General features: G+C 46.4%; 7 protein-coding genes and 2 long non-coding RNA genes across 21 annotated transcripts; 5 read left to right on the forward strand and 4 right to left on the reverse strand.

Moving 5' to 3' along the window:
- Positions 1 to 8,525: 8,525 nt before the first annotated feature.
- Positions 8,526 to 11,689, forward strand: LOC115097738. Its single transcript, XM_029613754.1, has 2 exons — positions 8,526 to 9,236; positions 9,356 to 11,689. Exons 1-2 carry the CDS (start codon positions 8,555 to 8,557, stop codon positions 10,033 to 10,035), a joined length of 1,362 nt encoding a protein of 453 aa, XP_029469614.1. The 5' UTR covers positions 8,526 to 8,554; the 3' UTR covers positions 10,036 to 11,689.
- Positions 11,690 to 21,127: 9,438 nt separating this feature from the next.
- On the reverse strand, positions 21,128 to 166,474 carry ELMO2 (engulfment and cell motility 2). 4 transcript variants are annotated; one of them, XM_029611682.1, is made up of 22 exons: positions 166,350 to 166,474; positions 116,025 to 116,080; positions 94,859 to 94,981; positions 89,377 to 89,417; positions 88,018 to 88,090; positions 82,267 to 82,317; positions 80,848 to 81,029; positions 79,296 to 79,389; positions 75,415 to 75,566; positions 59,932 to 60,010; positions 57,252 to 57,302; positions 56,536 to 56,658; positions 56,016 to 56,150; positions 54,379 to 54,483; positions 50,432 to 50,540; positions 49,892 to 50,028; positions 49,193 to 49,356; positions 48,553 to 48,665; positions 47,142 to 47,249; positions 35,000 to 35,082; positions 34,407 to 34,484; positions 21,128 to 33,781 (listed from the first exon to the last, which is right to left on the reverse strand). In XM_029611682.1, the coding sequence occupies exons 3-22, from the start codon at positions 94,934 to 94,936 to the stop codon at positions 33,581 to 33,583; spliced, it is 2,157 nt and encodes a 718-aa protein (XP_029467542.1). In that variant the 5' UTR covers positions 94,937 to 94,981; positions 116,025 to 116,080; positions 166,350 to 166,474; the 3' UTR covers positions 21,128 to 33,580. The 4 variants fall into 4 exon arrangements, with proteins under 4 accessions (XP_029467542.1, XP_029467540.1, XP_029467541.1 ...); XM_029611680.1 differs by having other exon boundaries at positions 79,296 to 79,395; XM_029611681.1 differs by lacking the exon at positions 116,025 to 116,080 and having other exon boundaries at positions 79,296 to 79,395.
- On the forward strand, positions 71,684 to 79,340 carry LOC115096688. The gene is made up of 3 exons (XR_003858127.1): positions 71,684 to 71,738; positions 76,593 to 76,666; positions 79,204 to 79,340. It is a non-coding gene; the product is annotated as an uncharacterized LOC115096688 (long non-coding RNA).
- A 26,931-nt stretch (positions 166,475 to 193,405) lies between the features above and the next one.
- Positions 193,406 to 215,788, forward strand: SNRPB (small nuclear ribonucleoprotein polypeptides B and B1). Its single transcript, XM_029612521.1, has 7 exons — positions 193,406 to 193,553; positions 194,011 to 194,162; positions 195,074 to 195,185; positions 196,263 to 196,415; positions 203,114 to 203,255; positions 214,777 to 214,902; positions 215,584 to 215,788. Exons 1-7 carry the CDS (start codon positions 193,551 to 193,553, stop codon positions 215,619 to 215,621), a joined length of 726 nt encoding a protein of 241 aa, XP_029468381.1. The 5' UTR covers positions 193,406 to 193,550; the 3' UTR covers positions 215,622 to 215,788.
- A 23,431-nt stretch (positions 215,789 to 239,219) lies between these two features.
- On the reverse strand, positions 239,220 to 315,004 carry DDX27 (DEAD-box helicase 27). Of its 2 annotated transcripts, none has more exons than XM_029611772.1 (21): positions 314,825 to 315,004; positions 310,910 to 311,059; positions 308,994 to 309,053; positions 308,493 to 308,637; positions 291,071 to 291,123; positions 290,657 to 290,743; positions 290,281 to 290,386; positions 288,974 to 289,147; positions 275,990 to 276,140; positions 273,985 to 274,084; positions 273,566 to 273,707; positions 273,181 to 273,334; positions 272,848 to 272,929; positions 268,885 to 269,062; positions 256,204 to 256,310; positions 255,669 to 255,777; positions 254,960 to 255,054; positions 254,521 to 254,635; positions 253,558 to 253,654; positions 253,287 to 253,361; positions 239,220 to 240,278 (listed from the first exon to the last, which is right to left on the reverse strand). In XM_029611772.1, exons 1-21 carry the CDS (start codon positions 314,903 to 314,905, stop codon positions 240,263 to 240,265), a joined length of 2,277 nt encoding a protein of 758 aa, XP_029467632.1. In that variant the 5' UTR covers positions 314,906 to 315,004; the 3' UTR covers positions 239,220 to 240,262. The 2 variants fall into 2 exon arrangements, with proteins under 2 accessions (XP_029467632.1, XP_029467631.1); XM_029611771.1 differs by having other exon boundaries at positions 310,910 to 311,062.
- A 237-nt stretch (positions 315,005 to 315,241) lies between these two features.
- On the forward strand, positions 315,242 to 383,357 carry ZNFX1 (zinc finger NFX1-type containing 1). Of its 2 annotated transcripts, none has more exons than XM_029611234.1 (14): positions 315,242 to 315,522; positions 346,089 to 346,206; positions 351,102 to 352,925; positions 355,402 to 355,533; positions 358,156 to 358,304; positions 358,983 to 359,126; positions 359,579 to 359,696; positions 369,041 to 369,300; positions 370,070 to 370,209; positions 376,511 to 376,665; positions 377,392 to 377,537; positions 377,720 to 377,830; positions 378,824 to 378,919; positions 380,690 to 383,357. In XM_029611234.1, the coding sequence occupies exons 2-14, from the start codon at positions 346,137 to 346,139 to the stop codon at positions 383,132 to 383,134; spliced, it is 5,790 nt and encodes a 1,929-aa protein (XP_029467094.1). In that variant the 5' UTR covers positions 315,242 to 315,522; positions 346,089 to 346,136; the 3' UTR covers positions 383,135 to 383,357. The 2 variants fall into 2 exon arrangements, with proteins under 2 accessions (XP_029467094.1, XP_029467093.1); XM_029611233.1 differs by lacking the exon at positions 315,242 to 315,522 and adding an exon at positions 326,977 to 327,165.
- Positions 358,298 to 385,445, reverse strand: LOC115096520. The gene is made up of 3 exons (XR_003858093.1): positions 385,340 to 385,445; positions 358,751 to 358,864; positions 358,298 to 358,654 (listed from the first exon to the last, which is right to left on the reverse strand). It is a non-coding gene; the product is annotated as an uncharacterized LOC115096520 (long non-coding RNA).
- A 674-nt stretch (positions 385,446 to 386,119) lies between these two features.
- Positions 386,120 to 439,652, forward strand: CCNDBP1 (cyclin D1 binding protein 1). 3 transcript variants are annotated; one of them, XM_029611235.1, is made up of 12 exons: positions 386,121 to 386,461; positions 393,706 to 393,765; positions 401,809 to 401,888; positions 402,274 to 402,355; positions 420,483 to 420,579; positions 422,181 to 422,254; positions 424,026 to 424,102; positions 424,848 to 425,101; positions 427,082 to 427,142; positions 430,094 to 430,183; positions 430,613 to 430,659; positions 437,647 to 439,652. In XM_029611235.1, the coding sequence occupies exons 1-12, from the start codon at positions 386,359 to 386,361 to the stop codon at positions 437,753 to 437,755; spliced, it is 1,134 nt and encodes a 377-aa protein (XP_029467095.1). In that variant the 5' UTR covers positions 386,121 to 386,358; the 3' UTR covers positions 437,756 to 439,652. The 3 variants fall into 3 exon arrangements, with proteins under 3 accessions (XP_029467097.1, XP_029467095.1, XP_029467096.1); XM_029611237.1 differs by lacking the exons at positions 430,613 to 430,659; positions 437,647 to 439,652 and adding an exon at positions 430,283 to 430,339 and having other exon boundaries at positions 386,120 to 386,461; XM_029611236.1 differs by lacking the exon at positions 430,094 to 430,183 and having other exon boundaries at positions 386,135 to 386,461; positions 437,647 to 439,651.
- Positions 439,653 to 451,074: 11,422 nt separating this feature from the next.
- LOC115098236 (erythrocyte membrane protein band 4.2-like) lies at positions 451,075 to 483,348 on the reverse strand. Of its 6 annotated transcripts, none has more exons than XM_029614703.1 (13): positions 483,111 to 483,346; positions 469,702 to 469,887; positions 468,919 to 469,161; positions 468,007 to 468,125; positions 467,311 to 467,427; positions 466,731 to 466,908; positions 465,347 to 465,485; positions 464,161 to 464,264; positions 457,661 to 457,903; positions 456,149 to 456,466; positions 453,127 to 453,287; positions 452,243 to 452,376; positions 451,075 to 451,363 (listed from the first exon to the last, which is right to left on the reverse strand). In XM_029614703.1, exons 1-13 carry the CDS (start codon positions 483,118 to 483,120, stop codon positions 451,201 to 451,203), a joined length of 2,115 nt encoding a protein of 704 aa, XP_029470563.1. In that variant the 5' UTR covers positions 483,121 to 483,346; the 3' UTR covers positions 451,075 to 451,200. The 6 variants fall into 6 exon arrangements, with proteins under 6 accessions (XP_029470563.1, XP_029470562.1, XP_029470564.1 ...); XM_029614702.1 differs by having other exon boundaries at positions 467,299 to 467,427; XM_029614704.1 differs by having other exon boundaries at positions 467,299 to 467,427; positions 482,979 to 483,115.
- Positions 483,349 to 499,086: the final 15,738 nt, after the last annotated feature.

The raw sequence follows: 499,086 nt of genomic DNA on the forward strand, positions 1-499,086 counted from the left end.
GTCAAGGGGATATAAAATTCAAGCTACTTTCCCTGTTGATTGCACTGGAAACTCTACCCCCTGTGTATGCTTATTTACCTATTTCTACTTTCCCCAGCACAAGTAGATATACAAGTCCTGTCATAAATGACAAACCTTAGAAGAACTCCCCTCCCTGGATTTCTCTGATAAAGATATTTATTTATTTTATGTTATTTAAAATCTTTTCTATGCCGTCGTTAAGTTATATACCATCACAACGGTTTACAGGAAGGCACATAAATTAATGTTGATAAATGTATAGGATCATACATTCTAAACAGGTGCCATCAAGATTCGGTTACATAGTTTCATGATAAATACTATTTGGTGCATGTGATAAATCTTGTCCTTTTACATGTATCCTTTTTAATTACAAGTATAATTTTATAAACTGTAATTTTCCTCTTATGTTAGCAGTGAGATAAAATAATAAAAATGCACTCATATTGAGTTAAGTGCCGTGTCCAGGTGTTCTTACATCCTTTTAGGGTGACTGGCTTATCCCTTCAGGGGTCAAGTGACTTGCCCAACATCACAAGGAGCATTAGTGGGATTTGATTCCTGCTATACTGTAATAAGCATGAAACAATTTAAATTTTGACTCTCAGTGACTACTTGTTATTTTGCCAGAATGCCTTACAATATACACCGATTGCCAGCGGCGGATTCCCGCTGACGACCGGCCCGGGGATTCGCCGCCCAGGCCGGCCCAGGAGATACCACGTGGTCTGCCGAGCACGGCTCTGTCACGGCCGCGCTCGGCAGACCACGTGACTAGCGCGACCGGCCCACCGGGGGATGCCCGATCCCCCGATAAGCCAATCCGCCCCTGTCTATTACTGTTAAGGAACGCCACAGATTAATGGGTTCTGCATGGTTCTGTATGCTATTCACTGTCCCTCTTCTTCTGACCTGTGCTTACAAGCCTTAGTAGAAACCCTTAAGAATGCTAACCAGGATAATCTCCGTGCTCTAGCACATCAGTTAGCGAAACTCATTGTTATGCAATGGATAATCATATGGCATTAGATTTAATCCTGGCAGAAAATGGGGTGTTTGCCAAATGATGAACTCAGTGCCCAGTGATGGACAGAGATTTTTGATCAAACCCCACAAATACTAAACCGCACTAAATGGTTAATTGAACATTATAATCTTCCCCCAGGATGGGCCAAATAAGGGGTCGATTTTCAAAGAAGCACGCCACTGTCCATGTACTCATGGTTCCTGGCGCATGCATGTGGACATGGTATTTTATAACACACACACGCATGTTATAAAATACAATATCCATGTGCGCATATGCGGGCAGATGACCTCCCGCAAAAGGGGGGAAATTTTAAAAGCCCACACGCGGCGACGCTGTTAGGTTTCCCCCAGTTCCCTCCTAGTCCAATCCAATTAAGAAGTGGACTGGGAGGGAACTTTCCCTATGCCTAACCCTACCCTTCCTACTTCTTCCCCTCTACTCCCTACCAAACTCCTACATTTTTTTTTTATTTCTTAACTTGCTGCTCCTCTGGAGCAGCAATAGATTCCGCGCACCAGCCGCTGCCAGCGCGTGCTTCCCCAGGACAGCATCGAAAGATGCTGACCCGGCCCACCCCTTCTGAGAGGCCCGCACTTGTGCGCATATCGGTGGTTACGTGCATGGCCAGGCCCTTTAGAAAATGCACGCGGTGCGAGCAGGGCCTGGCCAAGTGTGTAACCGTCAGTATTTACATGCACGGGCCTTTGTAAATTTGGCCTTAAGCTGATTGGTCTATTAGCATGTATGTATGGTGGGAACAAATTAGGGCATAGGGAATGAAAATACTGAGTTATGTTTGCATTAGCCTTACTATTATACTTGGAATTGCTATTTTGGAATGTATTGTGAAAGCTATTACAACTCGTGTGCTTATCTTTCCTCTGTGTAAAATGGAAGTACATATGAACAACTATTATTAGTGATTACTCTGCTCCAATTTTCTGGTGGGTGGAATGTGGGAAAGTATTTTAAACAGCTAGTTAGTTTATGTGAAGAATATTGTACCGCAAAAGAATTGAAACAGAACATCACTGATATTATTAGTGCAATTATTTGATATAAGGCCTATAAATTCCGAGAATAAATATGCCATTTTTCTTAGCCTGCTTGTAACAAAAAACAAGTAATGAGATCAGATATATTAAAGAGCAGTTACTGAGGAAGATAACTATGCAACTATCAGAGGAAAACAGGTCTGTAGCCACTTGGTCACAACCAACTGCTTGCTGATGTAATAAGAACTGAAAGTTGGGGCCTCAAAAACACATAGGAGTAGCCCAGAGAAAGACTGAAGCTAGGACAAAGGTCAGCAGAATCAACATAAAAAGACCTACTTCAAGCTAACTGTTTGAAATCAGAGAAAGAACACCTCAGAAGAAAAGCTTTTGGACATTGCTAATGGTTAATGAAGTGCCTGATGAGCTGTTGCTGCTTTCCCGGCGCTGTGTTCCCGTACTTCCAAAGATATATCAGACTCACATTGGGAACTGTGATGGGAAGTATCTTTGTATATATTATGCAAACTCTAATCTTGTATGCTTTTATTGCTTATTCTCAGACTTACAAGTAAAACTTCTATATTTATAAATAAGTATGTTGTGTAATCTATGACAAAATAATAACCAATTTTCCTACCCATTACATTATTCCTGGGTATAAGCAGCATGAAATCTATCTACTGTTTGGGATCCTGCTAGCTACTTGGGCACTGCTGGAAACAGGATACTGGACTTGATGGACTTAGTGTGATGTCGTGGCTGTCAAGCTCAGGAGATTTGACAGTGTAAATGCTTTCTCTCCTGTAATTTCCTTCACAGAGGAGTGGGAACATTTAGCTGATTATTCTTGTTCCTCCCTGTGAGGACTTTGGTTAAACAGACTCAAACCTGGTTAGTACTTAGAAAATCACCAGAGAATACCTGTCAGCTAGCAGGCCAAGGAAACAAATTCACCTTGAGCCACCAATGAAAAAGCTTGAGCTAATAATAAATAAATGTAGAGAGTTGATGTAAAGCATATTGTTACAGGAATGTGAAGATGAATCAGAAATGTACTGGACTGCCAGCAGAGAAGATCACTAAATGAATGTTCTAAGAAAATGGAATAGCAAACGTAATGACAAGAAATAATGCAAACTGTAATTTCAATAATTTTACAATAAAAATAGTTTTTTGAAAGTGTGGTATGTAAGCAACATCTTTCTCTAATAGTGTTTCATTCTGGTTCTTTCAGAAAACAAACATTTCCCTGTCCCCAAGGGGCTTATTTATTATTTATTTATTTATTTAGATTTTTTTATATACCGGCATTCGAGACAGCAGTCACATCATGCTGGTTCACATAAAACAGGGGTGCAAAGTAAACATAACAATAACAATGGTGCTGAAAAGGCAGTTACATATAACAAGGTGATAAGAACTTGGCTTAGAGGAAGAGAAAGGACAGGTTATTAATTTACACAAGTAAACGATAGGAGATAAGGTCGACCATAGTGTAGATGGAGATTAGGGGTGGCTTGGAAGTATTAGATCAATTGACGTCTGGGAAGGCTTGTATCCCCTGAAGGGATAAGCTTATAACCTAACAGCCTCATTTACTAAACTGCAGCATTTTTTCTGGAAGGAAACAGTACTAAACTGTAATAATCAGTACTGCAGCTTTGTAAACTCTGCAGCATTTTCTCCGGTGATAAAATATTTCTGGGAAAAGTACAATAGGAAACGTGCAATGGGGACCATAGGGCTGTGGGGCCAGCATGACTTAAAGGGACTAACTGGCTCCCAGTAACCCCACCCTCAAATGTGTCAAAGGCTCCAAGGGCCTCCAGAGAATCCCTGTCCCACCCCCTTTGCTCCTGGAGGACGGGGGGACCTTGCCTGAATGCAGGCCCTGCCACCACTCCCCAACCCCTCCCCTTTGTAACAAAAATAGCAACTCCCAACCCTCCTGGACTTAGTAAACAAGCCTTGGTGGTAGTGGGGGCCCCAGAGTACTCCCTAGGCTCCAGACCTAGCAGTGGCCATTTTTCAAAATGGCACCAACTGGACACTACCAGATCCGCTGTCTACAGGGCACTCTGGGCGCTCAGGCCTAAGTCCAGGGAGTTCAGGAGGTTGGGCTAGGGTGGGAGGTGAGGGGTCTGATATGAGGTGCAGTTCTCAGTAACATTCACATTAAAACTGCAGGGGCCATCTTGTGGCTCGATTTCCATCTTGTGCTGCTCAGGCCTGCATTCAATGTGGTTCAGTTGCACACTCCCTTTTAGGGTGACTGGCTTATCCCTTCAGGGGTCAAGTGACTTGCCCAGAGTCACAAGGAGCATTAGTGGGATTTGATTCTTGCTATACTGTAATAAGCATGAAACAATTTAAATTTTGACTCTCAGTGACTCCTTGTTATTTTTGTGTAGATTGATAAGGACATATTTTCAGATACATCTTATTCTGTACATCTGTGCTGCTTTCTGTTGTGCCAAATAATTCTTGCATTTTCTTAGAAGAGTGGTAGAGGGAAAGGGGAAGCATGATTGTACAAAGGGGAGTGGAGGAGAGGTCTGGTTCTGATTTTAGGGATATTGTTATTTTCTGTACTGACATTATATCACCTACTTTGATTATCCATTCTATATATTCTAATCCCAAGTGTGACTTTCACTGGCTTGCTACTGTTATTCTAGTTGCTTGAAGTACTTGTAGAATGAGTTGTTTGGAAGTTCCCACTGTTCTTTAACCTCTACATAGCTTAATGTGTAGTACACAGAGCTCATAGAGAAACAGATATAGTGCCTAAAGGGTTAAATTGCTTGATACAGGGATGGGGCTGTGTTTAAACAAATGCTTGATCACAAGCAGAGGAACAAAAGGGTTAATGCAAAGATTGGAAAAGTGTGAGATCTTCCTGTGTAAGCTCTATGACCACATGGCCAAGTAAACAAATATCAGTGCTGCCTTTAAAATGCTTACTGCAAAGCAATGCATGTCTTAAGGAGGCCCGCCTCTTGAGGCATGGGCCGTATAACTGGGCAGACGTGCGGCAGGTAAGAGGGAGGGGGGAGGGGGCACAGCTTAGGTGCGGAGAGGGGCGGACAATAGGATTAGGGGCCAGTTCAAACCTGGGCATGAGCCAATGAGACAAAGAAGGCGGCGTCTCTGAGCTCAGGTACTTAGAGGTAGGGCGGGGTGAGGGGAGCACATTTGCAGCCGGGAATCGAGAGCAACAGGCTGATCTCAGCACGGCTGTGCTGTAACAGGCTGACCTCAGCACGGCTGTGCTACAACAGTTTTGCTTTTACTTTCACTTTGCCTCCAGCACGGCCGTGCTGTAAGAGGAGCAGATCAGCTAAAGGAGCAGGAACGATTTCTTTGATTACATCATTGGGTAAAGTACATAGATTTTGTGGCTTATAGGCAAAATGTTGAGAATATTAATGGTAATTGTGTGTTGCTAAGGTCTGGAAGGTATGCTCACCCCCCCCCCCCCCTTTTGCATTGAACTGGCTCTGCATTACCAGTACTTTATTTAATGAAAAGGCTTTGAATGCATGGCTGTTTCTGCCTGGAATGTTATTTTATTTAAGGAAATGCCTTAGCACATGGCTGGTTATATATATTTTAACTAATATATATTTAGTGAAATGCCATGGGCTCTCGGCCACACTTTACCTGTTATTATATATATATATATTTTATGAATTCATGGCTGGCTTCCAGCACAATGCTTGCTCCGCATGTTGCTGTATTTATTGAAAGGGCAGCGAGTGCAGGGCTGGTTATCTTTCACTTGTAGCCTCTTAGAAACGCCATTGAAGGGGTCTGCACATGGTGAATGCATAGGTGGTTAGAGCACATGGCTGGCAGTAGCAGGCTTGGTAGCTCAGTGGTTAGAGCACTGATCTTGTAGGCTTACTTTACTTTAAAATCGATGTTTTCTATGTATTGCTTTACCCCTCGCTCTCTAAATTGCTAGGAAGTGGGCAGGCTTCATGTCTACCATGCTACCTCAACATCCTGTGGATGTGCTTTGTTATACCTAAGTAATCTGACAATTAAAAAGTAGCCAGCATTCCGTAGTTGGGAATTCTGATGATATGTCTGTGGGACAGCGGTATGGCATTTGAGTGCTCAGCCAGGTTAACAGGATGGTTTTATATTAATCCTAAAGGTGATATTTAGCATTCGGTTACCATTTAAAGGGACAGCTGTCCCATGTGCACGTTTATACTGAATTATAAGGGGTACAGGACCCTCAGCTTGATAGATATGATTTAGGCTGCGCTATGCAGCTCTATTCAAAGTAAATTAAATTATTAATGAAAGGTTGGATTACATCTTAGCATGGTATTGTGGTTCTCATGGGAAGGGCTGGCCAGCAGAGGTCAGCACATGGCAGCGGCCATTTTGGGAGTTTAGCACATGGCAGCGGCCATTTTGGGAGTTTAGCACATGGCAGCGGCCATTTTGGAGGTCAGCACATGGACTTTCAGGATTTTCTTTTTTTTTTTTTTTTTTATTACTTTCCTTTTACTCCCCAGGCCCCCCCCCCCCATGCGCTGGCACTCCCGCCTCCCCCCAGAGTCCGGCCGCCCCTCGCCCCCCCCTCCACCTTCCTCAGCTGCCCCCACCCCCATCCTGTTCCCGTCCAGCCCCCCCAAACTTGCCGGGCCCAAACGTGCGCCCAGCCCCCCCCCCCCCGGCTCCTTGCACCCCTCCCCCACCCCCCCCTTAGCAGGTGTGCGCACACCCACATTTGGCTACCTATTCATATGCCCCCCCCCCCCCAAAACTGTGCGAGATCTAACCATTTAATATGTCTACACAGCATGGCTACCACTCAGTTTGCTATGGCTTTTGCCCCGTCCGCACTTATGCCGGACCAGGCTCATGCTCTAGCCAAGCGAGCACGTCGGAAGCCAAGCAAATTGCAGGAAAACTTTGCGGCAACGCCAGAAGTCGAAAAACGTAAGACCAAGACACAGAGGAATAAGAAGAGGAAATCCGCAAGCACACGACAACCGCGTAGCATCAGCCATTTGGGCTGCTATGTGCCGGAGCAGCCCCCTCCACGGGGCATGACCCCTGCAGCACCGACCCCTGCAGCACTGCCACGAGAGAACTTCGGCAATGTTACCGAACGACAGCTGCGTCAGCTCATGGACCAAACCTGGTCAGCGGCTGCTATCCATGGCACGGACAGGGTGAAGGCAATGCTGGATGCCTTAACGCATACCACTAGCCCATCCCCTGGCTCAGTGCCCATCGGTCCACAGCACGGTGCAGCGGGCAGCTCCAACAGTTCAGCTGGCAACACCCAGCCACCAGCATGTCAACAGACAGCTCATGGACAACACGGGCAACCGCAAGAAGGACAGAACTGTGAGTACCCTGATTTAAACCGGGGCCAGGGTAATGTGCAGGTACCCCCAACACAGCCCAGTTACCCACCACCAAGGAATGGCAGCGAAGTGTGGCTGGGGCCACAAAGCGCTCCTACTGACAATTTCGCTGCTATGAAAGCTATTTTCGATAACTGGCATGGGCAGGGTAATGCTAACACTAGCCCAACACAGGAAACAGGGCAGTCAGGACGACCCATGGGGGATATTTTACTTGTGACACCAACCCCAGCCCCAGCTACAGCTGTTGGAACACCAACCACAGCTACAGCGGTTGGAACAACGGTGGGTCAGCTGGGGACCAATGGGCACAATACCACTGGTAGCTCAGCCACGAATGGCAATAACGCTGCACAATACACATGTACAGTGGGCTCACTAACCGCGCATGTGTCAGAGGCGTTAAAAGAGAAAATATGGCGCAGCGAATATGTAGATATATTCGAGCTGCTCAGGAAAGAAGGGGAGGGTTCCGATCCCAAATGCCACGAAGCGTGCAAACTCTCAGCTAGGGAGAAACCCTGCATCGCTAAAACGCTAGCTAATTGGTCAGCAGGATTCAGAATTCTGTCATCCATCATAGGTCAAAAATTTCCTGAAAAATGTTGCTCCTTAATTGCTTACCAGGACGTCATTTGTGGTGCTTATCGCACGTATGGCGGTACGGCTTGGTTGGAGTATGGTGCAGGAGGTTGTCCCTGGCTTCGCTGGCAATGCATACCAGCCGAGTACATGGTTAACTCCTCGCCAACATACTTTTACGGGAAGATTTCCATTTCGGCAAGGTCAGCCCTTTCGTCAAGGGCAAAGGTGGGGGCAAGCCACTAGATTTAGGGGTGGGGGGACTCCCATCTGTAGGCTGTTCAACTCTGGTTTTTGCAGATTCGCTGCTGCCTGCAAATTCAGACACGCCTGCATGGGATGCGGTGCAGGCCACCCTCAAACAAAATGCTCAAGGGGAGGAACCATCCCCCACACAGAGCAACAATAAATTCATTAGAGCACCTACCCCCATTAAGATACATAGCTTGCAGGTCTGTTTAAAGGGTTATCAGCCCAAGGAGGCCAGATGGCTATACGAAGGGTTTTCCCAAGGTTTTCATATACCTTTCATGGGGCCAGAAACCGCCACAGAGGCTAAGAATCTCTTATCTGCGAGGAATAATGAAGAGGTCATTGCACTAAAGATCAAAAAAGAAAGCGACATGGGTAGGTTGGAAGGCCCATTCAAGGACAAACCTCTACCTCATTTTAGGATTTCCCCTCTGGGGGTGGTTCACAAAAAAGAGCCAGGGGAATTCCGAATGATTCACCATTTATCCTTCCCAGAGGGTGGGTCAGTGAATGATTACTTGGACCCCGAAGCATGCTCGGTTGCCTACGCCTCATTTGACCAGGCATTAGACATGGTGAGGCATTGGGGGCAAGGGGCATGGTTGGCAAAAGCCGACATTGAATCAGCCTTCCGCTTGCTTCCAATACATCCAAGCTGCTTCCATCTGTTGGGGTTTCAATTCCAAGGTAAATATTACTTCGATAAATGCCTCCCGATGGGCTGCTCTATATCTTGCGCCTACTTTGAGAGGTTTAGCACATTTGTGCAATGGGCTGTAGAGCAGGACATCGGGAAAGGGAAAATCATATACTATTTGGATGATTTTCTGTTTACCGGCCATAGGGACACACAGGCCTGTGCGCAAGCCCTCGAAGCATTCACCCGGAAAACTGACGAATTAGGCATTCCGCTAGCTAAGCACAAATCAGAAGGACCGTCACAAAAATTGTCATTTCTCGGTATCAAAATTGATACTCTGCAAATGGTCACACGCCTACCGCCCGCAAAAATAGCAGCGTTACGGGCCAACATATCTACTACCGAACAATCACGCTAAAACAAATGCAGTCACTCATTGGTCACCTCAATTTCGCTTGCAAGATCATGCCCATGGGTCGCCCCTTCATGAGAAGATTGTCCCAAGCCACAGCAGGTATTCGCAGGAGCCATCATTTCATTAGAATCACCAAGGAGCTCAGGGAGGACCTCATAGTATGGAAGACATTCCTAGGGGAATATAATGGGCGGACAGTTTGGAGGGACCCGATCATGACCAATAGGGAGCTGCAGCTCTACACCGACGCAGCGGGGAGCGCTGGATTCGGGGCCTATCTGGCTGGGAAATGGTGCGCGGAACGATGGCCAGTACAGTGGGAAGCCATGGGTTTACTCAGAGACATCACTTTTCTCGAATTGTTCCCCATTGTTGCAACAATACACATGTGGAAAGCATGTTTCCACAACAGAAGAGTGGTTTTTTGGTCAGACAACATGGCGGTTGTACAGGCGAAAAATTCTCTCACCGCTCACTCCCCTAGGGTCATTAGGCTATTGCGGGATTTAGTACTGCTCTGCCTGCGCATTAACCTGGTCTTTAAGGCTAAGTACGTTCCGGGGGAAGCTAACGGCATCGCTGATGCATTGTCTCGTTGTCAGTGGTCTCGTTTCAGATTCCTGGCCCCGGAAGCAGAGCATCACCCTTATCACGTCCCTCCGCGGATTTGGGAATTAGGGTGCCCGGAATCGCCTCCATATTGAGATCGGCTCTGGCAGAGTACGGGGAGAGCATATGCACGCGGCGGGAGCCTGTTCCAAAAATTTTGCCAATCAAATAACACGCAAGTTCAAGGGACAATGACAGAGAGAAATGTAATGACAGAGAGAAATGTAACAGAGTTCTTGCTCTACCTCAAGAACTCGGGAGCATCAAGAGCACAGGCAGGGCAACATGTAGCTGCTATTGTTTTCGTCTCCAAACTATGGGGGATAGGCTCAATTAGCAACTCCTTTCTCATAAAAAAGATATTAGAGGGTTGGCGGAGACAAGAACCAGTTAGAAGGGACGCCAGAAAGCCTATCACACCAATGCTGCTACAAGCACTGGTAAAGGAGCTCCCCAGCCTAGTTTGGGACAATTATGAGGTAAAGCTATGGACCGTGGCTTTTTCACTAATGTTCTTTGGTGCATTTAGAAACAGCGAGCTTATCCCGAGGGCAAAGGTGACCACCAGGGCATCGGATGGGGGTCTCCTGATAGAAAACATAAGGCTGTTTAATGAGACAGTACAGATCTTTCTCAGGCGAGCAAAAACTGATCAACGGGCAGTAGGTCGCTGGATTACATTATACCCTGCTCATACGGGGGTGATATGCCCCGTAAGGGCTACAACAGAATACCTCAAAGTACGCCCGCTGGGGGGAGGGCCCTTTCTAAAACACAAAGATGGCAACGCGCTATCGCGTTACCAGTTTATCAGTATGCTACGCAAAGGCTTGGAAAAGATAGGGGAAGACGCGGGAGCTTATCACACACATTCATTCCGAATAGGCGCAGCATCCTTCGCCAGCAGCGGTTTAAGCGAAGATCAAATTAAGGCGCTAGGGCGGTGGAAATCCGGTAAATTCAAAACATACATACGACCCAATAACCAGACACCCCAATGAACAGTCTCACTGAGAAACATAAAAAGCATATATTTACCGTCCTGTTGCACATAACCGTTTTATTTTGTCCATCATAGACTCGCCAGCGGGGAGCGCGAAAGTGATATGGGGCACTCGTACATTTATTGGGCGCACATTAGAACCAAGAGAAAGACCTCCAGCGAGCAGATGGGCATACCTCGTAGCAAGGCCAGCTTATTCTGGCTCGGCAAACGAGGGATGAGGGGTCCAACTAATGCCTTGCATCCTCCAATACGCCAGGCAACTACCACAGCCTGATATCATCTGTCAATTGGGCGGTAACGATTTGGTCGCAGTCAAAAACATTGACTTAATAATCACGATCAAGAAGGACTTGACTGCAATTAAGGCTATATGGCCAGCCGTGGTATTGGTATGGTCCCACATTATCCCCCGATTGGTATGGAGGGACGCGAGGTCGCATAAATCCATCGCAAAAGCAGGCGCAAATTGAATAAAGAAGTGGGGACGTGGTTGAGAGCTATAGGGGGATATGTCATCAAGCATGATGATATTTCACCATCATGTCAAGGCATGTATAGGCCAGATGGGGTCCACTTATCAGACGTTGGGGTAGATATCTTTATCCTCGCTCTGCAAACGGCCACAGCAGCTTTAATTAATTAGTGGGGGTAGGAAACAAATAAGGTTTTACTGTTTCCTACTTTGGCGGGTGCCCTCACCGGAGCATAAGGGGATGTATCACTGCATAGAGGGGAAGTTTTTGGTGTTGGGGGAGGGGGAAGGGGAGGAGCACAGCACCAAGGACTTTGCATAGGGGGAAAGCGGGGGCATGGATATAACTAAGCATGGCAAAGACCGAGATAATGGCCGGTCTGGGGGTGGCCCAATGAAGGCCTGGCATAAGCAATAACCGCGGCCCGCAAGGCCAGCATGGCGGAGACCGAGATAATGGCCGGTCTGGGGGTGGCCCAATGAAGGCCTGGCATAAGCAATAACCGCGGCCCGCAAGGCCAGGGGTGGGAGGAGGCGGCAGAATACTGCACGGAGCGGCAGTAGCCACGGAGGCGTTCACGGAGCGGGATGCCAGTGGCGGGTGTTCCCCCTTCACGGAGCGGAAGGCGGGATTGGCATTCACGGAGCGGGGTGCCAATGGTATACCACCTTCACGGAGCGGAAGGATGGAGGGCTGCCGTCTCCAAAAAAGCATTGGGGTGGGAAGAACAAGCAAGGTACCGGTGAGGGCGTGGCATTTAGCTAATGCCAATTGCGTTTTAAGCTGCTGCAATATAAAGTAATAAGGTTATAATGTTAAATGCTGGCTGTGGCCGTTTCATCCACTTAATAAAAGTTATCTTGGTTTACCTAATCTGTTGTTGCGTGGTCAAGGGTGGGAGGGGCGGGTGTCCGTGAGCTACGGCGTGCCAGAGTTAAGGAGGCCCGCCTCTTGAGGCATGGGCCGTATAACTGGGCAGACGTGCGGCAGGTAAGAGGGAGGGGGGAGGGGGCACAGCTTAGGTGCGGAGAGGGGCGGACAATAGGATTAGGGGCCAGTTCAAACCTGGGCATGAGCCAATGAGACAAAGAAGGCGGCGTCTCTGAGCTCAGGTACTTAGAGGTAGGGCGGGGTGAGGGGAGCACATTTGCAGCCGGGAATCGAGAGCAACCCTCCCACCACCCCACAGCGCAAGGGGATACTGGGATTGGGGGGATAAGTTGTCACAGCCATAACAAAAGGAACAGGCGGGTGCCCTCACCGGAGCATAAGGGGATGTATCACTGCATAGAGGGGAAGTTTTTGGTGTTGGGGGAGGGGGAAGGGGAGGAGCACAGCACCAAGGACTTTGCATAGGGGGAAAGCGGGGGCATGGATATAACTAAGCATGGCAAAGACCGAGATAATGGCCGGTCTGGGGGTGGCCCAATGAAGGCCTGGCATAAGCAATAACCGCGGCCCGCAAGGCCAGCATGGCGGAGACCGAGATAATGGCCGGTCTGGGGGTGGCCCAATGAAGGCCTGGCATAAGCAATAACCGCGGCCCGCAAGGCCAGGGGTGGGAGGAGGCGGCAGAATACTGCACGGAGCGGCAGTAGCCACGGAGGCGTTCACGGAGCGGGATGCCAGTGGCGGGTGTTCCCCCTTCACGGAGCGGAAGGCGGGATTGGCATTCACGGAGCGGGGTGCCAATGGTATACCACCTTCACGGAGCGGAAGGATGGAGGGCTGCCGTCTCCAAAAAAGCATTGGGGTGGGAAGAACAAGCAAGGTACCGGTGAGGGCGTGGCATTTAGCTAATGCCAATTGCGTTTTAAGCTGCTGCAATATAAAGTAATAAGGTTATAATGTTAAATGCTGGCTGTGGCCGTTTCATCCACTTAATAAAAGTTATCTTGGTTTACCTAATCTGTTGTTGCGTGGTCAAGGGTGGGAGGGGCGGGTGTCCGTGAGCTACGGCGTGCCAGAGTTAAGGTGCTGTGAGCTTGTTTACAGTAATTAGAGATCATCTCCTGCTGTTTTGAAATGCTTTGTGAACCCTATGGATGGAAACAGTGTGCTATGCAATGCAGGCATTTCATCGCTTTTTAAAATACTTTCTAATGCTGTAAACAAAAGGGGCAGGAGAGTGAAAACATGTTTTCATATGTCTATGATCATATACATAGTTGGGAAAAAGAGTAAACTGAATAATTGTACCAGAGGGGTTGAAGATGGCGATAGAAGGCAGACAAGGGTGAGGGCAAATACCAGACCAGAAAACCAATAATAATAGTGTAACAACCAATAAGAGGGGAAGACCAGGGACAGTGGCAAGAAGAATTGTAATGTGAGAAGGGCAGAATGCTAGGACCAGAGTGACATGCACAGCCTGTATAAAGATTGGAGAGAAAAGACAGGAAATTAAGTGTGGACTGGCCATCAAGACTGAAGACAAGGGTGGTCCCATGAAGCACTTCCCAGCGCTGGTTCCCCAATTCCTGTTCCTGTGCAGTTACTTCACTTGCCTAGAGATCCTGTATGCAGTTATCTCTTTGACTGCTTAGAGAATCTGTCGCAATGTTCGCCTCCTACAGCTGATTTTTTTAAGGGAAGTAATTTGCCATTGATTAGTACATAGTTTAGCTTAGCTCTCTATTCAATATGCTCTTTATTACCATTTATATTTTATGTTATGCTCTACTGTAATCTGTTTTATTATTGCTAGAAGAAATATATTATTTATTATAGCTAAGAGACAAATATAACCACTTTTTACTTATAATTACCATCTCTGAGTATTATTGCTATTTATATAGGAATATAACAGACAGGAATTCACACGGTTAATGCGACTCCAACATTGCTCTATGCTTCAATGGCAAGAGGAAATGTGGAAAAGAGGATTTGCATTCAGGCAACAACCAACAAGGTAGCACAGTCTGGGTAAACAAATAAGTGTGGGAGTAGCTTGCTTGTTGCGATGGTTACTACCCCAAATCAATTAAGTCTGATACTTCACTTTCAATGCATATCCAGGTTAAATCTCTGCTTCAACGTTATCTGTGCTTCAATGGCAGGGGGAATGAAGATAAGAGGATTTACATTCAGACAACCAACAAGGACTGAATTGCACAGTCTGGGTAAACAAGCGAGGGAATAGCTTGCTTGTTGCAGCGGTTACTACCCCGAACCAATTAAGCCTGTTACTTCACTTGGAAAGCATATCCAGCACAGCTCACTGCTTCAACAGCAGGGGGAATAAAGAAAAGAGGATTTATATTCAGACTACAACCAACAAGGACTGAATTGCACAGTCTGGGTAAACAAATAAGCATGGGAGTAGCTTGCTTATTGCGGCGGTTACTACCCCTAACAAATTAAACCTGATACTTTACTTTGAAGGCATATCTAGTGCAGCTCACTGCTTCAACAGCAGGGGGGATGAAGAAATAGGATTTACATCCAGCCAACATCTAACAAGGCATTGATCTGAGCAGTATGAGTATACAAACATCGAGGTAACTTGCTTGATACGACGGATACTACCCTCAAACATTAAGCCTTATACTTCACTTTGATATAGCTCCAACACTGCTCTCTGCATCAATGGCAGGGGTGGAAGGAAATTAGAATCAAAAAGCTACCAATAAGGGCCCTGAACTCAGCGGTCAGAGTAACAGATAAGCATGAGAAAATAAGTGTGAAAGCTTGCTGGGCAGACTGGATGGGCTCATTGGTCTTCTTCTGCTGTCATTTCCATGTTTCTATGTTGGAAACTGAGGGAGGGTAGATGAATGCCTAATCAGTTCTTATAAGCTGGTCATTAGGGGTTGCACGGGCATACACAGGAACCCCCAATATAGGTATACAGAGTTGGATAAAACCTGAGGACCTTCAAACCTAGATACAAAACACTAAGGTGTAGATTTTCAAAGACCCGTGTGTGCGTCCATGTGCACGCAGTTCCCTACGCGTTCACATGGAGCAATTTTATAACATGCGCCCAGCAATGTGCGAATATTATATGATTCTCGCGCACACGTGCCTGATTTTAATATCGGCATGCGCATGTGCAGGCAGGTGGCATCTCGTGTGCACAAGGGGGAATTTTAAAAAATAACGTGTGGCAACGCGATCGGGCCTACACCAGTTTCCTTCCAGTCCATTCCAATTAAGGAGAGAACTGGGAGGGAACTTTCCTATCCCCCTACCTAGCCTTCCTCCCTTTTCCCTTCTCCTCCCCGACCCCTAAACCTACCCTAACATAATTTTTTATTTTTTTTAGAACTTACCCACTCCTCTGAGCAGGAGTAAGTTCTGTGTGCTGGCTGGTTGCCGGCAGGCACTTCCCCAGGACAGGGCCTAATGGCAGCTGCCCCAGTCGGTGCCTGCCCCATTTTGCCCTGCCCCCACTCCGTCCAGACCCCGCCTCCAGGCCTGCCCCTTTCAAGGAGCCCAGCACTTCAGCGCCTATCGGGAGATATGTGTGTGGCCTGGCCATTTTTTAAATGCATTTGGAGTGCTTACGGCCTGGCCACGCGCATATCCCCTAGATTTTGCGTGTGCCGGACTTTGAAAATTTGGGCTTTAGTAAGTATAGGTTTGGGTCTAGGATGGTCTGACTTCTTCTAGCCCTGTATTAACTTCTTCCCTTTTTTTTTTTTTTATTATTGGACATTCCTACCATATATGGAAAACATTTTCATTACTTCCAAAGCTTCTCCATCATTGGAAGTTTCTATTTTTCCCATGTTCTACATATTTTCTGGAATTAAATGGAATCTACAGACTATCTTGTATGGCAACTCTGCAAGCTGGAGAAAATGATTATTTGTAATTTAGTCTGACGTGCTTTCTCACTGGATGTCTTCTAGGGGAAGGTTTAAGTTGTTCCCAGCTTTCACGTTTGATGGGGTTATATTGCACCATTCCTCTAACAGGATTTTGTACATTTTGGGATCGATTTTAGAACATATGTGTGTGCGTCCATGTGCATGCGGGTTCCTGGCGTGCACACATGGATGCACCGATTTTATAACATGCACGTGCCAGTGCGTGTGCATGTGTGGGCGGTGTGCACAAGGGTGGGTGAATTTTTGCAAAGACGGCACGGCGACACAATCAGGCCTTCCCCAGTTATCTCCCAGTCTGCTCCAATGTCTAACATTCCTTCCCCTTTCCCTCTCCTCCCCACCCCCTAAACCTAACCTACCTTGCCTCTATTCTTTTATTTTATTAATTACTGCTCCTTGGGAGCAGAAGTAATTTACATGTGCCGGCCGGCTGCTGGCGAGTGCTTCCCCAGGACAGCCGGCCTCCATCCTGCCCCGCCCCACCCCTTTCTTGGAGCCCGGCACTTGTATGCATAATCACCACTAATGCGCGTGACTGGGTCCTTTTGAAAATGCGCACAGGGCCCAACCACATGCTTAAGTGGCGATTTTTACATGTGTGGCCAATTTAAAATTCTGCCGTTTGGGTAGTAATCCTCGATAAACCTTTTAAACAAGCACTCAATGTTTCTTTTACAGTCTGTTTTCAAAGCAAAGTTCCTGAGTTGAAAATATTGGTAGTAGTGCATTCAGGTCTCAATCATGGTTTCAATCCACTGTTCTGATATAAATATTCTTCTCAAACAGTTGTGCCATTTGTACAGGCTTCTTCTGTTTCAGTCTGTCTATCCATTCTCTGAATTCTATTGCACTTAACAGAATGCAATATTCTATTTTATTGTATGGGAACATATTCTTTTTTATATTTCATTTTTCCATGGATAAGCTGGCTGAATTAGCCATGACATGTGGGTGATGTCATCTGGTTGCACTGAACGGACTTGTCTCCCCTAGCTAGTAGAGCTTTGAGCTCTATTCTGCATGTGTGGGACATCTCATGCAGGAGTTGCCTCGTGAGCCTCCTCAATCACATTTTGTTCAAGCACAAGCACAGATGTGTACGCAGTCTCTTCAGATTCTCTTTAAGTCTTCAAGTCCTCTATAATTTTGATTTGTTTTCTTCAGGTCTTACCTCTTTAGTTATCATGTGACCAGGGTCTGGTCCACAGACTTTGCCCCATCACATGACAGGGGCAACATCAGGTCGACACCATTTTAAAAAATAGTATAGATGGGCCTGAAGCTAAGGGGTGCTCTGGGCACCTTCTGGCTACCAATGACTTTTAGAGATACTGAGAGGGTTTAGGAGGTGGTGGTGGTAGTTGGGGTGGGGGGGGGGGGGGGTGTGTCCACCTTGCCCTTCCAGCTCATCAGGGTCATTTTTTGGGTGGGGGAGGACACTTGACACCAGGGTAGGGAGGGTTTTTTTTTGAGGATGTGGGGGCACTTTTGTGGCTTTAGGGGAAGGGAGCGGGCTGTTGCTGCATGGTTTCCCTTTATTTCTTTTCTGTGCTGGGGGTCAAAGCCTCCTCAGAAGGTGGATGGGGATTCTCCACAAACCCTCATGATGGTTTTAGACTACTTGGAGGGAACATTTTTTGGACCTTGGGTTCTTTAAGCAATGGCAGCCCCGGTCAAGGAGGGCCGCTATCACAGCAGTAGACCCCGTACTGCGGCGTAATTTGTTGTCACATGTTTGTCGGGAAGGAACTCTATATTGCTGGGACGCCTTCCACCCCCGCGATATTTGGCCCGTTCTGCGATAAACTTTCATGGCTTAATAAATCTCCCTATAAAGATGGGAATTAGCTGGACAAATGCTTTTGAAGATGGATCTCTGAATATTTTACTTACAGCACTATTAGTATACTGTAGTGAATGCGACTATACAGAGGATCAGATGAGGTCTGAAAGGTGCTTTCCCCAAAGTGCTTAAAGTCTAGGGCAAACAAAACCACAAGATTTATTCAATGTTACAAAGGTAGGGAGGCGAGTGTGGTTTGATCTCATCACAGACACAAATTCTTGCTGACTAGGCCTGTCGATAAAGTAACAAGTTTGGTGAATATGTATCAGGACTACAGAACTCATGTTTCAGTGCTTAACACCAGCTAAATGATGTAGATATAGCATTGGTGCCAGAAATTTGAGGCACATTAATCATACTTACTGTATCTGCCCATATTTGAAAGAGCTGATGAGAATGTTTGGCCTGCAGAATAGGATCGATCATTTATTATTGAAATGCATTGGATTAGATGAAAGGCCAGACAGCAAAACATCTGGCAGACAGTAGTGGTGCATTAAGGAACACAGCTGCATGGAGTAAAGAGGTCTATACACAGAGGGGCAGATTTTCAAAGGCTACGCGCATAACCTGAGAAAATCTGCTCCTGCGCGCACCGAGCCTATTTTGCATAGGTTCAGCGGCGCGTGCAAGCCCCGGGACGCGAGTATGTCCCTGGGCTTCGAAAAAGGGATGGGTCCGTGGGCGGAGCGGAGGTCCGGGGGCGGGTCCAGGGGGTCAGGGGGCGTGGCGGCAGTTCGGGGGTGGTCTGGGGGCGGTGCCGAATCCCCCGGCAGAGCAGCCTGTGCTGGGGGATGGCGAGCCGGCGCGCGCAAGTTACGCCTGCCTTGGGCAGGCATAACTTTTGAAATAAAGGTAGGGGGGGGACGATTTAGTTAGGGCTGGGGGGTGGGTTAGATAGGGGAAGGGAGGGGAAGGTGAGGGGTGGCCGAAAAAAAGTTCCCTCCGAGGCCGCTCCGATTTCGGAGCTGCCTCGGAGGGAACGGGGAAAGCCATCGGGGCCCCCCTTGGGCTTGGCGCGCACAAGGTGCACGTGTGCACCGCCTTGCGCGCGCCAAGCCCGATTTTATAACATGCGCGCAGCTGCGCACGCATGTTATAAAATCGGGTGTAGATTTTAAGACCAGTCATGGAAGGCAGAATATAATAAAAATGACATTACATTAAAAATTGTGTGATCGTTATATCTGAGAGCACTCTGCCTGCTTTAAGTTTTGGCAGTCGTGTCTTTCAAGAGGTTTTCCACCAGGGGAAGCACTTTTGATCTCTCTCTGAGGGTCTCAAGAGTTTTGAAATCCATGTACACACACCATGGGGCCGATGCAATAAAATGCGCCGAAAGCAGGCGCTCAGTGTCTTTCCTAACGTATGCCTAGGCACTTCTCTTGGGGGCGCCATGCACTATTTAAATTAGGGGTCGTGCTGCCAAGGAGGCTCTAGGGTCGATTATGTGCCTCTAGCACCTCCTTGGCAGCAGGCGCCCAGGAGAGGTGGGCTGTCAGCAGGTTTAAAAAATGGTGCTGAATTTATCAGCGTCCGTTTTCCTAACTGGTGCACTGCCATGGGTTCGGAAAATGGATGCTAATTGAGCGTCCATTTCCCTAACCTGACCTCCTGCACCTTTTTTTTTTTTTTTTTAACTTTTCCTTCCTCAAGCTTAATATCTCCACAATATTAAGTCAGAGGATGCACAGAAAATCAATATTTTCTGCTTTTCTGTACAACTTTTTGGGCTGCTAGGAAATTAACGTCCGCTCTGGGCAGGCGTTAATTTCTGAGCGTAAAAATGTGCTGGTCCGGCGCACATTTGTTTTTGTATCTGCGGAGCAGGGCTAATAGCCTCAACAACGTGCATTTGCATGTGATGAGCGTATTCGTTTTGCTGAGCGCACTGTATTGCATCGACCTGCATATTCTTTGTCTGGTTGTCATGATTATCATTATTTCAGTTTTATATGGTTGGAGTGCTTACCCCAGTGTAGACAAAGGGAGAGGCACAACAGAATATTAAACCCATCTGTAGAAAAATGCTATTGTAATATTGTTTTTTGCAGTGAGTGTCTGACAACCCAGAACACCCCCAAGAGGAAGAACCACTGCCACTGTGGAACTCAATGTAGAAACAGATGCCGCAGACTTAGGGAATGAATTAATGTTTATTTTACATGAACGGTTGCAGGCAGGAAACCAGCATCTTGCTTCAAATTACAATCATCAAGCTGCATTGTTGATTGGGGAATTTCTCACCACTAAATAATAATTTTCAACAAATTATCATCCTAGGCTAGGTCTGTTTTATCGAAGCTCTGCTGGGGCTGATGCCTCTTACTATCAGGCCGATACAGTAAGGACGCGGTAGAAAGAGTGCGGCAGTGCCGGGCGCACCCGCGTTTGCCGCACGCACAGTTCGGATGACATCCGGACACCCGGCTGGACGTCTGAGGTCACGGCGTGAACTCATTACCTTTTAGAGAATAGGAATCCTGGGAGCCATTGGGAGCGCCCGATCCACCCCAAGCTGCTGAAGCCGCTCTTGCCGCCGGCTGTCCCCGGGAGGAGGGGAGAAAGGACTGGGGCTGCTCCGGAGCTGTCAGCGCGGGAGATCAGCACCCATGGACGTGGCCAGGGCAGGCGAGCGGGGGCTGGGGGAAAGTTTGCCTGATTCACTTTGGTCTTGTCCCGGGGAGTGAGGGGGTCAGGCAGTGAAGCGGGGCTGACTGGGGCTGCTCCGGAGCTGTCAGCGCGGGAGATCGGCACCCATGGACGCGGCCAGGGCAGGTGAGCGGGGGCTGGGGGAAAGTTTGCCCATGAAATTTCGTCTCGGCTTGCCTGACGCTCCACACTAATGCAGGGGTAAGGGTAGGTGGTAAATTAGCAGGTTAAACATGCAGCAAAACTGCAGGATAAAAAAGCGATAATCGGGGCGCACATTACTGTATGGGAGGGAATAGCTAATCCGATCGTTTACGTATCATATGCATGCCGCGGGCGGAAAGGGTTACCCGTTGATTTAAAGAAGCGGTAAGGATGGGTTAAAAGGGATAGTGAATCGCGGGTTGGACTTACGCGGCCAAATTGCGGGTACAAAGCGGGTTAGAAACGGGGTAATCGCGGCCGCGCTTTACTGTATCGGCCTGTATATAAGTGCATCACCAGGCATGCTTGGTGAGAGGACCGTGAGATAACAACAACACTTATTTTTATAGCACTATCAGACATGCACTGCTCTGTACAATGGCGATAAGAATTCAGATACGATAAATCCTTGCCCAAAAGAGCTTACAATCTAAGTGGCTACCTGAGGCAACTGGAGATAAAGTGACTTATCTAGGTCCACAAAGTATGTCAGTAGAAGTGGGATTTGAACTCTGGTTTCCTTGGTTGCTCTAACCACTAAGTTGTCCCTCCTGTGAGGTAACTGTGTATGCAGTGATGCTCAGAGTAAAAGGTCCCAGTTCCAGCATGTCTTAAGCAGTTTTCATTTGAGAAAAAAGATGCAGGGAAGAGCTCACTCTTTGTCTTCAGTGGAACTGTCCAACTGCTTTTCCACTGTGTGTAGTGATACTCTATAGGGATTAAAGGCAAAGGATAGTCAAACTGATTGACTATAAGTTTGAGTAGCTCACCACCCCTCGATTCTTTAGAATAATATAAATATAAATATATACATATGTGTTTGTACATTGTGTGCCTACAGTAGAAAAAAATATATTGTACCTTCTTAATTAGTACCCACTAAACTGTTACAGTTATAAAACGCAGTTTTACCTGGTTTCACATTTACTTTCAAAAACAACTTGTCAGCATATGCAGGAATGCTAAGAATTATCATGGCTGAGTATCACAGAGTCCTAACACTGATGGCTAAAAATCTGCACAGCTCTCTCAGAAGCTGTCCTAACGTCAAGTCACAATAGTAATAATAATAATGAAAAGATCCTTAAAAAAATCTCTGCAGCGTTATAAGACATAGCAAATTGATATTAAGGTAAGCCCTGCACCGCAGGGTACAGTATGTTCACATTCTAGAGCAAGAGAGGAAGGCAGGCAGAGACCCAAACAGGCGATACATTTAGAAAGTGAAAACAAAGCATGTGATTAGTCTTCTCTGCTTTGTTGTCAGGTTTTGTTTCAATTATTTTAGCACCTGATTATGATACTATAATATTATAATAATACTAAAATATAATATTTTTCCAATATGCTGCCGCCAATGCAAAAGGGCTGAGCACCTGCCCTTTGTGGCAGTAATGATGCAACCAAAACCAAGTGACTGGCAGCTTTAGGCAGCCCTTCCATCACCTACTAGAATCTGTTCTATAAAATAAGGGGTTCGAGAGTAGCACTGGGATAAAATGGTTCTTTTACCTAACTGCCTTTGGTATAGTAAGATTAACAGCAATGAGATTTTGCATGATACTGCGAGCGTTGAATGTTTAATCACCATGATATTGCAATATGCCTGTGAGCTGCTTAAGCTACAAAACCCTAGGACAAAGTGTCATCAAAAAGCTGGAAACTACCAAAGCAGCATAAGACAACAAATGATTAAGGCATGCAATAGCAGATGGAAACAGTGATAATGTTTACATGTGTCCCCTCCGACGCTGGCCTCAGTGGAAAAAAAAACAAACCAAAACAAAAAAACTATACAAAATACATTTTAGGAAAGTGTTGTACTAAGATATGGTGTTTAAACACTTAAGGGGCAATATTCAAACTGCTCACACTGATGCAAACTCCGCATGCATTTTTTATCCAAGGTTTTTTTCACCAATTTTCAAAGGGAAAGTACATGCTGGTTTTCACTTTGAAAATGGCCACGGGTGCACAGAATGCACAGCACTTGCACCAGTTGTTTTTCATGAAAAGTACACTTGTAGATCTGAAAATGCAATCTGCACGCATACTTTTCCTCCTCTGACCTAAACACACTCTCTGGAGTGCCTCCTTTCAATACACTGACTTTTGCCCACATTGAAAGGAGGAAACTTTCAAATGCTTTTATTTACGAAAAATTGCTTTGAAAGTTGCTCTCCCCCTGTTACCAAGCAAAACAAATTAGCTGAAATAAAGTGCTGCCTTACCTAAGGTAAAGGACCTTCAATCTTTCATAATGTAATACACTCTGTCTTCTTTGTACCATTTTGATTTGTGTAATGGTATTATGGATAAAGCGCCAGAAGCAAATTGACTAGAAAGAGAAGTCTGAGAATTAACCAGGAAAAGAACATTCCATGAATCTTAGGGCAGTTAAGGCAAGTAGCAAATACTGGGATATAAACAATTCTGCTTGGCTCTCCTTGGACAGTAGCTATCACAGCAAAGGAGGAAAGGAAACTCAGCAACAGAAATCAGTGGAATGTGTTTGCACATTGTGGAAGGTGGAGGGTCTAGGTTAGAAGATGGACCATTTCTATATTTTTATGGTTTGAATTTTCTAATTCTACCAGTGAGAAGCAAGGAAATATTGGAGGGTTTCAATAACAACAAAACAAAATGGAAGGGGGAGATCCCTGCTTGACCTAATAAATATTTAATGGGGTGAGAAATTGAGGGTTGTTAAGCAAATCCATGTTTGAGGGTTTAAGGAATACATTCAGCAGCTTAAGAAAAATCAAGTATTCAGTGGGCCAGACACAAAGGGTCTGATTTTCAAAAGGATTTACACACTTAAAACTGGTTTTTACATGTGTAAATGCACTTTACCCGTGTAAGAAGGCCTTTGAAAATTCGCTACAGTATATGCCATTGAATTGTCCATAGGACTTACCCGCGTAAGTCCTATGGACTTACGCGGGGACTTACGCGGGTAAGCCATTTACGCACTTTAAGTGCGTAAATGGCTTTTGAAAATTGCTATGAGAGTTTGTTACATACACTTGCGCAACTCCTTTGAAAATTCACTTGCAAGTGAGCAATGGTGCCTGTCACAATTTATTTTGCTAAGAGAAGGACAACTCTTCCTGCAAGAGAACCACTGGGGCTGCTTTTGCTGTTTAATGAACATGATGAAAAGAGGAGGCAGACCCAGGCATTGTGTTCCCGGTAAGAGTGCATGTGCACACAGGAAAACACAGCACATGGAGAAAAGGCGACTTAGAATGATGCTTCAAGGAACACTGCACACAAATTTGTACACTACATTGAAAATGAAAACTTTTTTAGGCACAGCCCGCAAACAATTACAGAAAGCATTGGATCTAGTTCCCTGTTAATTAAATGTGAACTTAAAATTATTTAAAAATGGAATTGTTTTAGTAAAATCAGTTCTTCTTTTCCTTAATTAAGGTATGGGTTATCCTCCAGCTTTCAGCATAATAAAAAGATGCTTTGCATAGAAGGCATTGCTACTTTACGTTAAGTTCTTACTCGCAATTGCTGTCCATCTAAGGTAGAATTCTAACAGAGTCACATTTGAGGGGATCATGTGACCTATCATATGCTTAGTGGGAAGGAGCTCTCAAGTTCTAGACCTTTCCAAAGTTCAGTGAAGACATAGAAAGAATGACATATGCGTCATGACACCTGGAGCAACATGCAAGATCAATGCATACAGACTTGGCGTCATATGTACCAATATTCTGAGCTGTGGGTTCCTGATGTAGCCTGCCTTGGGACCACATTCATCAGTTCAAAAAGATTTTGCGATTAGGAACTTCCCTGAAGATTGGGATCTCACCACCAGGAATTTGGGGAGAAAGGGCGCTATTCCTGATATGCCTTCTTTGAAGAATTGGGCCCTTCTTTTTAGAACACTCTGCCAATGGCATCAGTGTGTTGAATGAGTACTACAACCCCTTCCAAGCAGTCAACCTCCTGAAGCTGGACAAGTTATTATTCAGGATCCTACCCATGCATCAAGGCATTGAAGCAGATGAAAGATGCTTCAACTGTAGCTGATCATCATCAGATCTTCTGACAGATACCAAGGACGTTTATCCCCGTATGAACCCGCTCAGAGCTGAGCTTAGCTTTTTTGACCAGGCAGGTATGGAGATCTTACAGCCAGATCTAGACAGCTGAAAGCAACACTTGCTATCTCAGTTTAGATATGCTGTGGCCTTCTTCCAAATAGTAGTGGCAGACAGTATGACCATCCATTAAAGGATATCTTGTGTCTGCTGTGGTAGACAGAATTTCTAGACAGCCAGTATTTGGCTGGCCTAGCTGATTTTAACTAAGGGAAGCCAGCAACCAACAGGATCTTTAAACTGTCCAAAGTGTTTGTTTTCTGTTGAGCGCCAGCTTCCAGATCAGCAGAGACTCTATGTGCTCTGGACCTTTCCTTGTTGAATCAGTGGCTGGCCAGAGGTCCAACCGCAGTGGTGGCAGCAGCAGCTTGTTGTAAATGTGTGTGGGCCAGGAACTGAGTCAGCATGCACTCCACTCCCAGACTGTGCCTATCATTTTGGAAGCCAAAAGGGGCGAGGCCACCGTAGGGCCTGGACGAGGAGCACACACTGACTCACTTTCCAGTCCATACGTCTTTAAAAGGAAAATTGGATCTTACCTGCTAATTTTTGTTCCTGTAGTACCACAGATCAGTCCAGACCAGTGGGTTATGCACTCCCACCAGCAGATGGAAGCAGAGAACAAAACTTTGAGGTACTGCTATATACCAAGTGTGCCACCTGCAGCTCCTCAGTATTGATTAATACCCATGCTAAGATACAACAGAAAAACATTTAACTAAGGGCGAACAAGAAAAAAACCTCAAGGGTTGGATATCCCTGAACCTGGAAACCCCAGCTCCGGAATTTATGCCAAAACATACAAATTGAAAAAGGGATGATCCCTTATAGACTTCTTATGTACAGCAGCAAACTACCAGGCAAATCAGTCTTTTGGCAGTTTTACCAGGGTGGGCCTCTAGACTGATCTGTGGTATTAGAGGAATGAAAATTAGCAGGTAAGACCCAATTTTCCTTTCCTGGACTTACCCAGATCAGTCTAGACCAGTGGGATGTACCAAAGCCACATTACACCGGATGGGAACCCGAAAGACCTGCTCTCAGAACGCTTTCCCCAAAAACTGCGTTCTCTGGTGCTCTTACATCCAGGTGGTAATGTCTTGTAAAAGGTATGCATAGAGGACCAGACTCCGGCCCTACATATTTTTGCAGGAGGTACCACTGACACTCTGCCCAGGAAACCACTTGCGCTCTTGTAGACTGTGCTTTCAAACCACTGGAATGGGCCGGCCCTTACCAACATAGGCCAAACAAATGGTCTCCTTCAACCAACGAGCCAAGGAGGCCTTGGACGCCTTTTCACCTTTCTTCGATCTCCCAAACAATACGAAAAGGTGGTCCAACTTCCGAAAGGAGTTAGTGACTTTCAAATAACATAGGAATATCCGGCGAACATCCAAGAGGTGAAGATCTCTCCCCGAAGAAGAATCTTAAGACCAGTCAGGGAAACTGGGCAACTCCACGGATTGATTCACATGGAAGGCAGATACCACTTTGGGCAAAAAGGAAGGCACCGTACGCAAGGACACCTTGTCAGTAGAGATGCGAAGGAAAGGATCCCGATAGGACAGAGTCTGTAATTCCGAAATCCGTCTAGCAGAGCAAATGGCCACCAGGAAAACAGTCTTCAAAGTAAGGTAATTTAGGGAAGACCGTTTCAGCGGTTCAAAGGGCGGATCACAAAGCGCCTGCAAAACCAGATTAAGATTCCAGTCCGAACACAACTTATGAACTGGAGGCGAAGATGCTTTACTCCTTTCAGGAAGCGGACAATGTCCGGATGGCTGGCCAAGGGCTTGCTGCCTATCCGGCCCCTGAGATACCCTAGGGCCCAAACCTAAACCCGGAGGGAATTATAAGCCAAGCCTTTTGACAAGCCCTACTGCAGAAAGGCCAAAATATGAGGTATGGTCACTGACAGCGGTACTATGCCTTGTTGATCACACCAGGCCTCAAACACTTTCCACACCCTGACGTACGCCATTGAAGTCAAAGGGCATCTAGCCTGGAGGAGGGTGGAAATCACCGATTCTGAATAACCCTTCATGCATAACCGCCGCCTTTCAAAAGTCAAGCCACAAGACAGAAGTGATCCTCCCGATCCGAAAAGATGGGTCCTTGACGTAAGAGACCCGGAAGATGGGCCAGGCGCAATGGACTGTCAGTTGCCAACTGAATGAGATCCACAAACCAGGGACACCGTGGTCACTCCGGAGTCACCAGGACCACTGGGCCGGGATGTTCCTCTATGCACCGCTGTTGTGCCCGTCGGTCGCAGGCGGCTGCGACCTTTGCTGCTCACCTCCTTTCTCTATGCAGCTCCGAGTCTGGACAGAATGGCGGCCTCCGCTTCCACACGTCGACCCTCATGGCGTGCCCGGGACAGCATGCGCGCCTGCCCCCTTCTTAAACGCGTCATGGCGGGAACCTTGGGGGCGTCCCCGCCGCATGACGTCATCCGCCTACCATACTTAAACTCAGCTGACTTCTTGGAAGACTAGTTAGCAAGGAATCTCGTCCTGCTAGTTCCGCCTCTCTGGGACTTTCTCTCACTGACTTCTGGGTGACCTAGGTACCCGCTTCTCGGGGGCCTTGCTGCACTCAGGGCTATCCACTCCTTGGAGAGCCATTCTCTGTCTCTCTCTATTTCAGTGAGTTCCTGCATCGTTCTCAGACGACTCCAGCTGTTCCTGTTCCAGTCATCTTCGGTGCCTGTTCTCCATCTGCTTCTACAGTACCGGTGTGAGTACACTACCTTCGTGGCACGGATTCTCGGGTCGGCCTCCTGCAGACTAGGGTGTCCAGTCCTACCAACTAGACCTCTTTCTTACGACTGAAGAACCGAGTAGTCTTCGAGTTGGCTCAGGTTGCCATGAGGTCCAGCTGGAGAACCTCCCATCTGGCACAGATGTGATTCCAGGCCTCCCGGGACAGCTCCCACTCCCCGGGATCTAGCTGTTGACGGCTGAGGAAGTCTGTCTGTATGTTGTCTATGCCCGCTACGTGAGCGGCTATGATTCCTTCCAAATGACACTTAGCACAAGCAAACAGGAGATGAACCTCCCGTGCTACGGCTGGGCTCTTGGTTCCTCCCTGGTAGTTGAGGTAAGCAACCGTGGTGGCATTGTCTGAGAAGATGCAAACTATTCTCCCCTGCACCGGAGGCTGAAATGCTACCAATGCCCTGCGGACAGCTCTCGTTTAGAGGCAATTGATGGACCAGGACCGTTCCGTCAAGGACCAGGTACCCTGGGCCGCATGACCCAGGCACACCGCTCCCCAGCCCTGGAGGCTCATGTCTGTCGACATGACCATCCAATCCAGGACTTCGAGGGGCATTCCCTTCTGTAAGTTGGTCTCAAACCACCACTCCAGGCTGAACCTGGCCTGCTTCGACAACGGTAATGGCAGCTGGTACTGCTCAGACACCGGGTTCCATCAAGACAGCAGCGCTCTCTGCAATGGCCGCATGTGAGCGGCCAGTATTGACGCCATGTAGCCCAGGATCTGCAGATAGTCCCAAACTAGGTATCTGAAGATGAAGGAGGTGAAGCACTTGCTGCTGTAATTTGTACATCCTGTCCTTTGGGAGGAACACCTTGCCCAGCAGAATGTCGAACCAAGCTCCCAAGTATTCCCGGGACTGTGATGGGGTCAGATGACTTTTCACTCCATTGATCACCTAGCCTAGAGACTGGAGGAACTGCGTCAATTGGTGGACCGCAAGCAAGCAGTCCTCCTCTGACTTTGCTCGAATCAGCCAATCGTCGAGGTACGGGCGGACCAACACCCCTTCCTTCCTGTGGGCCGCCGCCACTACCACAATCACCTTGGTAAAGTTGCGTGGAGCCGTAGCCAAGCTGAAGGGAAGAGCCCGGAACTGGAAATGTTGACCCAGAATCTTGAAACGCAAGAACTTCTGATGATTGATGCGGATCGGAATGTGGAAGCTCGGTGAGGTCCAATGAGGCAAGGAATTCTCATTTGCGGACGGCCACAATGGCAGGGCGGAGAGTCTCCATCCAAAAGCACAGGACCCTCAAGCTCAAATTCATCTGCTGCAGGTATAGAATGGGGTGGAAGGTACCCTCTTTCTTTGGAACCACAAAGTAAATGGAATACCGTCCTCTTCCCCGTTTGTCTGACGGGATTGGGACAATCGCTTGCAGACCTAACAATCTTTGTACAGTGTCCTCCACTGTGGCCCACTTGTTGCGGGAAAGCAGCGCGATTCCAGGAAGGCGTCCTTGAGAGGGCGAGAAAATTCTAAGGCGTAGCTGTCCTTTATCAACTCCAGTACCCACTGATCGGAGGCGATCTTGGCCCACTCCTCGTAAAACTGGGACAACCTGCCCCCGACCACTACGCATGAGGAGTGGGCCGACCTGATTTCATTGGGCAGGTTTACCAGTCCCAGCCCCCTGGCTGGAGCCACCTCTTGCAGATCTGTTGGAGCCTCGAAAGGTCTGTTGATGAGCTGTGGGTTGCCTGGAACCGGAGGAGGGGGCACCCCTCACAGACCTGAATCTCTGGGAATCCCAAAAACGAGTTCGCGGAGGGAAGGACTTTTTGAAAGGCCTCTTATCTTTGGGCAGCTTGTTGCCCTTGGTTTCTCCCAGAGACTTCATAAGCTGGTCCAGATCCTCTCCGAATAGTAGCTTCCCCCAAAAGGGAAGGTTACATAACTGAGACTTGGAGGAGGCATCCACCACCCAATTCCGAAGCCACAGCAGCTGCCTAGCTGCTACTGATGAAAGAATACTCCGGGCTGCGGTACGCACCAAATTGATCAATGCATCTGCCACATAAGCGACCTCTGCCTCCAGGTGGACCACTTGGGAAGGGGACATGACCCCAGAGGAAGTCGGGTCCTGAGGTTTTTGAATCCAGCACAGACAGGCATGCTGCATCATGCTCGCACAGACAGCCGCTCGAAGACTCAAAGATGAGACCTCAAACAAGCGCTTAAGATGAAGTTCCAGCTTGCAGTCCTGCACATCCCTAAGAGCCGTGGCCCCTGCACTGGGATGGTAGTCTTCTTAGTGACCGCTGATACCACCGCATCTACCTTAGGAGTCTTAAGGCGCTCCAAATGTTTGTCTAGCACCGGATACAGCTTTGTTATAACCTGGATGACCTTAAGGCCTGCCTCCGGAGAGTCCCATTCCCGACTAATAAGCTTTTGGATTTTCTTCAGTATAGGAAAAGCGCTGGGCAGACCCCGGAGACCGTCCAAGACCGGGTTAACACCCTCGCTGTCAGACTCTTCCTGAGTGAGCTTCACCCCCCAACTCCTTGAGCACCTGAGGGATAAGGGGTCGCAACTCTTCCTTCTTAAACAGACGAACCACACGTGGATCATCCCCTTCTGATCCAGGCTCCACCTGAAGCTCATCGTCCCCGCCAGTATCCGGATTTGGGGAGAGGGTCTCATCCGGGTCTGTAGCGACATCCCCCAGGGGTGAGGGAACCTCCTCCCCCCTGCGGGTCATCCGAGCCTTCAAGATCCCCACGGGCCATGGTTGCGCGTGAGATCCGAGAATCTGTACACAATTTGGGGCATTTTGGAACCCTCAACTTCCCTCCTGGGGTCTGGGCTTCGCCAATTTCCTGGCCAAGAAGGCCTCATGCATGAGGAGTACAAACGCAGGTGAAAAACCACACGGACCCGTCTCATTGTCGCTGGGATCAGACTTCGCGTCCCTCATGTCTTCCTGAACTGGTTCCTGCACCGCGGGAGACAGCGAGGGAGGGTCGTACTGGGACTCCTTCCTGGCAGGTGTAGCTGAGGCCGCAGGAGACCTGCACTTAGATCCAGCCCCTGAAGCTGCCCCACGCGCGGTCTTCTTTAGCCCCTTAGAAGAGGACCCCTCCCCTCCCGCAGCACAAGTAGTGCACAGGGAGAGGAATCCAGGTAGGCAGACAACACATCACAGGACTTACAGGCTTCAACTAAAGGCTTTTCTGCCATTCTCCCAATGTGGTGCGGTCCCTAGGGATCGCCCCGGGCAGAAAAGAGTACCACTGCCGAAATCGTGCGGGGAAAAGTGCAACTTTTTTACAAAAATGGTGTGCACGCCAAAAATAGCCCGGCACCATCAAGCAGACACACGGGAAGGCAGCCGGCAGCATAGAAACAAAATGCCAGCTGCGCTTAAAAAAGTTTGGCACTGCCAAGTAGTCGCGTGCAGGGAGCTCCTACCCAGCCAAGAAGGCCCCTCACAAGAAGCTGCCTGCTCTCCCCTCCAGGCCCCTCCAGTGCATGAAGGACTGCCGGGCTCAGCTCTGCCGAGCAGACTGAATCACACGACAGAGCCGCTGACCTCAGGAATCCTAGGGAACAATTAACTTTTTTTTTGTTTTAACTTAATAAAAACTGCCAGAAACACAAAAAAACTTCCCCAAAGGGGAAGTTTCCCTGAACTAGCGGCCACTTGGAGGGAGGCTTTGGGACCGCTGATGGAGCCAGTCCCCTGGCTATCGGGAATCCCGGGACACTCGGGCTAGCACAACCAGGGGTATCCAACCCCCCGTTCACCCAGATCTTCCTGAGGGATGGTCCCAAGATGGAAGCTGGTACCTCGGGGAGCGAACTACTCCAGAGAAACTCAGCCAAGAGCTGCAGGTAATGTACCACCACCATCTGCTGAGTTGCTGCAGGTGGCACACTTGGTATATAGCACTGCTTCAAAGTTTTGTTCTCTGCCTCCATCTGTTGGTGGGAGTGCATAACCCATTGGTCTAGACTGATCTGGGTATGTCCAGGAACTGCACTGCTGCTGCCAGTGCCACAGGGCCTGGGACTGGTCCCTGTTTCAATAAGAAAAGAGATTTGGGGGAGGGAGTCTGGTTGTAGAGGGGAGACAGCGGAAGTTGGGCAGTTGGCCATTTTCTTCCAAAGTTAGCAGCGCTAATGAGAAAAGAATTTGAGGATGCTGTGTACTCTGACAAAAAAAAATTCTGAAAAGAATCAAAGGAAAAACAAAGGAAATTTTTATAAACAAATCCATCTTAAAGAAAACCAGAAAACCTCAAAATCATTTAGACATCAAAAAGGACCAACTAAATAAAACAAACTAAACCATGGATAGGCAACTAGAAAAAAATAAGGACGAAAGTCATAGGATATTGGCAACTGAGGAAATGCAGGTCTGAGGAAGCTTTTTCCAAGTGAATATAAAACGGTTGGCTCCAAACAGTTCTATTGCCACCTAGTAGCAAATGAACTTGGAAGTATTCTCTGGAGCTTAAGAGAATCTCCTTCCAACCAGGCACACAACTTGACCCTAAGATTCTATTAATCACACGTATCTTTGAATAACGGGACACATTGAATAACTGATGGTGTGGCAATTGCTTATTCTGCACTTGTACTAATTGCAGTTGGATATTTTTTCAATATATCTGACAAGCACTTCAGATACAAGGATGCAAACAGTACTATTATACTAGGTGCAACATTTCAATCGTTGGCTGCTTAAGGTAATTAAATAAACCCTTCAATTTATTTCATCTTAAAAATTAAACCAGGCATCCAGGAAAAAATGTTACACAGCATTGCAGGAGAGAAATGGGAACAAAGAGCACCCCAAAGAGAGAGAGAATGTGACAGCAAGGGATTAGAGTGAGACTCCAGTGTCATCACTTAGAAGCTTGCAAAAGCCCTCCATCCAATCTAACCAAAGGGCATAGATTTCAAAAGCATGACAACATCAGGCCACAGCAGCTCAGAACACCCCACGCTGACAAGTTTGCAAGGTTTTAAAAAATGTTGTGGCAAATCTAGAAAAGAATTATGGTTGCCACTGCAACAAATTCATAGACTGTATCATGTTTGGCTATGAAGATCCTCCTTGTAAAACATGTACCAAATTTCTTCTCCTCCAGAAAATGTATGCATCATTACAAAAGAATTATCGATAAAGAAGTGTCAGTATAAAACCAGACCTCTGAAATAGCCAGACTTGAAATTCAGACTGTTTGTGAGGACTTCAGCAATTTCAGACTGGACAATCATGAAATAAATGTATTGTTCTTGGTATTATATGGAAATGATTGTCTGCCTCAGAATGGAGTGGGATTTCTGTAACCCGGTGATCTCCTTCTTGTAAACTTCTTAAGTCTAAATGTCCTGACCTTTTTGGGGCCCAATTTTTACAGCCCTTGCTATAAGTAACTGCAAAACTTGTTCCATACAGGGCGGAGCTGGATGGCGAGGGCCACAGTCCCTAGGGAATGCTACCGGTGCCCCTGGCCTCAGATGAATGGCAGGTCAGATGGGAAGTGAAAGGGAGTCTTCTGGAACTCAGAGGGATACGCTGGACAAAAACAGACAGGTCATAGGCTAGTTTTGGTCTTCTGCTCCCTGTGTGCAACCAAAAACACACACAGTCTCCCAACAGTTCCCAAAGGACTCAGTCTCTTTTCCTTTTGAATTCGCTTCTACCATGAACATCCGAAATTAGCTGCTGTTGGCTCTACCATCACAGAGTACTGCTTGGATCACTCAGCCGTAGTGATACACAAAATCGTAGCTGCTGGGCTCCTTGGGGATTGGGGGAGGGGCCTCAGGAATCTGGATGTTCTCCAGGTCCAGCAGACGCAGTTTCATCTCCATGCTGAGCAGGGTATCCAGGTCACTCTTGGTCAGCTCACTCGACATCTCCTTTCCCAAGAGGGCGTTTAGGCCATCAATCCAGATGCAGTACTGTGCATAATTTAAAAAAAAAAGAACATCACAACAGAGAATAGAGAAGGAAAAAAAAATCAAGTTCCATCCTCACTCAATCCCTTTTAACTACTTCTGGGGAAAATAGGAAGATGACAGAACTGAAGAGCAGGATGCCTGCCATCCCTCCCACAGTGCTGAAAGCTTAGAGGAAATACTCCGTTCTCATTATAAGGCAAAGCCAAACAAAAACCAGATCGTCGCCATTATTAGCTCTTTTCTTTTTCGCTTAGTTATGTTTCCTGTCATTCATCCTTTGTGTCTCTAAATTTAAACATTAGTGTAGACGATGCACTTGGGAAAAGTGACGACTGGTGGAGGAGGCTCTCCAAAAACAGTTTGTCCTCCACCTGTGGCCAGGCAGTGAAACTGAACCACCATCAGAAGCTGGCATGAGAACAATTAATAGGAACGCTAATAAAAATATAGGTTTGCAGGCATTCAAAGATGATAGCTTCACCCATTTTGCATTTCCATGAAGTAAAAGCAAAAAATGCTCTACCATCACCAGCAAAGGAAGCAATAACGTGCCCATGAACATGTCATGAGAATATTGAAGCCAGAAAGCCACATGAAACCCAGTGAAATGACTCCTAATCATTACCTCATATTTGTTTGGTGCAATGAAGTTTAAGGTTTCGTCTGGGTCATACAAAATGGAAAAAGCCAATTCCAGCACTTCCTGAAAAGGGAGTCAAATGATTACAAATTGATGCAGCCTAAAGAGTAAAAAAACAATGCATCCACCTGACATCAATTCTCCCTCTTTTTCCATAAATAACAAAAAACATCTTCCAATATGGGGGGAGAGGGGCTTTCTCTCCAAAACCCCAGGACAAGAAGGAAAATGTACCCCATGGCTCCCACGTAGACAGAGAATGGGAATGTTCCCTGGCACTCGTTAAATAATAGAGTGGTGAGGTTACAAAGGGAGGCAATGGTTCTTATCTGCGTTGATGTCATGCACTGCACCTCTTATGTGAGCATACGCTGTTTTTTTCTTTGATATTTTGTTTCTTCCTCCAAACATGCACAAATATACATAGAAACTAATACAGATATTTATTATTAAAAAAATAAAAGCATGGCAATGCTCTCGGTGTCACCAGAAGGTGCTCTATGATTCCCAAAGGGAGAGCTATCTTTGGGAGACAGTCATGATGCCTGTTTATCATGTACACAAAAGTTGCTTCTGACCTTATTCTGTTTGAGAGCACTCTTCTCCTTCATATGAGGACAGTCTTTCCCTGTCACTACAGCCTTGATGTCTGCAACAGGGACTGTGGAAAGAAAGACGTCTCTAAAACAAAATTTCCAAGGTCTTGCAAAACTCACATGAACAAGGCCAGCAGCGAAGAACAGAATGCTTGGTAACAAAAGGAAATGTGGTTCTTACCTGCTAACTTTTGTTCCTGTAGTACCACTCCTGGGTGTTGCCTCCCTGCCAGCAGATGGAGACAGAGAAAGTTTTCACAGACACTGTACTTAAGCCAGTGTGCCACCTGCAGTGGCACACTGGCTTAAGTACAGTGTCTGTGAAACTGCAGTGTGCCACCTGCAGTATTGACCTGTACCTAAGCCAAGATGACAGCAACAGCCATAAATTTCTAAGCAAGCTTCTAAGCAAAATTGCTCCCCTCTAATGAGACGGAAGAAGGTGAAGTTGCCCAAAAAGACAACAGAAAACTCATTTCCCAAATTTAACATACGTGATCAGCATTGAAAATCAACAACTCCGCACTATATATAAAGCAACAGTATAAGCGGCGGACTCTACCCCCCCAGTAAATGGGCGGGTCTCTGGACTGATCTGTGGTACTATAAGAATGAAAATTAGCAGGTAAGAACCAATTTTCCTTTCCCTGACGTACCCAGATCAGCCCAGATGCCTGGGATGTTCCTAAGCTCCCCTTGACTCAGGTGGGACATGGAGAGTTCCACTACATTCTCACTAAAGGACATGGAAGCTGGAGCCCTGACATCCAAAAGATAATGCCTAGCAAAAGTGGGCAACGACTTCCAAGTAGCCACCCGGAAAATTTCATATGGAGACACCTGATGCAACTCAGCACAGGAAGTCGCCTGAGAATGCGTCAAGTGCACCTCTAAACCCTCCAGCAGCGGGCACCCGTTAGAAATGTAAGTCAACTAAATCGCTCCAAAATTCTCCTGGCTGAACAAATAGCAATCAAGAAAACCATTTTAAGAGTCAAGTCTTTAAACATAGCTTTTTTCAGTTGTTCCAAACAGAGCCTCACACAATCCTCTAAGGACTAGATTCAGATAAGAACATAAGAACATAAGAAATTGCCATGCTGGGTCAGACCAAGGGTCCATCAAGCCCGGCATCCTGTTTCCAACAGAGGCCAAAACCAGGCCACAAGAACCTGGCAATTACCCAAAGATTTCAAGATGGACAAATTTTCCACACCTGAGAACACAAATTCTTAGCTCCCTGAAGGAACTATAGAACATCTGGATGTGTGGACACCTTACCCTGAAGACAACCCAATGTTGCTATCTGGACACTCAGAGAGTTAAAGGCCAGTCCCTTGACCAGAACCTTTCTGAAAAAAAGCCAAAACATGTTACACTGAAGCCTGAACAAACTGAAGCTGTACTCCGTCAACCACAGGGCAGGACTTGAAGATCCTCCAAATTCGCATATAAGTCAAGGATATAGAAGATGGAAATAACATCTTTGGAATATCCCATCCATCTCAGATGTCTCCTCTCATAAACGAAGCTGCGAGACAAAAGTGAGCCACCTGACCCAAAAATATTGGGCCCTGATGGAAAACAGTTGACTGATGTCCAAACCTCAGGAGCCTGTCTATGGCCATGTTGATCAGATCTGGAAAGCATGTTCGATGTGGCCACTTTGTAGCTACCAGGATCATGCTGCCTGGATGTTTCTCTATCCGCTGTAATCCCTTGTCCAGCAGAGGCCACGGGAGGGAAGACAAAGAAGAATCCCTCAAGTCCACAGCAACACAAGAGCTCTGATTCCTTTGTACTATGTGTTATGTTTTGGTATGGATGTGAACCCTGGGCCGAGGTGAGAGATGACTCCACCCACAGGGAGGAGTGGTCTCAGTATCAGGACACAGCTGTAAGTCAAACTTTATTATGAATGAGAAAGAAAGGAATCATAACCCGAGGAGTGGGGAATGCAGTAAAGGTGCAGTTCTGAGCAGTACCCGTGGAGTGGGAAATACTGTCAAAGTACAGTTCTTGAACTGAGGGTTATACCCAGAGTAGTACTTCAGACATGATGATCCGGTAGTGTCCCGCAGAGCGGGGTACGCCAGATAGCTTTCCCAGTAGAATAGAAAATACCTCAAGTATGCAGATCTGGTAATGGCTCGCAGAGTGGGATATGCCGAAGTTGACTTGCATGGTGATGATGATGCTGAGGTAGTCTGAGGTTCTGGAGTTCAGATGGTGTTTGAGAATGATGAAGCAGTATCCTGCAGTGCAGGGTAGGGTGTAGCGAATCCTGCTGGTGAAAATGCAGTAGTGGCCCGAGGTCCGGGGTATGCTAGGGAATCCCAGCAAGCTTGAAGAGAGAAGAAGTAGAAGTCTCACAAGGGTTGGTTCCAAGAATTCAGGCAGGATGGCCCTCCGAGGAGCGGATAGCCTTTGAACGCAGAAAAGCCCCTAAGGAGCGGGTACTCAGAGCGTTCACCCAGCGAGACAGGAAGTAGGAACTGGAACTTCAAGGAGAAGCGGATTCAGCAACAAGAAGAACTCCTTGCTAACTCGTCTGAGAGTAGGGCCAGTCAGCTTAAATACAGCAAAGCGGTGATGTCATGCGGAGGGGACGCCCCCGAGGTTCCCGCCATGATGTGTACTAAAGACAGCTTGTGCGCATGCGCTAGGTGACTCCAGGAACAAGATGGCAATCAGTATCTCCCATGTCGTCCCGGGGACGCCAGGGAGGTTGGCATTTGCTGGCGGAGACCTTCCGAGAATTAACGAAGTAGCAAGAAAAGAGGTGAGCATGAGAGGTCGCAGCCGCCTGCGACCACGGGCACAACACTATGTACTGTTCAGCAGCTGTAAAACTGCCACACCTTGGTGTTCTCTTTAGTCAAGATATATCCATCTTCTGTGAATGAGACATCGCTGCCTCCGACAGCTCCCATTCCTGGGGTCTAACTTTCTCCAACTGATAAAATCCACCTGAACATAGTATTCTCCGGGATGTGAGACACTGCCAGCCACTCTAAGTGCTGTTCTGCCTAGAGAATCAACTCCCGGGCCTCTCAAGTCGCTGTCTGATCATTGGTTCCTCTTTGACAGTTGATGTAGTCCACGGTTGTCGCATTGTCTAATAGGATGCGCACTGGAAGGCTGCTTAACCTTGACAGACAGACAGACAAGCAATGCGAAATGCACCGCTCTTGTCTCTGACTGTTAGGCCATGAGGCCTCCTGTTTCGACCACTGGCCCTGCATTGACTGATTTTGCCACACCTCCCTCCATCCAGAGAGGCTTGAATCGGTGGTGACTATTATCCAGTTCAGAATCTCCAGTTCCGCAACATGCTCAAGATTGGTGCAATCAAGCACCACTAAAGATAGTCCCTGGCTTCCCCCTCTAACGGATGAGGAAGATGGAACTCTTCCAATATTGGATTCCAGTAGGAAAAGAGCCCCCTGCAGAGGCCGCATCTGTGTGAATGCCCAATGCATTATCCAAGGTCAATGCCATAGAATCCAGACTTTTTATTAGTCCCAGATTCTGGACACCAAAAGCTCTAGCAGAAGCCTAATCTGACTCTGCAATTTCAGCAATCTCTATCCGTGAGAAACACTATCTCCACCAGTGTGTTAAACTGAGCTCCCAGATACTCCAAAGTTTGTAAGAGGACTAAATGGCTCATTGCTAGGTTCACCACCTATCCTAGAGACTTCAAGTGCATTGATACCTTTTGTACTGATTGTCGACAGAGGTCATTGATTTTGCATGAATAAGCCAGTCATCCAGTTATGGATACACCAACTCACCCTCCTTTTGCAATGCGGCTGCCCCCAGCATCATCACCTTGGTGAAGGTATGTGGAGCCATCGCCAGCCCAAGGGAAGGGCTTGAAACTGAAAGTGTTCCCTTAGGACCATGAACCTCAGGAATCTCCGGTGCTCCAGTCTGATGGCTATGTGCACATATGCCTCTATCAAGGTGAGAGATGCCAAGAATTCTCCCTTGTGTACCACCGCTATGACGGACCTCAGAGTTGGACCTCAGAGTTTCCATGTGGAAAACGAGGAATCTTGAGAGTGGGGAAATTACTTACCTGATAATTTTGTTTTCCTTAGTGTAGACAGATGGACTCAGGACCAATGGATTTATGCTCTCCTGCCAGCAGATGGAGCCAAGTTTCAAAGCTGACATCACCCTACATACACCCCTGCAGTGACCTCAGCCCTTCAGTATTCTCTTCCATATGGACATACTATCGAAAAAACTTGATTAAAAACGGATAACCATAACTGTACCTCAACCAAATATAAACACTGGACCCCAGTAAGAGATACCCTGATCTAGGGACTGGATGATGGCTTACCTGTAATCTCTTGGAATCAATATCCACTCTACAGTCAAATCCTTGGCACCATTCTTGGGCAGCCTTGGACGGGATGTTGAGTCCATCTGTCTACATGAAGGAAAACAAAATTATCAGGTAAGTAATTTCTCCATTTTCTAGCATGTAGCCAGATGGACTCAGAACCAATGGGATGTACAAAAGCTACTCCCGATTGGGATGGAGGGCTGCCCACGGTCCGGTTAACACTGCCCTTGCAAAGGCTGCGTCCTCCCGGGCTTGAACGTTCAGAGTGTGCAAGAAGGACCATGCCGCTGCTCGGCAGATGATGACGGGAGACAGCAGTCTAGCTTCCGCTCATGAGACTGCCTGAGCCCTAGTGGAATGAGCTTTAACCTGAGTGGGTAATGGCTTTCCCGCCTCCATATAGGCTCCTGTAACCACCTCCTTAATCTAGCAAGCTATGATAGCCTGCGAAGCTGGTTCGCCCTGATTCCTTCCACCATGAAGGACAAATAGGCAGTCCGTCTTTCAGACCGGTTCAAAAATTTCCAAATACCGCACCAAAAGCCTACTGACATTCAAATGGCGGAGGAGGCGGTATTCTTCTGCATCCTTGTGCTTATCTAGGGAAGGCAATGAAATGGACTGATTCAAATGAAACTCCGAGACTACTTTGGGCAAGAAGGATGGAATGGTACGAAACTTTAACACTCCTCGAGTCCTCCAGAGGAAGGGTTTCCAACATGACAATGCCTGTAGTTCAGAGATGCGACGTGCTGAGCATACAGCCACCAGGAACACCGTTTTCGGGGTTAATAAACGCAAGGAAAGACTGTGCAGCGGCCGAAAGGAGGGCTCTGCCAAAAACTCCAACACTAGATTAAGATTCCACAAGGAAACCAGCCCCCATAGGGGTGGCTGGAGGTGCTTCATCCCTTTCAGAAAACGGGTCATGTCCGGATGAGCTTACAGATGAATTCCACTCACCTCACTCTTGAAACAGGAGAGAGCCGCTACCTGGACCTTCAAGGAGTTAAGGGTCAAACCTTTATTCAAGCCATCCTGCAAAAACTCCAGAATTAGTGGGATTTTGACCATCCAAGGGGAAACACAGTGTTCCTCGCACTATGCTTCAAATACTCTCCAGACCCGCACATACGCTAGGGACGTAGAGAGCTTCCGCGCGCGGAGTAAGGTGGCAATTACTGCTGCCGAATATCCTCACTTCATTAGGCAAGGCCTCTCAAGGGCCAGACTGTAAGACAGAATCGAGTCGAATCCTCATGAAGGACCAGTCCCTACTGCAGCAGGTCCCTGTGTGGTGGGAGACACAGGGGGGTCTCCACTAGGAATCTTTGCATGTCTGCATATCATGGATGCCTGGGCCAATCTGGAGCTATTAGTAGGACTAATCCCCTGTGGTGCTTGATTCTTCGAAAGACCCTGCCCAGGAGGGGCCACGGAGGGAAGGTGTATAGCAGTTCCTCTTCCGGCCAGGTCTGAACAAGAGCGTTGATCCCCAGGGTCAACTGATCTCTTCTGCGACTAAAGAATCAGGGAACCTTCACATTGTGAGATGCTGCCAGCAGGTTGATGGACAGGAGACCCCTGCAATCTACTACCAGCTGAAAGGCTTTGGCCGACAACGCCCACTCTCCTGGATCCAGACTCTCCCTGCTTAGAAAGTCTGTTCTGACATTGTCTTTTCCTGCAATGTGGGAGGCTGAGATCTGTAGATGTATTTCTTCTCAATTCATAAGGAGATCTATCTTCCGTGACACTTGCTGGCTTTTGGTTCCACCCTGGCAGTTGATGTAGGCTACCGTTGTTGCGTTGTCCGACATTATGTGGACTGTGTGACCCTGGCGTATGTGGCTGAATTGTGGACATACCAATCTGACTGCCTGGGCTTCCAGGTGGTTTATATTCCAGAGAGCCTCTTCCTTGGTCCAACACCCCTGGGCGATCAGTTCCTGACAGTGAGCTCCCCAGACCCAGAGGCTTGTAACTGTCGTGAGGACCAGCCAGTTCAGAGGGAACAGAGGTACACCTTCCCAAATGAGTTTCCTGCAGCAACCACTGGAGTTGGAGTGGAGATGAATTGAATAGTCTTGAGACAGTGGGTTTCAACGTGACAGCAGGGAATGCTGAAGCGGTCAAATGTGTGCCCTCACCCATGGCACTACTTCCAGGGTTGCCACCATCAAACTGAGGACTTGAAGATAGCTCCACACCGTCGGGCATATCGTGTTCATCAACAGATGCACTTGGGACATCAACTTCCTTATCCAAGTGGTTGGGAGGAAGACCTTGCCCTGCTTGGTGTTGAACAGGACTCCCAGATATTCCAAGGACTGGGAAGGTTTGAGACTGCTTTTGTCCAGGTTTATGACTCAACCAAGATCCTGAAGCAAGGAAGTCACCCTATTGGTCACCCGGAGACTCTTTTCCATGGACTTTGCCCGGATCAACCAGTCATCCAAGTACGAATGCACCAGGATTCCCTTTTCTCAATGCTGCCACTACGACCACCATAATCTTGGAAAATATTCTGGGGGTGGTAGTCAGGCCAAAGGGAACTGATAATGGTGACCCACTACCGCAAAGCATAGGAAATAATGTTCTTGCTGGATTGGAATATGTAGATAGGCCTCGGATAGGTCCAGGGAGGTTAAGAACTCTCTTGATTGTACGGCCATTATCATGGAGCATAAAGTTTCCATGTGGAAATGACTCACTAGTAGGTGACAGTTGACACTCGAGGTCCAGGATGGGGTGAAAGGAACCTTCCTTCTTGGGTACGATGAAATAGATGGAATAACGCCCCGTATTTCCCTGCGGCATAGGTACTGGGATTACAGCCCTCATCCTAAGAAAGCCTTAAGAGTAATCTCCACCGACTGCCTTTTGTGCTGGGAATGGCAAGGAGACATCATGAACATGTCCAGAGGAGTGCTGCGAAATCCCAGCACATATCCTTTTCGTATGACTTCTAGTACCCACGTGTCCAAAGTGATCTCGACCCACCTTTCTTAAAAGAGTGACAGCTGACCCCCTAACTCCTCGTTCTGAAGATGCATTGGTAAAATTTCATTGGGAAGTTTGGGACAATCCTGAACCTGCCCTTCTCTTGGGCTGTCAACTATGAAAGGTCTGAGTTCTTCCAAAGGGCCGAGATCTCTGAGATGTCTAGTTTCTTTAGGGGCTGGAAATATTGAGAGCCCCTGGACTGTCCCCTCATAGGTGAGGGGCACTGCAACTACTTCCTCTTATCTTCTGGTAGCCGGGGGACTGGAGATTCACCCCATTTACTGGCCAGTTTTTCCAATTCGTTTCCAAATAGGAGTGATCCTTTAAAGGGTATCTTTAAAGGGTATCTTTAAAGGGTATCTTTGTAAGGTTGGCCTTACCAATTGGCTGACCAATTCCGCAACCATAGCTGTCTTTTGGACGCTACCTCTAGCTGAAGTACGGACGCTACCTCTAGCTGAAGTACGGACTAAATCTGAGCCTGCGTCTGCTAAAAAGGTGGCAGCGGGTTCCATAGCCACTCTGGGGTTCACCCCTGAGTCATCCACCTCCTGAGAGAGAAGTAGGCACAACGCGCTACCAGGGCACAAGAAGAAGCAATCTATAAGGTCATTGCTACTGTGTCAAAGGCTTGTTTAAGGATGGATTCCAACAGTCTATCATGCGCATCCTTTAAGGCTGTTCCTCCCTCCACTGGGATAGTTGTTCTCTTAGAGCCCGCGCAGACAATTAATCTCTATGAAAGAATCGTAACATGGTTAGATACGATTCTAATCCCGGGGGAATTTCCCTTTCTTCCAAGGGATCTTGCTCTTCATCTGTGCCATCAGGGTCCCCCACTAGAGATACCCTTAGTCACTTGGGGCATGCCTCGAGGTCTGCCAACAGGAATGGGAGAGGGAGAGGAGGCTGGCTGGGGTTCCGTCTGGATAGGGGCAAGCGAGGAAGTAGACTGCACCTGTACAGTCCTTTAGTCCCTGGAAAAATTCCACCCAAGAAAAGGCCACGGTCCATGCTTAGCCCAGGGGGAACTGGGGTGGGCCCAATCAAGTTTCCCTCTCCCATGGAAGACCCAGTCAAGAGGTTACTCAGATCCAGGGTTCTTCCAGTTAAGGCTGCTAATCCATCATCTGAATGGGAGCAGCTGGGCTCAGCAAAGTCCGGGGAGGCCAAATCCAAGGAAGCCCAAGTTGGAAACAGCGCAGAGAGCAAGACACTTATGTTTCTTGGCTGCCGATGCCACTTGATGGAGGTAACTGAGCGTTTGATCGGCTCGCGCTTAAAACTTTATGCGCACAAATTTTGAACGCCTAGGCGGGGCATAGCCCGTGCACCCGGCTTTTCCTGTATCCTGCGCTTACTTTATTGTGTGCTTAAGTATGTGCACGACGTTATGCGCAAAGCCAACGCATTGTGTGTACTGACATCCTATGGTGGGCAATACAAGACTGGGATCGGGAATGAAGTCAGTACGGTGCGCCGAGCAAGGAGACCAAAGGAAATCTTACCAAGACCCTTCTTCTCTGAAGGTAAATCTTCTTCATCTTTTTTTTTTTTAAACTTACCTGGGTTCAGCACTTACCGGCTAAGTAAGAATAGCCACTGCCATTAGCAATGGTAACATGGAATAGACTTAGTTTTTGGGTACTTGCCAGGTTCTTATGGCCTGGATTGGCCACTGTTGGAAACAGGATGCTGGGCTTGATGGAACCTTGGTCTGACCCAGTAAGGCAATTTCTTCTTATTGAGATGGTCTCCAGCTGCGGGATGAGAGGGCTTTGGCTGTCACCACTACGCTTGGCTTTTTGCACCAGCTGCCTTTCAGCTACTTCAGCAGCAAAGTCCATGCCGGGAACTGGTTACTGGTCCAAGGCACACCTATGAGGGATCTCGGAAATCACCTCAGGAATTCTCAATTGGGCAAGGGACTTTTAGGAATCACCACAGGAGAGCAGGGCTCAATCTTTTCTCCAATTTAAAAGTAGAATTTCTTTTTCCAAAAGGAACAGTGATCTCCATAGGGAAAGCATGTCTACATCTGCTGGAGACGGAGAAAGACTGAAGGCCTGAGGTTACTGCAGGGGGTGTATCTAGGTGACATCAGCTTTGAAACCTGACTCTGCCTCCATTTGCTGGCAGGGGAGCACAACCCACTGGTCCCGAGTCCATCTGGCTACACGCTAGGAAATACTAGTTTCATATGCACACGCAATTGTTGAATTGAAGACATATATATCTCTAGTAATTTCAATGTATTCTTCACAGAATCATTTACTGGTATTAACATCTGCATATCATCAGCATAAATGTAGTAAATTATCCCTAATCCAGATAAAAATTTACAAAGATGCAACATACACAGATTAAACAAAGTTGCTGTGAAAAAAAAAAAGAAAAATCTAAGCAGAGTCCAAAGCGGCTCTCAATCATATGCAATTTCTCCCTCTTCTAGAAGTGAGAAAGCCAATTTCCCATCAGAATCCTCCAATGTCTCATGAGCCACACCTCCTTGAACATTACAAATGCGTCCCTGTGGCATATGTCCGCCATGACTGACAAATGGGAGGCCCAAGCATGTGATCCCTACATAGTAGGTTGCTTCGCCCTCGCTGGGCGAAAAGTATGCAGGCCCTGGAAACATTCCATCCAGGACGAGGAGGATGGATCTATACCAGAGTCCACAGGCCCTACCTTGCTCTCTCCAACCTTTCTCGGGGAAGCTTCTGCCCTTGGGAACAAGGGAGAACTGATCATTGCCTCTCCTCCCCCTCCACCCCCCTCCAGAGACTCCATAGGCTGAGGGGGATGTCCCAAAATGGGCAAAAGCTGTAGTAGTCAAATCACTTTGAGCATCTAAACAACACTTATATAAAGGGAGAGGGAGCGAGGACTGAATTGCTATCAGACGGCACGCCTCACAGACAGCAAGGTGCATGGACCCTTTCGACCCTGGCGCCCAGCTCTCCTGAACTTCGGCTCTAGGTGGCCTCATATGTGCACACCATTGCCACCTGGGCATACATGCACGTCCCTTCAGGACGCATGCAAATACGCATTGAAGACTAGGTTGTGGTCATACACGCACAAGTACATGCGCAAATACGCGCTCGTATAGGCCACAGTCGTACGCACACAAGTAGCTGTGGAAATATGCGCTCAAGTTTAGGTTGTAATCTTATGCGCAGAAGTACCCGCGCAAATACGCACGCCAGTCTAGGTTGTTTCCTTATGCACACAAGTACTTGCGCAAATACGCGCTCAAGTACTTATGCAAATATGCGCTCAAGTCTAGGTTGCAGACATACACGCTCAAATATAGGCCATGGCCTTATGTGCACAGGTCCCAGCACATGCAACTGCTACACGGTGAGAATGTGCGCACACACCTATGCATGCGAAAAAAGAACCGCTGCAGTGGCCTACCATATGGCTAAGAAGAGCCTTCCTGCACCTTCAGTGCGTTTAGGCTCTAATCCGTTTAACATCTGGCACCGAAAATCATCAGCCTGAAGAGCTTCTCAATAGCTCAGGCCTCTTGACTGGCCGAGATTCCATGGAGACTGGGGCTAAGAGCCAGTATCTCGCTAAACACACTTTGCGCATAAGCAAATTAAAACTAGAGACTCCTCCTCAGTGCAAGTGCCTCTCTGCCCCCTCTGCTGGACAGGGAACTGCTGGCAATAGTTGAGGAGAGGATTTCCCTGCCTCTCTTGCCAGGGAATCAAAAATGGCCGCCATTTCCACACTAATGGGGAAAGCCTCAATGCTAGACCCCCATCATCCGTGAGGTTTGTTCTACTGGTGCGGTCATGCTTGACGCAGACCCCTGAATGCTTTTGCTGCCCACACACGCAGTTCCTCCCCTCACCCACAGCACCACCAGCACCTCAATGGCAAGCAGGGGAACAGTCTCTCAGTGCCACGGAGCCAACACCCGGACTCCTCTGCAGGCAGAGAAGCTGTTGAAAATCCCCATGGCTGAGCTCCCCAAGCTGCTAAGGTAGCTTCCCCACCTGGAACCTCGCTGTTGCACAGATTCCTCTAGCTAGTTCCTTGTTCTCTTTTTTTTTTTACTCTCCGAGAACAAATAAAGATACATAGAAAGCAACACTTTCCTTTGGTGCAGAGGTTCAGGTTCCAGGAATGCGGCCCACATGGCAGATCAGAAAAGAGCCAGACTTACCATACCTACACCCTAAAATGGAACAAAGAGCTGCTAGCAGAAAAAAAATAGCCAAATTAAAAACAAACGTCCCTAGTCTGTAGCAGCCTTGTGAAGGGGAGGGATCTGGACCACCAGATTTACACCCCACGGAAGAAAGGAGGACGCGTACAAAAGGGTCACCAACCCTCAGCTCGTCCACCTCGACCAGACAGGGAAGGACCCACTAGGACACAAAACCCCCCCTGGGAGGAAGGCTCATAAATCCAAAACGGTCTCCTGACTCCAGAACTGCAAGTTTTGCACCATCTACCATCTGCAGGAGACAGGAAAATACTGAGGGGCTGCAGGTGCCACACTGGGTTATGTACAGTGTCAGGGAAAGTTTTTCTGTCTCCACCTGCTGGCAGGGAGGTAAAACCCAGGAGTCTGGACTGATCTGGGTACGTACAGGGAACAGAGATGTTTACACAAGTGGCTGAATTATTAGATAATGGGGGTAACAGGAATGCTGGAGCACAGACTGGGATGCCAGGTTGATGACAGGATGCTGAGAACACACAGACAGAAAAGAAAAGCAATTGTTGGAGACTTACTTTTCTCCTGAAGGGATTCAAAAGCTACCTCTCCCTGGGGGCTGTCTTCCAGGTCTCCATAGTGTAAAACCTTGTGGTTCAGTGCTAGCCGACAGTACCAAAATCTCTCTGCAGAATATAAAGGAAGAGTAGAGGAATGTACAGCTTACTGGGAGGACCTCCTGGGAGTATTTCTCAACAGCTAGTCTGTGGAACGGCGGCATCGGCCCCCACCAGCATTTCTGATGGTCCATAGCAGGAGGAGGAGGAGCAGAAAGCAAGACCTGCTCTGCAGTTGCACACACTGCACCCCAGCCAGCAGAGACGTTTCCTAACCCTCCCCTCCTGCCCTGTCCTTTGGACCTTTACTATCCAGCTGGGGTTGGTCTTGAGGCCCCCATTTCTGGGAAGGGTGCAGCTGCATCTGAATGTCAATGAGCTGGCATGAGACGGAGTCAGTATCTGCTCTGCTTCCCATACAGATGGTCAGGAGAGGATGGGGGCCACTGCGGGGCGTTAAGAGTGGAGCAGACACTGACTCCGTCTCATGCCAGCTTGTTAACATTCAGCTGCAGTTGCTCCCCTCCCAAAGATCAGGCTTTGGGACCAGTTCCAATTAGGGATTAAAAAGGTGAGAGTATTTATTTTAGTAGTGTTGTTGGCTGGCGGGAAAAGTAGGGGGGGGGGGGTTTCAAAGAGGGAGTTATTTCTTTTTTTTTTTTCTGAGAGCTGGTGGCTAACTAGGGTGGGGAGGGAAAGAGTGTGAAAAATGGTGTTTTTTTCAGTGATCAACTGGTGGCTGGTCAGCATTTTTTTTTCTTTTCTGAGGACAATACTGTTGGCTGGCTGGGAGAGGGAAGGGAGAGAGCGAGAAAGAAAACAAACCAAAAAAAAAAGGCAAGCAGACCTATGTAGTTTTAGAAAACAATTTCTTAAACTGACTAGCTACCTTCTTAAAATGACAAAGACCAGCTGCAGGGCTAACTAACGAGAGCAACCAAGAAATTAAAGACCAGGTGAGGGAGGGAATATATTCTCTCTTCCCACTCCCATCCACTCATTAGCACTGCAACTGGTCCATGCATTTTAAGGAAGTTAGCCCATCCCTGGCATACAAAAGGTTGAGAAACACTGACCCTCAGCACTTGTCAGATTTGTTTAAAGATAATTCCTTTTTGCAGTAAATCTCATTTCCTGCAGAACCCTCATTCACCTTAGACACTGGCTGTTTGTCACCCATCCTTTTGCCCCATTTCCAGAACTGCTTCCTTGTCTTGGACAGGGATTCAGGGTCAGTGAATTATGAATGTGTGGAACTCAAGTTCTTCTGGTATTCTTCTAAGCCATTCTGATTTGCATTGTTAACACGGATTTCCAAGGAGCTCTTAGGTGCACATATGGATGGCCTCCTAAGCTGCTCCGATGCACTCACCCTGCCTTCTACGGTTTCCTATCTTGCGGAAGCTGCTCCCCTCACAGAGACGGTTCAGTCGCTGTTGTTTGATTAGCTCCATGATTTCTGGCTGGATCTTTTCCCTTAGTTCACTAGAAATGGAACACAGCAGAATCATTACTGGTATGAGTACGGACATTACTGGGAATGTCGGTATGAGAGTAGATATTACCAGGAGCACAGGCAATCAGTGGGATAGCAGATATTTCAGAAGTGCCAGGGCACATGGGGGGGGGGGGTGTCTGGGAATAAGCAGATGTTACAAGGAGTGCCAGGGATCACTACAAGGATTGCAAGGAGCCTGAGAGTTAGCTAGAAAGCAGATGTTGTAGGGAATGCTGCGTGTTAGTAAAATAATACTTTACTAGGAGCACCAGAGGTTCAAGAACTCTAGGGGGTTAGTGCAAGAGCAGATGATACTATAAGTATGACAGCTCATGAGGTTACTCTTACAGTCAAGGGTCTGTGTCACTGGCAGGTGAGTGCCACAGCACAACTATCAGTTCCAGTCCTAGCTATGCAACAGAATATTCCCATGTGCATGCTAGATCATGAGAAGTCTGAAAGATCATAATGGTGAATGTGTACAGGGAACACCCATGACTCTCTTGTTACATACACAATTGGTGGAGACTGGAAGTCATCCTGGCTCATTCTCTCAGACTGACGCAGGCGCAGAATCTCAGAGTAACTCAGGCTGCGAAGTTTGCTCTTGAACTGGTCCAATGAGTTGGGTTTGGAGGGCAATGCCCTGGTGATCTGCTCCCTGACAACCTGCATCACCTAACAAAACAGCAAGGAACACAGGCAACAAGTATTACAGCAGAGTGAAAGCGAAAGCTCACACATGGCCCAACAGCAGCAATACCAAGCATAAGGGCCAACACAAAAGCATTCCTAGATGTCCACTTTATCTGTAGTGCCTCTTCGATACCTGATGGATCTCAGGCCTATGGCTAATACTCCCCCCTACATCTGAATCCTTCATCTGGATATCTGAGTACTTAACTCTAACAATATAGATATGAAAGATGCACTTTGTTTCTCATTGCCTGTTCTGACATGATCTCTTGAGGTCTGCTAACTCTGAAATCCCTTTCACAGAGATAAACCTAGGACACAGATCCTTTTATGGCTCTCCCTCTTCTATTGGCTCTCACATACATTCATCCATCCTGCAGTGCTGATGAACTTAAATAAATCTCTACATATGCACTTGTCCCAGGGTATTCCTGATCTTTCTACAAATCTTCTGCCTGAGGTGCTTCTGAGCTTGTTGAAGTTCTTTACTGTGATATGCATGGATGGAACTCCTGACCTTATTGAAGTCCTCTGCCGTAGCCCTCATCTCTTTCCAGGTTTTGTTTAGCAGCTGGATGCAAATATAAAAGAATTCCTCAAAGGCCCGATCATGCGTGAAGAACATTGGGTGATAATCGTTCCGTCCCTCATTTGCTTTGGAGAAAAGAGACAAAGAAAATGTTAACGGTTCTCCCAAGGTGGTAAGACCTCCTTTGGGATCTGGTTAGACTGGAGGCTTATTTTCACTGTTTGCTTTCTCTTCCTTGCTCCACTCATTCTAATACTCTCTATTTTTCTGATATAGACTGGATATCAATGCTGGACTGGTAAAGGGGATCTATTAATATTTCTTTCAAAAGCCTAAATGTAAATCCTGATTTGTGAGGATAGATTCAGAAGCTCTTCTCTCTGAACACAAATCCTAACCCAAGAATCCTTCATGCCCAGGGGCATCAGGAGGGGATGATGACCAGGAGAGGAAAGGAAGCCAGGGACACTACTACAAGGGGTTAATGTAACAAGATGCAATGGATATTTAACAGCAGAAAAGACTTACGCAGCTCCCCGACCTGCAGGATCTCACACAGCATCTTGGTAAGTTCAATGGCACTGCGGCCAAATGGACACTCATGCTTATCTTCTCGACTGCTGTTCTCCAGAACTATCTATGATGCGTAGGGACAGAAGACAGCGAGTGAGAGTGTGATGGGGCGTGTTTACTCCTATTCAGTGCAAAACTGAGACAGACTGCAAGCCTGTTGATTTTGGTTTTGTGAATTTTATGTCATTTTTAATGTTTAATTAAATCTAGTTCACTGAACCCAGAACAAACAGTTCCTGTTCATACCCCGGATCAGTCCAGACGAGTAGGTTTATGCATCCCTAACAGCATATGGAGGCAGAGAACAAAACTTTGAGGCATTGCTACATAACCGAGAGTGCTACCTGCAGTCTCTCGGTATTTCTCTGTCTCCAGCCTTCTTCGCAGAAGCAGAGAAGTACTTCAGTTTCTCTTTCCCTTCTGTGTGTGTCCCTTTAATTGCTTTGATTAAAAAAAAAAAAAAGAAGAGAGAGAGAGAGGGAGAGAAGGAGAAGGAGCAGTTTTAGCTTGTGCTCTAGCTCAAGCAGGACTGAATGGGGCCGGGAGAGCTTGTTCGCCACACGGACAGCGCTGCCTGCAGTGCTCGCAGACAGGGTTTATTTTTAGGCCGCTTTTTTGCCGGCATGGTGCTCTTGCCTCAGTTCGGCCGCACATTGCGAGGAATGTGTCTCCGGTGGGGCGGAGACCTCCACGGGCGCCCTGAGTGACAGTAGTGGCTTGTTTTCGGCGGGGCAGGTTTTGGAGGCCTGGGGGGGGGGTACGCAACCGGCGGCCATTTTGTGCACACCAGGCTGCTATTTCAGAGCCTCGGGACTCTCCTCCCATGCTTTTTCTTGCAGAACAAGACCCTGACACTGGCAGGGCAAGGGAACAGGCGCAGGAAGATGCAGATCTGGACTCTTCTTCTTTGGATCCGGTATCTTTTTCTGTGGATTTTGTCCTTTTGATGCATAAGGCCTATTTGGGCAGGAAGGGAGCTGGGATCAAGCGGCTTTTCCCTAGGAAGTCTCAGATAGGGTCGTTACTCCATATACTTCATGGTGCCCAAAAAGGAAGGGACTTTTCAACCCATTCTTGATGTGCAGAAGATCAATGAGACTCTCCGGGTACCGTGCTTTCGGATGTAGACATTGCACACGGTAATAGCGGCGGTTCGTAAAGGGGAGTTTCTGGCATCGTTGGACTTGTCAGAAGCTTACCTGCATATTTCCAACCAGCCGACCACCAGAAGTTTCTGAGGTTCATGGTACTGGGGGAACACTTGCAGTTTTGAGCTCTTCCCTTTGGGTTGGTGACAGAGCCGCACACCTTCACAAAGGTGATGGTAAGAGCGGCGGCGGCTCTCAGGAGGGAAGGTATCCTGGTGCACCCGTACCTGGATGATTGGCTGATATAGGCAAAGTTGGAGGAGGAGTGTGCTTGCTCGCTCCAGTGGGTTTTCAGCATCTGGAGTCACTGGACTGGGTGACGACCCTCGCAAAATGTCATCTGGGCCCGACCCAATCCTTGGAATATCTTGGAGCTCGCTTTAATACCAGTCTAGAGAAGTTGTTTCTGACTACGGAGAGAGTCCTCAAGTTGCAGGTTCAGGTTCTTTGGCTGCTAGACCTGTCGGTGCCCAGGGACTGGGATTACCTGCAGGTGCTGGGTTCCATGGCATCTACTCTGGAATTAGTGTCTTGGACCTTTTCTCACTTGCGCCCTCTGTTGGAATCTGCTGTCGTAAGAATTTCAGCTTCCTTTATCATTGCCAGAAGATGTCAGGTCCAGTCTTTCGTGGTGGCTGTCTCAGCACAATCTGGAGAAAGGAATGGATTTGGAAGTGCCCGACTGGGTGTTGGTGACCACGGATGCCAGCCTCTTGGTGAAGATACGTGGAGCCATCGCCAGCCGAAGGGAAGGGCTTGAAACCGAAAATGTTGCCTTAGGACCATGAACCTCAGGAATCTCTGGTGCTCCGGCCTGATGGCTATGTGCAGATACGCCTCTGTCAAGGCGAGAGATGCCAAGAACTCTCCCTTGCATACCGCTGCTATGACGGACCTCAGAGTTGAATCTCAGAGTTTCCATGCGGAAATGGGGAACCTTGACAGCTGCATTTACCTTCTTTAAATCCAATATCTCTTGAACTGGATACAGGGGGGAAAGAAACATAATGCTTAACTTAAATTTCACCTCTGGCCACACTAAGTGTGTTCAGGGTCTGAACCTCAGACTTGGGCCACAATGAGCGAGTTCAAGGTCTGAGCAACAAACTCAGCAAGGCATCTCTGTGAAAAAAGAAAAGATCTCAGCAGAGTCCAAAGCAGCTCTCAATCATATGGAATTTCTCCCTCTTCTAGAAGTGAGAAAGCCAATTCCCCATCGGAATCCTCCAATGTCTCATGAGCCACACCTCCTTGAACATTACCAGGGACAGCGTCCCTGTGACATTTGCCTGCCATGACTGACAAATGGGAGGCCTGAGCACATGATCCCTACATAGTAGGTTGCTTCGCCTTCACTGGGCACCCCTGCAGAAGAGCCTGCAGGCTATGGAAACATTCCACCCAGGAGGAGGAAGATGGATCTATACCGGAGTCCACAGGCCCAACCTTGCTTTCTCCACCCTCTCTAAGGGAAGCTTCTGCCCTCAGGAATAAGAGAGAAGAACTGACCATTGCCTCACCTCCCACTCCACCCACCTCCAGAGACACCAGAGGTCAAGGGAATGTCCCAACATGGGAAAAGCTGGAGTAGTCAAATCACTTTGAGCATCTAAACAGCGCTGACACAAACGGAGAGAAAGGGAGGACTGAACTGCTATCAGACATAGCAAAGCATTTGGACCTGTTCATCTCCGGCACCTAGCTCTCCTAAACTTCGGCTCTAGGTGGCCTCCTGCGCACACACCAATGCCACCTGGGGTGTACACGCTAACTCCTCCAGGATGTGCACAAATACGCGCTCAAGACTAGGTTGCAGTTGTACGTGCACAAGTACATGGTTGTACATGCACAAGTACATGGTTGTATGCGCACAACTTGCTGCACAAATATGCACTCAAATTTAGGTTGCAGTCTTATGTTCACGAGTACTGGCGCAAATACGCGATCCAGTCTAGGTTGCGGCCTTACACGCACAAGTACCTATGCAAATATGCGCTCAAGTACCTGCGCAAATATGCGTTCAAGTCTAGGTCGCAGATGTACCTGCTCAAATCTAGGCCATGGCCTTACGCCCTAGATCCCAGCACATGCAACCGCCATGCGGTGAGAATGCACGCATGCGCCTATGCACGCAAGAAAATAACCACTGCAGTGGTCTACCTCATGGCTAAGTAAAGCTTGCCAGCACCTTCAGCGCATTTAGGCCCAGATCCATTTAACATCTGGCAATGAAAATCATCGGCCTGAAGAACTTCTCAACAGCTCAGGCCTCTTGACTGGTCGAGAATCCATGAAGACTGGGGTCAAGAGCCAGCATCTCGCTAAACCCACTTTGAGCATAAGCAAATTAAAACAGGCAGAAGACCTCTACCAAAATAAGAGGCTGGGTTATGTACAAAGTCAGTGAAACTTTCTCTGTCTCCATCTGCTGGCAGGGAGGCAAAACCCAGGAGTCTGGACTGATCTGGGTACATACAGGCAGCCAATTTTCCTTTAGTTTGAAGGGTAGTTGAAAAGTTATTTTATCTTAGGGCTGTACAGCATTCTATTTTAGCACTACACATTGCGAGGATCAATTTGTCCTGGCCAGTTTCCGAGCGAGCTTGGTTAAAGGGCTGGTATGAAAACAGAAAGAACAGCATTGGCACGTAAACAAAAGAGAAATTGTGAGAGACAACAGGAGTATTGGGAAAATGAAAGATGATGCAGGGAGAGAGAAATATATATAAAAGTTCCTTGGAACCCTCTTCTTACCCTGATGTAAGTGTCCTGATGGTATTTGGCCATGTATAGCATATTGTCTAAAGCAAGCATTCCAGGGGGAGTCTGGGTAAAATCCAAAGCTGGATTGATGTGATTCTAGGAAAATAATGCCCCCAAGAACATAGAGCGAAAACGAGAAAGGATAAAACATATTAGTTTGAGGTACAGGCATTACAAAACTGTTGGGAGATGCATCATAATCTCACACTGCACACCCTGATATCTAAGACAAGGAAGATTTAGCATTTGGCCTTCTCTAAGTGTGTCAAACTAAAGGTACAGAACCAACATCAGGAAATATTTCTTCACGGTAGATGCCTAGAATGCCCTTCCGGAGGAGGTGGTGAAGTCGAAAACAGTGAAACAATTCAAAGGGGCATGGGATAAACACTGTGGATCCCTAAAGGCTAGAGGATGGAAATTTAAAAAAAGAATGCATGGAGGTAACTTGCTGGTATGGTGGTTACTACCCTTAACCAATAAGCCTTCATACTGTTGATGCAACTCCATTATCGCTCTCTGCTTCAACGGCAGGAGAAAAGAGGAATTGGATTCAAACAGCAACCAACGAGGGCCCTGACTTCTACAGTCCTAGGAAACATAAGCATGGGGGTAACTTGCTGATGCGTCAGTTACTACCCTTGACCAATAAACCTGATACTTTTGATGCAACTCAATATTGCTCTCTGCTTCAACAGCAAAGAGTAACGGGGAATTGGATTCAAACAGCAACCAAAGGCCCAACGTTTATGGTCTGGGAATCTGTTAAGCATGGGGTTAACCTGCAGGAGGAAACCTGCATGTAAGTTTGCTGAGCAGACTGGATGGACCATTTGGTACTTTTCTGCCTTCAATTCTATGCTTCTGTCTTTGGGACAAATGGGCTAGGGGCCATTCAATTTGCTTGTCATAAAACAGTTTGTCACAGTACAAAACAACTGCTAGAGCAAATGATGCATGAAACAATTTTGGGGAATGAAATTTTGAGGTGATATAAACAAAGGTATGTTGTAAAGAAGGGCTGGTATAAACCCACTTTATGATTTTTCTTCATGTTGACTTCTCTCCCTACCTACAATATGAACACTGTGGTGTCTTGATGCTGCCTTATTTCCCTCAGTGACAAAGGTCCAGTTGCAGGAAGCAGATTTACTTCTCTGCAATTTCGGGGTTCTGCTCATGAATGGGGCATTTTTCAAACTGGGCCTGCAAGTGAACTTTCAAAGGGAAACTCTCCCCAGAGCCAGTAGGGCAAGCGGGCACCTTGTACCCGTAGGTGCACAGTACTCGCATGAATGTAAATTCAGGGATTTCAAAATAAAATCCCCTCAGGCACTTTTCCTCCCCACCCACAGGTAAAAGTACGATCACTGTGAACAGCATGCAGGGATGGGTAAACATCTGTTACCCGAGTAAACATTTTGGAAAATTACCGTGAAAGCCACACGCAAGCAGCAACCTCTTACCCAACCTTTCCATTTCTTGTTTAGTAAGAAAATACCCACAATGTTTGTTCCTGGTGCATTCTAGCAGCGGGCAGGCTTTCAAGTGTATGACGTCTAGCTCGATTCAGTCCGTAGTCATTTCCAGCCCCTTTAGTCACGAGAAGCAAAGAAAATGATACTCACGGTGAAGCCCAGCATCTTATAGTCCTTGGTGTACATGGCTTTGCGCTTCTCAGTCCCGCCCCCAGCCATACTGTTTGAGTCGGAATCTGCATCAAAGGCGATTCGTCTCAGCTCAAAGATGATGTCTCTCTGTGCCTGACCAAGGGAGAAAGGCCAGCCAAAGAAAACATAGGGAAGAATCAAGGATACAAAGCAACAGCTGCGAGCGAGAGATGCTAACAGATTCATTCCTTCTCTTCCAATTCTTCTACTGAAATGTGCGGCAAAATTACCCCTCAAAGGAATGATAGTAAAGGAACTGACTGTAGAAAAACATTTGTCAAAAAAAAGGTTCTGATTTCCCAATATAACTACATGGCTTTTTTTTTTTTCACCCAAGCTGAAAAACCCAAACCCAAACAAATCAAATCCGTATTGCCAACACAGAGCTAAATGCTGGGCATTTTTTGGTCTGTATATAAAAAGAGAGGAGTGCGTCTCACTCCAAAGTACCCTACTGCCACACTCCTCTATCACTAACCTGGTCACTGGGATCCATTTTTGTCATCATCCTCTCTTCCAGTAGGTTAAAGGTCAGGACCTGTAGCACATAAAGCTGATGTGCCATTTCAGTTTTGATTGGTCGATTTCCTCGGATAACGTGCTGGCAAACAACAACAACAACAAAACGACAACTACATTTTAAAAAGCAAAACAGTAAGCAACAGTTACTGTATCCTCGTATCCTCATGTGCACTTCCTCAAACATGGCACATTTGGGTTTTTTTTTTTTACTATAACTGTAACCAAACTTCTGATTTTGGCCCAGCTTGCAGAAACTCATGTGGAAGCACTAGCATACTGTACTCCAATTATACCTTTAAAAACTAGCTATAACCTTTAAATGTATGATTCTAGCCGGTATTCAACCTACTATACTTGACTATTTGTTTAAGCACAGGAATTACTGCTTTCCTTTTGCCCAAATATACCATTTACATGCTCTTCAGTTATTTAAGAATTCAAGGAGGCCTGGGAGCGATACAGAGGGCTGTAGTATGGGCAAGGGAGGAAGAAGGTGGAAATCATCTAATAGGGTCTCAATAGGAAAAGGCAACTGGCCAGATTGGATGGACTAAGAAGACCTTCTTTATGACGGTCACTGTGTTACATAATGGTGGGTTTTTTTTTTAAGTGAAGCATCGATAACAAAGACCTCTGATAAATCCCACCACTCCTGATTACTCCTGTACTCACATTCAAGATGATGGACCTTAAGTGCTTCTGTGCAAAAGCATTAGCCATCTCCTATTGGGAAATCAGAGACACCAGAATCAAGGGAGGAATGCAGTGGTGAAACCGAGATCAATTTATCAGCCTTGAGACAGAACCTGAAAGGTGAACGTAACAGGACAGAGGAAACATGACAGAATTTCAAGCGAAGCGGGGAAGGGGATCTTCAAACATGTCCCACACGGGGCTCACCAGGGGCGGGCAGTTACCTTTGGCACACCAAGAATCACACCATCCCAGGGTGGGGTATGCCGGCATCCTCTGTGCGTGAGACTGCAGTCTTTATAGTATCATCCTTATTACACCTGTTTCCCACCTTTTGGAGTCTGACCTAGGGTTTCATTAGCATTCTGCAGTACTGGTTAAGGCCTCCCGTTCTCTCCTTCTGTAACCTACATTTAGTTACTTACACTGACAGGCATGTCGAGCGGGTTAAGGGGCTTCTCCTGGCAGTAGAATATGGAAAGCACAAACAGAAGCAAAGAGAGGTATTAGCCCAAAGACAAAGAACAGAAACAATAAACAGCCCACTAGCAGGGAAAGGGATAAGCCAGAAAATTGCACGTACACATTTTGACATAAAACAAAACACCAACAACTGAAGCCGGCAACTCTCCGGAGACCTGAAATAAAGAAATGGGGTCGCTCTCTTCAGATTAATTTCACTCACTAAAAATAAAAATAAGGCCACAGATTTTCCAGTCGTGCAGGAATGCTGCCAACAACTATAGCAGGTAGAATAAAGCAAATTCTATTAATACAGATAAATTGCTTAATAGCATAAAATGTACTGAATAGCAATAGGTATCACAGATTTTCTTTACTTTGTAACCTGCTCTGTTATCCATGGGAACAATAGTTTACTATTTGATCTTCTAGTTAGGCCCCTATTTTCACTGTAGATGCTATATTGTATATATATGTATTATGCAAAATTGAATGCATATCTTTGGCACATATACATTATGAAGGTAATTTTCAAAGACATTTCCTTGGATAAAATGATGCTTTACCCATAGAAATGGCTTGCTATAAAATCACCCACCTAACATGCGGCTAAACTTGCAGTGGTATGTCCTGTGTGTGCCTAGGTTTACATGGAGGCATTCCCAGGGGCGGAGTTTGGATTTATGTACAAACCTGCATTTTCAAAAAACACACGGGAAAATTTTCCTGAAAAAAATCTGCACACAATTTAGCAGATACAATTGTGTGCAGGTTGATTTGGGGGTGGGGGGTGTAGTTTTCACAGTCAACATATGCACGTAACTTTCTTTTGCATGCTGTTACAAAATTATACTGTGTATAATATATATGTAATTGAATCTAGAGCAGGCAGGATGGAAGAGCATGCACTTGTTCGCTTTCCATAATCCTGCAAGGGTCTCAGCCTTGTGGTCATGGGTTTAGCTGAGCTGCAATTTCTGAACAATGAGCAAGGCATGAGCCTAGCCTGAGCTACAAACCCAAGCAAAGCAAACCCCTCCCACTGAGGAAAAAATGACATTGACTGTGCAGCAAATTTGGGTCCTCCAAGAGAACCTGAACCCCAGCAGTTGATTGAGATGATGTTGGGTCCCCTAGGAGGACGTGGACCCGGCGGCTGATCAGGAGGTGATTTTTAATCTACAGCCAGGAAGGTGTGGAAAACATGAGAAAGGCTCTAGTGAAGCTCGAGGAATGGCCCAGGGTCTGGAAGCTAAGATTTAATGCTCAAGCAGATGGGGACAGACTTAAAGATCTAAACATGTATACCCTAGAACACGAGACCCCAAACGATGGCCTGAGGGCCAGATGCAGCCTCCCAGCAGAAGGAATTTGATTTGGCCCTCCGCAGCACCAGCAGAAGGTTCATTCCAATGCTACTGCCAGCTCAGATACCTGAAGTTGGAAATGGAAGGGTCAGAGCAGTATGGGTGGGGTATGCCGGTGCAAGGCCACCATTGATTAGCTGTATTATGCACTGCTGGTGTTTGTGCTGATTGGGCCATGTGGCTCTACCTGCACAAAGACAGGAGAGAAGTTGCAGCACAGCCATAAGGAGTTTTCAGCTGCTGTGGAGGGCTGTGCAGAGCTGGGAGACGAAGGCATTTGTGGTACTGAGCTGCGGGTTTCTGCAGGGCTGCAAGGGAAAGCCAGGTAAGAATGACGGTTCTGATAGTTCCCACCTGTTAGGAGCTGTGGGGCAAGGGGCATGGACATCATCTCCTAAGGAGGCAAGCTTTGGAGGCACAGAGTGCAGAAATCCGCATTATTATAAGCCTGATACCAAGCCTGAATATCTCTTTCTGGATTAGGGTCTCTAGAAAAGGGTGTTTTGCATGTTGCAAGAGAGGGGGAAAGGCAGAAGGGGTGGGGGAAATGGATGAGAAAGGGAAAGGAAGTAAAGAGGGCGCAAGAATGCTTGGGAGATGTGACTGAGAGAGAGTGCACCACACATACACACAACAGCCCATCCTGCCATCCATCCATCCACCCTCCTCTACTGTCCTAGGAGGGCAGATACTGAGAAAGTAGGGGAGCAAGGGGCAAGGCTGCCAACTTTGGAGAAATCTAGAAGTATTATTATTAACTCTATCTACCTCACCCCTACGAAACCAGTTATTGGATATTTATGAGTGCAAAATAAAGGTTGGTTACAAACCTGTCTTTTGTCCTCTGGTGCCTTCAGGAACAGGGCATTAATCAGGGCAATGGCGTAGGTTTGAATCTCCTGGTTCGAGCTGCAGGGAGCAGGAGAAAGCAGGAGTTAAAGACCATGAGGTTGACAGTTAGAGGGGTTTGTTTGGGTAACTCAAAAGTTATCTGGACAAACCCTGAGGTTTTTACATTCCTGTCCTCTAACCAGATAAATGTTACCTGGGTAAGTCATTACCGAGCTAAAATTTATCTGGATAAGGGGTGCGCTGTTCCAGGGCAGGCCGAAGTTATCTGGATAACTTAGCCAGATAAGTCAGATATTCAAAGTTTTCCTAGTAAGCTCTCTGAAAAAATTCAGGGGTGCCAAGAGGCAGTCCTAAAGGAATCCAAATAAACTTAGCCAGCTAATTTTAGGTTTGTCCAGGTACTGAATGCCTCAGCTGTGCACATTTATCTGGGAAACTTACTTCGACAAACTGGCTAAATATCGGCCTCCATATCTTTTGCTATGAATTACAGGCAATGAGAATTACTAACAAAACAGCACAATAGGTAGGCACAGAGATACAAACTGAGTGGACCAGGTGTCCCTTGTCTGATATCTTCTATGTGAGTGCTTAAAGAAATGGAGAAATTACTTACCTGATCATTTCGTTTTCCTTAGTGTAGACAGATGGACTCAGCATCCCGTGTCGCCCAATCCCTAGATCATGGCATCTATAATCTTGCTGGGATTCAGCGCTTTTGTTTGGTTGAATACAGTTACAATTATCTGTTCTTAATCAAGTTTTAATCAAGTTCTAATCAAGTTGTAATCAGATTTCAAGCAAGTTTTTCAATAGTATGTCCACAATGGCTTATGAAGAAAATACTGAAGGGCTGAGGTCACTGCAGGGGTGTATCTAAGGTGAAATCAGCTCTGAAACCTGACTCCATTTCCATCTGCTAGCAGGGGAGCATATAACCCATTAGTCCTGAGTAATTTCTCCATTTCCTAGCGTGTAGCCAGATGGACTCAGGACCAATGAGATGTTCAAAAGCTGCTCCCGAATGGGGTGGGAAGCTGCCTGCGGTCCAGTTAGCACCACCCTTGCAAAGGCTGTGACCTCTCGGGCCTGAACATCCAGATGAAAGAACCTGGAAAAGGTGTGCAAGGAAGACCACATTGTTGCTCGGCAGATATCGATGGGAGACAGTAGCTTATCTTCCATCCACGATACTGCCTGGGCCCTAGTGGAATGAGCTGTAACCTGAAAGGATAATGGCTTCCCTGCCTCTGCATAAGCTCCTATGACCACCTCCTTGATCCAGCGAGCTGTGGTAGCTCACGAAGCTGGTTCACCTTGTCTCCTTCCACCGTGAAGAACAAGCAGTCCATCTTGTGCACCGGTTCTGAGGGTTCCAGATTCCGCACTAAAAGTCTACTGACATTTAAGTGGTGGAGGAGGCAGTAGTCTTCCATGTCCTTGTGTCTATCTAGAGATGGTAAGGAAACGGATCGATTCAAATTAAACACCAAGACTACCTTGGGCAAGAAGGATGGAACGGTGCAAAGCAGTAATGCTCCTGGAGTCATCCGGAAGAAGGGTTCCCAACACGACAATGCCTGTAATTCAGAGATGCAACAAGCCGAGCATATCGCCACCAAGAACACAGTCTTCAGCATTAACAGGTGCAGGGACAGACTGCGCAGCAGCCGAAAGGAAGGCCCTGCTAAAAAGTCCAATACTAGATTAAGATTCCACAGAGGAACCGGCCACCGTAAGAATGGTCGAAGATGTATAACCCCTTTTAGGATACAGGCCAAGTCCAGATGCTCCGACAGGCGGGTTCCATTCACCTCATCTCTGAAACAGGAGAGAGCCGCTACCTGGACCTTCAAGGAATTAAGAGACAACCCTTTATTCAGGCCATCCTCTAAAGATTCCAGAACTAGAGGGATTTTGGCTAACCGAAGGGCAACCGCGCGTTCCTCGCACCAGGCCTCAAATATTCTCCAGATCCGCACATACGCTAAGAATGTCGAGAACTTCCGCATGTGGAGCAAGGTGGAAATTACTGCTGTCGAATATCCATGCTTCATCAGGCAAGCCCTCTCAAGGACCAGACTGTAAGACAAAACAGAGTTGGACCTCGTGAAGGATCGGACCTTGTTGGAGCAGGTCCCTGTGTGGAGGAAGGCATAAGGGGGGTCTCCACCAGAAGCCTCCGCATGTCTGCATACCACGGGCATCTGGGCCAATCTGGAGCCACTAGAAGGACTAGTCCCCTGTGGTGCTCAATCTTCCGAAAGACCTTGCCCAGCAGGGGCCATGGACTATAACTGGAGACCGCCAGTGTACTCAACCGGAAAACGTCAACACCCAGCAGGGTGGATGTCCTAGGTAAATGAAAACATGGCTTACCCTTGAATTATTTGAAAGACCATGCTTAACGGCAGCCAAGGGTGGGATGCTGAGTCCATCTGTCTACACTAAGGAAAACGAAATTATCAGGTAAGTAATTTCTCCATTTCCTAGCGTGTAGCAGATGGACTCAGGACCAATGGGATGTATAAAAGCTACTCCCGAACTGGGTGGGAGGCTGCCTGAGACCCACTTAGTATTGCCCTTGCAAATGCCGTGTCCTCCCGAGCCTGAATGTCCAGGCGGTAGAATCTGGAGAAAGTATGGATGGAGGACCATGTAGCCGCCTTGCAGATCTCGGCAGGTGACAGCATTCTAGTTTCTGCCCAGGATACTGCCTGAGCTCTGGTAGAATGGGCCTTGACCTGTAGAGGTGGTGGCTTGCCCGCTTCTACGTAGGCCGCCTTGATGACTTCCTTGATCCAGCAGCCGATGGTTGCCAGCGAGGCTGCTTCCCCTTGTCTCTTTCTGCTGTGAAGGACGAAAAGGTGGTCCGTTCTTTGTATGGGTTCCGACATTTCCAGGTATCTGGATAGGAGTCTGCCGATGTTGAAGTGGCGTAGACTACGGGCTTCTTCTGAATTCTTCAAGCCATCCGTCGTTGGTAGCGAGATGGTCTGGTTGAGATGGAAGTGTGAGACCACTTTGGGGAGGAAGAAGGGAACCATGCGTAGTTGGATGGACCCCGGGGTGAGCCTGAGGAATGGCTCAGTAGTTCTGAGATGCGGCGGGCTGAACACACTGCCAGCAAGAACACTGTCTTTAAGGTTAACAGGCGGAGGGATAGGCCTCAGAGGGGTCTGAAGGCTGTTCCCGCTAGGAAGTCCAAAACGAGATTGAGATTCCACAGAGATACCAGCCTCTTTAGTGGTGGGCGAATGTGTTTGACTCCTTTCAGGAAGCGTGACACGTCCGGGTGAGAAGCTATGCTGTCGCCCTCGCTCTTGGAGCCGTAGCATGACAATGCGACAACCTGTACCTTGATGGAGTTGAGGGACAGACCCTTCTGTAGTCCATTCTGTAAGAATTCCAGGATCACAGGAACTTTAAATGAGAGTGGCTTGATGTTGTGGTCTTCGCACCAGGTTTCAAATACTCTCCAGATCCTTATGTACGTTAACGATGTGGAGAACTTTCGTGCTCGGAGGAGAGTGTCGATTACCGCCCCCGAGTATCCGCTCTTTCTCAGGCGGGCCCTCTCAATGGCAAGACCGTAAGAGAGAATTGAGCTGGGTCCTCGTGGAGGATCAGACCTTGTTGTAGCAGGTCCCTGTGTGGGGGCAGGGGTAGAGGGTTCCCTGCCAGCAGTCTTCTCATGTCTGCGTACCAGGGTCTTCTTGGCCAATCTGGAGCCACCAGAAGAACTAGTCCCTTGTGTAGTTGTATCTTGTGAATGAGGGCGCCCAATAGGGGCCACGGCGGGAGGCATATAGTAGAGTCCCCGGTGGCCAGGTCTGTACCAGGGCATCGATCCCTTGGGACTGCGGTTTCCGCCTGCGGCTGAAGTATCTGGGTACTTGGGCGTTGGATCTCTTTGCCAGAAGGTCCATGTCCGGTGTCCCCCACCGATTCACTATCAACTGGAAGGCTGCGGACGACAGCCTCCATTCTCCTGGGTCTACACTTTCCCTGCTGAGGAAGTCTACAGTGATGTTGTCTTTCCCAGCGATGTGGATGGCGGAGATCTCCTGGAGGTTTGCTTCCGCCCACGCCATAAGAACATAAGAAAATGCCATACTGAGTCAGACCAAGGGTCCATCAAGCCCAGCATCCTGTTTCCAACAGTGGCCAATCCAGGCCATAAGAACTTGGCAAGTACCCAAAAACTAAGTCTATTCCATGTCACCATTGCTAATGGCAGTGGCTATTCTCTAAGTGAACTTAATAGCAGGTAATGGACTTCTCCTCCAAGAACTTATCCAATCCTTTTTTAAACACAGCTATACTAACTGAACTAACTACATCCTCTGGCAACAAATTCCAGAGTTTAATTGTGCGTTAAGTAAAAAAGAACTTTCTCCGATTAGTTTTAAATGTGCCCCATGCTAACTTCATGGAGTGCCCCCTAGTCTTTCTATTATCCGAAAGAGTAAATAACCGATTCACATCTACCCGTTCTAGACCTCTCATAATTTTAAACATCTCTATCATATCCCCCCTCAGCTGTCTCTTCTCCAAGCTGAAAAGTCCTAACCTCTTTAGTCTTTCCTCATAGGGGAGCTGTTCCATTCCCCTTATCATTTTGGTAGCCCTTCTCTGTACCTTCTCCATCGCAATTATATCTTTTTTGAGATGCGGCAACCAGAATTGTACACAGTATTCAAGGTGCGGTCTCACCATGGAGCGATACAGAGGCATTATGACATTTTCCGTTTTATTCACCATTCCCTTTCTAATACTTCCCAAAATTCTGTTTGCTTTTTTGACTGCCGCAGCACACTGAACCGACGATTTCAATGCGTTATCCACTATGACACCTAGATCTCTTTCTTGGGTTGTAGCACCTAATATGGAACCCAACATTGTGTAATTATAGCATGGGTTATTTTTCCCTATATGCATCACCTTGCACTTATCCACATTAAATTTCATCTGCCATTTGGATGCCCAATTTTCCAGTCTCACAAGGTCTTCCTGCAATTTATCACAATCTGCTTGTGATTTAACTACTCTGAACAATTTTGTGTCATCTGCAAATTTGATTATCTCACTCGTCGTATTTCTTTCCAAATCATTTATAAATATATTGAACAGTAAAGGTCCCAATACAGATCCCTGAGGCACTCCACTGTTCACTCCCTTCCACTGAGAAAATTGTCCATTTAATCCTACTCTCTGTTTCCTGTCTTTTAGCCAGTTTGCAATCCACGAAAGGACATCGCCACCTATCCCATGACTTTTTACTTTTCCTAGAAGCCTCTCATGAGGAACTTTGTCAAACGCCTACAGCCCTCACAGTCGCTGGAATACCTAGGAGTCTGATTCAACACCAGAGAGGACAAGGTCAGCCTGACCCCCACAAGGAGATCAAAATTGTGGAACCGGCTGCAAACCTTGCTGAATGATCCTGGCAGGGGGACTCCACGAACTTGTCCGGAGGGGTTCGTAGAAAATCCAGGTAGTACCCCTCCCGAATGATGGCTAGGACCCACTTGTCCGAAGTTATCTTGACCCATCTGCGGTAGAATAGGGCTAGTTTGCCCCCTATGGCTTCTTCCCTTGGATGGGTTGGCTGAATCTCATTGTGGGGTGCGGCTGGGCCTGAACCCGAGCTGGTTCCCCTCTTGTTGTGCTTGGTCCGAAAGGACTGGTTCCTGCCCGTAGGGTGGGAGGCTTGATAGTTGCTCCTGTAAGGATTGAAGCGCTGTGAACTTCTGCCCCTGGAGGACCTGGGGAAGAGTTACTTGTTTCTCTTCGTCTTATCCTCCGGTAGGCGCAGCAATGGGGACTTGCCCCATTTGTCGGCCAGTTTCTCTAGTTTGCTGCCGAACAGGAGGGATCCTTTGAAGGGCATCTTTGTGAGGCGCGTTTTGGAAGATGCGTCGGCCGACCAGCTTCGGAGCCTGAGTTACCTCCTGGCTGCCACCGCAGAGGACACTCCTCTGGCCGCGGTGTGCACTAGGTCAGAGGCAGCGTCCGCGAGGAATGATACTGCTGGTTCCATGTCTTCTCCCGGGGTGTCGTTCCTGGTTTGTGCTAAGCAGGCCGCAATTTGTAGAGACATAGCGGCTACGTCAAATGACTGTTTGAGGATGGATTCCAGCCGCCGGTCATGTGCATCCTTGAGCGCAGCTCCTCCCTCCACTGGGATGGTAGTGCGCTTGGAGACCGTGCAGACCATGCAAGAAGATCTTTGGTTGCCGGGTCCAGGGGGTACAGGGCTACCAAAGCTCGTCCCCCCTTGAAAGTGGACTCCGGAGCATTCCATTCCAGGTCAATCAGCTGCTGCTGTGCTGCTTGTAACAGAGGGAAATAGCGAGAAGTCTGTCGAAGCCCCTCCAGCAGGGGGTTCGGTTTAGGTTCCCCCGAAGTACCTGGGCCCGGGATAGCGAGCTCCGTCAGGCATTGGTTGACCAGGTCCGGGAGCTCGTCCTTTGTGAAGAAGCGTCTCATGGTTCAGTGAGGCTCTATCCCCGGAGGGAGCTCCCCCTCTTCCAGGGGTTCGGCTTCCTCCTCAGAGGTGTCCGAGTCCCCATAGGTAGGGCTTCTGGGTAGTGGAAGCCTGTGCCTAGGTCTTGAAGGGCCTGGGGCATGAGGGTCCTCCTGTGGAGCATGTGGCTGGTCAGCCTGAGGTTCAGTTTGCATTTGAACAAAGGCGTGAATCCCCTTGAAGAACTCCACCCATGAGATCGACGCTGGGTCAAAGCCGAGGGGCGCTGGTTCCTTGGGGGTCCCCGTCTGTGGGGAGATCCCCCTGGCTAGGTCCGGGGTACCCCCTGAGGAGCCAGAACTCAGCCCTGGGTGGGACTGGCCCTGGGCTGGGTCTCCCAGGGCCTCTTCGCACTGCATGCACAGGGCGTCGGCCTCCTCGCTTTGTGCTGCTCTGATGTGGCATGCTGTGTTGCGGTCCCGGTCGCTAGGCTAGCGACCGGGTCCTTACCTTTCTGCTGCCTCTCCCGGTCTCGCCGCGTTCCGTTGCTCCTGGGGCCTGCAGGGCCGCATGGCAGCGTCTCTCTCCACGTGGAGACGCTGCCGAGGGACGACTCAGACTCCTCCCACTGCCAGGCAACGCGCGCGCGCGAGCAGGGGGCTCTTAAAGGTCCAGCACCCGGAAGTGCTGAACCGCCCCATTCCTGACGTCAGACGCTGGCCGGCTATTTAAACCAGCGTCTGACTTCCTTGCTTTGCCTTTGCAACGAGGTCACTCTACTGTGTGCTTAGTTGCTTCCCAGCGTTGCTTTCAGCCTTGGTTCCTGCTTGTTCCAGCCGTGCCTTGCTTCCAGCCCTGGTTCCTGCTTGTTCCAGCCGTGCCTTGCTTCCAGCTCCGGTTCCAGCTTGTTCCAGCCGTGCCTTGCTTCCAGCCCTGGTTCCTGCTTGATCCAGCCGTGCCTTGCTTCCAGCTCCGGTTCCAGCTTGTCCCAGCCGTGCCTTGCTTCCAGGTCAGGTTCTGTTTGGTCCTGCTGTGCCTTGGCTCCAGCTCTGGGCTCTACTTGCTGTCTACATATCCTGACTCCAGCTCCGGTTCCTGATTCTCCTTGTCTTCAGCCAGCCACGAACCTTGGTCTTCTTCACGATTCTCCTTTGTCTTCAGCCAGCCACGAACCTTGGTCTTCTTCACGATTCTCCTTTGTCTTCAGCCAGCCACGAACCTTGGTCTTCTTCACGATTCTCCTTTGTCTTCTGCCAGCCTCGAACCTTGGTCTTCTTCACGATTCTCCTTTGTCTTCAGCCAGCCACAGACCTTGGACTCATTCACGATTCTCCTAAGTCCCAGCGACTCGGACCCCTACGGGCTCCTCCTGGGGGGGCTTGGGTTTCCAGGGTGAAGACGCCATCAGTCCACTCCAGCTGAGTGCCGCCTCCCGGCTTATTAACTCCTGTGGACGCTGTCCACCTCAGCCGGCCCAAGGGTCCACTATTGACTTTACTCATAACATAACATGCTGGGCAGAGGCCTTGAGCTTTTGTCCCTGTTTCTGGAGGTGCCATGGCTGTTGGCGCGTAAACGCTTGTGCGCTCCGGTGCACTTAAGATGAGCGTGTAGTTGTGCGTGCAGCTGTGCGTTCAGCCGTAGATATGCGCCCGGCTCTGTGCGCGCAACTTTATGCGCGCAAGGTTTTATGTGCGTGTAAGTTTATGCGCACAAGTGCTCTGTTTGCCTAGCTCGAATTGTGCGCTCTCGAACGGCGAACGGTGCGGCGAATAGGGCCAAGATGGCGACGGCGAGCACGCGGGCAATATGGAGACCCCCTCGGAGGGTCTCCATGTGGATACACCCTCGGAAATAGCCGGAGCCTGGCCCTGCTAAGGCGGATCAACCCGGTGGCACTGGTCCCGGCCGGTGACCTGTGCTCCTCTTCGATCCTCGGAGACCGGATTCAAGCAGAAGATTTCTACCTTACCTTGTCTTCGGCGCTTCCCGGTTTCGTCCCGGGCGGTCTCCGGCTGCGGGGGGAGAGGGCAAATACCTTCACCGCCGCGCTCGAGGGTGCACCCGCTGCCTCTCAGCTGTGCCCGAGATCAGGGGCTAAGTCCTCGCCGCGATTCGGCCGCCGCTGAGAGACCACGGAAATCACCTCGGGAATCTCAACTGGGGGAGGGACCCGAGGGTATCACCGCAGGAGAGCGGGGCTTATCTTCAGGTAGGTTTCTTCTTTAAATTTGGGTTTTCTTCTTTGAATTTGGTTCTAACGCTGTGAGAGCGTGCAGATAGTCCCTAACTGCTATGGAGATGGAAAATACTGAAGAGCTGCACTTCCTGCAGGGGTATATGTACTAGGGGCTGACGTCAGATTGAAATCTGATCCGTCTTCAACTGCTAACAGGAGTACACTACACACATTGGTCCTGAGTCCATCTGCTACACGCTAGGAAAGCCTTTTTAAGCATTTCTTCCTGTAATACTACCTATCAGTTTCTTTACCTAGAGTTTGTATACAGCCTCTCACAGATATTCTCTGGTAGTGTGACACTTTTGCTCACCTATAGGCCCACTTCTATCTATGACCGGAACATGTCTTATGCTTTGCAACACTGTTATAACTTGTCCCACATTATTTCTGCACAACACAGTGTGAGTCCTTCTGCTGATTCTTGGTTTTCCTCTATTTTCCTGATTTCCTTCACTTTGCTGGTTATGTGCATTGCTTATATCCCTGTTTGCCATTCTAATGAAAATTATCCTGGGTTGTGGTTTACAATAGCAGTACTCCTTTTAGAGATATGAGAAAAATAATACTTTCATACTAATCTCTCTGTTTTTCCTATCTTTACACTTGTTACACCACTATTATGTAACTACTTGACTCTGAAAGATAACATATGTGGTCTTGCTATTATAAGTTAGGTCCTTTTTATAATGCATGTATCCTTACAGCTCAATTATAAAGCTAATGGATATCTAGTGAAACTTAGTCATACTGCTATTATTTGTCACTTAGAGAATGCGTGTCTGTCTAAGTCTCATTTACTTTAGGGGGGTATCTAGAGAGATCACAATGCACACAAAAGGTTAGTTGTTAACCTACACATTCAGCCCATTTGCCATACTCACTTCATACAGTTCTGTCCTCCCCTCTGGTGCTTGGATGTGCCATTCTTGCCATTTGTAAGTGGCACAAGAGGGAAATGATGAGTGTGCCTGAACAGAAAACCAACATGGAGAACGGTAACTGCTCCAGCATCCTCTGCTCAAAGTGACTTGCTGAGCATGACTTGCAGAATTCCCAGGATTCCCAGGCAGTCAAGCTGGCTCCATAAGGTGAGGCCTATTCATAAGTTCAAACAAAGCAGAAACCAACGGCGGGACCTTCAGGCTATACGGACACTACAGAGGCACTCTTTTTCAAGGGTTTCTATAAAAACAGCCACAGATGTGGTAATTACCCTGACCAGCAAGATTTTAACAGAACAAAAGACTACCTAAAGAGTGATGGTAAATGGGCCCCACCTTGGAGAAATACTCAGGGTTAGCTAGGGATGATCTTATCATGCTGTTGACATGACAACCTATGTAAATGATTCTTTGGGCAATCACGCAATGCTAGAATCTTCTACAATATTGTATGTTATCTATAAAAGAAGGATCACTTCCTGTATATGATGAGATGCTGGTAGTCCATGTGTCAGAGACATGACATCAGCATCTCTCCAGAATACTTAAATTGTTAAATAAAAAATTATGCTTTCTACCAAAATCTAAGTGTTTTTGTATCCCTGGACATAAGAATCAATAAAAAATCGCGTGGCGCTTAACATCTCCTAGGCCTATCTTCCGGCAACTTGTGGACTTTATTCTCTCCCAGAGACTTTATCAGGTCCTCCAACTGTTGGCTGAAGAGTAGCTTTCCCTTGAAAGGCAAGGAACTCAGCTGAGCCTTTGAAGAGACATCCGCAGACCAATTCCTAAGCCAGAGGAGCTGCGGGCTGAGACGGCGGACACCATGGTTCTTCCCAATGTACGAAGGAAATCATACAGAGCATCCGCATTGTAAGCCACAGCTGCTTCCAAACGACCTGCCTGAACTGCGTCTGCCTCCGAAAGGGATGCCACAGATTGCAATTGTTGCAACCAATGCAGGCTCGCATGCAGAGCAAAACTGCTGCACATTGCCACACTTACTCCCAGAGCCGAGATCTCAAAGATCTTCTTCAGCTGTACCTCCAATTTTCGGTCCTGTAAATATTTCAGGGTCGTCGCTCCTGTAACCAGAATGGTGGTCTTCTTCAATACCGCGGAGACTGCTGCATCCACTTTGGGCACCCTGAGCAGATCCAGAGCATCCTTTGGTAGTGGGTACAACTTATCCATAGCTCAGCTGACCTTCAATCCCAGATCCGGGGTGTCCCACTCCCGGAACAAGAGGTCCATCACTGACATATGGAAGGGGAAGGAGCGAGCCGGACCCCTGAGACCAAGCATCACGGGATCCACAGCACCCATTCGAGAATCCTCCTGAGGAACCTCAATTCCCAACTCTTCCAGAATCGCCGGTATGAGAGGGCCTAATTCCTCTTTGTGGAACAAACGTACCACACGACCAGCACAGAAGCACCCCCTTGCTTGGGAGGCTGAGGCTGACCATCCTGGCCTGCATCCGCCCCCTGAGGATCCTGTGGGGGAGAGTCTCCGCCATCAGACAGATCCGACGAAGAAGAATCCTGCGGACCAGCCACGGACCTCAGAGGGAGCTTGGACTTCGTGGGTACGCTTACGAGAAGAGGGGACCTCTGGGACCTTGTTCCTCCGGCGCCTGGCCACTCTCCGAGCCTTAAAGATCTTGTGAAAAAATTTCACCAAGTCCGAGGAGAACAAGGAAGAAGACCCATCTGAGGCACTTCCAGGGTCATCCCCCGAAGAACCTGCATGATCCTTTTGCGACTTGCCCCCTCCCCCCCCCAGAGGCCCCCGGTCGGGGCGAAAGAGGAGGTGGGGAATTCCTTGCCCCCATAGCAGCCATCTCTGCATCTCTAAATGTCTTTAAAATGGCGTCTGTGCCTGCACTCAGCAGGAACGGGTCCGATGGCTGGCGCTGCATCTCAAGCCTCCCAGGCTCTCTAAGCCATGAAGAACTGCTTCTGCCACGGGAATTCCCTTTAGCCGACCTCCCAGAAGTCCCTTCCCCTCCCGAGACACAGTCAGCACAAATGCCGGCCTGACAGAAGCGTGTGCGCGCGCTGCCACACGCGGGGCAGGCCACACCACGAGGCATAATCCGCGGGCTAAATTTATCCCTGAACAGCTGAGGTAAGTCGCGTGCCAAAAATAGACTGGGAGGCAGCGGCCTTCGCGCAATCCGAAGCGTGTCAGCAAGACAGGCAGGGAGGAACTGGAGAGAATGCTGGGCCGGCTGGCAGGAAAAAACAACTTTTACCTTTTTTTTTTTTTTTTTGCTTTTAAGGCTCTGTAGGCCTGCCTGCCGAGGGTGAGTGAGCCGGGCCCCCTGGTATCACCCTCAGGCTCTAGCAGTCACCTGGTCTTCAACCCCCTGCTCTTTTGCCTCTAATACCGGGGGGGGGGGGGGGGGATGATCCCACCAGGACCTGCCAATCCCCTGGGAGGCCTGAAGGAACCTGTTGCACTTTCTTCTTGTTGTCCTTTTTTTTTTGAAAACCAAAATTGCTTTAAATTAAGGATCCAACCTGATCTCCCAATCCTAAATAATTCAACCAAGTAAGTAGACCAGACTCAAGGGATTGCACCTCCACCATCTGCTGGAGACAGAGAAATACTGACAGACTCTAGGTGGCACCTCAGGGGTGTTATGTTACGGGACCGCTGGGACAGTGATCCCAACTTGAGGGGAATGTATGCCCTTGGGCCTCGGCACAACCCCAGACGAATCCAAGACAGCACCGAGGGTTGCCGAGGCGTGTCCCAGCATGGGCAAAGACAAAGTCTGACCCTCTGCAAGACCTGCATGCTTCTGGAAGCCAACAACATTATATTGGTTATTGAACAGTCCTCCGACCGTTCCCAGCCCTTTCGGACCTGCCGCTAGGTATCAGCAAGAAGCAGCAGGCCGGACTGAGGATGAGAGCAGACGGAGGCCTGTGACACAGGAGAGTCGAGACGAGACGAGAAGACTCTGGATGTGGACCAGGAACTTGGAAGACTCTAGACGAGACAAGGAACTTGGAAGAGTCTGGATGAGACGAGAAGCTTGGAAGGTTTGGACATTGGCACTGCCTCTCAGGGCGCCCTACACAGTCCACCCGCAGACTGGTCGCGGACTACCCTGTCCCACTGCATGCCCTACACAACCTGAAGAGACTGGTCACGGACCACGCGGAGAGTGGGACAAGCGCAGGAAGGGAATCCAGCTGAGACAAAACTCCAATGATGAGGTTAGGTGTCATCTGGAGAACCACAGGAGCTGGAGGGTCAAGAGGACTCGGAAGCACAAGAAGGGATTCCAGCTGGGACGAGACACCAATGACGAGGCAAGGTGTCATCTGGAGAACCACAGGAACTGAAGGATCTGGAGGACTCGAAAGAGACGAAGGAGGAGCAAAACCTCAGAACATCAGGAAGCCTGGAACATCAGGAAGTGAAACATCAGAAAGCCTGGAACATCAGGAAGTGGACATCAGGAAGAGAAACTTCAGGAAGCCTGGACTAAGAACCTCAAGACATGAAGACATTGAACATCAGGAAGCAACGAAGACTCAGGAAGCATGACGAGACATGGAGCTCCAACGAAGAACGAAGACCTGACGGAGCGCTGGAAGACGAGACTTCCAGGAGCAAGTAACTCCAATGTAAGGCAAGGCAGAAGTATTGGAGAAGCCCTTTTATAGGGCTGAGACAAGAAACAGTCATCAGGTGGGGCCCAGGGCATATCCAGTCGTGGGCCCCTTTAAATCTTGTGAAGAGACGCAGCCCACGCCTTAGGAACAGGAAGCAGGAAGTTGTGCAGGACCATGGCCAGCGGCCATGCTGCTGCCAATGCCGAAGAGCAGGGCTGGGCCGAGGAACAGGCCCAGCGCTGTCAGCAGCTCCCAATCCGCAGAGGACAGACTGAGGAGCGGCTCCAGCCGCAAGGAAGACCGGGAACTGCGGCCTCCAGGCTGTGGGACAGGCAGAGAGAAGCTGCCCATGAGGTCAGAATCACAACAAGGGGTATAGGAAGGAATCTGTTAAACTTCTCTGTCTCCATCTGCTGGAGGGTAGGCAAAACCCAGGAGTCTGGACTGATCCGGGTATGTTCAGGGAACTGGAGTAGATGCAGCTGAATTTCCCTCTCCCGAGGTAGACCCAGTTCCGGGATTATTCAGATCCGGGCTGCTACCGGATAAGATCGTGGCTGACCCATCTTCTGAATGGAAAGAGCTGAGCTTGGAAAAGTTCTGGAAGTCCACCTCTCCCTAGGCCTCCTCACAGTGCTAACACAGGAAAGGCTCCAGGTCAGACCGTGTAGCCCCAATATGGCAGGCAGCACAAAGAGAGTGTTGCTTATGCTTCTTTGCTGCCAGGGCCATAATAAACGGTAGCTGTGCGCTCAGCTGGCTAGAGCCTGAAATTGAGTGCACACAGATCCTGTACCTGTGCGCGTAAGTAGAAGCACACATGTACAAACCTATGCACACAAGTATGCGCGCAGGTATGCACACACGTATGCGTGCACATATGTGTGATGTTAGGCATACAACACGTGCACAGAGCTGGCACACAACGTGTGTACTGACAGCTATGGAGAGCAATAGAGATGCACAAAACCATGCACAAGAGCGCCGCCGCAGCCTGCCAAGTGGTGTGTCCATCGAGCTTGAAGCGGGCCGTAGCCCATCGGGGGGTGCCTCGCAACCCGCTGGGAAGCCCCCTTCTCTTAGCCCAACAGGATCAGGAACGTTGTCGGTACAGCACACCGAGCAAGGAGACCTGAGGAAGACTTACCGAAGCCCCTCCACATCTCTGAACTGGAAGGAATCTTCTTCTCTCTTTACTTACCTGGGCTCTGAGTACAGAGACAGTCTCTGGCTGCAGGGGAGAGGGCTTTGGCCGTTACCACCATGCTCGGCTTCCTGCACCCACTGCCCTTCAGCTGCTTCAGTAGCAAAGTCCACACCAGGAACCGGCTACCGGACCAAGGCACACCTCTGAGGGATCTCGGAAATCACCTCAGGAATTCTCGACTGGGGAGGGACCTTTAGGTATCACCCCAGGAGAGCAGGGCTCAATCTTTCTCCAATTTAAAGGTACATTTTTTTCTAACGAGTACTGCAATCCTGCTATACCACCAGTGCTGGTGTAGGAAAAGCACGTCCACATCTGCTAGGAGACAGTGAGATACTGAAGGGCTGAGGTCACTGCAGGTATATATCTAATGTGACATCATCTTTAAAAGCTGACTCCATCTCCATCTGTTAGTGGGGGAGAATATGACCTATTGGTCCTGAGTCCATCTGGCTACACGCTAGGAAAAAGGAGATTTCAAATGTTTTTGTTCTAGGGGAGTGGTAGACAGACTCCGGATCACAGGCCAGGAAACAGAAAATCATGAATTTTTGTTTACTACTTTTACCCACAGACTTTACACTAATTTTAAAAGAGAAAGTACATGCATAGGGAAACTACCCACACGCATTTTAACATTTGCTAACGTGCACATGTAGTTTTTCTGAGAAAAATAATGTGCTTATTTTTGAAAATGCCAAGGTCTGCGCAGAATTCCAAATCCTGCCCACAAAAACGCTCCTTCACACTGCAAGTAAAAATAGATGCACAGAGGTCCTACACATGTACTTTTACTTGCAAATAGGGCGTTCAATTTTATAAAAGGCCATTTTAGCACGTAAAGCATGGTTTTACCCCAGAAATAGTTTTTAAAAATTACACTCTAAAAGGCCATATGAAAAAGAAATGAAGATACGTTAAGGAAAAAAAATCGAGACCTGGGTCTTGTTCTAGGGTATCTACTCACACTTGGAGGTGAGAAATGAGCTGTCCCACTGTGATCTCTTCCGCTATCTTCTGGTACAAAGCCTGGCTGTTGAGCACCATGCTCTCCAAAATCGCCAGAGATCGCTGCAGAATGGACACATCCACCGTGGGCTGGCTCACGTACCCTGCAATCTGAGCCCAAAATCAAAACAGCATGATGGCCTGAATTTGGATTTACATGGCTAGAGGAGCTATAGGCTCATATCCCAGCATCCCCATACTGAAACCTGTAAAGTGATGCAGATTAGGCAGAGCCCTGAAAAGAAGCCGGGCTGGAGAACAGAAGGGTAATGGGTATGCGCATTATAAAATGACTTTGACAAATCTTTTCAACATATCATCATCTCTGGTCAGGAAATGAACTTGATGGGTCTTTCTCATCCGATATTCCTCTGTAATAAAGCTGTCAGGGGGCCTCACATCCTTGACAGGGGTGGCATGAAAAACAGAGCAAGACACAATTGACGCAAAAAGTGATGAAAATAAAAACCTAAAAGATGTTGTGAAGTCAGCCAGAAGAAGGAGGTGGCAGAGAAACAGCTCAGTCTGAGGGAGGAAGGAGGACAGAAAGAGAAAGCACAAGGCACCAGAGGATGAGAAAGTATGCATGGAATATGAAGACAAAGAGAAAAAATGGAAGATTAAACAGCATATAATGGCGTATTCATTTATCCAAAGACTAGTATATTTACTGCTAGTAAAATGTGGTTTTGAGGAGAATTAAACTGCAAGCTCTTGATTAGACTGTAAGCTCTACTGAGCAGGGACTGCCTATGTTTTGTACAGTGCTGTGTACATCAAGTAGAGCTATACAAGTGATAAGTAGTAGTAGTAGTAAAAATACTCAGAAGTTCAAACTAAACAGGCAGATTGCAACAAAGCTGCAGCTGCGACAGTTCTGTGTGGAAGATCTGAGTTCTCAATACTAAGAAAATCAATTATAAACAGGAAATGGGAAAAGTAGGACAACGGTGCAAATACACAGAAAGAGTGTCAGGAGTAGAATGAATGCTCAGCTGCAGTCAGAGGGGCACTTGTAGCCTTGAGCTTAACATCACATGTCATAGATGCTAATTAGTGCCTGTTTCTTGTATTTTGTGGTCTAAATGAAAAGGCAGTTCTGTTCTTATTAGAATAGCTGTGCTTTCCTCGCTATAGATGGTGGATCCAGGAAGGAAGGCTACATTAAGGAGAGGGGAGAAAGGCAACAGAGAAGAGGAGGAAAGAGGCAGGTAAGACAGAGAAAAGAAAGGGCACAAGTGAAGGATAATTTGGAAGATCAGGCGTTGATTGTCTCGACATATGGAGACTGCTGCCAAGTTCCGGTAAAGAGCTACAGAAATAGTTATATTAACAAGTGAGAAAAACATCTGCCCTGCATGGAAATTTAACTGGAACACAATCAGATCTATCTTTCGTCTCCCTCTCAGTCCCGGACTCTGGAAGATCAGTATTCAGAGTCTGTACAGAGATGGTTAGGGTTGAATGCAGACAACACTAGTCTATGTATCTGCTGCTCGGATACACAGACTAGTCCCTCTTTTGCGCTGACAGCAAGCTGGCTGACTTCCATCGACTGATCAGTCTGGGAAAGGAGGAAGATGGTGGTCTTTTATTCCGCTCCTCGCCCTCTTTCCTTGTGTGAAATCTCCAGAACAACATTTTCTAAACACACCCCACCCCCACTCTGGCCACCCCAAACAGTCAGGAAGGAAGCCAAAAGCAGTCAGTGCCCCAGGTCCTCTACTGCCTTTGCCTCCAAAACACTGGCTTAGTGACACAGAAGGCTGGGATCCACAACTTTCCCACATGATGCGATGCTCACTTCAGCAACTCCAAATCACAGAGCGCTGAGGAATGGAGGAAATGAAACGTGCTGGGGGGGGGGGGGGGGGGCAGGCGGGCCTAACGCTCCCAGGGGTACATAACAGGAAATGAACTAGGATCCTGAAACGTTAGAGTGCGCCAGGGTGCAAGGCAAGGAGCAGTCTAGAGAGTAGCTTACTGCCAGTGGTTTACAAACAACCAAACAGAGAGCACCAGCACCAACCCTCCACATGGGAAGTAGGCTCTTAAAATAAGGGTTTTTTTATTGCCGGTACAGGCACCTTTTTTTCCCTCTCCATCAGCCACTGGGAAATGACAGGAAGGGAAGAGAAGGATTAGGGAGCAGAACAGCTCACCTCTGCTACTCTGTCTGCTCCGGTCTCACCCCTCCCCTCCTGATCTCTGCAGTCTGCTGCCTGGGAGGGATGGGGCTGGATGGAGCAGGAAGCAGAGGGTTTTTCTCTGCAGGGCACTGGCCAGTAGAATTAGGGCACCAGCCTTGTATGCCATGACCAGGAAGAACACAGAACCTGTTTACAATTACAGGGTACAGAATTGTTATCATTGCTATTAGCACTATTACGTATTTTCTTTCTGCTTTTACTTTCTTTATATATTACTCTGGCAACACACATAGAAATTTTGTCATGATAATAAAGTTTCCTAAATCTAAATCTGAGAAAAGCACCAATGGTGCCTCTCTCTTTCAACTTCCTTCCCTCATTGGGAACAGCACCAGTGGGGGAAGGCAGAGGAGGCACCAGCAGATGAAGGTATTGCTCTTTTATGCCTCCTGCTGGTGGGAGGGAGAATGGGAAGGTGGGGAGAGCAATCATATCATGACTGCACCCTGCAGCCAACTGTAGGGAGTAGTGCTGCCTTTGAGGGTGGGAGCCAGGCTTTGAGCAGTTCCCTCTGCCTCCCACCCTCCAAGGATGGCCCTGGATCTGAGTACCGGCACCTTTCTTTCTAGAAAAAAAAACATGGCTTAAAATAAGGGTAAAAACAAGGCACCTCTAGAATCCTCCCCACCAATCATTCACAGTCCCTCTCCCCAGACAGAAAAGGAGAACCAAGTTTTACAGAGGAAGAAAATGAAGGGAATGACCTAATCAAATGTTGACTGCTGGTGGGTTTGTCCAATAGTCTTGCAGTACAGGATGCCCCAAAGAAGGAAGTTTGATTGCACCATTTATTCTAGCATCTTCTTAGCATTAGTAGTTGCAATGTTCCTAGCCAGGGCCAACAGAATTTAAAGCCAATGTATCTATGGCAGTGTGTCTCAACCCAGACCTGGGGCACTGCTTCCATTGTATGCAAATCTATCTCATTCATATTCATTGTGGACATCCTGAAAACCTGACTAGCTAGGTGTGCCCCCAGGACTGAGTTGAGAAACACTGATGTATGGGATCAAATTTTGGTTTTGGTAGTATGAAATGTATATTCTGACCAATGAATTTCATGTGGAGGAGTAGTCTACTGGTTAGAGCAATGGGCTGGAAGCCAGGGTTCAGATCCCATTGATTTTCCTTGTGACCGTGAGCAAGTTACTTTACCCTCAGTCTACCTCAGGGCCTGATTTACTAAGGTTTTTTTTTGCTATTCTATGGGAAAAAAGGTTAGTAAATCAGACCCTTAGATTGTAAGTCTGAATACAGCGAAATACCTACAGCAACTTGAATGCAACTTGCCTTGAGCTACCACTACTAGGGAAAACATGTGAACTAAAAAATAAGTAAATAAGCTCCCCTGAGAAAGATTTTATGTAGGAGCAAGCATGATACATTTTTTTAAATAAATAACTCTGTCCCATGTCTCTCCTGCCAGTCTAAGGTAATTTTGCAGAAGAAGGGAGTGCAGACACTTTACAAAAAGATTTATTTACAACCTTTTTGGCAATACTTAAGCACTCTTGGGACTTGTTTCCTTTGTTTTCAAGAATTCGGAGAGATGCATTATTCAAAGGAGGCAGAAGATCAGCATGCACAAGTTTCGCTATCATCCACTCAAGGCAATACAATGAAAACTGACCTGCTTAATAAAGATGATGGAGACCATATCCCAGGAGACAATTCCATGGTCCATCAACTCAAGGAAGGCTGTTAAAGTGAAGGCCAGCATCTCACTGTAGCTGAGAAAAATGAAACACTCTGAAGCTTAAGTGCTTGGTGATTTACTGTACAGCACACAAACACACAGAAGAAAAATGAAGTAGTGCAACTCATCCAGGGTAGAGATGCACCATCTTTATCAGTCTAGTCTGTATTGGGTTACAATATTGTATGCAGAATGCTGACAGAGGGCGACCCAGAAAAAGTGAAGAGCAAAAGAAAGCGTGCATTGCTTTGGACATACTAGATATGAGCAAGTAAAGACTGAAATTTGCCTTGTCCGAGGCTTAACTGAATAAAGGACACACAAAACAATTCCAGGTTTGATCGTAAGCTCAAGGTCTGTTTTCTTCTTCACTTATAAATGGGAATAAATGCTCCAAAATCAAACACCTTCCCTTTGGAGCTCAAGTCACGTTTCCTGTGACTTTCTCTTTCCCCTGGAGATCTCAATCCTGGGATCCTGACTTCTCCCATAACCTATTTATTTATTTATTTATTTTTTAAAGCATTTCTGGCCCGCCCCCCTCCAAAATTCAGGGTGGGTTACTTGAAAACATACAGAATTAAAATCAATAAGACAAAAGCCTAGCCAATTAAGCAATTTAACACTGGCTGTGACCGACTAACAAGATGTAAGTGCCATAATGGTATAAAGTTAAGGCTCTGGGAACTGAGCAGTAGATTCATAATCATGAAAGTTTGTTTTAACAGAAAGGTTATTAAAGCTTTTTTTACCTCATCTGTGCTGTTCAGTACCCTGGTATCAAATGGCAGCAAGGTTCCACATGGTGGGGTCAACAAATGAGAATGCCCTACTTACACAAAAGGTTGTGGGTTAGCTGGGCTGGTACCAGCAGGCTACAGCTCCTCAGAAACCAACCAGCAGGTGCCAGCAGGTTGGTGGTGATCGTCCAACAAAGCCATGAGGCCCCAAAAGACTGGATTTTCAGGGCAAAGGTCTCACTAGCTTTGGCAGCTGTTTAGATTACTACATAACTTAATGGTAAAACAAGGTGATGGGGGGTGGCTGTTGGATTAAGTATAACAATTTGTATGCTCCTCTACCTGGGATGGTAGAGAACCAAAGAGGAAGACAATAAAAATGGACTTGGACAAGGAATGACATTCTACAAGCACTAAAACCTCTATAGCTAACAGCTGGAATACAGCCTTAGCAATGTGGACAAGAATTACTGGGCAGACTGGATAGGTCGATTGGTCTTTTCCTGCCATCATCTACTATGTTAACACCAGGACTCAAATGAAAGGAGACAGGCCACGTTCCTTCCTCCAGAGCTTCACCATTTGATCAGGAGCCTTTTCTGACCTTCCCTGTCTTGCAGAACGCCAGTTCATGAATTCTGACCTTCTCCCCATCCTATTGTGTGCCCCATGTTCAGAGGAGGCAATCTGATGAGGAGCAGGCAAAGCTAAGAAGCGAAATGTAATGGAAATACTGGGATATTTACTGAGAGAGGAGCTTGGTGCCATTCTCAACAAGCCGAGTAAGGATGATGACCCCCTCCATGTTGATGAACTCTGTGGCAAATGTGGCATCGGCAGACAGTTTAGCCAGTTCCTTCATGGCATCGAGCCGGGCATCCATGCTTGAAGACTGGATCCTCTCTAGCAGTTGTCGGGCTGCCCTGGACTGGAAAACAAATTAGAAGTCAGGCCGCAAAGGTCGCTTCGTCTCAGCTACACACTCCCAACACTGTTCTGACAGGTAATCAGTCCATCCCCAGCCCACATCATTCAATAAAAATATGCAAAGAAACTCGAAAAACTGGATCCGCCATGAAGCTCAGCATTCCCAGTTTTTCTCTGGCCACAGGAGCATGTTGTTGTGTTTGGCGGTTCTTCATTGTGATTGAGTGAAACAGAGGGTGAGCGATGCAATACACAATGAATTCTGTGCTTTTTCTAACAAAATGAATCTTAAATAGCACACATGACATTTGGGGTTTTTTTAATGTGCCAAAACAGTCCATATAGATAGCATGACAGTGGGCTGAGACAGCATACAATTCTGATATTGCTGCCTTAATGATCAAGGTGCTACCCTTTTCCCCCAATTTCTGTAAACAATCACTTCTTTCTCTCCTCTATTCCTTTCACTCATTTTAAATTTGAGAAGAAGAAGTAGTGATCTCATTTGTGAAAGTATGGAATGCTAATCAGTGCAGAGTAAATATTGCTTTTCTTCATGATCCAGCACCGAAGAGGCAATAATTTAATGTAATTTATAGATCATATTTTTCGAGGCCAAGTACTTATACAAAGCGGTGTACATCAAAATAAAATATAAAAAATTAAACATGCTTAACTTAAGCAAACAAATACTCATACAAAACAATATACAATAAATAAATACACTACAATAGACAAGTCATCATCACAAACATAAAAAGAGATAACTCTTAGGACTAATGATGCTTCTGGCCCCCATCGTCCCACCCCACCCACAACACTTATTATGTGCATATTACAGCCAAATCTTCCAGGTAGCTTTGTTACTCGTGCCCTTCTCTAGGAAGCTTATTGCAAAGTGAGGGAGCTACCATTGAGAAGGTGCACCTCCACAATTTCACTTGTCTAAAGTTATGAAAAGAGGGAACAGCCAGTAATGCTTCCTGGCTTGATCTAAGTTCCCTCATTAGGAGATACAAACTAAGCTTAAAATTCAAGTACATAGGCCCAATAGATCTTAGGGCTCTAAACACTAGATACAATATCTTAAACTTAATTCTGGCCCTTCTTAGGAGTCTCAAAAGTTCTTATAGCAAGGGGGTTGGGTGCTCCCTCTGCAATAACCGCCTAGTACATTCATTAAATGGCAAGCCTGAGATAAGGAGGGAAAAGGTTCGGGTGTAAAGATGATAACTCACAGGAGAGACAGCCAGTCGCAGGATTGTCCCATTTTTTATGTCACTACGAGTCTGCAAAAAGGAAACACACACCATTTCATGAGTACAAAATGGCAGAAATGGAAGCAAGTAGAGATGCCCTTCCACAACCAGACAAGAGAAACTAGGAACATGCATGCACACAAATGAGAGGAGCATCAAATACGCATGCATACAGCAAAGAGGGAAACAGCTAGCTAGCTGTAACTTCTAGAAACTATATGGAGGGCAATCTGCAAAAGCCATTTACTCTGGGAAAATCTGATTTATTCAGGCAAGGGCTGTCTGTCCACTCTTAACCTAGCTAAAAGTACGTGCAAGGTTCCACAAAGGAAAATTGGTTGTTACCTGCTAATTTTCGTTCTTGTAATACCACAAATCAGAGCAGACCAGTGGGTTTTGCATCCCTACCAGCAGATGGAGTCAGAGAACAAAACTTTGGGCACTGCTACATAACCAAGAGTGCCACCTGCAGTCCCTCAGTACTGCCTGTACCCAAGCCCAGACAACTAAACATGCTAATGGGAGACAGGGTTGGACCCAGGAACATAACTGTAAGCCAAACTCGCCCATAACTAGACAAACTATTTGAGTCCCCCCAGATCCTGCTCCTACAAGAGCAACTGAAATGGAGAATTTTTTTCAGTAAACTATTTCTTCTCAAGGCAATCTTTCGGAGACTGAAAGGGGGTGGGCCTCTGGACTGATCTGTGGTATTACAGGAATGAAAATTAGCAGGTAAGAACCAATTTTCCTTTCCTGAACATACCCAGATCAATCCAGACCAGTGGAATGTACCCAAGCCTCTTTAAACTGGGTGGGGACCCAAAAGACCCGCATGCAGAACACTCTCACTGAAGGACAACTCATCCTGTGCCCTAACTTTCAATCGATAATGCTTGGTGAAAGGTTCAAATGGAGCTCCGCAGAGAACTCGAAGCACCAAGTTCAAATTCCAATCTGGACACAAAGGATGGATGGGCAGATGTAAATGCTTGACCCCTTTGAGAAACTGGGTAATAACTGGGTAAGCAGCCAGAGAGCAACCCCGAAACTTGCCCCGCAAGGCATCCAAGGCAGCCACCTGGACCCGAAGGGAATTGAACTTCAAACCTTTAGCCAACCCCTGTTGTAGGAAATCGAAAACCTGGGAGATGTCCGTCGACAGAGGATCTAAGGAGCACTGAAGGCACCATCCTTCAAAAACTTTCCAGTGCCTGACAAAGGCCAAAGAAGTAGCAGATCTGCATGCTGAAGAAGAGTCGAAATGACCTGTTCTGAATATCCCTTCAAGTGCAACTTCCGCCTCTCAAAAGCCAAGCCGCGAGACAGAAGTGATTCTCCTGATCCAAAAATATGGGCCTCTGGCGAAGAAGTCATGGAAGACGAGCAAGCCGAAGGGGTCCTTCCAGGGCAATCTGTACCAGATCTGCGAACCACAGCCATTGTGGCCATTCTGGTGCTATCAGAACCACGCTTCCTGGATGTAGCTCTATGCGTTGGAGAAGCCGTCCAATGAGGGGCCAAGGAGGGAACGTATACAGAAGGATTCCCGTGAGCTCTGGACACACTAGCACGTCTATGCCCACCGAGCCCACTTCCTTTCTTCGACTGAAGAAGCACTCCGTCTTTGATTGGCTTGTGTTGCCATCAGGTCCAACTGAGGAACCCCCCACCTGGCGCAAATATGATTCCAAGCTTCGGGGGACAGTTCCCACTTCCCCGGGTCGAGTTGCTGTCTACTGAGGAAATCCGCTTGCACATTCTCAACCCCTGTGACATGAGATGTGGTGAGACCTTTGAGATAATGCTCTGCCCAGATGAACAAGCGTCTCGCTTCCAGCGCCATGGCGTGACTCCTTGTCCCACCCTGTCTGTTGATTTAGGCCACCGTTGTCGCGTTGTCTGAGAACACCCGGACCATCCTGCCCCTGATCAGGGGTAGGAACACTTGCAGGGCCAGGTGGACCACTCTTGTCTCGAGCCGGTTGATGAACCAGGTCCTCTCCCTAAGCAAACCGCTCCCCAGCCTGAGAGAGACTGGCATCCGTAGAGACCACTATCCAGTCTGGGGGTTCCAGATCCACACCTTTCTCCAGATTGCGATGTAACAGCCACCTCGATAGACTGGCTCTGGACTTGCAATGGTATATGGAACTGCTCTGACACAGGACCCCACCTGGATAACACAGCATGCTGCAAAGGCCGCATGTGAGCGAAGCCCCAGGGAACCAAATCCAAAGTGGAAGCCATAGACCCCAGTACTTGCAAGTGGTGCCAGACCGAGGGGACCTTACTTTGAATGAGGGCCTTGACCTGAGATTGCAACTTCGTCACGCGTTCCTCTGCCAGGAAGACCTAGCCAAGACGAGTATCAAAGCGAGCTCCCAAGTGCACCAGAGACTGAGTGGGCTCCAAGTGACTCTTCTGCACATTTATGATCCAGCTGAGCGAGCACAAGATGAACATCACCCTCTGGATTGATCTCTCGCAGTCCTCCCTTGACGTTGCTCGAATCAACCAATCGTCCAGGCATGGGTGAACCAGAATACCCTTCTTGCAAAGGGCAGCTGCCACCATTACCATGACTTTGGTAAAGGTGTGCGGCGCCGTCACAAGACCGAAAGGCAGCGCTCAAAATTGGAAGTGTTGACCCAGAACCATGAATCGCAGAAACTTCTGATGGTCCCACCGGATCAGGATGTGCAAATACGCATTGGTGAGATCTAAGGACACGAGAAACTCTCCCTTGTGCACTGTGGAAACCACCGTTCGCAATGTCTCCATGCGAAACCTGGGGATCCGAAGGCACCGGTTTACCTTCTGCAAATCTAGGATGGGGTGAAAGGTGCCTTCCTTCTTGGGAACCACAAGGGTACACCGAGTACCTCCTCTGCCCCTGCTCCGCAAGGGGATCGGGAATTATGGCATTGAGGTCAAGCAGCCGTTGGAGAGTCCCTCGCACTGCCTCCCGCTTGCTGCGTGAGACCACACAGGACCCTACAAAGGCCTCCCGAACCAGGTGCGAAAATTCGAGAGCGTAGCCCTCTCTGACCACTTCCATTACCCATCGGTCTGAGGTAATCCTTTCCCACTCCGCGTAGAAGCTCGACAATCTGCCTCCAACAGCTTCTAAGCTGGAATGCGGGCCCCTGGCCTTACTGGGAGGGCTTCCCTTGGCTTGCACCATCCCTGCCTGGGCGGCGGCCACCACATAGGATTGTTGGCGACCCGGAGCTTGCCTGGGCACAGAAGGAGCCGAGGACCTACTGGGCTGAAACCTATACAAATCCTGAAAACAAGCTCGAGGAGGGAACACCTTCCTAGAAGGCTTCCTATCCTCCGGTAATCTATTGCCCTTCGACTCCCCCAGCAACTTTACCAGCTGGTCCAGGTCCTCCCCGAAAAGGAGCTTCCCTTAAAGGGAAGGTTGCAAAGCTGGGATTTGGATGACAAATCCGCTGACCAATTGCGCAGCCAGAGGAGCCTGCGGGCAGCCACCGCGAAAACCATACTATGCACAGAGGTACGTACCAAGTCATACAGTGCGTTCACCACATAAGCAATTCCCACTTCGAGACACGCAGCCTGCAAGGACCCACTATCCCCGGTGCTTGACGCAGCCGGGGCCTCCTGGATCCAGCCAGACATGCCATCTGCATTAGGCTGGTGCAAACTGCTGCACGAAGACTCAGAGCGGTGACCTCAAACATCCGTTTCAGCTAGATCTCCAGCTTATGGTCCTGCATATCCTTCAATGCGGCAGCCCCCATGACGGGATGGTAGTCTTTATCACAGCAGACACTGCCGCATTGACCTTTGGAATCTTAAGAAGATCTAAGGACTCCTGCGCTAAGGGGTAAAGTTTCGCCATCGCTCTGCCCACCTTCAAGCCTGCATCCGGGGAGTCCTACTCCCAGTTCACCAGCTTACAAATCTTCTTCAGCAGAGGGAAGGCCGTCGTTGGTCCCCTGATCCCATCCAGGACCAGGTTAACCCCTTCGCTATCCGACTCCTCCTGGGAGACCTTAACCCCCAGAACTTCCAAAACCTGGGGGTAAGTAGACGCAGCTCCTTGCGCTTAAACAAGCGCACCGCACTGGGATCAATCACCTTCCAGAGTTGGGAACTCGTCTGGATCCGGGTCGTCCTGGGCCCCATCACCCAAATCATGACTGTGGCCAGGATCCTGATCCATCCCTCGTGAATCTGGAGTACCCCCCATGCTGGTCAGCCGACCCTTCATCAACTCCCAACCCTGTGGATCCCCAAGCCTGCGAAGCCCTGAATGCTGCGACAGGTCCAGGAGCCCCCGGGACGCCCGCTTGGGCTGAAGCTCTTCCAGATCCACAGGACGCCCTGCTCTCTTGGAAGCAGCCTGCTTTCTGGCCAGGAAGACCTGGTGAAGCAGGAAAACAAACTCCGGGGAGAAATCCCCCGAGTCATCCAACCAGAGCCCTTGCTTCCCTGCCCGGTCCCCAGCGGAGGAACCCTCCTGCCCAGACAGGAGGGAGTTGGGATCCAGCCAGACAGAGGGAGTTGGGATCCAGCGCCTACCCTGTCGTGCCACACGCATGGCAGGCCGCCATTTTAGATTTCAGCGCCATGGCCCTTCCCATGCAGCCACTTCCGAAAAAGGAACCCTCGGGCCGGGGAAACTGCGTAAAGCCGCCCAGAGCTCAGGGAAATGCTCCTTCAAAGCAGGCTACTTCGCCTCCAGCCAGGCCCACAGATCCGCACGCACACTGCAGCAACATCGATCCCCCCTCTAAACGAGGGCCGCAACTCCCGTCCAACTGACCTGGTGCCCCAGGTTGTCAATGAGCACAGCAGGGGCTCTTGCTCCTCTCTCCCCCACCGGCCTGCAGCCAAGCTGTCAAGGCCCGTCCCTAGCACAGACTCCTACCGCTTACCTTAAGATCTTGATTGTAACTTTTTTTTTTTTTGTTTTAAACTTTATTCAGTTACCCCCCGAAGTCTGACAGGATCAGGGGAGTTAGAGGGAGCAGCTTCGGTGGTCAAGGAAGCCAGGAGCCCCTGGCCATCAGAATCCACCGAACCGTTGCAGACGAGGCTCAGTCAGGGGCGTCCAACCCCCCTGTCACCCGGCTTCCACTGAGGGATGGTCCACGAAGATCCCTAACACCTCAGGGAGCTTCACCACTGACAATTAACTACTCTATCTAAAATTTTCCACTTTCCCTGTTTTTTTGGGGGGGTTTTTAAACTAACTATCAGACTGCAGGAGTGCACCTCTACCATCTGCTGGAGTCAGAGAAATACTGGGGGACTGCTGGTGGCACTCTCGGTTATGTAGCAGTGTCCAAAATTTTGTTCTCTGACTCCATCTGCTGGTAGGGATGCAAAACCCACTGGTCTGGACTGATCTGGGTATGTTCAGGAATGCGTGTACTTTTATCTACACTAGGAGGTGGCATCACCAGAGACGTGTTTAGGTTGGGGGAGGAAAATAACGCACACAGGTGGCATATTCATCTGCATGAACATTATATTCTATGAGCAAACTACTTGCAAAAAAAACAGGTGCATACTTCTGTGGGTACAAGTATTTGGGGCAAGTTTCAAAGTGAGAGAACATGCGTATCTTCCCTTTGAAAATTTGTACAAAGTACCCATGGACATTGCTGTTGGGTGGGCTGTTTTGAAAAACTGTTCCACGATGATCTATCCCAAGATAACAGGAAGGCCTGACTCAGTCTCACCAGCACTTACTTGTTCTGTTATGTAGAGCTGAGGTCCATCGGCATAACGAAATGCATAGTACTCCGAATTTGGCAGTGACCACCTGCAGAAGAGTTATTAAAAGGAGAATTAATTCTTAATGATACACAAGCTTTTTCTGGCCAGAACGTGCCAAATCGGATTCAAGGGCCAGAGTCTTACCAGATCTAGCTCTTTTCACTAGAAATTTCACCATGAATCCAGTGCCAAATCTCAGCCGGCATGTCTAACATCACCACTTGGATGTCCTGCCGCCACCTTAAACTTAACATGGCCAAGATAGAACTTCTTGCTTCTTTCTCCCACCCCCTCCTCCTCAAAACTCGCTTCTCTCTTCCCTCTTTTTCTGTGGATGGTGCTCTCATCCTCCCGGTTTCCTCAGCCCATGCCCTATGGGGCCCTATCTGATGCCTCTCTCTCCTCCCTGCAGATGCAAAACACTGCTGAAGCGTGTCGGTTTTTCCTTGTTAACACAGCTACAATCCTTCCCTTCCTTTCTGAGCATGCTATCAAAATGCTCATCCACTCTCTTATCATTTCCTGCTTAGAGTACTGCAATTTGATCTTTGTGGGCTTCCCGCTGAACCATCTTTCTCTACTGAAATTTATTCAAAATGTGGCTGCAAGATTTATCTTCCTTCAGCATCGCTATGACATGTAACCCCTCTTCTCAAGGCACCACCCTGGCTCCCTGTCTGCTTCTACACACAGCTATATTTGCTCCTACTTGACAATAAATGCATTCACTCTGCAGCTCCTAATTACCAAGCTTCTCTTCTCGCTCCCTACATCCTTTCTTGTGAACTCCATTTGCTGGGTAAGTTGCTCTGTACCCTTCTCCAACACCCAGCCCCACACTTTCCATTTTGCTGCACTGGAACAGCCTTCCTGAGTCTGTGTATCATGCTTCTTCTCTGGTTGTATTCAAATCCAGTCTAAAAACTCACCTTTTAAATCCTAATCACACTGGTACAATAAATATACTTCCCATACACTACTCTGTACTGAATGTTAGTCTTGATTAGATTGTAGGGTCCACGGAGAAGGGACTGTCTCTTATCTACATCTGTCCAGCGGCTGCCTAGGTCTAGCATTGGCTTTAGAAAGGATAAGTAGTCGAAGAATTATGGTTAAAAACATGTGACGAAGGGGAGGGGGAACACATTTAATCCATCTGACTCATCGCACTGCTAGTTCTGAGGCTAATAGATTAATTACCATATACCAGACATCATCACCAGAAGACTCTTCTTATTATTCTGTGTTTTCTCTTGTCCAATGCTCAATTACAGCTTACCCTACTTACATACATAAAATCATGACCACATGCAAAAGAACTAGACCACTTACCCATCACACACCTCCTTGATAATTGAGGCCAAGGGCCGTTTCTATAAATGAAAAACACAATTTTGAGTTAGAGGTCAACCTCCATTGGAGTAAGGTGAATATTTCTTGATATTTATTCTTTTAAATATGCTACTGATATTTTGACAAGTGAGAGAGCCACACAGTATAAAAAAGGCAGATTTTGAAAGAGTTTAGGCTCCTAACCTTTGGGATTAGGCTCCTTTTTGAAATGTACTGGGGCAGAGTCCCTACACTGAAGCTCCTAAAAAGTGGGTTGCTCCAGGGGTAGTGTTAGGGCAGGGAGGAAAAGTTAGAGGGAAGATTGATTTTCAGCACACGGTGCCCAACTTAGGAGTCTACGTCTAGGCAAATGAATAGCAGTTCTAATTATAGGATCTTAGGTTTTAGGTCCTACATTTAGGTGAATTTTCAGCTGAAAATACAGGCTCCTAAGTTTGAATGAAAATAGGAGCCCAACATAGGGGCCTACATTTAGGTGCTCCGCTTATTTTGAAAATCAGCCTCAAAGTCTATTTGTCATGAGTCCCGAGTATAACATAAATGTACCTCAAGGGTTAATTTTCAAAAAAGCTGCATGTAAAATAGATGTGTAATGACCTAGGCTGGATATTAACACATTGTGTCTTTGTATCCAAAAAGGCCAACAGTCAGTAAAAAACATAGCCAGATAACTAGTCTAACCTCAGTAGCCTATGATAATGTATTCTGTCCTAACTCCCTTGTGAGCTAACATCTGTACATATTCTTTTTTTATAATTCATACTTTATTAAAGTTTTTAAATCCAAAACAATGAATAATATTTTATACATAAAAAAGCAATAAAGTGTGTACAATCACAGGCATCTTTACAAATAATAAAATAAAGTAACATTTAATTGTCACAATTTAACCAATAAATAAATAAAGGGGGCCTTATATAATAAACTAATCATAATACGACTTCTTGAAGAGAGAGAGGGGAGATTATTATATTTACGAACCTATTTCTGCTACTACATCCTGATTTAACTTTTCAAGTTCTTTATCTCTCAAAAAATTCTCTAGATGTTGTGGCACAGTAAAAATAAATTTCTTACCTTGATAATTAACTAAACATCTACATGGGAACCTTAAGTAAAAGGTTGCCCCTAATTCAATCATCTTACTTTTCAAAACCAGGAATTGTTTCCGGCGCAATTGAGTTGCCCTTGAAACATCAGGAAAAACATAAATTTTTTTTTGACCATTGCGGTTTGGATCAAGGGTTGGGTGAAACAGTTTGTGATGGTGTTGTAGTCCCTTTGGAACCTGAGAAAGGAATCCTGAACTGTATAACTGCACGCAAATGTGTGATAGTAGCAAAAAAAGAGGAGACAAAGTTTATAGGACCAATAGAGGATTGAAATAATAAGATATATTGTGGGATGATATGGGTTTTATGTGAGGGGATGTGAGAATGGGGATGTGTGAGGGGGTACGAATGGTATGTATTTTTAAATGTCTCAGCATGAAAAGTATTCAATTATGTATAAAAACAGTGAAAAATATTCAATGAAAGAATAAAGAAAAGTTGTCTATCGATATGTATTTACATGTGTTGAGATTTGAGTGTAAAGATAGAGCCTGTCTAAAGCCAGAAGAATGCTGGGCTGCATAGAGAGAGGAATATCGAGTAAGAAAAGGGAAGTGATTATCCCCTTGTACAGGTCCTTGGTGAGGCCTCACCTGGAGTACTGTGTTCAGTTCTGGAGACCGTATCTCCGAAGGGACAGAGACAGGATGGAGGTGGTCCAGAAAAGGGTGACCAAAAAGGTGGAGGGTCTTCATAAAATGACGTATGAGGAGAGATTGAAGAATCTAAATATGTACACCCTGGAGGAAATGAGGAGTAGGGGTGATATGATACAGACTTTCAGATACTTGAAAGGTTTTAATGATCCAAAGACAACAACAAACCTTTTCCGTTGCAAAAAATCAGCAGAACCAAGGGTCACGATTTAAAACTCCAGGGAGGAAGACTCAGAACCAATGTCAGGAAGTATTTCTTCATGGAGAGGGTGGTGGATACCTGGAACGCCCTTCCGGAGGAAGTGATGAAGACCAAAACTGTGAAGGATTTCAAAGGGGCATGGGATAAATACTGTGGATCCATAAAGTCTAGAGGATGTGAATGAAAAGAGGCATGGGGGTGGCTTGAGGGAATATTAGGTGCTACAACCCAAGAAAGAGATCTAGGTGTCATAGTGGATAACACATTGAAATCGTCGGTACAGTGTGCTGCGGCAGTCAAAAAAGCAAACAGAATGTTGGGAATTATTAGAAAGGGAATGGTGAATAAAACGGAAAATGTCATAATGCCTCTGTATCGCTCCATGGTGAAACCGCACCTTGAATACTGTGTACAATTCTGGTCGCCGCATCTCAAAAAGATATAATTGCAATGGAGAAGGTACAGAGAAGGGCTACTAAAATGATAAGGGGAATGGAACAACTCCCCTATGAGGAAAGACTAAAGAGGTTAGGACTTTTCAGCTTGGAGAAGAGACAACTGAGGGGGGATATGATAGAGATGTTTAAAATTATGAGAGGTCTAGAACGGGTAGATGTGAATCGGTTATTTACTCTTTCGGATAGTAGAAAGACTAGGGGGCACTCCATGAAGTTAGAATGGGGCACATTTAAAACTAATCGGAGAAAGTTCTTTTTTACTCAACGCACAATTAAACTCTGGAATTTGTTGCCAGAGGATGTGGTTAGTGCAGATAGTATAGCTGTGTTTAAAAAAGGATTGGATAAGTTCTTGGAGGAGAAGTCCATTACCTGCTATTAAGTTCACTTAGAGAATAGCCACTGCCATTAGCAATGGTAACATGGAATAGACTTAGTTTTTGGGTACGTGCCAGGTTCTTATGGCCTGGATTGGCCACTGTTGGAAACAGGATGCTGGGCTTGATGGACCCTTGGTCTGACCCAGTATGGCATTTTCTTATGTTCTTATGACGCTTGACTCTCTTTGGGATTTAATGCCCCACCATGGAAAGCTAATAACTGAGTGTTCTGCTAAAACTGCCCTGTTGTCACAAAAACTTGAAGGGAATTGTCAAATGCATGGGGAGCAACTTAATGAACATAGTAATTGACTTCTCAAGTTGGAAAATGAGATGCTAGATCTTCGATCTCTTAATTCTGCCATGATACAAGACCGGGGATCCTTCTCAAGACGTATTGAATATTTGGAAAATCAAGAGAGACACATCAATTTACAACTGCTTAACTTTCCAGGGTGGTTGGTGAGCCTCCACTTTTGACACTTAGAAAATATCTTAGTGAAATTCTACATATGCTGGAAGAGAATATTCCCACTTTTAATAAAGTGTATTTTCTTCCTTCTAATCAATGGCCACGTCAGAATTCTCCTGTTTCTTCTGAAATGTCTAACGTGACTAATTTCCTTGAAAGTTCTAATGTGGAAGCTTCTGAACGTTTAACTTTGTTGGTTTCCCTTATTTCAGAATTTGATTTAAGCAATGTTATGCAGCTGTACTTTTATAATTTGAATGTTAATTTTCTAGAACAGCCAGTGAGGATATTTCCTGACTTAGCCGGAGCCACCCAGAAAAGGAGGAAATGTTTCCTGATTTGGAGATCTGAGCTATTAGCACAGAGGGCTTCCTTTTTATGAAGTTATCCCTGCAAATCTATCATTCAGTACAACTGAGATCGTTATATTGTTTCTTCCCCAGAGCAGTTGTGCTCATTTATGGATTCCAGGAATGTGACAACTGAAATTCAACTTCAGACAGCTGGAGACATACAGTAATTTTACAGCAGGAAACTACCATGCATCTGTGGTTTTTCTTTTTTTTCGATTGCCTATTATCTCCCTTTATTACTGAAGGCTTCTGTGGTTTAATTTTGGTTGGGTGCTGAGGGGATAATGTTTGTACTTTTTATATAGATTTGAATGCTATGTTCTCTTTCACTGAACCCCTCAGTTTATTTTCTACAGGGTTTTTTTTCTTCTAACTTTGTAAATTGTACACTTATAAATAAATAATTAAAATAAATAAATAAAAAATATACTAAGAAAAGAATATTTCAAAACAGCTGACAAAAAGAATATTCAATAACTAAACTCACAAAAATATTTTAAGTTTCAAACATCAATGAAACAGTTCAAAAAAGCAGACATATCAAATAGCACCCGATAATTAAAACTAACAAGGATAAAAGCTTTTGCTACTCTCCATATCTGTGAATTTTTTATTCCAGTCACCCTGAGATTGCCATGGATTCATTGGAGCAGGAGAGAGGTGAACAAACTTTGCCCCATCTCTCTCTCGCATATACTGTATCTGCACACTAACACACACATGTTCATTCTCTCATACATACATGCTCCCATACACACACACTCTTCTCCCCCTCTAGAACACACAAGTTGCGGCAGCTTCTATCTTAAGCCCACGCAGTTGATGGAAGCTCCTCTTACCTCTTGGGAGGTGGGCAGATGCTGCTCCTATTCCTTTCTTCTGGTCACATGGGCCAATGCTGCTCTTGATCCTTCCCTCTCACTCACCCACCTCCCTTCCTTTCCCCCTCTCACCCCCCTTTCCTTTCCTCCCCTCCCTTTCTCTCCCTTCCCTCTCACCAACTCTTCCCTCCCTTTTCACCACTCCACCTCCCTTTCCTTCCCTTCCCTCTCATGCATACCTCCTCTCCCTTTCCTTCTCTCAGCCCCTTTCCTCTCACTCACCAATCCCGTTTCCTTCCCTCTCACTTCCTCCTCCTCCCGTCCCTCACTCACACTCTTCCTCTCACTCACAACCCCCTCCCTTCTCAGTAAGAAGGGAAGGGAAGCAAGGGGAGAGGAGTCGGGGGGAGTGAAAGCTTCTCACTGCCCCTCCCTTCCCAAGTAATAAACTAAACTCTGGGCTGCTGACTCTTCTTTGGCAATGCTGGGGGTTTTTTCAGTTCGTGGAGGGCTGGGGACCCCACGGGCAGGTCATCACCATGCTGCTGCGGTTTTCCTTGGAATGTTTAAGAGTAGGAGGACTGTGGCCTTTGACAGTACCTTGGGCCACTTCCTTCTCCTCGACTATTGGTGCCTGATGATGTCATTCAAGCACCAGCAACCAAGGATGAGAGAGCGGCTTGAAACATTGAAAGGCCACGACCCTTCTACTCTTTCAGTGCATGGAGAGTGAAAGAGGAGATCAGAGCAGGGGCAGGGGCAGCAGTAGTGATGGCAGCGGACACTGTGGTGGTGGGGGGGATTTGGGGGGAGCCAAGACCCCAGCACCCCTCCCATTCTGATGCCTATGTACAAATCAGACATATGTTCCATACATTATAATATTCTGTATCAGTTAAAGGTCCCCTTACACAGGTACATGAAGTTTAGCTAAGCCTTCAGCACTATTACTTCAATCCTCCATATATCTCTTACTTCCGCCCTTCCAACAAGTCAAACCCTTTCACCTGGTCGATTTCGATGAGTTGGGCGTTTGCTCCTGGCCACTCGATGGCCACTTTTACAATGTCCAAGGGTGGTGGCATGACTGACAGCAATTCTCACTTTCTCAAAGATGGGAAGGAGTGAGCCTGTATGGAGAGAAAGGAAAATGAATCACTTGCTTCTGAGAAAGAATAGATCAAAGCAAAAAAAACAAAAACCCAAAACAAAACAGAGCCCAGCTGTGCCAGAGAAACCTATCAGAATCTGATAGTAGCCAGGGACTGCAAGGTTCATTCAATTTCTTTCCTGTTATTTATTTATATTCCACTTTTCAACACTTCAAAGTGGATTACATTCAGGTGCTAAACCACAGGCCTGGCTTGATCTCTAGTTTTCCCTTCACTTCTTCACAACTAAGGATCTCCTGTGCTTATCTCAGGCTTTCCTGAATTCTGTTACTGTTTATGCCTCCACCACCTTCTCTGTGAAAAAAATACATTTCTAACGCTACTGCTGAGTCTGCTTCCTTTGAGCTTCACATCATGACCTATTGTTCTAGATCTCCTTTCTACTGAAGAACACTTGTCTCATGCAGGTTATTTATATCTCTGAGGGATCTGAAATCTCTCTCTCTCAATAGTGCAAGGGGGGCCCTGTGCTACAGAGGACACACAGAGGACACTGCTGGGAAGGTGAGAAAGGGGCCGAGGCAATGCCAGATTCAGAGCCAGCTGAATGAAGGTGGCGGAGCTAAAAGGAGGAGTCCCTCTTCAGAAATCCCAGAGCTGAAAGGGGGTGGGAGGGTCCCCTCTGAAACAAATGGCTGATAATGTAGCAGTGGCTGCTAGAATGCAAGATACAGGGGCTTACGGATCGGCCAGCTATTTTACAGTGCCCAACTATTTTCTGACTCCCTGTGCCTTTAAGGTCTGGTATGATGAAAAATACTCGGGGCACTTTAAAATAGATGTGGGAGACAGGCCCCATGAGCCCCTGCCCAATGATGAAACTGTTGGAGGAGGTGAGAGGGCAACAGCGGGAGAGGCACGTGCTAGTGTGAGAGACAGAGGAATGGGGGTGGCGGCGGCAGTAGTGTTTGTGTCTGGGTGAGTGAGAAAAAGGGATGGTGGAGAATAGATAAGAAGGTATGGAAAACCACCTTTGGAAATGTTGTGTAGTCCAATAATACATCTTTCCAGTCTTGTATTACTTAGTAACTAGTTTCCTTATCTTTTGGTCATTAGGGGTCATCCGCCTCTGCTGATCAGGGGGCAGCTCAAGGCAATCTGCTGCCTGAGGCAAGAGAGGAGATGGCTCCCACCCTTCAAGGCACGGTACAGGTCAAATCATCAAGAGGGCCAAGGGTGGGGGGGGTTGGGGGGTTCTTGTAGTCTGGCCCTTTCAGTGATTTCAAATATCATGCAAGGGGGAAAGAGTTCCCAGAGGAGTGGCAATTAGTGTCAGGAATAATATTTCTAGGAAGCTGACAACCCTGCCACACTCCCAGGAGCCCAACAATCTGCCCCGCCCTCACCTTTTCCACTGAAGAAGTGGGAGATGGGTGAATGGTGGGGATCCTTGTGTGGCACACGCTCTCCAGGCCGATGCAAAGGCATTAGACACCCTAGGTGAACTTTACAGCCTTGTGCCCATGCCACTCTGTCCTTACAATTAAAAGTTGTGTATATTTAACATGAACAATATGTAACAATTTTACATGAAAAAGGACCTTGAGAGCACAGTCATCTGAGGAAAAATATCACAAACTTTCAATAAACACACTCAAAATGCATATGGTATTAGGCTTTTTGTAATGCATGTTGGCTGTGCGTTTTGCCCTCAGAAAGCTCAGAGTAAACTGAATTACAATTACAATATTTGTAAACTGTCACAGATTATTCTGCCATGCAACCTCTCCGTGCTTTGGTCTTGCCTGCTATGACTCCTCCTCACCTGCAGAAGCCTTCAGCGTGTTTCTCCATCAGCCTTGCTAAGCTCCTCCTTGCTGCTCACACCACGCCCAAGTCTCAGCCTATGTAACCAAGCCTTGCCAAAACCACTATGCCTCTTCATGGACTCACCCTTGGCTCTCTGACCTGGCCATTCTTGTCTTGTACCTTGCCTTGTGGCCTCTGGGCCTTCTTGCTCCTAGTACTTTGCTCTGTGGCCTACTCTAGACCTTGCCTTACCTTGTGGCCTCCAGGTCTTCTGTTTTTTTGTATCTTGCCTTGCAGCCTATTCAAGTCTTTCTGAACCTAGGGGCCTTCAGGCCTATAGCCAAGTGGCCTTTGGGCCTCCAGCCTTTCTGCCTTCAGGCTTCTGTGTTTCTTGTTCTGTGTTATGTTGCCTAGTACTTGTCTGGGCCTGTCCTGTCTGCCATGTCCAGTCCTGTCTTTGTTTGGTCTTGCCCTGCCCTGCTTAGTATCCTATCCCTGCCTTGCCTTGCCCCAGCCTTGGGTCATGCCCTGTCTGTCTGTACTAAGCCCCAGTCTTTGTTCTGTGTCCAGCTCCAGTTTCCAATCCAAACCTGCTCCAGCCTGTCTCTGTTAAAAGTTCCAGCCTTGCGTCATGCAGCCTTTCAAGCGTTCCTGATTCCTGCCTTCCAGCCTTGCCTCATCTGACCTTGCCTTCCAACCTTGCCTTATCCAGCCTTGCTCCAGACTCTCCAGCCGCTCTAACTTGTCCAGCTTTGTTCCAGTCTCTCCAGCCTTGTTCCAGACTGTTCGGACTCATCATGATGTACTGCCATGGCAGAGACCTACTGCCCCCAGAACCCTAGGGCTCAACCTGCAGGAGAGGGGGCTGGCTAAGCGGAAGACCAGCCCTTGTCTAGTCCAGTGTCCTGTGTACTGATAAGTACCCAAGCCAAGTTAGCAACAATACCAATAACAAAATAACATCCCCCTGAACAAGCAGTGAGAAAGAGAACCTAGAACAGATAACTTTGCCCACACTAAAAAATGTGCAGGAATAACAAAACCTGTGCCATTCTTCAGATTAATTACAATAACAGATCAAGCGGACTCTCCAAATTGCCAACCATCCATTGGTCAGGACTCTGGCCTGATCTGTAATACTACAGGAATGAAAATTAGCAGGTAAGAACCAATTTTCCTTTCCCTGTACGTACCCAGATCAGTCCAGACTCCTGGGATGTACCAAAGCTTCCCTGAAGAGGGTGGGACTGCGAGAGTCCCATCGAAGTACACTCTCACCATAACCCATGGCCTCTGGGGTCTGGACATCCAAACAGTAATGCCTGGTGAAAGAGTGCAGTGACTTCCAAGCAACCGCCCTGCAGATCTCTTGCGGTGAAACTTGCTGACATTCGGCCCAGTAGGCTGCCCGGGAATGAGTAGAATGAGCCCTTAACCCCTCTGGGACAGGACGACCCTGACAGATGTAAGCAGAGCCAATGGCTTCCTTCAAGCACTGCTTTTGATGCCTTATGACCCTTTTTTGCAACACTCCACAGCACAAAAAGATGATCTGATAACCGTGACTTTAAGATACTGCAACAATGAACGCTTGACATTCAAGAGTCTCAACTCTCTTGCATGAGGCGCTATAGCATCCAAATTTGGGAAAGCCGGGGAACTCCACTGACTATGTGGAATGAACGATACCACCTTCGTCAGAAAGGAAGGAACCGTTCTCAGGGAGGCCCCAAAATCCGAAATCCTCAAAAAAGGATTTCTATATGACAAGGCTTGAAGTTCTGAGATCCTCCTAGCAGAACAAATTGCCACCAAGAAAACCACCTTCAAAGTGAGATCTTTCATAGTAGCCCTTCTAAGAAGCTCGAACAGCACTGCACATATGCTCTTAAGGACTAAGTTAAGACTCCAGGAAGGGCAGGGCTTCTGAACCGGAGGATACAAATGTTTCGCCCCCCTCCCGAAGGAAACACATCACATCCAGATGTGCAGCTAGAGCTGCTCCTTGTACCTTGCCTCTAAGACAACCCAAAGCAGCCACCTGAACTCTGAGAGAGTTAAAGGAAAAACTTTTCACCAACCCTCTTTGCAAAAAGGTCTGAATATGTGCCAAAGACGCTTGAATATGATCAACATCTTACTGCACACACCAAGTTTCAAAAACTCTCCATACTCTCATATATGCCAAGGAGGTGGAAGTCTTTCTAGCCTGCAAAAGAGTAGAAATGACATCCTCAGAATATCCTTTCTCTCTTAAATGATCCCTCCCAAAAGCCAAGCCACAAAACAGAAGCAAGCCACCTGATCTGATAATATAGGGCCTTGATGCAGAAGCTTCAGCAGATGAGCAAGCCTTAACAGTCCGTCCCATTGCTAGGTTGATCAGATCTGCAAACCAAGGCTTCCGAGGCCACTCCGGAGCCACCAGAATTATGTCTCCCAGATGAATCTCCACTCGCCGCAATATCTTGCCCACCAGTCGCCATGGTGGAAACGCAGAGCAGAATATCCCACGGCCAAGGAAAGACCAAGGCATCAAACCCCTCTGCTCCACGCTCTCTTCTGCAACTGAAAAAGTGCGATGCTTTGGCATGCCGCTGAGTTGCCATTAAATCCATGCGGGGTCTGCCCCATCTGCAATTAATGAGGTGCATTGCTTCCTCCAATAACACCTCCTCTCCGGGATCTAGCTGCTGCCAGCTGAGATAATCCGCTTGCACATTGTCGGTCCCAGCTATGTGAGAAGCTGCTATCAACGCCAGAGGCTGTTCTGCCTAGCGGATCAGCTCTCCAGCTTACTGAGCCTCCACTCAATTCTTGGTACCTCCCTGGCAGTTGATGTAAGCCACTGTCATCACATTGTCTGACAAGATCCTGACTGGATGGCTGCGCAAGAGAGGTAGAAATGCCCGCGACAACCTCACTGCTCTCGTCTCTAAGCGACTGATGGACCACAACGCTGCCTCCGCTGACCACTGGCCCTGCACCGACTGAGCTTGGCAGACAGCTCCCCAACTGGACAGAAAGCATCGGTGGTAACCACCATCCACTCTGTGACCTCCAAGTCCACGCCACGACACAATTGGTCCCGACCAAGCCACCACGAGAGACTGGACCTGGCTAACTCCGTAAGTGGTAGTGGAAGTTGAAATTGCTCTGACAACGGGTCCCACTGGGAAAGCCACGCCACCTGCAGAGGCCTCACATGAGCAAATGCCCAAGGAACCAGCTCCAAAGTAGATGCCATGGAACAGAGTACTTGCAAGTAATCCCAAACCCTGGGCACCTAGTTCTCCAACAGCCTGTGAACTTGTGACTGCAATTTGACAATGCACTCTTCAGTGAGAAAAGCTTTCCCCACCCTGGTATTGAAATGCACCCCCAGAAAATCCAACACCTGAGAAGAGGAGAGATGACTCTTGGGCAAATTCACTATCCATCCCAAGGATCACAAGCGTTGCAGCACGAAGTCCACTGCTTTTTATAAAGGACCTCTGACTTTGCTCAAATGAGCCAGTCATCCAGATATGGGTGAACCAGCATGCCCTCCTTCCCGAGAGCTTGGTGAAAGTTCTCAGAGCCATTGTCATACCGACTGGAAGGGCATGAAACTGAAAATGACTCCCAAGGATCATGAACTGGAGAAACCTCTGATGGTGTGACCAGATCCCTATGCGTTAGCCGGCAACTGCTGCCCCCATCACAGCCCAGCCCGAAACATAAAACAGCGGCAGACTGCAGCACAGATGCCAAAAGCAGACACCTCAAAAATCTTTTTAAAATGGACCTTGAGCTTTCTGTCCTGCAAATCCTTCAAAGCTGCAGAACTGGCCACTGGAATAGTTGACTTTTTAGTAACTGCCGAGAAGGAGGCATCCACCTTCGGGATTCTCAAGAGTTCCAGCATATCCACAGGCAAAGGATATAACTCATCCATTGCTCTACTCAATTCAAGCCAATCTCCAGAGTATCCCACTCCCTGACCACCAACTTTTTAACTGATTTATGGAACAGAAAAGCTTTCACTGGACCCGTAAACCATCAATGACTGGATCCACATCCTCCTGACTGGACTCTTCTTGTGGAACTTTTATGCCCAACTCTTACAAACTGGTTAAAATACAGGAAACAGAGAGTAGGATTAAATGGCCAATTTTCTCAGTGGAAAAGGGTAAACAGTGGAGTGCCTCAGGGATCTGTACTTGGACCAGTGCTTAGAAAGGAATACTATGAGTGAGGTTATCAAATTTGCAGATGATAAAATTATTCAGAGTAGTTAAATCACAAGTGGATTGTGATAAATTGCACAAGGACCTTGCAAGACTGGAAGATTGGGCATCCAAATGGCAGATGAAATTTAATGTGGACAAGTGCAAGGTGTTGCATATAGGGAAAAATAACCCATGCTGGAGTTACACGATGTTAGGTTCCATATTAGGAGTCGCCACCCAGGAAAAAGATCTAGGCATCATAGTGGATAATACATTGAAATTGTTGACTCAGTGTGCTGCCACAGTCAAAAAAGCAAACAGAATTTTAGGAATTATTAGGAAGGGTATGGTGAATAAAATGGAGGATGTCATAATGCCTCTGTATCGCTCCATGGTGAGACTGCACCTTGAATACTGTGAACAATTCTGGTCACCACATCTCAAAAAAGATATAGTTGTGATGGAGAAGGTACAGAGAAGGGTGACAAAATGATAAAGGGGATGGAACAGCTCCCCTATGAGGAAAGGCTAAAGAGGTTAGGGCTGTTCAGCTTGGAGAAGAGATGAGATAGAGGTCTTTAAAATCATGAGATGTCTAGAATGGGTAGACATGAATTGGTTATTTACTCTTTCGGATAATAGAAGGACTAGGGGGCACTCCTTGAAGTTAGCAAGTAGCACATTTAAAACTAATTGGAGAAAATTATTTTTCACTCAACGCACAATTAAGCTCTGGAATTTGTTGCCAGGGGATATGGTTAGTACAGTTAGTGTACCTGGGTTTAACAAGGTTTGGATAAGTTCTTGGAGAAGTCCATTAACTGCTACTAATCAAGTTGACTTAGGGATTAGCCTCTGCTATTACTGGCATCAGTAGCATGACATCTTCTTAGTGTTTGGGAACTTGCCAGGTTCTTATGGCCTGGATTGGCCACTGTTGGAAACAGGATGCTGGGCTTGATGGACCCTTGGTCTGACCCAGTATGGCAATTTCTTATGTTCTTAACTCTGCAAGGACATAAGGGATCAGGGGTCCCAACTCTTCTCTGTGGAACAGATGAACCACCTTTGGATCATCCCCCTCCACAGCTGGGATCTTCTCTGGCCCCTCATCCAGATCCTGTCCCCCCAGGGAAGGATCTGCCTCTGGAGGGTTTTCTCCAGATAGGACCCCATGTTCGGAATCATCAGAAAAATAGTCCTTAGTGGCCCCCTACATAGCCACCCCAGGACTCGCCAAACCATGGTAGCCCCAGAAGTCCCTCCTATTAATCAAGTTGACTGAGAAGATAGCTACTGCTATTACTAACATCAGTAGCATGGAATAGACTTAGTTTTTGGGTACTTGCCAGGTACTTGTAGCCTGGATTGGCCACTGTTGGAAAAAGGATGCTGGGCTTGATGGACCCTTGGTCTGACCCAGTATGGCATGCTTTTATGTTCTTAAAGTTTGACTTCTTGGGCTGCAGACCTTCCTGTGTGGAAGCATGCCGCTCTGCGGCCTTCTGGGCCAAATAAGCTTTGTGCAGCAAGAGAATGAAATCTGATGAGAAGGTGGAAGAATCAGAGACCTCCCCCAGGAAGTCCTCATCTTCCCCTGAGTGCTCCCCTGGTCCCTTCACCCCCCCCCCCCCCCCCCCCCCCCAGGCCTCCATGGGGCTCAAATCGGCCAGTGATAGCAGTGGAGGGAGATCCCCTCTCCCCTTGCAGCCTCTCAAGCAGCCGTGAAAGAATCCAAGATGGCTGTCGTTTCCGAGCTCACCCCCAATACAGTCAAAGATCTCCCAAGCACGCGCTGCCATGTTGAAGCCGCAGTGGCTGCTCCCGAAGTTCCCTGTCTCCCAGAGAGGCCCCAAGAACACTGGCCACATGCTCATCTCCCCACACACGGAGCACCTGTAACTGCATGGCATGCTGCAGCCCTACTCCAACCGCATGGCTCATGCCTGAGGAAAAGCACCCGCGACAGCCTGCTGGAGCTGAGCCCCTATCTGGCATCAGCCCCATTCTGCCACCGCCAACAGGGAAGAAAAGAAAACACTTTTTTTTAAAGCTTGCCTTCCTTTTTGTCTCTTTAGTAAAGTTTTAAAAAAAAAAGTAATTCCCTGATATGACGAGTGGCAGCAGGATCTGCTAATCCTCCTGGAGGCAAGGAACTGGATCCACCAGCTGACTCTGAGCAACCAAGGGTCCTCAACCCCCTACTCGTCCACCTCAAAACCAGGAGGGATGACCCCATCAGGACCTGCCAACCTCCTGGGAGGAAATCCTCCAATTTTCTTCTTCTTTTTTTTTTTTAAAACAGTTTCAGAACTGCAGGCTTTGCACCTCTACCATCTGCTGGAGACAGAGAAATACTGAAGGACTGCAGGTCGCACACCAGGTTATGTGGCAGTGTCTGCAAAACTTTTTCTATCTCCATCTGCGGAAGGGAGGCAAAACCCAGGAATCTGGACTGATCTGGGCACGTACAGGAAAGAGCAGATGCTGACTCTGTTCCATGCCGGCTCATTAATATTCAGGTGCAGTTGCTCCCCTCCCAGAGATCAGGCCTCCCAAGGAATCCCAATTGGAAAAAAAAAGTCAACGGGTGGGGATATTCATTATAGTGGTCTTGCTGACTGGCGAGGAGGGAGAAGGGAGAGATAAGAGGGTGACTGGATAGGGGACGAAAGGAGATAAAGGGATTTTTAAAGGGATTTTTTTTTCAGTGATGAACTGGTGGCTGGCTGGAAGGGAGAGAGAGAGACATTTTTTCTTTTCTGAGGACAATACTGTTGGCTGGCTGTGCAAGGAAACAGCTTTCAAGCTGATGGAATACTGATGCGCTAAAAACATGAATCCAAACTGGACACACTTTTTTTTTTTTAACGTGCACAAAATCACCTCTCCTGGGTGCTCAATGTAATAGGCAAATGAGCCGCCACGCTAAAAAGGATGTGCTAGGGATAAATTGTGCGTCCCTAGCACGTCCATGGCATCGGGTGCCCAGGAGAAGTGGCCTAGTGCGGGTTAGGAAAAGGACGCTCAATTTTACGAGCGTCCATTTTCCTAACCTGTACACAGCCACAGGTTATGAAAATGGATGCTCATTAATGCAGCGTCCATTTTCCTAACCTGATTGTTGGCAAGACTTTTTTTTTTTTTTATGTAACTAAGTTCCTTTGGCTTAATATTGCCATGATATTGAGTCAGAGGAACTACAGAAAAGCAGTATTTTCTTCTTTTCTGTTAACTTTTGGGGCACCTGAAGACTTAATGCCAGCTCCAGGGCTGGCGTTAATTTTTTAGGGTAAAAATGTGCAAGTCGGGTGCACATTTATTTTTTACATAAGGAGGTAATAGCTAATAGCTTCATCTAGATGGCATTTACATGTGATGAGCACTATTAGTTATGTGCTGGTTTGGACGCGCTAATCCCCTTATTGCATAAGGGTTATTGGGCGCGCATCCAACCGCAGGTTAACCAGTGCGCTAGCCTGAGCGCACGGTATTTCATCAGCCTGTTTGTATGTATAACACCGGATATAAGTTTAGAGAGGGCTTTTATTTTTTTTAGTAAACAATTTTCTAAAACTGGCAAGTTACAGTCTTAAAATGACACAGAACAGCTGCAGGGCTGGGCATGAAATTAAAGACCAGATGGAGGAGGAAGCATGTCCTCGCTGTCTCTTTAATTTTCTGAGGGACTCCTCATGCTCACCAGTGCTGCAGCCAATCCATGTAATTTAAGGAAGGCTAGCTAGCTGCTCCCTGACATACAAACGTTTGAGAAACACTGTCCGGGATTTGTTCACCACTGCTTCTTCACCCTGGCATGTTTCAAATTCTTGCAATTCCCTTATATGTAGTTCTTCTTTGTGTGTCAAAAATGCCATAACATGCTATAAGCCGATAAAGAAGCTTCCTCCTAAAACAGATTCATCATAGTGTTGCATTAATAAACTGAAGTATATTTAACATAAACTAAATTCCACAAGAATGAACAGGTGTACTCCATGGAGTATGCAAGATTTCCAAAGATGATCTTTACACTGAGAGATACAGGGAGGCAGTGTTTGTCTATGAGTAAGAGTGAAACTGTCTTTCTGTGTGCGTGCAACAGAGAGGCAGGAGTTTTGGGTGCTTCTTTGTTCAAGAGAAAGGCTTTGTGTGTATGAATTTGAGAGAGAGAGCCTAAAACCGTGTGTGTCAGTGATAAGAGATGCTGTTGTGTGCGTGCGTATGTGTGGATCAGAAAGGAAGCATACATGTATGAGAGGGATAGAAACTGCGTATGTTTGAGAAATGAGAGATATATAGGTGTATGTGCATCCTTGTGAATTTCCGCTCATGTCCTTTTATTCAACGTATGATCTAATCTGCTGATGAATTTACATATCGTATAGGAAAAATATGAACTTATGTGGTCTTGGATGGGGTATTGCCTTGGTAGTAAGAAATGAGAAGGATGGGGACTGGATATTTGGTTAAGTATGGAATCTTGTATGCTCATTTAACCAGGATGGGAGAGAGCCAAAGAGGAAGTCTTGGATAAGGAATGATATCCTACCAGCAGCTGAGCTTCTATGGCTGGAAGCTGGGATATATCCTTGACTATTTGTCTGATACCATGGAAGATAAGTGTGGAATTTTGAAAGTTTATTTATTTATTTGTGAACTTTTAATATACCAACATTCGTAGAACACATCACGCCGGTTTACAATTAACTCAAAGAAAGGAAAATTACATTTAACGGGGGGTGGGGCGAGGGGAGCAGGCAAGAAAAGGGCAGAAAAGAAGGGCTGGGAATGAGAGGGACTAAGAGTAGGATACTGAAACAAAGTAAAGAGGAGAAAGTGGAGAGGAACCAAAATAGCTATAGATACTTACTATATTTACATCATAGGGAGAGTACATAAAGTAACTGGGCTAGCTATATACATAAATATATTGTAAAGCGAGTTCTGCGAGGCAGGGTGGGCCTTGTCTAGGTTTGGTTAGAATCTGGGTAGGCCTGTTTGAAAAGCCATGTCTTGATGCCTTTTTTAAAGTTGCGTAAGGATGGTTCTAGACGGAGATCAGTGGGAAGAGAGTTCCAGAAGGAGGGGCCGGCAATGGAGAAAGCTCTTTCTTTAGTGAGGGTAAGGTGTGCAGTTTTGAAGGATGGGGTGTGGAGGATGCCTGCAAGGGAGGTTCTGGTGGGGCGGTTAGAGGATCGGAAACGTGGCAGTTCTTCGAGCCAGGGAGGGTTGTCTTTGTAAAGCGTGTTGTGTAGGATGGTGAGAGTTTTGTATTGAACGTGGAAAGGGATGGGAAGCCAGTGCAGATCCTTTAGAATAGGGGTGATGTGGTCCCTTTTGCGGGTGTTGGTTATGATTCTCGCCATTGAGTTCTGCAGTATTTGCAAGGGTTTAATAGTTGATGACGGGAGACCTAAAAGAAGGGAATTGCAGTAGTCCAGTGTAGATAGAATGGTCACTTGCAGAACTAGGCGGAAGTCCTGGGTGTGGAGGAGGGGCTTAAGTTTTTAAGGACATGGAGTCTGTAGAAGTCCCCCTTTAGTAGAGACTTAATGTGGGTTTGAAATTTAGGCATTGATCTAGTGGGGTTTGAAATTTAGGCATTGATCTAGTGAGACGCCTAGGTCTCTTACGGAGTGCAGTGGGGTAAGGGCTGAGGCAGAGTTATGAGGGGTGGATTTAGATGTGTGTTCCGGTTGCTTAGAGATGATGAGGATTTCTGTTTTAGATGTGTTTAGTGCAAGGTGGAGGTTAGATAGTAGGGAATTGATGGAAACAAGAAAATTATTCCTTACCTGCTAATTTTCATTCCTGTAATACCATGGATCATTCCAGACGATGGGTTATGTTCCCTATCCAGCAGATGGAGTCAGAACAGATTTCTAGGAGGAGGTGCTACATTACCTCACTACCCACGTCACCATCCCCAGTATCTAGCCTAGCAAAGCCAAGCCCAAGAGGAAGAGAGGGATCAAGTAACTGTATTGAACCAAACAACAAGAAAAATTTTTTTAATTAAATGTTAAATAACCAGAATAATAACCTCCACAGAAAAACTTGCTAACATATAAATATTGAACAAAACAACTTTGAGTGCTAGAACAAGCAGAAAAATGAGACGAGCACAGTAGAGCAGAGATAGCCCACCCTAATTAATAACGGGAGGGTGTCTGGAATGATCCATGGTATTACAGGAATGAAAATTAGCAGGTAAGGAATAATTTTCTTTTCCCTGTACATACCAGGATCATTCCAGACGATGGGATGTACCCAAGCTTCCCTCCTATGGGCGGGCCGTGGATAGCCCTGCTCGAATGACTCGATCCCCAAAAGAACCGTCTGGTGGTGCGGAAACATCCAGATGATAATGTCTTGCGAAAGTATGGAGAGACTTCCACGTCGCCGCTCTGCAAATCTCCTGTACTGAAACAGAGCTAGACTCTGCCCAGGACGCCGCCTGAGCACGAACAGAATGTGCCTTAACCCCTAAAGGAGGTTGCTTACCAGAACCAATATAAGCCGAAGCAATCATCCCCTTCAGCCAGCGAGCGATAGACGTTTTGGATGCCATGTGACCCTTCCTGGGACCCGACCAGAGAACGAAGAGATGGTCGGAAAGACGGAACTCATTAGTAACTTCTAAGTAACGCAACAGGCATCGCTTTACATCCAGAAAACGCAAATCCCTGGGTTCGTTTGATTTGAAGGAAGGCAACTCAACTGACTGATTAAGGTGGAAGGCCGAAACCACTTTAGGAAGAAAAGATGGAACCGTGCGGAGAGATACTCCGTCATCAGAAAAACGGAGATACGGTTCTCGACAGGATAGCGCCTGAAGTTCTGAAATGCGTCGCGCTGAACAGATTGCTACCAAGAAAATAGTTTTAAAAGTCAGATCCTTAAGAGAGGAAAATCTTAAGGGTTCAAAATGTGAACCGCTAAGTGCTCGTAGAACTAAGTTCAGATTCCAGGAAGGACAAGGAGGACGTAACGGAGGTTTCAAGTGACGCACTCCTCTAAGGAAACGACCCACATCCGGATGAGAGGAGAGACGCGATCCCTCACCACTATATAAGAGGGCGCCCAGAGCCGCGACCTGTACTCGTAGAGAGTTATAAGCGAGACCGAGATCTAGTCCTTCCTGAAGGAAGGAGAGAATTTGTGATACGGACGCATTGGTAGGCTGAATGTCGTGAGACCCGCACCAATTTTCGAATACCTTCCAAACTCTTACATAAGTAACTGAAGTAGATCTTTTACGAGCAAGCAATAGAGTCGAAATGACCTCTTCCTTGTAGCCTCTATGCCTCAGTTTGCGCCTCTCAAAAGCCAGGCCGCTAGACAGAAGCGATCGGCCTGCTCCAAAAATATGGGCCCCTGCCGTAGTAGTCGTGGAATGTGGCTGAGACGTAAAGGGCCTTCCGTGGTCAGGAGAAGAAGATCCGCAAACCACGGTCGGCGAGGCCACTCCGGTGCCACGAGGACCACTGGACCGTGGTGATTCTCGATTCTTCGAACCACTTTTCCTACAAGAGGCCACGGTGGGAAGACATAAAGTAGAATGTTCCGCGGCCAAGACAGAACTAGAGCATCGATTCCTTCCGCGCCGTGTTCTCTTCTGCGACTGAAGAAACGTGGAGTCTTTGCATTGCTTGCTGTGGCCATGAGATCCAGGTGGGGAGGACCCCATCGGGAGATTATCAAATCCATCGCCTCCCCCGAGAGTTCCCATTCTCCGGGATCCAGGCGTCGACGACTTAGGAAGTCCGCCTGTATATTGTCTACTCCCGCAATGTGAGAGGCTGCCAGACGCGACAGATGTCTTTCCGCCCAGTGCATTAATTTGTCCGCTTCCAAGGATACTTGAAGACTTCGTGTGCCTCCCTGTCTGTTGATGTAGGACACTGTAGTCGCATTGTCGGAAAGAACCCTGACCGCTCTGTGACGCAACCGAGAAAGGAACCCCTTTAACGCCAGACGTACCGCTCTGGTCTCCAGTCGGTTGATGGGCCAGCGGGCTTGTTCCACCGTCCATCGACCTTGTAGGGAGCTCTCCTGACAGACCGCTCCCCATCCTGATAGACTGGCATCCGTGGTGACCACTATCCACTCCGGTATGTCCAGAGAGACTCCCTGAGCTAGGTTTCGGTATTCTAGCCACCAGTGAAGACTGTTGACGGTAGCCATCGAAATTGGGAGTACCATCTGGTAATCTCGTGAGGCCGGCTTCCATCTGGAGAGCAGAGACCTCTGAAGAGGACGGAGGTGGGCAAAGGCCCACGGGACAAGATCGATAGTGGAGGCCATCGTGCCCAAGAGCTGAAGATAATCCCATGCTGTGGGTTCTCGAAGATCCAAGAATCGGAGAACCTGATCGCGAAGGGACTGAGCCCTTTCTTTCTTGAGGAATACCATGCCCTGTTTCGTGTCGAAATGTGCCCCCAGAAATTCCAGGGACTGGGAAGGAACTAGGTGACTCTTGGCATAGTTGACAATCCACCCGAGAGACTGGAGCAGGCGGAGCACTATTCTGACCATCCGGCAACCCTGGTCCCATGACTTCGCACGTATGAGCCAATCGTCTAGGTAAGGGTGTACCAGAACGCCCTGCCTGCGCAAGGCAGCTGCCACCACTACCATGATTTTCGTAAAGACCCGTGGAGCCGTCGCAAGACCGAAAGGTAAGGCTCGGAACTGAAAATGTTGACCTAAGATCTTGAATCTTAGGTAGCGGTGATGATCCTTGAGAATAGGAATATGCAAGTAGGCCTCGGTGAGATCCAAGGAAGCTAGAAATTCTCCTCGATGTACCGCTGCTAGAACTGATCGAAGAGTCTCCATGCGAAAACGGGGAACTCGAAGAGACCTGTTCACCATCTTGAGGTCCAAGATGGGACGAAAAGTACCCTCCTTCTTTGGGACAACAAAATAGATGGAGTAATGACCTCGACCCCAATCGTAGGGAGGAACAGGTGATATCGCTCCCAGTCTGGAAAGTCGGTCGAGAGTGGAAGCGACAGCTTCTTGCTTGTAACTGGATCCGCAAGGAGAGAAAAGGAACCTGTCTCTGGGAGGATGGACAAAATCCAATGCGTAGCCGTTCTTTAGAATATCCAGGACCCACTGGTCCGATGTAATTTGGACCCACTCGCTGTAAAAGAGAGAGATCCGGCCCCCCAGCCGGGGAACCGGATCGTGGGTCCGACTGGCATCATTGATTTGCCTTGAAGGAGGAGGAATTAGAGGAACCCCGTCCCTGACCCTCCCTACCGGGACGGCGCCCTCGAAAGGGCCGGTTCCAGGAGACTGAACGAGAGGAAGGATTCCGAGGAGCTTGTTGACGAGTGTTTCGTGTCCTCCGCTGATTCCTGTATCGAGATCTGGAAGAAGAGTAGGAAAACCTTGAGGATCGTGGACGGGGCTTGTAGTGCAAGGTGGAGGTTAGATAGTAGGGAATTGATGGAAACAAGGCAAGATTCCCAGAATTGCAGGGATTCCATGAGGGTTTTTTGAATATGGATAAGGATTTGCACATCATCAGCATACAGGAAAAACTTCAGGCCTAGGTCAGAGAGTAGGTGGCAGAGTGGTAAAAGGTAAATATTGAATAGGGTGGAGGATAGTGAGGAACCTTGGGGAACACCTTGTGTAAGTGGAATGTGCAATGATTCAGACTTATTAATTTTTACTAAGTATTCTCTGTGGGAGAGATAGGATGAAAACCATGATAGTGCTGAGTCGACGATGCCTATTTCTGCCAGGCGGGAAATGAGGATTTGGTGGTTGACAGTATCAAAGGCTGCCGAGATATCTAGGAGGACAAGTAAATACGATTTGCCTTGGTCCATGCCTATGAGGATGGTGTCTGTAATTGCTAGTAAGAGATTTTCAGTATTGCGACCTTTGCGGAAACCAAATTGTGATGGGTGTAGGATACTGTGGTCTTCAAGGAAGTCAGTGAGTTGCGTGTTGACAACCTTTTCAAGGATTTTGGAGATGAAAGGCAGGTTGGATATAGGCCGGTAGTTTGCTGGGTCAGTGGGGTCGAGGGAGGGTTTTTTGAGGAGGGGCTTGACGACAGCAAGTTTAAGAGAGTCTGGGACTTTACCAAAAGCAAGGGAGCAATTAACTATCAGGCCGATACAGTAAAGTGCGGCCGCGGTTACCCTGCTTCTAACCCGCTTTCTACTCACAATTTGGCCGCGTTAGTCCAACCCGCGATTCACTATCCCTTTTAACCCATCCTTACCGCTTCTTTAAATCAACGGGAAACCCGTTCCACCCGCGGCATGTATATGGTATGTAAACAATCAGATTAGCTATTCCCTCCCATACAGTAATGTGCGCCCCGATTATCGCCTTTTTAACCTGCAGTTTTGCCGCGTGTTTAACCTGCTAATTTACCGCCTACCCTTACCCCTGCGTTAGTGTGGAGCTTCAGGCAAGCCCCGGCAGAGAGAGACAGCAATAGGCAGGCTCCGGTCAAAATCGACTCGACATGTTATTAAAGCAAATGTGAATAAAGTGCAACAAAAGTAAACTTACTGCATGTGAATGACAAACAGTCCTCTCTCCCCCCCCTCCCAAAGCAAGGCGCACGGCGAAAATCGACTCGACATGTTATTAAAGCAAATGTGAATAAAATGCAACAAAAGTAAACTTACTGCATGTGAATGACAAACAGTCCTCTCTTCCCCCCTCCCGAGGCGCGCACCGCGGCTCCCCTGCCTCCCGGGAACAGCCGGCGGCGAAAGCCACTTCCAGCAGCCCCTGCCGGCGAAGGTGGATGAACGCACACCTGTACATGCAATTTGGGCACTCAAGCCAGTGAAAGTGCATGACCGAACGCCGTGACGTCACGGTGTTCGGTCATGCACTTTTCCTGCCTTCAGCGCCTGCCTGTACGTTCAATTTGGGTGCTCAAGCCAGCGAAAGTGCATGACCGAATGCCGTGATGTCACGCACGGCGTGCGCTCATGCGCCTTCACTGCCTTGAGCGCCCAAATTGCACGTACAGGCATGCGTTCATCCACCTTCACCGGCGGGGGCTGCTGGAAGCCGCTTTCGCCGCCTGGCTGCCCCCGGGAGGCAAGGGAGCCGCGGTACGCGCCTCGGGAGGAGGGGAGAGAGGAACTGTTTGTCATTCACATGCAGTAAGTTTACTTTTGTTGCACTTTATTCACATTTGCTTTAATAACATGTCGAGTCGATTTTCGCCGTTCGCCTTGCTTCGGGAGGGGGGGAGAGAGGACTGGCAATCCCCGATGCCCGAGCGTAGGAGAACCATCCACTTCCTGGTACCTGTCATTTCAAATAACATTTGAAATGACAGGTACCAGCGCACCCAGGATACTGTATAGGCGCTGTATAGCGCTCTATACAGTAAAATGGATTGCTCAGGCCTACCGCTTCATGGACGCACTTTGGACGCGGCTTGCATTTGCGTCTAATTTAAATACTGTATCGAGCGATACGTGATCCGAACTGTGCGTGCGGCAAACGAGGGTGCGCCCGGCACTGCCACATTCTTTCTAATGCGTCCTTACTGTATCGGCCTGTATGTCAGCTAAGGGTTTTGCAATGGCAGTGGGGATAGAGAGGAGGGTTTTCGAGGGGATTGTGTCTGAAATGTGCGTAGCAGGTTTCATATTTTTCAGGATGGATTCAATCTCCAAGGATGATGTAAGGTCGAGAGACCCAAAATTGACTCTGTTGTTATTTGGGTGCGGGAGATGGGGGAAGGATTTGTGGGGAAGCGAAGGAGAATATTGGTGATTTTGTTTTGGAAGTACTTAGCTAGTACTTCGCATTTATCTTTGGCGTTTTCTTTGTGGGAGGTGGGAGGGGTAGTCTTTGTGAGATCCGCAACATATGAGAAAAGGGCATTTGAGTTGAATAGATAATCATGAATTTTAGAAGAGTAGAAATCTCGTTTGGCTTGGAGAGTGGCTTGACGGTATGTGTGCAGTGTATGTTTGTAAGCTGTTTTGTGTGAGGGGGAGGGTTGTCTATGCCAGGTGTGTTCTTTAGCTCTAAGGTCCTGTTTTATCTTTTTTAGTTCACTGGTGTACCAGGGTTTTCTATCTGTTCGTGACAGGGGTATTTCTTTATGGACTATGGAGCAGATTTCATCGGCTATAGTGGTGGTGATAGTACTCCATGAGTGAAGGGCAGCATCTGGATTGGTAAGGTCAAGGTTCTTGGCTACTTTATTAAACGCTAGAGCAAGGTCCTCTGAAGGACAAGATTTGTGGAAGGAGATTGTCTTACTACGTGTTAGTGAATCTGGCAAGGGGGTATTAGTGGTAAGGTGGGCATTAATGAGGAAGTGGTCGGACCAGGGGATGGGGGTTACTACAGGGGTGTTGGGTGCTGTAATGAGTGAGTTAACAAAGAGGAGGTCGAGGGTGTGACCTGCTTTATGAGTAGGTACAGAGATAAGCTGTCTGAAGACCAAGGCCTTGAGGGTGTCAAGGAGGATTTCGCATGCAGATGTGACAGGGTGGACATCAACATGGAGATTGAAATCTCCGAGTATAATTGCAGGGGTGTCTGGTTTAAGATTGTCTGCAAGATATTCGATGATAGGGGAAGGGTCATGTTCGAGAAGGCTGGGGGGGGGGGGCATAAATGAGGCAGACCTGCAGAGAGTTAGATTTAAAAAGCTCAGTTTCTAATCTGGGGGGGGGGGGGAGGTTTGGAGTTTGAGGCTGAGGCTGAGGGATTTTCTGGCAGCCAAGAGTAAACCACCACCTTTTTTTTCAGGTCTCGGGATGGAGAAGATGTCGTAGGTCTGTAGGGGGAGCTGGTTAAGGAAGACCTGATCTGAATCCTTTAGCCAGGACTCAGTGATGGCACAAATATCAGAATTGGAGTCTGTGAGCAGATCATGGAGGATGGGTGCTTTTTTAAGGATGGATTGCACATTGAATAAAGAGATGGCTAGTGTAGCTAGGCCTAGAAATTGTGTGAGGGGTGAAATCATAATGGGCACTAATGATTTGTGAGAACTGGAAAGGTGGGGGTTGGCTGGGTGAATTTTGCACAGGGAGGGGTGGTGCAAGATAGGTATAGTCAGGCGACACATTTCAGTTGACAAGGTGGGTGGGGTGCAAGAAGTCTGCAGGGAATGTGGAAAAGCAATTAAATAAGCGAATAACAGAGTTGGCAATACTACAGGAAAACAGTGCGGGAGACTACAACTAATTGAGGCTGAGCCTAAATAAGCATATCACAGAACTTATTAAAATACAGAAGGCAGAGCTATTATTAGGTCAAATATAAACAAAAGGACTGCAACTAAATAATCAGATAACAAAGCTAGCCAAACAAGGTGGCAACGTAGTAATCAATACTGGTGATTAATGCAGCAAAGGGTACAGTGGAGAGTTCATTCAGAAAGTGGTGACTGTTGCATGTTACTTGTTGGAGGAGAGAAACAGTTCTTGCTGTGGGCAGAGGCAGATATAAAGGAAGAGAAACAGTTCTTGCTGTGGGCAGAGGCAGATATAAAGGATTCCGATGGGTCGTGGTTGCAGGCGGTGCGCAGAGAAAGGTCGAGGTCAGGGAGTCAATCGTCGGAGATGCAAGAAGGTCTGAAGGCTTCTGAGGAGAAGGAGAAGGAAAATGTCTTATGTCGGTGCCAATTTCAGTCCATCCTTTTTCAGCTTATGCACATTACTTTCTCCTCAGAAATCGGCACCGACATAAGACATTTTCCAAGAGAGCCTAAAAAAATGTAAGCTCTTAAAAGGCCATGAGGCCTATATTCAAAGACTGCCAAGCACCACAATTTCAGTGTCAAAGTTAGGCACCTAAGGTTTAGGATGAATGTAGGGAAGACACACAAGTTAGATGCTTAGATCGTCTGCATATTGGCCTCTATGTGTTTTCAAGACAAAGGAATAGGAAAAGTATATCTGAAATGGAAGTTAAATGCAAGGGAATGTTTCTACGTGCAGAAGCATGCAAGCACGTGCTGTTGAGTGAACCTGCTCACAAATGTAGCTCTCTAAATGTGAACTCTGGAGCAAACTGCTGCTACATTTGTAGTATGCATCCTGATAAACCTTGTACACAGCCCTGCTGGGATAGAGGTAGCAGTCTCCTCAGAGTTTCACTGTGGACTGAACAGGAAATCTAGGTGTGTGTATATATAGAGCTAATCGATCCCAGAGGTTCCCCTGGTCCTTCTAAAGACTGCTCTAATCCTTTTTCATTCCCCCAGTCCTATCACCTCACGCCCAACAACGTTCTAGCTGACCGACCCAGAGCCCTCCCGTCTTCAGTGACCTATCCCCCGCTTCCTATACATCCTCTAGCTCCCTATTTACCCGTCAAGCCAGAGTCTTAAACTATTCTTGCCTAAATGCATTATTCTCTTAGCTTCCGATGTAACTTCTTGCCTCGATGTAAATTTATGTATATAGACCTGTAAGCCTTTTGCACACATAATAAGCCCTTAAGTATTCTTTATTGTTTATGATCCTTTTAGCTATTCGTTCGTATATGTATTATGCTCTACACCCCCGTTTTAACTCTCTCACCATGTATGTCTCAGTTCCACTCGTTATCCCTAGCCCACCCCTTTTCTCCCATTATTTTCGCGTTTCACTATATGTGGACCTATAGTGACTCTATGTACAGCTCTAGGTTCTTGTTTATACTATGTTATTAGTTATTTGTATCTCATGTTCTTTGTACTCGCCCCTAGGCGACAGTTCGGTTCTTATGTAAACCGGCGTGATATGTACTCTATAACAGGAACTTTGGTATAAAAAAAAAAAAAAAAAAAAAAGTTAAATAAATAAATAAATAAAATTAAATAAATATATAAATGATAGATTCATTTCAAAGTCTGAACATTTTAGCGAAGCAGACAGCATGGCTACAAGCTGTCACAGAAGGGTAAAAATATATCAGGTTACAGGAAAATGAAATCAGCTTTTGATTTGATTAGCCAGCATTTTTCTAGACAGCAGGAAGTGGTTTGTTACTTTTGCTATTAGTTTTCAGAGGGCTGGTCCAGTATGACTGACCTCAGAGAAGAAGGAATCCAAGATGACAGCTGTCTCTGTCCCGGGACTGCAGAAATCTGAAGGCGAGGAGAGAGAATTTGGTTCAGGATTATTTGAGTTAGCTCTCACTGCACTCTGCCAGTGAAAGGGAAGTGTTTCCCAGGGCAGGCAGCATAGCAATCAACCACCCAAAGAGAAGATTGTTTTCAAAAAGAACATTTTGTAAAAGGTTAGCAAAAACTAAAACTGTGAGTGTGTTTGTGTGTGAAAGAGAGCATGTGTGTATGTATATTTTTTCCATATTAATAATTAAATATAATCATAGATAGAGCCCTGCATAAATGCATTCATTTTTCTTGCTTTGTAAGTGGTTTCCACAGTACCAAGAAGCCGCCTCTTATGATTTCTGGGTTATAATAATCTTCCATAGCCTAATCTTCATGCTCTCACTTTTTCTTTTTTCTATTTTTTTTTTTTTTTAAATCAAGAACAAGGAAACAGAGAGCTACATTCTAGCAAATTCTGTATCAAGGATCAACGCTCAAAAATCCCAGTGTAGGCCCCTTGTTCCCATGGATTCTGCTTCTGTAAGGGGACCAGCTGCGCAATTTGAGCCGGCAGATACCACAGAATCAGACAGACAGGTCGCCGTTTCAAGGAGAATGGATGTAAACTCAGCTGTGCAACACGATGCACTGCCTGGTGCAACCTGATTTGGGCTCAGACCTCTGAAGACATTCTGACTCAGGATTCATTTTTTTTACTTATTTCTTCTTTTTTTGGCTGCTATTTTTGACAAGATATTCACACACTGCTTCCACATCGCAGATATTACTTCCCCTGCTAGCTAACTGCACTGAGTACCTGCAACTGGAAAAAGATGAGAGAGAGCGAGAGAAGAAAGGAGGAACCATACTGGCAAGGCTGTGCCAATGACACACGTAACACTGCATCTCCTTCCATTCCAACATACACAGCCTTACTAGTTCCCCCCAATCTGCTTTGAAGTGTCTGAAAGGCGAAATCTAAATCTAAATAAATAAATGTACCAAAATTCTGACCTGCAAAACCTCCTGAAAGCCGCTAGAGACACATGATGGAGACCAAAACTGGAAGTAAATTCGGGAAAGCAGAGAAGAGCCTTAGTTGCAAGGATGAGAGTAAAAGCAGACTCTGCAGTACTGCAAAAAGCATGGACAGATTAGATGAGTTGTCCAGTCCTTATCTGCTATTACATTCTCTGTTTCTAGTCAAATTATAAGAGTTTTCACCTTGAATATTTAGCACCATCTGTAGGTATGGGTTTTCCCCATTTTGTGTATATGGGGAAAATAGGACATCTGGCTCTTCAACTGGCTCTTCAACTTAGATGACTCAAAGGTTAGTCGTGCTGAACTGCTCCAAAGGGTTTATGCCACTAGAATATAGTGCTCTACGTATTCAGAGAAGATACCTTAGGAAGGGTAAGTTTTCAAAACTTTTTATGCAGGTAAACAGGCGTCTACTCACAGAAAAAGGGATTTTGAAAACTGCTGTTCACAGCCCACAGCCTTTTACCCAGGGGACAAAGGAGCTAGGTTAGGATGGGAAGGGAGTACAGTAGGTACGATTCCATTTTGAAATCTCTGCATTTCCTTTCACACAGGTCTTGTTGAAAATTAGATTGCAGATCCTGCACACATTCTCAAAATCGCCCTTGTAGACTACAAAAATACTAACTCCACAGCAGAGCTTTCTGGGTCTTATAGAGCTGTACAAGAGCAGATCTGCCCATGCACTGAAGAGGAAAGATCAATAAAAACCAAAGCATTCACAGGAAGATTCCTTTCTCCAGCAGGTTCTATAAGTCACTGTTCAAGGCTGAATTATGCAGAGGGCAGTCTTCAGAGTGGTTTATCCAGGGATAAATATTTCTTTACCAAGGCAGAAGGATCAGAGTGAAAACCATCCCTCTCAAGGCAGCTAAAAGCATGTGTGGGCTTTCACACCATTCATGTTTTAGCCACAGTAAAAAGAGGTGTTCCAGGGGAGGGATGGCATTTTCAATTGTATGTGAGCTGTTTTACCCCCAGTCGGCCGCCCATACAAACAACAAGAGCAAATGGACGCTAGCTCTTATTGTGCGCACCTTGTAGGCAATCTTCAGAGAAAAACCACCTTGCAACATCCTAGGGCTATTCAAAATTGCCCCCAGGGAGGGTCATTTTCAAACAGCCCATGGAGGGCTAAAATCTGAGTGTCCTTTGTGCCCACAGACTCCAGCTTGAATTTTCAAAGTGGACATACATGCTTAAGTCTGCTCTGAAGATTTGCGGGTTATACCCTGCTCGGAACACATCCACATGCCTGCTTTCGAAAGTGGAAAGAATGCACATAAATCCTTTCCCTATCCAACTGCACCTCCTGGAATGACTCTTGAGAGTGCAGGAAAATGCTCCTGCAGAAATTGGATTTTGCGTGCAGTTTTACCTGCACACCCCTCCTCAATTTATGAACATTAAATGGGGTTTTATGGATGTAAAGGGCTTTTGAAAATCAACCTCATAGCGACCATGTTACTATCTTGGAACATTCCTTCCAAGTTTCACAAAGAGGGCCCAATTGACGGAGGATTATCTCCCATTCTGGGTCTATGGGGACGAAGCTCAGGACATCACGCCCACAAGCTTTTGCGCTTCTGCACACTTGGAGCTGATGAATCCATCCCAATCTACTTCTTTACACAAACCAAGGGAGACTAATTTTGTCCATTTCCATAAACGAGGCCATCAACATTTTCCACTGCTCAATGACTAGCAGTGCGTTCTGCTTACAAGGAAATACATTTTTTGACATTGGTTGAGGAATCATTTTAAATTTAACAAAATTACTAAATCTCTGTACAGCCTCCAAACAACATACCAAAAATACAACTTTTTTGTATTTTGGTATGTCCACCCCCATGACATCATTCAAAAATAAGATTATCTGGTTCCAAATGACTTCAGTTTTTGCATACTTTAAAATTAATGGCATAGTGTCAGGTCTGCTCTTTCATTTAACACCCATCCTCTAAGCTCTGAGAGGAGAGATGAACTAAATTTATATTAAAAATCTAGATTGTGTTTCTGTAATACTTTGAGGTGTAGCAGGCTGATGTGGCAGCTTAGACAATTTGTAATAAATCATCAGAACTCTAACATCAAGTTCTTCCCATTTTTGTGCCACAGGGCCTACATATTTGTTTTGCTCTATCAATTATGATACATTTTTAAGATAAAGATATACATGTTTCCAACTGAGAGAGTCGTTTTAATTAAAAAGTCAAATGAGGATCCAATTACAGCCTCAAAGTACTTTTAGGAGATGGAAAATGATGTCTAATTTGCAGATATACATAAATATCCCTCTTGGGTGTATTTTATTACTATCAAAGTTGATTAAAACAAGGGGAGGATGGAGACCAGTTCACTGCCATGCAGAAGATCCCTGGCTTCATCCCCAGGCCAAGGAGTTATGCATAGGTAACACATTTTGAAAGTGTCAAATATCCAGGCAAAAGAGGAGCCTTTGACTGCTTATTTTAGGGCTGTGTGCTTATGCAGCTTCAAAGAAGTGCCACTGTGGCTCTCTACCTATGGGTGCCAAAATCTTAAATCCAGTCCTGTTGATCCCCGAGTTGGGACTTCTGTTCCCAGGTCACCTGGGTCTGACAATGCAGCAGAGACAGCACTCACAGGCACCAGGGGAGGAGGAGTGGCGAGCTGAGACCGTCAATCAAAAGTGACGCCAAGTGGCAGGATTCCCAGCATTCTAGAAGGAGCCCTGGCCAAGGACCATCACTGCAATGACCAGACTAGGTATGTTGGGGGAGGGGAGAGATATAAAAATAAGGGGAAAATCCCCAAGTGGTTGCAAATGAAGGCTCATCATGTCAGGATCCCAGCCCCAGTTCCGACTGAGCCGAAGGCCCAAAGAAACACGAGAAAACCACCGGGGCAAAAACAAATACACGGGTGAAATGGATAACTGTGCTTATGCAAGCATTTTGTATTACTTTTCAACTTTGATCCTACTGAAAATGACCTCGTCCTTAATGGATCGAGGTCACTATTAATAGGTCAGTACCAGGTCTTTGTTTCACCTTCCCCCTCCCCCCAGTCTGAATCCAATCAATGAATTGTCACAGATGTTATCAAGCAGATATCCAGACAAATGGCTTGAACCAGTCCCTAAACAAAAAAAATGATATTGGAGAAATTACTTACCTGATAATTTTGTTTTCCTTAGTGTAGACAGATGGACTCAAGACCAGTGGGATGTACAAAAGCTACTCCCCAACAGGGTGGGAGGCTTCCCACGGTCCGGTCAACACTGCATGTGCAAAGCCACATCCTCCCAGGCCTGCACATCCAGATGATAAAACCTGGAAAACGTATGTAAGGAGGACCACTTCACAGCTCGGTAGATATCGACAGGAGACAAACTAACCTCCGCCCATGAGCCCTAACCTGAGTAGGCAACAGCTTTCCAGCATCCACATACATGGCCGTGACCACCTCCTTAATCCAATAATCTATGGTAGCCCACAAGGCCGGAGTGCCCTGCTTACTCCCACCATGGAGAACTAACAGGCGATCCCATCTGTCGAAAAGAGTCAGAGACCTCCAGATACTAGGGATGTGAATCGTTTTTTGACGATTTAAAATATCGTCCGATATATTTTAAATCGTCAAAAATCGTTAGGGCCACGATACAATACCAATTCCCCTGATTTATCGTCAAAAAATCGTAAATCGGGGGAAGGGGGAGGGCAGGAAAACCGGCACACTAAAACACCCTAAAACCCACCCCCGACCCTTTAAATTAAATCCCCCACCCTCCCGAACCCCCCCCAAATGCCTTAAATTACCTGGGGGTCCAGCGGCACACTAAAACACGGCACGCTAAAACCCACCCCGACCCTTTAAATTAAATCCCCCTCCCCAAATGCCTTAAATTACCTGGGGGTCCGTAGCCTTAAATTACCTCCGTAGCGGCGGTCCGTAGCTAAATCGGGGGAAGGGGGAGAGCAGGAAAAGCGGCACACTAAATCGTGTGGTCTTCAGCCGGCGCCATTTTGCAAAATGGCCGCCGCAAAATGGCGGCGGCCATAGACCAAAACGATTCGACGCAGGAGGTCGTTCCGGACCCCCGCTGGACTTTTGGCAAGTCTTGTGGGGGTCAGGAGGCCCCCCCAAGCTGGCCAAAAGTTCCTGGGGGTCCAGCGGGCATCCGGGAGCGATTTCCTGCCGCGAATCGTTTTCCGTACGGAAAATGGCGCCGGCAGGAGATCGACTGCAGGAGGTCGTTCAGCCCGCTTGTGAGAAAAAGACACAAAAAAATAGTAAAAATGAACTGAGATGTTAAAAGAGAAAATCAGCGATGTGAAGACCCGCCCCCCCCCCCGACGTCATGACGACCAACCAGCGGCGACCCGATTAACGGCGCGATTACACCAGGTTTATGCTTATGTTAATAATTTAACTTTTATTAATGTTATTTAGCTTTTTGCTTTGTTTAAAATTATTTCATTATTGACGTTTAAATTTATTTATTTATTTATTTATTGTTTTTGTTATACCGAGTTTCATGACAGGCATCACATCAACCCGGTTTACAATTAACAAAGTGTGAAAGGCATAACGTAGCGTAATAAACAATATTCTCAATAAAAACCTTGAACTTTAAATACAGGGAATCAGAAAAAGGATGTGAGAAAGTTACAAAAAACAGGGAAAATTAACTTGGAACTGGAAGAGGGGAGATAAAGGAACAGAGCAATATTTACATTTGTATTAGACTAAGGAATTTTACTTCCTGCTTATTCTGTTTCATTGTAAACCGGTTTGATATGCATTTTATGCAGGAAAATCGGTATAAAAAAAACTAAAAATAAATAAATAAATAAAAGGCGAAATTACTCTGCATCCCTGACCTTATCCAGGGATGGCAAGGAGATGGACTGATTCAAATAAAAGTCCGAGATTATCTTGGGCAAGAAGGATGGAACAGTACGCAGCTATAATGCCCCTGGAGTCACTGAAGGAACAGCTTCCGGCAAGACAATGCCTGAAGCTCAGAAATTCAACCTGCAGAACATATAGCCACCAGGAACACAGTCTTCAAAGTCAACCACAGTAAGGAAAGGCTATGCAGTAGTTGGAATGTAGGGCCCACCAAAAGGTCCAGCACCAAATTAAGACTCCACAATGGAACCGGTAACCTCAAGGGAGGTTTAAGGTGCTTCACTCCTTTCAAAAAACATACCACATCAGGATTAGATGACAAGGAAACACCATTCACCAGGTCTCTGAAACAGGCAAGAACTGCAACCTGCACTATCAGGGAAATAAGGGCCAAGCCTTTATTCAATCCATCCTGCAAAAAATCGAGAATGAGAAGGATCTTAACCGAACAAGGAAGAACACATCGTTCCTCACACCAGGCCTCAAAAACTCTCCAAACCTGCACATAAGCCAAGGAAGTGGAGAACTTGCGAGCGCGGAGTAAAACGGCAATCACTGCAGAGGGATAATCACGCTTTAATAGCCGAACCCTCTCAAGCCAAAACGTAATACAAAATTGAGTCGGATCCTCGTGAAGAACCAGTCCCTGCTGAAACAGATCCAAGTGCGGCGGAAGAAGAAGGGGGGGGGGGGGGGGGCTTCCACCAGAAATTGTTGCAAATCTGCATACCATGGCCCCCTGTGGCCTTCAGTCTTGTGAATTATCTTGCCCAGCAAGGGCCACGAAGGAAAGGCATATTTCCGGCCAGACCTGTACGAGAGCATCTATTCCTAGGGACCATGGATCTCTCCTGCGACTGTAGAAGCGAGGAACCTTCACATTTCGAGAAGTCGCCATCAGGTCTAGGAACAGAAGGCCCCAGCAATCCACAATCAGCTGAAACACCTCGGCTGACAACACCCATTCTTCTGGGTCCAGACTCTCCCTGCTGAGAAAATCCACTCTTACATTGTCTTTTCCTGCAATGTGAGAGGAAGGTCATCTGCAGATGACCTTCTGCCCATTCCATCAGCTAGTCTATTTCCTGTGACACTTGCTGGCTCTTGGTTCCTCCCTGGCGATTTATATAGGCCACCATCATCGCATTGTCAGACAACATGCGAACCATTTGGTTCTGCAGCCTGTGACTGAACTACAAACATGCCATCCATACTGCCTGGGCCTCCAGGCGATTGATGTTCCAGCGGGACTCTTTAGCATTCCAGCGCCCCTGGGCTGTTAACTCCAGTGAGCCCCCCAATCATGGAGGCTCGCATCTTTCGTGAGTATTAAACAGGCCGGAGAGGTCAAGGGAACTCCCTTTTTCAGATGATCCTCCTGCAACCACCACCGGAGGCGGGAGCAGATTTTCATCCGCAAGTGGTGCCGAACTGCATAATCCTGAGACTGCAGGTTCCAGCAAGATAGCAGAGAGCGCTGAAGAGGACACATATTTATTTATTTATTTGTAGAGTTTTATATACCGTTATTCGGTAGAGCCATCATAACGGTTTACAAAATATGCAATTATCATACAAAATGCAATTATCATACAATCAAATGGAGTTAACATAGTAGTTGGGAACAGTAGAGTTTTGTGAACAGTAAACATTTTTTCTTAGCAGTTGAATAACAGAATAGTGAGGAGAACATTTTCAATGAACTTAACGAATCAAGTGAGAGAGCAGGGAGGGGTGAAAAGGAGGGTACATCAGGAGAGCATGAAGAAGGAGGATTATGCTTGTGAGTTCTGTTGAGGGCTGGGATGATCAGGTGTCAGATAGTTAGAATAGAGTTTGCGGAATAAAAATGTTTTTAGGTCTTTTTTAAATGTTTTCAGGATGTGCTGGGTCCTCAGTTCTTTGGGTAGGGTGTTCCAAATTTTGGGGGAAGCAATGGAAAATGCTCTTTCTCGTGTAGTTGGAAGATGAGCGTCTCTTAAGGTGGGGATGTTTAAGAATCCTGCGTTGTTAGAGCGTAGGTTTCTTTGTGGGTTTTGGGGGGTTATGTTTAAGCCTTTTAGTCCATGAAGATCATCATTTAGGATTTTATGAATGATGGTCATAGATTTGTAGGTAATTCGTGCAGAAATAGGTAACCAGTGAAGAGAGGTCAAAATGGGGGTTATGTGTTCGTTTCTTTTTTTTCCTGTAAGGATTCTGGCAGCTGAATTCTGCAGTATTTGGTATATGCGCCCTTGCTCTCGGCACCACTTCCAGGGTAGCTGCCATCAAACTGAGAACATGTAGATAGGACCACACCGTCGAGCGTATGGTGTTCATCAACTGACGCACTTGAGACATCAATCTCTGGATTCGAACTTCCGGTAGGAAAACTCTGTCCTATCCCATGTTGAACCGGACCCCCAGATACTCCAACAACTGGGATGGTTGAAGATTGCTCTTGGTCAGGTTCACCACCCTGCAATAAGGAGATCACCTTGTGTGTCACCAAGCGGCTCACTTCCTGAGACTTGGCTCGAATCAGTCAGTCGTCCAAATATGGGTGCACTGGGATTCCTTCTTTTCACAAAGCCACTGCTACCACCACCATAATCTTGTAAAATGTTCTGGAAGCAGAGGTGAGACCAAAAGGCAGCGCCCAAAATGGATAATGGCACCCAACACCGCAAAGCTTAGAAAGCATTGGTGTTCCAATTGGATGGGAAAATGAAGGTAAGCCTCTGACAGATCCAAGGAGGTCAGAAATTCCCCTGACTACACTGCTATTATTACAGAGTGTAAGGTTTCTATTCGAAAATGAGTCATCTTCAAGTGACAGTTGACCCTCTTGAGATCCACGATGGGATGAAAGGAGCCCTCCTTCTTGGGCATAGAAATTAAATGGAATAACGCTCCATACTTTCTTGAGATGTGGGCAACGGAACCACAGCCCTCACTCTGAGGAGCCTTTGAAGTGTGAACTCCACTGCCTACTTCTTCTGCGGGGAGTGGCAAGGGGACGCCATGAACACGTCCCGAGGAATACTGCGAAATTCCAGTGTATATTCTTCGCGTATTATCTCCAGAACCCACTGGTCCAAATTGATATCGATACACCTCTGATAAAAGAGAGAGACGTCCCCCTATTTCCTGTTCCAGAAGGTGGGTCAAGAAACTTTATTATTTATTTACATCGTTTATATATCGCCTATACAAATGTTTGTAAGATCTAAGTGGTTTACAATAAAATAAGAAAATACAATAATCAGCAAGTTAAAGAAACTAGAAATGATCTAGAGAAGAATAAAATACAAAGGAAACAAAATAGGGTAAAAACCAAAAAACACAACTGTAAGAAGTAATTAAAATAGTAAAATAAATAAATTAAGAAAATGATAAAACATCATATGTAGAAGTCATATTTTTGTGTGAATTTTGTTCAAAAAGAAGGAACATAAGTGCGTTTTTAGCACTTTTTTTAACTCTTATATTTAATAGTAGTCTGAGGGAATCAGGAAGTGAGTTCTATAATAAGGGGCCCGCCACTGAGAAGACATGTTTTCTTGTTAAACCTTCATTGGGAAGCTCGGGAAGGTCCACCACCTGAGCCCGCTCCTCTTTTGGGCTCCTGGAGACAAAAAGACTAAAACCTACCGAAAGGCCGAGTCTGCTGAAAGGTCAGCCCTCTGTAGGGACAAAAATGCCTGGAACCCAGAAAAAAACTCTTATACCAAAGGGGCCCTGTAACTGTTTCTTATTCTCTGGCAACTGAGGCACTGGAGACTCGCCCCACTTACTGGCCAGTTTATCCAACTCGCTCCCCAAACAAGAGCAAGCCTTTAAAGGGCATCTTGGTAAGATTGGCTTTGGAAGCTATGTCAGCTGAACAATTTCGCAACCAGAGTTGACGCCTGGCCGCTATCACTGAAGCCACGTCTCTGGCCAAGGTCCAGACCAAATCACAGCCTGCATCTGCTAAAAAGGCAGCAGCAGGCTCCAGAACTACTTTGGAATTTCCTCCAGGCTGATCAACCTCCTAAGAAAGAAGTAAACAAAATCTTGCCACTAGGGCAGAACAGGAGGCAATCTGTAAGTTCATCGCCACTGCCTCAAAGGCTTGCTTAAGAATAGCCTCAATCCTTCTATATGTACATCCTTCAAGGTTGCTCCTCCCTCTACGGGGATAGTTGTCCACTTAGACACAGCACATATCAGAGTATCCACTTTGGGAAAACACCAGATCCAGGGAGAACAGGCCTTCCAATGTCCAATCCCTTTTAAAATTTGCTTCTGGGGCATCCCATTCCAGATCAATCAATTCCTGGATGGCATCCATCACCGGGAAAAAACCAAGAGGCTTTACGTAAGGCCAAAATGGGATTCTTCATCGGCTCTGACATAGCATCCAAACCAGGAATACCCAACCGTTTCAAGGTTCATCTCTATGAAAGAACCTCAACATGATTCGATACGGTTCCAGCGCTGGAGGAATTTCCCCATCTTCCAGGGAATCTGGATCAACTTCATCATCAGTGTCATCCGGATTCCTGTTGGCAACACCTGCAGGGAGCCAGGGCAAGCCCTGGTGCTTAAGCATATTACTCAAAGAGGGAGGAACTATAGGTTGAGGTCCAAGAAAAAGCAGCTGAGTCCAGACTGAGCCAGAAGGAACTGGAGCTGGTCCCACAGAACTGCCCTCACCAGCAGAGGAGCCAGTCAAAGGATTACCAAGATCTGATGTCCCCCCAAGTCAAAGCCGTGACAACCCATCATCAGAATGGGAAGAGCCCAGCTTAGCAAAATCTGAGGAAGACAACTCTCCCTGAGCACCTGAGCAGCGCTAACACACATTAGAAGCCAGGTCAGGCTGAGAAGCCCTAATATGACAGGCAACACAAATAGGAAGACGCTTAGGCTTCTTGCTTACCAATGCCATCACTGCGGTAAATGTGCGTCGGAACAGCTCGTGCTCAAAAATGAAATGCACCCAAAAAATAAGCGCCTAGAAGAAAGCATGGCAAGGCGCATGCACAACCTGTGCGCCAAGTTAAGTGCATAAAAAAAGTTTGTGCACATAAAAAGCGCACCCAAAAACCGAGCATACAACGTGTGCACAGAGCCAACACTCTGTGCACATGAACGACCTATAGAGGGCAACAGAACACGCACGAGTGCGCGAAAATGGCGGCCTACCATGCGGCGAGCAAGAAAAAAGCCAAAGTGCGGGGCCTAGCCTACCCACAAGGCTGCTCAGTTCCCCAACCCCAACAGTACAGGAACGAACGTCCGCATGGTGCGCCAAGAACAGAGACCGGAGGAAGTCCTGAAACTCCTCTAACTGTCTCTGATTCAGGTAGAACATTCTCCTTGTTTTTTTTAAACCTTACCTGAGCTCGGAGCTTACCAGCTGCGTACAGAGGCGGTCTCAGACTGCAGGGAAGAGAGGGCATCTGCCGTCACCGCCACACTCTGCCTCCTGCACCCACTGCCTTTCAACTGAACTTGTAGCTAAGTCCTTGCCGGGAAACCCAGCTACCAGACCAAGGCACACCTCTGAGGGACCACGGAAATCACCTCAGGAATTCTCAACGGGGGGAGGAACCTTTAGATATCACTTCAGGAGATCAGGGCTTTTTTTCCTGAATTTAGAATTTCAAATTTCTCCTTTCAAAAAGCTCAAAGCAATCCCCATAGGGAGATGTACTTCCACCATCTGCTGGAGACGGAGAATACTGGCAGGCTGGGGTCACTGCAGGGTTATGTATACTATAGCGTCGGCTTGTTCAGTCTCCATCTGCTGGCAGGGGAGCATAAACCCACTGGTCCTGTGTCCATCTGTCTACATGCTAGGAAATATATATTATCAATATTTTTGTCTGATAGTTGCCCTCTTCATCCTAGCTTGAAGTATGCACAGAGGTCCACAGAGCATGAGCATTTAGCTGCAATACGAGGAGCCATTAAGAACATAAGAAAGCAAAGTTGCTTACCTGTAACAGATGCTCTCCTAGGACTGCAGGATGTTAGTCCTCCACATGGGTGACATCAGATGGAGCCCAGCATGCCACTATCCATGCGTCCACATGGTGTCTCCATTCAGTCTCGTAACATAGAATTACGAAAATAAAACAATAAACCGAGAAGAAACCCAACTCTGCAGGGTGGTGGATAGGTTTTGTGAGGACTAACATCCTGCTGTCCTAGAAGAACACCTGTTACAGGTAAGCAAGTTTGCTTTCTCCTAGCACAAGCATGATGGTAGTCCTCACACATGGGTGAATGCATCGCTACAGTCTGTTCCTGAATAAGTAAGACCAACAAGCACCTAACCAGGTGCCAATGGGCACAACAAACAGGTTCTCTTGGTAACAGAGGGAGACAGCCTGAACCCAAAAAAAGAGCCCTAGACAGAAAGAGCTGGGATTTACAGCTGAAAAAGATTCCGAAGGACAGACTGGATGAAGCTGCTGTTGTGTTGGCCATCCCTGTCCAAACAGTAATGGGCGGCAAAAGTGTGGAGAGAACTCCATGTCGCAACCTTGCAGATCTCAGCTAATGGAACCGCTTGCAAGGGAGCCACCGAACCCGACATGGCTCTGACCAAGTAAGCCTTAACACTGCCTCCAACCTGAAGACCTGCCTGCACATAATAGAAGGAAATACAATCCACCAGCCAGATTGAAAACATTTTGCTTGTTAACCGCAACTCCCAATCTATTTTTGTTGAATGAGATGAAGAGTTGCATATGCTGCCTGTGGCCTGCTGTCCGCTTGAGGTAGAAAGCTAAGGCCCTCTTGCAATTCAAGCTGTGCAGAGCCCAGTCACCCTGGGGCGAATGAGGCCTGAGAAAAAAGGTGGGCAGAATGACTGACTGGTTAAGATGAAAATCAGTCACCACCTTAGGTAGGAACTTAGGGTGAGTAGGCAGGACCACCCTATCATGAAAGAATTTTGTGTAGGGCGGATATGTTACCAATGCTTGAAGCTCGCTGACCCTGCATGCCGAAGTAACCACAATCAAGAAGATACTCTTCCAGGACAGGTTCTTCAGATCACAGGAGCGCAGTGACTCAAAAGGATCTCACATGCATCGAGCCAACACCACACTGAGATCCCAGGATACAATAAGAGGCCGCAGGGGAGGCTTCAGCTGAAGCAAGCCCCACATAAATTGTCCCACCATGGGCTGCACAAAGATGGGTGAACCGTCAACACCCTGGTGGTAAGCACCAATGGCACTCAGTTGTACTCTAACTGAGCTGATCTTTAAACCAGCAACCTAAAGGTACAGCAAGTAGTCAAGCAATTTTGGAGTGGAGCAAGAGAACGGATCCAAGCGGTGGCTCTCACACCAGATGGAAAACCTCTTCCACTTCAGGCTATAAGACTTCCTGATGGTAGGCTTCCTGGAAGCTTTCAGGACCCGAGACACATTGTCAGAGAGATCAAGAGGCTGCAGAACTAGCCTTTCAACATCCAGGCCATCAGAGACAATGCCCTGAGGTTTGGATGGTGCAGCCTGCCCTGATCCTGTGTGATCAGGTCGGGGAAGTCCCCAGACCGAGCAGTTCTCTGACAGAGAGATCCCCACAGGAGCAGGAACCAGACTTGCCTCAGCCGATGTGAGGCAATGAGAATCATGGTCCCTCTGTCCTGCCAGAGCTTCAGGAGAGTCTTCATCACCAGAAGAAGCGGAGGATACGCATAAAGAAGGCCCTTACTCCAATGGTGGGCAAAGGCGTCCAAGGCTAGTTTGCCATTCCTCCTGTACAGTGAGCAGAAATGCCTCACTTTGCTGTTGCAGAGTGAGGCAAAGAGGTCCATGTCCGGGATCCCCGAGAGATGGAAGATGCGATCTGCCACTGCTTGATCCAGGGACCACTCGTGGGGTCGGAACGCTTGACTTAGCCAGTTTACCAGCATATTCTCTGTCCCGGCCAGGTATATGGCTCAGAGCAGAATGCCCTAGGACTGTGCCCATGACCAATCTCTTTTCAAAATATAGTCCATCCCTTAGAATTTATTTATTTATTTTTGCAAAAGAGGATTATGATATATTTCATTTAAAATAATAGGAACCTGAAGTAAAAAGAGGGCACTGTGAGGCAAACTATTGGTCTACAAAATAATGAAATTGCTGTAACTAGTTATTTGAAGTAATTTATATAACAGCACTCCCCTGGTCTAATACTTATTGAGGGTCTAACCTCCCTGGACTCAGGTGTGACTCAATTGGCAGGGGATGCTCTCTAGGCTTAGCATTTACAGCATCTAATTTCCCCTTCCCCTCTCCAACTAGATATCAAAATCTAGCAGTGCCCAAATTATAATGAAAAAGGCAGAGTAGCCCTCAATGAGATCTACAAGTCCCAACCACACCCAGGGCCAGCCCTAGGTCATGCGGGAGGAGTCCCACTCCTAAGCTACAAAGCTGTAGGACCAGGAGTGGGGGAGGATCAGGTCCCTCTCTGAAAATCTGTGAGCAGGCTTAGATTTATCCTCTAACCAATCTTCAGTTTCAACAACATATTTTAATGGATTCTTACCATACTAATTGAAGAATCCTTTTTAGCACAGATGTATGACCTTGTGGCACAATAAACCAGTACAGGTGAAAACTCTAAATGTAAATGAATATGGAGCCATCTACTAATTGCTATTACTGTGACCCTACATCCATAACCTGTGAATATAGGAGATCTTCACATATAGCCACTGTTGCCAGCTCTCTCATTACTGCAAAGGTTCTCCTTTTAGAATCATGGACCCCCTAAACATTCACTTTTTGGTGTATTTTTATCCATCCATTAAAATCCCTTATATTGGAGTCTCCGTGTTTGCTGAAAAGAAGTGATTTTAACTGCAACAATAAAAGTAAACCAAAAAGAGGACATTTAGGAGACCCAAGATTTTAAAAGAGAACCGTTGCAATAACGAGTGAACTAGCAACAGCGGCCGTGCATGAAGGTCTCCTATATTATTTATAGATAAAGGGCCACCATAACATCGGTTAGTAGGCAGATTCATATTAATTTAGTCTTGCGTAAACTTGTGAACCAGTTTTCTGGCCTTGGGAGTAGGATCTCAACTCGGTGTCCCAGAGATGGACAGTCATTTACCTGTAGGAGCCCCCTCTTACCCACACATGTAGTTGTTGATCTTGTTTTAGACTGGAACCTAGCCTCCTGTCATTCCACTAATTCCAGAAGGCAGCACATTTTTTTCCCTGAGCAGCATGGAAAAGCAAAGAGCAAATTCCTGAGAATTCCCCAAAGAGGCCAGTTAGCCCTAATAATTTCTTCTGCAGGAATTCTGCCCCTCCCACAGCAGGCCCCCAGGCCAAATGAGACAGAATCCAGACCCTCCCATCCCAAACCTGAGCTGGTTAGACTTCCCCCAGTTCTCTACTGCTCATTCCCCTCCGACTCAATAATGTGCTTACCTTGTGGAGGGGTCAGGGTTCTTTTGGGTCCTCCCGACAATGTAAGGAACTTTAACAAGCAGTTAATGACGCTGTGCTCCACTTAGGGGGCAACTTTTAAATAGCTTGCATAGTTGCAAGCTAAATGAGTACTTTTAATGCACTTAACTCTAAGCAAATGTTCAAAGATAATCTATATGTATTATTTTTCTTTGAAAATTAGCAAGTGCAGAGTAGGCAAATTCAAAGTGGCCATGAACATTGTACCTGTTATTACTGTGGGTGGCCAAACAGGGACAACATTTGAAAATTGAATGCACGTGTGCTGTTTTCCTCCACTGACTTAAACACAGTCACCGAAATACCTCTTTTTCCCATGGCTAAAAGTATACGTGCTATGGAAACACACATGTACTTTTAGCCAAGCCATTTTGCCTAGGTAGAGTGGTGGTGGGAGGGTGTGGGCAGACACCATCTGCTAGCTCCAGAGAGACCCTGCCTGGCTGGGACATAACATAAGAGGATCTGAACAGACTAGAGCCTGAGTAAACAGACAGGCATGAAGCTAGGGAGAGGCTCAAGCAGAGGGAGCTTCTAGGGGACCCTTGAAAAGAACCCCTGTGGCCTTCTAAAACCAGTAGTTAAAGGGACTATCAAAATGATAGGGAGACCAGGCCTTTCTGGCCCCACTATAATTTGGGCACTGTACTCTGGTCCTCAAGGGCCGCAAACTAGTCTACTTTTCAGGATATCCTTAATAAATAGGCATGAGCTAGGTTTGCATACAACTGAGGCAGTATGCAAGCAAATCTACCACACGTATATTTATTATTAATATCCTGAAAATTAAAATCGGTTTCTGATTTTCAAGGACACCCCACTTTCTCAATATCACAGCTTGACCCTAGGACTCCTGTCTGTTGAAACCTCTTGGACTTATATAAAGCAATGGGCTCAGTCAAGTCACCTCAGTTTTATTCCTATTAGAGATGTAACTACACTTTTAAAAGTATTTAAACTAGTGAAATGATAACCGTTAACCACTGAACCTTTTAACAAGCATGGAGCAGAAGATGGGAGGGGCCTAGTGTTAGGGTAGAGCCAGAAACCGAACTTGGTGGCGAGATGACACCTACAAGGCAGGATGAAGACGAGGGGGGAGAAGCAGCCGCAGCTGTCGGGGCCGGCCTATCCTGGCAGCGTTGGAGTGGCGCTGCAATGATGGCAGCTGCAGCCCTGCCCCTGGATCCTGTCACCAGGTTAACCATTTGACCATTTCATATTGAAACTAATTCCTAGGCAGCCAGATGCTATGCCATTTTAGCTCCAAAATCTACTCTACAGAGCCAAAATCACCAACCTTTCTAGTTCACCGAACAAAATAAATCAAAAATACATTTTAATTTGGCGCACAATGTGGCTTGAGACAACATGGCATGAAAAATACACCACGTAATAAAAATATAATTTGTGCTGTTCTAGGCTTACAAAGCTTAAGTAGCTAAAAAAATAAAACATGTGTATATGTGCGTGTGAACATATGTGGTGGAAGAGAAAACAGGAAAGGGATCTGCGGCTTTTACCAATGCACAATATGACAAGGTGAAGAAAGAAGTGGAAGGAAATGAACAACCAGACTAGAGTAGATAAGGATCTCCTACTAGCTCAGTCAATTTTAGCTCAGAGGCACCGGCAAGATTTGGAGGCAGAAAGCAGAGTCTGCAAGTTCAACTCCCCGGATTTAGACGGCCCGGCATGCAGCCCTCCCGCTAAAACACTGGGAGTGTGTCTTTGTATCTTTTCTCATATCCTTGTCATTCTTGAGTCAATGAGTTTCACACAGGCTTCAGGATCCTCACTCACCAAAATGCAAAAGCATCTGCATGGGCTTTCATCGTGCATCACATAAACCTAGCAACCCTTGCACCACAAAATGTAACCCACAATCCAACCACAATCTTATCAACCTGAAATCCACCACAGAGTGGCACTTACTGTTCCCCCTTCTCTGCAGCACCCTGAAATTAAACCGCCCGTCACTCCTGAAAGCCAGGACTGCAGATTAACCTTCAAATTCCTTTGCATGCAATTTCTGCAATGTGCCAAACAAAGTACTCCGATCACCGAGACACCGGTGGAACGGTAGCCCCTAGCATGCTCACTCACCAGCGCACTTCATCCAAGGCTCCCGTGCAGATCCGGAGCTTTGGTCGCAGTCCTGCCTTGTTGCTATGTGATGCTGCGATGCTGCAGTGCTGCACTATTTCAGGGCTTTGCCGTGATGTACTTCTGCTGCTTGGATTAACTCTTTCACTGCCTGTTCCTGAAACTCTCTCGCAGCAGTTTTAGCAAGCTCAGAGAAAGGGAAATATTCAACCTTCTCTCCTGCTCTGACATTTCTGTTGTGGGATGACTGAAGCCAAGAATTGTACCCCATATAAGATTTCTAGATTGTTGGACTATTTAGAGAGCAATTTTCAAAGCCACATATCCATGTAAATTGGCTGTCTGAACATTGCCCTCCCTTAATACAATGAAAAGCATGTGCACCGTGGAACAAGGCACAGAATTTTAAGGGAGGCGTTCCCTGCGACCGTATCGAGCAAGGTCAGAAAAGAATGCATATAGAGTGTATTTTCAAATCTTTGCAAGAAAAGGAGCTTGTGTAAATCTACCCACACAAAACAAGTGCAAAAATACACACAAACTTTCAACTTGGTGCAAAGTCCCGCCCCCAAAGCAGGTAGTCTGAAAATTGCCCCTTTTGAGTCAGAGGTAGACATAACACAGGAGAAAATCTGAGCCACAGTATTTCTATACCCAAGTACTTTAGACTGCCCCTTCCCTAGAAACCAGAGGTGCTTGTTCTTCAACTGCCACCACGAGGACATCAGTATTATGATATTGCCATTGAGAATAAGGGATTGGCTATCCAATGCTTTTAAATCATTTTTGTACTAGAAGCATTGCTCATGCTTGAACACTATTCTATATATGAAACATGGTGATACCTATACTAAGGGTGCCCAGGGATTATTATATAAAAGCAAGAAAAATACATACGCTGAAGAGGTTAGGGCTGGTCAGCTTGGAGAAGAGACGGTCTAGAATGGGTAGATGTGAATCGGTTATTTACACTTTCAGATAATAGAAGGACTAGGGGGCACTCCAAGAAGTTAGCATGTGGCACATTTAAAACTAATCGGAGAAAGTTCTTTTTCACCCAACACGCAATAAAGCTCTGGAATTTGTTACCAGAGGATGTGGTCAGTGCAGTTAGTGTAGCTGGGTTCAAAAAAGGTTTGGATAAGTTCTTGGAGGAGAAGTCCATTAACGGCTATTAATCAAGTTTACTTAGGGAATAGCCACTGCTATTAATTGCATCAGTGGCATGGGATCTTCTTAGTGTTTGGGTAATTGCCAGGTTCTTGTGGCCTGGTTTGGCCTCTGTTGGAAACAGGATGCTGGGCTTGATGGACCCTTGGTCTGACCCAGCATGGCAATTTCTTATGTTCTTATTGGACACACGGTAGCAGACATAAAAATGAGAAAAGGAAATGTAAACATCAATGGGGAATCAGGTTTTGAGGGAATTGCCTGTCTAAAGAGATGAGGGATGGAGCAGGAGAGATTTTAATTTCTTAAGTAAATTCCTTAAGAGCTGCAGCCAGATGTCCAGTCTTTTCCAATCCAAACGTAAGGTGAGTGAAAATGTTACATCATTGTTTTGTTGAATTAGGACTGCATATGAAAGATCCATGAATGGATAGTTGCTAAGGTTGAAGCCTTGATGATTGGTGTTGTTGCTTACAAGTTACCAACTTGTGATAAGTAAGATTAGTTGAGAGGGGCAATTCTAATTGGGTAAATCTGCAAGGAATGAGGCCATTTAGGATGGGATTCTTAAATCCTTCCCAAAAATGTTTAATCTACAGCTCCAGAAATCAGGCCTTTGTGCCACTAACGATCTACATGAAAAGCAGGGACTGGGGTGAGTGGTTGAGAAGAAGGGTTGGAGAGCAGCCCGTAGGAGGCGGCAGATAACTTGTAACCCAAGATGAAATGCCAGTGAGTAGGGAGCCTTCTGTAGAAGTTGTTAACCAAGCTTGAGTTATTAAAGGCTTTCTCAGAAAGTTCTGGCACCACTGGTACCTAGAAAATGGTTAAAGTCAAAAAGGCCATGTGCTCAGGTTTTAAAAAGCAGGCTCAAAGAGGTGAGTTTTTAGGCTGGATTTGAATCTGATACAAGAGGGAGTATGACGCACATGCTTAGGATGGCTATTCAACCCCTTTTAGTCTCTGTACAAAAGCACTATTTCTATTTCCAAAAGATCAGTCCAAACTTACAAAATATTGTCCAACTTAATGGGCGAATATCTACCCTGAGAGACCAAACACTGTATTACTTTATTGACACCATTATAGCTCAAGGCCTTCATAATAAGTCTAGAAGTAATGAAACATTCTATTCAAAAAAATGTAATCACTATTAAAGAATCTTTGAAATTTGTATTTAAAATGGACTTACCGTACCTTAATCTGAAAGTCTATAAAGATGTCCCAGTTCAAGGTTCAGATGACTCAGTCATTCAGATTTTATGGTGAAAAACATTCATCTGAACTTTGAACTGGGACATGTTTATAGTCTTTCAAATTGTTAAGGTAAGTTCATTTTAAATGCAAGTTTTAAAATTTTAAAAATTCTTTAATTTAATAGGACCGATGATTAACAACTTTTGAATAGCAAGTTGCATTACTTCTATATTTTCTAAATTTATTATGAAGGCCTTGAGTTACTATGGTGTCAGCAAAGTAATACGTTTGGTCTCTCAGGGTAGTTATTCACCCATTAGGTTGGACAATATTTTGTGAGCAAGTTCAGATTCCCCTCTTGGAAACAGAGTTAATAAGTCATCCAATTTCCTGGACTTTTTCCCAATAATAGTGTACAAAAGCATTAACGTGTTTCAATTAATAGTAATCTTTTCCCTGAAATGTATTACCTAATTGGATTAGGGCAACACTAACCAAAAGTCACTAATCCATTATTTATATTTGTTATACTGTAAATCTTCTGGCAAGTGTAAAAAATGGATGTCACCTAACAATATAGCTTCAGTTTGCTTCGGTTATAGCTAAATAAATCTTGCTAGAAGTTTTATCAAGTAATATTTATTTCTTCAATATTTTCCTTCTGACATTTCAAGACAATCTCTGTACAGCGAAAGGCCCTTCTCCTATTCAGTGGCAAAGCAAGTTCTCTGTCAATAATAGTCATACACAGCTATAATAACTTTAAATGTGTTCCACATGGCAGTACTAAACAGTCACACACACATTAGTCTATTCACCTATCCAGGGATACAACTGCTTTCAGAGAATGCTAAAGGGAAGCTTTTAAAAGTGTTGTCAGCATCACTGGCAACCTAGGAATAATAGCTTGTCCAAATTAACATACGATACAGAATGGGACCAGGATGGTTCTGTCAAACAGCCCAAGACAAACCAAAGACCCTGCGTGACCAGATCTGAAGCTTTAAACTGAGCCTGTCTCCATAGCAACCCGAAAGCACATAGGCAGCTTCAGTACTAATTCTTGCTATGGTATCCTCTGCAACAGATGCTCTGATTCAGGCACCTTCTTTGTGATTTCTTCTGTGACTTTATGGAAGCAGCAGGCATTCTGCAACAGTGAACACGGCTGGGCGTTTGGAGAGATAGGTAAGGGTAAGAGCCCATGAGATCACAGACAACGGGATTCACCTATGGCGAACAGACCTATTAAGAGTGTTCTTGTATAAAGAAGCAGCATAAAGTGAATCTAGAGCACTGGGTGGTGCCTGCAGATTTCAGTAAGGCACGGATACTAAGGAAACTGCACGTCTGCCAATATACAGAATGTACCAGAGACTTACCCACATGGATACAACAAGCGGCTGTTGCGCCCATCGGTCGCAGACGGCTGCAACCTTTGCTGCGCACCTCCTTTCTCTATACTGATCCAAGTCTGGGGAGAATGGCAGCCTCCGCCTCCACACGCCGACCCTCATGGCGTTCCCGGGACGGCGTGGGCACTCCCGGCAGCCATCTTACATCCGGGGTTACCTAAGGCATGCGTGCGCCTGCCCCCTTCTTAAACGCGTCATGGCGGGAACCACCGCATGACGTCATCCGCTTACCATACTTAAGCTCAGCTGACTTCTTGCACTACAGGTTAGCAAGGACTCCGGTCCTCCTATTTCCGCCACACTGGGACTCCGTCTCGCTAACCTACTGGGTGACCTAGGTACCCGCTCCTCAGGGGCCTTGCCGCACTCAGGGCTCTCCGCTCCTCGGAGAGCCATTACTCTTTGCTTCTCTGTTCCAGTGAATTCCTGCATCGTCCTCGGACAACCCTTGCTGTTCTTGTTCAGACCTTCTCGGTGCCTGACCCTCCATCTTCTTCCTCAGTACTGGCGTGAGTACAGAATCCACTCGTTTATTTTTGTGGCACGGATCCCTGGGTTACCCCGCCTGCGGGCCACTACCGGATCCCTCCAGCCTTGTGCAGCATTCCATCGGTTTCCAGCCTACCCCACGCTGCAGACCACTACCGGAGTGCCAGCACAAGCTACGCCTAGAGAAGGTAATCATTGGACTACTCCACTCTGAGGATTCTACTCAGACTGACCAGCTGTAGGTCACCCTCTCGGATACGGACTCTATTGATCGGATCCTCAACGGCTGTATAATAAAGTTATTTCTTTTGTTGTCCATCACTGCTGAGACCTTGCCTGTTGTGGTAGGCCCCAGAGGGCTCCTCCCTGTGGGCGGAGTCTTCACTCGCCACGACCCAAGGGCCCACTCCTAGTTCAAGACACACAGAACATAACAGCGGTATGGCAGGAGCACACTACTAAAATCCAAAAACGAGGACCTGATCAAAATACTGAATGGTTACATTAATAGCTAGCCAGCCAGCTGTTACTGGTCCAATAATAGGCTGGTCAAGCATGTCGGTCACACCTTAGCAGGCATGTTTGGAAGGCTGTGCATGCAGTACAGAGTAATCTCTTTCCTTTTTCTTAGTTTTGCCATCACAGTGGCAAGGCAGTTTGAGTGGATACAAAAGTTCCCTTTCTCACCCCTCCCCGCCCCCCCCCTTACTATACAGCAGTATGCAGTTAAGAATACACAGTCTCCATAAGTCAGGAAGAGAATTTCCATGACATCGGCCTTCAAATCTACAGTCTGACCACGCCGAAATGAAAAGCTGAATACCACGTTCGTGTAAAAAACTCACAACAATCTGCATGCGGATGTCGCCTTCAAACCACTTCTTCCCTTTCGTTTTTCTCTCTACGATAGCAAGAAAGAAGCTGAAACGTTATAAATTATACAATTTTGTAAGTGCTCCAGAAAGCCCGAGGAAAAGTCTGAAAATGAGATACAAAGTTGCCCCTTGAGCAACAAAATGTGACAGTGGGCATAAAGTCGAACTATTCACTGTGGAATTTATAATCCTACTGTGTCCTGGGACCTCACACACACCAGAGAGAACATGTCTGACATTGCTTCTGTCTGACTGCAGGCAGCTGTGAGGACAATGCTGGATGTTTACTATCCTATAGCTACAATTAATGCTGATAATTTATCACATAATGCACTGGGGCACTAAATCACTTTGTCAGGAGGGGATCCAAACTGAACTCTGTCTCACAACCCCTGCCAGCTAACTGTAACAGCCAAGTAAGACAGTCTCACCCCATGCAGGAGCAAAGGAGAGATTATGAAAATATCGGGTTTCAAAAGACTCATGCTGACCAGGAAAGACCTTAAGGCTCAGAGAAAACTTGCCCTTGGAAGTTCACACCTCAATAAATCGGTTAGTCTGTACGAGGGCAATCTTCACAGTGTGCGTAAGTCAGCAGATGCACGCAGAAGTGGGCGTGGGAAAGCTCTGCCTGCATCCACACAATTTATAAAATACCATGTATCTCCGCTCCGAAGGTACACGCGTACGTTTCAGTATGCGCACGTTTTTTTAAATGCAGAGAGCCACATACATTCTACGCTAATTTTAGAAAAGTGCGTGCCCTGTTTTATGCACGAAAAACTTGTAACGTGTGCATGTACTTACCGCAGGTTATGTGCCGAGGCAGAGATTTTGCCAAGCATGCGTGTGCTCCACTTTTGAAAACACTTGTGCGCACACTTGGAATCACCGCTCACCGCCACCCGTTCACCTTCATCCCCATCCAACCAGGGCAGACACAAGACAAGTGCAATTCCATTTCCATGACGCAATTAGCAGGTGCAGTTTTCAAATACTGTGTGCAAGATTTTAAATCTGTTTTTGCACAGAATTCCCCCAGGAATAAAACTCTTGAAGTTGTATTCCTTTCATCTCCCCTTTTGTCGCATACTTCTGCCTACACTCTCACAATAAAAAAAAACTTTAGGCATTTTGAGCCAACGCCGAACTGCATTTCTTCAGAGTCCATCATGCATCAAAATGGGACAAAGGTTTAATGACAAAAATCCCTTCCAGCATCCTGCTCTGTCTCACACTTCAAAATAAGTGGACATGAACTTAGAGACAGCAACCAGGTGCACCGTGTGAGAGGAGCAGGCAGAAGGAGAGCAACCAATCTAAGGGATAGAGAACAGCATAAAGAGCACCCAGGAAAGAGGCCTAAGGCAGGGTTTATACAATGCCAGGGAAGAACAGACTGGTGGCTCCTAAAGGCAGGAAATCAATGAATCAGGAATTTGTTCCTTCTCTGAAAAATGTCAAGACTAAAGAAAAAACTATAAAGGGCAAGAAATATGACAGATATTTTCTAGTAGATTCGTGACAAGAAAAAGTGTAAAATAAAACCATTGGGGGGGATGGGGTGTTTGAAGGTTTGAAAACCAGCCTAAGTCACAGGCAGCCTCCCAGGAGCAAAAGCAAGAGGTTTCCCCGCATGATTGCTTCTTCTCTTCAGCTGATATTGAAGCTACGACAGGGCAGCAATTTTAGTAAAGAGGCGTTCTAGGGAGGAAGGCAGGGCCACATGGCTAATTCATCCTACTCTATGTAAAACACCCTTTACGGGAAGCAAACTTGCTTTTTCCCCCCATCAATAAGCAGGCTGAATTAGCCATGCTTTCTGGGAGTCCCCAGCCCCCGGATTGCTAATATATGCAGAAAAAACAGTTTGCCTGGTCGCAACAGAGATATGAATGTGATAGATCAACTGCAGACTGATATCCTGTTTGCAAACCCACCCCCAGTGCATGGACTGCTTTGACCTCTAACTGTATTATGCAACACTGCTGCACCCAGCATGCTGTATGAGGCTGCTTGTTGGTCAAGGCAGTAACGAGATGTAAAGGTATGGATGGATGACCAAGCTGCCGCTCTGCAGATATCTAGAAGAGGTACATTGAAGAGCTGCACCATGGACGATGCTGCGGCTCTCACTCGATGAGCCTTGACTGAGTCCATAAGCTGTGAAGAATGGGAAGAGTAGCAAAACTGAATGCATTGAGTTAGCCAATTTGCTATAGTTCTCCTTCCCACTGGGAGACCCGGTGCATTTGGGTTAAATGGCACAAATAGCTGAGAACTTCGTTTGATTGCATGCATCCTCCTTTTGTAGTAAGCCAACGCTCTTTTACACTCCACTGTATGCAGTAACTTTTCCCTTTCTTTAGTATGAGGTTTGGGAAAGAATGTAGGCAGAGTAATTGTTTGATTCATATGAAAAGCTGATGCAACCTTCGATAAGAAGGATGGGTGCATTTGTAAGGTGACTTTGTCAAGGTAAAACTGCAAGTAAGGAGAGTAATGACCACTCTCCATGTAAAGTACTTCATAGCCACTGTCTCTATGGGTTTAAATGGGGGGGTGGGGACATGGGCTTTTCAATAACGACATTCAAGTCCCACAGAATAGGTGGCTTGGAGTTTGGAGGACAGATGCGAATGAGCCCCCTCATGAACTTAGAGATCAACAGTTGAGTTGAAATGGCAAGCTATCCTCAGGAGCTGCTATTGCACTCATATGAAGTGTTATGGAGGAAGTTGCCAGTTCGGATATAAATAATGTATGCAAATAGCGTAACAAGAGTTCAGGGCTGCAGGGAAAAGGATCAGTTTTTCTTGTCATGCACCAATTGTGGTATCTATGCTATTTTCAACTGTAGTTCTTCCTTGTCAAAGGTTTTCTAGCCAAGACCAGGATGTCTTGAATGTATAGCAGTAAGTGGCGATGGTCTAATACCCTCCTTTCAACCTCCAAGCGGTCAGGTGGAGGCAGGATTGCATCGGATGTAACAGGGTACCATCCTCCTGTGTGGAGGTCTGCACTATTCCCCAAGAGAATCGGAGGAAGAATGGAAAGTTGAATGAGATAAGCATACCACGGTTGTCTTGGCCAAGCTGGAGCAATTAGTATGATATCTGTGTCATCCGTTATGCACGTCTGTATTGTCAGAGATATTAGAGGTATTGGAGAGAACACATAAAAAAGGCCCCCCATCCAAGGAATAAGCAACGTATTCTGCAAATACCTTCTGGGGCTTGGGTAAACTGAACAAAAATAGCATAGTTTCGCATTGTGCTCTGTTGCGAACAGATCTATCCATGGTTTCCCCCACACGGCAAAGATTGTCCGCTACAGACCAGTGCAGAGCCCACTCGTGGGGATGGAATATCCTGCTGAGTCTGTCGGCTTCTGTGTTCGCATTTCTTGGCAGGTAGGTCACTCTGAATGGGATGAGGCGAGCTTCTGCTCATTCCAGAATCTGGACCGCCTCCTTGCAGAGGATTCTGGAACCTGACCTTCCTTCCTTGTTTACGTAGAACATTGTTATCTGGTTGCTTATGTGTATCATTATACACTGTCCCTGGAGCTGAGGGGTAAATATGCAAACAGTGTGTCTTATTGCCCTTAATTCCAGAAGGTTGATTTGACATTTGCTCTCCGACTGAAACCAAAAGCCCTGGGTTTTCAATCTGTCCATATGCTCTCCCACCCCTTTCTTTGATGCGTCCATTGTTAGTATTAGTTAATGCACTGGTGGCCAAAATGGTGCCTCCACTGTTAGGGATGACAGATTTAGCCACCAGGCTATGTCCGGTTTCATGGCCTTCATTAATGCTACCTTCATGGGGATTGGTTGTCGAAAATCGGACCAATGGGACTTGAGACCTCACTATAGACGACACATATGAAGGTGAGTATGAGGGACAATGAAAACTGCTGTAGCCATGTACTCCAACAATGTTAGAACTTCCTGTGCAGAGGCATTGGATTGCTGGTATAGGTGAAGTGCTACTCAATGTAAGGAACGACTCGGTCTTCTGGAAAAAAGGCTTTGCACACTACAGTATTTAACCTCACTCCTATGAACTGTAGAATCTGCGTAGGGTGGAGATTTCATTTTTCATAATTTATGACAAAGCCTAGATTTTCAAGACAGGGAATGTTGTCCATTAGATGTATTTGCAGTGTTTCTGAATGTGGGGACACTATTAGCCAGTCATCCAGGTAGGGAAAAATCCTTATTCCCCTTTTCCAGAGATGGGCCACAGCTACGGCAAGACATTTTGTGAAAGCTCATGGGGCAGATGACTGACCAAACAGGAGAACCTTGTACTGGTAATGCTGAGAATTAACCTGGAAGCAAAGGAAATGCCAATAGGATTGTGTATGAGGATGTGGGAATATGCATCCTTGAGATCCAGTGAGTACATCCAATCACTGGGCTGGAGGAATGGCAGAATTGATTGGAGAGAGAGGTCATCTTGAACTTCTCTTTCCAAAGAAACTTGTTGAGCAAACAAAAGGTCCAGCATCAGAAGCAGACCACCTGATTTCTTCAGAATAAGGAAATATTGGGAGCAGAATCCCCTGTTGCGTTTTGAATGGGGTAGAAAGTGTATAGCCCCCTGATGGAGCAACAACCATATTTCCTGTTGTAACAAAGCAATCTGTAATTAGTCCTGGACAGGAATTATAGCACATAGATGGAATTTGCTTGAAATTCAGCTTGTAACCATTTCGAATGATGCTCCCAGGAGTGGTAGAACTGAGCTATTCTGCTCTCCACTTTGAGTGGTAGCTGTGGCCCAGGCCCTTTCAAAACTTGTGCTGCGGTTTTTGGGCTGGGCCCTGTTGTTTCTAAGGATATTGGCCCCTTGGGCAACCTCTGCTCTGATCTTGTAGCCCCTGCTGCCTGGTAAGGCTGTGACCTGAAGGAGGGATATTTACAGTAAGGGCACCTCTGGTAATAGGGTTTCTTATATTGACCATAATACTGCCTTAAGCACATGAGCAGCAGCACAACAGCAAATTCCTTTGTCTTTGTGTGTGTGTACCTTTGTCTGTGTCTGATTTTGTGCATCTGAACCACTTGCTGGCAGTATGGTTGTCTCATTATTTGAACTGATTGACTGGCAGAAGACTAACCCCAGACCATGAATCCAGGATACCGATATATGAGATGTAACCAAACTTGTGGAGGAGGGGGGACTGACTGACTGATTGTATGGATAGAAGATGGACTGCAGCTCAGTTTATTTCACCCCTGGTCTAGGATGTGCTGTACTTAATTGTTTAAGAAAGACAAGAAATTTATGTTGGGAGATTTTTTTGTCTCAATTCTGCCAGGCTCCAGGTGATGTGGTGATACCTCTCAACAACTGGCTTGGTGTTCTTTTGGAACTGTTGAAGCACATGCTGCACAGCGCATGAGCAAGTCAGATACCCCAGTGGGCCAGTTTAGAAAAAATCCCCCAGGCTGATATTTTTCTGCAATCCGCACCTGATCATTCCCCCCCCCCCCCCCCCCCCCCACAACCCTTGGCAGACCTGGAGGAAGGTCTACGGCGCTAGTTAAGAACCATATACAAAGCCTCTGAAACATCTGCACGCACATCTGCAGCTTCGATAGCAGCTAGAAGAATAGCCTGGCTCAGTGCGAGTGCCATCAGGGAAGATGTCCGTGGTAAGCTAGCGGGCTTACTATGCAAAGGAGACAACCTGTGTGGAGGCAACCAATTAGGGAGACTGTCTCCAAAATCAAAGATCAAAATGTAGCAGGTCTTTCCCTTACTACAAAAAGTGAAAGGGTTCCACAGCCAAGTGCCCATTTCAGAGCTCAGCCAAGCCGTCTCAGACAGAAGCCTCACTAATGCTGCATAAGCACCTCCTTCTGGCTCATGCCCTCTCATGCTATGACAGTATTTCAAAAGCGAATAGCTCACCAAAACGGTTTACAGAAATAAACAAGAATTTAAAGAATAAAAATAAAAATAGTAAATAAAATAAAAATGTGGGATAATAACCACTAATTAAGTGAATAAAATAAAATAAAATAAAATATAAATAAACTATACTGAAAACAATAAAAAAAGCGTAAAGCAAAAGTAGTAAGAGTAAGAAAAATACAATAAATTCATTAAACCCTAAATCTAATAAATGTCTCCTAGTAATTAAAATTAACTATACTAAATTATTTTACAAAGACAAGAAAAGTCAGAAATAAAAAATAGAAATCAGACTAGAGAGGAACAGTAGATTGCCTCCACTTCTCTGGGCCTCCCCCAATCCAACACATTTTCACTGACTGTGTGCTACTCAAAGTCTGCTGCTTTTACGGTTCTTTAGGCCAGTGTTTCCCAATTTGTTTCACACCTAAAGCAAACCTACATAATAGACAGTGCAGACATGGAAAGGACTTATATGGCCAAAAGGGCTAGCGAACCACTGAAAGCCTCTCGTCCAAAACAGAAGGGGGGGGGGGGGGGGGTAAAGACACATATGAATCTGTCACAATGTATCAGCTCCCAAGGGAGAAGGAAGAACTTGATGTGGTGTGAGCAACAGGCTCAGTTAATTATTTTGGCTGCCACATGTGGCTGACAGAGCTCCTTTACTGCTGTTCCCAGCACTCAAAATAAATTACATCCAGTACTTATTGCAACCTCTCCCTGTCTTACTCAGCCTGAGGCTAAGACAGAGGCTTCAAGGACTCACACAAGAAGACGAGGAGGGGGCTGTATGCTGCACAAAGTAGGTGCCAACTATCTGTGCCTGGCATGATGCCCATTAATTACCACACTCCAGGGCTCATGCTCTCGCTAGAGGAGGCATGCATGATTATATATATTCTCAGAAAGGAGTTCCCATCAGTATAAGAGCCACCGCTGGTGTCTCTTGTTGCTGCAAGGTGCTGAGAGCAGAACCCAGGTGGTGCCCTGGATCAGAGCATTAGGCAGTGGTGACTTTTCCATGGCACACCTGATCAGGTCTGAAGGCACACTATTTGGGAAACACTACCCTAGGCTCTGCTCTGCCTACCTACCTACTCCTGGGGATACTTCCAGCTTCCTCCAGGGTTTAAGAAAAAGAAAAATTATGCTCTGGTCAAAATTATATGTATCACTACTGGGGCGAGCCTGGCCTATGGCAACACAACTCCAGATGGAATTCTGCTTTCTCAGGTCAGCCTAGGAAAACCTTACAGCCTTGCCCCAGCCCGACCTCCACACACCCAATTAAAAAGTATGCATTTGTAATAAGATTTTACATTAAAAAGTACATTCAAAGTACAGTCTTCTGAAGTAAAAATATTACAAACATGTCTACTATGTTTACATGCACTGCTGTGGTGCCAACCAGAAAACCCTGCAATAAAAGTAAAAAGATGCTTGAAACTCATATTTATTTATTTATTAATTTCTATACCGGCTTTCACGACCAAAGGTTGCATCAAGTCGGTTTACATTTAACAAGTCGTGTAATAAACATAGAACTAGGGTAATTGAACTGGTGCAGAAAATAATAGTTACAATGAACAAGGAAATTACCAACTGGGATAGGAGGAAAAAAGAGAAAAGGGACAGGAATATGGGATTAGGCCTATTATATGGGATTAGGCCTATTATAACACGCATTGAGTGTGGGCTTCACACTCAGAAAGCCATGACTAAACTAAATTATAATTACAATATAGTAAACCTCCCATTCATATAGTAACAACCCTACCCATGAAAAGGCAACACTGCAACTATTACAGCAGACCCTAAAACATCAATACTATTAGGAAAAACAGAACAAAATATGCTGATATAGATCCCAACTCAGAAGCTATATATACCCTAACAAAATAACTCATCTCCATCTGACATAGGTAGAACACAATCAGACCCTCATCAAATACAGAATAAAGAGGCCATAAAATATAAATAGAACTGAAACTGCAACAAGCAAGACTCTGTATGCAGAGCAACAATGGATAAACCGAAACATCATCATTTATCATAAAATATCAAATAATAAAATCAAGAAATATAAACTATAATAGTAAAACCATACTAAAAGAAATGAACAAATATTTCATAACAGCTGATGAATAGAACATCCAATAAATAAAAACTAATTGGGGAATTTTTTAAATATTTCCCAAACACCAATAAAATAGGAGACATTAAATATCTATTAAGGATAAAAATATCCACTAGCTGGGAACTTCTGATTCTAGTCACCATAAAATATAAATAGAAATGTGAAGACAAAACTGAACTGGAAACTGCAACAAGCTAGACACATTGGGGTAGATATTTAAAAGCCATTTAGACGAATAACTCATAAATTATCCGTCTAAATGGCTTAAATGACATATTGAGTTTCTTATCCAGCTAAATCATAGCCAGATATGGTGTTATCCAGCTATAATTTAGCCGGATATAAAAGGGGCATTTTGGGGGCATTCCAAGGAGGGGTCTTGTTATCTGGCTAACTTAGCTGAATATCAGGTATATCCGGCTAAGCTAGCCGCATAACTTTAGACCTGCTGGAGGGGGACCTCACGGGGGGGTTGGAAGGGATACCATTAGAGCTTCCTGGAGAAGTTGGTGGAGAAAAAATGTCAATATCTGGTTCTGGGGACACACTTGGTTCTCGATCCCCGCTCTGGTCAAGTGGGCTATTAGGTTCTTACTCCGGGAATTAAAGAGGATCCAAGTGTGAGAGCTCTTCTTCCGCTAGTGGACTAGACCGCTGAGGCTGGCGCTGCTCAGTGTCGAGTGAGGAGAAGAATGTCTTAACAACGTGCAATATCTGGGTCATTGCCTGCGAGGCCTGTGGCTGGGTGTTTTTCCCTGTGCCGGGTGGAAGTTAGTTCAGTTTGGAGGCAGATCTTCTGTGCTCCCTACAAGGTGTAGGCAAAGCCGCCTGCAGTATGAAGGAATCTGATCCTTTATGGTATTCAAATGGTGGTAAGCTTTGTGGCACTGATTTGTGACTCTTAGTGATTGGTTCCTATAGTTGAGGAGATTGCCTCTTCAGATGAGATACTGATGACAGATCAGAATAAACCCTGAGGGAAGATGCAGACAACCATTCCGAGAGAACCTCCGACAGATAAGGTATGACTTCCTTAACATCCGACTGGTCACCCCCATGAGCTCTTCAGGTGTAAACACTAGCTGATGGATGTCACTCCGCTGCTTTATAGACTGCTGGGTTTCCTTCAGCACCAGTGGCGGAGACTTGTTGGTCTTCTTCGTGCTATGTGTAATATGTGTCAATGAATGCGTCGGTCAACTGGAAGGCCACACCAGCTTCAACAACCGTTTCGGCGCATCCGTTGGCTTTAGCGCATGTGTCAGCTTCGGGTCCATCAATTTCGATGTCTGCCTCTGATGCTGCGAGGCAGGCATGACCTGAATTTCTCTTTCGACACTTGCGTCGTGGATCGCTCAGAGGAGATGTGTCGTGTTTCTTTTGTGCGGGTTGATGCAACGCAGTCGACTCTCCCTTATACTTGGAGTGCGTCGAGGGCCACGGGTCAGACTTAAATGATGCTTCGGGCTCCACATGTGATGCCATGAGGCCTCTTTTCTGCACTAGTTCTGGCTCTCTGGGAGTCATTCCCAACTGGCTGTGCTCTTTTCCCATATGGGGCCCTATATGCCTTGCATCCAGGCGATGACTGAGCCAGCTCGAGGCCTTTCTGGATGGGGGCATAAGAGCCTGACAAAGCCTCGCCTTGCCAGAGCCATTCAATTTTGGCTGCCTTCTGTCTCCTGTTTCTCAGGGACAGAGGGACAGTCGCAACAATATTCTTGTTGGTGATCCGGACCAAGACAGAGATAACAATAGTTATGTCCATCTGTTATGATGATTAATTTTACCCCACTGGCAGTATTTAAATCCTGGTGTTTTTTGAGCCATTTGAGCATTTAAAAGTGCTGTTTTGGGGTTACTATAAGTGACAAGAAGGAAGAGAAAGTCCACCATACTACCATCCAGTTGCATGGAAAGAAAAAACTGAAGAGAAGAAGCAACTGCGCGGGAAACCACCGTGCATGAGCGCAGAGCAAAGCTCTGCATACTAAGAGAAAGCTCCGCCCCATGCCGCCAGAGGACGTCACCCAGAAAGCATGGCTAATTTAGCCTGCTTATTGACGGGAAAAAATGTTCTCACTTGTCATCTCCCTAAAGGAACTAGCATTTTCCAAATGGGTAGAACTGTGACTTTATTTCAAGCCTCACTATAGCACTTTACTTGGGGCAGGGTGGGGGTGGTATCAACAGTCACCAAAGCAGTCAAAAGAAGGCTAGGAAGAACACTGCATCAGCTCTCCTAATTGCACCAATAACAATAAATCAAAACTGCTTTTTCACACAGCAAAGCATGGAAGTAATCCACACAAAATTCAGATTACAAAAAAAACATAACATAAGATAAACCCTTGGTCTGACCCAGTGTGGTATATCAAGCCCAGTATCCTGTTTCCAGCAATGGACAATCTAAGTCACAAGTACCTGGCAAGTACCCAAACGTTAAACAGATCCCATGCTACTAATGCCGGCAACAAGTAATGGCTATTCCCTATTATGGAAAAGAAAAGAAATCATTAGTACCAACTATGAATGAAAGCTGGGATCACTGGATGATCACTTTTTTAAGATATGGCTTTCCCCCTCTCCTGATCCAATGCTGGGCCTGGCACTGGTAGAAAAGTCTCTCTCATTCACCACCCACACAGATGTCAGGGCAGCAGTGGGTACAGATTCCCACAATGCCTACAGAAAGACTCCTAGGAACTGAAGCAGTGAGCACACAATGCGCTGCATTACTGTGCTTCTCTCTGAGCCTCAGGAATGGAGATGTGTCAAAGGATTAATGAAAAGATTTCCTTTTAGCAGGCAGTCCCTCCCGGATGCCATGCATTCATTTTGCCACCGGGTTCTTCCTCTTTAAGAAAACAGGTAAAGGACTACACATTAACTTCTTTGTAAATTAAGAGGAAATTCAGCTGATGTCAGAATCAGTTTTCTTGATCCTTACGGTAATCGCTTGTAATAACAACAAAGAAGGAAAAAACAAGAGCAGAAGTCTTCACTGGTTTGTGTTGATGTTGCCAGGGATTAAACTGACCATCACATGGCTTGTATTCATCACTAAATGCATGAACAGTCACAATATTTAAATTTACTGAAATTAGAATAAAGCTGCATTTTAACCTGGCTCCTTTATGCGACCATGACCTCTGACAGTAAATGGAGGATATTTTAAAATATTCTTGTTCCCCTGGCAAAAGCTGCCTCAAAACAAAACCAGTGCCCGTCAGAATAAAGTTTGCCAGTAGCTCTCCCTCTGGCACTGGTGAGATGAGGTGGGTGAAAGGGTTAGAGAGGTTTGACCCTAAAGGTTCCTACAATCTCACCATGCCTGAGGAAAGGGAAGCCAAGCACTGATGCAAAGAGCAGCTCTGTCCTGAAAAGTAAACTCTGCTTTCAACTATTTCTTTCTGAAAATGATATTGACTGCTTCAACTTTATTTCCATCTCTCCTGCCCTCTGACCCAAAGACAGGTCAAGAAGGAAACCCTCCTAGTCTGTGAGCTCCTTGTCCACTGAAGGATGCTCAGGGTCTGAAAAGGCAACATTCTGTTGGCCACCTTTTGTTATATGTAAGCCATTTTCATCAAACCAAGGAAGTACAACACTACCTTCCTCCAAATGAGAATTTCTATTTTGAGTCAGCAGAACAGCCAATTTAAGCTTCACACTTCAAAGTGAAAGCTGCTTCCTGAACAGTCATTTGTATTCAGCAGTGTGTACTCAACAAACCTCTACATGTCCCAGTTCATGTTGCTGTTGTACACACACACACACACACACACACACACACACACATCAGGAAGTGACAAGCATCTGGCCTAAGGCGAACAGGAGGGAAGCCAAGGCTCTACTGCCTTCAGCAGCACAAACGATCCGACAGGAGGGCACAAAGGGGTTCACAGATTGCCATGCACAATTCTCTTGTAACTTCAAATTCTCTTCCTTCCCATCCCTCTCTGACTCCCTTACACGCTGAAGCCAACAAAGAAAGCTCATGTACTGGCTGGAAGGCCACCCAAGCAAGTCCATCTCATGTCCAACCTCCTCCCAAATCCTTTCAAAATAAACTCCAACATTGTAATGTAACTAATTGTTTGCTGGCATGTTCAAGCAACATCTTTAGCTCCTTTCTGTGCTGGGAGTATAGAACTTTTGAAAGCTAATCACAAATGGATTAGGTTATGTATTTATTTATTTTAAACACTTCTAAACCATTTCCCCACCCATACAGGTCGCCAAAAGTGACGGACAATAAATTGACATAAAACAACTAGGTAGGTCCTACACAAATCCACTGCTGACAAGTTGTCTGGCGATCTTCCTTTCCACGCATTTTCAGAAAACCGTTAAGCCACTGTAGTTCAAAATCAATAGTGACGTGACGACAAAAACTGCTTGCAAAGTCCAGACTTGCTGCTGAGAATACAGATCAGCTTCTGAAACCTGCGGTTGGTGTTTCAGCATTGGGTGGCTGCTCAGATCATCCTGAAGGTTAAAGGTTTGAGGCAATAAAAAAGTGGCATCATCCTGCAGGTGGTATAAATCTTTCCTCTTACGAGTCTAGTGGGAAGCTTGGGTGGCCACAGGCTGAGAATCAGACTGGCCAGGGTTCAAATACCACTTCTCCCACTGATGCTCTTTGTGACCTTGAGTACATAACATCTCCCTCCACTGTCCCAGGTATCAAATTAGATTGTAAGCCCTGTGGAGTAGGGAAATATCTACAGTGCATGTAATGAGATGGTACTTGCCTGAAATAGGGGTTTGAAACAGCAAGGAATTAAATCCAAAAATGCATGTAATGTCACCCTATAGTGTGACAAGCTTCCTTGGCCTCCCATGTTTCACTACACAGAGTTTTGCACATCTGATACGAGGATCCCACACTCTTGAAAGCTCAAAAGTACCACATCCTATTTTAAGGATCATTAATGTGGCTTAACAAAAGAGATCAAGACCAAAAGAGAATCAAGTTTTCTCCAGGACCAATACAGCTCGTAGGTCTCTTCTCTGTTAAAGGGAACCTGTACGCGAAAACCTCTCTTTACCATTACAAGGTGGTCAAGTCCACATATATTCAAGGATATTAGAGAACCTTTCACCAATCAGGTTCTGGTAACTTTCAATAAGGTAAATTCCAGGACCACGGTTGAGCTTCACACAAAGTAAACACCTAATCGGACTTCTTCAAAGAAAGCCCTCATGCCTCTGGAGGTATCACCGCATACGTCCATATGTGTTAAGAAGTGCTAAAAAATGAACTTTCAGTATCCATAAAGACTTATATGCGTTATTTTTCACAGGTAAAGATATGTTTACCCTTATCACTGATGATTGACTCTTTTACGATTAGCTTTTAAGAGCTCTACTTCCCGTCAGGGCAGACCTAATGAAGGGAGCAGAATTCTTGAAAACTGCCTGTGCTGAGGGCTTGCTAATCAAGAAATGAAACAAGTACTCCTCTGGGGTGAATAGCTCAGATTTCTTTTGTCCAAGATGTTGCATGTATCGCCCGCGGCAGGCCCGCAACCGGGCCTACTTACCTCCAGCGCCCGGCTCCCAGACCTGATCAATCCTCACTGGCGGAGTAGGCAGCCGCCTGCGCTCCCGCACCCCCGTTGCCTCCTCGACCGTTCCTGGCTCCTCGGCGGACCTCCACGGCTCGTGTTCCCATGTGTGCTGCGGGGAGACGCCACCATCCAGTGTCCTGCTTCTTCCTAGGCGGGACCGCCTTGCCGGCCTTTAAAGGAGCCGCGGCAGGAAACTAACCTGCGGCCCTGAATGATGACATCATCGGACCCTGCTACTTAAGGCAGGGCCCGTCACTCATTCCTTGCCTTGGCAACAGGTCTCCACGCTAGTCGTGTGCTCGTTGCTCGTCCTTGTTCCTGACCTCGTTCCTGGTTCCTGTTCCTGACTCCGTTCCTGGTTCCTACCTAGCCTTTGCCTCAGACTGATTATTGGCTTTGACCCTTGCTACGTCTGGACCACACTCAGGACTGATTACTGGCTTTGACCCTTGCTACATCTGGACCACGCTCAGGACTGATTACTGGCTTTGACCTCTGCTATGTTTGGACCATGCTCAGAACTGATTACTGGCTTTGACCCTTGTTACGTTTGGACTATGCTTTGGACTGATCTCTGGCCTTGACCCTTGTTCTGCTGTACCTTGTCTGCTCTGCCGCCTGCCCTGACTCCAGCCTGTTCCTGAGCACGCCTCTGGTATCTCCCTGGACTTGGCCTACTAGGCTTCGGCCTTCTGCTGCCTGGGCGTCACCTACTCGTTCCGGCCCGTCCTGCCACCCGGGCCTCTGGATCCCTGCCTCATCCAGACCTGCATCGGTCCCTCCGATACCTCTGCTGGTCTCTGGCTACCTGCTACATCTTCCACTGGGAGTCGTCTGATGGAGGCCCACCTAAGACCAGCCGGCCCCGGCACCCAAGGGCTCAACCTGCAGGGATCGAGGGCTGGTATTGGCGAAGCTCCAGTCGGCCTCTGTCTCCTGGTCTGCTCTGCCTTCTGACAGTGGGGATTGACCTACGAGTTGCGTCAACCCCAGCTCGGGCCAAGGGTCCACTACATCCACTACCAGCGCAACACAAGAATTCCCCAAGTGGTGGAGATCCATTAGTCCTTCATATTTTTTGAGGACAAACCTTTTGGAAGCAGACATGAAATTTTTCTTTTAATTTTATATACTGCAGAGCCAGTTATCTTTGCATTGTTTTCTCAGTGTGCCTTCTGTGTCTCCCTCTTCAGTCCTTACCGTCAGTTCTAACAGTATCTCCACTCCAGCCCTATCTTCAGGCCAGGCCTTACCTCCTATTCCAGTCCTATCTCAAGCTCCTGCCTGTGCTTCTGGTTCCAGTTCTTGCCTCCAGTTCCAGTTTTGACTCTGGTTCCTGTCTTATCACCCGTGCCTGCCTGGTCTCCAGTGCCAGTCCTGCCTCTAGAGCCAGCTTGTTTTCAGTTTCAGCCAAAGACCTGCCGATCACCAAAATCTGCGGGCTCAACCCAAGGGGGAGGTGGCTAGTCAGGCGGAAGATCGTGCCTGCCTTTGCCTAGACTCTGGCCCTGCTCCTGCTGGAAAAATCCCCTATCCAGCTGATTCCCCACTTTGCGACACCTACAACTTTGTTGGTTGACCTTTATTGCTTCATAGCTAAGTGAACTATAAATAAAATAAGATGTGCCATGCTGGGCCAGTCCAAGGTCCATCGAGCCCAGCATTCTCTCTCTGACAGTGGTCAGTCCAGGTTGCAAGTACCTGTTAGATCCCCATAGTTGATTTGTCTCTTGTATCTCACTCCCAGGGATAAGTGCTGGCTTTCCTAAGTCTACCTGGCTAATAACGGTTTATGGCAATTGCACTACTTAATTCTATTTGCAGAGAAAGTTAATGAGAATACATCAGACTATAGTGAAAGATGGATACAGGTGTAGTGGAAGCCTGACGTAAAAAAGAAATCACAGTTAGATAACCTAGATTGTCTGTCTTCTAAGGGACCTTATTTCTCTTCTTTATTTTTTGATACGATGCAGCAATAAGTCAGACATAAGATAAATAAGACGCTGATATCCAAACTCCACCAAGATGAACTTAGTAAACAAGTTATTCAAATTAAAAACAAACAGGCATTTGGATGCGCATTTTCGACGCGCAAGCTTTACCCCTTATTCAGTAAGGGGTAACAGCGTGTCCAAAACGCTCGTCCAACCCCCCGAACCCAATAGCGCCCGCAACATGCAAATGCATGTTGATGGCCCTATTAGGTATTCCCGCGCGATTCAGTAAGTAAAATGTGCAGCCAAGCCACACATTTTACTTTCAGAAATTAGCGCCTACCCAAAAGGTAGGTGCTAATTTCTCTGGGCACCGGGAAAGTGCACAGAAAAGCAGTAAAAACTGCTTTTCTGTGCACCCTCCAACTTAATATCATGGCGATATTAAGTCTGAGGTCCCGAAAGTTTAAAGAAGTAAAAAAATAAAATAAAATAAAATTTGAAATAGGCCCGCGGCTTGAAAACCGGACACTCAATTTTGCCAGCGTCCGGTTTCCGAACCCTTGGCTGTCAGCGGGCTCGAGAACCGATGCCAGCAAAATTGACCGTCGGCTGTCAAACCCACTAACAGCTGCCGCTCCTGTCTGAAAAGAGGCGCTAGGGACGCGCTAGTGTCCCTAGTGCCTCTTTTTACCGCCGGGCCTAATTTAAATAAATTTATTTACTGTATCACGCGCACAGGAGAGTGGGCACTCGCCCGCTCTCCCACATTTTTTACTGTATCAGCCCAAAACTATTTATAAGCGCAACAAAAGCTTTCCACTTCACCAAGGAGAACAGAATGAAACTTCTTAGCTCATGTGAAAACAGCTCCCTGCTCCATCTTGGAACTCACCCAGCAATTCATCATCCAGTTGCCAGATGGTTTATGGTTTATTAGGTTTTTATAAACCGTCACATCAGTAGTAAAACCATCATAGCGGTGTACAATTAGTAAAAATAGAAATACAATAATATAGTAAAATACAAATAAAATAGGTTAAAATTAACTAAATTGATGTAGCTTTAAATGGGCCTAAAATAGCTCTAAAGCATTAATAATGAAGGTACAAATACAAGCATTAAATAAATAAGATAAAATAATATAATAAAACCAATGTCTCATGCGGCAGAATTTTGAGGCGGCAAAACAATGCCTCTCTCAGAAAGCCGCTGTGGCATCCGCCTTACCCTGCCTGCCCCTAGTGCAGTTGCTTCAGCTCAGGCTGGCGCTGGCCAAAAAAACGGGGAGAGGCTGGGGGCCGCCGCCAAAGCTCAGGACAGCGGTGGCTGAAGAAAGTAGAGAGGCTCGGCTCGGGGCCACTGCCGGAGCTCAGGCCGGCAGCAGACGAAGAACAAAAAGAGGCCGGTGGCGGCCGAAGACTGGAGAGAGGCCCCATGTGAGAAGGAGGCAGCTTGCTTATAAGTGTGGTTGTGTGCGCTTGTGTGAGGCAGTTTGTGTGTTTGTGAGGCAGCTTGTGTGTATGGGCATGTGTGTGTGCTTGTGTGTATGTGAGTTTGAGATGTAGCTTGTGTGAGTTTGAGAAGCAGCTTGTGTGTGTGTGTGCACATGTGTGAGGCAGCTTGCTTGGGGGTGTGTGCTTGGGTGAGAGGCAGCTTGTATGTATGTTCACGTGTGTGAGGCAGCTTGCTTGTGTGTGTGAGAGAGAGAGAGAGATTGCGAGCCTGGGGGGAGAGAGAGAGCATGTGTGAGGGTGCTTTCATGTGGGTGCCAGAGAGAGGAAACCTATGGGGGAGACAGGGGGGGGTGAAGTGGCAGGGTATGGGGGGGCAGCATCTCATCCCTCACCTCAGGCAGCAGATTGCCTTGAGCCACTCCTGCTTATGCTAATCTTTGCTGTACGATTATACCTCAGGAAGAAGGACAAGCCAGCAGCCTCACCATGGCTCCACTGTGAAACTCAAGCTTTAAAACTAACTGGAAGAACCAGATACTAAACTAACACTGAGATTTGTTTTAAGCATACATTTTCCCATCACAAAAGGCAACGCATTATCAGGCCAATGCAATATCAATGCGCTAAAAAAGTGCGTCCAACCTGGACCCACTTTTTTTTTAACTCACGCACAATCACCTCTCCCAGGCACTCGATGCAATAGGCAAATGAGCCGTCACGCTAAAAAGGACGCGCTAGGGATAAAATGTGCGTCCTTAGCACTTCCATGGCATTGAGTGCCCAGGAGATGTAGTTGTGCGCTGGTTAGGAAAATGGACGCTCTTAAATTGAGCATCTCTTTTCCTAACCTGACCGCTTTAAAAACCTTTTTTTTTTTTTTTGCTGCTTCTGTGGTTCTTCCTGCTTAATACTGCGACAATATTAAGTCGGAGGAACCACAGAAAAGCAGTATTTTCTGCTTTCCTCTGCATGGCTTGGGGCATCTCAATACTTAACGTAAGCTCCAGGGCTGGCGTTAATTTTTTAGTATAAAAGTGTGCGCATCCAGTATGCTGTAACTTTTTACATCGGGCATACTAGCTAACAGCCTCATCAACATGCATTTATATGTGAGGAGCACTATTAGCTACACAATTGTTTGGACGCGCGTTTGGATGCACTAATCCCGGTATTGCATCGGGCGTAGGTCTAGCACTTCCAAAACGCGCGTCCAACCACGCATTTAGTGGCACGCTAGCCTTAGCGCCCGATATTGTATCGGCCTGTAGATGTAGAGTATACAATAACTTAGCCTTGGTTCTCCCAATAAAAGGATCTGGATTACTAACGCTTTTTTTCCCCATAGACACAAAATGGGAAAAAAAGCGTTAGTAAATCAGGCCCAAAGCTTGTTATTGTGACCTTACAATATATAAATCTGTTTCCAGACATGGTAAATTGTGTTTTGTTAATGCATTCCAGAAAATGAAAAACGATCCCTACGCTCACCCGAGCCTCAGCTTCCTGTGCCCAGCACAACGTCTTCCACAGAGGCTCTAGCTGAAGGGAAACGGAGACCTGCTGGGCTTGAGTCTGAACGGACTCTACTGCTTCATGGCTCCCATAGTTCAGAAGTGAACATTTTGCCCATTCCTTATGCATGGATTGGCAGAAAAATGCTAAAGGCAAAGATATACATCTCGAAAAGAGGAAAGGATTTGATCACCCAACACACTCACCACAGGTAGAAACGGAAAGAGGAAGACAAATGCAGCTTTGCCTCGGGATTCTGGCACGCCCGCCTGGTACGTCATAAACTGAGAACTAAAGGGTGTTTTGGACAGGACTGGGGGGGAAGAGGATGAGGCAGAGGGAGAGAGAGAGAGCGATGACTGAGCTCCAGCAGCACATAACCAAATAATTAAAAACAGGCTTGTCTCTCAAGTGCGCTGCTGATGGCTTTAAGTGTTTTAGTCTAGAAGAGAGCCATATCGCGCCCTCGTATTTCGAGACCGAGAACACTGGGAGGCAGAACAGATGTCTGCCAGAGCCTGTAGTATGATGCTCTCCTGTGGGACCTTCCCGAAATGTGAAGGCCTTGGGCATACAGCAGTGTACTTGTACAACTCGCAGAAAAACAACGCGGTATTTAGGCTGCTATTGCATGACCTAAAAATATGTTTTTATAATGTCTGTTTCTTTGTGTGTTCTTCATGCTCAGATTGCTTTAGTATCCTCCTTATTGGTAGAATGTAAAAAAAAAAAAAACTGGCTATTAAACAAACCTAATTGGTTCAAGCTGTAGATAATTAGAGACATATGATGTTTTCACCGACTAATAAAATACTTTTTACACTTCCATTTTGCCCAATACCGCTGGCCTGGGAGAGCCTTCCCTTGTTAGATCTCAGAGGTTAAGCAGGGTGCAGCTCTAATGGATGACAACTGAGGTAGAGCTGCTGCTATGGGTTGCAGACGGCAATGGCAAACGTCTGCAGTTTTCTATGAAGAAAAGGATGTTACAGGCACCATGGCGAGGTTATGAGCATCCCACCCAGGACTTCATTTATGGGGGGAACAGCCTAGAATGTCGGTCCACCACTTCTTTTCAGACTTAAGAGGAAGAGTAGCTGGAGTGTTTCGCTCCAGCCCCTCCCCCTCTAGACAGCCTGCAAGGAAGAGGGGGAAATGAGCCGGAAGAAGACAAAGCAGAGAGCAGCCCCTCTGCCCCCTCCCATCCTGAAGCAGCCACTGCAGCCCACAGGAATGAGCACAAGTTTCAAAGGTGGGAGCAGTAAGGCCAGTCCTTAATGCTTCAGTCCTGGCCACTATACTACTGCTCACAAATTTCAGACTTGTGCTAATCCAACTCCATTTTGTGTCGGTTACTTGGGGCTTAATTTAGAGTGGATCGACCTAAAACAGCATTCTGCCACCTTTTTTTCTGGGATCTGAGGAAGGTGTTGCCAGGGCCAGATTTAGGTTTTGTTTTGGGCACCCAGAGGCAGGACTGCAGAGTGTGTGTGTGTGTGTGTGTGTGTGTGTGTTATGTGTGTGTGTGTGTGTGTGTGTTATGTGTGTGTGTGTATAGGGGGGAGGCGGGAGCCCCTGGAGATCAGATAGTGAGTGAAGTCCCTCTCCCTCCACTCTCCTCCAGAATCCCAGGGTGCCACAGCAATTCCTCTCTGAAGTGTAAATCGGTTCTGATGGGGGAAGGGTGGCTGGAAGCTGAACCCTAGTCGGGGCTGGGGATGGAGGAGGAAATGTTTGGGAGCGAACTCCTGGCTCCAACCCCTCTTCCAGGTCATATCTAGCCATGCGCCCGCTCTTCGCCCCCTCCTTGCCCTCCACAACTCCACTTCCTTTTTTGTTTACAAATGAAGCCACCAAAAAATGGGTAGAAAGAGGACAGGAAAAACAACCACCACAACTTTTCTTCCTGTGGGCCTCCAAAAACCCAGAAACTATTCTTTGGCAGTGTTCGTGTAGCAACCTTCAGCAAATAATACAGGTAACAGCACTGCCTGCTAACTGTTTTATAACAGGACTTGTATACTTCATCCATAGTGGAAACCCAGACATCCTGCTGTAACTCAAATATCTTCAAGAACACATTAGTCCATCCTGTGCACTAAAGGTTTTCCCCCCATTTTATGTCGAAGGGGAAAAATGCTTAGTACATAGGATTCTCAGAGCATTCTTTTTTTTTTTTGGCCTGCAATTTCTTCCTGCTTCTTTGGAGTGCCGGCTCAGCTGGAACTGACTGATGGCCCCATGAACCTTTGAGTGCAACCATCCAGGGATTTTCCCCTATTTCATCCCTGAAACAGGTACCAGGGCCTCGGTTCCTGCTCCGTGAGGTTAGAGCGAGGGCGCCAGACCTGCTCCCTTTTGCTATGTCGCTTGTCACTTCTATAGCGCTACAGAATGTGTGCCTTCTCCGTCCATCTTTTGATGTAGTCAAGCCACATAGGACAAGAGGTCCTGGGGCGGTTATCATAGACAATCTGGTTACAATTAGTAACACTCTTATCTGGGAGAGCTGGCACCTCTGAAAGGGAGGATTTTAGGCTGTACTTGCACATAGAAGGGAGCATAATAGTTCGAGACTGTTGTCCAGGCATAGGGTACTGTAAGGTGGTAAGTGCAGCATGGCCAATGCTCTCGTTAATGATTCCTAAATGTCAAGAGGAGAGCCCCCCCCCCCCCCAATACCTCTGGCTGTTAGGTGATGCATGGAGGGTCGCTGACCCATGCTGGCATAGCTGAGGCATCTGTGCTATTAAGGGGAAGATTGTATGTACTTTTCAAAGGCTGTAAAGGAGCTTGTTCTTGAAGCCCCAAATGTAACAGAGAAAGGTTAGGAGTCAATCACTGTTCATAATAGAGCCATGGCTCTTGCACTGTTCTGGAAAAACATTTATTTAAAAATTTTGCATACAGTGCAAATCAGCCAAAGCCACTAGGGCAGTTCACAACAATACACATGCATAATAGCTGTAATAAAACAACTGTTTGGGATCCTGCCAGGTTCTTGTGACCTGAATTGGCCACCGTTGGAAACAGGATTTGGGCTTGATGGACCCTTGGTCTGACCCAGTATGGCAAGTCTTATATTCACATCCCCTCCCAACTCTCTTAGTCCTGTCACTGCGGAGACAGTTCTTTTAGTACAAGAATGTGGATGCCGACATTGGCTGCTAGGTGTTGAAAAACAGCGGGGGCTTCCGTCTCCTAGAGGCTGTGAACCCTGCCTCCGCAGCATCTCCAGCCACAGTGGACCTGGGGAGCAGTGCCCTGGCCCAGGAAAAGAAACCCAGGTTTTAGGTCTGGTGCTGGTACTGAGCCAATGAATCAACCCAAGAGTCATTTTTAATGACTGCTAGTGGTGAGCATCTTGCAATACCAAACTTATTAAACATTCAGAAGTCTGTCCTAACAGAATGTTCCAAGCACCCCATGTTTAGACAATGATATAATAGAGGTCTATAAAACAATAAGTGGATTGGAAGAAGTAAACATAAATCGATTGTTTTCGCTTTCAAAAAGTACAAAGACTAGGGGACATGCAATGAAGTTACTAGAAGATGCATTTAAGACAAATAAGAGAAAAAACATTTTTACTCAACCTATAATTAAACTCTGGAATTCTTTGCTGGAGGATGTGCAGAAAGCTATTAATGTAGCTGGGTTTAAAAAAGGTTTGGACAAGTTCCTGGAAGAAAAGTCTATAAACCATTATTAAGGTGGTGTTGGGGAAATCCACTGCTTGTCCCTGGGATAAGGAGCATGGAATCTATTGAATTTAGGAATCCTGCCAGGTACTTGATACCTGGATTAGCCACTGTTGGAAACAGAATGCTGGGCCTGATAGACTCAGCATGGCAAAACTTATGTTCTTAATATAAGAGGTCTTCTGTAGCGGAAGGACGGCAAAGCTAACAGGAGGAAAGCACGTCGGTTATTTGTAGATCTGAGTTAAACAGCAATAATTAAGAAATAGTCACCTGCCAATTTTGCTGCCTCACAGTTGTTAACTTCAAAATACGGGAATTACCAAATCCTTAAACTTAGAGAAACAGAGCTGGTTGAAAGCTGGGATTCAGTTTGGCATGTGAACAGCTAACAATGTGCATTGCCCAACTGTGTAGCATCAAGTAAAACATTCACCAAATTATCTCCACAAACAATGAAATCTTTCATTTTGTTATCTATGGAAAGCCTTTTGCAATTAGATTATTCTTAGTCTGAAGAGAAAACAGACAGGGTTCCTAAAAGTGAGACAACCTGATGCAGATAACAGCTTGTGCTCAGACATGAATCTGATTAATATTCTTCCCTGCACACTAAACTCTCTAGATCTGTAACAAACCAGCGACAAGAATTGTAGCAGAAGTCACGGATTTGCAGGAATCTGACAAGGCCATGATGTGAATCCTTTGGCTATTGAGCCTGAAAGGAGACTGAAACTACCAACATTTCAATTAGGATATATTTCTTTAATAAGTCCCCACCAACCTGAATCTGAGCTGAATTTGAACACTTATGGATTTCGATTTTGCTACCCTTAGGCACTGTTGGTGCTGAGCCCTCCCTGCACAGAAAGGAAGGGGAAGGATTAGGCAGCAGAGAAGCTTTTCTTTCATCTGTCAGCTTCAGCCTCAACCCCTTCCCTCCTGTTCTTTGCTTACTGCCTGGTATTACTGCCTGGTAAGGGAGCGGCTAGAGCAGGAATCAGTGATCATCATTATTTTTCAAGAGGGGATCACTTTAGCAAGAAAGCTTCAATGTGAGAGCCAGGATCGTTGCCAGCGCACTGGGGAAGGTGAATCCCCCCTCCAATGATGTGGCCAACCCAACTGCTTAACCATACTCAATTCGTTCCCATACATGCTCTCGTGCTCCACCTCAGCTCATCTCCACAGCACACTCTCCCTCAACCCCATATCAGGCTGTCTCAAGTCCCACCCACCTTTCCTATCCGCCTCCATCATCCTGTCCCTGCCCCTGTCCCCTCCAAGCCAGCTCTCTCCCAGTTTGTTAATTCCCCCAACCGCTACCACTCCAGATACTTGCTGCTGGCACCACCTCTGGAACAGCTGTTCTATTTTCTTCTGGCATTCCATGGCTCTCAGCAAGTTTGAGCCATGCGGTGTCTGAACTCCTGAACCGTTCTTACAGTCTCACAAGAATAACACAGGAGCCTGGGAACCATGCAGCTTAAACTCTCTGAAAGTCACTGCATTGAAAGAAAACAAAACAGCTGTTTCAGAGGCAGCTCAAGCAGCAAGCCTCTGGAGAAGACTGGAGAGAGTGTGCACTGAGGGAAGAAAGCCAGGGAGCTGCACGTAAGGACAATGGAAGCTGCCAGTGGCTCTTGGGCCTTATGTATAACACTGCCTTAGGCTTGCTGGTGCTGTCATGCCCCCCTCCTGCACAGGACAGGAGGGGAGGAGATGGATAAGGGAGCATAGCAGCTTTTCTTTGTTCTGCTCTGTCTGCTCCAGCCTCAGCCCCTCCTCTCCATTCTCTGCATGCTGCCTGGGAGGTGGAGGGGAGGGGCTGAATGAGAGTCCTTGCATCTGGGAGGAAGTAATTCTTTATATGGCCTGCTGCCCTAGGCCCGGCTCTAGTGTGCCTATTGACAAATCCAGGTGGATCCTAGAGGTGAACGGTTGTGTAAAGGCCGGCCTGAATTTATATGTAGACCTATTAGACTTGTTTCTAGGGTGGTAAAGTTCCTGTCCCCATCATCCTGCAGATCTCTAATCCCACCCTTAGATCTTAGAACCATCCCCTCCTGCCCCCACCATGCCTTCCAGACTCAGGAGCTCCACGCCAGTGATGTATCCTCTATCTGGAGTGAGCCCATGCACAGGGATTAAGTCAGACTGCACTCTCTCAAGTCCACACCCACTCAAAGCTTCCATGTGAAGAGACAGGTTGGCCTAGTCCCCCTAATGTGCTTAATGCAGTTGGAAGGAGGGAAAGGTTTGGATGTTTGGGGTGGTGGCCACCACTGCACTGGTTACTGCATCAACAATGAAATCTGTCATTATGAAAAGGTGCAAGGATTCCCACAAATACTAAGTCATAAAAGGCTGATTTATCTCAAGATAACTGTAACTTAATTAAAGCAGAGAAAAGAGGACACAATCTGAAAAATACACCACATTTAATTCAGACAATTTACTGCTATAATCTATAGCTATCAATAAAGTTCAAATTCAAACTTTAGCATGCACATTGGCACAACCTTTACAAAATTACCACTCTACATCAGATGAGGGGGCAGGGAGGACTCACAAAATCGAGTTTCTATTTCAATACAATAGCTGCTTGTGATTTCCTCTATATCCATTATTGTCCTTCATTCCTGCTTCAGTCTTCTTATGTCATTTATTCCACACAATTCTTCCTTCAACTGATCTTATTTATTATGATTTATTAATTGTCTTTTTGAAAGTAAACTTTCAACCAAGGCAGTATACCATGAACCTATCTCTCCTTTTTCCATATGTTCTCTCATTACACCTCTTTACAACTTCTTGAGTCTAAAATGTATTTAAAAGTAGTGATAAACATATTTTCACAACAGTTGGATCCTCATTTTAACTTAACTATTCTGGAAATATTTCCACAGTCCCTCCCCTCACCCAGCTGCTTCCACCATTCCCTCACTTTATGATCACTTCTCTCAATGTTTGTCTCTATCACTCTCTCCCCTCATGGTCTCTTGCCTCAGCAGCTGCTGCAGTCATTACCCCACCTGTTGCCTCAATCCCTCCTTTCCCCAAGATTGCTTTCTCCCCCTCCAGCTTCCATCAATCCCTCTTCTCGTAGTCTCGTACCCTTTCTGCTGTCTCCATGCTCCTTATCCCCAAGGGTTCCTGAGCCCTCCTACTCAGTGGTGGGAAAATTAATGGAGACTCTGCTGAAGGAAAGGACAGTGAACTATCTGCAATCTAGTGAGTTGCTCGATCCTAGACAGCATGGATTCACCAGGGGAAGGTCCTGTCAGACAAATGTGATTGGGTGACTAGAGAATTGGATTAGGGAAGAAAACTTGCTGTGATGTATTTGATATGATCCCACATAGAAGACTCATGAGCAAAATGAGAAGCTTGGGAGTGGGTGCCAAGGTAGCAGTAAAGATTGCAAACTGGTTGACTGACGGGAGACAGCATGTAATGGTAAATGGAACCTGCTCTGAGAAGAGATAAGGGTGTTAAGCGGAATGCTAAAAGGATCGGTGTTGGGACCGGTTCTGTTCAATATCTCTGTGAGCGATCTGGCAGAAGGGGTAGAAGATAATGTTTGTCTATTGTAGATACTAAAGTTTGTCTATTGTAGATACTAAAATCTGCAACAGAGTGGACACGCCTGAAGGAGCAGAGAGAATGAAAAGTGATTTAAGAAAGCTTGAAGAGTGGTCGAAGATTCGGCAGTTGGGATTCAATGCCAAGAAGTGCAGAGTCATGCATCTGGGGTGCGGCAATCCAAAAGAGCTGTATGTGATGGGTAGTGAAAGACTAATGCACACGGATTGGGAGAGGGGCCTTGGTGTGATAGTGTCTGATGATCTGAAGACTGAAAAGCAAAGTGACAAGGCAATAGTTAAAGCCAGAAGAATGCTGGGCTGCATACAGAGAGGAAAAACCAGTAAGAAAAAAAAGAGGAGATAATGCCCTTGTACAGGTGAGGTCTCACCTGAAGTACTGTGTTCAGTACAGCTACCCGTATCTCAAAAAGGATAAAGACAAGATAGAGGCAGGTCCAAAGAAGAGCAACCAAAATGGTGAGGGGTCAGCATTGGAAGACTTATGAGAAGAGGCTGAAGGATGTGAATATGTATACCTTGGAAGAGTGGAGGTGCAGGGGAGATATGATACAGACCTTCAGATACCTGAAAGGTTTTAATGATGCACGATCGTCAAACGATCGTCAAACCTAGAACTAGGGGTCATGAAATGAAATTCCAGGGAGGACGACTATGAACCAATGTCAGGAGGGTGGTGAATATCTGGAATGCCCTTCCGGAGGAGGTTGTGTGGACGAAAACAGTGAAGGAATTCAAAGGGGCTTGGGATAAACACTGTGGATCCCTAAAGGCTAGAGGATGGAAATAAAGAAAAGAGTGCATGGTAGTAACTGGGGGTAACTTGCTGGTGTGGCAGTTGCTACCCTTAAAAATAAGCCTTGGTACTGTTAATACAACTCCATCATTGCCTCTGCTTCAAAGGCAGTGGGAAAAGGGGAATTGGATTCAGACATCAACCGAGCGCCCCAACTTTTACGGTTTGGGAAACAAATAAACATGGGGGTAACTTGCTGATGTGGCTTTTACTACCCTTAATCATTAAGCCTGATATTCTTGATGCAGCTCCAACGTTGCTCTCTGCTTCCACAGTAAGGGTTAAAGGAAATTGGATTCAAACAGCATCCAAGATCCCTAACTTTTAGGGTCTGGGAAACTGATAAGCACAGTGCAGCAGATACTGGCTTAAGCATAAGCTTGCTGGGCAGACTTGGTGGATCATTTGGTCCTTTTCTGCCGTCATTTCTATGTTTCTATATATGTTACCGTTTCTCATATTCCTCCCCAGGATCCTAACCCAATTGCTGCCTCCATCACTCCTCTTTCCCCAAGGTCCCTGATGCTGCCTCCATCACTCCACCCCCGCCACCTCCATTACTTCCCCTGCCTTCTCCGCCCTCGCCATGGTCCATGACCCCATCTGCCACCTCCATCTCTCCTTCTCCCGCCCAAGAACCTCGACCTCACCTGTCGTGTCCATCACTCCTGTTCCCCCCAATGTCCCCGATCCTACCTGCCACCCCATCACTCCTTCTCCCCCACGGTCCCCGACTCCACCTGCCGCCTCCATCAAGCCTTCTCCTGCAAAGTACCCGACTCCATCTGCCACCTCCATTACTCCCTCTCATCCAGGTTCCTGACGCCTCCATCATTCCCTCTCAAGATCCCTGATCCTCTCCTACTGTCTCCATCTCTCCTTCTCCCCAGGGTCCCTGACCCCCTCCTGTTGCCTCCGCCTTTGTCCTCCTTCTGCCCTCTCCACTTCTCGTCCTTCCCCCAGACTAAACAAGACTCCCGCGCCCCGCTCACCTCATTCATCCTCTGTCCCACTTTCCACCGTCGATCGAGCTCTCGCCGGAGCCTCACCGCCTCCCTCCAGCAGCCGCAAGCATCCCCCTGCCTTGCAGTCGGACCCCGGCCGGCGCCTGCCTCCGTCACCACGGCAACGCCCAGAGAGCAGTCCCCGAGCGCGGCGAGACTCGCCCGCATTGCTCCGCCTCGCTGCTACTCCTCTTCCGATTGGACAGTTCACCTCTCACTCGTAGTGTGGGCGGTGCAACCAACATTTGACAACTTTTATTGGCGAATGTGGGCATCAAATAAATGAGTTTGACCAGCCCTAAGCGCCTTCTTTTTTTTTTTTTTCTTAAAGGTGCAGTACAACTATGAGCCAACAAAATATTGAATATAGGACGTACGTGGGAAACAATGCTTGTTGCTAAATTTTCATTCTGTTTAAGAAGAAGCCCCCAATATATTTGATAAAAAAATATTACCATGTTACATGTTATCTTTCTTAAAAACTCCTCTACATCAGAGCTTTTGAGTCAGATTTTTTTTTCCGCTAGAATCTGGAATGCACTTAAGACGTATCCAAAGATTCTGCGGTACATAAACTTTCGAGAGCACAAAAGTCCCATCGTCAAATCTTTCGCACATGGAAATGTGCATATATGTCTGGATAGCCCTGGATAGCTGATGGACATAAAATGGGCACAGGGTGTTCTCCAGTCAGTTCACAAGACCTTCTGCGGGGAGAGGGGAACTAATGGACTCAAGTTCTGTTACCTCTCAAATAAGACCAATATTCCAAAGATATTTGTTCCCCACAGCACAACCTGTCTCTTTACTTCAGTATAAGATCTGCAAATATTTAGAATAGCAGTTGCATTTCATTCAATATGAATCGGCTGAAAAAAATACATCTTCATTTCCACTTCACCACGGTTGTTCAAACATGTCAGACAGAGACTGTTAACCGCTATTAGTCTTCAGTCCTGAACGACTCTTCAGAAGTTAGAAACCAGCACTGAGCATTTTTCACTTTACTCCAGTCCAGACAGTTAATTAATTTAAGATGATGAATTTTTGTCCTGGCTATTTATTGACTTGTTTATTTAAAATAATTTATATTCCATCAATCCACAATTCTTGGTGGATTACAGCAGTACATGCATAATCTTAGAAAAAAATATACACACAAATTCAAATACAGATTTAAAATTAACAATACAAAACATAAAATAATTAAAACTAAACTAATATTATTTATTTGTTTGTTTGTTTGTTTAAAGCTTTTTTTTATACCGATATTAGTAGCAACATCATATCGGTTTACATTAGAACTAAAGGTTGAAGGTTTACAAATAACAGGTTACGGGGATGGGATGAAAGGAACCAAGGTGCAAAAAGGAACTGAGAAAGCAAGCAGAGAAAGCTGCTGAAGGTAAAGGCATAAGAGTTGCAAAAAGGAACATAGTTGCAAAAACATAACAGTTGCAAAAAGGAACATGTTTATGAATTATTCAATGGTATTTTGCATATCTCATCTGCCTCCATAGGGGCGCAATGTAAGGCCTGGCTGAGAGCCAGCAGCATTCATGATGAAACTCATAAAAAGATAGCGGATGTACCATATCTAGGAGAGCACCTCTTCGGAGAAAAGCTCATAGAAATGGTTCTCAGAAAAAGGAACAGAATGTGGTGGTCCAGTCTCTCAACAGGACCTGAGTATCCTTCGAGATGCTCCTCCTTTTATAAGAGACTGTATTTTCAGACACGCCCTTTCCAATCTTATCAATGATATCGGCTCCCACCTCTTCCGGCTCAGCAACAGCAGTGACTTCTGCCTAGACCTCATCAACAGGAACGATGTTAGCCTAAGGCAACTCAACCAATCCAGACAAAACCTGGGCCCAGTTTTTTATCCTTCCAAACTCTCATCAAGCATACTCTCCAGTGGAAGGCAGAATCCAGTCCTACCTGAAGGAGTAGAACCAGATCACAAAGGACCTTTGAATTCTCAAGATCGTGGAATTTGGGTACCGTTTGCATTTCTCCCGGCTACCATCTCTTCCTCATTGTTCGACCCTTAGTCCAGTTCCATCTCACTTGATAACTCCGACTGGAAGTGGAAGTCCCTGCTCCTCAGTATGGTCAGGGTTCCTACTCCCGGTATTTTCTGATGCCCAAAATATAGGAGGGATTGAGACCCATTCTGGATTTAAGAAAACTGAACATCTTCTCTGCGAGAAATTCAAAATGAATTCCCTCAGCATGATTCTCCCTTACATCCAGAAGAGAGACTGAATGTGAGCTTTCAACCTGAAAGATACATATGCGCATATACCCAATCATTTCTCCCCTGGCGCTACCTTCATTTCAAGGTGGATTCTTCCCATTATCAATACAGAGTACTCCCCTTCAGCTGTTGGCAGCTCTGAGCAACTTCACCAAGTACCTTGCAGTAGTAGAAGCATACCTACAGCATTAGGGAGTCCAAGTCTTTCCATTGTCACATCAAGCTTCCAGTAGGAAGTGTTACTCTCCCTGCAAGAGGCAGTTCAAATTCTGCAGAACTTGGGATTTCTGGTAAACTTCAAGAAGCTGAATCTAGTGCCGGCACAGAGAACAAAATTTATCGGAGTATGGATAGATTCACTGCAGAAGAGAGCTTTTCTACCGTCCGAATGAGCAAACATCATGAAAGCGCTGATTCACAAGCTACTCACCTCACAGCGCTCAACAGCCAGAGCAATACTCATTGTCTTGGGCCATATGGCCATATAACATTTCACCAACTAATATCAACATAAAACAGGAAAACCCCCAAAGAGGTGGGTACCCGACTCAGTTTAAAACCTAAATACCAAAAGCTAATATATAAAAATGTGCTTAAAGCATCTTTCTAAAACGGTACAAATCCATTTCCTCCCTAATTTCCACTGGAAGTTTATTCCAGAGATTAGGTCCTGTGATTTTAAACATCCAATTTCAAGAATGTTAATTTTGTTACTCTGAAAGAAGGAATTTCCAAAAGACATTGGGACAATGGTCATAATAAATGACTTGGTCAATGCCATTGCACTGATGAAATACATGGTGGAGGTAAACTCCTTAAAGACCTTAAAGATTAATGCTAACACCTTAAATTTTGTTCACCAACTAATTGGGAGCCAGTATAAGGAGGCTAGTACTGGCAATATATGTTCCCTTACCTTCGAACCAGAGACCAATCGGGCGGCAGAATTTTGAATTAATTGAAGTGTTTTCACATAGGAACTAGGGAGGCATGTAAACAACCCATTGCAATAGTCTAAGGTGGATAAAATTAACAACTGTGTCACTAACCACAAATCTGAGTAGCTAAGTAAATGATTCATATAACATAGAAGGTGCATTTTATAAGAGGCTTCTACCAACGCTCTGAAATTCGGACAAAAGGATAGTGAGGGATCTATCTGAACTGCCAAATTCCTGACCTGGTCCTTAAGTAGTATTGGCATCACTTCAAACTGAATACTTGGCCAGGTGTTGATACCCTCTGAAGGGGATAATATCATCACCTCAGTCTTTTTAATATTAAACTTCAATTCATTCTTATTCAACCAAGTCTTGATCTGGCTCAGATAATCCAGTCATTTTGCCTGAGCTGCTTCCAATGAATCTAAGATTGGGAAAAAAAAACAAACCCCTGTATATTGTCTGCATAGCATTTAAACAATACCTTCAATTTAGAAAGTAATAAACAGAGGAGAGATAAATAGATATTAAACAAAATTGGTGATAATGAAGAGCCCTGGGGTACCCCTGTAGGAAGTGACTATGGTCTAGACCTGGCATCCCCCATTTCTACTCTATAAGAGCAATCTATCAAAAATGAGGAGAACCAGGAAAGGACCTATGCCCAGGGCTTTTAGACATTCCAGCAGGATCTCATGATTTAATGTATCAAATGCACAAGAAATAGATATTTTGTCCTTGAACCAAAGCCCTGATGAATATTGTCAAAAGAATCCAACAGTAAGGTTTCTGGAAGAATTCCAAATTGTGACCTGTCTAGAAAATTACAATCTGTCAAATACTATTTTCTCTAACAGTTTTGCTAGAAGTGGCAAAGTGTAAACTGGGTGATAGTTTGATCATTCATGATAATCTATTGGTACTCTTTACCAACAGATGAACCATAGCCATCTTCAATTCATTTGGAACATAACCCTCCATTATGGATGCATTAATTAATCTTGTATTAAACGGACTAACTTCAGCATCCAAAATTTTTATAATTGCCAAAGAACAAGAATTAAATTTACAAAAACTATTCCTTTGTTTCTGTAAATAACTCATACCTCAGACTGTGCAGCTGGAACAAATTCTTCCTATGAAACTGAGCTCTTTTGGGTCATATCAGTATCCATTTGACTTTGATCTTCAAAAGATTTACCAATAATCACTATCTTCTGGGAAAAAATTTCTCACAAGATTCAACGGTAGAAGGACTAGAATTTTCAGTTGGAACCCTAGAGGCTGTACACACAATATTAAAAAGTTCTTGTGGCCATGATGCTGAATCCAGTCAGAATACCATTTGCATTTAGCTTGGTCTACAGCCGCTCTGTATTTACTTAATTGTGCCTGATAATTAATAAGACTGTTACCTGATTTACTATTCCGTCATTTCTGCTCAGCTTTTCTAAGTTCCTGTTTTAATCTTTGCAAGGTAGCATTGTACCATAAGGTATATCTTTGCCTCTTTATTACTTTTGTCCCTATTGGAGGCTGCCTATCTAAAGCCATAGGTAGCGTAGATTGTGAATATTTATTTATTTATTTATTTATTAATTATTTTTATATACCGACATTAGGCCACTAAGCTATCAGAATCTTGTATCAAGGGATACAAAAGGGCTGGAACCCATTCTTTACGCAACCATTCTATTTCTATAGGAGTTCTTCTAGAAATCGTAAGGGGTTTAGATGTTCTACCCAATTGCAAAGCAAGATGAAATAATAGGCACTGGATCAAATAATGATCTGACCACGGAATTTCCCAAGGAACCTCATAGATGGAATCTATCCAACTATTAGGGACAAAAACTAAGTCTAACATACGGCCCTGTCTAGTCTACATGTGGGTGAATGAACTAATTGTACCCATCCTAATGCCTGCAGAGCCTCCAACATATCCCGACAGACATTTGATATAGGTGTACATTCTATCCAAAGGTTAAAGTCTCCCAAGACTATAGTATTCTTAATATCTGCCTTCATAGCTATCAAACTATCCAAAAACATATTTAAGTTTGTATCCAAAAAACCTGGCGGGGCATAAACTAGACTCCAGCTCTGGGCTGAGGAAAGAAATATCATTTGGAAAGGCATTAATTCCTCTGTTTCAACTATAGACAAATGGAGTGATTCCTTTGCTATCACCAGAGCCCCCCCCCCCCCTTGTTTTATGTGATTTAGAAAACACTACATAATTTGGGAGTGATAGCTCATTCAGCAATTCAGTATCAGAAGGAAGTAACCAAGACTCTGTTAAACATAAGATATCGGGAGTACTGTCAATCAATAAATCTATCAATATTGGCACCTTCTTACATAGAAACATAAAAATCATGGCAGAAAATGATCAACAGTCCATTCAGTCTGCCCACCGAGCTTATGGTAGTTTCTGCCGTGCCATACAAGTCACCCCCTCCCCATACTTATCAGTAAGGGGGTGACTTGTATGACCCTTGTTGGTTGCTGTTTGAGTCCAAAATCCCCATTACCTCTTGCCATGAAGCAAAGAGCAATGTTGGAGTTGCATCAAGAGTTACAGGCTTATTGGTTAAGGATGGTAAACACTGCATCAGCAAGATACCCCTATGCTTATTTGCTTTCCCAGACTGCAAAATTCAATGTCCTTGTTGGTTGCTGTCTGAATCTAATTACCCTTTTCCTCTTTCCCCCTGCCGTTGAAGCAGAGAGCAATGATAGAGTTGTATCAACAGTATGAAGGCTTATTGAATAAGGGTAGTAACCGCCACACCAGCAAGTTCCATCTTCTAGCCTTTAGGGATCCACAATGTTTATTCCTTGCCCCTTTGACATCTTCCATTGTTTTGGCCTACACCACCTCCTCTGGAATGGCATTCCAGGCATCCACCACCCTCTCAGTGAAGAAATATTTCCTGACGTTAGTTCTGAGTCGTCATCCCTGGAGTTTCATAATGTGACCCCCTAGTACTACTGATTTCTTTCCAACTGAAAAGGTTTGATGAATGTGCATCATTAAAATCTTTCAGGTATATGAAGATCTGCATCACATTTCCCCTGCACCTCCTCTCCTCCAGGGTACATATATTTAGCTCCTTCAACCTCTCCTCATAAGTTCTTTGATGGAGACCACCCACCATTTTGTTCACCCTTCTCTTGACCGCCTCCATCCTGTCTTCATCCCTTTTGAGATACGGTCTCCAAAACTGAACAAAGTACTCAAGGTTAGGCCTCACCAAGGACCTGTACAAGGGGATTATCACCTCCTTTTTCTTACTAGTTATTTCTCTCTCTATGCACCTGTTACGGATCTGCTCCTGTGGAAGGAGGAGTTAGCAATCTGTTAGGAATTGGTTGCTGGATACTCCTGTAGGAGGAGAAGTTAGCAATCTGTTATGAACTGCTCTTGAGGAAGGAGGAGTTAGCAATCTGTTATGAACTGCTCCTGTGGAAAGAGGAGTTAGCAATCTGATATGCTAAGCCCCTAAGAACATAAGAACATAAGAAATTGCCATGCTGGGTCAGACCAAGGGTCCATCAAGACCAGCATCCTGTTTCCAACAGAGGTCAAAACCAGGCCACAAGAACCTGGCAATTACCCAAACACTAAGAAGATCCCATGCTACTGATGCAATTAATAGCAGTGGCTATTCCCTAAGTAAAATTGATTAATAGCCATTAATTGACTTCTCCTCCAAGAACTTATCCAAACCTTTTTTGAACCCAGCTACACTAACTGCACTAACCACATCCTCTGGCAACAAATTCCAGAGCTTTATTGTGCGTTGAGTGAAAAAGAATTTTCTCTGATTAGTCTTAAATGTGTTACTTGCTAACTTCATGGAATGCCCCCTAGTCATTCTATTATTCGAAAGTGTAAATAACCGAGTCACATCTACTCATTCAAGACCTCTCATGATCTTAAAGACCTCTATCATATCCCCCCTCAGCCGTCTCTTCTCCAAGCTGAACAGCCCTAACCTCTTCAGCCTTTCCTCATAGGGGAGCTGTTCCAACCCCTTTATCATTTTGGTTAACAATCTGTTAGAGGTTAGATTGCAGAGCTAGCAATCTGTTATGAATCTGTTGCTGAAGACTCCTGATGGGGAAGGAGTAGCAATCTGTTACCAGCGGAGTGCCTAGAGAGAGCACTCAGCTGTAGAGGAATGTAGATAGGTGGATCCTTGGGCCGATGGCAGATGACTGCGCCCCCAGGAGGATATCCTGAGAGGGACCACCGGCTAGGCTTGAGTATGGAGACAGACACAGATAATTCTTTTATTAGACAGGTTAGTAGAACCACCAGAGGTGGCAGTAGTGAGTTGATATGCCCGGCAGGGCTGAAGTCCCTCAGGTACTGGAACAGCGATCCCAAGGTTGCTGAGCTGTAGAGAAACTATAGATAGTGAGTAAACAGGGTATGCTGTGCTCATAGCCAGAACTAGATAACAAAACTCACATAAGATCTTAAGGAAGCTCAGTAGCTGGAAAGGGTTAGGCCCTCGAGGAGCGAGTACCTGGTTCCAGGGAAAGCTCTGAGAGAGCGATGGTAACTCACAAATGTCTGTATCTGCGATAGCTTCCAGTCAGTAGAGAATCTTCAGAGTGTCCAGGAACATAGGCCCTCGAGGAGCAAGTACCGGTTCCTATCTGCAATCTGAAATAAAGAAAAGAGAGCGAGGCCCCCAAGGAGCGGGTATCCCTGTTAAGTCCGAGGAGGCAGAGTAGCGTAGAGAGACAAGCGAGTCCAAATCAATCCCCGCTATCAATCCTTGCTAACTCGATTCGTTAGCAAATACTGAGTCCTTTTATATTGGAAGTGGATGATGTCATCTCAGGGGGACGCCCCTGAGGTTTGCGCCCTTGCTGGTACATCAATCGGAGTGTGCGCACCTGCCCTACGTCATCAGGCAACATGGCGGATCCACAGCGTCGAGCCGATCCAGGGACGCTGGAGGGAGATGGCAAGAAGACGCCGCGGCATCTAACCGTCCATCAGACCCGGAGGGAGTCGCCACAGAGGTAAAGAGGGTGGAGTGAGGGCATCGAGCAGCGACGGACACAACAGCATCCCAGCATTCTTCTGGCTTTAGCTATCGCCTTGTCACATTGCTTCGCCATCTTCAATTAAGAACATAAGAAATTGCCATGCTGGGTCAGACCAAGGGTCCATCAAGCCCAGCATCCTATTTCCACAGAGGCCAAACCAGGCCACAAGAGCCTGGCAAGTACCCAAACACCAAGAAGATCCCATGCTACTGCTGCCAGTAATAGCAGAGGCCATTCCCTAAGTCAACTTGATTATTAGCGTTTATGGACTTCTCCTCCAAGTTCACTACACTAGACACTATCACCCCAAGGTCCCTCTCTTGTTCCATGCACAATAGCCCTTCACCCCCCTTCCCCTCACATACAGCTCATTTGGATTACCGCACCCCAGATGCATGACTCTGCACTTCTTGGCATTGAATCCCAGCTGCCATTTCTTGGACTACTGTTCAAGCTTCCTTAAATCATGTTTCATTCTCTCTACTCCTTCTGGTGTGTCCACTCTGTTGCAGTATCTTCCGCAAATAGATAAACTTTATCTTCTATCCCTTCCGCAATGTCACTCACAAAGATATTGAACAGAACCACTCCTAACACTGATTCTTGTAGCACTCCACTTAACATCCTTCTCTCTTTTCAGAGTAGGTTCCATTTATCATCACACACTGTCTTCTGATTGTCAACTAGTTTGTAATTCACGCTACCACCTTGGCACTGACTCCCAAGCTTCCCATTTTATTCGCAAGCCTCCCTTGTGGGACCATATCAAAAGCTTTACTGAAATCCAAGTAGATCACATTGAGTGCTCTTCATCGATCCAATTCTTTAGTCACCCATTCAAAAAAATCAATCAGATTTGTCTGATAGGACCGTCTCATAGTGAATCCATGTTGCCTCGGATCCAGCAATCCTTCTGACTGCAGATAGTTCACTATCCTTTACTTCAGCAGAGTCTCCATTAATTTTCCCACGGCTAACTGGCCTGTAGTTTCCAGCTTTCTCTCTGTTACCCCTCTTGTGGAGTGGGACCACCACTGCTCTTCTCCAATCACTCAGCACTACGCTCATTTCCAGAGATCTGTTGAACAGTTCGTGCAGCGGACCTGCCAGCACATCTTTGAGCTCCCTCAGTATCCTGGGATGAACCTCATCCGGCCCCATGGCCTTGTCCACTTTCAGTTTTGCCAGCTCATCCTATACATTCTCTTCTGTGAATGGAGTTTAATCTACCCCATCTCCATCTACGGTCTTATTAACTAGCGATGGTCCTTCCCCAGGATCTTCTTTAGTGAACACCGAACTGAAGTGTTTGTTTAATATTTCCGCCATTTCTTCATCTGTCTCCACACATTGATCATTGTCACCTTTCAGTTTCACTATACTACTTTGGACCTTTCTCTGATATATCTGAAAAATGTTTTGTCATCTCTTTTTACCTCTTTGGCAATCCTTTCTTCTGCCTAACATTTAGCTTTCTTGATTTCCTTTTTTGTCTCTCAGTTTCACCAAATATTCTTTGCTATCTTCTCATTTTAGGATCCTTTGTGTTTCTTGACTGCTGGATTTTTTTGCTTTTATTTTATCAGCCACCTACTTTTAAGTACCAGATTGGATTCTTATTTCTCTTACTTTTGTTTACTTTTCTAACATGTAGATTTGTTTCCTTTGTAATTGCTCTTTTAGTTTGGCCTACTGTTGTTCCACCTCTCCCATTTTCTCCCAGTTTTCTAGTTCTACCTCCAGGTATTTCCCCATTTCAACAAAGTCTGTATTTTTGAAATGCAAAACCCGGGTCTTTGTGTGACTTCTGTGTATCCTAAATGCGATGTCAAACCATACCATTTGATGATCACTGGTGCTAAGGTGGGCACTCACCCGGACATTAGAGGCATTATCTCCATTAGAGAGCACTAAATCGAGTATAGCTCCCTCCCTCGTGCGTTCCATTACCATTTGTTTGAACAGAGCCCCTTGCAGGGCATTCGCTGTCTCTCTACTTCTATTAGATTCCACAGAAGGGGTTCTCCAGTCTACATCCAGCAGATTAAAATCTCCAACAATCAACACTTCTCCTTTCTTTCCCACCTTCTGGATGTCTAGAACCAGATCTTTGTTTAGTTCTTCTGTTTGATACTGAGGCCTGTATACCACACCAGTAAAAATGGATGCACCATCATCTTTTTTTAGGCGGCCCATAATATTTCTTCTCTACCCCACATTCCTTGCAGTTCAGTTTCTTGGATATTGTTTTTAACTCCTCCCCCTTTTAGGATCTCTCTGTCCTTCCTTAACAAGTTATAGCCTGAGAATCTGTGAACCATGTCTCCATTGACAGCAACAATGTCCATAAGAATATAAGATATGCCCTACTGGGTCAGACCAAGGGTTCAAAAGCCCAGTATCCTGTTTCCATCAGTGGCCAATCCAAATCACATGTACCTGGCAAGTACTCAAACATTAAATAAATCTCAAGCTACTATTGCTTATTAATTAATAGCAGTTTATGGATTTTTCCTCTAGGAACTTATCCAAACCTTTTTTAAACCCAGTTACATTAATTGCTGTAACCACATCCTCTGGCAATGAATTCCAGGGCTTAATTATATGCCGAGTAAAAAATAATTTTCTTCAATTTGTTTTAAATGAGCTATTTGCTAATTTCATGTTGTGCTCTCAGTCCTTGTGTTATCTAAGAGAATAAATAACTGATTTACATTAACTTGTTCAAGTCCTTTCATGATTTTGCAGACTTCTATCATATCCCCTCTCAGTCATCTCTTCTGCAAATTGAACAGCCCTAACTTCTTTAGCCTTACCTCATAGGGCAGCCATTCCATGCCCCATATCAATTTGGTTGCCCTTCTCTGCACTTTCTCCAGTGCAACTATATCTTTTTTTGAGATGTGGCGACCAGAATTGCACACAGGATTCAAGATGTGGTCTCACCATGGAACGATACAGAGATATTATGACATCCATCGTTTTATTTGACATTCTCTTCCTAATTATTCCTAACATTCTGTTTGCTTTTTTTGATCACCACAGCACACTGGGCCGATGATTTCAATGTATTATCCACTATGACGCCTAGATCTCTTTTCTGGGTGGTAACTCCTAAGATAGAACCTAACATTGTGTGACTATTAGGGCCTATAGGTCTTGGATTTTATTGCCCAAATTGCGAGCATTTGTAGTCATTGCTTTCCAATTTATCTCTCTTGATTTGTTGCACTTCCTATACCCTTTTTCTGATTTTTTTAGCTGATTGATTTTGTTATTTTCTTTTCCCACTTCCTGTATTGCTTGGGGGTGACATGTCAATTTCATTGGCCATCTCCTGCCACCCCCATTCTTTAATTTAAATGTCTGATAATATATGATCTGAATTTCTCACGTAGCATCCTCCTTCTTGCTACAAACAAATGTAGGCCATCCTTACCATAAAGCCTTTTGCTGCTCTATACACGACCCCAGCCTCCAATGTATCCAAAACTGCTTTCCGTACACCAGGTTTTGAGCCAGAAATTTACGTTGTCTATATGGCATAGCTTCTCATTTCCCTTTCCATGCTTGGATTCTCTCCTTGCTCCCAGCAAGGCACAGCATAATAGCCACTGGCAGACTCTGGATAGCTGTCCCAAACTGATTTATTTATTTATTTAGACATTTTTTATTTATTTATTTATTTAGAATTTGATAAGGTCCTGGAGATCCCATAGGCTGACTGCTCACTACTGTGAAGAGTTTCACTTGCCAAAGCAGATAAGAGATTGAACAGCTTCTTACTTAAAGGGCTAGGAGAGATTGAATCCTTTAACTGCATGCTCCTGAGGAACGTGCCCTAGCTTCTAATGCTTTTTCACATCCCAGAGGCAACTTCCTCTCTATTAGTGACACTCTCTCAATCCTCTCTATAATCAGACTCTCTCCCTTTAAAGGTCATTCTGTATTCCCCTACAGGAACATCTCATGTGCACTCCTACAGAAGAGGTGCACAAGATCAGGGATGGATTTGATCTGACCCTACCCCTAGGCACTGATTCAATGACGGTGCCATGCCGGCAAACCTCCAAAATACACGCAGCACCCCTCAAAGCGCAGTGAACACAAGGACCTAGTCCCCACTCTTACTGCACTTTGAGGATTGCCCCTGGAGCTGAGGTGTGGGCAGAGAAGGCACTGGCGGCAGCAGTAGGTGAGTTACTTCACATGGTCCGGAGAAGGATTGCCGGAGTGGAAGAGTGCAGAAAATTTGCTGCCCCCTCAAAATTTTTCCACCCTAGGCACAGACCTAGTAAGCTTGTGTATAATTCCAGGTCTGCACAGAACTGTACCAATATCGTCCTTCTGCTAGAGCATAGCTTTGATATATTTTAGAAAGGCCAGGGGCTCTCTACAAACGCATAGTTTATGTAGTACATTCTAGAGATGGTCTAATCTCCTGGCTTCAAATGGAAGCTTTAATACACATGCTTTGGAAAGTTTAAACACTCTTGATATGCTTTTGTAACACTTTCCTTGATAAACATGTCTATAGAGGGTAAGACTGTTATTATAACCACACTAAGCTTTTTACTTGTTCAGCATCTCCTTTGTAAGCAAGCTCTCAATGAGCTATAATGTTGAATTTCATTTTTTTAATTTATTTTCCACCTGTTGTGACTAGTCAGATTACATTCAGGTACTATGTTTGGCCTTCAGTATTTTCCAACATGCTCTTTATATATTTAGATCAAATTCTCTAGACATCTCATTGATTTAGAGAGCAGGCTACTGCCCCGTATTTTCGGTGTAGCACACCCTTCTCCTTTTCAGGTCTTATCAGCTAACGCAAGAGGCGCTAAGCCAAGAACTGTTGTTAGATTTTTTGCTTAGCTGCTCGGAGCCAGCACACTGAGATGATGTAAACTGAAGTATACGTAGAGGCCTTAATTTACATCTTTTATTTTATTTTTCCCTGGAAATTTTCAGTGTTTATTATAATGAACAAAAATGGGGGGGGGGGAAATCAGTGGAAAAAACCCCCAGAAGTGCTGATAAGTGTCTTGCAATAGTAGACATGCAATCCAGTAACCACATTTCATAGATTTTTCCTATTACGTTTCCCCTAGATGTAAAATGAGAGAAAATACCGATTGGGTGTCCTTTCTCCTTGCATATTTCTTGTCTACAGCAACAGAGAAAAATTGCATGTTCCACTTAGAATTAAAGAAGTCATTATCCTAATAGAATCAGTACATGTATACTTAGGGATCTTCGTTATCTGTTTTTTTATTTTTGCTAGGAATTCATCAGTGTTTATTATAACAAACAAAAATGGGAGAATCAGTGGAACAAAATGGCTATGTGTTTGCATTTATTGTAAATCATGTTCAAGGTATCAGTCAATACGATAGCTTCATTGTTCTTCACTTGCCAGATTTGAGTGGTAGGCTCAGACTAGTAAGGTCGTTATAACAATCTGATACAAAAACCATTAATATTTTCCTAGTCTCCCCTTCCTTCCATATGTCATAATAAAGGATTGATATCAATAGAATGGCAGCTTGTGGAATGGTAATGGTTTTCTGTAGTAAATTAAAATGCCAAATCATTTATGGCAAATAAATGCTGAAGCAAAGCTGAGATTTTTATTGTCAAAGCGGAGAACTATCCTGGCACAACTTATCTTTACACTGCCAGTCTAATTCCCCTCATTGTTTATACTGGTAGATAAGTGTCAGTCTGGGTAAAGAGATTATTTGAAAACCTCTAAGTGATAAATTTGATTAGCTCAGTATTATGTCTTGCTGTCTATTTAATTATACCTTGTATTTTCTTAGCTTTCTAGATGCCTATATTTTTAAACAATATTATCAATAATGTTATAGTTGTAAGATCAAGGTATAGTCCATAGGCCAGCACCCCTCTGTTTCTAACTGTGCAGTGCATCAGCAAATTGAAACAACAGCAGCTTGATAGTCATTCAAGCAGGAACTGGCTCAGCATGCCAGGTCAATCCTGTTGCTTCAGTTTTCAGTACCATGACTGTAAACAAATGTCAGCAATCCAATGCAGGATTGATCAGTGCACCTGACGATAGAACAATCATAAAACCAAAACCAAATAAAACAAGATAATATCCCTTTATGTTCTTTTATGTGTATACAAACAAAAATTTTTGGCTGGTTTCATACTTGCTTGCTAGGATATCAAGAAGGATATCACATAGACTCCACAGAGTTTTGTTTATACCAGATGAAAGAGAGATGCTGAATTGTAATCTTCCACAATAAAGGAAACAGTCTGTGATATAACCAATGTTGTCTTATAATTTTTTCAATTCACTTATAATCAATACATGTTTCAATTTAATCAAAGTATGCACTAGAGAGGAAAAGACCTCAGCACTGGGTGAAAACGTCACCGGTCATGAGCCACGAGTTGATGGTGCCCATATAGCCGGTTGAGAATACCTTGAGCAAGTGTTTCATCTATAAGAATTTATGCCCTGAAGCAGCTATACTGCAAAACGTTGGCAACGTCGGCGTTTATTTAAAAAAAAAAAAAATTTTCAGAGGCAGAGACGGCATTGGGAAGAGCTGCATGAAAGCTGAGCAGCATGTGAAAATAATCTTGCTACTAAGATGAGTGCAATTTAAAACCAAACAAACAAAGGGGGTCATTTTCCTACCGTTTCGCACGCAAAAAGGGACTTTTGGCGTGCGATAGCTAAAAAGGGGCGGAGTCGGGGCAGCGTCGGCACCGGAAGAGGAGGAGTTGGGGCGTCGTCGGGGCGGACGCTGCGAAGACTTCACTGGCGGCAATAAGGTAAGCCACGTTATCGCCGCCAGTAGCTCGCCCAATAGCACCACCTTTCACGGTGGCGCTATTGGGTGCGAAAGCCGGAAGTGATAACACCGCAGTGGTGCGAACGCTGCCGGCTTTCGCAGGCCTGCCCCCCCCCCCGCCCCCCGTTACCGCCAAATTCAGGGAGCTCCGTGAAGTTAGAAAATCCAGCCCTAATTTTGTAGTTTGCACTATTGGGCACATTATTATTGATTTATATATATAAAAATAATCAGAAGAAAAAATTGTATAAATAAAAAAGAGAGAGGTTTTTATGACCGTGACCAAACCACCTGGGACCGAACTGAGTCTGTGACGTTTTCACCCAGCGCTGAGGTCTTTTCCTCTCTAGTGCGAACGTTGATTAAACGGAAACATGTATGGATTATTAGTAATTGAAAAAAGTATAAGACAACATTGGTTATAACAAGGACTGTTTTCTTTATTGTGACGTATTTTGAAGACTGTGTTTCCCTGAGTAGAACTGAATTGTAATCTTCTTTCATGCCAAAAAAATTCAATTTTGAAAATGAACTGAAGATTTTGGTCTCCAGTAGTTCCCTTTACTAGATATTCTTTTTTCTCTTTAAGACAGAGGCTTTGTTTTAGAATTCTTTATGATCACAGCTCCTCATTTACTGTAATAACAAGAAAGTGTTGAAACCCTGCTAATTCTTCAGCAGCGTAAAATAGGCCCTTACAGTTTTATTTATACAGTGAAATTTCATTGCACATAAAGAAATGCTTCTTTCCCACTTTGAGGCCAATGCAGTAATCTGTTTGCTAAGAAATTGTACGCTGGATTTCAGCGCACATTCGGGTGGATTTTCAAAGGTCTGCGGGCGTAAAAAGCAAGGTTTACATGCATGGCCGGGCCTTGCGCGCAAATCCTGGTACACGCGCAAGTGCCCGGCCTCTCCAAAGGGGTGGGGTCTGGGCAGGGAGGGGCAGGGCGGGCCAGGACAGCGCCATTCCATGCTGTCCTGGGGATGTGCGCGCCGGCAGCCGGCCAGCGCACAGATTACTTCCTGCTCCAAAGGAATCAAACAAAGAAAAAGTAAGTAGATAGGAAGGGGTTAGGCATTGGGGAGGAAAGGGGAAGAGGGAATAAGGTTAGGTAGGGGGTAGGGAAGTTTGCGGACATCGGATTTTATAACATGCGTATGCATGTTATAAAATCGGTGCGTCTATGTGCACACGCCGGGAACCGCGTGCACATAGACGGGGGCGTGCTTCTTTTAAAATTGACCCCATTTTTAATACCCGGATTACATTTTTTTTAAACTCCCGATGCAATAAGCTAATGCTATGCAAATGCATTGGAAGTTAAAAAAAGGGCGTTGAGTGTAAAATGTATGTTTGGCATAGGATGAACGCATATTTTAACGCAGTAAGCCAATGCATTCCTATTAGCCTCCACTGCCACTTATCTGGATAAATGGCAGAAGTAAGCCTGATTTCTTTTTTTTTTGGAAGGTTTAAAGTGCCAGTACAGTAGCACTGGAAACTTAACTTCATCTCTGACCAGGGGTTAAGTTTCCAGCACTTAGAAAGACTGTTTGGCTAGCAAACTTCTCTGCAATGGGGAGTACTGCTTAATGTCCTCATTTACATGGGATTTCCATGCGAGGGCATTAAGCAGTACTCCCATTTTGCAAAGCACATTTTCTGCATGCTAAACTGCTTGCTGCATCAGCAATAAGTCTTGCTTGCAGAAAATGCGCATTGAAATGCAGACAGAAAGGTGCATTTGGCTGAATGCACCTTTCTTCATTGGCCCCTTAAAATGGAGGTGGGGAAAGGTTGTGTGACAAAGGTGTGAATTTTAAAAGCCTGGCGCATGCTAAACCGGGAGATAAGCAAGTATATTGGGCCAGCACATGCTGAGCAGATTTTAAAAGCCGCCCATGTACGCACATGACTCCTAGTACACACACAAGTGACAAAAGCCCCAAAATGGTGTGATCTAGGCGGGAAGAAGGCAGGACGTGGGCGTTCTGGGACTTTAATATGAAATGTGTGCATAAGTATTTCCACGCACAAGCGCGCACCGGGTCCCCTGTTGCGTAACTTTACTACTGCTTTGGTTGGTGTGTAAGTAATAAAACAAAAAAAACTAGGCTAGTCAGTGGGGGTTGGGGCCAAAAGGGGGAAAGGGAGGCTAATAATCTAGGGCAGTGGTTCTCAACCTTTTTTTGGCCGGGACACACCTGACAGATGGTTCTCACATGCGTGACACTGAACATGCGACCATCAAAGGGCTAAATGTAAACATACATTCTGCATCCTCAGGAATCCCCTCAACCCCCAGCAATGAGTGCAGAGCAGATCTAGGGCATTACCCGTACAACTCCCCATACAAAAAAGATATTCTGGTTCTGATGACATCTCAGTAAAAGCAAAACAAACTCCCTTTACTGCCAGGTGCAATAGCCTTCCTTATGAAAAGACAGTAATTTACCACTAATGCATATCCTATTGAGAAACATAACAAATTAGATTGATACAAATGCCTACTTGCTAGTAAAATACCTCACCTCGGTCACACACCCAGAACTGACCTTCAACAAGTACAGAAAGACCACAAATTATAAATATGGAGACAGAAACTGGAATGGAAAACAAAAAAAGCCACTCTGCATGCAGTGCGAACCTGGAGAAATGGAAAGAGAAATATAGCACCTAACATAGTCCCAGGATCTTACTTCTGGGGGAATTCTGTGCAAAAAAACTTAAAAATCTGCAAAATTCTGCAAACTTTATATTGATCAAAATAACACAATTTACATGACAGTCTTTAAATAATTCACAAATATAAAAGAGAGGGAAAAGGATCAATGTCCAATATCAATCTCCCATCGACTTAATTGACAAATGACAATATCATAAATCAGTCTTTGCTTTAAAGAATTTACATCTGCAGCCTCTCGCCTCGCAATGGGCCGCAAGCTTTAATCAGCTTACAAAGCAAAGTGTAACTCCTTTTTAATCATTTATTGTCATATTGTCAGTCCCTATTCAAAACTTTATTCCAAATAATTTATCCATAAACTACATTCTAAACACCCTTAAAAAGGTATACCAATATGCAAAAACCTAATTTATCGCTTCTCACTCATTATTTTTCACTCTATTATTTCTAAATCTTCTATAAAAGAATACTTAGCCGAGTCAATGTGAAATGTAATCAAATCGTTCCCGACATGAATCATGTTTCGATTGTGAAACAATCTTCTTCAGGGGATCATCTCGCAGTACTCGTTATTTCATACAGCCAATATTCTTCAATGTCCTGGACAAATAATGTCTCACCATACTTGTTCAAAAAAATGGCGCCTCAGCGGAAGACGCTGAGGCGCCATTTTTTTGAACAAGTATGGTGAGACATTATTTGTCCAGGACATTGAAGAATATTGGCTGTATGAAATAACGAGTACTGCGAGATGATCCCCTGAAGAAGATTGTTTCACAATCGAAACATGATTCATGTCGGGAACGATTTGATTACATTTCACATTGACTCGGCTAAGTATTCTTTTATAGAAGATTTAGAAATAATAGAGTGAAAAATAATGAGTGAGAAGCGATAAATTAGGTTTTTGCATATTGGTATACCTTTTTTAAGGGTGTTTAGAATGTAGTTTATGGATAAATTATTTGGAATAAAGTTTTGAATAGGGACTGACAATATGACAATAAATGATTAAAAAGGAGTTACACTTTGCTTTGTAAGCTGATTAAAGCTTGCGGCCCATTGCGAGGCGAGAGGCTGCAGATGTAAATTCTTTAAAGCAAAGACTGATTTATGATATTGTCATTTGTCAATTAAGTCGATGGGAGATTGATATTGGACATTGATCCTTTTCCCTCTCTTTTATATTTGTGAATTATTCTAGAGAGGTGTTCTGCTTCGTTGATTATTGAGTCTTTAAATAATTACATTTTAAATTAAAACAGAAAAAAGTTATTCCTAAGATGCAGAATTTTAAATATTTTGAGCAGCATTTCCCTAGAAATTCACCATAAGAGTGTCCCTTCCACTAGCTCTCCCTACTCCCCTGGCCACTTTGCCCTCTCAGGCCCCACCTCCTCCACCTGCAGTATCTCTCCCCTCCCTCCACCTCTAGGCTCAACCCCTTCCACTCTATTGCCACTCCCAGAGTTTGACCCCATTCTCAGTACTGCCCCTCACACAGGCTCCCTCTGTCCCTCCCTCTCTCACACGCATGTTCCCTCTCTCTAATGCACATACACACATCCTCACACAGGCTCCCTCTGTCCCTCCTTCTCTCTAGTTCACATACACACTTTCATACAGGCTTCCTCACTCTCTCGCACATCCCCTCATACAGGGTCCCTCTCTCTTGCATACACACACAAGCTTCCTTTCTCTCTCACACATACACCCTCACACAGGCTACCTATGTCTCTCTCTCACACATACACAATTTCTTCACACAGCCTAGCACTCTCACATACACATAATCCCTTTTTCATACACACCAGCTCCCAATCTTTCACACACACATATACACTCCTTCACAATCTCCTCATATAGGCTCCCTCTCTCTGGCACATATACTCAAGCACTCCCTCTGCTCTTTCTCACACTCCCCTGCTTACCCCCCTGGTCTCTCTCTCTCTCTCTCTAATACCCCCTCCCCCTCCCCTCTCTTACACTCCTCCCCTTCTCTCTCTCACACCCTTCCCCCTTCTCTCTCTCACACCCCCCTGCTCTCTCTCTCACACCCCTTCCCCCTCCCCTCCCCTCTTGTATACCCCTCCCTCTCCTCTCTCTTACAACCCCTCCCCCTCCTCTCTCTCACAGCCTTCCCCTCCTCTCTCACACACCTCTCTAAACACACTCACTCTCAGCACGCCGGGGCCTTCATCTTCACCTTGAACAGTGCGCGCTCCATTCTTGGCATGCCGGGGCCTTCATCTTTGCCTCGAACGACGCATGCTCCATTCACGGCATGCTGGGGTCTCCTCTGCCATTTGCTGGCAGAGGAGACACCAGGCAATTCTGCATGTGTGTGTGTGTGTGTGGGGGGGGAAGGACTTCTGTGCAAATTCCCCCATGACTAGGATCTGCTATAATGCACTCAAACTAAATCACACAAAAGCATTATGGAATACACTCACAGTAACAACCCTATCTATGAAAAGTCAACACTACAAATATTAAACCAGGCCCTAAACACTAATTCACCTCCTATTAGGAAAACAGAACAAGCCAAGCTGCTATAGAGCCCCCCACAGAAATAATTGTAAAGCTATACTAATAAATGATTCAAAACAGCTGATGAACAGAATATCCAACAACTAAAAACTCATAAAAATTATTTAAAAATGGCCAAAATATCAAAAAAATATTTAAAAACAGCAGTCATCACATAATATCTAATAATTAAAATGGCAGTCAATCAAGAAAAATAAACTTAAAAAGCCACCTTTACTTACCCTCTTCAGCAACTCTCCAGCTCCTTTCCCTTGCAGGCCAAAAGCACACACCAGAAGCAGCAGTGGCTGCTCAAGCTCCTCACAGTCCTCTGCCTTAGGGCCCATAACCAGTCACTCACACATACCCCGAATTAGATCCCATGACCAGTCTGTCTCACATACACCAGTAACTTCCCTGACCAGTCTGTCTTTCACACACACACCAGTCACCTCCCTGACCAGTCTCTCTCTCAGTCACACACATGCTCTCTCACTTACATACAAGCTGTCAATCACACGCAAATGCTTTCGCTCCCATTCTACTACACACACAAGCTCTCACTCATGCATCCAGGCTCCCATTCATACACACACACAAACACCCGCACCCAGGCTCCCATTCACACATGCATGCACTGGGCTTCGCAGCCAAACTTCTTCCTTCGCTGCAGGGATGGGCTCCAGTTGCGCCGCGGCTTTACTCCAGGGGGGGGGGACCCTTCTTTTTCGCTGCCACAGGAATGGGCTCCCTTGGCGGCCTTTCTTCAGCAGGATCAGGCTTCTTCGCCATGGGATACCCTTTCTTCCTGTCCTGTTGGCCAATCGGAGACTTCCTCCCTTCTTCCTACTCCCACTGGCAGAAAGAAGAGAGAAAGTTTCCAATTGGCCCATGGGAGCTGGAAGAAGGGAGGAGGCTTCCCAATGGCCCTTGGGGGCAGGAAAAAGGGAGAAGGAAAACACAACTGGGGCAGTGGGACACCGGGAGCTGCAACACACCTGCTGGTTCTTGGTGACACAATGGTGTGTCGCAACACACTGACTGAGAATCACTGATCTAGGGGGATTTGGAAGTTCTATCCCTTAACTGGGCAAACTGGGAAAACTAGTAATGATGTCGGCGCACGTCCCTTATAAAATTCCCCTTATGCAGCAGAGGTGGCATTTGTACATACATGCACGCATCCATATAAAATTGTGTGCACATGTATGCACGTTCAACCTATTTTATACCATGTGTGCATATATGCACGTATGTTATAAAATGGCTGCATCTTTTGGTGCAAGGCGGTGTATGTGCATACATGTGCGCCCAAGTATTGGTATCAAAGTTACTGTCATACTGTTTACAACGTCTCAGGAACACTGTCTTCACTTAATTCAGTGTTAAAAGTCCAGTACATGGAGACCACGTGATCCGATGAGCAGGTAGAATGCATCCCGACCCTGTTCCCGGTTCTCCCTCCGAAATAGGATATACTACGGAGACTCACCAAGCATCGTGGCGGTCAGATCAGAGCTCGGGGCAGCGCAGCAATGCATCGATCATTTTTTTGCAAAAAATACATGTTGGCAAAGCCGCAAAGGAAAGAAAAACCAGCGGGACGACAAGCAGATCTCAAGATGGCCGATGGAACTCCGAGCCCGCGCCTGACTTCCACTAACGCCGGACTGGTGGAGGAGGTCACCACAGCAGTGGTACAAGCGTTTGATCATCAGTTCTTGGAGCTCTCACAGCAAATAACAGCAGGTAACGAAACATTAGAGGAAATCAAGCATCAGGTGGAAGACACACAACAGAGGCTCGCAGATATCGAAATGGAAACGCAGTCACTATTGCAAACACGGGATACATTTCAAAATAACTATCCCAGCTAGAATCTAAGGTGCATGATCTGGAAAATTGATCCAGAAGGAACAACCTTGGATTCGTAGGATTTCCTGAATCTCTATCTGACAGAGACCTGCCAAAGGTGCTGGAAAACTGGCTAATGGTGTCCCTGGGCCTAGAGGAATTAGATGGCCGCAGTATGGTGGAAACAACACACAGGCTTGGAACCAGATCTCCCGAGCAGACCAGGCCCAGGGTGACAATTGCAAAGTTTTTGAATTTTACCCATTAAATATGGTATAAATAGCAATTTTACAAGCTTACAGAAAATGTTCGATGCTCACTTATGAGGGGAATAGGATCCTGATTTTCCAAGATTATTCTGCAGTGGTCTCCCAAAAGCGGAAAGAGTTTTCGCCATTATGCGCAGAGCTATTTAACAGGAAGATGCGCTTTAATTTGCAATACCCAGCCATGCTCCACATAGAACATAAAGGAGCCTGGAGATCCTTTGATTCAGTTGCAGAAGCCAAGCAGTTCATAAATGACATGGCAAATACCAATTGACTTTGTCTTAGTCTTTTGCATAAAGTCTGGGGGTTTTTTTTGGACTGTTCAAAAAAAGGATGTGGGCTTGGCGAATTTAAAAGCCTAACGCCTTCATGAGGGACTATAACATCACATCCAAGGATTGCAAAGTCATGGTTATGTTTATAATTCTTGTTCCTTGGTTTCCACATAAATAGAAAGGTTAACTATCGGTTATAAATGGAGGGAGAGCTGGTACGGTACGGATAACTCATGTGGTTCTCCTGCCTCCCAAGTTTGGAGGCTTTATACTTGGGCTTGTTAGGTTATAAAGGGGCTTGGAGGTATGGGGGTGGGGTATGGGTATTTGACGAACCTAAAGGGGTTGAGCTAGTTCTTACAATTTTGTATGGTTTCCAAAAGGCAATACTAATTTATTGCAGGGGGGAGAGCTAGTCGTCCACAAGGTAGAGCTGCCGCTTCAGGCTAGGGGGGAGGTGGCCAAAGTGAGTTGCTTTTCATCTGTTATGTGTTACTGGTATGGACCCCTCAGCATAAATATGACTGAAACTTTAAGAGTTATTTCTTGGAACATAGCTGGTTTGGGCTCCCCGATAAAGAGAGCCAAGATGCTACAATCCCTACGGAGACATAAAGCTAAAATAGCCTTTCTGCAGGAGACGCATCTCTCCTCTAGCGAAACTAAGAAATTTACTAGAGACTGGGTCAGTAGGGTGTTCTTTTACCCCGCAGTGGGTAGGAAGGCAGGAGTGGCCATTTTCATTGGGAAGCAAGTAGCTTTTGAGCTTTCCAGTCAATATCTGATGCCAAGGGGAGATATATCATTGTGCTGGGGAAATTATTCGGCAAAGATGTCACATTTTGTAATGTTTACGCACCCAATATTTACAATCACAATTTTTTCACTAATTTAGTATCTATATTACTTCTTCATACTCGAGGGCATTTGATCATGGCTGGCGATTTTAATTGTGTCGCTGATCCCAAATTAGATAGATCATCCCAGACTATACAGCACCTGGGCTGAAGACACACAAAGTCATCCCTTATTTATGCCAACAGTTTCAGCTTGTTGAACCCTGGCGGATTTTGCATCCAGAGCTTCATGATTATACCCACATAGCTAGAGCCCATTTATCAATGTCCTGTATCGATTACATGCTAATATCATTGGCTTGTTTTTCTAGGGTAGGAAATGCGGAGATCGGTCCTTCAGAATTCTCTGACCATTCAATGGTGTGGGTTGAAGCAAGGATAGAGGGACCTAGAGGGGACCAATGTCAGTGGTGTTTCCCATCTCACCTATCACAGGATAAGGCCTTTCAGACCTACTTAAAACTAAATGGAAAGAATATGAGACACATAATTCCCAGCATACGGACAATCCATCTCTCTTTTGGGAAGCGGGGAAAGCAACCATGAGGGGAGAGATCACATTGTACTTAATTCACCAACATAAGTTAATGAACAGCCAAATAATTGAACTTGGGAAAGCCTTGCAGAAAGCAAAAGTGAAATTAACCACCCAACTAATGCTAATAAATAGCAATATTGCGACCTGCTCTATACATTAAACTGTCATCTGCACCAGAGAACTAAGCAGAGTATGCTTTTTTTCTCCCACAAATTATACAAATTTGGCAATAAAGCAGGCAAATTGCTTGCAAACCTTGTAAGAGCACAAAGAGGTAGTTCTTTCATAGAAGCACTCAAAGACCAAAAAGGAACGAGACAAACAACTATCCCTCTTACCTGCAATATTTTTCGAGAATTCTATGAAAAATTATATACGAATGAATCTCCGTCCTCTGCCTCCAAAACTGAAGAAAATGTTTTTCAAAATCTCTGGTTACCTAAATTGTCACCAGCACAACTTCAAGGGTTGAACAGACCCGTTTTCAACCCAAGAGATCTGGAAGGGTATAGAATATAGTCCCCTCCACAAAGCCCCTGGCCCCGATGGACTGAATGCGGACTTTTACAAACTCCTTAAGAAAGAATTGGGGGAACCACTGAGGGCATTTTTTACTGGGGTGTCCTCAGCTGGTTTTTCTAAAGATGCCAAAACAGCGTATATTACTGTCCTACACAAACGTGGTAAGGACCCTTTGTCCCCTGCATCCCATAGGCCTATCTCGTTACTGAATTTTGATTTAAAACTCTTTACAAAAATTTTAAGCCACCAGACTGAATGCAGTTTTACCCTTTTTGATTTCCAAAAGCCAGGCGGGTTTTGTAAAAGCGAGAACAGCTGGCAAACATATCTTGCGTCTATGGTTAGCCATGTCACATTGCAGAACATCTGGGATCCCAGCTTTAGCGGTGGGATTTGATGCAGAGAAAGCATTCGACCGGGTATCATGGGAGTATCTTTTCTTGGTTTTATGGAGATTTGGATTCGAGGGGGACATATTTCATCAAGTATCATTACATTACCAACAACCTAGTTCTATCATTTTGGCCAACGGTCTTAAGTCCTCTCCTTTTGAACTTCAAAGGAGGGTGAGGCAAGGCTTTCCTCTATTTCCCCTGTTATACATACTTTAATTGGACCCATTGCTTTGTGCCATTGATAAAAATCCAAATATTAAATGGCTACAACTAGGACTAGCCTCCTTTAAGGTAGCTGCTTTTGCAGATGATGTGTAAGTTTTTCTGCAAAACCCGGTTATCTCCTTACCCACATTGCTAGATTTCCAAACACAATTTGGTGAATTCTCCAGGTTAAAGATAAATCCGAAGCTCTGGATGTAATAGGTACCTTATAATAGGTACCTTGTAATAGGTACCACCTGGCCGGGCTCATTTCCCCTGAGATGGGTATAATCTGAAATGAAGTATCTTGGTGTTAAAATATACCCTATATGTACATTGTATAGGTTCTAGTGGTGGAGGGGGGGAGGGAGCATGTAAGAGGAGAACACTAAAAGGTACATTGATATTAGAAAGCTCCAAGATTGTGTGTGCACTGTTCTCTGTTAATTGTTTGAAAAATATATAAATGGTATTAAAAAAAAAATCAAGTACACATACTAGATACACACATTAAAGAATGTCTAATTTTAAATCTGGGTTTCAAGGAAATCAGTCAAATCTTCCTGAAGATTTAACCTTGCAGAAGGAATTGTAGGTTTAGGAAGAAAATAGTAATTATTAATTGATGGCATATTCTCTGAGGTAAAACCCAAAATCTCCGTGAGAAATTTCTTCAACGTGGAATAAGGAATCTCACCCATCACTTTTGGAAAGTTTAAAAACATTAAATTTAAGTATCTTGCATTATTTTCCAAACATTCTATTCTTCTTGCCAAAGCCTCTCTGTCTTTGACTGTTGTAGCCTTGAAGTTTTGGGTCTCAATTTCCTTGAAAATTCCACATTAGAAGTCATTGATAGAGCTATGTTAGGTGCTTCTTTTATAACATCATCTGATATACAATTAGTAATGAAAAGTTACTTTAGAAAATTTCCGGTAAACTATATAAATGCTTCAATCAAAATATACCCCAAATTGGCTTCTACAACTCAAGCATGTCACAGAGGGTTCTAAACCCTCCGTCAAGATACTATTGCATTGGGATTTTCATTCTTATTAAGGTTTCCCTGTAAATGCTTGATAAAAAAGGGGGATGAGTGTTACATTTTTTTTCACCTGAACAATTAAAAGCATTTTTGGAATCTAAAAAAACTGCCACTTCCTCCCCAATAGGCACATAAATAATAATAATGCTGAGTAGTGTGTTATTGCCTTGCTGTGAGAATCCGTTTTGTTTTCCTAAAATTGTCTCTCTTAAATTTCTATTCCCTCCCCCTAGTTTCTATAATTTTATTTTTGTAAAAATGGATAATTATGTTTATATTTACATATTTAGAAATCAATATGTTTCCCCACGTATTTCCATGTGCAAAACTTTGTTTTTGTTAATGTAAAATTGGATAAATAAAAAAAATTTGCAGAGCAGCAATGTGAACACTGGTTGGGATAAAATGTGTCATGCCCTATTTTGTGCTACGCCACCTAAAATTATTCTTGTCTTCCAATTCGTTTGCGTGGAAGATTCGGCCATAGCTCTCATCCTTCCGCTCAGAGAACGTGAGCGCTAAAAATGTTTTCCATTGACTCTAGCACCCTCTGTTGTCACATCAATTATCTATTGGTCAAGTGAACTCCATGGAAGATTTGAGCAGAAACATAGAGAAATTCCCTCCAAAGTCCACCTGACAAGTTCCGATGCCACTCGCTATTACCTCCCTACGGAAACATGTCTGGTGATTATACAACAGCACAGTGTACGAACCCCCAGTGTCTCAGAAAGAGGCCGCAGACATCGTATCCGGAAGCTTTAAGAGTGGAACGCTATTAGACAGAAAACTTCCGGTTCACACACCTTCACTTCCGGCATAAATAGCCGCCGACCGGAGCTCGCTCCGCAGCGGAATTTTTGTTGTTTGGTAGAATCGGCCGGCGAGTCGAGCCATCCGAACCGCAGCCATGGTGAGGAGTGTTTCGCTGGTGTCGCAGAGCGGCAGCGGGGCTATGGAATCCGCTATTTCTGTGGCAGCGCGAGGAAGGGGCCCCGCAAACCGACGGGACCCTGCGAGAGGGGAGAGACGGTGCGGGAGAGTTTCAGGACGCAAAAATGAGGGCCGGTTCTCGGGCTCTGCTCGGAATACTACTCTGTCCTCCTTGGTTGAGACTTTTTTTTTTTCTTTTTGCGGCCTAAGCTGCTGAGCACCGGTTTATTGTCGGAGTCAATTTGCGGGCCCCGACACTGCAGGCTCTTTGGAGTGTGAGGTAGAAGAGCTGGGAGGTGCTGGCCGGTCTTGGGGGGGGGGGGCTTGTTGGAGGCTGCGGTGAAATGTTGTGAGTTGGGAAGAGATGCTAATGCTTTGGGAGAGGCCAGAACGTGCTCATTGTTTCTTATTATGAAGGGTATTTCGTTTGTTCCCAGACGGTGGGGAAGAGTAGTAAGATGCTCCAGCACATCGACTATCGGATGCGATGCATCCTGCAGGACGGCCGGATCTTCATCGGGACCTTCAAAGCCTTCGACAAACACATGAACCTCATCTTGTGCGATTGTGATGAGTTCAGGAAGATCAAGTGAGGTTTTTTTTTTTTTTGTGGGGCTGGGAAAGGTTAAATGACGTGATAAGGTGTAGCATATTGATACAAGGCAAAGCTCTAACCTTGATTGTGCAATGCTTGCACTTTAGTGCGTTTGTGTACTGGAGTCTGTACACTGATGTGCCTTTAAAATCCACACTTTAAAATATCAGTAGAACCTATCTTTTCATTGCCTACATGTGAAATCAATTGCAAGCATTTTTACAGGTGCCTAACAGATTATAGCAAATTGCTGTAAAAGCAAAATACTAAAGAACTTCTATTCTTTTTAAGTGTAGAATACATGTTTTACTAATGTAATTCAAAAAGGTCAATCTCTTGATTTTCTTTTTATTGTTCTATAAACTCTAAATTCTATTCAATCGAAAAGTGAGTAATTTAAAAAAATCTACTTTCTGGAGAATGCTAGGTATTTGTAACCAGAACTGGCCACTGTTGGAAATAAGATGCTGGGCTCCATGGACACTTGTCTGACCTAGCATGGGTCATTTACTTATATAAACTGGTATGAAGCTACCTCAATTATCTGTATACAAAAATAAATATTTAAAAGCCTTTGAGTGGGGTACAATATGAAACATACAGGTGGTAAAAAGGAAGGAAAGGTAATGCAATGTCTTATGTTTTTATATATATTTATTTCAGCAAGTGTTCTTAGCTGTTATCTATATACAAGAACACTTAATATTTTTCTATTATTCATTAAGTCATTGTCTAGTACTATCTGATATGAAGTTTGGCAACTCTGTTGTACTGGTTTTCTCCATGCTCAGTTTTTATCTTTAGTTTGCCCATGGTTTTAGATTCTGACTTTTCTTGTGGGGAAGGGGTGTTTTTTTGGAATGCACTTGATAAACATACTGCAAAACAATCACTTTTAATCTAAGGCCCAAGAATTCAAAACAGCCAGAGCGTGAAGAGAAAAGAGTTCTGGGCTTGGTGCTGCTCAGGGGAGAGAACCTGGTTTCCATGACTGTTGAGGGACCACCTCCCAAAGACGTAAGTGCTGGTGGTGGGATTGGTTAGTGCTGTATTATGTTTATAGATATAGAAATAAAGGTTAACAAACAAGCTATTGGACTAACTTTGAGAGCTAGGCTGTCAAGCCAGTAAAGTTACAGCACGGTTAAATTGGGTTGAACTGCATAAGATTAAGACCCTTCAACTGTTTTGCTCCCAAGATCTGAAATGAGGTTCCTTTACTGATCTGCCAGGAACCAAACTACCTTTCTGGGGGCAAAAAAAGCCAAGGTATGGCTATTCAACTAGACCTTTCCCCTGCTGGCTCATTAGGATAAGGGTCCCCCCCCCCCCCCATTCATTAGATTTCAGAGTTAACTACATTTAACATGTTATACCTGTCTAAAATTTAACTTCTGTAATCTGCTTTGAGACCAAACTTGGCAAAAACAGAATATTAAATGATCGTAAATAAACTTATGCCTATTTTATCTTTATATGCCAGATAGTCGCAGATCAGTAAAGGAATTGAAGGGAGCTTAACAGAGGGGACACAGTAAAATGTCATAGTTCTGAAGGGGCTATGTCTGATTTTGTATTTGGGAGAGAATTTGGCATAAGAAGTGTCATGGGTGAAGAGGTTCCTGCATATTGGAGATGGTGCACGGGATCTTTAAATCCACTAGTAAATATAAAGGAAACATTGTTTTGGTATAGCCTGAGTGTGTGCACTGCTGTTTAGTGATGTTAGTTTTTCACATTTTATATACAGTTTGTTTTTGCTTTTACAGTTAAAATTGGCAGGTACTCATAGTTAGCCAGTAGTATGACTGAATTTTAATTATCAGAGTACAGTTCAAGCATTATTATTTATCAAATTATGCTGGGATTTCAGCCTAAATACTTAGTGGGCAGGGTTTCTTCCTGTTCTGGCATTTTGAGTAAATGGACAGAAAGATCTTAAGAATATCTCTACAGTATCAAAGGTGGAAGTGGAACATGGTGTGTGGGGTTTTTTTTTTAAAGCTTGAAATAAATCATATTTTCCTGCTGTTTTTCATCTATCAGTTATTCATAGGAGTGAAACATATGTAAAATGTTTGCATTTGTGTGTAGACTGGTATTGCTCGGGTGCCATTGGCTGGAGCTGCAGGAGGACCTGGAGTTGGTAGGGCAGCTGGGAGAGGAGTACCTGCTGGTACACCAATGCCACAGGCCCCAGCAGGTCTGGCTGGCCCAGTCAGAGGAATTGGAGGACCATCCCAACAGGTGAGTAGTTGCCTTTGACTTGTTCATGAGTGTGAGAAAATGGTCTAGCTTGTGTTGTATGTTGCTTCCCAAGACAATGCTATGATCTGAAGTAGTTCTGAGAGCATAGTGTAGTGCTTCCTTTTTGTGCTCTGGCAATGGCATAATTCTCTGGCCATCCTAACCAGTGATTGTGACCTCCAGTCTTCTGCTAGCAAACTGACTAGAAGACTGCATGGTTGTCTTGTGTGTGTGTGTGTGTGTGTGTGTGTGTGTGTGTGTATCCAAAACTTCTGAGGTATCTGCAGGGAGATGGCTTTAGGAATAAGCATGTTCTATGGGAATGTGCAAGTCTTCATCCTCCTGTAGTAAACCTGCTCCTGGTTTGAATGATCTTTCTGATACAGGTGAAAAGGTGACCTAATTTTCTATCTAGATGAGAGGAGAGATTGTTGGAAAAACACACTGAATATTACAAGAACAAGTGTGATTTTTAAAGAAGTACTGCTGTTACTCAGAGCTGGGGATGAGTTAAGACCTTTTCTGTTTATATCTGAGATTTCCTAGTGTGTAGCCAGATGGACTCAGGACCATTGAGTTATGTGCTTTTCTGCTAGCAGATGGAAGACTGAGTCAGATTTCAAAGCTGACGTCACCCTAGATATACCCCTGCAGAAACCTCAGCTCTCTTCAGTATCTCTCAGTCTCCTAGCAGATGCGGACACTATCCCACACACTACAGTGTTAAGAAAATTACAGCAAGAAGACAAAATTACCTTAAAGAAGATCGAGCCCTGCTCTCCTGTGGTGATACCTAAGGGTCCCTTCCCCAGTCGAGAATTCCTGAGGTGACCTCTGATATCCCTCAGCTGTTCCTTGGTCCAGTAGCCGGTTCCTGGCATGGATTTAGCCCCCAGAGTGGCTGAAAGGCAGCAAGTGCAGAACAGAGCATGGCGGTGAAGGTAATTCCCTCTCCCCCTGCAGCTGGAGACCGTCCGGCACACGATCGGTAAGCAGAAATCTTTAAATTCAGGTCTCTGGTCTCAAACTTGGATTGCCGTACCGATTCCTTCTTCTGGTGAATTTAAAAAAAAAAAAAAAAAAAAAAAAAGAGGAGCACAGATCAGATTGAGCAGCCTTGTTTGCACTAGGCCCCGATACAATGCAAGGGTCCACACATGGAGACCCTTGAGGGGTACCATCTTACGCTCGGGGGGGTCATCAGCGCCATCTTCCCTTCTCGACTGGCAGGATGCGCAGGGCAGGCCAGGCGGCTGCTGCGCCTAACTTGCGCACGTCCAATACAGAGTGCACAACTGAGTGCATCCGTGTGCATAACTGCACACATACACATAGAGACAATGGCACCAGTGCCCAAGAAGGCACTCTCTTTACACAGCCTGAACTGGAGTCCTGCCTGTGTCAGCATTGTGAAGAAGCCCGGGGGGAAACCAAAACCTGGTCTCCTACTGTCGGGGGGGGGGGGGGAGGAAATGGATCTGGAACTACTACTGACAATAGCTCCCTGGATCTCTGTGTCTCCAAGATGGCTTCTCCACAAGAGGGCACCTCTGAGGGCCCCTACTCAGACTCCCCCTGGGATTAACATGGACCCAAGGACCTTCTCCTGGTTAGAATTTTTCTAAGGGCTGCAAGCCTTCGTTCAGACGCTATCAGCCTCGGCTGCGCTCCGGGCTCAACCACTGCTGGAAGCACAAGATCCTCCCAGCCCTACTTGAATGCCTCAAGACATGTCTCGCCTAACCAAGAACTTCCCTGACAGGGACCCAGATACCTCAGATGGTGACTCCCTGGAAGGAGAAATCCCTCTAGGATTGGAACCATACCGAACCATGCTTCGCTTCTTCCACAAGGATGAATTGCCAGCCCTTGTTTCCCAGACTCTGAAGATGCTGGGTATTCCAGGCACAGATCCTATGGTGGAAGCAAAGAACCACCCCATCTTGTTTTCCCTTCGTAAAGCCTCATGCTACTTCCCAATGATGGAAGCCATCCAGGAACTGATTGACCTGGAGTGGGATGCCCCGGAGGCCAGCTTCAAAGGGGGTCTGGCCTTGGAAACTCTAACTTCTAGAATCAGTGACCAAGGAACACCTGCGTTTCCCGAAAGTGGACACTATGGTCTGTACTGTCTCAAAACAAACTATTCCTGTTGAGGGAGGGGCTGCATTGAAGGTTACTCGGGATAATGTGTATAACTGCACTGGTGACTTCCTGCTTGCTCCTCTCAAGAGAGGCAAAAACACGAACGTATACCGGTGAGACGATAGAACCTGCTGCAGCCTTCATGACAGATGCAAGCTCAGACCTGGTGCATAGCCTCTAGTGGCAGCCAGAAGACAACTATGGTTTTGGAATTGGTCCACTGATGTGACATCTAAAGTGAATCTCACAAGAATGCCCTTTAAAAGATCTCTCTTGTTAGGAAGTGAATTGGAGAAGTTAACCAGCAAATGGGCAAATCCCCAATGCCTTGGCTACCCGGAAGGTAGGAGTAAAAGATCTCAGCGTTCCTCCCCCAGAAGAATCAAGGGCAGAGGCTCGCAACGCTTTAGACCCTACAGGAACTCTCTCAGTTCGAGCCCTTTCGGAACCAACAGACCAAGAGAGGAGCAGGCTCCAGCTGTGCTCCACAATGAGAATGGGCCAACCCAGCCACAGGAAGAGGAGATGGGGGTTGACTTGCCCTCGTCTAGCAAAGATGGGTTGCAATCATGTTGGACAAATGGGTACTAAACATCATTCAAGAAGGTTACTCTCTGGAGTTCTGCAGCATTCCTTAAGACAAATTTATCACCCTGCCACTCCCACACCAAGAGGCTGGCAGTGGAAGCCACTCTGACAAGACTTCTCAGTCTGAAGGCAATAACTCCAGTTCCCATGCCTTAAAATACAGAGCACTATTCCATCTATTTTATTGTTCCTAAGAAGGATGGATCATTCCAACCCATCTTCGATCTCAAGAACATCAATTGCGGATACTATACTTCTGCATGGAGACTCTTCACTTCGTCATAATGGCAGTACAACCAGGAGAGTTTCTAACCTCCCTGGACCTCTCCAAAGCCTACCTTCACATTCCAGTCCATCGGGATCACCAGCGTTTTCTACACTTTGCGATACTGGGTCACCATTACCCTGTTCCGAGCACTACCTTTCAGCCTAGCAGCTGCCCCCAGAACATTCTCCAAAATCATGGTGGTTGTGGAGGCAACGCTGAGGAAGGAAGGGATCTTGGTACACACTTACCTGGATGACTGGCTGATCAGGGCAAAGTTTTTGGAAGAGAGCCAGCAAATGACCAGCAGAGTCAAGAGCCTACTGCAGGAACTCGGTTGGCTCATGAACACGGTGAACAGCAATCTGCAGCCCTCTCAATCCCTAGAGTACCTGAAGGCCTGTTTCTACACCAAACAGAACAGTCTTCCTCCCTCCCCCGAGGAGAAGGAAACTGATGGAACAATTACGACGATGACAATGCATGCCCCAAGGTATGGGACTATCTTCAAGGCATCAACCCTGGAGGTTGTCCTGTGGGCAAAGGCCCACATGCGACTGCTCCAGCACTCCTTTCTGTGACAATGGAACCCACTGTCCCAGGACTACTCAATTTGCCTCCAATTACCAGCAGAGGTACGGTTTCAGCTCCAGTGGTGGCTACAGGAAGACTACCTAAGCAGAGGAGTAAGCCTATCCCCACAGAACTGGATCTTGCTCACCAGATGTGAGCCTGAGAGGGTAGAGAGCACACTATCAGGAGCTGATGGCCCAGGGACAATGCAACAAAGAGGCGGAATGGAACATAAACCGCCTGGTAGCTCGAGCAGTCAAACTATTATGCCTGCAATTCAGCCACAGACCCAGAGGCAAAGCCATTTGAGTAATGTCAGACAACACTACAACGGTGGCTTACATCAACCACCAGAGAGGAACCAGCAGGTGTCTCTGGAGATAGACCCTCTCATTGCATAGGTGGAGTTAAACCTACAAGGGATCTCTGCCTCCCATATCACAGGAAAAAGACAATGTCTCAGCAGACTTCTTCAGCAGAGAGCCTAGACCCAGGGGAATGGATGCTGTCGCCCACAGCCTTCAACTGATAGTAAACTGCTGGGGCCTCCTAGCCATGGATCTACTGGCCACCCATCTCTGTGCCCAAGTCCTAGGTTCTTCAGCTGCAGACGAGAGCCACACTCCCAAGGGATCAACGGTCTCATCCAGACTTGGCCAGAGGAAGACTTACTGTATGCCTTCCTCCCCCATGGCCGCTACTGGGCAGGGTCATCCGCAAGATAGAACATCACAGGGGACTAGTTCTGCTAGTGGCCCCGGATTGGCCAAGACTACCATGGTACACAGACATGCAAAGACTCCTTGTGGGGAACCCTCTATGCCTACCTCCACACAGGGACCTTCTCAGACAGGGCCCAATTCTTCCCGAAGAGCCATCTCTATTCTCTTACGGTCTGCCCCTTGAGAGGACTCGCATGAAGTGCGGTTACTCAAAGGCCGTGATTTGACACCCTACGCCGCACCCGCAAGTTCTCCACATCCCTGTCATACATACAGATCTGGAGAGTATTTGAAACCTGATGCGAGGACTGCAGGATACTCCCGCAGACGGCCAAGATCCCCATGATGCTGGAGTTCCTACAGGATGGTATGAAGGGGTTGTCACTCAACTCCCTCAAGGTCCAAGTAGCCACACTGTCCTGCTTCAGAGCTGAAGTGGACAGTTTCCGGCTATCAACTCATCCAGATTTGTCCCGCTTTCTGAAAGGAATTAAACAGCTCTAGCCATCCCTATGGAATCTGTCTAGTATTAGACTTCCTAACAGGGGCTTCCTTCAGACCAATGCACGGTCTGTCACTACGCCTCTTAACATTGAAGATGGTATTCCTGGTGGCAATATGTTCAGTTCGTCACATCTCTGAACTACAGACACTATCCTGTCAGGAACCCTTCCTTAGGTTCACTCCTGGAACCATACAGCTGCGCACTGTCCCCTCCTTCCTACCGAAAGTGGTCTCCGATTTTCATTTGAACTAGGCCATCTCCGGATGAACTTAGACTCAGACTCACGCCTTCTTTGCCATCTAAATGTCGGCAGAGTCCTGGGGTGATACTTGGAAAGATCGGAAACTGGTGTGTGAAATGGATCACTTGTTCGTTCTTCACAGCGGGAAGAAGCAAGGAGAAGCGGCCTCGCGGGCAACCATAGCCCGCTGGATCAAAGAAGTAATAGATAGGAAAGCCCTTACCACTTCAGGTTAAGGCTCATTCTACGAGGGCACAGGCAGTTTCTTGGGCAGAAACCAAGCTGCTGTCGCCCGCCGAGATGTCAGGTGGCAACGAGGTCCTCCATACACACCTCCATGTTCTACCGCCTGGATGTTCAGGCCCGAGAAGACTCAGCCTTTGCAAGGGCAGTACTAACTGGGCCATGGGCAGCCTCCCGCCCTGTTCGGGAGTAGCTTTTGTACATCCCACTGGTCCTGAGTCCATCTGGCTATGCTCTAGGAAATGGAGAAATTACTTACCTGAACTTCGTTTTTCCTTAGTGTAGACAGATGGACTCGGCATCCCGCCCACAGCTGCCCCAGAGAAGGAGAACCTTGGAAAGCGAACCTCGAGACTAAGCAAATACGAGTAAGCCGCGGCCTACCCCATTTCAAGACACCCACAGTTTGTCCGGTGTCTGTGTTAATTGGTTGGGTGCACTGGAGGTCTCCAGTTTTGAAATCAGTTGAACCAGTTCAATCAAGTTTTTTTTGTTTAATCCAGTTAATTAAGCAAGATATATCCACAGTGTCTTTTCGAAGAGAATACTGAAGAGCTGAGGTTACTGCAGTAGTATATCTAGAATGACGTTAGCTTTGAAATCTGTCTCCCATCTGCTAGCAGAAGAGCACATAACCCACTGGTCCTGAGTTCATCTGTCTACACTAAGGAAAATGAAATTATCCGGTAAGTAACTTCTCCATTTAAACTTCTCCCAGTTCTCTAGGTATAGTGTTGTGTATCCACAGTGGTGGTGGGATTTTAGTTTGAATCACCTCGTGCCTGTCATTCCTGCATTCACTATTTTATCGGAGTTTTCAGCTCTGTCCTCAAGTATCCCTTAGCCATTCAGGTTTTCGGATTAGTCCTAATATGCATGAGAGTTGCATGTACTACCCCACTTTATATAAATGTGTCATTTTCATATTAATTGTGGATATTCTGAAAACATGACTGGCTGGGGGTATTCAGACAGTTGAAAAACCCTGATTTTTATATAGATTGCTTAAAAGTAATGGTATCTTAGCAGTTTGGATATATAGTGATTGTGATGAATGGTAATTGCTGTTCATTAATACTCAGTATAAGGGTCTTTGAGCTACAACCCAGTCTAGTTTTCAGGTTGTTCAGAATAAATAATGCAGGGTGCATATTTACATTCAGTGGAGGTGGTGTATGCATATTCTTATTTATTGTGACGCTTGACTTGCCACTCTAGCACTGCCTGGTAATGGAAGGACGTCATAAAACAGCGCATGTCTTTTATAGCAAGAATGGTTAGGCAAAGTTGGATTTTGTTCTGATTGCAATCTGGCTTCATAGCCGAGTTTTAACCCTTTGTGTCTGGAAAGTAACCCTCCTGATAAAGCATCTCCCACTGGGCCTGAATCTGCTTTCTTCCTCCTTCCTCTGCCAGGTGATGACGCCCCAAGGGCGTGGAGCAGTTTCTGCAGCAGCAGCTGCAGCCACTGCCAGCATTGCTGGAGCACCCACCCAGTATGCACCAAGTGGTAGAGGGGGACCACCCCCTCCTATGGGGCGAGGGGCTCTACCGCCAGGTAAGGAATCAGCTTCCCTTATGGGGAAATGTGTCCATGAACCTGGGGTGGCCAGATATGGTGCTTTTAACTGGATCACTGATGAACAAATGCTTTCTGAATCTAAAGAACTGATTATAAGCAGGATTACACTGAGGTCCAGGATAAGTACATGTGTGTGTGTTTTTTTTTTTTTTTGTTTTTTTTTTTTAAACCAGCTGGCCTGGATTTTTGGGGAGAGGATGAGTGTCCAAAGCTTCTGAAGGCAAGCTTTAGCTTATTCCAGGGGTAGGCATCTCCAGTTCTTGGGTGCCTCAGACAAGTCTGGCTTTTAGAATAGCTGCAATGAATATGCATGATGCATTTGCACAGTGGAGGTAGTACATTTTTATGTGGATATCCTGAAAACCAGACCTATCTATGGCACTTGAGGACCAGAGTTTGCTACCTCTGGTCTATGGAATGGAAGTCATCTCTGATACAAACCAGTTTACAACAGACTCTATCCTACAAGGGTTTGACAACAATGAATCCTATATCCTTGAATTAATTGATCTAACAGCAGTCTTTGACGCAGTTGACCATTCCCTACTAAGCCATCAACTGAGAAAAATAGGAATAGACTGAAATGTTAACAAATGGTTCTCTTCCTTCCTAGAAAATAGAACTTTCCAATCAATTCTGGCGTCCCACAAGGCTCAGCTCTCTTGGCCACTCTATTCAACATGTATTTGCTACCTCTGTACGCTACTAGAAAAATCTAGAAATCAACTTCTTCCTTTATGCAGATGAAATTCAATTCTACATTCCCTTTGACAAAACACTTGAATATTTTAAGCGCCAAATCTTGCTTTATGACACTTACCCAGTGATACAAGAACACTTAGATTTTGTAGAAAGTATAATTTTTTTATTGATCAAACAAGCAGTGGACAAGGTCTTGTACTGTGAGGTCCCTTGGTTGGGTCACCAGTCAGTCATGTTTATCCTTCTCAGGTTCTTGACTTCTTAGGAGCATGCTTTGATACCCAAGTGGGCAGAGTCTTCCTAATGGAGGAATGAATCACCAAGTTGCAGACTCGAGTCCAACACCTTTTGGCAGCTTCATTCCCCAGAGTTTGGGACTATTTGCAGGTCCTGGGCTCCATGGCATTTACTCTGGGGTTGGTCCCGTGGGCATTTGCTCATATGAGGCCCTTACAGAAAGCATTGCTATCTCTTTGGGATCCGATGCCTGAGGAGTTCCAGATGGCCTTAACCGCTCAGTCTGCCAGGTCCAGTCTTGGCTGGTGGCTTGTCTGAAAACACCTGAGGCATGGGGTGGTCCTCTAGGTGCCTCAGTGGGTGATAGTGACCACAGACACCAGCCTTTCAGGATGTGGGGGCTGTGTGCCAGTTCGTCAGTCCAGGGCCAATGGTCGGTGGAAGAGGCACAGTGATCCATCAGTTGCCTAGAGACTAGACTGGTACATCTAGCATTAGAGTTTTCTTCCACTCTTGCACAACTGAGCAGTCAGGGTTCTGTCTGACAATGCGACGGCAGTAGCCTATATCAATTGTCAGGGAGGAGCAAAGAATCATCTGGTGGTTCTGGAAATGGAGATGCTCATGGCCTGGGAGGAACAACATCTAACCTTGCTGGCAGCATCACATATTGCAAGGACTGACAATGTGCAAGCAGATTTTCTGAACCACCAATGACTAGACCCCAGGGAGTGGGAGCTGTCCTTAGAAGCACCCCCATCTCCTGCAGATGGGGTGCGCCTCATCTGGATTTGATGGCAACTTGAACAAATGCCAAGGCACCAAGTTTCTTCACTTGCAGGAAAGAACATGGAGCAGAAGGGGTCGATGCCCTAGTGCTCCCTTGGCTGCACAAAGTTCTGCTTTTCCACCATGGCCTCTGATAGGCAAACTCCTAAGGAGAGTAGAAGTTCTCAGGGAAGGTAATCCTCGGAGACTTTGATTCGCTGATCTAGTCAACCTTGCAGTAGACTGACCTCTACGACTGAGTCATCTTCCAAACCTACTGTGTCAAGGCCCTATATTTTTCGACCAGGCGGCTTTTTTGTCTAGAGACCTGGATTTTGGAAGGAAGCAGTTAGTGGGGATATCCAGAGGATATTACCACCCTGCTTTGAGCCTGGAAGTCTTGGTGTCGTGAGCAGGAAATCCTTCCTCGCCCAGTCCTGTGGCCCAGATTCTAGCTTTCTTGCAGAAAGGCTTCAGCAAAGGATTCTTTTTTTTTTTTTGAAAGTTTGTGACATTGTTTCGAGTCTTAGGTCAGTGTGGAGAGTGTTTCATTAGGGGGGGTTCCTGCTATGGAGAAAGTTGTGGTGGGTTAGTTTTAGGGAGGGGGTTGCGAGAAGTCCAGTATTTGTGGGTTTTGGAAGTGAAGTGCAACATTCATCCATTCTGTTTTGTTATTGTATAACGCTTTGTGGATGAGGGATAAGGTTTTGTATTATATTCTGTAGGGGACGGTAACCAATGTAGCTCTTTGAGAATTGGGGCAATGTGGTCAGACCTTTTGCTGCTGGCGAGTGATCTGGCTGCTGTGTTTTGTAGGAGTTGAGGTGGCTTAAGGGTGGAAGCTGGTAGACCTAGGAGTATTGCGTTGCAATAGTCTAGTTTGGAGAACAGGAGGGCTTGTAACACCATTCTGTAGTCCTGGAGGTGTAGGAGAGGCTTAATCTTTTTTTGGACTTGGAGTTTGTAGAATCGGTGTCTAGTGTGATTCCTAGATCTTTTGCAGTGAGGGTAATTTCTTTGTTATGCAGTTAGTGAGTTGGTGGTCAGGTATGGGTGAAGTTTTGTTGCAAATGTAGAGTATCTCAGTTTTGTTGAGGGTGAGGACTATTTGTGTTAGTAGTTGTTGGATTGCTTTGAGGTGGGTGTTCCAGAGTTTTAGGGTAATAGCCATGTTATCTTTTATTGGGAGGAGAATTTGGACATCATCAGCATATATGTAGTATGATAGTCCAAGTCCAGATAGGAGTTTGCATAGTGGTAGGAAGTAGATATTGAAGAGGGTGGATGATAATGTGGAAGGGGAATTTCTCTGGCTTTTGTGTTCTGACTATGTATGATCTGTTAGGTAGGCATGATGTGAACCAGCTGATGGTGTTGCATAGTCCAATTTCTCTTAGTCTGTTCAGGAGGATGTTGTGGTTTACGGTATCAAAGGCTGCAGATATATCTGAGTATATATCTTTGGCTGTTGTCTAGGCCTTTGAGGACTGTCAGAGGGATAGTAGAAGGGTTTCTGTGCTGAGGGTGCTCCTGAATCCGTGTTGCGCTGGGAAAAGTGTTTTGTGGTTTTCTAGATGGTCTGAGAGTTGTTGGGTTTTTTTTTCTAGTGTGTTGGCTTTGTAGGGAAGGTTGGATTATGGGTCTGAAGTTGGTGATGTCTGATCAAGTTGGGGTTTTTTGATTGTTGGTTTAATAGCGCATTTGAGTTTGTCTGGGAAGATGTCCTCATTTAAAGAAAGATTGATTATGTCAGCGATTGGCCTGGCGATGATGTTGGAGACTAGTTTTAGTGTTATTGGAAGGGCATCAATTGGGTGTGATGCAGGGTTCATTTTTCGGATGATGTGTTCAACTTCAGTGGAGGCTGTGCTCTCAATGTGACCATCTGGTATCGGGTTTGCTTGGAGAGGTTGCAGTCTCTTCATCCATGGTTGGGCTTTTTGTGATAAGTTTGAGGATTTTGTCTCAGAAGATGGCAAAATTGTCACATGTGATCACTTGATTGCCTGGAGATGGATGGGTTTTGTCAGGTTGTGTAAGGTCTTTGATGTATGTGAAAAGTTCTCTGGGGTTAAATTGGTAGTTGTGTCTTTTTTTTGCATATAAATCTTTTTTGGCTTTGTCAATGTCAGTTTTGTATTTATCGTTTAATTGATCAGTTGGGTTCTTTCTCCATTTTTTTTCTCAGTTGATCATAGGATTTTTTTGATCTTCTAGAGTCCTTGGGTGTATCATGGGGCTTTGTACTTGGAAGTTGGTTTAATTTTCTGGATGACTGGGCATTTGTCTTCTGCTATATCTGAGGTGATGGTGAGCCAGGAGTTCAAGGCGGAGTTGGTGTCAAGTCTTGTTTAAGGATTTTAAATTGTTTGGTAGGACTTTGATTAATTCGTTACTGGAGCAGGGTTTGAATTAGATGCGTTTGACTGAGGGTGGTTCTTTGAGCTCAGCTTCGTCATTTATGAATATGAGATCTATAGTATGACCTGATCTTTGGGTTGGGGATTTTACTATTTGTTTGAGTCCGAAGGCTGTCAAGGTGTCAAGTAGGAGTTGGCATGCGGTGGAGAAGGGGGGGGGGGGGGGGGGGTTGTCAACGTAGGTTGAAGTCTCCTATAATTATGGCTGGGGTGTTCATATTGATGTGATGGGTTGTGTTCTAGGAGCAAAAATATGCAAAAAAAGAGCTAATAATTTTCCATTCAATTAATCATCAAAAAACAAGGAAAAAAGAAAAACCAAAATTTTTTATCACAAAATTGTGCTCAAAAATTTTTTGTAGAAAAATTTTTTGAGCACAATTTTGTGATAAAACATTTTTTGGTTTTTCTTTTTTCCTTGTTTTTTGATGATTGTGTTCTAGGAGACCAGGAGGGGCATAGAATAGTATGATTTGTAGGTGCTTTGATTTGTAGAGGGCGATTTTTGAGGGGGGGTGCTGACATTGTAGAATCTGAATTTGTATTTCTTTAGGGCTAGAAATAGGAGACCGCCTTTTTTTTTTTTTTTGGGCAGTGAATGGATGTCATAGCACATTGGGTAGTTTAATTAGGGCTATGTCTGATTCTTTTAGCCAGGATTCTGTTACACAGCAGATTTCTGGGCAGTGGTTGATGAGAATGTCGTGGAGGATTGGAAGTGTGTGGAGTTTTTGTTTTTTTTACAACGGATTGGGCATTGATTAGAATTAGTGTTATGAGTGAGGGCTGTTGTGTGAGTTGGGAAAGGTGGATATTGTGAGGAGTCTTTGGGGTCTATACACGATAAGCATTGTTTCTTTTTTTTTTGTGTGGCTGTTATAGGGTAGAACAGGTATCTTCTTAGGTGGTTCCATTGTGGGTGCTGGAGGAGAGGTGATTGGTTAGGGGATTAGAGAATGTGGAGGAGTTGGATGCTGCCTGAAGATAGGTCAAGAGGTTCTTTGTCTTCTAGGTCTCGCTTTCGTGGGGGTCAAAGATTTCATGCACCCCAGGCGTCCACTACCTCCTTTCTTCAGAATTCTGGCAGGCAGCAGTCTTGGTCTCAGTCCTTTTGTGGGCGGTGCTTCGGCAGGCCCAGTAACTCCCAGTCATCGCAGGGAGGTAAGCCCCCACAATGATGTACGGCCGGTCCATTCCTCTGATCCGGTTGTAGGGGGCATGCTGTCCCTCTTTTACAAGGAATGGACCAAAGTCACATCAGACCAATGGGTCCTTTCTGTGATAAAATACTGCTATGCTTTAGATTTTGCATGCCGCCCTAGTCACCAATTCCTAGTCTCCCCATGTGGTTATGCGGCAAAACGTCGAGTGGTGTAAGACATTGCAGCACCTTCACTACCTCTGCGCAATTACGCCGGTTCCTCCTGCGGAGCTATGGCAGGGCTGCTACTCCATTTACTTCATGGTGCCAAAAAAGGAGGGTACCTTCCAGCCCATTCTCGACTTAAAAGCAGGTCAACAGGTGTCTTCGGCTTCCGCATGGAGACATTGCGGTCCGTCATTCGCCAGGGGGAGTTTCTAGCGTAGCTAGATCTGATTGAGGCGTACTTGCACATCAGTGTCTGGGCTGCTCACCAGAAGTTTCTGTGAATTTTAAATCATCCAACCCCCCCCCCCATATCCTGGGACAGCATTATCAGTTTCAGGCTCTGCCTTTTGGCTTAGCCACGGCGCCCAGGACCTTCCCCAAGATGGTGGCTGGTGGCAGCGCAGTTGCGGAGAGAAGGATTCTTAGTACATCTGTACTTGGGCAATTGGCTGATTTGTGCAAAGTCTGAGTCTCTTTGCCATGCGGCGGTTCACAGAGTGCTTCAACTACTATGATTGCTCGGATGGGTGGTCAACTTTGCCAAGAGCCGTCTAGTACCCTCTGTCATTGGAGTTCCTGGGGGTGCTATTCGACAAGTTTCAGGGGAAAGTGTTCCTGACAGCAGAACGCATTCTCAAGCTCAATGGTCAAGTCAAAGTCTTGTTATCCAAATACCCTCTGCGAGTTTGGGATTACGTGACGGTCCTAGGCTCAATGACATCTACTTTGGAACTGGTTCCATGAGCCTTTGCTCATATGCGTCCTTTACAGTCAGCATTGCTTTCCTGGTAGAACCCAGTTTCTGAACAATTTTATCTACCTCTGACAGACGCAGTGCGGTCCAGTCTGGATTGGTGGCTACGCTCTGACAACTTGAGCCGTGGTGTCCCTTTAGTGGTTCCCGATTGGACAGCGGTTACCACGGATGAGTCTTTCCGGTTGGGGGAGGGGGCAGTTTTTTCTGCGGCAGTTTGTGCAGGGTCAGTGGTCCCTAGAGGAGTCTGAGTGGTCCGTCAATCGGAGACCAGAGCAGTGTGGTTCACATTACAAGCCTTCTTTCTGCTCCTCCAGGGGAAGTCCTGTAAAGATACTGTCCGATAATGCGACCACAGTGGCTTAAATCGATCACAAAGGAGGGCCAAAAGCTGACCAGTGGCGTTGGAAGCTCACAAAATCAGTTGGGCAGAGAAGAACCTGGTAAGCAGTGGTGTCTCTCATAGCAGGGTTTGACAACGTCCACGTGGATTTTCTCAGTTGCCACCGGTTCGATCCAGGGGTGTGGGAGTTAGCCCACGAAGCCTTTCAATTCCTCTGCAATACATGGGGCACACCCTGCATGGATCTGATGGCAACATTCAAGAATGCCAAGGCGCTGCGCTTCTTCAGTCACTGCAGGGAGAAGGGGGTGGAAGGCGTAGATGCCATAGTTCTTCCCTGGCTGACAAACGTTCTGCTACACATATTTCTGCCTTGGCCACTAATCAGCAAGTTGATCAGGTGAATAGAAAGGTGCCTGGCAGATGTGATCCTAGTAGCTCCAGAGTGGCCAAGTCCTTGGTTTGCAGATCTGGTCAATCTCCCGAACCTGTTACATCAAGATCCTGTCTGTTTCGACAAGGTCAAACACTTTTGTCTAGTGGCATGGCTTTTGAGAGGCATAGTCTGAAAATTAAGGGTTATTCTGACACAGTAGTGTCTACACTTTTGAGATCTCATAAAACGTCCATTTCCCTGTCTTATGGCTGGGTATGGAAAGTCTTCGAATCTTGGTGCATACAGCGCGAGATTGTTCCTACCCAGGCGTCATTGGCGGATATTTTGTATTTTCTGCAAGCTGGTCTAGCTAAGGGCTTATCGTGTAGTTCCTTGCGTGTAGGTGGCAGCCCTTGGGTGTTTACGTGATACTATACAGGGGATAACATTGGCAGCACATCTGGATGTGTCTCTATTCCTTCGGGGAGCAAAACGCACATCCGCCGGTAAGATACCCTTGTCCTTCTTGGAACCTAAACTTAGTCCTCACAGCTTTGTGTATGACACCCTTTGAGCCTTTGAGAGGCACCGTTGAAAGACCTCACGCTAAAGGTGGTGTTCTTAGTGGCTATTTCTTCTGCTCGTAGGGTGTCTGAGTGGCAGGCGTTATCCTGCAGAGAGCCCTTCTTAAGGATTTCAGATTCGGGAGTTTCTTTGTGACCGGTTCCTTTGGTTCTCCCAAAGGTAGTCTCCTCCTTGCATTTGAATCAATCAGTGGAGCTCCCGTCCTTTTCAGAGCTGGACCGATCGGATCCTCTATCTAAGGACTTAAAGAAGTTAGATGTTAGCAGGATTTTGCTGCGTTATCTGGAAGTTAAAAACCGTTTTCGTGTCTTGGATCATCTTTTTGTGCTCTGGAGTGGTCCAAAGCGAAGTAATATGGCTTCTAAGACCACAATAGCTCGATGGTTGAAAGAGGCTATAAGTTCTGCATGCTTACTGCGCAGAAGACCTTTACTGTTTGGACTTCGGGCTCATTCTACTCGTTTGCAGGCGACTTCTTGGGCGGAATGCCAACATTTCCCCATAAGAGATTTACAGAGCGGCTACATGGAAGTCTTTACATACCATTGCAAGGCATTACAGGCTGGATGTCCAGGCCCCAGGTTCTGGAGGATTTGGAGAGGGTGTGCTGAGAGCGGGCCTCTCCAGATCCCATCCCAGGTAAGAAAAGCTCTGGTACATCCCAGGACTCTGGACTGATCCGGGTACATACAGGGAAAGGAAAATTGGTTCTTACCTGAATTTTCGTTCCTGTAGTACCACAGATCAGTCCAGAGTCCCGCTCACTTGGCACATAGAGGTAATAGAGTCCGCTAATTCAGCATTTGTTTACTTCGGGTCTGCAGATCAATTCAGTTCATTTTCTATGGGTTCTGTTCCCATTTGGGGTAAGTGATCCAGTTCAGTTACATGTTAATTGTAGATAATTTGGTTTTGAACCATTCTGCTTGGATACTGAGTAATACTGATGGACTGTGGGTGGCACCTTAGGATATAGGACAGTCTGTCAAAACGTCTGTCTCCATCTGCTGAAGGGGAGGCAAAACCCATGAGTCTGGACTGATCAGTGGTACTACTGGAATGAAAACTAGCAGTTAACCAATTTTAGTATTTTTAAGCTTACGCTACTGCAACTTGCTGTTAGGCCTACTCTCAGGACTTTTAAAATCCCTTCAGTTATTACAAAATGCCTCTGACACTTGCTAGGGACAAGGAAATTTGACCACAACACCCCCTTGCTGATGGCACTATATTGGCTTCCTGTATAATACAGAATTCATTATAAAGTATTAACTCTAATCTTTAATATCATCAACACTTACCTGTGCTTAACTGCAGTGACACCTGAACCATACACACCTAAGATCACAAAACAAAGGACTTCTAAAGGTGCCTGCAACATTGAAAACACACCTAACCCAAATAAGACCTTGTTTTCAATAGCAGGGCCCAAGCTGTGGAACTCTCTTCCAGAATCTTTACATCTGATAGTGTTAAACGTAAACTGAAAACATGGCTCTCTAGAAATGCATATGATTTAGCATAAACTATCTTCTAATGTGGATTTTGTTCAAGAAGTTCTATAACTTTTTTTTTCAGTACATACCCAGATTAGTCCAGACAAGTGGGTTTATGCATCCTTACCAGCAGATGGAGGCAGAGAACAAAATTTTGGGACACTGCTACATATCAGAGAGTGCCAGCTGCAGTCCCTCAGTATTTCTGTCTCCAGCAGATGGTAGAGGTGCAAAAACCTGCATTCCTGACTGAGATGGCAGTTGCACAGCTCCTTTAGGTCGCAGTTGCGAAAGGCTTCCCATGCTGGGGAGCTCCCCCTCTGCTGGGCTTCAGAGGATTGTGCTCTGGAACAGCCTTCTCTCTCTGGGGGAGGATTTCTCCCCAGAATTTGTCCTGCTACTCCACAGGGTCTTCCTGGCTAGAATGGGAGTGGGAGTCTAGAGCCAGGTTGCAACACTTCATTTCTCCCAAGACAGAGGATGTCTTCAGCAGGTGTTTTTGGGGGAGCTCTTGAAGTGCCCTGGGTTGTGCTGGGCCAGTGTGAGTGAACTCTCCAGGGACATGGATGAGTCGGATGAGATGCCAGATACGGTGTCTCCTCAGGGGGTAGATCCAGACGGAGAGCCTGAGGAAGGTCAGCTGCTGGATCTGGATTTGCATAAGGAAGATCTAGATCTCATTGAATCCGTTTTGGAGGGGGATGACCCTCGCGTGGTTGTTTTTAAGAGAATTGCAGCCTCTCATTCCTCAAGTGTTGGAGGAATTGGGGTTAAACTGACTCAGGAGTCTGATAATGAGGTGTCAATCTGGTCCTGGTTGGACTGCGGGGCCCACCTATAGCCTTTTGCCTAAGAAGATACAGAAGCTGATCAGCCGGGAATGGGATTCACCGGCAGCAGGCTTAAACGTGGGTAGGGCCATGGCAAAGCTCTACCCTTGGGTGGAAGAGCATTTGGAGCGTTTAAAGACTCCTAATGTAGATGCGGCAGTCTTGGCGGTGACCATGATTCTAGTGGCAGGTTCGGTTGCGCTTAAGGATGTGCACGATGACAAGTTGGAGATCAATTGAAGCACTTGTTCAAGGTGTCTGCCTTAAGCCTTCGAGTCCCAGTGTGTGCCAGTATAATGCAGCAAGCCTGTTTGTGCTGGATTCAGAAGTCACAGGAGCCTAGCGGGGACATTCAGCCCCGTTCAGGCGACTTGGCTGAAGCTGGTTTGGCTGATGCATTGCTCAGTTTGGGGCATACCTCCACCAGGAGCACTCTCTCAGCAGTGACGGCGCATCGGCTTCTTTGATTGCACAGTTGGTCAGCGGATTTGTCGTCCAAGGCCCAGCTGTGTAATCTCCCCTTTAAGGGAAAGTTGTTTGTTTTGGGGAGGAGCTGGATTAAGTCCCTCGAGGAATCTGAGGTAAACAGGTTGCTCAAGGATAAGAGTTCTAAGAAGGTATTTCCACCCCTGATCCCAGTTTTGGAATTCAAGGAGGTTTTGTCCCAGAAGAGGGGCTGCAAACTCTGTCAAAGCAGTCGTCGGCCCTTTCGGGGCACTGGCAGATCCTCCAGAGGCGCCTCCGGTCAAGGATGTGAAGGCAGTTAAGGCCGCACAATGAAGCCAGGTCCCTCCACGCCTCACTGGAAAGCTGTAGGGGGCAGGTTGTCCCACTCTTACGAGGAGTGGACCAAGGTCACTGCAGACTGGTGGGTCTTAGAGGTCGTAAAACAGGGTTTATGCCTTAGAATTTTTGCACCCAGTCAAAGACCATTCTGGAGTCCCACTGTTCTCACAGCAAAAGGGCAGCAGTGGAGCAGAGTCTGTAAAGGTTGTTAAGCTTAGAGGCCATTGCTCTGGTTCCAGTGAGCAAACAGGGACAGGGGAGGTACTCATTTATTTCGTGGTGCCAAGTAGGGCACTTTCTGTCCCATTTTGGATTTACAAAAGGTAAATGTTGCCTTGCATTTCCAGATAGACACTAAATACTATAATAGCCAGTGTGCATCAGGTGCCTCTTGTTGCCACATGGCTTAAAAAAAAAATTGTATTTCCTCTTGAATAAGCAATTAGCAGGACTTTGGTTTGTCAGTTCAGGGGTTTCCAAACCTAGGTTAGGTTTTTGTCCAGTTTGCCCTAAAGAAGGTTAATACTGAGGGACTGCAGGTGGCACTCAGTTATGTAGCAGTGTCCCAAAGTTTTGTTCTGTCTCCATCTGTTGGTAGGGATGCATAAACCCACTTGTCTAGACTGATCTGGGGTATTACAGGAATGAAAATTGGCAGGCAAGAACCAATTTTTCTTTTTTTTTTTTTAATCACAACTAAGAACAATTGTAGCTTAATACAGCTCCTTGTCTCTGCACCTGTTTCAAATAACTTGTTTCTGCCATGTTTGCATGCATCTTCTCATGTGCATTGTATGGCATTTTCCCCACTAATGCTCTGATTTTCTTAAGGAATGATGGGTCCACCTCCTGGCATGAGGCCACCAATGGGTCCACCGATGGGAATGCCCCCAGGCAGAGGTGCACCAATGGGAATGCCGCCTCCAGGCATGAGGCCACCTCCCCCTGGCATGAGAGGTAAATGGGGGGGGCCCCTGAGGAAGCAGTGTGAATACTGAATTAGAATGGTAAACTAGCGTGGTGGTGATGTGGGGTGGGAACTTCCTATCGCTGGTGCTAGCAGGCACTCTTACTGGCCCTAAGGGATTTCTTTGAGGCAAGTCACTCAGTGCTGTATTCCTTTCTGCTTTGGAAGCTACACTGCCTCCTCATCATGCTTAAACTCAAGTTATGGGGCTGATCAGATCTGGCATAACGTTTTTGTTAGTAGGTAAACTGCTCAGCTCTTTCTTTCAGTCTAAATGCTTTGTGCTTAAAGTGAATCTCACCTGTTTATGATGAACTTTTGATAATGGAGAGGTTTTCCCAGGCCACCTTAGAAAAGCATATTTTCTGCTTGTGCTGCCACAATTGCAGCCTTTACAGAAATGTCAAATTTCCATACTGCTAAAACTTCTAAGACTGAATTTGGTGAAGAGCAAAAAATATAATGGCATTTGCGTGGGCTTAATACTCTTCTTCCATAGTAAAATCTTTTCGTTAACTCCTGGAGCTGGAATGAATGTGAGGCCATGAACGATGCCTTGAAAATACTCAGCTTGCAGCCCTAGCACCAGGAGTATTCATTTTGTTTGTAAAGTTCATCTAAGCTAATGATATTGTAGTGAAACAATCTTAAGCTATCTTTCTTCCTTGCAGGTCCACCACCTCCTGGTATGCGGCCGCCCAGACCCTAAAGCTGTTTGCTCTGTTTACTCCTAGAAATATTATTGTGCTCCCAAATGGGAGAATGTGGCTCTCCCAAGTGAGCTGGATGGAGCCCTTCAGTTGTCTTGTATGTGTATATTTTTTATTTGGTGCCTGTATACATTTACAGTTTTTAATAAATTTTTTTGAAAATGTAGTCCATACTGTGTAAACATGGAAAAAGGAGTGTACCTGTTTTCTTTGACAAGTGTTAGCTTTGTCTTCAGCTAGACTCCAGTAAAGGAAAATTAGTTTCTTACCTGATAATTTTCGTTCCTGTAGTACCAAGGATCAGTCCAGGACACCTGGGTTGTGACTCCGCACCAGTAGATGGAGACAGACTAAAACTTGTGGGCGGAGCCATATATGCCCCTGTGTCAGTCACAGCCCCTCAGTCATACGGAATGTCAAAGTAGAACACAACCAGAGCCACTAAAACGAGCTAGAAACCACTAATAGAACGGGGAAAAACACCTCTCCTGGAAACAGACTCTCCAACCGAGAGAGCTAAACAAGCGGAACCGAGGAATTCAGAACAAAGAGCGGACTCTCCATTACTTCAGCGCAGCACTGCGGGCGGGATCCTGGACTGATCCTTGGTACTACAGGAACGAAAATTATCAGGTAAGAAACTAATTTTCCTTTCCCTGTACGTACCAGGATCAGTCCAGGACACCTGGGATGTACCAGAGCAACCTACTGAGGGTGGGAAGCAGAGAGTCCCGCTCGGAGTACCCTCTCTCCAAAACCCCCGGAATCGGTAGCCCGGACATCCAACCGGTAACGCCGGATAAAGGTATGCAACGACTTCCAGGTGGCCGCCCTACAAATCTCTCGAGGCGACACCTGAGAAGCTTCCGCCCAAGACGCTGCCTGAGATCGAGTCGAGGGAGCCCGCAGCCCCACGGGAAGAGCTTTTCCCCGCACCAAGTACGCCGAACCAATGGTCTCCTTGAGCCAACTGGCGATCGTTGTGCGTGACGCTGCGGCTCCTTTCTTTGGTCCAGAGAACAGGACAAACAGATGATCTGTGACCCGAAACGGATTAGTGACCTCCAGATATCGGAGAAGGGATCCCCGCACGTCAAGCTTCCGTAACTCCCTCGCTTCTGGAACAGAGGACTCTCCGCACGCAAAAGCGGGCAACTCCACTGATTGATTCACGTGAAACGACGAGACCACTTTCGGTAGAAAGGAAGGAATCGTCCGTAAGGAAACCCCCGAATCGGAGATACGCAAGAAAGGTTCGTTACAGGACAGGGCCTGTAACTCGGAAACACGCCGTGCCGAGGCAATCGCCACCAAGAATGCCATTTTTAAAGTGAGATCCTTAAGAGTTGCGCGTTTCAAGGGCTCAAACGGCGCCGTGCATAGAGCGGAGAGAACCCAATTGAGGTTCCAAGCCGGACAAGGAAGACGTAACGGGGGGCGAAGGTGCTGAGCACCCCGAAGGAAATGAGAAATATCCGGGTGAAGCGCCAGAGACGTACCACGGACCTTACCTCGCAAACACCCAAGCGCCGCCACTTGGACCCGTAGGGAACTGCACGCCAGACCTTTGGCCAGACCTGCCTGGAGGAACGCCAGAATGTCAGAGACGGAAGCCGAAGTGGGGTCCACCCCACGCTGCACGCACCAGTTCTCAAAGACCACCCAGACACGTACATAAGCCAGAGACGTCGACTGCTTCCTGGAACGCAGTAGCGTGGCCACCACCGCATCTGAATAACCTCTGCTCTTCAGTCGATTCCTCTCAAAAAGCCATGCTGCGAGACAGAAATGATCCGCATCCTCCAAACAGACGGGGCCCTGATGGAGCAAGGCCGCCATTCCCTGGAGCCAAAGGGGTGCCGCTACTGCCAGTTGTACGAGGTCTGCGAACCACGGCCGGCGCGGCCACTCCGGTGCCACCAAGATCACATTGGCCGGATGCAACTCTATGCGCCGCAGGATCTTGCCGATCATCGGCCACGGGGGAAACACGTAGAGCAGCACATCCGTCGGCCAGGGAAGCACCAACGCATCGACGCCTTCTGCCCCCCGCTCTCGACGTCGACTGTAAAATCGCGGGGCCTTCGCGGTATGTCACGTGGCCAAGAGATCCATGTGGGGCACCCCCCACGTTTTGCAAACGAGCAGAAATGCTTCGTCACCCAACTCCCACTCTCCGGGAACCAGGCGATGACGGCTGAGAAATCCGCCTGCACGTTGTCGACTCCCGCAATGTGAGACGCTGCTATGTTGCTGAGATGTAGCTCCGACCAGGCCATCAAGCGCTGAGCTTCCTCCGCCACCTGGGGGCTCCTTGTCCCGCCCTGGCGGTTGATGTATGCCACAGTGGTCGCATTGTCCGACAACACTCGAACTGCCTTCCCCCGCAGCAACAGCAGGAAGGCTTGCAGGCCGGGCCAGACGGACCGCTCTGGTCTCTAGGCGATTGATAGACCACTGGGCTTGCGACACGGACCATAGGCCTTGGACTGAGCTCCCCAGGCAGACCGCTCCCCAACCGGAGAGGCTGGCATCCGTGGCCACCACGGTGCAGTTGGACACCCGAGGAGAGACCCCAGACGACAGATGCTTGGGATCCAGCCACCAGAGCAGGCTGGACCCTCGCGTGTCCCGTGAGCGGAAGCGGTAGATTGAGTTCCTCCGAGACCGGCTTCCAGCGGGATAGTAAGGAGGACTGTAATGGTCGCAGATGAGCGAATGCCCAGGAAATCAGCGCCAGCGTTAAAGCCGTAGACCCTAGGACCATAAGCAAACGCAGATCCGCGGTCGGCGGAGAGACAATAAGCGTCGTACTTGAGCTTGCAGCTTGCACACTTGTTCGTGCAACAGGAACACCTTGCCCTGCTTTGTGTCGAAGAGCTCCCAGATATTCCAAGGTCTGCGTGGGTGTCAGATGACTCTTGCTGTAGTCGATCACCCATCCTAGGGACTGCAGAAGGTGGAGGACCCTGGCTACCGCCATCCGACCCTGAGCCTCGGACTTCGCCCGAATCAACCAATCGTCCAGGTAAGGATGCACCAGGAGACCTTCTCGGCGCGGCTGCGCTGCCGCCACTACAATCACCTTCGTGAATGTACGTGGGGCCGTCGCGAGCCCGAACAGGAGCGCTCGGAACTGGTACTGCCGCCCTAGTACGCAGAACCTGAGGAAGCGTTGGAATGACGGATGAATGCCTATGAAGATATGCCTCCGTGAGATCCAGGGAGGCCAGGAAGTCACCGGGCCTTACCGCGGTGATGACTGAACGAATCGTCTCCATTTTGAAGTGAGGAATGCGAAGGCATCGATTTACCCCTTTGAGATCCAGCATCGGTCTGGACGTGCCGTCCTTCTTCGGGACGATGAAGTAGATGGAGTAACGGCCCTTGCCGTGTTGGCTGACCGGGATAGCTCCCAAGTCTTCAAAGCGTCGGATGGTGTCGAGCACAGCAGCCTTCTTCTCGGGGCCTTGCAGGGCGAGATAAGGAACTTGTCTGCTGGAGCACGAGCACAATCGAACGTGTAGCCGTGTCTTCTCACGTTGAGGACCCACTGGACTGACGTTATGCCGGCCCATCCCTCGAAAAATGACGACAACCGTGCCCCGACGTTAGGAACGGCGTGTTGAGGCTGCGGCGAGAGATGGACCGGCCACATTTCGTTGTGAAGCTTTGGCTCCTGCGATCGCCAGGGCTCCCTCAGTGGCCAGAAGCTGATGGGCTCATCCCAATCCAGCCCGAAGTGCAAATCACTCCAGACTGCGGCTCAAGCCCCGGGCGGAAGCCCCAAAGGCCTTCTTCAATTGCAACTCCAAAGTACAATCCTAGAGATCCCATACGTCCGCGGTATCTGGCATTGGGATGGGAGTGCGCTTCGGGACTGCTGACGTGGAAGAGTCCACATTAGGGACCCGCAACACCTCCAAGGCCTCCTCAGGCAGAGGGTAAAACTTGTCCATTGCCGTGGAGAACCTTCAGCCCCAAGACCAGGATGTCCTTGTCCCAATGCCGCAGGTCCATAGCCAAGAGAGGGACCGGGAAGGTGGTAGAGGGCCACGCAGAACCGACCCACCCTGAATCCACGGAGCCTCCTCCAGCCTCCCCCGGAGGCGAGAGATCCCTAACTCTTCCAGAATGACGGGAAGGAGAACAGCTGGATAACCCTGGGAACTGGTAACTGCCACTTCGGACGTCCGGTGCTAATGCCTGGCTCTGGGCGATGGGTGCCTGTCACTCTCTGCCCCCCTCGGGGGTGGGGACGAGTTCTCCGAGCCCTCCTGAGCCGAGGACGAGACCGAGGACTCCCAATCGTCCAGAGGTGGAATGGTCCTCAAAACCTTTTAACTCGCGGCCCTCCGGCCGGGGCCTACCGTTTGCCGTTCCTGAAGCCTAGAAAAAAACGGCGCTACGAGACCCCCAGCCGTTAAACCGCTGAACGTTTGCGTGGCATACGGGCCCTAAAAAAAAACAGCGTATGGCCCAACGACTCCTGCCCCCTTTCCTGAGGGACCCGCGGGAACTGAGGGACGCAGAGGGAACTGTTGAGGAGAAGTGGAGGCGACGAATTTCTGCCCCCCCCCCCCCCCCCCCCCGAAGGTTCCCGCCGCTATCGGGACCGCTGCCGACCAGGGCTGCAAAAACAACTGCCCCTGCCGCGATCGGGACCGCTGTAGACCGTGGCGGCAAAATGGCCGCCCGAGCCGCGATTGGGACCGCTGCCGCGATCGGGACCGCTGCCAACTGCAGCAGCAACAAATGCTGGTCTAGCCGCCTCAGTTTCCACAGCACCGGGCGAATGACCCGCCGAGCCGACCGCCGAAGGAGGTGCCACCCGCCGCTCGGGCGCCCGCCGTGTCCCGCGCCATTTCGCGGCCGCCGAAGGGGGCCCCCTGCTTCTCAGGCGCCTGCCGTGGCCAAAATGGCCGCCACTGCCGCACGGAGCGGGAAGAGCTCTTGGGGCCTTTCTTTCGCGCCCCCCCTGCGTGGCGGTGATCGCGCGGGTCACGAATGAGCCCCCCCCCCCCCCAAGGCACCACGGACGATCCCTCACCGCCCGGGAACCAGCGCGCGTGCCGAACCGCCGGCCCGGCAATCGAGCCGCAAGTCAAGCCGGCGAAAAAAACGGCGCGAAACGGGGCCCAAGGACCGCAGTAGGGAAGAGACCCCCCCAATAAAATTCAGCGAACGGCCGGCGCCCCTCCCCGCCGCCAGCGGCGCCCCCCCACCGGAGAGCGGCGACGCAAGACGAGAGAGAGAGCCGGCACAAATAAAACAAACAAACACGTCTTTTTTTTTTTTTTTTTTACAACAAACAAACCTGTCGCTGTCCACAGTCCTGGAGCCCTAATCCAACAGGGGGAGTGAACCGGGCTCCCCGGTGTCACCCCTGACGCTGCTACTAAGAAAGCCGGGTCCTCGACCCTAGCAGCGGCCTCAACCAGGGGGGGTAGTCCCCTCAGGACCTCACAACCCCCCTGGGAGGCAGGGCGGACGGAACGACAGTGACAATTTGGTAAACAGAAAACAAATTCAAAAATTCAAGATTAAAGCACCCTGGCCGAAAACTGGCCTAACAACCAAGAAAAAAGGAACCGACCCTGACGGAGTACCAAAACCAGGGCAGGAAGGAGCTGTGACCGCACCTGCACCATCTACTGGAGACAGAGTAAGACTGAGGGGCTGTGACTGACACAGGGGCATATATGGCTCCGCCCACAAGTTTTAGTCTGTCTCCATCTACTGGTGCGGAGTCACAACCCAGGTGTCCTGGACTGATCCTGGTACGTACAGGGCATATAAATTGAAGGAGTTTAGATACTTGTTGACTTATGAATACCCTTGTAGTGAAACTCCTGGTAAAGAAGAGTTCCCTGTACGTACCCGGATCAGTCCAGGACAGCTGGGTTTTGCCTCCCCACCAGCAGATGGAGACAGAAGAAGACTTCGTGGACTCTGTCCTATACCCCTGAGGTGCCACCTAGTCTGCCAGTATTCTTCTGTCTCCAGCAGATAGTGGAGGTGCAAAGCCTAGTGTCTCTCTGTGGTACTAAGTTAGGTGTGTGTTGTCTTAGCTTAGTGCTGCCCTTTTTTCTGGTTTGTTAGGGATCTTGGCAGGTTCCTTTAGTTAAAAAAAAAAAAAAAAAAAAAAGTTAGGAAGTTTTCTACAGGCGGGCAAGTAGTGCAGCGTCTAGCCTCCCAGGGGGTTGTCAGGTCCTGGTGGGACCATCCCCCCCCCTGGTATTCGAGGCTGCAGAGGGTTGGGGACCCTACTTCTGCCGTGGCTCGGGGTGATGCCGGGGGTCTCGGCCACTCACCCTTGACCAGCCTGCCGTTTTACCAGGTAAACTTCAAATTTATAATTTTTTCCAAATTTTCTTCAAAACTTGCCTGGAGTTAGGTCTTCCTTTGGCCGGGTGTTCGCTAAAATACTATGTTGCATATTTTCTAAAAAAAATTTTTTAACCTTAAAAAAAAAACCACAGCTATGTGGCTGATACTAGAGAATCCAGATTCCTAGGTTTGCCTCCCTACCAGCAGATTGAGACAGTTTCACTGACACTGTACATAACCCAGTGTGCCACTTGCAAGCCCTCAGTATTTCTGGCTCCAGTTGATGGGAGATAGTGTAAAACATGCAGTCTGGAGAGAGACTAAAAGACAATTTTCTAGCCTGTAGCCATATGAACTCAGGATTAATGGGTTATATGTTCCCCCTGCTAGCAGATTGGGGTGGAGTCAAATTTTCAAAACTGACATCACCCTAGATACATCCCTGCAGTGACCTCAGCCCTTCAGGATCTGTCTCCTAGCAGATGTGGATGTGAAACTATATGGGAAAACTGTACCCTTTAAAAGAAAATTCTATTTTTAAATCAGAAAAATTGAGCCACACTCTCCTGTAGTCATACGTAAAGGTCCCTTCCCCAGTTGAGAATTCCTGAGACAATTTGTGAGATCCTGCAGAGGTATGCTGGTTCCTGGTATGGACGTTGCTACTAATGCAGGTGCAGGAAGCAGAGCACAGCAGTAACAGCTAAAGCCCTCTTGCTCAGTAGCCAGTGACTATCTGTATCCTCAACCTGTAAGTGCTATGCCCAGCTAAGTTTAAAAAAATAAAATAAATTACAGATCCAGAGACTATTGAAGGGATTTTCAGTAGGTTTCCTCCACTGTCTGGGCTTTGTTTATAGCAGGACTCAGGAAGGCAACTTCAGACAGCTTTTCAATCTATAAAGCAAGTTTATTTAATAGAAAGACAGGGAAAAAGCAGAACAAGAAAAAGAGGAAGTTGTTCCACGGAGAAGCAGGTTTGTTACAACGGGGTATTCAGTGCTGCTTCTCAATGCGGAGCCGTGTGTCCGAAACTTTTAAACTTTTTGCATTGTCCAATAGAAATGTGTTGACACGCATCCTGGGTGTGTTTTCTACTTCCGGTAACCAATAGGGATCGTTGCTTTTAGTCCAATCAAGTACTGACAAGTACTGTCTCTGGGGAGTTGGCTTCTTCCGGTGCTGGACTTGTCAAAGCGCATGGTAGACGAAGAGCTTGCCAAAGCACATGGTGGCAAAATAGGTTGCCAATAAAGTCAGGAAATACAATAGACTTTCTTTCTATATACATTCCCCCCCTTGAAACGTTCGAAGAACGATTCACAAATGAAAGGCTGAGATTGTATTTCCTGGATTGAAATGATCATAGCATCAATTTTGTATTACCCTCTTTTTGGACTGTTAAAATGGCTTTCATATTCTATATGTTGCTGAAACAGTCTTCTCACATCTCTCAATCATTCACACATCCATTATCTTGCTTTATTGTCATTCAATCTCTTATTCACTCTGCATTCAGGTACTATTCCGGCCTTCTTCCAGTTGATCCAAGTTTCTGTAGGATGTTCCTATTAGCAGCGACCTATATTTTCAATTAATCCTCTCAATGATTGATTATTGCTTCAACCATTCTACTCAGGGTTAATGCCACTGTCTTAGATTGCCCACGGTACACAATCCTAATGATTGGCTACCTGGTGCTTACCCGTCATCGTTAAGCATAACAGCCTGTGGTGTGCTGTACTGACATTGTTCCCGCTCCCATGTGGGGGAGTAAGGGGGAATTGTGTGTGGGTTGAGCAGGCCATGCATTAGGTACACCATGTGGTTGGCCTCTGGTCCATCTTGCACATGTTTCTGGGTTGTACAGCCCTACATAGGACATAGATACATGCAGTACGTCAGCTGTACATCTAATGTCAAACACATAACAGAAAAGCTGAGCACAAGGGCAGAGTGTGTGCCTCACCTCACCCATCTAGGCACTCTAACAGGCCGATACAGTAAGGACGCATAAGAGTGCGGCAGGGCCAGGCGCACCCTTGTTTGCCGCGCGCACAATTTGGTTCACATACTGCTCGATACAGTATTCAAATGAGACACAAATGCAAGCGGCGTCCAAAGCGCGTCCATGAAGGAGTAGGTGTGCGTAATCCATTTTACTGTATAGAGTGGTATACAGCGACTATACAGTATCCTGGGTGTGCTGGTACATGTCATTTGAAATGTAATGTCACCAGGAAAGTGGATGGTTCTACAGACCCTGCTGCCTTGAGCGCCCGGCGCCAGCAAGCCCCAGCAGCTAGCAATCGGCGGCAGGGAGCGCAACAAAGCACATGTGCACACAGCTCTGATTTTCCGCCTCCTTCGGACGGGCAAGCGAGACTAAATTTCACAGGCAAACTTTCCCCCCGCTCACCTGGCCACGCAAGCCCACAGCAGCAGAAGGGCGTCCATGGGTGCCGGTCTCCCGTGCGGGCGCGCTGACAGCTCCAGAGCAGCCCCAGTCCTCTCTCCTGAGGCGTGCACCGCGGCTCCCCTGCCTCCTGGGGGGCAGCCGGTGGTGAAAGTGGCTTCAGCAGCCCAGGGCGGATCGGGCGCTCCCCATGAGAGATGGCTTCCAGCAGCCGGCGAAGGTGCATGACCGCACATCGTGCCCGGCTGGACGTCCGAGGTCACGGCCTAGGGTGTGTAGGGATAGGGCCTGATACAGGAGCTCGTGCCCACTGCGAGTCAGCGGCGACAAGAAGCCCAGACCCACGAGAAGGCCAGAGGAGCCCCCGGAAACCGTGTCCGTTCTTCCCTCTGGAACCGAAGTACTCTGAGGTTAAGCGTAGTAGTGCCAGGTTGGATTACTTTTTTCCCCTTGTGCAAGAAGCATTTTTTCTGTGGATTGGGTTGGTTTGGGACTGGGCAGCTAAGTTCACCACACTAAGGTCGGGGTAGGCGGTAAATTTGCAGGTTAAAGACTCTTTGCTGGTTAAAAAGGTGATAATCTGGGCGCATGTTACTGTATCGGAGGGAATAGCTAATCTGATCATTAACATAACATATATACATGCGGCGGGCGGAAAGGGATATGCATCGATGGAGTGCACTGTTGGCCTGCTCTTGGACGCACGTTTTCCCTTACCCCTTAGTAAGGGGAGGAAAATGCGCGTCCAACCCGCGGCACCTAATAGCGCCCTCAACATGCAAATGCATGTTGATAGCCCTATTAATATGCGGGCGGGATACAGAAAGTAAAATGTTCAGCCAAGCCGCACATTTTACTTTCAGAAATTAGTGCCAACCCAAAGGTAGGCGCTAATTTCTTCCGGTACCGGGAAAGTGCACAGAAAAGCAGTAAACTGCTTTTCTGTGCACCCTCTGACTTAATATCATGGCAATATTAAGTCGGGAGGTCACAGTGTAAAAAAAAAAAATTGAATTCAGCTCAAAGCTGTCGGGCTGAAAACCGGACGCTCAATTTTGCCGGTGTCCGAGCCCATGGCTGTCAGCGGGTTCAAACCGACGCCGGCAAAATTGAGCTTCGGCTGACAGCTGCTGCTCCTGTCAAAAAGGAGGCACTAGGGACGTGCTAGTGTCCCTAGTGCCTCATTTTGCCCATTTTTACTGCCAGGCCTAATTTAAATACAGAATTGTGCACCGGGAGAGTGGGCTTTACGGTATTGGCCTGTGTGTTTGTCATAGTAAGGCTTCTCAGCTTGACATGAATTCCAACCTCTCAGCACTGTGAAGAAGCCCAAGGGGAATTGGTTTCCTCTGACTTTGCTAAGCCTAGCTCCTCCCATTCAGATGATGCGTTAGCCTTAACTGGAAATACCCTAGATCTGAATCCCCCCAGCACTGGATCATCTGTGGGAGAGGGAAATTCAGTGGCACCTACCCCACTACTGCCTGGGCTAGGCATGGACCTGGCTGCCATCTCTTGGATATGGGATTTTTTTTCCAAGAGCCTTTGTACAGGTGCAGTCTCTGGTCAGGCTGGAACCTCAACCAATAAGCTCTCCCACTTTTATCTGCAGACCTCAAGGCATGCCTTGCTTCACCAAGGGTATCCCTGGCAGGGTCCCAGCCAACACAGGAGGATCCAGATTCCTTTGAAGATGGGGAAATTTCCCATGGTTTTTTTCCCATAGAGACAAATTGCTGACGCTGGTTTCCCAGACTCTAAAGATGCTGGGAGTTCCTGGGGTGCACCCTATGACAGAACCATTCTGATTAGCAAGAGGCTTTCTCTAGGTATCTTTCCAGTACTGGAAGCCATCCAGGCGTTGACTGACCTGGATTGGGGTGCCACAGAAGCAAGTTTTAGGGGGGGGGGGGGGAAGAGCATTAGAAAGCTCTATACTTACTGGATCCAGCAGTGACAGTGTTTGTTTCCCTAAGGTGGATGTGTTGGTCTGTGCAGTTTTGAAATGAACAACTCTGCCAATGGAGAGAGGAGCAGCCTTGAAGGATGTGCATGGCAGTCTGAGTCCATCCTTAAGCCTTTGATGTGACAGCAATGACTTTACAGATTGCTTCTTGTGTGCTGATAGCCCTTTTATCTGATGCTGGCTCTGGCCTAGGCTGTAGCTTGGCCAGAAGAGTGGCCTTGAGTGGTAGTGGCTAGAAGACAGCCATGGCTGTGAAATGCATCAGCTGACACAACCTCCTAAGGTAAACCTCACAAAGATGCTCTTTAAGGGAAGCAAATTGGAAAAACTGGACAGTAAATGGAGAGAATCTCTAGGGCCAGGGCTACCAGAAGATAAGAGGAACCAAGTTACAGCACCCATGAGGGGGTTGAGCCAGGTGCTCCCAACACTTTTGGCCCTCACAAACTCAACATCTGTCCTTTTGAAGTAGACAGTCCAAGAGGGGGCAGGTCTGGGTTCAAGTTAGTTCTGAACCCCCAATTAAGTTTTGCCAACCCACCCTCGGAACAAGGAGTTCCCTGTACATACCCAGATCAGTCCAGACAGTGGGTTATGTCCCCTGTCTAGCAGATGGAGTCAGACCAAGCTTCAGAGGGCGGTCCCTTATACACCAGTGCACCCTCTGGAAAACATCAGTATCTTTCTGACTCCAGCAGATGCAAGTGTGGAACCACTGGTTCCCCATTATAATACTTTAACTGACTTTATCTTGTATTTTTCCTGGGATGGATCAAGTTGGTTGATTGGAAAAAAAAAAAAAAAGTTCAATTGCTTCTGACCTCTCAGCATCTGACTTGCAGCCTGAATTATTTCTTATAGTTTCTATCCCTTGCTCTGTTGTATTTGGGGTTTGTTTTGTGTTTATTTACAGGTGAAATCCCTGGCCTTCCTCGGGGGGGGGGGGGGGGGGGGGTGCATGTTGGTAGTCTAGCCTCTCCTCCTCCCCCCCCCCCCTCCTTTGCAGTCACAATTTGACCTGCTGCCCCTGAGAAGCTGCTTTCCTCGGGGCAGTTTACACAGTGACTCACCATACCCCTGTTGTTGCCGTTATTTCTCGGTCGGATAGTGTGGCAGAGCCTCCTTGCCACGGCGGATGAGTTTTTCCCGCCACTTCCAGCACATCTTGGCAGATCAGCTGTCTGCCATGAGGCGCCACCTCCGGAGGAAGCGCAGCAGGCCGATTGTTTGGAGACAGATGCTCTGTATGATATAATTCGAGTCTTGGCCAGGTCAATGGTCTCTGTAGTCTCAGCCAGATGACTTCTCTGGCTCTGCAACTGGTCGGCAGATGCTTCCTTCAAGTCACGTTTAGGATCGCTGAATTTTAAAGGAAAATTCCTATTTGGAGACTATCTGGATCAAATCGGTGGGAGAAAATTCGGTACATAAATTGCCAGAAGACAGACCATGGACCTCTATGACTTTCAGCGTTTAGGTTCAAACAATAGTGCCTAGCGAAAGTGTGCAGTGACCTCCAGGTTGCCGCTCGGCCAATCTCCTGGGAAGAGACAGAGCCGCTTTCCGCCCAAGCCCAGAGAGAATAGGCTTTGATGCCTACCAGCGGCTGCTTCCCTGATCCCAGGTAAGCTGCTAAGATAGCTTCTTTCAGCCAATGAGAATTGTGGTTTTTGATGCCTTGGACCCCTTCTGAGGTCCATCCCAGAGAACAAACAGATGATTGGACAATCGAAATTCATTAGTAACCTCCAGATAGCGAATCAGGATACACTTAACTTCCAATTTACGTAGCTCTCTTGGCTCAGAATCCACGAAAGGAAGAAGCTCAACCATCTGATTCACATGAAATGCGGATACCACCTTAGGAAGAAAAGATGGTACCGTACGCAAAGAAACTCCCGAGTCCAAAAAACGCAAATAGGGCTCCCGGCAGGAGCATGCCTGTAGTTCAGAAATCCAACGGGCGGAACAAATAGCCACGAGAGAAAAAACGTCTTAAGGGTGAGATCCTTGAGTAGCAGATCTCATTGGGGGACACTCCGTTTGAGCCTAATTCCGAAGGACTAGGTTGAGGTTCCAGGAAGGAAACGGCATGCACACTGGCAGATGTAGGTGTTTCACTCCCTTGAGGAAATGGACGATATCCAGGTGCGAGGAGAGAGGAACTCCCTCGCAACGATGTAGTAGAGATCCAAGAGCTGCTACCTGAACCCTCAGAGAATTGTAGGCCAATCCCTTCTCCAGCCCCTGCTGTAGGAAAGATAGGATCTGAGCTACTGCGGCAGTACATGTAGACGTTGCTATCGAAGTATACCAAGATTCAAAAACCTTCCAGACCTGAACATAGGCCACTTACGGAGAGGTTTTCCTTGCCTGGAGTAGGGTGGAAACCATGGCTTGCGGGTATCCACGGCACCTCTCAAAAGCCAAGCCGCAAGACAGACGTGATCTGCCTGGTCGAAAAATACAGGGCCCTGGTGCAGCAGGCGTGGGAGATGGCTCAGTCGAAGAGGTCCGTCCACCGTGAGATTGACCAAGTCAGCAAACCATGGCGGCCGAGGCCATTCTGGAGCCACCAGGATGACTGGTCCCCGATGGACTGCTATTCTCCGGAGAACTTTCCCGACCAGTGGTCATGGTGGAAACACAAAGAAGAATGTGAAGAGGCCATGGAAGGACTAGAGTATCCACGCTTTCCATCACGTGCTCTCTTCTGAGACTGAAGAAGCGCGGTCCCTTGGTATTGCTGAATGTGGCCATCAGGTCCAGGTGCTGGAGGCCCCACTGCCGTACCAGGAGCTGCATCGCGTCCTCAGAGTTCCCACTCCCATGGATCCAGACGCTGCCGGCTGAGGAAGTCTGCCTGAACGTTGTCCACTCCGGCAATGTGGGAAGCCGCCAACCGGAAAAGGTGAACCTCTGCCCAAGCCATCGGTTTGTCAGTCTCCAGCGAGACGTGATGCCTTCTTGTGCCCCCTTGCCGGTTGATGTACGCCACTGTGGTTGCGTTGTTGGAAAGTACCCGAACCGCCCGATGGAGAAGGGGGAGAAACTGCTTCAACGCCAGGTGCATTACTCTGCTCTCCAGGCGATTGATCGGCTAACTTGCTTGCAACAGCGGCCCCTGGACAGAGCTCGCCCGGCACACTGCTCTCCATCCGGAGAGTGGCATCCGTAGTGACAATCACCCACTCCGGCATTTCCAAGGGCATCCCCTGTGACAGATGAAGAGGGTTTAGCCACCAAGACAGACTGTCCCTGGCCTCCTGTGGAAGAGGGAGGACAGTTTGGAACTCCTGAGACAACTGCTTCCAGCGGGAGAGTAAGGCTCTCTGTAGGGGACGCATATGAGCAAACGCCCATGGCACGAGATCGATAGTAGAAGCCATGGAGCCCAGCAGCTGGAGGTAATACCACGCCGTGGGAAGGAGAAGGCAAGTGAAGCGATGGACCTGAGCTACAAGCAACTAGGCCCAGGCAGACCATGCCCATCTTCGTGTCAAAGCGGGCTCCCAGAAAGTCCAGCGATTGAGAGGGCGTCAGGGTGCTCTTGGCGAAATTGATGACCCAGCCCAGGGATTGGAGGAGGTGCAACACCCTGGCAATCGCTTGATGACACAGACTGAGAGACTCCGCTCAAATGAGCCAATCGTCCAGCTAGGGGTGGACTAGTATGCCCTCCCATCTGACTCGGGGAGCGGTAGCCAGACCGAAAGGAAGCGCCTGAAACTGGAAATGCTGTCCCAGAAGAAAGTGAAGAAAACGCTGGTGAGACATGGGGATGTGGAGATAAGCTTCCATCAGATCCAGAGAGGCCAAGAACTCACCTTGATGTACTGCCGCAATCACGGAGCACAGGGTTTCCATTCGGAAGCGTGGAACCTTGAGCGCTCCGTTGACCGTGTTGAGATCCAAAATCAGACGGAAGGAATCTTCCTTCTTGGGAACCACAAAGTAGATTGAATAATGACCGGTCCCCCACCTTGCAAGGAGGAACCGGCAGGATGGCTCCAAGCGGGCGGAGTTGGTCGAGCATCTGGCGGACAATGAGTTCTCTTTGAGCCGAACCGCAGAGAGAGAAGAGCAACCTGTCTCTGAGAGGACGAGCAAAATCTAATGCATAACCGTGTTTTAGGATGTCCAGGACCCACTGGTCTGGTCCAACGTAATCTTGATCCACTCCTCGTAGAAGAGGGCGATCTGTCCCCCTATCCTGGGGATCGGGGGAGTAGGTCAGCCTGGCTTCATTGAGCCGAGTTGGGAGGCCCCCCCTGGGCCGGCCTGTCCTTGCCTGCAAAAGGAGCGCGACCAAGTCTGGGAGCGCGAAGAGGGCTGGCGAGGAGTCGACTGTCTTGTAGGATGGGACAGACGTTGACCACGATAGCGACTTCTGGAGGCGTTGAAAGTCCTAGAGGTCCGTAGTCTGTCTTCTGGCAATTTATGTACCGAATTTTCTCCCAGCGATTTGATGATTTGGTCCAGATTGTCTCCAAATAGGAATCTTCCTTTAAAAGGCAGCGATCCTAAACGTAACTTGGAGGAGGCATCCACCGACCAGTTGTGGAGCCAGCGAAGTCATCTGGCTGAGATTGCAGAGACCATTGACCTGGCCAAGACTCGAATAATGTCATACAGAGCAGCTGCCCCATAAGCTATTACTGCCTCCAAACGGTCAGCCTGCTGAGCTTCCTCCGGAGGTAGCTCCTGCGAGCTGAGAAGATGTTGTGCCCAGTGAAGTCCTGCCCGTTGCGCCAGGGAGCTGCAGAAGGCCACTCTAAATCCCAGAGCGGACACCTCAAACACTTGCTTGAGAAAGACTTTGAGCTTTCTGTCCTGAAGTTCCTGGAGGGCTGTGCCCCCTGTCATCGGGGGGCACAGCCCTCCTGGAGCTCCTTAAACCCTGGGGGGCTTTAAGGAGCGCCAGGAAATCATCCAGAAGTGGATAGCAAATGTTGCTTACCTGTAACAGGTGTTCTCACAGGACAGCAGGATGTTATTAGTCCTCACATATGGGTTACATCATCACGATGGAGCCCAATGACGCAAAACTTCTGTCAAAGTTTCCAGAACTTTGACTGGCCCCTACTGGGCCTGCCCAGCATGGCACTAACCCTGCAGGCAGCAGGGGTCCCCCTTCAGTCTTGTTTGTAAGCTACAGGCAGTGCTGAAAAATAAAATACAAAATGTTACAAACCCAACACCGCGGGGCGGCAGGCGGGTTTCATGACTAACATCCTGCTTGTCCTGTGAGAACACCTGTTACAGGTAAGCAACATTTGCTTTCTCACAGGACAAGCAGGATGGTAGTCCTCACATATGGGTGAGTACCGAGCTGAGGATATCCGAACTTGCACTAAAATACCCAACGGCGTGCAACAGGCACAACAACAGGGGTGGATTTTGGCAGGAAGGCATCCTGAACTCCACCGGGCAGGCGGAAGGTTGCTGGTACGTAGGGCAGGAGGGCATCCTGAACCCCACAGGACAGACTGGCCGAAAATAGAATCCTGTCTTCCGGTTTTGTCCAAGCAGTAGTGGGCTGCAAAGGTATGGAGAGAACTCCAGGTGGCAGCCCTGCAAATGTCAGGAAGCGGCACCGATCATAGGTGTGCTACTGAAGTCGCCATGGCCCTCACAGAGTGTGCTTTAACACGGTCTTGAAAAGGAATGCCTGCTTCTTGATAGCAAAAGGATATGCAGTCCGCTAACCAGGAGGAGAGTCTGCTTACCCACAGGTTGCCCTAATTTGTTGGGGTGGAAAGAGACGAATAACTGAGTGCTCTTCCTGTGGGCAACTGTATGATCTAGATAGAAAGCTAGAGCCCGTTTACAGTCAAGGGTATGCAGAGCCTGTTCCCCTGGATTGGAATGGGCCTGGGAAAGAAGGTAGGTAGTATAATGGATTGATTAATGTGAAATTCCGAGACTACCTTAGGTACCGCCCGGTCCTGCAGGAGTTTAGTGTAAGGCAGATAGGTGACTAGGGCCTGTAACTCACTAACCCTGCGAGCTGAAGTGATAGCCAAAAGGAAAATCACTTTCCATGTGAGATATTTTAAGTCACAGGAGTGAAGAGGCTCAAATGGTGGTTTTATGAGCCGACCAAGAACCAGCTTAAGGTCCCAAGAAGGGGCTGGAGGACTTAAAGGTGGCTTGATGTGGAGCAAGCCCTTCAAAAGGCATGTTACGAGGGGTTGTACTGATATAGGGACATCCCCGATGCCATTATGGAAGGCGGCAACCACACTGACATGCATTCTAATGGAGGAAGTCTTGAGACCTGACTCTGATAGATGCCAGAGATAGTCCAAAAACTTTGGGATTGGACAGGAAAAGGGATTAAGGGACTGAGAAGTGCACCATGATGTGAACCTTTTCCATTTAGAGGAGTAAGATTTTCTCGTGGAAGGCTTCCGTGAAGCAATCAAGACACGGGAAACTGGGTCTGAAAGGTTAAATGGCTGAAGGATTAATCTTTCAACATCCATGCTGTCAGGAACAAGGGCTAAAGATTGGGATGATGTAGGCACCCGTTGTTTTGAGTGATCAGAAGCGGGTCCTTTCCCAAGGGAAATGCGCCTGCAGATGGAGAGATCCTGAAGTATTGGAAACCACACTTGGCGTGGCCAGTGAGGTGCTACCAGGATCATGGTTCCCTTGTCCTGACATAACTTCACGAGAGTCTTCGAGAGAAGAGGAAGTGGAGGGAATGCGTAAAGCAGACCGGTTGCCCAAGAGAGGGAGAATGCATCTCTGGACAGAGTGTTTGCTGCGAATGAGGGAGCAGTAACTGTCCACTTTGTGGATCTGAGGGGACGCAAAGAGGTTCGTCTGAGGATATCCCCATTGTTGAGGGGTTGAGAGACCACTCGTGCAGTTGGAAGACGCAACTCAGCTTGTCTGCCAACACATTGTCCACTCCCGGCAAGTAGGTGGCCCTGAGGTACATCGAATGGGAGAGGGCTTCTGCCCAGCTTCCTGACACAGAAGGAAGGAGCCTGTGCCTCCCTGTTTGTTGATGTACCACATGGCCACCTGGTTGTCTGTCTGAATCAGGATGACTTGATTTGATAGGCGATCCTGAAAAGCCCTGAGAGCATATAGCATTGCTCGAAGCTCCAGGAAATTTATTTGGTGTTTGGCTTCCTCTGGAGCCCAAGATCCTTGTTTCTGCAGATCGGCCACGTGGGCTCCTCACCTGAGCCGTCGGGAAGCGTCGGTGGTGAGAATGGCTTGAGGATTTGGAGCTTGAAAGGGCAATCCCCGGAGATTGCCTTGAATTGTTCACCAGGCGAGAGACAGACGGAGTGAGTCGGTGATGTAAACAATGGTCGACAGAGGCTGGATAGCTTACTTATTTATTTATTTATTTATTTAACATCTCTTTTATACCGATGTCCGTTCGCACATCGCATCGGTTTACAATAAAACAAAAACTTTTGGGCGGTGCCGTTACATATAACAGATAACTTAGTGAACTAGGAATAATATAATTAACTTTTGGGAGGAGCCCATTGTGAATCCATTGTGACCTGAGAGTCCAGTACATGAGTCTCATGGCCAAGCAGGCCATTGGTGTGACATGGACTGAGGACGCCATGTGTCCCAGAAGGACGAGGAATTGGCGAGCTGTTGCAGCATGTTGAGACTGCAACTGGTGAGCAAGAGATACGAGAGTTAACGCTCATTGAGGCAGAAAAGGTGTCCAAGTCTGCTCCAATGAACAGACAAGGTGTCCAAGTCTGCTCCAATGAACGACAAGGTTTGAGATGGGACTAAACAAGATTTCTCGTAATTGACCAGAAATCTTAGCGAAATTAGAGTATGTAGAGTTAAATCGAGGGACGACCGAGCAGTTTGCTGAGTTGGAGCCCTGATTAACCAGTTGTCCAGATAGGGGTAGACATGAACACCTTGGTTTCTGAGGAAAGCTGCGACAACTACGAGACATTTGGTAAAAACTCGTGGTGCAGACACTAGCCGAACGGAAGCACTTGGTATTGATAGTGCTTGGAGCCTACCAAGAACCTCAGGTACGTGCGATGCACTGGAGTTATCGCAATGTGGGTGTATGCGTCCTGGAGGTCCAGAGAGCAGAGCCAGTCTCCTCTTTGTAGAAGAGGTAGAAGCGATCCCAAGGTTACCATCTTGAACTTTTCCTGCTGAAGGTACTTGTTGAGGGCCCGTAGATCTAGACTAGGTCGGACCCCTCCCGATTTTTTGGGGATTAGGAAGTACCGGGAATAGAACCCTAGGCCTTGCTGAGAGAGTATGGGATGGGTTCTATTGCTCTGGACTGGAGAAGAAGGGAAACCTCTTGATCCAGAAGAACAGAGTGGTCGGACGTTTTCCATGTCTGCAGAGGTGGGGAGTCTGGTGGCAGGGCGAGAAACTTCACATGGTAACCCTGAGCAATGACTGCCAATATCCATTGGTCGGTTGTGAAAGTGGCATAATCGACCTCCCACTGGTATGTGTGACAGAGGAATCTGGCTGCTGCTCTCCAAGTGGAAGTCAAAAACCTGAAGCAGGTCCTGGCTGGGGAGGCTGCTTGTGGCTTTTGTTTTCGGGCCTGGCAAGGCAGAGGCTTTTGATAAGGTCTTGTAGTACGGGACCTAGTTGGTGGCGGGTAGGCCTTCCTTGGCCAGTAGAACGACTTCTTAGAGTCCTTCCTGAAGGGCTGTCTTGAGGAGAAGGCAGAAGGCATCGAAGAGAGCTATTTGAGGGTCTCATGATGGTCTTTTAATTCAGCCAACATTCGTTGGATCTGTTCTCTGAACAGATTATCTCTGATACATGGTAGATTGGATAACTGTTCTTGCACTTCTGGGCGAAGGTCAGAAGACTTGAGCCAGGCCCACAGTCTTGCCGAAATAGCTGCTGCAGACACTCTGGTAGAGGTGTCAAAAATGTCATAAGATGTTCGAATCTCATGTTTGCCTGCCTCAAATCCTTTGTTTACAAGGGTTTGTAACTGGTCTTGGAATTGGTCACGAAGGGACTCTGAGAAGTCCTGTATCTGCTTAAAGATGACCCTATTGTATTGGGTCATATAAAGCTGACAGGCAGCAATTCGGGAGATGAGCATGGCCCCTTGGAATACTCGTCGACCAATGTTGTCTAAGAATTTTTGTTCCTTAGCAGGCAGGGTAGAGGAGTGAGATTTTGACCTTTTAGCCCTCTTTTGTGCAAACTCTACCACAACTGAGTGGTGGTCAAGCTGGGTTTTTTGAGAGCCTGGGGCTGACTGAACTAAATAAGTAGTGTCAGCCTTTCTGTGTACTGGAGCAATTGATCCAGGATTTTCCCAGTTCTTTTTGAGGAGGTCAAGAAGGACTTGATGAATTGGGAATGGAAGTGATCACCTTAGGGGCATCCAGGAATTGGAGTAACTCCATCATCTGGTGCCTATCATCTTGTTCCGTTTGCAGTTGAAAAGGAACCAACTCAGACATTTCCTTCACAAAAGTTATAAATGAGAGGTCCTCTGGAGGAGAATGCTTTCTACTCTCAGTGGGTGAAGGTAAATAATCTGTGTCTGTGGTAGTATCATCACCCCAAGTGTCATAAGGATCAGCCGACTGTCCCTTAGGAAGTGAAGTGGGTTGGATACCTGAAGGTCCCGGTCTAGGCTCCGAGAATATCGGAGGAATTGCTGGAGGTACCGATGATGGCATCGAAGGCACCGGTACAGGCATCAAGGGCATTAATGGATGACTCGATGGCGCTGATGGACATATCGGCACAGACAGCTGAATCGGTGGCGAGGGACGTATCGGCATCGATGGCTGAGGCAAAACTCCCGATGGAGGGATGCGAAACGGTGTTTCTCCTCCCGATGAAGCTGTCATTGGGGAGGGCATCAGAGGCATCGGAGACCCGGGATCCATCGGTGGAAGGATGGCCATCAGCGCCCCCATTCTGGATAGCAGAGGTGCTAGCGCCGCTGGAATCGGGTCGATGACAGGTTCCGCAATCGGTGGAGGTGTCTGTGCCGGAGGAACCTGGAGACGTTGCATCGCCTTGTCGATGGCCTCCTGAACCAGCCAGTCCAGTTCTTCTCGGAGAGCAGGAGCAAGCAGCCCCAGCATGAAAGAGGGAGGCAGAGGCATAGCCCGAGGGACCACCTTTACAGGCGCAATCGTGACTCCTAAACCCCGATCGGGTGAGGGTTGCCTCGGTGACCCGGGCACAGGAATGGTCTGTGCCTTTCCTGGACGGGGCTTTTTCGACTGCGGCTCGGACGGTGGCGAGGTCGATGATTTAGCTCCCTCGATGGTCCGAGTCTTGCGATGACGGTGGCGATGTTTCTCCCTGTAATCCCCCTCGATCTTGAGGGGGAGTAAAGGGTGTCCATGGCCGTGAAGACGTCAATGGCGGTCGGTCACTGGTCGATGCTGGCACGAAGTCGAGTGTGCCTGTTCCGACAACGTCGATGCGATGGACGGAGTCGGGGTTTGAGCAGGGAAGAGGAGTTCCATCTTCTCCATTCTGGCCTTGCGACCTTTTGGTGTCATAAGGGCACATTTGGTGCAAGTCAGGACATCGTGCTCACGGCCTAAACACATTACACAGACTCCATGGGGGTCTGTGATAGACATGGTGCGAGTAAAGTCCGGGCATCGACGGAACCCTGACGCCATGGCCACTGAAAAAAATCTAGCCACGGTACGGTCGATGGCCAGTAGGCCGCAAGGGCCAAACTAGACGGTAATCGACGGAAAACGGGTAAAAACTTACCGGAGTACCGTGGTCAGAGAAAAGTTAGAGGGACCCCTGTGGGGCAATTTAACTTTAAAGAATTCCGTAAAGAAAATTCCTGTCAGGAATCTCTTCAGAGCTCCTTTACCGCGAGGCTACTGCTGTGCGGAAAAAAGAAGACTGAAGGGGGACCCCTGCTGGCTGCAGGGTTAGTGCCACGCTGGGCATGCCCAGTAGGGGCCAGTCAGAGTTCTGGAAACTTTGACAGAAGTTTTCTGTGATTGGGCTCCATCCTGATGTCACCCATATGTGAGGACTACCATCCTGCTTGTCCTGTGAGAGAGTCGTTCCATCGCCCTACCGACCTTAAGTGATGCCTCAGGGGAATCCCATTCCCTGGACAAAAGTTGAAGCAGAGTAGGGTGGGTAGAAAAAGCTCGTCAGAGGCCGCAGTCCTGCTAAAACAGGGTCTCCCTTCTTTACTTGAGGTGTGGTCACCGAAATGTCCTGCAGAGCGTCAATGTCCAGCTCCTGAATGATGAACAGTATGAGAGGGTCCAACTCGTCCCTGTGGAAGATACGAAGGACTCTCGGATCGTTCCCCTCCGCCTGAGCCATTGGTAAAAACTCATCCAGGTCAGGATCCGGATTGGAATCCACCCCACCCACATCCAAGAAGTGCCCAGAAGGGTCACTGGGGCCGGACCTCCCATGCCCTGGGAAACCCCCATTGGAACAGGGTCCGCAATCCTAGGGATTTTGGGAGGAGGACCTGGTGCTGGCTCATCCTAGCCAGGTAAGCACTATGCATTAGGACAAAATCAGTGGTAAACGACGTAGGCCCCACGGGAGGCTGAATCGGGGGGTCCCCAGCCCGGGGCAATGTTCCTAGAGGCGGTACCAGTGTTAGAATAGGTGGTAGTGGCACCAAATCGCCATCCTGATCATCCCCTATCTGAGCGGGCATCCGGCTCATTCAAAATGGCCACTGTTCCTGTGCTGAGCGGGAACGGGGCAGACTTCTGCACCTCAGAGCGCGATTGGGAGCGCGAAACAGGGCGCTCCGGTGACAGCGAGGGACCCTCCCCCCCCGGGGAGGCACCTCGAACACAGCCCCTCGCGGGAGAGCCTCGACCAGGCTCCCCGCATGCACTACACTGGGAAGATCACGGCATCGGGAGAGGAGGGGGGGCGCCACGTGGCAGACAGCTGATCTGCCAAGACGCGCTGGAAGCGGCGGGAAAAACTAGTCCGCCGCGGCAGGGAGGCTCTGCCACACTATCAGACTGAGAAATAATGGCGACAACAGGGGTATGGCGCGTCGCTGTGTAAACTGCCCCGAGGAAAGCAGCTTCTTGGGGGCAGCGGGTCTGATCGTGGACTACCAGCATGCACCCCCGAGAGGAAGGCCAGGGATTTCACCTGTAAATAAATACAGAACAAACTTACCCCCACACACAACAGAGCAAGGAATAGAAACTATAAGAAATAGTTCAGGCTGCAAGTCAGGTGCTGAGAGGTCAGAAGCAATTGAACTGCTCTTTTTTTTTTTTCCAATCAACCAACTTGATCCATCCCAGGAAAAATACAAGATAAAGTAAAATAAAGTCAGTAAAAGTTAAAGTATTATGATGGGGAACCAGAGGTTCCACACTTGCATCTGCTGGAGTCAGAAAGATACTGAGGTTTTCCAGAGGGTGCACTGGTGTATAAGGGACCGCCCTCTGAAGCTTGGTCTGACTCCATCTGCTGGACGGGGGACATAACCCACTGTCTGGACTGATCCGGGTACGTACAGGGAACAGAGATGACTCCTCAGTACAAGTGCCTCTCTGCGGGCAGTAGAGAGGATTCCCCTGCCTCTCCCACAGAGACTGCTAGGGAATTGAAAATGGCTGCCATTTCCACGCTGACGGGGAAAGCCTCAGTGTTAGACCCCATCATCCATGAGGCTTGTTCAACCGGTGCGGTCATGCTTGACACAGATCCCTGAACGCTTTTGCTGCACGCTGTTCCTCCCCTCACCCTCGGCACCACCAGCACCTCAATGGCAAGGAGGGGAACAGTCCCTCAGCGCCATGGAGCCAACACCCATCTCCTCCGTAGGCAGAGAAGCTGTTGAAAAACCTCATTGTTGAGCTTCCCAAGATGCACAGATTCCTCTATCTAGTTCCATGTTCTCTCTTTTTTTTTTTTTTTTTAACTCTTGGGGAACAAATAAAGGTACATAGAAGCCAATACTTTCCTTTGGTGCAGAGGTTCAGATTCTAGGAGCACAGGCCAGACTTAAAATACCTACTCCCTAGAATGGAACACGGAGCTGCTAGCAGAAAAAAAGAAAATCAGTAAAATTAAAAAAAAGGGACCCACTAAAAGAAAAAACAGCCACCCTGACCTTGTACCTGCCTTATCATCCTCATGAAGGGGAAGGATCTGGACCACCAGATTTACACCCCACAGAAGGAGCAAGCGTACAAAAGGGTCACCAACCCCTAGCTCGTCCACCTCGACCAGACAGGGAAGGACCCAAAAACCCCCTGGGAGGAAGGCTCATACATACAGAACAGTCTCCTGACTGCAGAACTGCAGGTTTTGCAACATCTGCCATTTGCTGGAGACAGAAAAATACTGGGGGACTGCAGGTGGCACACTGGGTTATGTACAGTGTCAGTGAAACTTTGTCTCCATCTGCTGGCAGGGAGATAAAACCCAGCAGTCTGCATTGATCTGGGTACATACAGGAACCCAGTATTCCTAAGTACTAATGATGTCACAAATAAAGCAGATTACTCTGCCTCCATCTGCTGCAGGGAGGAACAACCTACCTATCTGGACTAGTGTTGCAGGATTCAAGGATAAGAAATTAACAGGTAAGAAAATGAGACATTTTGTATAAAAATAGGTAATGTAAAAAAATCTCAACTGATAAACTGACTCCTAATCACTTTTTCTATCAAGAAGCATCACATACATTCTAATTTTAAAATATATTGAAAAAACACCAGGGTTTGAATCAACTTTAGCTTCAAAAGCATGACTGTTAAATATGTCCATGATGGAAATTAGTAGAATAGTACAGTTTAAACACAATCCTTCCTACATCCATTGGAAGGCAAGTCTCTTCTTCCGCCCTTTTGGGGTTAAGAGCTTTGTTTTTAATCTGCAATATGCAGGAGCTTCATCTCTTCAGATCCCAAGAGTCTGAACAGCAAGTTGTGGATGTCAAGTTACTTCCGCCGATATCTGTAAGAATACAAAGATACAGCTTATTTCTAAGTCTGGCAAAAAACGCCCCAAAAAACATTGATTATACTAAAAAAGGATATGTTTCTTCCATGGCCATGTTCATAGGCAATTTAAATTCCTTCTAGGATTGGAAAGACAATCTTTTTCTGCGGTGTAATGGTAAATTAGCAAGAGTCACTCAAGCTATGTAAGATCAGCCAGCTATCCCCTGACATAAGTAGAGCACCTATATCCCCATCATCCATTCTACAAATAACCTTTTTATAGACTGCCGTCAACTCAGACATGGCTCCATTTATACAATAACAACTGGTGGAGAGATTCACCTAAGACATTAGTAAAGGCTCATTGGGTTATTGCCCTGCTTTTAAATTATCCAATGAAAGTTTTCATAAGAACATAAAAAAATGCCATAGTAGGTCAGACCAAGGGTCCATCAAGCCCAGCATCTTGTTTCCAACAGTGGCCAATCCAGGCTACAAGTACCTGGCAAGTACCAAAACACTAAGTAGACCCCATGCTACTGATGCCAGTAATGGAAGTGAGAATTCTCTAAGTCAGCTTGATTAATAACAGTTAATGGACTTCTCCTCCAACACCTTATACAAAGCTTTTTTTAAACCAAACTATGCTAACTGCACTAACCACATCCTCTGGCAACAAATTCCAGATTTTAATTGTGCATTGAGTGAAAAAGAATTTTCTCCAATTAGTTTTAAATGTGCTACTTGCTAACTTCATGGAGTACCCCCTAGTCCTTCTATTATCCGAAAGAGTAAATAACCAATTTACATCTACCCGTTCTAGACCTCTCATGATTTTAAACACCTCTATCATATCCCACGTCAGCTGTCTCTTCTCTAAGCTGAACAGCCCTAACCTCTTTAACCTTTCCTCATAGGGGAGCTGATTCACCCCCTTTATCATTTTGGTCGTACTTCTCTGTACCTTCTCCATCGCAACAATATCTTCTTTTGAGATGAGGCGACCAGAAAACTACACAGTACTCAAGGTGTGGTCTCACCATGGAGCGATACAGAGGCATTATGAAATTTTCCATTTTATTCATCATTCCTTTTCTAATAATTCCCAACATTCTGTTTGCTTTTTTGACTGCCGCAGCACACTGAGCCGACGATTTCAATGTGTTATCCACTAAGACACCTAGATCTCTTCTTTCCTAGGTGTTAGCTCCTAATATGGAACCTAACATCGTGTAACTATAGTATGGGTTATTTTTCCCTATATGCATCACCTTGCACTTGTCCACATTAAATTTCATTTGCCATTTGGATGCCCGATCTTCCAGTCTCGCAAGGTCCTCCTGCAATTTATCTCAATCTGCTTGTGAATTAACTATTCTGAATAATTTTGAATCATCTGCAGATTTGATTACCTCACTCGTATTTCTTTCCAGATCATTTATAAATATATTGAAAAGCACTAGTCCAGTAGATCCCTGAGGCACTCCACTGTTTACCTTTTCCACTGAGAAAATTGACCATTTAATCCTACTCTCTGTTTCCTGTCTTTTAACCAGTTTGTAATCCATGAAAGGGCATCACCTCCTATCCCATGACTTTTTACTTTTCTTAGAAGCCTCTCATGAGGGACTTTGTCAAATGCCTTCTGAAAATCCAAATAAACTACATCTACCAGTTCACCTTTAACCATGTTTATTAACCCCTTCAAAAAACTGAAGCAGATTTGTGAGGCAAGACTTGCCTTGGGTAAATCTATGCTGACTGTGTTCCATTAAACCATATCTTTCTATATGCGCTGTAATTTTGATCTTTAGAATATTTCCACTATTTTTCCTGGCAGTGAAATCAGGCTCATTGGTCTATGGTTCCTGAATATCGCTGGGCAGTTGCATGCACACAGTGCTGGCAGAGTCTGCCCCCCCACCTTTAGATACGCAAAGGCCAGCTTTTCCACCAGAAACAAGCTCCAGTACTACAGATGAGTATTTCTTCAAATAGTGGGATGGATGTGAATTCTTAGAATAGATGCCACAAAGGAAAACTGGTTCTTACCTGCTAATTTTCATTCCTGTAGTATCATGGATCAGCCCAGACTGCTGGGTTATGCCTCCCTTCCAGCAGATGGAGACAGAGAAAAACTTGAAGGGCACCCCCTGTAAGTACGGTGCACCACCTGCTGTCCCCTTCAGTATAAACAGTATCAAAGCAGAAATTAAATTCTAACAGGTAACTGTAATCCAAATTTAGTGCTAAATCAAATCAATGACCAACAAATATGTTCAGATTAAGAGCACTGTGAAATCTTCGTTCTGATATAGTCTGACAGAAAAATGGAAAAGTTTGAGTGGTTCTGAAACAAAAATTAAATAACATCTACTCTGGGCGGGCGTCTGGGCTGATCCGTGGTACTACAGGAACGAAATTTAGCAGGTAAGAACCAATTTTCCTTTCCCTGTTCGTACCCGTATCAGCCCAGACTGCTGGGATGTACCCAAGCTGCCTTACATGGGGTGGGACCTAGAAAGCCCCGCTCGAAGCACACCACTTCTGAAACTCTCGGAGTCAGGAGCCTGAACATCCAAACGGTAATGCCGAGCAAAAGTATGCAAAGATCTCCTGGGGGGAACCAACTGACTTTCTGCCCAGGATGTAGCCTGAGACCGAAGCGAATGAACCTTATGACCCTCAGGAACCGCTCGCCCGTGACATATGTACGTTGAAGCAATAGCCTCCTTCAACCATCGGGCAATGGTGGTCTTGGAAGCCTTATGTCCTTTTTTAGGACCGCTCCACAAAACAAAAAGGTGATCAGACAAACGAAATTTGTTAGTGACCGCCAAGTAACGCTGAAGTACCTGCCTAACATCCAACCTCCTCAATTCGCGTGCATGCGGAGAATCTTGATCCAAATCCGGAAACGCAGACAACTCAACCAACTGGTTCACGTGAAAGGCTGATACAACCTTAGGAAGAAAGGTTGGCACCATTCACAGAGTATATGATCAATCCCCGCTACTGATGAGGACTACTGTATAAATTACAACAACTCTATATTCCCCACCACATCAAACATTTTTTTCTCCACCACTTCACAAAAATTATTTAAAGTAAGAAGAGGAAGGTTTCATACATCATCTGCAACATGCCACCATGGCCTTGTATATAGTGTATTTTCAATAGTAATCATGAACCGACCTCCCTCCTACCTGTGATTTTTTATATTTGTTTTGTAATTTTTTTGTTTGTGACTTTTTTTTTTAATGTGAACACAAATCTTTCATATAAAAATTCTTTTTATAAATGTTGTATAGCTTAGCCTGTCTAAATTAACTTAAGTGTTCAAACTCCATCGTTAATTCATAAAAACGCTGTTACTTCAATCAAGTTCATAACTCGTCACTTATTGTAGATGTTTCCTCAAATTTAAAGTTTATTGCTCTTATTTGATGGCAAATTCCCACTCAGTAGCCCATTTCTGTCAGCGTTATAAATATGACAACTACCTTTCATTTCAATCGAAGTTCATAACTTATCGCTTGTTATAGATGTCTCTTCAAATTTAAAGTTTAACACTCGAATTAAATGGCATATTCGTGCTCAGCAACCCTCAGCGTTGTAAATATAGCGACAACTTTTCATTTCAATCAAATTCATGACTTGTCGCTTATTGCATTTCTTTCAACGTTGTAAATATTTATCTTCATCAAGGGAGTCTGTAATCCTTCTCCTCACTGTCAGGTCGCTCTTCACCACTCGAACTCCCTTGATGAAGATAAATTTGATTTGTCGAAACATGGCCATGTCGGGAGGCATGAACAAAAAAAGCTAAGTAGATCGGGAACGCATCAGTAAAACATCTGTTAATGATATTTAATAAATAGACCGAGAGTGAGAAGCAACGGCGAAAAAGACGCGGAAAGCGGAGGTTTAAATGCACTTGAATCGGATAGCCGTCTTTTTAGCATTAGTTATATGAAATGTTGTTGCCATATTTACAACGTTGAAAGAAATTCAATAAGCGACAAGTCATGAATTTGATTGAAATGAAAAATTGTCGCTATATTTACAATGCTGAGGGTTGCTGAGCGTGAATATGCCATTTAATTCAAGTGTTAAACTTTAAATTTGAAGAGACATCTATAACAAGCGATAAGTTATGAACTTCGATTGAAATGAAAGGTAGTCATATTTATAACGCTGACAGAAATGGACTACTGAGAGGGAATTTGCCATCAAATAAGAGCGATAAACTTTAAATTTGAGAAAACATCTACTACAATATGGAACAGCATGCCCTCTGATCTACGCCAGGAATCTTGCCACAAAAAATTCAAACAAAACCTAAAAACCTGGTTGTTCAAAAAAGCATACTATTAACTATCGGGACCTATACTACCCACTTACATCGCCTTCACAACCTCCCCTTGTCTCCCCCTCTCCCCCACCCCCTCCCACCTTGAATCGCTCCCTATTTGTTATTTATTTCACTATGTAAATAATTGTTCTTGTTGTTAATCTATTATATAAGCTAATTGCGATTAGCTTATATTAGCCCTTAATTCCTGATATTCTCCCCAGACTCCTTATCACCCTTATAACTTCGATGTTTATTCTTCTAGTTAATGGTTATACTGTTTGCTTATTCTTTCAGATAATTTGTTGAATTGTAAAGCGTCTTGCTGAGTTATTGTTATCTGTAAACCGAGGTGATGTGCCACACGTGCCGCGGTATATAAAAAAAAAAACCTATAAATAAATAAATACTAGATAAATGAAGCTTGACCGATGTGCCGCAAATGCACAGTAGAGAGCAACTCTACCGCGCATGCGCGGGCAGCACGTCGATCAGAGCTTGCCTGTAACAAAAATGGTGCGGCGAGGAGCAGGAGCAGTAGTGGCGGCGGCGCGCGCGAGGGAGGGAGGGACCTCCCCTGGAGATCTTCCGTCTGCGCCATCTGAAGGGGTTATGAATGAGCTGAGAGAGGGGGAGTGACTGAGGGGAGGGGGGATGGAGGAGGGGGAGAGAGTGAGGTGAGGGAGGGGAGAGTGAGGGGGGAGGGAGGAGAGTGAGGGGGAGGTGGGAGGGAGACTAGAGGGTGAGGAAGAATGAGGGGTAAGGAAATGGACTGAAAAAAAAAATGTTAATGTAGCCCGTTGTTACGGGCTTAATGGCTAGTCTACAATAAGTGACGAGTTATGAACTTGATTGAAGTAACAGCAGCGCTTTTATGAATTAACGATGGAGTTTGAACACTTAAGTTAATTTAGACAGGCTAAGCTATACAACATTTATAAAAATAATTTTTATATGAAAGATTTGTGTTCACATACACTGCATACAAGGCCATGGTGGCATGTTGCAGATGATGTATGAAACCTTCCTCTTCCTACTTTAAATATTTTTGTGAAGTGATGGAGAAAAAAATGTTTTTTGATGTGGTGGGGAATATAGAATTGTTGTAACCATTCACAGAGTAACACCAGAATCCGACAACCTAAGAAAAGGTTCACGACAAGATAGTGCCTGAATCTCAGAAATTCTCCGAGCCGAGCAGATAGCTACCAAAAATACAGTTTCGAACGTAAGGTCCTTTAAAGTAATGCATTTGAGAGATTCAAAAGGAGGTTCACACAACGTCCGAAGAACCAAATTCAAACTCCAAGATGGACAAACAGCCCGGAGGGGAAAATTCAAGTGCTTAGCACCTCTAAGAAAAAGCACCACATCAGGATGAGCTGCTATGGACACTCCTTCCACCTTTCCTCGTAAACAGCTTAAAGCCGCCACTTGCACCCTTAGAGAACTGAAAGCTAACCCCTTCGCCAAACCCTCTTGTAAGAAGGCTAGAATGTGGACTATCGAGGGGTGCCTAGGGGAAACCTTCAATCTGCTGAACCAAGAGTCAAAAACTTTCCAGACCCAGATATACATAAGAAAGGTTGATGTTTTGCGAGCCCGCAAAAGAGTGGAAATTACCGTATCCGGATAACCCTTCTTTCTCACCTGCTGCCTCTTATAAACCAAGCCGCTAGACAAAAACGATCCACCTGGTCGAAAAATACTGGACCTTGCCTCAGGAGATTTGGAAGATGACCCTGACGGAACGGGCCATCCACCGCAAGGTTGATGAGATCCGTGAACCACGGCCTCCGTGGCCATTCCGGAGCCACCAGAATCATCGTTCCCGGATGGGCCTCTATTCTTCTTAAAATCTTACCCACCAGGGGCCAAGGAGGAAAAACGTAGAGCAGAATGTCGTGGGGCCATGGAAGAACAAGAGCATCCACTCCTTCCGCCCTGTGCTCTCTTCTACGACTGAAGAATCGAGGCGCCTTGGCATTCATCCGAGTCGCCATTAAATCCAAGCGGGGAATCCGCCACCAATGAGTCAACAATTTGAAGGCCTCGTCAGACAGCTCCCACTCTCCGGGATCCAGTCGCTGATGGCTCAGAAAATCTGCCTGGCCCCGAGGGGGAGACCAAGATGGCTGCCGTGTAGTGAGCACGCGTCCTAGGTATCTCTGGGCTATCTTAATTACCACTCTGGAAAGTTACCTCTTTTCTTTTTGAAAATTTACTTTGAAAATGCCTCACACTAAAAGGAAAGCCAGAGTTAGAGATGTTACCTCAACTCCAATTGTAGAATCAAGACAGCCGCGGATTGAAGCCATGTTCGCGAGGACACCGCCAGTACCGCCGGGAAAAGAGGTCGCTGAGGATGCCGGTAAGGAGCAGTTACTGAGCCCTCTGACTCACGAAACATCATTGAGCCCTGGCATACCAGCGACACCTGAGCCACCGTCTGGTATGAGAGAGATAGAATTGATACCTGAATTTCTGAGAGAAAGATCTGCCTCGATAATTTTTGGTGACCAGAGAAGAGCGGAGGGAACATCCAGCTCTTCAGGGTTCCTGAAGTCAAAATGGAGAGGCACCACAATGCCAAGACAATCTTGGAAAGGCTCCAGCGGAGGGAGGAATGGAGGATCATAAAACAAGAGTTTTGTGCAATTTTTCACTTATAAAGCCACAAAAAATAACTCTACAGGAAATTGGGAATATGCTGATTGCTATGCACAAATCTATAAATAACTTAACTACTACGGTTCAAGAGGCTTTGAATAAAACTCAGATTCTGGAAAGTAAAAGTGGAAAATATGGATAAAGCAGTAAAAGTAATAGAGGGGAAACTAGAAGGCATGGAAAAAAATTCAAACCAACCTTATAAAATCTGAAAAAATTCAAATGGATAAAATGGAAATGTTAGAAAATCAGCTAAGAAGGATTTCAGCAAATGATTTATTCAAGAGTTATCTTATAAATATATTGAAATATCCAGATACTGCGTGCCCGCAATATCTAAAATATATTATTTGCCTCAACCTTCTGAAGAAACTTCCCCAGAGCAAGAAAATCTGCCAGACTTAAATGTGGATCTGAGTTCTTGGAGAAATCTTACGAAATGGCCATTGAAACAAAAGCTACTCTTTTAGTACAATTTACTTTTGCGACGGAAAGAGACTCTGTTTTTCCGCTATCAAAAATTGAATTTCTATGGTCAGTAGATTAGAATATTTCTGGACATAGCAACTCAGAAGGAGAAAGTTTATGTCGCTGAGGGGGGAGGTAACAAATCGAGGGGCAAAATTTGTATTGCGATTTCCATGTCATCGTATGATTATGTATCAAGATTCTAAATATGTATTCAATGAACCTGAACAACTATGCTCTTATTTAGATTCTCATTCCTAAGAACCTCTACTGAGTTGGTATATTTACCGTATTTTTCGCTCCATAAGATGCTCTTTTTCCCCCCAAAAGTGGGGGGAAAATGTCTGTGCATCTTATGAAGTGAATATAAAAAAAGTTAAAAATCTAACAAAACCCCCGCCCCCTCCTGACCCCCCCCCCAGACCTTCCAAATTAATTTACTATAACCCCCCACCCTCCTGACCCCCCCAAGACCTGCCATAAGTCCCTGGTGGTCCAGTGGGGGTCCGGGAGCGATCTCCTGGACTTGGGCCGTCGGCTGCCAGCAATCAAAATAGCGCCGACGGCCCTTTGCCCTTACTATGTCACTGGGGTCGACCAATGCCAGCGCTAGCCCCTGTGACATAGTAAGGGCAAAGGGCCATCGGCTGCCAGCAATCAAAATGGTGCCGACGGCCCAAGTCCAGATCATCGCTTCCGGACTGCTCCTGGACCCCCGCTGGACCACTAGGGACTTTTGGCAGGTCTTGGGGGGGGGGGGGGGGTAGGAGGGTGAGGGTTTGTAATAAATTAATTTGGAAGATCTTGGGGAGGGGCCAGGAGGGTGGGGGGTTGTATTTAATTAATTTGGCAGGTCTTGGGGGTGTCAAGAGGGTGGGGGTTGTTAATTAATTTAAAGGGTTGGGATGGGGGGGGGGGGGTTCCCACAGAATTAGAAAGACAAAAGTTTTCTGATCTGGGGAATGGAACAAAATGGGGAGAAAAAAAATGTTATGCACTCTCCTAATTTGCTCCATAAGACACACAGACGCCCGGGGACAGAGCCGGTTTAGCACAACTTTTTTTTTTAATTTTCCCCCTCTGAATCCTAGGTGCGTCTTATGGTCAGGTGCGTCTTATGGAGCGAAAAATACGTTAAGTTTAGTGGGGTAAACTACACTGCATTTGAATATTAGTTTTATTTGATTTACTGTTATATAACTGCTTCTTATACATCTTGGTCTCCCCTATTTTCCTTTAATGTAATGGTCAATATTTACAGAATATTATGTTTTCATATTTTGTGAATAATTGCAAGAATGTATATTTCTGTTCTGAATATATTGTATACTTCATAATGTTAAAAGTCAATAAAAATAAAATTAAAAAAAAAAAAATCTGCCTGAACGTTGTCTACCCTGGCAATGTTAGAAGCCACTAGCCTGGTCAGATTTCTCTCTGCCCAGGCCATGAGCTCGTCCGCCTCCAACGCCACAGGATGGCTCTTCGTTCCTCCTTGCTGGTTAATGTAGGCTACCGTCGTTGCGTTGTCGGATAATACTCTCACCGACTAATGAGAGGAAGGAACTTCTGCAAGGCCAATCGTACCGCTCGTGTTTCCAGACGATTGTTGGACCATTGCGCTTCCTGCCGTGGCCATTGGCCTTGCGCCGCTTGAGACTGGCAAACTGCCCCCCAACCAGAAAGACTGGTGTCTGTCATAAAAATGATCCAATGAATGATTCTAGCTTTATTCCCCGAGACAAGTGTTCGGGTATCAACCACCAAGCGAGGCTGGACCTGGTGGGCTCTTGGAGTGGCAAGGGAATCTGGAACTCCTCCGATTTGGGATCCCAACGTGAGAGCAAGGCCCCCTGCAACGGTCTCATATGAGCGAAGGCCCAAGGAACCAACTCCAGTGTAGACGCCATAGAACTAAGCACCTGCAAGTAATCCCATACCTTGGGAAGCGGCAGAGCCAAGAGACAATGAACTTGAGATGTCAGTTTGTCTATCCATTTTTGCATAAGGAAGACCTTCCCGATCCGAGTATCGAACCACGCTCCCAAAAAATCCAGGATCTGGGTAGGACCCAACTGGCTCTTGGTTGGATTGATGATCCATCCCAGAGAGTGAAGGGTCTGCACCACCTTGGCCACCGCTGTCTTGCATAGCTCCTCTGACTTCGCTCAAATGAGCCAATCGTCCAAGTAAGGATGGACCAGGATCCCCTTCCGTCGGAGAGCCGCTGCGACCACCACAATCACCTTGGTAAAGGTGCGGGGAGCGGTAGCCAGCCCAAAGGGAAGAGCCTGAAACTGGTAATGTTTGCAGAGGATCATGAAATGAAGATACCGCTGATGGTCCTTCCGAATTGCTATGTGTAGGTACGCCTCTGTCAGATTGAGGGAAGCTAAAATCTCTCCTCCTCTGACAGAGGCGATTACGGACTGTAGAGTTTGCATGTGAAAACGGAGCACTCTAAGAACTTTGTTGACCTTCAAGTCCAAAATCGGACGGAAAGACCCGTCCTTCTTGGGAACCACAAAATAAATTGAATATCTGCCCGTTCTTTGCTTGCCCGAAGGAACCGGGATCACCTCTCCTAGGTCTACCAACCGACAAAGCATTTGATCCACCTGGCATCATTTCTCTAAGGACCCACAGGAAGACACCAGAAACAAATTGCGCAATGGACGAGCAAAATCTAAGGCGTAACCGTGTTCTATGATGCTTAGAACCCAGTGGTCTGACGTGATTTTGACCCACTCTTCATAAAACAGGGACAGCCGTCCCCTGACCATCGGAACAGAGGGGTGGGTCGGTGCTATTTCATTGGGATGATTTATTTCCTGCTGCATCTGGAGCGCTGCCGTCTTGGGGAGGCCTACGGCTGCGAAAGGAATGAGACCAAGATGGAGACCTCCCAGATGGCTGCCTCTAGCCAAAGGCAGCTGGCTTAGACTGGCAAAAACGGTGCTGGCCTCTAAAACGAGAATGGGAGGGCCCGAAACCCCTGGAGGCCTTCAGCCTAAACTCAGGGAGCTTGTACACCTTATTATCCCCCAAGGATTTAATGAACTGCTCCAAATCATCCCCAAAAAGGAATTTTTCCCTAAAAGGAAAGGCTCCCAACTGCGACTTGGAAAAGACATCCACCGACCAATTAAGTAACCACAAAAGTCTGCGGGCCGACACCGCAGAAGCCATAGTGCGGGAAGATGCATGGAGGAGATCATACAAGGCATCGGCTCCATACGCCACCTCCAAACAATCAGCCTGCTCCGCCTCTTCTGGGGAAAGTTCCCTGGCACTCAGGAGCTGCTGCACTCACCAGAGACTCGCACGTTGCTTCGATCTACTACAAACAGCCGCCCTAACCCCAAATGCAGACACCTCGAACATTCTTTTGAGAAGAACCTCAAGCTTACGATCCTGAGGATCCTTAAGGGCAGCCGCCCCAACAACCGGAATCGTCGTACACTTTGCGACCGCAGACACGGTCGCATCAACCTTAGGAACTTTGAGGCGATCCAGAGAGTCGTCCGGCAGCGGGTACAACTTGTCCATAGCCAAGCCCACCTGAAGGCTAGCCTCTGGAGTATCCCATTCCCTAAACATAAGCTGAAGTATCATGGGATGGAATGGGAAAGTTTGAGCCGGGGGGTGTAGACCAGAAAGCACTGGGTCCACAGTATCCTATCCTGGGATGCCAGTATGGCCGGAATTCCCAGCTCTGTGAGAACTTGCGGGATCATCGGCTCTAATTCATCCCTACGAAAGAGCCTAAGGTCTCGAGGATCATCCCTTTCCACAGGCACCACCCGCTCAAAATCATCATCCTCGTCAGTCTGAAGTGGATCTGCCGGGGTGGATTCCCATGGTACCCAGTACCGGATGCTCCCCGGACCACCCGAATCCAAGAAACCTCTGGAAGATCCACCCTAGGGACATTTGTGGGAGAGGAGAGGGCTCAGCCACAGGTCAACTTAGAGGGGGCTTGGGCTCTCCTGGAGGCATACAGCTAGCTTATGCATTAATAAAACAAAGTCAGCCGAAAAGGGTGGCTGGCCCTTTAAATTTCCCCGCGGGGGAGTTCCTAAAAGCGCCAGAGGGGTTGTACAGAAGTCCTGAGGAGACCCAGGGCTCTGATCATGCGGGAAGAGCTGTGGAGGGAGATCCCCCTCCCCCTGCCAAGAAATCTGCATCGGTGTCAGCAGCATCCAATATGGCCACCGTTTCTGCGGGAACGGCACAGGCCTTGTACCACGAGGCAGCTCCACGTTACTATGCTGGGGAGACACTGGGAGCAGAGATTCTTGCGGGAGAGCTGGGTCGCCGGCTCCCTGCAGGCACATCATGCTGCGGCGCACGGCATCAGCTCGGTAGAGCAGGGGGGGCTGAAAATTTCGTCCAGAGCACAGGAGGCTAAGAAACGGCGCCTCCTGACTTTTTTTTTTATTTTAGCACTACGAAATGAGCCGCATGGGCCTCACCGGAGCACACCCACTACCGTCTCTGGGCCGGGGGGGAGGGATCGGCCCACCGGTAAATCCCCACTAGTAATTCACCGTCTACCGCCCCGGGAATGCGGGTGGTCAGGTGACCCCCGTCAAGCCTACCACCGAGGAAGGAAGGTGGATGAGCTTTCCCTTCAGGAGATGACGTGCTCTTCTCCTAATTACTTTTTTTTTTTTTTTTTAAAGAATTAGTGTCATTGATTTGGCCAAAAAATAATAAACCAGGATTCCTGTCTTCCTGATTTAATATCTAAATATCTTTCTTTTTTTAATTAAAGAATCAATTTACCAGGACCGCAGGTTCTGCCACCTTCATCTGCTGGAAACAGAGGAATACTGAAGGGGGCTGCAGGTGGTGCACCGTACTTACAGGGGGTGCCCTTCAAGTTTTTCTCTGTCTCCATCTGCTGGAAGGGAGGCCATAACCCAGCAGCCTGGGCTGATCCGGGTACGTACAGGGAATGGGGAAAATTAGTCACTATGGTTTAATTATTGAGTTGATACCTGTCTGCTACATGGAGCTGGCCAGTATAGACCTTAGGTACAGTAGTGGTTCTAGAAGGCCAGCTGTGTTTTAGTCTAAGCAGTAAAAACACCACAGATATTAGTGGCTTTCAAGGCCAAGAGCCCACTTTATCAAATGCATCTCTTGTCCACAACAGCTTATGCTTCAAAAAATCTGTTAGTCTATTTGGGGGTTGTACTTTAAATGAGCATGTAGGCTATCAATCTGTAACATGGCACTTCAAACATGAAGTCGTTTCTTAGGAATAGAATACAGCCAAATGCATTGTGGATTCATACCACGAGGACTTAATTCTGGTACTTGAGCCTAGAGATTTATTTACAATCTAGTACAGCCCAATATGTTCACCAGAAGATCGTTTTGTGATGCTTGGAGTCGGAGGGGAAGGTGAAATCCATTTCTAAGTATAACAATCCAATACAAAGGAAAAGGGTTGAGGTCTCAGAACAGATTCACATGTGGTCAGGCAAAAACTGCCCCTGATGCAAGTAGACTCAACTGTACCTTGACTTGGATTTGAAGCTGCCTTTTTTTCTGTGCGTAGGTAATCCCAAATGTTTCCTGTCTTCAAATGAAGGGCTGTACAAAAAGAGACAGCAGATTAATACACAGAGATCTAACATCAAGCAGATTCCTAATACTGCCGCAGTGCGCATCGCCCTAGAGTGGATGTACAAGGCCCTGGAACCCTTTTGCAGGTTGGAGTGCTGCTCCCGGGGTAGAGGGGGAAAGAAATAAGGCTTGGTCTTCCCGTCTCAATAAATTCAGCTCTTACCCTGCCCGATATTGCTTTAGGGCTTTGCTGCTGGTGTTAGTCAGCTCCTCATCAAACAAAGACTTCTTCCGCTTTGTATTCTTTTTCTGCTTTGTATCTTTAAAGATAAAAGATAAGATAAAAATGGTCAAACAGCAGCAGAGTGCAGGCTGTGGAATTGCTAAGGGACACCCCAGGCATCTCTCCCACACAGTGTTTCCCAACCATCACACTTGAGTAGGTGGCCATTACTGGCTGATGCTCAGCATCTAGACTCTGCTCTCAGCATCTTACAGAAAAAAAAAGAGAGACATCAGTGTGGCTCTAAAACATGGAGAAACTCCTTCCTAGCTACAGCTTGAGGCCTGGAATGTGACAATTAATGGGCACTGTGCAGGGTACGGATAACCGGGCCTCGCTTTGTGCAACACAAACATTGCACCTCTTCAACTTATCCCCAGGCTTGAGTGTGCACCGAGGAATGGATGAGTGGAGGCACTTTGGCAGCCAAGCCAGGTACCTGTAAGCACACTGAATTCTCCTTTCTCCTGCACTCGTATATACAAAGAGCTAATCCACTGTGATGGATTCTTGTGTGTCTCAGCCCCCTCTCTCCATTTGTTTTAAAATCTGGAAGAGCGACTGGTGGGGCCTTCAATGCTTCCTGAGCTTTTCTTCTGGCCGTGCGGGCCTGCTTCATGGTGGCTGGCAAGCCACACATTTCTTTTAATATAGTTGTGCCTTGGACTTAAAGGTTGGGAAGTACCCGAGTAACCATTAAAATGGGTTGTGTAAATAAAAATCACTCACAAACCAACAGAAAAGCATCTGAGCAACCGGTCCCCAGGTAAACCAATAAAGGATCCTCTGGTAACTATCAGGCAAGCTAATAAAATGAAGTTATTTTCTCTTGCTTGTCCCTTAAGTCTCATTCCCTTTAGAATAATACAGCAAATTACTTTTTAAAAATTGTTATACAAGTACCTGCTGGCTCATCTTCTGGCATGACTCTTGCTCTCTTGGGACGACGGTTTCTCTTTGCCATCCGCTCTGCATACATTTGTGATTTCAGAACTTCAAACTGAGCTCTTTCTTCAGGCTAAAGGCAAGAGAGCAATTTCATCATGAAAGGGCCAAGTACCCGGTCACTTGATTAAACAGCACAAAAAAAAATTAGATGCAGGAACAAAATTGCCACCCTCAATTTACGTCCCTGCTTGTGACCTTCAGCAAGTCATTTAACCTTCAATTTAACTGCTGAACATTGCCCTTGTAGCCTGCATCCCACACGTAGATGTGATCTGTGCAATAGGAGAAGTCAACCTGACCAGTCTCATGGGCCAATCCTCCCTATCTAGTAGCTGTGCAGTAGCTACAAAGACTAGACCCTGGTCCCACATGCCCTCAAAAGCAGTCCACTCACCGTCATTTGTCCTTTTTTCTTGGTCTCCTCCAGGAACTTCTTCCGTTTCTTTTTGCCCCGCAAAGCCAAGTCAAACTCCTGCAGTGCTTTAGCAACTGGAGAGAGGGAGGAAGATCACCACTGAAGAGGCACTAAATTCTGCAAAGGGGATCTGATGAATTAAAACATTTTTGCTTCTTCCCCCCTCCCAAAGGGAGACTGCGCACACCACAAAGTACTCCCTATCTAATGGGAACCAGGAACCACAATTTCTCAGGACTTTGTGGTGCACGGGAGCAGCAGGCTGAGAACCGGGGAAGCCGGGGTTTAAATCCTGCCGACGCTGCCTGTGACCTTGGGCAAGTCGCTTCCTTCTCCATCCCTTCAAGTATTGACTTAGGGAGCCATTTTCTAAAGCATTTTCCCCATAGACACAGAATGGGAGAAAATCTTTAGTAAATAGGCCCCTTACATTGTAAACCCTCTGGGGGACAGGAAAATACCTACTGTAGCTGCCAACGAAATACAATACAACCTTAAGACTGGAGGCCCAGAGAGATAAAAGGAGCCTCCACCAGTCTTAGCAGTTGAGCCCCATTGGTTTCAGGATCCACCCCCCGAGATCGGAGGCTATAGCATTAGCACACCCCCCCCCCCCCCTTTCCTCCTCAGGTGCACTGCATTGCTTGGGGCACCTTACTGGTCTGCTTTCTGCTTGCACAGAACCTACGTTTTTCTTTCTTCCTCTCTTCCTTGGTCTGGAACCAACTCCTCTCAGGGCGATGAGCATCGTCCTCCTCATCCTTCCCTTTCTGCAGCTTTTTCTTTGCTACATTGATCTGTGGAGAAATTCATGAATAGCGTGATCTCTCTCTCAGGAGCTTTTCCGTCACACAGGAGCGGAGCCGTTATCCTGAAACAGCTGATCACAGTAATAGTGGCCAGTAATAAGACAGGTATGCCCAGAGACAGGATACCTGCCTAACAGGTGATTATCTCAGAATTAAAACTGCCAGCGATGACTAACAGCCAGGACTCAAATGACCGATTCCATGAAATGTCCCTCAAAAGAAGCTTGTGAATCATTTTATTATCCATCTCCCTCCTACCAGACTGTAACATCCATAAATACAACGGGAAGGTGGGGGCACCAGGCAAGCAAGTTATTTACTGGCATTTGATATGGTTTATTTATTTATTTAAACCATGAACGGCCTCAAAAGCGGGTTACAATAAATTAAGGTAATGAGATCATTGTCCCTCACCTGGGCCTCGGATTTCTGCATCTCTCTCTCTTCCTTCTCCAGCTGCAGCACGGCATAAATATCTTTCTCCAGATTCTGAATCTTATCCCGAAACTTCGTGACCACATCTGACATATCAGAGAAAGAGAACACAAGCTAAGTACCCACTGTCAGAGCCCTAAGGAGGGTGGGGCAGCTGCCCAGGGCGCAAAGCCTGGGGTGTCGGTACCACAGTGCATTCTCCAAAGAGGTACACTTGTAGCACAAGAATCAGCCGGGAGCTGAACAGGTGACACAGTACAGTGTGGCCCCCAATCCCACCTCCGGAGGGGAGCTGACTAAGCAGGAACAAGGTGGTGGAGAGCAGGAGATGCAATAGATTCCTTCTCTCCCACCGCAGGAGAGCTGGGTGCGAGGGCTTATCCAGCCCCGACTCTCCCACAGAGCAGAGTGGGTGGTGCAGGTCAATTCCACCCCACCTCCGCCAAGGAGCTGGTACAGAACAGGCCTGTTATGGCTGCAGCTCGTGAGGACAAATCAGGAGCTTCAGCAGCTGTCTTCTGCCTGTACCACCGCTGGACAGGAGTAGGGAGAAAAAAACAGAAGGGAGAGTTGTTGGAGTCTGGACAGAATAAGCAAGTGGTTTCTTCCTTTCTATTGGGGGAAGGGGTGGATTGGTGACTACCGAGGAGAAAAAGATAGAAGGGAGGGGGGGGGGGGGGGGGGGAGGGAGATCTGTTATGGTGGATTAAGCACTGGTGGTAGAGGGAGTGGAGGACACCAATAGAATTTCTTGCCCTGGGTGTTAAAAAGGAAAATCGGTTCTTACCTGCTAATTTTCATTCCTGTAATACCACAGATCAGTCCAGACAAGTGAGTTTTGCATCCCTACCAGCAGATGGAGGCAGAGAACGAAAACTTTTCAGGCACCGCTACATAACCGAGAGTGCTACCTACAGTCCCCACAGTATTGACCTGTATCCAAGCCAAAATGTCTACATAAACAACCCCCAATAAACTCTGGTGAGCAGAGACTCAACATTGAAGCTCCCTAAAACTAGCACCCCTTGTCTCAAACAAAGAACATATTCAACTATGTACACTGCTAGTATATCTGCATATGTTTACATACTATCTCAGCAACATCCAGAAGTGAGGAAATCTTTCGAAAAAAGGGGACAGGTCTTTGGACTGATCTGTGGTATTACACGAACGAAAATAGGCAGGTAAGAACCAATTTTCCTTTCCTGTGCATACCCCAGATCAGTCCAGACAATTGGGAAATACCCAAGCCCCTCTATACTGGGCAGGAACTCAAAAGACCGGCGCGCACACACTTTCTCCAAAAGTCGCCTTCTCTGGCGCCCACACATCCAAGCGGTAATGTTTGGTAAAAGTGTGAAGAGAAGACCATGTCGTCGCCCGACAAATCTCCTATGGAGAAATCACTGACACTCCACCCAGGAGGTTGCCTGCACCCTCATGGAATGCACCCGCAATCCCTCCAGCACCGACCGACCCTTACAGATGTAAGCTGTAGTTGTCACCTCGTTCAACCATCTTGCAGTCGTGCCCTTGAAGCCTTATTTCCCTTCTTTGCACCATTGAACAGGACAAACAGATCTGCTTTCCAAAAGGCATTTGTCACCTTAAGATATCACAAAAGAATTTGCCGCACATCCAATAAGTGAAGCTCCCTCGCCATAGGAGCATCCGGTGACAAATTCAGAAATGTTGGTAGCTCGACCATCTGGTTAAGATGAAAAGAGGAAACCATCTTAGGGAAAAAAGAAGGAACAGTACTCAATGTCACCCCATCCTCTGAAAAGCGTAAGAAAAGGTCCCTAACATGACAACGGTTGCAGCTCTGATATCCTTCTAGCTGAATAGATAGCCACCAAGAAAACAGACTTCAAGAATAGATCCTTTAAAGAAGCCCTTCTAATCGTTTCAAAGGGAGGACCACACAGCACTCAAAGAACCAGATTAAGGTTACAGGCTGGACATATCCTCCAGACTGGAGGATGCAGAAGTTTTGCCCCCTTGAGGAAGTATACCACATCCAGATGAGAGGCCAACGGTCTTCCCTGAACCCTAAGTCGAAGAGACCCTAAGGCTGCCACCTGAATTTGAAGGAAATTATAGGCCAATCCCTTACCCAAGCTGCTTTGTAAAAAGGCCAAAACCTGCGGAACGTTCATAACACCCCCCCTCACAACCACCCCCTCCTTTTCCCCCCCAAACCCCCATAGCCTCTGACACCAGATCTAATCCTAACCAAGTCATACTGTATATATTGTATATAGGATATATGCTACAAATTTATACACACATTCTTTTGTATTCATATGTTACAATGTTTTTACTGCAATAGTTTAATTGTTATCTTGTTAAATGTAAAATAGGGCAGATCCCGCCCTATTCAACCTGTTATCTGGAAACCGATGTGATATCTCAATCGAATGTCGGTATACAAAATAAATAAATAAATAAATAAATAAATCTTTAGAGGTTGTACCTTGTTCGGCAAACACCATGATTCAAACACTCTCCAGACCCGGATATAATCCAGCGATGTGGAGGGCCTCCTTGCCTGAAGCAAAGTTGTAATCACAGGCTCTGAGTATCCCTTCAAGCAGAGCAGTCACCTCGCAAAAGCCAACCCACTAGACAGAATTGATCTGCCCAAGCTGAAAATATGGGTCCCTGCTGTAACAAGCCTGGCAGATGGGCCAAGTGAACGGGACAGTCTACCGCTAGATGATCCAGGTCTGCAAATCATGGCCAGCATGGTCACTCAGGTGCCACCAGAATCTCCCTGCCTGGGTGAAGCTCGATGTGACGCAACACTCGACCTATGAGAGAGGCCACAGAGGAAACATGTATAGTAACAGTTCTGTCGGCCATGGCATCGATGCCCTCGGAGCCAAACTCTCTCCTGCGAATGAAAAACCACACCATCTTTGCATTTCCTGGAGACTCCATGAGGTCCAACTCTGGTCTGCCCCACCTGACCTGAACAAGGGCAAAGGCCTTCGTCGACAACTCCCACTCCCCCGGATCCAGACACTTTCTGCTGAGATAATCTGCTTGTACGTTGTCCACTCTGCCCACATGCGATGTAGATGCTAGATCCTGCTAGATGGTTCTCCGTCCAAACAAAAAGCTCTTGCGCCACCTGCACTACCAGACAACTCTTCATTCTGCCCTAATGACTGATGTAAGCCACAGTCATCGCATTGTCCGAGAACACTTGCAGACTTCCCTTGAATGGGAGGGAGAAACGCCAGTAAGGCTTTGCAAACTACTCTGGTCTCCAAATGACTGATGGACTAGGACACCTCTTCTGGTGACTGGTAAAAGGAGCTGAAAATCCTCTGAAAACAGATTCCAATGGGATAAAAGAGCCCTCTGCAGAGGTCTCATGTGAGCAAAAGCCTATGGAACTAACTTCAGTGTAGAAGCCATAGAACCCAGGACCTGTAAATAATCCCAGACTCTGGGAACCGAAAGCCGCAGAAGACTAAGCACCTGATTCTGCAACTTGATCACTCTCTCATGGTCAGAAACACCTTCCCTGCCAGGGTATCGAACCACGCCCCCAAATATTCGAAAGACTGGCTGGCTCGAAATGACTCTTTGCCAGATTTGTCACCCAGCCCAACGAATCCAGGAGCTGCATGACTTGCCGAACTGACAGACAACACTCCACTTCCGACTTTGTCTGGATGAGCCATCGTCCAGGTAAGAGTGCACCAGGATACCTTCCTTCCTGAGTGCCGCAGCCACCACCACCAATCAACTTTGGGAATGTCCGCGGCGCTGTCGCCAACCCAAAGGGAAGGGCCCGAAATTGGAAGTGCTCCCCTATATCCATGAACCTCAGAAACCTCTGGTGTTTGGCCTGAATGGGGATATGGAGATAGGCCTCCATCAAAAACAAAGATGCCAAAAACTCCCCTTTGCGCACTGCCGCTATCACCGTGCACATTTCCATCCAAAAACATCTCACCCTGAGGGCAGCATTGACCTTCTGAAGACTGAGAATGGACTGAAAAGTCCCCTCCTTCTTGGGAACCACGAAATACGCGGAGTACCTTCCCTGTCTCCTCTCCTGAAGGGCACTGGAACAATGGCATGCAGGAGCTATAGACGTTGCAAAGTATCCCACACCGCTTCCTACTTAGAACAGGAGATGCAGTGGGAGATTACAAAGGCATCCCTGAGCGGTTAAGAAAATTTTAAGGTGTAGCCGTCTCCTACCACCTCCAGAACCCACTGGTCCGATGTGATTTTGATCCACTCCTCGTAAGAGGGACAGCCTCCCTCTGATAGGATCTGGAGAGGAGCAGTCCAGCCTGCCCTTCATTGGCCAATTTTAGTTCCGCCTCCTCCCCTGGGCACCTCTGTCCTGAGGAGGCCTACATTAAGCTTGAAAGGATTGCTGCCTGCCTGAGCTCTGCTTCTGTGCTGTAGACAAAGGGCTTGAACAAAATTTCCTTGCGTCTCTAAAACGAGCACATGGGGGAAATGACTTTTTGGTGGTTTTCTTGTCCTCGGGTAACTTATTTCCCTTCGACTCCCCCAACTGCTTCATGAATTGCTCCAGATCCTCTCCGAATAGCAACTTGACTTTGAAGGGGAGGTTAGACATCTGGGCTTTAGACCACGTCTGCCGACCAATTTCGCAGCCAGAGAAGCCTCTGTGCTGCAACCCCAGAGACCATACTCCTGGCGGAAGTCCGGATCATGTTAGAGGGTATCTGCCATATAGGCCCCTCCCGCTTCCAAGTGGGCAGCCTGAGTAGCCTCAGCTGCCATCCCCGATACCTTCTTGTGTGTGATCTGCACCCAGCACAAGCAGGTTCTCTGCATCAAGCTCCCGCAGACCGCTGCACAAGGCTTAAAGCCGAAACCTCAAAAAGCCTCTTCAGCAGAATTTCCAGATTCCGATCCTGGATATCATTCAGAGCAACCAAACCTGCCACCGGGATGGTTGTCTTCTTGGTCACCACTGCATCCACCTTGGGAATCTTCCACGATTCCAAGATCTGTTCTGGCAAGGGATATAACTTAGCCATAGCTCTGGCTACCTTTAGGCTCACTTCAGGAGACTCCCACCAACTTGTTTAACTTCTTGGGCAAAGGAAAAGCCTTAGGGAGCCCCTACAGCCCCTCCAGGACCGGGTTCACCCCCCTCATTGTCCAAATCTTCCTGTGTGACCTTAATCCCCAACTCATCCAAAAGCTGGGAAATTAAAGGACCCAGGTCCTCCCTATGGAACAGCCTGACCACCTGAGGATCATTGCCCTCCGTAATCGGGACATCGTCCGAATCCTGCATTGGATCCACCAAAAGGCTTACAGGGTTCTTGTCTGGATTAAACAGACTTCTCTGCAGCTGATCGGGGTCAACTGCCTCATCCGACATATCCCCCTCCTCAGCAGTAGACCAAGGAGTTGCAGGATCCCTCCCGATCCTGCCTGCTTCTGATCCTTAGGCTTCTTAGCCACTCGGGTCTTCCTGGGAAATGGCTGCTTGGATCCAGCCTCCTTCGTGGCCAAATGGGCCTTATGGAGAAGGATAAAAATCCATAAAAAAATTCCTCCGGATCAGAAGACGACTGATCTTGCTCTGCATTCCCCTGCCACCAGCAGGACACAATGGGGGAGGGGAGTCCCGAGGCGCTCTCACAGAAGCCTGACTCCTACCATGTGCAGACAAAATGGCTGCCGGCTCCTCTGCCCCCCCCCCCCCCCCAGCACCAGTCCAGCTGACCTCATGATCCAGCCACTCCCCAAGGGTTCCGCGGAGGCCCCAGCCCCTCTGGAGACGCACTCCGAACAAAACGCAGTCGTGCTGAAGTGCACCCATTTGGAGCCGCAGCAAACTTTCCTGCGCTGAGTGGGAGGCAGCATGCCGACGCAATCGGGCTTAAAAATAGTCCCTGCTGCTGAAAACTGCTGGCAGTTTGCTTCCGACACTGTCCAAGCACGCAGCTCGGCAGTTGGATGGAACTCCGGTCCCACTCACCTGACCCTGCCTCCCGGCAGTCCGGCCAATCAGCGACTGACAGAGCTTCCTCCATCAGCCCTGCTCACTTTTTTTTTTTTAAAGGAACCTCCACCAAAAAAACCAAAACACACAGCAAGCAAGGAAATTAAAAGAAACACTTCCTAGCTTCTGCTGCCAGAAGGAGATCACTGAAGGTGGCGAGGACCAAGAAGGGGGGGGGGTGTGTGTGAGAGAATCAGGGCCCCCCCCGGGCTTTCACCCTCCCACCCCAATCAACAAGGGTCAAGCTAGCTCAGGGATTACCAACCCCCCCACTCACCCTGCTCTACCCAAAGGATGGCCCACAAAGGAATCTAACACCTCAGGGAGCCTTCCTGCTAGAAAGCTTCTTTATATATATATATTTTTTTTTACTTGCAAAACTCCAGACTGCAGGTTTGCACCTCTACCATCTGCTGGAGACAGAGAAATACTAAGGGACTGCAGGTCGCACTCTCAGTTATGTAGCAGTGCCCGAAAAGTTTTTATTCTCTGCCTCAATCTGCAGGTAAGGATGCAAAACCCATTTGTCTGGATGATCTGGGGTATGCACAGGAATGCCAAGTTATGGCATCACTTCCCAAGCTGCCATTGCACACCTCCAATGTAGTTTTTTTTTTTTTTTTTTTAAGAAGTACAAATGCCCCCCTCCCCCTTTCTCCAGGTCTTACCTGCTAATTTTCGTTCCTGTAGTACCACGGATCAGTCCAGGACAGCTGGGTTTTGCCTCCCCTCCAGCAGATGGAGACAGAAAAAGACTTCATGGACTCTGTCCTATACCCCTGAGGTGCCACCTAGTATCTGCCAGTATTATACTGTACCAAAGCAGAAATTATATAAACCATAATGGCAACCAGAAAACAACTTCCCCCTGAAAAGCAGAGGAGATGAAATCAACCTGAAACTTCATGAATGAACGAAACATATCCAAGACCTTTCCCTAAAAAGGGGGGCAGTCAGTAAAACTTGATCAGCTACCGGCCGAACAGACTCTCCATTTTCTCCCCGGGCGGGCATCTGGACTGATCCGTGGTACAACAGGAACGAAAATTAGCAGGTAAGAACCAATTTTCCTTTCCCTGTACGTACCCGGATCAGTCCAGGACAGCTGGGAGGTACCAAAGCTTTCCTAACCAGGGTGGGACTGAGAGAGTCCCACTCCGAGTACACTGGCTCCAAAAGAACCGGGCTCTGGGGCCCGGACATCCAGTCGATAATGTCTGGCAAAGGTATGTGAAGACTTCCAGGTAGCCGCCCTACAAATTTCCTGTGGAGACACCTGTTGACATTCAGCCCAAGAAACCGCCTGTGACCGAGTAGAGTGAGCCTTAAGACCAGATGGAATCGGACAGCCCTGAACCAGGTAAGCAGACACTATAGCCTCCTTCAACCAGCATGCGATCGTGGCCCTGGAAACCTTCTGCCCCTTTCTGGGTCCACTCCACAGCACGAAAAGATGATCCAGGAGTCGGAAACTGTTAGTCACCTCCAAGTAAAGCAACAACACTCTTCACGTCCAACTTCCGCAAATCTCTAGACCAGGGGTGGGCAAGTCCGGTCCTCGAGGGCTGCAAACCAGTCGGGTTTTCAGGATACCCCTAATGAATATGCATGAAATAGATTTGCATACAACTGAGGCAATGTGTATGCAGGTCTCTCTCATGCATATTCATTAAGGATATCCTGAAAACCCGACTGGTTTGCAGCCCTCGAGGACCGGAATTGCCCACCCCTGCTCTAGACTCTGGAGATGAAGAATTTAAAGCTGTGAATGAAGGGAGTTCCACGGACTGGTTCAAATGAAAAGAGGATACGACCTTTAAAAGAAAGGAGGAACTGTTCTAAAGGAAACTCCTGTCTCAGAAATCCTCAAGAAAGGTTCCCTGCAGGATAAGGCCTGTAGCTCGGACACTCACCTCGCGGAAGAAATAGCCACCAGAAAAACCGTCTTCAAAGTCAGATCCTTCAGGGTCACTCTATTCAATGACTCAAAAGGGGCATTACAAAGTGCCCGCAGCACTAAATTCAACTTCCACAAGGGACAAGGGCTCCGGACTGGAGGACGTAGATGCTTAGCTCCTCTTAAGAAACGGGCCATGTCTGGATGAGAGGCTAGCGCAACCTCCTGCACCTTTCCTTGAAAACAGCCAAGGGCCGCTACCTGCATCCGCAGAGAATTGGAGGCCAACCCTTTGGCTAAGCCTGCCTGTAAAAAATCCAGGACCTCCGGAATTGACGCCCTGGACGGCTGTACGTGGTGATCTATGCACCAGGACTCAAACACTCCCCAAACTCTAACATACGCCATAAAGGTGGAAGTTTTAAGAGAACGTAAGAGCGTAGTCACCACCACATTCGAGTAACCCATACTTCTCAACCTATGCCTTTCATAAACCATGCCGCAAGACAAAAGCGATCTGCCTCTGCGAAATAAACGGGGCCCTAATGCAATAGAGTCAGAGACAGACAAAACCTCAGTGTACCGCCAGATTCAAGAGGTCCGCAAACCACGGGCGCCTCAGCCACTCCGGAGCCATAAGAATCACCCTCCTGCCTGTGTGCCCCTCGATGTGGCGTAGAACCTTTCCAACCAACGGCCTCGGTGGGAAAGCATACAGGAAGATGTCCTTTGGCCAGGAGAGGACCAGCACATCTACCCTTTCTGCCCCCGGTTCCCGCCGCCTGCTGAAGAACCGGGGAGCCTTGGCATTGTCGTACGTCACCATCAGCTCCATGGCCAGTCTGGACCACCAGTCAGACAGAAGATGAAAGGCGTCGGAGAGTTCCCACTCCCCCGGATCCAACTGGTGATGACTGAGAAAATCTGCCTGGACATTGTCCACTCCGGCTATGTGAGAGGCAGCTATCCGGTAAAGATGCTGCTCCGCCCAATGTATCATGAGCTGAGCATCCGTCGCCATTGGACGGCTCCTAGTTCCGCCCTGAAGATTGATGTAGGCCACCGTTGTCGCATTGTCGGAGAGCACCCTCACCGACCTGTCCTCCACCATCGGAAGGAGGGCCTGGAGCGCTAACTGCACTGCTTTGGTTTCCAAGTGATTGATCGACCAGGAGGCCTCCATTCTGGTCCTTTGGCCCTGGACTGCTGTATCTCGACAAACCGCTCCCCACCCAGAGAGAGACCTAACACGGAATCTCCAAATCCACCCCCTGGCGCAAATTGTGCTGCAAAAGCCACCACTAACTGGAACGCACCACGTCCATCAGGGGCAGGACAAGATGGAAGCGCTGCGAGAGGGGATTCCATCAGGAGAGCAAGGCTGATTGAAGAGGATGCATATGCGCAAAGGCCCATGGTACCAGATCGATCATTGAAGCCATTGAGCCCAGGACCTGCAAGTAATCCCAGACCCTGGGTCGAGGTAGAGAGCACAAGGACTCCACCTGTCACGTGAGCTTGGAAATTCTCTCTGTCAGAAAAACCTTTCCCAAGGCCGTGTAGAAATGAGCCCCAGAAACTCCAAAGTCTGGGAGGGAATTAGACGACTCTTCTCGGGGTTGACCACCCATCCCAACGAGTCCAAAATCCAGAGCACCCGCGCCACCGCGGCTCTGCATAGGCTTTCTGACTTTGCTCGAATTAGCCAATCGTCCAGATAGGGATGCACCAGTATCCCTTCCTGTCGCAAGGCGGCCGTGACCACAACCATTACCTTGGTGAAAACCCGGGGCGCTGTTGCGAGCCCGAACGGAAAAGTGCAGAATTGAAAATGGCCCCCGAGGATCGCAAACCGCAGATATTTCTGATGCTCCGAGCATATCGGGATGTGCAGGTACATTTCCATCAGGTCCAGTGACACCAAGAACTCTCCCTTGTGCACCTAAGCTATGATGGAGCGAAGAGTTTCAATCCAAAATTGGGGTACCTTCAAGGCGCGATTCACCCGCTTCAAATCGAGGATGGGACGGAAAGTACCCTCCTTCTTTGGTACCACGAAGTAGATGGAGTAGCGCCCACAACTTAGCTGCCCTTCGGGCACTGGAACTATGGCCTCCAGATCTTGCAAGTGCTGTAGAGTGTCTCACACCGCCCTGCTCTTTAGGTGGTAACCGCAAGGGGACACTATGTAATGCTCCTTGAGCGGCCGGGCAAAATCTAAGGCATAGCCATGTTCTATGATGCTTAGTACCCATTAGTCGGAGGTCAATTTGGTCCACGCCTCCCAGAAAAGGGATAACCTTCTCCTGATTCTTGGGACGGAAGGGTGGACCGGCCTCATTTCACTGCCCGGTATTGGAGCCCCCACGGGACTGCGGAGCACCGTTTCTGGCAGGTCGGCAGCCCCAAAAGGACTGGGTGCCAAGAAGCCTGGGGGCCGGTGTCCTGGCAAAATGACGAACCGGCAGACCGTGAGGAGCAGAAACGACGATTTCCCCGAAATCTCGCCCGCTAAGGAAAGGAACCTCTGGTTCTAGGCCTATCTCCTCCGGCAACCTGTGGACCTTGTTCTCTCCCAGAGACTTTATCATGTCCTCCAACTATTGCCCAAAGAGGAGCTTCCCCTTGAATGGTAAAGAACTCAGCTGCGCTTTAGAGGACCCATCAGCCAACCAGTTTCTGAGCCAGAGGAGCCTGCGGGCAGAAACCACTGCAACCATTGTCCTGCCCGAAGTCCACAGAAGATCATACAGGGAATCCGCGCTATACGCCATCACCACCACCTCCAGACGGCTAACACGTAGCGCCGCTGCATCCGAGAGGGATTCATCCTCCTACCAATCCTAAACCCAGTGGAGACAAGCCCTCTGCGCAAAACTGCTGCACATAGCTGCCCGGATCCCAAGGACCGAAACCTCAAACATTTTCTTTAGCTGCAGCTCCAGCTTAAGGTCCTGTAAGTCTTTCAACACAGTGGCCCCCGTGACAGGAATGGTGGCCTTCTTTGTGACCGCTGAGACTGCTGCATCCATCTTGGGAATCCTGAGCAGATCCAAAGCCTCCTCCGAAAGAGAGTACAATTTGTCCATAGCTCGTCCCACCTTCAAGCCAACGTCTAGAGTGTCCTACTCCTTAAACAAAAGATCTGTGACAGACATATGAAAAGGAAAGGATCGAGCCGGACCCTGGAGGCCCACCATGACCGGATCCATAGCTCCAAACCTGGAATCCTCAGGCAGAACTTCAATACCGAGCTCCTCCAGAATGACTGGTATCAGAGGCCCCAATTCATCCCTCCAGAACAGCCGCACCACCTTTGGATCTTTGCCCTCCACCACTGGAACACCATCCGGTTCGGCTGGCTGAAGGTGAAGATCTGGATCCGTATCCTGTCCGTCACCCGGAGCTGATGGAGGAGACTGATCCTCATCTGACGTGTCCGTCTGAGAAGTCTTCGCCATAGGGGACCGAGACCGGAGAGGGCCCTTTGCCTTGGGTTCATCTCTGCCACCGGATGACCTGGAGCGTTTGCGTGAAGAGGACCCTTTCCCCACTCCCGTGGTCATAGAGGGTGTCCGGGGCAACTTAGTACGCAATCTCTTGAAGAACTTTGCATTCTGACAAATTCAGAGGAGTACGAGAAGGAAGACTCATCCGAGTCCTTGTCCTGCTCCTCCTCCAAAAAATCCTCCCGAGCATCTGGAACTGCACCCCCTCCCCCCACCCCGGGGCAGCAGGCCTGCACTAAGCAGGAAGGGATCCGAGCCCTGCCGCAGCCGATCAGGCCTCTCAGGCTCCCGACGCAGCCTGGCACTGTCCCTGTCAGCCTTGTGCTGAAACCTCTGCGATGGGCCTTCCCCGCTTAACAGACAGTCTGTGCAAACCCCAGCGCAGGAAAGCCGCACGCATGCACTGTCACACACTGAGCAGGCCGCGCCACGAGGCATATCCCCGGCCTCGATTTAATCAGTAACCGAAAAAAGAACCGCAGCGACTGCAGCAATTTCCTGGTCAAAAAACAGGCCAGGAAAGCCTGGGAGGGAATCAGACGACTCTTCTCGGGGTTGACCACCCATCCCAACGAGTCCAACATCCAGAGATGTTCTTGGGACGGAAGGGTGGACGCTAGGCCGGAGCACCCAAGGCAAGAAAAGACAACTTTTAAAATTTAAAAAAAAATAATTTTTTTTTTCCTGGTCGCAATTGATCCCGCTGAGGGTGAGTGAGCCAGAACCCCCGGTATCACCCTCAGCCGCGGCAGTTCCAGGGTTTTCAACCCTCTGCTCTCCAGCCTCAAGTACCAGGGGGGATGGTCCCAACAGGACCTGCCGACCCCCTGGGAGGCTAAATTCAATTATCCCTGTTAATAACTTTTTTTTTTTTAACCAATTTAAATGTAAAGGGCCAGTAACCTAAACTTTCCTCTGAAAAAATAACCTGTGCCAACAAACCAAAATCAGACAAATTCAAACCTAACACCAGACACTAGGCTTTGCACCTCCACCTTCTGCTGGAGACAAAAATACTGGCAGACACTAGATGGCATCTTAGGGGTATAGGACAGAGTCCGCGAAGTCTTTTTCTGTCTCCATCTGCCCTGGACTGATCTAGGTACGTACAGGGAATGTAGTTTTGTTTTTGTTTTGTTTTTTTTTGAAGAAGTACAAATGCCTCCCCCTTTTCCAGGTAGCATCCTAGTGTCCCGGACCCGCTCCAGCACCCTCGCTGCCGTGTGCTTCCTTGTTACCTTGGGGCAGGATTCTGGCCTTCACGGGTGTCTGAGCCTTCTTCACAATCTCTTTCAGCATCTTCCTCTCCTCTTCTCCCGCCAGGGAGACTGAGCGTCCCGCCCTGCCTGCCCTGGCTGTCCGCCCAACGCGGTGCACGTAGTGCTTCACAGTGTTTGGCATTGTGAAATTAATCACCTGCAGTGGAGAAAGGAGGAGGAGAGCAATTAGCTTTGGAGGGCATGGAGCTCTCTTTGACAGGACCAGCTCAACCACTCCTCGCCTCTCGACAGCTTTGAAATAAATTGGACAGGACCAGCCCGAAGGCCCGGCAGCATTGCCCGGGTCTGGGTTTGATTCCTGGGGAAGGAAGGCGTCCCATCGTTTAACAGTGAGGCTTACTGGCTGGGTTTAAGAGGGAAGTGCAGGTAGGTGCCTCTCAGCCAGAAGACTGGTGCTGAGCTACACGGGAGAGGAACACCCCCCCTGGGAGAGCTGTAAAGGAAGCCTCAGCTGCAGACACAAACGAACAGCAGGAAAACCTCTGGGGTTTCAACACAAAAAATTAAGACTCCCCACCTGTAGGGTTATCAGGAAAACTTATTTTTCCTGAGTTGTCAAGCATTTTCACCTTTTGCCATTATTTTTATGATCACACCATTTCTCATTACTATTCCCCTCAAAAGCTTTCTAATTATTTCATGCTGCTGGGAGCCACCAATTGATCAGAAAACTCTATTTTTCCATTCTCAGTCTTCAACATGGGTATAAAACCCCTCTCTTTTTTTTTGCATCACAGACCAGCCCATTTAAACACTTTCTTGTTCAGATTATTATTAGAAAGATGCAAAGAATACAAAGCCTATTTAAAAAAAAATAAAAAAAAAAAAATCGGACCAGAGAGTCCTCAGAATTTGGTTTTGGGCTAAAGCAGTTTCCTGCAGCAATCTTTGGATTCACAGATCAATCAGAACCAGTCTCTATTGGGCTTTGGCACCAGGAACCTCTATTCACAACTATTTTCCCCTATTTTTAGCCCTCTCCTTCCTCCCATTTATCGCTGCCATCACGGTCCTTGGGGGCCCAAGGACTCCAGTTCCTTCCATAACCTGGAATTCATGCAAACCCTCCCCCTCCCCCCTCCCCCCACATGTCTGGTCAGCAGGTGTCACCATTGTGCAGAGAACCCCGGCCCCCCAAGGGGCTAGGAATGGCCCCAGGAAGCAGAAACCAGGGCTGAGGAGTTGAAGTCTGACCTCCCACATGGCAGCACGCACCACTGCCACTGAGCTGGCCTGTCTCCAGTCTTCAGGACCACATTTTCCAAGCCTTCCAAGATCTTTTAACGTTTTTCCTATGATGAGTTTTAGGGCTTCTCCAAAATCTGCCAGTACACAGTGGTACTAACAAATGGTATTGCTGGACGATAATATTTACAGAAGTGGGCTACAGGGATTTACACAGATTGATTTCCTGAGATCAGGTACCATAATTTATAGCAGTCATGTCGGTCCTGGAGAAAAAGTGCAGCATCTGCTTCTGACCTGCTAACGTCACAGGGAAATGAAGAGTTAAAGGAGAAGATAAAATGAGGAAAATAGTCAGAAAAAAACTGAAAGGTGCAGCTGCAAAGGTTAAAAGTGTTCAACAGGCTTGGACATTGTTTAAAAATACAATCCTAGAGGCGCAGTCCATATTCCACGCATTAAGAAAGGAGGAAGGAAGGCAAAACGATTACCGTCATGGTTAAAAGGTGAGGTGAAAGAGGCTATTTTAGCCAAAAAATCATCCTTCAAAAATTGGAAGAAAGATCCATCTGAAGAAAATAGGATAAAACATAAGCATTGTCAAGTTAAGTGTAAAACATTGATAAAACAAGCGAAGAGAGAATTTGAAATGAAGTTGGCCATAGAGGCAAAAACTCATAATAAAAACTTTTTTAAATATATCCAAAGCAAGAAACCTGTGAGGGAGTCGGTTGGACCATTAGATGACCGAGGGGTTAAAGGGGCTCTTAGGGAAGATAAGGCCATTGCAGAAAGACTAAATGAATTCTTTGCTTCCGTGTTTACTAGTGAGGATGTTGGGGAGATACCAGTTCTGGAGTTGGTTTTCAGGGGTGATGAGTCAGACAAACTGAACAAAATCACTGTCAACCTGGAAGATGTAGTAGGCCAGATTGACAAACTAAAGAGTAGCAAGTCACCTGGACCGGATGGTATGCATCCCAGGGTACTAAAGGAACTAAAAAATGAAATTTCTGACCTATTAGTTAAAATTTGTAACCTATCATTAAAATCATCCATTGTACCTGAAGACTGGAGGGTGGCCAATGTAACCCCAATATTTAAAAAAGGCTCCAGGGGTGATCCGGGTAACTATAGACCAGTGAGCCTAACTTCAGTGCCGGGAAAAATAGTGGAAACTATCCTCAAGATCAAAATTGTAGAGCATATAGAAAGACATGATTTAATGGGACACAGTCAACATGGATTTACCCAAGGGAAGTCTTGCCTAACAAACCTGCTTCATTTTTTTGAAGGGGTTAATAAACATGTGGATAAAGGTGAACCGGTAGATGTAGTGTATTTGGATTTTCAGAAGGCGTTTGACAAAGTCCCTCATGAGAGGCTTCTACGAAAACTAAAAAGTCATGGGATAGGAGGTGATGTCCTTTCGTGGATTACAAACTGGTTAAAAGACAGGAAACAGAGAGTAGGACTAAATGGTCAATTTTCTCAGTGGAAAAGGGTAAACAGTGGAGTGCCTCAGGGATCTGTACTTGGACCGGTGCTTTTCAATATATATATCAATGATCTGGAAAGGAATACGATGAGTGACGTTATCAAATTTGCAGATGATACAAAATTATTCAGAGTAGTTAAATCACAAGTAGACTGTGATACATTACAGGAGGACCTTGCAAGACTGGAAGATTGGGCATCCAAATGGCAGATGAAATTTAATGTGGACAAGTGCAAGGTGTTGCATATAGGGAAAAATAACCCTAGCTGTAGTTACACGATGTTAGGTTCCATATTAGGAGCTACCACCCAAGAAAGAGATCTAGGCGTCATAGTAGATAATACATTGAAATCGTCAGCTCAGTGTGCTGCAGCAGTCAAAAAAGCAAATAAAATGTTAGGAATTATTAGGAAGGGAATGGTTAATAAAACGGAAAATGTCATAATGCCTCTATATCGCTCCATGGTGAGACCACACCTTGAATACTGTGTACAATTCTGGTCGCCGTATCTCAAAAAAGATATAGTTGCAATGGAGAAGGTACAGAGAAGGGCAACCAAAATGATAAAGGGGATGGAACAGCTCCCCTATGAGGAAAGGCTGAAGAGGTTAGGGCTGTTCAGCTTGGAGAAGAGACGGCTGAGGGGGGATATCATAGAGGTCTTTAAGATCATGAGAGGTCTTGAACGAGTAGATGTGACTCGGTTATTTACACTTTCGAATAATAGAAGGACTAGGGGGCATTCCATGAAGTTAGCAAGTAGCACATTTAAGACTAATCAGAGAAAATTCTTTTTCACTCAACGCACAATAAATCTCTGGAATTTGTTGCCAGAGGATGTGGTTAGTGCAGTTAGTGTAGCTGGGTTCAAAAAAGGTTTGGATAAGTTCTTGGAAGAGAAGTCCATTAACTGCTATTAATCAAGTTTACTTAGGGAATAGTCACTGCTATTAATTGCATCAGTAGCATGGGATCTTCTAGGTGTTTGGGTAATTGCCAGGTTCTTGTGGCCTGGTTTGGCCTCTGTTGGAAACAGGATGCTGGGCTTGATGGACCCTTGGTCTGACCCAGCATGGCAATTTCTTATGTTCTTATGTTCTTATGTAAGAGGATAGGAATTAGCTGGAATATGAGATCAAAAAAGGGAGCCAAGAGCAGCGTGTAACCATCAAAAAGCAAAAGACAGAACAGTTTCCTCTCTACAGATGACTTCCAAGAAACCTGTCCTGGTTCCCACCGTTTTGACTCCCTCGATGTCAAGGCCTCTGGCTGCAACGTCTGTAGCCACCAGCACGTCAATCTGCTCATCTTTAAACCTCCTGAAAGACAAAAGGAAAAAGGGGAGATCAGCAGCACCATGACTCTAAAAAAAAATGGTGAAGCCCATCACAGATTCCAGCCCGCTGACTGACTGGACATCATGTAGGGAACCTCATCTGCTGATTGTATATGAAGATAGCCCTAGGGAGATGCTTGGCTTATTGCCCAGGCTGCAGTTGGTGTTATCTGAGGGAAGTAGCTAGCTCTTCTGTGGCAAGAACAGGAGGGAAGGAAAGAGCTGAGTCTTTACCTGAGGGCCTCCAACCGCTGAGTCTGGGAGAGGTTTCCGTGCAGCTCTCCCACCTTCAGTCCCATCAGACCCAGCAGGATGTGCATCCGATGTGCCTGCTTCTTGGTCTGTGTGAACAGCATAACGTGATCAGGAAAGGTGCGCGTCAGCAGGGCTGAAACACAAAACCAAGCAAAAAAGAGCATCCATCAGGAGAACAGTGATACCGGGGGCATGGAATTATCTTTCTTTCCTGCAATTCTTCAGCCTGTGTGTAGCACAGCACACATGGGACAGGAGAAACAGAGGACTCCCAGGGAGCAGCCTGTAATACCTCTGAGCCAGTGCCCCAGGATGGAGCAAGGGGACTCGCCTGCTGACCCCAGGAAGCAGCAAGCAAACTAACCTGACACAATAGCTTCTCTGTCACCCTCCCGATTAGGTCTGATCCGGACAAACTCCTGACGCAGAAATGGGGCCACATCTGTATTACTGTTCACAAAGATACGAACTGGGTTTTTCAGGGATACGGAGACCAAATCTTTCACCTGCAGGCATAATGGGGCAGAAACTGATCAAATAGAATCATGTGAACAAAACATATGACAGCTACACAACAGCAGCCCACAGTAAGGGTCGTGCATTTCTTACAGGCCCAACTCCATTTATTCATCTTTTGGATGACATTTTTTGGGATTCATGTATAAGCTACAAACTCTTCTCTCCCCCTCCGCTTTAGATTCCCCTCACATGCATGCCACATTTTCCCCAGAAGCACCCTCCCCCAACCCCTGCAGACAGAGACCGTGAGATAAGAGGTTTCACCTCATCCGTCATGGTAGCTGAGAAGAGCATGGTCTGGCGCTGATGCGAGCACAGTCGGATAATCTCTTTCATCTGCTCTTCAAAGTATTCATCTAGCATTCTAAGGAGAGAGACAGACAAATATCTCTAAATCCCATCCTCTAAGAATACGAAAATCATCCTTTTGTGGGATTACCACATAAGAATCTTTTAGCAAACGCCAGGTAAACTACAGCAATCGTGTTTCCCATAGCGAGTCTGCTGCTAACATTTTTTGTAAAACCCAGTAAAGGCTGGTCTTGCAGGTTCGAGCTGCTTGAGAACCCGTGGGGCTGCCTCCTGACTCTTCCCTTCCCTCTGTCTAATTGCCCAGCATGCAGGATGTGATTGACTGCATAAGAAATCGTTTGTATTCATTACTAGAAAACAGCATGTACATGGGTGCATGTCTGTGTGTGAGAGTGTTGTAGAAGCAGCACTACAGTAAAACCAGAACACTGCAGACCCCCCAAGCCTCAGAGACAGCTGCTATCCTCTCCATCCAATTCCACTATGGGGCTAATGGTTAGATGATCAAGGGGTTAAAGGGGCACTTAGAGAAGATAAGGCCATCACAGAAAGATTAAATGATTTCTTTGCTTCGGTGTTTACTGAAGAGGATGTTGGGGAGGTACCCGTACTGGAGAAGGTTTTCATGGGTAATGATTCAGATGGACTGAACCAAATCACGGTGAACCTAGAAGATGTGGTAGGCCTGATTGATAAACTGAAGAGTAGTAAATCACCCGGACCGGATGGTATACACCCCAGAGTTCTGAAGGAACTAAAACATGAAATTTCAGACCTATTAGTAAAAATTTGTAACCTATCATTAAAATCATCCATTGTACCTGAAGACTGGAGGATAGCAAATGTAACCCCAATATTTAAAAAGGGCTCCAGGGGCAATCCGGGAAACTACAGACCAGTTAGCCTGACTCCAGTGCCAGGAAAAATAGTGGAAAGTGTTCTAAACATCAAAATCACAGAACATATAGAAAGACAAGGTTTAATGGAACAAAGTCAGCATGGCTTTACCCAAGGCAAGTCTTGCCTCACAAATCTGGCCACTGTTGGAAACAGGATGCTGGGCTTGATGGACCCTTGGTCTGACCCAGTATGGCATTTTCTTATGTTCTTAATTTTGTAGAGGTGAAGATGAAGTCTCTTGTAAAGCTTACTCTATGCTTATGGCCAGGGACACAAGAACACAGACTCATAATGTATTTTTATTAGTCAATATAAGTGTTCTCGGGAGATGCTGGGTGCCCTTAGTCTTACAAACTGACCAGCATCTCCCTGGATACAGGAAGTGACCCTTGTTTTATAGATAACATTCAAATACAGGAAAAGGATAGAAGGTTCTAGAGATTTGCATGACTGCCCAAAGGATCATTTACATAAGTTGTGATGTCAAATGCATGATTAGATCATCCCTAACTATCCCTGATTGGCTTCCCAGGATGTGTAGCCCATTTCCCATGGCTCTCTTTGTTCTGTTAAACTGTTACTGGACAAAACAATCAACACATCTGTAACTATGTTGATTACAAACTCCTGAGAATAGTGCCTGAAGCTCCCCTGTGGTTTCTTCTTTGTGACCCTATGAATAGTTTGCCTGCTTCTACAGATATCCAGGGACATTCTGTAAGTCACTCAGAGTCCATTCAGCCCAGGCAGGCCAAAGACACGCAGAGGCTTCTGGGGATTTCCTTCTCCATGTTTGTTTTCTGTTCAGGCATACTTCTCACTCTTAATTATTTTAAGTTTCCAAAAAAATGGATCAAATCATTTGAGAAATATGTTGTGGTTAACACAGGAGCTGGTAGTGAAGAAGGAACAGATCTCCCTATTAGGATCTGTTGAGTACTTCTTTCACATGGCCGAGAATAGCCACTGTGGGCGACAGGATGCTGGGCTTGATGGACTATTGGCCTAACCCTATATGGAATTTCTTCTGTAAATACTTTCCCGCACTCCTCCTCACCTGTCTGCCTCATCCAGGATCAGCACCTCGATGCTGCCCAGGTTGAAGGAGGGGCAGTTGTGTAAGTGGTCAATGAGACGGCCAGGAGTGGCAATAAGGATATCAGGTCCAGCACGTAGAGCTGCCTCTTGAGTCTTCACGTCTAAACCACCTAAGGGAAAGAGAGTTCACACAGTTAGGATAGGAAAATTGGTTCTGACCTGCTAGATTTTGTTCCTGGAATACCAAGGATCAGTCCAGACTCCTGGGATTATGTCTCTCTTCCAGCAGATGGAGACAGAGAAAGTTTCACTGGCACATAACCCAGAGTGCCACCTGCAGTCCCTCAGTATTGACCTGCACCCAAGCCAAGATTTGCTCCATAGTAATCCTAATGAAAATGCAAACAAATGTCCCACAAACGAGCAAAGGGAAAAAAAAAATCTAAAACCCCACCTTGAAAGAAAACTCTGCTTCATAACGCCAAACCAGGAGAACAAACTTGAAATCTTAAGCAGCTCTATAGACTATATACAATAGAACCATATTTTAAATACGAGCGGACTCTCTTCCCACACCAGGGCGGGAGTCTGGACTGATCCATGGTATTCTGGGAACGAAAATTAGCAGGTAAAAACCAATTTTCCTTTCCTGTTCATACCCAGATCGGTCCAGGATGTACCCAAGTTTCCCTACTTAGGGTGAGTCTGCGAGAGTCCCACTCGAAGAACACTCGCACCAAAGCCCATAGTCTCTGGGGCTTGGACATCCAAACAATAATGTCTGGCAAAAGTGTGCAACGACTTCCAGGTAGCCGCCCAACAAATTTCTTGTGGCGACACCAGCTGACACTCAGCCCAAGAAGTCACCTGAGACCTGAGTGCGCCATTAATCCCTCCGGGACCAGACACCCCTTACAGATATAAGCCAAGCTTATTACCTCTTTCAACCATGTTGCCTAGGTGGACTTTGAAGCATTCTGCCCCTTTCTTAGTATTGCTCCATAGCACAAAGAGATGGTCAGACACTCAAACTATTGGTGACTGAGGTAACGCAACAAAGCCTACGTCACATTCAAACAATGCAAGTCTCTAGCATGCGGAGTAGACGTGTCCAAATCTGGAAAAGCTGGAAGTTCCACGGACTGAGTTAAATGGAACGCAGAAACAACCTTCTGGAGAGAAAAAAAAAAAAGGTCACCGCCCTCAAAGAAATCCTGGAATCAGAGATCTTCAGAAAAGGTTATCTGCATGATAACGATTTGAGTCATGGGGAGCTGAATAGTAAGTGTAGCCTTTAGAAGTGGAAAATTGAGACCTTTAGATATCTGCAAGATGGAGATCCTCCATCAGGGATTTCAAATTTTTAGTGTGAGATCTAGCTAAAGAGGAGGAGCCCTTTGATGTATCCAAACTAGGGGAAAGAGCCACGTTAAAGTCGCCATCCACTATTATGTTACCAACCGAAGAGGTAAGTAAAATTTCATGTAGTTGCAAAAAAAAAAAACAAACCACAAAACAAAACCTCTCCTTGGTCTCTATTGGGAACGTATACATTAACCAATGTATAGGGAATACTGTTCACTATTATATGTAATATTAAATAAGTATCTTCCCATAGGGTTTTCAATGCTGTGGGTGCATTCACAGATAAAGTTATCGGCTTTGCAACGGGGAGTGGGGGTGGGTGAGGTGTGAAAAACAGTTGTGAAAATTTTGGGGATCCAAAGAGGTATTTGTATCTGCGCATTAACTGTGTTTCTTGGATAAAAGTTGTATCAGCCTTAGACAATTCCAGCTCTCAGAACAAACTTTTTCTCTTATAAGGGGAGTTGAAACCTTTAGCATTAATTGAAATTATTCAAATTGGTGGCATATATACCACAAGGTTATAACCTCTTTAGGAAGCCAATGAATAATTGGCAAGCTATGAACTCCCCAAATATAGAGGGAATGCTAGGAGCCCAATAAGTCCACCCTGTGTCATCTTAGGCTGGCAGGTTATATAATGTAAAAAATTGTTCAGTCTGATCCACTGACAAACATAATATTCAAGAATATTAATGAGAAAAACTATAAGAAAGGTCTGGTGACAAACAGCATCCCAAAATTGAATTCCATCGCCCCCAAAAAAGAGAGATTAACCTGCAATAGCTTCCCGGCAGGCCTTAACCACTAACAGTAGTGGGGGAGTTATCACCGGTGGGATGGGGTCCATACACCACCCAGCAGTTAAACAGTCAGAAAAAAAAAAGAAAAGGCCAAACACTTATGATCATAAAAACCAGAACAAGAACTAGAGAACCAATAAAGAAAAAATTATAGCAATCTGCTTTATAGGTTGCAGCATGTAAGCCTCCAGGGTTCAGTAGCATTGCTCAAGTAGTGCAATGTAGTTACAGTCAGGTAGTTCCCTAACTGGGCAGGGATCCCCCGGAGTGGTGCCGCAGTCTGCTATTGCATTTCCATAGACACTTTCCAAAATGGGGAGAATAGCTCTTGTGGCAGACGATTTAGTTGGTTTCACGGGCATTTTAGAACAAGTAAAGTCTCTCGATGCCAAAATGGAGACTGCTTCATCAGAAGAGTGGATCTTATGGGTAGCTCCTTCTATAGATAAGGAAAGCTCAAATGGGTGCAACCATCTGTATCTTATGTTGTCCTTCCTTAGAAAAGTAGTGACTTCTTTCAGTTCTTGACCAGAACTGCTTGGGAGAGATTTGCAAAGACTGATATGTCTTGTCCTTCCCATTGCCATGTGACCTGCTTTCTAGTAACCTGAGCCACCATTTCTTTAATAGCAAAATTGTGGAAACAGATCACGATATCTCTGCTATGGTTAGCCATGGGAGCTCTCAATGCTCAATGTGCTCTGTCTAGTTTAATATCAGGAGGCTCAAAATCTGCTGCGCCTGATGATGAAGCAAGTAGGTACTTACAGAAGCGAATGATCAAAGTAGCTCTATCCTCAGTCCCACTGAGACTCTGTGAAGCCCCGAAATCGGATGTTGCTTCTTCTTGCTCGATTTTCCAGGTCTGCTAAATTTTCTTCAATAAGCAGATTGTCATCTTACAGCTGGGGAACATGTATCTTTTAGATTTTTAGCCAGCTCTACCTGATGATCCAGACGAGTGTCTATTTCATCTACACAATGGCCCATTGATGCAATTTCCTTGTGGATTTCCTCCATGCGAACATTCATTTCCTGACAGTATGATTTGATGTCCTTCAATTTTGAATCTACTCGTAAAACTCCACGTGGGTTGGAAGGTCAGATTCTGGGTTCTTAGTAGTGTCAGAAGTGATCAGGACTCCTTCAGGGCCTACAGTGTCGGTGCCATCTTCGCTGACTCGTTCAACTCTAGCTGATATCCTCTGACAGAATGTTGCTGTCTTTTTGAAAAGAGAAGCGGCAAAAGTCGACATTTTTTCGTTTGGCAGCCATGGCTTTGTATCCTGGAGCTCGCTGGTTGGTAGGAACGCCGATTTTATTGAGTGATGGCTTAGATGAGGGGAGATTTGCTTGGTGGTGGAAGAAGCGCTGGAGCCATACTGCCATCTCCGCCGATAACATCACTTCCCCCCGAGCTTTGAAGTGGTCGAATGTATGCCTTCGCCCATGGCACCACTTCCAGGATTGCTGCCATCAAACCGAAAACTTGGAGATAGCTCCACACCGGTTGGAGGCTTGAGATTGCTCTTATCCAGGTTCACTAATCAATCCAGTGCCTGAAGCAAAGAGGTTGGTCACACGAAGACTCTCTTCCAAGGATTTGGCCTAGATCAACCAGTCGTCCAAGTACGGTGCACCAGGATTCCTCTTTTCTCAATGCTGCCGCTACGACCACCATAATCTTGGAAAATGTTCTAGGGGCGATGGCTAGGCCAAAGAGCAGTGCCCGGAACTAATGATGACACCCAATCCCTCAAAGCATAAGAAACGGTGTTCTTGACAGGCTGGAATATGTAGGTAGGCTTCGAATAGGTCCAGGGAGGTTAAGAACTCTCCCGATTGTTCCACCATTATCACGGAGCATTATGTTTCAAGCAGAAATGATTCTCTCGGAGATGTCTGTTGACTCTTGAGGTCCAGGATGGGAGGGAAAGGAACCTTCCTTCCTGGGTATGATGAAATAGATTAAATAATGTCCTGTATTTTCCTGGGGTGCAGGTACTGGGAATACAGCCTTCAACCCAAGAAGCCTTAAAAGAGTAGTCTCCACTGCTTGCTTATTGTGCTGGGCGTGGCAAGGAAACATCATGAATACGTCCCGATGAGTGCTATGAAATTCTGGCACATATCCTTCTTGTATGACTTCCAGTACCCATTTGATAGGGATGAACCTGAACTCGAGCCTGCCCCTCTCTTGGGCTGTCGACTACAAAAGGACTGAGACCTCAGAAATGTCAGGTATCTGTAGGAGCAAAAACGTTGGGAGCCCCTGGATCCGCTCCTCATAGGCGAGGGGCGCTCTAACTGCTTCCTCTTATCTTCTGGTAGCCAGGGGACTAGAGATTTGCCCTATTTACTGGCCAACTTTTCCAATTCACTTCCGAAAAGGCGTGAACCTTTAAAGGGCATCTTTGTGAGACTGGTCTTAGAGGTTGCGTCTGCTGACCAATTCCGCAGCCATAGCTGAAGCCACTCCTCTGGCCGAAGTATGGACTAGATCTGAACCCGCGTCCACTATAAAAGCAGCGAGTTCCATAACCGCTGTGGAATTCACCCTCAAGGGTGAATTCCTGAGAGAGAAGTAGGCACGAACAAGTTACCAGGGCACAACAAGAAACAATCTGCAAGGTCGCTGCTACTGTGTCAAAGGCCTGTTTAAGGATGGACTCCATCCATCTGTCGTGTGCATCCTTTAAGGCTGCTCCCTCCTTCCACTGGGATAGTTGTTCGCTTAGAGACAGCACAGACCAGTGCATCCACTTTAGGGAAATGCAAACGCTCTCTCACTGCCAGATCCAGTGGGTATAGAGCTTCTAATGCTCGTCCCCCTTTAAAACTTGCTTCTGGGGCATCCCATTCCAGGTCAAGCAATTGCTGGATGGCTTCCAGTACTGGAAAGTAGCAACCAGTACTGGAAGCCAGTAGGGAGATCAAAATGGGATTCTTCTTAATTTTAGTCATAGAATCGGTCCCAGGGACTCCCAGCATCTTCAGGGTCTGGGAAACCAAGGCCGGCAATTCGTTTCTATGAAAAAAACGCAACATGGTTCGATACAGTTCCAACCCAGGGGGAATTTCCCCTTCTTCCAAGGGGTCTGGATTGTCCTCTTCATCTGAGCCATCAAATGCCCTTGGTAAGGCGAGGCATTCCTAGAGGTCTGCCGATAGGACTGGGAGAGGAAGAGCTTACTGGCTTGAGGTTGCACCTGGACAGGGGCAAGCTAGGTAGTAAACTGCGCCTATATGAAGGCTTGTAGACCCTGGAAAAATTCCACACAAGAGAAGGCACCTGGGTCCATGCCTAGGCAAGGAGACACTGGGGTAGGAGTCATTGAATATTCCTCTCTCATGGATGACCCAGTCAGTGGAGTACTCAGATTCAGGGTACTTCCAGTTAAGGCTGTGGCTAACCCATTCTCTGAATGGGAGTTGCTGGGCTTAGCAAAGTCCGGAGAGGCCAACTCTCCTTGGGCTTCCTCACAGTGCTGACATAATTTGGAATCCAGGTCAGACTGTGCAGCCCTAATATGACAAGCAGAGCACTTCTGTTTCTTGGCTGCCGGCGCCATTGGCGGCAGTAAATGAAAATTATTCCTTACCTGCTAATTTTCATTCCTGTAGTACCATGGATCAGTCCAGACGGTGGATTATGTCCCCCATCCAGCAGATGGAGTCAGACAAAGCTTCAGAGGGTGCTACCTTATACGCCACTGCACCCTCTGCTGCTCTTCAGTAATGAGAATATCAAAGCAAGAGACACAGAGAAGGATGGATTAAGTCTATCAAACACTGGTAACGTCAAACAGTGTAAAACGGAACATGTAGAACCTGATGCCGAAAGGCATGCTACAACAGTTGCAAACGACAAAACTTGCAGAAAGAGAAAGAAAACGTTCCCATAAGAGAGAAACAACTGCAGAGATCAGATAAAAGATACACCAAGCAAGGAAGTCGAGCAGTAGATCCCAAATAATTATTCCAGCCATACTTAGGGAGGGCATCTGGACTGATCCATGGTACTACAGGAACGAAAATTAGCAGGTAAGGAATAATTTTCATTTCCCTGTACGTACCAGGATCAGTCCAGATGGTGGGATGTACCAAAGCTTCCCTACTTTGGGTGGGCCCTGGATAGACCTGCTCGAAGGACCCTGTCACCTAGGGAACCAAAGGAGGGCAATGGAAGGTGCAAGCGATAGTGTCTAATAAAGGTGTGCAACAATTTCCAGATGGCCGCCCGGCAAATCTCCTGTGTAGAGACGGACTGGCTCTCTGCCCAGGACGTTGCTTGAGATCGCAGAGAATGGGCTCGGACACCCAACGGGGGTTGTCGTCGGGCTTCGACATACGCCGTCCGAATACCGTCTTTGAGCCAGCGAGCGATCGTTGACTTTCTGGCTTTGCATCCCTTTTTGAGGCCATGCCAAAGGACAAATAGATGATCCGACAGACGAAATTGATTAGTGACCTCCAGGTAATGGATCAGGATGCGCTTGACATCGAGCTTACGGAGGTCACGGGACTCATCAGCGGAAAACGAGGGGAGCTCCACAGTTTGATTCAGGTGAAATGCGGAGACCACCTTAGGAAGAAAAGAGGGCACCGTGCGCAAGGAGACACCCGAATCCGTGAACCGAAGGTAGGGCTCCCTACAGGAGAGCGCCTGGAGTTCAGAAACCCAAATGGCAGAACAGATGGCCACAAGGAAAACCCGTCTTGAGTGTGAGATCTTTGAGGGTGGCGCCACGTAGAGGCTCAAAGGGAAGACCTCCCAAAATCCGTAAGACCAAGCTGAGGCTCCAGGAAGGACAAGGAGCCTGAAGCGGAGGCTTTAGGTGCTTCACCCCCTTGAGGAACCGTACGATATCCAGGTGAGCTGAAAGGGTAATTCCATCCTGTCGATGAACCAAGGACCAGAGTGCAGAGACCTGAACTTTTAGGGAGTTGTAGGTTAGGCCCTTTTCCAGGCCCACCTGGAGGAACAAAAGAATTTGCGGGACCGCGGCAAAGCTGAATGAGAAGAGCACCAGGATTCGAAAACTTTCCACACTCGAATATAAGCGAGGGATGTAGACATCTTCAGAGCCTTGAGAAGGGTTGAAACTACGGCCTCCGGGTATCCCTGGCATCTTAGACGGCACCTCTCAAAAGCCAGGTTGCAAGACAGAAGCGATCTGCTTGGTCGAAAAATACTGGACCTTGATGAAGTAGCCACTGGAGATGGCAGAGGTGGAGAGGGCCGTCCACTGCCAGGTTGATCAGATCCATGAACCACGGACGGCGGGGCCATTCCGGCACCACCAGAACCACCGGACCCCGGTGGAAACACGTAGAGGAGAAGGTGACTTGGCCATGGGAGCACTAACGCTTCCACTCCTTCCACGCCATGCTCTCTTCTGCGACTGAAGAACCGCGCCACTTTTGCATTGTGGGAGGTGGCCATGAGATCCAGGTGAGGGGTCCCCCAACGCTGAATGAGGAGCTGCATCGCGTCCTCGGAGAGTTCCCATTCCCCTGGATCGAGACGTTGTCGGCTCAGGAAGTCCGCCTGTACGTTGTCTACTGCGATGTGAGAGGCCGCCAGCCTGGAGAGGTGAATCTCCGCCCAGGCCAGCAGCCCTTCCATTTCCAGGGAGACATGGAGACTTCTCGTTCCTCCCTGATGATTGATGTACACTACAGTAGTGGCGTTGTCCGAGAGGATTCTACCTGCCCAATGATGGATGAGAGGGAGGAAACTTCTCAGCACCAGGCAAACCGCTCTGGTTTCCAAGCGATTGATTGGCCATGTGGATTGAGCCCTTGTCCACTGTCCCTGGACCGAGCTCGATTGGGAGACTGCTCCCCAGCCGGAGAGACTGGCATCCATGGTTACCACCACCCAGTCCGGGATGTCCAAGGACATTCCCTGCGCCAGGTGAAATGGGTCGAGCCACCACCGCAGGCTGTCTCTGGCGGGTTGCGGGAGTGGGAGGATGGCTTGAAACTCTTGCGATAATGGTTTCCAACGGGAGAGTAACGCTCTTTGTAGCGACCGCAGATGCGCAAAAGCCCAGGGTATGAGGTCGATCGTGGAAGCCATGGATCCCAGGATCTGGAGGTAATCCCAAGCCGTGGCCAACAAGAGGCAAGTGAAGTGTTGGACCTGTGTCAAGAGCGCCTGGGCGAAATCCAGCCTAAGGAAGACTTTGCCTGTCGCTGTGTCGAAACGTGCCCCCAGGAAGTCCAGTGACTGCGACGGAATAAGTCTGCTGTTGGTGTAGTTGATAACACAGCCAAGGGATTGTAAGAGCTGAACCACTCTGGTGACTGCCTGCTGACCTTGGAGCAAGGACTTCGCTCGAATGAGCCAGTCGTCCAGATACAGGTGAACCAGAATTCCCTCCTTGCAGAGAGCTGCCGCCACCACTATCATGACCTTTGTGAACGTGCGGGGGGCGGTCGCCAGACCGAAGGGTAGCGCCTGGAACTGAAAATGCTGTCCTAGGATCTTGAAGCGCAGGGAACGCTGATGCGCCTTGCAGATGGGGATGTGAGGATAAGCTTCCGTCAGATCCAAAGAGGCGAGGAATTCCCCCTGAAGAACCTCCGCAATCAGAGCACAGGGTCTCCATTCTGAAGTGCGGGACCTTGAGCGACTTGTTGATCAGCTTGAGGTCCAGAATTGGTCAGAAAGAACCCTCCTTCTTGGGGACCACAAAGTAGACTGAATAATGTCCCGAGCCCAGCTCCGCAGGAGGTACTGGGATGATTGCCCCCAAAGCCAGGAGTCTGTTGAGGGTCTGCTGTACAATAGCCTGCTTTTGGACTGAGCCGCAGGGAGAGAAGAGAAATCTATCTCTTGGGGGTCGAGCAAAATCCAATGCATAGCCATGCCTTAGAATATCGAGGACCCACCGATCAGACGTGATTCGTGCACACTCCTTGTAGAAGAGAGAAATCCGGCCCCCTATCCTGGGCGTCGGGGAGTGGGCCAGCCTAGCATCATTGTGGGGGCTTGGAAGAGGCAGCTTGTGCCATCCCGTCCCTTGCTGGCCTGCAGCCTCGAAAGGGACGGGTCGAAGACTGAGAGCGAGAAGAGGGCGTCTTAGGTGTCGTCTGTCTGGAGGTGTGGAAGTGACTGACTGCGGAACCGGCTTCTGGTAGTCCGCGGCCGATCTTCTGGGAGCCTATGTACTGTGTTTTCTCCGAGGGATTTGATGATCTGGTCCAGATCATCCCAAATAAGAATTTCCCTTTGAAGGGCAGGGATCCCAACTGCGTCTTGGAAGAAGAGTCCGCTGACCAGTTGCGGAGCCGAGACCGCCAGCACTCGGAGGAGGTCATAAAGTGCATCTGCCCCGTAGGCAATAACTGCCTCCAAACGGTCTGCCTGATGCGCATCCTCAGGAGGGAATTCTTGTGAGGTGAGGAGCTGCTGTACCCAGAGGAGTCCCGCTCTTTGTGCCAGCGAGCTACAGATGGTCGCCCGGACCCTCAGCGCGGAGACCTCGAATACTTGCTTGAGGTAGACCTCTAGCTTCCTGTCTTGTAGGTCCCGGAGTGCTGTGCCTCCCGTAACCGGAATCGTGGTTCGCTTTGTGACTGCCGACACCACGGAGACCACTTTCGGAACTTTAAGCAGTTCTAGGAAATCCTCCGGGAGAGGATATATAGTTTGTCCATCGCCCTGCTGACCTTGAGGGAGGCTTCGAGCGAATCCCATTCCCTGGCTAAGAGCTGTAGAAAGGTAGGATGAGTTGGAAAAGCCCTGCCCGGAGGGTGAAGCCCTACCAAGACGGGGTCCCCCTTCTTCCCCGACGGAGTGGGACCAAGTGGATCCGGCGGTGGTTCAATATACAGTTCCTGTAGGATGTGGGGAATAAGAGAGTGTCCAACTCGTCCCTTTGGAAAATTCGTAACACTCTGGGATTGTCCCCTTCCATTTGCGATGCTAGTAGTGGGATCCTGGGGGTGGTCCAAGGACGGGTTTGGCACCTGATCTACCCCCCCTCCCCCGCTGGGGGGAGGAACAAGCACAACCGAGAAGGCCCCGGAGGGACCCACACCCCTGGGGCACCTACTTCCTGAGAGACTCTCCCAGGTGGAGGATCAGCCATCCGAGGGACCTTGGGCGGTGGGGGTCCAGGGAGAGCATCCGAAAGTTGTGACATCCTGGCCAGATAGGCATTGTACATTAGGAGCACAAAATCTGTCAAAAACGGGGGCGGGCCCAAAGGGGGTAGAAACGCAGGATCCCCCGCGGACATGCCAGGCTCCAGGAGAGAAACCGGTGTTAGAATCGGAGGAAACAACACCCCGATGTCGTCTGTCGTGTGAGGTATCGGTGCCGGGCCCACCGGCTCCTTCTCCAAAATGGCCGCCGTTCCCACACTAGGCAGGATTGGGGCATGCCTCTGTCGATGAGATCGCACCTGGCTTCACGGAGCTGAATTTCCCGTCGGCTGCAAGGTGCCCTCCCCCCCCCCCAGGGAGGCACCTCGTGCTGATCCCCTCACGGGAGAGCTGGGACCTGGGCTCTCCACAAGCCGAGCATCAGAAGGCCCTCGGCATGATCAGGATGGGGGGGGGGGGGGAGGGGGCGGCCCCAAGGAAAGAGGTAAGTATCGCCGCGGGGAGCGGGAAAGAACGACCTCCCCTGCCTAAATCCACCTACCCAAGGGGCTCCTGCTCCCTTCTGAAAAGCGCTGCAGAGGAATGTGACCTCTCTGCAGCTGGCAGCCCCGGGGAATGCGTGTCTCGGGGCCGCAGGTCGAAGCGTGGCAATGGGGGGGGGGGGGGGGAAGAGGTTGAAAACCTCCAACATGCACCCCCTGATGGTTTGTAATTCAGAACTAACCTGAGGAGAAAATGCCCACAAATACACTTACCCCGTACCGGAGTGGCAAGGAGGCAGGAAGGACAGACAGAGAGAGAGAGAGAGAGAGAGAGAGAGAGAAAGGACCACTTTGTCTGCAAGCCTGAAACCAAAAGGTCTCTCGGTATTTTTTTTTTTTTTTTTTAACTGGAGAGCTTGATCCATCAAGAAGCTTCACAGAGAAAATTATAAAGGAAACAAGTACACTGACAATGTACTGGGGAATCAAAGATTCCCCTGCTCCTATCTGCTGGAGTCAGAAAGACACTGAAGAGCAGCAGAGGGTGCAGTGGCTTATAAGGTAACACCCTCCGAAGCTTTGTCTGACTCCATCTGCTGGACGGGGGACATAACCCACCGACTGGACTGATCCTGGTATGTACAGGGAACTGCATGTTCTATCGGCTCGCGCTTAAAAACTTTTTTTTATGTGTACAGATTTCGAGTGCCTAGGTTGGCGTGGCGATTCAATGCGCATACACAGCCCATGCACCTGGCTGTTCCTGGTTCTACGCTTAGAAGTTGTGTGCACGATGTGTGCACAGAGCTGAAGCACTGTGCATCCCGACGTTCTATGGAGGCAATACTGAATGCACAAAGACACGTGCAAGATGGCGCCACCGCAACCTACCATGCGGTGTGCAGACCAAACCAAAAGCGGGGCCTAACCCACCGGGGCCATTCAACCTGTTCAGAAGCCCACTTCCCCTTACCCCAATGGGATCAGGAAAGATATTGATATGGTGCGCCAAGCAAGGAGAGTGGAGGAAGTCTTACTGAAACTCCTCCAAATGTCTCTGAATTGGGAGGTAAATCTTTTTTTTTTTTTTAAACTTACCTGGGCTCAGTGCTTACCAGCTGACTATAGAGATGGTCTCTGGCTGCAAGGGAGGGCTTTGGCCATCACCACCGTGCTCAGCTTCCTGCACCCGCTGCCTTTCAGCTGCTTAAGCAGCAAAGTCACACCCCTGAGGGATCTCTGAAATCACCTCAGGAATTCTCAACTGGGGGAGGGACCTTTATGTTATCACCACAGGAGAGCGGGGCTCAATTTTCCTTCAATTTAGAAAGTAGAATTTCTCCTTCCAAAAAGTACAGCAATCCCTTAGGGAGAAGTACATCCACCATCTGCTGGAGATGGAGAATATTGGATGGCTGAGGTCCTGCAGGAGTGTATGTAGGGTGATGTCAGCTTTGAAATCTGACTCCATCTCCATCTGCTGGCAGGGGAGCATAACCCACTAATCCTGAGTCCATCTGCTTACACACTACGAAAACAAGGATTTTACCCCTCCTTCCTAATAGAGATGCTGGAGGCAAAAAATGAAGTCAAAATACTAATGCACATGGGAAAAGCACAGAGAATCCTGAGAAGTGGGGAAGCTGACATAAAGCCAGGGAATGGAGTGAGATCTGCAGTCTGGAAGCAGGAAGAGAAAATGGATAGACTAGATGGACCCAGTGGTCATCATATTCTATGTCTGCCCTCCTGACCCCTGTGTGATCAATGAAGGGGACCAATCATACTAAACCTGCCCATTCATGTCCTGATCGTAGAGGACAGAAAAGGATAGGTTTCAAGGAATTTGAACCTTACAGAGGCAGTTCTCAGAGAGCCAGGATCTGATCTTATTTACATCTAACCTTAAAATACTAGTTTCGTTTTATTATGGACTTTTATTTAAAGCAAGTCATGATAAAAAAGCCTAATGAGCCACATAGGTCACCCAAGTCTCAGACTGAATACCACCAAGTCAACTCTTATCCTCTCCTGGGAGTCGATATTACCTAACATTAGCCTCTATTCTGCCCAGTTTAATGTCAGCTGTCAGGCTGGTGCAGCTACTAGCAGAGAATGACCCCAGAGGTGCTCAACATTTCATGGATGCAGGTAAAAGACATGCATGAGCTTTTAGGAGATGGTGGGAAATATAGAACTCTAATAAGATTTTCCCTAACCAACTACAGTACTTACCTACAGCGAGACAGGTTGTGATACCAGTAAACTGTGCCAGCTGTCTGGCGACGGAATGCACCTGGATACCCAACTCTCGGGTGGGAACTAGAACCAAAACCCGAGTCACCGGAGCCTGACGCGGTTTGTAGATTAAACGCTCAAGCACAGGGAGAGTGAAAGCAGCCGTTTTTCCTGATCAAAGAGAGAGAACGTGATTTCATATACCGTTATGCATTTAATAACAGGACCCAAACGTGTATGTTGTCACTGGCTCTACACACATTAATAGCTCTCCTTTATGATGCCCCAAGAACAGTGCATGGGCAAATATCCATCCCTGGGTGTCTCTCCTGTCCCAGAAACAACAAAAATACAAATATACATGCCCAGGAGTCCCTCCTGTAACAGAAACAGTGTCAAAGCCAATATCTATCCTTGGAAAACTCTTTCATCTCAGAAACTGAGAGAGCTGCATGTGCAGCCATCCAGCCCCACAAATCTCTCCTGTCTCAAGGACAGCACACAAATGTGCAAGTCCACAAGTCTCACCTGTCCCCATGGCAGCACACATACGTGCAAGCCCACAAGTCTCACCTGTCCCAGTGGCAGCACATATATGTGCAAGCCCACAAAAGTCTCACCTGTCCCAGTGGCAGCATACATACGTGCAAACCCAGAAGTCTCACCTGTCCCAGTGGCAGCACACACTACGTGCAAGCCCACAAGTCTCACCTGTCCCAGTGGCAGCAGTGGCAGCACATATATGTGCAAGCCCACAAAAGTCTCACCTGTCCCAGTGGCAGCATACATACGTGCAAACCCAGAAGTCTCACCTGTCCCAGTGGCAGCACACATACGTGCAAGCCCACAAGTCTCACCTGTCCCAGTGGCAGCACACACACGTGCAAGCCCACAAGTCTCACCTGTCCCAGTGGCAGCACACATACGTGCAAGCCCACAAGTCTCACCTGTCCCAGTGGCAGCACACATACGTGCAAGCCCACAAGTCTCACCTGTCCCAGTGGCAGCACATATACGTGCAAGCCCACAAGTCTCACCTGTCCCAGTGGCAAGCACACATACGTGCAAGCCCACAAGTCTCACCTGTCCCAGTGGCAGCACACATATGTGCAAGTCCACAAGTCTCACCTGTCCCAGTGGCAGCACACATGTGCAAGCCCACAAGTCTCACCTGTCCCAGTGGCAGCACACATGTGCAAGCCCAGAAGTCTCACCTGTCCCAGTGGCAGCACACATATGTGCAAGCCCAGAAGTCTCACCTGTCCCAGTGGCAGCACACATATGTGCAAGCCCAGAAGTCTCACCTGTCCCAGTGGCAGCACAAGCACAGATATCCTTTCCCAGGAGTCCAACAGGAATACAGGCCTTCTGAATTGGGGTGGGCTGCTTGAAGTTCATAGCTGTGATCGCCTGCAGGAGGAGGCGGAACTAATCAAGAACATTGTAGAGCAGATTTACACTTTTGTCACATTTGTACACTCCCTGATACAGAGGACAAGACGTTTTATCTGTGAGGGTTTCGGAGTGTCTGCTTCATCAGTCCTCACCAATACTGGACAGAATGCTCCTATAACCTGAAACTTTAAACTGGAAGGGGCATTAAGGTTCATGCTGGGACAGATGGGTGTGATGGTTGCAGGTCTGAGGCATGCTACGATTGAGAAGGAAGTATTGAGATACTTTTAACAGAGGTCGAGAGAGGTTCATGTCCTGGAACGACAGATTCTCGTCATACTGAGATGCATCTTCAAAAAACTGCTCGGCTTCCTAGAATGACAAAAAACAGCGACGGTGAGCAGAAAGTTTAAACATTACAAATTCAGAACTCAATATGTCATCTCCCATCTCGACTCCTTCCCACTCTCTCTTTGTCCAGCATCTAGTCCAGGAAGAACATAAAACAGTTGTGACAATATCGAACCAACATCTTTCCTCCTCCAACTTCTTAACCTTCCCAGCAGCCAACCCATTCAACCTAAATCCCCCCTTCTCAGCCTCATTCACCACCATGTACTTTTTTCCCTTTCTTGTATGTCATTGCCTACCCAATCCTGCCTTCCACTTTCTACCTCCAGCTTCCGCACAGGTACTCACCCCATCTCTTCCCTTCTTCTTCTTGTGTTTCCTCTCCTTCACTTTTAGGGTGTCTGCAGGCACAGAGAGAGATATAAGAGGAGCTGGAGGATTTTGCATCCCTACCAACAAATGGAGGCAGAGAATAAAAGCTTTTCGGGCACTGCTCTTTAACTGAGAGTATCATCTGCAGTCCCTCAGTATTGACATATACCCAAAGCCATGATCACTTCTTCCCAAACTCCAAAGTTTTCTCCCTCTAGAGTGAGCTGAGGAATAAGTTGGAACCCCGCAACAAAACTGAACCCTCAACTTAGGGTAATGAAAACACTTCCAATCTCAAAATAACTGGGAACTATGTATGATCTCGTTCACAATTCTGCAGTACTAATTTGAAGGAAAAGACTTTTGAAATAATAATCATTAAAAGGATGGGAGTCTGAACTGATCTGTGGTATTCCAGAAACAAAAATTAGCAGGTAAGAACCAGTTTTCCTTTCCTGTTCATACCCAGATCAGTCCAGACAAGTGGGGTGTACCCAAGCCCCTCTACACTGGTGGGATCCCGAAAGTCCTCCATGCAGTACACTTTCACTGAATGAGGCTTCCTCCGGGGCCTTGACATCCAAACTGTAATGTTTAGTAAAGTGTGCAAAGAGGACCAAGTCGCTGCTCAACAAATCTCCTGTGGAGAAACCAACACTTTGCTCAGGAGGCTGCCTGCGTCTTAATAGAATGCGCTTGTAATCCCTCAGGATCGACCGACCTTCACAAATACAGGCCAAAACAAATCGCCTCCTTTAACCATCATGCAATCATGCTCTTTGGTCCACTGAATAACACAAAGAGATGTTCCAACCTCTGAAATCCATTAGTCACGTTGAGATATCGCAAGAGAACCCGATGCACATCCAAAAGGTGAAGCTTCCTTGTATGGGGAGAATCAGATGTCAAGTGTGGAAAGCCCAGCAATTCCACTGTCTGGCTAAGATGAAAGGCCAACCCGACCTTGGGCAAAAAGGAAGGCACCGCATGTAATGAAACTCCATCATCAGAAATCCACAAAAAAAAAAAAGGATTTCTGCACAATAAGGCTTGAAGCTCCGAAATTCGTTTCGCCGAACAAATTGCCACCAGGAACATTGTCTACAGAGTAAGAACCTTCAAAGAAGTCCTTCTTAAAGGTTCAAATGAAGGGCCACACAATATTCGAAGAACCAAATTAAGATTCCATGACGGACAAAGTCTATGGACCGGAGGATGCAAATGCTTCGCTCCCTTAAGAAAACGTACTATGTCCGGATGAGACGCTAAGGGTCATCCCTGTAACCTCTCTCTGAAACAACCCAAGGCTGCAACCTGCACTCAGAGAGAATTATAGGCTAAACTTTTTGACAAGCCATCTTGCAAAAAGGCCAAGAGCTGGGCAACATTCGCCTGCAAAGGATCAGCGTCATGGACCCCACACCAAACACTCTCCAAATTCTGATATGCGCCAAAGAAGTAGAGGATCTTCTAGCTTAAAGAAGAATAGTAATCACCGGTTCTGAATACCCCTTCAAGCAGAAATGCTGCCTCTCAAAAGCCAGGCTGCTAGACAGAAGTGATCTGCCTGTTCTGAAAAGATGGGTCCATGATGTAGCACTCCCCTCAGGTGGCTTAACCTGACAGGCCTGTCTACCGCCAGCTGAACTAGATCTGCAAACCACGGACGGTGCAGTCACTCCGGTGCTACCTGGATCACTCTTCCCAGATGTTGCTTGATGTGCCACAATACTCGACCTATGAGCAACCATGGGAGGGAACACATATAGCAGAAGTCTCACTGGCCACAGCTGAACCAGAGCGTCGATCTCTGCAGAGCCGAACTCACTCCAGTGGCTGAAAAATCTGTTCGCCTTGATATTCTTCTGCATTGCCATGAGATCTAACTGGGGCTTGCCCCACCTGCACCCAATAAGGGCAAAGACCTCTGCTGATAGCTCTCATTCTCCTGGGTCCAGCTCTTGTCTGCTGAGATAGTCCACCTACACATTGTCCTCATGGGAGGCTGATAGTGTTGCTAGATGCAGATCCACCCAGTCACAGAGTTCCTGAACTTCCTGAGACACCAAACGACTCTTCGTTCCGCCCTGTTGATTGACACAGGCCACTGTCGTCCCATTGTCCAAGACGACACACACCACATATCCCTGAATCTGAGGAAGAAGGAACAAAAAACTCCCTGCGGACCGCTCTTGCTTCCAGATGATTGATTGACCAGGACACGTCTACAGGCAACCACTTCCCTTGGGCTGTAGATCCCTGGCATACCGCTCCCCAACCGCCGAGGTTGGCATCTGTAGTCACCACCTTCCAGTCCGGAACTTCTAAATCCACTCCTTTCTCCAAATTGGGACATGACAGCCACCATGAGAGACTGGACCTGGATTCTTCCTGGAGCAGTAACAGTAGGTGAAACTCCTCAGACAACAGATTCCAAAAGGACAAGAGCACCTTCTGAAGAGGTCGCATGTGAGCAAAGGTCTGTGGCACCAAATTGTGTGTAGAGGCTATGGAACTAGCACTTGTAAATAATCCCAGACTTTTGGGAACCCCAGATCCTGCAGTCAAACCACTTGTGACTGTAACTTGGTCACCCTTTCTGGGGTAGAAACACCCTGCCTAACTGGGTGTTGAAATACGCTCACAGATAATCCAAGACTGGGACAGCTCCAGATAGCTCTTCGCCAGGTTTATCACCCAGCCCAGGGACCTTAGATGCTCCATCATCCACCAAATGGAACAGTGACTCTCCACCTCCGATTTTGCCCGAATGAGCCAATTGCCCAGGTATGGATGTACTAGTATCCCTTCTCTCCTGAGGGCCACCGCTACCACCATCATCACTTTTGTGAATGTTCTTGGTGCGGTAGCCAGCCTGAAGGGAAGAGCTTGAAACTGAAAATGCTCTCCTAGCACTGTGAAGCGCAGAAACTTTTGATGGTCTGCTCGGATGGGAATATGAAGATATGCCTCTGTTAGAGTCAAGGAAGCAAGAAACTCTCCCCCTTGCGCACCTCTGTAATCACAGACCACAACGTCTCCATCCGAAAGTGCAGCACTCATAAGGTTGTACTGACCACTTGCAGATCTAGAATGGGCCAAAAAGAGTCCTCTTTCTTGGGAATCACGAAGTACACAGCATTCCTTCCTCGACCTTGTTCCTCCTGCGGCACCAGGATGATGGTTTCCAATCGCTGTAGAAAGGTGTCCCGCACTGCTGATTGCTTGATGGGCAAAGCGCAATGGGTCACACCCCCTCTTTGAGGGGGTGTGAAAATTCTAAGGCCTCCCTTATTATTTCCAGAACCCACTGGTCGGAAGAGACTGTGGTCCACTCTTTGTAAAAATGGGTCAACCTTCCTCAGACAGCTTCCAGCAAGGAGTAGATCAGTCATTGGACGGATTTCACACCTCCGGAACCTGCCCGGAGCTATTTCTGGCTGGCCTTCGGGTCCCTCGAAAAGTCCGCTGTCTTCCTGCACCCTGCTTCTGCGTGGATCCAGAAGAACTTCTTTTGGAGAGAAATCTCCTTATTTCACAAAAGCGAGCAAGCGGCAGAAAGATCTTTTTACTTCCTTTCTTATGGTCTGGCAATCTATTCCCTTTAGAATCCGCCAAATGCTTCATCAGAATCTCCAGATCCTCCCCAAACAGAAACTTCCCTTTGAAGGGGAGATTACAAAGCTGCTCTTTCGACCACACATCCGCCGACCAATTATGCAACCATAAGAGTCTTCAAGTGGCTACTGTGGACATCATATTCCTGGCCAAAGTCCAAACCATATCATAAATGGCATCCGCCACATAGGCCACCCCTGCCTCCAATCAAGCTGCCTGGCCAGAATCAGCAGAGATCCCCGATGTCTTCTCCTGTGCCTTCTGCACCCAGCACAAATAAGCTCTCTGCATTAAGCTAGCACAGACTGCAGCTCTAAGGCTCAGAGCCAAGAACTCAAACAGCCTCTTTAACAACATCTCTAGCTTCCGGTTGGACATCTTTCAACGCCGCCAACCCAATGGTCATCTTCTTCGTCACCACTGACACCGCCACATCCATATTTGGAAGCTTCCAAACCTCTGACATGTCCTCTGGCAAAGGATACAACCTGGCCATAGCCCTGGCCACTTTCAGCCCTGCCTCCGGAAGATCCCATTCCCAGTCAATCAACTTCTTCACCCTCTTCGGCAGCAGGAAGGACTTCAGCGGTCCTCGCAGTTTAACCCCTCGTTGTCCAACTCCTCCTGCGCAACCTTGATCCCCAGTTCTTCCAGAACCTGGGGAATGAGAGGACACAACTCCTCCTTACAGAACAATCTCCCCACCCTTGGGTCATCCCCTTCCACAAGAAGAATGACATCCACATCCGGGTCACTACCCACCAGGCCAGTCGCAGAATCTGCGCCCTGACCAGCACCCTGGTCGATACCCAGATCCTCCTAATGACTGTCTCCTTCAGATTCTTCAGAGGAGCTCTCCTCCACTCCCAATCATCCCAGGCCCAACAGGCGAAGAATGCCCCCCAACCTTGGAGGCGCCTCAGCTCGAGACTTCTTAGCCGAGCTCTGGGACTTACCCCATCACTTCCTTCTTGGCAAGGTAGGCTTCATGCAACAATACAAATTCCATCATGCTCTCTGTCTTCTACAGCTGCCAGGTCCTCCCCTGGTTCCACTGCCACCTCTCTACCTTCTCCAGATGCCTACTGTACTGAACTCTGATGATTTGGAGGGCAGAGCTCCACAGGGGCCTGTTTTTCTGGACCCAGCTGGGACTGACAAGGACCCGGAGGGACCTGATGACAGCACAGATGGTCAAGATCCAGATGAAAATTTGGACCAGGTGCCGGTGGCAGAATGGGACAACCTGAAGGTGGTGCGTCTTTTCTGGAAGGAAGAGTTGTGGCCCTTGATCCCTCCTGTTCTCGGGGAGCTGAGCATTAAGGTTCCTCAACAGGATTTGGATCAGGAGGGTGTGGACCCAGTCATGGATGGTATCAGCGAAGGCCTTCCCTTTTCACAAGTCGGTAAAAAAGCTGGTGGTCCAGGAATGGAACACTCCGGAGATAGGCCTTAAGGTCGGGCGGCCAATAGCTAAGATGTACCCATTGTCGGAGGACACGCTCGAGTTGTTGGCGTTTCCTATGGTGGACACGTCTGTGTCGGTGATCACTAAGAAGACCACCATTCCTGTAGCGGCCTCAGCAGCGCTGAAAGATATGCAAGATAGGAAATTGGAGATTCAATTCAAGAAGATTTGAGGTGTCTGCCCTTGGGATTCGTACTGTGGTGTGCAGTAGTTTCATGCAGGCGGCCAGTTTATGCTGGGTACAGCAGTTACAAACTACTAGACCGCTATCTCCATCAGAGGCTAAGCAAGTGAACTACCTGGAGGCAGCAGCAGCCTATGTTGCTGACGCATTGTATGACCTTATCAGAACTTCCTCCGGGATCATGATGTCTGCGGTGTTGGCCAGAAGACTCCTCTGGTTGAGGAACTGGTCAGTGGATATTTGGTCTAAGTCTCGTTTGGGAGCCCTATCATTCAAGGGGAAGCTTCTGTTTGGAGAAGACAGAGGAGCTCTTGAAGCGGCTTGAAGAGTCCAAGGGTCATAGGCTGCCAGAGGATAAGCCAAGAGGGATCAGGAGTTCCTTTCCTGGGTGCTCCTATTATTGGTCGACCAGGCGATTTTGTCCTAGTAGGCCCTCGGCAGGAGCTTAGTGGCAAGGCGAAAGAAAGCAGCAATCTTAGAATCGGTCCTTTCGAGGGGGCAGGAAGTCAGGCAGAGAAGGTCTCAGCCAGTGTTCTGGCAGAGCAAAGTCTTTGCAATGAAGCGACGCAGGTCCACTCCTCTCTCTCTTGTGTGGGAGGTCATCTGACTTGGTTTTACAAAGAGTGGACCAAAATCACAACAGACCAGTGGCTCCTCAGTGTGATAAGAGATGGCTACATGTTAGAATTCTCTCACCTGCTCAGAGTCTTGTTTATGGTTTCCCCCTGCGTTCCAGGCTGCAAGAGAAAGTGCTTCAAGGAACCGTGGATCGGTTACAAGAGCTGGGAGCCATACTTTCCATTCCTATGGGAGAACAAAGGATGGGAAGGTATTCCATTTACTTCGTGGTCCCTAAGAAAGAAGGGTCCTTCTGTCCAATTTCAGATTTGAAAAAGGTGAATGTGACTCTCCGGGTTCCTAGTTTCCGCATGAAGACTCTGCAGTTGGTGATTGCAGCAGTGCACAAGGGAGAATTCCTGGCTTCTCTAGACATGACCGAAGTGTATCTACACATTCCAATACGCCCAGATCACCAGCAGTTTCTGCGCTTCATGGCCTTCGGGAAACATTTTGAGGTTTTGTGCCCTTCCTTTCGGGTTGGCCACAGTGCCACGCACTGTTACCAACATAATGGTTGTGGTGGCAGGAGCGCTCAGGAAGAAGGGCTTCTTGGTTCACCCATATCTGGACGACAGGCTTATTCTAGCGAAGTTGGAAGCCCTGGAGGCTCAAGCGGTGTCTCAGGTCTTGGAGCAGCTGGAGTCTCTGGGCTGGGTAGTGAATTTGATGAAGAGTCATTTCACTCTGTCTCAAGTTCTGGAGTTCTTGGGAGCATGTTTCAACAACGGAGCAGGGAAGGTGTTCCTTGCTGCCTCTCTCAAACTACAGCAGCAAGTGCTCAAGCTGTTGGATGCAGTGATTCCCAAAGTCTGGGTTTATCTTCAGGTGCTGGGCTCTTTGGCCTCGATGTTGGAGCTGGTCCCTTGGGCATTTCATTTTTTTCATTTATTAAAATTTATTGATCGCCTACCACAGAGAGGCCTAGGCAATTTACAACATTAACATACATAATGAAACATAAAAATAATAAATACAATACCACACAAATTACATGTATTTCACAGAGACAGAAATAACCAATCTCATGTAAACAAAATAAATAGTCAATCACCCAAAATATGTAACAGAATCCTCACATCTGTAAAGGTATTTATTCTGCTGGCAGCACTCTAGAATATATTGTATGTACGATGGATAAGGTGCTCTTTCAATAACTGTCTGAACTTTTTTGCATCATCCAAAGTCCTGAGCTCAAATGGAATAAGATTCCATTGTGTTGGTGCAGCAATGGAAAAGAGGTCTCACGAATACTATATAAATGCGCGTGTTGAACAGAAGGAACTTCTAGCAAATTCAATTGAGAAGAACGTAAACATCTTAATGGTTTGTAAATGCGTAGAAGAGCATTTAGCCAGTAAGAGGAATCTGCTCATTTGCTCATTTGAGGCCTCCGCAGCAGTCCCTCCTCTTGTGTTGGGATCAGATGTTGGAGCAATTTTACCTTCCTTTGTTGCCTGAGGAGCCTGCCAGGTCCAGTCTTTCATGGTGACTTGGTCAAGAGCATCTCAGCTGCAGAGTGGACTTGAAGGTTCCAGACTGGGTGGTAGTTACCATCGATGCCAGTCTCTCCAGCTGGGGTTCAGTGGGCCAGAATCAGTTGGCCCAGGGGCAGCAGTCTATGGAAGAGAAATCCTGGGTTATCAAGCATCTAGAGATGAGGGCAGTGCGGTACGTATTACTCACTTTTCGGCCTCTCTTGAGCATCTGTGGTCACATTGTTGGACAATGTGACCACAGTGGTTTACATCAATCGGCATGGGGGAATCAGGAGTCGGGCAGTAGCCCAGGACGCTCAGACTTGTTTCTCTGGGTGAAGCAGCATTTAGCGATGTTTGCAGCATCTCACATTTCTGGAGTGGACAATGTACAGGCGGATTTCCTCAGCCAGCAGAAACTGAACCCCGGGGAGTGGGAGCTGTCGAAAGAAGTGATGGCTCTGATATGTCACCAGTGGGGTACTCCCAGCTTGGACCTGATGGCGTCACGAACGAATGCCAAAGCATCCCGGTTTTTCAGTCGCAGAAAAGAGCACGGAGCAGAGAGCATAGATGCTCTGTTTCTACTGTGGCCCTGGGGAATTCTGCTGTGATTTTTTCCTTCTTGGCCCCTAGTGGGAAAGCTGATAAGGGCGAACAGAAATTTTCCCTGGAAAAGTAATTCTGGTGGCGTCAGAGTGGCTGAGACACCCTTGGTTTGTGGATCTGGTCAAGTTGACGGTCAACAGCCTGCTGCGGCTCCATCATTTGCCGAACCTTCTAAGGTTGAGCCCAATATTTTCGGATCAGGCAGATCGCTTGTGTCTCACATCCTGGCTTTTGAGAGGCAGCGATTGAGAAAGAAAGTATATCCAGAGGATGTCATTTCCACTTTGATGCAGGCTAGGAAGACTTCCACTTTTTTATATTACATCAGTCTAGAAGGTTTTTGAGTCTTGGTGCACCGGCCAGGGAACAGTTTTCACTCAAGTCTCGATATCTAATATCTGCAGGAGGGTTTTAAGAAAGGTTTGGCCTTTAGCTCTCTTAAGGTGCAAGTTGCGGCCTTAGGCTGTCTTCAAGGCAAGGTGCATGGAGTGTCATTGGCTGCTCACCTGGATGTGGTTCACTTACTCCGTGGGGTGAAGCATCTGCGTCCTCCATTGCAGAAAATATGTCCTTCATGGAACCTAAATTTAGTCCTCAGACGGATGGGTGGGGCTCCTTTTGAACCTTTGAGAAGGGCAACAGTGAAGGATCTCACGTTAAAAGTGGTGTTTCTGGTGGCCATTTGTTCAGCCCGCAGGATTTCGGAGCTGCAGGCACAGTTGTATAGGGAGCTTTTCCTGATGATTTCGGATTCTGGAATTTCTTTAAGAACAGTGCCTTCCTTTCTCCTGAAGGTTGTATCTATGTTTCATGTGAACCAGACCGTGGAGTTGCCAGCTTTCCCAGATATGGATGCATCGGCTCCACATGCTAAAGATCTGCGATGCTTAAATGTCAACAGGCTTTGTTGCGTTACCTCAAGAGTACAGGAAAATTAGTTTACCTGATAATTTTCATTCCTGTATTACCACAGATCAGTCCAGACAGTGGATTGAGCCTCCTGTCCAGCAGATGGAGACAGAGAAAAACTGAATGGGTATCCTATATAAGGACAGAGCCCTCCCTGCGTCCCTTCAGTATAAACGTTATCAAAGCAGACAAGAACCAGTTAAAGATAAACCAAAATAAGATCAAGCAAGTAATAAAATGTAAACTGGAACATTCAAATGGAACCTATAGGTTCAACAGGTAAGTATTTGCTCTTACATGTGAAGTAATATAGTGAGTACCTCCGGTGCCTTGTATTTCAGACAGGAAGTAGTCAATTCAATATTCTGTGAAACGAGAGCTTCGAGAGGAAAAGAAAAGTCATGATCCGATGACGAGAAGGGCGGGAATCTGGACTGATCCGTGGTACTACAGGAACGAAAATTATCAGGTAAGAAACTAATTTTCCTTTCCCTGTATGTACCCGGATCAGTCCAGACAGTGGGATGTACTCAAGCTTCCCTAAATAGGGTGGGACCGAGACAGTCCCGCTTGAAGCACTTGCCTACTGAAAGAGCCAAATACTGGCGCCTAGACATCAAGGCGATAATGACGAGCAAAAGTATGCAGAGGCTTCCAAGTAGCTGCTCTGCAGATTTCTTGAGGAGAGACCGACTGACTTTCCGTCCAAGAGGCAGCCTGCGAACGCAAAGAATGAGCCTTCAAGCCATCCGGGACCAGCTGACCCCGACAGACATAGGCAGACGCAATCGCTTCCTTTAGCCAACGAGCAATTGTAGCTTTAGAAGCCTTGTTTCCCTTATTTGGACCACTCCATAAGACAGAAATGATCAGAGACACGAAAATCATTGGTAGCGTGTAAATATTGAAGCAATACTCTCTTAACGTTGAGATGCCGTAGGTCACCAGCAGAGATGCTAGCAACATCCTCAGTGGAAAAAGCAGGGAGTTCCACAGACTGATTGACATGGAAGGAAGACATGATCTTTGGTAAAAAGGACTAGACCGTCTTGAGAGAAACACCTGAATCAGAAAAGCGAAGAAAGGGCTCCCTACAAGACAACGCCTGGAGCTCGGAGACCCTCCTCGCGAAGCAAACAGACACTAGAAATACTGTCTTAAGAATAAGATCCTTAAGCATAGCCCGCCGGAGGGGTTCGAAAGGCGCCCCATAAAGGACCTGAAGCACCAAGTTAAGACTCCAGGAAGGACAAGTAGCCTGTCAGGCGGATTCAAATGCTTGCCCCCTTTGAGGAAACGATCGACATCCGGATGAGCCACCACCGCGTAACCATCAAGAGTGCCTAGGAGAGACCAGAGAGCCGAAACCTGCACTCGCAAAGAATTGAAAGACAAACCTTTGCAAAGTCCATTCTGTAGAAAGGAGAGGACCTGGGAGACCGGATCCTTGCGTCCCGGCACCCCGGCCGCGACACAGACCTTCTCGAACACCTTCCAGACCCAGACGTAAGCGAGGGAGGTGGATGGCTTGCGGGCCCGCAACACAGTAGATATTTATTTATTTATTGTTTATTTATTTATTTTTCTATACCGATATTAGATTCAAAATGTCACACCAGTTTACAAAGAACAGGATGTCTCAAAAGCAGGCCCTTTGGGTTACATGATACAGTATAACAGATTAACAGAGTAAATATAACGAAACTTGTTTTACACAATCGCTATACTAACAGTACATATATTTTGAATTTAACTTACTATGTACAATGGCGGGGAGGGGGGGTGGGGTGGAAGGAGGGATAGTGAGCCGGGGATTAATTCTTTGGAGGGAATGCTTTCCTGAAGAGCCAAGTTTTGAGATTCTTTCTGAAGGAAGGCATAGAGGGGTCAGTTCTGAGAGGTTATAACCTCTTCCTTATAGCCCTTCCTCCTCAGATGCTGCCACTCAAAAGCCAGGCCACTAGACAAAAGCGATCCGCCTGATCGATTAGGAGGTGGCCGAGGTCTGTCGCCAGGTTCACCAGATCCGCAAACCATGGCTCCCGAGGCCACTCCGGTGCTTCAAGAATGACAGGCCCCCTGTGAAGTTCTATCCTTCTGAGAACCTTTCCCACCAGAGGCCAAGGTGGGAACACGTAGAGAAGAATGTCGTGGGGCCAAGGAAAAACCAGGGCATCCACCCCTTCAGAGCAGTGCTCCTTTCTGCGGCTGAAGAATCTGGGAGCATTTGTGTTGTTCAGAGTGGCCATGAGGTCCAGGTGAGGGATCCCCCACCTGCACACAATCAGCTCCAGCGCTCAGTTGGACAACTCCCACTCTCTGAGGTCTAGATGTTGCCAGCTGAGGAAGTCAGTCGGCTTGAATATTCTCCTTCCCCGCTATGGGGGAGGCCGCCAGCCGCTCCAGGTGACATTCTACCCAGGCGAGCAGCTTGCTGGCTTCCAAGGCCACCGGGTGACTTCTGGTGCCCCCCTGTCGACTGATGCAGGCTACCGTGGTGGCGTTGTCCGGGAGGACTCGCACCGCCTTGCGACGAATCAGAGGCAGAAAGGCTTTGAGTGCCAGGCGGACTGCACGAGCCTCCAGACAATTGAGGTGCCAGCGGGATTGAACTGGGGACCAGCATCCCTGCATAAATTGAGTCTGACACACCACTCCCCAGCCAGAGAGACTGGCATCTGTCGTTACAATGATCCAACGAGGTGTTTCCAGGGGCATCCCCTTCAGTAGATGGGCGAGAGAAAGCCACCACTGTATGTCGGTGATGGTAGCATCGGAGAGCAGCAGGGGCATTTGGTACTCCTCCGAGACCGGCTTCCAGCAGGACAGCAAGGCTTTCTGTAATGGACGCATATGCACAAAAGCCCAAGGAACCAAAATCTATAGTTGAAGCCATCGAGCCGAGAACTTGGAGATAGTCCCATGCTGTGGGGACCGGGAGGGAGATCAGCTGTTGCACTTTATCCATGAGCTTGAGCATCCGGGCCTCGGGTAACAATACTTGCCCAAGCAAGTGTCGAAACAGACTCCCAGGAATTCGAGGACCTGGGAAGGCTTCAGGCAGCTCTTGGAGTAATTGACAATCCATCTGAGGGAGGGGAGGACAGACAGGACTCAGTTGACCGCTGTCACGCACAGAACCTTTGACTTTGCCCGAATGAGCTAGTTGTCCAGATACGGATGGACTAGAACTCCCTCCCGCCGGAGAAAAGCTGCCACTACCACCCATGACCTTGGTAAATGTGCGGGGGAGCGGTAGCCAGACCGAACGGAAGCGCCCAAAACTGGTAGTGTCTGTCCAGGATGTTGAAACGGAGGAACTTTTGGTGATCTTGCCGGATCGGGATGTGAAGGTAGGCTTCCATAAGATCCAGAGAGGCGAGGTATTCGCCTGTGCGAACTGCTGCTATGACCGCCCTCAGAGTCTCCATGCGAAAGTGGGGGACCTTGAGGGTCTGGTGGACTCTCTTGAGATCCAGGATCGGCCAAAAGGATCCATCCTTTTTGGGAACGACGAAGTAGATGGAATACTGGCCAGATCCCTGCTCCTGTGGGGGAACCGGGGATATCGCTGAGGGCTAGCAGCCTGTCGAGCATCTGGCACACCGGTCGCTTCTGCGTTCCGCAGGGAGAGACTAAGTAGAGGTCCGGGAGATCTCAAGCAAACTCTAAAGCGCAACTTCTTTCGATCACCTCGATGACCCACTGATCCGAAGTAATCTTGAACCATTCTTCGAGAAATAGGCACAGCCGACCACCTAAGTCTGGAGCGGAGGAATGGGCCGACCGCATCTCGTTGTGAGGGCTTGGAGGTGGAGGCTTGGTGGGTAGAGTCTCGGAAGGACCGCCGACCTCGATAGGACTGGGGCCAGGCCTGAGCTCTAGTGGAGATGTTTTGCTGAAATGCTCCTCGCGGTTTAGAGAACCTGCGCTGACCCAGGAAGCGAGAGCGTGACAGAAAAAATGACCTGGACTGTTTGGGACGATCCTCCGGCAGCTTATGAACCTTGTTGTCGCCCAAGGATTTAATAAGCTGTTCCAGGTCCTCACCAAAAAAATCACCTTAAAAAACTTAAACCTCTTCTACACTTCTTTGATTTCCGTCTGGTCCTTCAAGCAATCTTACTTACAAAAATTGATTACTGTAACTCTTTGTTGTTCGGTCTCCCTGCTGTAACTATAAAACCATTACAAATGTTAATGAATTCAGCTGCCAGGGTTCTGTCAAACTCATCGAGGAGGAATCACATCACTCCAATACTTTACAACCTCCACTGGCTCCCCATCAAATATAGAATCATCTATAAAGTACTTCCATCACACATAAAAACCTACTCAATCTTGCCCCTCTAGATCTTACTTTCCAAATTCGTCATAATCATTCCACTAGACCCTTGAGAAAAGCATACCTAGGGACCCTCTTCATCCCTCAAGCTAAAACAACTCTAAGAAAAAGGGCCTTTTCTATTGCAGGTCCTTCTAACTGGAACTCTCTCCCTCCAGAACTCCGACAAGAGACTTGCCCTATCTCGTTTAAGAAGAAACTTAAAACGTGGTTATTCAAGCTTGCTTTTCCAGAACCTTCTTGTTAGCTCATAGCATTACCTTCTTCTTTAGCTACACCTCTCTGCTTATTTCTCACTTTTTTGGTTTGCTTTGTTTTTAGTCTCCTTCTTTTTTTCAGGTTCCCTGGAAAAATCCTTTAGTTACTCTCAACCTATTTAAGTTCAACACAAGGACATCAAATGTTCACTTTGATTACCATTTAATTCAATTTTGTATAATTAGTTGACTCTCTTGACAATGTTATTTAATGTTGCATAATTGTTCATTGTTTTATGTAATGCCTTTTAGCAAGTTTCTTCTTGTTCTATGTAAACCGGTTTGATTTGCATCTAATGTAGGAAGATCGGTATATAAAAACCAAAAATAAATAAATAAATAAATAAAAAGCAACTTTACCCTTAAAGGGGAGAGTGCCCAGCTGAGCCTTAGAAGAGGCGTCTGCAGCCCAATTCCTCAGCCAGAGAAGGCATCTGGCCGATACAGCGGAAACCATGGCTCTGGCTTGCACCCGGAGATCGTAAAGAGCATCCGCTCCATACGCAATCGCACCCTCTAGCCGTTCCGCCTGTTCCACCTCTGCAGACGGGAGGTCCTGGGTGCTGAGTAATTGTTGGACCCACCTGAGACTTGCCCGCTACATGAGACTGCTGCAGACTGTTGCCCTGACTCCGAGAGCCAGAACTTCAAAGATCTGCTTGAGATGAGGCTCCAGCTTCCGATCCTGCAAATCCTTCAATGCTGTGGCCCCTACCACCGGAATGGTGGTACATTTGGTGACAGTGGACACCGAAGCATCGACCTTAGGCACTTTAAGAATATCCAGGCATTGGTCCGGCAGGGGGTAAAGCTTGTCCATCGACCTGCCCTCTCTGAGACCTGACTCGGGAGATTCCCACTCCCGTAGCAGGAGCTGCATCAGCATGGGGTGGAATGGAAAGATGCGCGGCAGAGATCTCAGACCCGCCAGGACCAGGTCCACAGTGTGAGAAGACAAAGGGGTGGGGGGATCTTCCAGAGGGACTTCAATTCCCAGCTCATCCAGAACAAAGGGAATGAGCGGTTCAAGCTCCTCTCGCTGGAACAGCCGCACGACCAGGGGATCATCCCCGTCGACCGGCAGATTTGGGAGAGCCAAATCTGTATCAGGGTCCGGATCCGGCACAGGGGACCCGGTACACCGGGAACAGTTCTGAGCCCTAGGACCCTGGACTGTGACCACCTGAGGGACCTTAGCCGGGGGTGGCCCGGGGAGGGATCGTTCTCTTCCTCCAGGCTAGCCAGGAAGGACTTATGTAATAATACTACAAATTACGAAGAAAATAGATGATGAACCTTGCCAGGTGTGGGGGGAGGGGAAGAACCGTGGGGGGGGGGGGGAGGGGTCAGAAACAGGGCCCGGGGAATCCACAGGGCTGAGATTGGGCGACGAAGGGTTAAAAATCGGCTCCGCCGGCTCAGCAGGGCTTGTAGGAGGCGGCGGCAGCTCCGGAGACAAAATGGCCGCCACTCCTGTGATTTTTTTGCGTGGGAGCCGGCCTGGGAGTGTGCCTCACTACCCAACCCAGAGAAGGAAATTTAGATACTGCCCCAGAGGCAGGACGAGCAAAGCGCGTCAAGGGAGAGCCGCGATGCAGGCTCCCCGCAGGCTAAGCAGAGAGAGGACCATGGCATGAGCTCCGGTGAGGGGGCTGCTCGCTAGAGTAGCGAGAAGACGGCAGTGCCTGGCTGACCACGAGACTGAGCAAGGGAATAAACCCTACTGAGCTCCTTCCCCCAAATTTGTTCAGAAAATGCTGCCAGTTGCCTGTGAGTCTGATATCTGCCCTTTGTATTTCTTTTTTTTGAAACTTTAACAAGCAGAGGAAAACAGTACCTCTCTGCTATGTAACCAGGTACCTCACGGGCGCAGACTAGGCAAAGGAGGGGGAGTGACTGGACCACCAATTTCACCCCAAGCAGCCAGGCTGGAGGTCACCTGGAAAGTGGGTCCCAGGCTGAATACTCAAGGAGACAAGTCCCCCCTGGGACCCAGTAAGAGCTAGGAGATAACTTAGTCTCCCTTTGTAACTTTCCTCGTTTTTTTTTTTTTTCAATTGAAATTAACAATACTTGCTTGATCTTGTATCAACCCCTAAGGGAGAAGAGAGGAGAAATCCCCAAGGAGAAGAAAAGAAAATAAAGCTAGGGAACCGCAGGTTCAACTGTTTGAATTTGCTGGAGACAGAGAAATACTGAAGGGACGCAGGGAGGGCTCTGTCCTGATATAGGATACCCTTTCAGTTTTTCTCTGTCTCCATCTGCCGGACAGGAGGCTCAACCCACTGTCTGGACTGATCCGGGTACGTACAGGGAATAATGACTTTAGGGTTTCTGACCATCTTTTTGTGTTGTGAAGAAGGGATAAAAGGCTTCAGAGTCTACGACAGCACGATGACTGAAGGAAGCAATAAGCTCATCTTATATCTGTAAAGGACACCCTGTTCCAGTGGGATTAAGGGCTCATTCATTTCGATCTCAGGCGACTTCTTGGGCCGAGTGTCAGCTGGCATCGCCACAGGAAATTTGTCGGGCGGCTACTTGGAAGTCACTGCACACTTTCGCCAGATGTTATCGGTTGGATGTCCAGGCCCCAGAGGCCATGGGCTTTGGTGAGTGTTCTTCAAGTGGGACTCTCACAGTCCCACCCTTATTTAAGTAAGCTTGGGTACATCCCAGGAATCTGGACTGATCCGGGTATGAACAGGAAAGGAAAATTGGTTCTTACCTGCTAATTTTCATTCCTGGAATACACGGATCAGTCCAGACCCCCGCCCTGTGTGTGTGTGGAGGGGGGGGGGGGGGGGGGGGGGGGGAAGAGTCCGCTCGTTCTTCTGTCATGGGTCTATTGTATATAGGCGGCAGAGCTACTATGGATTTCAAGTTTGTTCTCCTGGTTGGGAGTTACGAAGTAAAGACTTTTCTTTCAAAGCGGAGCTTATCCTCTTTCCCCTTGCTCATTTGGTTCTAAATAATTTGCATGTTTATTAGGATTGTTGTGAGAATAATCTTAGCTTGGGTACAGGTCAATACTGAGTGACTCCAGGTTATATATCAGTGCCAGTGAAACCTTCTCTGTCTCCATCTGCTGGAAGGGAGTCATAATCCCAAGAGTCTAGACTGATCCGTAGTATTCCAGGAACGAAAATTAGCAGGTAAGAAATTCCCTCCTCTGCTATTAAGTAATCCACCCTGAAGTTCAACAACTGCTGAGAGAAGACACCAGCAGTTTTGGAGAAAATATAGACAATTTGAAAACAAATCTCTATTCTCCCCACACTCCCCAAGAGAGGTTTGTGTGTTCCTGGAAACCCAGAGAGAAATCACACCTAAACTGACCAATATCCAGAGAAGATCTACATGCAAAAGCTTACATAAGAACATAAGATATGCCCTACTGGGTCAGTCCAAGGGTCCATCAAGCCTAGTATCCTGTTTCCAACAGAGGCCAAGCCAGGTCACAAGTACCTAGCAGGATCCCAAGGGGTAGACAGATTCCAAGCTGCTTAGCCCAGGAATAAGCAGTGAATTTCTGCAACTCTCCCTTAATAATGGTTTATGGACTTTTCTTCCAGGAACTTGTCCAAGCCGTTTTTAAAGGCAGCTACACTAATAACTTTCTGCACATCCTCCAGCAACGAATTCCAGAGCTTAATTATACATTGAGTAAAAAAAATATTTTCTCTTATTAGATTTAAATGATTACCCAGTGTGTCCCCTATTCTTTGTACTCTTTGAAAGAGTAAGCAACCAATTAATGTTTACTTGTTCCAATCCACTCATTACAAGAATGCTTACCAGAGAGCAGAGGACAGCGAGAAGGGGAGACATGAACAGCAGAGAAAGGAAAGAAGGAAGAAAGCTGGCCAGAGAGAGGAGAGCAGCAAGCAGTGTTCCCGCTTGACATCATACCTGCTTTGGTAAGAATGCTCTCGTCCACCGATGAGAATTCAGACTCCGAGTCTCCTTCTTCTTCCTGCTCCTCTTCACTTTTTATTTCCTGTTCACTTTCTCCCAGCTGGAGCTTAGCTTGTTCAGCCTCTTTGGCTGACTTTTCCTGAAATAGAATTGACAAACTTGCCGAGAGTGTGTGCAAACCTTTACCCCACTGCAGCCCTGGGACTCGGTGTGCAGACCTGAAAGAGCCCCTCGCCCCCCACCCATGCCACAGATAAACATGCTCATGCTCCTGGCCACAAGAGCAGCCCCGTCTTCGGGCTCCCAGCCTCAGAGACGGCCCAAACTGCTCCCAGTCCCTCCAGACCAACTCCCCCTACAGAAGAGAAAATGAATGATAAACAGGAGGCCAGCGTTTTCCTCATAAGCCTGGGCCAATCAATGCTAAGAAAAATGGGATGCAGAAATAACAAATGCAACTCAGAAGACAGAGAAGAACCTACTCCTTGTCCTCACCTGGCTCTTCCTTTTCTTTCGTACAGTTTCAATCTTTTCATCCAGTGTTGTTGCTGCTCTCTGCATAAACATGAAATACAAAGCGATTCACAGGATGCAAAATTAGAATGTTCCATGAAGAATCTGCTTCCAGAAGAGCCCCAGAACAAAACCAACAAAAGCCTTTGCAGTCCTCCTCCATCACAAGGCGTGCAGTCTAATTATGAAGGGTGGGGTGGGGGAGGGGGGCTCTAGTGTTCTCAGTATCCGGCTGGGTGAAAGCGCCTTCTTGAACAGGAGTATTTAAATATCTTGTCAATTGATGAACTGCTAGACATCCATTTTTTAGTGGAAGCAACAGACTTCGGCCTGAAGTGGGGCAAATGGCTCAGAATTACTCTTGCTATAAGAGGGTGTAAGAAGGATGTGCCCAGTTGGCTCATAGTTCAACTTTTAAGCTGCTTAACCAGAAAAATACTTCAATTTGACATCAAGGACAGGCCTCGCGGTATGACCATAGCACTGCATACTACAGTGCAAGAGACTTAAGAACATAAGAAATTGCCATGCTGGGTCAGACCAAGGGTCCATCAAGCTCAGCATCCGGTTTCCAACAGAGGCCAAACCAGGTCACAAGAACCTGGCAAGTATCCAAACACTAAGAAGATCCCACGCTATTGATGCCAGTAATAGAAGAGGCCATTCCCTAAGTCATCTTGATTAATAGCAGTTAATGGACTTCTCCTCCAAGAACTTATCCAATCCTTTTTTAAACACAGCTATACTAACTGCCTTAACCACATCCTCTGGCAACAAATTCCAGAGCTTAATTGTGATTTGAGTGAAAAAGAATTTTCTCCAATTACAAATGTGCTACTTGCTAACTTCATGGAATGCCGCCTAGTCCTTCTATAAACCGATTCACATCTGCTCGTTCAAGACCTCTCATGATTTTAAAGACCTCTATCATATCCCCCCTCAGCTGGGTTTGAATCTCCCGTCTGACAGGACTCGGCAGCACCACCGAAGTGAGGCGCTTCAATCTGAGGAGGCAGGAAGGCTGCGGCCCTAGAAAGCCACGCGGCCGATTCTCCACATGCCACACACAAAGATGGCCGCGGCATCGTGGAGGGGGGGGGGGACGGTCCAAAAAACGCGGCGAAATTTGTCAAAAACACGGCGATTTCGGTGGGGAGAGGTGCTGGATTGCAGCAGACCAAAAAAAAATTTTTTCAAAAATTTTGCTTTTTTTTTTTTTTTTTTTTTTTAAATAAGTGCTCAGGAACACCACAGAGTAAGAGAGGGGACTGGACCACCAGTAATCTCTTCCCAGGCTCCTTACCTTGCTGGAGCCCCGCAGGGTTACCAACCCCAGCTCCAATAACCTGCCACCAGAGAGGATGACCCCGCAGAATCTAACAACCCTCTGGGAGGATAGGAATAACACTCCCTTCTGCCGAAGAACTTTTTTTTTTTTTTTTTATAAACTTGCTTGCTTCAAAACTTAAAGCTAGTTCACTCTTAGTTAATTATAAGGGATAGCCTAACCCCATACATAAACAGGGCAAGACCGCAGGGTTTGTACCACCACCATCTGCTGGAGACAGAGAAATACTGAAGGGAGGCAGGAGGCACACCAGGTTAAGTAAGGGTGCCTTTCAAGTTTTTCCTCTGTCTCCACCTGCTGGAAGGGAGGCATAACCCATGGTTTGGACGGATCCGGGTACGTACAGGGAATTATTAATCACCCTCTGCCCTTCCCCCATCCTTAATGCTACAGTAAGTGCACACCAGGATTAACATTAGAAAGCTCAGTTACAGTGTGAGCATATCACACACACACACACCCACCCCGGTGACATACACGTTTCTGATTGCAGAACAGCCTTTTGGGCTCAACACCCTTGTCTAGTGCCAGTAGGACCTCAGTCATTTACCTGTTTCTTGAGCTGGCACATGACGTCGGCCAGGGCCCAGCTATCGTCGTATAAGCCATCTTTCTCAGCAAAGATGAAGTCTGCATTGAAATCTGCACTCCTGTTTTTCTGCAGCTGTTGCTTCTTCCGCCCCAAAACAATCGGCTTATCCTGCTAAACAAGAGCATGGCGCATCCGGATTTTACACACTCAGCCAGCATAATTCACACAAAAGAGGGGGTCAGCTGCCATAAGGGTGCACGGCCTTTTATTTTGCCTATAATTAGTGACCTTTGTTTTCAGTTTTTATTTTACCTAGGAATTTCAAATATATAACAAAAAAAAAAAATCTGTGGAAAAATTACTTTGTTATAACACAGGACAAAAACCAGTGGAAGAGTCATTTTTCTACTGATTTTTTTTATTATAAAATTGAAATTCCTAGGAAAAATAAAATAAAAACTGAAAATGAAGGTCCCTATCTATAATTTAACAGATGCTGCTTATAGGTGTCTTATTAAATAAGAGTGACACCAAACACAAACAGCCAATGGATGGAGAAGAAAACATCTGTCTTCACCAACTATACAAGACACACCAATTTGACTATACTACATCCAGCACTTTTGTAGGCGATTTACAATCCTCCTGTTTTACAACAGAAACTTAACAGAGAGAAGCTAATCTCACCACACACATGCACTGTAGTGAAATAGTGCACTATCTGTCCTGCAAGTCACAGAACATATCAGTCTCCATGTGATGGGACAGATACTCATTGTGCCCGATAGGAGCTGCTTCCCAAGGAGGCTAAAATATTAGAAAAAAGAATTCTAGTCCTTGAGCGCCACAAACTGGGCTGGTTTTCAGATATCCACAGTTGATATTCAAGAAATATATCTGCATACATTTGACCCAAGGACAATGTTAATTTCCATTGCTGGGCTATCCTAAAAACCAGACCTGTTTGTGGCACTTTTGAATCAAATTTCACCTTCACTATACTATACAGCTAACTCAGATGAATAAATTAGGACTGCATTTTTTCAATTTCAGATGATGATACCTTGGAAAAACGTTTCTGGGGGTGGGCAGGGACTGTGGATGCTGCAGGGAGCCACGTTCGTTGTGCAATGGGGACACCTGGTGGCCAGATTTAGGGTCCATAATTACAAGTCCTGGTGCATGGTCCCCGGTCCATCGAGGACTCTCTGTAGTGATTGTGTTATTGTAGGTTGGGAGGAAATATAAAACAAGTGTGTGTGTGTGTGTGTGTGGGGGGGGAGCAAGGGCTCGTTGATGTTGCTCTTACAAAGGGTAATAGATTATAGAAATAGAAATGTATTTCTTTATTCTCTTGTATTCTAATTTTTGGCTACTTAGAAAGAGTTAATTAGAGAAACATTTAGTAGTTAGAAGCTGTCAGAGACAAGCTCAGCTGCACAATTCAAACCCCCCCTCCCCCTTTCTAGAAATGTGCTTTGAGACAAAGAATAGTGTGTGGATTCTTCTAAATGCAATAAAATGAACAGATAAGAGGAAGGACAGGCTGGCTGTATGAGCTGCTTGAAAAAGCAGGCAGTGATTAAAACTGCTGAAGAGAATTGAAACCGGACACAGACAGGAGAGGGAGTATGTGAGTAACGGATTGTCAGAAAGAAAGGAATGCTGCTTCCTTAGCAGTTGGAAGGAGGCAAGCAGAGATAAGACTGTACCCCTCCACACACCTGGCTTTAGCAAGGGCATTTACACATACACAAGAGAAAGGGCGAAGGGAGTCAGGAACAGGATTGAACAAGCAGAAGGAGCTGGGACAGGACATGAGTTTAAGCATGAGACCAGCACAGGTCAGCTGAAGGACAACGGGACTCTGTAATTGGCTTCTGGGCCCGGAGAAGATAAGGGTATAACCAATCGGGTAACAAGGGGGGAGGTAAAGAAAAGAGGTGGGCATGAGCTGAGCATCACTTGAATAGACAAGCTAAGAAACAGGGGAATGACCAAAAAAGGGGATTTGTAAAAACACAAACAGGCCGATACAGTTAACCCGTGTTTGGATGCGCGTTTTTGACGCGCTAGCTTTACCCCTTATTCAGTAAAGGATAATAGCGCGTCGAAAATGTGCGGCCAACCCCCCGAAACTAATAGCGCCCGCAACATGCAAATCCATGTTGATGGCCCTATTAGTTATTCCCGCGCGATTCAGTAAGTAAAATGTGCAGCCAAGCCGCACATTTTACTTTCATTTACTTTCAGAAATTAGCGCCTACCTTTGGGCACCGGGAAAGTGCTCAGAAAAGCAGTAAAAACTGTGCCTGGTGATATTAAGGTGATATCAAGGCGATATTAAGTCGGAGGTCCCGAAGGATAAAAAAAAGTAAAAAAAAAATAAAAAAAAATTTTGAAGTCGGCCGGCGGCTGTCGGGTCGAAAACCGGATGCTCAATTTTGCCAGCGTCCGGTTTCCGAGCCCGTGGCTGTCAGCGAGCAGGTTTGACAGCCGACAAAACTGAGCGTCGGCTGTCAAACCTGCTGACAGCCGCCGCTCCGGGCCAAAAGGAGGCGCTAGGGATGCGCTAGTGTCCCTAGTGCCTCCTTTTGCCCGTTTCTACCACCGGATCTAATTTAAATACCGAATCGCGTGCACAGGCGAGTGGCCTGTGCGCGCGCCAGGAGAGCGGGCGCGCAAAAGTTATGCGCATAACCCTTTCAAAACCCCCCTGCACGCGCCGAGCCTATTTTGCATAGGCTCGGCGGCGTGCACAAGCCCCAGGACGCGCGTAAGTCCTGGGGCTTTGCTAGGGGGCATATCGGGGGGGGGGCGGCGCGACGTTTGAGGCGTTCCGGGGGGCGTGTAGGAGGCATGGTGCCGGCCCGGGGACATTTCGGGGGTGTGGCCGAGGCCTCCGAAATCGCTTCCGGGCCGGGGAATCGCGCAGCGGCGGTCCATCGGTGCAGGCCTAACTTTCACAATAAAAGTAGGGGCGGTGTAGATAGGACTGGGGGGATGGGTTAGGTAGGGGAAGGTGGGGGGAGGTTGGAGGGAACAGGCAGCGCGCGCAGGGCTCGACGCGTGCAAGGTGCACATATTTGCACCCCCTTGCACGCGCCGACCCCGGATTTTATAAGATACGCGTGTTTCTTATAAAATCCGGCGTACTTTTGTTTGCGCCTGGTGCGCAAACAAAAGTACACGAACGCGTACATTTATAAAATCTACCCCATAGTATACCAGAGTCTAATATCAGGCTTCTCAAATTTGTCCTGGAGACTCCACAGCCAGTTTGATTTTCAAGATTGCATGAGATAAATCTGCATACACTGGAGATTCAGCCTGTGATTCCTTTGTCTGATACATACCGAAAATCTTATTTTACCATAAGGAAATTATCCCCAAAATAAACAAATACTTATTTTTATAGTGATATTGAATGTATGCAACACTGTACAATGGTGATAACCATTTAGGAAGGATAAATCCCTGCCCCTAAAAGCATACGATCTTGTTTCCCTCGGCAATAGGAGATAAAGCAACTCGCCCAAGGTCGCAAGGAGTGTTAGTGCAGAAAGTAAAATTTGAACCTAGGTTCTCAATCTCAGCTAACCATTAGGCCATATTTTTCACATTTTGTTTCTATTTTTTAATCAACTCAATAGCTCTGGTTATAGGCAGACGTATCTTTGGTATGTGAAGTGCCCAACTACACTTCAGAGACCTCAAAACTATAGTTAGGGTATCAATTTTCAACAGTTTACTGAAGGAGCGCTGCAATAATATTTAGTTATTTTATTGGTGTTATTTCGGGGATTGCATGAGATTTTTTTCTTCAGGACAAAGCATATAAATTACCTTATTTGACTATAAATTATCTATCTACAGGACAGTTGGCCACTCTCCCAAGTCTCTTCCCCTTCCCCGAGACCCTTCCCCAGTCACCTCCTCTTCCTCAGAGTCTGATTCTTCGGGGATTTCCTGGTCTTCCCCAATAGTCCCGATCAGATCTAATCCCGACAACATAGCAATCGACTCAGGTAGAACTACTACTCTCGCAAAACGGACACGTGTGACGATCACATCCGCAAAACCGGAACATTTTCTCTCACGCACAACCCCCCACCCGGAAATACTTTCTCACCTCTTCGGATCAGTTCCGCCGCGTGAAAACAGTCCTCCTTATGAAATAACACACCTATCTTTCTAATGCGCATGCGCCGGAAAGGCATTTGAGGTGAAAGTATTCCGTCCTCCCTTCCCCCAACGGAGTTTAGACATAAACATATTTAAAGGGACCGTGCTGCACGCGAAGCGACGTTTGTAGCGCGAATTATCACGTAGTCGTTTACCTAATCTATCCAGGATATGCTTTTATTACATGCTTGTGTGAAATTAGATAATATACTATAATTATAAAGATATCTTGGAGAACAGATTGCATGAATGTCCCCCAATGTTCATATGTCGTTTTAATAGTAATCAATCTGCTCTCCTAATAGTCCATTCCTCCCAAGCTACGAGTTCACTAGTAAGGATGATTTTCACCCCGAGGGATGATATTTCATGATGCTAATCGACTTCGCAGAAGAGAGCTAAGAAGAGTGACAGCGGAGTAAATCAGATCGGAAGTGCACACACAGGTTGGAAAAATATCCCTTCTGTTTTCAGTTATCATTCGTCGGCATGCTGTTTTCTTCTGTGGTGTGATTCATCTCGGATTTCGTTTGTTCTCGGGCCTAAACAGGGTCAGATTAAGGATTCCTTGGGCCCCAACAGTACATGGCCCTAACCCCCCTCTCATTACCCTTTATTCTTCATGTGACCCTATATATTTAGGTGTTCATCTCAACCTCTGGGTTTGGATTTGGGTTTCGGGCAACTGCCCCTTCTGTATCCTCCTCCCTCTTAATCCATCACTGAAGCTAAATCTAACTCGTCTGTGATTCAGGCACCTCCAAGGCTAGTATTGTTGAGAAGAGTGCTGCGTTTTTGAAGGTCACACAACCTTCCAGGTTGCCAACCTGGAACCTTTTTTGAACTGTGGATAGATTCCTTTTCCCCACTGCAGTCTGAATGGAAGGTGGAAGCTGCATATATATATATATATATATATATATATATTTAAAAATTTTTATTATTATTTATTTATTTATTTATTTTTAAAGAAAATCACCATTAGTGGAGACAAATAGTGTGGGGAAATGGGTGAACATATCAAAATTTAGGTATCACTCTTAGGGCCAGTGAGATAATTTAGAAGGTTTACTATATTGCTTCCCCTGCATCTTTCTAGTCTCTGTAAACTAATAACATGTCCTGTATTTTGTAGGAAAAAATATGTCGAGACAAATTTGACTACACAGGTAGCTGATGAGATTTAACACAGACATTCTGTACCCTTCACCCAGTACACTTGACCAACCCACCCTCCTGTTGTAGTAATAAACCAATAATCACACTATTCCATTTGAAAGCCCAAACTGTAATGGGGGCAAACCTAGATCTTAATTGAACTGAGGGGCATTGGTCTATATCTTAATACAGAATTAATCCAGCCAAGATGTTCTACTTCATGCTTGACTTCCCTGCATATTTTGCATGACCAACACAGCCTTGTAATGCTCAGTGCTATTACACTGCTCTGATACTTCCCTCTTGTTGAGTCCTTGTAAGAAGAAACTGCATCTATTCCATTTTGCTAACACCAAATAGTTGCTGCTGGACTTCTGTTTTGTTTTCTTTTGAGGGGGGGGGGGGGGCTTGATCCAGATGCTCCCACTTCCTCTGCCTTCTCTCTCCTTTGCTGGTCTCTTCTTAATGCTCTTTCTACTTTGATGACTGCTATAGCATTGCATCTGTGCTGCTTGCATCAGAGACTGCTCTGGCAAATGGTGTTATAAATCATGCCATCCACCAGGCTTTGCTTGATGTCTCTTGAATGCCTATAGGCTCTGCACATTTAGGATTGCTATGTGTAACTGTATGCTGCTTGCTGTCCCACACTGATCCTCCACTGAGTTTGCACCTCCTGCTTTCAATGTTGGCCCCAGGCTTGTGGGGGGAGGGGAAGTGGAGGTGAAAACTCTGGAAGGACATGCTGCCCCATGCTAGAATTATTCTCTCCTAGATGCATGCTGGGAAAAACAGACTTTGAACATTCCCTCCAAGTTTCCAGCATTTTCTCTTGTGTGCTTTATTTTGCTGAAGTTCCCAGCATTTCTAGCACTCTGAAAGCCTTCTGGGATATTTAAATCTCCAACAAAATTAGAGATCTCCAGTGACACCTCTAACAAACCTCCAATACAACTTTGCAAGCCTTTGGAGAGTATCCCTGAACTTTACCAGTAATAATTAAAGGCTTAAGTTTTACCTCAGACATAAATCAACACTGAAAAGTTGGTTGTCAAACAACATTATTAAGAAAATAAGCATTTCTACAATTTAGTACTTTAAAAAAAACTGTAAATGTTTAATATAATTGTGCATCAGCTGTTTATATCATGGAGATACCCTGTCGGTCTACTTTACTCCCTAGCCAGGCACAGATTTGCATTGCCAGCAAGCACAGGGAATGGGGAGGGAGGTTCCAGTCCTAGCCTCTTACCTAAAGTGGTGTCGTGCTGATCTCACTGCCTTGGTGACAGCAGCAACCTAAAAAAAACAAAAAAAAAATCCAAAATACAGCACAGAACCTGCAGCCATCTGCAACGTGCTTAATGCCCTGCCTCTTACATGGGTTTCCATAATAACAGGAAGCCCGTGTGGGAGGAGGGGCCAGAGCCTCGAGCACGCACTGGCCAGCTGCAGGCTCTGTGCTGAATTTATTTATTTTTTTAAGTTGCTGCTACTGCTGCTTCAGGTAAATGGCTGGGAGACAGGCCTGGATAGAGGCATAGCAGCAGCAGCAGCAGCAGCAGCAGCAGCAATGTTTCAGCACCTATCAAAATTTGGCACTGGCAGCAGTTGTGTATGTTGCCTATGGCTAAATGTGGACCTGATCCTAATTAAATGAATATGAGATGGCCCAGTGGCAATGTTCACTGCCCTGCAGGGTACCTGGCTTCTTTTTCCTAGGTCAGGTCTCCTGCGCCTTGAGCTGGCTGTGGAGGTAGCACTCACAGCTCCCTGTGGGGTAGGGGGCCCCAGTCACCTGACTGGATGCAGGGTCCATAACTGCAGCATTATGGGAAGAGCCCTGGTTCATGGGCCCTGACTGTGGACTGCCGCTGTGACGACTGAGCTAGGTGAGTTAGGAGGAGATATAAAATAGGAGAAAAAAAAATCCCAGCCCTGGTTCAGTCTGAGGTGGATGCTCAAAGGAGCAGGAAAAAATGCCAATCCCAAACAAAAAATTAATTAGATAATCCATCAATGCATTTCTACTCTTTCATCTGCTGGATAAACCTTCCCTTCCATCCCCATCCCATGCATTGATCACAATTCCACAGGTTCCCTACTCATAAAGGCCATATACGATCTTTAAGCTTGAAAAAATAGTCTTTCCATTACATTTTTTGAAGAATGCTGAAAAGAATGTATTGAGGTTTTCCACGACCCATATAGGCAATTAAAGACAACAGGACGTGCAATAAATCATGCTGTTGTTTGCCCCAGGAGGAATAAGGTTAAGTGCCTTCAGCAACTGGAAAATGCATTGCACTTCTTTAATGCGTACACTTGAGTGTACTGTTGCACTTACACAATGCACTAAGACAAAATAACTAGCATGTTTTGTTTGTAAAATAACATTATGCCTTTTAATCCTTTTTTTTAGTTGGTTTATCAGTGCAGAGTGCCTGCTGCTGTTGCCTGTCTGTCCCTCGATAGGAATGTATCTGGTGCTCTCCCCATGGATGTGGATGTGGATCCAACACTCCAGGCGAATTTCTGTCAGCTCTGGCCTGGGAGAAGGCAGAGATGGCCAGGAACCAGCATTTAGCACACAAGATTCTTTGTGTTCTGCTAGAAGCCCAGCCTGGTCCTCCGTTAAACTGAGCAGGGTGAAATGTCACTGTGACCAGATAAAATATATTGGGATGTTATTAGGTATACTTAAAGCTGCTGTAGCCAGTACGCAGGAGAAGCATCCAAATGTTCTTATGGTTTGGGGTTGTTGTTTTTTTAAAGGTGGTTAGTTAGTGGGTGTAGTGGACCGCTGGTGAAAGCATTGAAAAGCAAGAATGCCCAAATCCTTTTGGGGGATTTGTATTAGGGCATGAAACGACTGCAGGCTGTTCCAATTCTGGTCGGACTTTTTCTTTCTTTTTTTAATAGTAGACAATGTTTACAAGCTGCACCCCATGCACAGTTTGAGTCTACACCATTTTTATTTCTCTGTGCTGAGCAAAGTGGCTTCAATTTCAGAGTTTCAAAAAAGAGATCAAGTATTCTATTTTACTCTCCTTCCAGATAGTTTTCTCCTATTTTTTGGTTTTAACTTGGAACTGTAGGATCCCAGTTCTCAATTCAACAGAAAAATCTTCTTTATAGATATGCTTCTCAGAGTAACGCTCTGGGATTTTAAAGTATGCGGCTTCTCCTCAGCTTCTTACACATTCTCTACTGCAGTAGTTCTCAACCGGTGTGTCACCACACTTCCCGGTCCCCCGCTGACCCAGCTGCTCCCCCTACCCACACAAAATAGGTCCTCCGCCCAGGCTCAAAATGCTGATAGCCCGGGTGGAACGCGGCAGGGCAGCTGGAGTCAGCAGCACCGGCATGCTCTCTTCTTCCCACCCACCCCCACCGGCCCGGAAGAGGAAGTGGTGAGCAGCGGGTGCGTGTGCGGGAAAAAGAGACCATGCTAGTGTAGGCAACGTCGGCCCGAAGAAGAGAAGAGAGGCCCAGCCTTAGGAATGAGCAGTGCGGCTTGGAGAAAACGAAGAACAATGTCAACCCCCACGGCTGATGGGATTCCTTCTCCGCAAAGGCTGAAAGTGAAGGAGGTTGCTGCTGCCTTTAGGGTTGGAAGTGGAGGAGACTGCTGCTGTCGCTAGTTCGGGGGGGGGGGGGGGGCTGAGTGAATGAGCAAACATATGTATTTGAGGTGGTGTGTGTGTGTGTGTGTGAGTGAGACAGCATGTATGTGAATGATAGAGGCCTGTATATGTGAAAGAGAGTATGTGTGTGATTGAGAGCCTGTGTGAGAGAGAGAGCATGAATGTAAGAGTATGACTGAAAAGCTGTATGTGTAAGTTTGTGGTTGAAAACCTGTTTGGGTGAAAGAGTATGCGTGTGTGATTGAGATCCTTTGTGTGTGAGAGAGATCATGTGTATGTATGATTAAGAGCCTGTGTGTATAAGTAAAAGAGAGACCATGTGTATCTGTGTGTGACTGAGAGCTGGTTTAGGTGAGGGAGCATGTGAGTATGTGATTGAGAGCCTGTGTGAAAATGAGAGAAAGAGAGAGAGCATGTTTGTAAGCATGTGAATGAGAGTCTGTGTGTGAAAGACAAAGACAGCATGTATGTGTGCGATTGAAAGCCTGTATGTGTAAGCGTGAAATGATAGACAGCATATGAAGAATGAAGAGTAGAGCCATGGGGGTGGCTTGCTGGAATGTTAACTACTACCTGGTGATTACTACCCTTATTCAAAAAAATCCCTTGCATGGTTAATGTCACCCCAACATTGCTCTCTGCTTCAACGGCAAAGGGAAATGTGGAAAAGATGATTTGCATTCAGATAACAACCAAAAAGGACTGAACTTCATAATCTGGGTAAACAAATAAGCTTAGGGGTAGCTTGCTTATTACGGCGGTTACTACCCTAAACCAATTAAGCCTGATACATCACTTTGAATGCATACACAGCGTTGCTCTCTGCTTCTACGGCAGGGGGAAATGTGGAAAAGAGGATTAGCATTCAGACAACAACCAACAAGGACTAAACTTCATAATCTAGGTAAACAAATAAGCGTGGGGGTAGCTTGCTTATTACGGCGGTTACTACCCTAAACCAATTAAGACTGATACATCACTTTGAATACATATACAGTGCTGCTCTCTGCTTCTACGGCAGGGGGAAAAGTGGAAAACAGGATTTACATTCAGGCAACAACCAACAAGGACTGAACTTCACAATCTGGGTAAACAACCGTGGGGGTAGCTGCTTATTACGGTGGTTAATACCCTAAACCAATTAAGCCTGATACATCTCTTTGAAAGCATATACAGCGTTGCTATCTGCTTCAATGGTAGGGGGAAGTGTTGCGTCCATCGCTGCTCGACGCCCTCACTCCGCCCTCTTTACCTCTGTGGCAACTCCCTTCGGGCCTGATGGACGGTTGGCTGCCGCGGCGTCTCCATGCCGTCTCCTTCCGGCGTCCCCGGACCGGCTCGATGTTGCAGATCCGCCATGTTGCCTGATGACCTAGGGTGCGCGCTCTGATTGAAGTACCAGCAAGGGCGCGAACCTCAGGGGCCTCCCCCTGAGATGACATCATCTGCTTCCAATATTTAAAGGTCTCTAATTCACTATCTAACTGAGTTAGCAAGGAGAGGATTTGGATACGGATTCGGCTATGTTTCCTCCAAGCTACTCTGCCTCCTCGGACTTACCAGAGGTACCCGCTCCTCGGGTGCCTCGCTCTTTCTTTACTTTCAGATTACAGATAGGAACCGGTACTCACTCCTCGAGGGCCCATGTTCCTGGACACTCTGAAGATTATCTACTGCCTGGACACTATCGCTGCTACAAACAATTGTGAGTTACCATTGCTCTCTCAGAGCTTTCCCTGGAACCAGGTACTCGCTCCTCGAGAGCCTAAACCTTTCCAGCTCCTGAGCTTCCTTGAGACCTTATGTGAGTTTTGTCATCTAGTTCTGTTCATGAACCTTGTCTACTCTACCTACTCACCTTCTACAGTTTCTCAACCGCTCAGCCATCCTGGGATCGTGGTTCCAGTGCCTGAGGGACTACAGCCCTGCCGGGCATATCAGCTCACTACTGCCACCTCTGGTGGTTCTAATAACCTGTTTAATAAAAGAACTAATGTGTGTCAGTCTCCATACTCAAGCCTAGCCGGTGGTCCCTCTTGGGATATCCTCCCGGGGGCGTGGTCATCTGCCACAGGCCCAGGGATTCACCACTACTATCTCAGATACATAACAGATTGCTAACACCTCAGGGAGAACCCTAACAGATTGCTAATTCCCAGCATAGTGGAATATACCAGAATCTGAGACACATCAAGATAGCTGACTCCTCCTTCTTAGGAGCCATTCGTTCAGATTGCTCCTCCCATCTAACGCCCAGCTTTCTTAACAGATTTACATCAGATTGCTACTCCCTAGCAGATTCACAACAGGAAGTGAGGAAAACAATATTTACATTCAGACATCATCCAACAAGGCATCGATCTGTGCAATCTGGGTAAACAAGCAGTGAGGTAATTTGCTTGATGCAGTGGTTACAACCCTTAACCATAAGCCTTATGCTCACATTTGATGCAACTCCAACATTACTCTCTGCATCAAAGACAGGGGATGGCAGGAAATTTGAATCAAAGTTACCAACAAGGGCCCTGAAGTTGGTGATTGGTGAAACAGATAAGTATGGGAAAATAAGTGTGGAAGCTTGCTGGGGAGACTGGATGGGCCGATTGGTCTTTTTCTGCTGTCATTTCTATGTTTCTATATGTGTAAATGTGTAATTAAGAGCCTATATAAGTGAGAGAGAAAAGGCATGTGTATATGTGAGGGATTGAGAGCCAGTGTGAGAGAGAGAGGAGAAAGTTGCAAGCAAACCATCCCTCCTCCTGCTAATTCACAGCAATCTCAGGGCTCCTGGATATCAAACGTTCCCAGATATGCAGAGCAAAACATTTTTTGTATCCTTATTATTTTTCATTATTGGGCCTTTCTATCTGCTATTTTGAAATATTTTATTGGTATCTAGACATTTTTTATATGAGTTTTTAATTATTGGATATTCCATTCATCAGCTGTTTTGGAATAATCTGTTCTTTGTTAATATGGTTTTACTGCTACTGATTTTATATTTCTTGATTTGTTTTAGAAGGATGGGTGATGTTTCTCTTTTTCCTTTATTACACTGCATACAGAGACCCTGGCTTGTTGCAGTTTCCAATTCAGTCTTTGTCTGCATGCTTCTAGTTATGCGTTTTGGTCTCTTTGTTCCTTGTTAGGTGAGGGTCAGCACATGTGATTCAGGTGAGGTTTTCTGCTGGTGTGTAATTTCTGTGTAGGGCTCTATAGTACCTGGCTTGTTCCATTTTCCTAATAGGAGGTGCATTGATGTCTTAAGGCCTGGTGTAATATTTTCAGTGTTGCCTTTTCTTAAGTAAAGTGTTTACTGTTTGAGTACTGGAAATTGGTGCTGTTTTGGTGTGGGATGTTTACTATTTTTGCAATTTCTGTTCAGACAGTACATTTATCTTTCCCTTGGATCATTCTTAACAATAACAACAATACTGGGCCTTTATTTTTTATTTCCACCATGAATTGTAATGAGCAGTGTGTCACACATGTGAGCATGGTCTGTCAAGTGTGTCACAATGGGGAAAAAGGTTGAGAACCACTGCTCTACTGAATACTTCCCCTCTCAGAAGGAACTTGCCAAGTGAATCTTTCGTGTTCCAGATGTATCATATAATACAATAGTGTCGCACATTTCCCTTAACTTGTGTGCATTAGGAGGATCCCTTTTTACTCCCTATTCCATGTGCTCACTGACTGGAAACTCTCGCAGGTGGAGTAGCCTACATCTCCCAGAAGCTCAGGGCTTCACCAGAAGCTTAGCATCCTCTCTCTAGCCATACTTCCTGCGGATTTTCTGTTTCTCAGCTCCCTACACTGCAGCCACACACACACACACACCAAAATCCATCTAGAGCATGCTTCCGTAATCTCTTTGGGTATTACCACTAGGGCTCAAAACAAAAGGGTTTTCCCTCACTGGGACATGTTACGTGACACAGGCCCTACACAGCCTTACCATTGGTTAGTGTCGTAAGATCTACTGTGCATGAAAGAACATATGTATTAATACACCACAGTTACATACCCCAAGTGTGCTGGGAATCAGGTGATTTTTATTAATACTGCTACTACTAGTTAACATTTCTATAGTGCCGCTCAACATCCAGTTTAGAGGAATACACTCCTGCTGCAGGGCTGTAATACAGCATCTATTTGTCATCAGAACTGTCTGTTTTATATTAAGAACATAAGAACATGCCAAACTGGGTCAGACCAAGGGTCCATCAAGTCCAGTATCCTGTTTCTAACAGTGGCCAATCCAGGCAACAAGAACCTGGCAAGTACCCAAAAACTAAGTCTATTCCATGTTACCATTGCTAGTAATAGCGGTGGTTATTATCTAAGTCAATTTAATTAATAGCAGGTAAAGGACTTCTCCTCCAAGAACTTATCCAATCCTTTTTTAAACACAGCTATACTAACTGCACAAACCACATCTTCTGGCAACAAATTCCAGAGTTTAATTGTGCGTTGAGTGAAAAAACTTTCTCTGATTAGTTTTAAATGTGCCACATGCTAACTTCATGGAGTGCCCCCTAGTCTTTCTATTATCCGAAAGAGTAAAAAAATGATTCACATCTACCCGTTCTAGACCTCTCATGATTTTAAACACCCCTATCATATCCCCCCACATCCATCTCTTCTCCAAGCTGAAAAGTCCTAACCTCTTTAGTCTTTCCTCATAGGGGAGCTGTTCCATTCCCTTTATCATTTTGGTCGCCCTTCTCTGTACCTTCTCCATCGCAATTATATTTTTTTTGAGATGCAGCGACCAGAATTGTACCCAGTATTCAAGGTGCGGTCTCACCATGGAGCGATACAGAGGCATTATGACATTTTCTGTTTTGTTAACCATTCCCTTCCTAATAATTCCAAACATTCTGTTTGCTTTTTTGACTTCCGCAGCACACTGAGCCGACGATTTCAATGTGTTATCCACTATGATGCCTAGATCTCTTTCTTGGGTAGTAGCACCTAATATGGAACCTAACATTGTGTAACTATAGCATGGGTTATTTTTCCCTATATGCATCACCTTGCACTTATCCACATTAAATTTCATCTGCCATTTTGATGCCCAATTTTCCAGCCTCACAAGGTCTTCTCTGAGTTCTGCAGATCAAGGATGTGAAAGCCTGAGAATCACTGTAATACCAGCTACACTACAGCTCCAATTTAATTTCCCCTCACATGAATTTGAATTCAAATGCATTCCATTTGAAATTTGCACACATTAATGCAGCCAAAACTCAAAGGGAACGCATTTCAAACTCATTTGTGGGAAAGTTTTTTTTTTTTTTTTTAAATTTCATAAGCTTTGTGATTGTGGTGCTGTAGGTGCATGCCGGGGGCTATTGACAGGGTCAGATGCACATTTCCTATAGACACAAGATGGCGAAAACTCTTTAGGACAGGGCTTTCTAAACTTTTATCCAACGTGACCCTACTTTAGCACATGAAAATACACATGGCCTCAGAGGATGACCAAAACAAACTCTCAGGAGTACAGTCTCTTAACAGTCGCTCCATTCCCATCATTCCCACACTCCATTTGATTCCCTCTTTCAACCTTCACCCTCTCCAATCCATCCTTTTCCTCAACCTCCCCCCCCCCCCCCCCCCCCCCCCCCCCCCCCGTCAACCTCCACCCTACAGTTGATTCTCTTTTATCCCTATCTCATATCCTCTCACCCTTTTTACATCCCCCAGTCAGCCTTCTATTACTATTCCTCTCTCATCCTCCACAGTCACCCTTCTCCTGCATCTGATCCCACCCTTCAAACAGCCCATCCACCAAACATTTCTTTTGGGTTCTGGGCTAAAAGTGGTTAGCGACTGGTGGGAAAAGAGGACAGGCTGCTGACAGGGCCTACATTTTCCACTGGCTCAGGCACACTTGGCCCATCCCTCTGTCCTGTGCCCCACTGCAGGGTCTGTGAGGGTGTGGGGGCTCACAGGCCCCACACTGACTTCCTTCCAATTGTTATGCTGCTGCTGCTGCCCCTGGTACCTGATGATCACAGCTGTTTGAGGCACTGGTGTGACCTGGGCTGCAAGTTCTGTGATCCCGCTTGGGGACCCGACCCCATAGTTTGGGAAGCTCTGACCTGAGTGCCTAAGAGCAATCATGTTATGGGTGCTGAGAAAGGGGAAAGTCCTAGAAGACACATCAAAGATGTAACAGAGAAGTATTCAGGTGGGAAGATAAGAGAATAATCTATGGCAAGGGTCTTTGTCTGAAAGCCTGATTCCCACAGAACCCTTCTATTGTTCTGAAGTCCTCAGTCATTAAAAATAAATACCACCTGCTCGCTGTTATCTGCGAAAGGGAAGGAAAGGAAGTATCCACCCCCCCGCATCTCATCCTTTAAACCTGACCAGCTGGACCACAGTCTGTTCCCGGCACTTAGATTACGGTTTAGGAAAGCTGCCGGGGGCCCTCCAGTGAAGCAAAGGGGGGCTTGGGAACAAGAGCTCGGCAAAACGATCATCTTCTCTGCCCGGGAAACCAAAGTTAAAACTCAAACACAAAATTTAAGTTCTTAACATGCACTCCCCCCCCCCTCGTTTGTACCTTTCATCTTCCATTCAGAATAACTCCCAAGTCCCACAGCAGTCCCTGCATTCACAAAGCAAAAGAACATTCCGTTCTCTCGAGCCTGCGCTAATAACTTTGTATCTTAAACGTTTTCAAGGCTCCTGGTGAAAAATTCCTCCTGTGAAGGATTATCTGTAATGCAAACTCATCCCAGCAGTTTGATAATTTGCTGATGTTTAGGTGTAGGGGGGCTGCTTGGTCCCGCTGGTTCTGACTTTACATTTTGAATTGTTGAGACTCCTCTTCTGGAAACGCCCTCATGAGGGCAACAATGTAGCCCCCTCCGCCCTTCCTCCAGTTTTCTCTTTCTGTACAGTGTAATAAGTGTTACAAAGAAAGAAAAAAAAAAAATAAGAAGAAGCTAAACCTGGCAGGGTTTTTCCAAAGCCGTGTTTCTGTTTTCTTTTCCCCGAAACTAGGCGGGGATCCGGATTTATTATGATTATAAATTTGCATGGCGGGCGGGGCCTGTTCCAGCCTGTCCGGGAGCTCCTGGTCCCCTTTCCTCCTCCCCCTCCGGGCTCAGACGGGTCCGGCAGCAAACCGGAGAAACGAAAGCGAAGGGAAAAGAAAAAGCAGACACAATGGACTGAGCCCCGGCGCCTCCTGCCGCCGCCGTCGTCCCGTGAAGCGAGAAGGAGCCTGGAGGAGGGGGGAGGCCGAGGAGGAGGAGAAGAAGAAAGGTAGGGGGGGGGAAGGGGTGCGATGGCTCTTAAGCGAGGGCATTGCAGCGCGATCGGGTGCTGTAAGAGGGGTGAGGTCGGGCTGGGAAGCGATCGGGGTGGGGTATGGTGTCTGTTGGGGTTAGCGAAACCGAAGGGAGCCCGAGAAGCCTTTGTGCCAGGGACGGGATCCGGCGGGAGGGAGCCGATCGCGGGCGGGAGGTGGGGGGGGGGTGGATGTGTCTGATCTCGTCTCGCACGTTGCCAAGGCCGCGGGTTTCGATGACAAAGGGCTCGTCTGGAAGCCGCGTCTGTGAGCGCCGGGGCTCGCATTGTGTCTCTTTGTTGTGATGCCTTTCAGGCTTGAAAAGGACGTTCGCTGCCGGCGAGGGAGGGCTCGGCAGTGCCTGGCATGCCTCGGCGGCCTTTTAAAGCGCTCTTTATTTGCATGCAAATATGGGGAGGGGGGGGAGAGAGAGAGAGCAGACAGTCCAGTCCGCGTCCCCCGCACCCCAAACAGTTACATCATCGGAAAGGTAAAAGGAAACAAGAAAAGAGAGAATGCAGCCGCACTGCACCGGATTCTCTCCCGGACCTGCGGTTAGTGGGCATTCACAGAGAGAGCCTGTTGTAGTCGGTACCTTCCGTATCTCTTTCTGCACAGTGGTTCATATTCAGATTTTTTAGGTCAGGTCAGGTCAGCTGAAAAAAAACAAAACAAAACCAATCAGAACAAGACAGTATCCTCTATTTCCGTCTTGGTTTGGGTGGTGGTGGTTGTATAGGGGAGCACAAACTGGATGAAGCAGGGTCGTCGTACCTGAAGTTGAACTTACTGGTCATCACGGTTTATTTATTTCACGCTTTTCCCATAAAAGAACTCAAAGCAAGTTACAACAGAACAAAAAAAAAATGCAAAACGCGGTATGGGATTGTAGCAGCCATCAATAGGGTTTGCAAGAAGAAGAAGGAGAGAAAAAAAAAAGAAGCGAAATACCCTGCCAGGTTTCGCTTCTTTTTCTTTGCACATAACAGGATAGGGTATGCAGATGCATGGGTACATTTCTAGTGGAATTAAGCCGGCTAACACTGGCAAGGTTTCTGGAGGTTGGCGGAACACAAGTAGTGCAGTTAGGACAGGTAATGATTAGGAGTTTTAGGGGGTATATAGGTAATGCAATTAAGGCTGGCAACACTTGGGGTGGGTTGCCAGAGGCTGACAGGTCTAGGCTAATATAATAAAATCCATGCTAAAATCAGAGCAACATTTTAGTGTGGGTTTCATTTTACTTACCTGATAAAAACCCAGAGCCCCACAGGATGCCCTGTAAATAAAAATAATAATATTAATAATGCTAAACAGAAAGAGCATTATTTTTTTTTTTTACTTGCAGGATATTTGGATGCCATTCAACTGCAAATCTGCACAAAATAATATCTCTCTTTTCTTTCTTTGCTCAGCAAAGTGGCACTTACAGGTGCAGTAAACAAATTTAAAACGGCATGGATTAAAAACTGCAGATCCCTAAAGGCTAGAGGTTAGAAATGAAGAAAAGGGTGCATGGGGGTAACCCGCATGGAGCGGTAGTTACTATCTTTAACAGAAGGCATGGGGATTACTACCCTTAACCAGTTAGCCCTGATGCTTTTGACATGATTGGAACATTGCTGTGCACTTCGATGGCAGGGGCAAAAAGGGGAATTGGATTCAGACGACAGCCAATGCTGGGCCCTGTCCTTTACGGTCTGGGGTACTGATATGCTGACATTGGGGAAAAGGCATAGGACTGCTTCTACGGCCAAGTCTAAAAGCAAAGCACATAGTTGCTTGATTTTGATTGTAAATATTACTACTCTTACCATAAGGCTTGGGGCTAACCTGTATGGAGTGGCATTTTACTACCCTTAACAGAAACACGGGGGTAACCTGCACGGAGCTGCAGTTACTATCCTAAGAAGCTTGCTGGGCAGACTAGATGGACCTTTTGGTCTTTTTCTGCCGTCATTACTATGTTACTATATTAAGTACAGATCTCAGGAAGATCAGTGGTTCTTAATGTACAGGAAAAGAACCAATTATATATATTAGATTCTATAAATCCATCATTTTTTTATTTTTATAACCTTGTGGTATCCTCTTTGTGTTGATCCTAAGCTACAGTGTGCAATAGCTCCTCGTTTACAGTCGGGATAGCAGCAGCAGTGTTGCTACTTGTGGAGGAATAATTGATGGATTTGTGGATCTGATGTTGCATTGGGGGGAGTCTCAAGTCTTTTTTTTTTTTTACCAGTTTATCCTCCTGTACTGAAACCAGATTTTGATCTGTCTCAGGAAGACTGTCCTCCTCCTCACGGACTGGCGCCAGGCCTTAGCTCACCTTCAGCCATGACTCCTGCAAAGTACATTCCGACAAGTACAGCAGGAAGTTTAACTCCTGCTCCGACTCAGGAGTTAAATTTTCCCATGGCATAAAAGCTCATGTTAGGCAGACTCCATTCTAATGTGGTTCAGATCTTCAGAGGGACGGCCGTGTTAGTCTGGTGTAGCAAAAAATGGCACGAGGCGGGTTACACCGTATGGACTAACCAGTTTATTGAGGCATGAGCTTTCGAGGACAAAGTCCACTTCGTCAAGTGCATGAAGTGTAGTAGTACAGAGGTGGATGAAACATATGGGGGTGGTGGTGGTTAATACAGGACAAAGATAAGGCACCAAATTAGGCAGGCAGGGCTTGGAAATAGAGTGTTAATAGCATTATAGTCCAGACTTCTGACAACTGAGGTAAGGGTGGAAAGACAGAATGATCTGAGAACAGTTAGGTTTATAGATAGTTGTAGTGTGCCTTGAAGCCGTTGTCTCTGTTCAGACCTAGGGTGATGGTGTTAATTTCTTTTATGAGTTCCAATTCAACAGTTTCATGCTGGAGTGCTCCTTTGGAGTTCCTTTTTAGGAGTAAGGCAACCTTAAGGTCAGATGGAGAATGTTCTGGAGGGTTGAAATAATTTCCTAGTGGTTTCTGAATGTTGCCATTTCTAATACAGATTTATGTCCACTTATTCTTTTCCTTGGGGATTGACCTGTTTGTTCTATGTAGACCGCAGAGGGACATGACTGGCAGGTGATGGCATATATTACATTGGAAGAGGAGCAGGTGAAGGAGCCCCAGATGTTGTAGTTGATGATGTTGGGTCCTGAGTTGGTATTGCCTGGGTTAATATGTGGGCAGAGTTGGCACCTGAGTTTCTGACAGGGTCTGGTTCCTGAGTTGGTGTCGTTGTACAATTTGTGGTTGCTGGTGAGTAACCGTTTGAAGTTGGGGGGGGCTGTCAGTAGGCCAGGATAGGCCTGCCACCCAAGGCCCGTGAGAGGGTGGTATTATTGTCCTGGATGGGGTTGCAGATTCTTGATGATATGTTTCAGTGCTATGGTAACAACCAAAGGTGTTCTGTTGTTTTCCTGTTTGAGATGATCTTGTAGCAGAGTGTTCCTTGGTATTTGTCTGACTTTGTTGATCTGTTTTCTTACCTCATTGGGTGGGTAATCTAATTCCAAAAATATCCATTGTAATTTCTCCAGATGAGAGTCCCTCTCTGAGGGGGTCAGAACCGATGAGATTGTACCATAGGGCTTGGCTGTAGACAAATATATGTTTCAGGTATATTGTGGTTCTTATGTAGTTGGACAGTTGTGACCAGAAAGTGGATATAAGATTTGTGGACCCTTGTTGCTGTGGTGAGGTTGGCGCAACCTACAGGGAAGGCCCTGTGGGTCCCCACTGACAGCTAGTGGGCCTAGGCTAGGAAGAGACAGTTCTGGAGCTTCACTCATATTAACCCCTTTTCCCTTGGGTTGAGCCCTTGGGTTCCGGGGTGGGCAGTTCTTAGGCAAACGTTTCTTAGGAGGTAGAGGGGTGTAGGTCCTGAGTCAGGATAGGGTTAGTGGCAGGTGACAGGCAAGAATGATCAATGTCCAGGCTAGGGTCGAATCCAGAAGTCAGTCCAAGGGCAGGCAAAGGGAACACAAAGAAGACCTGACATGGCAGGTAATAAGAAAGGCCAAGGCTGGATAAGAAGAGGCACAAGAGAAGCAGCAACTTACACTCCACAGGAAGGTAGACGATCCATTGCTGAGGCAAAGGAAAGAGTTCTGAGAAGCCCTATGTAGGGCTTTTCCCTTGGCTGCTGCTGCACACTGAGCAGAAGATTTCAATGTATTTTCAACAATGACACCTAGATCCTTTTCCTGAGTGGTGACTCCTAGTGTGGAACCTTGCATTATGTAGCTATAATCTGAGTTACTCTTCCCTAAGTGCAGCACTTTGCACTTGTCCACATTCAATTTCATTTGCCATTTGCATGCCCACTCTCCCAGTTTTGCAACGTTCTCTTGCAGTTTCTCACAATCCTCATTCGATTTAACAGCTTTGAATAATTTTGTGTCATCGGTGAATTTAATCGCCTCACTTGTCCCCATTTCCAGGTCATTTATAAATATATTAAAAAGCTGTGGTCCCAAAACAGATCCCTGGGGCGTTCAACTATTCACCTTTCTCCATTGGGAAAATTTACCACTTAGCCCTACTCTATTTTCTATCTTTGAACCAGTTCGCAGTCCACAACAGGACGCTGCCACCTATCCCATGACTTTTTAATTTCTTAAGAAATCTCTCTGGAACCCCTCAAGTAAACCCTGATGGACTGACCGCTTTAGGGGCGGATTTAGAGCGAACCCCCCCTTATGGTCATTGAAACATCTTTAAGTCCGGGGCACCGGAAACACCACCTCCGCCCGGCAGTGAAGGGATTTTCTCTTCTGTAGAGCCGGGACCAACCCGAGATGTTCTCAATAGTCAAGATCCAACAGGGAAAAACCAGGAAGGATCTAAGAATATAATACCTACGGACATTGATTTTCAAACTTCAATTGAACTGTCAGAAGATAGTGAGGCTGGAAGCCTTCAAATAGTTCCCAAAGAAGAAAGTCCATTTAAGGTTAAAACAGTTGGACTTAGAAAACAAGATACCTCGAGAACTGTTATCCTACAGCCTGGTAACATCACACTGGAAAGTCTATGGAATTTTATTGCAAAATTGGATGTTTCAATTGTTAAATTAACAGAAGAGGTTAGGGAAACAAATAATTCACTTAAGGTAAATACAGAGAAAATAGAAGGTCAGCAAAGGGAAATTAATGAACTGCATAATAGACGTGTGCAAATCGAAAAGATTCAAGAGCATCAAATTAAAACTGAAGCCGAGTTTCATAGAAAGTTCGAAAGTTTAGAAAATACTCTTAGAGCTTTGAACATAAGGGTCACTAATTTTCCTATAATAAAACAATTGGGTCCTATGGAATTGTTTAAATCTTATGTTACACAAATTCTTAAGATCCCAGATCAATGTTATCCTGTTATTGTTAGGGCTTTTTATGTTGTGTAAGGAAAAAAGAAAAAGAGGAATTAAATCAAATACAGGTATTACCAGATAGAGAATTGGAAAGGTTAGAGCAGGAACATCCTGTAGAATCATCAATCAATGTTTCTGACTTATTACAGAAATCTCAAGAAGATATAGAAATTAAAAATAGAGGTACATTGTTAATTCAGTTTGCCTTTATTACAGATAAAGATAATATCATGAAATTCTTTTTCCGTAATAGATCAAAAACGTTTTATGGACAGAAAATATGGATGTTCCCCGATTTGGTAAGGCGTACTCAACTCCATAGGAAAAATTTCTTAGCCTTTAGGAAGGATGTAGTTGACAAGGGAGGTTTTTTCCTATTAAAATACCCCTGTAGATGCGTTGTCAAATACGGGGGGAAAAATTAGTCATTTATAAATTCAGATCAGCTTAAAATTCTTCTCGGGGTTAAAATATCCGGTTAATATGGAATAGGTTAAGGGGTACCAATTGCATTTTTCCTGTACAAACTGATGTTTATTACTGAGATATTTCGCTCTGGTTTTCATGTTTGAGGATTCTCTTAATTTTCATATGTTTAGTTTAGAACAAGATTTAATATTGTAAAATTTTCTTTATAAATGCTATTTCTCTTTTGGGAAGTTTACAAATATTGTTCTGTAATTACAAAGGACAAGATATTCTTGTAATTGTTTATTTGAAAATGCATAAATAAAAAAAAAAAAAGAAATCTCTCATGAGGGACTGCCAAATGCTTTCTGGAAATCCAGATTCATTATATCAGCTGGCTCACCTTTATCCACATGTTTATTTACGCCCTCAAAAAAATGTAGCAAGTTTGTGAGGCAAGTTTTTCCTTGGCTAAATCCATGTTGGGTTTGTCCCATTAAACTATGTGTATCTATATGTTCAGCAATCATGTTCTTTATGATAATTTCTACCATTTTGCCTAGCACAGACATCAGACTCTCTGGTCTGTTGTTTCCTGGATCACCTCTTGATCCCTTTTTTAAAAACTGGTGTACATTGGCAACCCTCCAGTCTTCAGGTATCATAAATGATGTTACTGATAGTTTATATATTTCCAATAGCAGGTCCACAATTTCATTTCTCAGTTCTTTCAATACTCTGGGATGTATACCATCTGGTCCAGGTGATTTGCTACTCTTTAGCTTGCCAATTTGCCCTAGTACATCTTCCAGTTTCACTGAGATTTGTTTCAGTTTTTCTGAAACATCAGCTTTGAATTTCATTTGTGGCATGTGTGTATCTCTCACAAAAAAAGCCCTCAAACACAAACTGTGTATTCCAGTAACCAGAGTTGTAAACAATATATCACAATGTATGGTTGAAACTGGTATATCATTCATACAATCATATTCAAGCTGTCAGACTTCAGAAGGAAATATACAAATTTTGTAGGACCCTTACTCATGGAGTCAATGGAATAAACCAGACTCTTCTTGTGGTATTGGGTCCCTTTACTTTGTTTATATCTTTTTTATCAATTTTCTATTTTTACTTTTTTATATAAAGTCCAAAACTTGAAAAATGATGGAAACTCCAAGATTCGAATAGGCTTAACAATTCTTTTGTCCAGCTGAACTGATAAACAAAGTCACAGTATAAGTAATAATGATGTCACACATTCAAATATAATCACAATATTGTAACGATGATACTCAGTGTAGATGAGTATCATCGTTACAATATTGTGATTATATTATATAGGCTTAACAATTCTTTTGTCCAGCTGAACTGATAAACAAAGTCACAGTATAAGTAATAATGATGTCACATTCAAATATAATCACAATATTGTAACGATGATACTCAGTGTAGATGAGTATCATCGTTACAATATTGTGATTATATTTGAATGTGTGACATCATTATTACTTATACTGTGACTTTGTTTATCAGTTCAGCTGGACAAAAGAATTGTTAAGCCTATTCGAATCTTGGAGTTTCCATCATTTTTCAAGTTTTGGACTTTATATAAAAAAGTAAAAATAGAAAATTGATAAAAAAGATATAAACAAAGTAAAGGGACCCGATACCACAAGAAGAGTCTGGTTTATTCCATTGACTCCATGAGTAAGGGTCCTACAAAATTTGTATATTTCCTTCTGAAGTCTGACAGCTTGAATATGATTGTATGAATGATATACCAGTTTCAACCATACATTGTGATATATGTGTGTATCTCTTACATCTTCCTCCGTGAATACCGAAGCAAATACTTCATTTAGTCTTTCTGTTATGGCTTTGTCATCCCTAAGTGCCTTTTACCCCTTGATTGTCTAATGGTCCAACTGACTCCTTTGCAGGAGTGTACCTGAATACCTTTTTATTATGAGTTTTTGCTTCCATGGCAAGCTTTTTTTCCAAATTCTCTCTTTGCCTTCCTTATCAATGCTTTGCATCTTATGCTGTTTCCTGTTTTCTTCATTTGGATCCCTTTTCCATTTCTTGAAAGATGTTCTTTTAGATATTATAGCTTCTCACACCTCACTTTTTAAACATGCAGGTAGACATTTAGCCTTCCTTCTACCTTTTCTAATGCATGGAGTACATCTGTTCTGGGCTTCCAAGATGGTATTTTTAAACAACGTCCATGCCTGAGCTAAACTCTTAACCTTTACAGTTGCTCCTTTCATTTTTTTCCTAACCATTCTCCTCATTTTAGCATAATCACCTTTTTGAAAGTTAGATGCTGTTGCAGTAGATTTCTTTTTTGTGCTCCCTCCACTTATTGTCAAATTTGATAATGTTGTAATCACTATTGCCAAGTGGCTCCGACACTGGTACCTTGCGCACCAAATCCTATGTTCCACTAAGGACTAGGTCTAAAATAGTTTCCCCTCTTCTTGGTTCTTGTACCAGCTGCTCCATGAAGCAGTCATTTCTTTCATCTAGGAACTTTACCTCTCTAGAATGTCCTGATGTAACATTCACCCAGTCATCATTATAAATGTGCTGCTGATTTTGTTAGCTTCCCTAATTTCTTTTAGCGTTTCATTGTCTGTTTGTTCATTCTGGCCAGGTGGATATTAATACACCCCCACTACTATGTTATGACCTTTTTCACCTGGAATTTCTATCCATACGGATTTAACATTGCATTTTATTTCCTGCAGAGCTTTTATCCTGTTTGACTCAATGCTCTCTAACATATAGTGCCACCCCTCCACCAGTTTGATCCACCCTATCATTCTGATATAATTTGTATCCCGGTAGCATAGTGTCCCATTGGTTTTCCTCCTTTCACCAGGTCTCTGAGATGGCAATTATATCTCCTATACACTCTCTCATCTTATTTTTAGACTTCTAGCATTTGTATACAGACATTTCAAAGTATGTTTCTTGATTGTATTAACAATCTGCTGATCAGTTGATGGGGTAATTTGGAATCTTTCTGCACTTTACTTAAAGGCACCTGATCCCCTTTGGCATTTATTGCAACCTCTCTACTGGGATGCCCTATTTTCCCTGTTCTCTTAGTATCCTTCAAAGTTACATCATTCTGAACCATGTGCTTCTGAGTGACTGTCGGCTTCCCCCATCATCTAGTTTAAAAGCTGCGCTATCTCCTTTTTAAAGGTTAGAGGCAGCAGCCTGGTTCCACTCTGGTTAAGGTGGAGCCCATCCTTTTGGAGAAGGTCCCCCCTTCCCCACAATGAAGCCCAGTTCCTAACAAATCTAAAACCCTCTTCCTTGTACCATCGTCTTATCTATGCATTGAAACTCTGGAGCTCTGCCTGCCTCTGGGGTCCTGCACATGGAATGGGGAGCGTTTCTGAGAATGCTACCCTGGAGGTTCTGGATTTCAGCTTTCTACCTAAAACCCTAAATTTGGCTTCCAGAACCTCCCTCCTGCACTTTCCCAAGTCATTGGTATGCACAGTACTAAGACAGCCAGTGCTTCCCCAGCACTATCCAAAATCCTATCTATGTCATGCGTGAAGTCCGCCACCTTCACACCAGGCAGGCAAGTTACCAAGTGATCCTGACGTCCACCAGCCACCCAGCTATCAACCTTCCTAATAATTGAATCACCAACTATAACGGCCGTCCTAACCCTTCCCTCCTGGGCACATGCCCCTAGGACCTATCATCTATGTGAGAGGATACTACATCATCTTGAAGGCAAGTCCTAGCTACAGGATTTCTTCCTGCCTCATCAAGCTGATGCTCTCCTGCCAGGCGACCTTTCTCCTCCAAGGCAGCACAGGGACTGCCAGATTGGAGGTGGGATTTCTCTACTATGTCCCTGAAGGTCTCCTCTATATACCTCTCTGTCTCCTTTAGCTCCTCCAGGTCTGCCTCGTTCTCTGAGGGCTTGGAGCTCTTTGCACGTAGTGCACACATATGATCTCTTGCCAGGTGGGAGATAATCATACATGTGGCACTCAGTGCAAAAGACCGGAAAGCCTCCCTCTTGCTGCTGAACTACTTCTTGCATCATAATTTGGTTGATTTGTTATAGAGTTAACATTTCTAAGGGAGCAGGGATGTAAGCCTAACCTAAAGTGCTTCTAGTCTATAGATTTATTTTATATTTGTCTGGCAATGACCCTGAAAACACTACAATTAATCCACCTATATCTTCTTAGTTGCCCACCTTATTGACTCTTGTTTTGAATTAAATTCCTTCTGTATAAAATCTGTAGCAAATTACTCCTACCAAACACAATTACCATGTAAAATCAAAATGTATAAAACCAAATAAAAACAGATAAGGTCCAGTAAACGGATAAGGGATAGCAAGGAAGTTTAAGGTGCGCACTTCCAGTCCTCTTCTACTCAAGGGGTGTGGGACCTCTGGAAGCTGTGGCAGTGGAGTTTGAAGCCTGGATCCCTCACTGTGACCTCTGGCGGCTGGGAATGGTATGCGGATGAGCCTTCTGGTCCTCTTCTGCTACAAGGAGTGCAGGGCCTCTGGAAGCTCGGGCTTTGGAATTCGAAGCCTGGATCGCACACTGTGACCTTTGGAGTTTTTTTCCCATGGCTGCTGGGAATGGTATGCAAATGAGCCTTCTGGTCCTCTTCGGCTGTAAGGGTTCCCCGATTTGTGTATTTTGGGTAATAGGTAGAAAGTCCCTGATTGAAGTTCCTGAGGTGTGTCCATGTAAATCTGTTGGCGTAGTCCAGTGAGGAATCCCTTCAGGAGTTTGTGTAATTCCTTCTGGTATTCTCCAGTGGAGTTGGAGGGCAGGTCTTGTAAAATGTTGTGTTGGACAGTTGTCTTCTTGCTTCTCATGTACAGTCAATCTATTCATGACAACCACTGTTCTTCCTATGTCAGTTTCCTTGATAATGATGTCTGGGTTGTTTCAGAGGTCACGGATGGCTGAGGTTGTGGGAAAAGCAATGCTGTTTTTTAATTATCTCAGATTGTGTAGGGTTCCTTATGGCAGGTTCTAGCTTAGAGGAGGGAAAGGAGGGTGTTGATATCCTTGTTTAGGATATGATCCGTAAATACTTTTATCTTCTCTTCATGCCCAGCATCCAAAGCAGCTATTTGTCTAACAGTTAATTGTCCACCCAGAGCAAAGTAGCCTTTGAATAGGACAGGTTTTCATCCAAAGGGACTGTGAGCTTACATTGTGTTGCGTTTGTGCCTGTTCTCGCCCTCGCTCCACCCTCTCTACCTTTGTGGCGACTCCCTTCGGGTCTGACGGACAGATGCTGCCGCGGCTTCTGCTCGCCGCTTCTCCATGGAATCCCGGGACTGGCCTGATGCTGCGGATCCATTCGTAGTTGCTTACGCCTTACGTCATCATGTTCCTGATGACGTAAGGCGCACACGCGCGCTCCAGAGTTTGTACCGGCAAGGGCGCGAAACTCGGGGGCGTCCCCCCGTAGTGACATCATCCACTTCCAACTTAAAAGGACTTTGTTTGCAACTACGAATCGAGTTAGCACGGGGTTTGATTGCGGGGATCATTCTGACCCACTTCATCCTCCACTGCTCTGCCTCCTCAACTTACCAAGGGGTACCCACTCCTCGGAGGCCCCGCTCTCTCTTCTTGAGAGGCTTGATTGGCACACCATGTGATAGGCCGTGGTGGCGCCATCTTGTGCATGTCATTGTGCATGCCGAATTGCTCTCATAGAACATCGGTAAGCGCAGTGCGTCTGCTCTGCACATGCACTACGCACATAACATCGCGTGCATACATACGCACACAACGTCTAAGCACAGAACCAGGAAGAGCCTCGCCGTGCCCCACCTAGGCACGCAAAATCTGTGTGCATAGACATATTTAAGCACGAGCTGATGGAACACACTGTTACCACCACCAATGGCACCGGCAGCCAAGAAACAGAATCGCCTTTCTCTCTGCGCTGCTTGTGATATTAGGGCTGCACAGTCTGACCTGGATTCCAACTTATGTTAGCACTGTGAGAATGCCCAAGGAGAGTTGGCCTCTCTGTTCTTTGCTAAGCCTGGCTCCTCCCATTCAGAGGAAGGGTTAGCCACATCCTTAACTGGAAGTACTCCGGATCTGAGTACTCCCTTGACTGGATCATCCATAGGAGAGGGAAATTCAGTGGCTCCTACCCCAGTACCTTCTGGGCTAGGCATGGACCTAGCTGCCTTCTCTTAGGTGGAATTTTTCCAGGATCTGCAAGCCTTTCTACAGGCGCAGTCTACTACCTAGCTTGCCCCTGTCTGGGTGGAACCTCAGCCGGTAAGCCCTCCCTATCCCAGTCCTATCAGCAGATCTTGAGGCATACCTCGCCTTTCCAAGGGCATCCCTGGTAGGGACTCAGATGGGTCTGACAAAGAGGATGATCCATAACGAACCATGTTGCAATTTTTTCATAGAGACACATTGCTGGATTTGGTTTCCCAGACCCTGAAGATGCTGGGAGTCCCTGGGTCCAATTCTATGATGGAACCAAAGAAGAATCCCATTTTGATCTCCCTACAGAAAGCTTCTTGTTACTTTCCAGTACTGGAAACCATCCAGGAAATGATTGACCTGGAATGGGATGCCCCAGAAGCAAGTTTTAAAGGGGATGAGCGTTAGAAGTTCTACATCCACTGGATCTGGCAGTGAGAGAGTGTTTGTGTTTCCCTAAAGTGGATGTGCTTGTCTGTGCCTTCTCTAAGCAAACTATCCCAGTGGAGGGAGGAGCGGCCTTAAAGGATGCACATGATAGACAGATGGACTCCATCCTTAAACAAGCCTTTGACACAGTAGCAAAGACTGAGCAGATTGCTTCTTGTTGAGCCCTGGTAGCTCGTTCATGCCTGTTCCTCTCTCAGGAGGTGGATGACTCATGGGTAAATTCCAGAGCAATTATGGAACCCACCACTACCTTTTTAGTGGTCGCTGGCTCAGATCTAGTCCGTACTTCGGCTAGAGGAGTAGCCTCGGTGGAGACGGCCAGAAGACAGCTAAGGCTACAGAATTGGTCAGCAGATGCAACCTCCAAGGCCAGTCTTACAAACGAATGGCGGTATATAAAGAACCTCAAATAAATAAATAAATAAAATCTCTCCTTTTCGGAAGTGACTTGGAAAAGCTGGCCAGTAAATGAAGCGAATCTCCATTCTCCTGGCTACCAAAAGATAAGAGGAAGCAGTTACAATGTCCCTCGCCTATGAGGGTCCGATCCAGGCGCTCTCAGTAATTTTGCGCTTACAGAAACCTGACATTTCAGAGGTGTTGGCCCTTTGGGAGGTCTCAGTCCTTTTGCAGTCGACAGCCCAAGAGAGGGGCAGGATCAGGTTCTGGTTCATCCTGAACCCCCCAATGAAATGTTGCCAACTCACCCTCGGAACGAGGAGATAGGGGGTCGACTGCCCCTCTTCTACCAATGGTGGGTCGAGATCACTTCAGACAAATGGGTACTGGAAGACATACGAGAAGGATATGTGTTGGAATTTCACAACACTCCTCAAGATTAATTCGTGAAGTCTCCTTGCCACTCCCAGCATAAGAAGCAGCATGAGGGCTATAATCCCAGTACCTGCGCCCTAGGAAAATAAAGGGCATTATTCCATCTATTTCATTGTACCCGAGAAGGAAGGTTTCTTTCATCCTATCCTGGACCACAAGAGTGTCAACCGACATCTACAAGTGAATCATTTCCGTATGGAAACATTACGCTCTGTGATAATGGCCGTACAATCTGGAGAGTTATTAACTTTCCTTGACTTATCTGAGGCCTACATACATATTCCAATCAGTCAAGAACACCAACATTTCCTGCACTTTGCAATACTGGGCCGCCATTATCAGTTCTGGGCACTGCCCTTTGGCCTAGCCATCACACCCAGAACATTTTCCAAGATTTTGATGGTCGTAGTGGCAGCATTGAGAAAAGAGGGAATCCTGGTGCACCCGTACTTGGATGACTGGTTGATCCGGAACAAATTAGTGGAAGAGAGTCTCTGGGTGACCAACAGGGTCACCCAGAGACTTCAGGAACTCAGATGGGTAATAAACGTGGACAAGAGCAATCTCAAGTCTTTCCAGTCCTTGGAATATCTGGGCGTCTAGTTTGACACCAAGCAGGGCAAGGTTTTCCTTCCGACCACGTGGACAAGGAAATTGATGTCCCAGGTGTGTCAGTTGATGAGCGCAATATGCCCGATGGTGTGGAGCTATCTCCAAGTTCTCGGTTTGATGGCTACAATCCTGGAAATAGTACCAATTGCAAGGACAAACATGCAACCACTTCAACGATCACTGCTGTCATGTTGGAACCCACAGACAAGACTATTCAGTTCGCCTCTAGTTGCTGATGGGCGTGTGCTCTCGGCTCCAGTGTTAGCTGCAGGAAGCTCAGCTGAGCAGGGGTGTGCCCCTGTCCTCACTGAACTGGCTGGTCCTCATGACAGACATGAGTCTCCGGAGCTGGGGAGCTCATTATTAGGAACTGTTGGCCTAGGGATGTTGGACTGAAGAAGAGGCCGTCTGGAACATCAACCACCTGGAAGTCTGGGCAGTCAGATTGGCATGTCTACAATTCAGCCACAGACTCCAGGGTCGAGTGGTCCACCTGATGTTGAACAACATAACGACTCTAGCCTACATCAACCACCATGGTGGAACCAGGATCCAGCAAGTGTCACAGGAGATAGACCTCCTTATGGAATGGGCGGAAATACATTTACAAATGATTTCAGCCTCCTACATCGCAGGAAAAGACAACATCAGAGAAGACTTTCTAAGCAGGGAGAGTCTGGATCCAAGAGAGTGGGTGTTGTCAGCCAAGCCTTTCAACTGATAGTAGATCGCTGGGGCCTCCCATCCATTGACCTGCTGGCCGCATCTCACAATGTGAAAGTTCCCCGTTTCTTCAGTAGCAGAAGAGATCAGTGATCCCTGGGGATCGACGCTCTCATTCAAACCTGGCCCGAAGAAGTATTGCTATATGCCTTTCCCCTGTGGCTCCTGCTGGGCAGGGTTATTCGCAGAATTGAGCATCACAGGGGATTAGTCTTACTAGTAGCTCCAGATTGGCCCAGGCGTCCGTGGTATGTGGACATGCGGAGATTCCTGGTGGAGACCTCTCTGTGCCTCCCACTGCATAGGGACCTGCTACAACAGGGACTGGTCCTTCATGAGGATCCGACTCAATTCTGTCTTACGGTCTGGCCCTTGAGAGGGCTCGCCTGATGAAGTGAGAATATTCTGTGACAGTAATTGCCACCTTACTCCGTGCTTGGAATTTCTCTACATCCTTAGTGAATGTGCGGGTCTGAAGAGTATTTGAGGCTTGGTGTGAGGAACACGGTGTGTCCCCCATCCCCCCTCGGGCAGTCAAAATTCCACTAATTCTGTAATTTTTACAGGACGGCCTGAATAAAGGTTTGGCCCTTAACTCCTTGAAGTTGGAGGTAGCGGCTCTCTCCTGTTTCAGGGGCGAGGTGAAGGGAACCCCCCTGTCTGCTCATCCGGACATGGCCCATTTTCTGAAAGGAGTGAGGCACCTTCGGCCATCCCTATGATGGCTGGTTCCCTTGTGGAATCTTAATCTAGTATTGGAATTTTTGGAAGGGCCCTCCTTTCGACTGCTGTGCAGCTTTTCCTTGTGTTTATTAACCATGAAAACAGTGTTCCTGGTGGCCATATGCTCAGCGCATCACATCTCTGAATTGCAGGCATTGTCGTATCGGGAACCGTTCATCTGGATGACTCCAGGAGCATTACAGCTTTCTACCATTTCCATCCTTCTTGCCCAAGGTAGTTTCGGAGTTTCATGCGAATCAGGCCATTTCGTTGCCATCCTTGGATAAGCACAGAACGTAGAGGAATACTGCCTCTTCTGTCATTTGAACGTCAGTAGACTTTTGGTGCGGTATCTGGAATTTTCAAGGTGTCATATCATACAATTTGTTTGCTGTAATCTTGTAATCTTGCCAAAGGGTGGATTTGATTTAAATCAAATTAAATGAAATCACTCATCAAGAAGCTTCAAATTATCTTTTTTAAAAATCTAACCATGTTATTTATAATCAGAATAGATGCAAGGTTTCACTTATAGAAGGTAGCATACATTTTAAGGCATTTTGATATTTCTTTTTCAGGCTATTATGCACCCACGTCAGAAAACAGAATTGTAACTTGGTTGTTTTTTTCCCCCAAAGCTCACTGATGCAGACAGGTGGTTCATACATCAGGAATGTTTTATATTCACATCGCCAATAGCTGTTAGGGGTGGGTCTAAATTAAAGCTATTTTGAGAATCTTTTTGTCACACTATTGGCCTGATTCACTAAGGCTTTTCTCCCATTTTGCATCCATGGAAAAAGACCTTGATGAATCAGGTTCTATATTTAGAGGAAAAAACCACCATCACAAAAAAAAAAATCATTTCAGTTTTTCTTTTTTAATTAATACAAGCTTTGGAATTTTGACAAAAAATATGGAAGACAATTATTTTTTCAGGTGCAGTAGAAGGACTGTATGGCTCACCTGACCTATGTAGACACATATATAGGGAGACAGTAGGGCTGATAGTTAAGTCGTCAAGCCTGTCCTCTCTCACCTCCGTATAGTATCTTAACAAGGATGTAATCAGGAGACGAAAAAAATCTAGAGTTTGAGGAATCTTGATGGAATTTTCTAGACTGAGCACTGGGACCAGGGCTGTCCTTGGGAGAGGGCGGCAAATCAGGGAGGCTGCTCCCAGGCCCCGCACCACTGCGGAAGCCTCATCCCCACATCATTTTCTGTCCCTGAGCAATTTGCAGCAGTGACACGGTAGCCAAGAGTCTGAAAAAGGATGCCCCCACTTGCTTTGCGACATTTTTAGGAGGAAGGGAAAGTGTTCTCCAATTTTGGGTGTGGGCCAACTCTGGCAGATTTGCCTGGACCTCGACCCACCCCAAGGGTTAGCCTTGACTGGACCCAGTGTAGAGCAGCTTTCTTTAGTCTTTACTAGTCTATAGGGAGTCTGTTTATATGTTGGTATTGTACATCAGAATGAAGTAATTTATAAGAACTAAACACTCTGACATTCATCCTTGAATATAGTCCATAGCCTGTTGTGACCAGGCCTGGATTTGTCACTAGGCACGTTAGGCCGGGAAGGGGTGGTGGGGGCGGTCAGCAGGCTGACTGAGTGATTTACTGCCTTCTCACCCCATCCCTAGTCTCTTTCCCTTCCCGGACATCTCCTTCCTATATGGGGGGGGTGGGGATGCGGTAGCACCATCAGTGCCTAGGGACAACAAAATTCCAAGTCCATCACTGGTTCTGACCTATTTATAAACCTTTTATATATATATATATATATATATGTTACATGATTCGATTATTTTATTATTATTTTTATTATAACTCCAAGTGATTTGCAGAAACAACAATAATCACATATAATCGAGTCACAACATTATAAAAACACAACAGAGCAGTTTAACCCAATTTTGTGAAAAGGGAAATATTAATATATTTCAAATAGCAAGAACAAAATCCACCTGGATGAATAAATGACGATGAATTCCCTCTTTGGTTGCACTAGGTGGCTATATTCAGCAGTCCCTGCAGCATAGTCACAAATGGTCAGGTTTAGGGAATAGCCACTGCCATTAACTGCATCAGTAGCATGGGATCTTCTTGGTGTTTGGGTAATTGCCAGGTTCTTGTGGCCTGGTTTGGCCTCTGTTGGAAACAGGTTGCTGGGCTTGATGGACCTTTGGTCTGACCCAGCATGGCAATTTCTTATGTTCTTAAGACATTAGCCAGCTAGTGCAGAAATTCTGGCACAAGCCAGCTGACTTTGGGCTTCATTTACTAAGCGTTTTCCAGCATAGACATAGAATAGGAGAAAATCGGGCCTTTAGCCGGCTGTCCCTAGGTATAGAGATAGCTGGCGTAAATCTAGTCGGCTATCCCTCTGCATCAGTACCTAACAATTTCCCTCCATCCCTACGCCTCATACCCAATCTAAAAGAAAAAACAGGTAAATAAACCTGACCCCATCAGCCCTCTCCCAGTTCCCCAGGCTGATGGGAGCCAAGGCTGTGTCCTGCTGATTTGGCATTAGAAACTTTTGGAGGTGAGAGAAGAAAGAGATTGGGGAGCATCTTATTTATTTATTTATTTAGATTGGGGGGGGGGGGGGTTGTCAGGGTTTGTTTTTTTTTTGTAAAATTTAGATTGGGCAAGGAAGATCAGGGACCTGTTGGAAGTCTTTTTTTTTTTTTTTTAGATTGGGCAGGAAGGGAGGGTATGATTGTGGATTGGGAGGGGGCACTGCAGATCAGCTAAGGAGGGAGGGAAGTGACTGCAGAATTTGGGGTGTAGGGCTGGTTTCATTGACAAGTCAGGCTGCCAAGGTTGGAGGGATGCAATTGCAGAGTTGGGGGAAGGGGGAAGTTAATTTTAGCATGGATGGAACCACTAGGGTAAATACTCACTAAGCCATTCAGTAGCCAGACACTCAACTTAATTTGAGCTGGCTCAGTTAAGTTAGGATTATTTTTAGCCATAACGCTGTTGGGTAGGTTGTGGCTGAAAATTTATCTAAATTTTACTGGCTAGACATAGCTGGCTGTTGTGGCCACTTAGCAGCTTTTTAAAAAATCTTTCACTTCGTGATACCTCCTAACCTTACCAACTTTTGTCTCTCTGTCTTCTACCGATACTCCCTCGCTCTTCTTGTCACTACCCTAATCTTTGCTTGTCTTGACGCCTGACAAAATCTGTGGGCAATACTTAGAACACTTGTTTATCGGTGGCATTATAACAAAAAGTCCTAGCACTCACCTTGCCCAAAGAAACCCATCTGTCTCTAGCGAGATTACACAAACTCCTGCCCGGTATTGTTTTGGAAAGAACAGATGTGATTTGCAGCAAGGTAAGAAACCCTCGGCTTCATCATAGAAAGTGTGGTTGCTTTCAGAGTACAAAGGTGCACAGCCGGCATGTTTCATGCTAACCATGAGTGATAGAGTTGTTCCGAGAGTTAGACTGAGTCACTTGCTCACTTTGGATCTGATGAACGGTGAATGTCTACCCTTCTTAACCTGCACTGCCTTTGCATGTTTGTAGAGGGAAACGCCTTCACAGGGGAGAAGCTGTAAAAACTCTCTTCAAGAAATGGATGGTAACCGCAACCAGCGACCTCGGCAAGAACCTCAACAACAGTATCCCAATGCTAACAGAAGAGGTGAGATATGAGACATAACATGGCGATAGGAAAAGCATCAGACAGTGAATCAGTGAGAGATTTTCTTTTCCCTGTATGGACCCGGATCAGTCCAGACTCCTGGGTTTTGCCTCCCCACCAGCAGATGGAGACAGAGATGTTTTGACCGACTCTGCCCTATACCCTGAGGTGCCACCCACAGTCTGTCAGTATTTCTCTGTCTCCAACAGATGGTGGAGGTGTAAAATTCTGCAGTCTGTAGTTAGGCCTTAGTTTAAAAAAAAAAAAGTAAAAAAGGATAGCTTTTGCTGTGAAGCCTCCCAGGGGGTCTGGCAGGTCCTGAGGGGACCATCCCCCCTGGTATTGAGGCTAGTGGAGCCGGGGGTCGAGGATCCTGCTGCAGCTCCCCTAAGCCACTGAGATAATACTGGGGAGCCCAGTTCACACTCCTCAGAAGGGACAGGACCCGCGCTGCTGGAAGCTGCAGACCAGGTTGTCTCTGTTTTACGAGGAATGAGTCAAGCTAACGTCCGACCATTGGGTCCTCAACATAATAAGGCAAGGCTACGCATTAGATTTTGTTCAGCGCCCTCGAGACCGATTTCTCATCTCTCCGTGCTCGTACGAGGAGAAGCGGCGGGCGGTGCGAGAGACCCTACAGTGCCTTCTTGATCTAGGAGCAATTTGTCCAGTTCCTCCTGCGGAACGCGGCAAAGGATACTACTCCATTTACTTTGTGGTACCAAAGAAGGAAGGCACCTTTTGTCTCATCCTCGATCTCAAGAGAGTCAACAAATGCCTTCGGGTCCAGCGCTTTCGCATGGAGACCCTCAGATGGTCATTGCGTCAGTTCACAAGGGAGAATTCCTGGCGTCGCTAGATTTAACAGAAGCGTATTTACACATCGGCATCAGGTTCGATCACCAGAAGTTTCTGAGGTTCTCCATCATGGGGGAGCATTTTCAATTTCGTGCCCTGCCGTTCGGACTGGCCATGGCACCCCGGACCTTAACCAAAGTATTGATCGTGGTGGCAGCTCAGCTCCGGAGGGAAGGACTGTATGTTCATCCTTATCTGGACGATTGGCTGATTCGAGCAAAATCAGAGTCTCTCTGCCACTCGGTGGTGCAACGGGTACTTCAACTGTTGCGATCTCTCGGCTGGGTGATCAACTCTGCCATGAGTCACCTGGTTCCTTTTCAGTCATTGGAATTCCTGACCACTCCAAGTAAACATCTCTCAGAAATTGGAATATCCTGACCACTCCAAATAAACATCTCTCCTTCTTTTGTATACCCGCTCTCCCTCACCCGCCTTAGACATCTGTTATCCCTCATAACCGATTTCCTTTTACTGCCCCTGACCAGAGCACTCCCACAGGTCTGGTCTTTTACTGTTCCTTTCCAGAGCTGACGACAGCTCAATGTACGCCCCGATTTCTTTTATAAATATTTATTATTTGTTTGTTTGCTATTATTATCTGTTAATTTATTGCTATTATCTGATGTTATTATCGTTATGACGCTATTCTTGAATGTTATTTTAGCAATTTGCATTTAACCCAGATATTATCTTCTTGGACCCAAGTTCCATTTTATCCCCTATTCCATGTAATGCTCTTATGGAACTTCCGTTTTAATGTAAACTTGGTACATGAACGCCGGTATAGAAAAAAAATTCAAAATAAATAAATAAATAAAATTCATAGGAGCCCTCTTCGACACATGTCAGGGAAGAGTTTTTCTGACGGGGGATTGCATCAGCAAGCTACAGGAGCAAGTCCGGGATTTGTTATCCAAGCGTCTTCCCAGAGTTTTCGAATATTTGTGGGTCCTGGGGTCAATGGCTTCCACTCTGAAGTTAGTCCCATGGGCCTTTGCTCATATGAGACCTCTGCAGTCCTCTCCCGTTGGAATTCGGTGTCCAAGCTATTTCACTTTCAGCTTCCTCTTACAGACTCTGCACGTCTCAGTCTCGATTGATGGCTCCTCGCGGACAACTTGAGTTGTGGGGTGCCTCTGGAGGTTCCCGAATGGACAGTGGTTACTACAGATGCCAGTCTCTCCAGCTGGAGAGCAGTTTGTCAGGAGAAGTCAGTGCAGGGGCAGTGGTCAGCGGAGGAATCCCTATGATTGATCAATCGTTTGGAAACCAGAGCGGTACGCTTAGTGTTGAAGGCTCTCCTACCACTCCTACAGGGGAAGTCTGTCAGAGTTCTTTCTGACAATGCGACCACGGTGGCTTACATCAATCGCCAAGGAGGAACCAAGTGCCAACCGGTCACGATCAAAGCTCAACAGTTGATAAGCTGGGCAGAGCAGCACCTAGCCAGGATTGCGGCCTCCCACCTAGCTGGGATCGACAACGTTCAGGCCGATTTTTCTCAGTCGTAATAGGCTCGATCCCGGGGAGTGGGAGCTCTCTTGAGGCGTTCCAGATTATATGCGACAAGTGGTCCACTCTGAGTATGGACCTGATGGCAACTTTCCGCAATGCCAAGGCTCCTCGTTTCTTCAGTCGACGCAGGGAGCCGGGAGCCGAAGGCATGGATGCCCTGGTTCTCGCCTGGCCAAGAAACATACTGCTGTACGTGTTTCCTTCGTGTCCTTTCATAGGAAAGGTGCTGAGACACATAGAGGTTCACCCATCAGAGGTAATCCTGGTAGCTCCGGAGTGGCTGAGGCATCCATGTTTTGTGGACCTGGTCAACTTGGTGGTAGACGTTCCCCTGAGGTTTTGGGAGCTTCCCAATCTTCTACGCCCAGGACCTGTTTGTATGGATGACGCGGATCACTTTTGTCTTGCGGCATGGCTTTTGAGAGGCAACGTCTGAAGAGCAAAGGATATTCAGACGCAGTAGTCACTATCCTCTTATGGTCGTGGAAACCCTCTACTTCCCTGGCTTATGCCAGGGTGTGGTGGATTTTTGAGTCTTGGTGCATAGAACACAAAGTGAGCCCCTTTCGGGCTTTGGAGTCGGATATCTTATCCTTTTTGTAGGCCGGCTTGCCTAAGGGCTTATCATGCAACTCCCTAAGGGTGCAGGTGTCGGCCCTAGGTTGCTTCCGTGGTAAGATATCCCCCTATCCCACCCCCTCCTCTGTCCTTCTTCCGCCATGGAGACGTCCCAAGCAAATATTGTAAATTATGTAAATATGTTTTTTGCCTCTTAAGTCATCGGTTAAGAATACAGTTACAGATATACTATTCCTCTTACTGTTCATTCCTATCACTTCTCACTCGCCTGTCCTTTATCTTTCCAACTGCTCTGCCCCCCTTGCCCCCCTCTCCCCTTCTCGCCTGCTCCCCCTACCCCCCTCCCTGTTTATTGTAATTTCTGCCTGCCTCAGTTTTTTGTAAACCAGCGTGATGTGACCTACGAATGTCGGTATAGTAAAAGCGTATAAATAAATAAATAAATAAATAAATAAATAAATAAAGATTCAAGGGGTAGCTTTAGCTGCGCATCCTGACGTAGCGCATTTTCTCCGAGGAGTGAAACATTTAAGCCCTCCGGTATGGAATCCTTGTCCTTCGTGGAGTCTCAATCTCGTTCTCAGGTCGCTGTGTGCGGAGCCCTTTGAGCCCTTGAAGAGGGCAACATTAAAGGACCTTACCCTAAAGATGGTTTTATTTCCTCGGCTCGCCAGGTATCGGAGCTTCAGGCGTTATCCTGCAGGGAGCCCTTTTTGAGATTTATGGATTCGGGGGTCTCGTTACGGACGGGTTCCTCCTTTCTTCCTAAGGTTGTGTCCTCATTTCATCTCAATCAGTGGGTACAGCTCCCCTCATTTCCAGTTTTAGATCGCTCCGATCCTCAGTCCAAAGACTTGCGAAAGCTGGATGTGCGTTGCGTTCTGTTACGCTATTTGGAGACTACTAATTCTTTTCATGTGTCAGACCATCTGTTCGTCCTATGGAGTGGTCCCAGGAGATGAATAAAGCGTCTAGGGTGACGATTGCTTGCTGGTTGAAATAGGCTATTGGTTCGGCGTACTTGTTACAGGGCCGTCCGAAGTCAGTTGGTCTACGAGCACATTCTACCCGTTCACAGGCAGCATCGTGGGCGGAATGTTAGATGGTGTCGCCGCAAGAAATTTGTAGGGTGGCCATTTGGAAGTCTTTGCACACCTTTGCTAGATATTATCGTTTGGATGTCCAGGCCCTAGACTCTGGGGGTTTTGGTGCAGGTGTGATCTGAGCGGTTCTCTCGGGGTCCCACCCAACTAGGAGAGCTCTGGTACATCTCAGGAGTCTGGACTGATCCGGGTACGTACAGGGAAAGGAAAATTGGTTCTTACCTGCTAATTTTCGTTCTGTAGTACTACGGATCAGTCCAGAGTCCCACCCTGGTTTACTTAAGGGTGTAGTTGAGAGTCCGCTCTTTCCAGTATGAATTAATTGGTCCTGCAGAGTGCTTTCTTACTTGTTTTACAGTTGTCACCTGTTCTTTTCCTATGTGAGGTTTGTGAGCAGGATAGTTAACGTAGCGAGGTTTCTCTTCCCCCGGTTTGAGGGCGCATGTTTTAGTGATTTATTCTACTCTTATAGTGTTCTGCTTTGATACAACGAAATACTGACAGACTGTGGGTGGCACCTCAGGGTATAGGGTAGAGTCAGTCAAAACTTCTCTGTCTCCATCTGCTAGTGGGGAGGCAAAACCCAGGAGTCTGGACTGATCCATGGTACTACAGGAAAGAAAATTAGCAGGTAAGAACCAATTTTCCTTTAATATCAAAATACGCATTACATAAACTTTGATTGCTTTATTTAATTACATACTCTATGTAGTTGTTTTTTTTTGTTACAGATGTGACTTTTTTGTTCATAGTTTATTATACTTATGATGATCTTAAGCAGAAAAGATTAGGATGAGTAAATAGCTGGAATATTCTAAATATACATCTTATTTTTAGGACTTGGAGATCATCGAAGAGGTGGCCCACGACAGAGAGGCAGAAATAGGGCCAATAATCCAGTGGTGGCAGGCCAACCCATAGGAAATCCAAGGGATAACTATAATCCTCCTCCTGCTGCTCCTAGACAGGGAGAAGACAGATACAATGCATTGGGAAGGTACCCTAACCAGGGAAGAAGAGATAGGGGTGGCCATGTCAATGAGGGATTTAGAGGGCAGAGGAATGAATGGGGCAATGAAGGAAGGAGGAGAAGATTTGAAAACCAAGATGCTGACTGGAATAGGAGACCCTATCTACAAGAGAACCCCCATTTCCAACAGGATCATGCTCAAGACAGACACCAGGGTAATGAGCAGCCTCAACAAGTGAAAAGGTTGGGCTACAGAACTCTTGAAGCACTCCTTGACAAAGACCCCTCTGAAGTGGTTATCACACTTGCTTCCTGTTCAGGGATGAAAGAGCTGTTATCCCTGCAAACCATCAAACCCAGTTTAATGGAGCTTATCTGCCATGTCCTACACAAGGCGTGTAGTTCCAAAATGGACCGTCAGAATGTCCAACATTTGCTGGGAATGGTGAAGGATTCCAACTTCCTGAAGATCTGTCTGCCACATTATGTGGTGGGCATGATGACTGATCCAGTCCCTGGTCACCGTCAGGAGTACCCTGTGCACCTTGGTAACATCATATTTCTCTTGCAGAACTTAGTGAGCGTTTTCCCAGCCAGTTCAGTGCAGGAAACATCCATGTTGGTCTCCATTCTACCAGCATCCATGAACGCCTTGAGGACATCAGGGGTAGACATCAGTGAACAGACAGAAAAGAACCTTGAAAAAATCAGAACCATAATTAATCACCTTCAGGCGAAAAGACGAGAGGGAACTCTTAAGGTTGATACCTACACACTTGTGAATTCTGAACCAAATGGTCAAGAGGAAAGCTACCGAACAATGACTATCTACCCAACATATAATGAAGTCCACTTGGATGAAAAGCCTTTCCTTCGACCCAATATGCTCTGTGGAAGATATGAAAGCACAGCAATTTACCTGGACACTCATTTTCGGCTACTACGAGAAGACTTTATTAGACCACTAAGAGAAGGCATTTTGGAGCTTCTTCAGAGTTATGAGGACAAAAGCTTGAGGAAGAGAAGGTTTGATGATATCAGAATCTACTTTGATACAAGAATCATTACTCCTCTCTGCTCCTTTTCTGGAATAGTCTACAAGGTCCAGTTTGACACCAAGCCTCTGAAATTTATTCGATGGCAGAATTCAAAGCGTTTGCTCTATGGTTCCCTTGTCTGCATGTCCAAGGACAATTTTGAAACATTCCTTTTTGCCACTGTTTCAAACCGGGAGCTGGAGGATCTCAAACATGGCTTTGTTCAGCTGCGTTTTAATGAACAGAGTCGGGCACAACTTGCTGAGGTCCAGCCTTCAGACTCTTTTCTCATGGTGGAAACCACAGCTTATTTTGAAGCCTACAGACATGTCCTGGAAGGGCTTCAGGAGATCCAGGAGGAGGATATTCCCTTCCAGAAATACATTGTACAGTGTGAAACAGAGGTGAGTGAACCCAGGTACCTGCTGATGGGAGGTGTCTATGACTTTTCTGCTCTGATGGAAAAACCTTTGGGGAATGAAGATAAGGTTCCTCAAACTTACACAGACAGTATAAAGGCACAGAATGTTAATATCTTGGATCCTAAAGAATGGCCTTCAAAGGAAGCCCTGCACCTAGATGAGTCCCAGATGAAAGCCTTACAGCTTGCTCTAACTAAGGAACTAGCCATTATCCAAGGACCTCCTGGGACAGGTAAGATAAATGCTATTTTTCCCTAATCTTGTTGATTTGCCATTGGGGTTAATGTATAGAAAAGTGAAATCCATCTCTAGACAGCCAGAGACAACTTGCAGCAAAGAGCATAGAAAAGTGATATCTATATTTCTGGTATGGTGACTGTGACACCAGAATGAAAGATTCTGTTTCATGTTTGAAGATACCCTGTTGGGCTGTCAAAAAGTTACAGGTGAAGTGGGATAAGAGTGATTAGACTGTATCTATTTGCTAAAAAGGGATCTACTAGAGATCATTCTTGAACGGACATCATGTCACCACTATTTCTCACACCATTTTGGCTTCTTTTTGAGAGGCGGAATATAAAATCTTTTAAATAAAATCTATAAAATTATCAGCATTAGAGTAGTGTTTGAGGGAATCCCTCCTCAAATTATATAAGCCTTACATCAAAGTATAATAAAAATATCTGCCTTAAATTTACAATCATCCTATATTTACTTGATAGACTTTACCTGCTTATCTATTTTCTTAAAAAAATACTTTTAATCATTATCAGGGCAATTTTTCAAAGGGATTTCTGTAGGTTGAAAGCATTTTACCCATGTAAATTGCCCGTCGGAAAGATGCCCACCCTCTATGCAGGTAAACGTGCGCACATAGTTTCTCAAGGCGCCTTTTATCCACATTGTAGTGGAGGCGATTCCGGGGCGGGGTTAGGTCAGGGGAAAAAGCTATGCACACGATTTTGGATTTTCAAAACTGAAGGTAGTTTTGGGTGGAAGAAGCATCCACGGGGGGGGGGGGGGGGGGGGGGGGGGGGGTAGGAAAAAACAGGCACAAATCTCTGCAGGTAACTTTTTGTGGAGGCAGTTTCAGTGGTGCAAAGCCCACAAGTAAAAAGCACCCACAGATTTTGTGACAGTGTAGACAGTTTGAAAATTGCCCCCTTCCCCCCCAGGTATTAGAAGTAAGAGGAGCCAGGCTATTATTGTACCAAGAGCTTGTGTGCAGAAAGTACTGGAGCCCTGTCTTTAATGTTTGCACGTTCATCCCCAAAGTTATATCTCAAAATGCAGTTTGGGCTCTTCCACCCATTAAAATGAGGACTTTTAAAGCCACATCCAAAGATCTTTGCATGGGGGATAGTTTTCAAAATTGCCTAGGCAGGTGCCTAGAACCGTAGATTTTGCACCGGTTCTCGAAGGGAAAGTAAAAGCGGACTTTTCCCCTCCGAGAACCATCCAGGCACCTGCTTTGTCCATGGGTGCTTTTCCCACCCAAGACATGCACACAGTTTTGAAAATGCAAACTCGGCACACGTTGTTGCCTCCCGCAGGTTCGCCGCCACAAAAAACGCAGGCAAAAAGGAGGCGCGTTGTGCAGCGTCCGCCTGCGCACAGGGTGGGTTTATTTTCAAACAAACGTTTTCACCCGGCTAAATGGCTTTTGAAAATTGCACTCCCCGTGTCACAAAGTCCTTACTGTATAGTCTTTTAATCTAATTAATGTGTTGGAAAATGTTTGCATACAAACAAATGAACAAAAGAAATAAGAATAACCCAATAAATCCACTGCCCCCCCAAAAAAAAATCGCACTGTGGATTAAAAAATATGGAAATGGCAGGGACACACAAACAACTAATCAAATGAAATTGAAATTATACAATTCTTCGAGAAGAGAGGAAATCATCAATGCTTTATTGTACTTGGGAAAATGTAAATGGATGGTGATTTAACATTGGAGCTGCTTCACTGCTGAAAAGATGGCTGCTCCGTTAGTTGCGCACGGGACAGAGAAGGCGCACACTTTCGATGATGTCACTTGGCTGATTCTTGATTAAGTCCATCCGTCAGGGCGAGGAGGAGAGACTGCGCATTGGTTATCTGAGAAGGAACTATGATGGATTTTTAAACTGCAAACGGTTCAACCACATGGACTTAATCTTGATCTGGAATGGGAACGTTTGCTATCATTTAATTTATGGGAGAGTTACGAATTTAATCCTTCATATCTGGTGATTTTTTTTTTTTGGGGGGGGGGGGAATGCTTTCCCCTTTCTATGGCTAGTGAACGATAAGTATTGGACACATGTCTATTTGAATGTGAAGACGCTAGGACACCACTTGGGATGTTTTTGTGGCATGAATGTTTTTCAGAAAACGAAGGAGTGAGCTGGGCCTTGAATATGGTTCAAAACAGCAATCTTTTTATGAAAGGACAGGTTTATCCTGAAGGAAAAACTTGGCTGCCATTTATGAATGCCAACCTCCGCTCTAAAAATGTATCATTTAAGTTTCATCGGCTTAGTAGCTTGTGTGTCCCAGCCATCTCCATATTTTTTAATCTGTGGTGCGATCATTTGCCCATAAAGAATTCCATCTCTGCCTGTCCCACATCCTCTTGATCCTGGCAAAGAAAGCAAACTTTTGGTTTCTCAGCTGTGCCCAATTCCTTTTTTCCCACCCCCCTGTTAATTTTGTTTTGTTCCAGGGAAAACCTTTGTGGGCCTGAAGATCGCGCAAGCGTTGCTCACAAACGACCACGTGTGGCAGATCAACCTGCGGAACTTTCCCATCCTCGTGGTCTGCTACACCAACCACGCCCTGGATCAGTTTCTGGAAGGTACGGTGGGTCCGGTGCTAGGATATCGTGATCTAAGTTTGTCTGGGGAGGGAAAGGGGGGCAGTGGGGGATGATTTGTGATTTGCTGCTGTTCAGTTGGTTTGTACCTAGAAATGTGAAGCTACAAGGGACCTGTTTGTAAGCTGATTTCTAATATGCTGTAATCCACAAGTGAATTCTCTTTTGTTTTTTAATTTAAACTTTATTACATGATGGTGGGTTCACACAATTCCAGTCGTTAATTCTTAACAAACTTTCATGTAAACATACCATATTTAAAACTGTAACATCCTTATCCACTAAACTTTCAAAAACTCAGTAGTAATACTCATTAGTATCTGTTTTGTTTTTATTTTCCCCTTCCCCCTATTCTCCCCTTATCACCTCTTACTTACCCTTCCCCCCAGTTTGTTTTTTTTACCATTTTATTATTATTTATTATTTAACAGTTTTATATACCGACCTTCATAGTAAATAACCATATCGGATCGGTTTACAATTAACAAGAATATAACTGGGGTAACAATTCAAGTATACGAAAGGTAAACAATAGGTAGGAATGAGTAAAAGTTACAATCAACAGGGTAAGAGAACTTGGAAGCTTGCAACAAGCAGGAAAGAAGATAAGGCAGGAAATAAATATAAAGTGATACCATAGAGCATACGGGTTAAAGCTTAATGGTGCTTTATCCTGGAAGAGTCAGAGTCCATTCGTGAGTATAATTGCCATAACGGGTGGGTGTGAAGGACAACTAGTGTTTGTCTGGTGGGTCAGTGAAGGCTTGGTGGAAGAGCCAGGTTTTAAGTCTTTTTCTAAAAGTTAACAGGCAGGGCTCCACTCTAAGATTTGATGGGATGCTATTCCAGATAGATGGGCCAGCTATCGAAAAAGCTCTGTCTTTGGTCATCGAGAGGCGTGAGGCATGTACAGGTGAACAAGACTACAATTTTCTGCCCAAGAAATTAAGGGGTAGATCTTAAAAACATACGCGAGCGCGAACAAAAGTACGCAGGTTTTTATAAGATACGCGCGTAGCCGCGCGTATCTTATAAAATCCGGAGTCGGCGCGCGCAAGGGGGTGCACATTTGTGCAACCTGCTCGCGCCGAGCCCATCGCGCACTGCCTGTTCCCTCCGAGGCCGCTCCGATTTCGGAGCGGCCTCGGAGGGAACTTTCTTTCCACCCCCCCCCCGCACCTTCCCTTCCCTTCCCCTACCTAACCCATCCCCCCAGCCCTATCTAAACCCCCCCCCTACCTTTGCGCGCGCCGGCTGGCTGCCCTGCTCCGTGTTTCGGTCCCGGAGGCTGGTCCGGAGGCCATGGCCACGCTCCCGGAACACCCCCGGGCCGAAACCACGCCCGCGTCGCCACCCCCAAAATGCCGCGTCACGCGCAACACGCCCCCAAAATGCTGCATCACTCCGGGCACGCCTCCCGACATGCCCCTTTTACAAAGCCCCGGGGCTTACGCGCGTCCCGGGGCTCTGCGCGTGCCGGCGGCTATGCAAAATAGGCGCGCCGGCGCGCGAGGGCCCTGCGCGCGTAAATCCGGCCGGATTTACGCGCGCAGGGCATTTAAAATCCGCCCCTAAACTTTTTTTCAAAATTTTCAAGACAATTTTTATCTTGATTTTTCATGTAATTTTCAAAGGCTACCCAAATCTGTTTAAACTTCTCAGCTCTAACAGCCACTAAACCCTGGGTGGTAAATCCCTCCCTTTTGCCATATCTCTCGTCCCCGTTCACGCGGAATAGAAACACTTTGGGCTCGCATCATCTCTTTGAATGAATTCTTTATTAAAAAGGCAGGCATTAAATCCAAGTAATTAATAAACAAACATATAAATAAATAGGAAGAGTAAAAAACATCTTAGACTGAACCAGAATTTATTTTTGGGGGGTGGGGGGGTGGGGGGGAAGAGGACCCCTAGCAATTTCCTCCTCCTTTATTCTTCCAGTTCAGTTGGGACCAGGCTTGGTTATGATGCTATGAGCCGCGTTCTTGCCTCCCATTGCATATCCCCTCCCAGCACACACATCATAGTGACAGTTCTTGGCTGGGATTCATGAGTGAATGTGCAAGTATGGACCCTGAATCTGGTCCCTTGAGGTCATCACTGAGCAACAGGACAGACTTCTGTCGCCTCTGCACACTGCGAAAACTGCCTCCACAACCCCAGCAATCAAGCCTAGGTCCCTTTCCATGACAGCGCTCCTCCTGGGCCAACTAAAAAGTTTAAGTTAAAAAGTTAAATAAGATAAATCACCATCTACAGTTAATGTTTGTAGATCATTAAGGGAAGCCTCTAGGCCAGAAACTTGTGGATTAAACACAGGGTAGATGGGACCACATCGGGCAGCATCTCCTGCACTGTAGACTTCCATTGGCTTTCGTCCCCAGCTCTCACACTGTTTGTGTGTGGGAAGGTCCGAACTCAGCTGAAACAAACACTATATATTTGGTGACTTTTCACCTCTACTCAAGATGGTCATGAGTCCAAACCAAGCGGAAAAAAACACTTCAGCTGCCCTATAAACAGTGCCGCTGGTCTCATCATCTTCTCAAGGAAAAATAATAAAAAGATATGGTGCATATCTTCTTAAATGTTTTGTTCTTGTAGGAATACACAAGTTTCTGGGCAATGGCATCGTGAGGGTTGGCGGGAGGAGCAGCAGTGAAATCCTGAAGCAGTTCACGCTCAGAGAGCTGAGGAACACACGAGACTTCCGCCGGAACCTTCCTCTTCACCTCCGCAGGGCTTACATGGATGTACGTACGTACCCGCCACCTGCTTTCTCCAGCTGGCACTAGCAACCCTCCGCAGGGCCATCCCCCAAATCTGCCCCTCCTTCACAAATCACTGCTTGCCTTTGGAAATGTGCATGCTAAGGGGGGTCTCATAGATGACCTTGTGCACGATTTCTAAATGAAAAAATAAAAAAAGATTTTGTCCACCTTTCTTCCAACCTCCATGCACTGATGGCAGCAACACGGTCCAAGGGCTCAGACTTGAGCTTCGTTACATTTTTTTACATTTCAGAAGTGAAAAAATCTCATGTACCCACTTTTGTCAGTATTGTCCTGTTTGTTTTGGTAGCGAAAGCACTAAGACTCCTGTTCTATAAAAAAAGAAAAAAAAATGGAGAAGTTGATTATTGCTCCATCTTCTTTTGGAAGTAACTCTCTAAATTGTGCTGAACTGAAGCTTTGCTTACATTTGTTCTTCTTGCCTTCTTCTTTACCATTCTCCCCCTTCCTGTGCTATGTTTGTGCTTGGCAGACTCCGGAAGGCACTGCTCTGTCATATGAAAAACCTGCAAAAACCATCCCTGGGGGGAAAAAAAAAAAGAGAGAGAGAAATGACCTAATACTAATTTAGTATAGAAAAGTTCTTGTTTAAAAACGAAACCAAATCATAAAACCCGACATGTTTCTCTTTTGGAACAGATTACCAGACAGATGAAGCAGTCGGAGCAGAAGCTGCATGAGGGTGGACAACACCTGGAGTGCTCCATGAGGGGCGTGCTGCATGAGAGATACCTGGAGAAGTACATTGAACCACACCATTGGGAGAGCCTAACGAATGGAATGGTGAGGGATTTCTTTTCAGTCAAAATGCTCTTCACTACCAAGGGTTCCAGCACAGCAGAGATCTCTGTACCCTGGTGGAGTGCTGAGCATGGGAGAGGGGATAGGCGCTGCACTCTCAGACTTGCTTATCGGGTTAGGAGGTTGTTTTGTGAAGAATTTCAGATGAATGCAGTTTTTCCAGTTTCTGCCTGCCCCCTTCAGCTAACAGCTGTTGATGTAGGAATGCTGGATCCAGGGATGCTCGAGGATTTTTCTCATTCTGATCTCTCTCTGCAATACCCACGGCAGGAAACGGGTAGCAGCACTGGGTGTGGAGGAACTCCTGATTGTGTTGGTCCCGGCCCTGAGAAAATTCCCCTGCAGTCTCCTGGATATCTGCATTTTGTACTGAATGTTTCCCACCTACAGTAATGCACAGGCTACTAATTAGATCTTCAATTGGTTTATTTCAGAATGAGGAACTCTTTTGCTACCAGAGGGGGAAGCAATCCATGATTCTGGAATGGCTTGGTCTGGGTGTGACTGCATTCATTCGGAGCACCACAGATAACCCTGGGGCTGAGAATGCAGGTAATTCATGCATGCCTATATGTAAATATGCCCATGCTTACATGCATCACTGTACAGTACATGGACATCCAGGGGACAAGTTTTTCCTGTGACTGAAGCATGCATGGTTATAAAGTTACTGATGTAACTATCATTTCCTAGCGTGTTGCCAGATGGACCCAGGACCAGTGGGTTATGTGCTCTTCTGCTAGCAGATGGGAGACGGAGTCAGATTTCAAAGCTGACGCCACCCTAGATATACCCCTGCAGTGACCTCATCTCCTCAGTATCTCTCCGTCTCCTAGCAGATGTGGACACTATCCCACATACTAGCACAGTATTAAGAAATTACAGCAAAGAAGACAAAATTTACTTTGAAGAGGATCGAGCCCGCTCTTCTGCGGTGATACCTAAGGGTTCCTCCCTCAGTTGAGAATTCCTGAGGTAATTCCGAGATCCCTCAGATGTGAGCCTTGGTCCGGTAGCCAATTCCCAGCGTGGACTTAGCCCCTAAAGCGGCTGAAAGGCAGCGGGTGCACAACCGAGCACAGTTGGAGACCGTCCCGGCACGCGATTGGTAAACGCCGAGACCAGGTAAGCTGAAAACCTTAAATTAAGATCTCCGGGGCTCAGAGTGCCATACCGATTTTGTATTTCATCCGGTGAAGTAAAAGGGAGAGCCGATTGGGTTGAGCAGCCTTGGTTGGGCTAGGTCCCGGTCTGGTGCAGGGGTCTGAACACGTGGAGAACCTCGGAGGGCGCCATCTTACGCGTGGGGGGCATCGGTGCCATCTTCCCTTCTCGACTGGTGGTATGTGCGGGGCAGGCCGGACAGTCCTTGTGCCCAACTTGTGCGCCTCCAATGTAGACGCGCGCACATAACTACACGCACAGCTGCGCTTAAAACTACACGCGTGCATTGTGCTCACTCGCATAACTGCGCGCATATTGCAGCACATTACCTGTGCGTCTATACACAGAGGCAATGGCACTGGCGTCCAAGAAGCCCAGAAGGCACTCTCTTTGCACAGCCTGCGACATCAGAGACTCACAGCCTGATCTGGAGTCCTGCGTATGTCATCATTGTGAAGAAGCCCAGGGGGGACCAAAGCCTGGTCCCTCACTGTCTGAGGATGGGCCTGGAGCTACTACATACAACAGCACCCTGGATCTATGCAACTCCGAAATGGCTTCTCAACAAGAGGGCACCTCAGGGGCCCCTACTCCGACTCCCCCTGGGACTAACATGGACCCAGGGACCTTCTCCTGGTTAGAATTTTTTCAGGGGCTGCAAGCCTTCGTTCAGGCACAATCAGCCCTGGCTGCGACCAGGGTTCAACCCCTGCTGGAAGCACAAGATCCTCCCGGCCCTGCTCGGATGCCTTGAGACATGCCTCGCCTAACCAAGAATTTCCCTGACAGGGACCTGGACACCTCAGATGATGATGGTGACTCTCTGGAAGAAGGAGAAATCCCTCCAGGCCTGGAATCATACAGAACCATACTTTGCTTCTTCCACAGGAATGAATTACCAGCCCTTGTTTCCCAGACTCTGAAGACTCTAGGTATTCCAGGCACAGACCCTATGGCGGAACCAAAGAAGAACCCCATCTTGGTGCCCCTTTGTAAGGCCTCATGCTACTGCCCAATGATGGAAGCCATCCAGGAACTGATTGACCTGGAGTGGGATGCCCCGCAGGCCAGCTTTAAAGGATGTCGGGCCTTTGTAGCCTTGTACCCTTTGGAACCAGCGACCAAGGAATGCCTGCGTTTCCCGAAAGTGGACGCCATGGTCTGTGCCGTCTCAAAGTGAACAATCATTCCCATTGAGAGAGGGGCTGCATTGAAGGATACTCAGGATAGACGATTAGGATCCATCCTTAAGCAGGCCTTCGACGTAACAGCAGTGACACTGCAGGTTGCTTCCTGCTCTGGTTACACAGTTCCTGCTTGCTCCTCTCGAGAGAGGCAAATAACTCCGGAACGTATACTGGTGAAACGATTGACCCTGCAGCAGCCTTCCTGACGGACGCAAGCTCAGATCTGGTGTGTACCTCAGCCAGAGGAGTAGTCTCGGTAGTGGTGGCCAGAAGACAATTATGGTTGTGAAATTGGTCTGCTGATGCGACCTCTAAAGCAAATCTTACAAGAATGCCCTTTAAAGGATCTCTTATTTGGAAGCGAATTGTAGAAGTTAGCTAGCAAGTGGGGCGAATTTCCCGCTACCGGAGGACAGGGGTAAAAGATCCCAGCGCCCCTCCCCTAGAAGAACTAGGGGCAGAGGCTTGCTTTTGTCCCTACAGGAACTTGCAGTTCTAGGCACCTCGTCCCTCAGGAAGGTCCCAACGCTTTCAGAACCAACAAACCAAGAGAGGAACAGGCCCGGGGGCAGACTTCAGCCATGCTTCCCAATGAGAATGGGCCGTCCCATCCACAGGAAGAGGAAATAGAGGGTCGACATTCCCTCTTCTACCAACGATGGGTCGAGATCACGTCTGACAAATGGGTACTAAACATCATTCGAGAAGGTTACTCTCTGGAGTTCCGCAGCATCCCTCGGGACAAATTTATGATATCACCCTGCCACTCCCACACCAAGAGACTGGCAGTGGACGCCACTCTGACAAGACTACTCAGTTCCTATGCCCCAACAAAATATGGGGCGTTATTCCATCTATTTTATAGTCCCCAAGAAAGAAGGATTATTCCGACCCATCTTGGATCTCAAGAATGTCAACCATCATCTGCGGATACTACACTTCCACATGGAGACTCTCCACTCCGTAATAATGGCAGTACAGCCAGGAGAGTACCTAACCTCTCTGGACCTCTCCGAAGCCTACTTTCACATTTCCAGTCCATCAAGGTCACCAGCGTTTTGTACGCTTTGCGGTACTGGGACACCATTACAGTTCCAAGTGCTACCCTTCGGACTAGCAACCACCCCCAGAACATTCTCCAAAATTATGGTGGTTGTGGCAGCAACACTGAGGAAGGAAGGGATCATGGTACACCCTTACTTGGATGACTGGCTGATCAGGGCGAAGTCTTCGGAAGAAAGCCGACACATGACCAGCAGAGTCAAGAACCTACTGCAGGAACTCGGTTGGGTTGTGAACACGGCCAAGAGCAGTCTACAACCCTCTCAGTCTCTAGAGTACCTGGGGGTCTGTTTCGACACCAAACAGAACAAGGTATTCCTCCCTCCTCCTCCGAGGAATCTGATGGAATAATTATGAAGATTAATGACCAGTACACGTCCCAAGGTATGGGACTATCTTCAAGTCTTTGGGTTCATGGCATCAACTCTAGAGGTCGTTCCGTGGTCAAGGGCTCACATGCGACCTCTCCAGTGCTCCTTACAGTCACGCTGGAACTCACTGTCCCAGATTTACTCAATTCGCCTCCAGCTCCCAGCAGAAGTATGTTCTCAGCTTCAGTGGTGGATACAGGAAGACCACCTCAGCAGGGGAGTAAGCTTATCCCCACCTAACTGAATCGTGCTCACCACAGGCACGAGCCTACGAGGGTGGGGAGCTCAGGAACCGACGGCCCAGGGACAATTGAACAAGGAAGAGGCGGGAAGGAACATAAACCGCCTGGAAGCTCGAGCAGTCAGACTAACGTGCCTGCGATTCAGCCACAGGCTGCAAGGGCAAGTGATCCGAGTAATGTCGGACAGCACTACAACAGTTGCCTACATCAACCACCAGGGAGGAACCAGAAGTCAGCATGTGTCTCCGGAAATAGATGCTCTCATGGCATGGGCAGAGGAAAATCTACAAGGAATCTCAGCCTCCCACATCGCAGGGAAAGACAACGTCTCAGCGGACTTCCTCAGCAGCGAAAGCTTGGATCCGGGGGAATGGGTGCGTCGAACAGAGCATTCCAACTGATAGTAAATCACTGGGGTCTCCCAGCCATGGATCTTCAGGCCACCTCTCTCAATGCCCAAGTCCCCAGGTTCTTCAGCTGAAGACGAGAGACACACTCCCAAGGAATCGACGCCCATGTCCAGACCTGGCCAGAGGAGGACTTACTGTACACATTCCCCCCATGGCCACTACTGGGTAAGATCATCTGCAAGATAGAACACCACAGGGGACTAGTTCTACTAGTGGCCCCGGATTGGCCAAGATGCCCATGGTATGTAGACATGCAAAGACTCCTTGCGGGGAGCCCTCTGAGCCTACCTCCACACAGGGACCTTCTCCAGCAGGGCCCGATTCTTCACGAAGATCCGTATTGATTCTCTTTTACGGTCTGGCCCTTGAGAGGCCTCGCCAGAAGAAACACGGGTACTCTAAGGCGTGAATGACACCCTGCTCCACGTGCAAAAGTTCTCAACATCTCTGACATACATACGGATCTGGAGAATATTCGAAGCCTGGTGTGAGGACCGTGGGGTTTCCCCGCAGACAGCCAAGATTCCCATGATTCTGGAATTTCTACAGGTCGGTATGAAGAAAGGGTTGTCTCTCAACTCCCTCAAGGTTCAAGTAGCAGCCCTCTCCTGCTTCAGAGCCGAAGTGATAGGAATCCGTCTATCAGCGTATCTGGACTTGGCCCGTTTCCTAAAAGGGGTGAAGCAACTTCGACCACTCCTAAAGTGGTCGGTGCCCCTATGGAACCTCAATTTGGTATTAGACTTTCTAGTGGGGGCTTCCTTCATACCAATGCGCAGTCTGTCACTACACCTCAACATTCAAGACTGTATTCCTGGTGGCAATATGTTCTGCCCGTTGCATCTCCAAGCTGCAGGCACTATCCTTTCAGGAACCATTCTCTAGGTTCACTTCTGGAACGATACAGCTTCGCACCGTCCCCTGCTTTCTACCGAAAGTGGTTTCCAAGTTTCATTTGAACCAAGCCATCTCCCTACCATCTCTGGAGGAACATAAGGACTTGGAAGAATACCGCCTTCTTCACCATCTAAATGTCGGCAGACTCCTGATACGATACCTGGAACAATTGCAACAGGTGCGCAAAACGAATCGCCTGTATTTATTTATTTATTTATGTATTTACTTAGAGTTTTTTTTATACCGGCATTCGTAGGTACATCATGTCGGTTTTCATAGAACTGTATTAATAGGAAAAGAAAGGAAAGGTACATGAAACTGTAACATTGATAACAAAAACAGGGTTAAGGAATTTTAAGAGAAAGGAAAGTAACAATAAGATAACAATATGATTTCAACAAGGGAGGTGAAACAACCGCAAGGTTATAAAAACAATGGATTAGGCATCAAACAAGATATTAATTGCGAAGTATGATGGGCTAGGCATAAGCTTGTTTGAAGAGCCAGGTTTTGAGTTTTTTCTTGAATTTCTTAGTTCACTGTTCTTGTCTGAGATCGGGTGGCATGGAATTCCAGGAAGATGGACCTGCAATGGCTAGTGCACATTCTTTTGTGGTAGTAAGGTGGGAAAGCTTAGGTGAGGGTATGCATAGAGTGCCTTTATAGGAGGATCTGGTTGGTCTGTTAGGGATGTGGAATTGTATGGAGTCATTTAGCCAGTGCATGCTCTAGTTGTGTAGGGTTTTATGGATGATAGTGAGAGTTTTGTAGATGATACGGTAGGAGATGGGGAGCCAATGAAGATCTCTGAGGATGGGGGTGATATGATCTTTTTTGCGGGTATTTGTGAGTATTCTAGCAGCGGAGTTCTGTTTGTACTCCCCAGCGGGAAGAATCAAGGCGAAGCTGCCTCGTGAGTGACCATAGCTCGCTGGATTAAAGACGTAATCAAGGCAGCCTACATAGAGGCAGGAAAGCCCTTACCCCCTACAGGTTAAGGCTCATTCTACTAGGGTCCAGGCAGTATCCTGGGCAGAAGCCAAACTGCTGTCGCCCTCCGAGATCTGTCGAGCGGTGACGTGGTCCTCCTTACACACCTTCTCCAGATTCTACCGCCTGAATGTCCAGGCTAGAGAAGATGCAGCCTTCGCAAGGGCAGTACTAAGTGGGCCACGGGCAGCCTCCCACCCTGTCTTGAAGTAGCTTTTGTACATCCCATGGGTCCTGAGTCCATCTGGCTACACGCTAGGAAATGGAGAAATTACTTACCTGATAATTTTGTTTTCCTTAGTGTAGACAGATGGTCTCAGCATCCCGCCCACAGAAAAGGAGGGTCTTGGAAAGAGAACCTCGAGATTAAACAATTACGGGTAAGCCATTGCCTACCCCTAGTTCAGGACACCCGCAGTTAGTCTGGTGTCGGCGTTAACTTGGTTGAGTGCACTGGCGGTCTCCAGTTTTTTTTTTTAAATCAGTTGAATTGTTTTTAATCAAGTTTGATCAGTTTTAATCTAGTTGTTTTCGCAAGATATATATCCACAATGTCCTTTTTGAGGAGGATACTGAGGAGCTGAGGTCACTGCAGGGGTATATCTAGGGTGAGTCAGCTTTGAAATCTGACTCCGTCTCCCCTCTGCTAGCAGAAGAGCACATAACCCACTGGTTCTGAGTCCATCTGTCTACACTAAGGAAAACGAAATTTTCAGGTAAGTAATTTCTACATTTCTGCATTGATGAACTTTGAATACCTGATTTGATTTTCAAAATTTTGAATACTTGTATTTAAGATTTTCTTCACAATTTTTCAATGCTGTTGCAAAGCAGAAAGATGGATGTTTATTTTTTAAATGCACAAAATTATTTTTTGTCATTAATAAAATGACTTATTTGGGGATCATATGATTATTAAAATCAGTGATCTTAAGTAACTTATGGATAATTTAGATGCATAGCCTTTTAGTAATCTGTACCTAGGTCTCTGTTGGCTGTGGTTGTAGGCAGGTCAGACTGGTGGATGCGTGGTGCCATGTGTTAAGGATGGCATAGAGTCAAACAGGATAAACATCCAGCAAGAGACAAAATGCAGTGTGGAAACTCGATGGATCAAAAGTCCATGTGTGATGGGGAGGAGTATAGTAGAAGGGGTTTTTTAATCAGTTTGGCCAAGATGCATTTTTAGATATGAAAGAATTAAAAAATGTTAGACTTATTACCAGGCTTCTGCAATTCAGCGGCTGCAGGAGAAATCGCTTAATTAGTTTGTTGCCGCATAATTTACAACCTGCTGCACAATCAACATTCCTGAAGCTTCCCTACCTCTTAATTCAATCATCTGAAGAAATTTACAGGGTGCCTGCCTTCAGTCTCAGCTATCTCTCTGCTCCTACTCAGCCCCTATTTTCACAAACAGCTTGTAGGGAACAAGAGAGGAGGGAAGTGAGGCTGAAGTTAGAGCAGATGAAAGAAGAAGAAGAAGGCTCTGTTCCCTAATCCAGTCCCTCTCTTCCTGTTATTTCCAGCCCCTGTCCTGAAGTAAATAGGAGAGCAGGGGTGAATTTGGAGTAGACAGAGAAAGCAGTCAGAATGTTTGATTCCAAAATCTCTTAAATCAACCCCTTTTTTGTGTCATGTGCCCAATATGTTTGTATATGTCTTTCTGTACAATTAATAACATGATAAATTGCTGATACTTAGGTCATTTTCAGTATACAGAAAGATGACAGGGACTTTCTCAAGAAAATATAAGAAGGATTGCTGTACTATTTCAATTCATAAACATGACATTTCACAGTTAAAAGTTTGTAACTGATATATATTAACTTGATACATTTGTTTTTTTATACTTGGTAAATTTTGTATTTGAATATAGTTTTTGCATAGACAGGGATGGGAATCTTTATGCAAAATGTATGTAAATTTGCCACAGAATTTTGGAAAAGTTGCTGTAAAAAAAACCCAAGATCTCTGCTTATTTCTTGTAAGTGATCTCATTCAAATCAGTTGCAGTACCTAGGATTGGGGGATGGGGGGTAGCTGATATAATGCCCATTCTTAAAAAGTGGTTCCAGGGGTGATCAAGAATGGCGAGCTGATGCTGGTGCTTGGTAAAATGGTAGAAGCTATTCTGACAAACACAATTACTGGCACAGCCAACATGGATTTAATGAAGGGAAATCTTGTCTTACCAATCTGTTAGATTTTTTTTTTTTTGAAGGGGTTAACAAACATGTGGACAACGATGAGTTGCTTGGTATAATGTATCTGGATTTTTAGAAGGCATTTGACAAAGTCCCTTATGAGAGACTCTTCAGGAAATTAAAAAGTCGTGGGATAGGAGGTAATGTCCTATTGTGGACTGGAGCAGGCTAAAGGATCGGAAACAGAGAGTAGGACTGAATGGTCATTTCTCTCAGTGGAGACAGATAAATAGTGAAGTAGCCCAAGGATCTGTACTGGGACTGGTGCTTTGTATTATATTTATTTATTTTTTGAACTTTTTTATACCGACATTCATGTAAAAATACATATCACATCGGTTTACAGCGAAACAACTTAATTGGAAAAACATTACATAGAACAGGGGTTACATCCAACTGGGACCCAGGATGTTAAATACAAACTGCTAACATATAATATAAATAACGTACAAGAGTGAAAACGGAACTGAAATGACCACCACCTTCTCTGAGATACTCAGAGTTACTTCTGTGGCAGGAGGAGGGTAAGGATCTGGAATGTGAGGGGGTAGAGATTGTTTATGGTGGATTAGCAAGAGGATTACCTCAGGTGGGGAAGCTAATAGTAGATTAACTAGAGGATTACAACAGGAGCCTAAGAGACTGCTGGTTCTTTAATAAGTTGAAAAGCTTTCGCTAGGGATGGGAAGTCGGGGCCACGAAAAGAGGAAGTTTGGGTTGAAGATTACATCGATCGGTGATAAAGTATTTGATAAAAGTGAGCTAGTGAGTGGCAGAGCCTGCCAGCAGGAGAGAGGCCCTATCAAGGGTCAATGCAAGCGTCCTGTATTTATAAATACAAGGACTCTTGCCAATACAAGCGTCCTTGTAGTTATAAATGATGTGCAAAAAGGGAGTGACGAGCAAGGTGATCACATTTTCAGACACAAAATTATTCAAAATTGTTAGATCTCAAGCCCATTGTGAAGAATTGCAAGGGGACCTTTCAGATTGGGGGAGTGGGTCTCTAAATTTAATGTGGACAAGTGCAGAGTAGTGAATATAGGGAATAATAATCCAAATTACAAGTACATAATGCTGGGTTACATATTGGGCATTACCACCCAGGAAAAGGATCATGGAATCATTGTGGACAATACTTTGAAATCCTCGGTCCAATATGTGATGACAGTCACAATAGAAATAGAATGTTAGGTATTATTAGGAAAGGAATGGAATACAAAGCAGAAGGCATCATAATGCCTCTGTATTGATCCATAATTTAATATTTCTGCCTTTGATTGTAACTATCCTAATAAGCATGCTGTTTTCACTGACTGTACTTCCTGAAGAGTCTTCATCATCTTTTTCTTGGATTTACTCCCAGCTGGTCTGCAGGAGGCAGAGGAAGAGGAGGAAGGTAAAGACGAAGACGATCTGATTGAGATTTCCGAGGAAGCAGACCTGATCCAGGCAGACCGAGTAATAGAGGACGAGGAGGCAGTAAGCCTCAGGAAGAAGAAGAAGGAGAACGAGGGGATGAAGGAACTGGCTGATCTGCTGCTCGCCATGAAACTGGAGAATGAGGGCGGAGGTGTCGGGTCCGAGGATGCAACTGGGCAGAATCAGGAAGAAGGCAAGTGGGAGGTAGGTAAACCTATCACCTCCGTGAATCCATGGTGTCATGCACCTACACCGGGGAAAAAAAAAGAACAAGTGTGTATGCTAATCGCATCATACAGTGAAGGTTTTATTTTGCCACCTTCTGTTCTGTCTTACTCTGGTTTCACTGCTCATTAGAAATCATCACTGGCTTCACTCTGTGGACTCCCCAGCATCCTCTCCTCTGCCTCTTACCACTCTTCCCCCAGCATCTGTCCCCTGCCTTTTTCCCCTTTCATCCCCAGTATTTCTTTCTCTCTGAAGGCGGCCACCTTGCCTGTCTCAGTGGCAGAGATGGTACCACTGGTGCCGGCTCCCTTCCGATCTGCACTTGCTCCGCTGAGTTTTTAATACAGGCAGCGCTTCTTGTATGCTGATCTTATGGGTCGCGAAAACAGTGCACAGAAAGTGCTGGGCTGTGACTTTAAAAAAAAACAACTCGCGAGGCTGGCGCAGATGGGGAAGGAGCAGCAGCAGCGTGGACTTCTGCAACTCCTCCCGGATCCTGCGTTGCCAAGGCTGCATGGCTGTGCCCAGGCACCTTACGGCCAACGCTGTCTGCAAGATGAGTACAGATGGGCATACTCACCATGATAGGTGCTCTCACTTAAAAACAATGAAGTGGAGGAGAAAAAGGAGGAGATGGGAGATGGGAAATGATGGTGTATGAAAATAATATTTCAGGACTGAGAATTTCAAGTGAACCTAAACTCTACCTAGGCCCTCTGACCCCCATCTGTCCTGGGCTTGATAGGTTCATCGAGACCAGAAGAAGAAAATGAAACAGAAAGTAAAGGTGGAGCTCCGGAAATTAAATGCCATGACAGAAATGGAGGTCGTTGATATCTGGGACCTTTGGAGTCTGGATCTCAATTCTCGCTGGCGGCTGTATAGGTGAATCTCTTTCCTTGTTAATGTCTCCATTTTTTTTTTCTGTTGGCCTAACAATTTTCCCTTTCTCCAATCAGCACTGGCCTCTACCAGAGCCATGGCTCCATGTGCCTTTTATTCACAATTTCCTGGGGCCTAAGTTCTTCCCGTTTTTAACCTTCACCTCCCTTAGCCGTTGCAATGATAGTTCTTGACCAGGGGCCACAGACCCAAACTCCCTCCAGAACCCGATACACCTGCACCCCAAGTCTGGCCACTAGATGTTGCTGTAGTGCAATGGCTGGGATTCCCCCCCCCCCCCCCCAGCCTGTGGAGCATTTCCAGCTCCAGCCAACCCAAGATGCAGAAACCAGGCTCAAACTTTGATCTTCCGTACGGCAGTGCACAGTGGGCCATTTCTCTCAGTGCCTCACAGAAGGCACGGGCTACTCCTTTAATTTCTGCATGTTTTCTCCCCCTGCTCCTTGTTTCATAGCAGTTCAAAGAGAGTGTTATGCATAGTAATTTCTCTTTCCCGAACATACCCAGCTCAGTCCAGACCAGTGGGTTGTGTATCCCTACCAGCAGATGGAGTCAGAGATCAAAACTTTGGGCACTGCTACATATACGAGAGTGCCACCTGCAGTCCCTCAGTATTTCTCTGACTCCAGCAGAAGGTAGTAATGCACTCCTGCAGTCCTAGTTAGTTATCAGTTCAGTTTAGGGAGATAGGAATTTCTTTTTTTCCTTTCCTTAGGTCAGCTTCCTGAGGTGTTAGGCACCTTCGTGGGCCATCCCTCAGTGGAAGCCAGGCGTCCGGTGGGGTTGGACATCCCTGACTAGGGTCTCACCCGTTCCGAATCATTGGTGAAGGCCAGGGGCTCCTGGTTACTCACCCTCGAAGCTGCTCCCTCGACTCTCTGCACTTGTTAGCTCATAAAGTTAAAAAAAAAAGAAGAAGAAGAAGAAGAAAGTTGTCAGGTTTGAAAAAAACAAACAAAAAAACCCAAAAAAACAGTGCCTGCTCGGCGTCGGTGAATCTGAGGTAAGGAATCGGGGGCCTCCTCCTGTAGCCTTTCGGGGTGTGTGTGCAACGCCTTCCCCCCGTGTTTTGCCTCAGCTCCCGGGGCTCCGGGTTGCTTGGAGAAAGGGGTAAGTTTAGTTTTGCAGGCGTGGCTCTCAGCACGGCTCGGCGCGATCGTGTGGCTATTTTCGGGCCTGACGGAAATTTTTTCCCGCGCCGCCGGCAGCGAGTGCTTTTGATCGGAGACGGCCCTCTCCTTCACCTTACGACCGCATGGCTGCGTGGAGCTTGTCATGGCGCCTCACCCCAAATCGGCACCCTGCCACGCGTGTGGAGCGCGTGGTCAGCCGCTGGATTCGGCTTTTCTCTACCCGGCCTGTTCCTCGGGCCTGGAGGGCTCATTGGGGCTAACTTCCCTTCCCGTGGGGAGGGGGGGGTGAATCGCGGGCCAGATCACGGGTGGAGGATGCCCCCCCCCCCCCCCCGGTTTTAGTGCACATGGGGGGGAGGATCCCCTGTTAGGGGGGGCTGCTCGGTGCCAGATGATATTCCTGGGGGAGACAATGAGCCAGAGGATTTTTCTCCGGAGTTTATTCTTCTTATGCTCCAAGCCTTCCTGGCTAGGAGGCAAGCGGCGCACAGGAGACCCAGACAGCCAGTTGACATCTCGGAGCCACCTTCTAAGAGGGGGAGGTCCGCGGACACCCAGCAGCCTTTGGGGGAGCAGCCTCGCCCAGTGGAGGGCACTCCCAGGGGGCCCCGGGGTCCAGTCCCTGGCCCAGGAACAGCGCCAGATCCAGATCCAAGTGTGGATCCCGACCCAGTTCCGGATCTGGGGGACATTGCTCAGGATGACCCAGATGGGGACGACCTTCTATCTGCAGAGGGGGATGATCCCAGCGTGATCCGACTGTTTAAGTGGGATGAGCTGCGCCCCCTTATCCCTCAGGTTTTGGACTTGATGGGTCTTAAAGTTTCTCAAGAAGAATCTGATAATGAAGGGGTTAATCCGGTTCTCGATGATATTCGGGGACCGACAACTTCTTTTCCTCTGCCCAAGAAGGTCCGCAAGCTGGTGACCCGAGAGTGGGATGCCCCAGATGCAGGGCTGAAAGTGGGCAGGGCAATGGCAAAACTCTATCCCCTTTTGGCGGATGTGTTGGACCTGCCAAAAATTGACTCTGTGGTTTCGGCGGTCACGAAGAAAACTACTGTTCCTGTAGCTGGAGCCGCTGCTTTGAAGGACATGCAGGACCGCAAACTGGAGATCCAGTTGAAGCGGGTCTTTGAGGTGGCCGCTCTTAGCCTTAGGGCGGCGGTCTGTGCTAGCCTTATGCAGAGGGCTTGCCTTTGTTGGTTATAAGAGGCAGTGCCCAGTTCCAGGGCCGCTGGTAGTGGTCCGTTACTGGCCGCTCACTTGGAAACGGGTATCGCATATGTGGTGGACGCCCTCTATGATTTGGTGCGCACCTCGGCACGTAGAATGGTGTCCGTGGTAGCCGCGCGTAGACTCCTTTGGTTGCGTAACTGGGCGGTGGATTTGTCCTCAAAATCCCAACTCTGTAACCTTCCCTTTAAGGGCAAGCTCCTGTTTGGGGAGGACCTCGATCAGTTGGTGAAGCTGCTTGGGGAGTCCAAGGGCAATAGGTTACCTGAAGACAGACGTTCTTCAAAGAAAGTTTTCTCTCCTCGGACTCTTTCCCGGGATGCTCGCCGTTTTCATGCTGGCAGATACACCTCTTCTTCTGGACTCAAGCAGACTCCGGAATGCCAGCAGTCCTTTCGTGGTGGTCACCGCCCCGGTAGAGATATTGGAAACCTCGGGGCAGGAAGCAATAAACCCTCCCAAGGAAGCCACGAGCACCCATTCCATCCTCGAAGCTGTCAGAGGCAAATTATCCAACTTTTACACGGAATGTGAAAGGATTATCTCGGACCGGTGGGTCTTGGAGGTGATCAGAGATGGCTATGCTCTGGAGTTCTCCCGTCCGGTTTGGGAGGTCTTCATAGAGTCTCGTGTGGCCTCTCACAGCAAGCGCAAGGCGCTTCAGGAAACTCTACAACGACTGCTCGAGCTGAAGGCCATTGTCCCAGTCCCGGTGAGAGAGCAGGGCGGGGGTAGGTATTCAGTTTACTTTGTGGTTCCCAAAAAGGAGGGCACGTTTTGTCCCATCCTAGATCTGCAGAAAGTGAACCGGTCTTCGGATCCCTCATTTCCAGATGGAAACACTGAGGACGGTTATAGCTGCTGTACAGAAAGGAGAGTTTCTAGTGTCTTTAGACCTCACAGAAGCATATCTGCACATTCCGATCAGGCTGAACCACCAGCGGTATCTGCGCTTCAAGGTGTTAGGTCAGCATTTCCAGTTTCGTGCTCTCCCCTTCGGTCTGGCAACAGCGCCTCGTACATTCACCAAGGTCATGGTGGTGGTGGCAGCCTTCCTTCGTCAGGAGGGGATTTTAGTCCATCCGTACCTGGACGACTGGTTGATTCGAGCGAAGTCACGGGGAGGACTGCGAGAGATCGGTCCGAAAAGTGAGACTCACGCTGCAGTTGCTCGGCTGGATAATAAATGTACAGAAGAGTCAGCGCTGTTCGACATCTTTCACGGCAAGGTGTTTCTGGCAGTGGACAGAGTGACAAAGTTGCAGGACCAGGTCCAAGTCCTACTTCTGAGGGAGAACCCTACAGTGTGGCATCATTTACAAATCCTGGGATCAATGGCTTCCATCTTGGATTTGGTCCCATGGGCGTTCGCTCACTTACGGCTGTTACAGCGTGCGCTTTTGTCACGGTGGAGTCCAGTGTCGAAACAATTCCACTTGTCCATGCCGCTGCTTCCAGAGTCCAGAGTCAGTCTTTCATGGTGGCTGTCTCACAACAATCTGGAGCAGGGGGTAGATCTGGACCCTCTGAATTGGGTGGTAATCTCCACCAACTCCAATCTGTCCGGTTGGGGAGCAGTTTGTGCAGACAAAGCCGCTCAAGGTCTTTGGTCACCGATGGAGGGATCCTGGTCCATCAATCGACTCGAGACGAGGGCTGTTCATCTTGCCCTACAAGCGTTCCTACCCTTGATCGAAAACCGAATGATGCGGGTATTCTCCGACAATGCGACGATGGTGGCTTACATCAACCATCAAGGAGGAACAAAATGTCCCGCAGTAGCTCTCGAAGCATGACTTTTGTTCACCTGGGCGGAGCATCATCTCAAGGGAATTGCCGCCTCACATGTCGCAGGAGTGGAAAATGTTCAAGCGGACTTTCTCAGCAGGCAGCAGCTTGACCCAGGGGAATGGGAGTTGGCGGCTGAAGCTTGGAACCTCATTTGCACCAGGTGGGGCGTGCCACAATTGGATCTGATGGCAACTTGGGCCAATGCAAAGACAGAACGCTTCTTCAGTCTTCGACAGGAACAGGGCTCTGTCAGTCTTAACGCGCTGGTGTGCCCGTGGCCCATGGAAATTCTTCTGTAAGCCTTCCCTCCCTGGCTCCTCATCGTTCGACTTCTCCGTCGCATAGAGCTCCATCCATAGAGCTGGTGGCTCCGAAGTGGCCGCATTGCCCGTGGTTTGCGGATCTGGTTCGCATGGCTCTGGAGGGTTCCTTGCAGCTCACTCACATTCCGCGTCTGCTTCGTCAAGGACCCATATTTTCGGATCGGGAGGATCACTTCCCTCTTGTGGCCTGGCTTTTGAGAGGCGATGTTTACGCTTGAAGGGATATTCCGAACAGGTCATTTCCACCTTGCTTCAGGCGCGTTGCCCGGCTACTTCAATGGCATATGTTAGAATCTGGAAGTTTTTTGAGACGTGGTGTCTCCAGTGCTCCTATGATCCATTAGCCGTAGATGTCCCCTTGGTGTTGGACTTCCTACAGTAGGGGCTGGCTAAGGGTTTAGCCTTCAATTCCCTCCGGGTCCAGTAGCAGCCCTAGGGGCCTTGCGGGGCAAGTTTCAGGGCTCTTCGCTAGCGGCTCACCCGGATATTGCTCGGTTTCTCAAAGGGGTCAAGCACTTGCATCCTCCAGTGTGCCCTGTATGTCCGGATTGGAGTTTGAATTTAGTACTTCGTGTACTTTGTGGAGCCCCATTTGAGCCTATTCCTAGGGCTTCGGTTAAAGATCTGACGTTAAAGACAGTTTTCTTGGTGGCCATTTGTTCGGCGCGACGGATTTCAGAATTACAAGCTTCATCGATCCCTTTTTTTGGATCTACGACGATAGGGTGTCATTACGCACAGTTCCATCCTTCGTCCCCAAGGTTGTCTCTTCATTCCATGTTAATCAGACGGTGGAGCTTCCGGGCTTTCCGCAGTGGTCCCAGGATTCCGCCCATGAGAGGGATCTTCATCTTTTGGATGTTCAGCGCGCCTTATTGCGCTATTTGGAGGTTACCTATGACTTCCGGCGTTCAGATCATCTCTTCATTCTCTTCAGCGGACCAAAGAGAGGGGACAAAGCGTCTAAGGCGACCATTTCCCGCTGGATTAAAGAAGCTATCTGCTCGTCCTACATAGCCCGAGGGCGTCAAGTGCCTGTAGGTCTGCGAGCTCATTCCACCAGGGCCCATCAGCTTCTGTCACCCCAGGAAATCTGTAGGGCTGCAGTGTGGTCTTCACTTCACACTTTCACTAAGCATTATCTACTGGACGTTAGAGCTTCTGAAGAATCGTCCTTTGGTGAGCGTGTCCTGCGCGCGGGTCTTTCGGGTTCCTGCCCAGTGTAGGGTGGCTTGGGTACATCCCACTGGTTTGGACTGATCTGGGTATGTTCAGGAAATGAAAATTGGTTCTTACCTGCTAATTTTCTTTCCTGTAATACCACAGATCAGTCCAGAGGCCCGCCCCTTTTTTCAGATTCTGAAAGACTGCCGTTGCTAGGTTATTTGCTGTTTTTCAAGGAGCTCCGTTGCAGACAAGTTTGATGGAGCAGTTTCATAGGTGTTGGTTTATGGTTATGGGTTTTCTTGGGGGCAAATGGGTTATAAGTTGGTTGGGTTTCAACCCCCCTTTGCCTGTTAGTTCGATAGTGTGAGCTTGGGTACAGGCCAATACTGAGGGACTGCAGGTGGCACTCTCGTATATGTGGCAGTGCCCAAAGTTTTGATCTCTGACTCCATCTGCTGGTAGGGATACACAACCCACTGGTCTGGACTGAGCTGTGGTATTACAGGAACAAAAATTAACAGGTAAGAACCAATTTTCATTTATGTATGTATGTATGTATGTGTGTTGGTACAGTAAATTGGCCTCTGCATCTGGTAACAAATTGTATGGATTTTATCTCACATGGCTTTACAGGCTGTGGTTGCAGATGTACCAGGCAGATATACGAAGGAAGATCTTGCAGCATGAGCAGGAATACCAGGCATCAGCTGACAGACTGGCAGAACTGAGACTACAAGAAGACCTCTTAATTCTGAGAGAATCCAAGGTTGTGGGGATGACAACCACAGGTTAGACACAGGGAGACTTTATTATGAGATGTATCATATGAGTAGGAAACTGAAGTGCGGGGCTGTAGGGCACTCTTCTAGTGTGCCATTTCACCTTTTTTTTTTTTTTGTATTAAAAACATTATTCTCCATTTATAGATTTCAGATATTGATACTGTGGTTTATGGAGCAGTCTCTTTCAGCAATGCAAGAGTGCAGAGGGCACCCATGATTGGCTCGCTGTGAACACTTTCCCCCTGGTGCACTGCCAGCCTGCCACGTGGCATCGCTGTTGCTAATGTGCATTAGGCCTGTGCCAGAGGGAGTCACTCTAAAAACTTCCTAGAGTGACTAGTTCAAAAACAGAGAGGAAGCCATAATCTATGGGCATAGAGCGGTTTTGTAGCTGAGTGACTAGGGTATGCTAACAGTGACAGAGACGTGCCACTTATGAATGATTCCAGGGGCTCTCTTGGGACTAGTAGGTATCTTGAGATAGGCTGAGACCCTCTTGGAATTCCTGTGACTCATAGGAGTCCTTAAGCCCCACTCTCCTGGCACCTCTGAAACTGCCATTCTAAAATCCTTTAAGGTAGAGGGGTACTTGCCACATTTTGCTCATTTTAGGCATGAAGAGCTGTTCCGTCCAATCAGGATTTGGCAGGTTTTGGAACCCCTGGGCTTGAATCTTGCCAGAAGCTAATTCCAGGGTACTCAGGGGGTGTTTCTTCTCTTGCCTTCCCCCAGGTGCGGCAAAGTACCGCCAGATACTGCAGAAGGTGGAACCGCGCATTGTGATTGTTGAGGAGGCAGCTGAGGTTCTGGAGGCTCACACCATCACTACACTGAGCAAAGCCTGCAGGCATTTGATCCTCATCGGAGATCACCAGCAAGTGAGTGCACACTCGGCCCCTTCTTTAAAGCTTACCTGCCGAGAAAAGGATCCTTACAAAACTAAACCAGATAGAAAAGCATGCATTCCCCTAATGGTGCCTCGTAAATCAAACCTTATTGGGCACAGAGTGGCTGAAGGTAGGAAATTCTGTGATTCTGACAGTCTTGGTTTTTTTTTCAGTTGCGGCCCAGCGCTAACGTATATGACCTGGCCAAGAACTTTTACCTGGAGGTGTCACTCTTTGAGCGCCTCATCAGGGTCAACATGCCTTTTGTCCGCCTAAACTACCAGGTGAGATGGAGGGAAGTAAGAAAGTTAAGAGGAGAGAGGAAATAGGTGTCTGCCTCTGGAGTATGTGATGTTGCAGGCAAGGAGGAGAGAGGAATTTGGAGCAATTACTATGCTATCTGGGAAATGTGCCTGTTGCTGTACAATTATTAAAAAAAAACCCCAAACAAACATCAACAACTCTAAAATGCAGCACTAATGATAAGATGCAGAAATATGCCCCATGTCAGTGATATCAGATATTGCTCTCTGCCCACTTGAAGTTGACTGCGGTCCAGGGAGAGTGCATGACGGTGGCTGGCATTAATGGAGAAAGCTATGTTTCATTCAGTAGGTATTGGACTGTGTGAGAAGGAAGTTATTAAAAAAGCTTGCAGGAGACAAGACTTCACTTGTATGTAGTGTACGTAGCTGTGGGGCACATGGGGGGTCTGTGCTGAGTGACAGGCCACAGAGGGAACGGGTAAGTGTGTGTGGAGTTGGAATGAGACACCCTGGGGGTGAATAGGGGAAGTTGTGGAACTGGAATGAGAGGCAACGAGAGGAACGGGTGTGGGTTTGTGTGTGTGTGTGAGTGTGGTGCTAGAGTAGAGAGCCACAGGATTGATAGATATTGGATAGGGTTGGAATAGAGGGTTACGGAGTGGATGGGAGCTGTGTGAAGATGATTTAACAATGGTGTAATGTTCAGATGACATCCTGATCAGTTGGTTTCCTTGAGACCTTTGTTGCCAGAGTGATCCGTCCTTTCAGGAAGACCAGAAGGCTGGGTGGGAGAGGGTATGCGTGCAGGCAGGCGGTAGAACTTTAGATATTTTTCTGTAACTGAGCAAATAAGGAAAATTAAAGTGTTATGCTTGGACTCAAGAGGAGGCTACTGCCTGTGTGTGAAATCTATTAAAGCAGCCTCAAAGCAAGGGCAAAACAGATGGGAATGCATCTATAAATAAAAGTGCTTGTGTCCTCTGAGTTAAAAACCGTGTTCAATGTTTCCAGCACCGTATGAGGCCTGAAATTGCGCAACTTCTGACACCTCACATCTATGAAGAGCTGGCCAACCACCCCTCAGTCCTGAACTACGAAGTGATTAAGGTGAGCTGTGGGAGGTAATGTCATGCTGCTCCTTGGTGGGGTAACAGGAAAGAAAATGAACCACCAAGTTAGACCCTGCTGAACTCCCAAAGATTTGCTTTCTCAGCTCAGCATTGGAACTTTAGGGCAGTAAGTTCAGTTTCCGAGGCCATCGTGGGAGGCAGAAGGCTGTGGAATGGCGAGGGCTCAGTAAGGGCATGGTTTCTGTGAAATCCCACGCTATTGTGAACATCGTTACCCCTAATGTAATGCAGACTGTGTCCTATTTTATTAATGCAATCGAGAAAAACAAAAGGTCCCTGTACGTACCTGGATCAGTCCAGACTGCTGGGTTTTGCCTCCCTTCCAGCAGATGGAGACAGAGAAAAACTTGAAGAGCACCCCCTCTTAATGCGGTGTGCCACCTGCGTCCCTTCAGTATTTCTCGTGTCTCCAGCAGATGGAGGTGGCAGAACCTGCGGTCCTGATCTGAGATTAAAAAAAAAAAAAAATGTATAGAAATATAGAAGTAGATTTCTTTTCTCAGCTAATGCTAGATCAAGCAGGACTATAAAAGAAAAGAGTGCTGTTCCTCCCAGGGGGTAGGCAGGTACTGGTGGGACCATCCCCCCTCTGGTTGCAGGTAGACCAGAACTAGGGTTGGATGCCCTATCTGCTCCATTGACCCGGTGAGATGCTTGGGGTGAGTACCGGTGGGTCGGTTCCTCCCCCTTGTTGTTCCTGATTCCAGAGAAGCCCCATTCCTCTGGTAGATTATGACATGCTTTGTCAGCTAGAGAGAACAAAACAAATGATTTGTATTCAGATGGTTTTAGAGGCACAGGGAAATAAAGTGATTTGCCCATCCTCAACAAATCCCTTACTGTCCTTCAGCACTGAAAACCCAGGGGACAAATCTCATTGCCCAGCTGGAGCCCTGAATATAAAATGCAGACTTGTCCCAGCGAGGGCAGTTTTCCTACAGATTAGTTATCTGGATAAAAGGCTTTGAAACTTCTTCTCTACAAAATTTAAAGCCAATGTATTTGACATCATAAACTTATTTCTTTAGTTTATTTATATTCAAAGCTGTTTGCATTCAGGTACAGTAGGTATTTCCCTATCCCCAGAGGGCTTACAATCTAAGTTCATACCTGAGGCAATGGAGGGTAAAGTGACTTGCCCAAGGTCACAAGGAGCGGCAATGGGATTTGAACCCTGGTTTGGAGCCCATTGCTCTAACCACTAGGCTACTCCTCCACATCTCTTTTCATGCAGTCAACCTATGATGTCATCAGCTATGCAAGAATATGGGTCTTTTTTTTTTTTTTTTTTTTTAATGGCAATAGGAGGACAAGGTTGTTTTACTGGGCAATTAAGCTGTAAATTTCTAATTTTCTTTTGTTTGGCCCATCAGTTCCTTCCTGCTCAGTCATAACGAGCCTCTTCTGGGCCCACAGTGCCATGATGCTCCATTTGCCACTACCCACTATTTTCCCTCCTTGCTCAGCTATCACAGTCCTTGGTCCCCTCTGGAACACATGCCTATGCACCTTGAGTCTGATCAGTAAGTGATGCCATGGTGGAATAGCTAAGACTCCCTCTATCCTCCATTTCCTCCCCCAGTAATTCCGAATGCTGCTTCGGTGGCATTCCCAGCCCCTCCTGGCCCAGGAAGCAAAGGCCAGGATCAAGACTTGAACCCAGGTCTCTCACATGTCAGCCTAGATCCCTGCGTTTTGTAACTATGCAGTAACCATACTGATCTTTTTTTTCTCTGTTTGCTTTCAGGGAGTATCATCCAACCTTTTCTTCGTGGAGCATGAGTTCCTTGAGCAGAATGTCCAGGATGGCAAAAGCCATCAGAACCAGCATGAGGCTCAATTTGTGGTGGAGCTCTGCAAGTACTTCCTGTGCCAGGGCTACAAATCATCTCAGATCACAATCCTCACCACCTACACTGGACAGCTCTTCAATCTCCGGAAGCTCATGCCTGCCAAAATATTCTCCGGCGTGAGGGTGCACGTTGTGGACAAGTACCAGGGGGAAGAGAACGATATCATCCTGCTGTCACTTGTTCGGAGTAACAGGGAGGAGAAGGTTGGCTTTCTCCAGATCTCCAATCGGATATGCGTGGCACTGTCCAGAGCCAAGAAAGGACTCTACTGCATTGGTAACATGAGAATGCTAGGCAAAGTGCCCCTCTGGAGCCGAATTATACACACACTGAGAGAGAAGGGCCAGGTGGGCCGAATGCTCATGCTATACTGCCAGAATCATCCTGACACCAGAACTCTGGTGTCAAAGGCAGATGACTTCCGCAAGGTGCCAGAAGGCGGCTGCAGTCGCCCCTGTGAGTTTAGGTTGAGTTGTGGGCATGTCTGCACACGGGCCTGCCACCCTTATGATTCGGATCACACAGCATTTCAGTGCATAAAACCTTGTCAGAAGATACTCTGTGCAGATGGGCACAGGTGCCCTCAGCTTTGCTTTGAGACCTGTGAAGAGTGCAGTGTGCTAGTGCAGAAGACTATCCCCCAGTGCGGTCACTTGCAGATGGTTCCGTGTGCCGTTGCAGCAGGAGACTTCTGCTGCAAGGAGCCTTGTCATAATATCCTCCGATGCGGGCACCAGTGTAGTATGTTATGTGGGGAAGAATGTGAGGAACTATGCCCTAAAGAGATTACGGCTGTGCTGAGGTGTGGTCATGAACAGCAGATAAAGTGTTGGATGAAGCAGGACTTGTTGTATGGGAGGCCTGTACAATGCAAAACCAAATGTTCTGCTACACTGGAGTGTGGTCATGCGTGTGCAGGCTCTTGTAATGGCTGCTTTGAAGGACGATTCCATGCAAACTGCAAGCGCCCCTGTACCCGCCTCCTAATTTGTTCACATAAGTGTCAGGAGCCTTGCACCAGTGAATGCCCTCCTTGCCAGAGGGCGTGTCAGAACCGTTGCATTCATAGCCAATGCAAAAAGAAATGTGGGGAGACCTGCATTCCATGTATAGAGCCATGTGAATGGAGGTGTCAGCACTACCAATGTAGTAAGCTGTGTTCAGAGCCATGTGACAGACCACCATGCAATGTCCCTTGCACTAAGCTCCTGGAATGTGGGCATCCATGCATTGGGCTTTGTGGGGAACCGTGCCCTAAAAAGTGTCGCGTGTGTCACCATGATGAGATCACCCAGATTTTTTTTGGGAATGAAGATGAACTAGATGCCCGCTATGTCCAGCTGGAAGACTGTAACCACATTTTTGAGGTCAGTGGCCTAGATTATTTCATGACTGAAGAGGGAAATAAAGAGGAAATAGTCATTAAACTCAAAGTCTGCCCCAAGTGCCAGACCCCCATCAGGAAGAACCTGAGATATGGTACCATCATCAACAAACGACTAGAAGAAATCGAAAGAGTGAAAGAGAGGATCCAGGGCCCTGCAAGTGAAATAGCGTACAAGAGAGAGCATCTGCAGGCCCAGCTAGTGACTATGAAGGGCATCCGAAAGAACTTTCCCATGGAATACCACATGATATTAGAGAAGCTCCTGGCTTCTGATCTGTCCTTGAAGACCCTTGGTTTTCTTGAAAACCTGATAGTGTTTTATGAAAGGCTGGCTGGACTGATGGGTTCTATGAATAAGACAGATGTTGAAGAGAGAGGTGAACTCCGGAAGAGGGTGAATGAGATTCAAGGTTGGATGGAGAAGCCCCTGCTTGGTTTCACAGGACAAGAGCTTTTGGACCTTCAGAGTGAGATTCAGAGGCTGACTTTATTGGTAGAACTCCTTGTCAGATGCAAAATGGCAGCTGGTAGGATTAATGCTGCCACGCAAACAGAGATCACCAATGTGAGGAGGGTTCTTGAGAGCAGGAAGAAATTCACAAAGGAGGATGAAAGTTTAGTGAAGACAAAAATGAATGAATTGAAAGAGCGTCTTCCTTGTTCAGGCTTGGGGATCACAGAAGAGGAGCGGGTCATGATCGTCAGAGCTGTTGGTTCTCCCCAGGGCCATTGGTTTAAATGTCCGAACAACCATGTTTATCTAATCACAGAGTGTGGTGGAGCCATGCAGAGGGGCACATGCCCAGACTGTAAGGCAGAGATTGGTGGTGAGAACCACGCTCTGATCTCGAGCAACCGGCTGGCTTCAGAAATGGATGGAGCACGACATGCAGCCTGGTCCGAAATGGGAAATAACATGCTCAATTTTGAGGATCTAAGGAGGGTGATGTAGGCGCAAAGAAATACAATTAAGAATAATCATGTTTGCTATTTTAATCTTTTTAAATCTGTAGTTCCTTGCCTCATTGTTTTGCCACAGTTTTTAATCCACTTGCGGCTGAGCTGTGACCAGTTGTTGAAATGACTTTTAGAGACCTCCTAAGCCATGATGCTTACTGTCACAGTAGTTAAGCATAATTTATGTTTTTCCTGTGATGAATTGCTGGGAAAAAAAAGGGGGGAGGCATGTCTTGCCCAATAAAAATGAACATAGTAGGGGGTTTTATGAAAGAATTACTATTGATAAAACAAGAAAGAAAATGTACTTTTGGGGAAGTTTTCCTTGCAGCATTGGGAAGGTGGAGGATGTTCTTGGAATGAGATGTTTATAACCATATTTATCCTTTTGCAGTAGGCGTCAAGTCTGTGCTTTTGACCCTAATCCAGTGTCGTTTTTTTGCATTTATGACAATCTTTGTTAACAAACAGACTTCATTCCACCCAGATTTAAGGCTTTATTTATAAAAAGGTTTATCACCTCCCCACCACAGGCATGAAACTGGGCAACATATTTTATAAACCAAGCCCTTAGTGCCAGATACCCACTGATTAGATATGCTGTGATCACTATTACCAAGGAGAAAAGGGCATGTCACTTCCGCCTAGGTCAAGTGTTTCACAGGATCCCTGAAACTATTATTGCCGTAAGGAACACATCCTTCCTAACCACTGGGGCATGGGCTCTTGAGTGATATGAACTTTCCTGTCTTAGATGGGCTTCAGCCGCAGTAGGATGTACATGGACTTAGACAAACAAATACCAAGCACATTATAAAACATGTTCTTATCTCTTTGTGTTTGAAAACTGGACAATTTTATATTGACTTCTGTAAGCTAAGCCCATTTGTCTTGTGGCTGAAGCCAAGTCAACTTTTTCCCTTCAGCCACATTGGATTGATTAGCAGATGCTGTACTGATGGATACCTCAGGTCCTTTCTAGTAGTCACATTCTCTTGCGAGCAGTGGGGACTATGAGCAGAGTCCCATTGTATAATTTGCACAAGTACTTACCCAAATGATCCTGTGTGTTCTGTACTATGCACTTTAGAACCTAAATGAAATTAAATATATAAACTATTCCTTACCAAATAGGGTGTCTTTATTTTACTTTTATAGAAAGCAAGTACCTATTTTCATTCTTTCTTTTTGGCATATTTGTTTTTCACCTTTAGTCCCTGCCCTCAGCTCTATCACCATCAACCAACCAGATCTTGGCATTTACCAATAGTAGGGATACATCTCTCGCAGAAAGGATCTATCTGTGGAATTTTTTTGGACTTGCAGATGAGGGGGGATCAGAAACCAGCCAAGCCATACAGCTTCATTATTGGTGTCCTTTTCTCTGAGTACACCCCCCCCCCCCCTCACCATTAATGATTTTGTCACCCCTAGACACTGTTGGTGCTGTCGCTGCTCCCCATAAAGTTGGACAACAGCTCCCCATGAAGTTGGACAACAGGGAACAGAAGGTCAAAGACACAGCCACACAGGTTCCTGCAACAGTTTAGATTCTGTGACAAAAATAAGAAAATTCTGAAGCATATTGGAAAACATTTCCATCTTTTATATTATAAAATTGAAGTAATTTTCCAACCTTGCTTGTGTATAATTTTTTTTATTGGTGGAGGAAAAAAATCTCTCAAACATCAATAGAGAGAGAAGATTTCAGGAATAGGGAGTGAAGGGGGGGGGGGGGGAGGACCAGGAATGGAGAGAGGAGAATTACTGGGGACAGGGAGAAGGAAAGAATCCTGGGGATAGGGGAGGAGAGCAAGAGAAGACTGGGGCTAAGAGGAAAGGGAATGGAGGAAATAAGGAATCTGAAATGGAGGAGGGAGAAGGAAGGAGGTTCTGGGATTGAGTAAGGGGTGAAAGTGGGTACAAGGATCTGGGGAGAAAGGAAAGAAGGGAGGGTCCAGGATCTGGAAGAGACGATTTAAATTGTATTGATAGGGATCGGGAATGAGAGGAGTCCCTGTCACCCTTCAGTCTTGCTCCTCTCTAATCTCCCACCCAGTCTGGCACATACACATAGCTGGCACCAATCCCTTCTATCTGACAACAACAAACGCTGCCCCCTTCCCTGTTCTCTTCTCTCACACACAGGCATGTTCTCCAGCCGATCCTCTAGCCTCACTTCTCAATAATCCCCACTCACCTTTCCAAAATGATCTGCTCTGTCTGCTCCATGTTCACCTCCTCCACATCCTGTTCTTTTGCAGGCTGCCTGGGAGGGGAGGGACTGGATCAGGAACCGAAGGCTGTTCTCTGCTGATTGAGACTGAACACAGCTGGAAAGCAACAAATATTCAACCAGCTTGCTGCCCCCCCCTCAGATTTTTGCCACCCTAGGCACAGGCCTAGTGTGCCTATTGATAAAACCAGGCTTCTGCATGTATATGTACATTCTGTGGTGGCTGAGAGTGCAGACAGCCTCTCTAAGGGCATTGAAATGATTGCCAGAGGCAGGCATACTGCAGAGTGCTGCAACCTACTCCTTTCTTCTTAGCATCACCTCTCCCATACCTCAATCCCAGACAAGACAAAAGAACAAGAGGCAACCCCAAAATGTCCATTGTGGAAGGACAAAGTTCTAGCCATTGGGCCTTCAGTCACCTATCTCAGTCTCTTAAGTTCCTTTCTGACTTCTCCATCTCCTTCCATTTCTTTCCTTTGCTTCCTTATTTTTTACCATCAAAATTCAGTCAAGAAATGTATTGTTAGTACAATAAAAAAAAGTATCACCTTATATATTTTTAATGAACCTTTATTTCTGTGCATTCAAGTGGCCTAACATGATAATCATACTATTATTAAAAGAATTTTGAGCATAATTCAACAAAAAAAAAATAGTGCAATATCACCTAAATATAGATTTAGAAAATCAAATATTTTAAGCAAACATTTACTTGATCCACCTGTTCATGTTTGTAAACCACGTGATTCCACTTATTGATGCTTACATTAAAGAAGATAACTAGCAACCCACAAAACCCAGTCTCCAACATAATACGTCCCAGCAGCCTCTCTCACCCCCTGCCCAACCATTGCAAGGATTTCGCAGATGGCGGAGGAAGTGACGTCAGGATGCGATTTTTCCCTTTTGTTCCGGTTGTAGGCCTATCTCTTCCTGGTTGAGAGCTGCCTAGCGCGGGGAAGGGGGACCTGGAGTTTGTCATGGAGTCGAGTCCGGCTGCCGCTGGCAGGCCTGATGGGGAGGTGGTGGTGGTTCTTCGGAACTTGGCCCAGACGCTGCGTTCACTGCTGGGCAGGATCCGAGGTAGTTGTGGGGCTGGGCAGATTATTTAAATAGCGTTTACGTCTTCGTGCGCTGATCTATTTACTGTACGGCGGCCGCCTCGATGCTGTCTTTACTGTTTGATGCTGTAAATGACCTGGGGATGGACCTCGAGCAGCCTCATATTTTCGGTGCTTTTCTGGTGTCCCCTACTTCTAAGCTTTTTTTTTTTTTTTTTAACTCTGAGCACCAGGGTCCGTTACCACACTACATCTTTCCTCGTGTCATGCAAAAACAAACAAAAAAAAAAAAAACTACCTGTAGGAATAATAAGGAATCAAATAAGACCCCGAGGGGTACTGTATCTAAACCAGTAAATGTTAGTGTTTTCCCTTTTTTAGTCCACTATCTGAAGGGTGTTTAGTGGCCTGTCCTTACCAAATTTTCTGGCCATGTCTGAAGGGCGGGACATAAGGATTCTGACCCAGCTGCTTTTTTTTCCGGATCCATATGTATAGATGTGCGTTCCTGTTCTGGAACATGGGATTCCTCATAGGAACCTACTTTTTTTTTTACGTATAGTAACATAATGACGGCAGAAAAAGACCAAATGGTCTTATCCATTCTGCCCTGCAAGTTTCTTATGGTAATAACTGCCGCTCCGTACGGATTACTCTTTCTGTTAAGGGTAGTAACTGCAGCTCTGGGCAGGTTATCCCCAAGCCTTGTGATAAGGGTAGTGATATTTATAATCAAAACTAAGCAGCTTCCAAACTCAAAACAAAATTACTGCTAGCAACATTTTTATTAGGTAAAACAGCCTTGATTAAAAAAATGCAGTTTGAATGAGCTTTGCTTTTGGACTTAGCTGTAGAAGCAGTCTAGTGCTTGCCCTTAATGTATGCATATCAGTACCCTGGACTGTAAAAGTCAGAGCCCAGTGTTGGTTGTGGTCTGAAACCAATTCCTCTTTTACCCCTGCCATCGATGCAGAGAGGGTTGTTACAATAGCATCAAAATGAAGAAAGCAAATTAAGGGTAGTAATGCTGCTCCAAGTTATCCCCATGCACCCTTTTCCTCATTTCCATGCCCTATCCTTTAGGGATCCACAGTGTTTATCCCATGCCTTTTTGAATTTGTTTACTGTTTTTGTCCTCACCACCTCTTCTGGAAGGGCATTTCAGACATCCACCGCCTTCTCCATGAAGAAATATCTTCTGATGTTTGTTCTGAGTCGTACCCCCTGGAGTTTCATTCTTTGACCAATAGCTCTTCTGTGAGCTTTTCATTGGAAAAGGTTCAAAGTTTGTGCCTCATTAAAGCCTTTTAGTTATCTGAAGGTCTGATTCATATCTCCCCAGCACCTCCTCTCTTCCAGGATATATATATTCAGATCCTTCATTCTCTTCTCATAAATCTTCTGATACAGACCCCACATCATTTTGGTCACTCTTCTCTAGACTGCCTCCGTCTTGTCTCTCTCCATTTTAAGACGTGGTCTCCAGAACTGAACACAGCAGGGATGTGCGAAGCCTGCTGTGGGAAATCTTGTATTTCCCGTGGTTTGGTCCTTTAAAATTTGGGGAGACCCGAATTTCGGTTTAGTGCGCGCTAACAATTTTTTGGGCTCCCCGATCCAGGACGAATGCACATCCCTAGAACACAGTGGGCTAGATTTTAAAAGCCCTGCGTGTGTAAATCCCCCTGGATTTACGCGCGCAGGGCACTCGCGCGCCTATTTTGCATAGGCCGCCGGCACGCGCAAAGCCCCAGGGCTTCGTAGAGGGGGCGTGTCCAGGGGTGTGTCAGGGGGGTGGGTCTGAGGGCGTGGTGACAGTTCGGGGGCGGGCCGGGAGGGCGTCCCGAGTGCCCCGGCACTGCGGCCTGTGCCGGGGGATGCAAGGCAGCGTAACTTGCCCAACAAAGGTAGGGGGGGATTTAGGTAGGGTGGGGGGGACGCGGAGGGAACGGAGGCAGGCTGCGCGCGCAGGCTGCCGATTTTTGTGCAGTCTTGCGCTCGCCAACCCCGGATTTTATAAGATACGCGTGGCTATGTACGTATCTTATAAAATCCGGCGTACTTTTGTTCGCGCGTGCGTACTTTTTAAAGATCTACCTCAGTATGTTAGGTGAGGCCTCGCCAAGGACCTCTGCAAGGGCATTATCGCCTCCTTTTTCTTATTGGTTATTCCTCTCTCCAGCCCAGCATTCTTCTAGTTTTAGCTATCGCCTTGTCCCATTGTTTTACTGCCTTCAGATCACCAGACACTATCACCCCTAGGTCCCTGTCCCAGTTTGTACACAATAATCTCCCCCCCCCCCCCAAAAAAAAATCACATCTTTTTTGGATTACCGCACCTCAGGTTCATGACTTCACTCCTTGGCATTGAATCCCAGTTGCCAAGTCTTCGACCACTCTTCAAGCTTTCTTAAATCACATTTCATTCTCTTCTTCTCTTTACTCCTTCAAGTGTGTCCATTCTTGCAGATCTTAGTATCATCCGCAAACAGACAAACTTTACCTTCTGCCCCTTCCGCAATGTCGCTCACAATGATATTGAACAAAACCAGTTCCAAAACAGATCCCTATGTCTCTCCACTTTACACTGTTCTCTCTTCAGAGTAGATTCCATTTATCATTTCTCACTGTCTCCTGTCAGTTAATCCACTCCACCATCTTGGCGCCGAACCTCAAGCTTTTCCATTTATTCACGAACCTCCTATGCAGAACTGTATCAAAAGCTTTGCTGAAATCTACATAAATCACATAGCGTGCTCTTCCTTGATCCAATTCTCTAGTCATCCAATCAAAAATGTATCCAGTTTATCTGACAGTACTTTCTCCTTGGGACCAGCAACTCATCGGATTGTAGGTAATTCACTACCCTATGCTTCAGATTCTTCCATTAATTTTCCCACTAACAAGGTAAGTGGGAAATTGCAGGTCAGGTAAGGCTACCTGACCTGCAATTTACAGCTTCCCCTCTGCTACCACTCTTGTGAAGGTGATCACCATCACTCTTCTCCAATCACTCAGCACCACTCCTGATTTCAGGGATCTGGTAAAAAGATCATGCAACGGACCTGCCAGCACATCACTGAGCTCCCTTAGTATCCTGGGATGTACCTCATCTGGCCACATAGCCTTGTCCATGTTCAGTTTTCCTAGCTCTTCCCATATATTCTCTATTGTAAATGGAGTTCGTATACTCCCATCTACAGTCTTGTCAATCAGCAATGGTCCTTCTCCAGGGTCTTCTTTAGTAACACTGAAGTATGTTTAATATTTCTGCCATTTCTTCATCTTTCTCTACATATTGCTCCTTGTCTCCTTTCAATTTCACTATACCACTTTGGACCTCCCTTCTTTCTCTGCTGTATCTGAAAAATGTTTTGTCACCTCGCTTTACCTCTGTGGCAATCCTTCCAATTGAACTTTTGCTTTTCTGATATTTTTCTTCATGTCCCTCAGTTTTACCAGGTATTCTTCCTTGTGTACTTCTTTTTGGGATCAGTTATACTTATTGAACGCTGCTGTGTTTGCCCGCATTTTTCCAGCCACCTCCTTTGAGAGCCTCTTACTTTTGTTTACTTCTCTAATATATAGATTTGTTGCCTTTGTATTAGCTCCTTTTAGGTTGGCTCACCGTTGTTCTACCTCGGCCATTGTCTTCTAGTTCTTCCTCCAGGAACATCCCCATTTTGAGTCTGTTTTTTTTAAAGTCAAAACGTGGGTATGCGTGTGACATCTGTTTATTTGCAATATCAAACCACAGCGTCTGATTATCACTTGTGATCAGTTGAGCACCTACCTGGATATTATCCCCATTTGTGAGCACTAGTTCCCTCATGGGTTCCATTACCATTTGTTTGAGCAGGTTGTAGGTTCCAGAACGGGGATATTCCACTTCATGTCCGGCAGATTAAAATCTCCAATAAGCAACATATCCAGTTTTTCTGTTTGGATTGGAGGCCTGTAGACCACACAGATGTAAATGGAAGCAGCAGCATATATTTTTTTTTTTTTAGGACAACCCATAATAGTCCACATCTCTTACATTTCAGTTGCTTGAATATTTGTTTTTGATGTAAAGAGCTACTCCTCCCCCTTTCCTGTCCTCACTGTCCATCCTTAACAAGTTATAGCCTGGGATGGACTGTATCCCAAACATGAGAATCAGTGGATCATGTCTCTATAACAGCAATGATGTCCAAGTCAACTTCCACCATTAAGGCCTGCAGTGCTAGCCTGGAGGTGCCAAACTCAATAGAACATAAGATATACCATACTGGGTCAGACCAAGGGTCCATCAAGCCCAGTATCCTGTTCCAAGTCACAAGTACCTGGCAATTATCCAAACATTCCTTGCACACAGTGGAGTTTGTTCAGTAGTGGAGATGCTCAAGCACCTATAAGAACATAAATTGCCATGCTGGGTCAGACCAAGGGTCCATCAAGCCCAGCATCCTGTTTCCAACAGAGGCCAAACCAGGCCACAAGAACCTGGCAATTACCCAAACACTAAGAAGATCGCATGCTACTGATGCAATTAATAGCAGTGACTATTCCTTAAGTAAACTTGATTAATAGCCGTTAATGGACTTCTCTTCCAAGAACTTATCCAAACCTTTTTTGAACCCAGCTACACTAACTGCACTAACCACATCCTCTGGCAACAAATTCCAGAGCTTTATTGTGCGTTGAGTGAAAAAGAATTTTCTCCGGTTAGTCTTAAATGTGCTACTTGCTAACTTCATGGAATGTCCCCTAGTCCTATTATTTGAAAGTGTAAATAACCAATTCACATCTACTTGTCCCAGTCTGGGTGGAATGCAGGACCACATTTAGACATAGACAACATAGGCACGAGGCTTGGGCACTAATTTCTGAAGGTGTCCGAAAAAAGATTCTTCCTGCTACTCTGCTTTCTAGAGGGACAGAAAGGAAGGAACCCCTTACCTTAAGCCCTCTGCCTATGGATGCCAAGATATGCTGGCCCTGCTGGAATGTCTTGACTTTAGTTAAGGTGGTGGGGAAGTTGGGTTGCTCCTTGGAATTTTGTCTTCTCCACCCCTTCACATTCAAATCTTTCTGAAGTCCTAAACCAAAGCTTCCCAAACCTGTCCTGGGGATCCCACAACTGGTCAGTTTTTTTTAGGCTAGCCACAATGAATATGCATGAGATAAATTTGCATATACCAACTCTCCATGATATGCAAATTTATCTCATCCACAATGAATATGCATATCCTGAAAATCTGACTGGCTGTGGGGTCCCCAGGACAGGTTTGGGAAGCCCTGTCAGACACATGACAGCAAAGACCATTTGGCCTATCTAGTCTGCCTCTCCACACCAAAGATTCGGATCTGTAATCCATGTCACGCCCTCAGATATCCACTATGCTTGTCCTATGCTTTCCTCAGATACTCAGGCTGGTGGAAAATGGGCACTCGTGTCCTAAAGTGTGCCAATTGACCTCTCTGGGGCACCTGATTTAATATTTAAATCAACTGCCACGGTAAAAAGGAGGCGCTAGGGGAAATTGTGCGCCCCTAGTGCCGCCTCGGCAGCTGGCATCCAGGAGAAGTGGTTATTGGCGGGTTAGGAAAACGGACGCTCAGTTTTACAAGCGCCTGTTTTCCTAACCTGTGCACAGCCATGGGTTAGGAAAATGGATGCTCGTTAATTGAGCATCTCTTTTCCTAACCTGACCACCAGCACACTTAAAAACATTTTTTTTTTTAACATTCTCCTTTTTGTTCCTCAGACTTAATATCACTACAGTACTGTCCTAGGAAGTTCAGAAAAGCAGTATTTTCTGCTTTTCTCTGCATTTTTTGGACTGCTCAAAAATTAAAGCCTGCTCCTGGGCAGGTGTTAATTTTTGGCGAGTCCTTCACAGTATTCAACTTTTTATATCTTTATAGGAGGGCCAGCTAATGACTCGAGGTGAGTTTTTGGTGGTGGTTTAGGGTTTTGGGGCCAGTTTAACATATAGAGTGAGACATAAGAACAGCACAGTACACCTCAGTGAAGATCTGACATCATTTGGAGTGAGGAAAGCCTCACAAAGATAAGATTTCTACAGTGTTCTCTTGCCCTAGCTTGATAGAACCCTATTATAGAGTCCATCAAGTTAGGGCAAAAGAACAGAGTAGAAATCTCATCTTTGTGAGACTTTGCTCGCTCCAAATGACGTCAAATCTTCAGAGGTATTCTATGCTGTTTATACGTCTCACTCTGCATGTCAAACTGGCCCCAAATTTGCAGCTTGCGAAGCGAAAATCTCATGGGTGTGATAAATTTAACGTGCATTGCGATAAATACCTATGCGAAGCGCTAAAATAGCACATGGTGCGGTAACGAAAATTATAACCACGTCTCTCTTCATTATCTCTGGTATTATTCATGAGAAATGTATAGCATTTTGATGAATCTAGGCCAAAAATACATAAAAATGTGTATTTTTAAATTTGATTTTCTGCCTTTAACTTGAAGCTGAATCACAAAGTGGATTATATTTATTTATTTTTAATTTTTATATACTGACATTCTTGTATAATATACAACTCATAGTCAGATTACATTAAACATAACAAATCAGTATAAAAATACAATTACATTTTCCCCAACAACTGTACACTACATTTGCAATAGTAATTCAAACAAAATATTACATAATCATAAGCACAAGCAAATCTAAACTACTAATGATACAGCTGATAACTAAATAAAATAAATTAAACAAATACTGGATGAAAATCAATTTAAGGGCCAGGATGCAAAAACTAGCATGAACAGCTTTGTTTTAATACTAAGTGACCTGGTTTCTAGAGGGAGACATGGCCAGTTTCAGATTTTGAATTTACACTCCATTCCATTCTGATATTAGTAGTCCTTGCTTTTTCTGTTTGAAATCTGTAAATGTCACAATGCTATGAGGTGTAACTTCAAAATCCAGGACTAGCCATAAATCTTCCTTCAGAAACCAGCCCATTTAGTACTAAAACATGACTTGTTCTTACTAGCTTTTGCAGCCTAAACCTTAAATGGATTTTCCTCCTCTCTTGTTTTTATTTAGCTGTTATCTGCTGCATCAGTAGTACTTTTATGTCTGCTTGTGTTTGACATGTTGGGAGGGACATGGCCAGGGCTGGTTTCTGGGTTAGGTGCTGGTTTTGGATTTCACCTTTGTCTCTTGAATTGTGAGGGTGTTTGGAAAATGAAAATGATTCTCTCTTCATAACTTTTTATTGACTTGGTATCATAATCCTTTACTGTAGAGGGAGAAGCCAGAGAGAGTAATGAGGTGTTCAACCAGCAGCGCTTTTGGGATACATTAGGTAAGTAGACTGTTAATGGGAAAGCAAGAAAAACCTTGGCCTCAATAGATGGGAGGCGGGCCAGCTCAGATGTTTATATCTTCAAACAAAAAATCATTTTGTTTTATGAAGAACAGAAATTGGGTAGTGGAGTACATTTGGGACAGATGATTAGAGCCGGACCCAGCTTACTGATATGTAAAAGAGATTAGGAGAGAAGAAGAAAAAATAGAAATATTCAAGCATCACATATGGTCACTTGGAGAAACACTAATAATGTGCTCATGTAGAATTGGTTCTTAGGTCAGGAGGGGTTGTGCCCGGAACTCCATGACTACTAATTCGAGATATGAACAGACTCCGTATCTCCAATAGATTTGGATACTTACTTTGGATTTAATTATTCACCTTTGCAAACCTGTGCTCAAGATGACTTGCAGTTTAATATCTGTGCCAGATTATCCAGAGCATACATGTCCAATAACAGTTAGATCCAAGCATCCTGTGAGGGTTTATTCCATTACCTTGCAATGCCATCAATGTGCTTCATTAAGTGTATACCTTCTTTAATCTATATGGAATCTGTGCCTCCAGTGAACCCAATAAAATTATCATTGGGTCTGCTAGTAATAAGGTACCCGTCACCTTGTAGATCCAAGATAATACTTAAAGTTTGGATTACAGGGCATTGCCACCACATGTGAAAGAAGGTCCTTTTTTCACTACACTTCCTCCAACAAGAATTTGAATTGTGTACGCCCATCTTTTTAAGTTTTACTGGAGTATAGAACCATCTGAATGCTAATTTTATGATTATTCTCTTGCATATGTGTGCTGATGGAATTTCATCTTCCATAGACTCTCTTAAAAATTTCCATTCACTCCTGTTCTGGAATTTAATGTCCACAGTCCCTTTCCCAAAGTTCCCTAAATATTGTGTTCCCTGTACGTACCCGGATCAGTCCAGACCATGGGTTGAGCCTCCTGTCCAGCAGATGGAGACAGAGAAAAACTGAAAGGATATCCTATATCAGGACAGAGCCTACCCTGCAGCCCTTCAGTATTTGTCTGTCTCCAGCAGATGGATCAGCTCACCCTGCGGTTTCCTGATTTTGGCTAGTCAGCCCTTGTTTTCCTGTTCTTTTCTTTCCCTTTCGTATCAAGCAAGTAGTAACTTATTTCTAGAATTGTTTCTAGTATTATTTCTAGTATTGTTTCAATCGTGTTTAGGTTGGCAGAGTCCAACACAAAACACACACATATATATATATATATATATATATATATATATATATATATATATATATATGTCTTTTAATTTTGTTTGGGTTGGACTCTGCCTATTTCCTTTTTCACAGGAGACGCTTCCGTCTCTTGGCTCTTGCCGGACTTAGTGGGGCTTGGCATAGCCTAAGTCCTAGTTTGCTTCCTCGGTGTGGGGGGTTGATACTGGTGGTCCAGTCACTCCCCCCCCCCCCCCCCCTTCTCTGGCTGCCTTGGGGGCTCAGTGCTCCTCTTTTCCCTCTCAGTCCTGGGAAGGTTTCCACTTTCCTCTCAGTTTGGGGGAAAAAAAAATAATTAATAAAAGGGGGAAAGTTTTTTAAGTACCTTAAATCCACAAGCCGGCAGCCAGAACCTTTAGTGCAGAGGAGCGTGCAGGGTTCATTCTTCTGCCTCCGTCCTGCCGGCAGCCAAATTTTTTTTCTCTCAGCTGATTTTGCTTGCAGATCGTGGCTCCTCTTCAGAGGGGATGCCGCGTCCTAACTCCTGCACTGCTTGTGGTGAGCCCTTGATGTGCCTATTGCGCGAGGGGCTCTGTTCAGTATGCCTGCTGGGTGAGGACGGTCCCTCCTTGGCAGCGATTCCAAATTTAGCCCGAGGTCGCACTTCTCTCTGCATGGCACGGCCGTTCCTGGGTCGGCAAACCGCAGGAATGGTGGCCATCTTGGGTATTTCGGCAGCTCCTGATTCGGGGCTGCCAGGAGCTGAGGACCCAAAGTTTTCAGAGTTTCCCCCGATTTGAGCCCCATGCTGCTTCATGATGAGGTCCCTGACCCCTCCCCCCTCCGGCAAAGCTAGGCCCCGTTTTTCCTCGGAATTTGTGCTCCTCCTGCACAAATCTTACTTGGCCAGCTTGCAGGAGGAGGAGGACCCTTCCCCAGGTGCCCTGCTGGTGAAAATTCCATGACCGACTCCGCCGCCTGTTCCCCAGACCCTGGAGCCACAGGGGCCTGTCAGGGTGCGGGTGGTCCCGGGGGTACCTCCCATCCCTGACCCTCCGGCGCCAAATCCATGGGGGGGGGGAGCCCCCCCATGGATTTGGCAGGGGGCTCCCCCCCCCTTGGAGGGGGATGACCCCCGGGTCCTCCGCATGTTTCAGAGGGAGGAATTGGAACCCCTCATTCCCTTTGTCCTCCAGGAGCTGGGAATTGAGGGGCCCTCTGCGGATATGCTGACTGCTTCGCTGCCCAAGGATATGGACGCGGGACTCAGGGCTCCGGCGAGTGCCTTTCCCTTCCATCCTATGCACAAATTGTTGCTCCTCCGGGAATGGGAAGCTCCCGAAGCGGGGCTCCATGTTGGGAGGGCTATGGACAAGCTCTACCCTCTCCCGGAGGACTGCTTGGATGTGCTGCGAATTCCCACAGTAGATTCTTCTGTTTCTGCGGTCACCAAACACACCACTATTCCAGTAGTGGGGCGATGGCCCTAAAGGATGTACAAGATCGTAAGCTTGAAGCCCATCTAAAACGCATCTTTGAGGTTCTGGCTCTAGGGGGCCGAGCGACTATCTGCAGCAGTCTCATGCAGTGGGCAGGACTTAGGTGGGTTCAACAACTGCTCAGCACCAAGGACCTCCCGTCTGCAGAGGTGGAGCAGGCTGAACGGTTGGAAGGTGTCATCGCGTATGGGGCAGATGCACTGTACGACCTCCTTTGCGTCCAGGCGAAAGCGATGGTCTCGGCGGTATCCGTCAGAAGGCTCCTCTGATTGCGCAATTGGTCAGCAGACCCGTCATCCAAGGCGCACTTGGGCACGTTGCCTTTCAAGGGTAAGTTGCTTTTTGGAGAGGACCTTGAGCAGCTTATTAACTCTTTGGGGGAAAACAAGGTTCATAAGCTGCCTGAGGACCGTCCAAAACAATCTAGGTTGTTTATGCCCTCCCGTCCTCGATTCCAGGGTCAACGGAGATATACGCCTTGTGGGCGCGGTGGCTCCTCTAGAGGTTATTCTTCCCGGTCTCAATCTTGGTCCCAGCCCTTTCGTGGGCGCAGGCCCTTCCGCGAGGGGGCCTCTCAGTGTGCCATCCCAAAGCCCGCTTCGCAATAAAATTCAGTCGACCCATTCCTTGGTCCCTATCTGGGTGGTCGTCTCTCCCTGTTCTTCGAGGAGTGGGTCAAAATCACGTCGGACCAGTGGGTTGTCGAGATTGTCCGAGACGGTTACGCTTTAGAATTTGCTCGAGACCTGCCAGACCTCTTCGTTGTCTCTCCTTGCAGCCGTCTCAAGCGGGAGGTGGTGGACCAAACACTCTCCAGGCTTTTGAGTCTGGGCACCATTGTCCCAGTTCCGCAGCAGGAACTCGGCGCCGGCCAGTATTCCATTTACTTCGTGGTACCCTAGAAGGATGGTGCCTTTCGTCCGATCTTGGACCTCAAGAGTGTCAACCGGGCCCTCAAGATCCCACATTTTCGCATGGAGACCTTGAGGGTGGTCATCGAGGCAGTCCATCCCAGCGAGTTCCTCGTCTCTCGATTTGATGGAGGCCTACTTCCACATTCCGATTCGCCACGATTACCAGAAGTATCTTCGCTTCTACATCCTCAACCGGGATTTTCAGTTTTCGGCGTTGCCCTCCGGCCTCGCCACCGCACCGCGCACTTTCACCAAGGTCATGGTGGTGGTGGCGGCTGCCCTCTGCCGAGAAGGAGTCCTGGTCCACCCGTATCTGGAGGACTGGCTCGTGCAGGCCAAGTCGGAGAGTCGCTGCCGACAGGCGGTAGATCGGGTTCTAGCTCTCCTCGCGTCCCTGGGGTAGATAGTCAATTTTCCCAAAAGCAATCTCCAGCCTTCCCAGGTGTTGGAATTTTTGGGGGCCCGCTTCAATACTCGGATCGGCAAGGTGTCCCTGCCTCGCGCTCGAGCTCTCAAACTTATCGATCAGGTGCGGAACCTTCTCTCGCTTCCTCTCCCGACAGCGTGGGACTACCTCCAAGTTCTGGGCTCAATGGCCTCCACCATCGACCTAGTCCCCTGGATGTTTGCGCATATGCGTCTGTTACAGAGAGCTTTGCTATCCCGTTGGCAGCTGGTGTCGGAGCAGTTTCACACGGTTCTCCCGCGTTCGGCCTCTACCATCGCCGCCTTGCAGGGGTGGCTTTCGCTTCCTCATCTTCTCCGGGGAATGCCTCTTCAGACTCCACAGTGGATGGTAGTGACCATGGATGCCAGTCTCTCCGGCTGGGGAGCAGTCTGCCAGTCCCAGACCACGCAGGGGATTTGGTTTCCGTTTCAGTCTCGTTGGCCCATCAATTGGCTGGAGGCCCAGGCGGTGCATCTGGCGCTACAGGAGTTTCTACCCTTAATCCGAGGCAAGGTGGTAAGGGTCCTATCCGACAACTCCACCACTGTTGCTTATATCCCCCGCCAGGGGGGCACTCGCAGTCACCTGGTGGCTCTAGAAGCCAGCCATCTCTTTGCCTGGGCCGAGCATCATCTGGATTGCCTGACTGCCTCCCGTATAGCGGGCAAGGAGAATGTACAGGCCGATTTCCTCAGTCGCCAGTCTCTCGATCCGGGAGAGTGAGACCTCTCGGACGAAGCCATGGATCTGATCGTCGACAGGTGGGGTCCCCCTCACCTGGACCTCATGGCGACCTTGCGCAATGCCAAGGCCAACAGGTTCTTCAGCCGCTGGAGAGAACACTGATCAGAGGGTGTGGATGCTCTAGCTCTCCCCTGGCCCGCAGACGTCCTTCTTTACGTGTTCCCTCCGTGGCCTCTGGTGGGAAAAGTTCTCCGAAGAATAGAACTCCACCAAGGGCCAGTGGTTCTAGTAGCACCCGAATGGCCTCGCAGACCGTGGTTCGCAGATCTTGTCAACCTGGCAACGGACGGGCCTCTTCAGCTCGGCCATCTTCCTCGTCTGCTTCGGCAGGGGCCCGTATTTTTTGACCAGGCCGATCGCTTTTGTCTAGCAGCCTGGCTTTTGAACGGAGATGTCTGAAGCGTAAGGGCTATAAGGAGGAAGTTATCTCCACTCTTCTGCAGGCTCGCAAGCAGTCCTTGTCGCTGGCTTATGTACGCGTTTGGAAAGTGTTTGAGACCGTATGCGCGGAATTGGGTGTTTCGGCACGCTCCGCTCCGATTTCATTGGTACTCTCCTTCCTCCAGAAGGGTCTCTCCAAGGGTCTCTCCTTCAGTTCATTGCACGTGCAAGTGCCCGCTCTCGGCGTCCTTCTCGATAGAGTCGACAGTCATCCCTTGGCAGCTCACCCAGACGTGATTCTGTTCTTGAAAGGCGTCAAGCACCTGCGGCCGCCCATTCGCTCCACTTATCAGTCGTGGAGTCTTAATCTCATCCTTCAGGATCTCTGTACGGCTCCATTTGAGCCCCTCCATCGGGCTATGGTAAAGGATCTCACGCTCAAGGCAGTTTTTCTCGTCTCTATCTGTTCCGCTCGGCGAGTTTCGGAGATCCAAGTGTTGTCCTGTCGGGAACCCTTTCTGCGGTTTTCCGATTCCGGAGTCTCTCTCAAAACGGTGCCGCCTTTCTTGCTGAAGGTCGTTTCCATCTTCCATGTCAACCAGTCGGTGGAGCTTCCAGCTTTCTCTCCAAAAGAGATTGTGGGTACTACTGGGGGCGACCTTCGCCGGCTTGATGTTAAACGCGTTTTACTCCTATATCTCCAGATTTCAGGTATCGGATCATCTCTTTGTCCTCTGGAGTGGTCCAAATCGGGGCAAACCGGCCTCTAAGGCTACCATTGCTCGGTGGTTGAAGGAGGCAGTTTCCTCGGCCTATCTTTGTCAAGGTCGGGTGGTTCCTGAGGGCCTAAAGGTTCATTCGCTGCGTTCTCAAGCTACTTCCTGGGCGGAGAATCAATCTGTTTCTCCGCAAGAAATCTGCAGGGCCGCTACATGGACTTCTCTGCATACTTTTGCTCAACACTACCGCCTGGATATGCAAGCACCAGTCTTTGATTCTTTTGGTAGGCAAGTGCTTCAAGCTGTCTCGGTCCCACCCGGTTTAGGGAAGCTTTGGTACATCCCACGGTCTGGACTGATCTGGGTACGTACAGAGAAAGGAAAATTAGTTCTTACCTGTTAATTTTCGTTCCTGTAGTACCACGGATCAGTCCAGATGCCCTTCCCTGTTTCTTCTGTCATATCGTCCACTCGAAGCTTCTTTTATTGCAGATTTTCAGAAGTCAGTACTGTATTCTTCTCTTCAGAACACCGGAAGCATTGGTTTTGGTGACCAAGTATATGCGAGAGCGTTTTTTTTTCTACAGAGTTCCTTAAAGTTGTTGAGTTTTATAGTTACTTGCTTGATCCTGTTCTTGGTGTCTCTTTCTGCTTTGACAATGGTTATACTGAAGGGCTGCAGGGTAGGCTCTGTCCTGATATAGGATATCCTTTCAGTTTTGGTCTGTCGCCATCTGCTGGACAGGAGGCTCAACCCACAGTCTGGACTGATCCATGGTACTACAGGAACGAAAATTAACAGGTAAGAACTAATTTTCCTTTCTTGGGTTTGGCGTTAACTAGCAACAAACCGTATAATCTAGATACGAGACTCTTGCTACAGTGAATAAATATCAAAACTCACTTTACCCCAGCTTTCTAATTGCAAGTCTTTAAATATTAAAATGTTAGGAAGGTCCCACTTTTCTCTGAGCTCTTGAAAGCCTAAGACTGAAACATTTTTTAATTTAATATTTCTCTTCCACCATTTGGGGCTGAGCAGCTGCTTCAAATACTTGGCCTGCTGTAGTCTTGACCTTCTGCCTTCTTAAAGATATTTTTCTCTTGTCAAACCTCTCGTCTCTCTTAGAGGCTGATTGAGGCCTGGAGTTCATTAGGAATTCGTAAGTTACTGCTTTGATGTCAGTACTGTAATAAGGAGTCTGGATGTGACCCTTCATTTTCATGCTTTGGATGCTTCCATTTTTTATTGTCTGGAACAGAATGTTGCAAACAAATTGGAGAAATCTATTGTACAAGCAGAAATCTCCTTACTACTTCTCTACAGAAGTAGAATGTTTGCTGGCCTGTGAGGCTCCAGCCTTGCTAGAGATGATCAAATGTCTGACCTATGGAGATAGAAAATTAACACAAGGTGGCACTATTGCACTAAAAGTAAATACGCCGCATATCTGTCTGTTGTACTAGCGATGCCTGCAAGGATGTCAGTAACAATAAGAGCTTAATCATGAGACTTTGTGTAAAGAAAAGGTTTTGTATTATTTTAATGGCCACAGGGTGTGCAAGGTGATGCCATTTTTAAAGGCCCCAAACTCAGAATGGCTTGGAACTGAGCTTCATGCATTTTGCAACTGCTTTCTCAATGAGCTTGCGTGTTTATTTAAAGAAAGTTGTTGTTTTATTTGTTTCAACATTGCTGTCGCCTCTGTCCCATGCATAATTGATTATAGTGGCTCCTCTCCCATTCGCTTCAACAGGAAGAGAGTTGAATGTGACTGAGATGTTTCAGGACCATTCGCTTCAACAGGAAGAGAGTTGAATGTGACTGAGATGTTTCAGGACCACATCTTTGGAAGAGCTGAACCACCACACTTTGTTTCAGCCTTCTGTTTTAAACTGAGGAATTGAAAGTGGGACCCTTTTGCTCCGAAACCAGGGACTAATGGCAAACCTAGAAATCGGGTCCCCTAAGGGCCTTGTTTGCATGAATACAAAAAGGAAGAAATGCCGTACTGATCAGTGACCACGGGTGGTGGAACATCCTTGCCTTTGTTACTTGCAATTTGTTTTCATTTCTCAGTGGCTCTGAAGTTTTGCCTCGTGCCAAATGCTTTTCTCTCATCCCTTCTTTTCAAGGTCAGGCGTTCCAAGCAACATCACAGGAAGCAACCAAACTTAGTCTGGCCTTTTCAAAGCCTCCGTTGCCATCAGCAGAGGTGTGTGTTCATTTGTTTGTTTGTTCCCCCCACACCTTCCCCAGAAAACATTCTGAGCACAGAATTGGATAGAAAGTGATTTAATGGGTTTAATGACTGTTTATACTCCAAACACATTATAAACATCTCTTTGGCACCCGCAGACTCTGTAGTACGTGGATGAAATATTTGCTTGCAGCCTTTGAGAGGGTGTAATGTCTTTTGGCTGCAAAAGAGTATCTGGGAGGATGTGAAGTTACACTGACTTGATGTTTATAACTTGTGCCTGTGCCACGGCCTGTAAGCTCTTTACCCAGTGCAGTTCCTTCTATCGATAATTTTTTGCTTGGGTCCCCATACCAGTACTATGAATTAGAATTGTATACTTTTTTTTTCTATTTTTCAGGACTGTCAGAAGTTGAGTGAAGGGCTGCAGAATGCCGTTCTTGCTGCTGCCACAGTGTACTACTGGCTGCCAAAGAGCCAAGGTGAGACAGAGCTAGATGGCAAGGCCAAGATTTGGCACCACCACCTCTGCCACCATGAGCTAATGCGTGGTAACTGAAATTGGAGATTGGGCCGCCCCCCCCCTTAGCTTAAGCAGAGATATAAACTGAAGCTCTGTGGTTCTGTAAGGATGGCATGAATGTAGATATCCTAGGGCCTAGGCCAGGGGGAGGCAACGCTGGGCTTCCAGTTCCTCAATCCCCCAATATACAAAATATATGCGTGAGGTGCATTTGCATGTAATGGAGGAAGTGCAGGAAACTGCATCTCAGATATCTTTAAAACCTGACTTGCTCGTGGTACTCGAGGACTGGAGCTACCTACCCCTGGCCTAAACGAATGGACAGAGGTGTGGATGAGATCTAATGTGGACAAATGCAAATTCCCTGTACTTCCCAGGATCAGTCCAGACTCCTGGGTTTTGTACCCCTGCTAGCAGATGGAGACAGATTACGTTGTATAGCAGTTTCAATAAAACTTTGAGTGCCACCTGCAGCCCCTCAGTATTTTTTTGTCTCAAGCAGATGGCAGTTAGTGCAAAACCTGCAGTCTGACTGGGGGGGAAAAAAAAAAGGTTGAAGAAGACAACTTGGAGAAATTTTAAAAGGGGCCTTCCGAGGAGTTGAGATCCTGGTGGGGCTATCCTCCCTGGTCGAGGCGGACGAGCAGGGGGTTTCTGACCCTTCTTTAGCTCGCTCCTCTTACTTGTGTGGCTGTCATCTGGTGGTCCAGATCCCTCACGTTCATAAAGCAGTGCTGTGACCCGCTGACAATCCTGTCCTTTCCATCAAGGATGCAGGGAAGTATCTTATTTCTTTCGGCTTCCCTTCTTTTCCTGGTAAAGTTTTCTTAAAAAAAAAAAAAAAAAAGTAAGAATTTTTTTTCTTTTTCTCTGCTGCTGTTTTGCTGCTTAGTTCAGGGAGGACAGGTGACTGAGGGGGTGCAGTGCAGCAGGCGAGTTTTTCCCGGTATCTGTTTCTTCGGCGATGCTGTGAGGGGCTGGTTATTTTGGTCATGCTGCATGCGGGGAGTCACGTTCACTGCTCAATAGTTTATCTCTTCGCGGGGTGTGCTGCTGGTGAGGAAGGCACGTCAGTAAGGCCCTCCCCTCATTTTTTCGCTGCATCTTCGGCGCACCGTGCCAGAGCTTCTCCCAGGACCACTCTCTCCAGCACGGGGAGGTCAGTGGCCATTTTGGATGCTGCCACATGGCCGGCCATGCAGTTCTCCCATAGTTTCAGGGGAGCCCGGGCCTTCTCCATGTCTCTTCCCAGCTGCTTCGGGTCCTGGAATAGTTCAGGATGACCTTGAAGGGGAAGATTTCCCTCTGGATGCAGGGCCCATGGATGTTGGATCCCCTCAGATCATGATTCTGATGACTCTGAGGTTTTTTCCTCTGAATTTGTTCTCCTGATGCACAAGGCTTTTCTGGCCAGGAAAGATTCAGGGGGCAAGATGACTCTCTGCCTCAACCCCTGGGCGGGGTCAAAAGCACGAACTAAGTCTAATCCTCCTAAGAGCGCACTGATGGACCTCTACATCATTTCGGCTTGACTTTGGGTTCTGGGGACCCTCAGGATGATACAGACTAAGTGAGAAATTCAGAGCAAATACTATGAGGCATTTAAACTAGAAGGCGGGGGTGGCTGGAGGTGACCTATGAAATTGACGTGTCTCCCCCAAGCAAATCAGGAATTGGGAGAAGAAAACAAACTCAATCAGCTCAAAAGAGCAGCAATCCTAGGGAGACGAGTTGTAAAGCTGTGACCACAAATGCTCGTAGTCTGGGCAATAAAATCCTAGACCTGCAGGCCTTAATGGTGGAAGCGGACTTGGACATAGTTGCTGTTACAGAGATCTGGTTCACAGAGTCTCATGATTGGGATATGGCCATACCGGGCTGTAACTTATTAAGGAAGGACAGAGAGGACAGAAAAGGGGGAGGATTAGCTCTTTATGTAAAAAACAATATTCAAGCAACTGAACTGCAAGGAATGTTGGGTAGAGAAGAAGCATTATGGGCTGTCCTAAAAAAAGATGATTGTGCATCCATTTTTACTGGTGTGGTTTACAGGCCTCAGACTCAAATGGAAGAATTAGACAGCGATCTAGTTGAGGACATTCAAAATGTGGGAAAGAAGGGGACATAGACTGGAGAATCCCTTCTGTGGAATCTACAAGAAGTAGAGAGATAGTGGATGCCCAGCAAGGGGCTCTGCTCAAACGATAATGGAACCAACGAGGGAAGGAGTAATACTTGACTTAGTGCTCACTTAACGGGGGTAATGTCTAATGTCTGGGTGGGTGCCCACCTGAGCACCAGTGATCATCAAACGATATGGTTTGATATCGGAAAATGATACAGGGAGGTCACGCAAAGACCCGAGTTTTGAATTTCAAAAATACAGGCTTTGTCGAAATGGGGACATAGAATTAGAAGACTGGGAGAAAATTAGAGAGGTGGACAACAGTGGGCCAAACTAAAAGGAGTAATTACAAAGGAAACAAATCTATATGTTAGAAAAGTAAACAAAAGAAAGAGAAATAAGAAACTGATCTGGTTCTCAAAGGAGGTAGCTGATAAAATAAAGGCGCAAAAAAAAAAAAATCAGCGTTCAAGGAATATAAAGGATCCCAAAAAGAGGAACACAGAGAAGAATATCTGGTGAAACTGAGGGGGATGAAGAAAGAAAGCAAAAAGTCAGGCAGAAGAAAGGATTGTCAAAGAGGTAAAGCGAGGTGACAAAACATTTTTCATATATATCAGAGAAAGGTCTGAAGTGGTATAGTGAAATTGAAAGGTGACAAAGAGAAATGTGTGGAGAGAGACGAAGAAATGGATGAAATATTAAACAAATACTTCAGTTCGGTGTTCACCAAAGAAGACCCTGGAGAATGACAGTCGCTAGTTGACAAGACTGTGGCTGGGGGTAGAGTTGACAACTCCATTTACAGAAGAGAATGTATGGGAAGAGCTAAGAAAACTGAAAGTAGACAAGATGAGGTATTTATTTATATTCTGCTTTTTGCACATTTTTCAGTGCTTCAAAGTGGATTACATTCAGGTACTGTAGGTATCCCAGTGTACTGAGGGAGCTCAGAGATGTGCTGGCAGGTCCGCTGAAAGACCTGTTCAATAGATCCCTGGTAATGGGAGTGGTGCTGTAAGACTGGAGAAGAATGGTAGTGGTCCCGCTTCACATGAGTGGGGCCAGAGAGGAGGCTGGAAACTACAGGCTGGTTTGCCTCACCTTGGTGGTGGGAAAATTAATGGAGACTCTGCTGAAGGAAAGGATAGTGAACTATCTACAATCAGGTGGGTTGCTCGATCCGAGGCAGCAGGGATTCACCAGGGGAAGATCCTGTCAGACAAATCTGATATTTTTTTTTTATTTTTTTTTTATTGGGTGACTAGAGAATTGGATCAGGTAAGTGCTCTATGTGATTTACTTGGATTTTAGTAAAGCTTTTGGTACCGTCCCACATAGGAGACTCATGAACAAAATGAGAAGCTTGGGAGTGGGTGCCAAGGTAGTAGCGTGGATTGCAAACTGGTTGGTTGACTGACAAAGAGACAGCGTGTAATGGTAAATGGAACCTACTCAGTAGAAAGAATGGTGTTAAGTGGAGTGCCACAGGGATTGGTTTTGGTACAGATTCTGTTCAATATCTTTGTGAGTGACCTGGCAGAAGGAATAGAAAGTAAAGTTTGTCTATAGGCAGATGATACCAAGATCTGCAACAGAGTAGACACGCCTGAAGGAGTAGAGAGAATGAAAAGTGATTTAAGAAAGCTGGAAGAGTGGTCGAAGATTTGGCAGTTGGGATTCAATGCCAAGAAGTGCAGAGCCACTCATCTGGGGTGCGGCAATCCAAAAGAGCTGTATGTGATGGACGGTGAAAGACTAATGTGCACGGACTGGGGGATGGACCTTAGTGTGATAGTGTCTGATGATCTGAAGGCGGCAAAGCAATGTGATAAGGCGATAGCTAAAGCCAGACAAATGCTGGGCTGCATAGAGAGAGAAATAAGTAGTAGGAAAAAAGAGGTGATAATGCTGTTGTCCTTGGTGAGACCTCACCTGAAGTACTGTGTTCAGTACTGGTGCCCATATCTCAAAAAGGATAAAGACAGGCTAGAGGCGGGTCCAAAGAAGAGTGACCAAAATGGTGACGGGTCAGCATCGGAAGATTTATGAGGAGAGGCTGAAGGATGTGAATATGTATACCCTAGAAGAAAGGAGGTGCAGGGGAGATATGATACAGACCTTCAGATACCTGAAAGGTTATAATGATGCAAGATCGTCAAACCTTTTCCGTTGGAAAGAAATCAATAGAGCTAGAGGTCATGAAATGAAATTGCTGGGAGGATGACTCAGAACCAATGTCAGGAAATATTTCTTTATGGAGAAGGTGGTGATGACGAAAATAGTGAAGTAATTCAAAGGGCCATGGGATAAACACTCTAGATCCCTAAAGGCTAGAATGGAAATAAAGAAAAGAGTGTATGGGGGTAACTTGCTGGTTTGGCAGTTCCTACCCTTTAACAAATAACAGTATCAAAGCTTAATGCAACTCCTTCATTGCCCTCTATTTCAGAGGCAGTGGGAAAGTGGAATTGAATTCAGCCAGCAACCATCGAGGGCCCAGACTTTACGGTCTGGGATACTGATAAGCATATGAGGGTAACCTGCACGGTTCAGCAGATACTGGCATAAGCTTGTTGGGCCGACTGGGTGGATCAGTTGGTCCTTTTCTGCTGTCATTTCTATGTTACTATATATTTCTAGGGGCCAGTCAGTGCCTGAAGGTTTGAGGGCTCATTCGATGCATTCTCAGGCAGCCTCTTGGGCTGAGGCCCAGCAGGTGTTGCTGCAGGCAACTTGCAGGGCAGCGACTTGGAAGTCGCACACTTTCGCCAGGCACTGTTGGTTGGATGTCGGGGCTCTGACTGTGGCTGTTTTTGGCGAGTGTGTTCTGCGAGCAGGACTCTCCAGGTCCCACCCAATTTAATGGGCTTAGGTACATCCCATGAGTCTGGACTGATCTGGGTGCGTACAAGGAAAGGAAAATTGGTTTCTTACCTGATAATTTTCATTCCTGTAGTACCACAGTCCAGACATCCGCCTTTGGTTTAAGGGGGAGGGTCGTCTGCTCATGTTCATGGTTTGTTGGAGTTACTGCAGAGTTGTTAGCAGGCCACTGAGCTGTTAAAATTGTTTTAGTTTTGGCATCTTGGCTTGGGTATAGTTGCATACTGAGGGACGGCAGGTGGCATTCTACGGTATATTACAAGTTCCCTAACCCCTCCTCGCATGATACGATTCTTCTGCGCCTTCCCCTACTCCCCCCTCTGAGAGTGTGTCCCAGCAGTTCATCTATTCCAGGCCCTTCTCTATCCGCGACCCCCCCCCCCACCCTGTCCTTATATATCATGTTAATTCTTCCTGCAAACCAATGTTATTTGAATTTAATTGTTGTTAATATTGTATTTATTGACTTTCAAGTTATATTTTTATCATTCTGCTATACTCACACTCAATATTTAACTCATTTTTGTATAGAGTACGGAAACTCAATGTTTATTTGCAATGTTTAACTCGTTAATTGTATAGAGTATGGAAACTCTCTATTCACTGTTCCGTTCACTGTTCCATGTAAAAGCCCCAGTCTGGCTTCTAAGACCAGGGCAACTTATCGTTCTCTGTAAACCGGTTTGATTTGTATCTAATACAGGAATTTTGGTATATAAATAAATAAATACATAAATATAGCAGTTTCGATAAAACTTTCTGTCTACATCTGCTGGCAGGGATACAAAACCCAGGAGTCTGGACTGATCTGTGGTACTACAGGAACGAAAATTAGCAGGTGGTAACCAATTTTTCTGTAATGCTTCTGGGACACATGAATGGCTTGGGAGCACTATATTTTCAGTGGGGTTGAGTGTAGTGACACGAACCAGGAAGAAAAAACCATGGACATGGTGGCTGATGATAAACTAGGAATGAGTGCACAAAAGCAAGCCCGCAGACAAAGCTGGGTACGTCACTGAGCATGAATCAAGGTGTTGAATCAAGGGACCAAGATGTTTCCGTGGGCCATGTTTTGAAGAGGATGTTCAGTTTTTGAACATCCAAATACTTATTTGGTCTTACTGATTTTATGCGTATCCTTTGTATATGTATTGATTATTCTGCAGTGTTTTCTTTATTTGTAAATCACCTTGAGCTTTTATGAACAGTCAATTTAGAAATCTAATAATAAATCTTGCTGACAATGTATTTTGCCCCCAAAAGCAACAAACAAAGCCAGGTGTAGATTATGGTCAAGGGGAAACGGGCTTCACCTCCTCCATAGTAAGGGATCCTGTACTCAGAGGTGAGTTTACAAAACATTTTGCTACAGCACTAAATAATTATGAGAGAGATCTGGGAACCATTTTTAGAAGAAAGAAATCATTAGGAGGAAGTGACGTCACTTCCCATGCTGCTCCTCGTCCACTGGAGCTTTTTCGGGGCATACAGCACGACTACCCGAGCGATTCGCACACCGCGGAACTCTCTGATCATGGCGGAGAAAAAAAAACTGTAGACTTCAAGAAATATTCTTTTAACAAAAACAGGGAGGATTCAGATACCGATGGGCACAAGATGGCGGCGGAAGAAGATGCTGAGGAACCGGGGGATGGTGGAGGGGACATGAGGAGACTGGAGTCGGACCCTCCATCCTGTGCTGAATTATGCTCTTGGTTCACAGAACTGTGCCAATATATTAAAAATTTCAAAACTGAGATTGCTGCCATGCTACAGGAAATTTGCGAAGAACACACGGAGCTAGGCTGCAGAATTGATGACGCTGACACCTGACTCGATGACCATGAGGAACGGTGGACCAACCAGCAAAAAGGCTTAAACTGCAGACCAATTACATTGACTTAGCAGATAAAATTGAGGACATAGTGAACTGGTCCAGGTGCTGTAATTTGCGCTTCAAAGGCATACCTGAGAGAGAGGAGTATGCAAATTGTGCATCAGTAATCCAAAAAATCTGCTATTAGGAGAGGCGGATGCAGTCTGCAAGGGATCCCAGCCCAGCATACAGATTGAACGGGTGCACAGATCCCTGGGACCTAAGATAGGGAATAAGCTGCGCGATATCATTGTCTGCTTTTATTCATTTGCCTATAAGGAAAAAATAGCAACTACAGCAAGACAATGATTTTGTCGATGGGAAGAGAATGACATAGGTATCTACGCAGACCTAGCCGCTACCACACTACGGAAGAGACTAGCCTTTAAACCTATCACTACCGCTTTGACTGCTATGAAGGTCAGATACCGATGGCTTTTCTCCTTCGGCCTGTGGTACCAGATAGAAGGGAAATCGTATAGAAACCCGCACGATGGAAGAAGCAGCGCAAGCATTGAAGGAGGCAGGGCTGGCAGTGGAGCTTCCTGCCCCCACCATCACAGCACCTGCAGATCTTAGATCCGAGACACCGCAGTGGCAACGCATTACTAAAGGCGGTCGCAGACTCCAGAGGAATCCTAGTGATGGACCAAGAGACAATCCACCCACTTGAACTGATCAGCCTATCAGAGCTTGCATAAACAACATCCAAGATCCTTAATAAGGTTGTACAAGTTGGTCACTTTATGGACCTTGTGAGAACATTTCCTGATTATAGTGTTTTCTTATCCCTTTTACTGGGTGTTATTAATCAGAGTTCATTTCAGTTTAGTATGGTAGTTTCCTTTTAGCTGCTACCGGAGATGGGAGGCTCCGTTTATCAGCATGGGGTCTTCCTCCAGTAGATACTAGGAACGATTGGATCTTTCCCAGGTAGGGGGGGGGGGGGGGGAAATGGGTCTCTAGCCTCTATATGCGTATAAACATCTCAGTAGTGGGGAGAAGATGGAGATTTGTCAAAAGTCTGAGCCAGTCTTTACATCGGCTAGTCAAGCCAAGAAATTTTCATAACTTTAGGGTCTGGATGCCACACAGTCTACATACGCTGCTGAGGGCACATATGTTTGTACATTTTAAGCATATGAGGGGGCAGGAACAGCAGTCTTCATGACCACGGTTAAATTTGTCTCCCTTAATGTTAAGGGTTTAAATTCAGGCCGTAAGAGAAGGCTTCTGTTTCAAGAGCTGGGCCAATTAAATGCTGATGTGATTTACCTTCAAGAAACACATCTTAGAAAACGATATGAGGGGCTGATGAGATCTGATAAATACCCTCACCAGTATTGGGTGGGGGTGACAACAGCTGCTAAATATGCTGTGGTGGGAATATTAATACATAAAGATCAGCATTTTGAACAGGTGAGTTCCCATCCGGACCCACATGGCCGTTACCTACTACTCAATGTGAAATTAGGGGGCGAATTATTAACACTTATTACTATATATGGCCCAACCTCACAAAAGGAGGCCTTCTATACCACCCTTTATACAACGATAGCTGACAAGGTAGAAGGGAGTGTGATCCTTGGTGGTGAATTTAACGTAATACTTAACCCCCACCTAGACACTTCTACAGGGACCAGCACTGATTCCACCCGAACTAGAAAGGCCCTCAAAAACATAATCACACTTATCTCGATCTATTCCTTTTATTCACACCCACATGACTGTTACTCCCGTTTAGACATGTTCCTGATAGATAAAACAAGAATAAATGAGGTTCGAGCAGTGGAAATTGAACCAATAGTATGGTTCGACCATACGCCAATCTGGTTTCAACTGCAATTACAAAATTATGATAGGGGTCAACACTATTGGAGAATCAATGATTCATTTTTAGAAAATAATGAGTTTCAGAGTCAGATAACTAAGGAAATCCAAGAATATCTGCGATTCAATGACACTGGGGACACTAACCCGGGGAATGTGTGGGAATGTTTGAAAAATGTTCTAAGGGGATCTTTTATTGCTAGAGCCTCATTTGTTAAAAAACAGAGAGAGGGGGAACGGCATCATTTGCTGACTTAATTGCACCACCTAGAAATTACCCATATGAGGTATAGTACCCAATATTGATTAAGGCAGGATATCCAGGAGACGTGGGCCAAGATAACAGTGCTTGACTCTGTGTTAATTGCGCACCAACTTGAACAGGCACAACAGAGGTTTTTGAAGGAGGGAATAAAGCTGGGAAGTATTTGGCTTAAGCGTAGGCAAGCGCAAGCCACTATTCCAAAGATTAAAAGCTCAGAGGGTGCCCTCTTAACAGATAATACCTCCGTTAGACAAAGGTTTCATCAGTTTTATGCTCAGCTGTATAGCATGGACCTGACTATATTGGCAGGGGAAATAACTAATTACTTGTCAAATATACCCCTTCCAGAGCTGACTACCTCCCAGCGGCAATTCTTAGATAAAGACATCACTTTGGGGGGAAATCCATGAAGCCATTAAGACCTTCCCTGTACGTACCAGGATCAGTCCAGGACACCTGGGTTGTGACTCCGCACCAGTAGATGGAGACAGACTAAAACTTGTGGGCGGAGCCTTATATGCCCCTGTGCCAGTCACAGCCCCTCAGTCTTACTCTGTCTCCAGTAGATGGTGCAGGTCCGGTCACAGCCCTGCCTGACCTGATTCTGGTGGTTAGTCAGGTTTGAATTTTGTGTTAGTTTTTGTTAGGCCTAGTTGTTTTATGACCAATTTGGGGTTTGTTTTTTAATCCTTAGTCCCGGGTGCCCTGCCTCCCAGGGGAGTTGAGAGGTCCTGAGGGGACTACCCTCCCCCGGTTGAGGCCGCTGCCAGGGTCGAGGACCCGGCTGGGCTAGTGGCAGCGTCAGGGGTGACACCGGGGAGCCCGGTTCACTCACCCCTGCAGGACTAGGGCTCCAGGACCCGGGACAGCGGTCAGCGTTTTAAAAAAAAAAAAAGTTTTCCTGTTTTATTTTGTTGCGGCCGGCTCTCCGTTGCTTCGGCGTCGCTACTCCTTCGGGAACGTCCGGGGCATCGCGAGGGGCTCGGGCCCGGAGCGCGCGTTCGCCGCCGCAAGGGGTAGGCCAATTAGATAGGCCTCAGGACATTTTCCCGCTCAGCGCGGGAGTGGCGGCCATTTTGGGCCACCGGCAGGGAATTCACATGGACCGCGGCGGGCAATTCGGCTCTACCTCCCATGTTTTCCCCGCAGCGGGGCACGGCGGGAGGGGTCGTCGCGGAGAGGCTTCGGCCCCGGGGGGATTCTGGGGCCGATTCTTCTGACTCGGGGTCGTTTTCGGAGGATTTCGCGGTTTTGCTGCGCAAGGTACTTAAGTACAAGCGTAGCAAGCGCTCCCGAGGGGGGAGGCTCCGAGGAGGGCCCCCACCAGGCCCCACCGAGAAAGCGCAAGGCAAAGAAAGGAAAAAAAAAAAAATACCGCGGTGCGCGCCCAGGTTCCCTCGCGAGGGAAACGGCGGCCCCGGGGCGTACCCCAGGAGGCAGATTCAGAGGATTCCTTCACGGCGGATACTGATGATCCCGAAGAGTCCCCGAGGGGGGCCGAGTCGTCGGGGGCGGATGATTCCGCTCAGCCCGGCGCGGGAAAAGGTACACAGGCAGCGGACGGGGATGTCCCCAAGGTAGTCCGCCTGTTCCGCAGAGAGGAACTGTCGCCACTCATCCCGGCCATCCTCCAGGAGCTGGGGATAGAGGCTCCACCCGTGGTGGTCCGCCAGGAGGCCAATATGGATCCAGTTCTGCGAGGTCTCACGGGACCGGCGGTGGCTTTTCATTTTCATTTTTCTTCGGATATCTTGTTCCGGGAGTGGGATACCCCGGCGTTAGGGTTGAAAGTCAGCAAGGCCATGGACAAGCTCTACCCGCTCCCGGAGGAGGCGCTGGAACTTCTTCGACTTCCAAAGGTGGATTCAGCGGTCTCCGCGGGTGACGAAAAGGTCCACTATCCCGGTCACGGGGGCGACGGCCCTTCGGGATCTACAAGACAGGAAGCTCGAGGTGCAGCTCAAGACGATATTTGAGGTATCCGCCCTAGGGGGTGCGGGCCGCAATCTGCACTAACTTCGCCAGGCGAGCTAGTTTACGCTGGGCCCAAGTCCTTCAGGCGAATGCGGGCCTGTCGGCGGAAGAGACGTCTCAGGCTGTTAGATTGGAGGTGGCAATAGCTTAGGGAGCTGACACCCTCCACGACCTTCTGCGCACTTCGGCTAGGTCCATGGTAGCAGCAGTTTCAGCGCGCCGTCTCCTGTGGCTGCGCAACTGGGCAGCAGATGGCTCTTCCAAGGCCCACCTGGGTTCGTTACCTTTCAAGGGACAGTTGTTCGGTAAGGAGTTGGATGATTTGATGATTTCTCTGGGAGAGAACAGGGCATTCAAGCTGCCCGAGGATAGGGCCAGAGCGCGGTCCTCTTTTCCGGCCTGGTCCCGATACCGGGGGCCCAGGAAATCGCGCCCTCAAAGATCCGCCGGACCTTCGTATAGGCCATCTTCTTCCCGGAACACTCAGTGGCAGCAGTCCTTTCGTGGGAAACGTTACGGGAGGCAAGGAGGAGCCCCGTCGGGTGCAGGGGCCAAGCCCTCCCAATGAAGTCCGGCCGGTCCACCCCTCGTCGCGCCCGCAGCACGCCGTTCCAAATGTAGGGGCGCGATTAACCTTATTCCTTGAGAATTGGACCAGGGTGACGTCGGATCAATGGGTCCTCGACGTGATCAGCCACGGCTACGAGTTAGACTTGCTCGCATCCCAGCGGACAAATTCCTGGTCTCGCCCTGCAAGGCCTCCGGGAAGAGGGCGGCGGTGTTGGACACCATCCGTCGGCTGGAAAGCTTGGGAGCCATATCCCCCGTCCCTGTCGATCAGCGCGGCACGGGCCGTTACTCCATTTACTTCGTGGTTCCCAAGAAGGACGGCTCTTCAAGACCAATTCTGGACCTGAAAGGAGTAAACAGATGTCTTCGCGTTCCCCACTTCAGAATGGAAACGATTCGGTCAGTTATCGCTTCGGTGCGTCCGGACGAATTTCTGGCTTCTCTGGATCTCACGGAGGCGTACCTTCACGTGGGCATTCAGCCATCGTGCCAGCAGTTTCTGAGGTTCTACATCCTGGGGAGGCACTACCAATTTTGGGCGCTCCCATTTGGCCTTGCAACGGCGCCTCGGACATTCACGAAAGTGATGGTGGTAGTGGCGGCGCAGCGGCGACGGGAAGGTCTCCTGGTTCATCCTTACCTTGACGATTGGCTGATTCGGGCGAAGTCCGAGAGTCAGTGTCGACGGGCGGTGGACAGGGTCCTCCAGCTCTTGCAGTCCCTGGGCTGGGTGGTCAATTACCACAAGAGTCGATCGGATATGCAAGCTGCAATCTCAGGTGAGGCGTCTGTTGTCTCTTCGCCGTCCCTATGGCTTCAACGCTCGCGTTGGTACCCTGGGCGTTCACTCACCTGCGGCCATTGCAGTCTTCTTTGCTGTCCCGTTGGAAGCCGATTTCGGAGGATTTCTACCCACCGCTCCCGCTTGTGGGTCCGGCACGATCCAGTCTTCTTTGGTGGCTGGATCCAAGTCATCTGTCCTGTGGCGTATCTCTTCTCGTTCCACATTGGACGGTGGTGACCACGGATGCCAGTCTCTCCGGCTGGGGAGCAGTTTGCCTAGGGAGGTCGGTGCAAGGCCTTTGGTCAGAATCGCAAGCTCAGTGGTCCATCAACCGCCTCGAGACCAGAGCGGTCCGTCTGGCTCTCCAAGCCTTCCTACCATTGGTGCGGGGACAGGCAGTCCGGGTACTGTCGGACAACGCCACCCCCGTGACCTACATCAATCGTCAAGGCGGGAAGAGAAGTCCACTGGTGGCGGAAGAGGCGCAAATGTTGATGGCCTGGTCGGAACCACATCTCAGCAGCATAACAGCGTCTCACATTGCCGGGGTCGACAACGTGCAGGCGGATTTTCTCAGCAGGCATCGTCTAGATCCCGGAGAGTGGGAACTGGCGGACGAAGCGTTTCTTCTCTTCTGCAGGACGTGGGGAGTTCCCCACATGGATCTGATGGCCACGTGGCACAACGCGAAGGCTCCGCGTTTTTACAGTCGGCGTCGAGAGAGGGCAGCAGCGGGCGTCGATGCGTTGGTGATTCCTTGGCCGACGGATGTGCTGCTGTACGTGTTTCCCCCGTGGCCAAGGATCGGCGAGATTCTGCGGCGCATAGAATTGTACCCGTCCAACGTGGTCATGGTGGCACCGGAGTGGCCACGCCGTCAGGGCCTCGTCTGTTGGAGGATGCGGATCACTTCTGTCTCGCGGCATGGCTTTTGAGAGGAATCTGTTGAAGAGAAAAGGTTACTCAGACGCAGTTATTGCTACGCTACTGAGGTCCCGGAAGCAGTCTACGTCCCTGGCTTATGTCAGGGTATGGGTAGTTTTTGAGGATTGGTGTGTGAAGCGAGGTTTGGATCCCACTACCGTTGCGGTCCCTGATTTTCTGGCTTTCCTCCAGGCGGGACTGGCCAGAGGATTGGCGTGCAGTTCCCTACAGGTCCAAGTGGCGGCACTTGGTTGTTTGCGGGGGAAGGTCGGGGGATTCTCCCTGGCTCTTCACCCGGATATAGCCCGTTTCCTGAAAGGGGCTAAACATCTCCATCCTCCCTTGCGTCCTCCCTGTCCGGCTTGGAATTTCAATTGGGTTCTTTAGGCCTTATGTTCGGCACCGTTTGAGCTTTTGCAGCGCTCTACTGTCAAAGATCTCACGTTAAAGACCGTGTTTTCTGGTGGCGATTTCTTCGGCTCGCCGTCTCTCGGAATTGCAGGCGTTGTCCTGTAGGGAGCCGTTCTTGCGAATCTCCGACACAGGCGTTTCCTTGCGGACTGTCCCTTCCTTTCTTCCTAAGGTCGTCTCGGCTTTTCATTTGAACCAATCCGTTGAACTTCCCGCTTCGCGGTCGGGGAGTCGTCGGATCCAAAATCGAGAGATTTCCGGAAGCTGGATGTGCGGAGGTCCCTCCTTCGCTTTCTGGAGGTCACTAATCCTTTTCGGGTAACGGATCATCTGTTTGTCCTCTTTTCCGGCCCAAGGAAGGGTGCTGCAGCGTCTCGTACGACGATCGCCCGTTGGCTCAAAGAGGCCATAGGCTCAGCGTACATGGTACGGGGAAAGCCTCCGCTGGTGGATCTTCGGGCTCATTCGACAAGGTCTCACGCTGCGTCTTGGGCGGAGGCTTCTCAGGTGTCGCCTCAGGAGATTTGTAGGGCGGCTACCTGGAAGTCGTTGCATACATTCGTCCGCAATTACCGTCCGGATGTTCAGGCCGCTGAGGCCGGAGGTTTTGGGGAGAGGGTACTCCGAGCGGGACTCTCTGCTTCCCCACCCTCGGTAAGTTGGCTCTGGTACATCCCAGGTGTCCTGGACTGATCCTGGTACGTACAGGGAAAGGAAAATTAGTTTCTTACCTGATAATTTTCGTTCCTGTAGTACCAAGGATCAGTCCAGGATCCCGCCCGCAGTACTACGCTAAGGTATCGGAGAGTCCGCTCATCGTTGTTTCCGTACGCTCACTGCTTGTTCGCTCTTCCGGTTGGGGAGTCTGGTTTCTGCAAGGGTTGGAATTGTTTCCGTTTAAGTAGCGAGTTTGGCTAGTTAGCTCTGGTTGCCTAATTGGGTTTCTACTTTGACATTACGTATGCCTGAGGGGCTGTGACTGGCACAGGGGCATATAAGGCTCCGCCCACAAGTTTTAGTTTGTCTCCATCTACTGGTGCGGAGTCACAACCCAGGTGTCCTGGACTGATCCTTGGTACTACAGGAACGAAAATTATCAGGTAAGAAACTAATTTTCCTTTAAAACCCGGTAAATACTGGGACTTGATGGCTACACACCTCAATTTTACAAACAATACTCCACGGTGTTGGCGCCAGTACTTCTGAATTTCTTTAATTCTTTGAGAACAGGAACTAACCTGTCGACAATACAGCGGGGATCACCATATTGGCGAAACCAGGTAGAGATCCTGTACTTTGTGGATCCTACAGGCCTATATCTCTCTTGAATATTGATGTTAAATTACTGGTGAAAATTCTTGCAAACTGTTTAAACTGTTTTTTAGCCCAGTTGGTTCATCCCTGGGAGAACTACGGCAGACAATGTCCATAAAATTTTAGATAATATTGGGTATGCGAAAAACCATAATATACCTACTATAGCGCTATCTATCGATGCCGAAAAGGCATTTGATATGGTGCATTGGCCATACCTTTTTCACAGTATGGAGAGAATGGGATTTGGGGTCCCTTATCTTCAATGGCTTCGTCAGTTATATAGCGCTCCCAAGGCATGCCTCGAGATTAATGGCGGCTACTCACCTACTTTTATGATGGGCAGGGAAACTAGGCAGGGCTGCCCCTTATCACCGTTGCTATTCGCACTTTTCCTGGAACCCTTTGCGATTAACGTTAGACGCAATGCAGACATTACGGGGTTGACCGTGGGAAGGATTTCCTCCAAAATTTCCCTATATGCAGATGATATTTTACTTATGCTTACTAACCCAGGACCTTCACTCACAAATCTAACCAATGAAATGGAGGCTTTTAGTAGGGTATCAGGATTTAGTCATTTGGGAGAAGTCCGAGATACTTAACATTAATATCCCATCCTGGGAGGGTAATCATTTACAGAGGCTGTTTCAATTCAAATGGGCAAAATCATGAAGAAAATACTTAGGGGTGCAACTTAGTGCCACCCAGGATCTATTTTCCATAAACTATATCCCCTTATGGAATAAATTAACTAAAGATATGGAGGAATGGAGCCGTTATCACATCTCCTGAATGGGTCGAATGGCGGTATTAAAAATGTTATTACTTCCAAAGCTCCTATACCTCTTTCAGACACTACCCACTAAGATCTCATCGCAATTACTGCTATGGCAGAGGAAATGCATGGCTTTATCTGGGCAGGACGGAGACCGAAGGTAGCTCGGCGGGTTCTTTTTCAACCCAAGACTCGGGGGGGCTCAATGTTCCAGAAATCTCTAGGTATTACTGGGCGGCCCAGTTCAAGAAATTGGTAGACTGGCATAAAACGCGACAAACCAAACAATGGGTACAACTTAACCAGGAAATACTTCGTCACGTTCAGCTTTGCAGTCTACTGTGGCAACCTAAGGGGATGTGGCTTGTTGAGCCAGGGTCCAAGCTTCCTCCATCTAATCTCATTTCCCTAGACTTGTGGCAACAATACGAGATTTGATTACTGGGACGGAGGGAATATCATGCTAGCACCAGCCTTTATGTAAATAAAGCATTTCAGCCTGGTTATGAGAACTTGGCATTTCAAACGTGGAAGCACAAGGGGATTTGGACATGGGATCACGTCTGGAAACCGCAGTGGCTGTGCTCATTCTCAGACTTACAAAAGCATTATGACTTACCTGATTTGGCATCTTTCCCTTATGCGCAGTTAGGCCACTTTGCACGAGCCATTATGATTGGTACCCATTTACAACTAGGCTTGTCTGAATTTGCAAAGCTATGCAGAAAGGCGGATATGTCCAAGAAAGTACTTTCCGTGATATACCATATGCTAGGACCGCTTGAGGAGGTCAAACCCACATTTCAGAGGGCCTAGGAAAGAGATCTCCATTTGGAGTGGTCACCCCAGGACTGGAAGGGTATCTTTCAGAATTTAGGAAAAGGGTACATTGCCACATCTATTATAGAAAACTCCTACAAGTTGTCGTATCGATGGTATATATACCCCCAAAAATTACATAAATTTATGCCAAAGATTTCCGATAAGTGCTGGCGGAATTGTGAGGTTGAAGGCACATTCTTTCACATGTGGTGGGACTGCCCAATCATGAAAGAGGAGTGGCAGGGGATGACCCAAAGGCTGGGGGAAATGATCCCAGGTTTAACGAATATTACGCCGGGCCAGGCGTTATTAGGCATTAAAATTACAGGAATCTCAGAAGAGCACAACAGATTAGTCCATTATATTTTGACGACCATCCGTTGAGAAATAGCAAAATTGTGGAAATCCCCTGGTGCACCAAAAAAAGCAGTCATACAACAAAAGATTGAAAAACTATATTGTCTAAAATAACAGCCTATAAACACAAATGTATACTTAAATTTGAAAAGACTTGGAAATCTACACAAGACTCATGTACACCGTTACGGTCAGCTGCTCAGACTTCCACTTAGAGATATCACACACCTCCAGATGGTCTGGGAGTCTTGACTGCACCATGGTTTCACTCCATATTCTCAGCATTTCAGGTTTACAAGCCAGAGTTTGTTGCATATGGAAGAGGCAGTGGGGTGGGGGAGGGATAGGGATGAAAAAGTTATAATAGATTATGGAAGAGTGAATCATAATATAGACCTCATTTCTGTTACTTTTGGGGTATCTTGCTATATACATTCAGATGACTGTTATGCTATTATGATATTATATTATGCTTACATTTTGTTAATACCTGTGGTATCTATGATTCACTGTTTATTCTGTTTTGATTAATAATTTTAAATATGAAAAAGAAATCATTGATTACAATATACTTAGGAAAGGGAAAAACGTGCTTGCTGTGCTGACTGCAGAAATAGATTTGTTTTTCTCCTCTTCCTCTAGATTACCAGGCTGTTAGGAGTTTAAAGAAAGCTGAATTTGCTGGACCTCTGGATTTTGAATTGTATTTTTTTTCAATGTTACTGTGTATCTAAATCTAATGAGATAAAGTGGTCCTTGATTTTTTTTTTTTTTTTTTACGCTTTGGGAGTGGAATAAAGTTCTTTTAAAATGGTCTTTTTTGTTTTGTTCTTTTTTGGGAAGGTGAGGAAAAGATGCATAGGATCTTTAAGCTTCTTTTTGAGCTATTCTTTGCTTGTCAGGAATCTTGTTTTATTTAAAGGATAATAATAAATAACATCAGATGAGCAATGCTGGGCACTTTGATCTATTTATGTCTGTTTTGCAGATTATACATTCCATTAATGTGACATACATCATATTCATTTAGCATTTATCGTTAATTGGTTTGCACACAACCAAAGGATACTGACAGAATATGAGGGCTGCCAAATGGCTTTGTGTGCAGTGTACTGCTGTGTTGAAAGATTTCAGCCTTACTTTAAACCCTTGGTTTTCCCTATCTAGGTATGACCCTGCGCAAAAGTCTGCGGGATGCTATCGCAGAGATGGTGGAAGGGGCAATCCAACTAACGGAGGTGATCCTCAAGACGCCACTGCAGAGGTAGGAACTGTCTCAGCCACTGATTGACAAGAGTCAATCAGTTTTTTGTAATTTCCTCCTTTCTCAAGTTTATTGTAAACCGGCGTGATGTGCTCGCACGAACACCGGTATATTAAAAGCTGTTAAATAAAATAAATAAGAGTCCCAAGAGTAAACTCCACTGCAGATGTTCACTTGCAAATGGTGCCTCATATGCAGTATAACCTCAGAGTTTTCATAAGTTGTGACTTTACATTTAACTAGAAGAAGAGTAAACTTGAACTTCTGATCGTCTTTTGACCAAGCCAGTTATATGTATGTATGCAGATGTTTATTTTTTATTTTATATTCTGTCTTTTGATACTTCAGAGTGCATTATATTCAGGTACTGTAGGAATTTCCCTATCCCCAGAGGGCTTATAGTTTAAGGGGCTGATGTAATAAAATCCACGGTGAAATCGGCGCTAGTTGTCGGCGTATTTTTTTTTTTTTTTTAGCACGCGTGGCAAAAGCAGATGCCTCCTCAGGATGTAATAAAGGATGTATATGCAAGTGAGATGTGCACAAAAAATCCGCACTGAAGTAAAACACATGCGAAAACGCACGTCAATACGTGTGTGTCAAGGCCCTATGTAATAGACCGCGCAGAAACCTGTGCTGAAACCCGCATTAATGTGGTGACCCACGAGTGATTCTCGGGGCGAAAGCCTTCCCCTTTCATATAACAGTGAAGAAGTTAGTGGTCCGGGAGTGGCACTGCAGGTGGGTAGAGCAATGTCTAACCCCGTCACGTTCTGTCTGAACTGCATGGGAGCTGTACCAGCGGATACTGATAAACACGGGAAATGCAGCAGAGATTTCTTCAGCCAATCCGCAAAATGTAGCATAGCATCTGGAAAAATTGAAGGTAATCCATGATTGCCCAAGAGCAGCATGAACACACAACCACACTAAAGCCAACAGTGGAGTAAACCAGTCTTCAGACACGAGCTTTAACTTAACTCTTGCCCCGAACCAGGCACTAAAAAACCTGCATACAAAATACCCACACTGACTGATGCGTGGCTACCTGCATAGACCGTGAATAGTTAATTGCCTGTTTTGCATGCCATTTGCATGTACTAGTGCAAAACCAGCTGCAAGTTGTTTTTTTTTTTTGTTTTGTTTTTTAACTTTTTATATACATTTGTATAAACATAAACAATGAAGTTTTTAAGCGGATTTATGTGCACGTAAGACTAGCATGGGAAAAACACGCATGATAACCCACGTAAGTACGTGCAAAAACGTGCAGCAGTTTATTACATCGGCCCCTAAGTTTATATGTGAAACAATGGAGGGTGACGTGATTTGCCCAAGGCCACAAGGAACAGCAGTGGGATTTGAACCTTGGCTTCCTTGCTTCGCAGCCCACTGCTTTAAGAACTAGGCTTCTGCTCCACTTTTGAAAATTGCTATAATAGTATATAACATTTACATTCGTAACTCCTTTGAAAATTCACCTGTAAGTCTTTTTAAATGAACCTCTGAGCATGAGCAGACTTTTTGCTAAGCTCAGAAAATCCGATAAAGCAGATGCACATCACATGGAAATCCCTCAGATGCTCAATTCTCCTTTTCAGTTTGTCTCAGGAGCAGCTGATGTCAACAGGAGGATTGTGGGAAGCATGTGATCAGGTGTCCCGCCTACCCAGAGGTACATGGAATGATGAGATGTTCACAGCACTAAACAATATGGTGCTGTCTTATTGAGGAGCAGCTACTGAATTCCTTCCCCACTTCAAGGGGAAATGGCATAGTGTATCAGCGTAATCACAGTGTGAATTTAATGGAATATAAAGCCTATTTCCCTGTACGTACCCAGATCAGTCTAGAGTCCTGGGTTAATCATCTGTGCCAGCAGATGGAGACAGAGAAAGGAAAACTGACACTGCTTCATATACCCTGGTGCCACCCGCAGTTCCTCAGTATTTCTCTGTTTCCAGCAGATGGTGACTGCTGAATAAATCTGCAGTTTCTTCGGTGTGCCCAGTATTTTTTTCTAGCTTTTTTTCTTCTTTTGAGCCTTCCTCCCAGGGGTTAGGGTTCCTGGGGGGGGGGGGATCTCTACCCTGTTTGAGGTGGACGGGCTGGGGGTTGGTGACCCTTTTGTACGCCTTGTCCCAGAGTAGCCGTGGGGTGTACATCTGGTGGTCCAGATCCCTCCCCTCACGAGGTCGCTTTGGTGACTTTTTTTTTCTTTGGCTCCATTAGTTGCCTTTCCCCTCTCCTTTCCTTAATTTGCTGAATTGAGCTGGACAGCTCTTTTCAGCTTTAGGAGCGGGGACCAGTATTGAGGTCGATTAAAGTTTTTAAAAAAGGGGGAAAGTGAAGCAGGCAGGAGGCAGCGGTAAGGATCTCTCTCTCTCTCTCTCTCTCTCTCTCCCCCAACCCCGCCCCTCCTGCGTGTTGCTTTTCTCTTGGGGATTCTTTTCTGTTTTTGCCTTGCTTTTCCTCTGCCCTCCCGTGGTTCAGTGGTGCGTGGGGTGGCCTGCTGCGGTCTGTGTGCAGCGTGTATCTCGGGAGAGAGGGGCCCTCCGATCTCCTGTGGCCCGCAAAAAGGAGAAGAGCCAATGCTAGCGCGGCCACCCCGACTTCAGCTCATGTGAATGCTTCGGGATGCGTGCAGCCACCCGTTCCCTTAACCGCGGGAACGGCAGCCATTTTAGAATCCTCTGCAGTCGTGCCTGTGCTTTCGGGGCCAGATGGGGATTTCCCTCCTCCACTTTCCCTAGTCCACCCGGGTCCTATTGGGGGACAGGGGGACTCAGAGGGCGCCCTGGGTCAGGATCATGCCTGCAGGCTTTTCCCGCAGCCTCTCGGCCTTTCTTGCCAGAATTTATCCTACTGCTGTACAAGTTGTCCTCTCAGCTGTTGTATTTTTGAAATAGCAGAAGAATTATGTACCAACTTTTTTATACAAATTTTTATGTCTTTTTATGCAAGGTTTTTGAATGCACATTTTGTTATGGGACTGAGCTTGGGTATAGGTCAATACTGAGGAACTGCAGGTGGCACCAGGGTATATGAAGCAGTGTCAGTTTTACTTTCTCTGACTCCATCTGCTGGCACGGATGAATAAACCCAGGAGTCTGGACTGATCCGTGGTACTACAGGAACGGAAATTAGCAGGTAAGAACCAATTTTTCTATCTAAAGTTTTCTTGCACTTCATTGTATAGCTCCCTAATTCGTTAGTATATTAATTGCATCATCTTACAAACTTTCCTGCAAAAATGCAAATTTGGAGAGCATGCAACCGTTAACTTATAATATAGTTTAGTATTGGGAGAACTGGTGAGATTGCTGGGCCTTGGTGGTGGTAGTTGGAGATGAGATTGTCAAGTCAGAAGTTGGGTGTAGTTTTGTGGTATAACCAGTAAGTACATTTAGGGCCTCTCACCTTTTTTCATTTCTCATACCTTCTAGATAATCATGCAGCAGTGCTTCTAGTGATCGCGGCATACCTGGGAGTGGTAAAAGATGCCCTGGTGGAGATGGAGCAGGTAAGAAAGAGATGAGCTCGTACAGGGTGGCCCATGGAAAAGTAGCATGCCTCCAATGGACTGGTATTGGAGGCGGGCTACTTTTTCCATGGGCCACCCTGTATAAATATCTTCTAAGACCTACCAGGAACTCTGCAGCCTCCAACCCATATTGTGTTAGAAAAGTATTATAGATTGACAGTGTCCTCCTACTTTGAGTTTGACTACTGAACTTGTATGGCAGAAATGTATTATATGGTAGTGACCACATCATCTGTTTTGGCTATCAGTTCTCATACATATGTTGCCAAATGATCACCAGTTTTCATTGATTTCTGCTTCTCTTGCAGAGCCAGATTTATGCACTAGTGGTATTGGAATCTGTCTGAGGGTTTTGGTTGATAATGTGCACTGTTAAGGTCTTGACTGGTAGCCTTCTTGCCATTCTGCCCCAGGAATAGATGGTCCCGTGTTTTTCCCTCTGTCTGAAATTGTTTCCCACATGGCTCTGGTGGTATTCCTTATTCTGTCACCAAGTTTTAGTAGGTCAAGTAAGTCTGTCCTCCTCTCTCTTCCGGTGGCTGTAACATACTAAGGCAATCTCACTTTTTATGTTAGCTTAGATCTCTTTCCTGTGGAGCAGGAAACTGTTTTGCATTATCCTGCTCTTTGTGAGTGCCTCCCTAATTCATTTTCAAAGTGTGGCTATATCCCTATGTGAACAAGAGACGGTCTCCCTAAATCTGTGTTTTCTGTGTTTCCACAGGCTCAGGTGGATAATGTGGATCCTTTTGGTGATGTTTTGGAGGATGAAGAGTTAGGTGCTCCAGGTAACCAAGATACATACTGGTCTGAGGCTGATCGTCAGCTCATTGCCCCATGTATGGGACTGATAAAGGCATCCAAAGCGTGTCTCAAGAAGGTGATTGCTGCTGTGAAAGCTCATGGGAAAGCAGATACTCCAGAGCATGTGGCTCAGCTAGATGACCTGGCAGACATAACAAATGAAGTCAGCCCAAGGTTAGTAGTAAGATGTAGTCCCAGTCTAAAAGAAAACGAGGGAGGGGGGAGACAATTCAACTGAGGGACCTCTAGGTATGCAGACAAAAGGCAATCCAGTACTGAGAGTGCTGCAGAAAAGTTCATTGTCCTGTTTATGATGTCCTTTTTGTCTGACCATGTTTCCTATTTTTCACCCAACTATTGCATGCCTTTTTAGGTTTCTTTTTTTTATTTTTAACCAATCAGTTCCTGTAACGTTTCAGAGCGTTTCCAGTTTTTTTCTTGGGGAAGTGCAGACAGATTCCGGTTGCCTTCTGGTGGTCACGTGACTGTTGCTATTGATTCACTCCTTAGGTGACCATATCAGAACCAGCACCTTTTGCTCTCCTTGTGTCCTTAGGCAGATTACTTAATCCTACAAAGCCTTGGGTGCCGATTTTAGATTGTAAGCCCTCTGGGGAAGGGACTTGCCTATTGTAACGCCAATCCATCCATTTCACTTTGACACTCTTAGAGAGCCTGAGAGAGAGCTTTCCATTCTCCCTCTTGTTGGTGTATAGCACCAACCATCAGTCTATCATCTGGTCCCAAGGGTTATTTTAAGGTGCAGACTCCTAAGAGGTTTATATTCAGACACAGTTCAGATAACAAAGTTAGCTGGGTAAACATATCCAGCTAACTTTGGAGACATATTCAACAGTGCAGCCACACTATTGAATATAGCCGGCTATCTTAATTAGTTAGCCGGCTAACTTTAGGACAGCTTTTTGACTAGACCACACTTAGTCGGCTAAGTAATCCAGTAACTCTGAATATTAGAGTCAGCCGGTTAACTTAGCTGGCTAACTCAGCACCTCCCAGTTACACCCGTGAGCTCAGCTAGATGACCCTAACTTATCTAGCTAAATTCTAGTTGCTTAACTTATTAGCCGGCTAGAATTTAGCAGGATAAAGGCTCAATATATCCTGGTAAGCCATTTAGATGGATAACTATTATTTTATTTTTATTTATTTATTTTTAATTTTTATATACCGAGGTTCTTGTATCAAATACAAATCACTCCGGTTTACATAGAACACTGAAATGCCCCAAAAGAGGGAGGGGCTTTACATATAACAATAGAACAATGTACAAATATTACATTATCTATCTACATGGCTTTTGAATATGGACCTCTAAATGACTAGAGGCACAGGTAGAAAATCATATGGCACTGATATGCTCAGTATATGATGAGGTAAATATTTAAATCCTAATTAGTTTAGTAATTTGGCTGGATATAACTTATCCGGCTAAGTTATGTGGATATTCAGCGACACAGCTATGTTGTTGAATATCCGCATAGAAGGATGTGGTTAGTGCAGTTAGTGTAGCTGGGTTCAAAAAAGGTTTGGATAAGTTCTTGGAGGAGAAGTCCATTAATGGCTATTAATCAATTTTACTTTGGGAATAGCCACTGCTATTAATTGCATCAGTAGCATGGGATCTTCTTAGTGTTTGGGTAATTGCCAGGTTCTTGTGGCCTGGTTTGGCCTCTGTTGGAAACAGGATGCTGGGCTTGATGGACCCTTGGTCTGACCCAGCATGGCAATTTCTTATGTTTTTAAGTCACTACTTAGCTGGATAAGTTGTATACGTCTAAGTTTAGACCTGCTATTAAGTTATCTGGTTAAGTAGCACCGCCCTGATCTAGCGACTGCCCGTCCATAAAGTTCTCCGGCTAAAAGATAGCCAGATAAGTGACTTATCCAGCTATCTAGCGGCTGTTGAACTTAAGCAGATATTCTGTGGCTGCTAGATAGCTGGATAAATAGGACTTAGCTGGCTATTTGCCAGCTGAGTATCAGCCCCATTATTTTTGTGGTTTCTGTTGAAATGTTTTCTGAAACCCGCTGCTGTCTCCAGTCACAAGCTCATGGTTTGAGGCTCAGGGCTTTTGTACTGTTTGCAATCTCCTGAAGTTAGAAATAGTTCTGTTGTTCCTTTTATGTCCTCAGTGTTGATGAGCTGGCGTTAAGTATGTACCCTCCTGTGAATCACCTGGCCGTGCGATTCAATGTAAGTACCTCTCTTTGGATGCTTACGGTAGGGGCAGAATCAGCCAGATGTGGATGACAAAGACGAGCGCATGCATGTGCCCTTTCTCTGTACAGAAATTTGTGCCGCCTCTTAGTGTTTTTTTCATTTGTTTTGAGTTGCCAGTTTCCTCTCCTGCTCCTTTTGAGCTTCCAGTTTAATCAGAGCTGGGGCAGGGTTCTGCAGCTTTCATTTGCAACTCCCTGGGAGATCTTTTTCCTCCATTTTATATCCCCTCCCTACTCCTTTTATTTATTTATTTTATTTATTTATTTATTTAAAAGTCCGCTTGTTGCAACAGTAGTCTTTGATTATAGGCCATGCACCGGTAACCCTGATGGGCCTTAAATCCAGCTACTAATTGTTGCCATTGAGTGATGGCTGGGACTCCCTCCCCTTGTCTCCACAGCCCTAGCTGACCCTGGGAATGGAAGTGCTGATCTGGGAATCAAATCCAGGTCCCTCTGCATGGCATCAAATTATTTAAACAGGGGATTAAAACTTGGCTTTTTAAACAAGCCTACCAAGCATAATTATCTTACACTTCTGATTTAATACCAAGCTAATGTATATATTTATTTTTATTATATTATCTCTACCCTAACTATAATACCTCTCTAAGTGTTTACATTTTGATTATTTAGCATACTATTTAGTTTGCTATGTTAATTATATTATGAAATAATGTATTTACTTCTTTGGAAATGCAAAAAATTTAAAATGATTAATTGCTAACTACTGTAAACCGATTTGATATGCTTGCATGAAAAGTCGGTATATAAAAATTATTAAATAAATAAACTGTCATTTATAATGTATGGAGGAAGCTTTCTGCTTAATGTGTGTGTATATATAATCTCAAAGCCCCATGGAAGTTCAGACATTTTCTTATGTTTAACTTTTTTGGTGCACTTTTGTTTTTAATTGTACTTTATCACCTGTAGTATGTATTAGCTCTTAGAATGTCTCATTTACAGCAAAGATTCAAAGGCGTCATGTAATAATGAGGCTGGTGCCACAGTATGCAGTCAGGAGGCTTACATACTGCTCTGGGAGTTTAACCTCACTTGTGAAAGTTACATGGGTATGGTTAAACTCCAGTTTGAAGCGTGTCCTGCCTATCTACAGCTTTCCAGAGGGATAGAGCCTCCAGCCATTTCTGTTAAAATGCCAGCTTTCATGGCAGAATAGAGAACAGGTGCATTAGCCACCCAGATGACAGTGCCCTGCCTGGCTGGGTCAGGATGTTTGTTTTTAACCCACATGGCTCTTTAGCAATGTGCTTGAGGCTTCTGATGCTGCTGAGAGCATCTGTTTCGTACTGATGTCAGCTTGTTCTTATGGAAAGCAAGAAATAGTTTAGTTTCTCTTACTGCCTGCTGATGCAGAAAGGATGCTTCCAGCCACAGTAGAAGCTCTGCTCAAGTCTAAATATATATTTCATAGCGTGTAGCCAGGTGGGCTGAGGACCAGTGGTTTTATGCTCCCCAGCCAGCAGATGGGAGACTGGGTCAGGTTTCAAAGCTGTCGTTACCCTAGATAACACCCCATGCAGTGACCTCAGCCCTTCATTATTTCTCAGTCTTCAGCAGATGAGGACGTGCTTTCCCTATGGGGATTGTTGTGCCTTTTTGGAGGAAGAAATTCTACTCTTAAATTGGAGAAAAGATTGAGTCCCGCTTTCCTACAATGATACCTGAAGGTCCCTACCCCAGTGGAGAATTCCTGAGGTGATTTCCAAGATCCCTCAGAGATGTGCCTTGGTCAAGTAGCCGGTTCCCGGTGTGGACTTTGCTGTTGAAGCAGTTGAAAGGCAGTGGGTGCAGGAAGCCGAGCACAGCAGTGATGGCCAAAGCCCTCTCCCCCTGCAGCTGGAGACTGTTTGCGCTGTGCTGAGCCCAGGTAACTAAAAAAAAAAAAAAGTAAAAGGATTTCCTCCCAATTCAGAGACATTGGAGGGGTTTCGGTAAGACTTCCACTGGTCTCCTTGCTCGGTGTGCCGTACCGATGTCATTCCCGATCCCGTTGGGGTAAGGGGAAGTGGGCCTCCAAGCAGGTTGAGCGGCCTCCCGGTAGGTTAAGCCCTGCTTTAGGCTTGGTCTGAACACTGCATAGTAGGCCGCAGTGGCGCCATCTTGTGCACGTTTTTGTGCCTGTATTGCCCACCATTGGGGGGTTCAGGACGAACCTGAACCCGAGCCTGACCCTCTCTTGGGCTGCCGACTCTGAAAGGACTGAGACTTCCGAAAGGACCGGGACCTCTGAAATGCAGACATTGTCTTGTCGGGAACCATTCCTCTGGATGACTCCAGGAGTGTTACAGCTTTGTACTGTTCCATCCTTGTTGCCCAAAGTAGTCTTTTGAGTTTCATTTGAATCAGTCCATTTCATTGCTATCCCTATATAAACACAAGGACATGGAAGAATATTGCCTCCTCTGCCATTTGAATGTCAGTAGGCATTTGGTGCAGTATCTCGAAGTTTCAGAACAGGTCAAAAAATGGACCGCCTGTTTGTCCATCATGGTTGAAGGAAGCAGGGATAACCAACTTCAGGGGCTACCATAGCTTGCTGGATTAAGGCGGTGGTCACAGGAACCTATGTGGAGGCAGGAAAGCCATTACCCCTTCAGGTTAAAGCTCATTCCACTAGGGTTCAGGCGGTCTCATGGGTGAAGCTAGACTACTGTCTCCCGTCAACATCTGCTGAGTGGCAACATGGTCGTCCTTGCACACCTTCTCCAGGTTTTATTGTCTGGATGTTCAGGCCTGAAAGGATGCAGGCTTTGTAAGGCTGGTGTTAACCAGACTGCAGGCAGCCTCCTGCCCTGATCGGGAGTAGCTTTTATACATCCTATTGGTCCTGAGTCATCTGGCTGCACGCTAGGAAATGGAGAAATTACTTACCTGATAATTTCATTTTTCTTACTGTAGACAGATGGACTCAGGATCCCGCCCATGGCTGCCCAAGAATGGAGACAAGGATTCACCTGTGGAGTGAATATCGATTCCAAGAGATTAGGGGTAAGCCGTCATCCAGTCCCTAGATCAGGGCATCTATAATCTTACTGGGGTTCAGTGTTTGGTTGAGTACAGTTACGGTTATCTGTTTTTTATCAATAGTATGTCCACAATGGCTTTTTGAAGAGAATACTGAAGGACTGAGGTCACTGCAGGGGGGTGTATGTAGGGTGACATCAACTTTGAAACCTGACACCGTCTCCATCTGCTGGCAAGGGACCAAAAACCCATTGGTCCTGAGTCCATCTGTCTACACTGAGGAAAACAAATTATCAGGTAAGTAATTTCTCCATTCCAAAAGCTTCTCCTTTTTGTTATGAACATTTTCCTTATGCTGGGGAAAACTTATAACTGGATTCTGTATTCCACTTAGCAGGTGGATGGTAATTTGCATATTCCCCCATCAATGAATATTTGTGCTTATTTTTTCAGGCTGCAAAACTGGCCTCTGTGTTGAAGAAAGTTTTGGAAATCTCAGAGTGAGTATTCTTGTGGCTCGTCCTTTGAAATAGTGAATCTTTCATTTCGCTACAAAATATATAAAACAGTGATCTAGGGCTGCCTTTGTGGCGTGGTGGCAGTGCTGTGCACTGTTATGTGAAAGTCCCTTGTTGGATCGCCCAAGTCAAGCCTTCTGCTTCCCAAATCAGCTGGAGATGTTGCAGAGACAGAGTTCACAGTCCTCATGGTGGAGGGAGGTTTGTTCGTCGTTGAAAGGTCACATTCAGGGCCTATGAATGCAGGGTTCATGAAGAAGCCCTGGTTCATGGCCGCCAACCCAGCACTATCACTGCAATGACCAGGCTAGGTTTGTTAGATGAGGGGTGGGTGCAGGTTGGGTAGGGGAGAGAAGATAAGATCCCTGGGTAGCTGTGAATAAAGGCTTATGGCACCAAGATCCAAGTCCTTGTTCTGATTGAGATGGACGCCAAAGGATCAAGATTTCCCTCCTCCAAAGATATGAGTACATGTGATTAGTTCCCTTTCATTAATTTGATGCTGAAGGAACCCGGATCTTGTTTGACTGCACTCTGTGGCTACTAGGGGAGCTCTTGATGGGAGGTAGGAGTTTATCAGTAGCGGAATTACCTCCTCTTTGGATCTTTCAGAAACCAGGGACAGCAACTTTCTATGATATTATTAAAGTGCTGCATTTCTTTTTGAGGTGTTGAGGCAGGCCGGCCTTCCAGACAGATTTGTCTGCTGGGTGCGGGCAATGTACACTAGACCCAGGGCGAGAATTATAGTAAATGTTTCTCTAACTCAGTTTTTCCACATAGCCCGATGTTCGCGGCAGGGTTGTTCTCTCTCCCCACTTTTATTCGACTTAGCTGCGGCCAGAGGCTCTATTGCTATCTGGCATAATCTAAATATGAGAAGGTTTAAGGTTGAGGATAGGGATCAGAAAGATCTCACTGTACATAGACAATCTTCTCGACGACATGTCCGATCTTTTGACTACCAGGCGTACTTTACTTGATATTTTAAATCAGTATGGTGTTCTCTCAGGCCACAAAGTGAATTTTGATAAATCTGAATTGTTTCCTGTGGGAAATGTTGTAATAATACCAGAGTGCCTTTCTTAGTTCCGGGTGGTGCGGGAGGGATTTAAATATTTGGCTATCTTTGTCCCCAGTGATGATCAGGATTTATTCATTAAGAATTATCGTCCCTTAATCTGGAAAGTGAAACAGGATATGATGGCTTGGAAGAACCTGTCTGTGTCTTGGGCAGGAAGAGTTAATTTCTTGAAGATGAACATATACCCAAACTTTTATATTTATTGCTACATCTTCCTTGTACAGTTCCAGCTGCTGTATTCAAAGATTTGCATGGTACTATTACTAAATTAATATGGTAATATAAGCAGGCCGGTATTAAGCTTTCCCAATTGTGGCTCCCTAAAAGTCAGGGTGGGATGGCCCTACGAAATCTGCATATTTATTACTGGGCCGCTAGACTAGTGGGTTTGAAAGCGTGGTTAAATCTGTGCCATGGGTTGACGCTTGAAAAGGATCAGGTTGAAGGTATCAGCTTGGTAATGCTTCCCTTTTTGTCAGTGGACTGTGCACGGGCTGTGCATGCACCTCGCCGCATCCCGTTTAGGCGCCCAAAATCTGTGAACATAAAATTTTAAGAGCGAGCCAACAGTACGCACAGTTACCATTGCCAATGGCTCTGGCAGCCAAGAAACATAAGCGCCTTTTTCTCTGCGCTGCTTGTCATATTAGGCCTTCACAGTCTGACCTGGATTCCAATTTATGTCAGCACTGTGAGGAAGCCCTGGGAGAATTGGCCTCCCTGGACTTTGCTAAGCCCGGCTCCTCCCATTCAGAGGATGGGCTAGCCACAGCCTTAACTGGAAGTACCTTGGATATGAATACCCCCGTGACTGGGTCATCCATGGAAGAGGGAAATTCAGTGGCACCTACTCCAGGCATGGACCCGGCTTTCTCTTGGGTGGAATTCTTTCAAGGCCTTCAAGCCTTCGTACAGGCACAGTCTGCTACCTCCCTTGCCTCTGTCTGGATGGAATTTCAGCCAGTAAACCCTCCCTTTCCCAGTCCTATTGGCAGACCTCGAGGCATGCTTCAGCTCACCGAGGATATCCTGGCATGGACAAAGAGATTCAGATTCCTTGGAAGATGGGAAATCCCCCCGGTTTAGAACCATATCGGACCATGTTACGGTTTTTCCATAGAGACGAATTGCCAGCCCTAGTTTCCCAGACCCTGAAGATGCTGGGAGTTCCTGGGGCGGACTCTGTGACAGAACCAAAGAAGAAGCCCATTCTGATTTTCTTATGGAAAGCCTCTTGCTATTTTCCAGTACTGGAAGCCATCAAGGAGTAGGTTGTCCTGGAATGGGATGCCCCAGAATCTAAAATAGCTCCCTCTCTCGTTGGTTCCTGAACCAAATGCTTCATGAAGCAGTTGTTTATTCAATCCAGGAATTTTATGTTTCTAGCATGTCCTGATGTTACATTTACCCAGTCAATATTGGGGTAATTGAAATCTCCCATTCCCTGTACGTACCATGGGTTGAGCCTCCTGTCCAGCAGATAGAGACAGACCAAAACTGTAAGGGTATCCTGTATCAGGACAGAGCCTTTACCCTGCATCCCTTCAGTATTTGTCTGTCTCCAGCAGATGCAGGCAGCTGAATCTGCGGTTCCCTTTCATCCTTAGTTTGCCATTTCCCTATGGAGATTTTCTGTCATACTTTTGGCAAGATCAAGCAAGTATTATTTATCTTTGCAAAATGTATTAAAAAAAAAAAAAAAAGGAATCTGTTATTTTACGGCGACAGCTCTGTCTCCTTGCTCTTCTGGGTGCCTAGGGGGGCTTGCCCCCTTGATTACTTAGCCTAGGCTCCCTTTCCCGGTGACCTATGTGTTTGGGGCGATACTGGTGGTCCAGTCACTCCCCCTCTCTGGCTGCCTTGGCCCCAGGACATCTAATTCCCTGGGTGTCCTGACAGGGAAGTTTATTCCTCTGCAGTTTCTTTAAAAAAAAAATAGCACACAGAAAATGAAAGTTAAATAATTGGAACGAGGAAGCCTTACTCTTACTCCTGTTTTACTTCAGGGACGCTAGCGAGCAGGATTCGATCGCCTGTATTCGCTCACCGGGGCAGCACAGCTCAGCTGTTTCTCTCCTTCGTGGCAGCTCCTTTCTCTGATCATGCTGCGTTTAAATCTCTGCCTAGCCTGCGGGGAGCCTGCCACGCGGCTCTCCCGCGATGGGCTTTGCTCCAGGTGCCTGCTGGGTGGGGAGGGCCTATCCGTGGCAGCAACTAAATCAGCGACCCTGGGGCGGACTTCTCACCGCATGGCCAGGCCGTTCCCTGCACAGCAAACCGTGGGAACGGCGGACATTTTGGGAGTCAGTTTTACTTCAGAATCAGGGCTGCAGGAGGGAGGGGAGCCAGATTTGCATATTTCCCCCCCCCCCCCAAACCGGGAGTTTCTGGCTTCCCTGGATCTGACGAAGGGCGTATCTTCATATCCTCATTCATCAGGTTCACTAGCGCTTCCTGAAATTTGCAGTGCTGGGTCAGCATTTCCAGTTCCAGGCTCTCCCCTTTGGGCTGGGCATGGCTCCCCACACATTCACCAAGGTTTATGGTGGTGGTGGCGGTGGCTCTTCGGCGTGAGGGAGTGCTGATGCACCCTTATCTCGGCGATTGGCTGCTTCGGGAGAAGTCGTTAGATGGGTGCCACACCACGGGGCAAAACGTTCTTCGTCTGCTAGAGTCTCTTGGCTGGGTGGTCAATCAGCGAAGAGTCACTTAGAACCGTCTCAGATACTTGACTACCTCGGGACTCATTTCGACACGAAGCAGGGCAAGGTGTTGCTCACGGAGGAGAGAATGGCCAAGTTACAGTCACAAGTTCAGCACCTGTTAGCATTGAGGGTACCCAGAGCCTGGGATTTTTTGCAGGTACTGGGGTCGATGGCCTTCACGCATATGCGACCGCTTCAAAGGGCTCTGTTGGAGAGGTGGAATCCGCTGTCAGAGGCCTTTCATCAACCGGTCTTTCTGGCTGTGTCTGCGCTGAGCAGCCTCTCGTGGTGGCTGCAGTTGTCCAATCTACAGCGTGGCATCAATCTGGAGGTTCCGGATTGGGTGGTTCTTATTACTGATGGCAGTCTCTCTGGTTGTGGGGGCGGTCTGCGAACGGCAGTCAACCCAGGGCACTTGGTCTTCAGAAGAAGCCTCGTGGCCTATCAATCGATTGGAGAACAGGGCAGTGTGTCTGGCACTCCCCACCTTCCTCCCTCTGGTTCAAGGTCGCTTGGTCAGGGTGCTATCAGACAATACAACGACAGTAGCTTACATCAATTGTCAGGGCGGCACCAAGAGTCAGGGGGTGGCCCTGGAAGCTCAAGAGCTGTTTCTCTGGGCGGAACAGTACTTGGTTCAGTTAGCTGCATCTCATATCGCTGGCGTCGACAGCATCCAGGCCGATTTTCTCAGTTGCAAGAGCTTAGATCCAAGTGAGTGGGAATTGGTAGATTCAGCAATGCAGCTCATCCAAAATGGGTGGGGTTGTCCTCACGTCAATTTGATGGCAACTCGGCTCAATGCGAAAGCACCTCTGTTTTTCAGCAGCAGGAGGCAGTATGGGGCCGAGGGGGTCGACGTTCTGGTGGTACCCTGGCCTCGGCGGATCCTGCTTTGTTTTCCCTCCATGGCCTCTGGTGGGCAAGGTATTGCATTGCATAGAAAAGCATCCGGGGAATGTGGTGCTGGTAGCCCCAGAGTGGCTGCGTCAATGGTCCACTACGTCTCGGTCACCTTCCGTGTCCTCTCAATCAGAAACCCATGTTTTCCAACCAGGCAGATCGATTTTGTCTAGCGACTTGGCTTTTGAGAGGTGATGCTTGAGGCGGAAAGGATACCCAGAGGCGTGATCTCCACACTTTTGCAGGCTAGGCGAAAGTCTACTTGCCTCTCGTACGTTCGGGTTTGGAAGGTTTTTGAGGCTTGGTTTATGAACAAAGGGACACTGGTGGTTCATCCTCATTAATCCACGTTTTGTCTTTCCTACAAGAAGGTTTAGCTAAAGGCCTTGCATTTAACTCTCTTAGGGTGCAGGTAGCGGCTCTAGCCTGCTTAAAGGGAAAAGTTGAGGGCTACACCTTATCCTCCCATCCTGATGTGTGGAGGTTCCCTCAGGAAGTTAAGAATGTGTGTCATTCAGTGCAGAAGGTCTGTCCTCCCTGGAACCTTAATCTGCGAAGTGTTGTGTGACGCTCCATTTGAGCCAATTTGGAGAGCGACCCTTAAGGACTTAACTCTCAAGGTCGTCTTCTAAGGGGGCTATCTGTTCTGCCAGGAGGATTTCGGAGTTGCAGGCTTTGTCATGTCAGGACCCTTTCCTTCAAATCTCGGATACAGGAGTCTCATTATGTACGGTTCCTTCTTTTGTTTTGAAGGTGGTCTCTGCTTTCCATGTTAATCAGGCTGTCGAGCTCCGAGCTTTCCCAGAATTGGATGCTTCTGTGCCACATGCTCAAGAGTTAAGTTATTGAATGTCCGCAGGGCTTTGCTACAATATCTCAAGGTTACTAATGATTTCAGGAGGTTGGATCATCTTTTTGTTTTATGGAGGGGATCAAAGAAAGGTACCCATGCCTCCAAAGCAACCATTGCAAGGTGGCTTAAGGAGGCTATTGGGTTGGTGTATATTATCAAGGGCCGTCAGGTTCTGCAGGGTTTGCGGGCCCACTCAACTCGGGCTTAGGCGGTTTCGTTGGCGGAGGCTCAGATGGTGTCTCCGCAGGAGATTTGCAGAGTGGCAACTTGGAAGCCATTGCATACCTTTGTGAGGCATTACCAATTGGATTGGGGGATCTCAACTCCGGTCTTTTGGTGAAAGTGTCTTGCGAGCAGGACTCTCCAGGTCCCACCCTCTCTAGGAAGCTTTGGTACATCCCAGGAGTCTGGACTGATTCGGGTACGTACAGGGAAAGGAAAATTGGTTCTTACCTGCTAATTTTCGTTCCTGTAGTATCTCAGATCAGGCCAGAATCCGCCCGGTTTGGAGGGGGAGAGTCTTCCTCTCAGCTGTAATCCTTTCGTCATACTCCTTTTCTTTGTTTATTCATAACAGATTTTTTATCAAGTTTTTGCACATAATGTTTTGGCTTGGGTACAGATCAATACTGAGGTACTGCAGGTGGCACCAGGGCTTATCAAGCAGTGTCAGCGAAGCTTTCTCTGTCTCCATCTGCTGGCAGGGATGAATAAACCCAGGAGTCTGGACTGATCTGTGGTACTAAAGGAACGAAAATTAGCAGGTAAGAACCAATTTTCCTATCCTGTTGTGTACCTCACTAAGAAAAGCTAGTCCACCTAAATTAAATGTCTGGCACTAGTCTGCCAGCCAAAGACCAGAAACCTCATTTTGGGATGGGGCTCGACGCTTTTTCTACATATGCACACAGCAGACAAACATAGGGATATGGGAAAGGGGGCATCCGTGAAGCAAACTAAGGAAGGGAAAAAAAGAAACCAAAATAAATGGAAAGGGGGCTGGAGTGGGGAGGCTGTAACCCTGGTAAGGGAGGGTTTGGAATTGCTCCCACTTCCCCATCGCTACCCTCATGCGGACCCATTAGGCCCACCCACTGCTTCATAGACTTACTTTGTTACCCAATTATGTAAGCACTTGATTCTAATTAGCCAATTAATTGTGCTATGGAAACTGGGGTTCAGTGACTATTTCACACACAGATTCTGAATTAGTCTTATTGGTCCTTCTTTGAACATTGTGTCTCAAACACAGAATTGTTTAATTTTACCCTTTTTATTGTATAAGAAAAGACAGTTTCCAGTTAAACAAGGATGTCATGGTAAGAACTTAAAACTCGCATTGTTGTACTTGGGGGTTAACAAATGTTTTCTCAGCCTTTTTTTGGTGAACTGGATCTTAATAACTTTTCCTTCTCCTTTTTAAGGTCAAGTCATACCTGTGTGGAGTCAGAAGTTAGCTGGATTCAATTCCTGAATGGCGTAGTAGATCATAATATGAACAAAATCAAGGACTTGACCCAGAATGCTCTTTAACCTTATTGTTCTCGATATCTGGGCCTCCCCGTTCCTACGCTGGAGCTTACACAGCCTGTGCACGTTATAGAGGAAGCAAGACTATTGGAAGAAAGGAATTCCTAAAGAATAAAAATGTTACCAAGTGGGGAGAGGAAACGAGCTTTCTTTAAAATATGCTTAGAAGTCAGAAAATGAACTCTTGCCTAGTATTAGAGCAGAGTTGGTGTTTTGTCTGAGGTGACAGATTTGTCCGGACTGCCATTCAGAAACCTGTCTGTAAGCGAGGGTCTTGCTCTAAACTACATGACCTTGTGAAAGTGACTGACCCCACTGTACAGGGTGAAGACATTTTAATAATCAAGGGCACTTCTCAGATTGTGCTTGAGCTGAAGAAATGGTGGTTTTACCCTTGGGAAACAACCGAATATGCTGCAGAACAAAACGTGTTGCTTTCTTTGCAGAGACTGTTTTCTTGTTTGTGCTAGGCACGTTTTAGCATGGTTCTGTCTGTCTCATGTAGAAGTGCAAGATGGATTGTGCTTTTGCGTATAATCTCTTCCTGTTGATCTGGATCTCTGTTCTTCCACCTCTTATTGAAGAGAATGGGGGGTTTCACCAGTAGGTGGGGTTGATGGCCAATAAAAATGGAGAGGAGGGAGAAGAAATGGAAGGAGAGCTAGGAGACAGTGGAGGGAGGGAAAGAAAGTAATTAGGGAAGGGAAAGAAGAAAAAGTGGGAGGAGACAAAATGAAAACCCAATAAAGAGCGGAAATGAAGAAGAAAGATGAAGAAGCCAGCCCTGAAGATTGGAAATTCTTCTTTTGCACTCCGTTTCAGTAATTTGGCCTTTTTTGTATATTTAAGAGACTGCAATTATACTCACTCTTGTGATGTAGAATCTTGAAAAGGGGCTACAGATTTGTCTTAACCCTTGCTACTGATTCTACTCCTAGTCTGCCACAGCAAACCTGGGGGTCTTGACACATGTTACATTGTAAATGCTCCCACTAGTCTTAAAGAAGAATACATGGGTATCTTAGGCCACTGGGCACGTTCGATTTATGAATTTGGAGCCCAAGAATTGACAGCTTCAATTTAACTGAGAATGGAGGTGTATGTTCCAGTATTAATGAAGAAAAAGATTAGAGTCAACCTGTCGATGATAAATTGGGAATGAGTTTGTAACTCCGCAGTACCCAAAGCCAGATTCATATTGGCATGTTAAACTGAAACATTGGAAACAAGGTGAGAAGTGTCCCAATGCTCGTTTGGCTTGGGGTTTGTTTTTTTTTGGTGGGGGGAGGAGGGTTTTAGTTTTGGGGACTCCTGAAAAAGAATAACCAACTGTTAGATTATATGTGCTAAAAGATTGTCCAAGCTGGAACTAGTTTTCCTTAAAAATTTATGGAGGAGATTTATTTATAACCAAACATAAGTAAAGAAGATTTGCCATCCTGTTTCAGACTAAAGATCCATTAAGCCCAATATCCTGTTTCCAACAGTGGCCAAGCCAGGTCACAAGTACCTGGCAGGATCCCAAGGGGTCAATAGATTCTAAGCCTCTTACCACAAGAATAAGCAGTGGATTTCTGCAACTCTACCTTAATAATTGTTAATGGACTTTTTCTCCAGGAACGTTGTCCAAACATTTTTTGAATGCAGCTACACTAATAGCTCTCACCATATCCCCTGGCAATGAATTCCAGAGCTTGCTTAATGCATTGAGGAAAAACAAATATTTTCTCTTATTAGTTTTAAATGTATTATCTAGTAACTTCATTGTGTTTCCCCTATTCTTTGTACTTTACAAGAGAGTAAACAACTGATTAAAGTTTACTTGTTCCATTCCACTTGTTAGTTTATAGACCTCTATCATATCTTCAGGCAGCCATCTCTTCTCCAAGCTGAAGAGTCCTAATCTCTTTAGCCTTTCTTCATATAGGAATTGTTCCAACCCCTTTATCATTTTGGTTGCCCTTCTCTGTACCTTCTCTAATTCTGCACTATCTTTTTTGAGATGTGGTGACCAAAATTGCACAAAATACTCCAGATGAGATTGCACCATGAAGTGATACAGAGGCATTATGATATTCTCTGTTTTATTCTCCATTCCTTTCCTAATAATCCCTGGCATTCTATTTGCTTTCTTGACTTCTACTACACACTGAGCAGAACATTTCAACGTATTTCAGTGATGACACCTAGATCCTTTTCCTGAGTAGTGACTCCTACTGTGGATCCTTGTATTATGTAGCTATAATTTCAGTTACTCTCCCCTAAGTGCAGCACTTTGCACTTGTCTATATTAAATTTCATTTGCCACTTACATTGCCAGTGTCCCAGTTTTGCAACTTTGAATAATATTGAGTCATCGGCAAATTTGGTTATCTTACTTGTTCCCATTTCCAGTTGTTTATGAATATATTAAAAAGCAGTGGTCCCAGAACAGATCCCTGGGGCACTCCACTATTCATGCTTCTCCATTCGGAAAGTTTTCTATCTTTTAACCAGTTCGCAATCCACAATAGGACTCTGACCGCTATCCCATGACTTATTTTAATTTTCTAATTTAATTTTCTCATGAGGGACTTTGTCAAATGCTGTCTGGAAATCCAGATACGCTATATCAGCTGGCTCATGTTTATCCACATGAGTAATTTACGCCCTCAAAAAAAGTAGCAGATTGGTGAGTCAAGACTTCCCTTGCTAAATCCATGTTGACTTTGTCCCATTAAACTATGCCTATCTATATGTTCAATAATTTTTTTCTTTATAATATTTTCCACCATTTTGCCTGGTACAGATGTCACTCATTGGTCTGTGGGTTCCTGGATCACCCCTTGATCCCTTTTAAGAAATTAGCGTTACCTTGGCAACCCTCTAGTCTTCAGCTCTCATAGAGGATTTTAATGCTAGCTTGCAAATTTCTAATAGGTCTGCAATTTCATTTTTCAGTTCTTTCAGCACCCCAGGATGTATTCCATCTGGTCCAGCTGATTTTGCTACTCTTTAGTTTATCAATTTGCCCTTTTACATTTTCCAGGTTCAGTGAGATTTGTTTCAGTCGTGCTGAGTCATCACCTTTGAATATCATTTCTGGCATGCATATAACTCTTGTATCTTCCTCAGTGAAGACCTAAGCAAAGAATTAATGTTTCCGCTAGGGCTCGTCATTCCTCAGTGGCCCCTTTTATACCCCTTGCTCATCCAACTGACTCCCTTGCTGAATTTTTGCTTCTTTTCAAATTCTCTCTTTGCCTTCCTTATCAATGCTTAGTATCTGATATCTCAGTGCTTATGCTGTTTTCATTTCTTGAAAGATTATTATATCAGACCAACCGACTCTGGTCCCTGGCATCGCATTCATGATGCTCGAAAGATCCTTTCTCATGTGTGCCAGCAACTGCCTACATGAGAAAACCCCTATATCGTTACCCCCCAAATGAATTATTAACACTGTAGGATAACCCTGTGTTTCTACCAAACTCTGCAAAAGGCTTGTCAACAGCCCCCATTTCATTCCCCCTTTAAAAAACCATTTCACTTTAAATTTTTTCTCGTTCAGGTCCAAATTTGCTCCATATGGACGCCTCTTGGCACGATGGAAAGCCCACCGCAAGAAAGAATGGCCCACGACCCAGGCACACTCGACTCTTCCTTGCACCCCTTCCGGTTCTGAAAAACAAAAGCTTACTTTAGCCGTGAAGGAACTCGGTCACCTTGCCCCATTTAATGCCTTACATAGTACCGGAATGCCTTAGACCTCCACCGTCCGATGGATTTAATCTGCCCACTAGAAAGACCCAACTCCGCCACCGTGGTTGCCGCTCCAATTCGGAAAGAATGCGGTGTAAAGCATTCACTCTGCCACCCCAAAAACCGAACCGTCGCTTTCAAAACCAAAGCGAATTGAAATATAGTCAAGGGTGTACCATTGCAATGCCTCAGTAACAAACCCTTCTTTTGCGGCCGCACTCTCATGTACTTGTGCAATATCTTAACTGGGCAAACACTCGTCCGCGCCGGGACCAATGTTATCTACTGCCCTCGACCCCTTTGATCTGTTTTCGACCTGTGCAACCACAAATTAACCTTCTCGCCGAACAACTGCACTCCTTCCACTTGCAAACCCTCCCCTGAGCACGTCGACGAGCGCACCGCCAGCTCGCTTACCCGGAAAGCACCGAAAAAGGCTAATATGAACGCCGTCCGAAACAGCAAAGCCTCGTTCTGCGACCAACATACTGCCCCCACCTTATCTATGATCTCCACCAATTGAGCGTACTTAACCGGTCTTCTCCTATCCACCACTCTTCACCGTGTACGCCCCCATCCCCCAAGAACCCGCCTCACCAAAAAACTATCGAGGGGATTAACCCCTCCCTTTAACTTTTGGAAAAAGGCAAACCCGGCTAACTGAGCTCTGACAGTGGCTAAGGACTACCCCTGCCCTTTGGCCCACATGATAAAACGCACTACATCGTTTTCCCGCACTGGTCTCTCTGTCCATCCCACCGTTTGCAAAAAACTCAACACTACTCCCCTGCCCGCTGCATAAGCCTTCCACGTAGCCGGTGCCACCGATTTGCTGAATTAATTGCCACGCATCGTCGTTCCAAGCTGCAATAGATGCTCCGGGAAAACCTCTCCCATTGTCCTCGCTCCTGGAGCCATCTCCCGGAAAACATCCCACTTGAAACGAGAGAGAGCATCAGCAATTAAATTCTGCGTCCCCGGCACGTGCTTAGCCGTGATCGTCATATTCAACTGCAAACATAACAGTATCAATTCCCTCATCAACCTGGAAACCTTCAGACAGTTAGCCGCCTGCCTATTTATGACTTGCACCACCCCTAAGTTGTCACACCAGAAAACTACCTTCCTGTTTCTCAATTGTGGGCCCCAAATCGTTACAGCTACCACTATGGGGAACAACTCGAGGAAAGTTATGTTCTTGGTGATCCCATTAAGAACCCATTCTTCCAGCCACCTTTGAGCGCACCAACGACCTTGAAAATAAACTCCGAAACCCACTCCTCCCGCAGCATCAGAGTACAGCTCCAAGTCGCGATTGGTCACTTCCCCTACCGGGATCATGCGCACTCCATTAAAGGAAGACAGGAATATTTCCCAAATGGCTAATTCCTCCTTCACCCCCTTTTTGATGCGTATGAAATGATGCGCGGACCTCACTCCTCTCGTTGTGCAAGATAATCTACGAATGAAAGCCCTCCCCATAGGTATCACCCTACAAGCAAAATTCAAGGATCCTATCAGAGTCTGCATCTGTCGTAAAGTAACCTTTCTCGATTCCCGGACCGAACTCACCAACTCCCTTAACTTAGCAATCTTTTCAGCCGGCAAATGCGACACCATTGCCTCAGAATCCAACTCAATCCCTAAAAAGGAAATCCTACATCTAGGTCCTGCAGCTATCGGGACTCCTAACTGTCTGCACACCTCCAAGAAACCTTGCAACTGCTCCTGACACACCGAACTGCTACCAGGCCCCACAAACAAGAAATCGTCCAAATAATGCAACATCTCTCCCTGTGTCGTGTAACATTCATGGTCACCCAATGTAGAAACGTGCTAAAAGTTTAAAAAAAGGCACAGGAAATTGAACAACCCATGGGCAAACAACGATCCACATAGTATGCCCCCTCGAACGAGAAACCTAAACGGGAAACTGTCCGGATGCATTGGCAACAACCGAAAATCCGCCTCAATATCAGCCTTTGCCATTAACGCTCCCAACCCTGCTTCCCGTACTAACGCGACAGCCTCGTCAAAAGATGCATATCGTACCGACCTAAACTCAGAAGGGATGAAATCATTCACCGCTTCTCCTGGAGGAAAAGACAAATTCAAAATTAATCGAAACTTCCCTGGCACCTTTTTGGGTATTACTGCCAAAGGAGACAAATGCATAAATTCGAAAGGCTGGGTCTTGAAAGGCCCTGCTACCCTCCCCAACCGGATCTCTGACAGCAACTTTTCCCTTGCCACCTCCACTCGCTGAGCTACCGACCGAGCGTTTTTTACCCTCCCCCCTTTACCCGGCCCCTCGTACGGGATTCGAAAACCTACTCTAAAACATTCCCTCAAAAACTGTGCACTCTCTAAATCTGGATAACAAGTTAACCATTGCAATAAGACTGACCAAATTATCGGCGAGTTCGCCTTACAATACAACCACTCTTTATTTCCCTCCTTTAACTGTCCCCCCACTCTGTCCTTGCGAACACTTGGTCGCTGGATGCGCCCCTCCGCAGGCAGCACACGCGTGTCTAAATTTACATTCCGGGAAGAGACAGGTAATCTTGTTAAATCTCCAACACACGTCATGTCCCTTGGCTGGGACTGCGTTCCCCCCTTCGAGCATTCTAGTACCCCCTTGCCCTCGAAAGGAACTACCTTTAGTGCCCCTGGACCCTCCCACCGGAGAAGCTCCCCACCCCACACTCCCCACTCCTGCACCTCTTCCCTGTGACGCCCCTTTTAGTGTCATTTGGGTCAACCACAGGTGAATATCTTGTGACCCCCAAGTCATAAATCTATTCCCTGCCATCTTATCCCGGAATTTCTCATCGTAGTTGAGCCAAGCCCAACCTTCATAATCCCGGAATGCTCCCAATATACTGTCCGTGTAAGACAGCAAAGACCCGTACTGTGAAGTGTCAAAATGCCCCACCACGCTCGCTAAACGGAGGAATCCCCTCATCCAATTCACTATGTTTCTAGAGATTTTTGGACCCTCCCGTTTCTTTTTCCCCTTCTTCAACTTGCTACTGCCCCTTTTACCTCCCCTCCTGCCCTCTAACAACTTAAAAATATCTACATATTTTCGCTTACGAATCCGCTTCACCATTCTCTTAGGTAACTCCTCCCACAATTCAAGCAAAGATGCTAAGGCGGGATGACCCATATCTTGAGAGGGCCCCTCCTGCAAAGCTACTCCCTGTCTAGGCCCCTGGTCACTGTAGCTGGACGAAGATGACGAACTAGAAGAACTAGAACTTGAACTCCTATCCTTTCTTTTCTTACCCTTAACCGTTGGTGACCTCTCTCCGGCCTGATTGTAGTCCTGTTGCCCTTCCTTGCGGTGTCTCCGCAGGCTCCCCTTTCTGTTGCCTTCCCATGCCGCCCAGCTCAGGAACTCCCATCGAGTACGCCGTCTCTCTCCACGCCTCCTGTCTCGAGGTACCCGGGAACACCTTCCACATCCTCTGTGAAAGGAAAAACAGCCCTACTTTCCCTTTCCCTTGTCCTGCCCGACCCGGACCTCCCTACCAACATTCCGCTGGGCAAATCCCTGTCCGGCATTAACCCACCCTTATCCGCTACTCTACTTCCCTGAGCAATACTCCTGCCAGACCCGCTCTCCCCTTGCATAAGCGTCTGAGCGCATGGCCACCCTCCAAACCCCGCCCTCTCCTGAGAGGGGGGGTCTATTCCCATCTGACCGGCGCTAATTCCATGCCCCCCTGCCAAAAGGTGCCCTAAAACATCCGCCACAAAAGCAGCTTGATATTGCCCGCCATGGGCCCCTGCTGAGGATAAGCCTGGAGCCAAATGACCTATCCAATCACCGCTGTCCCTCCCCCCCCGGGCTGCCAGGCCCGCGGACCTGCGCACTCTCCGCAAACTGCCCTGCAGGGGCCCGCCTGCCCTCCCTGGCACCTGCCACGGCTCTCCCTGAGGACCCACCCGAGCAGAACTGCAAGCTCCTCATGGCCCTCCCCTTTCTTCCCCTCCCTCGCCCCTCCTGCAGGATAACAGGCGCCGCCTTCTTTTTAATTGGGGCTTTCCCCTAGGCCCTTTTGTGTTGCTGTCTCTCCCCGTCAGCGTCTGCACCACCACCTGGAGGGACGCAGGGGTGCCAAAGGAAATTCCCCCTGTGAACCCCAGGAGGAAACGGCAAGGAGGGGGGGCGCGGGAAAATCAACTTGGGGCGCGAGAGCAGCCCTCTTCCCCCCCTCGGGCACCGGCAGAGCCAGCTGTGGGGGGAAAACAAGGCTCGCAAACGCCCGGCCGGAAAGTAAAAGGGGCCGGCAGGGGCACGACTCCGAAAAAGGGAGGTCTGGGGGGAGGGGTATTGCGGCACACCTCCTCCGACTCGGGGCCGCTCTCCCCGGAGTCCGTATCTACCTCCCGCCAACGCGCAAAGCTGAGGTTGGGCAGGGAAACGGAGCCGCTAGCAGCGGCAAACCGGCCTGAGGAGGAGGACTTACCAATCCCCGCCGCCTCCATTCCCGCCGTCGACGGAGCGATCTCCTCAAGGTCACCTCTCTCCGCCCCTTCACATGTCCTCTTGGCTCCCTTCCCTTGGGCTCTCCTCATACCTGCCTAAACGGATAAATGGCTAATAATAATAAAGGAGAAAATTATTATTATTATTAGGTTTTTCGCAGAAGTCAACCGACAACAGCGCAACAGCAAAGCAAGCCCTGCTCTTGCCTCGCTGTCTGGCTGACTGATCGCCCAGAAATAGGCACTCGAACTACTCCCGACTTGAACCAATAGCAGGGCTGCATTTGAAAATGCTGCCGTTGCTATTGGATACCCCCCTCCCCCTACTCTATCCTACTCACTCCCTGCTTGCTCCCATGTTATAATCAGCAGAGCAGGACAAGCCTGCCCTGCTTTCCCTTATAGACTCTCTCACCTTACCTGTTAACCATGCTGGTAGTCATTTATCCTTCCTTCCACATTTTATAATGCGTGGAATACATCTGGTCTGTGCTTCCAAAATGGTATTTTTAAACAGTGTCCACACCTTTTAACTTTTGCAGCTCCTCCTTTAGTTTTTCCCTAACCATCTTCATCATTTTAACATAACCACCCTTGTGAAAGTTAAATGCTGTCACAGAAGATTTCTTCAATGTCCTCCCTCCAATTAAGTCAGATTTGATAAATGTTGTGATCACTATTGTCATGTGGCTCCCACTGTTACTTCTCGCACCAAATCCTGTGTTCCCCCAAGGACTAGGTATAAATAGTTAGCAGTCATTTCATCTAGGAACTTTATCTCTGCAGAATATCCTGGGTGATTTCAATTATCCCAGTACTGACAGTGTTGTTTTTAACTTCTCTAACTTTTTTTTAGCATTTCATTGTTTGTTTTTTCATTCTGGTCAGGTGAAGGGTAACACACCACCACATCATTCAGCATTGCATTTTGTTTCCTGCAGAATTTTTATCCTGTTTGACTCAATCGTCCTGTTCCCCCCCCCCCCCCCCCCCCCCCTTGTGCACACCTCCCCCAATTTTATAACATGCGCGCACTGGTGTGGGCATGTGATAAAACCGCACATCCATGTGTGCGCGCGCGTATTTTTATAAAATCTAGCCCTTAGTGATTAAGGGTAGAAAGCACCGCATCAGCTAGTTACCCCATGTTTATTTGTTCCCCAAACCGTAAAAGTCAGGGCCCTCGATGGTTACTGTCTGAATCCAAGTCCCCCTTTCTCACTGCCATTGAAGCAGAGAGCAGTGATGGAGTTGCATCAACAGCATCAAGGCTTAATTGTTAAGGGTAGCAACTGCCAAATAAGCAGGTTATCCCCAGTTACCTCACGCACTCTTATTTTCAACCTCTAGCCTTTAGGGATCTACAGTATTTATCCCAAGCCCCTTTGAATTCCTTGACTGTTTTTGTCTTCACCACCTCTTCCAGAAGGACATTCCAGGCATTCACCACTCTCAGTGAAGACATATTTCCTGACGCCATCTTAAAAAATGGTGTGGGCCATCCATTGCTCCTACCATGTGACAGGGGCCGACCAATGACGTTGGTAGCCCCTGTCACATGGTATGGGCAAAGGGCCACCGGTGCCATTTTGATTACTGGCAGCCGAATGCCTGAGGGGGGAGATCGCTCCTGGGACTCCCGCTGGACCACCAGGGACTTTTGGCAAGTCTTGGGGGGGGTCAGGAGGGTGGGGGGTTGTAGTTAATTTAAAAACAATTTTTTATATTCGCTCCATAAGATACAGACATTTTCCCCCCACTTTTGGGGGAAAAAAAAGTGCGTCTTATGGAGCAAAAAATACGGTAGTTAAAATTTGTAACCTATCATTAAAATCATCCATTGTACCTGAAGACTGGAGGGTAGCTAATGTAACCCTAATATTTAAAAGGGCTGCAGGGCAATCCGGGAAACTACAGACCAGTGAGCCTGAATTCAGTGCTGGGAAAAATAGTGGAAACTATTCTAAAGATCAAAATCGTAGAGCATATAGAAAGACATGGTTTAATGGAACACAGGTCAACATGGATTCACCCAAGGGAAGTCTTGCCTCACAAATGTGCTTCACTTTTTTGAAGGGGTTAATAAAAATGTGGATAAAGGTGAACCGGTAGATGTAGTGTATTTGGATTTTCAGAAGGCATTTGACAAAGTCCCTCATGAGAGGCTTCTTTTTTCCAAATTGTAATTTTTTATTGATATTCAGTGTTAAACACCAAAGACATTACAAGCATTCAGAATTCAAAGTAAAGCAAGTACTGTACAAAGTTTTCCAATAAACGTGATTATAACTTTACCAGTTTTCTCAGGTTGTGCATCATTATCAAATATTCCCTTTATCTTCCTCCCCGCTCTTAACCCTCCCTCCCCTCATACCATCTTGTTCCACATCAGTACACATAATGAGACACTCACTTTGGGGACTGCATTGGTCCCTCAAACTGACAAGATACATAAAGTATACCACAAAATATAAACTGATTAACATGTAATGCTTCTAAACAACTGTTATATTATATTGGGCCTAAAGCAAATTTTTGATCCTTAATCCAGGGCATCCATATATTATAATACTTATTTAAGGTCTTATACTTTATGGCAGTCAATTTGGCTAAAAGGCAAATCTTATTCAGCCTCTGTTTCACCTCATCAATCGTAGGAATTCTCTCAGACTTCCAACTGTACGCAAGGGCACAACGTGTTGCCAGCATTAATTGTTGGAACAGAGAATTCTCTGAATCTGGCCTATCAAGTGGGACATTTAATAAAGTTTGTTCCGGATTGGGATCTACCGTCAACCCGGCTAAGTTTGAAGCCAATGTAAATATACTTTTCCACAGGTCGCCAACCTTTGGGCATTGCCACCACATATGTAAATAAGTTCCAATACTTCCACACCCTTTCCAACAGCTGTTTGAATACGTTGGAACAAACTTAGCAATCCTTTCTGGGATAATGTACCATCTCATCATGGTCTTGTCACTATTTTCTTGTGTGAGAGCTGAAATAGAGCATCTTTCGACATTTAAATAGATTAAATCCCAAATCTCCTCTGAGAGTTCTTTCCCCAGATCTTGTTCCCATGCCTTTACATAGGAGGTTTTCCCCATCGGGTCCTGGTTTAGAAACCTGTATATCAGGGCGAGGGTCTTTTTCAGTGTGCCTGATCGCACCAATGTTCAAATCTCATGAGAGGCTTCTAAGAAAACTAAAAGGTCATGGGATAGGAGGCGATGTCCTTTTGTGGAGTGCAAACTGGTTAAAAGACAGGAAACGGAGAGTAGGATTAAATGGTCAGTTTTCTCATGGGGAAAAGGGTAAACGGTGGAGTACCTCAGCGATCTGTACTTGGACCAGTGCATTTCAATATATTTATAAATGATCTGGAAAGGAATACGACGCGTGAGATGATACAAAATTATTCAGAGTAGTTAAATCACAAGCTCACTGGATTAAGGAGGTGGTAAGGCTGCATATGTGGATGCTGAGAAGCCGTTGCCTGCTCAGGTTTGGGCTCATTCCACTAGGGCTCAGGCAGTGTCATGGGCAGAGGTTCGATTGTTGTCTCCCATCGATATCTGCCAAGCTGTGCCGTGGTCCTCTTTACACACTTTTTCCAGGTTTTATTGTCTGGATATGCAGGTCTGGGAGGTTGCAAACTTTGCACGTGCGGTGTTGACTGGACCGTGGTCAGCCTCCCACCCTGTTGGGGAATAGCTTTGGTACATCCCACTGGTCCCGAGTCCATCTGTCTACATGCTAGGAAATGGAGAAATTACTTACCTGATAATTTTGTTTTCCTTAGTGTAGACAGATGGACTCAGCTTCCCGCCCTTGACTGCTGCATGAGTATGTCAATAGTCCTCTTGTGGGGCTCTGGATCCCAAGGGATTACTGGTAAGTGTTCATCCATACCAGTGGGGTACCTAGATTCTTACATGAGTTCAGTGTTTCTTGTTGGTGGAGTACAGTTATGGTTGCCTGTTTTTACTCAAGCTTTTTGCTAGTCTGTCCACAGTTGCTTTTGAAGAGAATATTGGCAGACTGGGGTCACTGCAGGAGTATATACTGTGACTGCAGCTTGCTTCATCTCCATCTACTGGCAGGGGAGCATAACCCCCTGGTCCTGAGTCCATCTGTCTACAATAAGGAAAACAAAATTATCAGGTAAGTAATTTCTCCATTAACCTTTTTGAGATACGGTACCAGTGTGAACACAGTACTCCAGGTGAGATCTCACCAAGGACCTGTACAAGGGCATTATCTTTTTTTCTTACTGGTTATTCCTCTCTCTATGCAGCCCAGCATTCTTCTGGCTTTAGCTATCGCCTTGTCGCATTTCTTCGCCTCTTCAGATCATCAGACATTATCACACCTGCTTCCTCTTCCAATCTGTGTGCATTAGTCTTTCACCGCCCATCACATACAGCTCTTTTGAATTGCCGCACCCCAGATGTATGACGCTACGCTTCTTGGCGTTGAATCCCAGCTGCCGAATCTTCGACCACTCTTCCAGCTTTCTTAAATCACTTTTTATTCTCTCTACTCCTTCAGTCATGTCCACTCTTTTGCAGAGTTTAGTATCAAGAAATTCTTTACTCAACAGAGAAATTGTAGGACATTTTAGCAGGAGTGATGGCAATGACTACACTCCTAGATATCTTCAAAAGAAAACTGGAGAAGGTTTTGTAAGTAAGAAGTCAAACTATAGGGCAAATTGCAGATCTAGGAACTTAAGTTGATTATCATGTTTCGGTTCAGGAAGAATATTTATTTTTTTGTTGTGAAATTGGTCATTTTTTAAAAAGTGCCAAGTTTACTTTGTAGAAATAGTAATTTGTAAGATAGGAGGTGACAGATCCTCACTTCAGCCTAACCACTTGTATAACTGAATCACAGGAAGGGACAATCGGTGAGGACATTTTTACAAATTAAGACATCACACTTTGGATCATGTTTCAAAAAATGAACTTGAGCTTTTACACAATTTGAAAACTGGTGCTAGTCTAAGCAAGCAATACAGAAGCTATAATACCAATTGAAAAATGAATTGCATTTTAATAGTTTGTTTTTAATTTGAATTTACGGTGACCTGATTTCAGAACACCACTTTAGAAATGTATTTTACTTCTTTTTTTTTTTTTATTTTTTTATTTTATTTGCTAAGGATAAACATGAAAACAGATGCTAATCTGGATGGACATGGACAGTCCTAAGTATTCGGCTCTGCTGCTAGGACTTCAAGGCTTTTGTAGCTCTTAAGGTCTTGAAATTTGCTGCAGTTCATATCCACACTGAGTCTTCTGAGCCCAGTCTGGGTTGGCGTGAACTCAACAGGATGCATCAGGTTACCCCCAGCTTCGATGGTGCCTAACCTGAAACACATGAGGAATAAATAGCATAAACGCTCAAGAATAGCAAGTCCTTTTGTCTCCTGCAGTTTGTCCATCATATTTCTCAGATGGTGACTGCATTAAACTAACAAATCTTTCCAGTTCTCCAAATTGGAAGGTGATTAATTCCTAGATTTTAATGTTGCCAGTTGCATAGATTTTATTGTATTTTTATTCTTTACTAGTTAGGAGCAGGAAAGTCCATTTTGATTCCAGCAGACTGTACAAAGGAAATGATCCAACACTACCAAGGGACAGAAGTTTAGTGAACAAGAGTAGGGGAAAAGGTGGCTTATTTTTGGTGTTTCCGAAAAATGTAATATTGTATATTCTACTAGCACTATAAAATATACATTTATCAGCAGGATCATTTGCATGCTTAGACGTCCCTTTCACAAGGAGCTTCCGATTGGAAATTTAGAATGAATGAGGAAGATTCTTATTCATCACTTGTGGAGAGGAGGCTAGGATTTCATCTGAAGTGAATCCCTCTTAGGAATTAATTATTTTGTGTGACTAGCAGGGAAGGGGGAGGGGTTGCAGTTTCTGAAAGAAAATCCAGTTTCCTCAATGCCACTTGAGCAAGTAGTGTATTTGGATGGGTTTAGAAGAAGAATAGAATTTGATAATTATAAAAACCCCCAAACAAAAAATGTGCAATCCACTGCCCAAAACAAACCCTGTCCTAATCGTTATTCAAAACCATATTATTATGCCTATTCTATTTTTGCCAAATTCCCAGAGAACACGATGTTCCCACCAGCCCCCTTTTTGCCGGCAGAAGTTTACTGCTGGCCTATTTTTGACTTGGTGACCCTGGCAAGACTTAATGCAGAATAAAATGCTTCTCTGCCAAATGACCTGTATGTCCTTTCTCCGTGAATGAGACCTTTTCCGGCAGCTGTTAGTACACAGTCTTCCAGGGACTCTGCCAGTGGATTTGTAAAACAGATTCTAGCTGTGATGGGGTCGTACTGTTGAGCTTTCTCGTCCATCTGTGGAGAAAAAGAGCCATTGAGATTATAAACTGCAAGCTTCTGGTGTTTTCCTTATTTTCCAGCTTTCAGGATGCTTGATAGTTTCCCTGTGCTCTGTTTGCCCATTTGCTCTCTCATCATCATCATAGCTGACTCTTCCTATCTTTTGTTGATCTACTTATGGAAAACCCCTTTATTGTTAGAGGATAAGTATCTCACAAAAGAATAAATAATCTCTCTCTACTCTTCATAACTATCCTGTGACACTTGGAGGGTAGGAATTCAGAATTCTTGTGCCCCCTTTCCTAGAGAGAGATTTTGACCCACTCTGGGTTCTTGAACTCCCACCGTAAAGCATTGAGGCACTTGTAGTCCTGCTTCTTTCAATTTAAATATCAGTACTGCAAGCACCAGAATGTCTCATGGAGGATACCAGAACACCAGGACTTGCCTAATGTGTCTCTCCAGAGACTGGGCCAGTTGAGTGTTCTTTGACCTTTTGTAAAATAGTTGTCTGCCTCTTCAGCTAGCCGTTTTCTTTACCCCTAAATGGTAGATTCTTCCAGGACTACTAGAGGATCTTCCTTTCCTTACCTCTAGCTATTTCCATCAGATGGAAGAAGGCTTCTCTTAGCTTGTATGCCCCACTGTATCATGCTTTGGGAGAGAGGCCCTGGCAGAATGGAGTGCTGCTTCTTGGTTTTAGTAGAGGTGGATTCATAACTTTCTTAGAGAAAAAGAGCTCAGCAGGATAGCTTCCTTTCTGACCTGAATACTGAGCTGGGGCCTGCAGACCCTCATGTCTTGCTCTGTGAACATGGGGATACCCATGTGTTTCTCCTGCAGCAGGGCTGTCACTCTCAGCACGTTGGTTTCTGTCAGTGCTTTCTCATACTGTGAGTAGAATAGCCTTGTGGTGATGGTTTTCTCTAGAAACAAAAGAGTAAAGCCAGTTTTTTTTTTTTTTTTTTTTTTTTTTAACAGAGTCTGGGAATTACTGCTTTCTATATTTATTTGTTTATTTATTTATTTAACATTTTTTATATACCGACAACCGTTTGCACATCGTATCGGTGTACAATGAAACTCAAAACAGGTAGGCAGAGCCTTTACATGGAACATTAACTATAAAATTTGAATTAAAAAGGTATAACTGGAAGACTTACAGGAAACAAAATGGTAGGCAGGGCAATTCCTAGAATAGTAGCTATAAAATTAGAGAAAGGTATTTAAAAAAAAAAATACAGAAAACACAGGTTTTATAATAGTTATGAACTATATGTACAAGATATTTACAAGGGAAATCAAACAGTCTTATGGAAAAAAGTTTTATACATTATGTGGCTGGAGTAGCGGGAGGGTAGGCTTGTTGGAAGAGCAGAGTTTTTAGGTTTTTTTTTAATTTTGGGGTGGATGTTTCCAGGCGGAGATCTGGAGGGAGAGAGTTCCAGAGAGTGGGGGCGGCGAGGGAGAAAGCTCTATTCATAGTATATTTTAGCTTGTAGGGTTTGATAGAGGGGGAGCGGAGTGTTCCTTGGAGGGCAGGATGTGTGGATCTGGTGGATGTGTAAGGAAGGAGTGGGGGGCAGAGCCAATTGTAGTTTTCATTGGCGATACTTTTGTGAATCAGGGAAAGAGTTTTGAACAGAATACGAGATTGGATTGGTAGCCAGTGGAGATCAAAGAGGGTAGGAGTGATATGATCTCTTTTTCTAGTGTTGGTAAGGATACGTGCAGCAGCGTTTTGTAGGAGTTGTAAAGGTTTGGTGTGGCTGGAAGGGAGGCCGAGTAGGAGAGCATTACAGTAATCGATCTTGGAGAGGATGATAGATTGGAGTACTGTGCGAAAATCTGAGAAGTGCAGGAGGGGTCTGAGTTTTCTGATGGTTTGTAGTTTAAAATAGTCACTTAAGATGGCTTTGATTTGGGGTTTGAAGGAGAGTTGATTATCAAGACGAACACCAAGGTTGCGGATGTGTAGGTGGAAGGTGGTGGAGGAATAGGATGGAGGAGGGGAAGGGAGGGGTAGTTTAGTGGAAATGAAGAGGAGTTCGGTCTTTTGGGGGTTGAGAGCAAGGTGCATGTCAGTGAGTAGTTTGTTGATGGCGGTAAAGCATGATTCCCAGTTTTGGAGGGCTGAGTTAAGAGAGTCAGAGAAAGGGAAGAGGATTTGCACATCATCTGCGTAGATGAAGTGTTTGATGCCAAGATTAGTGAGGAGGGTGGTGAGAGGAAGCATGTAAATGTTAAATAAGGTAGAGGAGAGAGAGGAGCCCTGGGGAACGCCCTGATCCAGTTTAATGGCATCAGATTCGTGGTTGTCTAGGAGAACTGTAAATTGGTGATTTTGTAGATATGATTTAAGCCAGGAGAGTGCAGCTCCAGTGATGCCGATACTGTTTAGGATGTTAAGGAGGATGGTGTGGTTAACAGTATCGAAAGCTGCAGAGATGTCTAACATAGCAAGGAGGTAGGAGGTACCAGAGTCGGTTCCCTTGATAATGGTGTCAGTAAGAGAGAGGAGTAAAGTTTCGGTGCTCAGGTGCTTTCGAAAACCATGTTGTGTAGGGGGAAGAATGTTGTGTTGTTCAATGTAGTCAGAAAGGCGAGAGTTAACAAGCTTTTCTAGGGTTTTAGCGAGGAGGGGAAGGTTGGAGATGGGTCTGAAATTAGAGAGGGTGGTGGGGTCAAGATTGGGTTTTTTAAGGATAGGTTTAACTACTGCATGCTTGAGTGGGTTGGGAACAATGCCTTGTTCTAGTGAGCAGTTCAGTAGGATAGAAAGGGGTTTGGAAAAAGTTTTCGGAATGGAAAGAAGGAATTTAGAGGGGATGGTTTCATTTGTTTTAGGATGTTTTCTATTTCCAGGGTGGAGGATGATTCAAAGGTAGACAAGGTAGATGGGAACGAGTTGAGGAGGGGTAGGTTCAGATTATTATTTCTAGATTTACTAAAGACTTTTTCAAAAGACAGAATTGTGAAAATTGCAATTGATAATTTGACCCGGTTTCTTCTTGGTCTCGGATCAGTCTTGAGTGGATATTTATCCATGATGCTGAGCAGACTGAAACCGCTCTGAGAAGTGGAAGATCTTTGCATATGGCCTAGACCTAAAACACCATTTTCACCTCAGGGTTACAAAATCCAAATTTTCCTCTCTGTCGGGATTTCAACTGGAGTTGCCTTGCACAGAAGAATTCCAGAGTACCTGTTCTGCTCACTTTCATGGCTTTCCAAGTGATGCACTTATCTCTATATTCAGCCTGGATTTAAGCACAGCCCTACTATGGCTTTATCAAGGCAGGGCTTTTTACCACTGCCAATTTCAGAATATCCAGAAAGAATATGCACGATATAAATGTGGGTACAAGGGGTCCTAGTATATGCAAATTTATCTCGTGCACATTTATTGTGGATATACTAAAACCAACTGACTCTGGAGTCAATAGGACAGGTTCAAGAAGTCCTGACTTATGGCCACTAAGGTGCCTGTCAGGGGTAAAGCTGTCTAAGCTTCTGTGTAGGAGGCAGAGCTGTGGCTGCAGCCTGACTTAGACCCTGTGCTCACTGTTGCTGGAGCCAGCAGAACCCTGGGATCTGTGGGGGGAGAGTGACGGTGCTTGGAACAAAGAGATTGGAGATTTATGAGCTTTGGGAATAGGATTAGTAAGGGTTACTATGATTTTTTGGGAGGCAGGAAAGGGCCTGAGATTGGGCACAGACAGCGCTTGCGGTGGGAATGAGCAAAGTGTTACTGCATATATTCATACACAATCTGCTCCGTGTTTACCTTCATTGGTTTGAAGAGAAAAACAAAATTTTTCATTCCAAAGCGGGACATGGGAGATCCCATTGTACTGCAAGGTCTGAACTCCAACGGTTAGCTGCAGCTCCTTTCCTGCTGCAGTCCTGTTGTGTATGCTAACAGCGATCGTGGCATCTTGTCCAAATGAAAGAGAGCTCTCAGGCTGGATGGAGAGGAGAAGTGGAGGAACTAGTTGAGCCAAAGATCGTGGGATATTGGCTGTGGTGTCTTCCTCTTGAGATTGAACATGTTCATTTATCTTTTCCAAAGCTTTCTGGAACACTTCTGTTTCCTGAAAGGAACCTGCAAGGAGAGAGATGCCTATTGTGTAAGCTCAGTAGTGAATTCTATAATATTAGACTTGTTTGTAGGCATCTCTGGTCCTCAACCGCAACACCAAGTATGGTTTTCAGTAAAAGCAACATGGAAATTCATATCCTGCATCTTCAGTATTGATATGACAACCTGACCTGTTTGTACCTGTGGAGTTATCTACCTCTGACTTAATGAAAACATTTGCCAAATTGTTTCTTAAGTCTCAGGCATGGGACAAACGGTGACATCAGAAGTCTAACAATCATTTAACTACAAAGTATGAATGCATTAGCATGCGCTTGTACAGTATTTTCTTCATCAAAACTCATTAGATTCTTAGAAGAAGATCAGCACTGTGCATTTGGCCCCTCCCATATGCGTAAGACTGAGCGTTTCTGGAAGATGACTGCAGTGTTGTGTTCGTTGACGTTAGGTGGTTTTTGTGTGCAAGTCATGAAGAAATATACTGAAAATATTGTGGTCATTCAAGGAGTAATTTTCAAAGCCACTTACATACATAAGGTCCAGTTGTATGTGTGCAAATGACTGAACAAAAGTAGGCCTAGGCTGACTGCATGTAAAAGTGCATGCGTAACACAGTTTCACTTGTACCTCTAAAGGCATTCTAGGAGGGTGGAGTTAGGTTAGAGATGGTATGTTTTGGTTTTAAGAAGTGTGCGAGTTAAGTATACGAGTGCATAAATTGTGCTCCCTGAAGAGGAGGTGTAACGTTATGCAAGTGAATATGTGCATGTGCTCGGCCAATTCCCCAAGTGCTTTCAAAGAGAACTTGTGTGTGAAACAGCCAGAGGAGCTGTTTGAAAATGATTTCTCTAAAAACTCAATTTCAACAGTGCAATAAGTAATGACATACCTTAGTTGTATTTTTCAAAAAAACGTCCTGTATTCATTTGAAGTAGCCCTTCAGGCTATCTTATAAAATCATGCTTAAGGAATGAAGACACAGCTAGTAGGCGATTCCTACTTTAGCCTACTTGCTTATTTCCCTCTCTTATTCTATGGCTTCTGTAGAGTGTTACTTTAATGAAGGCATAGATATTTAATAGTTTAATCATCTTTTAGCGCCATGGATGCTGAGCAGTGAGCAGAACTGAAAGTCGGATCCCCAATATACAGTCAGCTGCATGGAAAATACTGGAACGGAGTAAAGCTCTGTGCTACCTTCTGGGTATTTGTAATTCTGGGTGATGTCCTCACATCTGTCGCTGCTGATGCCTTTGGTGCTGATGTTGTTGCCAGTGTATTTGGTGTTGCTTGTTGCTCGTTCAAGTTCACCACTGGAGTGGAGGATCCAGACCACACAGTCTGCATTCACCTCAGTGAAGAAGAAGGCCGCATCATAGTTCAGATCTAGATCTCCTTCTTTAATGGCTCTAACTGGGGCAGGCCCGCAGCAGAAGATGCCTTGATGGGACATATTAAAAGGATCAGTCTGAGAAATTCCTTATCATGTATTTATTTCCTGTGTTAGTTAACGTACTGGTTATATACATATTATAAGCCCTCTGGGGCTAGGGACATACCTACAGTACCTGAATATAATCTACTTTGAATTGCCTGAATAGTCATGAAAAAAGTGGCCTATAAATTAGAGATATAAAAAGAGCAAGCTCATTAGACTATGATGTAAAACTGCACAAAAAAGTTTCACCTTGCCAGTGAGGCTTGAAATTACGCCGTGCACACTGCATTATTCTGCATGGAAAATCATATCTTATGCTTTTCTGCAAAAAAAAATAGACTCTTGAGTAGTTGTCCCTACAAAATCATATTTTGTTTGTAATATATAAAACTGCACTGCCAAACCCAAGTCCCCTTCCTCCCAAACTGGAAGAACCTGATGACTTTAAGCCAAATTTTAAAAGCCCTGCGCACACCAAAACCGGGAGATAGGTGTACAAATTGGGTTGGTACGGGCCGGGTGGATATTATAAGCTGCCCATAGACGCTCGTATCACCCGATGCGTGCACAAGTGAAACGATTTTTAAAATGCATGGAGTGTGATCTGGGTGGGATGTGGGCCTGGCCAAGAAATGTGTGTGTAAATAATACATTCTTGCGTGCACCAGGGTCCCCTGCCATGTAAATTTACTTCTGCTATGGAAGGTGTGTGGCTAGTCAGCAGGGGTTTTAAGAGTTAATGGGGGAAGGGTGGCTATTAAATTAGAGGGTTTGGAAGTCCTATCCTTAAACTGAGTGAACTAGGAACAAACTCGGAAAATGGCAAATAGCATCAGCACACATCCCTTATAAAATTCTTCCAGTTGTGTGGTAGAAGCAGCAGTTGTGTGTACATATGTGCATCCATTTACAATTGTGTGTATGTGTGTCCAGGCTATTTTATAACACATATACACACGTATGTTATAAAATGGACGCGCATCTGAAACCGAGCCAGCAAAATGCACGCACATGTGCACCCGCACACCTGTTTAAACATCACTGGCCCAGTGTTTTAATACGTGACACCAATGAAAGGCAAACTTTGAAGGTATCTGTTTCAATTCCTTCTGATATGATGGTCTGATTCTTTATCTGGAAAGTGGCTCTAAACTACCAGGTTGAGGGTTTTTTTTTTAAATTTTTATAAAGTGTTTCCCTTTTGAGTGACTTTATCAGTCTTTGGTAGTAGGGTATATCCTACTTTAGAATTTGAGTTAGCATCATCAGTAAACCTTCTAACTTAAGCCCCATTTAAGTACTGCTTACCTATGCCCTTTTAATTTATTGGCTTGGAAAAGTGGATTAAGGTCAACACCTTGTTTTGAGCAAAGGGAGATTAAGGGACTTGGCAAAGGCGAGTTTTGACCTTATGTCCTAGGTCTTCTGAATTAAGTTGAATGCTCTTTCCGCTAGACCAGCTCTCATTGGCAGAGATACAGAGACTTATGTGCCCATCAACATCTTAATGCCAACCAGGTATCTCTGATAATCATTCTAACAAGGGATTCAAATTTGTGGACCAGTTTCACCTTTCAGAATGACAAACAAAGGGCCTAGATTAATCATTTTGCTATAAATGTTGCAAGAATAGCACCCAAGATAGAAAAAGGGGTGTGGTTAACTACTGTAAACCGATTTGATATGCTTGCATGAAAAGTCGGTATATAAAAATTATTAAATAAAAAATAAAATTTTCCAAATACCGCATGCGGGAGAGAGAGCACCTCTATAGAGGCTCACAAAAAAGTTAACTATACCACTGTAAGAGGGGACACTAGTAACTCGGGGTGAGTTTGGTTTTAAGGGGCAGTATAACATGCACAGTCATACGTACGACCAGCACAGTTAACTTCAGTGAAGATTTAATGTGATTTGGAGGGATGGAAGGTGAAAGAAGAGTAGATTTGTATCATGTTCTCTCTACCTAGCTTGATGCAATATAGGAAAATTGGTCCTTCCTGCTAATTTTTGCTCCTGTAATATCACAGATTAGTCCAGACTCCTGGATTTTGCCTTCCTGCCAGCAGATGGAGACAGAGAAAGGTCAAATGAAGCTGCCACAAAAGCCTGTGTGCCACCTGCAGTTCCTCAGTATTTATCTGTATAAAAGCTGAAGTAAACCAATAAAACCAGACAGCTGAGAAACTCTCTACAAAAATTTAACTTCTGTATTATTATTATTTTTTTTTTACTTTGCAAACAAGAACTAGCAGAAGAAAGACAGAACGAGTGGACAACTCTTCCCCCTCCCTAGATCGGGTGGGTTCTGGACTGATCTGTGATACTATAGGAGCGAAAATTAGCAGGTAAGGACCAATTTTCCTTTCCCTGTATATACCCAGATCAGTCCAGACTCCTGGGATGTACCAAAGTTCCCTAGACTGGGTGGGACCTGGAGCGTCCCATTCGCAACACACACTTGCCAAAGGATTGGTACCCTGCATCTCCCACATCCAGACGATAATGTCTTGCACGTCTCTGCTCTACATATCTCCTTTGGAGAAACTAGCTGAGTCTCCACCCAAGAGGCTGCCTGAGAACCTGCAAATAATTCCATACCCTGGGAATCAGCAACCCCAATAAGCGCCACACTAGTCGCTGCAGCTTCTGGATGCGGTCCAAGAGAAAGACATTGCCTTCCTGCTTGTCAAACCGAGCTCTTAGATACTCCAGGGACTGCGAAGGATCTAAGTGACTCTTTGCCAGGTTCACTACCCAGCCGAGAGACTTGAGCAAACTGACCACTTTCCAAACCAACCACCGACAAAGATCTGCAAACTTTGCCCTGATGAGCCAGTTGTCCAGATATGGATGTACCAGAACCCCTTCCCTCTGCAACGTGGCCGCCACCACCACCATGATCTTGATGAAAGTATGTGGAGTGTGGCCAACTAAAAGGGAAGGGCCTGGAACTGAAAGTGCTGTCCAAGAACCATGAAATGCAGAAACTGCTGATTGTCTTTTCGAATGGGAATATGTAGATACACCTCCATCAGATCTAGGGAAGCCAAAATCTCTCCTGTGTGAACCGTGGCAATAACTGACCTCGGGGTCTCCATTCTGAATCTCAGAACTTTGAATGCTGAATTTACCTTTTTCAAGTCCAAGACTGGATGAAAGATGCTTTCCTGTTTAGGACGACAAAGTAAATTGAATACCTTACTATCCCCTGCTCTGCTCGCAGGACGGGGTTTACCACCCCCAGTTACAGCAACCGGTTCAGCATTTCCCGCACCACGAGCTGCTTGGCTAATGATCCAACGGGAAACCAGGAATAAATCTTGGATGGGCCTTGCAGATTCTAACACGTAACCGTCTCTTATAACAGCGAGGACCCACTGATCCCTGTGTAATTTTGGCCCACTCCCTGTAAAAACGTGCTAGGTATCCCCCTACAAAAGGAACAACAGAGTGGACCAACCTCGCCTCATTGGGAGGACTTGGTTCCCGCAGTGCCACTACCTACAGTGTCACGGAAGGGCTTTCGGCCCCCATGAAAGGACTGATCCCAGGATTATCGCTGACTGGAGAACTGCTTCTGTGGACCAGAAACTCCCCTCATCGGAAGGATCTCCTTCCATCATGAAAATGAGAGCGAACCTGAAAAAAACACCTCCTACCCTTATGTTTAGCCTCAGGCAACCTTTGGACTTTCTCCTCTCCCAGGGTCTTGATCAACTTCTCCAAGTCCTTACCAACCAAAAGCTTACCTTTTAAAAGGTAAGGCCCCTAACTGAGTCATAGAGGAGACATCTACGACCCAGTTATGTAATCACAACAACCTCCTGGTGGATACAGCAGACACCATAATATTGGTGTCTGCACCAAATCATATAAGGCATCCACCCCATAAGCCACTGCCACCTCTGTACACTCTGCATTCGTCGTCACCCGAGGCTGATTGATTATCCAGCAGCTTAGGAACCCAGCTTAAACAAGCTCTCTGCATGAAACTAATACAAATGGCAGCCCTTAGGCTCAGAGCAGACACCTCAAAAATTCTCTTAAGGAAGATCTCCAGTTTTTGATCCTGCATATCCTTCAACACTGTGGACCCCGCAACAGAAATAGTAGTCTTCTTCGTCACAGCGGAGACCACCGCATCTACCTTGGGGGAAAGCGAAGAGCTCTGTCTACTTGGGCAAGGGGTAAAGTTTTGCCATAGCCTTTCCCATCTTCAAGCCCGACTTGGGAGAGTCCCACTCTCTTTCAACTAGCTTTTTCACAATCTTATGGTAGGGAAAGGCTCAAGCCAGACCCCGCAGACCATCCAGAACTGGATCAGCTCCCTACAGATCTGAATCCTCCTGAGGCACTTTAAGCCCCAGCTCCTATTGAACCTGAGGGATTAAGGGTCCTAGCTCTTCCCGCCAGAAGAGACGGACCACCTTCAGGTCATCACCCTTGGAAATCGGCACCTGATCTGAATCCGTACCTTGATCTGTGCTCCCAGGCTGAAGGTCCACCTGCACCGCGAGGCACCCCTGTCCCCACCAGGGGAAGTCCTTGGAATCCTCTGACATCTCCCCCACCGGGGCTGTGGAAACACGACTGGCTACCAGCCGTGCCGCCTCTGGCCCTTGTACACTTTCCTCAGAATGTTGGCCGTGCCCTCTAGCAGGCAAAACCCCTTGCTGCCTGGCAAAATAAATTTTGTGTAAAAGCAGAACAAAATCTGCTGAGAAGGGGTGCGAGGGCTCAGGCATAGGTAAATCTACATTCTCTTCTGAGCCTTCCTGGTCTGCCACCGAACCACAGTGTACTGGGGAAAGATGTGGGGAGCCCTCCCCCCTGATGGTGTGGGAACGGCCGAAAAAGAACTTAAAATAGCTGCCATTCCCGCAATGAGCTGGAAGGAATCCTGACCCTGCCACACTGGTCAGTCTGCCCGTGAAAGCAAAGGGGAAGACAAATGCTGACATTTTGCGGCATCATGGCTGGCAGAAGGCCCCTCCTCGGCTGCAGCAGAAGCCGAACATAGCCCCTTTCTATTGAGGCAGGAGCGCATGGAGCTGCACGTGCGGCAGATCAGTCCTCGGCCCATCACAAACAGCGGCTTACCTTAGAGCAGAAAACCCTTATGATAGGAGCCCAAATTAAGGAGGAGGAGGAAGGTGGGCAAAGTACTGTACACTGCTTTTACTGCTTTTTTTTTTTTAGAAAGCTTTATTAAGTCTGTAGCCCAGAAAAAAAGGTGAGAACTTCACGGCTTCAAAAGGGAATCACTCCCAGAGCCTGCAGCCGCCTCAGCAGCCTCGAAGAAGGGAGGGATCTGGACCACCAGATTTACACCCCATGGGCGCACAGACTGAGCTTACTCAGTCTGTGCACCCATGGGTTTTGAAAACAAAACCCAAAAAACCCCTGGGAAGAAGGCTTAAAATTAAAAAATTCTAACTACAGCCCAAAACTGCAGGTTTGCACTGTCTGCCATCTGCTGTCATCAGAGAAATACTGAGGAACTGCAGGTGCCACACGGGCTTATGTGGCATCTGCTGGCAGGAAGGCAAAACTCAGGAGTCTGGACTGATCTGGGTATGTACAGGGACCTACCTAGGTGCAATCAGTGGGCCATCATGGAGGCGCTCTCTCTCTTCTCCCTGCCCGAAACAGATTTGTGATTTTTATCACAAATCCCAGTTCGGGCATAACGCCAGAAAAAAAGGTGTAGTTATTTATAGTGTTAAAACATGTGATAGGGTGTGTTACGCTATCGCACGCAATGTTAAACACCCCTCATTTTCATAAACTCTGCCCAAACTCCGTGCTTTTGACTAAATTTAAAAAAATTGCATACACATCTCGCAATGCATTATTTATCACATGCATTATGGCATTATCACAGGCATTTGGGCCCTAACGCATTTTGATGAATGACCCTGAAAGTTAGGTAACTGGAAAATTTGAGGTTTGATAACCATTTAAGAATTTCATTCTCAGTTTACCAAAAAATATATTTTTTTTCATTGGCTGTCATGAAAACATAATTTCCAGCAGACGGGGGTGCCTGTAATCCTGGGTAAATGATGGCGACTTTGGTTCCATTACTCAACTTTTTCACGATTGGCATCCATGCCAGAAAATACTACATAATGAAAAAAGTCACAAACAGAATGATTCATAAAAATGAATGTTCTGGAGCTCAGGCCAAATCTAGAAGTATTTTTCTATTTTCAATTTGATTTGCACCTCTCCTTGCCTGTCTCCGTAGTATTACCTTCACTCTTCTCCTGCGGTGTTGCATCTAACGCTTGCCACCCATCGTATCCTGGTGGGAGATCCTCCCGAGCCATCCAACACTCATTCCAGACATGGAAATTCCTGTAGAAATTGATAGCAGATTTCCAACTATAACTTTGTAGTTTGCCTTTCATTTTTACTTAGATCTCTGAGTCGAGCACCAAAGAAGAGAAAACCAAAGGAATGGAAAAAGAAAAGGAATGGACAATAGAAGGAAAAGACGCTGTCAGTAACTATTTTGGGCTTGTACAGTGCATGAAGTTTCTCTAAATGCATGTTGAAGCTCTAGATTCCAAGGTATTAGTAAAGAACGTAAGACGTGCCATGCTGGGCCAGACCAAAGGTCCATCAAACTTAGCATCCTATTTCTGGCAGTGGCCAATCCAGGTCACAAGTGCCCAGCAAATCCTAAAGTGTAGGTCCATTCCTTGTTGCTTCGCTCTCAGGGATGATTGGTGGCTTTCCCAAGTTTACCTGGCTAATAATTATAAAAAAAAATTGATTCTTACCTGCTAATTTTCATTCCTGTAGTACTACAGGGAAGGACCCACTAGGACCCAAAAACCCTATAAATCCAAAACAGTTTCCTGCTTCCAGAACTGCAGGTTTTGCACCATCTACCATCTGCTGGAGACAGAAAAATTGAGGGACTGCAAGTGGCACACTGGGTTATGTACAATGTCAGTGAAACTTTCTCTGTCTCCATCTGCTGGCAAGGAGGCAAAACCCAGGAGTCTGGACTGATCTGGGTACATACAGGGAATTATGAACTTTTCTTGTAGGAACTTGTCCAAATCCCTTTTAAGCCCTATTACACCAGATGCCTTGAGCACATCCTTAGCAGTTAGCATTGGGCCCTCATATAAAGAGAGATAGAAGACACCAGGAAAATGGAAATGGATGCATTTATCACTCTGCTCCTTCTGGTGAGAGGGCGGAATATTTCTTTTTTTCAAATGTCATCACTTCTAGTGACTGCAGTAAGTTTGAGATACCAGAGGAAGTGGATTAGGAGCAACAAGGCCATGAATAACAGAAATCGATAGTTCTGTTTGAGAACACCGACTACAGTTTTCCTGCAGGACTGTGTGTTTCCCTGTTGATAGTCTCTTGAGATTTACCAGATCTTTCAACATTCATTCTTTTTCAATCAGTAGTCTCACCAGATACTGCCATTCTTGTTCCTTTTGATCTTAATCCCGTTTTCATTGTAGTATTCGTCAACAGTCAGTTTTCGGCCCGTGTCATGTGCTGAGGTAAAGTTTGTGACGACTCTCGTGGGAATGCCCAGACACCTCAGCACTGCCCGATAAAACAAAGAAGATTGGGGTAACATCTCTGAAATTCTGCCACTGATATAAACCCACATTGTGCACAGCAATTCTCACATCAGAATGCTATTTTTAATACACCCTTGCAATTGTCCCAACACCCGTGAAAGCAGTGATGAAGATCAAAAATGGTTTCATACACAACGGTGTGAACGATGCAGTAGGAATATGCTTTCGCTTTGAAACAGCATGAAAATTTCAAACAAACTTGCAGCATGTGCTAAAATAGAAAATGAAAAAAAAAATCCTCTCAAAAAAAAAAAACACCACATGAAATAAAAGATTTTCCCTTGCACACCCTAGGGTGCCATTGTGAGATCAAAACAAGCAAAAGATTTTCTGTACTAGCAGACTACCTTATCACGTAAACCTGAAGTCCGATATAGCACCCTTAAATCTAGCCGGCAAAGTTTACGCCTATCTTAAGCCACAAGCTAGCCAGCTAGGTTGCTGCTGCAATGGGGCCGATACAATATCATGTGCGCAAAAAATGTGCCCAAGGTGGACCCACGTTTTTTGAAGGCTCGCACATCCCTCTTGAGCGCTTGATGTAATACTCAAATGAGCTGGCGCGCTAAAAGGGAAAAGTGGCTATGCGCAAGTAAGTGAAATGGACACTCGATTTCCCCAGCATCCATTTTCCTAACCTGTGCACAGCCCCCAGTTAGGAAAACGGATGCTCCTAAATTGAGCTTCCTTTTTTTCCTAACCTGACCGCTGTCAAGATTTTTTTTTTTCATATTGCAGCTTTCTCTGGTTCCTCCTGCTTAGTATCACAGCAATATTAACTAGGAGGAACCACAGAAAAGCTGTATTTATTGCTTTTCTGTGCATGGCTTGGGGTGCCTGAATACTTAACACCAGCTCTAGGCTGGCATTAATTTTTGATGGTATTAGCTTTAGCTAATAGCCTTATGAACATGGCATTTGCATGTGATGAGCACTATTAGCCATGGGCCAGTATAGATGTGCTTTTTGGATGTGCTAAACCCAATATTGCAATGGGGGTATGCCTAGCGTGTCCAAAACTCATGTCTGTGCGGTTAGCGCTGCGCTGAGATCAGCGCCTGATATTGCATCGGCCCCAATGAGCTTAACTTAGGTGACAAAAATGTCCCTGGTTAAGTTGGACACTCAGCTGAGGGCTGAATGCTGGGCCCAAGAATTCCTGGGAGTGCTCTATGTTTGTTTTACCATAGTAAGGGCCAGACTCTACCTGTGCACATGACAGCCGCAAACACCCAGCACTGCCCATAGCGAACAGGCTGGCAGTTGGTGCTGAGCCATTGGTGCAGGATGGGCGCACTCCCCTTCCATTTGCCTGGAGGTGTCCCGCCGCTGTATTCGCCATTCCAGCTTCCATACAGGATACCCTTCTCATCATTACAGTTCAGCTGAGGTAAAGAAGACATGACAATAAAGACAATCCCTGGAGTACCTTTAATGGCATCCTCAACATACCTTTGGCAAGTTTCCTTTTTTAAAGCAAAGGCTGAGGCAAAGGAGCCTTTTTCTAAGGCTCATCGTTGCTCTTCTGGTTCCACGTCCCCCCAGACAATTCTGTCAGCTCCTCAAACCCCAACCTAAAACAGGCCTTTTAAAGATCGTTCTACGCATTACAATTGTGCTACAAGTAAGCCAAGAGCTGAACCCATTTCTTTAGAGTACAAAAGCTATTAACTCATTTTCCATGGAGATCCTCTTGTACCTTAAAAGCTGCCAGTGTGCACCAGAGGGAGACTACAGTGCAGCTTGCAGTTTTATTCCTCTAAGCATGTCCATACCATGGCACTGACCATGCGGCAGAGATGTACTGGGTCATTCCATGCTGCACGCCCCTTGTTGGTCTCCTTCAGGCCCTGTGAGTTCACATCCAGCAACTGGAGACAGATGTCAATGATGGCCTTATCCCCCTACGACAAATCGAAATCTGAGTGACAAATCTGGTGCAACCGTGGGAAGATATTCACTGAATTGCTCTCATGTGTGCAGTAGTGACTCCCTTTCTTTCCACTCCTTTGTGTTGCCATTTCCAGTATCTTCACTAGATTGTCTCTTTCCTCAATCGTTTAGTTATTACGATTTGCTCCAATTATTATGCTGTGGCTTGCATTTTCTCAACCATTAAGCCTCATCTATGGCACTTCAGAGTCTGAATTCGAAGAAAGTATACTTCATAATAATCACCTGATCGGAAGCTGCACAGCAGGAAGAGGAGACTGAGACCCCCTGATTTTTCCTCTGGCCATAAATAAATTAAGGGTATTTTTTTTAAAGCATGAATGTCCAGATATAAAATGGCTCTGTCTGTCCATCCTTTTTTTCAATTTCAGTTTAACTTTCACTTATGCAAAGAAGTGCTTTTCAGTTTTAATTCTGCTGTAAGCAGGGGACACTGCAGCATACGAGAGCTTGGTGCCACCATACAGGGCTCTCTCTTCCCTTTCCCTGCTATGCAGCAGGGGGGGGGGGGTGTCATTTTTTTGGTTTACCTGACCGAAGTTCCAAGGATAACATTCGATGCTGCTCTCGGTGCCCCAGTAAATGATGCCATCTTCGCTGAGGACGTACTCCTGTCGCTGCGCCTCGTTCGGCAGGAACACTCTGTCTTCTGTCAGGGAGAAACACCACAGTTCATGTTTTGTTGTGTGCAGTGGAGAGGAAGTTGCCCCTCTCTCTCTCTCGCTCTACTTTGCTTCTGTCCCAGGCATGCTACATGGGCCAAGAGTCAAGGCCGTGGGAGAGCTGCCTTTTCTCAGGCACTGTTTGGAATAGTGTAAGGACCTAAGGTCTAAGGAAGTTCATCGTTTCCCCTACAAGGAATGGTGTGTAACAGATATCCCAAACCTTCCATTTAGGATCCACTTTTGAAGTTTAACACAGTCATAGGATCCACTAGAAAATAAAAAAAATTCCACTTTTAAATAGTGTAACATGCTGCCCTGGTAGCCATGTTGGTCCCTGAAGTCTTTGTGTGTCATGGCACTGTTTAAAGGAGCAGAAAAAGTGCTGTTGTGCTACACAAGCTTTGGAGGGTTCACAGGCCTTTCTTCAGGTCTCAAAACTTCATGGGCCTCAAATCTGTTGATCTTTTATAAGGTATCACACCACTTTCACCTGAAAAGATGGTGCTTAGTTTATATGGCTGTCCATTTAAAGTGATGCTGTCTGTTTGAGGTAATTTATGAATTGCTGGATTCACAACCATCCTGGCCAATTAATGACAAATTTGATAACAGGACTTTCTCCTGTCACCCATCTATAAGTAGTCTGTAATTCAGTGGAGGCTGTGAGGATGAAGACTGAATACTCAGTTTCTCTAGTTCTTGATGGGGTTATGATTTTAATAGCATATTTTGAGGTGATTTGGACCAGGATATTTTAGTATTAAGGTGATAATTTACCTGGACACCAGGGATTGAAAAGCAGGATGAAGTCTCCCAGTTTGTGGACTGAGTGCTGAAATTTCGTGTGCAGCCTCAGCAGAAAGGTATAACGTCCAATGACAGCACTGGCTGGAGTGGTGACTGAGATAGTCCAAGAGTATAAATCCCTCTCTCTGACAGCTGCACTCCAGGATTTCTTGTTTCCAAGGTTTGAAATTATGAACTCATTTTTTGTCCCATTTAATTTAGATGGCGTGGGGCCTGCAATCAGAAAAAAAAAAAAAACCTCAGCAATGTAAATGAGTAATATTAACTGACTGTAAAGTGAATGTGTTAGAAATTACCAATCTGTGAGAACAGTAGAATGAAGAGGTGAGTGTGATGGAGATTACCTGTCTATGAGGTGCATATGATGGAGATTACCTGTCTGTAAAGTGAGCATGATAGAGATTACCTGCCTATGAGGTGTGTATGATGCAGATTACCTCTCCTTGAGGTGTGAGTGCAATAGAGATTACCTCTCTGAGGTGGGAGTGTGTGATGGAGATTACCCGTCTGTAAAGTGAGCATGATAGAGATTACCTGTCTATGAGGGTGTGTGTGTGTGTTATGGAGTTTGTCTGTGAGGTGATTGAGAGTGAGATTACCTGCCTATGAGGTGTGTATGATGCAGATTACCTTTCCTTGAGGTGTGAGTGTGTGATGGAGATTACCTGTCTGCGAGATATCCCAAACCTGTCTGTGAGAAGTATAATGGATGTTACCTCTCTGTGAGGTGCATATGATGGAAATGCACATTACCTGTCTGTGCAATAAGGAAGAACTTTCTGAGGTTCTTCAGGTACTGCTTAACTTCACTTTTGAAGTGCAAAATTATTGTGAAGTCCTGTCCCCTCCTCACAATGAGCTCTCGTGTACTCATCTCATCAGTGTGGTGAGCCTTGTTGTTCTTTGCTGCATTCAATTCACATTTTGGAATCTGCAGGGCTGTAACGGGGAAGAAAAAACATTTTGACATTCTGTCATGTTCCTGAAAATGTTCATATTAATGTCATCGGAAAAGAAATGCAATAGAGCAGTAACTGTAAGGTGGATGATTGAACTACATGCATAACCTAGAGAGAGCTAAAAATGCACGGAAAAAAATATTTTCAGTTTGCTAAATGAGTAATGTGGTTACTGCATTAGTCTGCAAATGAGCAGGAATAAACCATCAAAGCTTTACACCATTTTGTGCCATTTACCATGTGAAATGATCCCCAAAATTTAATGAAATATCACTTGTGGCATTAATTTAATTTTATGTAATAAATTTCACTCATGTAGATAACACCATACATGTTCATGAAGTGAATGATATTTCTGCATAACGGTCTCTAAAAAAGAGAATTTTGAACAACAGCAACTAGAATAGGACTGAAAAATTAAATTAAGGGTTAGGTGAAAAGACCATTGAATAATGCCTGTGCTTAATATTGCAATGTCAGAGAGGAGCACCCAGGAGGCGGTGTGGCGCTTTATGTCCGGGATGACATAGAGTCCAACAGGATAAAGATCCTGCATGAGACTAAATGCACAATCAAATCTTTATGGGTAGAAATCCCTTGTGTGTTGGGGAAGAGTATAGTGATGGGAGTATACTACCATCCACCTGGTCAAGATGGTGAGATGGATAATGAAATGCTAAGAGAAATTAGGGAAGCAAACCAAAGTGGTGGTGCAGTAATAATGGGAGATTTTAATTACCAGCAAAACACAATGAGCAATTACTGCACCTAATGCAATATCGTAGAATAATGATGGTGCAGATGAATATACAGTCCTGACAAAGCACCTTGACAAACATATAAAATGTGAAAGTGTTTTATTTCTTCAATCTGGCAACTCCACAAAATTATGCAAGCAGCAGTTTAATGGCGTCCCCCGACACGGACCCGTGTTTCGCCGTGGGCTGCATCGGGGGGGATCACCACTTCAGGCATTCAAACTAAGAGCTGTAACATGAAAATAAACAAATGTCAGGAAATAGAGGGACTTACAACCGACCATAATTAGTTAAACAGAGATTAACATACCTGTATGCAGCGTATAAAGATAACCGGGAGCGCAATGCCCTTACAAAGTGCCAGGTATTTAAAGATCGCAATTGGCGCCAAAACAGCAGGAGAGGTAGCCACGTGAGTCAGGAGACTCCACTCATTGGCTACCGTTCCTGCGAGGCACCCAAACAGCACCAAGACCAACCAATCCTGCTAGACAGTGTTCTTCAAGTAAATAAAAACCATTCAATCTCGCGGTTTAAACCTTTCGGAGATACTGTATCTAGGGTAAAAATCCAGCGTTGTTCAATCCTACCAAGTATCTCAGAATAATTACCTCCCCGAGGAGGGCGTGGAACAACTTCGATGACACAGAAAGAGAGATCTGAAAGTGAGTGTGATTTTGTAAGCCAATGATCAACTAGGGGTTCTTTTACGCGTTGCAAACGGATATTAGAGCAATGCTCTATAATCCGGGTTTTAACCATCCGTGCAGTCTTGCCAACATACACTAAGGGGCAAGGGCAGGTAAGCATGTAAACAACCCCAGATGTAGTGCAGTCAGAGTGGAAACGGAACTGGAACTGTTTGCCTGTAGTCGGATGCCTCACACTGGTAGTAATACTGGTATACATACACACAGTACAATATTACCCCAATATTGACTGGGTAAATGTATCATCGGGACATGCTAGAGAAATAAAGTTCCTGGATGAATAAAAGACAGTTTTATGGAGCAATTAGTTCTGGAACCGACGAGAGAAGGAGCAATTTTAGATCTAATTCTTAGTGGAGCACAGGATTTGGTGAGAGAGGTAACAGTGGAGTGGCTTGGCAATAGTGATCACAATATGATCAAATTTGAATTAATGACAGGAAGGGGAACAGTAAGTAAATCTACGGCTCTAGCACTAAACTTTCAATAGGGAAACTTTGATAAAATGAGAAAAATAGAAAAAAACTGAAAGGAGCAGCTACAAAGGCAAAAAGTGTGCAAGAGGTGTGAACATTGTTAAAAAATACCATCCTAGAAGCATAGTCCAGAGATATTCCACACATTAAGAAAGGTGGAAGGAAGGCAAAACAGTTACCGGCATGGTTAAAAGGTGAGGTGAAAGAGGCTATTTTAACCAAAAGATCTTCATTCAAAAATTGGAAGAAGGATCCAACAGAAGAAAATAGGATAAAGCATAAACATTGGCAAGTTAAATGTAAGACATTGATAAGACAGGCTAAGAGAGAATTTGAAAAGAAGTTGGCCGTAGAGGCAAAAACTCACAATATAAACTTTTAAAAATGTATCCAAAGCAGAAAGCCTGCGAGGGAGTCAGTTGGACCGTTAGCTGATCGAGGGGTTAAAGTGCCACTTAGAGAAGATAAGGCCATCACGGAAAGACAATGTGCAACTGACTTCACACCATATATATAACAACCTCTTAAGTATACCTTGAACCTTTAAATCCCTTTTGTTACTGACCTAACTGTATAACTCATCCAACCTATATATCTTCCTTTTTACCTCACTTATAACCCCATTCTATGCCTTAGTAGAACATCTTGTATTTAATAACTAACATACAAATCCCGAAACTATAATCCGACTTCAAGACAATCTGCTGTGATGATGTTTATCTAACCTTTTTCATGATTACTGTAAACCGTTCTGATGGTGAAACCGAACGACGATATACAAAACACGTTAAATAAATAAATAAATAAATAAATAAATAAAATTAAATGATTTCTTTGCTTCGGTGTTTACTGAAGAGGATGTTGGGGAGGTACCCGATCCGGCAAAGGTTTTCATGTGTAATGATTCAGATGAACTGAACCAAATCACGGTGAACCTGGAAGATGTGGTAGGCCTGATTGACAAACTGAAGAGTAGTAAATCATCTGGACCAGATAGTATACACCCCAGGGTTCTGAAGGAACTCAAAAATTAAATCTCAGATCTATTAGTTAAAATTTGTAACCTATCAATAAAATCATCCATTGCACCTGAAGACTGGACGGAGGCTAATGTAACCCCAATATTTAAAAGGGCTCCAGGGCGATCCAGGAAACTACAGATCAGCTAACCTGACTTCAGTGCCAGGAAAAATAGTAGAAAGTGTTATAAAGATCAAAATCACAGAACATATAGAAAGACATGGTTTAATGGAACAAAGTCAGCATGGCTTTACCCAAGGCAAGTTTTTCCTCACAAATCTGCTCCACTTTTTTGAAAGGGTTAATAAACATGTAGAGATAGGTGAACCAGTGGATGTAGTGTATTTGGATTTTCAGAAGGCATTTAACAAAGTTCCTCATGAGAGGCTTCTAAAAAAAAAGTAAAATGTCATGGGATAGGTGGCGATGTCCTTCCATGGATTACAAACTGGCTAAAAGACAGGAAACAGAGAGTAGGCCTAAATGGACAATTTTCTCAGTGGAGTAGCTCAAGGATCTGTACTGGGACCCGTGCTTTTCAATATATTTATAAATGATCTGGAAAGAAATACGAGTGAGATAATCAAATTTGCAGATGACACAAAATTGTTCAGAGTAGTTAAATCACATGCAGATTGTGATAAATTGCAGGAGGACCTTGTGAGACTGGAAAATTGGGCATCCAAATGGCAGATGAAATTTAATGTGGATAAGTGCAAGGTGATGCATATAGGGAAAAATAACCTATTCTATAATTACACAATGTTGGGTTCCATATTAGGTGCTACAGCCCAGGAAAGAGATCTGGGCATCATAATGGATAATATTTTGAAATCGACGGCTCAGTGTGCTGCGGCAGTCAAAAAAGCAAACAGAATGTTAGGAATTATTAGGAAGGGAATGGTGAATAAAACAGAGAATGTCATAATGCCTGTTCTGATTTGGAAGGTGGACCCCTGTTCCGAGGTAGAGTTAGCGCTACCCCAAAAGGGGTTCGACCCTTTTAGGTCTCTACCGTCGGAGGGCAAGGCCTGAAGATGCAGATGTTGAAATGAAGACTTCACCCTGGAAGCTCGTGATCCCCCCAGGAGGAGCCCGTAGGAACCCGGCCGCTGGGACTTAGGAGACTCACCGAAGACTGAATGTAGGCTGGATGCAGGTGCCTCCTCAAGGTCGTGGATTCCAGATGGCTGGCGCCTCCAGCAGGTCATAGACCATCCCGGAGTGGGAGTCGAAGAATAGTCAAGAATCGGTCCAAGGGTCGAAGTCCAAAGAAGGGTTGTAAACCGGTCCAGAAGCAAGTCAGGAGAGTGGTCCGAAGCCAGTCCAGGAGCGAATCAGGAGAAAGGTCCGAAGCCAGTCAGGGTCAAGCCAAGGAATCACCACAGCCGGTCCGAAGGTCAAAGGCCAAGGAATCAGTCCATCAGGAAGCAGGATGTGGAATGGAACCAGGAACACAGAGCACAGGTAAACTCCCTCAAGAGCCTCAATACCAAGGCAAGGTCTGAGGAGTAGACCTTGCCTTAAATACCTAAAGTGAGGGAGGAGTCCCAGGAAGGAGCCACGACAACTTCCTGTCATGGCCCCTTGAAATCTTATCTTCAGCTGCGCGCACGGCTCTAAGACAGTCAGGAGGGGGGGAAGTCATCCCGGCCGTGCAGGGCCCTGCAGCCGGCCTAGCAGCGGCCATGGTCGTGAGGAGAGCACCGGATGAGACTACCTGCTCCAGCAGGAGCCTCGGAGCAAGCCCGACGCTGTGGGTGAGTGCTTGGTCCCGGCTGTGGACTGCCGCGGTCGGTGGCCATGACAGATGGCCCCGGTTGTGGCCCGCCGCAGCCAATGGCCATAACAATGCCTCTGTATCGCTCCATGGTGAGACCACACCTTGAATACTGTGTACAATTCTGGTCACTGCATCTCAAGAAAGATATAGTTGCGATGGAGAAGGTACAGAGAAGGGTGACCAAAATGATAAAGGGGGATGGAACTGCTCCCCTATGAAGAAAGACTAAAGAGGATAGGGCTGTTCAGTCTGGAGAAGAGACGGCTGGGGGGGGGGGGGGGGGGGGGGGAATATGATAGAGGTGTTTAAAATCATGAAATCATGAGAGGTCTAGAATGGGTAAGGTTACTTACTCTTTTGGTTAATAGAAGGACTGGGGGGCACTCTATGAAGTTAGCATGTAACACATTTAAAACTAATCAGAGAAAATTCTTTTACACTCAACGCACAATTAAACTCTGGAATTTGTTGCCAGGGGATATGGTTAGTGCAGTTAGTGTAGCTGGGTTTAAAAAAGGTTTGGACAAGTTCTTGGAGGAGAAGTCCATTACCTGCTATTAAGTTGACTTAGAAAATAGCCACTGCTATTACTAGCATCAGTGGCATGGGATATACTTAGTTTTTGGGTACTTGCCAGGGACTTGTATCCTGGATTGGCCACTGTTGGAAATAGGATGCTGGGCTTGATGGACCCTTGGTCTGACCCAGTATGGCAATTTCTTATGTTATATGTTCTTATATGCCTTGGGTTCTTTATAAATTCAACAGTCTTATATTCACATTGGGTTCTTTATAATCATAATGGTCATGTCCACACCAACCACCTTCTTATTTTTATTTTTTTTAAATATATACAAACAAAACGAAGACAAAAAAGTACTCCTCTTGTTTTTTAAAAGCCTTTATCCATGTGAGAATCACAATATCCTTGCATTATTCAAAAAAAGCCAGCCCGACAGAAAGGTAATTGGAATGTGTTTAAATAAATCATCCCTTCATTAATTCATCATAGACACCTGTACATATACTTTTAAGGTAATGCTCCTATGTCATATGTCTTAATTTAAAACATAAATCCAATATCCCCCAACCATCATATATAAATAAAGAGGAAGGTGGAGTTTTCATATATCAACTCAAGCATGCCCCAACGGACTCGATAGCTTATTATTTTACAAATGTATAATCATTAACACACCACCTATCCACCCTTTATTTTTTGGGTTTTTTTTTTATTTACTTGGCCATATTTTATGTGCTCATTCATTTGAACGGAATTTTTTTCTTATTTATAAATTCTTTTAAAATCTTCAAACAAACGCCATTAATGCTAACTCCATCCTTAAATCTTTAAACACAAAATCCCTTTCTTGGTAAATCTCTTCATCTGCTCAAGCTGTATCTGGCTCCGGACGTGGTCATGTTTCCAAAGGTCCTTCCTTCATCAGGGGAGCTACAACTTTCTTCCAGCACTAAACATGCTAATCCTCATTGGTATTCCCAAATGTTGTTAAGTGGCGTTGTCACAACAATTGTGAAGAAGTTTAACCTTACCAATAGTGGCGATTGATTAGCTTTAATTTAAAACATGACAGGTTATCTAAAAAAAAAATAAAGTTACCATCTTCACTAAAGGAACAAACCAGTGAGGCGGTTCAGATGTAAGAGCGTCTGAATTGTTGCAAAACAGACATCAATATGGACGTAATATATTATTGTTCTCTCCTACCTCTATGTTTTAATTTAATATGTTGCAGTTAACGGTGCATAAAGGTGAAAAAACAGTGGCTGGACACCCCTGAAGCAGCGGCAAGCGAAACATGGTGCTATGTCGGGCTGGCTTTTTTTGAGGAATGCGAGGATACTGCAGTTCTCCCATAAATAAAGACTTTAAAATACAAGGGGAGTCATTTTTTGGCTTAATTTTGTTAGCAAATATTAAAAAAAAATAAAAACAATAGGAAGGTGGTTGATGTGGACATGATCATTATGATTATAAAGAACCCGAGGCATATAAATTTATATTATGCACAGGCATTATGAATGGTCTTTTCACCTAAACCTTACTTTAATTTTTCAGTACTGTTCTAGTTGCTGTTGTTCGAAATTCTCTTTTTAGAGATCCATTTTGAATTAGTGTGTGCTATTATTTTGTTGCATTTGCTGCAGCACTTCTTTTGACTCAGTGCTAGTGATTAATCTTTCGATTTAATTAGAGAGTCATGTCGATTACTCAGTGGGAGAACACTTTTAACTACTCAGCTGATCATTTGGCGGAAGTCTTAAGAACTTCATCTTTGTTTGGAGATAATTCAGATTCTAATGACCCTGTGGCACGGTCTAATTTGCATTCTTTACAAAATCGTCTTGTATGTATGGAGCTTCACATTGAAATTTTAGTTGAGTATCTTAAACATCAACGTATTCCTAGAGGTTTGAGAATCAATAAAGAAGCCAAGGTATAGGTGGAACAGAGTTTTTAGAGAAATGGGTGGCCATTCTTAATAAGTGTTCCATGGATCTTATGTTCTTAATAGTGGAACAGGATCCCAAATCCCATGATGGTCTCCGAGAACAGGTAGAATCAATGACACAATCTCTTAAGATCGAAACAGCTGTTTATATCTGTGATTTACAAAGAAACATGGACACATTTAAATTAGAATTAAAGACATTCAAGATCGGCAAATTTCGCCGAGATGAAATGGATTATAAAAAAGGTCCACATGGTTGGATAAACTTACCAACACTAAGCATGCTTCTTTGGATGTTGGTTCCAATAGCTCCTCAGGAAGTGATGAGGAGCCTGCACCCAGTCATTTTTAGAACAATATCCACGCCGCAATTGAGCAGGATCAGGACGCCGCTGCAATCCCCGCAATTGCAATGCAGGGTGGAAAAGACCGTGCCCGAGATCACAACATCAACCACGTGAATTCATGAGGTGAGTGTTGATTTCACTGACATTTCACACATCAACAACATGCAACCTATTAAACCTGTTGCAACTGATACATATAGTATGCTTGAAGGTATAACCTGATGAATATGCTGGTGCTTCATTTCAGCAATTTTCTGTTTTCAATATATCAGGTAGATTTTGTCTCAAGCGGAAGAGTCGGTGTTGTGGATTTTTTTGATTTATCCCTAAATTACAATGTAAAGTTTCTTTCAACACTCCAGTGCTATCAGTGATGTTTTTTTAGTTAAGAATCTATTATGTTGGGGTCCGCCTATACCTTTCAACAAATAGACATCAAAGATATAGAACATCTGGAACGTGCTCCAAGAAGATTATATTTCAATACTACCAAAGAAGAAATGTGTGCAATTAAAAGTTTATCTACTCGTGAAGATATTATCAAACCAGCCGATGAAAGCAGAGGGGTATGGAGCTTACTGGCAAGTACACAATTCAGCAGCGTACGTGCCACTGCAACATGATCCCATAGTGGAGATACAGTATTTAGTAAAACAAGTGGTGATTGTAGGTCATGAAAGAGGATTTTGACAGACAAATAGAAACTATTTTGATACATGATCACCCTAAAATATCTATTTTGTATCTGTTACAAAAGATACATAAGTCTTTAACTTCTCCACCCGATCGACTGATTGTGGCAGTGAAGGAATCGGTGCTTGAACCAGTTGCTATTTTTTTGGACCGAATTTTGAAACCATATGTGTCTACCGCACATTCACATGTTAAAGACAGAGCTCAATTGTTGCATTTTTTGAGGCAGTTGCAATTTACCAAAGAGGATATTTTGGTGACAATGGATATTGAGTTACTGTATACTGTAATTCCTCAGAAAGAAGCATTGGCAACCATACAAGATGCCCTGTGGACCTACTTCCTCGGTATACAACTATAATAATTTATTTTGGATTTGGCCAGGCCAGTATTGAATAAAAATTATTTTATATTCTTGGATGAATATCTTTTACAGGGCACTACCAGGGGTGTGGGCCGCCATGGCACCGAATGTTGCCAGTCTTTGTGTCTGCCTTTGAGGAGAAGTACATTTGTCCAGAAAAATGGTGGACCCATATTGGATGTTGGACGCTGTACATTGACGATATTTTTTTTAATTTGAAAGGGTTCTATATTATCTTTGGAGGATTTTCATCAATGAATAAATCATCTTGATTCACCATTATAGTTTACATTGACATACAATTATGATTCCATCGCTTTTCTAGATCATCAACTTCTACATACTTCTCTCTATAGAAAACCTAACGAGAGAAATATTGCTCCATATTCTGTCCCGTTTAACTGTGCCCAGCAGTTACTAATCACAGCTCTTAGTAGGCTGGGAGCCCCAATGTGGTTTTCTACATTTTTTTAAAGGTTTTCTTATGCAAATAAACTACCCCTGAAGAAGAAAGATTCTTTCCAAGTGCTACAGTGGCGGGTGGTCTTATAAGAAGAGCCTACAAGTTGCTTCATCACCGAGGAATGAATGTTTTCTAAGCCTGTCATGGTAAGTTCTATATTTCTTGGACCCAAGATAAGTACTTTGGGTCCAAGAAATCCTTGGGTCCAAATCCTGCCCTTCAGCTTTTTTGGTTAATTGCAAAATGGAAGAGAAAAAAAAAATTCTAATACTAAATATGTAAAAACTTCAAATTCTGAAAAAACGGAAACCTTTACTGCACACCCCCCACCCCCGGCCTTTAGAACAGTTTTACAATCTTTAATTTTTGCAAAATTAGACTATTGCAACTCCATCTTAATAGGTTTACCGGCTTCCACAATTAAACCTCTTCAACTGCTACAAAAGGCTGCCGCTAGATCCTTAACAAATTGTAGAAAATTTGAACATATTACTCCAATCCTGAACCAATTACATTGGCTACCCATTACTTTTAGGTCACAGTACAAGATCTTTATGCTTATTCATAAAGCTTTATACAATGATTATTCCTCTTGGTTACAAAAACCCCTACATCAATGTATTTCCACTAGAAATCTACGCTCAACAGACACAGGGTTTCTCGCTATTCCCCCCAGGAAAAAAATTCTCAAAACAGCTACTATGAACCGGGCTGCTTCTATAATTGGTCCAACAATATGGAACTCCCTACCGTCACTGCTAAGAACCGACCCTTCAACACCTTCCTTTAGGAAAAACCTTAAAACATGGCTTTTTATCAAAGCTTTCCCCTAACAAATTTAATAGATTACATCCCTTTTCTATGGTTTTTCCTTTTTCTTTGTGTGATACTTAAATCACACGTTTTAGAACAATAGGTTATTTGTTTTATATAGATCTACTTTTAATTTATGTTGTTTTTTAATTTGATGTTTTTTAGTTTCATACTTAATGTTTTTTGGACTGTTTTACTTTATTCTGTCCTCAACAGTATTTGATGACAATTTTCTTCAATGTATACCGATGTGATATTTTGAATTGAATGTCGGTATAAAAAAGCAAATAAATAAATAAATAAACTTGAGTTAGATACCAGCCTGGTGTTTTTGTCCATTTTCTTCAAATTATATTTGATTTATGTATTTGTGTTTATTTTGGCTTCCAATGCTATTTCTGTAATAAAAAATAATATAAAAACAATGTTTTCAAAATATAGAAAGAAGGGTCAACAAATGAGTTATTGGACTCCCTCAATGCATCAATAGATGTTGGTTGCCATTAGTGTTCTGTTAATAGGATTTTTTTTTTTTTTTTTTACAAACCACAGCTCAAACTTTATTAACTCTTGATCAGGGCTTTCCAAACCCTGTCCTGGTGATCTAGATCCAGCCAGGTTTTCATGGTGTCCACCATGAATGTGCATGAGATTAATTTATATAAGATAGAGGATTCCATGGAGGTAAGTTTCAAAAGGATTTATGCGCATAAAACTGGGTTTTATGTGAGTTAGAAACTGGCTGAGTGGGAGGCGACAAAGGGTAGTGGTAAATGGAGTTTTCTCTGAGGTGGGGGTTGTTACTAGCAGTGTCCCTTAGGGATCAATCCTTGGACCCGTTCTTTTCAACATTTTTGTGAGCGACATAATGGAAAGGTTTGTCAGGAAAAGTTTGTCTTTTTGGAATGATATTAAAATCTGTAAGAGTGTGAACAGGAAGCAGCGGTAAACATGAAAAGGGATCTAGTGAAGCTCCAGGAATGGTCTAAAGTCTGGTAGCTAAGATTTAATGCTACAAAATGCAGAGTAATGCATTTAGGATGCAAAATCCCAAGGGAAAGGTACAGTGTTTGGAGGTGAAATTCTTCTAAACACAAAGGAAGAGTGGGATCTGGGGCCACCTCGAGATCTAATGATCTCGAGGTGGCCAAACAGGTGGATAAAATGATGGTAAAAGCCAGAAAGATGCTTGGCTGCATAGGAAGAGGAATTGTCAGCAGAAAAAGGGAGGTGATATTGCCCTGTACAGGTCCCTGGTGAGTCCTAACTTGGAATAATGTGTACAGTTCTAGAGACCGCACCTTCAAAAGGATATAAACGGGATGGAATCGGTCCAGAGGGTGGCTACTAAAATGGTCAGTGGTCTATGTTCTAAAGCATATGGGGATAGTCTTAAAGATCTAAACATGTATACCCTAGAGAAAAGTTGAGATGGAGATATGATAAAGACAATCAAATATCTCAAAGGTTTCCATGCACAAGAGGTGAGCCCTTTTCAATAGAAAGGAGGCTCTAGAACAAGGGTCATGAGATGAGGGTGAAAAGGGGTAGATTCAAGAGTAATCTTAGAAAATATTTCTTTACAGAGAGGGTGGTGGATGCATGGAACGGCCTCCCAGTGGAGGTGGTAGAGACAAAGACAGTATCTGAATTCAAGAAAGCATGGGATAAATACAGGGAATCTCTAAGGAAGTGATAAGAATTATAATGCTAAATTAATTGGATGGATGGGCAGACTGGATGGGGCCATATGGTCTTTTTCTGCCATCATGTTTGTATGTTCCTATAAGTGGGCTTTTGAAAATTGCTATGATATATGCTACTTTCAATGCGTAGCTCCTTGGAAAATTACCTCCAATATATGCAAATTTATCTCATACATATACTTGACTAACTCTGTGGTCATGGGACAGATTTGGGAAGTTCTGCTCCAAATAGTTTTGAAATACATGTTCACACTCTGTGATCCTCTTTATATCAGATCTTGAAGATGAGGTCTTGTTTCCTGATCTAACTTTACATAGCATTTGTCACAGCAATCCCCTTCTGCTAGGAAAAACAACTGCTCTTGCAATGAGCTAATCCATCCATTTCCACAGTTTCTCATTGCCAAGGCATTCAGTATCTGGTACTTCACTGATGTGCCGCAGAGGCTCCTGACGGCCCCCTTAGAAAATTATTTTATGAAAAAAAAAAGGGCGTCACCAAAGACAGCAAAGCTGGTGACAGTTTCTTTGATAAGAAATTTGCACACCACTTCCATGTAAGCAAGCATTTAGCAGAACTAGAACGAGTACAGAGAAGAGCAAGAAAGATGATTAAGGGGATGGAGCGACTCCCTAATGAAGGAAGGCTGAACAGCTTGAAGAAGAGACATCTGAAAGGGGAGCTGATAGAGGTTTATAGAATCAGGAGTGGGGAGGGAACGATTGTTTATCAAATAATACGAGGTCTATATAGGACACATCATGAAAATAACTGGGAGCAGATTAAAAACATATTTAATAAAGTTTGTTTTGTTTTTTAGTCAATGGGCAATTAAGCTGTGGTCAAGGCTAGAAGTACAGCTGAGTTTTAAAACAAATGTTGGTTAGATTTCTGGAGGACAGGTCCATAAATTATTAGTCAAATGGACTAGGGTGGCTCCATCACTTATTTCTAGGCGGGAGCAAAATGGAAGGGACTTTCCTATTCTGCAAGAGCCCGGGATTGGTCACTGTTGGAGACAGGATGCTGGGCTCCATGGATCCGGCAGGGCACTTACATTTAATGTGAACATCTTAGGGTCATTTCCAGATACTGCAGTGGTAGACGGTGGGATATTACTGAAGGGCAGTGTCAGACTGTTCAGTCCTATAACCATATACTGTATAGATGGAACGTATATAAAAAGATGTATAGTGTCTTACCAGACCTGCCTAGATGCACACTAGACTGGTTCACTTTATCAGAGTTTAGTTCAGGTCATTGTCATCACACCTGTAACTTACTGTGATATATACATCTGTAGTAATTACAGTCCGGTAGCAACAATACATTAACCTATGGCTGCTCCAGAGGTATTTTTGTAGCTTTCGCTGTAGGGTAGATTGGTTTCTCATGCTCCCAGCACTATTTAACATTGGCATGTTCCCATCAGCTAGGGTTTTTTTTTCATGTATCTTTCTTACCTGATAGTTTCAAACTACAGCCTGGGACATTCTTCCGACAGGGTGAAAATCATTCAAATTGCAAACAAGGGCTGGGCTGCCGCTTCCTGTCTTATTTCTTTAGCTGGCTTCTTTTTTTTTTGCATTGCTCACCTTGCCCCATCGTCGGCTTCTGCTCCTTTCCGTCCTCAGTCAGCTCTGGCGTGAAAAGGTCTTCTCTGAAAGGGTTCCTGAGCCTGGGGAGCTGGAAGGGTTCGCGTTCCCATCCGCTCCACGGATTCCTTGCCAAGGAGTGGGAGACTCGCGCTCTCTCCCCCCTTGCTTCTTTCCTCAGCTGGTTTTCGGGTTTCCCCAGACTTTATCTCCTCGGCCAGATGTTCAGGCTGCGCCTGCGATCTGCTAACTGCAGGCAGCCTCCCGGGCGGCAGTGGGTTGGGAGCCAGCTTTGGCTTGTATCCCACTGCCTGTCTGCTCCCCTCCCTGTCCGGCCCTCCGTCTCCCCCCTGCAGCCATGTGGTCACCCCCGCTGGGGGCTGGGGGGCAGGCTTGAGATCTTCGTAGCCTGCAGGGGGAGAGCATAGGCGAGATGCACGAGCATCTGAGGCAGGGGCTGGCAACGCAGGCAAAACGCGCGGGCAGATTCCTCGGTCGGCTTGCCTAACCTTTTTTAGGGGCACACATTTTGCGCCCCTTGCTGTCATTTTCATTCTTGAAATTTGATCGCACACGTTCCAGTACAGTCCACGGTGGCTTAAGAACATAAGAACATAAGAACACGCCATACTGGGTCAGACCAAGGGTCCATCAAGCCCAGCATCCTGTTTCCAACAGAGGCCAAAACCAGGCCACAAGAACCTGGCAAGTACCCAAAAATACGAACAAAAATACAATAATAACAGCAAGAAAAGTGAAAGAATGTAAAAAGGAACAGGGGCTCATAATGAGTAACTGTTCATATGCTAAGGTGAAGAGGTGGGTTTGTAATGCTTTCTTAAAATACTGTGGGAGGTACTATGCTGAGTTTATGACCCCAACTCTCCGGAACTTCAGCCTCTCAGATTCTGAGCCCATGACACGGAAGTCAGAGGCCTCCACCTGTTTGACCAGAAATTATTTTTACAGTCATGTCTCTTTTTTTTTTTTTTTTTTTTTAACTGCCAAATACATTTATGAACTGGCAACCCTAACTGTAACATTTTTAAAATTCATAATGGTCTTTCCAGATCATGTAATAAGCTGCGTTAAAGCTGCAGCGGGTTTTGCAGGTACCTGCGTGGGTTTCTGTGCGCATATTTTCCGCACTAGTCTTACCTGTGATTGTAATAACATGGTCAGCATGGGAAACACGCGGGCATAAACCCGCTTAGAAACCCCTGGCTGGTTTTGCGTGTGCATGCAGATGGCATGCAAAGGAGGCAATAAACTATACATGGGCTAAGCAGGGAGCCGTGCATCGGTTAGTGCGGGGTTTTTGTATGCGGAAGGTTTTTTTTTTAGCTCCTGGGTCAGGGCAGGAGTTAAGTTAAAGCAGGTGTCTGGAGGCCGGTTTACTCTATTGCTGGCATTAGTGTGGGTTGGGGGTCTGTGCAGCTCTGGGGTAATCTTGGATTAGCTTCACTTTTTCTGGATGCTATGCTACATTTTGTGGGTGGGCTGAAGAAATCTCTGCTGCATTTCCCGTGCTTGCCGGCATCTAGCGCTCCAGCTGCCACCCAATCAAACGGACGGATTCAGTAAAGTTCGCCTGTGCGAGCGATTCAGTATTTAAATTAGGTCCGGCGGTAGAAACAGGCAAAAGGAGGCGCTAGGGACACGCTAGTGTCCCTAGCGCCTCCTTTTGGCCCGGAGCGGTGGCTGTCAGCGGGTTTGACAGCCGACGCTCAATTTTGCCGGCGTCGGTTCTTGAGCCCGCTGACAGCCATGGGCTCGGAAACTGGACACCGGCAAAATTGAGCGTCCGGTTTTCAACCCAACAGCCGCCGGCCGACTTCAAAAAAATGTTTTCTTTTTTTCTTTACTTTTTTTACCCTTCGGGACCTCCGACTTAATATCGCCATGATATTAAGTCGGAGGGTGCACAGAAAAGCAGTTTTTACTGCTTTTCTGTGCACTTTCCTTTGGGTAGGCGCTAATTTCTGAAAGTAAAATGTGCAGTTTGGCTGCACATTTTACTTACTGAATCGCATGCTATTAGGTTTGGCGGGTTGGACGCGCGTTTTCCGCCCCATACTGAATAAGGGGTAAGGGAAACCGCGTGTCCAATGGCGGGTTAACAGTGCACTCCATCGGAGCGCACTTTACTGTATCAGCCCGAAAGACAGAACATGAAGGGGTTAGACATTGCTCTACCCATTCAGCCCCACTACCGGGCCACTAACTTCTTTCGCTCCCCCCCGCCTGTGATTCACTCCCCGGTCATCACATTAATGTAGGTTTCAGTACAGTCTATTACATGAGGTCTTGACTGCGTGTGTTTGCGCACTTGTTACTTTAGCATGGATTTTCTGCAGACATCTCATTTGCATATGTGACTTTACTACATCCCACAGAGCTGCTTGCTTTTGCTGCCTGCGCTAAATAAAATACATATAATTAGTGTCAATGTCACTGTGGGCCCCTAAGTTTTTGCAGTATCAGATCACAGTCATAAAAACCCAGTCTCTCTGCTGATGCTCAGATAATGCTGGGGGTTTGCGACTGGACCAAACCGGCTCCTCCTGACCTGTCCATGCAGATGTATCAGGGGGAGTGTTTGATGTGCATTTGGGTGCGTGTGTTCATGAAAGCATTCACATGCCTAATTCTCAACATTTGTTATGGGCAGGAGGGAGATCAAAGGCTGTTTAGCTCCTGTAAATATTGGCAGGTACAGATTTGTCTGGGCGGGTGAGTAGGGGTGGGGCACTGTGCTTTTATGTACATTTCTTTTGAGCAGAAAAATTTGAAATTTGCCCGACAGTTTAATTTTTTTTTTTTCCCGTGAGGAGGGTAAAATGTTCCTCCCACACTGGGTAGGACAGACTCTGTTATCAGGGTGAAACAGACAGGGCGACTAGAGAACACAACGGCAAAAGAGAGAGAAGGTCCTGGAGAAACTGGGGGATGAGCTCTGGGCTATTCACCGAGTAGGAACGTCTAAGACCTGCAAGTCTCCCCCAAAGCAACTGGAGCCCGATTAAAGGGCGACCTCAGTCGCTTCTTTTGTCCAAAGGTTTCCTTTCCTGCATCTTCTGGAGGAGAGCAGTTCTCACAGAAACAGTTGGGATGTGCAGTCATTTTATTTATTTATATTTATATTCCGCTTTTCACACTTTTTTCAGTGCTTCAAAGTGGATTACATTCAGGTACTGTAGGTAGTTCCCTATCCCCAGAGGGCTTACAATCTAAGTTGCTGATTCATTTCATTTCTGTCCTTTTAGCATGACCAAATCAAATGAAATAAATGAAATGAAAAGAAAATGAAATTAAAAATAAACAAAAGCTTTTCCTTGAATGCTCCTAAACAATCGCTCAAAGAAAAAGCTGTAGGAAAGGCACGTGGGGGCTATAATTTAGCTCTTTCAGGAGGAAAAAAACTCTCAGTTGCTTTTTTTTCCCCGCTTTTTGTACAAGTAGTTCTGTGAAACTTTTTTTCCTTCCAAAAACTGTAGGAAATCAATAAACCTTGGGTAAACGATGCCAAACGGTGACAAAACCTGATGGCAGACGTTTTGGATTTGTTTTTCTCTCCCTTAGGTGAGTGATTTTCCAAGTTTTCGGGTGTGAAAGTGTAGGTGTAACCTGATCACACCTGTGTTTGTACGCACACTTGCCAGAGGAGGTCTGGGGGAGGAAGTAGGCAGGGTAGGGAAAGGATTTACCCCCAAACTTTCAATTTTCAAAGTGTGCATGCAATTCTACATGAACAAAGCTACACCTGCTCCAAATTTTCAACCTGGCCTTGTGTGCATAAGAACACTTGGGCCAAAGTCTGCGGGCTCTTCTTTATTTTTAAGTTTAACATTATTTATTTTTTAGCTGTAGGTGGTCTGTTTGAAAATACCCCTCTAAGGGGGCAATTTTCAAAGGCATTTCCATGGGTTAAGCAGTGTTTCATGTGCAGAAATGAGCTTTTTGAAAATGACCTCCTCTCTCTGTGCATAGACGTGCAACTGGTGCCAGGAGGCGCACATTTTTGCATGCAGAGAGAGGAGGCATTCCTGAGGAGGAGTCGGGGAGGTTCAGTGCTTGCTTAGCATGCATAATTTTGCTGGAGAACGTGCCCACGCAAATTGCAGGTGCAGGTCTGGGCACATACTTTTTCCAACCCAATCCTTTTGAAAATTGACATAAAGTCTGCGGGTAAAAAGCACCCACTTTATACTTCTGTGCTGTTTTAAAGTTTCCCTTTAAATCTAATAATTAATTTGTTAACCAGAAAGTTCAGATGACATTTCTTTGTCCTACTCTGTCTGCTCAAGATGCCTGGATGGTAAGAAAGGTCAGTGCAGCCTTTATTTACATTTCTGTCAGATGAGTTTGTAATATTGTTGCTTTGGAGTTTCAAACTCACTTGCATAAATACCCAAATTAAATTAATTTTAAACTCATTTCAGGGGGGGGGAGGGGGTGTGAAGCCAAGATAGCGGCGGGCATGTAGCGGCAGCTCGGATCTGGCTAAACCTTTTTTTTCTTGCTAGCGGAATCCTTGGTAAAGAATGCCTCCCAAAAGGAAAGGTAGAGTCAGGGTATATCCCTCGATGCCCCCAACTCTGCCTGGCCAGAAAACGATCCCCGAACTGACCGCAATTTACCCGGTTGGGGGAGCAATCCCCGCTGACAGTAAGCCGAAGGGGGCGGCAAATCTATCTGGGGAAACATCTCCAAGCCCCCCCAGATCTGAGAACTCCGGCAGCGCCTGGACGTTACAACTCCCTGAGCTGACGCCGAGTGAAGCGGCACCAAAGAGTATCGCGAGCAACGCCGAGGGAGCAGCTCTGGATCTGGAGGGTCCCGGATCAGCAATGGCGTCTGGCGAGTCTGACCAAGTAGGAGCGGCAGCGAGAGCGGAGACGGACCCTAGGAGTGGAGGTGCGCCAGTCCCAATGGAGGAAGAGGCGAGAGGGAAACCGCTGAAAGAACACTCCGGGCTACAGACGCTCCTAGAGATGGAAGACATCGCAAAACCGGTAACGGTAACTCTCGACTCTTTGTGGGAATTACATGCTTCATATCGCCCTATGTTTAAGGGCTCTTCTCAACAATTATCATTGCTATCGGGGGAGAATGGACAGGTTATCGCTGGAACAGGATAATCGGTTTCAAGAATGCACAGACAAAATTGCTGCGTTAGAAGAATCTGCAAAGTCAACTCAGAATGTTTGTGCAAAGTTGATACAGGGCAAACAAACTGTGTCTAGAAAGCTGAAAATTATGGAGAATAAAATGAGAAGATTGAACCTGAGAGTTTTAAACTTCCCGAGAGTCATTGGTGAACTACCTCGTGTAACTTTAAAAAAGTACCTTGTAGAAGTATTAAAAATACCTAGTGAGAGTTTACCATCTTTTAACAAAGTGTACTTTTTACCATTCAAGAGGGGAGGGGAAGTTAACCAGCCACAGCTAGATAGTGGGATTCTGACAGAGTTTTTGGCGTCCTCACTTGAAATAATAGAAAGATCGACCTTGCTGGTTTCTTTAATTATTGAGAGTGATGTAAGTCTGATTATGAGATACTACTTTCAACATTTAGGTGAAAATTTTCTGGGACAAACTGTCCAAATATTCCCCGATATGGCCAAAATAACACAAGAGAGGAGGAAAGCCTTTTTGTCGATGAGACAGGAATGTAATACAATTGGAGCTAAGTTTCTTCTAAGGTATCCGTGCAAGTGCGTGGTCACATATAATAAAGATGTCTTTATTTTTTTTGCTCCAGAGCAATTAAGAATGTTTCTAGATACTAGAAAAAGGGGCTTGTTAACATCCTCCCCTAGAGAGTACCCTTTGAATGTCTCAGATAATAGTAATGAAGGATACATATATTCATGCCTGCAAAGCTAATTACTGATATTTGATCTATTATTATTTCTTTATTCTCTCCCTTAAAATCTTATCCACCCCCCCCTCCAACACAGATTGTGGTTAAATTTTATTTATATTTTGAGATTTCCTCTGAAGTTAGATGTAATTATGGCAAGATTGCTGAGTTTCTGTGCAAAGTGCTTGTTTGCTTTGTAATGTTAAAAAATCAATAAAGAGAAAATAAAAAACCCCCAAACCTCATTTGAGGAGAAGGTTCAGCTGAGTGAGCGGTGATAGAGGAGACTGCTATTAGGAGCATCCTTTTTGTGTAGACAGCTGCAGAGAGCAGTCAGCATCCATCCACAGACCCCTGCTTCCCAGAGTGGGAGGGGATGAGCAGTCGGAGGTCAAAATGAACAGGTGAAGCATCAGCAGGAGACTTTTTTTTCAGGATGAGCACATGCAGGCAAGGACCCCGACTGTGACTGTGGGAGGAAGGGTCCTTGCTCATCGTCTTGAAAGCTTGCACCTTAAGACTTTCCTTAGCTAAATAAAAATATCACTTCTACCCTCTTTTCTCATGTAGCACATTTTATTTCCAACTGTAATGCTGAATTTGAGCGTGCTCCCTCAAAGACACCACTGTAATGAATTAGGATTCGTCTGTGCAAGACAAGCTTATAGCAACGAGAAACATTCACTTCAAAAGTGATATTTCATTGCAGCTGGTCCATAATCAGACTCTCCCTTGGTGTATGCTGCCAAAATATGCACCATGAAACCTTTGCTGGAAAAGAACTTACTACAATGGAAATACGTTTGTCACAACTTTGGTGATGTTCATCCTGGATTCCAAGGCTCCTGGCTGCTCTTAGATCCACTTATTTTATTTCTATTACATCCTTCCCATTAATTTCCCTGAGGGCCAACAAGGCATAGGCAAGGCAATTCTCAGAAGCCATTGACCCAAGCAAACAATGATTTATGGGGATGAACTGACCCTCTGAGGGGGAGGAGCCAAGATGGCGGCTTAACCCGGCCACAGCTCTGCTCGCTCGCAAGATTTCTTTTAAAGAATTTCTTCCGATATTTGAAAAAATGCCTGCGAAGAGGCAAACCTTACCCGGGTAGCTGACGATCCAGCAGTGTGCAGGGTCAGCGCTTCTCATGGGGGCCAGAGTTCCACCCGCCGTGACCTCGGAGGAGGTGCCCTCGTTAAGCCCCCCCCCAGGATGATCGTGGTCCACCGGCAGTACGGGGGAGCCCCGAAGTGGAAATCCTGCCGTTGGAGGTTGATTGAGAGGGAGAATGCCAATGAATCTGCACCGGTGGGTACAAGTCTCCAAGTTTTGAATGGAGGTGAGAGCATACCAGTTTTGACTTCACCAAATATTGTAACATCATATCATTTGGAAAAACCTGCTACAGTTACCCTAGATTCATTATGGGAACTGACTTCGTCTATGGGGGAAAACTTCTCAGATTGTTCACTGAAGATTAGTTCACTGTCGCAACAAGTGGACTCTTTGGTTAAATTTAATGAAAATCAGAAAAAGGAAACTTCAGACAAGATTAAGAATATGGAAGAAGAAATTCAACAGGTGAAAAAAGTTCAATTTACAATCACTCAGGACTGTTCTGCCCTGAGTAGGAAAGTGGAATTTATAGAAAACACCCTAAGACTCCTAAATTTGCGAATTTTGAATTTCCCGAGGTTGATAGGAGAGGTTCCTAGAAGTACTATCAGAAAATATTTCCTGGAAACTTTGGGTTTTACAAATGAATCTGCTCCCCCTCTGGATAAAGTCTACTTTCTGCCACCTCGCTCCGGTGCTCGAGTTCGGAATTCTTCTTTGGACTTAAATAACCTACCAGAGTATTTAGAGTCATCTATTTTTTGAAATATCTGAGAGAGCTGCATTGTTGATATTTCTATATACTGAAAAAGATCTTAGTATTGGGATGAAAATCTATTTTAGGAATTCCAATGCATTCCAATGCATTATTTATGGGTCAAAAAAATCAGGATTTTTCCTGATTTAACAAAAACTACCCAAGAGAGAAGGAAGGGTTTCCTTCTTTTAAGACAGGCTACTTTAGCCATTGGTGCAACCTTCTTTCTAAGGGTCCTGTGTAAATGAATTGCAAAGTACAATAGAGATAGTTACATTTTTTTTGTACCAGAACAGCTTAAAAGCTTCATAGATTCTAAGAAGGCTATGCTTCAATCTGGTCACACCTAATTACTTGGAACTCATCCTAAAATGACAGAGTAGTGCTTGTAAGCTATGCCATTTCTTTTTCTTTTTCTGATTTCCTTGTATCTCCTATTTTTGCTGATATTCTCCCCCCCCCCCGCCCCCACGGTATGTGGTCTAATGGGTATTATTTGTTACCATATGTGGTTATTCTTTTGTATTGTATTGTGGCTTATTTCATTATCATATTTCTTCACAAAGTGGATGCTTTCGATGATTGTTGTAAAATAAATAAATAATACATTAAAAAAAACTGACCTTCTGAAAACAGCCCAGCCCTTACCCGGCTAAAAGTGTGTACGAGGATCAACACGCTTTTATCTGGGTAAAAAGTAGGTAGGCCCAGGGGGGGCAGGGTATTTAGTTGGGAAGTTAAACAACATGCATAGATTACATTTTCAAATTTGCATGCGTTATTTTATTTAGGAAAAAGTATCTGCGGAAAAAAATACATTTTTCAAAGAATTAGTGCAAAACCAGCAGGTAAAAGTCCCCAGAGACTGGGGATCAGTGCAGGTAGCTTTGAAAATTTCCCCCAGACTGAATAAAACCGAAGTAGATGTTACCAAAGAATAGAAGCAGGCAGTTCAGAAGCAGATGGTAGGCTCCTGTCGAAAAAACCTCCCTGAGGAAGGGGCACAATAAGAAAATTGGTTCTTACCTGCTAATTTTCGTTCCTGTAGTACCACGGACCAGTCCAGACTGCAGGGTTATGCCTCCCTTCCAGCAGATGGAGACAGAGAAAAACTTGAAGAGCACCCCCTCTTAATACGGTGTGCCACCTGCGTCCCTTCAGTATAAACATTACCAAAGCAGAACAACAAATTTAAAACCAATGGTTAGATCAAGCAAGGACAAGAAGGACACCAAAACTATGTACATGCAAGGAGTATTCTGTAATGGTCTGCCGTGTTGCAAACCTAAGCTTCCGGCGTATCTAGGAAATCAGACAGAAAATGCTGTGGAGAGAAAAGGAAATCGAGCGGACTCTCCATACTGAACTCCCCCCCCCCCCAATGGGCAGGCGTCTGGACTGATTTGTGGTACTACAGCAACGAAAATTAGCAGGTAAGAACCAATTTTCCTTTTCCTGTACGTACCTGGATTAGTCCAGACTGCTGGGATGAATCTAAGCTTCCCTAACTGGGGTGGGACCTGGAAAGTCCTGCTCGAATGACACTGCTCTGAAAACCTTCGATATCTGGTGCCTGGACATCCAAACGATTATGTCTGGCAAAGATGTGCAGAGACTTCCAAGTCGCCGCCTTGCAGATTTCTTGCGGCAATACCAGCTGGCTCTCTGTCCAGGAAGCAACCTATGACCAGATCGAATGAGCTTTTAGACCATCCGGAACCGGTCGTCCACAGCAAATATAAGCAGAAGCGATAGCCTCTTTCAACCAATGGGCAATGGTAGCTTTTGACACCTTATGTTCCTTCTTGGCGCCTCTCCACAGAACAAAAAATTGATCCGAAACGCGAAAATCATTGGTGACTTCAAGGTAACGCAAGAGAACTCGTTTGACATCTAGCCATCTCAATTCTCTAGCGTGAGGAGTATCTCAATCTAAATCCGGAAAGGCCGGAAATTCCACAGACTGATTTAAGTGGAAAGCAGAGACGATCTTCGGAATAAAGGATGGAACTGTTCTGAGTGATACCCCAGAATCAGAAAACCGCAGAAAAGGTTCCCGACAGGAAAGGGCTTGAATCTCTGAGACCCTCCTAGCGGAGCAGATAGCTACCAAAAACACCATATTGAGGGTTAAATCCTTCAAGGTAGCCCTTTTGAGGGGCTCAAAAGGAGGATCACATAACACCAGGAGCACCAAATTGAGACTCCAAGAAGGACAAATGGAATGGATGGGAGGGTTCAAGTGTTTCGCCCCCTCTTAGAAAACGTACCACATCAGGGTATGCTGCCAGAGATGCCTCTCCAACCTTGCCTCGAAGACATCCCAAAGCTGCCACCTGCACCCAGAGGGAACTAAAAGATAACCCCTTGCAGAGGCAAAGATCTGTGGTACTGAAGCATGACGAAGAAGGATCCCTTGCTCGTCACACCAAGAATCGAAGACTTTCCACACCCGCACGTAAGTTAGAGAAGTAGAGGTCTTCCACACCCGTAAGAGAGTGGAGATGACATCGTCAGGATATCCTTTCTTTCTCAATTGTCTCCTCTCATAAGCCAGGCTGCTAGACAAAAGCGATCCGCCTGGTCGAAAAATACTAGACTCTGACTCAGCAAGTTTGGAAGATGACCTAGGTGCAGAGGACCGTCCACTGCCAGGTTGACTAGATCTGCAAACCATGGTTTCCAGGGCCACTGGTTTCCAGGGCCACTGGTTTTCCCCAGATGCCATGGGGAAAACACATAGAGCAGACTGTCACGGGTCCAAGGATTAACTAGGGCATCTACACCTTCCGCCCCATGTTCCCTTCTACAACTGAAGAAGTGCGGGGCCTTTGCATATATTTTAGTTGCCATCAAGTAACATGGGGAGCATCCCAGCAACGAGAGAGGAGGGACATTGCCTCCATGAATAACTCCCACTCTCCGGGGTCCAGATGCTGATGGCTTAAGAAATCCGCTTGCACATTGTCAACCTCAGCGATGCGGGAGGCCATCAACATAGCTAGATGGTGCTTCGCCCAGGCCATCAGCTTGACCGCTTCCAAGGCCACCGGACGACTCTTTATTCCTCCTTGATGGATGATGTAGGCCACCATCATCACATTGACAGACAAGACCCATACTGCCCGATGGCGGCCGAGAGGAAGAAACCTCCTCAACGCAAAGCGCACTGCTCTTGTTTCCAGGCGATTGATGGACCATTGCACTTCCTGTTGTGACCACTGGCCCTGGGCCGACTGAGATTGGCACACAGCACCCCAATGGAGAGATTAGCATTCGTAGTCACAATCACCCATTGAGGGACCTCCAGGTCTACCTTTGCTTCAAGTGATTGAGGATCAGCCACCAACCAAGACTGGATCTGGCGAACTCCGGGAGTGGCAAAGGAACCTGGAATTCTTCCAACTTCAGGTCCCAGTGGGAAAGCAAAGCTCTCTGTAAAGGCTGCATATGAGCAAAAGCCCAGGGGACCAACTCCAGAGTGGATGCCATAGAGCCAAGAATCTGCAAATAATCCCAGGCCCTGGGTACTGGCAGTAACAAGAACTGTTGAACTTGAGACTTGAGCTTGACAATCCATTCCTGCATGAGGGATACTTTGCCGACTTGGGTATCGAATCGCACTCCCAAGAAGTTCAGGACCTGGGAAGGAAGCAGATGGCTCTAGGGAAGATTGACGCCCCAACTGAGGGAGCGGAGGCGATGTAACACTTTGCGCACCGCCAGCCTGCAGACATCTTCTGATTTCGCCCGAATGAGCCAGTCATCCAGATACGGGTGAACCAGTATCCCCTCTCGTCGGAGGACTGCCGCTACCACCACCACCATCACGTTGGTGAAGGTACGGGGGGCAGTCGCCAAACCGAAGAGCCCTGGGTAACTCCATCGCGGGTAGATTTGCGTCCACGAAAGGAGTGAGATCAAGCCTATTCTGACGAAAGCGATGCCGACCCCAAAAACAAGAGTGGGAATTCCTGGAGCCCTTAGGCTTGTCTTCAGGGAGCTTATGTACCTTATTGTCTCCCAAGGACTTTATCAGCTGTTCCAGATCTTCTCCAAAAAGGAACTTGCCCTTGAAAGGGAGTGCTCACAGCTGAGACTTTGAAGAGACAACAGCTGACTAGTTGTGGAGCCACAAGAGCCTCCTTGCTGAAACCGCTGACACCATAGTCCGGGATGAGGTACGGAGAAGATCATATAAAGCATCTGTGCCATCTGCCACTGCTGCCTCTAAATGCTCAGCCTACTCTGCTTCCTGAGGAGAAAGATCCTTAGCACCGAGGAGCTGTTTGTTATTGTTTGTAAGGATTTTGGGTGGACCCCTGGACTCTGTGGCAGATGACCACGCCCACGGGGGAAGGTCCCATGAAGGGCCACAGGTCAGGCTCAGCTTAGGAGCACACACAATCAGATCTTTTATTAGACAGTAATGGTGAGCCACCAGAGGTGGTGGTAGTGAGCTGGAATATAGCCCGGTTGGGCTTGTAGTCCCTCAGGCTCTGGAACAGCAATCCCACAATGGCTGTGCTGTAGTGGAGAGAAACTGATATCGTGAGTAGCAGCAGTGAATGCAGAGTTCAGGATTAGAACCTCGTTGGTAATGTACTCACGCAGCGGTCTCTCAGAATGGAGCCCAGGAGCTGAAGTAAAGTCAGGCCCTCGAGGAGCGAGTACCTGGTTCCAGGGAACAGCTCTGAGAGAGACAGATGGTAACTCAATGATGGTATAGGCAGCGGTGTCTTCCAGGCAGAAGTGAAGTCCAGGTAGCGAGTCCAGGAACATGGGCCCTCGAGGAGCGAGTACCGGTTCCAGACAGCGACCTGAAAGAGAAAAGAGAGAGAGGCCCCCGAGGAGCAGGTATCCCAATAGAGTAGTCCAAGTGGAGGCAGAGTAGCTAGGTTCGGAGAAGGAATCCCATCCAAAGGAGTTCCAACCTTTTCCGTTCCGTACCTTGCTAACCCGTAAGCTAGCAATTGCATAGGCTATTTGTATCCTGGATGCATGAGGTCATCACAGGGGGACGCCTCTGAGGTTCGCACCACTGAAGGTACCTGAAGCAGGGCTGCGCGGTGCGTGCGCCCTTCAGCAGCTGAACAGCATGGCGGGAGGCAGCGCCCAAGCCAGTCCAGGGACGCCAGAGAGGACGGCAGGAAGACGCCGCGGCAGCTAAACGTCCGTCAACCTCAGGAGGAATTGCCAAAGAGGTAAGGAGGGCGGAGTGGATACGTCGGGCAGCGACGGTTGCAACACTGTTGAACTCACCTCAGGCTTGCTCGTTGCATCAGACAGCTACAGACTGCCGCCCTGACACTGAGCGCTGCCACCTCAAAAATCATTTTGAGATGAACCTCGAGCTTCCTGTCCTAGAGATCTTTAAGAACCGCTGCTCCTGCCTCCAGAATAGTTGTCCGTTTGGTGACAGCTGACACCGAAGCATCCACCTTCGGATCTTTGAGAAGCTCCAAGGACTCCTCGGGCAGAGGATAGAGCTTATCCATTGCTCGCCCCACTCGCAGGCTCGCCTCCGGAGTATCCCACTCTCAAAACATAAGTTGCAGGAGCATCGGATGGAAAAGGAAAGTCCTAGCTGGACAACGTAGCCTGCTAGGACAGGGTCCAAGGAATCCAAGATGGCCACCATTCCCACCGATTCCCATCAATGCGCTGTTGACCCGCACTGCAGGACCTAGCTGGGGGCCTCCCTGCTGCACTTGATGGACCCTTCCCTCCAGGGAGGCACAGAGAACACAGGCCATTGCGGGAGAGCTGCGTAACCGGTTCCCTGCAGGCCAAGCAAAGCAACGCACATGGCATGGCCGGCGAGGTAAGAGGTTCGGGAGAGAAAGAAAACTGCCTCCGGAGCCTGGGAGGATGCGAGGACACAGGCCAGTGGGGAGCCGCGCAGAAATAAACAACAGCTTGCCGACTTTCTATTTTTTTTTTTTAAAGTGGCCTCACCAGAGGAATGAGACGTCTCTGGGAAGAAGGGGGAGGGACCAGACCACCGGTACTCACCAAAGGCGTCGCTCCAGGCAGAGTCTCAACGGGCAAAAGAGCTGACAGGGCCTCCAACCCCTGCAACCAGGGGAGGTGGTCCCACCAAGACCTGCCAAACCCCTGGGAGGAACGGAACTCCTCGTCTGTCCTCAGACTTTTTACTCCTGATTTTTTTTTTTTTTAATTCCTGCTTGATCAAGCATTAGTTGAGGAGAGGACAAACCCCTCTCTTTTTCTTTTTTTTTGATTTAACAATTTTAATTCAGGACCACAGGTTCTGCCACCTTCATCTGCTGGAGACAAGGAAATACTGAAGGGTTGTAGGTGGCACACCATATTAAGAAGGGGTGCTCTTCAAGTTTTTCTCTGTCTCCGTCTGCTGGAAGAGAGGCATAACCCAGAAGTCTGGACTGATCTGGGTACGTACAGGGAAATGTCATTTATATGTACAAACTGTGTATGATTTTAACCTGAAAACCATTCTGTTCTATTGTGGATGACTGGTTATATAAATGCTTGTAAATAAATAAATACATGTATGTTTCACATTGTGTTACGATTGGGCAATCGTCAGGTGTAGTGAACACCATCTGCAGGAGTGACTCCAGGTAGAGAGAAACAGGGGTTGCCAGAGAGCCTCTGATAATGGCTGGGGAGGAATATGGTGCAGGCAAGAGTGTATAGAACTGGGTAATGGCTGGAACCTGTGGAGCTGAGTACTGGCTGGCAAGGAGTCTGGTGCTGGCTGGAACCTGTGGAGCTGGATGCTAGCTGGAAGGTGTCTGTGGTGCTGGGAGCTGGCTGGAGGGAGTCTGATGCAGGCTGAGGGAATCTTTAATACAAGGTGTGTGGAAGTAAGGGTGAACTAGAGACACAGGAGCAGCATGTAGGTATGTGTGGAAGTGAATGTAGGTACGCGTGGTCTGAACACTGGAACTGGGTGCAGGTATGGGTGGAATCAGGATAGCATGCAGGTAAGTGTGAGACTGACTGTAGGTATGTGTGACTGGACTGAGGGAACCCGGAGAGGCAAGACAGACAATGAATAGACAGACTAACCAGACAGCACTAACACTGAACATAAAACACAAAAGCCCAAAGGCAGCAATGCAAGACAGACTGCCCGAAGGCAATATAGCAAGGCAGAAGCCCAAAGGCAGCAGAGAGGAGGCTAGAGCAGGGAGTCCAAACGAGCTCGATGCCAAAGCACTGAGGCATTGGCTAGGCAGGGTTATATAGGAAGTCCAGGTCATGGAGCAGATAGGTAAACCAGAGTGGGCCAGCCAAGAGAGCGTACTCGTGAGGGACCTCTGGTGGTGAGGCGGCTGCACAGCAGCCATAGTCGTAACACATTGGGAGGGGCGGGACAGTAGGGAGTAAGCTGAGATATGTAGCCTGTGCTTCTGCAGATGGCTACCAAATGGGTTCCATAACAAAATGGACAAGATAAGCCTGTCTTGGGTTTCTCCAATTTCACACATGATATTGTCATCTTGATATCCCTAGGATAAAGCAAATCTGCAAGTTCTCAGAGTGCTCAGAACCGATCCATTGACTTGGCCAATACCCATGTTTAAAATGTGCATTGTTGCCTTTATCCAGGGGATGGAACAACTAAAGTAAAAACAAAATGAAATCTTAATGTGGAAATAGTAATTTAATCCGGGACACTGATCATGAAATTATAATATAATCATATTGTGGAAAAGCAACCAATGATAAATCTGAGAAGTCAGCAAGCTGTCCTATTCTCAAAGATTGACTTCTGCAATTCCATTCTGCTAGGTCTACCCACCTCATCAACCAAACCGCTTCAGATGCTTCAAAATGCAGCGGCCAGAATATTGACAAACTCAGACAGAAGAGACCACATCACCCCAATCCTAAAAAACCTTCACTGGCTTCCTATTCGTTTCCGAATTCTACACAAGTCCCTCACTATTATCCACAAAACCATCCACAACCAAGCATCTCTTAACCTTCAACTCCCACTCAGACTTCATACCTCATCAAGACCAATCAGAGAGGCCTACAGAGGATCCCTACACGCCCCTCCAACCAAAGTGACACACCACATAACCACAAGAGAACGGGCCTTCTCCACAGCGGGCCCAACCATTTGGAACACCATGCCCACTGAAAGACAAGAACCCTGCCTAATGACTTTTAGAAAAAGGCTTAAGACCTGGTTATTTCAACAAGCCTTTACATAAATTTACTGATTACCAGAACTAAG

Source organism: Rhinatrema bivittatum, chromosome 8 (assembly GCF_901001135.1).
Source record: "Rhinatrema bivittatum chromosome 8, aRhiBiv1.1, whole genome shotgun sequence".
NCBI lineage: Eukaryota > Metazoa > Chordata > Amphibia > Gymnophiona > Rhinatrematidae > Rhinatrema > Rhinatrema bivittatum.

Bases quoted from the DNA above. Each gene is read 5' to 3' on its own strand.
- LOC115098236 (XM_029614702.1), bottom strand. The intron at 467,428-468,006 runs GTAAACCAAAAA...GATTTGTCGTAG, and splicing joins ATCCTTGGAACTTCGGTCAG to GGGGATAAGGCCATCATTGA. The intron at 465,486-466,730 runs GTAGAGTCTGGC...TTTATCGGGCAG, and splicing joins TGCGGCTGTCATGTGCACAG to TGCTGAGGTGTCTGGGCATT.
- SNRPB (XM_029612521.1), top strand. The intron at 194,163-195,073 runs GTGAGGTTTTTT...TTTTAATCTAAG, and splicing joins GATGAGTTCAGGAAGATCAA to GCCCAAGAATTCAAAACAGC. The intron at 196,416-203,113 runs GTGAGTAGTTGC...TTCCTCTGCCAG, and splicing joins TTGGAGGACCATCCCAACAG to GTGATGACGCCCCAAGGGCG.
- ELMO2 (XM_029611681.1), bottom strand. From the start codon at position 94,936: ATGCCACCACCCTTGGACATTGTAAAAGTGGCCATCGAGTGGCCAGGA. The intron at 79,396-80,847 runs GTAAATATCCCA...CATTTTTCTCAG, and splicing joins GGCACCAAGCTCCTCTCTCA to CTACAGTGAGATGCTGGCCT. The intron at 57,303-59,931 runs GTTTGTAACCAA...ATTTCCCAATAG, and splicing joins CACCAGAGGACAAAAGACAG to GAGATGGCTAATGCTTTTGC.
- LOC115097738 (XM_029613754.1), top strand. From the start codon at position 8,555: ATGGGGCCAGAAACCGCCACAGAGGCTAAGAATCTCTTATCTGCGAGG. The intron at 9,237-9,355 runs GTATCAAAATTG...AGTCACTCATTG, and splicing joins ACAAAAATTGTCATTTCTCG to GTCACCTCAATTTCGCTTGC.
- CCNDBP1 (XM_029611235.1), top strand. From the start codon at position 386,359: ATGGAGTCGAGTCCGGCTGCCGCTGGCAGGCCTGATGGGGAGGTGGTG. The intron at 402,356-420,482 runs GTGAGACAGAGC...TTCCCTATCTAG, and splicing joins CTGGCTGCCAAAGAGCCAAG to GTATGACCCTGCGCAAAAGT. The intron at 430,660-437,646 runs GTGAGTATTCTT...CTCCTTTTTAAG, and splicing joins AAAGTTTTGGAAATCTCAGA to GTCAAGTCATACCTGTGTGG.
- ZNFX1 (XM_029611234.1), top strand. From the start codon at position 346,137: ATGGATGGTAACCGCAACCAGCGACCTCGGCAAGAACCTCAACAACAG. The intron at 359,697-369,040 runs GTAATTCATGCA...ATTTACTCCCAG, and splicing joins CCCTGGGGCTGAGAATGCAG to CTGGTCTGCAGGAGGCAGAG. The intron at 378,920-380,689 runs GTGAGCTGTGGG...GTTTGCTTTCAG, and splicing joins TGAACTACGAAGTGATTAAG to GGAGTATCATCCAACCTTTT.
- DDX27 (XM_029611771.1), bottom strand. From the start codon at position 314,905: ATGTTGTCGGGATTAGATCTGATCGGGACTATTGGGGAAGACCAGGAA. The intron at 290,387-290,656 runs GTATCTCAATAC...CTCCTCCTGCAG, and splicing joins TCTCTCGACCTCTGTTAAAA to GCGATCACAGCTATGAACTT. The intron at 269,063-272,847 runs GTGGGAACCAGG...TCTCCACTGCAG, and splicing joins ACATCGAGGGAGTCAAAACG to GTGATTAATTTCACAATGCC.